The sequence below is a fragment of the Sminthopsis crassicaudata genome, chromosome 4 (assembly GCF_048593235.1).
Source record: "Sminthopsis crassicaudata isolate SCR6 chromosome 4, ASM4859323v1, whole genome shotgun sequence".
In the NCBI taxonomy this organism is placed as follows: domain Eukaryota; kingdom Metazoa; phylum Chordata; class Mammalia; order Dasyuromorphia; family Dasyuridae; genus Sminthopsis; species Sminthopsis crassicaudata.
In genome coordinates this window covers 306,254,689-306,831,404 of record NC_133620.1, presented here as the reverse complement: position 1 = coordinate 306,831,404, position 576,716 = coordinate 306,254,689, and the positions used below count along the sequence as shown (strand labels likewise).

Below are 576,716 nucleotides of genomic sequence, written 5' to 3'. Positions count from 1 at the left end.
CTTTTGGGATAAGAACTCATTATTTGATAAAAACTGCTGGAAAAACTGGATATTAGTATGGCAGAAATGAGGCATGGACCCATACTTAACACCACATACCAAGATAAGATCAAAATGGGTCCATATGATTTAAGATCATAAATAGATTAGAGGAACACAGAATAGTTTACCTCTTAGACTTGTGGAGGAGGAAGGAATTTGTGACCAAAGGAGAACTAGAGATCATTATTGCTAACAAAATAGAAAATTTTGATTACATCAAATTAAACATCTTTTGAACAAACAAAACTAATGCACACAAGATTAGAAGGGAAATAACAAACTGGGAAAACATTTTTACAGTTAAAGGTTCTGATAAAGGCCTCATCTCCAAAATATATAGAGAACTGACTCTATACGAAATCAATCCATTCTCCAGTTGATAAATGGTCAAATGTAAGGGCCCTTTAAATGGGCTGCACCACAGCGCATCATTGAGGCCCGGAAGTAATTTCTATGGATATTAGGACTGACCTTGGGTGGGATCCTGTCCATTTTGAGATAGCTTCGTAATGGGTGACTGTCTCGCTGATTGGCTGTGTGTGTGACCTCACAGGCCCTATGTAAGCCCACTGCAGGCAGCAATCGCCTTCTTTACCTGGCGTTCTTCACCCTGGCTTCCCAGCCTGGGTGGCCAAGCCAAGATGGATAGCCAAAAGAGGTAAGGGTTTTGGTAGTGAACACGTGGGTCTTCTGACCAGGTGTTCACTCGGGAACCAACAAGTCAGGGCATCAGTCAGGGCATTATGTGAGTAGGTATAATAAAGTTTTTTAAGATTACACATAGTTGTTCTTGAGTGCGCTACAGGTTATTAAACTATAGATTCAAGAGATTGTGGCCAGAGACATTTGAAGGCCTCAGAGGAGGCGAGCTGGGTAGAGTTCACACTGCAAAGGACAGTGGTCAAAGGTACTCTGGTAGGTCTAGGACAGACTAGTAATTGTAACTGCCAGGAGAGCACGTTACAGTCAAAGGATGGGAACAGCCAATTTTCAGGTAAAATTGGTTTAAGCACTGCAAAAGACAGTGACTAGAGATTTCTCTTAGGGCCTAGGAATTAGGAGAGACTGGCAATAGTGAATGCAGAGTGGGCATTAACAAGGGTATTCACAAGAGTAGGGAATGCCTCATGGGTATTCACAAGTGGTACCAATAGGGGTGCATTTAAATTGCCAGACCCCTTTAATGAGGAAGGTGTGGTAGTTCCTCACCCAGGAGGGAAGGCAGAGAAGCAATATGAATCTAGATATACCCACAATCAAGCTCTAGTATGCAGCTGTGCAGGCAGCTCTAGTAAATAGGTTAAAGAGCCAGATGGATGATCTTTTAACAAATGCCACCTCTGAAGAACACCAGGGAGCTTGCTTTCAAGCTCTGAGGAGTTTACTCCCATGCCCTCAGCAAGGTAAAAATGTGGACTTAATAGAGATGGTTGAGAGAAAAAAATACAAGAATTAAAGGTTGAGTTAGAGGTAAAATGAAAAATTACATTACAAACAATAAAAAAAGAGATAAAGAATTACAGGCTGAATTACAGGCTGAGTTAGAGAAAGGACAAAAAGTTAAGTGACAGCAGTTAGAGCAGAAAGAGTTCAACCTATTGGCTGAAACTCAGAACGAAAAAGAAGCTACTATTCAGCAGATAATTATGGAAGAACCTAGTGAAAACTGTATGTTATGAACGTTTTAAAACTAGGGAATATTTTAACTTGAATAGTCAAACCAAGAAATATAAGGAAAAAATATATAAAATATATATATATGTGAAATATAAGGAGAAAGTTGGTGAACATACTGTTGGGGATTTCCAGGCTTATGATGTGTGAGACAAGGCTCTGGTGAAGTAAAAGAATTTACTCAATTTCTAAAATAAAAAGTAAAAGTTTATTTTAAATCACTGAGAGATCACTGTCTCTCAGTGGACAAAAACTCCAAGATGGGATTAAGAGAGTTCTGCTCCTTGGTACAGAGTACTTAGTTATATGATCAGAGTTAGGTCTTGGGGGCTTTTGAGACAATAGAGAAGTTTTTAGTTGAATAGGTTTCAGTAAAGTTATAGAAAGTTTAATTGGTGGTAGTTCAAATCTATAGAAAGCTTATTGCCACAAAAATAAAGTCAGATTTAAATAATTGGAAAGACATTCAGTGCTCTTGGATAGGCCGAGCCAATATAATACACATGACAATACTCCCCAAACTAATCTATTTATTTAGTGCTATACCAATCAGACTCCCAAGAAACTATTTTAATGACCTAGAAAAAATAACAACAAAATTCATATGGAAGAATAAAAGGTCGAGAATTGCAAGGGAACTAATGAAAAAAAAGTCAGATGAAGGTAGTCTAAGTGTACCTGATCTAAAGCTATATTATATAGTAGCAGTCACCAAAACCATTTGGTATTGGCTAAGAAATAGACCGGTCAATCAGTGGAACAGATTAGATACAAAGGACAAAAAAGGGTACATCTATAGCAATCTAGTCTTTGACAAACCCAAAGATACCAACATTAGGGATAAAAATTCATTATTTGGAAAAAACTGTTGGGAAAACTGGAAATTAGTATGGCAGAAATTAGATATGGATCCACACTTAACACCATATACCAAGATAAGATCAAAATGGGTCCATGATTTAGGCATAAATAGATTAGAGGAACAGAGAATAGTCTATTTCTCAGACCTGTGGAGGAGGAAGGAATTTATGACCAGAGGAGAACTAAAGATCATTATTGATCACAAAATAGAAGATTTTGATTAAATCAAACTAAAAAGTTTCTGTACAAAAAATACTAATGCAAACAAGATTAGAAGGGAAGTTAACAAATTGGGAAAATATTTTTAAAGTTAAAGGTTCTGACAAAGGTCTCATTTCCAAAATATATAGAGAACTGACCCTAATTTATAAGAAATCAAACCATTCTCCAATTGATAAATGGTCAAAGGATATGAACAGACAATTCTCAGATGATGAAATTGAAACTATATCCACTCATATGAAAGAGTGTTCCAAATCACTACTGATCAGAAAAATGCAAATTAAGACAACTCTGAGATACCACTACACATCTGTCACATTGGCTAAGATGACAGGAACAAATAATGATGAATGTTGGAGGGGATGTGGGAAAACTGGGACACTGATACATTGTTGGTGGAGTTGTGAAAGAATCCAGCCATTCTGGAGAGCAATCTGGAACTATGCCCAAAAAGTTATCAAACTGTGCCTACCCTTTGATCCAGCAGTGCTACTACCGGGCTTATATCCCAAAGAAATACTAAAGATGGGAAAGGGACCTATATGTGCCAAAATGTTTGTGGCAGCTCTTTTTGTTGTAGCTAGAAACTGGAAGATGAATGGATGTCCATCAATTGGAGAATGGTTGGGTAAATTATGGTATATGAAGGTTATGGAATATTATTGCTCTGTAAGAAATAACCAGAAGGAGGAATACAGAGAGGCTTGGAGAGACTTACATCAGCTGATGCTGAGTGAAATGAGCAGAATCAGAAGATCGCTGTACACTTCAATGCTGTATGAAGATATATTCTGATGGAAGTGGATATCTTCAACATAAAGAAGATCCAACTCACTTCCAGTTGATCAATGATGGACAGAAATAACTATACCCAGAGAAGGAACACTGGGAAGTGAATGTAAATTGTTAGTACTACTGTCTATCTACCCCAGTTACTTATACCTTCCGAATCTAATACTTAATGTGCAACAAGAAAATGGTATTTACACACATATATTGTATCTAGGTTATATTGTAACATATGTAAAATGTATGGGATTGCCTGTCATCAAGGGGAGGGAGTAGAGGGACGGAGGGGATAATTTGGAAAAATGAATACAAGAGATAATATTATAAAAAAAAATTACACATGCATATATACTGTGAAAAAAATTATAAATAAAAAAATTAATTTTGTTATAACAACAAAAAAAGGAAAGCTTAAGTGGTGGTACTTAACATTAATTCAGTTCTTTTGAAAGTTAAGTAGGGGTACTTAGCTTTAGTTCAGCTCTGTAGAAAACTTGCTTAGTGTCAGGTGAACTCTATAGAAAGGTTAATTAGTGGTACTTAACAGAGGTGGGATTGGCTTCTAGGGCAAGATAGGATTAAGGTCAAGGTGACTGACTTCTGATTTTCCCTCATCAATACCACCTGGAAGTTAGCCAGAAAAATACTCTTTAGCATTTTATTAATTTATCTCATCTGCTAACTGCTTAAGGAGCATAGTCCTTAATTGGGCATAGTCATATTAAAAGAACTAACTACCCTGCTAATGGGAAGGGGTTTGGTTCTTTTCAAATGCAAAAGTTGATTTCAGCTTTAATTCTGCCTACCATGGAGCATATGCGTTTGGGAAATTTCCCATTTTCTGACCCTCTTTCCTCAACTTTGCCTTCATGTGTGGGAAGATGAGAAGGAAGAATGGGAAGAGTGATGATATCATCAGCACTGCCCACTAACCAGTTGCAACCCCCTGAGTCGTCATTACAAAAGGCAGGATATTGGACTTCATGGCCCGAGGCAAAAGAGACTTGTGGTGTCTTGAGGGCAGCAATTGTTATTGTTCTGAGAGAGTCTTTGAAAATGCAGCACTCCAGCCTGCTCAGTTAGTCTCTTAGCAAACCTGTGAGGGTAGGAGATTGAAGTTTGAGAAAATGGAGTTTTATACCTATAGGACTACAAAGCTATTCTCTGGAGAGCTGAAACTCATCTTTGTTCACCTTATAGATCTTTCACTTTCATACACAATTAGCTTGATCGGACTCACCTCCTGAGAATGCTTATAAGACAGTGCCTATTTATATACTGATTTGGGAAACTGAGAAATGTGTAGCTATTGTCCTAATCACTAAAATCGATAGATAATGTGTGATCTATGACCTAGGAAGAGAAGTCACATCAGATTTATTGTTTCACACACCTGGAATACAATTTGGTGATAGATATTCAAGGTAACAGAATTCAGGGATATTATAGACTGAAGCTGTTACTGCTGTTACAATATCCTTTGCTCATTTTCCATATGAATGGCATACCATTTAAAAGGTTGGTAGATAACAGGTGTAGATCGTACAGTTATTAGAGGTGCCAGCTGGTCTAGTAATTGGCTAAAGATTACAGCAAACACCTATTTGGCATAAAAGGATATATAGTAGCTAAAATTAGTGCAACCTCTTTGAGATGGGAATTTAAAGATAAGACAGAAGTTTTTATTTATCTTACACTTGAATGGTCCCCCATCAATCAGTGGGGAAGAGACATCTTACAAAGTGAAAAAATTCAGACTTCATTTGGTATAGGACAGGAGCAACTTAACCAAGGACATTTATAAGCTTTTCTAAGTCCTTGGAATTCCACTGAATCTGTAATAAAAAGGAAATTTGGGGAATGGAGAATGTTGATTGATTAGAGTAAATGGACAGATAGAGACAATGGAAGTTCTTCAACTTGGGCTTCCATCTCCTCAGTTGCCTAGGGAATGGTCTTTTTGGATTAAGAAATATTTCTATTCAATCTTTCTACATAAGGAAGACATGAAGGGATTTGTCTTCTCAGTGCCCAGAATTAATTTAGCTGACCTATATAAGGGATTTGAAAGGACAGTTTTGCCACAGGGAATGAAGAATAGCCCTACTACATGTTAAATGCATGTGACTGCTAATCTTACTCCTGTAAGAAAAGCATCTCCAAAAGTTATGTTATCACCATTATATGACATTTTAAGAGCATACAAGGCTTTAGACTCACTATGCCAGCTCACAAAAGAAGCTCAGGAGGCTCTAAGAAAGATTTAATTATCTTAATCTAATATGGCTGAAAGAATAACTCAAAAAGTATTGGAAATATCACATTTTGTTATAAAACAGGCACCCATAGCAATCCTTCATCAAGGAGACAGTATGATGAAGTGGGTGAGCCTCCCGGCACAACCAGATCAAAGTCTTGCTTCTTATCCAGTGTTTGTTGCTAGAATTTCAGTAAAAGCCATTTAGAGAGTAGTACAATTATCTGGGATAAGACCTGACAAAATATACAACTTTTATACCAATGCACAAATTGATGTGTGTTGTGAAATCATCCCAGAGTGGAAAAACTTATTGGCCACAGCTCCAAGCCTTGCACATGGGTATCTAAAAATCATTTTTGATTTGGCTTATTCAGTAGATGTGGTACAAAGAATTGCCACAGCTGTATTACATCCTGCATGTCCATTTGCATAGTGGACTTTCAAATTCTATCTTTTATCATCAGTCTGCTAGAGCTTTCCATTTGCAAATTGTGATAACTTAAGAGGAAACTAGGAACATAGAAAAAGGCTATACAGCTTGCCTTCCCTTTCACACACCTATGCTTCCTCCAGGACAAAACCCTTGTGGTTTGAGATCTAATGCTTTATGGCAAATAGATATCACTCATGTTAAGAGGCAGAGCATCCATGTAACTAACCATGGATATACATTATCAGTTCCTCATGGCTTCACTCCAATCAGAAGAAGCAGTCAGGCAAGTGATCAGCCATCTTTCCATTGTAGGAATCTCACATGCACTTAAGACAGGTAATGAATGTACCAGCTGATACATCTTCTGCCTTTAGGTCCTTTTGCATTGAATTTGGCATTGCCCATTCCACTGGCATCCCATATAACCCTACTGGCCAAGCCATCATTGGACAGACTATGCTCCCATCCATACAAGAGAAAGGTAATTTTGGGATTTGCATGAGATGTGGCAATACATACATGTAATTGCCTGCAATTTTCAAATTCTTTGGATTTTACCCCCGTAATGCACTTCTGGCACATGCAGAAAGCTCGCTGACAAAGGATGAGAGCCCTCTCTCCACAGTCATGTGGAAGGGCTTAAATGGCATCTGGAAGAGCCTAGTTGGGTCAAGATCTGGGATCACCAAAAGGTGTATACAATTGAAACTACAGACTTATGACATCCTACCTCCTTGAGCATGACTTTATTGAATGGGTTGAATACCATGTTATCTATGCTTGGTTTTGGTCACTGTGGTGCCTACTGTTTTACTTTTGTTTGCCTTTGTTCTGTAATCTCATTGATCAAGCAAGCTATTTTGATGCTAAAGTTAGCTTGATGTGATGATCTCAGACAGAGGTAAGCTTGGTAAAATTGGCTTAAACCAATTAAGACAATGACTGGAGATTTCTCTGAGGGCCTGGGAATTAGGAGAGACTGCTAATAGTGAATGCTGAGTGGGCATTAACAAGTTATTACTCCTAACTATTTTTTTCCAAGATTACCTGAGTCCCCGAGTTTTTTGGTATAGGATTCACTCTTTGCTGGTGATGGGCAATGCCCTACATCTGTGTGAAGGATTCAGTGGAGTCGGGGAGAGTAACAAAGTTCATTCTCCTCAGGCTCAAGAGTGTCTTTGGGCTCTGCAGGTGAATTAAGCACTTCTGACTTCTAGCTTCAAGAGACAGAAGTTGCTAATCTCATTTCAGATTTCTGAAGAAAAAACCACTCTAGGAAGAAACCATCATAAGAGGAGGCAGCTGTTTCTATCATGTCCATATACTACAGACTTAAGGGACCTTCCCCTTGAATGAGGTTGATCTGTCTTACTGCCCCCCCCCTTCCCTCTCTCTTTCTTTCTCTGAATTATCTCACTTTCAATGGGAGAATTCCTTCATTCTGTTAACTAGTATGTATACATACATACATACATACATACATACATATATATATATGTATATATTTTCCTATATTTCCTTTGATTTCTGTTTTGCTATTCACTTGGATGAATGGATTTCTTATGTATATATGTTGTGGACCTAGTATTTGATAGGAAGGGAGTCAAATCTTTGATATAAAATTTGAGGTCTTGCTTTTCCCCAAAAATGAATAGCACTCAGAAATAGAACTGATATCTTTTATTTTTTTTATAATACCATATTTTTCTCTAGGAAACTTCTGTCTCCCTTTCCCAGGGAGTCTGCCTATACATTTTATGGCCAAATAAAGAAAAAAAATGGGGAAAAAAATCAGGGAAATTGATCATTGAAAATGTCCAAAAATATGTGAAATACCTGGTCTTCCCACCTCAACAAAATGATGGGCTTTATATCTCATGCTGCAACATTCACTTTTAATTTTTTTGTGTTGTTTGTTCCTTCCATTCACATGATTGAAATTGTTGTATATATTGTTTTCTTGGCTCTGCTTACTTCACTCTGCATCAATTCCTGTATTTCTTTCCATGTTGGTTTTTTTTTTCCTGTATTTATCATGTTCATCATTTCTTACAGCATAGTAATATTACATTACAAGATGGCAGAGTAAGCAGCATGTATAAGAATAAATGGACTTTTTCTTAAAATAATCAGTAGCGTCTATTTAAAACCATCAGTAATCATCATATGTAATGGAGTTAAACTGGAACCATTCCCAATAAGATCAGGAGTGAAACAAGGTTGCCCACTATCACCATTATTATTCAATATTGTATTAGAAATGCTAGCTTCAGCAATAAGAGTTGAGAAAGAGATTAAAGGAATTAGAGTAGGTAATGAGAAAACCAATTATCACTCTTTGCAGATGACATGATGGTATATTTATAGAACCCCAGAGAGTCTACTAAAAAGCTATTTGAAATAATTCATATTTTTAGCAAATTTGCAGGATACAAAATAAACCCACATAAACTAATCAGCATTCTTATATATCACTAACAAAACCCACAGTTAGAGTTACAAAGAGAAATTCAATTTAAATTAACTGTCAATAGTATAAAATATTTGGGAATCTATCCGCCAAGGGAAAGTCAGGAACTATAAAAAGTACAAAAAAACTTTCCACACAAATTCAGTCAGATTTAACAAATTGGAAAAATATTAAGTGCTCTTGGATAGGGTGAGCAAATATAATAAAGATGATAATAATGCCTAATTTATTTATTTAACGCTATACCAATCAGACTATTTTAGTGACCTAGGGAAAAAATAACAATAAAATTCATCTGGAAGAACAAAAGGTCAAGACTTTCAAGGGAACTAATAAAAAAAAAAATCAAATGAAGGTGATCTAGCTGTACCAAATCTAAAACTATATTATAAAGCAATAGTCACCAAAACTATTTGGTATGGTCTAAGAAGTAGACTAGTTGATCAGTAGAATAGATTAGGTTCACAGGACAAAATAGTCGATAAAAGACTCCAGCTTTTGGGATAAAAATTCACTGTTTGACAAAAACTTCTGGAAAAATTGGAAATTAGTATGGCAGAAACTAGGCATTGACCCACACTTAACACTGGACACCAAGATGGGTTCATGATCTAGACATAAAGAATGAGATTATAAATAAATTAGAAGAATATAGGATACCTTACCTCTCAGACCTGAGGAAGAGGAAGGAATTTGTGACCAAAGAAGAACTGGAGATCATTATTGATCACAAAAGAGAAAATTTTGATTATATCAAATTGAAGAGCTTTTATGTGAAGTCCGGGTTACCTCCCTGGAGGCCTCAGAATCAGCTAGAGTCAGAATAAGCAAAAGTCCTGGGTTTTTAGGGGGAGAAGTGTAATGCCACAAGCTCTCCATCAATCTCCCTTCTCCTCATCATCCTCCAAATTTACTCTGTCTTGTCTCACTCCACCACCTATTCCCTACTACAATTATTTGTATATACCAACAGACTGAGCCAGCATGGACTAGTGACAAGGGCCATTTTTCCAAGCATATGTTAATAGAGTTTTTGTCCAATAGGTAATTAGCCTCAAGTGCTCAGTTGTATGATTCCAGTGCACCTATTCAGAGTTTCAGCCCTTTATATTTTTTACAAACAAAACTAAGGCAGACAAGATTAGAAGGGAAACAATAAACTGGGAAAACGTTTTTACAGTCAAAAGTTCTGATAAAAGCCTAATTTCCAAAATATATAGAGAATTGAATCTAATGTATAAGAAACCAAGACATTCTCCAATTGTTAAATGGTCAGAGGATATGAACAATTTTCAGATGAAGAAAATTAAATTATTTCTAGCCATATGAAAAGATCCTCCAAGTCATTATTAATCAGAGAAATGCAAATTAAGACAACTCTGAGATATCACTACACACCTGTCAGATTGGATAGGATGACAGGAAAAAATAATGCTGAATGTTGGAGGGGATGTGGGAAAATTGGGACACTGATACATTGTTGAGGGAATTGTGAATACATCCAGCCATTCTGGAGAGCAATTTGGAATAATGCCCCAAAAGTTATCAAAAAACTGATCCAGCAATGTTACTATGGGCTTATATCCCAAAGAGATTTTAAGAAGGGAAAGGGATCCTTTTGTCTGTTTGTGGTAGCCCTCTGTAGTGGCCAAAAACTGGAAACTGAGTGGATATCCATCAATTAGAGAATGACTGAATAAATTCTGGTATTTGAATGTTATGGAATATTATTGTTTTGTAAGAAATGACTACCAGGATGATTTCAAAAAGGCCTGGGGAGACTTACTTGAACAGATGCTGAGTGAAATGAGCAGGACCAGGAGATCATTATATACTTCAACAACAATACTTATATGATGATCAATTCTGATGGACAACAATAATATGAACAATATTCTTCAACAATAATATGAACCAAATCAGTTCCATTTGTTCAATAATGAGTAGAACCAGCTACACCCAGTGAAAGAACTCTGGGACATGATTGCGTACTGTTGGGACCCTGGATCTCTTAGAATCAGCCAGAATCAGAATAAGCAAACGTCTTAATTTTAAGTCTTTTGCAGTTGCCATCATGGGATTAGATCTAGCAATCTCCACACCTCCTTCCTCTCTTTCACTGCCAGGAGAATGCCTCAATTTCCTCTTACTACTCCACCCACTCATGTCACTTCCCCTCCTTTGTCCACACCTACTGATCCAGCCAGCACCACATAGTTGGGGAGGGTCATCCTTCAAACATGTTAATAGAGAATTGTCCAAATGGCAATTAGTCTCACATGCTCCAAGTGCATTTGCTCAGTTCTAGTTCTTTACATCTTCCGATTTCTTTTGTTTTAGAACACAGGTGGTCACACCATCCCTGACTTCTCAGGGAGGTGACACCCCAAAAAGGAGGTGGTCACCCCCCCACAACTTCTCAGGAAGGGAGATGAAAAGCACCAAAGGGAAGTGGGGATTGCTAGCGGGTTTCTGGGCTGAAGGGTCTTATTAGAGACAAGTATGCACAGACCCATCAGCATGAGAGGTATTACACAAGCACATAGCAATAACACAGAGGCTATTAGTGATAACTCTTCCCACAGTCAGTACAGGCTCAATGAGGTGTAATAAACATGAATTATCCATGCAAGTAGTGATATATCAAACAATATGAATCAACAAAAAATTTCCAGAAGTCCTAGAAGGAGGGTATGTAAACATCAGTCACACATATACCTTCTTCAGCAACCAAGAAATAGTCTAAAACCAATCTATTGTCCATTGATTCACATGTTAGGGAATCCAATGATCCCCATAAGTTTTTCCAAGTCCTGCAACAGTCTTTTTTATATATTAAGGAATCCAATGATTCCTACATGCTTTGAAGTCCTGCAACAGTATGCCTCAGAGATCCAATGATTCTGAGGACTTTCAAGTCCTACAATAGTCTTATCATGTCTCAGAGAATCCAATGATTCCTGAGGATTTTCAAGTCCAATAATTTTTTTTTAATTTTTTTTATTATATATATATTTTTTATAATATTATCCCTTGTATTCATTTTTCCAAATTACCCCCCCCTCCCTCTATTCCCTCCCCTCGATGACAGGCAATCCCATACATTTTACATGTGTTACAATATAGTCTAGGTACAATACATGTGTGTAAATATCATTTTCTTGTTACACAATAAACATTAGAATCCGAAGGTACATGCAACCTGGGCAGACAGATATTAGTGCTAACAATTTACATTCACTTCCCAGTGTTTCTTCTCTGGGTGTAGCTACCTCTGTCCATCATTGATCAACTGGAAGTGAGTTGGATCTTCTTTATGTTGAAGATTTCCACTTCCATCAGAATACATCCTCATACAGTATTGCTGTTGAAGTGTACAGTGATCTTCTGGTTCTGCTCATTTCACTCAGCATCAGTTGATTTAAGTCTCTCCAGGCCTCTCTGTATTCCTCCTGCTGGTCATTTCTTACAGAGCAATAATATTCCATAACCTTCATATACCATAATTTACCCAACCATTCTCCAACTGATGGACATCCATTCATCTTCCAGTTTCTAGCTACAACAAAAAGAGCTGCCACAAACATTTTGGCACATATATTTCTCTTTCCGCTCTTTAGTATTTCTTTGGGATATAATCCCAGTAGTAGCGCTGCTGGGTCAAAGGGTATGCACAGTTTGATAACTTTTTGGGCATAATTCCAGATTGATCTCCAGAATGGCTGGATTCTTTCGCAACTCCACCAGCAATGTATTAGTGTCCCAGTTTCCCCACATCCCCTCCAACATTCATCATTATTTGTTCCTGTCATCTTAGCCAATCTGACAGGTGTGTAGTGGTATCTCAGAGTGGTCTTAATTTGCATTTCTCTGATCAGTAGTGATTTGGAACACTCTTTCATGTGAGTGGATATAGTTTCAATTTCTTCCTCTGAGAATTGTCTGTTCATATCCTTTGACCATTTATCAATTGGAGAATGGTTCGGTTTCTTATAAATTAGGGTCAGTTCTCTATATATTTTGGAAATGAGACCTTTGTCAGAACCTTTGTTTTTAAAAATATTTTCCCAATTTGTTACTTCCCTTCTAATCTTGTTTGCATTAGTATTATTTGTACAGAAACTTTTTAGTTTGATGTAATCAAAATCTTCTATTTTGTGATCAATAATGATCTTTAGTTCTCCTCTGGTCATAAATTCCTTCCTCCTCCACAAGTCTGAGAGGTAGATTATCCTCTGTTCCTCTAATTTATTTATTATCTCCCTCTTTATGCCTAAATCATGGACCCATTTTGATCTTATCTTGGTATATGGTGTTAAGTGTGGATCCATATCTAATTTCTGCCATACTAACATCCAGTTTTCCCAACAGTTTTTTCCGAATAATGAATTTTTATCCCTAATGTTGTTATCTTTGGGTTTGTCAAAGATTAGGTTGCTATATATGTATCCTTTTTTGTCCTTTGTATCTAATCTGTTCCACTGATCTACCGGACTATTTCTTAGCCAATACCAAATGGTTTTGGTGACTGCTGCTATATAATATAGCTTTAGATCAGGTACACTTAGACCACCTTCCTCTGAGTTTTTTTTTCATTAGTTCCCTTGCAATTCTCGACCTTTTATTCTTCCATATGAATTTTGTTGTTATTTTTTCTAGGTCATTGAAATAGTTTCTTGGGAGTCTGATTGGTGTAGCACTAAATAAATAGATTAGTTTGGGGAGTATTGTCATCTTTATTATATTCGCTCGGCCTATCCAAGAGCACTGAATGTCTTTCCAATTATTTAAATCTGACTTTATTTTTGTGGCAAGTGTTTTGTAATTTTTCTCATATAATTCCTGACTTTTCTTTGGTAGATGGATTCCCAAATACTTTATACTCTCAACATTTGTTTGGAATGGAATTTCTCTTTGTATCTCTTGCTGTTGCATTTTGTTAGTGATATATAAAAATGCCGAGGATTTATGTGGATTTATTTTGTATCCTGCCACTTTGCTGAAATTTTGAATTATTTCTAGTAGCTTTTTAGCAGAGTCTTTGAGGTTCTCTAAGTATACCATCATGTCATCTGCAAAAAGTGATAGTTTAATTTCCTCATTTCCTACTCTAATTCCTTGAATCTCTTTCTCGGCTCTTATTGCCGAGGCTAGCGTTTCTAGTACTATATTGAATAGTAATGGTGATAGTGGGCAACCTTGTTTCACTCCTGATCTTACTGGGAAAGGTTGCAGTTTATTTCTATTGCATATTATGCTTACTGAAGGTCTTAAATATATGCTCCTGATTATTCTAAGGAATAGTCCATTTATTCCTATACTCTCAAGAGTTTTTAGTAGGAATGGATGTTGGATTTTGTCAAATGCTTTTTCTGCATCTATTGAGATGATCATATGGTTCTTATTAATTTGATTATTAATATGGTCAATTATATTAATAGTTTTCCTAATATTAAACCAGCCCTGCATTCCTGGAATAAATCCTACTTGATCATAGTGTATTATCTTGGAGATGATTTTCTGAAGTCTTTTTGCTAATATCTTATTTAAGATTTTAGCATCAATATTCATTAAGGAGATTGGTCTATAATTTTCTTTCTCAGTTTTTGATCTACCTGGTTTAGGTATCAGTACCATGTCTGTGTCATAAAAGGAGTTTGGTAGGACTCCTTCATCCCCTATTTTTTCAAATAATTTATATAACATTGGGGCTAATTGTTCTTTAAATGTTTGGTAGAATTCACATGTGAATCCATCTGGCCCTGGGGATTTTTTCCTGGGGAGTTGATTAATAGCTTGTTCTATTTCTTTTTCTGAAATGGGACTATTTAAGCAATTTATCTCCTCCTCTGTTAATCTAGGGAGCCTATATTTTTGGAGGAAGTCATCCATTTCACTTAAGTTATCAAATTTATTGGCATAAAGTTGGGCAAAGTAACTACTTATTATTTCTCTAATTTCCTCTTCATTGGTGGAAAGATCCCCCTTTTCATTTGTAAGACTATCAATTTGATTTTCCTCTTTCTTTTTTTTTGATCAAATTTACCAAAGGTTTATCTATTTTATTGGCTTTTTCATAAAACCAACTCTTGGTTTTATTTATTAATTCAATAGTTTTTTTACTTTCAATTTTATTGATTTCTCCTTTTAATTTTTGTATTTCAAGTTTAATTTTTGGTTGGGGGTTTATAATTTGGTCTTTTTCTAGCCTTTTAAGTTGTAAGCCCAATTTGTTAATCTTCTCTTTCTCTATTTTCTTCAAATAAGCCTCTAAAGATATAAAATTTCCCCTTATTACTGCTTTAGCTGCATCCCAAAGATTTTGATATGATGTCTCATCATTGTCATTATCTTGGGTGAAATTGTTAATTGTTTCTATAATTTGCTCTTTCACCCAGTCATTCTTTAAGATGAGATTATTCAGTTTCCAATTACTTTTTGGTCTATTTACCCCTAACTTTTTACTGAATGTAGCTTTTATTGCATTGTGATCTGAGAAGAAGGCATTTATTATTTCTGCCTTCCTACATTTAATTTTGAGATCTTTATGTCCTAATATATGGTCTATTTTTGTATAGGATCCATGAACTGCTGAGAAGAAAGTATATTCCTTTCTATTGCCATTCAGTTTTCTCCAAAGGTCTATCATACCTAGTTTTTCTAATGTTCTATTTACTTTTTTAATTTCTTTCTTGTTTATTTTGTGGTTTGATTTGTCCAAATCTGAGAGTGCAAGGTTGAGATCTCCCACTATTATAGTTTTACTGTCTATTTCTTCTTGCAGTTCTCTTAACTTTTCCTTTAGAAAGTTAGATGCTATACCACTTGGTGCATATATGTTTAGTATTGATATGGCTTCATTATTTATGCTACCTTTCAGCAGGATATAGTTTCCTTCCTTATCTTTTTTAACGAGATCTACTTCTGCTTTTGCTTGAGCTGAGATAAGGATAGCTACCCCTGCTTTTTTGGCTTTACCTGAAGCATAATAGGCTCTGTTCCAACCTTTTACCTTTATTCTGTATGTATCTCCCTGCTTTAAGTGTGTTTCCTGTAGGCAACATATTGTAGGGTTCTGCTTTTTGATCCAATCTGCTATCCGTCTCCGTTTGATGGGATCGTTCATCCCATTTACATTTACAGTTAAAATTACTAATTCTGTATTTCCTGCCATCGTATTATCCCCAGATTATGCTTTTTTCCCTTGACCCCCCTGATCCCCCTCCCCGATATTTAATTTACAGACCCCCCCTTGTGATGCGCAACCCTCCCTCTTTTTTTTTTTTTTAGGATCCCTCCCCCCTCCCTCCAAGTCCCTTCACTTATTCTCCTTTTCCTTTTCCCTTTTCCTCTCCCCCCTTTTAATGAGGTGAGAGAAAATTCTCTGAAAAACAAATATGTTAATTATTTACTCTTTGAGCCTCTCCTGATGAGAGTAAGATTCACACAATGATTCTCCCCCTCACTAAGTTCCCTCAGATATGGTGTATTTTCTATGCCTCTTCCTGGGATGTAGTTTCCCTCTTTTTATCACTCCTTCCCCTTTTTCTGAACCGACCTCCTTCCCTTTACTACACCCCCCTTTTTTTCTTTTATATCAGTAAAATCAAATTATCCTTGAGTATTTTTTATATACCCACAACAGAGTTACAGTTCTCAAGGGTTCTGTGTACCTTTTTCTGTTTCTCTTCAGTCTTGTGGATGTAGATCAAATTTTTTGTTTAAGTCTGGTTTTTTTCTTAGAAACATATAGAATTCCTCTGTTTCATTGAATGACCATCTTCTTCCATGGAAAAAGATGCTAAACTTAGCTGGGTAGTTCATTCTTGGTTGCAGTCCTTGATCTTTTGCCTTACGGAATATCAGGTTCCAGGCCCTTCTATCTTTTAATGTGGAGGCAGCCAGATCTTGGGTGACCCTTATTGTGGCACCTTGGTATTTAAATTGTTTTTTTCTAGCTGCTTGCAGGATTTTCTCCTTTGAGTGGTAATTCTGCAGCTTAGCCACTATATTCCGTGGTGTTCTTTTTTTAGGGTCTATTTCAGAAGGAGTTCGATGAATTCTTTCCACATCTACTTTCCCTTCTGTTTCTATTATCTCTGGACAGTTCTCCTTGATAATTTCCTGTAAAATAGAATCTAGGCTCTTTTTTTGGTCATAGTTTTCTGGAAGTCCAATAATCTGCAGATTATCTCTCCTAGATCTATTTTCCAGGTCTATAGATTTTCCCAGTAAGTATTTGATGTTGTTCTCCAGCTTCTCATTTTTTTTGTTTTGTTTGACTGATTCTTGGGTTCTCTGTGAATCATTCATTTCTATTTGTTCCATCCTGACTTTTAAGGAGTTATTTTCTTCTTTCACAGTTTTTAGTTCTTTTTGTAAATGCCAATTTCGTTTTTAAATGAATTATTTTGCTCTATTGAATTTTTTTCCATTTCCCTAATTTTTTTTTTTGAGAATTATTTTCTTTTTCCAATTCAGAAATTCTATTTTCTTGAGACTTTTTTATCTTTTCCAATTCAGAAATCCTACTTTCCTGTGTTTTTTTAACCTTTTCTAATTCATAAATTTTGTTTCCCTGCATCTCCTGTGAATTCTTTATTTTTTCCAACTCCAATTTCAGGACGTTGTTATTCTCTATCATAGCTTCCCTTTCCTTTCCCCATTTTTCTTCAATCTCCCCAATTTTTTAAGAGTTTCTTCTAGGAGAGAGTTATGTGATGGGGGGCAGGAATCATTCCCCTTTAGGTTGTTATCTGCTGTCTCTCTGCTGTTAACTTCCTCGGGGTTGGATACCTGCTCTTTCTCTGTATAGAAGGAATCTATGGTTTTTCTAGCTTTTTTGCTCATACTTAAAAAATCTTTTGGGGTCTGTCCCTGGGGTAGGAAATTATTTATTTACTTCTTTACCAGCTTCCTCCCAGACCAGATGGATGCAGCGGCTCCAGCGCCTGAGCTAAGATAGAGCTCTGGGAGAGAGTTCCCCACCCCCTCCCTGGAAGTGCCTCAGAGGTGATTAGCACTACTGTGCTTCGAGGGCGTAGAATAGTAAAGACAGCACAAAGCCCAGCCTATGTGTCCGGGTGGGGCGTGGATGTCTGCAGCAGGTGACGTGAAAAGTCCCTGTGCTCAAACTGGAAGTGTCTGCCAGAAACCGCGGTCCCTAGTTCAAAGGTTCCGCTTCTCTGGGACTTCCTGGAGCTGAGTTCCACTCCCTCCAGCTAAACTAGGCAGTGTGTGTTGCCTTGGGCCGTATCCACCCACTTGTCAATCTCTTAACTATTCTCAGGTGGTAGCTGAGGCCACACCCCCTGGTGCCGAGATCTGCTGAGTCACCCCCAGGATCGGGGAAAATCTAATCTGAGTTTTAAAATATTTTGGCTTTCTCTTCTGAACTGCTAAATAATTAGCAGAGAAGAGCTAACAGCCTGTGCCAGATTCCTTTACCTCAGTGGCTTCTCTGATCCCAGAGCCCTTCCCAGCGCAATGGGCGCAGTGTGCCACTACCCCACCGTCTGTGCTGGTCTCTCTTATTCCACCCCTGAGAACTGACCTTTCCTGTTGAAACTCCAGATTCTCTTCAGCTGGTAAGTCGTGCTTCCAGTCCTTATGGTATCTATCAGTCCTGAGCTAATTCTGAGACTTAATTTATCTAATTGGTTGTGAGGGAGTGAGGATGTTCCCTGAGTCGTGTGTTTCTTCTCCGCCATCTTGGCTCCGCCCCCCCAAGTCCAATAATTTTTGATGTCCATGAGTCAAATGCCATAACTGCCATGCTCTTTCAGTGGTGGGCACTGTCAGCAACGGAACCACTCAATGTTTCTTGGGTTTTCTCCTTCGTTTCAAGGGTCTGCTCTGTCTCTCTCCGATGAACAAGGTGAATACAGCTCATTGGCACTTATCTGATTCCTTCTCCATCTGTAGAGATACAAGCAAACCCTCTCCCTCAAGCAGTTAACCTATCTGGTCTCTTCCATTCACCACTTTCTGGGTCTCTACATGACCTGGTGATTATCTAAAGACAGTGGAGCTGCTCACACTGGACACTGTTCTTCCAGTGGGTTATAAAACCTGTCTGCTAGAGCCAGTGCATCTTTGTGAAAAATTTAAAAATTAATGTTATAGAGAACTAAATTTAGAAGTTCTCTAGGGTTACCTGTGGCTCCCCCTTTCTTTTGTTTTTGGAGGAGTGTCTTATTATCTCTGTTTCTTCTCTCTACTATTACCTGCCTTTGAGGATTTAAAAGTATAACAGTGGTATAAAAGTGTGCAAAATGTTTAGAAGTATATGCAGCTCCATTGTCTGTTTTTATTGCTTGTGGCACAACCATAGTTGCAAATGCTTGTATAAGGAATTCAGTGACCACTCAGGCTGTCTCTTACTGCTGGCATTGCAAAAGTGAATCCTGAAAAGGTGTCTACCATGACGTGGATAAAAGACAGACGACCAAAAGATTTATAATGGGTTACATCCATTTGCCAAATTTCATTAGGTCTCAAACCACGAGGGTTCTTCCGTGGAGGGAGTATAGGAGCATGGAAAGGAAGGCAAGCTGTACAGGCTTTTACTATGCTCCTAGCTTCTTCTTCTATTATCCCAAATTGCAAGAGTAAAGCTCGGGAAGCCTGATGATATTTAGAATGAGATTCTTGGGCTTCTTGAAATAAAGGAGTATTGGCCAACATGGTTAGAAGGCTATCTGCCTTTGAATTACCATCAAAAATAGGACCTGGAAGTCCATTATGGGAGTGGACATGCAAAATATAAATCTTAACTGGATGCTTTCTCACTTACTTTTGAAGTTGCTTAAAGAGCTGATATATATTGGAGGCTACAAATTTTATTTGGGCTGTGGCGATTCTTTGTAGCACACTACTGAATAGGCTGAATCAGATATTATATTTATGTCTCCCGGATAATAAATAAGAGCTAGAATGATTGCATACAATTCATTCTGCTGAGTGGACTGAGAAGGAGTTCTGATTACTCCCTTTATAGTTAAGTCATGAGAGTATAGAGCGCAAATATTATGTTTGGTTGCATCTGTAAAGATAGTTGGCCCTTTAAGAGGAACTTTAGAAACCTTTTCTTCAAGAATCCATTGCCAATTATGTAACAGTCTGGTTATCTTTAATGGAGACCCGTGTGTAAAATTTGGAGCCATGGCTAATAACATTTGCCACTTTGGGATGGTTTTATAGCACACATTAAATTGTGCATTAGTATAAAAGGTGGATATTTTATCAGGTCTTATCCCAGATAATTGTACTGCTTGCTTAATGACCTTTAATAAATTCTAGCCACAAGCACAAGACTTTGTTCTGATTGTGCTGGGAGGTTCACCCACTCTATCACAATATCTCCTTGATGAAGGACTGCTGTGGGTATCTCTTGTGTAGCAAAAACTGATATTCCCAAGGGTTTTTGAGTGACTCTTTCAACCACATTAGATCAATGTGGAACCAATTCAACTTGTCTCAAAGCCTCTTGAGCTTCTTTTGTAAGCTGGTGTGGTGAATTTAAAGCACTGTCTCCCCTTAAAATGTCATATAATGGTTGCAATTGACAGGTAGTCAAGCCTAGCATGGGACGCATCCTTTGGATATCTCCTATCAATTTCTGAAAGTCATTTAAGGTGTTTAGCTTCTCTGTTCTTAAGGAGAGTTTTTGTACTGTAAGTACCTTAGGATATACTTCATATCTTAAATATTGAAAAGGAGCATGTCTTTGAATCTTTTCTGAAGCTATATGCAATTTATAATTCTTTAGTATTTCTATGGTTTTTTGTAGATATGCTTCTAACATTTGTTCCTCAGGTGCATATCCCAATATATCATCCATGTAATGTAATAACATTACTTTTGGAAATGCTTTTCTTACTGGAGTAAGAGCAGTAGCAACATACATTTGACACATAGTAGGGCTGTTTTTCATTCCCTGTGGCAAAACTGTCCATTCATATCTTTTATAAGGCTCAGCTAAGTTAACGCTGGGCACTGAAAAAGCAAATCTTTTCATATCTTCCTTATCTAGAGGGATAGAATAGAAACGATCCTTAATGTCTATAACCCACAGAGGCCATTCTCTAGGCAATTGAGTAGGAGATGAAAATCCAGGTTGAAGAGTTCCCATAGTTTCCATCTGTTCATTTACCTTTCTTAAATCAATCAACATCCTCCATTTTCCAGATTTCTTTTTTACAACAAATACTGGGGAATTCCAAGGACTTAGAGAAGATTATAAGTGTCATTGGTCAAGTTGCTCCTGTACTATGTCTAATAAGGCCTGAATTTTATTGCTATCTAAGGGTCACTGTTCTATCCACACTGGTGTATCAGTTTTCCATTGGATAGGAAGTGGTGGCAGGTCTTCAACAGCAGCCCTGAGTAAAAAACCGAAGTACTCATTTTTAACCCTAATTGTTGTAAAATGTCTCTTCCCCACAGATTGATGGGGATTTTTTCAACTATAAAAAGAGTAAAAACACCTGTTTCCCCTTCAAATATCCATCTTGAAGGGGTAGCACTAACTTCAGCTGCCATTGATCCTCCTACCCCAGACATGTAGGTGTCTGTCTTAGTCTTTGGCCAGTTGGCACCTCTAATTACTGTGTGATCTGCACCTGTTTCCACCAGTCCTTCTAATGGTATGCCATTTATATAGATGGTGTGCATAGATTGGCAAGCTGTCATAGCTGCTATCTAGTATATTCCTGGGTTTTGCTGCTTGGAGTCAGAACGTGGGTGACTATCACCAGGTTGCTTATTAGGGATCTGTATCAATAAATCCGATGCTACTACTTCCCCTGGTTGATAAGTCACACATTGTCTACCTGTATTAGTGACTGGGATATTAGCTACACATTCCCCAGTTTCCCACATCAGTGTATGAATGAACACTATTTTGTAAGTACTCTCAGGAGGTGAAATGGTCAAGCCTACTGTCCCTGGAGGCAAGGGATTCTTAGGCTGGAGAGGAACAGATTTCACCTCTCCAGGGGGTATCTCAGTTGTCCCAGCTGCATACAACTCTATCCTCCCTAATTGTAATCCTTTTCTCCCATCATGTTGCTTCCTGGCTGATTGATTGTGTAATATCTCTTTCTCCCATCAGATGGCTTACTGGCTGATTGGTCATGTCTGGGTATTGGACTTCTAGGTACTCTCTGAGTGTGGCATCAGCTGCCATCATGCCCCAAGTGTTTTTTTCTTGGGGTCCTAGAGCTGGGCCCCTCATCCCATTTCCCTGAATCAGTCTACACTCTGATGCCCAATGGAGTCCTCTGTTGCATTTTGGACATGGGGTATTGGGTTTTGTTCTTCCACCCTGTTTTCTCACTCTGTCTCTATGCCAGCATTGAGCTTTCAGATGCCCTACTTTACCACATTGAAAGCATTGACGAGTCTCTCTGGAAGTCCCTTGTCAAAAGGGACCCTGTCTTCCCATGTTGGGATCTTGGGAAGTCTGCACCATAGCCTGGCTATAAAAGGTATTTGTGCCCACTGTGGCACAGCATCTTATGATCTTCTCTAAAGGAGCATCCTTGTGTAATCCTAGTATAATCCTTCTATAAACCTCATTGACATTTTCTTTAGCAAGTTGCCTTACCAAAGTGTCTGTTCCTGTATTTTCACCATTTGTCTGTATGACAGCTGTCTGCAAATGTCCCACAAAATCAGCAAAGGGTTCATTTAGTCCTTGTACAATTTTTGTGAAGGTCTCACCCTTGTCGTTTTTACCGGGGAGAGAAGCCCATGCTTTGATAGCAGCAGCAGCAATTTGGTCAAATGCTGCTGTGGAGTAAATAATCTGTACTGAAGCTTCTGCATGAGAGCCTACACCTGTTAGCAGGTCACAGGTGATTGAAGTATTAACTCCACTTTGACTATTTTGTTGGGCTTGTATCCTACAGAGCTCACTATATTCAGAAACCCACAACAAGTTTTGTCCAGGTTCTAAGCACATCCTTGTTATGGATTTCCAGTCATTAAGGGTTAAGCCAAATAAGCCAAATTCTGTAATAACATCTTAACATAAGCTAATGTAGCTCCATAGAGAGTGCAAGTTTTTTTCAGGTCTTTGAAGATGTCTATATCAAAAGGAACGTATCTTCTACTTTCTTGGCTTGAAGAGTTAAACTGTTGAGTCACAGGAAAAATTTGAAGTCTGAGATCACTACCTATCTCCTTTCCTTCTTCTGTAGCTTTAAAAATTGCTCTTTGTAATCTAGTTATAGGAGTTGGTGATTGCTGGGTAGGAGGTGCTGATGATATCACCGTCCCTCCCACTACTCTTCCTCCCTCCATCCCTGAAGGTGGAGTTGATGTGGGCCTGTCAATAATCTGCTCTCTAGGTAAGGTTGAAGTTTCTTCAAGAGAACCAGAATCACCACACCCTGAATCCTCATTTAAGACCCGTTGCCCTCAAGCAAGATCTTGAGATTGCTTACTCTCTTTCTTTTTTGCCTCACACTTCCTCCTCTGTCCATTTAAAAAACTTTTCCTTCTCCTACAATTTGCTCAATAGTTTAAGGCTAATTGAACTATGTTGTATATATAAAATAACTCTGTGGAAATTGAACGATGCCCATTTTTTGTGTGGAATTCTTACAGTTGAAGTCCCACTAACTTCCAGTTATCTACACTTAGTTTTTCTTCCTCTAAGAACCAAGAGGACATGCATTTAAACCAAGAGTTTAGCAATCTATACCCAGGTTATAAGTAAACTCTGCTCCTCAATTATCTTAATTATACTCTCTATAGCAACACTCCTGGGTGGGGATGGAGATGGGGCTGAGTCGGCTGAGATTGAGGAAATGTCTTTAGCTAACATCTGCCCCATTTTGGCTATAAGAGATTGCTTGTTTAGCCCTTAAAAAAGTAAGTTCTTTATTTGTCTATTAAAATACTCACCTAATCTCCTGGTCACTGGAGGACTTCAGTGGAGATAGGGTGCCTGGTCCATGTTGGGCGCCTAAATGTTGGGACCCTGGATCTCTTAGAATCAGCCAGAATCAGGATAAGCAAGTCTTTATTTTAGGTCTTTTGCAGTCAGGGGATTAGATTTAGCTCTTTCCTCTCCTCCACTGCCAGGAGAATACCTCAATTTCCTCCTCCTACTCCACCCACTCATGTCACTTCCCCTCCTTTGTCCACACCCACCAATCCAGCCAGCACCAAATAGTTTGGGAAGGTCATCCTTCAAACATGTTAATAGAGAATTGTCCAATTGGCAATTAGTCTCACGTACTCCATTATCCAAGTGCATTTGCTCAGTTCTAGCTCTTTACAGTTTACTACATAGCACTCTCAATCCCTCTATTTTTGTCCATCCACATTTTTTATTTCCTTCACAAGTTAATTGTACATTATTTCAAAGTCTGATTCTTCTTGTGCAACAAAATAACTGTATGGATATGTATACATATATTGTATTTAACATATACTTTAACATATTTAGCAGATATTGGTCTACCTGCCATCTGGAGGAGGGGATGGGGGGGGAAGGAGGGGAAAAATTGGAACAAAAGATTTTGCAATTGTCAATGCTGAAAAATTACCCATGCATATATCTTGTAAATAAAAAACTATATACTAATAAAAAATAAAAATTGCAAAAAAAAAAAAAAAAAGAGAGAGAGAGAGAGAGAGAGAATTTAGGTTAGTTACAGGTTTATGACCAAATAAAAATAGAGAACATTACAAAATGTAAAACATAATTTTTATTATATTAAATAAAAAAGCTTTTGTTCAAACAAAACCAAGGTAACCAAAATTAGAAGGAAAGCAGAAAAATAATTTTTACAGCAAGTGTCTCTGATATAGACCTCATATCTTAAATATATAAAGAACTAAATCAAATTTATAAGAATACAAACCATTCTCAGTTGATAAATGATCAAAGGATATGAACAGGCAGTTTTCAGATGAAGACATCAAAGCTATATATAGGCATTTGAAGAAGCGCTCTAAATCACTTTTCATAAGAGAAATGAAAATTAAAATATCTCTGAAATAACACCTCATACTTATCAGATTGGCTTTCTAGTTTTCCCATTGTTAAAAAAAAAAATCAAACAGTATTTCCTTCCAGTAATTTTTAAATTGTCTCTTCTGGATACATTTTCCAGGTCATCTATTTTTCCAATAAGGTTTTTCCCATTTTCTTCCCTTTTTTCATTCTTTTTAGCTTTTTTGACTGATTCTTGATGTCTCATAGAGCCATTAGCTCCCATTTGCCATATCCTAGTTTTAATGTGATTTTCTTCAGTCAGCTTTTGTATCACCTTTTCTATTTGATTAATTATACTTTTCAAAGTGTTTTCTTCAGTGACTTTTTTTTTTTTTTTTTTTAATTTGGCCTATTGTGTTTTTTAAGGAATTGATTTCTTCAGTGAACTTTTTTTTGGGGGGCGGGCAATTTGGTCAATTCTATTTTTCTATTGTTTTCTTTGGGGAATTTTTTTCCTTCCTTTTCTAACCTGTTGATTCTTTTTTGTATACATCTCATTTCCTTTCTCATTTTTTTCTTCTGTTTTTTAAGCACTTCCAAGAAGCATTTCTGGGCTTGAGACCAATTCATATCATTCTTTGAGATTTCCTCTATTGATATTCTGTCCTCGTCTGAGTTGGTGTTTTGGTCTTCCCTGTCACCAGCTTTCTATGGTTAAGGTTTGTTTGTTTGTTTTTTTTGTTTGTTTGTTTTTTCTGTTTCTTACTTCTTTTCTTTTCTTCTCTTTTTAAATTTCCTCTTTTGTCCTTTTTATGATTGAGATCTGCTCATGGGGTAAAGGTAGCACTTTCCCAAGCTTTTCATGCAGCTCTGAACCTTGACTTTGAGCACAAGGGTCCCTCTTTTTGTTTAGTATCTTGTTCACAGCAAAGGCTAGCCTTATCTGCTCTTTCCAGGAAATAGTTTGGTTTGGGAATAGTTTGGCTGGGAATTTGCTTCTGAGCTGGGACTGGAGATTATCCCACTGATCTGCTCCTCTAATCCAGGACCAAGGGTCTTAGTTGCTGATCTTCTGTGTTTTAGACACTCTTCACTGGCTTTCCCAGATACTGTCTGAGCTGGGCAGAACACCTCTTTCCCACTTTGACATTGATCTTTCTTGAAGTCTTTCTAATCAATATTGAGCTAGAGGGAGAGGTAGAGATCATTAAATCAGACTATGTTCAGAGGCTTGGTTTCATGTGGTTTTCAGGCTAGAAAACTAGAGTAAGTTAGAGTAGAGGTAGAGTAGCTTTCTGGCTTCACTCCACCATAATGGATCCACCCCCAGAACTCCTTATAAGAGTTCTTTTCTAAATAATTTGTTTTCATTTTATTGATGCAGGTTTATTCAGTTCCATTGATTATTATTCTCCCTTATCTAGTCTATATCATTGATATACTTCCCTATTTTCAACCAGTACTAGATGGTTGTGATGCCTCCTGCTTTATAATATACTATGAGGTCTAGAAGTTCGCCTTATCTCTTTTCATCATTTTCCTTAATATTATATATCTTTTGTTTTTCCAAATAATTTTTGTAATTATTTTACGAAGTTCTGAAAAGCATCCCTTTGGTAATTTAATTAGTATAATATTAAAAGTATCAGTTTTACTAGATTGGCATGGACTGGTCATAAGTACTCGATATTCCCCTAACTATTTATTTTTTTTAAAGGAACATGTTGTGATTCAATCTATACAATGCTTTAGCAAACTGATATTTTATGCAGTTTTTAGTTCTTTAGAATGGGATTTCCCTTGCTTCTTGAATTTTGTTACTATTACATAGATATGTACTTGGATTTTTGCAGGTTTATTTTGCATCCTACAAATGCCCTTCTGGACTTAGCCCACTGATGAAGATATAAATGTCAGCCCATCTTTGAGAAAAAACATCCTAACAGGATTCTTTGCTCACTAAGAAAGCTGTCTTCTTAGCAAGCTGTCATCTTAGTGTAAATAAATCCCTTCTTTGTCACAAACCTCATGCCCATATTTATTGGGGTTTGGGAATTCTTTTGCAAATCCTGTGCAACTGGCCAAGGGGATCCCATTGCTGTTTAGGGGATCTCTTACCCTCAATTCTCACATCTCATCAATGTGACCAACAAAATGAGGACAAAAATAAACATTTTCTCTGATTCTCAGAACTGATCAAACTTCTTAAAAATAGTAATTCTATAACACAGGTAAAACAGTTTCATCTTTCAATGATCTAGGATACCAAGAAACCAAGGAGAATAAAAACATGACAAATTAATAGCAGATTAGGCTATTCTCTGATCCTTAGCAATCCCTTCCCAGTGTCTACCATATACCTCTCAATAAGGCTGAACACGTGTGTGTGTGTATGTACATATATCTCATGGAGGAGACAACACACACATATACACATTTACATACATATATGTGTGTATATATACACACACACACACACACACACACACACACACACATACACACACAAAGCAAGCCATTCACAGAATAAGTAGAAAATTATTAATAGAGGGAAGACACTGGAATTAAGAAGGATTTGGGAATTTAGTTGGTATTTAAAGGAAACCATGGAAGTCCATAAACAAGAGGAAGGAGAGCATACTAGACATGGGATATAGCCAGAGACAATGCTTAGAGCCTAGAGATCAAGTATCTGTTATTGAAAAAAAAAAAAAAAAAAAAAAAAAAAAGTCAACATGAAGTGAATAAAACTCTAGCAAAAGACCCCAGTCCTTGATATCTAGACAGGCAATAGGAAGGAATTTGAAGGGAGAAGACTTTTGTTGAATTTAAGTGGAATTTAAGTGGGCCATTGTTGCAGTGAGCCCTTAAATTCCTACAATAACTCCCTCTGGCCTTTTGTTGTTCTTAAGTGGGCCCTTGTTAAATTCTTTGCATTGAGAAAATTATAATGACCCTACAATTATTGCATCGAAACAGCGGGTGAACTATCTAAAAATAGTGTCTAATTTAATTTGTAAAAATTGTGTCCTCTTTGATCTGTAAAAGAAGGGAAAATTCAGTGTCTCCCAGACTCCAGAGAGCCTAGGAGAAGACAAACGTTTTTCCTAAAATAAGCAGTATCATTAAATTGGAAACCTCAGGCAAATTACCCCTTATTGATCTTTTGGGAAGCTGGAGCCCCATTCAGGAAACTCTAAATTCTGAAAAAAGCATTCAAAGTGATTTTCATTCAGTTGGGAGATCCTGGTCTGATAATCAGCTCAAACTGCCTGCCAAGATCTGCTCATAAAATAGGTTTTGGTTAACTCATTCTTTGCAAATTTCTTAATTAAGAGATTTGCCCCTAAGAGAGAGCTTCTTAGTGAAAAATAAAAACTTCCCTTTTGCCATTCAAACTTTTTGGGTTCATGAATTCTTTTAACATTGGACCTGTGCCTCCCACCAAAGAGAGGATTTCCACAACTCTCTGCACTGCCTGTAGAAGGGCATCATAATCAGAAGGTCAAGTTATAGATGTTGACCCCTGACTTTATTTTTCTCTTATAAAAGAAACTACTAGTACCCTTCTTTGCTAAACTCTCTTTTGGAACTTAGCCATCTGCCAACAACATAATAAAATAATATAAAATATCTTGATTTGGAGATGGTCTAAGTCTGCAAATTCTTTTGAGACCTTGTAATATCAACCCTAAACCCTAATATATTTTAAGGGGTTCAATTCCCATACCCCATCAGAAAGGTAAGAAGGGGCTGCATTATGAAGGGTTTTGACTGCCAAACAGAATACATTATATATGCTCCTAGAGGCAATAGAAAGCACCTAGAGTTTGAATGTAGGAAAATGGAATTGAAGTGAGAAGAGAATTGAGGCAGGCAGACACATCAGCAGACCATTGCAATAATCAAGCTGTGAGATGATTAGGGCCTACATAGATGGTGAAAGATAGTGAGGAGTTCAGAATGACTTGTCAGTTGTGAGCCTGAGTGACTGGGAAGATGATATTGCAATCTGTAGTAACAGAGAAGGTAGGAGGATGTAATAGTTTAGGGGGAAAGATAATGAGCTATGTTTTTTTATTTTTGTTTTTGTTTTGCTGAGGCAATTGGAGTTGTGACTTGCTCAAGATCACACAGCAAGTATTAAGTGACTGAGGCCAGATTTGAACTTAGGTCCTCCTAACTTCAGGGCTGGTCCTCTATCCACTGTGCCACTTAGTTGCCCTGAGTTTTGTTTTAGACATATTGAGTTTAAGATGGCTACAGGACATGCAGCTCAAGATGTCTAAAAAATTAAAGATGTGAAATGGGAGATCAGAAAATGTTAGGTTCTTACTAAGTGCTAATGAGATAATGAGATATTAGGTTCTTACTAAGTGCTAAGTCGGTACTTAACAATTCTCTAGTTCCGGCCTTTACTGGGAGTTTTACTTATGAACTCCTGGGGAGGAGAAACTTCATTGGTGGAAGTATTTCCCCACGCCCCATTGAGTTCTCACCTGCCTATTCTCTGGGAGGATAAAAGAAGGGGAGCATTGGGTCTGAGAGAATCGACTCTGGGATAGAGTTTTGACTCCAGGCAGGCTGAAAGAGACCAGTCTGATTTGAGAAAGGACAAGAGCTGGAAGAAATTCAGAGCTCCCAAGAAACCTGTGCACAGAGGAAAAGATTTTACCGATCTCCTCCCAGAGAAGGATTATAATTGAGCAGGCGACCGGACCCTCACAATTCAAGAACATTACAAATTGGCGCCCAATGTGGGGCAAGGACTTATGCTTATCCTGACAAGGACTTATTCTGAGCCCTTCAGAAGAGCTAGCCCAGACCTTTGCATTTAAGTACTTCAGAGGAACTAGATTGGACCATCACAATTTGGCACCCGAGTTTTTTCTTCTTCTAAGAACCAAGGGGACGTGCGTCTTAATACAGCCAAGAATTTAGCAATCTGTACCCAGGTTATAAGTAGAAAAGACATTGAGGCATAAAATATAGACTTGAGAATCATTATCAACATAAGGTAGATTAAATCCATGGGAGTTGATGAACTAACTAAGTGAAGTAGTATAGAGGAAAAAGATAAATAAAGCCAGGATTAGATGCAGGGGGAAAAAAAAAAAAAAAAAAAACTCTTGTCAAAGTATAACATTCATTTTTCATAAAAACTCTACAAAACATAAGCATAGCATATTTCAATATAATGAAAGTACATGAAATGAAAAATAGGCATCATGCAATTGACATACATTAGAATCTTTTCTAATATAGTACAGCAAACATGTCTCCTCTATCTATTGTTATCTGATATCATTCTGGAGTGCTAGCAACTGCAGTAATACAAAAGAAAGAGATGCATGAAGATAAATAACTAGTCTTATTTATTGATGGCATGATGGTATGCTTGGAAAAGTAATGAGAATTAGCAAAGATATTAATCAAGACAATAATTTCAACAGTTGTAGGATGCAAAATAAACCTGCAAAAATCCAAGTACATATCTATGTAATAGTAACAAAATTCAAGAAGCAAGGGAAATCCCATTCTAAAGAACTAAAAACTGCATAAAATATCAGTTTGCTAAAGCATTGTATAGATTGAATCACAACATGTTCCTTTAAAAAAAATAAATAGTTAGGGGAATATCGAGTACTTATGACCAGTCCATGCCAATCTAGTAAAACTGATACTTTTAATATTATACTAATTAAATTACCAAAGGGATGCTTTTCAGAACTTCATAAAATAATTACAAAAATTATTTGGAAAAACAAAAGATATATAATATTAAGGAAAATGATGAAAAGAGATAAGGCGAACTTCTAGACCTCATAGTATATTATAAAGCAGGAGGCATCACAACCATCTAGTACTGGTTGAAAATAGGGAAGTATATCAATGATATAGACTAGATAAGGGAGAATAATAATCAATGGAACTGAATAAACCTGCATCAATAAAATGAAAACAAATTATTTAGAAAAGAACTCTTATAAGGAGTTCTGGGGGTGGATCCATTATGGTGGAGTGAAGCCAGAAAGCTACTCTACCTCTACTCTAGCTTACTCTAGTTTTCTAGCCTGAAAACCACATGAAACCAAGCCTCTGAACATAGTCTGATTTAATGATCTCTACCTCTCCCTCTAGCTCAATATTGATTAGAAAGACTTCAAGAAAGATCAATGTCAAAGTGGGAAAGAGGTGTTCTGCCCAGCTCAGACAGTATCTGGGAAAGCCAGTGAAGAGTGTCTAAAGATAAGTAATTTCATTCAATTGGAAATCTTGGCTTAGGGCATAGTCAATGTCCTCTATTGAGTGGCACAAACTGTTCCCCAGCTCCAGGCCAACACTGACCCAACTGAGTGTCAGCCTATCTTTGTGGAACTCCTAACAGGATTTTGCCTACTGATGAAGATATTTTTTTCCTCAGTGTTAACCTCCCGGAATCCCTTGATCCCAGACAGAAGAATCTATTTTCTCCAAATTTCAGAGGGAATATGGGAGGGCTTTGAGAGCAGCACAAAAAAGACCATCTGGAGGTCTGAGAAGAGAAAATCGGGTCCCCAATTTCACCATTAAATCCCATCCCAATAAGAGAGCAGAACAGGAGGGAATAATAAGAAAGGAGTATTTAAACAACAGGTCACCAAACTGGCAAGGCAGAGGCATAGTCTCAAAACAGTTCTTAAGTTTCCCTTCAATTCCCATTATCCTATGGGGGAGGGTCGAGTGAGACCAGAGTGCCAGAGCAAAACTGAAAGAGAGGCCCTGTATCAAAAAGAAATTCAATGGCCTTACCTGCCATATCCAAAGTAACCCTGGGCTGGGCAGTGATGATGGAATAAAGAGGGGCCTGTCTGAACCACAGACCACATCTAAGTCCTAAGAAGACCAGAGGGAGAAGCTTGAGGTGGCAGCTCTACCCCTCTCTGGGCAATCCCTCTTCCAGTGCCCCTCCCTGTAGCATTCAGGGTAAGGACGGGGGGGAGCGGGGAGATTTCCAAAGGCAGTTGCATGCCCAATGCCCCTGCCCATTATACCTGAAACATGAACGCCCATGTCTCCTGAAAATAGCAGCAGCCAAGATGTGGGCCTGTTCTTTATTTTTTGCTTTGGCCCTGCATTCTTTCTCCTCTGCTGTAGCTCTGTTCCTGTTGTTAAAATCTCAAAAAGCTGCTGCTAACAGCTGGGTTTGGGGAGTTTGCAGCTTCCTCTGTATATATGGGGCAGATTGGTTAATAAAATGCTGAGGAAAGTGGTCCCCTGTGGAAAAGTAGGGTCCAGATAAATGTATTTTCTTAGAGCCTTTACAAGATGGCCCTGAAAGAGAGCAGGATTTTCCTCAGCTACTTGGGTGATCTACTTAAGTCTGTCATAATTAGCCTACTTCTTAAGTTCCCTCTTTATGCCTTCAGTGAGGCAGGTTAAGAGGTGATCCTCTTTCTCTCTATGACTACCCTCCTCCTGGTAGTTCCACCTGGGGTCTGAGACAAGCACAGCAACAGCTCCAAGGGGGTATCTACCAGAAGAGGAGAATGCAGCCATGTCATCCCCAAACTTTTGGGCCAGATCCCTGATTCTCTTTTTTTCCTCTATAGTACTATAGGAGGAGATAATGATATTAACATGTCCCCAGGAAGGATCAAATTGGAGGGCAATGTATTTAAACTCCTCAATATACTTTGTGGGGTCCTCAGAGCACCAATCCAGTCTTTCCTTAATTTTGGAAAGATCTGACATTGAGAAAGGCACTTGTACTCTAAGTGTCCTTCCCTTGAGAATCTGTTACTTTTCTCAGGGGGCAGAGGTTAAAAGGTGTGGCTGGATTTATTCCTGAGTAGGAGTAAGAATGAGGAGGAGAAAGTGGGGGGGTCCCACTCCTTGTATGAGGAGACCAAGGTCCTGTCTTTGATAAGGGAGTGGTTTTGGAAGGGATTTCCTTCTAATAAGGACTGCATTGGGGAGCAGGGGAAAGTCTTGTGCCCCTAAAGGAGTGAAAAGAAGGGGGTCATTTAGAAGGTCATCATCTACTTTCAGTTCCCCTGCAGTAAATCTTACCAGCATTCTGCAGTGCTGTCTTAATTTAGGATCTTGAGACAAGGCCATAAAGGCTTAGATATAGGGAACTTCAATCCACTTTTGCCTGAAGCAAAACAAATCAACCTACTAGATAATACTGTAGTTAATTGAGCTATTATTAATGGGCCATTTTTCCTGATATGTTCCAAGATATGTTGATACCAGGAAGCATTATCAAAAGTAAATGAGTTTCTTAGTCTTGAGATCTTTCAAACTGAATTTGTCTCTCTTTTTTAAGAGACATCCTAAGGAAGAATCCTTAGGGACAGAGATGGATTGTCACATTTTGCCACAAGCCTTAGATTTCCCCAATTCTATAGCATCTCATTCTCCTAGGTGTCCCTAGGAAGAGAGAGATGACAAAACAATCCCTGATTAAGAGGACTTTTCGTAAAAACACAGGAATTTCTGATCGATCTTGCAGATTTTTTGTGAAAGAATTCACAAACCCCAAGTTTGTGGCAAAAGAGGATTGATTTGCACTAAGAAGACAGCTTGCAAAAAATCCTGTTAGAATGATTTTACTAAGGTGGGTTAACAAACCCTTGGTTAAATTGGGTTAGTCTTGGCCTGGGGGCTGGGTAGAAGTTTCAGCCACTCAATAGAGGATGTTGACTATGCCCCAGGCAGAGATTTCCAATTGAATGAAATTTGTCTGGGAAAGGTGTGCCCCTCCCAGGATTTGAGAGTCAGGAATTATCCCTAAAGAGGACCCAGTTTATATCCACATGACTCAGAAGTCAAGTTTTTTAAAGGTGGTGTATGTGAAATATACTTGTGTTTAGGATTAAATTGTGTTAATTTCAAGTTTATTAAATGGAAAATTGGGCCTAACAACTATAAGTAAACAAAGAAACAAACAAAATGAGTGATTATTCCAAAGGCTAATGAGAAAATTAATTAATTTTCTGAATTCAGACATTTAGACAATGAAATAGATAAGTTGGTCTAGATAAAGAATTCTTGACCTTTTTTGTATTATAAATAGTTCTGGTAATCTACAAAAACCAATGGCTTCTTTAGACCATGCATGTAATAAGGTATATGAGGTTACAAAGGAAACCAATTATTTTAAAACAGTTTTAATAGTAAAAACCCAAGACTAAAAACTCATAGTTTAAATGATTCTTTAATAATGAGTGTCTTTGAATTTTAGGGAGTAGAAGGTTTAGAGAGAACAAAAGGCAGGTGAATGAATGAAAAACATTCATTATACATACTTGTACCTACTTGTACATTGTACATACTATGCTAAGTGCTAATGTGCAGAGTTAAAAACAAAGATAGTCTGTTGTTTTAGGAATTTACATTCTTTAATAAGGTAGACAATATATAAAGGAAATGATGATTAGAAAAATGTGTTTTGGTTTAAAAACTTATCCAGTGGTCAGAGCCAAGATGGCAGAGAAGGCACACGTGACTTTCTAAGCTCTTCTCATACTCTCATGACCAATTAAATTCAGCCTCAAAAATAGAGCTTGACTGGGAAAATTCACGAAGATTAGAAGACAACTTACCAGACAAAGATAATCTGGAAGTTGGTCAGAAAAGGTTTATCCTGAGGGGCAGGAACAGACCAGCGCAGGCAGGGATAGAACTAGAGGCTAGCATATTGAGCAGACCCAGTGGGGTGGCCTCTGTGGTTAGAAAATCTACAGAGACAACTCTGCCATAGGCTGACTGCTCTGCTTTGCTTGCAAAACAGCAAAACAGAAAAGAAATTAAAGTCAAAGGTAGAGGGCACTCTAAAAAATTCCAGAACTTAACAAGATCTGGGTACACCCACCCAAAACCAGAAGTGACTCAGCACAAACCACAGCACAACTGTGCAGCTGCATTCTGCAGCACAGGCTGGGGCAGCCACAAATCTGCATGGCAGGGGGACACAGCCGGAGGCTGCCTCTAATCTGCACAGCCTCAGGCGATAGAACTTCCGAAGAGGGATTGTGCTTCCCTGGGTAGAAACACTTCTGGCCAGTGTGGGGCTATTCACTGGTCAGCCGCTAATACCCACAGCCCCACAGTGGGCTTTGGCTTGGGGCAGTGACACTTTCACTGTTCAGTCTCTAGCCCCAGGGCAGTTGCTACTCTGCACAGCATGGTTCTTCACTGGGCACTTCCACAGCCCAGCCCATGCTAACCAGGTCTGAATCACTTCCAGGAGGGGAACATTTTTCCCAGAACACTCTGGTAATTCACCTATTTGCAGGACAGCCATTGTCCATACACGTATCCCTGTTCTGCAGAGGAAGCTGGTAATCTCCTTGCCCTGAAGACAGACCCTACGGGCTTTAAAAAATGAGTAAAAAAATCAAAAGGATGATCTACAGAAAGATAGCAGGTCTTCAACCTGAAGGAGACTAATAGCAAACAGTCTCCAGACAATACCCCAAAGGGGAATGTTACCTGGCCCCCATTACATAAAGAAGAGTACATTAACAATCTTAAAAGAGAGCTAGAAGAAAATTGGGGAAAGGAAAGAGAAGCTATGCAAGAGAGTAACAACTTCCTGAAATGTGAATTGGAAAAGGTAAAGAATTCCCAGGAAGTGCAGGGAGACAGAATTTGTGAATTGGAAAAGGTAAAGAAATCCCAGGAAAGTAGGATTTGTGAATTGGAAAAAGAAAATAATTCACTAAAAAAGAATTAGTGAAATGGAAAAAAAAAATTCCATAGAGCAAAACAACTCATTTAAAAACTCAATTGGACATATACAAAAAAAAATTTAAAAAAAAACTGATGAAGAAAATAACTCATTAAAAATCAGAACTGAACAAATAGAAATGAATGATTCCTTGAGACATCAAGAATCAGTCAAACAAAACCAAAAAAATGAAAACTTAGAAAAAAAAAAAGGTTAAATATCTCCTTGGAAAACCAACAGACCTGGAAAATAGATCTAGGAGAGATAATCTGAGGATTATTGCACTTCCTGAAAATTATGATGAAAAAAAGAGCCTAGATACTATTTTATAGGAAATCATCAAGGAGAACTGCCCAGATGTAATAGAATCAGAAGGTAAAATAGCCATTGAAAGAATTCATCAAACACCTTCTGAAAAAGACTCTAAAATCAAAACGCCAAGGAATATTATAGCCAAATTACAGAACTATCAGACTAAGAAAAAAATATTACAAGCAGCTAAGAAAAAACAATTCAAATACTGAGGTGCCACAATAAAGATCACTCAAGATCTGGCTGGTTCCACATTAAAGGATTGAAGGGCCTGGGATCTGATATTCTGAAAGGCAAAAGAACTTGGAATGCAGCCAACTAAGTGGATCATTTTCTTCCATGGAAGAAGATGGATATTCAATGAAACAAATGAATTCCAATTGTTTCTAAGAAAAACAAAAAACAAAAAACAACAACAAAAAAAACAACAGATCTAAACAAAAAAAAAAAAAAAAAATTGATCTCCAACCATAGGACTCAAGAGAAGCAGAAAAAGGTAAAAGGAACTCTTGAGAACTGTATTTCTGTTATGGATATACATAAAGACCACATGTATAATCTGATTTTACTGATATAACATAAAAAAGGGAAGTAGAAATGGAAAGGGGATAGTGTCAGAAAAAGGGAAAAGGGGAGAGAAAAATAGGGAAACCACATCCCATGAAGAGGCAAAGGAAACTTATCATATCTGAGGGAACTTAGAGAGGGAGAGGAACATTGTGTGAATTTTTCTCTTATCAGAGTTGGTTCAAAGAAAAAATAATTGACATATTTGTTTTACAGAGAATCTTCTTTCACATCATTAAAAAGCGGGAGAGGAAAAGGAAAGAGGAAAAGAGTAATAAGGAAAAGGTACAAGAAAGGGGAAGGGATTCAAAGGGAGGAGGGAGGAATCTTATAGAGGGAGAGCTGTGTGGTGTGACTGGGGTCCATAAGTTTAATACTGGGAAAGGGGGTAAAGGGGAGCAAGAAAAGAAAAAGCATAATCTGGGGATAATAAGATGGCAGGAAATAAAGAATTGGGGAAATTTAACTTCAGAAGTTTGACATCATAACTTGAGGAAAAGTCTGTAAAATGGTGCAATATAACGTAGATAGATAAGCCTCAGATTCAGGATGACTTAGTTTAAAGTCCCCTGATACATACTGACTCTAGGCAAGTCCCTAATCTTTCTGTGGATCATGCTCTACTAAAAGATAAATAGTTGCAGAATAATTGTGCATCTATGTTGGTAGAATTTCTTTACTAGATTTCTCTACAATGATGAAACCACACTTTCAGATTTCTATTCCCAAAATATTTTCACTATTTCCCTTTCAGGGTTGCTAGTGAAAATGCTTTGTAAACCTTCAAAATTAATATGAGTATGAGTTAATATTGCCTTTTTTCTCTTTGTGAATAGAATAAGGAGTATAACTCACTCTAGACAAAAGGCTGCTATTTTAAACTTTTCCCTGTAGGTGGCTAGAGAGTCACAGAGTCCTCTTAAGTCATAGAAAGAACATAGGCTCAGTAGGAGCCTGGTATGATGTCAATGTTTGTAGTGGGTGAAGTGTAGGAAGCAGAAATAGATATTTATACATTTTTCTACCTCTGCTTATTTCTTAAACAGAATATTCATAGTTTTTGAGGGTAAACAGGCTGCCTTTGTGCAATTATCATTCTGTCCTTTGCCATGGGTTTTGTCTATGGTTGATTATATTTCTCAAGCTAGCCAGCTTCAGTTTACTTTGACATCCCAGTCAGCAGGATCTGATTCCTCAAAAATATCATCTTAGACTCCTCTTTCAAGCCAATTCTTGTACTTTTTTAATCACAGAATTGACTTTAATCCCAAATCAATATCAATATGGCCTGAGTATGGAACTCGAGTTGTGTGTGGGAGAAGGGGATACAGCTAGAGAATAGGATCAATTTGCTCTAGTCCAGAATCATAGCCTTCTGTTGTAGTATCAGTTTCCCAAATTGATAGGCAATCCAGTTCCAAGGAATTAAAATAGGAATAACAAAAATTTATTATCTTGTAACTAAAAAACATACATTATGAGTCAATAAGACCCATGAACTGTCATTAAAAGAGTTCCCACATTAATTAATGAGATCTGGAAAGGCATAGGCAAGAATCACACAGGATGAAAAATCAGCCTAGGAAAGTATGTGTTAATATCCTTATATATAATAAGATTTCAATATAGTTTCAGTAATTCATGAAATATTCATGAATTATATTCTAAGTACCTACTAACTTCTTACAATCAGAGGAGGAAACTTCATACATAGATAAATAATAATGAATATAAATGAAAAAACAAACATTTATTTAGCAGTCATTATGTGGAAAGCACTGTGTTAAGCCCTGGGGATAAAAATAGAAAAATAAGATTATCTCTATTTTTAAAAAGCTCACATTCTAAAAGAGAGAGATGATCTATATGAGAATATTCAGCTGCAGGTAACATGGAAAGGTCCTATGCAGCTATGTGACAGACAAAAATATCCACACACTTATTTAAAAAAAAAAAAAACAAAAAACCTACTACATCCATTTCTGATATAGGACCATTTCAGTGCTGTAAATTTAGTACTGAGAGCAACTGGTGATATCTTTGAACTCACATCTTTGTATGAAACTATGTAAAATGAGAATGTTCTCTACTTTCTCTTCCTCTTTCTTCTCCTAGTAGTATATTGTGAGGTCAAAGGGTATGCCCAGTTTTCTAGCTCTTTGGACAAAGTTCCAAATTGCTCTCCAGAATGGTTGGATCAGTTTACAACTTCACCAAAGAGTGATTTTAGGGTCCCAATTCCCCCTCACATATTCTTCAATATTTCTTATTTTCCTTTTTTTGTCATATTACCAAGCTGATAGTTGTGAGGTAGTACGCAAAATTGTCTTAAATTTATCTCTCTATAGCAATTTAGAGCATTTTTTCACATGATTATAGATAACTGGGTTTTTTTTTTTTGTCTACAAACTGCTTGTTCATATCTTTTGATGATTGACCAAAATTTGTCTATAATATTATCTATTATCTATCTATTTTTATAATTTGACTCAGTTCTCTATGTAGTTGAGAAATTAGATCTTTATGAGAGAGACTTGCTATAAAAATATTTCTCCAGTTTTCTGCAGCCATTCAGATCTTACCTGTATTTGCTTTGTTTGTGCAAAAAAACCCTTCTTAAATTAATATAATTAATTTAATATAATCACAACTATACATTTTACATGCTGTAATACTATCTTTGGTCATAAATCCTTTCTTTCTCTCCTATGCCAAAGAATAATGTTAAATGATTATCTGCCCAAAAAGAATTTATAGAAGAACTCAAAAAAGACTTTAAAAATCAATTGAGAAAGATTGAGGAAAAACTTTTAAAAAAAAAGGAACAAGTCCAAGAAAAACAAGATTGTGAAAAGAAAGTCAACCAATTAGAAAAGGGGATCCAAAGTCTTAAGAAAGAAAATTGCGCTTTGAAAATTAGAATTGGGCAAGGGAAAATGAGGAAGTTGTAAAAGATCAAGAAATAACAAAACAACATATAAAGAATGGAAAAAAAAAAAGAGAAGAGAATGTGAGACATTTCATAAGAAAAACAACAAATCTCAAGAACAGATCAAGAAGGGGAAACATGAATAATTGGACTACTTGAAAGTTATGACTAAAAAAAGAACTTTGATATAATACAAGAACTAGGCAAAGAAAATTGTTCTGAAGAGATGGAATAAGGAGAGAAAGTAGAAATAGGGAAAAAATCTACCAATCACCACCTAAAAGAGATCTTACAATTAAAACATATAGGAACATCATTGCTAAATTTTGAAACCCTTAGATAAAAGAAAAAAATTTACAAGCCACCCCCACCACCATTGCTGCCAAAACAATTCAAATATGCTGGAGGGCATATTAGAGTCATATAAGACCTATTAATGGCTACACTAAAAGACTGCAGGTCCTAGAATAGTATATATTGACAATCAATATATAGGGTTGTGGCTGATAATATTATATCCAACAAAACTAAGAATAATATTAATGAAAAGTGTATAACAAAATAATTTACTGCAGGTTATACATGTGACTTGAGTGGGATTTTTGTAGATGACTCACTGAATCAAAAGTGTGCATACATATGTATGTATATATATATGTATATGTACATATTTGTGTATGTATGTGTGTATATTTGCATATATATGTACATGTGTGTGTAATATGCAGTTAAGTATCAGAAGATAAATATCTTCCTTAGTTCAAATCTGACCTTGGATACTTCCTAGCTATTAACTCTGGGCAAGCCATTTAACCCTTTTTGCCTCAGTTTTTTCATCTGAAAAATGAACTGGAGGAAGAAATGGCAAGCCACTCCAGCATTTTTGCCAAGAAATTCTGGAATGAGATCACAAAGAATCAGGCACAATTGAAATAACCAAACATTTTTTTCATTGAAATTTTCTATTTTAATAACCTAGAAGAAATAACAACAGAATTCATATGGAACAACAAAAAGTCGAGAATTTCAAGGGAAGTAATGAAAAAAAAATTAAGTGAAGGTGGTCTATCGGTACCTGATCTAGAACTGTATTATAAAGCAACAGTCACCAAAACCATTTGGTATTGGCTAAGAAATAAACTAGTTGATCAGTGGCATAGGTTAGGTTCACAGGGCAAGATAGTGAATAAAAATAGGAATCTAGTGTTTGACAAACCCAAAGATCCCAAATTTTGGGATAAGAATTCATTATTTGACAAAAACTGCTGGGAAAACTGGAAATTAGTATGGCAGAAACTAGGCATGGACCCACATTTAACACCACATACTAAGATTAGATCAAAATGGGTCCAAGATTTAGGCATAAAGAACGAAATCATAAATAAATTGGAGGAACAGGGGATGGTTTACCTCTCAGACTTGTGGAGGAGGAAGGAGTTTGTGTCCAAGGGAGAACTAGAGACCATTATTGATCACAAAATAGAAAATTTTGATTACACCAAATTAAAAAGTTTCTGCACAAACAAAACTAATGCAAACAAGATTAGAAGGGAAGTAACAAATTGGGAAAACATTTTTACAGTTAAAGGTTCTGATAAAGGCCTCATCTCCAAAATATACAGAGAATTGACTTTAATTTATAAGAAATCAAGCCATTCTCCAATTGATAAATGGTCAAAGGATATGAACAGACAATTTTCAGATGATGAAATTAAAACTATTTCCACTCATATGAAAGAGTGTTCCAAATCACTATTGATCAGAGAAATGCAAATTAAGACAACTCTGAGATTTCATTACACACCTGTCAGATTCACTAAGATGACAGGAACAAATAACGATGAATGTTGGAGGGGCTGTGGGAAAACTGGGACACTGATGCATTGTTGGTGGAGTTGTGAAAGAATCCAACCATTCTGGAGAGCAATCTGGAATTATGCCCAAAAAGTTATCAAAATGTGCATACCCTTTGACCCAGCATTGCTGTTATTGGGATTATATCCCAAGGAAATACTAAAGAAGGGAAAGGGACCTGTATGTGTCAAAATGTTTGTGGCAGCCCTTTTCATAGTGGCTAGAAGCTGGAAGATGAATGGAGAATCATCAATTGGAGAATGGTTGGGTAAATTATGGTATATGAATGTTATGGAATATTATTGTTCTGTAAGAAATGACCAACAGGAGAAATACAGAGAGGCTTGGAGAGACTTACATCAACTGATGCTGAGTGAAACGAGCAGAACCAGAAGATCATTATACACTTCAACAATGACACTGTACGAGGATGTATGCTGATGAAAGTGGATATCTTCAACATAGAGAAGAGCTAATCCAATTCCAATTGATTAATGATGGACAGAATCAGCTACATCCAGAAAAGGAACACTGGGAAATGAGTGCAAACTGTTATTTTTACCTTCTGAATCCAATTCTACCTGTGCAACAAGAAATTTGGTTCTACACACATATATTGTATCTAGAATATATTATAATATATTTAACATGTATAAGACTGCCTGCCATCTGGGGGAGGGATTTGGGGGAGGAAGGGAAAAAATCTGAACAGAAGTAAGTGCAAGGGATAATGTTATAAAAAATTACCCATGCATATGTACTGTCAAAAAAAAAAGTTATAACTATAAAATAAAATAAAAATTAAATTTAAAAAAAAAATAAATTTTCTTGAACTGATAGAATCAAGAGTAGGATTTAAAATAATAAATGTGCCAGGTGCTGGGAATAAAAAGATATTCCTTGTCCTCAAAGAGATTGTATTTTATTATTATTTTCATACATGTTTAAGACAATTCCTACTAGTCTTTCTAAATTCCCCAAATGCTGCTTCTCCCATGAATTTAAAGTTCAGGTCAAAACAAGTTTCAGAACTTCATTCTTTATGATAACTTTTCTGCTATAGTGAGAGTCAGTCACGATAATCCACTTTTGTTCAAGTCTTAAAATTTAGGCTGCTGTCCCAGAGAATGTCTCCTGATCAGATATAGTCACAGCTCATTTACTAAATTTGAGATGTGTGGTTGGTGAATCTGTGTAACACACACACACACACACACACACACACACACACACACACACACACACACAAACACACACACACACACACCCCAAGAAGGGTATAGAGCCTTCCAAAATCTATAAGGAAATAAGAGCTGGAGGGAATAGAATAAGGAGGGGCACAGAAGGATGTATACATTAAAGGAAGTAAAATAGAGTAGGTAGATTAATGGGAAAGGGATACAAAGGGAGGGTAAAAGTGGAGGGAGGGGGAAATTAAATAATAGAGAGGCAAGCTAGAAAACAAACATCCAAATATATGAGTGTATATACAAATGTATGTGTATACATACACATATTTGTGTGTACATACATACACATGACACACACATACAGACACATACACACATATATAAACACACATATATATATACACACACATATATATATATGTATGTATAGATATAGATATAGATATATAGTTTGTCTATTGAACCCATTCCTAATGTGAGTAGGTTTTCAGAACTAAGAGTTTTCTTGCACCCTCTAATGCCTCTGCCTCTCTCTATTCTTTCTCTGCAATTCATTTGTATAATATGATTACTATTTTTACCTTGATTCTGCCAATCTTTCATTTGAGCTATCCTATTGCTGATGTAAATTTTAAACATATAGTATATATTTAACATGTAAAAACAAACACAAACAATTTGTCCATGTTGAGTTCCTTAAAAATGATCTTTGATATTATTGGCTCTTATATATTAAATTCTCTGTTAAGCTTGGATTTGGTTGATAGAAAGTCCTGAAAATCTGCAAGTTCACTGAATATCCATTTTTTCCTTCTTCAATATCATAGATAATTTTGCTGGGTATGATACTTTTGGCAACAGGTCTAATTCCTTTGATTGTAACTAGATATGATTTTAGGACTTGTGGTCTTCTATTGTGGCTGCTGATAAATCTTGTACAATTTTAATTATAGCTCCAGCATATTTAAATTGATTTTTTTCTTGTTACTTGCAAAATTTTCTCTTTGATCTGGGAGTTCTGAATTGGGCAATAACATTCTTGTGTATTTTCCACAAAGGATTTCTTTGAGGTGGTGATTGATGGATTTTTTTTTTTTTTTTATTTCTCCTTTGCCCTCATGTTCTATTACTCCAGAACAATTTTCTTGGATTATTTCCTTCATTATTGTGTCAGGGTTCTCTTTTTGATCACAACTTTCTGGCAGTCCAATTATTTTTATATTTTCCCTTCTTGATCTGTTCTCCAAATCTGTTATTTTTCTTATAAGATGTTTCACATTCTGATTGTTTTCTCATTCTTTATAATTTGTTTGTTATTTCTTGTCATAGCTTCACTGGCTTCCCCTTACTTGATTCTTTCAAGAGTTTTCAAAGAGTTATTTTTATCTTTGAGACTCTATACTTCCTTTTCTAATTGGTTAACTTTTCTTTCATAATCTTGTTTGTCTTGGATGGTTTTTATTTTTATTTTTTATTTTTCCTTATTTTTCTCATTTAATTTTAAAATTATTTTTTGAGTTCTATAAATTCTCTAGGGGGGGGTTGGGAAGAGTCATTTCACATTACTCACATTGCTAGAAGTTTTTTTTTTTTTTTTTTCTCCTCTGAAGATGAACCTAGGTCTTCCCTTCTCATAATATGTTTCTATGTTGAGGTTCTTTCTTTCTTCTTTGTCAATTCATTTTTTAAAATAAGAGATGTTAGTGTAGGCATTTCTAATCATGGAGTGGGGGCATGGTGCCTCAAGTTTCCCTCCAGTTCTTTCCTCTGACTAGGAATCCCAAACCAAGAACTTTTTTTTTTTTTTTTTCTTCTTTCTGAGGCTGGGTTTAAGTGGCTTGCCCAGGGTCACACAGCTAGGAAGTGATAAGTGTCTGAGACCAGATTGAACTGAGGTCCTCCTGAATTCAGGGCTGGTGCTCTATCCACTGCACCACCTAGCTGCCCCCCAAACCAAGAACTTCAACCTCCTGCAAGTGCCCATAGCTAGCAGCATCCCTGCCCCACTACTTCTGTACTCACTGGATGCTGGTTCCTGCTTGGTCAGCTGGGTCTGGTGATCCTTATCAGTAGAGGTTCACTCAGTCCTCTAGTGCTCAGATTCCACAAACAGTCCAGAAGGTGAGAGTCTAGCACAGATAGCTAGCCTAAGGGGTCCCCACTGGATATTTCTGCAGAGCTAGCCCAGAGGCATTTGCCCTTCAGCCATTTTAATCCCCATATTTTTCTTCAGATCTCCTTGAGTTATATCAAGAAAACCTCAGTTCTGCACCAAATCTTCTCGATTTTTCACCAGTCCGTGTTTGCCCTGAGATGCAATTTTGTTCTATTTATGGAGGAAATCTGGAAAGCTTGAAATTTATCATCTTATTCCACTATCGTTCCACAATCCTTCTTCTATTTAAATTTTAAACAAAAAAAATTGGTTTAAAAAAAAGAATTTTTGGCATCTTAATGATTTTAAAATGTTCTTTCCTTGACCTGTTCTCAGATGACTTATTTTTATAGTAGAAACCACACACATTCTTCTAATTTTTCAGTCTTTTGACTTTGTTCTATCATTTCTTATTGTCTTTTGGAATCACTGAGTTCTGTTTTTCCATTCCATTTTTCAGGGAATCTACTACTTGAGTCATGCATTCCACTTCCTATTATTAACTATCTTTTATAGTTCTTTAATCATTTCTGCTGTATGTGTCCAACTTTTTGTGACCTCATTTAGAGTGTTCTTGACACTTGATTGATTTGCCATTTTCTTTTCCACCTTGAAGTACCCAGGCGAGAGAAAAACAGGACAGCCAAAATAATGAAAATTTGAGAGCATTTATTGCTAGTTAGCGACTGCACTCCACCAGAACAGGGGGGGTCAGCTAATGAGTGGTCTCAGGGCCACATATTTATAGGAAGAAGAGAGAGACATCAAAATATTTCTTGATACATTTGTCATAATAAAGGAATTTCTATTCTAAATAGGAGGCAAAAAAAAGTTATCACTCTAAGGGGGTCATTCTCAGGCAGCAGCAAGGAGTATTTCTTAAAGCTTATCAAATCAAGGACTCAGGTCTCTCAGGACAGCACATCTGGGGGTGTAAGAATATCATCTGCAGTAGGGAGTAAAGAACTAATAATAAACTTCTAACTACAAAGATTCAAGATTATGTTTCTCACAGTCCCATTTGGGGTGCTTTTCCACTTCAACCTCATTTTACAGATGAGGAAATAGCGGCAAACAGTATTAAGTGCCTTGCTCAGGATCACACAACTAGTAAATGTTGGAGGCCACATATGAACTAAAGGAAAAAAAGTTTTCCTGGCTCCAGGCCCAGAACTTTAATGTGTCACCTAACTGCCCTTATAACCTATTTATTCTGTTTCTAATTTTTTCTCAATAATTTTAATTTAACTTTTTTTTTTTTTAATTTCTTTTATAAACTTTTGGAATCTTTGTGGCCAATTAATCCTTTTTTTTTTTTTTTTTCCTCCTGATGCTTTACTCCATAAGTAGAATTACTTTCTTTGGTGTTTATTTCTTGGCATTTTTACCCACAGTATTTCTTTTTTGTATTCAGAGTTTTCATATTTTTACTCATATTTCTAGCCTCACTTTCTGGATTCAGATTTTGTGCCACCTCATTCTTGAGCAAATTGTTTGGAGTATTTTCCATTTTTGTTTCTATCTCCTCTATAGTCTGGATGCCTTTCCTGCTTGTCTGTTGTAGTTCTTCATAGGGTAGTTTCCTTTTGGTCATCCCCACTCTGCCTTCTTCTGAAACATTATCCTTAGTGACAGAGATCTAGAACTGGAACCATGTCATGGCCTTTGCCTTAATCCCTGGCTCTTTTCTCCTTCTCTTTAAGGCTCAGTGAAAAATGCTGACCTCAGCCTCAATTTCCTTATATAATCACTCTCTAATCCCTTCCAGACTCACCCAAATACCATTGATTCTGCTGTTTTCCTGCCTTTGGGATAGTCCTTGGGAACCTCTGATTCACCTATATATGGCACTTTAGGGTTGCCTGTGAATATTGTAGAACATTCAAACTTCAGATCAACTGGAATCAACTGGAATATACCTTTCTCTCTCACCTCTCCCCATATACTTTCAGGGTGCTGACCTAGTTTAATCTTTTGGGAGAGTCCTCCTACCAGAAGCTGACTCTTTCCCCTGATGTGACTCCAATATGTTATACAATATTATAGTGGTTTCAAATCTCTTGGAAAGCCTGGAGTCCTACAATCAATGACAGGGGAATAGCCCTGTGTCCTAGATCCTACTAATGACTGTGTTTGTCTTTTCTTATAGCTACGAAAAGCAAAGTTCTTTTATCAATTCAGGTCCCATTTATTGGAGATCTCACTGACCTCAAGGCCCTCTGACACAATAACAACCTTTTCACTATATTCTTTTGTGATCCTGAGCTAGAAAGAGGATGTTTCCTTTTGTTTTATTGGTCACTGCTTTATCTAACTCCCTTTTAAGTATTATCTTGAGATTTCTTAGGGAAACTAGGCTTATTATGTTTTATCAGCATCTTCACCAAAGTCTATGCATTAGAAAGATTATTTTGGTTACTCTATGAATGAAAGATTAGAGATGAGAAAGGCTAAAAGCATGGAGACTAATTAGGAAAGTTTTTAACAGCCTAGTTGAGATGTAATGAGCACTTAAAAGGATGTATATGAAATATATTGCCAAGAGAGAAAAAAAAAAAAAAAAACAACAACAGAGTTTGCAATTGACTACCCATAAAAAAATGAGGTGAAAAGGAAGAGTTTTGAGCTCAGATGACTAGGTGGGTAGGTGCCACTGATAGAAAAAAAGGAAGCTGGAAATACAATTCAGTTTTGGGGAAAAGATGATGAGTTCAGTTTTATCTTTGCTGAATTTGAGGTATTAAAGAGACATCCAGGTAGAGATATCCATCAGACAATTGGAAGATGGGACAGTAAACAATATATATAATATAAATAATAAATCTCAGATCTTGTACATACAGATTTAAAAGCATATGAATAAAAAGAGTTTAAATTCATAAATTACTCAAAATTGAAATTAAGAAGTTTATTATCTAATAGTGAAATGGTACATTTGCACAAATGGCTATAATACAAGTTAGAAAGCAACTAAGTTGCTTGAATGATTCAAGAACAGAGGGATCATTTCTAGGTTGAAAGAGAAATAATGCAGGGAGGCAAAAGAGATTAAGGAATTTTAAAAGTCTGTATCAGATTTTATCATTTTACCTCTTACTAAACCAGATTCTTTATTGTATGATAACAAGACAACTGTAATTTTCCTGATACTTTTCCTGAAACATACAAAGAAAGAGAAAGTAAATTTGTGCCTGTAATACAGATTCTGAGAATAAGATGTTTGAGGGAGGAATATTTTCTTTAAGTGAGTTGCCATCTGGTATTCTGGGATGTCCCTTCTGTATTTCATCAAGGCTTTGTGTATGATATTACACTTTTTGCTCTCTCTATAATTGGGAGGACTGTCAAGAGAAAGAAACATAATCCTGAGGAAGAAGTGTTTTCCCATTAACAGAGGATGGGAAGAAGGAATATCTTCACACTAAGATTGAAATCAAAAGTCTCTAAAAGCTCCTGAATATGTGAGTATTTAGATAAGTCAGAGTGCCTTGCTTTGAATTTCATTTTTCACAACCCTAATAATAATTCATATTTACAACCACTTTAAGGTTTACAAAGTGTTTCCCTCATAGCCACTCTGTGCAAGAATTATCATTTCCTTTTTTTTTTTTTTTCAGATGAAGAAACTGAAGAAGCATTACATCATCAATTGTTTTTTCAACTAGCTCTTAGAGGTGCTATAGCTATAGCTAGTATTTCTTTGTGGGAGTGAATGGAGAGGATGTGGTTTTTCATTGTTGGGGTAAATGAAACCCTCACTGTTTGTCTTTTCCTTTCTGTTTATTAAAGTTGTTAGCAATCAATCCATTTGCAAGAGTGAAAAGGAAGGGACTAGCGGGGTTGCAGGCCTGGAATGACAAGACTCCTGGTTAAAAACAAGTGTCTACAAATACACACACACTCTCTCTCTCTCTCTCTCTCTCTCTCTCTCTCTCTCTCTCTCTCTCTCTCTCTCTCTCTCTCTCTCTTCTCTCTCTCTCTCTCTCTCTCTTTCTCTCTCTCTCTCTCTTTCCCCCAGCAGCTGTGAGAACATAATTCTTCTTAGCCATGACACATACAAATAAAGAGAGGAAAACTGAAAACTTCCACTAGGCTTTTCCAGGGAAGTACAGAACAGCCCAAATGTCAACGTTTCAGTTACAGTGAGTCTTATGGGTTAGAAAACAAGTCTCAGTATTGTTAGCCTTCTGAATTCTTAGAATGGTTAAGGCTTTCTGTGGGAAGGTTATATCATGCTACTAGGAAGCTTTATTTAGCTCCTGAATGAGTTGTTGGCTGAAATGTGAGCACAGTGATGTCTTCTCAGTTAACCAAGGAGAATAAAACTTAAGCTCACAATTCCAAAACTAGGTATCTTATACATATTGCACATTTTAGACGAAAATGAGTCTGTACTTATATAACCTCCTAATGGTGAAGCTAAATGTTTGGAAATATAAAGCTTTGGATATTAGTAATTCCTTCAGTTTGTTGTCTAAGAAGTTCAAAATATTTTTATGAATAGCAGGTGATGTGAAACAAGAATACTATGCAGATGAGGTAGTGGAAAGAGTTCTGGATTTGGAACTAAAAGAGTTGGATTTTCATTCTGGCTACACAACATGTATGATGATGTTGGGCAAATAATTTCATCTCTTTGAACTTCAGCTTCCTCAGCTATAAAAGGAGATTTTGGCTAGACATTTCCATCTTGTTACCGCCTCCAAAATTTTTCTCTTTAACTTCTTCTCAGATTTTCACTATACTCTCAGACATACTTATGCCAGCATCTTTGGGAAACTCACATTTGCAGACTGATTTTTTTTCTGAAATTCTAAAACATTATTGTCAATACTGAAGTATCATGCAGATCCAAATCCAATATTCCTAACCAAGGAACTAAATAGATATGTTAGGAATATCAAGATAAATTGTGAAACATTCGGTCTTATTTTGTGTCTATATGATCTGTTAACCTGGATGTGCTTTAGTAAATTACCCAAATTTTAAAGAACTATTCTGAACCGAATTTGGGGGGGGGGTTCCTACATCACTACATAAAAATTCTCCATGAGTTACTTAAGCAGGAAGAAAATATTTTTTCACAATCAGCATATTCAGAGGGATATTTTAGAGGGACATGCCATTAAAAGAAATCATATAAATATCTAAACCATCAGTATCTACTGATGGTTCTGTGGAAAAGATTTGGCACTGAATTAAATGTTCCATTGTATTTGAGCTACTGAAGAGTTAATATAGTGAGAGTGGGCAAATTTATTTTGAAAATAGTTGTTTCTTAAAATTGCTGTTGAAATACTAATGTCCCCAAATTATGAACGGATAGTAACTCATGGATACCAATAAACAAACTTATGCCAACATAAGGTATTTTGAGTCTTTTTAAGCATTATAAAACTCTGGCCTCCCCCCATCCCATAGCATATATTTCAATACTAGGTAATGCCCTGTTTGTTTTTTTAAAATTAATTTTATAATTATAATTTTTTGACAGTACATATGCATGAGTAATTTTTTTTACAACATTATTCCTTGTATTCATTTTTCCAAATTTTCCCCTCCCTCCCTCTACTCCCTCCCCTAGATGACAGGCAATCCCATACATATTAAATGTGTTACAGTATAACCTAGATATAACATATGAGTGTAAAACCAATTTTCTTGTTGCACAGTAAGAATTGGATTCTGAAGGTATAAGTAATCTGGGTAGAAAGACAGTAGTGCAAATAGTTTACATTCAATTCCCAGTGTTCCTTCTCTGGGTGTAGCTGTTTCTATCCATCATTGATCAACTGGAAGTGAATTAGATCTTCTCTATGCTGAAGATATCCACTTCAATCAGAATATATCTTCATACAGTATCGTTGTTGAAGTGTATAGCGATCTCCTGGTTCTGCTCATTTCACTCAGCATCAGTTCATGTAAGTCTCTCCAAGCCTCTCTGTATTCATCCTGCTGGTCATTTCTTATAGAGCAATAATATTCCATAACATTCATATACCATAATTTACCCAACCATTCTCCAATTGATGGACATCCATTCATCTTCCAGTTTCTAGCTACAACAAAAAGAGCTGCCACAAACATTTTGGCACATACAGGTCCCTTTCCCATCTTTATTATTTCTTTGGGATATAATCCCAGTAGTAGCACTGCTGGATCAAAGGGTATGCACAGTTTGATAACTTTTTGGGCATAGTTCCAAATTGCTCTCCAGAATGGCTGGATTCTTTCACAATTCCACCAACAATGCATCAGTGTCCCAGTTTTCCCACATCCTCTCCAACATTCATCATTATTTGTTCCTATCATCTTAGCCAATCTGACAGGTGTGTAGAGGTATCTCAGAGTTGTCTTAATTTGCATTTCTCTGATCAGTAGTGATTTGGAACACTCTTTCATATGAGTGGAAATAGTTTCAATTTCATCATCTGAAAATTGTCTGTTCATATTATCAATTGGAGAATGGCTTGATTTCTTATAAATTAGAGTCAATTCTCTATATATTTTGGAGATGAGGCCTTTATCAGAACCTTTAACTGTAAAAATGTTTTCCCAATTTGTTACTTCCCTTCTAATCTTGTTTGCATTAGTTTTGTTTGTACAAAAGCTTTTTAATTTGATGTAATCAAAATCTTCTATTTTGTGATCAATAATGATCTCTAGTTCTCCTTTGGTCATAAATTCCTTCCTCCTCCACAGGTCTGAGAGGTAGAGTATCCAATGTTCCTCTAATCTATTTATGATCTCATTGTTTATGCCTGAATCACGGACCAATTTTGATCTTATCTTGGTATATGGTGTTAAGTGTGGGTCCATATCTAATTTCTGCCATACTAATTTACAGTTTTCCCAACAGTTTCTTTCTTTCTTTCTTTCTTTCTTTCTTTCTTTCTTTCTTTCTTTCTTTCTTTCTTTCTTTCTTTCTTTCTTTCTTTCTTTCTTTCTTTCTTTCTTTCTTTCTTTCTTTCTTTCTTTCTTTCTTTCTTTCTTTCTTTCTTTCTTTCTTTTCTTTTCTTTTTCTTTTTTTTTTTTTTTGAGGCTAGGGTTAAGTGACTTGCCCAGGGTCACACAGCTAGGAAGTGTTAAGTGTCTGAGACCACATTTGAACTCAGGTCCTCCTGAATTAAAGGCTGGTACTCTATCCACTGCGCCACCTAGCTGCCTCCCAACAGTTTTTTTTCAAATAATGAATTCTTATCCCAAAAGTTGGTATCTTTGAGTTTGTCAAACAATAGATTGCTATAGTTGTACCTATTTTGTCCTGTGTACCTAATCTGTTCCACTGATTGACTAGTCTACTTCTTAGCCAATACCAAATGCTTTTGGTGACTGCTGCTTTATAATATAGCTTTAGGTCAGGTACATCTAGACCACCTTCATCTGATTTTTTTTTCATTAATTCCCTTGAAATTCTTGACCTTTTGTTTTTCCATATGAATTTTGTTGTAATTTTTTCTAGGTCATTAAAATAGTTTCTTGAGAGACTGATTGGTATAGAACTAAATAAATAGATTAGTTTGGGGAGTATTGTCATCTTTATTATATTTGCTCGGCCTATCCAAGAGCACTTAATGTCTTTCCAATTATTTAAATCTGACTTTATTTTTGTGGCAAGTGTTTTGTAATTTTGCTCATATAATTCCTGACTTTTCTTTGGGAGACGGATTTCCAAATATTTTATACTCTCGACAGTTGTTTTGAATGGAATTTCTCTTTGTATCTCTTGCTGTTGCATTTTGTTGGTGATGTATAAAAATGCTGAGGATTTATGTGAATTTATTTTGTATCTAGCAACTTTGCTAAAGTTGTAAATTGTTTCTAATAACTTTTTATTAGAACCTCTGGGGTTCTCTAAGTATACCATCATATCATCTGCAAAGAGTGATAGGTTGATTTCCTCATTTCCTACACTTATTCTTTTAACCTCTTTCTCGACTCTTATTGCTGAGGCTAGCATTTCTAATACAATATTGAATAGTAATGGTGATAGTTGCCCCGTTTATTCTAAACAAGATTATAAATGATACGATTTTAGCACAACAAATTATATTAATAATATCTTGAAGTTCACTGTAATGGGATTTCACATATGAACCATAACTGGTTTTAAACAGGTCATTATGTGTTGCTACCTAAGCATGATTACATATTGGTAGAAAGAATGATCACCTGCTGGTTAAATATGGGGAGGTGAAGTGTGTGAAAGAGTTTTAGAGCGATATTTTTGACCACATATTAGGGCTTTAAAATCTCACAATCTAATGCAGAAAGATAATCTAAAAACCAATTGGAAATTAAGTAATCTAATCCCTTTTTTTTTTTTAAGTTTTTATTTACCAGATATATGCATGGATAATTTTACAACATTGACAAATGCCAAACCTTTTGTTCTAATTTTTCCCCTCCTTCCCCCCACCCCCACAAGATGGCAGGTTGACCAATACATGTTAAATATGTTAAAGTATGGGGCAGAGCCAAGATGCCAGAGAAGACACACTCGAATTTCTAACCTCTCTCTTACCCTCAATACCAACTATTTAATTCAGCCTCAAAAATAGCACTTGACTGGTAAAAACCACAAAGATTAGAAGCACAACAACTTGCCAGCCAAAGAGAACGTGGAATTTAGTCAGAAAAGGTCTGTCCTGAGGGGTGGAGAAAAAGACTGGTGTAGATAGTGATAGACTAAAGGCTAGCATAGATTGGGCTGGGGAGGCCTCTGGGGTTAGAAAAGCTATAGAGATAGAAGACTCTGGCATAGGCTGATTGCTCTACTCTGCTTGCATAACAGTAGATCAGCAGAGTAATCAAGCTACTTAAAAAAAAAAAAAAAAGGCCAGAAACTGCCTATAGCTACCCCAAACCGGAACTGACTCAGCATAGATTACGGCACGGCTGTGCAGCCACCTTCTGCTGTCCGGGGCTTTTCCTTGTGGCATTTAAGAATCTGCAAGGCAGGGGTACACAGCCCTGGGCAGCCTCTAATGCCCCCAAATTATAGATGGATAGTAACTCATGGATATCAATAAACAAACTTATGCCAACATAAGGTATTTTGAGTCTTTTTAAGCATTATAAAACCCTGGCCTCCCCCATCCCTTAACATATATTTCAATACTACTGGTAAAAACCACAAAGATTAGAAGCACAACAACTTACCAGCCGAAGAGAACCTGAAATTTCATCAGAAAAGGTCTGTCCTGAGGGGTGGAGAAAAACAGTGATAGACTGAAGGCTAGCATAGTGTGCAGATTGGGCTGGGGGCTCGGCCTGAGGCAGTGGGACTTCCACAGCAGCAAAACTCCTGCAGCAGCAACTGTGCTTCCTGCGGCAGAGACACTTCCAGTCTGAGTGCCAGGGCTATTCCCTGGTCAGCTGCTAATATCCACGGCCCCACAGGGGGCATTGGCCTGGGGTTGTGATGCTTTCACTGTTCAGCCTCAAGCCTCAGGGCAGTCAATAGGCTACACAGCAGGGATTCTTCACTGGGCACTCCCGCAGCCCAACCATGCTAACCAGCTCTGAATCACTTCCAGTGCAGGGGGAAATCTCTCTTCCAGAGCACCCTGTACCTTTGCAGCCCATTCACAAGACAGCTGCTTTCCATAATATCCCTGTTCTGCAGAGGAAGCTGGTAAGATCCTTACCCTGAAGGCAGACCCCACAGGTTTTTTAAAATGAGTAAAAAATTGAAGAGAACGATTGACAGCTTCTATACAGAAAAAGAGCGGGTTTCCAACCCTGAGGAGACTAACAGCAGACAGTCTCCAGATAATACCCTGAAGGGGAATGTTACCTGGCCTCCATCACATAACTCTCTCCTAGAAGAGACTATTAAAGACCTCAAAAGAGAGTTAGAAGAAAAATGGGCAAAGGAAAGAGAAGCTATGCTAGAGAGTAACAACATCCTGAAATTTGAATTGGAAAAGATAAAGAATTCACAGGAAGTGCAGGGAAACAGAATTAAGGAATTGGAAAAAGTAAAGAAATCACAGGAAAGTAGGATCTGTGAATTGGAAATGATAAAGAATACCCAAGAAAGTAGGATTTGTGAATTGGAGAAAGAAAATTCACTAAAAACAAATTTAGTGAAATGGAAAAAAATTCCACAGAGCAAAATAATTAATTTAAAAACTCAATTGGACATATACAAAAAGAACTAAAAAATGTCAATGAAGAAAATAACTCATTAAAAATCAGGACTGAACAAATAGAAATGAATAATTCATCAAGACACCAAGAATCAGTCAAGCAAAATAAAAAAAATGAAAAGCTGGAGAATAAAGTCAAATATTTACTGGGAATATCGACAGAGAAATTAATAATATTGAAAGTAAAAAAAACCTTGTGAACTAATAAATAAAATTAAAAGTTGGTTTTATGAAAAAGCCAATAAAATACATAAAATGTTGATAAATCTGATCAGAAAAAGAAAGAGGAAAATTAAATTGCTAGTCTTAAAAATGAAAAGGGGGAACTTTCTACCAATGAAGAGGAAATTAGAGCAATAATAAGGAGTTACTTTGCCCAATTTTATGCCAATACATTTGATAACTTAAGTGAAATGGATGACTACCTCCAAAAATATAGGCTTCAAATAGTCCCATTTCAGAAAAAGAAATGCAACAAGCTATTAATCAACTCCCTAAGAAAAAATCCCCAGGGCCAGATGCATTTACATGTGAATTCTACCAAACATTTAAAGAACAATTAATCCCAATGCTATATAAACTATTTGAAAAAAATAGGGAATGAAGGAGTCCTACCAAACTCCTTTTATGATACAGACATGGTACTGATAACCTAAACCAGGTAGGTTGAAAACTGAGAAAGAAAACTATAGACCAATTTCCTTAATGAATATTGATGCTAAAATCTTAAATAAGATATTAGCAAAACAACTACAGAAAATCATCCCCATGATCAAGTAGGATTTATACCAGGAATGAAGGACTGGTTTAATATTAAGAAAACTATTAGTATAATTGACCATATTAATAATCAAATTAACAAGAACCATATGATCATCTCAATAGATGCAGAAAAAGCATTTGATAAAATCCAACATCCATTCCTACTAAAAACACTTGAGAATATAGGAATAAAAGGACTATTCCTTAAAATAGTCAGGAGCATATATTGAAAACTGTCAGTAAGCATCATATGTAATGGGGATAAAGTGGAACCTTTCCCAGTAAGATCAGGAGTGAAACAAGATTGTCCACTATCACCATTACTGTTCAATATTGTATTAGAAATGCTAGCCTCAGCAATAAGAGTTGAGAAAGAGATTAAAAGAATAAGTGTAGGAAATGAGGAAATCAAACTATCACTCTTTGCAGGTGATATAAGTATATATATATATATATATATATATATATATATATATATATATATATATATATATATATATATATATATATATAAAAGTATACTTAGAGAACTCCAGAGGTTCTAATAAAAAGTTATTAGAAACAATTTACAACTTTAGCAAAGTTGCTGGATACAAAATAAATCCACATAAATCCTCAGCATTTTTATACATCACCAACAAAATGCAACAGCAAGAGATACAAAGAGAAATTCCATTCAAAACAACTGTAGAGAGTATAAAATATTTGGGAATCCATCTCCCCAAAAAAAAGTCAGGAATTATATGAGCAAAATTACAAAACACTTGCCACAAAAATAAAGTCAGATTTAAATAATTGGAAAGACATTAAGTGCTCTTGGATAGGCCAAGCAAATATAATAAAGATGACAATACTCCCTAAATTAATCTATTTATTTAGTTCTATACCAATCAGTCTCTCAAGAAACTATTTTAATGAAAAAATAACAACAAAATTCATATGGAAGAACAAAAGGTCAAGAATTTCAAGGCAATAAATGAAACAAAAAAAAAAAAAATCAAATGAAGGTGGCCTAGCTGTACCTGATCTAAAACTATATTATAAAGCAGTATATTGACTAAGAAATAGACTAGTTGATCAGTGAAATAGGTTAGGTTCACAGGACAAAATGGTGTACAACTATAGCAATCTAGTGTTTGACAAACCCAAAGATACCAACTTTTGGGATAAAAAATTTATTATTTGAAAAATACTGTTGGGAAAACTAGAAATTAGTATGGCAGAAATTAGATATGGACCCACACTTAACACCATATGCCAAAATAAAATCAAGATTGGTCCATGATTTAAGTATAAAGAACGAGTTCATAAATAGATTAGAGGAACATAGGATAGTTTACCTCTCAGACTTGTGGAGGAGGAAGGAATTTGTGACCGAAGGAGAACTAGAGATCATTATTGATCACAAAATAGAAAATTTTGATTACATCAAATTAAAAGGCTTTTGTACAAACAAAACTAATGCAAACAAGATTAGAAGGTATAGCAAGCTGTCGTCTCTAGAAGCTGCCAGATCACTCTCTGGGAAGAGATCTGCTGTGTCTTCTACTCAAATCTCTCCGCCAGATTCTTCTTCCTGTAACGAACCGTTGTCTCCAGGCAGTTGCTGTTAACTCTTGTCCAGAGAAGTGACTTCCCTTCCTGAAGAGAGCCCCGTCAGGGCTGATGTAATGCAGAGTCTTTTTCTTGAATCCTGGCTCTGAATCTCCTCCAGCTCTTATCCTTCTCCAGGCCGATCTGCTCTCTGGGCCCAATGCTGTCTCTTTTATCCTCCCAGAGAATGGGCATGGGATAATGCAAGGGCTTCTGGGAGGAACCACCCCAGCCAATGAGCTTGCCCCCTCTATCAAGTCAACCTGAGTTCTCACCTTGTAACTGTCCAACCTGAATTCTCACCTTGTCACTATCCAGACAACCTCAGTTCTCACCTAGTAATCCTAATATCTCCCCCTTTCTTTTGATTTAGAACATAGGACAGTCATGATCTTGAAACATAAATCCATCAATATGGGAAGTATTACACATAATTACATAAATTACATAAGCACATAGTAACATAGTAACATAATACATGCTAGAAGTATATGACAAATAACATAATCAAATAATCATAAATTGAAAATTTATAAATGTCCATAAGTCCATTGTCCATTAGTCTCATCTTGTGTGAGGAAGTCCAATGATTCCTGCTGGTTGATCAAATCAGAGTCCTGACCTTCTAAAGGCTCTTTGGGTGTAACATCAGCTGCCATCATGCCCCAAGTCTTTTTTGCCTGGGGCCCTGGACCTGGGCCCCTCATCCCATTTCCCTGAATTATTCTACACTCTGATGCCCAATGGAGTCCTCTTTTGCATTTTGGACATGGGGTTTTAGGTCTTCTTTCACCCTGTCTTCTCACTGTATCTCCATACCTACACTGAGCTCTTAGATGTCCAATTTTTCCACATTGAAAACATCGCCGAGTTTCTCTAGAAGTCCCTTGCCAGGAGGGACCCTGTCTTTCCACATTCATCATTGTCCGGGTGTAAAAAGCATTTGTTCCCACTGTAGCACAGCGTCTTATGATCTCCTCTAAAGGAGCATCTTTGTCTAATCCCCATATAATTCTTTTGCAAATCTCATTGGCATTTTCCTTAGCCAGATGTCTGGTCATTATTTCTGTAGCTGAATTTTCTCCAATAGTTCTTTTGACAGCAGTTTGCAAACGTCCCACAAAATCTGCAAAAGGTTCATTGGGACCTTGCTGTATTTTAGTGAAAGCCTCTCCCCGATCTTTCTGTCCAGGGAGGACACCCCAAGCTTTTATTGCAGCCTTAGCAATTTGTTCATATATTGTCATGGTATAATGAATCTGTTCCGAATTCTCTCCATACTGACCTTCACCAGCTAAGTGCTCAAAAGTGAATTGTGTGTTAACTCCTATTTCCAAATTGCATCTGACTTGAATTTTACTTAATTCATGAAATTCCGCAAGCCATAATAAATTTTCTCCAGGTTCCAGACATGTCCTTGCTATGGATTTCCAATCATTCGGGGTTAGGACTTCATAAGACAAACCATCTAGTAACATTTTGACATAAGTTGATGTAGCCCCATAAAGGGTGCAACCTTTTTTCAAATCCTTAATTTTATTCAAATCTAAAGGTGCATATCTTCTCCTTTTTTTACCTACAGAGTCAATATTTTCAATCACAGGATATGCATGTATAAAATCACTTATATCCTGTCCTTCTCTCTTAGCTTTAACCAATGCTTTTTCTAATCTTGTCATAGGCTTAGGCTGCTTCACTGGCAATTCTGTTTGTGTTTCTGCCTCTTCCTCTCCTCCTTCTTGCTCCACCCATGAAGGGTTAATTGAGGGAGGAGATGGGAGGTGCTCCTGTTGCTGTTGCTCAGAATTGTACTTAACTTCATTGTTATCTTATTCATCCTTTTCACCTAGTTTAGTTGACACTTCCCCATTTTGCTCCTTCATCTCTTCCTTTAGAATAACATTTTTTAAAGCCATTTGGATTAAATTGTAGGTATGAATTGTATCTTTGGAAACTGAGTTTGGTCTGGAACCAAAGGGTAAAATGTCACAAAGGTAATTGTACTGTTCACCTAATTGCTCTCCTACTAATTTCCACTCATCTGGATCCAATTCTTCTTCCAGAGAAAAAGAAGGACATATGACCTTCACAGTTCTTAAAAGTTCAGTAATCTCCTCTAAAATTATAATCAAGCCTTGGCTTTTCATAACCTTGATGATGCTCTCTAAACATTTTCCTTGAACAGAAGGTGTTTGCCCCATTTCACTATAAGAGATTCCTGGTTTAGCCCTTAACAAGTTAAGTTCCTTATTTATCTATTAGCACGCTCACTTAATCTTTAACAAAGTTTCCTCGTTACTCACGGTTCTGGGTCAGAGAGACTGAGATCTGGATGGGAGGCTTTTCCACTGGAATCAGGACCGTGTCTGTCCCTGTTCAGGTGCCAAATTGCGAAGGTCTGGTCTAGCTCCTTTTGTCAGGATAAGCAAAAGTCCTTGCCCCACGTTGGGCGCCAAATGTAGCGAGCTGTCGTCTCTAGAAGCTGCCGGATCACTCTCTGGGAAGAGATCTGCTTTGTCTTCTACTCAAATCTCTCCACCAGATTCTTCTTCCTGTAATGAACCGTTGTCTCCAGGCAGTTGCTGTTAACTCTTGTCCAGAGAAGTGACTTCCCTTCCTGCAGAGAGCCCCGTCAGGGCTGATGTAATGCAGAGTCTTTTTCTTGAATCCTGGCTCTGAATCTCCTCCAGCTCTTATCCTTCTCCAGGCCGATCTGCTCTCTGGGCCCAATGCTGTCTCTTTTATCCTCCCAGAGAATGGGCATGGGATAATGCAAGGGCTTCTGGGAGGAACCACCCCAGCCAATGAGCTTGCCCCCTCTATCAAGTCAACCTGAGTTCTCACCTTGTAACTGTCCAACCTGAATTCTCACCTTGTCACTATCCAGACAACCTCAGTTCTCACCTAGTAATCCTAACAAGAAGGGAAATAACAAATTGGGAAAATATTTTTACAGTTAAAGGTTCTGATAAAGGCCTCATCTCCAAAATATATAGAGAACTGACTCTTATTTATAAGAAATCAAACCATTCCCCAATTGATAAATGGTCAAAGGATATGAACAGACAATTTTTAGATGATGAAATTGAAACTATTTCCACTCATATGAAAGAGTGTTCCAAATCACTATTGATCAGAGAAATGCAAATTAAGATAACTCTGAGATACCACTACACACCTCTCAGATTGGCTAAGATGACAGGAAAAAATAATGATGAATTTTGGAAGGGCTGTGGGAAAACTGGGACACTGATGCGTTGTTGGTGGAGTTGTGAAAGAATCCATCCATTCTGGAGAGCAATTTGGAACTATGCCCAAAAAGTTATCAAATTGTGCATACCTTTGATCCAGCAGTGCTACTACTGGACTTATATCCCAAAGAAATACTAAAGAAGGGAAAGGGACCTGTATGTGCCAAAATGTTTGTGGCAGGCCTTTTTGTAGTGTCTAGAAACTGGAAAATGAATATCTAGTATATATTGTAACACATTTAACATGTATGGGATTGCCTGTCATCTAGGGAGGGAGGGGAAAATTCGGAAAAGAAGTGAGTACAAGAGATAATGTTGTAAAAAAAAAAATTACCCATGTATATGTACTGTCAAAAATTAGAATTATAAAATTAATTGAAAAAATGTTAAAGTATAAATTAAATACAATATATGTATACATGTCCAAATAGTTATTTTGGATTTCAAAAAGAATCAGACTTTGAAATAGTGTACAATTAGCCTGTGAAGGAAAACCAAAATGCAGGCAGATAAAATTAGAGGGATTGGGAATTCTATGTAGTGGTTCATAATCATCTCCTAGAGTTTTTTTGCTGAGTGTAGCTGATTTAGTTCATTACTGCTCTATTGGAACTGTTTTGGCTCATCTCAGTGTTGTAAATGGCCACATCCATCAGAATTGATCATCATATAGTATTGTTGTTAAAGTATACCATGATCTCCTGGTCCTGCCCAAGGTAATCTAATCCTAAAGAATGAGTAAATGAAATAACAAATCAAAGAAATAATCGATAATTTCATCCAAGAGAATGACAATGATGAGACAACATAGCAAAAATTATGGGATACAAAGTAGTTCTTAGCAGAAATTTTATGTCTAGATGCCAAATTTTTCTCCTTCTCTCCCACACCTTCTCCCTACCCAAAACCACAAGCAATCTTATATAAACATGTGCAAATGTGTTTTCATTTTCATCATGCTGTACAAGAAAAATCAGATTAAAAGACAAAAAACATGAGAAAGAAAAAAGCAAACAAACAAATAATAACAACAAAAAGGTGAAAATACTATACTTGGAACCACATTCAGTGTCCATAGTTCTGTCTTTGAATGCAGATAGCACTTTTCATCACAGGTCTGTTGGAACAGTCTTGAATCATCTTATTGTTGAAAAGTGCCAATTCTATCACATTTGTTCATCACATAATCTTCTTGTTACTATGTACAATGTTCTCTTGCTACTACTTACTTCACTGAGCATCAATTCAATAATATGAACTTGGAAAAAAAATCATTTTCCTGGATCTGCAATATTGGGGGTGGTGGCAAATAAATATAATTCTAATCTATCAAAGAAAAACAGATTCTCCTCCTCTCCTCTAGGAAAGAATCTAAATTTTCCTTGGAGAATGGTAGGAAAGAGTCCAGGGTATTATTGCTTTCCTATGAGTAACCTTTGAGACAACTCATGTAAATATAAGGACTTACTTAGTCACCTCTCTGAACTTTCTGTCTGCTTTGAGAGTAATTGGCAACAATCTAAGCATGAGTTATGAACTTAGGTTTTGAATGATCTTAGAAAAATCAGTATGCCACTAGAAGATTTGGCTTTCCTATATATTGTTTAGTCATTTTTCTAGTTGTGTCAGAGTCATTGTGACTTCATTTGGGGTTTTCTTGTCAAAAATGCTGGAATTGGTTTACTATTTCCTTCTCCAGCTCATTTTACAAAAGGGGAAATTGAGGCAAACAGGACTTGCTCAGTGTCACATAACTAGTAAAGGTCAGAGGCCAGAACTGAACTAAAATTGGAATCTAGTGCTTTATCCACTGTACCACTTGGCTGGCCTTTCCTATATAAAGAGTAGATTTAATAATTATAAAAGTGACTTCAAAGATCAAGGAATAACTTGGAAGCTGTTGTTAAACAATTCACAATCACAAAGTATAATTGAGGGAAGCCATATAGAAAGAGGCCTATATATTTGGATCCAGGAGAAATGGATTCAAATCCCAAATATTTTGTTCATTACTTTCATGGCTTTAAGTAAGTCATTTTCCTTGTTTAACTCTTAGTATTCTCATTTCCAAAATGAAAGGACTGGAATAAATTATTTTTAATGTCCCTTCAATTTCTAAAGCCTATACAATATACAGTTCCAGCCCATTTCCCTGGAAATCTAGTGAGTGGGAGTAATGAAAAAATCAGGAGGCTTTCTAGAACTGTTTTTGGTGGAATAAAATAGCAGGGAAGACTTGAGAAATCCATGTAATCACCTAGCTCCAAGTGTCCTAGAAAGCTCATATGCCAGACACATGCCTCTTTGTATATATCCCACACTGGAGAGAGCTCCACCTATCACTCAGGACATGGGTTCTGTCTGGAGCATTCTTCCCTGGAGGCTTGTCACTGTTACCCACATTCAGCTACCTCAAGGATATATGTCATGCTGGCAACTCACAGGAGCTATTATCAGCTAAAAGCACCAAAAACTGGTGGCTGTATAAAAAGTCTTCTGTAGCATAGGCTGTGACAAAGGCTGCTACTGCCCATGTTTTCATTATGGAGATATTTTCCTTTTTACTTGTTGTACATTTCCTGTAAAATACATAGCTCAGTGGGTTGCTACATTTTGTTGCCTTTTTTTAAGAGGTGATTTAATTCATGAAGGTGCAGTTTTTGCCATTTAGTAGCATATTGAAATGAAAAGAGTATTTTGTCAAAACACTTGGAAAAGGAGTATAGAGACCTAGATTAGAGTCCCCAAATCTCCCATCTATAATATCTTGGGCAAGTTACTTTCTCTTTGGGTTTCAGTTTCCATATATTAAGATTGCTTGGGAGAAAAGGAAGGTTTGATTAGACAATTTATCTAACTAATTCTAGAATCATTCTAGCATAGTTAACAATAGAAACTAGAACAAGTAAGTGTATATGACTTCACTCACCCAATTTCCATTATCAGAAGAAACAATTCAGATAACATCTTCTTGGTATATGGACAATTCATCTACAGATAGATTTTTCTCTTTAATTTTTCATAAGCCAACTACTAGCTGTACTCATTTTAAAGATTCTATTCTCAATAGAAATTGATGGACACTAAGCTCAATTACTTAGCTACAGTGAAGAGGAATTTGGACAGAAGCCCAGGGAAGCTTCTTGTGATCTCTGAGGAGCAACAACCTGCCTGGCATAAAAACAGCATAATGGAGCTGGGAAGTAGCTCTGCTAATTTCTAAGAAATCAGTTTTGGTGCAAAAGAGCAAATGCATTAATTGACCCTTCCAGAAAACTCTTTCAGAAAATCCTTTATTTATAGATCTGGGCAATAAAATTTAAGATCAGAGTAGGAGATGGAACAACAAATTGAACACTGAATTTTATTTTTTTCCCCTTTCATAACCCTCCTCTATCTCTCTCAAGCAAGCAACAGTAAGAGATATATTTATATATACATACACACACATTCACACCTTCCCAAAGATCCCCATATATATATATATATATATATATATATATGTCTGTATACACACATACATAGACTTGCATGCATATATGCCCACATATACTCAGACACACATATATATATGTATAATATGCATATATATGTAAACATGCTTATTCTACGTAGAAAAGACTGATACCATCTGGCATGAGTGTCCTTATTTTTCTCCTCTATGTCTCAAAACTTCTTATCATCATTTTCCAAATATACCTCATAAAGGCTAATGCTTTAACTTGTATTCTACCACCTGGCTCCAACAATCTTATTTCTTTTATCTTGTCAGTTTTCAATCTCTTTCATTCCTCTTGTTATCATAGGATTCTAGTCTTCAAACTGAATTGGGTCTTAACATTCATCTAGTCTTATCAATTTACAAATGAAAAAACTGAGGCTGACACATAACACAGATTTTTCTAATTGCATCTTTAACTTTGTCTTAGTCTAAGATTATTATTATATTATATATTATATTATTTTATATTATATTATTAGCCCAACTTTTTTTTTTTTTTTTTTAGTAAATTCTACTCCTGATCTTTGTTATAGTGTTTCTGTATATCTCTTATTTCTTATCCTTACTAACTCTTCTACTTTAATTCTGTTCCTTAGCTTGCCTTGTTATTACTTAATCTCCCCCCACCCATGGATCCCTCCCTTATCTTTTCTCCCATCTTTTCCTTTCTTCTTTGTTCTTTTCCCATTAATCTACACACCCTTCTGTACCCCACTTCTACCTACCTTGTCTCACTGCCATAAATCTACACATCCCTGCTATAAATCTACACATCTCTCCAATACTCTATCTTATCCTATTCCCTCCCCTCCTTTCTGTCCCCTCTTATTTCTTTATAGATTTTGGAGGGTGCTATACCTTTCATGGTATATATGTAGTGTTGCCTATTTAACCCGTTCCCAATATATTTGAGAACTATTAGCCTTTCTCCCCCCTCTAATGACTCTGTGTCTGTTCTTCCTGTGCAATTGTATAACAATTACTATTTTTACTAGAGAGTTTTGCTTTGTTGGAGTCAGATCATACTCAGCTTTGCCCCAAAGTTTCTTTTGAGCTACCAAATGACTAATGTCAATCTTAAATGTATGGTATACATTTCCATATAAAAAAAAACATAATCAACTTGTCTGTATTAAGTTATTTGACATTAATTTTTGATATTGGCTCTAATATTTTAAATTTTCTATTGAGTTTGGATTTAGTTGAAAGTTCTGAAAATATGAAAGTTCACTGATTGTCCATTGAATATTATAGATAATTTTTCTGGATATGATATTTTTGGCCACAAGTCTACTTCTTTTGATTGTCACTAGAACCTACAGTCTTTTATTGTGACTGTTGATAAGTCCTATAGAATCCTATAGAATTCTAATTGGAGCTCCTGCCTATTTAAATTGTTTTGTTTTTTTGTTTCTTAAAAAATTTTCTCTTTGACCTGGGGGTTTTAAAATTATGCAATAATATTTCCATATGTTTTCCACTCTTTGAGGTGGTGACTGGTATTCTCTTATTTCTACTTTTTCTATCAGTTTATCACTCCAGGATAATTTTCTTTGATTAATTTCTTGCATGATTATGTCAAGAACATATTATTGTATTTTTTTTTTTTGGTCACAGCTTACAGGTAGCCCAATTATTCTTATATTTTCTCTTCTTGCTCTATTCTTCAGTTCTGTTGTTTTTCTTATATGTTTCACACTCTTCTATTTTTTCATTATTTTTTTATTTTGTTATTTCTTGGTTTCTTATAGCTTTACTAACTTCATCTTAACTAATTTCAATTTTCAAGAATTATTTCTGTTTTTAAGACTATCTCCTTTTTTTCATAATCTTATTTTTCTTTAATGGTTTTTATTTATTTTATCATTTTTCCTCAATATCTCTCATTTGATTTTTAAATTATTTTTTATAAATTTCTATAACTTGTCTATGGGTGAAGAGCCATTTAATGTTACTCTTTGATATAGAAGAAGCTTATATTACTTCAGTGTCCTCCTCTGAAGATAAACCAAGCCTTGCCTATTCCCATGGAAAGATTTTATGGTTGAGTCCTTTCTTCTTTACTGGTTAATTTATTATTATTTTTTTTAATGAGAAGTATTAGTGTAAGCTGCTCTAATTGTGGGATAGGGCAATGGTGACTCTAGCTTCACTCATCTTTCTCCTCTGACTGGATCATTAAACTAAAAGCTCCACTCTCCTACAAGTGCCCACAGCCAGCCACACCTTTGCCCCACTGCTTCTTCACTCACCTTCTTGCCCAGGGCTGCATCTCTGCAGCACAGCTGGGTCTGGTGAGGTTCATCAGTCTTCTTAGACTCATACCCCTGACTAAACATGCAGTCTGGGAGGTGAAATTTTCTGTGATTCCTACTGCATCTCCAGTCAAACACATCAAGCTTCAGGGATCTTTACTTGTTTCTATGGAATTAGCTAGGAGATGTTTATACTTCACATTGATTAATTCTGGGCCTGGGGCCTTCTTGGGTTTCACCAGACTATGGTCACCCTGAGGCACAAATTTGTTCTGTTTAGGGAGAAAATATGGAGAGTTTGAAATTTACTAATCTACTTTGGCATCTTCCCATAATCCTCCTCATCACTACTATTTTTCCATTAAGAGAGTAAGCATAAACAAAGAAACAGAATTACTGCTTTTCTGAAATGATATGATGATGTGCCCTAGAAGACCAGCTAAAATTAATTGAAACAATTAATAGTTTTAGCAAAATTGAAAGATGTAAAATAAACCCCCATAAATCACCAGCATTTCAGCATATTACCAGTAAAACATGATAGGAATACATAGTAGAAATTTCATTTAAAATAACAACATGGCAAGTTGTCTAGACTTTGACTTGGGGAATGGCTGAATAAATTATAGTATGTGAAAGTAATGGAATATTATTGTTCCATAAAAATTGATGAGCAGGCTGATTTCAGAAAAGCCTGGAAAGACCTACATGAATTGATGTTGAGTGAAGTGAACAGAATAAGATCATTGTATACAATAACAGCAAAATTGTGTGATGATCAACTATGATGGACTTGACTCTTTTCAACAAAGAGGTGATTCAAAGCAATTTCAATAGACTTGAATTTTCCATTCATCACCAATGCCAATCATCACCAAAGAAAGAACTATGGAGACTGAATGAGGTTTGAGACATAATCCTTTGTTTTCTTTCTTTCCCCTTCCCCCCTTTTCATCTGATTTTTCTTGCACAACATGACAAATATGGAAATATGTTTAAAAGGATTGTGTAAATTTAACCTATATCAAATTGCTTGCTGTCTTGGGGAAGAAAAAGAAAGTAAGGGAACACAAGTTTTACAAAAATGAATGTTGAAAACTATGTTTGCATGTATTTTATTAAATAAAATACTATTTAAAAAGTGTAATAACTACAGAAAGAAGAAAATGCTTGAGAGTCTACCTATCAAGACATATATAGGAAATATCTGAATATAATTAATTAATTAACTTACTGCCATACTAATCAACCAACCAAATGGTTTTTTAGGTCTATAGAGCTAGAAAAAAATTGTCAAAACTAATCTAGAGTAATAAAAAATAATTATCTCTATGGAAATTTTTTTTTAATGGAAAAAAGTGGCCTAAGAAAGCCACATTTCAACTTATGTTACAAAGCAATAATCATAATTAAAATTATTTAGTACTTATTAAGAAATAGAAAGATCAATCAATGGACCACATTAGGTACACAATGTATAAAAGTCAATAAATGCAATAATTTAGAGTTTATTAAACTTAAAGACTCTGGCTATTGGGATAATAATTTTGACAAAAACCAGGAAAATTGGAAAGCAGTAGGACAAAAATTATATATAGATCAATATCTCACACATGTAAATATTTCCAGTAGATTTTTCTGATAAAGGTATCATCTCTAAGCTCCAAAGTAACTTATTCAAATTTGTAAGAATAATATCTATTCAATATGATTAGGCCATTTCCAAAGAAAGCAATGTAAGCCGTAAATGAAAAAAAAAAAAAGTGCTTCAAATCACTATTCAAAAAAAAAATTTAAGTTAAAGTTAAATTACTATATAACACTCATCAGATTGGCAAAAATGATAAAAAAGGGAAAATTAAAATGTTTGAGGGACTTTGGGAAAATAGATACTTTTGGTACACATGAGAATTATGATCAATATTTTATTAAACTGAATTCTGGCTTAATGATTTCACTATTAGTCATTCATCTCAAAGACATCAAAGAAAAAGGAAAATGACTCAAATGTTTAAATATATGTGTAGGAATTCTTTTTTTTTTTTCTTGTAGTAAGAAAGGACTGGAAACTGCAGAATGAATAAGTTATAGTATAGGAATATAATGAAATACTATTGTATTGTAAGAAATTATGAAAAGAACAGTTTCAGTAAAACATGGGAATACTTGTATGACATGACATCATGCACAATAAAATGGATATAACTGTGAAATTGTAATCATTTCTAGATGAGTGATGAAAAAGTAAGTTATGCAAATCTTTCTTTTTCTTATTTTAATTACTTTTATAATTATAACTTTTTTTTTGATAGTACATGTGCATAGGTAATTTTTTACAACATTATCCCTTGCACTCACATTTATTCTGAATTTTTCCTCCTTCCCTCCACCCCTTCCCTTAGATGGCAGGCAGTCTCATACCTGTTAAATGTGTTATAGTATATCCTAGATACAATATATGTGTGTAGAACCGAATTTCTTGTTGCAAAGGAAGAATTGGATTCAGAAGGTAAAAATAACCTGGGAAGAAAAACAAAAGTGCAAACAGTTTACACTCATTTCCTAGTGTTCCTTCTCTGGGTATAGCTGAGTTTGTCCATCAACTGGATCTGAATTAGATCTTCTCTTTGTTGAAGATATCCATTTCCATCAGAATACATTCTCCTACAGTATCATTGTTGAAGTGTATAATGATCTTCTGGTTCTGCTCATTTCACTTAGCATCAGTTCATGTAAATATCTCCAAGTCTCTCTGTATTCATCCTGTTGGTCATTTTTTACAGAACAATAATATTCCATAGCATTCATATACCATAATTTACCCAACCATTCTCTAATTGATGGGCATCCACTCACTTTCTAGTTTCTAGCCCTACAAAAAGGGCTGCCACAAACACTTTGGCACATACAGGTCTCTTTCTCTTCTTTAGTATTTCTTTGGGATATAATCCCAGTAGTATCACTGCTGGATCAAAAGGTATGCACAGTTTGATAACTTTTGAGGCAAAATTCCAGATTGCTCTCCAGAATGGTTAGATTCTTTCACAACTCCACCAACAATGCATCAGTGTCCCAGTTTTCCCATAGCCCCTCCAACATTCATCATTATTTTTTCCTGTCATCTTAGCCAATCTGACAGGTGTGTAGTGGTATCTCAGAGTTGTCTTTGCATTTCTCTGATCAATAGTGATTGGGAACACTCTTTCATATGAGTGGAAATAGTTTCAATTTCATCATCTGAAAATTGTCTGTTCATATCCTTTGACTATTTATCAATTGGAGAATGGCTTGATTTCTTATAAATTAGAGTCAGTTCTCTATATATTTTGGAAATGAGGCCTTTATCAGAACCTTTAACTGTAAAAATATTTTCCCAGTTTGTTACTTCCCATCTAATCTTGTTTGGATTAGTTTTGTTTGTACAAAAGTTTTATAATTTGATGCAATCCAAATTTCCTATTTTGTGATCAAAAATGATCTCTAGTTCTCCTTTGGTAACAAATTCCTTCCTCTTCCACAAGTCTGAGAGGTAAACTATACTGTGTTCCACTAATTTATTAATGATCTCGTTCTTTATACCAAAATCATGGATGCATTTTGATTTTATTTTGGTATGTGGTGTTAAATGTGGGTCCATGCCTAGTTTTTGCCATACTAATTTCCAATTTTCCTAGCAGTTTTTGTCAAATAATGAATTCTTATCCCAAAAGTTGAAATCTTTGGGTTTGTCAAAGCCTAGATTGCTACAGTTGTGCCTTATTTTGTCCTGTGAACCTAACCTATTCCACTGATCAACTAGTCTATTTCTTAGCCAATACCAAATGGTTTTGGTGACTGTTGCTTTGTAATACAGTTTTAGATCAGGTACAGCTAGGCAACCTTCATTTGATTTTTTTTTTCATTAATTCCTTTGAAATTCTCAACCTTTTGTTCTTCCATATGAATTTTGTTGTTATTTTTTTCTAGGTCATTAAAATAGGTTCTTGGAAGTCTGATTGGTATAGCGCTAAATAAATAGATTAGTTTAGAGAGTATTGTCATCTTTATTATATTTGCTTGGCCTATCCAAGAGCATTTAATGTCTTTACAATTATTTAAATCTGACTTTATTTTTGTGGTAAATGTTTTGTAATTTTGCTCATATAATTCCTGACTTTCCTTTGGTAGATAGATTCCCAAATATTTTATACTACCGACAGTTGTTTTGAATGAAATTTCTCTTTGTATCTCTTGTTGTTGGATTTTGTTGGTGATGTATAAAAATGCTAAGGATTTATGTGGATTTATTTTGTATCCTGTAACTTTGCTAAAGTTGTATATTATTTCTAATACTTTTTTAGTAGAATCTCTGGGGTTATTTAAATATGCCATCATATCATCTGCAAAGAGTGATAATTTGGTTTCCTCATACCTACTCTAATTCCTTTAATCTCTTTCTCAAGTCTTATTGTTGAAGTTAGCATTTCTAATGCCATTTTAATGAATAATAATGGTGATAATGGGCAAACTTGTTTCACTCCTGATCTTACTGGGAAAGGTTCCGGTTTATCCCCATTACATATGATGCTTACTGATGGTTTTAAATCTATGCTCCTGACTATTTTAAGTTAAAGTCCATTTATTCCTTTACTCCCAAGTGTTTTTAATAGGAATAGATGTTGGATTTTATCAAATGCTATTTCTGCATCTATTGAGATGATCATATGGTTTTTGTTAATTTGGTTATTGATATAGTTATATGCTAATAGTTTTCCTAATATTAAACCAGCCCTGCATTCCTGGTATAAATCCTACTTGGTCATGGTGTATTATACTGGGGATGATTTTCTGTAATCTTTTTGCTAATATTTTATTTAAGAATTTTGCATCAATATTCATTGGTCTATAATTTTCTTTCTCTATTTTCAACCTACCTGGTTTAGATATCAGTACTATGTCTGTGTCATAAAAGGAATTTGGTATGACTCTTTCAATCCCTATATTTTCAAATAGTTTATATAGCATTGGAGTTAATTGTACTTTAAATGTTTGGTTGAATTCACATGTAAATCCATCTGGTCCTGGGCTTTTTTTTTTTTTAAGGGAGTTGATTAATAGCTTGTTCTATTTCTTTTTTTAAAAATGGGACTGTTTAACCAATTTACTTCCTCCTTTGTTAAGCTATATTTTTGAAGGTTCAACTTCATTTCATTGAAGTTATCGAATTTATTGGCATAAAGTTGGACACAGTAACTACTAATTATTGTTTAAATTTCCTCTTCATTAGTTTTAAGATTAACACTTTGATTTTCTTTTTTCCTTTTTCTAATCAAATTTACCAAGGGTTTATCTGTTTTGTGTTTTTTTTTCATAGAACCAACTCTTAATTTTATTTATTAATTCAATAGATTTTTTTACTTTCAATTTTATTAATCTCTCCTTTTAATTTTAGAATTTCAAGTTCAGAGTTTGACTGGGGGTTTTTAATCTGCTCCCTTTCTAGCCTTTTTATTTACAAACCCAATTCATTGACCTTCTCTTTCTCTATTTTATGCAAGTAGATCTCTAGAGATATAAAATTTCCCCTTATTACTGCTTTGGCTGCATGTCCCACATTTTGGTATGACGTCTCATTATTGTCTCTTTCTTGGGGTGAAATTATTAATTGTGTCTATGATTTGCTGTTTCACCCATTCATTCTTTTTTTTTTTTTTTTTTTTTTTTTTATTCATTTTTCCAAATTATCCCCTCCCTCCCTCCACTCCCTCCCCCCGATGACAGGCAAGCCCATACATTTTACATGTGTTACAATATAACCTAGATACAATATATGTGTGTAAATACCATTTTCTTGTTGCACATTAATTATTAACTTCCGAAGGTATAAGTAACCTGGGTAGATAGACAGTAGTGCTAACAATTTACATTCACTTCCCAGTGTTCCTTCTCTGGGTGTAGTTATTTCTGTCCATTATTGATCAACTGGAAGTGAGTTGGATCTTTTTTATGTTGAAGATTTCCACTTCCATCAGAATACATCCTCATACAGTATTGTTGTTGAAGTGTATCGTGATCTTCTGGTTCTGCTCATTTCACTCAGCAACAGTTGATTTAAGTCTCTCCAAGCCTCTTTGTATTCCTCCTGCTGGTCATTTCTTACAGAGCAATAATATTCCATAACCTTCATATACCACAATTTACCCAACCATTCTCCAATTGATGGACATCCATTCAACTTCCAGTTTCTAGCTACAACAAAAAGAGCTGCCACAACCATTTTGGCACATACAGGTCCCTTTCCGCTCTTTAGTATTTCTTTGGGATATAGTCCCAATAACAGCAATGCTGGGTCAAAGGGTATGCACAGTTTGATAACTTTTTGGGCATAGTTCCAAATTGCTCTCCAGAATGGCTGGATTCTTTCACAACTCCACCAACAATGTATCAGTGTCCCAGTTTTTCCACATCTCCTCCAACATTCATCATTATTTGTTCCTGTCATCTTAGCCAATCTGACAGGTGTGTAGTGGTATCTCAGAGTTGTCTTAATTTGCATTTCTCTGATCAGTAGTGATTTGGACCACTCGTTCATATGAGTGGAAATAGTTTCAATTTCATCATCTGAGAATTGTCTGTTCATATCCCTTGACCATTTATCAATTGAAGAATGGTTTGGTTTCCTATAAATCAGGGTCAGTTCTCTATATATTTTGGAAATGAGACCTTTGTCAGAACCTTTACTTTTAAAAATATTTTCCCAATTTGTTACTTCCCTTCTAATCTTGTTTGCATTAGTATTGTTTGTACAGAAACTTTTTAGTTTGATGTAATCAAAATCTTCTATTTTATGATCAATAATGATCTCTAGTTCTCCTCTGGTCATAAATTCCTTCCTCCTCCACAGGTCTGAGAGGTAGACTATTCTCTGTTCCACTAATCTATTTATTATCTCATTCTTTATGCCTAAATCATGGACCCATTTTGATCTTATCTTGGTATATGGTGTTAAGTGTGGATCCATATCTAATTTCTGCCATACCAATTTCCAGTTTTCCCAACAGTTTCTTCCGAATAATGAATTTTTGTCCCTAATGTTGGTATCTTTGGGTTTGTCAAAGATTAGATTGCTATAGATATAACCTTTTTTGTCCTTTGTATCTAATCTGTTCCACTGATTGACCGGTCTATTTCTTAGCCAATACCAAATGGTTTTAGTGACTGCTGCTATATAATATAGCTTTAGATCAGGTACACTTAGACCACCTTCATCTGACTTTTTTTTCATTAGTTCTTTTGCAATTCTCGACCTTTTATTCTTCCATATGAATTTTGTTGTTATTTTTTCTAGGTCATTAAAATAGTTTCTTGGGAGTCTGATTGGTATAGCAATAAATAAATAGATTAGTTTGGGGAGTATTGTCATGTGTATTATATTCACTCGGCCTATCCAAGAGCACTGAATGTCTTTCCAATTATTTAAATCTGACTTTATTTTTTTGGCATTTGTTTTGTAATTTTTCTCATATAATTCCTGACTATTCTTTGGTAGATGGATTCCCAAATACTTTATACTCTCAACATTTGTTTGGAATGGAATTTCTCTTTGTGTCTCTTGCTGTTGCATTTCGTTGGTGATATATAAGAATGCTAAGGATTTATGTGGATTTATTTTGTATCCTGCTACTTTGCTAAAATTCTGAATTATTTCTAATAGCTTTTTAGCAGAGTCTTTGGGGTTCTCTAAGTATACCATCATGTCATCTGCAAAGAGTGATAGTTTGATTTCCTCATTTCCTACTCTAATTCCTTGAATCTCTTTCTCGGCTCTTATTGCCGAGGCTAGCGTTTCTAGTACTATATTGAATAGTAATGGTGATAGTGGGCAACCTTGTTTCACTCCTGATCTTACTGGGAAAGGTTGCAGTTTATTTCTATTGCATATTATGCTTACTGACGGTCTTAAATATATGTTCCTGATTATTCTAAGGAATAATCCATTTATTCCTATACTCTCAAGAGTTTTTAGTAGGAATGGATGTTGGGTTTTGTCAAATGCTTTTTCTGCATCTATTGAGATGATCATATGGTTTTTATTAATTTGATTATTAATATGGTCAATTATACTAATAGTTTTCCTAATATTAAACCAGCCCTGCATTCCTGGTATGAATCCTACTTGATCATAGTGTATTATCCTGGGGATGATTTTCTGAAGTCTTTTTGCTAATATCTTATTTAAGATTTTAGCATCAATATTCATTAAGGAAATTGGTCTATAATTTTCTTTCTCAGTTTTCCATCGACCTGGTTTAGGTATCAGTACAATGTCTGTGTCATAAAAGGAGTTTGGTAGGACTCCTTCATCCCCTATTTTTTCAAATAGTTTATATAGCATTGGGGCTAATTGTTCTTTAAATGTTTGGTAGAATTCACATGTAAATCCATCTGGTCCTGGGGATTTTTTCCTGGGGAGTTGATTAATAGCTTGTTCTATTTCTTTTTCTGAAATGGGACTATTTAAGCAATTTATTTCCTCCTCTGTTAATCTAGGAAGCCTATATTTTTGGAGGAAGTCATCCATTTCACTTAAGTTATCAAATTTATTGGCATAAAGTTGGGCAAAGTAACTCCTTCTTATTTCTCTAATTTCCTCTTCATTGGTGGAAAGATCCCCCTTTTCATTTGTAAGACTATCAATTTGATTTTCCTCTTTCTTTTTTCTGATCAGATTTACCAAAGGTTTATCTATTTTATTGGCTTTTTCATAAAACCAACTCTTGGTTTTATTTATTAATTCAATAGTTTTTTTTACTTTCAATATTATTGATTTCTCCTTTTAATTTTTGTATTTTAAGTTTAATTTTTGGTTGGGGGTTTTTAATTTGGTCTTTTTCTAGCCTTTTAAGTTGCAAGCCCAATTTGTTAATCTTCTCTTTCTCTATTTTCTTCAAATAAGCCTCTAAAGATATAAAATTTCCCCTTATTACTGCTTTAGCTGCATTCCACAGATTTTGGTATGATGTCTCATCATTGTCATTATCTTGGGTGAAATTGTTAATTGTTTCTATAATTTGCTCTTTCACCCAGTCATTCTTTAAGATGAGATTATTCAGTTTCCAATTACTTTTTGGTCTATTTATCCCTAACTTTTTACTGAATGTAGCTTTTATTGCATTGTGGTCTGAGAAGAAGGCATTTATTATTTCTGCCTTCCTACATTTAATTTTGAGATCTTTATGTCCTAGTATATGGTCAATTTTTGTATAGGATCCATGAACTGCTGAGAAGAAAGTATATTCCTTTCTATTGCCATTCAGTTTTCTCCAAAGGTCTATCATACCTAGTTTTTCTAATGTTCTATTTACTTTTTAAATTTCTTTCTTATTTGTTTTGTGGTTTGATTTGTCTAAATCTGAGAGTGCAAGGTTGAGATCTCCCACTATTATAGTTTTACTGTCTATTTCTTCTTGCAACTCTTTTAACTTTTCCTTTAGAAAGTTAGATGCTATACCACTTGGTGCATAAATGTTTAGTATCGATATGGCTTCATTATTTATGCTACCTTTCAGCAGGATATAGTTTCCTTCCTTATCTCTTTTAATTAGATCAACTTCTGCTTTTGCTTGATCTGAGATAAGGATAGCTACCCCTGCTTTTTTGGCTTTACCTGAAGCATAATAGATTCTGCTCCAACCTTTTACCTTTACTTTGTATGTATCTCCCTGCTTTAAGTGTGTTTCCTGTAAACAACATATTGTAGGGTTCTGATTTTTGATCCAGTCTGCTATCCGTCTCTGTTTGATGAGAGCGTTTATCCCATTCACATTTAGTTAAAATTACTAATTCTGTATTTCCTTCCATCATATTATCCCCAGATTATGCTTTTTCCCTTGACCCCCCTGAACCCCTTCCCCAATATTTAATTTATAGACCCCCCTTGTGACACACAGCCCTCCCTTTTTTTTTAGTATCCCTCCCCCCTCCCTCCACGTCCCTTCCCTTATTCTCCTTTTCCTTTTCCCTTTTCTTCTCCCCCCTTTTAATGAGGTAATAGAGAATTCTCTGAAAAACAAATATGACAATTATTTACTCTTTGAGCCTCTTCTGATGAGAGTAAGATTTACACAATGATTCTCCCCCTCTCTAAATTCCCTCAGATATGGTGTATTTTCTATGCCTCTTCCTGGGATGTAGTTTCCCTCTTTTTATCACACCCTCCCCTTTTTCTGATACTACCCCCTTCCCTTTACTACACCCCCTCCCTTTTTTTTCTTTTATATCAGTAAAATCAAATTATCCATGCGTACTTTCTATATACCCACAACAGAGATATAGTTCTCAAGGGTTCTGTGTACCTTTTTCTGTTTATCTTCAGTCTTGTGGATGTAGATCAAATTTTTTGTTTAAGTCTGGTTTTTTTTCTCAGAAACATATGGAATTCCTCTATTTCATTGAATGACCATCTTCTTCCATGGAAAAAGATGCTAAACTTAGCTGGGTAGTTTATTCTTGGTTGCAATCCTTGATCTTTTGCCTTTCGGAATATCAGGTTCCAGGCCCTTCTATCTTTTAATGTGGAGGCAGCCAGATCTTGTGTGACCCTTATTGTGGCACCTTGGTATTTAAATTGTTTTTTTCTAGCTGCTTGCAGGATTTTCTCCTTTGTGTGGTAATTCTGCAGCTTAGCCACAATATTCTGTGGTATTCTTTTTTTAGGGTCTATTTCAGAAGGAGTTTGATGAATTCTTTCAACATCTACTTTCCCCTCTGTTTCTATTATCTCTGGACAGTTCTCTTTGATAATTCCCTGTAAAATAGAATCTAGGCTCTTTTTTTGGTCATAGTTTTCGGGAAGTCCAATGATCTGCAGATTATCTCTCCTAAATCTATTTTCCAGGTCTATAGATTTTCCCAGTAAGTATTTGACGTTATTCTCCAGCTTTTCATTTTTTTTTTTTTTTTTGTTTTGTTTTGTTTGACTGATTCTTGGGTTCTCAATGAATCACTCATTTCTATTTTTTCCATCCTGACTTTTAAGGAGTTATTTTCTTCATTCACAGTTTTTAGTTCTTTTTGTAAATGCCCAATTTCGTTTTTAAATGAGTTATTTTGCTCTATTGAATTTTTTTCCATTTCCCTAATTTTTTTTTGAGAATTATTTTCTTTTTCCAATTCAGAAATCCTATTTTCTTGAGACTTTTTTATCTTCTCCAATTCAAAAATCCTATTTTCTTGAGACTTTTTTATCTTCTCCAATTCAGAAATCCTACTTTCCTGTGATTTTTTACCTTTTCTAATTCACTAATTTTGTTTCCCTGCATCTCCTGTGAATTCTTTATTTTTTCCAACTCCAATTTCATAGCTTCTCTTTCCTTTCCCCATTTTTCTTCAAACTCTCTTAACTTTTTAATAGTCTCTTCAAGGAGAGAGTTATGTGATGGGGGGCAGGAATCATTCCCCTTTAGGTTGTTATCTGCTGATTCTCTGCTGTTAACTTCCTCGGGGTTGGATACCGGTTCTTTCTCTGTGTAGAAGGAATCTATGGTTTTTTTTGGCTTTTTGCTCATACTTAAAAAATCTTTTGGGGTCTGTCCCTGGGGTAGGAAATTATTTATTTATTTCTTTATCAGCTTCCTCCCAGACGGGATGGATGCAGCGGCCCCCGCACCTAAGCTAAGAGAGAGCTCTGGGAGAGAGTTCCCCACCCCCTCCCTGGAAGTGCTTCAGACGTGATCAGCACTGCTGTGCTTTGAGGGCACTGTGTTCTAGCGGCTTCCCTGAGGTTTGAGACTAAACAGTAAAGGTGACTCAAAGCCTAGCCTATGCATCCCAGTGGGGCGTGGATGTCTGCAGCAGGTGACGTGAAAAGCCCCTGTGCTCAAACTGGAAGTGTCTGCCAGCAACCACGGTCCCTAGTTCAAAGGTTCTGCTTCTCTGGGACTTCACTTCCACAGCCTCCACCCAGCCGAGCCAGGCACTATGAGTTACCGCCCCGCCCACTTTTCAATCTCTTAAGTACTCCCAGGTGAAAGCCTGGATTGCCTATGTCGGCCACACCCACAGTGCCAAGATTTGCTGAGTCACCCCAGGGGATACGGGAAGATCCAATCAGGTTTTAAATTTTAAAGTGGCTTAGATTTCTCTTCTGAACTGCTGTATTATAAACAGAGAAGAGCTAACAGCCTATGCCAGATTCTTCTATCTCAGTGGCTTCTCTGATCCCAGAGCCCTCCCCAGCACGACTGGTGCAGTGTGCCACTATCCCACCGTCTGTGCTGGCCTCTCTTCTTCCTCCCCTGGAAAACGACCTTTTCTGTTGAAACTCCAGATTCTCTTCAGCTGGTAAGTCGTGCTTCCAGTCCTTGTGGATTCTATCAGTCCAGCGCTATTTCTGAGGCGGATTATATCTAGTTGGTTGTGAGGGAAGAAAGGAGCTTACACAGTCACGTGTATCTTCTCCGCCATCTTGGCTCCACCCCTCACCCATTCATTCTTTAGGATGAGATTGTTTAGTTTACAATTACTTTTTTGTAAAGAGCTGAAACTTGAGTAGATGCACTGAGGTAGGACAACCGAGCACTTAAGGCTAATTACCAATTGGACAATATTCTATTAGCATATGCTTGGGAAATGGCCCTTCTCATTATTCTGTACTGGCTCAATAATTGGTATACACAGAGAATTGTAAGAGGGAGTAGGGGGTGGAGTAAGACTAGCCAGAGTCACTTTTGGGATGGTATAGGAAGAGGAGAGGTCATGGAGATCCAGTTCACTTCTACCCCTAAAGACCAAGAATAAAGAGCAAGGACTTTTGCTTATCCTGACTCCAGCTGATCCAGGTATCCAGGGAGCTAATGTGATCATCACACTTTTGGGTCTATTTTCCCCTGGCCTTTTATGGAATGTGATTTTTATTGCATTGTCATCTGAAAAAAAAATGTGTTTACAATTTCTGCCTTTCTGCATTTGATTTTGAGGTCTTTACATCCTAATATATGGTCAATTTTTTATAGGTTCTATGAATTGCTGAGAAGAAAGTGTATTCCTTTCTGTCTCCATTCAATTTTCTCTAAAGATCTATCGTATCTAGTTTTTCTAGTATTCTATTTACCTCTTTAAACTTATTTCTTATTTATTTTGGGGTATTACTTATATAGACCTGAGAGAGCAAGGTTGAGATCTCCCACTGTTATAGTTTTGCTGTCTATTTCTTCTTGTAAATCTTTTGACATCTCCTTTAGGAATTTAGATGCTACACCACTTGGTGCAAATATGTTTAATATTGATAATGCTTCATTATGTATCCTACCCTTTAGCAAGATATAGTGCCCTTCCTTATCTCTTTTAATTAGATCAGTTTTTGCTTTTGCTTAATCTGAGATCAGTATGGCTACCTCTGCTTTTTTGACTTCACCTGAATCATAGTAGATTCTGTTCTAGCCTTTTACCTTTACTCTGTATGTGTTGTCCTGCTTCAATACTGTTTCCTGTAAACATATTGTAGGATTCTGGCTTTTTATCCAGTAAGCTATCTGCCTCAACTTTATGGGGGAGTTTCCCCATTCACATTTGTGGTTAAAATTACTAATTCTGTATTTCCTGCCATCTTGTTAAACCCAGCTTATGCTTTTCTCCTTTTCTTCCCCTTTATCTTCCTCCCCAGTATTAACTTATAAACACCACTTGCCTCATGCAACTCTCCCCTCATCTTAGATTCCTTCCCCTTTTCTTATAGACCCTTTTCCTCACAATTTCTCTATTCCCTTCTATTTAGCTACTTCTTTCCTTTTCACTTTTCCCCTCCCACTTTTCATTGAGTTGGAAGAAGTTTCTCTGTAAATCAAATATGTCTAACATTTTTCTCTTTAAGCCAATTCTGATGAGAGTAAGATACACACTATGTTCATTCCTCTCCCTTCTTTTCTCAGATATAATAGGTTTCCCTTGCATCTTCATGAGATGTAGTACCTCCACTTTTCCCTTTTTCTGGTACAATTTCCTTTCCACCTATAGCTTCTTTTTTATATTATAATAGTAAAACCAAATTATACATGTATTCTTTATATATACTCATTAAATAGAGTTCCAAGGATTTCTTTTACCTTTTTATGTTTCTCTTGAGGCCTATATTTGGAGGTCAACCTTTTTGTTTAGTTCCAGTTTTTCATCAGAAATAGATGGAATTCATCTATTTCACTGAATTTCCATCTTCTTTTCTGGGAAAAAAATGCTCATTTTGGTTGGGTAAGTTATTCTTGGCTGCATACAAAGTTCCTTAGCCTTTTGGAATATCAGATTTCAGACTCTTTGATCCTTTAATGTGGATGCTGCTAAATCCTCAGTAATCCTTATTGTGGCTCCTCTGTATTTGAATTTTTTTTTCCTAGCTGCTTGTAATATTTTTTTCCTTGGTTTAATAGTTCTGGAATTTAGCCACAATATATCTTGGAATTTTGATTTTGGGATCTGTTTCAGTAGGTGATGGATAAATTCTTTCAATGTCTATTTTACCCTCTCTTTCTACAGCATCTGGGCAGTTCTCTTTGATGATTTCCCAAAAAATAGTGTCTGGGCTCTTTTTTTCATCATAAATTTCAGGAAGTCCAATAATCCTCAGATTATCTCTCCTAGATCTGTTTTCTAGGTCAGTTGTTTTCCCAAGTAGGTATTTAACATTTTTTTCAATTTTTTCATTTTTTTGGTTTTGCTTGATTGATTCTTGGTGTCTCCTCGAGTCATTCATTTCTATTTGTTCAATTCTGATTTGTAATGAATTATTTTCTTCATGCACTTTTTAATTTATTTTTGTAATTGTCTAATTGAGTTTTTAAATGAATTGTTTTGTTTTATGGAATTTTTTTTCCATTTTGCCAATTTTATTTTTTAGAGTGCTATTTTCTTTTTCCAATTCACTAATTCTGTTTTTCAGAGGGTTGATTTCTTTATACACTGTGTTTTTTAATGAGTCGGATAAGTTATCCAGACCCTCTTGCCAAACTTCTCTTTCCTTTTTTCTCCTAGCTCTCTTGTGAGAGCCTTTTTAATTTCTTCTATGAGAGAATTGTGTGGTGGGGACCAGATCTGCCCCTCCCCCCCACTTTGGGGTTTCATCTAGAGACAATCTGTTTTTAGTTTTTTCAGGGTTTGACATCCACTTTTTTACCTCATTTTGACAACAAAGAAAACAAACAAAAAAAGCAACTTCAGTCTGCTTTGGGGGCAGTATGGTGTTACCAAGCTTCCTCTATAGACAACAGTAAGTAGCAGTGAAGCAGCAGTGGGACAACAATGGCTGCATTACATCTGCACAGTGGTTGCACTCTGAGAGCATTCTGAGTCACTCCAGATATTGGGTGGGTGTGGCCAGGTCCCAAGAGACTCTAGCGTTTTGGGGTTATAGTCTTTACCCCTTGTGTTTATAGTTTCTCTCCTAACCTACTGGCTTGCTGCCAGAGAAAAGTAGCTCACAGTGTGGTAAAGTTCTCCCTGCAAATTTTCCACTGGTTGAGACCACACCCTGCCCCACTCAGGTCTGTTCAGCATGAGCTACTGGTCTAAATGTCCCCACCCTCAAGCACAAACAGACCTTTTCTGGTGAATTTTGAGGATATCTTCTGTTGGTAATGTGTTATATTCCCAATATTCGTGGGTTTTTTCAATCAAGCACTAATGCAAAGGCCTTTCATAAAAGAAGTAGTCTGAGGGCAAAGAAGAGCTTAGATGCATGTGCCCTCTCTGCCATCTTGGCTCTGCCTCCTACCTTACATTTTTTAATAAAATCTTTTATCTTTGTTTCAATATTTCTTGTTAACTCATAGAATTACTGGTTTTATTATGATACATTCTCTTTTTAAAGAATTTATAGCTTGGAAAACATTTTGTTCCTTTTTGAAAAATTTTTGGTCAGTTTTCATGCTGAAATGAATAGAATGTTAGGCCTGAAGTTAGAAATACTTGATTTCCAAACCATTCTCCAATTGATAAATGGTCAAAGGATATGAACAGACAATTCTCAGATGATGAAATTGAAACTATATCCACTTATATGAGTGTTCCAAATCACTACTGATCAGAGAAATGCAAATTAAGACAACTTTGAGACACCACTACACACCTGTCAGATTGGCTAAGATGACAGGAACAAATAATGATGAATGTTAGAGGGGATGTGGGAAAACTGGGACACTGATGCCTTGTTGGTGGAGTTGTGAAAGAATCCGGCCATTCTGGAGAGCAATTTGGAACTATGCCCAAAAAGTTATCAAACTGTGCATACCCTTTAATCCAGCAGTGCTACTACTGGGCTTATATCCCAAAGAAATACTAAAAAGGGGAAAGGGACCTGTATGTGCCAAAATGTTTGTGGCAGCCCTTTTCATAGTGGCTAGAAACTGGAAGATGAATGGATGTCCATCAATTGGAGAATGGTTGGGTAAATTGTGGTATATGAAGGTTATGGAATATTATTGCTCTGTAAGAAATGACCAGCAGGATGAATTCAGAAAGGTTTGAAGAGACTTACATGAACTGTTGCTGAGTGAAATGAGCAAAACCAGAAAATCACTATACACTTCAACAACAATACTGTATGAGGATGTATTCTGATGGAAGTGGATATCTTCAACATAAAGAAGATCCAACTCACTTCCAATTGATCAATGATGGACAGAAACAACTACACCCAGAGAAGGAACACTGGGAATTGAATGTAAACTGTTAGCACTACTGTCTATCTACCCAGGTTACTTATACCTTCGGAATCCAATACTTAACATGCAACAAGAAAATGGGATTTACACACATATATTGTATCTAGGTTATACTGTAACACATGTAAAATGTATGGGATTACCTGTCATCGGGGGGAGGGAGTGGAGGAAGGGAGGGGAAATTTTGTAAAAATGAATACAAGGGATAATGTTATTAAAAAATTATGCATATATACTGTCAAAAAATTTTATAATTATAAAATTAATTTAAAAAACTCAAAAAAAAAAAAAAAAGAAATACTTGATTTCAAATCCAGCTTCAGATATTAACTAACCTGGGTAAGTTACTTAATTTCTGTTTGAGTCAGTAGTCTCATTTGCAAAATGAGGATAATAATACTGCTTACTTTTAAGGGCTTTGAGCATTAAATGAAATAATATTTTCAAAGAGTTTTGCAAAACTTAAAGCACTTTGTAACTGTTAGCTGTTACTATTTTTTAATTATAATTATTCACCAATCTTCTATCCATGAGAAAAAGGGGGGAAATTCCATTCCATTACACCAGTGTTCTTCCTGCTGTAAGAGAAAAAATAACATTTATTCCATCAAGCATTGGACTTTTCCTTTCCAGGGAAGAAGAGAAAGGCTATTTAATTCACATCTCCAGTTTGGTTTCCTGCATTGGCAGAAACATCATTTTTTTTCAACTTTCCAAATTCTTCCTTAAACTTCCTGAGTCCCTAAAAGAACTTGACTTGGAGGCCAAAGCCCAATGAAAATCTATAGAAACTCAAAATTCCTCAAGGATGAACAAATTCCCTCTGGTTCTTCTCTCTCAGATCCACTGGTTCTAAAACAAACAAACAAACAAACAAACAAACAAAAAAACAGGCTATAATCATTCAAATAATATTTTCTGTCCAAAATTGCCCAATCCCTTTCCATTAAGCTAATTCCAACTCCTCCCACTGATATTGTATTCTTAAGTAATCCATCCTTTCCACTTTGATGAATGTCTGCTCAATAAAGGACAAATTTGCTTTCATTTAAATCCCTTCACTTTTTCAACCTTTCATTTATCTTTTACTAAAACCTGACTCCCTGTGGATGACACAGCCTCCCTAACCAAGAAAAGAAAGACAAAAAGGAAAGAAAACAATATTATTTAAAAGTTAAACTATTAACTTGTGAAGATGATACTTGTAATTCTTGAGAATCATATCTTTCATTAGGGGATTTAGAGGGAACATACATATCCAAAATATGTGAGTATAAATTGATATGATATTAAAAGAAAAAGACATTAAATGGTGGGAAAAGAATGATATTAGGAAGAGAAAAAAGGAGAGGAATGGGGTAAATTAAGTCATATGAAGAGCTATAAAAGACTTGTTATAGTAGAGGGAAAGAAGGGATGGGGAAATGAGCATTTTCTGAAGCTTAATCTCATCAGTTTTGACTCAAAGAGGGAATAACATATAGACTCAGTTGGGCATAGACATTTATCTTCCCCTATGGGGAAGTTGTAGGTGAAAGGAGAAAGACAAGGGAGGGACAGGATAAAAGGGAGGGCAGAAAGTCTAGGAGAAAAGGGTAAAAAAGAAGGGAAGAAGTGTAATACAAAGGAGGGCAGCTTGAGAGAAGGTTTGGTCAGAAACAAAACGCTAGTGAGGAGGAAACAAGGTGGAAAGAGAGAAAAAAAGTATATAGAGAAGAGAAAATAAGTTAGAGGTAAATATACAAAAGGTAACCATAATTATGAACATGAATGACATTAACTCTCCCATGAAATGGAATGTGGATTAAAAACCAGAATCCTACAAATAAGTTGTTTTCAAAAATATATTTGAAACAGAGAAACACAGAATAAAGATAAAAGACGGAACAGATTATATTATGTTTTAGCTGAAGCTAAAAAAGAAGAGGTAGCAATTCTGATCTCAAGCAAAACAAAAGCAAAAAATAGATCAAATTAAAAGAGTTAAGGAAAACATTACATCTTGTTAAAAGGAACCATAAACAATGAAATAATATAAATATAAAACATATTCACCAAGGGGTACAACATCCAAATGCTTAGAAAAGAAGTTAAGTTGGTTACAGGAAGATATAGACAGATAGCAAAGCTACATTAGTGAAGGACCTCAATCTCTTCCTCTCAGAGTTAGATAAATCTAGTGAAAAAATAAATAATAAAGAACTAGGGAGATTCTTAGAATACTTAGATATAATAGATCTCAAGAAAATTGAATGGGGATAGAGAGGAATATACATTTTTTTCTCAGCAGTAAATGGCACCTACACAAAAACTGACCATATATTAGGTCATAAAACCCTCACAATCAAATGGAGAAAAGCAGAAATAGTAAGTACATACTTTTCAGATTATGATGCAATAAAAATAAATTCAATAAAGAGCCAGAGAAAGATAGACTAAAATCCAATTGTAAATTAAATAATCTAATCCCAAAAAATGTGTGGGTTAAATAACAAACCATAGAAATAATCAATAATTTTATCCAAGAGAATGATAATAATGAAATAGTATAACAAAGCTTATGGGAGGCAGCCAAAGCAGTTCATAGGAGAAATTTTGTATTTCTAAATGTTTACATGAATAAAATAAAGAGATGAATGAATTGGACATGCAACTTTAAAAGCAAGGGGAAAAAGGAAATTAAAACCTCCCAACTAAATACCAAATTAGAAATTCTGAAAAATCAAATGAAAAATTAAGAAAATTGAAAGTAAGAAAACTATTGAACTAATAGATAAAACTAAGAATTGGGGTTTTGAAAAAACACAACAAAATAGATAAATCTTTGGTTAATTTGATTAGAAAAAGGAAAGTAGAAAACCAAATCACCAGAATCAAAAATGAAAAGGTTGAATTTACCACCAATGAAGAAGAAATTAAAGAAATGATTAAGAACTATTTTGTCCAACTGTATGTCAACAAATCTGACAAGTTAATTGAAATGGATGAATATTTAAAGAAATATAAATTTCCCAGATTAACATAAGAGGAAATAAAATGCTTAAATAGCCACATTTTAGGGGAAAAAGTTGAACAAGCCATCAAGAAATTTTCTAAGAAAAGACATCAGGGCCAGATGGATTTACAAGTGAATTCTATCAAACATTTAAAGAATAATTAATTCCAATACTATATAAACTACTTGGGGAAATAGGAGAAAAGGCTAATGGATTTGGTAACTAAGAAATTATTGGTAACTTTGAAGAAAGGAATTTTGGTAGAATGATGAATTGGAAAGCAGAGAAAATGAAAGAACTATTGTAGATAACCATTTAAGAAACTTAGCCAGAAAGGGAAATTATCTCAAGAAAGGATTTTTTGAGGATGGGAAAGATCCAAGAATGTTTGTATGCAATAGCAAAGGAGCTAGTAGGTAGGGAGCAATTGAAAATAAATGATAAAGTGGGATGAGAGAGGGAGCAATCTGTTGGAAGAGCCAGGATGGGATGGGGTAACTTGAGCAGGAAAAAATTGTTAGACTTTGTAAAGAATAAGGCTACACATTATATAAGAGAGGGATGAAGGAAGAGATTATGGCAAAGATATATAAATGTATGAAAAAGAAGGAAAAAGAGATAGCTCATGGTGAATGACTTCAGTTGCCTTTTTGTGTTTCTTTTTGGTAAAATATGAAGCAATATTCTCAGTTGAGAGGATTAAAACAGAGAAATCCATGGGAAGTTTCAATAGGGATACAAATGTCAGGAAGAGAAATGTAAAAAAAATTGCCTAATAACAGAGAAGGCCTAGTTGTGGTTATATAATATAAATTTGTGGTGAACTCATTCAGAATGATTACAATATTTTTTGAGGGAGTTGGTGTATTTTGAAGTACTTTAGTATGAGAGCAGCAGCTGGAGTGGAGAGAAAAATTGTAAGCCAGGTACTGAACTCATAGGAAGAAAAAGGACTGACCAAAAGATCTGTAGACAACAGCTGCCAGTACATAGTACATGAGAATGAGTCAATTGTACTAGGATGATCTAAAAATAAATGGATGGATGAGGAAAAGGGATGTACTGGGAGAAGAAGGAAAGGGGAGCATATCTCATATAAAGCTCAAAGAAAAACTTTTAGAGTGGAGGGGGAAATGGACTGGGAAGGCAATGATTGAATCTCACTCTAATTTACATTGGTTCTAAAAGATAAATATATAAATACAGATATATAGACAAAGACAGACAGATACACTCACCCACCCACCCACCCACACACACACACACACACACACACACACACAGATACAGAAATCTATTTTACCTAACAGTAAATTAGGAGGAGGAGGGGATAAAAGAAAGAAGCAAGTGATAAAGTGGAGTGGTCAGAAGCAAAACGTCTGTTAGAGGAGGAGCAGGATAAAAATAGATAAGGATAAACAAGAAAATAGAATGAGGGGAAATGCACAATTATTAACATGATCTCAGACAAAGCAAAAGCAATACGGATCTAGTTAAAAGAGAAGAAACTGCATGTTGCTAAAAGGCACCATAAACAATAAAGTAATTTTAATAATATATATATAAATTTTATATATATATATAATATATATATAATGTATAATATATAAATATATATATGTGTGTTTAATTATATATATATGTTTAATTATATATATATATATATATGTTTAATTATATATATATATGCCAAATGGCAAAACATTCAAATTCTTAAAATAAAAGTTAAATGAATTACAGGAGGAAACAGACATGAAAACTAATCTAGTGGGGACGTCAATTTGCCCTTCTTAGAGGTAGAATAAATCTAACCATAAAATAAATAAGAAAGAACGATTGCAATAGGATCTTAGAAAAGTTAGATATGATAGATCTCTGGAGAAAACTGAATGAGGCTAGAAAGAAATACAATTTTTTCTCAGTTATGAACCCCACCAAAACTGACCTTGACTTAGTGCATAAAGACATCTGCAGAAAGCAGAAATATTAAATGCATCTTTTTCAGTCCATAATGCACCAAAATTTATATTCGAAAAATGGCTGTGGAAGCATAGATTAAAATTTAGTTGGAAACTAAACAATGTAATCCTAAAGAATGAGTATAAAAGAACAAATGAAGACCAAAGAACAAATCATAGAAACAATCAATAATTTCATTAAAGAAATTGAAAACGATGAGGCAACATGGTAAAGTTTGTGGGATGTAGCAAAAAAAAAAATCCTTAGGGGAAATTTATATCTCTAAAAACATACATCAATAAAAGATAGGAAGAGCATATAGATGAATTAGGTATACAACTCATTGACTACAGTATTTACAGCAGAAGCCAAGGAACTGCTAGGGCACTCCATGAATGAGATAAAAGAATTTCTGTCAAACAGGAGCTATTTGGCATATATTCTATTTAAAATTTGAAACCACTTTCATCTGGACTCTATATGTGCATGAGAACAAATGTATATTACAGATATATGTGGGAATATTTTGCATCAACTGTACTTGTACTACTTTAGTAAATATCCTTTTCTAAAAGCCATATAAATCTATCTTGTTAAATAATGCTCAAACAATATTCCTGATAGAAAGCTCACCAATGGAGGCTTGAGCCAGTGATATTAGAAAATCATACCTGACCTTTTAGGATTGTCCTTAAAAAACCTCAAGATCCCTCAAGAGGAAATAACTGTCTAACTTTGGGCTCTTAAATCATTAGTGAAAGTAGAAGTTGTAATAAGGATATTCAGAGCTACATCATGAGCTATGCCAGCATACCTCAAGAAAATTGGTTTGACACATTCAGCAACTGAAGAGAGAACTTTCAATTCTGGATGAGAAAATAAAAACAGGGGTTAGTTGGCAGATTTGGAAACAGCACAAGTAAATATTTAGGATGATTCTGATGAGGATGGGCAGATAAGAACCATAGATACTAAGGTCTTGCACTAAGATCAGAGCTTTAAGATAGGAGATTAAAAAAGGATTTATAGATGGGAATTGATTACAATATAATACAATTACAAATGGAAATTAATGGAAGGAAAGCCAAAAGTCTTATTTTATTATTACCTTCCATAGTAGATTTTCTTCATAAAAGGCAGTGAAAGATTGGCTTTCACCTCCAAGGAACTGGTTTGGTTGTAGAAGTTTAAACAGAAAATCTGATTCATTTCTAGAGCATTGGCTACTAAAGGTTGTCCAAAGAAAGCCATGTATAGAGCATATAGACAAAAGAATTTCATTGACTTGGCAAGCTCTTGAAAAACTTACTTTTGCAAAGTAACTCCAAATGGACACAATTCTTTGTTCCTTTTTAGATTGTTAAGATGAGTATTTGTGCATATCTGGCTTTATAAAAATGCATTTTTATTGGATTCAGTTTCTTTAGAGAGTCTGAAAGAAAAAGATGAAGTTCCTAAAAGAGATAGTTTTGATAGATTGTATACACTGTATGGTCACTGCCCTTTCTTATTGCTCTTCCCACATACCTTGCGCGCTTTAGGATAAATCTGCACAGGGGACAAGTAAACCCTGATTACTTAGGCCTACCCAGATGGCAATAAACTTTAGCTATGGATTTTCCTTTACATATGACCAAATAAACATAGGCAGAACAACTGGAGAAATTTGAAACAGAAAATTCACATCTGTAAGTGAAAATAGGTGCTCTGGGAATGGAGGGAGCCTTGGGTATATCTCCTGAAAAACAGAGTTGATTAGAAAGCAATCCCCAGTCTGCTATGGTAGTAATAAAACTGTATTGTGAAATACAACATAGAAGCAGTAAATACAACAGAAGCAGTTCAATCCTATTTGAATAATAAAGGCTACTAGATAACTGACAACAAAATATTATCATTCCAGTGCACCACCATTGGATCCATTATGGTATCCCATTTCTTATATTTGATTTTAAAGGGCAAACCACCAAAGGAAAGGGAATTGTGAAATTTTGGCCTTTTTAGCAACCTCTATGCAATTTATTATATCTGGGGCCTAATGGAAACTTTTGGAATTGACCAAGTCATTCTGTATACCAAACAATACCAAACAAAATTAAATCTCTGGGGATATGAAAGATACTTCTTCCATAGTGATAGAGATAAAAGCTCCCCTTACAATTCTATATTACCTAGGAAAAAGATGCCTGCTACCTAAAGTCTTTTAGGAGACTGCAGGGAAATGAACCATGCCCATTTCTACAACCACACAGGGTCACCTTGCCCATATCTGCTGAAGTCATTTCTGTCTTTGTCAATATGGTAGACCATACAATCTATGCTCAGAGTGAGTGCTTTGGATTTACTGACATTTACAATAGTTTTCCCCCCTGTTTCTGTAGTTGAAATGTATCAGTAGTAGTTTGCATGCTCCTAGAAAAAGGTCCAATATAAACTCACTGTTCTTTCCCAAAGTTACCTGAATTCTGTCTAGTACTCCAACATTCTGATAGGTAGAGATCTGAAAGAGGTCTTCCTTTACTGAGGGAATTTTGTACACCACTATTTGATGGAAAAAAAATTAGCCAACCTAGATGACATTTTGGTAGCAGTAACCCTAGATCAGATATGAGCACATATGAGTATCAGCAGATGGGAAATCAATTCTAAAATCCTAGAGTCAAAACTGTTTGTTAGAGAATACTGTTTGTTAAATGATACTGGATAGTCCTGAAAAATCTATTGACAAATGCTTTTACAAAATATAAAAGAATCCTAAAGACCTGGTAGATTCTTCAGGAGAATTCATATTCTTTACTTGAATATCTGGATGGTTATGTTTGCTAACTCATCCACAAGTTTCATTTGAGTGGGACCCAAAGCAGGATACAATCCTGGAAGATTTAAAGTAGCGTAACCTGGGGTCCATAAATTTGTGTATGTACACATATACACATACATGCACATATATACATATACACACATTATTATATATATGTATATATATATTATACACGCACACACACACACATATATGCTGCTATTGTTGCTGAGAAGAGTTAGAAGAGAGATTATACCACTTTTGAAAACAAGCTGGGTAAAGCCTAGAGAGTGGAGTAGCAGGAAGCAGCACAATGACCCCTTCTCTCCACCAAAATTTCTTCAAACAAAGATCAACTGAATCATATTGGGAAATTTTAATACAAAGTTATAATGAGCCATTTTTATAGCCCGTGTTGACATAGTTACATAGAGAGGTCTGTGGACACTGAAATACATGGCATGGAACATTTTGTTGTTCAGGGAAAACTATATACTAGAGCAAAAAGAGGAAACTCCCATACTGGGACACCCCTAGGATCCACATTGACACACCAAGGTGGGGACACAACAAGATGGGAACACACCAAAGTGTGAACTGATAATTTTGCCATGACTCAGTTTTGGGACACAGGTGCAGGTATAGAATAATGGGACCTTTCCTCATGCCCCATCCTCACTCTATTAGTGGAGAGCAAGTTGAGAAGCAAGTAATAGCTTTGTGGCTCAGAATCCAAGACAAAGGAAGTCTCCTTTGTAGCTTTTAGTACAGTTAAAATCCTACAATGGAATCACCAAGACAGAAATGCCAGTCTAAAGGATATGTTTTGTCACTGAACTCAGCTGGTTTATAGTGGCTTGCTATACATATTTATAACAAGTATTGTTTTTATTTCATTCTCAGGTAGAGGGATGATTGAAGGCTAAGTGGAAAAGGTGGTAAATTTTTTTGGCTGAATGAATATAATTTATTTTTAAAAAGAAAGAAGTTGTCTATTACTGAACTCTGGATGCTATGATGCCAGATGATACAATCACCTTTCATCCAAAGTTGCCTATTATATACTAGGTAATGAAAGATGGCCCTTCTAATAAGATGGTTAGAACATAAGGGGCTTTTGTCATTAACTGGAAATGGTATATTCAAAATTGAACTCATTCAGTAAAACCTTTACAAAAAGGTTGTGAGTTCTTTAAAACTAGTCCCAACATTCTGCCTCCTTTTCTATTTTACTACATCTTTAGCTCCTCAATCTTCTTATCCCCCATTTAACTATAAGTTGCCAAATCTTTTCAGTTCTATCCCCAACACCTCTGATTTCTGTCCCCTTTTCTCTATTTGCATGTCAGTCTCTCTAGCTCAGGTCTTTATTAACTGTAGCTTAGACTAGGCTAAGGAACTCTCATTTTCTTTTGACTGATAATGTGAAAGAATCTTGAGGAATGAGTTAGATAAGATCTTTATCATGATTCCTAGAAAGTAGATATGGGTCTGATAAAGTGGTCTGGGACCTGGAAAGAACAAAACTGGGCAATAAAAAATATTTCTCCATTGGGTTTAAGACCAATGGAGGAATTTTTATTGATGCCCTCACTAGACATAGTCGTTACTGAAGCTTTCCAGCATCCACTATGATGGACCATATGTCCTTTACTAATAACCAGATTTTTAAAAAATGATTGAAATCAATTAGGAGAAAGGCAGAGATTTAAGAGTACGTCCAATGACAATCTGGACATGGTGATCATGTTGCTATGTTGTGATCCCACTAATAGGCAGCTATTTTTACCTTCTGTTGCTCTTTATGCCAATTGGGGTGCATGTCAATAACATGATTCTGAATATGTCCCCAGCTGGCAAATTGGTCCTCTTGATCAAGAGATTTCCCTCTTCTAATTAGAAACTTTGTCATGTCCCTAAATGTCCAGGATTGATTGTTCTATCTCCTAGAAACCATGTCTGTGAGGATTCAGTGTCACTCTAGGAAAAGGAAATACATTCCAGTCAAATATTTTCTTGACCTAACTGCAAAGAAGATTTATCTGATAAGGACAGACTAATTTTTGACATAGCTGTGTTTGACCCTCTCCTCTGGCTTTCCTTATTTCTTCTCTTGAGCAAAATTTACCTGGGTCTTGAGATGCCTGGCCACTATATAATTCCTTTTAAAATGGGTTGGGGGACAAAGTAGTGACTCACTTTCTAATGGATGGGGACAGATCCAATTATTTCTGCACAAATATAGTGACTATCAATTTGTCTGGAAAAAGGGGATCCCTTAGCCAACTTGGTGGTGGTCATGAATTCCTGCATAAAAGTGAGAGAAGAGTCCTTATTTAGCTCCTGTTGAAATAGGTATACCCTTATCAGAACCCTCCAAAAAGCAAATATATATCATCCTCCTGATGAGGTTTCTAGGGAGGGTAAGATTTTGATTGATGGACCAGCAACATTGAATACGTGGTTATATATAACACAAGTCTTAGTTGGGGAATAGAAAGAGTTTGGCAAAAATAGTTCTAGAAGGAAAAGGAGCTAAATTAAAAATACAGTAAAAGCAAAATAAGCAATAAATGAAAAATTAATGGAAGAGAAAACCAGAAATCTCATGCTTTACTTCCCTTTCAAAGAACTAAGTACCATATTGCAAGTCTTTGTATCACCACTGACATTGCCTAGAATAAACTGAATGAAGACTTTTTAGCTTGCCTATGTAATAGATGGAAACCCTGAGAGACAAGAGTTTCTGGCTAATAAGCAATTTATTATTATTATCATTGTTATTACTATTATTATTATTGCTGAGGCAATTAGGGTTAAGTGACTTGCCCAGGGTCACCCAGCTAGGAAGTGTTAAGTGTCTGAGGCCACATTTGAACTCAGGTCCTCCTGACTTTAGGGCTGGTGCTCTATCCACCCAGCTGCCTCACTAATAAGCAATTTATTAATTAGGTTGGTCACAATTTGGTGGTTAGCAGTTGGTCCTGGTAAGTTAAGATTACAAGAGAGACCCTGAAACACCTTAAGTCTTTTCTGAAAAGTAAATTCCCCTGATAAGTGAAACTCAATTTTGTTTTAATGAGGTGGGCTATTTTTTCAACTCTAAATATTCATACTAGTGTCTGAGTCTAAGCTCAATTACCCATTGTACCTTAACTCCAACCTAGTGATTGTCATTTTGGTCCTCTTTGAAAATGAAAGACAACTATTAATTAAGGTGGACTAAAAATTTTCAGCATTTTTTGCTGAGAAGATGATCGTGAATCTTAGCAGCCTCAAGGCATCTGAGCAAGGGGAAGTTATTTCCATCTGGACTTAGCTATTTTTCTCCTTCATGATCTGAGTTGCCTTAAACTCTATTGGAGGAGTAGCAGCAGCAAGTACCTCTTCAAAGGTTTGCCCAGACTGGATTCTGTTTATACTATAAAAAGAAATTAGTTCTCCCAAATGAAAGGGTTAGAATCAAATATTACTCAAGTCATGCCCTTTAGAGACTGATTGACCTTTTCAAGAGATAGATTTTAATAAGAATAAAAAGGAAAAGGTGGATCAAAATCAGTAGTATATTCATCTTTCTCATACTGCAGATGAACTTAAACTGGGATGAGAAATAGTGACTATATCAGAAGTATTAGAGCTACAGCTCTGAAGTTCCTTTTTCTTCATTATACTTTATATGAGAAGACCATTTATGAGCTGCTAAGTATTAGTGTCACCAACAACATACCAGATCATTGAGATTTGGTATTTGGTCTATGAAAAAAAAAAGTATGAAATTTCTGGATTTTGTTCTCTTCCATATTTGGTCACTTTTTTGAAAGGTTATTTTTTATTTTGCTTTTGCTATATTTTTAATTGAATTGTGTTCAGGCGCCAAAAATGTTAAGTCCAGGCTAGCTCCTCTGAAGGGCTCAGAATACCCCACAGCTGGGTGCCAAAATGTAGTGTCCTGTTGTCTCTCAATTGTAATCCTTCTCTGGGAGAAGGTTTCTTTTCTGTAAATCATTTTCTCTGTGAGCAGGTTTCTTGGGAGGGAGCCTCCAGCCAAAGCGAAGGTAGGATCTGAAATCTTCCTGAATCCTGGCTTTTTTTTATCCTCCTAGAGAATGGGCTTGTGGGTATTCCAAAGGTGTAAACTCCTTTAAAGGTGTAAACTTTTTTTTTAAAGATGTGAACTAAAGGTGTGAATTTTGAGCTAGAGAATTTTTAAGTACTATGTTAAATTAGACAACCGAGTTAGCACCTAATAATCCTAACAATTGTTTTTCTCATGTTTTTAATCTATGGCAGCCCTATGCCAGGCTCCCCCTATTCTTGAGATTATATAGTTGTCTATTTGCTAGTCTCAAAAGCATATAACTTGGGGAAAGATCTCTTAAAAAACTTCATTTAGGACCTTTCTACCAAATCGTGGGTTGTGATAAGGTCATTATCAACCAGAGTATGGCAGCATTTGTCTAAAAAGGAAACTCAGAATTCTACATCTTCAGGACTCTTACAAAACTTGAGGCAACATTGTGGCTACATGGTGGATTAAAACCAGACTCTCAGGTTGTTACCACTTTGTGAGAAATCTTCATTTCCCTTCTGCCATCTTCTGTCCCTATTTTATTCATCCTGTTTTCTACTAAGTTAACTTCCTGAGGAATAGTAGGGGTTCCTGGAAATGAATCTAAACTGGGGATCTTGGCAATCTCTGAACCATATCAGAAGCAGAATATAGTTGTTTTGAAGCTCCCCTAATATTACTATTCAATGATGATAGCTGAACTATGGGAATGGTAGAAGTATAAAAGCAAGGAGGAGGAGAATTTCTGGACTATAAGATTGGCCCATTCTACTGCTATCACTAATTTGTATTGGAATAAGAGTTAGCACAGCAGTTTTAGCTGAGGATGTGTTGTTCTGGTGATTTTTCAGATGTATTCAGATGTTTCCCTGTGTTTCTGTTTTTGTGTTATATGATATATGAACTCTCTGGAGTCCTAGCACAGAGATCACCATCTAGTGTCACAAGCACAGGGTATGCCTGTGAAATAAAGTCACAGGTCTCTGGGATGCAGATGCTGGCACTTAATATTCTATATCCTATCCATTCCAGTCCAAGAGCATAAAGCTGTCAAAAAATGTCAAGAATTGGAAAGGTCTTTTGCGGTCATCTAGTATAAACCATAAACTCCACCTGAAGGATGAATCTTCTCTATAGAATATCTGATAAGCATAACCACAGCTTGAATACTCTTAATAACAATCTACTATTGTTTCTACTACCAGTAACAATTATTCCATAATACAGCCTGTTTCTTTTTCCTTCAAATATTGTGCTTTTCTAAGTACATGTAAAGATAGTTTTCAACATTCATTTTTGTACAACTTTGTGTTCTAAATTGTTCTCTCTTCCCTCCTTTAAGCATGCAAATTTTCTAAATATTTCCATATTCATCATGCTGCACAAGAAAGGGAAAAAATCACAAGGAAAAAAAAAGCAAATAAACCACCAAAAAAAAGGTAAAAATGTAAACTAAATAACCAGTATAAAAAATAAAAAGGAATCAAAAGAAAATTAAAGCAATAATTATGAACTATTTTGCCCAATTGTATGCCAATAAATCTGACAACTAAGTGAAATAGATGAATATTTATAAAAATATAGATTTGCCCATATTAACAGAAGAGGAAATAAAGTACTTAAAAGTGATATAAAATGATATCTTTTTATTTTTCCAAATGTATGCAAATATAGTTTTCAACATTCACCTTTGCAAGACCTAACAGGGCATTGTTGTGTTACAATTATGAAAGTGCTTCCCAGTCTTACAGCCAAGTGTATCTACTAATGTTTGAGGGTAATGGGAGAGAAAGGATGAAAGTTATGGGAAGGGGGAACAAGAGGGTTTTTGGAAATATAAAGATCTAAGTTCAAACCCTTTCTCTGTCATTTAATAACCATGTGAAAAAGATCTAAGTTCAAACCCTTTCTCTGTCATTTAATAACCATGTGATCTGAGCAAATTCATTTACCCCTTTGGAGTTTGTTTCCTTATCTGTAAAATGGAAATAGAATACTTGTACATAGGATTATTATAGGGTCAAATAAAATAGGATCTGAAAAAACTTGAAGACTATAAAGTGCAATATTTATTCTATTTATCAAGTGCTATTAATAACATAACACTTCACATATGTATAGTACATTTGAATTTTCTAAAGTACTTCAATACCTATTTTTTCATTTTATTTTCAATATATCTGAGATAAATGTAATAGTCATAATCCTTATTTTACAGATATGGAAACTAAGGTAAGAGAGGGTCAGATACATGTCCAAGACCTTCCAATAAACCAGTCACATTCAATTCTATTTAAAGGATTTAGAAATGGAAGGAACCTTAGTGGTCAGTCATCTAGTCCAAGTTTCTCTTTTACAAATGAACAATGAAATTCAGAAGAAAGTTCAAGTTATTTAAATTCATGTAAGTTGAAATTAAACCCAGATCATCTGATATAAAATCGAAATTGCTTTTATTAATTCCTAGTAAGATCCTTCTACTACCTTATATTTGGTGGTTGACAGCCCTGAAAAGGGATAAGCAAGTTCTCACAACAAAGACACTGGTTCTCCCTGAACACCCCATCCTGTCCACCTTTGGTGTCCATCTATCACCCAACTCATATCTGTGACTTCACCTATACAGTGGCCATGTTCCAGTAAATTATCTCAGCACACAGGTTAAACCAGATTGATGATAAGTGATGGGCTTCAAACTCATTGGTGAATTAGGGAGTTGTCTACCTCAAGCATGTGAACGCTTCCCCCAATAGAAAGGTCAAATAAGAAAAATTTGTTCCAAAGGTCATGAAGGTCGTTGAAAGCAGGCACTATGAAATCCTTAGAGGTTGTTTAGACAATGCAAAAGCCACCCACTGCATCCCAGTTTATCCACTACATCCCAGGCCATTGTCAGTCATCTTTGACTTTTGTCCTACCCCTGGACTTTGAAGATTCAGGGAGAGAGAGGCTGACAATTTTTTGTGCAACTCTTGCCTCTCAAATCCACAAGTCAAGACATTATCCTATAATTGTCATTGGTCCTTTTTGAAAATGAAGGATGAATAATTTGGTAGTTGAGAAAAGTTAGATAAAAACAATCAGGTTTACAAACAAAAAACCATCATGAGGATTAGGTGAAAAATATTATCCCTTAAATTAGAACCCAGAAAACTATTTCAGTACTAAATAGTGAATTCCATGTGACAGGAGCTACATCTTATTTAATCTTTGCATATTCCTCAGAAACTAATACACAATAGATGCTTAACAAATATTGAAATTGAAATTGACATTGTCGTTTATCTTGTGAGATGTTCTCTCAAATATGGAATACTAATGCTAAATATGAGGGCACTCTTAAGATTGTAATAATATTCTTTTAAGACCTATGAGGAGTTAATATTGAATATTTAATCAGTTCTATTCCATCTCTTTTTATTTAAATTTTCTAATTATAGGTAAAGGTAGCTTCCAATACTCATTTTTAAGATTTTGAGTTCCAATTTTTTTCCCTCCCTGCCTTACCATTCTCTCTTTCCAAGACAACAAATAATCTGATATAGGTTATGCATGTACAATCATTTAAAACATATTTCCATATCAGTCATGCTGGGAAGAAAAATCAGAACAAAGAGAAAAACCATGAGAAAGGAAAAAGCAAAGGTGAAAAATAGTATGCTTCAATTCAAATTCAAGTCTCCATAATTCTTTTTCTGGATGCAAATGGCATTTTCCATCCTAAGCTACTGGAATTGTCCCGAATCACTTGATTGCTGAGAAGAGTTAAGTCTATCATAGTTGATCATCACATAGTGTTGTGTTACTGTGAACAATGTTCTCTTGGTTCTACTCAAAAACTGTTCATGTAAGTCTTTCCAGGCTTTTCTAAAATCTGCCTGCTCATCATTTCTTATAGAACAATAATATTTCATAACATTCATACAATTTATTCAACCATTCACTAATTGATAAGCATGCATTCAATTTCCAATTCTTTGCCACCACAGAGAGAGTGATACAGTTTTGCAGATGGATCCTTTTCCCTCTTTTATCATCTCTTTAGAATACAGACCCCCCCCCCAGTAGTGGCACTGCTGGGTCAAAGGATATGCAGTGTTTTATAGCCCTTTGGGCATAGTTCCAAATTGATCAGTTCAGAACTCCACCAACAATGCATTTGTGTCCTAATTTTCCTATATCCCCTCCAACATTATCTTTTTCTGTCACCTTACTAAATCTGATAGGTGTGAGTTGATACCTCAGAGTCTTAATTTGCATTTCTCTAATCAATGTAATTTAGAGTATTTTAAAATGTAACTATGTGACTAATTTCATCTGAAAATTGTTCATATCCTTTGGCCATTTATTAATTGGGGAATGACTTGATTCTTATAAAGCTGAGTCAGTTCTCTGTTTTAGAAATGAGACCCTTATCAGAAACACTAGCTGTAAAAAATTGTTTCTCAGCTTTCCTTCTAATCTGCACTGGTTTTGTTTGTGCAAAACCTTTTTAATTTAATGTAATCAAAATAATCCATTTTGCATTTCACAATATTGTTTCTTGTCATAAAATCCTCCCTTCTCCAAATATCTGACGGATAAACTATCCCTTTGCTCTCCTAATGTGCTTATATGTAGCATCACCTTTTATGTCTAAATCATGAACCCATTTCCATCTTATCTTGATATAGAGTGTGAGGTGTTGGTCTATGCCTAGTTTCTGTCATACTATTTTCTATGTTTCCCAGCATTTTTTTCAAATAGTGATTTCTTATCCCAGAAGCTGGAGTCTTTGGGTTTATCAAACAGTAGATTACAATAGTCATTGACTATTTATTCCATCTCATTAGAGAGCATCAGAGTATACTTTAAGAAAATACACAGGGGGAAAAATCTTTTCTTACTAGAAGCTAAACTCTCCCACTACTTCCAAGGCTTCCTGTAGCTTCCAAATCACAAATTAAAGACCTGGTCATGAACCATGAGTAATCTAGCAGTCAGGGGAATACATATTTAGTTAAATACTTCCTTAGGTTGGGCTACATGAAAATGGTCTATAGAGTGATTTTTCTCTACCCTACAAGTTTCCAATAATTGGAGTGGGCTGGCATCTTCAGTTGAACACAAAATTCATATCTGCTTAGATTGGGGGAGTGGAGGAAGGAGATAACACCATGCCCACATAACCTTGGTGTGTAAATTCTTATCTAAGTTATCTCTTTCACAATTGTTCTAACAGAGTATTGGCATCGGAATTGCCAGTCTAACCTTCACATAAGCACTCCAGCGCAAAAAGAATTACAGAAAATGACAGAAATTGCAGAGAGAACTTAAAAGCAGTATTAAGCTGGTAGGGGTGGCCTACAGAAAACATGATGTCTAATGAACATTTGTTTTTCTCTCCGTGTCGTCTGGCAGGGCACCATACACGAAAATGCGCATCATAGGTTTTTGGGAATAAATGAGTTTGTTGCAAGCATCAGTGGGATCTCCTCTTGAAGCTGTCTGGGGAATTGCACCATTCACATGTAAATCAGGCAGCGGGGCTGCCAATGGGGAGTGGCTCTCCAGAACTGATGTTGTGGGATGCTCTTTATAAGAAGCATCAGCAGAAAAGTTGGCAGGCTTTCTTGAAAGGTAGATGAATCCTGGTTGAATGTTGTGGTTTGATTCTCCTCTGTCTTCCTGACTAAAGTTGTAGTATTCTGACTGTTTCAGTCTTTCTTGCTCAATAAGTCTGTTGACACTTGGGGATGTATAGGTGACATAAGCTGGCCATGATGCATGCTGGTTAATCAAGTTGAGTGGAAGACCAATGTTAGCCGAAGATCTGATATGGTTATCTGAAAGCAGACAGTAACCAAGATAACTTTAGATTAATAAACTCTCAAAGTTCTTGCTATTTTTGAGGTATATTTTATTCCCAATTTTAAATCTTCATTTTTCATACTAAGTAATGACAAAACTACTAACATTTATTAAATAGGAGAGTATATAGAATAAATATTAGTAGTTATTGCTATTATTGCTAAAACAACAAAAGAGAAAATTCTGGAGAGGTCAGAATTAATAACATGCTGTGGGGAAAAAATGCTAGATCTGGAGTTAGGAGACATTTTAAAAATTGATGCCCTGACATTATTTTAGGTTTCAAACCTGTATGGGCCTAGTTTTCCTCATTTTCATACCTTTCCTTAGATATTAAGAGATTATCAATTCATATTTACAAATGAACAAAATGAAGCTCTGAGAAGGAAAGTGACTTGTCCAAAATCACACAATTAATTGCAGAGCCATAGTAAACATAATTCTCCTGACTCATAGACCAATAGACCAACTACAACATTACATTGCTTCCATTAGAACCTGTAAGAAAAATGTTCAAACTGTCCATACATATGTTTTGAAAAAAAAACTTTAATAAAAAAAATTAAGGCATAAAAAATGTTCAGTGCTATAAATATTTACTTTGCTCATAGTAAAACTACTAATAGAGATAATTGGGAATATTACTTATGAAAGAGTTTAAATTAATGTAAGATCTTATTTATAATGTGTTAAAAACCCAGTTTTACTGAAATAAATAGGAATTAACTTTAGAGTTCGTTATACCTAAACACATTATACTTTCCATGTCTATAGAAGAATCTTATAGCATCATTTATATTTCTTCAAAAGATTATAAACTAATTTCATTGACAATTTCCCTAGAGTAAGAAAGAAGAATTACCAGGTAAGATAACACTAAATCCCTTCCTATTTTGTAAATGGTTGGTTAGATTAGAAAAGTTCTCAATTTTTAAAAACTCTTTCCCTTAGAAATACCAGTGTTTCCAAGATTAACAAATAGAATGTTTAACTAGAGTTAAAGCAAATGTCAGAGACAGATTCTGCCATTCAGGTTAGTCTTTCCTACTTGATATTCTATTAAAAAGAGGAAATATGCTTCTCCAAGAAAACAAGAAGTTAGAAAATTATTGAATTATCTTGTATACTAAGATGCATGTACCTAAAAGTTTGCAGAAGGGAATAAGGATAGAAATCATTTACTTTTCTTTACTTGAAAGATACTATCTGAACTTTTCATTCAACTATGAGCAAAGTCAATTATCAATGAATTGAATTGAATAATTTTCTTATAGTTCTGTTCCTGAATAAAGCTAAGAGCTTTGGAATGAAAAGTCAGGAGTCAGAAATTGGTGAGCTAGTCTTAGTTCTGGCACCTAATAAGTATAGCAATAGTTCTGATAGTTAGATAGTTCAATCATCATTATTCCCATTTTATAAGCGAAGTAAGTATTAGCATTAACTAATATTATAAAAAGAAGATAATATTTGCTGTGCTTATTTCACAGGGAAACAATGGTAACTGATACCTATATGTAACCTATTTGTACTTATGCTTTGGATTTCCACAAAAGCCCTGTGAGGCTAATAAACACATATTATTTTCCTATTTTACATATGTAATAACATATTAACTTCATAAAGGTTGTATCTTATTAATGATTATACCAGGAAGTCTCAAAAGGAGGAAACTGAACTCAGATATATTTAATTCCTTACTCCAAAGTCCAGCACTTTTTCCTTTATCTTTCCCCAACATCATATTATTTTCTGATAGATCAAACTTATATGAGAATCAAAAGATGAGATTATGTATAAGCAAGACATACTGTGGTATTTATAATCTCAAATCCTAGGATCGGAAAGAACTACAGAATAGAATAGACTTCTTTTAGACTGTAGGTGTTGGGTAGCTAAATATCTGTATTGTAAACTTTTCATGTCTGCAGAGGATCACTACATACATGGAAAAAATATAATCTTTAATATAAATGAATATATATATATATGCACATATATATATAATACTTCAGATCTAGAACTAGAAGAGTCTTTAAAGGCAATTTAGTCAAACTCTTTACAAATGAGGAAAAGTCAGTATTACTTAGATATTTCAAAAAATCTGTGATATTTCATTGGTTGAAGTATTTCCTATCTCAATCACATTAATGGATAGTTTTATGTGTTGATTTGGCAGAAGAAGGAAAGGAGGAAAGAAGGAAGAAAATAAAATGCTAGTAGCTAACCTTTTATTGATTCATAAATTAGATAACCTGAATTTGTATCCTAACTCTGCCACATAATAAACATATGAACTTGAATAGAAATTAAACATCAAGATCCCTTATGGCTCTGAAATTCTATGTTATTATGGTGAGCTTATTGAAACTTAACTAGGAAGTTATTTAGACAAGATTTTATCACTAAATTCCTACTAAAAATCTCCCTAAAATTAGTTGATACTGTTAACATTTGGAGAACCCCAGATCAATTTATACCATGATGTGACATTAGAGAAGAATCTTTATTTAAAAGATAATGTAATCAGAGATATTGAATAGTAAAACATTTACTATAGTAAAACATACATACAGTGCATTCTGTTAGTAATGTTCAACTTGAGATCAATGGCCATTTTCCAGTCACTTTAAAGGTGTCATTTATATGCCTACTCCATATCTGATTGCCTGATTTGACAGAAACTCACCCATAGGAGCCAAAGTTTTTCTGCGTGGATTCTCTGGATCTGTGCGCATCGAAGTAGAGATGGGTGGACCAAATAGTCAGTGGGTTCACTTTTCTATGTATAGTTTATGAAGAGCTCTGTACAAGTGGCAGAGACTTCTACTTCTGGGTTCCCTGCCAGTCAGGGGGCAGTGTAAAATCACTTCAGGAAGTCAGAGCAACAAGTCAACATGGGTAGCTCTGAATTTGCTCTAATGTACAATGATGATCTGGGAAAAAAGGGGGGGAGATGATGAAATTTCCATTCGTATAGGACAACAATTCTCATCAACTAATATTCACTGAGCACCTTCCTAGAAGAACCAAATCATATTAGTATAGAAGGATAATGAAAAATAAATACAAAAAGGAAATTATGGCTAAAATGAACTAAAGATTCTTCTTAAATAATCAAGCAATCACAAAAATAGGTAATATCATTTTAGAAAACACTTTCATATCAGTATATCCAGTTCAATGTAAGCAAAAAATTTCCTTTGTGCCAAAATCTGTTGCATAGGATGAAGAATAAAAAACAAAGAATTTGATAAAATGGCCTAAATCTAGTGAAGATAAACATTAGTAAATGTTAGTAATGAGGAAAGATGGTGAAAAGTATATTGGTAAATATATTAAAAAATCAATAATCCCAAAGAAAAAGGTAAAAAATAGAAATGAAAATAGTATTTTCAGATCTTCCATTTTTACAAGGAATAATCATTAATCATTTTAAAAATGTGTGATGCATTAAAGAACCAAATAGTTAATGGAAAAAAAAATTAAGTAAAACTTAGATGCAATCAAACTTAGCAGACTGGCGGCTCCTCTTTAATGAGAACTTCTGGAAAAACTGGAAAGCAAGTTGGCAGAAATTAGATTTAACTAAGAACCTTACATAATAAGGTAGGATGGGTGGATGATATAGAAATCTAACCTTTTTCATTTGTGTTCAGTAACCCACAGCAGAAATTCCCTATGCAGATACAGAGTAGCAGTTCATCTGCAAACTTACTGGCTTTGAGATCTACCTGAAGTACTGAAATGTTAAGCGACTTGCTCCAAACTGGTCCAAACATTCTGGAAAGCAATTTGGGATTATGCTCTAAAAGTTCCGACCCAACGATACTGGTACTGTCATCTCTACTTCAAAGAGAAAATGAAAAAATATAAGAAAATGTATAACATCTTTTTATGATAAAAAGAACTGGAATTGGAAGAAGTACCCATTAATTGAATTATGGCTGAGAAAATTTATGTATTTGAATGTAATGGAATACTATTGTACTCTAAGAAATAATGAAGGGAATGGATTCAGAGAAAATTGGGCAGATTTATATGAATTGTAAAAGCAGAGCCAGGAAAACAATTTCTACAATAACCACAAGATTGTAGAGATAAAAAAAAACACTTAGGAAATCTAATTAACAATGACCATTCACAATTGTTCATATAGAGATAGAGATGATAGAAATGATAAACTATGTGTGTGCATGTTATTAGGCAACAAACAAAAAGCTACTACAGATGTTATTGGGAATCTTAAAATTTTCTTTTATTAATATGGGAACTCAGGGTCATTCTTCCAGGAAATTTTGGCTACCTAAATGTCTGTTTTAATAGTAACCTCACATGGACCAAAGAAGAACTAGAGATCATTACTGATCACAAAATAGAAAATTTTGATTATATCAAATTGAAAAGCTTTTGTACAAACAAAACTAATGTAGACAAGATTAGAATGGAAACAATAAACTGGGAAAACATTTTTACAGTCAAATGTTCTGATAAAGGCCTCATTTCCAAAATTTATAGATAAATTGACTAATTTATGAGAAATCAAGCCATTCTCCAATTGATAAATGGTCAAAGGATATGAACAGACAATTTTCAGATGAAGAAATTGAAACTTTCTAGCCATATGAAAAGATGTTCCAAGTCATTATTAATCAGAGAAATGCAAATTAAGACAACTCCGAGATACTACTGCACACTCGTCAGATTGGCTAGGATGAATGTTGGAGGGGATGTGGGAAAACTGGGACACTGATACATTGTTGTTGGAATTGTGAATACATCCAGACATTCTGGAGAGTGATTTGGAACTATGCCCAAAAAGTTATCAAACCCTTTGATCCAACAGTGTTACTACTAGGCTTATATCCCAAAGAGATATTAGAGAAAGGGACCACCTGTATGTGCAAAAAATGTGGCAGCTCTCTTTGTAGTGGCTAGAAACTGGAAATTGAATGGATGCCCATCAGTTGGAGAATGGCTGAATTGTAGTATATGAATGTTATGGAATATTATTCTGTAAGAAATGACCACCAGGATGATTTCAGAAAGGCCTGGAGAAACTTACATGAACTGATGCTGAGTGAAATGAGCAGGACCAGGAGATCATTATATATTTCAACAACAATACTATATGATGATCAATTCTGAGGGATGTGGCCCTCTTCAACAATGAGATGAACCGAATCAGTTCCATTTGTTCAATAATGACTAGAATCAGCTATACCCAAGCGAAAGAACTCTGGGAAATGAGTATACTACATAGTATTTCTAATCTCTCTATTTTTGTCCGCTTGCATTTTTGATTTCCTTCTCATGTTAATTTTACATTATTTCAAAGTCTGATTCTTCTTGTGCAGCAAAATAACTGTATGATCTGTATACATATATTATTTGACATATACTTTAACATATTTAATATGGTATTGGTCTGGTCTACCTACCATCTGGGAGAGAGGGTGGGGAGAAGAGAAAAGTTGGAACAGAAGGTTTTGCTGAAAAATTATCCATGCATATATCTTGTAAATAAAAAGCTATAATAAAAAATTAAAAATTAAAAAAGATTAATAAGGTATAGCTTCTTCTAGGGGAAATACAGCAATAATTTTAAGGTCCCCTAACCTTAGAGTGCTATTGTTCTAACAATCTATCTGTCAATGATTGTAAAAGTTTTCTGGCCTAGGAATATAATAATGTTTCTTCTCTTAGCCTTTAGGGAAGACATATTAGTGATCCCAAGGATCCTCTGAACTTAAAGTGCTATTGTTCTAACAATCTATCAATGATTCCAAAGTCTGCTGGCCTTAAAATAATCTTACAAACATTACTGATTGACAGACAGATAATGTTGGTCAATGACAACCAAGTTCCTTACACAATAGTGAATACACCACCGCCCCTCAGACCTACCTGAAAGAAAATTAGCAAATAAGTAGCATGAATCTCTGGTCGAGCTGTCCTATAAATCTATCTTCTTGATCTTGGTTCTTTGCTAAATTCTTTTGGAATTTAGCTTGTTTCAATTGGCATTACAATTACAATAAACTTTGCCCCTTGACTTGAAAATGAGTTCAAGCCTGTAAATTCTTTTGAGACATCTTGTGACACTGGTCTGCAACCCCTACCCTTTTGGAGTCCCTTGTGAACCTCAATATTTGATGGCCTGGGATAGGGAGAGTCTAGTATCCCCTGACTTGATTCCCTCATTGTTAAGGTAAGCTCCCCATCATTTTTTTTTCTCCCTCAAGCAACTGGAAGGAGGTTCATCGTGAGCTCCTTGACTTAGGGGACACCCAGACTTGAAAAATCTTATGATTTATGGATAAAGTTCCTAAATAACCTTTGCTACATTTTTACCTTCTCTAGGACACCAGAACAGATGAAATATAATGGCTTTTGGCAAAGAAATTAGATGGCTTTTGACAAAAATGGGACAAGTCCTCTTTTATGTCATTTTTATCTGTGTCTGCATCTCTGTACATAATGTCTGTATCATGTTTGTTCTGTGAACTAGATTTTGTTATCTGGAAAAGATTTAAAATGTAGCCAGAAACAACAATAACAACAAAAAACTTCTATGCTGTATTTGAATTCTGAGATTTCTTAACATCCTTGATTCTCACCTTAAGAGGGGGGAAAAAATTAACTTTTTCTTGTGGACCTCAGCTCTGTCCAAACTGAAATAGAAATAAAGTTAGCTAATTAAAATAAAAATAACATTTTAGCAGATTCTTAAAGTTTGGGAGCAATTAAGAAGTTTGGCAATTAGTCATTTTAAGATTGCAAGAAAAATTCATGAAATATTGGGGATATTTCCAGGAATGTATCCCATTCTGAAAGGTTAAAAAAAAAAGAAAAAAAAAACAACTAGGTAAATAGCAACTTTTCCCCAACCTTTCCTTGACTCCTATTTTGTCCAGAGTTCCCCCTCTGCTCCTTTGGGAAAGCATCCCAGAAGATATAAAGGGACCAGTCTCTCCTCCACTCCCTGGAGTCCTGAGTATTATATCTCAGTTTCGGGGATTGTTAACAATCAATATAGCCCAAGTTACTCTATCTGCTAACTTCTCTCATCTCAGATCAGATTAAAGAAAGAGAATGTACTATAGGGAAACTCAAATTCTGCCTCCCTTGTAGAAATAGGGGAAGCAACAACATCCACCTTGCCCAAACACCTCCCCAACCCAGATTGGGGGAATGGGGATGGAGTTGGGGTCAAACTCCATGGTCAACATTCCATAAATCCTGCATCTGAAACTATCATCAAAGGGAGAACCCCAGCAAGTTCTGTCTAGCAACTGCCTGAGAATAATCCGAGTGCACCTGGCACCACCCAGGCAAGGCAGTGTGAGATGAGAAAACCAATCAGCTTCTGCATTTGGTAAGCTCACCATTTTCCATTTCAGTTGGGTACATGTATCTGTGTAATTTATGGCAAATTAGTTTATTTCTGCCCACTTTTCAATTTGTAAAGAAATAGTAATGGTGGTTGTGAAGATCACATGATTGCAAAAGTGCTTAAAATAAAACAAATGCTATATGAATGTTGATTCTTTATTAGATATAATTGATTCATATTTGATAACTTTATAGGGTTTTTTAGATGTGACCAACATACAATGTCAATGATGAGATAAATGATTTCTATGTGTGTGTAAAATAATTTGGAAGCAAATTCAACTAAATTAAGGCCTCCCCCAAGATTAGGAAGATAGTGCATAGAAGAAAGAAAAACAATTTTTCTTCCCTCTTCCCTCTTTCCCTGACTGCACACAGGGATATGCATGTACAAAGGGGTGAGAGGGAAAGAAAGAAAATATAGTTTATTGAAATTTATTGTTTGAGATACGATAGTAATAGCATTTTTAAAGATGCTCTAATCAATGCCCATTAAAGGGATATGAAAATTGAAAGAATTATAAATTCTTTGATACTAAGTCCCAGAGTGAGGAGAAATATTGGTACCAGCAATTCCTTCTGGAAAAATCAGCAGGAGGGTGAGTGGTTCTGACTACTTCTACAAAGTGGGAGCTAATTTTTTTCTTTTCTTTTCTTTTTGTTCTACATTTTTTCCTTTGCTTGGGAAGTTTGAACACTATAGTTTTTGTTTTTGTTTTTTCTATTTTTCTTAAACAACATTTTTCACCATTACTGGTCTTTTTTCTTCTAAGTTTTTTAGTCTATCACAAATAGTTGCCTTTTTACACCCACCCTAGCAGATGTAAATTGGTAAATTTACACATGAAATATTATGTTAGAATTGCCCAACTAAAGGTTTCTTTGTTACATGTTGGTATGCAAATGAAATGCTCTTGTAATTACTGCTAACTTGAATATTATTTATATGTAGAGAAAAGTATTTGGGAATCAAATTTCAAGTAATTATTTGAAGACAACTACACAACTTGCTTGTTTATATAGCCCAAGAGATTGGAAGGGACCCTGTAAATACAATGTACCACAACCACCACTTATTGCTGGTAGGAGTGATCACTCCTGAGTGATCACTACTGAGGAAAAAGAAATTGATAAGCACTAATGATAGAGGATGAATAAAGACCTCAAATCTTTGGTAATAGGATAGGGAGGGGCATTATTGGAGAGAGCCTGAATTTTATTGTCCAAGCTAGGGAAGAGCACAGAGTATTGAATTTTTATTTTAATAAGGCCTTTTATTATCCTAAGTAGATCTTTATTTCAGCTAGCCCTGTTTGAATTCCTTGGCAAACTCTACAGTTACTATATCCAATCAGAAGACTTATGATGTTCTCTCCTATAAAAGAACCAGTAAGTACTCCAATCCCCCCTAACTCTGATTAGGATCCCCTGCTAACTTTAGGAATTTGGCCTGCCTTTAGGCATGGTAGTTTCATTAGAAACTGCCTGCCTTATGGTATCTTTCTCTTTGTAATAGCCAGCTCATTAGGAATTAAATCTTTCTATTGACATCTTTACCCTAGTTAATGATAACTTCAGTTAAGAGAACTTTCCTTGGGCTTTTTCCCCTTATTAATAGACAAATACCTTTTGAAACTTAAGTCATTGGACTAATAAAATCTTTGCTTCTTGATTTGAAGATAGTCTAAATCTACAAAATCTTTTTTTTTCTCTAGTAAATTTATTTTTAATATACATTGCTTTATGAATCATGTTGGGAGAGAAAAATCAGAACAAAAGGGAAAAAGCATGAGAGAGGTTAAAAAAAAAAAAGAAATAAACATTGCATGTGATAGATTTACATTGTTCTCCTTAATTCTTTTTCTGGATACAAATGGCATTTTGTATCCAAAGTCTGTCGGGATTGCTTTGGATTAACTACTGAGAAGAACCAAGTCTTTCAAAGTTGATCATCACACATTCTTACTGTTACTGTTTATAATGTATTTCTGGTTCTGTTTGTTTTGTTCAACATCAGTTCATGTTTCTAGTCCTTTCTACAATCAGTTTGTTTATCATTTTTTGTAGAACAATAATATTCTGTTACCTTCATATACCTCAACTTGTTCAGTCATTCCCCAATTGATAGGCATCTACTTATTTTCTAATTCTTTGCCACCACAAAAAGAGTTGCTACAAACACAGGCTGAGGGTTTTAAAAAATGAAATGAAAAATGTCTTCCTAAATAGTGATATATCAGTGAGCAAAGAAAACAAGGTTATAACAACTTTTTGATATTATAAGGATGCCCCAAGACAATAAACCAAAGCCATTAATTTCTCCTTAGAAAATCTTGAAATAACTGAGGAAAGCTATTAAGAATAAAGTTCCCTGAGATTTTACCTCATATTATCACAGAAAATTGTCAAAGATGATAAAAAATAGAAATCATCAACACTGGAAGAGTTTGCAATACTCTAATATGTTCTTAAGTGGGACCTTATAAGCCAGCTCAACTATTCTGAAAAACAATTTAAAATTATGAAAATAAAAGGGGGTTAAATTTTTCATACTCTCAAGAGATTCCACTATTGGGCATATACTTCAAGGAGATCATTAAATAAAAATAATAATGTTTATAGCAGTACTGTTTTTATGTCCCCCAAAATTGAATAAAAGTAGATACTTATATAGGAAGGAATAAATTGTGTTACATGAATGAATATTGTTCTATCTGAAATAATGAGCATGATAAAATATAGGAAAACATGAAAAGACTTATATATGAAGTGAGGAAAAGTAAAGCAAGGCCAGGAAACTTCTCTCTGTATCTGCCTTTGTTTCTATCTCCCTCCAGAAAAGTAAAGCAGAGCCAGGAAAATTCTCTCTATCTGTCTTTGTTTCTCTCTGTCTTCCTCCCTTTGTCTTTTATTTATGTAAACATGTGATATATTTATTTGCACATATATAAATGTAATTTATGAAGGAGACAGACTATAACAATGTAAATAAAAGAATAAGGGCTGTACAACAATTAATGAATGCTACACGAAATACAGAAATATTTTTAAAAGAACTGCACATATTTAACCTATATTGGATTATTTGCTGTCTAAGGAAGAGGAAGGGGGAGGAGAAAAAATTGGAACACAAGATTTTACAAGGGTGAATGCTGAAAACTATCTTTGCATTTATTTTGAAAAATAAAAAGCTATTTTAAAAAACAAAGTAATTATAACAAGCCACCATTTGTAGTATTGTTTCTGCTAGTTTCCAGGTAAACTGACAGAACATATTATGTTATTTATTTATTATAGCTTTTTATTTACAAGATATATGCATGGGTAATTTTTCAGCATTGACAATTGCAAAACCTTTTGTTCCAACTTTTCCCCTCCCCCCTTCCCCCAGATGGCAGGTTGACCAATACATGTTAAATATGTTAAAAGTATAAGTTAAATACAATATATGTATACGTGTCCATACAGTTATTTTGCTTTACAAAAAGAATCGGACTTTGAAATAGTGTACCATTAGCCTGTGAAGGAAATAAAAAATGTAGATGGACAAAAATAGAGGGGGATTGGGAATTCTATGTAGTGGTTCATAGTCATCTCCCACAGTTCTTTTGCTGGGTGTAGCTGGTTCAATTCATTACTGTTTTATTGGAACTGATTTGGTTCATCTCATTGCTCAAAATGGCCACATCCTTCAAATTGATCATCATATAGTATTGTTGAAATATATAATGATCTCCTGGTCCTGCTCATTTCACTCAGCATCAGCTCATGTAAGTCTCTCCAGGCCTTTTTGAAATCATCCTGATGGTCATTTCTTATAGAATAATAATATTCCATAATATTCATATACCACAATTTATTCAGCCATTCTCTAACTGATAGGCATCCACTCAGTTTCCAGTTTCTGGCCACTACAAAAGGGACTGTCACAAACATTCTTGCACATACAGGTCCCTTTCCCTTCTTTAAAATCTCTTTGGGATATAAGCCCAGTAGTAACAAAGCTGGATCAAAAGGTATGCACAGTTTGATAACTTTTTGAGCATAGTTTCAAATCATTCTCCAGACAGAACATATTATTTTAACAAAAATTTCTTGTGAATTGTTCTTAGTTATAAATTTTGAGTTTATTTGATGTCCATAATTTAATTAAATTGGATACTGAGTTTAAATTTTATTTTATTTCTTTATAGTTTGATATTCATTCACATTTTCCTGTATTTCTGGATAGAAACAGTACCTGTTCATGTGCTTCAGGGAAAATAAAGTAATTCAAGTATTTTCGCCTTTAAAAAATGAATGCTATGGAATTGTTAACAAACTTGGCCCCACCTAAAAAAATATGAGAGTACACCTATCATTTTCCAGAAGTGAAGGATCATGATTGTTGAACATTGCATAAAATGTTCGATTTTTCCAATGTGTCAATCATGTTTGCTTAACTTTTTTCTTCTTGTTATTTTCTAAAATTTGTCAGAAGGTATAGCTCTCTAGGAAGTGAAACAGGAAGATACAGGAAAAAATTCAGGAAAAGGAAAAGATATCAATTTAAAAATATTTTTAAAAAATAAATTAAGTGAAGAAAGGAAAAGGAAGAATATAAATTTAAATGATGAAAAATTTCTCAAAAAAATGTTCTTCCCATTTGACTTTTTTCAAATGTGTGCCCATGTCATCTCCTCTAACATAGTTCCTTTAGTTTATGGACCATCTCATTTTTGTCTTTGGAGCTTCACTCTGAATCAGCTAGAGAATGAAAGAATGTATAAGAGAGAGAAGCAGCCAAAGGGACACTGAAATAATAAGATGTTTTGGGGTAAAAATGGTGAAGTAGGCAGTTTTAATGACTGCAAGTCAATGTGAAAATACTAAATTCTTATAGAAGGGAGGGACTTGGGAAAGGGGTTCAAGAAATCAGGGAATAGAAAGCAATGTTGCCTTCTTCAAATTGTCTCCTTACCCATTGCCCTTTCTTACAGGCCAAAGAAGCTATCAATGATGTAAGGCCCCACCTTCTTCAGTATTACTCAGTGTGTACTCAGATTCTCCGGGGAGCACTCCTGCCTAACTTTCAAGACTTCTATACCATACCTCAGCAGCCTTGTCACTCTAGAAGATACTTTGATTTTTTTGGTATTCTTATCCTTCATCCACTTCCCCTGTGATCCCTTTCCTTTTATCAAGAAATTCCTACTGGAACTTCAATTTGGAGGAAATGCCCAAAATCAGACCATGTGTAGAGTACATACCATCTTAAGTGCCTTGAGTTTATCAGTCCTATACTCCCTGAAATCTTCAGACTTTATCATATCCCATATGCTCTCCCCTCCCTCCACCTTCATCCCAATTTTCAGCTTTTTATGCATTGTCTTCATTACAACGTAGCTCTCCTTATGGATAGAAACTGCCTTTTCATTTCTATATTCCCCATGCCTAGCAAATGCTCAATAATACTTTATGACTATGGAGTTTATAGTCACTGAAAATTCCAGATCCTTTTGTTATCTTCCCCCATTTTCTGAATGAGAAAAATTTCATCTTATTAGATTTTGGTCTATCATTCTGTCCTAATGAAATCATTTTGGATCTGTATGTTATCTGATTATTTATCCTTTTCTGCTTTCTAACATCTTCACATTTGCTAAACACACAGTTGCCAAACAACTTCATTTAAGATATTAAGGCAAGTTGGACTGAGGACAGATTTTGCCTATTTGGCTGTTACTCATATTGTCCACCTGGATAGTAAAAGAAACACCTTCTTAAAATCTAGGTGAACTCTGTTTATGGCATTCCTTTACTCTATCTGTCTAATAATCCAGATAAAATAAGGAAATGAGGCTAGGCTGAAATGACCTATTTTTGTTGAAGTTGTGATAGCTTGTTTCTCTTTCTAATAGTATAATCATTCTTTTAATACAAACTTAAACAATTTACTAAGAACTCATGTCAACTGACCTGTAATTAGCAACTCTGTTTTGTTTTGAACTCATTTTTATTCATCTGTGGCACCTATCTCATTTCTCCCTACCCAAGCAACAGGACTCTCTTCTTTGTTCCTCTTCCCAACATACCTTTTAAAATAAATATTTTTATTGATATTCTTATAATTCATCTGAACTGAATTCAATTGAATAATGATGATAAAGAATTTGCATTAACATAATTCTTTTACGGCTGCATTAATCTAAATTTTATAACTATTGCTACTATTCATTATGCTATTGAACTATATAATTTTGAATTTCTTTGTTATTTGCCAAGTGATTACTATTATCTCCTCACACCATATTTTTTTCTCTTTCTTCCTCTTCCAATAATTATCTAGTATCTTTTGATTATGTTTCTTCTGGTTTCTGAATTTTCTCATGAATTGAACTAGGACTAGAATTTAAGAATATTTCAAACACAAGCTGTGCCAATTGACAGTGCAAAGAAAATATTGTGGGATGAAAATTTTTATTTCAAAGCAAAATTTTATCTACTTGTAATTATTTTATTTAGATAGCATTTGTAGAGATGGGAGAAATAAATTATTAAATTTTTCCTTATAATCAATTATTCAGGAATTGGATTTTGCAGGCTTTTGTCACACTTGTTACAAACAGATGGGTTTTTTTTTGTTTGTTTGTTTATTTAGCAAATGAAGCTTACACTGGTGATTTGTTCTGGCACTTTGTTGTGCCATAAGTACTTTGGCTGAAGAAGCATCTGCATTCTTTAAACCTTGATTATCATAACTTCAGATTTGTCATGTGAACAATCTCCAACAAGCTCCTCACTTATCTCTTGTCTGTATTCTCAATGGTTAATGTTTAAATTACAAACTTTTAAATATTCATTCACTTGTTGAGTATTATATCTAGAAGATTGTAGAAAACATGCAAAATCTCATGCTTGGTACTTTCATTGAGCTGTTGAATTATTTTAGTCATGTCTGAGTTTCTTGGCAAAGATATTGAAGTGATTTGCCATTTCTTTTTTTCACTAACATCTTTTTTTTTTTATTTGATCAAAAACATTGACTTATTCTTGTTGTAAAATAGAAAGTATTTGGCTGTTTCTTGGGTTGTTCTTTGCTGGAATCTGAGTATCTAGTTGGAGAGAATTTGGTTCTCTTATACTGGAATGAAGTCAGGGTCACTATTAACTTTTGTACATTTCAAAACCAGAGTTTCATGCAGGGATCCTTCATCTTCCTGAGTTCAAATTTGGCCTCAAATACCAGTTGTATGATTTTGGACCAGTCATTTAACTCTGTTTGCCTCAGTGCCCTCATAAAATGAGTTAGAGGGGGAAATTGCAAACTACTCCAGTATCTTTGCCAAGAAAACCCCAAATGAAATAAAAAAGTTGGATATGACTGAAACAACTGAACAAAACACAGTTAAGATCCTAGAAAAAACTTTTCCTAAGATAGATTTTGCTTTCTTTCAGTTTTCAGATCAAAGACATCCATATACTTTAATGCCACAAGTAACACTAAAGACCAACATGCTTTTTTCTAATTAATCTACTATAATAAGTTGCTTAGCATTATTTATTACTCACTGGTCCTTATAACTTGTACATTTTTAAATGTTTCTAAGCATTGGCTCACTAAATAAAAATCAAAGAAAAGCAGGGCTTTTCTTAATGATGGTTTGTAAATTATGCAGTATAAAAGCTGGGTCAGTGTGAACTTGAAAAATCTTTGAACAATGAGAACTGCACTGTTCATTTTATTTAGATTATCAGCAGGGAAGGAATTTCATTAATGGAGAGTAGTCATCATCACTGGGCTCAGATGAGGAATGTTCCTTTTCTACTTAACACATTTTGATTGTATCATTTACATCAGTAGTGTCAAACAGAGAAAGTATGTAGATCCATACATAAGAATCCCTGCTTACATATTGATTTAGTTTTAAAATATAGTGTTATCTATATTTTGTTAAAATATTTCCCAATTACTTTTAAATCTGGTTAGATCTATTTTCAGAACTTGTTTGACACCTTGCTTTACATCATTTTATTCACTATCTTAAAGTTCATCATTAAATGAATTAAATGGGCTATGTCTTATGGGTTCTAAAAATCTGTTTTATTAGAGAATGTCTAAGATGTTTTATCGGTAAGGATGCAAACAAAACTAGATCATTTTAACCAAACTATAAATTCTGATCAGAAAAATTATGGAAACTACATGCAAAAATAACATTTTATCTTTGTAAAAGATAAAAACAGGCAGCAAAAACTTTTCCAGTAAGCTTTTCTAGTCAGTTTCATTTAATGCCTACTATGTACCAAGTACTACTAAAGCCTTGGGGATACAAAGAATAGCAAAAGGCAGATTCCAAGCAATGAAAGATCTCTTTCTAGACTGAACTGGAGATATATCTCTCCTAAGATCAGCTTTGTTTTGTGCTCAGCTCTTCTGAGCTGCCCTGAAACTAACCTCAGTTCAATTAAAGATGGCTTCATGTCTTTTCTTTGGGAAATTAAGTTCCTTTTTTCTGTTCTCTTTTAATTTTATTTTCATTTTTCCTTTAAGCAAAATGGTCTATATCTGAAAGAGTCTTGTTCTTTAGACACAGATCCCTGGAGACATGCAATAAATATTTTTTATTATAGCCTTTTATTGACAGAACATATGCGTGGGTAATTTTTCAACACTGACCCGTGCAAACACTTCTGTTCCAACTTTTTCCTTCCTTCCCTCTACCACCTTCCCTAGATGGTAGGCAGTCTCATACATGTTAAACATGTTAAAGCATATCTTAAATACAATATATGTGTACATATTTATACAGTTCTCTTGTTGCACAAGAAAAATCAGATTTAGAAAGGTAAAAATAATCTGGGAAGAAAAACAAAAATGTAAGTAGTCCACACTCATTTCCCAGTGTTCTTTCACTAGGTGTAGCTGCTCCTGTTCATCACTAATTGATTGGAACTGAAGACATCCAATAAATATTTAACTGCAAATTGATTTTCAACCACTTTTTGAAATTGCCCCAAAGCTCCAAATTGATTAAACTATATTATTTATCATTTAATCCATACGTCCATCTTTTTTTTTTTTCTTGCAAGAATAACACAAAAGATTTATAAAATGATTACCTACATGTGGCCTTGAACATACTTCCACAGGCAGAAACACAATGTTACTTTTCTAACCCCACAAAGGAAAAACAGTACTCAAATAGTCTCAAAAATTAACTGGGTCACTGGCCAGTGTAGTAAACAAGTACAGCAATATAAAAAGAAAAATGCTTAATCAGAAATCTAGAAAACTGCTTTTTATTTGAATGAGGTTCCTTTCTGATGTTCCTTTCAAAACAGTAGAAGTTATGCTACTGGATTGTTTTAAAGTGTTTTGTCAATAGAGGCTGTGAATTTTTTGTGTTTCTGTTAAAATTTCTTTTGCATGAAGAAATTAATACAAATTTCATACCAGATTTACATTGTTCATTGAGTATTTTTTTATTTTCCCACTTTGGAGATTAAAAACAGAATCTTTAAATACTGTCTTGATGCAATTTTTAACAGAGCGAAAAGGAAGCCTCATTCTATTCTAATTTGTGATCCAATTCTAAAATTCTGATAAAAGGACTTTTTATTGAGTCAGAAACTCATTTAAACAATAAAGGCTTTGCTTTAATTCTTTGGAATAGTTTTGTTCTAAATCAAATACTTTTAAAAGCTGAGAAATGCACTCTCAGAAAGGAAAATGTAAACAAAATAAATTGAATAGAGGCATAGTTTTAAGCAATAGGAACTAAAATGAAATGATGCCACAATTTTATAGTTTGTTCTTTTTATCCCTCTCAGATTTCAGTTACTGGGCACATAGAAGCATTGGACCAAAGAATCCAATTAAAGTTAAAAGAGATTAGAAATAAATAAATTCAACTGTTTTATAAATGAAGAAATCTAATCCCCACATAATGAAGTGACTTCATTAGAATCAAGTATGGCTTATCATCTGCCAGTATTTGTCGTGAATATCTGTGGCTAAGTATAATTTCTTGCACTTAGAAATTCAATAAATGTTTATAGAATGAAAAAATAAATAAATTAATGGATGATTCCTATATAGAACTTTAGAACTATGAATGACAACATTGAAGCAAATAATTGTCCAAACCAATGAAAAACTTAAGTCAAATGAAAATAATGTCCAAACTAATAAAAAACAAATCAAACATTGACTTGAAGGACTGGCTAACTTAATTGAGAGGTAGAAAAGGACCTTTAAAAATCACCTAAAATCATTTTCAATTTTACATTTAAAAATCTAAAAAGAAGTGATTTCCCCAAGACTACACAATAAACCAAACCAATTCTTCTGACATTAATCCAAAGCCTTTTTAAATACTATACCATAAAGCAATGTTGTGGGATAGTTGACATCCCTGCTTTAACCATTGTGAAACTATGATAGCTAATGGATTACTTTGAATTATTTGAGCTACCTTACTATCACAGGACAAACCTGGGAATCAATCAGCCAGTCAGGAGGCAGACTGAACATCTCTTAAACTGGACATACCAGAGATCCTTTGCAGGGTTCACTTGTTGAATCTGGTATTCCCTCTTCTGTGTCAGAAGCTACAAAACCAGCTCAGATTGGTTTATTCCAACCCCCAGCGAATTAAGGAATCCCTGGGGACCTTCCACTCTGACTCATGTCCATGTATCCAGAGGGTTATCTTGTAATCTCTGAGAAATAGCTTGGTTCAGGGGACCAATGGCCAAACTACAGATTAGACTACAACCTGTCTCCCCCCCACCCCCACTTCCCAAAATGTGATTTTTTTTATAACCCCTATTTGCCTAACCCTACCCTGAGCTCAGTTCAAACTACAGATCCACATGCATGTTTGCCCACTTGATAGAAATCGAGGACATATAGGACCTGATTCTGTTTGTCTTTCTTAGATAACACGCTGAGGTTTATGATACCATACAACCCTTTTCTTCAACCTTTGCTTTTCTTCCTAATACCATCTGAAACCACTGCAATGGGATTCTTAACCTAAAGAACAAAGAATTTGGGGGTCAAACATTGTTGAGACCAAACTTCCCTATATGGGAAGATAACCTGTTAGTCCCATAGTGAACTTTGCTAGAAAGTTTGCCACTATGTTATAAGTAGATAGTAAACAAATTACAGATTTTCTAATACATTCTAAAGTTCTACTTTTTTTAAAATTAATTTTATAATTATAACTTTTTTTTTGACAGTACATATGCATAGGTAATTTTTTTTTTTTACAACATTATCCCTGTACTCCCTTCTGTTCCGAATTTTTCCCCTCCTTCCCTCCACCCCCTCCCCTAGATGGCAGGCATTCCCATACATATTAAATATCTTATAGTATATCCTAGGTACAATATATATGTGCAGAACTGAATTTTTTTTTGTTGTTGCAAAGAAAGAATAGTATTTGGAAGGTAAAAATAATCTGGGAAGAAAAACAAAACAAAACAAAACAAAAATGCTCACAGTTTACACTCATTTCTCAGTGTTCCCCCTCTGGGTGTAGCTGATTCTGTTCATCATTGATCAATTGGAATTGGATTAGCTCTTCTCTATGTTGAAGATATCCACTTCCATCAGAATACATTCTCCTACAGTATCATTGTTGAAGTGTATAATGATCTTCTGGTTCTGCTCGTTTCACTCAGCATCAGTTGATGTAAGTCTCTCCAAGCCTCTCTGTATTCCTCCTGCTGGTCATTTCTTACAGAACAATAATATTCCATAACATTCATATACCATAATTTACCCAACCATTCTCCAATTGATGGACATCCATTCATTTTCCAGTTTCTAGCCACTATGAAAAGGGTTGCCACAAACATTTTGGCACATACAGGTCCCTTTCCCTTCTTTAGTATTTCCTTGGGATATAAGCCCAGTGGTAGCACTGCTGGGTTCAAAGGATATGCACATTTTGATAACTTTTTGGGCATAATTCCAGATTGCTCTCCAGAATGGTTGGATTCTTTCACAACTCCACCAACAATGCATTAGTGTCCCAGTTTTCCCACAGCCCCTCCAACATTCATCATTATTTTTTCCTGTCATCTTAGCCAATCTGACAGATGTGTAGTGGTATTTCAGAGTTGTATTAATTTGCATTTCTCTGATCAATAGTGATTTGGAACACTCTTTCATATGAGTGGAAATAGTTTTAATTTCATCATCTAAAAATTGTCTGTTCATATCCTTTGACTCTTTATCAATTGGAACCTTTAACTGTAAAAATGTTTTCCCAATTTGTTATTTCCCTTCTAATCTTGTTTGCATTAGTTTTGCTTGTGCAAAACCTTTTTAATTTGATGTAATCAAAATTTTCTATTTTGTGATCAATAATGATCTCTAGTTCTCCTTTGGACACAAATTCCTTCCTCCTCCACAAGTCTGAGACGTAAACTATTCTACGTTCCTCTAATTTATTTATGATTTCGTTCTTTATCAGGCCCCTCTACTTTATACCATTACATACTTTCAGAAGCAAATGTATTAAATACTCATGTGAATGAGTATCAGGCAGAACACATGCACGCACCTGAGCATTGGATTTTCATATATAATATGAGTATATATGTATGTTTAACACATGTCTCTTATGCTCTATTAAGTAATGTTCTCATAGTAATACTTCTCAGCATACCTAAGTGATTATTCACAGGGTAAATATGGGAAAATTATTTGATCTAATTTTGAGAACAAAGGAATTATGCCCCAGGATTGTGGTGATCTGAAAAAATAAACGGTGATTTAGCTGTGATCAGAGATTATTTGGAAGTACACTATTGACAGGATCAGAAATGGCTTTAAGTATTCATGAATATGTGTGACATTCTCCTGTATGGGAGAGAGTTTAATACTGAACAGTTTGACTGAAAATTCCTCTGTAGGCAGGCAGATCCATCAGTAAGCTATGGCAATAATCCAGCTAGGAGGTAATAAGGGCCTGCAGTAGAGTTGTGGCAGTATTTGAGGAAAGAAGGGGCATATTCAAGAAATGTTATGAAGGTAAAATTGACAGATCTTAGCCAAAGTTTGGGTGTGAGGATACAGAGATAAGATAGTGACTTCTAGGTTGTGAGTCTTTTTGTAGATTACCAACAGAATTTAGTAGAAAGCTAGAAAAAAAATTCTATTCAAAATGACTACAGAATGTATAAAAACAACAACTACCAAACATTTAAAATTATATGAATATGTAATAAAACATTTTATCTATTTTTCAACATGGGAAAATTAAGAATTTCAAGGTGAAAAAAATCAAATGACGGTGGCCTAGCTGTACCAGATCTTAAATTATTTTATAAAGCAGCGGTTACCAAAGCCATTTGATATTGGTTAAGAAATAGACTAGTTGATCAGTGGAATAGGTTAGGTCCAAAGGAAAAAATACTCAATAACTAATAATCTAGTGTTTGACAAACCTAAGGACCCCAGCTTTTGGGATAAGAACTCAATGTTTGACAAAAATTGCTGGGAAAATTGGAAATGAATATGGCAGAAACCAGGCATTGACCCATACTTAACACCGTACACCAAAATCAGGTCAAAATGGGTTCATGACCTAGGCATAAAGAATGAGATTATAAATAAATTAGAGGAACATAGGATAGTTTACCTCTCAGACCTGTGGAAGATGAATGAATTTATGTCCAAAGAAGAACCAGAAATCATTATTGATCACAAAATAGAAAACTTTGATTATATCAAATTGAAATGCAGATAAGATTAGAAGATTAGAAGGGAAACAAACTGGGAAAACATTTTTACAGTCAAAGGTTCCAATAAAGCTCTCATTTACAAAATATATAGAGAATTGACTCTAATTTATAAGAAATAAAGCCATTCTCCAATTGATAAATGGTCAAAGGATATGAACAATTCTCAGATGAAGAAATTGAAACTATTTCTAGCCATATGAAAAGATGCTCCAAGTCATTATTAATCAGATAAATGCAAATTAAGACCACTCTGAGATACCACTACATACCTGTCAGATTGGCTAGAATGACAGGGAAAAATAATTCTAGCCAATGTTTGAGGGGATGTGGGAAAACAGGGACACTGATACATTGTTGATTGAATTGTGAATACATCCAGGCATTCTGGAGAGCTATTTGGAACTATGCTCAAAAAGTTATCAAACTGTGCATACCCTTTGACCCAGCAGTGTTATTACTGAGCTTATATCCCAAAGAGATCTTAAAGAAGGGAAAGGGACCTGTATGTGCAAGAATGTTTGTGGCAGCCCTCTTTGTAGTGGCCAGAAACTGGAAACTGAGTGGATACCCAACAATTGGAGAAAGGCTGAATAAATTGTGGTATATGAATATTATAGAATATTGTTCTGTAAGAAATGACCAACAGGATGATTTCAGAAAGGCCTGGAGAGACTTACATGAACTGTTGCTGAATGAAATGAGCAAGACCAGGAGATCGTTGTATATTTCAACAACAATACTATATGATGATCAATTCTGAAGGATGTGGCCATTTTGAACAATGAGATGAACCAAATCAGTTCCAATAGAGCAGTAATAAACTAAACCAGCTACACCCAGTGAAAGAACTCTCAGAGATGACTATGAACCACTGCATAGAATTCCCAATCCCTCTATTTTTGTCCGCCTGCATTTTTGATTTTCTTTACAGGCTAATTGTACACTATTTCAAAGTCCAATTCTTTTTGTACAGAAAAACAACTGTTTGGACATGTATACATAGATTGTATTTAATTTTTACTTTAACATATTTAACATGTATTGGTCAACCTGCCATCAGCAGGGGGGAGGAAAGGAGGGGAAAATTTAGAACAAAAGGTTTTGCAATTGTCAATGCTGTAAAATTACCCATGCATATATCTGGTAAATAAAAACTATGTAAAATAAAAAAATAAATTAGAAAAAAAAATGAAGGGTGCTTAGCAAAGATTCTGTAATAAAGGAGCAAGCCTATAGCAAGAAAAAGTATGTAATCTTTAAGCTAAAGATCATGGAAATATTTATTCTTTTGAGAGCTATCAGAGAATCTTTGCTTTCCCAAGAGCTAGAAGCAAAAAGAAACTACACATTTAGCTTACAAGTAACAATCAGAAAATACAGGACCATCAGGCAGTAAATTTGGTGGAAACAAATGATAAAATTACTAAATGACATCAGTGGCTTGGCAACATTGAAAAGCAAGTCATTCTTTTATAGAAATGCTCCGACCACACATATCCCTTGAGTGTGTGCCCTCTGTAATGTCTCCTAAATATATTCATTTTTCTCAGTGATATGTATATCTATAGAATAATGCACTATAAGCTTATAAGGAAAACATTCTACATTTCTTATTAAGGTATTTGGGAACAAACCAAGTCAGAGTGGTCCTCCTGCTTTCTCTCATATGTGACACTCCAATCTCTCCTTTCCATGCCTTTCCACTAAATTTCCTTCTCATTTTTTTTATTTTTATTTTGCTTTTATTTATATGTATGAACTACATGTAGAGATTGAAAAGGCAGGAAATAATAACTTTAATTAATGAAAAAAGGATGAAATCCCCTTCTGAAAAAACACTCTTTTGAAATATGAAAGATACAGATTGTTAAGAAAAACAATTCTTTCTCAGATGAATAGAAAGATCTTTGAAGGCACTTTTTAGTCCCTCAGATCATTTGCATGTGACTATTAGAGTTTTAGAGATTCTACCTGACAAATTTCCAATTTAATAATTATTTGGAGAAATTGAATAAGTCATGATGGTTTCATAAATGACTGAATTCAAAGATTTTTCTTGAGTTTTATACCCCTCATATTATATAGAGGGCTTTCTGACTACCAGGAAGATCTGATCCATGACATTAAATGCAATTAAGTCATTAATAGAGTGTTAGAAATGTCACTTACAGAAAAATTGGGTTTGAAGATAGCAAAATTTGACAGAAATGCTTCAGCAGATATGCTGAGAAACTACTGATTTGAAGAGAGCTGTTGCTTTGCTGATTAGCTAGTCATTGGGAGAGAGCTGAATTCTGACCCTGCATTAAATTTCTACTTCATTAATAGCTTGAGAGTAGAGAATCACTTTTTGATAAGAGAAAGAGAAAGACAGAGAATTTTCAATTCACACCTGACAAAATTGGCAAAAGAAAAGAATGAGTGTTGGAGTAGTTGGGGGAATATGGGCACACTAGTGCATTACTAATGAAGTTGTGAGTCAGCATAATCATTTAGGAAAATAATTTAGAATGATGCAAATAAAATTAATGTCCATACCTTTTGATCCCAGTGTAAACTCCATACCTTTTGGTCCCAAGATAAATTACAGTACAAAGCTTACAGACAAAAGGAGATCATTGATAAGAAAAAAAAGTCCTTATAAAAACTATATTTATAGAAAGACTTTTTGTCATAGAAAAGAAGTATAAAAAGATATGTTGTGGAATGGCTAAACAACATGGTAAATGAATATAACAGGATATTACTGTGCTGTAAGAAATGGTGAAATGATGAAAAGCACAAAAAGTTCTATGTGATGCAGTAAAACAAGCAAAGCCAAGGGAAAAAATATACACCATGATTAATAATGTAAATAACACCTGCAAAAAAACCAAAAGTGATCATTGCAGATTTACAAAGAATAAACCTGACTCTTTGCAGATGTGGAGGCTCATGAGTGAAGTACGCTGCAAATATTTTCAGACTTTTTCAATGTATTAATCAGTTTTTCTTTTCTCTTTCTCTCTCTCCCCCTGAATCTGACTGTCTTCCTCCCTTCCTTCCCCTTTCCTCTCTCCTTCCCTTCTTCTCTCCCTCCCTTCCTCTCTCCTCCCTTCTTTCCTCTCTCCCTCCCTTCCTCTCTCTCCCCTCCCTTCCTCGCTCCTTTTAAAAATACTGGTATATGGGATGACCCTCTAGAAAATGGACAGTGGAAGAAATTTTGATAATGTTAAAAAAAATACATACATAACATATAAATATATCTTCCACTGTTAAGAAATTTGAGGTTTTATGATTTACTTTATACTTATAAACTGGAAAACTGGTACCGAGTTTATTGCATAAGGAAAACAGAAAATGTGATATATGTCAATAATAAATATATATTATAAATAGAGCCTTGAAGTTTTCATTTTCATTCAAATTTTGCTAGGAAACTTAGAGCTATTAAATATTTATCTTCCAATACATTTTAGTATAGCACTGAATAAATGATACAAGTTGTCAATGGTTGTTAATGGGTGGATAATCAACTAATAGCTTTGCTAATTGATTTATTTTTTCTTCAGTAAAGTTATATAGACCAAATCCTTTTTGATTATCTTTCATAATCCCTCCTGGATAATTAATAGCAGGTCACACAAATATCCTTTCAAAATGCCACTAGAAGAACCAAAGGAGCTAAGCTAGAAGCTGCTTGCTAGCCAAACTTCTTAAGTACCAAAGGTTCATATTCATATTGCATAATTATTAATATAAAACAGCTGAATAGAGATCTAGTCCTATCCCCTCATTTTAGAGATAAGAAGGTATGTAGCTTGGTAGAGGTCATGTAAGCTGTCTGTTACAGAACTAAGGCTAACCACCCAAGTCTCTTAATTCCTGGGGTGGGGGGGAAGATACATAAAGAAAAGTCCAAGACATCAAAAAAAAATTCTGATTCAAATTTACTGACTCTGTCTTTCTTCCCTAGGAAAACATATGGCCACATTGTATTTATTAGAACATAAATCCAGACAGAATAAATCAATACAATTTCCTTCCTTATTCTAATGGGGTTGTTGTGAAACTCTTTACTCACACTAATAAGTAACTTCAAGAGCTATATTCATTTATAAGGAAATCTGGGGCACAAGAAGCAGCTTACATCATATAGCTTGCTCTTGCCAGACCTCTCTGCTATACAGGGTTTTGACCTACAACTAGAAATCTAGAAGAATTTAACATCTAATGTTAGAATTCTTACAAGGTGCTAAGTCACTGGAATGGATAGAATTAATAATTATCTAATTTAGCATAGTACTTAACAGTTCTCTAGTTCAGTAATGTACTTACTAGAATTCCACAAGATTCACACCTTTAAGAGAGCATACTTTTAAAGAGCTCCCAACAAGCCCACTCTCTGGGAGGAGGAGTCAAGAGTCATTCCTACTTCCACCTTTGTGCTGACTGGAGACATTGGGAAGACAAGAGGCTGAAGCTGGCAGAGACAAAGGACTAGCAGCAAGAGCTCTGGGGAACCAAGGAGAGGGGAAGGCCTCCAGAAAACTAGCTGAGCCCCAAGTGAAGGAGATAAGATTTTGGAAGAGACAATAAAGAATTTGGACTTTAACTCCTAGCTGCATTTGAGATTATTGAACTGATCTGAAACTAAGGCTGCCTCCAGAAGCTCCCCTAGAAACCTGCTCCCAGAGAACATTATATTTTGGTGCCCAACATGGGGATTTACTTACAGGAAAACATTGTTCAAAATTAATATTGGAATTCCTCATTCATCACCGAAGAACACATAGCAAGCAAGGTCTAAGAGTTCAGCAGCCTGTCAAAAAAAGCAATTCAGTTATCTAGAAAAGGAAAAGCCTCATGCATTGTATGTTTTGCTGTGAAGCCATTCTGAGGATTCAAAGAAAAGCTTTCCTTTTTTCTAGATTCAAGCATCCTCCTAATATTTTACTTTTGATACATCAGATGGAATGGAATTAAATCACTTGTACCCACAGTAGGGTTTGCAAGAAGTGGGACTGCTTCTTCATATGAAAAAGGGGCGAAGGAGAAAATGGGATCTGGCGTTTTAGTGATGTGAAATGAAGATGAGAAAAGAGTTCATGGACTGTTAATAGCTAGCTAGAACACGGGAGATTTGAGAAAGAATGACAAATTATGGAAGAGCTGTTGGGGCAGGTGGGTTAGTGAATAGTGAATAGAAATGTGAAATGACTATCCTAGCAAAGATCTAGTTCATATCATGTTACAAAAAATTGTGCTTTAACCAGTCAGCATGATTTTATGAAATTTTTTTCCAGCTTTGTCTATCACAGATTGTTTTCTATATCTCCATGAATTGAAAAAGGCAGTGGATAATAGGATCAATCTAAGGCTGGGATTTATGAGAAAAGTTCATAGATAGGACAAAGGAATTGAAAGAAGAGGATAATGTAGAGTTGAAATGATTTACCAAGTGGCTTCAAGATGGAAAAGGGAAGAAAACATATTAACAGCACAGGGGATGATGGCCAGGGAATAGACTTATAGATTTAGAACTTGAAAACAAACACTGGAAAAGTTATCTAGCCCAATGTATCAAACTGTGGGTCAAGACCCCACATGAAGTCATGTAACTAAATGTGGAGGGTGCAAAATTTTGAGAAGACTGAAAACCAGAGATCAGTGAACTTTTTCCTGAGAGTCACATAATTAATATGTCAAAGGAAAATTTGAACCCAGGTCCTCCAACTCCAAAGATACTATATTATCCTATTTCTCCAAGCTTTTCTTAACCTAGTTTTAAAGTTCCTCACCCTTCCACACCCATCAAGCACAGGTGATCAACTATAAAAGAGAAGAAACTTCTGAAAACATTTTAGTGCTCACAAGGAATGCTCAGTATTTAAGAGAACTGAAGATTCTAGGAATCTTATCAATTTAAGAATCCTTTTGGGATATAGATAAATAATTTCCTAAGTATTCTTTTAAAAATCAGATTTACTATATACCCTGGACTTTCCTATGTTGAGCGTTGAATACCAATATCTGAAGAACTATAGGCTACAGCTGCGAGTTGGCCACCAGGAAGTGAATTGATTGGCCAAAGTCTTCTAAGGCATAGTTTTATGAACTGTATTATTAGTTGGAAAGATGAGGACTTAAAATATTAAAATATAAAATGCACTGTTACCTGTGATATTTCTAAAGATCATCATGTTGTTTCTGTTTCTTCTTTTCTTTTTCCTGCCCCGTGATCATTTACTGATTTTTAGTTTTCTCCCTTCTCTACTTTCCCATTGAAATTTCTCTTTTTCCCCTTTATGCTCTCCTAACCAGTCTGCTTCCTCTTCCTCTCTGAAGCCTCTGCTACTATCTTACTACTTATAACTAAGTTGGAGGATTGTGACATCATCAATTGCCAAGCTTCCCTATTTTTTTTCCTCCCTCTTTCATCATCTTTCTCCTTGGATACTTTAGTGAATTTGAATATTATAAACTTACAGGTAAAAATGAAAAATGATTCGTGAGATGAACTTAACTCTAGTTACTCAGCCATGATTCTTAGAATTCCAGACCACTATGGCTGTTAAGAGCCCTTAGAGAACAAGTAATTCAATTCTGAGATTTTTCAGAGGTGAAAACTTGGAGCCCCAAAGAGAAGTAATTTGCCTATAGTCACAAAGCAAGATCAGGGTTCAAAGCCACTTGGCAGTAAGTAGTCCTCAAGTCCTTTACCTTTAAGAGATCCTCTACTCCAATGAAGAACTCACTGTCAGCACTTTTTTTCACCTTCCTCCCAATCATTTGCCAGGAGGAAAGGAGGTATGACCAAAGAAAGCTTCCTTCCATGCTCTTCTCCTAAAGGAGGATGCTAATGACATTTAAGGATGAAATAATAGCAATAGATTTGGGAAAGTCATCTAGATCAAACTTGAATATTAAATAGGATCTTAAATATTATGCATGACTGCTATGATAATATCCATCAGGTATAAATATTTCTTAAATACATTCAGTCATCAACTCTTATCTTTCCTTTGAATTTAGTCTCTAATTTTTCTTTTTCTGCTGTCTATCCTAAACGTCAAAACTCAGATAAAATCATTGTCATGTTGTACTAGATTATTGACATTAAGGTGATAATTTTTTGCCTCTAATGTTTTTTCCACTATCAATCTCTTAGCTGATAACTTTGTTTCATATTTCACTGAAAAATTAGGTCATCTGCCAAAAAACTCCATCTTCTCCTCTTTAATTTAAGTTTAACCTTACCTGGGCTTTTACTGCTGCAAGACAATACTTTTATGCCTTCCTAATTAACTCATCTCACCATAGTTATACCTTGTTATTTTTCCTCAAACCTTATATGGCTCCCTTTCCCCCTACTCTCTAAGTTAAGAATCTAGGGCAATTAGATGGCACATCTAGTCCTGGAGTCAAGCATTTTTTAATTCAAATTTTACTTTAAATACTTACTAGCTATTTGTCCCTGGGCAAGTCACAACCCATTTTCCTCAGTTTCTTCATCTATATAAAGGGGATAATAGTAGTACCTAATTAATTGCTAAATTTATTGAGAATATTATCATCCTCCTAAGCACACCAATCAAAAAGTTCTTCCCTCTACTTTCTGCATATTCTGGAATTTTCATCAGTGCCTAGGGTCCCCTCATCATTAACAGACTGTCATAATTGCAACCCATTCATCTTAGACTCCCTTTAAAAGACCAAAACCCATCTAGCTTCTCCTATCCTCAGGAATCTCCATTTCATTAAGGGGTGGAGGCTGGATTGTCATTTTTGTCCTCCTGCCTTGTTCCTTGCTTTCTCTGGATTTCAAAACTGTGCTTACCTCCCCATTTCCCACCCCCACCCTGTGTATTATATTTCCCCATTAGAATGTAAACTTCATTATATTCTACATTTTTGAAGGCAGAGACTGCTTTTCTTTTTTTTTTTCTTGTATTTTTATCCCAGTGCTTAGCATAGTGGCATATTTTAAGCACTTAATGATTCGTCCCTTCCTCCCTCCCTTCTTCCTTCCTCTCTCCCCTCTGTTCCCTCTCTTTCTCCCCTCTCTCTCCCTTTTCTCTCTCCTCTCTGTCTCCCTCTCTCCCTCTCTCTTCTCCTTTCTCTCCTCTCTCCTCTTCCTCTTCTCTCTCTCCTTCTCCCCTTCATTCCTCCCTCCTTCTCCCTTTTTCCTTTCTTCCCTTCCTCCCTACCTTCTTCCCTTCCTCCATCCCTCCATTCTTCCCTTTCTTCTTTTCTTCCTCCCTCCCTCCTTCACCTTTCTAAGAAATCATCTATGAAATGGGGACATTATCGTATCACATTATTCACTTTCTCATAAGATTGTTTTCAGAAAATCAGTTCTATTTTACTTGATTGACTTGTCCTCCATTTTCCCTCTCAAAATCTTATTTTTTCCTTCAAGTTCCAGCTCAAATCATATTTGTCTCCGAAGCTTGCCTTAGTGATTGTAAAAAGAACATGATCTTGGAATCACAGGACCTAAATTTCCTTTTCTGCTACTTACTACTACCTGTGTGACCTTGGGTAATGACTTACTTCTGGACTTCTGTTTCCTAATCTGTAAAGTGAGAGAATTAGACCAGCCTGCTCTAACTTATAATGACATATCAAGTTTGATGTGAATGTCCTATTATGTGCTTATTGTGCTAGGCACTGTAGTTAATACAAAATAAGACATGAACATACCTTTTATCCATATGTCCTCTGAGGTAGGTAAAGTAGACAAAATACTAGATATAGGATTATATAAAATATCCTTAATAAAATTCATACATCCAAAATTTAGAGGGAATTAATAAATATTTTTAAAACAGTTAATAGACAAGATATGATCAGCTTTTTAAATCACTACAAACTATAAAATGATCATCAAAAAGTGCCCAAACATGCTAATGAACAGAAAAAGGTAAATTAAACCTCTAATTTCATACCTTTCAAATTGACTAAAATTATAAAAGAAAGGATCAGTGTTTGCAGGGACATGAGAAAAATATGCATACAGATTGGCTGCTGAATGACCTATTGGTCCAGTTTTTAAAAAAACCTGTCTTCTCACTCTCTTTGAAAAACTCTGAATTCTGGTTTCTGATATCATTACTCAGTTGAAATTGATCTCTCCAAAAGTACCAAACACTTCATAATTGTCAAAGTTAATGATCTTTTTTTAATCCTTACCATTTCTTAACCTCTCTGAAACATTCGATAGTGCTGGACATGCTCTCTTCCTAGATTTTTCCCCCCTTTTTCCTCTGGGTTTTTATGACACTGTTCTCTCCTGGTTGCCTCTTATATGTATAATTGCTCCTTTTCAATTTCCTTCACTGGATTGTCCATGCCACATGTAGGTATACACTAAACTGTTTCTGAGTGATCTCATTAACTTCCATGATTTCAATTATCATCTCTATGCAGATTACTCCCAGATTTCTTTCTTTTTTTAAAATTTATTATAGCTTTTTATTTACAAGATACATGCATGAGTAATTTTTCAGCATTGACAATTGCAAAACCTTTTGTCCCAACTTTTTCCCTCCTTTCCCCCACCCCTTCCCCCAGATGGCAGGTTGACCAATACATGTTAAATATGTTAGATACAATATATGTATACATGTCCATACAGTTATTTTACTGTACAAAAAGAATCAGACTTTGAAATAGTGTACAATTAGCCTGTGAAAGAAATAAAAAATGCAGATGGACAAAAATAGAGGGATTCGGGATTCTATGTAGTGGTTCATAGTCATCTCCCAGAATTCTTTTGCTGGGTGTAGCTGGTTCAATTCATTATTGCTCTATTGGAACTGATTTGGTTCATCTCATTGTTGAAGAGAGCCACCATCCATCAGAATTGATCATCATATAGTATTATTGAAATATATAATGATCTCCTGGTCCTGATCATTTCACTCAGCATCAATTCATGTAAGTCTCTTCAGGCCTTTCTGAAATTATCCTGCTGGTCATTTCTTACAGAACAATAATATTCCATAATATTCATATACTACAATTTATTTAGCAATTCTCCAATTGATGGGCTCAGTTTCCAGTTTCTGGTCACTACAAAGAGGGCTGCCACAAATATTCTTGTACATACAGGCCCCTTTCCCTTCTTTAAAATCTCTTTGGAATATAAGCCCAGTAACAACACTGCTGGATCAAAGGGTATGCACAGTTTGATAACTTTTTGGGCATAGTTCCAAATCACTCTCCAGAATGGATGGATGTATTCACAATTTCACCAACAATATATCAGTGTCCCAGTTTTCCCACATTCCCTCCAACATTCCGCATTATCTTTCCCTGTCATTCTAGCTAATCTGACAGATGTGTAATGGTATCTCAAAGTTGTCTTAATTCGCATTTCTCTGATTAATAATGACTTGGAGCATCTTTTCATATGGCTAGAAATAGTTTCAATTTCTTTGTCTGAGAATTGTCTGTCCATATCCTTTGACCATCTATCAATTGTACTCCCAGATTTCTAAAACTAAACCTCTCTCTCTTTTAAGTCTCAGTCTAGTGTGACCTAATTGATTGATTTTTAAAATATATTTTTGTTCTTGCTTTGTTTAGGTTGGTTTTTATTTTGCATTAATTGCACTGGTAATTCTAATCAATTAAATACCTTTTTATATTTACTTAATTTATCAGAGAAGAAAATATTCAATACTATAAATTAATAACTTCTCATAACTTTGAATCTTAATAAATTTTTAACCTCTATAAGCCTAAGATTAACTATCTGAAAAATGCTGGGTCCTTGGAGAATTCTGACATTCACTTGAAGGCAAACTTGTTAATAAAGGCTAAATTTTATAGTGAGAGAGAGACAGACAGGCAGACAGAGAGAGAGAGAGAGAGAGAGAGAGAGAGAGAGAGAGAGAGAGAGAGAGAGAGAGAGAGAGAGAGAGAGAGAGAGAGAGAGAGAGAGAGAGAGAGGCAGAGAAAGCACTCATTAAATGTGTTGGGGTGAAGCCAATATGGCATAGAGAGGAAACACTCTCCTGAGCTCTCCCAATATTTCCTTTCAGACAAATTTAAAATATTGAATTCTGGAGAGTCAGCGCCAATAAAAGGTTGGAATGAACATTTTTTCCAGTTTGAGAAAATTTGTGAGTTCAGAAGTCTGTAACAAGGGGGTAAAGGCTGGCTTAGAACTTAAATACTAGTAGTAGCATAAACTCAAGGTTTTGGAAGTGGTGACAAATGGCAGCAGCAGCTTTGGCAGCTCTCAAGTCAGACAGAGATTTCAGGGGACCCCCTGTACTAGAACTGGGTACTGTTTGGCAACATCAATGCCTAAATCTATTTCTGGGTCGCAGTTGTAGAATAAAGAGTAGCACTTTCAGTCACAAGGGCCCTAAAGAGTATGTATAGCTACAACAGTTAGGGGCCCTACCTGGGTATGAATAGAGTGCAGAACAATCATAGCCTTCTCCAGATCACACCAATCTGGAAGCACCAAAAAAATGTGAAAGCCCACAATTAAGCTTTCCTAGTAGCATGGAAAAAAAAAAGTCTAGAACTTAGTGCCTAACCTACATGCTCATCTTAAGAACACCAGCCTAGCAGGGATGCCTTGAAAAATCAGGAGTAGCTGAGATTCAAGTCCAAAGCAAAAAACAAAGGTTTGGAAGAATGCCAAATGAGAAGGTATTAGCTATGCTGGAGGTATTCCAAGAAACTACTTTAATAGAAGATAAGCCTTGAGGAAAATGGTAAATGCCAATTGAAAGTTAGGAAATGGGGATTAAAAAGTAATATGGTGTAAAGTTGATATAGGTAAAAGTATGGAGGCAGGGATTCGCAAATTTTATGTGGGGCATAATTACAGTCCTATTCTATACACTCTGCGGATACCAACTCAGAAACATTTTACAGAGCTGATTCCCACTAGAAGCTGATCTTTGGTTTCTTTCTACATTTTAGCTTTGTATATAAAGTGTCCTCTGTACCCTCTTGGGAAGACAGCCTAAACAGGCTTTTAATTGCATAAAAGAAATGAGTCAGGAGTGGCTGGCAGTTCAAACAGATTGCCTTTCAGGAATTCATAATGCTAATACTGTCTGTTCTCTACAGCTTCCATGGCTAGAACCACAATAGAAATCTATAGCTTGAGTTATTTTCCACCCACAATCCTTGCATGGCTTTTGGTTCTTTTTTATGTCAGTACATTTTTGTTTTCCTCAGTGGGCAGAAAGTTTTCTATTAGAGAGCAATATTTGCATAGAGAGATACCATTACACAGCTACAAAATGAGGTCATAGCAAATGAGAAGAGGAGAAATTCTTCATCTATTTAGACTCTAAAGCATCTAATATTTGCAGGGTTATCTCCATGCCCTTCTGATGTAAGCAATTATAATTTGCCAGTGGGAGGGGGGAAATTTTCATTTGAAACTTTGAGGGCCATATAGGCTAGCTGTTTTCTAGTATATTTTTAGATCTAGCAATGCTAGATTCCTAAGTATCTTAAATACTTTGAGAGACTAAATTCATTTGGCAGGGTGTGTAGGTAGGCTCTTTGTTGGTCCTTTGAATTCTTTGAGTTCTGGATAAAATGTAAATAAATCAAATTCCTGGAGCATAAAACATATAGAAGTGAACAAACCTAATATCCTAGTGTTCAATAAACATTAGAACTCTAGTTACTGAGCTATGGACTCATTTCCCCATAATTTTTAGGAAAATTGAAGAGCAATCCTGGAGAAATTTTATGTTTAGTTCAGCACCTATGTATTTAAATAAGCTCCAAAAGGATACATGATTTAGCTATAAAAGACTATTAATTATAATTATTTACATTACAATTACATAATTACATTAAATTATAATTACAATTACTAATCACACTCACAATTAAAACATCAAATTAAGGAGTAAAGAAACTAATGCTTTTTGCATCTACAGATAAAGGGAGAGTTGAAGATAAAAACAAGGGATAGCGAGAATCACAGAAAATGAAATGGACAACTTTGAGTACTTAAAAAAAAAAAACAGTGCATGAACAACTAAACTAAAAAGGGAAATAACTTATTGGAAAAAAATCTTTGCAACATGTTTCTCTGATAAAGATCTCCTTTCTAAGACATATAAGGATAGAGATAGAGAGGTATAGAGATGTATAAAAGGTCTTTCTCTATGTACTATCTATCTACCTATTTATTGATCTGTTTATAAATACTTAATCCTCTGCTACTACCAAAAAAGAAGCTTAATACCAGAAAGACAAAAATTGAACCCATTATAGAATAGAATCATCCCTATTCTAATTATGGAATAGGGATGAGCAGAAAATTTTGTGTTTTTGTATGGATCCTTTTCTCATTGCCCTTATAATGGGGCAGATATTAGGAAAAGATTCTAACCCATACTCACCTCCACCCCCAGTGAGCTCTACAGAAAGCTTAGGTTAATAAAGAGGCAAGGTTTACTTGTAACTTGGGTGCAGATTGGTGGATTCTTGGATACATTACAATGCACATCCCCTTGGTTCTTCAAGGAAGAAGAAATAGAGACGAAACTAGTAGAAATCAACTATGTGAATATTACAATGATAAAAGTCCTGATTCAATTTCTAAGGAAACACTCTATATACACAACATAATACAATTGGCCTTAAAGAATCCCACAAGTTCTAGAAAAAAGAAAAGTTTTAAGAACAGCCAGATAGGAAAACATGAGGAGAAAGAGGAAGAGAAGGGAAAGGGTAATGAAAATATTGCATGGGGAGTTAAGTGAACATAAAGGGCCTGGTGATTCTCACTCTCACAGCCCAGCTTCAACTCCACCTATTTCTGAGCAGGCTACTGACCCTCCACCATCAACTTCACCTTCCTGGATAGAGGGAGGAGGAGAAGGAGTGGAGGAGCAGTGATATCACTAGCACCTCCTCTTCTCCCCCCAGCAATCACCCACTCCTATGACTCAATTGCAAAAGGCACTACTTTAAGCCAAAGAAGAAGAGCAAGATACAGCTGATTTGAAAACAGAAATATATCCTGTGATTGAACTGCTTAACTCTTCAGGTTAAGAAAGAAGATAGACTTCTTTTAATATAGAAATTCTCAAAGACCTGAAAAAGGCTTGCACTCTTTATGGGGCTACATCATCTTATGTTAAGATATTATTACAGAATTTAGCTTATTTTAACCCCTAGTGACTGAAAATCTATAGCAAGGACATGCTTAGAACCTGGACAAAACTTCTTGTGGCTTTCTGAATATAGTGAACTCTGTAGGATATAAGCCCAACGAAATAGGCAAACTGGAGTTAATACACCAATCATATGTGACCAACTAACAGGTGTAAGTTCTTATGCAGACACTTCAGCACAGATTAATTACTCCATAGCGGCATATGAGCAAATTGCTTCTGCTGCTATCAAAGCATGGAGCTTCCTCCCAGGAAAGCAAGACAGAGGAGAAGCCTTCACGAAAATAGAGCAAGGTCCAAATGAATCCTTTGCTGATTTTGTGGGAAGTTTGCAAATAGCTGTCATATGAACTATTGGTGAAAATGCAGCAACAGAAATTATGATGAGGCAACTTGCTAAAGAAAAGGATAATGAGGTCTGTAGAAGAATTATATTAGGACTACACAAGGATGCTCCTTTAGAGGAGATCATAAGACGTTGTGCCACAGTGGGCATAAATACCTTTTATACCCAGGCTATGATGCAGACTTCCCAAGATCCGAACATGAGAAGACAGGGTTCCTTTTGGCAAGGGACTTCCAGAGAGATTTGTCAATGCTTTCAATGTGGTAAAAAGTAGGGCATTTGAAAGTTCAATGCCAACATTGAGAAAAAGACAAAATGAGAAAACAGGGTGAGAGAATAAGACCCAAAACACCATGTCCAAAATGCAACAAATGCTTCTATTAGGCATCAGAATGTAGACTGATTCAAGGAAACGGGATAGGGGCCCCAATTCCAGGGCCCAAAACAAAAAGTACTTGGGGCATGATGGCAGACCCAGAGAGTGTTTAGAAATTCAGTACTCAGATGTGACCAATCAGCCAGTAAGCAACCTGATGGGAGAAAGGGATTACAATTGGGGAGAATAGAGTTTTATGCAGCTGAGACAATTGAGATGCCCCCCTGGAGAGGTGAAATCTGTTCCTCTCCAGCCTATGGATCTCTTGCCTCCAGACACAGTAAGATTGACCATTTCACCTCCTGAGAGTACTTATAAAACAGTGTTCATCCAAACACTGATGTGGGAAACTGGGGAATGTGTAGATAATATCCCAGTCACTAATACAGGTAGACAATGTGTAACTTATCAACTAGGAGAAGTAGTAGCATCAGGTTTACTGATACAGACTCCTAATAGACAATCTGGTGATAGTTGCCCAAGATTCTGACTCCAAGCAACAGAATCCAGGAATATTCTGGACTGCAGCAATTACAGCTAACTGTCCTATACTCACTATCTATATAAATGGCATACCATTAGAAGGACTGGTAGCACAGGTGCAGATTGTACAATCATTAGAGGTGCCAAATGCCCAGTTACTGGCCAAAGATTAAGGCAGACACCTACATGTCTGGTGAAGGAGGATCAATAGCAGCTGAAGTTAGTGCTATCCCTTTGAGATGGACATTTGAAAGTGAAACAGGAGTTTTTACTCCTTTTATAGTTGAAAAAAATCCCTATCAATCTGTGGGGAAGAGATATTTTACAACAGTTATTATTACAAATGAATACTTTGGCTTTTTAGGCAGTTGAAGGCCTGCCAACACTCTCACCTGTTCCTATTCAATGGAAAATTGATACACCAGTGTGGATAGAATAGTGGCCCTTAGGTAGTGATAAAATTCAGGCCTTAACAGATATAGTACAGGAGCAACTTGACCAAGGACACTTACAACCTTCTCTAAGTCCTTGGAATTTCTCTGTACTTGTTATAAGAAAGAAATCTGGAAAATGGAGGATGTTGACTGATTTAAGAAAAGTAAATGAACAGATGAAAACTAGAGGAACTCTTCAGCCTGGACTTCCATCTCCTAGAGAATGGCCTAGAGAATGGTCTCTTTGGGTTATAGACATTAAAGACTGTTTCTATTCGATCCGTCAAGATAAGGAGGCTATGAAAAGATTTGCCTTTTCAGTGCCCAGTGTTAACTTAGCTGAATCTTATGAAAGATATAAATGGACAGTTTTGCCACAGGGAATGAAAAATAGCCCTACTATGTGCTAAATGTATGTTGCAGCTGCTCTTAACTCCAGTAAGAAAAGCATTTCCAAAAGTAATGTTCTTACATTACATGGATGATATATTGGGATGTGCACCTGTGGAGCAAATGTTAGAAGCATGTCTACAAAAGACCATAGAAACACTAAGGAACTACAAATTGCACATAGATCCAGAAAAAAATTCAAAAACATGCTCCTTTTCAATATTTAGAATACAAAGTATACCCTACGGTGCTTATAGTACAAAAACTTTTCTTAAGAAGAGAGAAGTTAAACAGCTTAAATGACTTTCAGAAATTGATAGACATCCAATGGATGCCTCCAGTGTTAGGCGTGGCTACCTATCAATTGCAACCATTATATGACATTTTTAAGGGGAGATAGTGCTTTAAATTCATCATGTCAGTTTATAAAAGAGGCTCAACAGGCTTTGAGAGAAGTTGAACTGGCTTTATCCAATGTAGTTGAAAGTCACTCAAAAAGCCTTGGAAATATCAGTTTTTGCTACAAAAATTTTTGCTTCATCAAGGAGACAGTGTGATAAAGTGGGTGAACCTCCCAGTACAACCAGAACAAAGCTTTATTCCTCACCCAGTGCTTGTGGCTAGAATTTTATTAAAGGCCATTAAGAAGCAGTACAATTATCTGGGATAAGACATGACAAGATATACACGTTTTATATCTATGCACAAATTAATGGGAAACCATCCCAGAGTGGCAAATGTTATTACACAGCTCCAAATTTTACACACGATAACCAAACTACAACATAATTGGCAATGGATTCTTTTTAAAAATTAATTTTATAATTATAACTTTTTTTTTGACAGTACGTTATGCATTGGTAATTTTCCTAGATACAATATATGTGTGTAAAACCGAATTTATTGTTGCACAGGAATAATTGGATTCCTGAGAAGAAAAACAAAATTGCAAACAGTTTACACTCATTTCCCAGTATTCCTTCTCTGAGTGTAGCTGATTCTGTCCATCATTGATCAACTGGTGCTGAATTAGATCTTTTCCTTTCTTGAACATATCCACTTCTATCAGAATACATCCTCATACAGTATTGTTGTTGAAGTGTATAATGATCTCCTGGTTCTGCTCATTTCACTCAGCATCAGTTCATGTAAGTCTCTTCAAGCCTCTCTGTATTCATCCTGCTGGTCATTTCTTACAAAACAATAATATTCATAACATTTATATATCACAATTTACCCAACCATTCTCCAATTGATGGGTATCCATTCATTTTCCAATTTCTAGCCACTACAAAAAGGGCTGCCACAAACATTTTGGCACATACAGGTCCCTTTCCCTTCTATAAGATCTCTTTGGGATATAAGTCCAGTAGTAACACTGCTGGATCAAAGGGTATACACAGTTTGATAAGTTTTTGAGCATAGTTCCAAATCACTCAGCAGAATGGCTGGATATATTCACAACTCCACCAACAATGCATCAGTGTCCCAGTTTTCCCACTGTCATCTTAGCCATTTATAACTGTCCTTTTTTTGTGGTGGCAAAGAATTGTAAATTGAGATGCCCATCACTTGGGGAATGGCTGAACAAGTTGTGGTATATAATTGTGATGTGAACTATAAGAAATGATGAGCAGGATAGTTTCAGAAAAACTGGGTTGACTGAACTGGAATAAATGATAAGTGAAATGAGCAGGTAGACATTGTAATAGCAATATTGTAATGATGATCAACTCTGAAAATCTGTTAATCTGATCAATAGAGTGATCCAAGACATTTCCAAAGGACTCTTGTTAAAAATACTGTTTACCTCCAAAGACAGAATGGATGAAATCTGAGAAACATAACTTTTTCACTCTAGAGTTTTTCTTTGAGGAATGGGGGGGGGGGGCGCAACATGACTAATATGAAAATGTTTTGTGTGATTTCACATGTGTAATTGATAGTACATTCCTTAATTTCTTTGTGGAAGGACAGAAATAGACTTCAGAACTCATTTTTTTAAGAGTGCAAAATAAAGAAATAAACAATAAATTTATTTTTTAATGGGAAATTTTATTGGCAATATAACTGGTGAGAGATGATGAAAGCCTAAACTAGGATGATGATGATGTGAATAGACAGAAGGAAATAAATGTGAGAGATTTGAAGGCAAAAATAACAAGATTTTATATATGATATGTGGGAAAGGGATTAAGGAAAAAGGAATCCACAATGACACTGAGGATTTGATAACCTGGGGTAAATAGTAAATAATAAAAGAGAAGTTTGGAAGGATAAACAATTGTACTTGTCTTAGATCCTAACTGGAGAAGATTGGGAGTTGGCCTAACAAAAGACTTGGGTTAAGAGTATGTTAGAGACAAGCAAACCCCATGATGATTGGCTATTTTAGTGAGGGTCAGATAATGTAATCTGTCTTCCCATATTCATAGCATTTAATCCATTGGAGGCCACTACCCTAGACAACTCTTTTAAGATTGCAATTTTTTAGAACAATTGCTCTTGTACATTGGTAGTTTCGTCATTGAGAGATTTACTTATGTTAATGAAACCACAGATCTATCCCATACTTTGTGATATTTCTGAAAACAGACTTCCTCACTCAATTTCAAGATGTCTGGTGAAAAGATAAGAATAAAATGGGTCTAGACATGAAGAATGGTATTATAAACAAATTAAAAGAACATAGGATAGTTTACCTCTCAGACCTGTGGAGAAGGAAGGAATTTATGACCAAAGAAGAACTAGAGATCATTATTGATCACAAAATAGAAGATTTTGATTATATTAAGCTAAAAAGTTTTTGTGCAAACAAAACTGATTCAAACAAGATTAGAAGGGAAGCAATAAACTTGGAAAACATTTTTACATTCAGAGGTTCTCATAAGGGCCTCACTTCTTTTTTATTTTTTTAATGATAGCCTTTTTTTCCCAAAAAAATATATGCAAAGATATTTTTCAACATAAATTCCTTTTTTTAGAAGGATCTAAATATTTTTTGTTATATCTTTTTATTGATAGTACATATGTATGCATGGATAATTTTTTTTACAACATTATCCCTTGCACTCACTTCTGTTCCGATTTTTCCTTTCCCTCCCTCTACCCCCTCCCCTAGATGGCAAGCAGTCTTACACATGTTAAATATGTTATACTATATCCCAGATACAATATATGTGTGCAGAACCGAACAGTTCTCTTTTTGCAAAGGAAGAATTGGATTCAGAAGGCAAAAATAACCTGAGAAGAAAAACAAATATGCAAACACTTTATACTTATTTCCCAGTATTCCTTCCCTGGGTTTAGTTGATTCTGTCCATCATTGATCAATTGGAATTGAATTAGATCTTCTCTTTATCAAAAATATCCACTTCCATCAGAATACATCCTTATACAGTATTGTTGCTGAAGTGTATAATGGTCTCCTGGTTCTACTCATTTCACTCAGCATCAGTTCATGTAAGTCTCTCCAAGCCTCTCTGTATTCATCTTGCTGATCATTTCTTATAGAACAATAATATTCCATAATATTCATATACCACAATTTACCCAACCATTCTCCAATTGATGGGCATCCATTCATTTTCTAGTTTCTAGCCACTACAAAAAGGTCTGCCACAAACATTTTGGCACATGCAGGTCCCTTTCCCTTCTTTGGTATCTCTTTGGGATATAAGCCGAGCAGTAGCACTGCTGAATCAAAGGGTATGCACAGCTTGATAACTTTTGGGGCATAATTCCAAATTGCTCTCCAGAATGGTTGGACTCGTTTACAACTCCACCAACAATGCATCAGTGTCCCAGTTTTCCCACATCCCCTCCAAAATTCATCATTACTTTTTCCTGTCATCTTAGCCAATGTGACAGGTGTGTAGAGGTATCTCAGAGTTGTCTTAATTTGTATTTCTTTGCTCAACAGTGATTTGGAACACTCTTTCATATGAGTGGAAATAGTTTCAATTTCATTATCTGAAAATTGTCTGTTCATATCCTTTGACCATTTATCAATTGGAGAATGGCTTGATTTCTTATAAATTAGAGTCAATTTTCTATATATTTTGGAAATAAGGCCTTTATCAGAAGTGTTAACTGTAAAAATATTTTCCCAATTTGTTACTTCCCTTCTAATCTTGTTTGCACAAAAGCTTTTTAATCTGATGTAATCGAACTTTTCTATTTTGTGATCAATAATGATCTCTAGTTCTTCTTTGGTCACAAATTCCTTCCTCCTCCACAAGTCTGAGAGGTAAACTATCCTCTGTTCCTCTAATTTATTTATGATCTCGTTCTTTATGCATGGACCCATTTTGATCTTATCTTGAAGGTATGTGGTGTTAAGTGTGGATTCATGCCTCATTTCTGCCATACTAATTTCCACTTTTCCCAGAAGTTTTTGTCAAATTTTGGGATCTTTGGGTTTGCCAAACACTAGATTGCTATAATTATTCACTATTTTGTCCTGTGAACCTAACCTATTCTACTGATCAACTAGTCTATTTCTTAGCCAATACCAAATGGTTTTGGTGATTGCTGCTTTATAATACAGTTTTAGATCAGGTACAGCTAGGCCACCCTCATTTGATTTTTTTCATTAATTACCTTGAAATTCTCGACCTTTTGTTCTCTCATAAGAATTTTGTTATTATTTGTTATTTTTTTCTAGGTCATTAAAATAGTTTCTTTTCTAGGTCACTAAAATAGTTCCTTGGGAGTCTGATTTGTATAGCACTAAATAAATTAGTTTAGGGAGTATTGCCATCTTTATATTTGCTTGGCCTATCCAAGAGCACTTAATGTCTTTCCTATTATTTAAATCTGACTTTATTTTTGTGGCAACTGTTTTGTAAATTTGCTCATATAATCCCTGACTTTCCTTTGGTAGATAGATTCCCAGATATTTTATACTATCGACAGTTGTTTTGAATGGAATTTCTCTTTGTATCTCTTGCTGTTGGATTTTGTTGGTGATGTATAAAAATGCTGAAGATTTATGTAGATTAATTTTGTATCCTGCAACTTTGCTAAAGTAATGAATTATTTCTAATAGATTTTTAGAAGAATCTCACCATCATGTCATCTGCAAAGAGTGATAGTTTGGTTTCCTCATTACCTACTCTGATTCTTTTAATCTCTTTCTTGACTCTTATTGCTGAGGCTAGTGTTTCAAATACAATACTGAATAGTAATGGTGATAGTGGGAAACCTTGTTTCACTCCTGATCTTACTGGAAAGGTCCCAGTGTATTCCCATTACATAGGATGCTTACTGATGGTTTAAAATATATGTTCCTGACTATTTTAAGGAATAGTCCATTTATTCCTATACTCTCAAATGTTTTTAGTAGGAATGGATGTTGGATTTTGTCAAATGCTTTTTCTGCATCTATTGAGATGATCATATGTTTTTTGTTCATTTGGTTATTGATATACTCAATTATGCTAGTAGTTTTCCTAATATTGAACCAGCCCTTCATTCCTGGTATAAATCCTACTTGGTCATAGTGTATTATCCTGGGGATTTTTTTCTGTAATCTGTTTGCTAATATTTTATTTAGGATTTTAGCATCAATATTCATTAGGGAGATTGATCTATAATTTTCTTTCTCTGTTTTTAATCTACCTGGTTTAGGTATCAGTACCATGTCTGTGTCATAAAAGGAATTTGGTAGGACTCCTTTAATCCCTATTTTTTCAAATACTTTATATAACATTGGAGTTAATTGCTTTTTACATGTTTGGTAGAATTCACATGTAAATCCATCTGGTCCTGGGGATTTTTTCTTAGGGAGTTGATTAATAGCTTGTTCTATTTCTTTTTCTGAGATGGGACTGTTAAACCAATTTACTTCTGTTAATTTGGGCAAGCTATATTTTTGAAGGTATTCTTCCATTTCATTTAAGTTATCAAATTTATTGGCATAAAGTTGGGCAAAGTAACTCCTAATTATTGCTCTAATTTCCTCTTCATTAGTGTCGAGTTCTCCCTTTTCATTTTTAAGACTAACAGTTTGATTTTCCTCTTTCCTTTTTTTAATCAGATTTACTAAGTGTTTATGTATGTCGTTGGTTTTTTCATATTAATTATTCAATTTCATATTAATTCAATATATTTTTTTTTACTTTCAATTTTATTAATCTCTCCTTTTATTTTTAGAATTTCAAGTTTTGTGTTTGGGGGTTTTAAATTTGTTTCTTTTCTAGCATTTTTAGTTGCAAGCCCAATTCATTGGCCTTCTCTTTCTCTATTTTATGCAAGTAGGCCTGTAGAGATATAAAATTTCCCCTTATTACTGATTTGGCTGCATCCCACACATTTTGGTATGACGTCTCATTATTGTCATTTTCTTGGGTAAAGTTATTAATTTTGATTTGACCCACTCATTCTTTATTATGAGATTATTTACTTTTCAGTTATTTTTGGTCTATTTTCCCCTGGCTTTTTATTGAATGTAATTTTCATTCCATCGTGGTCTGAAAAGGATGCATTTACTATTTTTGCCTTACTGCATTTGAGTTTGAGATTTTTATGCCCCAACATATGGTCAGTTTTTGTACATGTTTCATGAACTGCTGAGAAGAAAGTGTACTCCTTTTTATCTCCCTTTAGTTTTCTCCAAAGATCTATCATATCTAACTTTTCTAGTATTCTGTTTACCTCTTTGACTTCGTTCTTATTTATTTTGTGGTTTGATTTATGTAATTCTGAGATGTCCCACTATTATAATTTTGCTGTCTGTTTCTTCTTACAGCTCTCTTAATTTCTCTTTTAAGAATTTAGATGCTACACCACTTACTGCATATATGTTTAATATTGATATTGCTTCATTATCTATGCTACCCTTTAGCAAGATCTATAGTGCCCTTCCTTATCTCTTTTAATTAGATCAATTTTTGCTTTTGCTTGATCTGAGATGAGTATGGCTACCCCTGCTTTTTTAGCTTCACTTGAAGCATAGTAGATTCTGCTCCAACCTTTTACCTTTATTTTGTATATATCACCCTGTTTCAGGTGTGTTTCCTGTAAACAACATATTGTAGGATTCTGGCTTTTAATCCAGTCTGCTAACCACTTCGTCTTTATGGGGGAGTTTACCCCATTCACATTTATGGTTAGAATGACTAATTCTGTATTACTTGCCATCTTGTTAATCCCTGCTTATGCTTTTCTCCTTTCCTTCCTCCTTCCCCTTCTCCCCAGTATTAAATTTGTGAGCCCCACTTGCTTCTCACAGCCCTCCCTTTTTAGTATCCCTACCCACCTTAGAGTTCCTCCCCCTGTTTTACCCCTTTTCCTCACAATTTTTGTATTCCCTTTCCCTTAGCTTGCTCCTTCCCTTTTCATTTTTCCCTGTTCCACTATTCAATGAAGTGGAATGAGTTTCCCCATAAATTGAATATGCCTACATTTTTGCCTTTAAGGCAATTCTAATGAGAATATGATGTTCCTCCCCCTCCATTCTTTCTCTCAGATATAATAGGTTATCTTTGCCTCTTTATGAGATATAGTACCCTTTTTACCCTTTACCCTTTTTTTCTTGTATAATTTCCTTTCCACCTCTAATATCTAGAACAAATTATACATGTGTTCTTTATATATCTTTATGGTAGAAATATAGTTCTCAAGATTTCTTTTTACCTTTTTAGGAATCTCTTAAGTTCTATATTTAGAGATTAAACTTTTTGTTTAGATCTTTTTTTTTCATCAGGAATAGATGGAATTCGACTTCCGGCCAAGATGGCGGTGTGGAGGCAGACAACTGCTTGAGCTCCGTGTTTTCTCTCAAGACTTACTTCATGAGAAAGCTTGGAGTTAATGCTTGACCAGAAATTAAACCCACAAATAATCACCAACAGAAGACATCCTTGAAATTTGCCAGAGAGGTCTGTGTTTGCTCGGGGGAGGGTCGAACAGACTGGGCACATATTGAGGGCAGGCATGTCACACAGCTCAGACCTGAGGGGGGAGGGGTACGATCTCTGCCGTTTCTGCAAAAAGACTTTTACCCCAGTGTGGATATTCTGTCTTAGCAGCAAGCCAGGAGCAGCGGAGAGGGTGTAAACACCGGAGGTGAAGAATAAAACCCCAGAAAGCTAGCGTCTCTCGGAACCCGGCCACCCCCAACCCCACCTGGAGTGACTCAGTGCATTCTCAGAGCCTCAGAGCGCAGACACAGCACAGTCATTGCTGTCCTCTTATTGGCTCCCCGCTGCCCTGCCCCCCAGTCTGTAGAGGAAGCCCATTAACACCATCCAGCCCCATCACCCCCAAAACAGACCAATTGTTTCTCTTGTCAATTTGTTTTCTTCCATTCTGCTCTGACAAAATGAACAAAAAATTCAAAGGGCTCTAACCATTGCCAGCTTCTGTATGGAGAGAGAGCAGTCTTCAAATACTGAGGAGACTAAAAACAGACTGTCCCCAGAGGAATCCCCTAAGGGAGATATGAGCTGCTCCTCAATACAAAAGAATCTCATAGAGGAAATCAAAAAGGCTCTCTTACAAGAGAGCTATAAGAGATATGGGAAAAGGAAAGGGAAGCTTGGAAAGAGAGACTGGAGAAGTCATCCAGAGTGGATAAAGAGATCAAATCATTGAGAAATAAAATTAGTGAATTAGAAAAGGCAAACAACTCCAAGGAAAACAGGATTAGTGAGCTGGAAAAGGTAAACAATTCCAAGGAAAACAGGATTAGTGAGCTGGATAAAGAAATCAGCTCTCTAAAAATTAAAATGGATAAAATGGAAAAAAAATTCCATAGAAGAAAAAAACTCACTTAAAAACACAATTGGACAATTACAAAAAGATATTTAAAAAGTGAGTGAAGAAAATAATACATCATTGAAAATTAGACTCGAACAAGTAGAAATTAATGACTCAAGGAGAAACCAAGAAGTAGTCCAGCAAAACCAGAGAAATGAAACAATTGAAAAGAATGTCAAGTACCTTATTAGAAAGACAACAGACCTGGAAAACAGATTCAAGAGAGAAAATTTGAGAATAATCGGACTCCCTGAAAAATGTGAGGAAACAAAGAGCCTGGACACTATTTTCCAGGAAATTATCAAAGAGAACTGCCCAGAGGTTTTGGAAACAGAGGGTAAAATAGTCATTGAAAAAATTCATCAGTCACCTACTGAAAGGGACCCTAAAATCAAAACGCCAAGAAATATAGTGGCCAAATTCAAGAACCATCAGACAAAGGAACAAATACTGGAAGCTGTTAGAAAAAAGCAATTCAGATATGGAGGAGCCACAACAAGGATAACCCAGGATCTAGCAGCGTCCACATTAAAAGAATGAAGGGCCTGGAACATGATATTGCAAAAGGCTAAGGAACTTGGTATGTAGCCAAGAATAACTTACCCAGAAAGAATGAGCATCGTTTTCCAGGGAAGAAGATGGACATTTAATGAAATAAATGAATTCCATCTATTCTTGATGGAATAACCAGACCTACATAAAATGTTTGATCTTCAGATACAGAACTCAAGAGATTTCTAAAAAGGTAAAAAGAAATCTTGAGAACTATACTTATGCCATAAAAATATGTATAGAATGTATGTATAATTTGTCCTAGAAGCTAGAGGTCGAAAGGAAATTATATCATAAAAAAGTGTAAAGTGGTGGTACTACATCTCATGAAGAGGCAAAGGTAACCTATTATATCTGAGAGAAAGAAAGGAGGGAGATGAACATAGTGTGTATCAATAGACATATTCGATTTATGGTGAAACTTCTTCCACTTCATTGAAAAGTGAGAGGGAAGGAGTAAGCTAAGGGGAAGGGAATACAGAAATTGTGAGGAAACGGGGTAAAATAAGGGGAAGAACTTTAAGGTGGGGGAAGGATCCTAAAAAGGGAGGGCTGTGAAAAGCAAGTAGTGTTCACAAGTTTAATACTGGGTAGGGGGGTAAGAGGGAAGGAAAGAGGAAAAGCACAAGCAGGGGTTAACAGGATGGCAAGCAATATAGAATTAGACATTCTAATCATAAATGTGAATGGGGTAAACTCCCTCATAAAGAGGAAGCAGTTAGCAGACTGGATTAAAAGTCAGAATCCTACTATGTGTTGTTTACAGGAAACACACCAGAAACAGGATGATACATTCAAACTAAAAGTAAAAGGGTAGAGCAGAATCTACTATGCTTCAGGCAAAGCCAAAAAAGCAGGGGTACCCATCCTCATCTCAGATCAAGCAAAAACAAAATTTGATCTAATTAAAAGAGATAAGGAAGGGCATTATATCCTGCTAAAGGGTAGCATCAATAATGAAGCAGTATCAATATTAAACATATATGCACCAAGTGGTGAAGCATCTAAATTCTTAAAAGAGAAATTAAGAGAGCTGTAAGAAGAAACAGACAGCAAAACTATAATAGTGGGACATCTCAGAATTAGATAAATCAAACCACAAAATAAATAAGAACGAAGTCAAAGAGGTAAATAGAATACTAGAAAAGTTTGATATGATAGATCTTTGGCGAAAGCTAAATGGAGACAGAAAGGAGTATACTTTCTTCTCAGCAGTTCATGGAACCTATACAAAAATTGATCATACACTAGGGCATAAAGACCTCAAAATCAAATGCTGCGAGGCAGAAATAGTAAATACATCCTTTTCAGACCACAATGCAATCAAAATTACATTTACTAAAAAGCCAGGGGAAAATAGATCAAAAAATAAACTAAATAATTTTATACTAAAGAATGATTGGGTAAAACAGCAAATCATAGACATAATAACTTTACCCAAGAAAATGACAATAATGAGACATCATACCAAAATGTGTGGGATACAGCCAAAGCAGTAATAAGGAAAAATTTTATATATATCTCTACAGGCCTACTTGCATAGAGAAAGAGAGGGCCAACGACTTGGGCTTATAACTAAAATTACTAGAAAAGGAACAAATTAAAACCCCCCAGACAAACACAAAACTTGAAATTCAAAAAATAACAGGTGAGATTAATAAAATTGAAAGTAAAAAAACTATTGAATTAATTAATAAAACTAAGAGTTGATTCTATGAAAAAACCAACAAAATAGACAAACCCTTAGTAAACCTGATTAAAAAAAGGAAAGAGAAAAAGCGAATTGTTAGTCTTGAAAATGAAAAGGGAGAACTCATCACTAATGAAGAGGAAATTAGAACAATAGTTAGGAGCTACTTTGCTTAACTTTATGTCAATAAATTTGATAACTTAAATGAAATGGAAGAATACCTTCAAAAATATAGCTTGCCCAGATTAACAGAGGAAGAAGTAAGTAGTCTAAATAGTCCCATCTCAGAAAAAGAAATAGAACAAGCTATTAACCAGCTCCCTAAGAAAAAATCCCCAGGACCAGATGGATTTACATGTGAATTCTACCACACATTTAAAGAACAACTAACTCCAATGCTATGTAAACTATTTGAAAAAATAGGGATTAAAGGAGTCCTACCCAATTCCTTTTATGACACAGACATGGTACTGTTACCTAAACCAGGTAGATCAAAAACTGAGAAAGAAAACTATAGACCAATTTCCTTAATGAATATTGATGCTAAAATCTTAAATAAGATATTAGCAAATAGACTTCAGAAAATCATCCCCAGGATAATACACTATGACCAAGTGGGATTTATACCAGGAATGTAGGGCTGGTTTAATATTAGGAAAACTATTAGTATAATTGACCATATTAATAATCATATTAACAAAAACCATATGATCATCTCAATAGATGCAGAAAAAGCATTTGATAAAATCCAACATCCCTTCCTACTAAAAGCTCTTGAGAGTATAGGAATCAATGGATTATTCCTTAAAATAATAACAAGCATATATTTAAAACCATCAGTAAACATCATATGTAATGGCGATAAACTAAAACCTTTCCCTGTAAGATCAGGAGTGAAACAAGGTCACCATTACTCTTCAATATAGTACTAGAAACTCTAGCCTCGGCAATAAGAGCCGAGAAAGAGATTCAAGGAATTAGAGTAGAAAATATGGAAATCAAATTATCCCTCTTTACAGATGACATGATGGTATACTTAGAGAACCCCAAAGACTCTGCTAAAAAGCTATTAGAAATAATTCAGAATTTTAGCAAAGTTGTAGGATACAAAATAAATCCACATAAATCCTCAGCATTTTTATACATCACCAACAAAATGCAACAGCAAGAGATACAAAGAGAAATTCCATTCAAAACAACTGTTGAGAGTATAAAATATTTGGAAATCCATCTCCCAAAGAAAAGTCAGGAATTATATGAGCAAATTATAAAACACTTGCCACAAAAATAAAGTCAGATTTAAATAATTGGAAAGACATTCAGTGCTCTTGGATAGGCCGAGCAAATATAATTAAGATGACAATACTCCCTAAACTAATCTATTTATTTAGTGCAATACCAATCAGACTCCCAAGAAACTATTTTAATGACCTAGAAAAAATAACAGCAGAATTCATATGGAAGAACAAAAGGTCAAGAATTTCAAGGGAAGTAATGAAAAAAAAATTAAATGAAGTTGGTCTAGCTGTACCTGATCTAGAACTATATTATAAAGCAACAGTCACCAAAACCATTTGGTATTGGCTAAGAAATAGACTAGTTGATCAGTGGAATAGGTTAGGTTCACAGGGTAAGGCAGCGAATAAAAATAGCAATCTAGTGTTTGACAAACCCAAAGATCCCAACTTTTGGGGTAAGAATTCATTATTTGACAAAAACTGCTGGGAAAACTGGAAATTAGTATGGCAGAAACTAGGCATGGACCCACATTTAACACCACATACTAAGGTAAGATCAAAATGGGTCCAATATTAGGTATAAAGAACGAAATCAAAAATAAATTGGAGGAACATAGGATGGTTTACCTCTCAGACTTGTGGAGGAGGAAGGAGTTTGTGTCCAAGGGAGAATGAGAGACCATTATTGATCACAAAATAGAAAATTTTGATTACACCAAATTAAAAAGTTTCTGCACAAACAAAACGAATGCAAACAAGATTAGAAGGGAAGTAACAAATTGGGAAAACATTTTTACAGTTAAAGGTTCTGATAAAGGCCTCATCTCCAAAATATACAGAGAATTGACTTTAATTTATAAGAAATCAAGCCATTCTCCAATTGATAAATGGTCAAAGGATATGAACAGACAATTTTCAGATGATGAAATTAAAACTATTTCCACTCATATGAAAGAGTGTTCCAAATCACTATTGATCAGAGAAATGCAAATTAATACAACTCTGAGCTACCACTACACACCTGTCAGATTGGCTAAGATGACAGGAAAAGATAACGATGAATGTTGGAGGGGCTGTGGGAAAACTGGGACACTGATGCATTGTTAGTGGAGCTGTGAAAGAATCCAACCATTCTGGAGAGCAATCTGGAATTATGCCCCCAAAGTTATCAAACTGTGCATACTCTTTGACCCAGCCGTACTACTACTGGGCTTATATACCAAGGAAATACTAAAGAAGGGAAAGGGACCTGTATGTGCCAAAATGTTTGTGGCAGCCCTTTTCATAGTGGCTAGAACTGGAAGATGAATGGAGAATCATCAATTGGAGAATGGTTGGGTAAATTATGGTATATGAATGTTATGGAATATTATTGTTCTATAAGAAATGACCAACAGGAGCAATACAGAGAGGCTTGGAGAGACTTACATCAACTGATGCTGGGTGAAACGAGTAGAACTAGAGGATCATTATACACTTCAACAATGATACTGTATGAGGATGTATTCTGATTGAAGTGGATATCTTCAGTCTAGAGAAGAGCTAATCCAATTCCAATTGATCAATGATGGATAGAATAAGCTACATCCAGAAAAGGAACACTGGGAAATGAGTGTAAACTGTGAGCATTGTTTTTTTGTTGTTGTTTTGTTTCTCTTCTCAGATTATTTTTACCTTCCGAATACAATCCTTCCTTTGCCACAACAACAACAACAACAAAATTTGTTTCTGCACATATATATTGTACCTGGGATATACTATAAGATATTTAATATATATTGGAATGCCTGCCATCTAGGGGTTGGGGTGGAGGGAAGGAGGGGAAAAACTCAGAACAGAAGGGAGTACAAGGGATAATGTTGTTAAAAAAAAAAATTACCTATGCATATGTACTGTCAAAGAAAATGTTATAATTAAAAAAATTAATAAAAAAAAATAAAAAAAAAAAAAGACAGACTATCCACACTGTGGTAAAGGTCATTTCACAGAAAAGGTAGAGATAGCACCCCTCCCCCTCCAGTCTGTGCAGTGTGAGCTGCCTGCCAAGTTCTCCCTGCTTGCCCTCAGCCTGCGCCCGATCTTGTCATCCCCGTCCCAGAGCAAAAACAGACCTTTTCTGGTGAATTTCTTTCTTTCTTTCTTTTTTTTTTTTCTTGAGGCTGGGGTTAAGTGACTTGCCCAGGATCACACAGCTAGGAAGTGCTAAGTGTTTGAGACCCGATTTGAACATCAGTCCTCCTGAATTCAAAGCTGGTGCTCTATCCACTGTGCCACCTAGCTGCCCCTATGGTGAATTTCAAGAATGTCTTCTATTGATAATTATTTGTAGGTTTTTTCCCAGTCAAGCACTAATTCCGAGGCTTGTCATGAAATAAATTCTGAGAGAAAACATGGAGCTTAAGCAGATGTGTGCGTCCTCTCTGCCATCTTGGCCAGAAGTCCAGCAATGGATCCTTGAAGAAAAAGGTTTCTAAAGTTCCTCTCAAAGGACCAACTATCTTTACAGATGCATCCAAACATAACATTTATTCTGTTATGACTTAAGTATCTTACTTAAGTATCTCTTGTGACTTAAGTATAAAGAGAATAGTTAGAACTCCTTTTTAGTCCACTCAGCAGAATGAATTGTATGCCATCATTCTAGTTCTTACTTGTTATCCAGGAGATATAAATATAATATCTGATTCAACCTATTCAGTAGGTATGGCATGAAGAATTGCCACAGCTCAAATAAAATTTGTAGCTTCTAATATATCAGCTCTTTATAGAACTTCAGGAGCAAATGAGAAAGCATTTAGATAAGATTCATATCTTGTATGTCCACATAGTGCACTTCCAGGTCCTATTTTTGATGGCAATTTAAAGGCAGATAGCCTTCTAACTATGTTGGCCAATACTCTTTTATTTTACGAAGCCCAAAAATCCCATTCTAAATATCATCAGGATGCTAGAGCTTTACATTTGCAATTTGGGATAACAAAAAGAGGAAGCTAGGAGCATAGTGTAGGCCTATTGCCTTCCTTTCCACACTCTTATGCTCCCTGTAGGGAAGAACCCTCATGGTTTGAGACCCAATGAAATTTGGCAAATGGTTGTGACCCATTATAAATCTTTTGGTTGTCTGTCTTTTATCCACATTGCAATAGATACCTTTTCAGGATTCACTTTTGCAATACCAGCAGCAAAAGAGATAGCCTGAATGGGCACTGAATTCCTTATACAAGCATTTTCAATTATGGGTGTGCCACAAGCAATAAAAACAGATAATGAACCTGCATATACTTCTAAACATTTTTGCACACTCTTGTGCATGGTATAAGATTTTATACACCACTGTCACCCCCTTTAATCTTCAAGGACTGGCGATAGTAGAAAGGAGAAACAGATATTAAGGTACTCTTCCAAAAACAAAAGAAAGGGGGAGCCACAGGTAACTCTAGAAAACTTCTAAATTTAGCTCTTTATATAATTAACTTCTTGATTTTTGACAAAAAATGCACTGGCTCCAGTAGACAGGTTTTATAACCTATCAGAAGGACAATGTCTAGTATGAGTAGCTCCACTATTTTTACATAATTGTCAGGTGATGTGGAGATATCAAGAAAGTGGTGAATGGAAGGGAGCAGAGAGATTAACTGCTTGGGGGAGAGGATTTGTTTGTTTCTCTACAGATGGAGAAAGAAACAGATGGGTGCCAATGAGTCGAATTCACCTTGTCCATCACAAAGAGACAGAGCAGACCCTTGAAACAAAGGAGTAGACCCAAACATTGGGTGGTTCCATCACTGACTGTGCCCACCACTGAAAGAGCATGGCAGTTATGGCAATCGACTAAAGGATATAAAAAATTATTAATGAGACTGATGCAAGACTTGAAAACCCTCAGAAATCATTGGATTCTCTGAGACATGATAAGACTGTCGTAGAACTTGAAAACCCTCAGGAATCATTGGATTCCCTGAGAAATGATAAGATTGTTGTAGGACTTGAAAACCTTTGGGAATCATTGGATTCTCTGAAACATGATAAGACTGTTGCAGGACTTCAAAAACTTGCAGGGATAATTGGATTCCCTGACAGGTGAAGTAATGGACAATAGATTGGTTTTGGCTGCTGAAGGAGGCATATATATGATTGTTATTTACATACCCTCCTTCTAGGACTTCTGGAAATCTTTTATAATACCACATTGATTCATATTGTTTGTTATATCACTACTTACATGTACAATTCATGTTTGTTACACCACATTGAGCTTGCACTGGCTGTGGGGAGAGTCTTCACTAATAGCCCGTGTGTTATTGCTATGTGCTTGTGTAATACCTCCCATGCTGATGGGTTTGTGCATACCTGTTTCTAGTAAGACCCTTAACTCCAGAAACCTGCTAACAATATCTGGCTGGACTCCCCACTTACCATTGGTGTTTTTCATCTCTCTTCCTGAGAAGTCAGGGAGGATGTGATCATCTCCTTTTTAATGTTTTCATCTCCCTTCCTGAGAAGTCAGAGAAGGTGTTATCACCTCCTTTTTGGGGTTCTCACCTCCCTGAGAAGTTGGGGAGGGCGTGACCACATGTGTTCTAAAACAAAAGAAAGGGAGAAACTCCAAAAGGTAAACTTGAATCAGACAACAGAGCACTTAAGGCTATTGGATGTGAAATAATGACTCTATTAGCATATATTTGGATAATGGCTCTTCTCACCATTGGTGCTTGCTGAATGTTTGGTGTTAAAATAATGGTAGGCAAGAATTAGAGGGCGGGGGATAGGAAGAAAAGCCAGAGTCACTTGGCAGCAGGACTAGGAGGAGAAAGATTGGTGACTCTGGACTCAAGAATCCAGCATTCTGCTTATCTGCCTCCTTCACTTCTCCCCCTAAAGACCAAGGACTTTAATTTATCCTGACTCTGGCTGACCCCCAGGCCCTCCAGGGAGCTAGCCTGTACTTTACAAGTTAAGGTCTTAAAGGAAATTTAAATAAAAGAAATAATAATTTATTAATCTTTTAAAAGGAATAGAAATAGTCCTCAATTGAACTTTTTGGAATTACAGAGCGGTTTTCCACTGGCTGAATGGAAGATCTAAAAACCACCTACATTTTCTAAGAATCCAGTCAAGGCAGTAGGCAGGTAAAGCTATCTAAGCAATAAATAAGCTCTCAGAGCTGGGAGTTGAACTGTGGAGAAGGGAAAGCTCTGGAAGCCCAGCTAAGCAATTTATCCACATACACACACACACACACACACACACACACACACACAAAACCCCAACTAAACAAAGAAACAAAAAAACTTCACCAAAAGAAAAGAAAAGAAAAAACACCAGGACACGAGCATTGGAGGTGTAAGCTGCCATGGTAGCATATTGTCCCTAAGTATGTGCTTGTCTACTAGTTTATTGCACATGTGTAAAACTGTCCTCTCTCTTTTAATATGCTCATAATGCTATCTACTAGATTCATTTTCTCTGCTGGTCAGCTTGGTCATTTGGGGTCCTTGAGTCCACAACTCAGCTCACAACTTACAGGGCTAACTCTTTTCACTCACAGAGACTTCCTTTTTCTACATTGAATGGGATTCAGAATAGGAAGAATAAAATGTTTTTTTTTTTTTTTTAAAGGATGGGAATTGTAATGCTGGTCATTCACATATCAGCCAATGATGTTATCTTATAATTTCATCAAGTTCAATTGAAGAACTTTTAAAGAAATAACAAAATAAACATCTCTTTACATTTCCTTAAAGATCTTAACATCTCATTCACTATCTCTTACATCCACAACATTCATCAAGAGGGTTGTATAAAAATCAGTTGATTAAGGTCCTAATATATGTATCCATATAAATGTATATGTCTGTATACACACATATATGTATGTGTATATATATGCATGTGTATATACATATGTATTATATATTCCTCTTATCAAAAGTAGTAGTATAGTACAATAGAATGATTATTGTCTTGGTATTCAGAGGACCCAGTTTAAATCAGTGTTCTGATTCTTGTTAATTATCTGACCTTGACCTTCTTGGGTCCCAGTTTCTAAGTCTATCTTCTGTTGCTAGATCAGTAATACTATAATAAAATTGATCTCTTACACTTTATCTGGCTTTGTGGTTATAATAGACTCTGGATAAAGTCCAGGACCTGGACTCAGGAAGACTTGAATTCAAATCCAGCTTCAGATACTTTCTGGCTGTGTGACTTTAAGTCACTTAACTTATCTGTCACAGTTTACTCATATGTAAAATGAAGTTAATAATACAGTTTTTGTGAGGATTTAATGAGAGAATGTTTGTACAGGACTTAGCACTTAGTAGGTGCTATATAAATATTAGTTAAAGCTCAGAGAGAACTTTAGGGGTTGAATATTGTCTATATGCAAACAATTCATAGATCTGGATATCCAGCTAAAGCAAGCTAATAATTCTAGCTAAGTAAGTAAACTTTATCTACTTTAAAACTAGCACAAATAGGCCTTTGATAATGTTTGCTGAATTACTTAATCTGCCTCTTGGATGCACCATTTTTGTGAAGAAATCAAAATTAACCCCCTTCCCCCCAGAGTACAGTTTCTCTAATCTGGTAATTAGGAGAAACCTCCTGGATAGGACAAAGTATCTAATGAATTAAGCCTCTAGTATTTACTTTTACTATTTAATGAAGTGAATAGCAATGGTAGATACTGTTAATAGGTGTTTTAAAAAAGAATATTCAGCAAATATGATCTATAAAATTAGGTGAATGTCTAAAGACACCAAATATTTTTGTTTATACCTAGAACATGCCAACAACTTTCCATGCTGCCTGTTCCAGTGTACCTTAATTACCCATTTGCCTTATCTCTTTATCCTGAAAGCTTAATTAGAAATAATGGCAAAGAGCAGCACTGTTGCAACCAATGGCATCAATATGAAAGGCAACAGCTGTTCTGTCTACCTCTGAATAAACAGGATATGGATAATAATATTGATCCCTATTTAAGACTTTTGTTAAGAACTTCACAATTCTATAAGGATGTAAGTAATAATAGAACCTAATATTTTGGTGGCACTTTAAGATTATCAATGCACTATATGACTGGCCACTCCTCAGCCTTATTTATTGGATCATTTTCCATGTTTGTTTCCTAGGCATGAATGTACTCCTGGGTCCTTTCCTATTCTCCTTCCCCTCCTTCATATTTTCTTTTGGTCATCTTATTAGTACCTTTGAGTTAAAAAACAAACAAAAAAAAAAAACACAACTCTTTATCTATATAGATGATGCACAAATTTACTCATTTCTCATGAGATCTAGTTGTATGATCAACTGCTAAATTGGTCCTTTTCATGTCCCATAAGTATCTCAAACTCAACATGTCCATAAGGAAGCTATCTTTTCTCCTAAACCCATTTTACTTCAAACTTTATTTCTATTGAAGACACCACCATCCTTCCAGGCATATAGGTTTTCAACCTTTTTTATCTCCCCTAATTTAAATTTTTATTTTATTTGTTTATATATTGTAACCTGGCTCCAACAAAATGTTTTTGCTTCCCCAATACCTAGCATACTGTATGGTACCTAAGAGGCCCTTAATAAATTTTTGTTGACTTGGTGAGTTGAACTCCAAAAGAAAAAAAGCTTCCTGAAGGCAACAGTAGATTCTATTATTAAGATGAAAAACTGACAAGCACAATAAGCCTGATTAAGTTAGAAAATTATATTCCAAAATCCACTTTTTTGGATATAACTATTAAGATGAGCAGGCAGGATGCAAAAAAAAAAAAAAATGATAGAGGGAAAGAAGGAGGGAATCATTAGGTTTCTCAAAAATTAGGTTGTGTGGGGCAGCTAGGTGGTGCAGTGGATAGAGCACCAGTCCTAAAATCAGGAGAACCTCAGTTCAATTCTGGTCTCAGACACTTAACACATCCTAGCTGTGTGGCCCTGGGCAAGTCACTTAACCTCAATTGCCTCAACAAAAAGCAAAAAGACAAACAAAAAATTAGGTTGTGCTCTTTTATTTATATATATGTACATATTATACAAATACATATATAGGCATGTATGTATTTGTGTATATATAATATTCTACTGACCTAACTAATTTTTACACAATACCGAATCATTTGGGTGCTTACAACTTTTTAGTATTTTGTATTTTGATTGCTATAGCACTGAATAAGCAAATGAATTTAGGTGCTATTGTAATTTTTATTGACTTGACCTATCAATGAACAAATTATATTTTAAAAATTATTAGATATACAGTTAATTATATAGTGTTCTGTAATTATGTTCAAATAGTTCCTCTGTGTTTCCAGATATAGTCTAACATTTTATACTTCTATAGATATTTTAAATATTTAAATATTATTTATCTCTGCTAAATGGATGATAAGATCAAAGAAATGCTGATGATTTATGTAGTTTTATTCTGAAACTTTGCAAAAATTATTTGTTTTAACTAGTCGAAATCCACTTTTTCAAAATTCACTCCACCCCAATTGAGAACAGTAGAAAAACAAAATTCTTTACAAAGATATTTAGTCAGTCTACTTTGGCCACATTTTAAAAAAGTTTCTTTTTGCATTTTGAGCCCTTCACCTCTATCAGGAAGTAGGGGAGCGTGTTTCCTCATTAGTTCTTTGGAACCCTGAAAGGTTTTTATACCAATAAGAGTTCCACACAATAGTATCCATACAATCACATTTATATATTAAAATTTGTTCACCCGTTCTTTAAATAATGAGCACTGACTTAGATTATCATTCTTTGTCACTTCAAAAGGAGTGTTTATATATATATATATTTTACATGGTTAAGATTTTGTTTTGTTTGTATTAATTCCTCCCTCCTTTCCTTCTCATTTTCCTTTTGAGTAAAATGTTTGTTCTTTTTTTTTGACCCCATTACAGATGAGAGTGATGTTCATATGTCATTATCATATTTTAGGACTCTGGGTTTTAATCTATTTCCATTTTATGGGTCAGTTTTTCCATCCACAGTTATTACTATATATTTCCCTTCCACCTCCTTTTTTATCTTAAAATATTTCACCTTTCCTTCTGTCCCTTCTTAAAAGCAATTTATTTCTGACCACCACCTTCCCCAATCTGCCATTCATTCTTATCTTCCTTCTCTCCTACTTCTCTGTAGGGTGAAACAGATTTCTATACCCAACTTGTAACCTCCTACCAAGACTACTGATTGCCAGGGCCATATATACCAATCTTCCCTGGGGAACACATGAAGACAAGCCAATATTAAGGTGCCAAATAGTCTTTCTTAATTGGTAATCTTAGCAAAGGTTAGCAGGAAGCAAGAGCAAGAGAGTGCAATAGCAAATGTGTGTATGTCTCTGCCTCTCTCTCCTCTCTAGACTCAAAGCTGATTATTTATATTTACTCTCCTCTGAGATTACCTTGTGCCTAACTCACTCAGCACTGTGTAGGTGGATCTGCAGAAGGGAGACACCTGGAGTTAGTGCTGCATCCTAAGAAGATATCTAGCAAGAGGACACACTCCTTATCTCAAGGAACCTTTAATACCTGTAAGACACAGCCTCCAGCCTCAGAGGCTAAGCCCCTTTTAACCTCCTGGGCCCACCCTACCAGCTGACGTGGCATACATGACATTCTTAGAGAGAAACTTCCCTAACACCAATTAAATGTGTATTTTATTCTCTCTCTGAGGCAATTCCTATGAGAGCAGGTCAAAGTATTGCCCATCATCCCTATCCCCAATCTTTCCCTTCACTTTAAATTTTTTCACATCTCTTTTATGAGACAATTTATCCAATTCTACTTCTCCCTTATTCCTCCTCCCAGTATATCCCTTTTTCTCATCCTTTTTTTTTCTAATTATCCCATCATAGTCTACTTATGCATGTATTCTCTATGTATACTCCTTCAAAAAGGCTTAATAATCATAAACTTCTTAGGAGTTACAAGTATCATTTTCTCATGTAGGAATGAATGTAAAGTTTGCCCTTACTATAGCTTTCATGATTTCAAGATTTCTCTTTTTATATTTATCATTTTATGTTTGTCTCAAATCTTGTGTTTGAAAGAAAAAATTTTATTTGGCTCTGTTTTTTTTTTTTTTTTTTAAATCAGGAATACTTGAAAGTTCTCTATTTCCTTAAATATACATTTTCTTCCTAAAGAATTATTATACTCAGCTTTTCTAGGTAGGTCATTCTTGTTTGTTATTTTGCCCTCCAGAATATCACATTTCAAGCCCTCAATATTGTTGTAAGTAATTTTCTGTTGTGTTCGAATCTTCATGAATTCATTTGGGGTATTCTTGACAAAGATACTGGAGTGCTTTGCAATTTTCTTCTCTTTTTATGTAGAAGCTGTTAAATCTTGTGTTACCCTGACTGTGATTTTACAATATTTGAATTGTTTCTTTCTGGTTGTTTGAAGTATTTCCTACTTGACCTGGGAGCTCTGCAATTTGGCTAAAATATTCCTGGGAATTTCACTTTTGGAATCTCCTTCAGGAGGCAATTGATGGATTCTTTCAATTTCGATTTTACCTTCTGAATATAGGATATCAGGGAAATTTTCCTTGTCTCTTGAAATTCTATGCCTAGGCTCTCTTTTTAATTATGTCCTTCAATAGACCAATAATTCTTACATTATCTCTTCTCAATATATTTTCCAGACCAATTGTTTTTCCTGTAAGATATTTCACATTTTCTTTTCATTCTTTTAAGGTTCTATGTGTATTAATCATTTTAAACATATTTCCATATTAGTCATGTTGTGAAAGAAAAATCAAAACAAAAGGAAAAACACTTAAATTTAAAAAAACAACAAAAAAGTAAAAAAAAAAATAGTACATTTCAATTCATATTCAGACTTCACATTTTTCTAAATTCAGATGGCATTTTCTACCTCAAGTCTTTTGGAATAGTTTTGGATCATTATTCTGCTAATCATCACAAAATTGAGCTTTTGCTGTGTACAATGTTCTACTTCACTCAGCATCAGTTCATGTAAGTCTTTCCATGTTTTCTGAAACCAGTGAAATATATTTGCACATGTTGGTCCATTTCCCTCTTGTTCTTATTCTTTTTATTTTATTGATGTTTCATTGAGTCATTAGCTTCTACCTGTCCAATTCTAATTTTAGGTAATTATTTTCTTTGGTAAGCTTTTGTAACTCCTTTTGCATTTGGGCATTTTTGCTTTTTAAGACATTTTTTTCTCTTCACTGTATTTTTGAACTTCTTCTACCAAGATGTTGACTGTTTTCATGATTATCTTGCATTATTCTCATTTCCCCCTAACTTTTCCCTTATATCACTTACTTGGTTTTAAAAATCCCTTTTGCGCTCTTCTAGGAATTCTTTTTGGTGTCCCAAGACTAATTCACATCTTTCTTTTGAGCTTTTTCATGTGCTTAGTTTGACATTTTTTGTGTGTGTCTTGATCTTCCTTGTTACCATGGTAACTTTCTATGGTCAGGTTCTTTTTTTTTGGTTTGCTCATTTTTCCAGTCTAGACTTTTAATTTTGTGTTAAAGTTAGGCTCTGCTCCCAGAATGGAGAGCATGACTCCCCAATTCAGCTTTCTTGTACTGCTATTTTCAGAATTCATTCTGATGATCTGTAGGTTGTCAGTTCTTTCAAGGAAGTATGATCTAAGGAGAGATGTGTTCACTACTCTCCTGACATATGCTCTGGTTTGTGCATAACCACATACATTCCTTTCCACCCTGGGACTGTGACCAGGGTCCTTGCTCCTATATGGCTGTAAGCTCTAATGTGCTATTTCTCCTTTTTCCCTTGGGACTATGATCAAGAACTGCCTATAGCAATACAAAAGTCCTGCACCCAGTGCCAGCAAAGGGTCTCCTCTATATTGGTTTTATTTCTTCTTACTGAATTTACTTTTTACCTACTTACTATCTATTGGTTAAGTACTGCAGAAGCTGCTTCTGATTCAGCCTTCTTCAACACTCGCTGATAGAATGATCTACAGACCTTCTAAGTTGGCTTGGATTGGAAAATTGCTTCACCCATTCCTTTTGGTTCTATGACTCCAGAATTCATTTTTAAACATTCCTTGGAAGATGAAGGTGAACTTTCCCAGGAGAGTCCATCAATCTTTTACTCTACCATCTTGGTTCCACCTCTTCTAAGATTTTCAAACATTCACTATTTTCCTAAACTTTCCTGATTGTTTATATAGATGTCTACTTCTGCAATCTTCATTATGTAATATAACTTCCCCAGTTAATGTAATATAACATTCCTTTCCAGTTTCTATTCTTAAGATAATAAGGATGTAACAGAACTACTACCATACCTTGTCTAATTGGACTCCCATCATAAACTTGGAAAATGATAGAATTCAGAGAGAACACATCCTCTCTCCCTATTAAAATGTAAGCCTTTTGTCATTGTTTAATCTTTTATTGCTCATGTTTTATCTTTTCATGTTTCTCTAATGTTTGAACAATAAAGTTTCTCAACAGCTCTAGTCTTTTCATGAAGAATGCTTAGAAGTCCTATATTTCAATAGAGATGTATTTTTCCTATGTCTCATATTTATTTTGACTCAGTTATATCTCGCAAAGAACCCATATCCTTTGCCTTCTGGAATATTTCCCTGGTCCTTTATAGCAGTTGCTAATAAATCATGTATGGTCCCGACTATGGTTCCTTGATATTTAAATTCTTTCTTTTTGACCATTTGAAACAGTTTCTCCTTGATCTAGAAACTTTGGATTTTGGCTATGACATTCCTGGGATTTTTGAATTTAGGATTCCTTCCAGGAAGTGACTGGTAGATTTCATTTCTTTTGGATAGTTTTCTTTTAAGATTTATTGAAATATGATATCTGTGTTCTTTTTTTGGTCATGATTTTCAGGAAGTCCAAAGGTACTATATTTTTTAAAAATCCTCAATCTGTTTTCCAAGTCAGTTGTATTTTACGTGGGACTTCAAGTTTTCTTTTTTTTTTTTTTTTTAAACTTTTTATATATGTTTTGTTTATCTTCAGTGTTCCTTGTTTCCTGCTCACAGTGAGCCATCCCATATAATAAAGAATGCTTTTAAGAGGCAAAAGAAAAGAAAAAGGGAAAGGTGAGCACTATTGGTAAATATGTTAAAAAAAAAAAGTCTGAAAATGTGCAATGTGTAAAACCTGTGCACTTTCCACCTCTACAAAGGGATAAATTGAGCATATTCTTTTACATCTCTTCAATCAAATAATGCTTGATTTTTACAATTTTGTGAGATTCTATTTACTACTGTGGTGATTATTGCTTTCTTGCTTCAGCTTAATTCATTCCGCATCAATTTATATAGGTTGTTTCCTCCTTTTTTATACTTATCTCATATATCATTTTATAGATCCTAAACAATATATTAGTATTCCTATCATTACACAACTCCTACAATAATAATGATGGTAACACTACTAACATTTAAATAAGGCTTACATTTGCTAGACACTGTTCTAAGTGCTTTATGATTACCATCTTAATTGATCCTCACAACAACCCTCCAAGATAGGTGCTACTATTATCCTTAAAAAAAAAAAAAAAAAAACCTAGGCAAACAGAGGTTAAGTGACTTGTCCAGAACCACACAGCTAGTAAATTAGACTTGAAGTTGGATTGGAATCAAAGTCTTCTTGATTGCAGATCCAACATTCTTTTTATTATGCCTCCTAGGTAAAAATAGTAATTACATTATACAAATAAGGTGCAAAGGAAGAATAGCAAAAGAGGCATTAGAGGGAGGAGAGTTCGTAGTTCGAAAAACCTACTCACATTGGGAATGGGATAAATAGACAACATTACATATATATCATAAAGGGTGTGGCACCTTCCAAAATCTATAAAGAAATAAGGGGAGAGGAATGGATAGAAAGTGAAGCAAAAAGTGTGGGAAGAAGACAAGGGAGGAATCCATGGGTGGGGAGCAATTTAAGGAGCAGAATTAAAACAGGGTCAGCAGGGATAGGAAAGATATGTGTGAGGAGGTGGGATGTGAATGTGTGTGTGTGGTTGTGTGTGCATGTGTATGTATACGTATATATCTACATATGTATACATAAATATATCCTTTCTTAACTATAGCCTGCTTCAGGAAAGTGGAGGGGGGAATAAAAGGGGGGAAAAATCAATGTAAAAAAAGTGCACAGCAGAGAACAAAAGAACAATTACAAGATGGACACGCATTAATATAATTTCTTCATATATGTGTGTGTGTGTGTGTGTGTGTGTATGTGAATGCTTTCTTGAACTGGTAATTCATTGTTACATATTTTGAATCCTCTCTGATGTTTTGCTGGGCATATGACAATGTTCTCTTTTGTTTTATTGTTTTGTATTCCTTTTCTGTTTTTCTTTACTGTTTAATAAAATAAAAAAAAATAATAAAAAAGTTTGCTGAATTTAGGGAAATACTTGGTAGAGCTAAGAACTGATTCAAGTATTCTGTAAAGCAACTTGGAATCTGAGGAAATTATTAAAATTTTCATATTCTTTGTCACAGAAATTCCACTACTGGGTTAATAATCCAAGGAGGTAAATTAAAAAAAAAATCCTATGTATACCAAAATATTCATAGGAACATTATTTGTAGTAACAAAGTAGGAAAGAATACTGCTTAAGAATTTTAGGAAATCACATTAGTCTGTTATTGCTTCTAGGTTATTTGAGTCACATTTTGTTGAAAATTATGGAATTTCACTAAAAACATTCAAGGGAATCAGATTTGGAACCTGCCAGTCACAGGGAGAAAAACATTTTTTGGCATGTATATAAACTGATGGATACTCCTGATTTCTATCTTAATAAGATTATATAAAATAGAACTGGAAGAAACCTTAGAGATCATGTAGGAAAGCCTCCTTGTTTTTCAGAATAGGCTCTTTACCACAGGAACAACGTCTTTCTGTATCCCTATAAGCAGGAAAGTAGAATGTAGAGCTCAGTCTTAAATAAGGCCCATTCCTGAAAGTCAGGGGTTGCTTCCCAAAATATGAAACTTCTTTTAAAAAGAATAACAATTTACAAAGTAAATTGAGTAGCTATGGCTTACTGCCATTTTTCCTCTAATTCTTATTCCTACTTCTTCTGATCTCCTTTTCCATTGTCACTGATGTCTAGAATTGATTTACCAGTTGAGCATAAGACCTACTAGATAACTAATCACATCTCTTTATCTTTGTATGATAAGAGGCATAGAAGAAAGACAAAAAGGAGAAAAAGAAAAGGGGAGAATATTGGCTAGACATGGTCTCATTTTCCACCTACAAAATCACAACCACTCCAGAGAGACTGAGGTGATATCATTTTTATAAATAGATTATTATAGCACTTTACAAACATATAAATAGCTGTTAATAACGGAAGTGGTGCAGTGGGGAGGATTATGGTATAATGGAAGATGCACTGAACTTGTATTTATCAACATAGAGTTAAAAAACCAAGTTTAAATTTTGGCTATACCAATTACTCTCTCAAGCCACTTCACCTTTTTGACCCTCAGTTTCTTCATTTGTAAAATGAAAGGACTGGACTAGATGATATTTAAGGTTCTCTCTAACTATGAATCTTTGAGTCCTAAAGTGCCTCACCCCATCTTTTTTCATGTCAAATAAATGGCTCTAATGCCAGCATTTTTTTAAGGGAGTTTAGTTCTATGTTGGAATGAAATGAGGCACTTCACCCTTGATTCCCTTTTTATCAATGATTACACTTGCCAACCTCCAACTAGGATTACTTTGCTAACACAGAAAGTATTTGAAACCAGGAAACAGTGATATTTAGCTTTTCTGTACACAGTTCTCTTTGTCTCACTGTGAAAAAGTGTCTAGTCACTGGAGCAGATAAATTTAATTCAATCAAGTGGAATTGATAAATTCAACCTTTTTTTTTTTTTAATCTATAAATGACCAGAAAGCTGTTTCCAACAAAGTATCGGGGAAGTTTTGTTTTTTACTAAGGCCTTCCTTCCCATGTTTGGGGTTTGGGGGAAGGAGGGAGAAATTTGGACATACCCTCCAGGATTAAAAAAAGAAAAAGAAAATAGGTTTGTATTGGAGTTATTTTTATTATAGTCCAGATGCCAGAAAATAATCTTAATTCATGTTTAATAAGTTCTTCCAATAATAGGTCTTACAAAACACATTGACATTTTTTCAGATACAAAAGAAGTTAAGGAAGAAGTTAAGGAAGAAAAGAAGAATGGCTCCATCTACTGCCAATAGCTTTCAACTTGGAAAAAAAGGAAAAAAAAAGAAAAAGAGAGACTATCAGGGAAGAAGTTTTTTTAAAATAGAGAAGAGCTCAACTTACAGATCACAATCTCAAAAATTCAATTTACCTACTTATTCCTTTGGCTGATGATCATCTTCCATTTTTCCTTATGTTTTACAACCCCCAAAATTGTCTAATTTCATTACTTCTATCCCCTCCAACTCAATTTTTACCACAAACCATCATCTCACACACTGGCTACACTCTTCTCCCATCTGTACTCTTTGGGGTGAACCAACTCACTTCACTCTTGATTCCCTTTTTATCAATTATTACACTTGCCAACCTCCAACTAGGATTTCTCCCATCATCTTCCATCTTCACATGCTGCTAAAAAGAGCTAGAGGAAGTCACAAAAAGCACCATTGGGACCAATAAAAATTTGTCATTTCATCTTAACTGTCCTTCATAACAACTAAAATATACTTTCCTTATTAATTCCTTAGCTTCCACTCCAGAAATACTGTTCAAAACCATCTTTCAAGACTTGAATGAATCTATTCCTATATGCACTATTCAGTTCCCCTCAGCTGAGACCTCATCTTATGTCATCAAAATATTGAGATCATTTGCCATGTCTTCCCCTTTTCATCTCAACTCAAGATGTTTTCTTGCTCAAGATACACAGCAAGAAAGAGAAAATGACTCCCAAATATCTATAAGCCTCAAAGAAAAACACAGTTTGGGTCCAAATTCAAGTAGAATTTCTTTTAAAAAAAATTAAAAAGAAAGAGAAGCAAAGTTAAAAACAGAAAATGCTTTAAAATATTTTTATACTGAAATAAGAGTAATAAAAGTTAAAAATGGAAAAGGAGAGAGACTTGAGGACAGAAAAAAGATGGTAGAGAAAGCATTCAGATGAGCTCTCCTAATATTCTCCTCCAAATAACTCTAAAATAATACCTCAGATCAAATTCTAGAGTAGCAGAGCCAACAAAAGGTCAGAATGAGACATTCTTCTAACCCAAGACATTGAAAAAAGGGGTATAAGGGTAGTTAGGTGGGGCAGTGGATAGAGCACCAGCTCTGAAGTCAGGAGGACCTGAGTTCAGACACTTAACACTTCCTAGCTGTGTGACCCTGGGCAAGTCACTTAACCCCAACTGCCTCAGGGAAAAAAAAAAGAAAAAGGAAAAGAAAAAAGATCTATATCACAGGTGTGGAAGCTGGCCTGAAGCTAATATGGAATCAATGGCAATGGTCTAGGAAGTGGCAAAAGAAACAGTACCATTTTGGAGAGATCTTGAGCAAGAGACAGTAAGGGGACCAGGAAACTATTTAGAAAGAGATTATAGGGGACCCTAGTCTTAGTACTTCTGGGCTCAAGGGATCAGGGACCTTGTGGAACAGTATCAATTATAATCCAAGGGATCAGGGATCTTTCCTGGGTGAGGACTTGCTGGAGCCTCTTGCCCAACACCCCAAATACCAAAGAACTGATAAGCAATACAGTGAAGCATGAGAACATCCTGCCTTGAAGATCATTAAGCCCAGGTGCTAGTAATAAAGCATTCTCTCTTAGCCTGAGAGCATCCTGCCATAAAACATCACAAGGACACACATAACTACCACCAGATGTTCTTTAATCATTAAAAGTCCCCCTAATTAGTCACAGAACTATTTTTTCAAACCTATACTCTGGAAACATATATAAACCTTGTATTTCCCTCTAATAAACGAGCGTTTCTGCCTAACACAGAATAGTCTCCGCCTCTTTCTTTCTTCACCCATTCCCAGGTTGTCGCCTTACCAGCTTTTGCTTACAGGTTGGCACGGGGCTTCAGACCCCCCTAGTTCGAGACCCACAGGTCGGGTCAATTGGCGCCCTCGAACAGGGACCTGAAGATTCGTGGCAGCCCGGCAGATCGGCGAGGAGAAGGAACATACCCGTCTGGCCAGACCCCCCTACTTCAGCAATCAAAAGATTGCAAACGGTGAGTATGCCATCTGCCGCATTCATGGGTTCCCAACTCTCTAAAGAATAAGCTTTTATAAAAGATCTTAAAAGAAAGCTTTAGAGAAAGAGGCTTAAAAGTTAAGAAAAATAGAGCTCTGTGTCTGTCTGTGTATGTTTGTCTGCTTTGAATTTTTTGTTCTGTGTTAAAAGTTAGCAAGCTCATAAGAGATAAGAATTCAGCCTCTGTGTTACAGGCTTAGAAAAATAACAGGCTGAATTGGGGAAATTGGAATTCATTCAGACTAGTAATTCTTTCAGAGTGGTCTTAAATCATGGAATATCTAGGCATTCCCTGTGAAGGCAGAGAAATGCAGTAAAATGGGCTTGGAAGTTTAGAAAAGCTCTGTTTGGATTCCAGGAGGGAAGAATGTTCAAGGTGAAACAAACTTCTCTCTGGCAGCGGGAGTCCTAGGAAAAGCCTCTAGTTTGTTTTAGTGATTTAAGAGCTTTGTTAAGTTTAAAAAAAAAAAAAAAAAAAAAACAATGATTAAGAAATTTGGGAATTGATTATTTTAATGTTACTTAATATAGAAATTGTTTGTGATTTTAAACTTTTTAACCTGTTGTGCTAATTTGTAAGTAAAAGAAAAAAAACTTGACTATTTTAAACTGGTGGGGAAGTTTTCTCTGAAAAGCAGATTTTCAAAGTCTGTTAAAGAGGAACAACGACAATACAATCTTATCTGCTTAATGCCACCTGGGAAGCTTCTACTAGTGGCCTTGAATTGTGGAAGCTTGGAGCTCTGAGGATCTTTTGACTTTGGGACGCTGAAGTGCAAATGAATTCCTATTTTGGACAAATAGTTCTCCTGTAATAGGGGAATATTTGTGGAGTCTGACAGAGACGTCTGATCAGATGGAGCTATAGAAAGGGAACATTCTCGGACTTGTGTTAAAAGATAGGTAAGCTTGCCTCCTCCATGCCTAGAGAGTCTCTTTTAAGATGCAGAGACATAGTGCATTTGAGAAAAGTGCCTCAAGTTTCAACATCTGAACTCTGAATAGATTAGCTGAATTTCTAATTCTCTACACCCAAATCTAGAGCAAGTCCATTTTTAAAAGCATTTCTTTTCTCTCTCAAACTTTGGGACTGATTTTTTATTTGCTAATCCCTGTTAGAAATGTGTGAGTTTTGTGGAGTTTGAATCTTAAAGGTTTTGAAGGACAAAAGAAAGAGGAATGCAGGTTTGCAATAAGGAATGAGAAGGTTTCGGAAAGGTATTTGTGAATGGGAAGGAAGAGGTGGAGGAGGGAGGAATTTGTCTTTATCTTCAAAGGCAAAGATTCTACCCCCCACCCCCATCTCCATTGCTTTTGCTATTCTAGCAATGGAACCTCTAGGAATTAATCTGATAAAGGAAAACTAGGAGCTCAATTCTCTTTGATTAAAACCTCCAAATAATACCAAACCCTCTCACATTCTCTGTGGGATATGGGAGGAAATAGGAGTTTTAAGAACTAGGATTAAGAAATTGGTTAGTTATTTGTGATTTTAAATTTTAACCTGTTGTACTAATGTAAGTAAATGAAACTTGGCTATTTTAAACTAGAAAGTTTTTTTCCTTAAAGCAGTCTTTAGAGCCTGCTTGAGTAAAGGCTATAAACTTTTATCTGATCGAAACTCAAAGAGCAGAAAAAAAAAATTTGATTATGGGAAATATAATTTGGCTATTGTCTTTGCATATTAGATTGTTTATTCTGAGTATAAGATCTTGGAATTTGTTTGAATATTGATGGATTTACTGCTAAAAAAGAGAGATTTGCTAATTGCAGTTAGGCCAACCCTCAGAAAGGAAAAATTTGTTTGGGTTTGATTCGGGTTATAGGCTATACAGTGTGAATTTTACAGGTTTTGAAGGAAGAAGGATGAGCAAGGTATGTTGCAAGAAGGAAAGAGAAAAGTTTTTAATGGAAGGATGAAAGGGAAAAAGTGTTTTTGAATAGGGGAAGGGTGAGCACATGGAATACTTTCCTCCCCTCCCCCCCAGGTGTTTCCTGCCTTTTTTTCGTCTAGTTGCTGCTGTAGCAACAAAAGAGTGCTTTAAAGTGCCTGGATCAAGTTTAGATTAATTGATTGAATATTTGTTTCTTGATACAAAATGTGCAATATGGTCATAAATGTGATCCATATTAAAAGTTTAATGGCTACTTTAAGAACTTCTTGAATTCTTGTATGTAGTATTTGGACATTTTGTATAAGTTTAAAACATTTAAAGTTTAAAGATTATATTGGGTCATTATGAGATTATTTAAAGAGCCTCAAAAATAATAGTTTTTTTTTTTCTTCCTTGTCTTTTGAAAGTGTTTCTGTTAAGGACAATATGCAATTTGGGATATTTTACTATGTATTGAGTATTTTAAAAGCAAAATGCTCATTTATGAAACATCTATTTGAATATGATAATTGTTTAAGTTGTGAAATTATTGAGACAAATTCCTTACTGTTATCAATATAAGGTTATGACAAATGTTTAGAATTTATCAGAAATCTGATGAATGGAATTTATTATTGGGAATGAAAATTTTCTTGAGCTTAAAGTTAATTAGTTAATGCTTTTTGGGGAGTTGTAAAGCTCCACCTTTTTATATGCAATCATTGTATCCTAAATGCTTGGGCAAATAAGCATTTAGTCTGGTCATCTGTCTGCTACTGTTAGAAAACACAAATGTTTTGTTTTAAAGTTTTTAATCATTTTTTTCACATAGGAAGCTGCTGACCAATCTGATTTGGCCTTTTTTTGCAGCAGTCCTCTGGACCAGTCTTTCTATCACAGACTGTTCTAACCTTTATTTGTTAGATTTATGTTTTGTTCTAGACTTTGGGTCAAATTTCAGATATTGACTTGCTTCTGGGACCTAGATCAGCTTTGATTGTCAGCACAGCAGACCCATCCCATTGAATGAGAGCCTCCAACCAAGAAAAAAAAAAAAAAAAAAAAGAAAAGAAAAAAGCAAACTGATAAAGGGTCAAGCCACTCTTACATGATGTTAATTGAGTGAATATTTGTTTCTAAAATACATAATGGTTTTTGTGTTTAAAGAATATGATCAGAAATGTGATATATAGTCTAAATGGGCTATTTATAAAAAAATGTTTAATTGATGTTTTTAAGAACTTTTCAGATACTTTTATGTGAAAATAGAAGTTTTAATTAATTGTATTGATGCCAATTATTTACAGGGACTCCAAGTATAATAGTTCTTGCCTTTGTCCTTTTGAAAATGTTTCTGTTATGGCAATATGTAATTTGGGATTTTTCTGTGTATTGGGTATTTTAAAAGCAAAATAATTGGTATAATGTTCAACTTATGGAGCATCTACTTGGGTATATAAGAATTGTGTGAACATTCTGGGATAAATTTCTTATTGTTAAAAGTCTTACAAAATGTAGATGATCTTTTTGTGACAGGAAGAAAAAGAGTGATCTTGTCCAAATCACTATCAGTTTGTTAAATTATTTAGGAGCACAGGGACTGAGAATTTCTTAAGACAAATTGCAATTTGTGAAATGTAAGATAAAATATTTAGGTCATTGTATAAATGAAAGTAAAAAGAAATTAGATCCTGTAAATTACTTGAGGGAAACAATGGTAAACAGTAAAGGAAAGGGATTGGCACACAGGGCATTGGTCACTGAAATTTTGACTAATCTTATGTTACCTAAGAACGCTGCAGTGATTCATGTGCAGGGGCACAAAAGAGGAGATTCATTTGAGATAAGGAGAAACTGCTTTGCAGATGAGGAGGCAAAGCGGCCTGGAAAAGAGGAATCTGTAAGTACAGAGGAGATGATGGTGCTAATTCTGGCATTTCTGCCTCCAGTGCCTCCACCTTCCCTTACCCCAGAAGAGAAGCAGGAAATCTAAAAGTCTTGGTGCTCAGAAGGATAAAAGAGGGGCACTGGCTCCTCCCTAATGGCAGAGAGGTACTGACCACAGCAGGTATGAGACATGTACCCCAACATTTACATCAGGGCAGTCATTGGGGTGTCCGAGACCTGTGTGATGTGGTGCTGACTAGGTTTGTGGCACTGGCTTATACACAATAGCAGGCAACTGGTCAGCGGGTGTCCTGTTTGTCAGAGGATGAATAGGACGGCCCAATGACAAGCCTAAAAGGAAGAAGGCCTCCTGGTATCAGGCCTTTCCAAAGCATACAGGTGGACTTTACTGAGCTGCTGTCAGTGGGGTGTCTCAAATAGTTATTGGTCATAGTGGACCATCTGACCTTATGGGTGGAGGCCATTCCCCTTGCCTGGGCAACAGCCTCAGTAATTGTAAAAGTACTTCTTGAGCATATCATTCCAGGGCATGAGATGGTGGAGCAGGTAGATTTAGGCCAAGGCACCTGTTTCACAGCTAAGATCCTCCAATCTGTGGCCCAAGCTATAGCATCCTCCCTCATCACGTAAAGTGGAAAGGGTGGATAAGGAAATTAAACAGCAACTGACTGAATTGGCTGAGACACAATTGCCCTGGACCAAGTGCCTTCCCCTTGCCTTATTAAGAATTAAAACAAAACCCCTGAAGAGATGTGGAATTGTCACCTTATGAATTGTTGTATGGTCACCCTTATCCAAAAGGGATTCAAAATTCTTCCTTGTATCCAATATTTGAAACCAAGGATTTGTTTTTAAGGAAATATATTATGTCTTTACTGTAACATCTGAAAACTTTATAACTAAACAGGCTTATTGCTCAGACTCCTCCCTTAGGATTTCAACAGTGCATGAGTTCTAGCTTGGAGATGGGGTCCTGGTTCAGACATGGAAGGAGGACAAGCTGACCCTGAGATGGAAAGGACTGTTCCAGATCCTCTTGACATCAGATACAGCAGTGCTACACAGGAAAGAGAGTGGACTCAGCACATCAGAACTAAAGGACTGGTGGACTCTGAGGGTCTGGACTTCCCAACTGAATGCAGAGAACAAACTGAGACCAACATTGAAAAGCAACTGATGAACTGTGCATATAAAATCTTGATAGCGGTATTGAAACCTCACTATTAGATAAAATATCTATTACTGACACCTCCCCCTCCTACAAAACATCCTCCATCAATCATAAGAGTTCCTAAAAACTTGTACCAATAATGTAACTTTTCCTCCTTTTGATGAATTGTATTAGAAAGAAAAGAACCTGGTATGATACCCTGTTTGGTGGTGCTGGAACTGGTTTGGGTATAGTTAATTCAATAGACCTTGAGACCTTGGCCAGCAGACTGTGCAGTGCTGGACAAGCTGTTTCTCAAGCTTCGACTGTAAATGCTCAATAGTTGCCCACGACGATCCTACCCCACCAAAATACTTCAAGGCCAATTTCTACAGATTTTTGATGATAGTATTATTACTAGTTTGGGTTTTACTGGAAATATTAGTAAATTATTTAAGTGGACCAAATGCTCTTTACAAAATATGTATACCTAGATACAAAAAGAAAGTGCTCAAAGATTGTTGCAATGTGGGATTATATGTTTAATTTACTAGAAGCATGGAAAAAACAATTACCTGAAAATGCTATGTGTACTTCTTTTTGGTGTACTGGAACTATTGTGTATTGTCAAGTTAAGATATGGGCTGTTATGTGTTAATTTCATGTGTTACCTTTTGTCTTACCTAATTACTTTGCTTTACTTCATATATATGGATATCCTGAACAGATCTTTAGTTATGAAGAAACTATTAGAGTCTAATCAGCGCGCATTAAATGAACATCGAATACAGACTCTTATAGCTGCAGGACAACTTATCGAGGCCTCTCATTTAGTAACATCAGATACTAACCACCATTGGTATGATTTCTTATTTAGATCATGTAGCGCTACCATTTATTTTAATAGTTTAGCTATACCCATAGTATTATTATTATTCTTTCTAGTTATATTATGTATATGTAATTGTCTTATGTATTGGAAAATGAAATTACTTTACTCTAATTTCACCCCAATAGCTCAGTCCTCTTATTATTTTCGTGATCTTAAGGCCAAATGATTAAGAAATTTAAAATTTCATATTAGGATTATAAGCTCACTCAAATCTAACAGGCCTCAGCTTCCAAATTATGGGAACTTGACCGTTCCATGAACTCTGTATATTTTTGACACTAGATGCTAGGAACTAGCCATTCCTAGAGATGTTTGTGCTCTAGAGAAGAGTGGCTCCCTCCCTGGGCATAGACAATTAATAAAGAACTGTCAAGATACAGACGATATGGAACGAGTCAACTAGGGAAGCCCTTCCATACCCCGCACCTACACAGATGTATGTGCCAAACCCTTAAATAATTTTTTGGTAAAAATCCTTCTTTGTCTATAGACATGATAAGAAAATTAACTAGAATGAAATGAGACAGTTCTTTTGAAACAGCTATATCATTGGTTAATTTGGCTCTTAATGTCATAGAGGAAATGCAAATATATAAAATACAACAGGAGGTAGCTTTTTTAGCTGCGAGTCTACCACAATTTATGATAAAAAACAATGCTGCTTGGCGGCATCAAGAAAGTTTGGATCGGATAATGTTAAATAGAATCTCACAGTTATCTGATGTAAAGCAAATTGTTGTACATCAATTGGCATTGGCCTTTACTCTCACAAAAATCTTTTTTCCCACCTTTGATAAGAGAGAAGGCAAAATGATATTCATAAGAATTAGTCCCTCAAATTCTAACCTCTAATTGGCTAATAAGCCTTTATAAAAGGCCAGGCTTTCTCATATTCTTGCTAGGGGAGAGAAATACGGAGATGGAGATGCAAAACTCATAATGCACTGGCTGTTCCCTGAAAGGCAGAAAGGTACTGACCTCAGCAACACACGAGCACCGGAAGATCATCAGGACTGTCTGCTTGATACCTGTCTCAAATCGGCCTGCAATACATATGGTCATTAGGAATTCTGCTTACCATAGAATAGGCAGGACCACCTATGACTCAATGGCCTAATAAAGACAGACAAACTCAACAAAAATTGGTGTTCCCCATAGCTGTTGGTCGCAGTGGACCATCTGACCCTAGGGATAGAAGCCTCTGCTAATTATCCGCTCTGTTCAGTGCTCTCCTCCCTATGCATAGAATTGAGAAAAACCATAACAACAGGATTATAATAATTAAAATTTCAAATTGGCTAGACGTGATTCTTCTGAATCAAAATGCCTTCCCTCCTATTTTTTTTTTTAAATTGAAGAAGGGAGACATGCTGGAGCCTCTTGCCCCACACCCCAAATACCAAAGAACTGATAAGCAATACAGTGAAGCATGAGAACATCCTGCCTTGAAGATCATTAAGCCCAGGTGCTAGTAATAAAGCATTCTCTCTTAGCCTGAGAGCATCCTGCCATAAAACATCACAAGGACACACATATCTACCACCAGATGTTCTTTAATCATTAAAAGTCCCCCTAATTAGTCACAGAACTATTTTTTCAAACCTATACTCTGGAAACATATATAAACCTTGTATTTCCCTCTAATAAACGAGCGTTTCTGCCTAACACAGAATAGTCTCCGCCTCTTACTTTCTTCACCCATTCCCAGGTTGTCGCCTTACCAGCTTTTGCTTACAGGTTGGCACGGGGCTTCAGACCCCCCCTAGTTCGAGACCCGCAGGTCGGGTCAAGGACTAAAGTGCAGAACAAGACAATGACCACTCCTCTCCCCAGATCACACCATTTTGGAAACACTAAAAACTTCTTAATTCTCAAAACTAGTTTGGTGAAAGTGTTCTTCCCCACAATGCCTGAAATACAGTCCAACTTTAACATAAAGTTCAAAATCCAGAACTAGGTAAAAAAAAAAAAAAAAAAACCAAGAATAAAGGATCTGGCTATTATGGTACTATGCTACTAGGATGACAGAAGATCAAGACACAATCTCAGAAGACAATGAAATCAAAACAGCTATGAGAAAAGTATTGAAGAAAAAAAAAGTAAAATGGACAAAAAAGAAAAAATGAAGAAAAAAAAAGTAAAAAAATCCACAGGAATTCCAGAATGAGCTAAAAATAATTGAAAAAATTAAATAACAGTCCTAGGTAAAGAAATTAGAGCAAAGGCAGAAAATGGAGAAAAGACAATCATTTAGTTTAAAAAAAAAAAAAGCCACTTAATTTGCCAAGTTGAAAAGAGCTTGTTAAGTGTGAAGGGGCAGGTCAATTCGCCAGAAAACCCCCACAGGTGTGAATCATAGCACATTTGAAGGAACTGCAAATCAGCCTTTACTGAGGTGCCTGTGAATTGGGAATGAAATAAATTGGAGGCAAGAGCGAAGAGGAGAGAGGTCAGGGAATGCAACTGCCTCTCAGTCTCCTTGTATCATTATTATCCTCTCACATGAAGGGTTCTATTCTGCTTGTCAGGTGGCACCATTAGCAGGTGACTCCTGTAACAAGAGCTCACTGAAGAAATAATTCCCTAAAAACTAGAACTAGGCAGTGGAAACTAATGATTCTATGAATCATCAAGAAACAAAGTCAAAAGAAATGAAAAATAGAATAAAGTGTAAAAACAACTGATACTGGAAATAGGTCAGGAAGAGGTAATTTAAGAATTGCTGGATTATGCTCATGGATAGGGCAAGCCAATATAACTAAAATGACAATTCTACCTAAATTAATTTATTTATTCAGTGTCATACCAAATTACCAAAAATTATAGATCTAAAAAAATAATTCCTCTGGAAGAACAAAAAGCTCAAAAATATTAAGTAAATAAAAAAAAATGCAAAGGTCTTAGCCATACCAGATCTGAAACTATATTATAAAGCAGCAATCATCAAAACTATTTGGTATTGACTATAAAATAGAGTTGTGGATCAATGGCATAGGTTAGGTATAATGGCTATAGAAATATACTGTTTGATAAACCTAAAGACTCCAGCTTCAGGGAAAAGAACTCACTATTTGACAAAAACTATTGAGAAATCTGGAAAATAGTATACCTAGATACTTTTTGCTTTTCTGAGATTTTGTCTGGTCTGAAAATTTGGCTATTTTATATTTTTAAAGTATTCCTTTCTTTCATAATGTTTTCTTAAGCAGATACTTTTGCATATTTTTTTTTTGCTGCAATTTCTGCTACTTATTGCTTTTTCTGTTTTTAAAAAATTAGATTAGCTAAGGGTTTATCAACTTTCTTAATCATTTCAAAAAAACAAATTTTAGTTTTATCATTTCTATGAGTTTTGTTTCTAATTTGTTTTGTTTTCCACTCTTAATTTTTAATCTTCTTTTGCATTTAAGGATTTTCTGGTTTTCTAATTTTTAAACACATAATTTAATTAATCCACTTTTCCTATTTTGTTAATGTATGATTGCAAGAATGTGATTTTCCTCATGAGGACTAGTTTAATTAGTTCACAGCAATTTTGAATTGTTTCAATGATCTGTTGAGAAATTTGGGGTTATTTTTTTCATCACTATCACTTTCTTTTATATAATTGTTCAGTTTCTATTATTCTGTTCTTTGACTCATTCATTACTTAAGATTTTATTGTTAATTTTCCATTAACTTTCACTGGTGGTGCCTGAACCAATTTCTGTTTTTACTGCATTATGATTTGCACAAGATTAAGTTTTCTTTACCTTTAACCTTACTTTTCAATATCTTGGTGGCCTAGTACACAATCAGTTTTCATAGAAGTTTCATGTGATACAGTAAAATATGTATATTTGTTTGCTGTTCCACTTAGAAAATGCCATTTTTTAAAATCTATTTTTCTGAAATATTTGACCAGTTCCGTATTTTCCTTTTTGTTAGAATTATCCAACGCTGATAGAGCTGATATTCAAAGTTTTTGTTACTATTGTTACTTTTTGTAAATAAATTTTGTTATACTGATTTATCTATGGTTCTTTTCAATGTAATACTTTCCTTGTTTATTCCATAAAAGTGTAGGTAGGGAATGTCTTTTCATATCTCAAATTCTTTTTGATCCTTATAATTTGATTATTATTTACTTTTTGATGTTTCTGTCCTTTGCACATTGTTCTAGTTATTATATGTTGTTTTCTTGACTGTTTATTTCTGTCTGTATCACCTCATATAGAATCTATTTTGTATCCAATTCTTAGCTATCACAAAAAAATGCTGCTATAAATATTTTGGAATATATGGAGGCTTTTTCTTTGTGGGGGTATATATAAGTCCGGTAATGGAGTCTTAGGCTCAAAGGGTATGGAATTGTGAATTCTTTTTAGTATTTAGTATTCATTTAATACTGAATACAATGTTTTGCACACAGTACATACTAATAAATGCTGCATCAATTTCACTAATTCATTCAAAACTTTGGGAATAATTTTATCCAGCATTTAATAAAGTTAATTTAATAAATTAATAAAATATGAATAGAAGCAGAGAAGCCAAATGGTGGCAATAATCCCAAATTAGGCATTGGCACAGAATGACTGGTTATAGAATAAGGATTCAAGAATAGCTAATAATTGTGTATAGCTTAAGTGGTCAAGTATCAGGCCAATATGTTGAGAAATGAGGAAAAGAAAAGAAACCAAAGCAAGGGTGAGGAACCTGAGAGGACAAGAATGGATGGAGTTTGAAGATCAAGGTAAAGACAAAGGATAGTTTTAGAAACAATAACAGAGAGCATATAAATTTAAAAGATCTTACATAAATAAAACTCAATAAATCCATAATTAAAATATACTCTATGAACAAAAGAGTAAGTAGGTGGAAATATTAGCATTCAGTGTAAGATGCCATCACCAGAACTGTTGGGTGCTGTTGTTCTTTTTCAGTTGCATACAATTCTTTGTGAACTTATTCAGTATTTTCTTGGCAAAGACATTGGAGTGCTTTGCCATTTTCTTTTCCAGCTCATTTACAGAGGAGGAAACTGAGGCAGAATTAAATGGTTTGTCCAGGGTCACATATAAAGCAGCAGTAGAGGAGTGTGGATTCTTAGTCAATGATTGGAATTTGAATCCTGATTCTGCTTATGTGGATCTAATTGTGGGTGAGTCAATCAACATTTCTAAGCTTTGATTTCGTCTTAAGTAAAATGAAGAGGTTGAACTAGAGAACAACCTTTAATTTATGATTTTATCAACAATTTAAAAATAAATCCAAATTATAATGGTCTTAAAAACTGTTCAAAATCACTAGCAGCTAAAGAAATACAAGTTAAAAAAATTTTCAATTAAGATCTTTTACCATCAAATTGTTTAAGATATGAAAATTCAATGTTATGAAGTTGTGAGAAATAAGGCACACTAATATATACCTGGCATAGTTACAAAAAAATTGTTAATAAAGAGAAGTTATAAGAGTTTATGCCCTTTGACCAGTGACAATATACCGAATTTATACATAAATGCATAATATATAAAATATAGTTATTTCTACTAAAAAGGAGGTTAATTTCAGCAAGAAAAAAGCCATATACATAAATAAATTCATAGCCGTACTATTGGTGATAATTTAAAAAATTATAACAATGTTTTCAACAATTAGATTATTGTGGAATAAACTGTAATATTAAAGTTTAAATATTATTACATCATATACAAAACAGTAAAAATTCAGAGCCACATAGAAAGAACTTGATGAAGTGATAGAGTGAAGAAGGCAGAGCTGGCTAGAAGAAAAATATGCACAACATATACAGGAATATAAATAAAGCACACACTTTAATAAAACTCAGATACATAAGATCATAGATTCAGACTTTGGAGGGATCTTAAAAAGACCTGAGGGATTTAAGTGCCTGGGTTCAGGTGAATCAGTCAGGATTCAATCCCAAATCCTTCTACTACAAATCCAACACCCTTTTGATTACTATAGAGCTATAGATTGGCAGAAAGAATGCCTGGAACCTAATTGAATGGGTTCTATGGGGAAAGTAAAAGGTTTGCCTCAAAATCATAGAGAAGCCCCTTGGAGGCAGATATTGATTTTTAAATTTTTTACATTTCATTATAATTTCAGCATTTAAGACATTTTGACTAAATGTCTCCTCTTAGGCCAGGTGAGAATATGTATAGAATCATTCTTCAGGGCAGGAATATATAATTAATCAAATATAACAAAGATATTTTCCACTTAACAAAAAGAAATGTTTAAATATATATATACTGTAATGACTATGCATCATAACTGTCACTCAATACAAGCAATTTCTTAAATAATTTCTTAGAACTTTTTTTTACCATATATATATATATACACAAAAGTCTCTTCAAACCAAAATTTATCAAACTATTTAAGTCAAACACATTTTACAATTAAGATATCTTATCTTTTCCAACATCCTAACTATTTCAATAACAAAAGAAATTATAAAACAAAATGTGATTTTAGGCATTTTTAGGTAAATAATTATTCTCAACCTAATACAAAAAGCAATACGTTATTATGTGTACATTTTGGGCCACTAAAAATTTCATTATGCTTGGTATGACTTGCCAAGAATTTGCAATGAACTCAATATAAAATTCAGAGCCATATAAACTAAACACAAGTGCACGCGCGCGCGCACACACACACACAAATATAAATTATGCAGACTGCTACAGCAAAGTACATATGATAAATAGCACATGGATGAACTGTTTACTGAACAAATAAAAATAAACAACTCCCATTAAAATTATTTTAATTTAACAGTACCGACAAACTGGATATAGCACATAATTTTATTTGCTTATAATTTAGGTGAGAAATTTCTCAATGAAATACAGTATTTTGTAGAAAGAGATGATTTATGAAATGCAAGCCAATATTCAAAATAACTCCTATTTTAAATAATTTCCCATCCTCTAACATTATGAATATGCATACCCTATCCAGTATCGAGGAAACAACCTTTAAAAAAAAAAAGAATCCTATGACAGATTTTTATGGCAAAAGCATCATCTTAAAAAAAATATTTTAAGTGAAAAAAGTCTCTAATGATTTCACCCATCCCAAGATAATTACTCAACTCCAAAAGGACCAAGACAATCTCTTCAGTGTTTCCTCAGTAGAACAAAATATATTTCTTCTCTTTATTTTCAAGATCTCTGATCATCTTTAATGTTCTAGGAAAATGGGAAAAATTCCATATTAAAAGCAATATAATTTAAAAACCTATTAAAAAGTAATCAAAGGACAAAGATGGAACAACTCATAAGCAGAAATAGCTAATCTTAGCACAATGTTTTCCAATTACTTCAAAGGTGTGTCCAAAATCCCTCAAATTCCTAAATCAAAACCAACCCATATTATATAATTTTATGCAGAGGAATTTTATTTAGCAGAACTAAAATATTACAACTTTAAAGTAGAAAACATTAATTGCTGACCATTTGGATAGTTTTTGTTCCTTTTCTAAATGCTCTTCCAACCAGAAAATACTTACGTGTCTCAAGAACTGTTTTCCAAGATAAGTAGTTGCCATACTGGTTAAATTATTCTTGTTGCCTACTTTGCACCTGATGTAGCCATATAAGTTGGCACCCTGTAGTACCACACCCATGATGACCACTGCCTGGAAAAGGAGAAAAACCATTTGATAGTCTTATCAAATAATGTTTAAACCCCTGCCCCCCCCCCCACAAAACACCTTACCTTTATTTTTTTTATTAAAGCTTTTTATTTACAAAACATGCATGGGTAATTTTTCAACATTGATTCTTACAAAGGCTTCTGTTCCAAATTATCCCCTCCTTTCCCTCATCCCTTCCCCTAGATGGCAGGTAGTGCAATACATGTTAAATATGTTAAAATATATGTTAAATCCTATATATATATGTGGGGGGGGGCGTATGTATATACACACACACATACACACACACACACACACACATATATATACACACACGTATTTATATAGTTATCTTGCTGCACAAGAAAAATCAGATAAAGAAGGAAAAAAAAAACTGAGAAAGAAAACAAAATGCAAGCAAACAACAATAGAATGAGTGAGAATGCTATGTTTGTGGTCCACACTCAGTTCCCACAGTCCTCTCTCTGGGTGTAGATGGCTCTCTTCATCACTGAACTATTGCAATTGGTTTGAATCATCTCATTGTTGAAGAGAGCCATGTCCATCAGAACTGACATCATATAGTACTGTTGTTGCCATGTAGATTTTCGGTTCTGCTCATTTCACCTAGCATCAGTTCATGTAAGTCTCTCCAGACCATTCTGAAATCATCCTGCTGGTCATTTCTTACAGAACAATAATATTCCATAACATTCAAAAACCATAATTTATTCAGCCATTCTCCAATTGATGGGCATCCACTGTTTCCAGATTTCTGGCTACTACAAAGAGGGCTGCCACAAAATTTTTGCACATACAGGTCCCTTTCCCTTCTTTAAAATCTCTTTGGGATATAAGCCCAGTAGTAACACTGCTGGATCAAAGGGTATGCACAGTTTGATAACTTTTTGAGCATAGTTCCAAATTGCTCTCCAAAATGGCCAGATTCTTTCACAGTTCCACCAACAATGTATCAGTGTCCTAGTTTTCCCACATTATCTTTTCCTATTATCTTAGCCAATCTGAGAGGTGTGTAATGGTATCTCAGAGTTGTAAAACTGACAATTTAAGTGAAATGGATGACTATTTACAAAAATATAAATTGCTTAATTCTAACACAGAGCAGTAATACTTAGGGGAGTTCTCAAGGAAGGATGTTTTTTGGTCAGGGAAGTCATGCCAGCAACTTGAGTTAATCTCTTCAGCCAATCAAATCTCAAGAAAACTATGTAAGGTCTTCAAAATGTGATTCATCAAATCAGCACTTACCAGCCACTTCAATTTGAAGGAGAAGAGAGCACTAAAGGCAAATATCACCCACATAATTGGACAGGAAATTAATCCTAACCAAAAAATTCGTGACTCAGCTTCTGAAGAGGTTCTTTTATCTTGATTTAAATCCTAAGAAAGAACTTAAGTTCAATAGTGTATTCTGTGTTACTGATTATCAATGAATCCAGAAATTAATAAGAAATACCTTATCTAAAAATACAGTCACAAACACATTGGGAACACAGTCTATCATTTGGTAAGGATAACTTGGAGTGTCCTAGGTGAAAGTTATAGAAAGTACAACATAATGCACTTTGCTATTCAAACTCCTATCTCTTTAGACTTGATATTTTTTTATCTTAAGAAATGAGAGTGCCATGCAGAGATAATAGTAATGTTAAGCTAAGGCCAATAAGAAATTATAGGCAGAGTTTCAAGTTTAATTCATTATAATGCAACCAATTTATCTGTATACTAGAATAGGATACACATTTTTATTTTTACTTGCTGAATTTTAAAAATGATAGGTTAAATAAGAGATTTTACAAATTCATCTCAGTCAGCTCACAGAATTAATCACATGATGTTGAATTATCTATTAAGTAGCTATTTTTTTTAATATTATATAGTTCACCTGTAAAATATTCTTAAAGTTAAATGACAAAAATAATGGAAAGTTTACCTTTCGAGCCTCAAACACCCAGTGACTCTTTCCATCATTATCTATCTGATTCCACCAGCGCAAACCAACCATGAGTCTACCTGTTATATTCTGTTAAAAAAAAAAAAATATGTGTGTGTGTATATGTATATGCATGCATACACACACACACACACACACACACACACACACACACACACACAAATACTTCAACCCTTAACAGAATTACTCAGTAGATAATCACTTTCATCTCTTTCATATCCAGTAGTCAGGAAAATAAATGAGGAAGTAGGTCTGGCCAAAAATTAATGGATAGAAACAACAGGAAAAATATAAGTAGGCAAGAAAAAAAGTAAAAATTTCCACAATCAACAATTCCTTCTGTTAAACATTTTCACCAATCTTCCATTCTTCTCTTTGGTTGACCTGACCTCTCCTCATTCTTCTATTTTCCTCTTCTCTTCTCTTCTTTTCTTTTCTTCCTTCCTTCCTTTCTTTCTTCTCTTCCTTTCCTTTCTCCTTTCTATCCTTTCCTTTCCTCCCTCCCTTTCTTCCTTCCTTCCTTCTTTCCTTTCTTTCTTTATCAATTTATATCTATTCTATGTCTTAGGGATACTATAACCCCCACCACTGCTACTGAAAATCAATTTATAGGAACATTCAGGATACATATTCTTAATATCTACATATCTGTTTCCCTAAGATATAAAATATATATTTTAAAATAACTTCACTAAACTCAATTTCCATAACAAGCCTTTATCTATGCCAACTCCAACTTCCCCCTCCCAATACAGACATACACATATAATGGCTCCCTTCTGAGGTATTCCCCATTCTACCTTTACTGTAATAATTTTTTGTACATCATGGTACTCTAGACTTATGTTTTTCTACTATGCATATTTTCAAAGGGAAATAACAATGCAAATTGACAAATATTTCTTAAATGCCTGTATGCAAAAACTGTACTAGACATTGGGCATGCAAAAAAACCAACCACCCCCCCCCAAACAAACAAACAAACAAACAGTAAATGGCCTCTACTCTTAAGGAATTTATATTCATTCTATTGCCAGGAGAAAGACACAATAGGAAATGGCACTAAAATACTAGTTAAGTGTAATACTACTTAAGTAAAAGGAACAAAGAGATCAGACTGTCTAGAAATATTTGAGGAAGAAGAAAACACTAACAAAAAGGGGAGTAATGGAAGTCTATGAAGGATTGTGATAAAATGAGATAGTATTTGTAAAGAGCTTTGGAATCTTTAAAACATCATATGAATCATATAAAACTAGCTATGATGATGATGATGAAGGAGGTAGCAGCTGAGGCATTTCGAATACAAAGAAACTCAAATGAGAAGGTTCTGCATTTGAGGAAAACTTGTACAAATGCAGAGACAGAAGACAATAGCTTAGATGGGGCTTTAAGATTTACAAAACTTTTTACACATTTTATCTCAAGTTAAATACAACTGATATTCAGATCCCGGAAGATTAGAGATTATATGAACTGACAAGTTATGTGAAATCAGGCAAAAAGTGTACTCAGGAACTATTCTGGCCCAAAGGCCATGCTAAAGAGTTTGTACTTTATCCTGAAAATATCATTGAATAACCAAAAGTTTTTGAGAAGAGTAATGCCATGTTTAATCCTGTACCCTACAATATTATTCTGAAAGTTTTGTGAAAGCTTGATTGAAGGATACAAATGAAGAACAGGTTAATAAGGATTAGATTCAAATCAAGAAGATGACAGAATACAATTCCAACAGACTTGGGATGGAGAGAGCTACCTGCATTCAGAGAGAGGAATATGGGGACTGAATGTGTATCATAACATAGTTTTTTTCATCTTTTTTGTTGTTGTTCTTATTTGTCTTCTTGTTTTTGCTTTCTCATTTTTTCCTTTTTGATCTGATTTTTCTTATGCAGCATGATAAATGTGGAAATATGTTTATAAGAATTGTACACGTTTAACCTATATTGGATTACTTGCTATCTAGGGGAGGGGAGAGATGGGGAGGGAAGCAGAAATATTTGGAACACAAGGATTTGCAAGGGTGAATGCTGAGAAATATCTTTGCATGTATTTTGAAAAATAAAAAGCTATTATTATAAAATAGAAATAGATCAAGTATGGTGGAATACCAGTGATGAATGTTATATGCTACTACTTGTAATAAATGGGAAAAAAAAGTGACTGTGAAAAAAAAAAAAGATGGCAGTATAGAGAAGACTTGACAAATGATTAGTTGTAACATTAAAGAGGAGAGCAAAGTAAAATATGACTCTGAGGTTTTAAATCTGAGTAACAAGGACAATAATGGTGCCCCTTAAGAAAGGGCAACTCTAGACAATTAGAGAAGAGGATAATCCAGAATGGAAAACAGTAAACCCAGACATAAACATGCTGAACTTAAGGTGCTGGTATAATATTTGGATAAAGATATCCAGCATGGAGTTGAAAATGTAGAAATAGAAAAGAAAAATTGGTAGGACTGTATATATGAACTTGGGATTCAACTACATAAAGATAATTGCTTTTATAAGTCCATCCAAGATAATCAATCAATAGCATATACTGATAAAAGAAGATGGTCTAGGACAGATCCTTGGCAGTCAACACAATTAAGGCAAACTAGAGAACAAAATATCAAAGATTTAGAGCTAGAAGATACCTCAAAGTCATCTAGTCCAATTCTCCTCATTTTATGGACAATAAAACTGAGGCCCAAACAAGAGTTAATGACTTATGTTAATAGATGATGATATATTAAAAAAGACTAAGAAAAGAAGGGCAGACAGGAAGGAGAATCAAGAGAAAGAACAATGTCACAAAAGTCAAGGAAAGAAGTCATATTTAGGAGGGACCAATGCTGTTCTGTCATTTCAGTTGCGTTGGCCTTTTCATGACTCTGTTTGGGGTTTTGATAATGGGAGTGATTTGCTATTTCCTTTTCCAGTTTATTTTACAGATGTTGAAATTGAGGCAAAAAGAGTTAAGTGACTTGCCCCGGGTCACATAACTACTAAGTATGTGAGGTCACATTTTAACTCAAGAAGACGAACCTTCTTGATTCCAGGCTCAGCACTCTGTCCACCAAGGCACCTAGCTGCCCTTGTAGGAGAATAATAAACAATAAACAAAGAAGATTTCAGGGTTCAAACAGAATATGAATTTTAATTTCAAAGCTATCACATGGAGCTAGAAACCAGAATGCAAAGACTTAGAAATGAGTGGAAAGTAAAGCAGTATTCTGAGTGAAGAGAGTTATGGCTTCAGGTATGTAAGGCTCAAATGAATGATGTTTTTTATAGATGAAAGGGACCTAAGTAAGTTTGTAGACATCCATCAAGAAGGTAAGCCAACAGCAGAAGAGATACCAATAGTAAATAAAATGTATGCTACACTTGGAATCAGAAAACCTGAGTAAAAAGCTATGAGAGAAAGAGCAGAAGGCCAGACATAAATTGAATAAAAAGTAAACTCGTGTAGATGATTTGAAGGTGTTAGAACTAATATAGGCTAAAAAGATTGAAATTTGGAGAAACTGAGGAATAATTAAAGTAGAATGATCTTCAGCCCCAGATATTCTTCCTGATCTCATGTGGCAGTTCTGTGAGAGAAAGATGAAAGCAGAACAGATTCAAGTAAGATTTAAAAGAATTAAAGAAAAATAAATAAATATCAGGCAGTAGGATCGGAACAATAAGATCTTCACAGGAAAGAAAGTAGCTGGATAGGTCAAGACAAGAAAAGGTACATGAAACAATTAAAAGGTAAGGCAACTCAGTAGAATAGAGCAAAATGATATAACAAATATGATTCCGGTGAAACGTGAAGTGGGTCTTAGCCATGGAGTTGTTGAAAGATCCTCTCAAGTTATTAAAACATAACAAATGGTTGTAAAATTTTAAAGAAGGTGCTTAAGGTTGTAAACATCAAATAAATTATCTAAAAAATTACAAGGCTGCATATTTCAGGCAGGATGAAGTAAAATGATATAGCAACTACCAATGACTATGCAACATTTACATTTCTGCTACAGCCAAGTGACTTATTTGCATTACATGTATGAGCTGGCTTCAATGTAGGAAAGAGAAGGGAATGAAAATGTTTCCACACTCCAGGTTGTTAGAGATAATAAGGGAAACAGAAGCAAAGATTTAACTGGAAAAAAGGCATCTGAACTAAAGGTGAGGTTATGTTAGAAACTAAAAGTTTTACAAAAAGGAAAAAAGGAAGGAAAATGAAAGCTATTCAGCAGAGATAGAAATTAAATCCAAATAAGTCCTGATTGGGAAATCCAAGGGAAAAAAAAATCACATATAATGAATCGTTTTTCCTAGTGAAGCTTCAGCCTCTTAAAGACAGAGTTCTGTAGATGCTGCAGACAGAGTCTAATCAAAAAGTAGTTCCACAAAACATTCAAATACAGGGATTGAATGAGGACCTATTTGAGAATGAGCATGAGGGTAGTATAGGTCCCAAATCTGGAGCATGTGCTCCTTGACCAATAGGAACAGGTGCTAACTGGATAGCTCTATTGCTCACTATTTACTGCTGATTCACAGATCCAGTGAAAGTTGATAGGATTTCTACCTAGTAAGGTAATCCAAAGCAAGGCTCACTTCCTACTGCCTAGAAACAGGACCATGTCTTTGTTATCCTGAAAAAAACCTTGCCTACTCCTTACATCCCTGTTATCACCCTATATTTCTTATGCTCTTTGTGACCCAATTTCTTGTAAAGACTTTATACAATAAGTGTTTCTATTTTCCTTCCTTTTCCTTTTTAACCCCTTGTTTGGGTTCTGACCTCTCATCCCACTAAAATGGGTCTCTCCAAAATTAATGATGATTTTCTAAATGCCAAATCAAAAAGCCTTTTCTCAGTCCTCATTCTTCTTGAACTGCATACAATCTTTGACAGCTTCTTTTTCTTGATAATCACCTCTCAAGTTTTTTAAAACACCAATATCTCCTGGTGATCTCATTGGCTTTCATGGATTTAATTTCTATCTCTATGCTGATGATTCTCAAATCTACCTATCCTGTCTTATCTGATGACTTCTAATTTCACATCTTCAACTGCCTTTCAGATACTTTGAACTCATTGTCCAGCAGGTGTCTTAAACTCAACATATACAAATATACAAAATGGAATTTATTGTCTTTCTCCCTAAACCCACCCATTCTTTATTGTTGAAATGGTAGAGATAAAAAAGTAAAGAGTGCCTGGGTCAAAGGTCTGTGGGAGAATTAGAAGAGGATTCAGCAAATATGATAAAGACTAAAATAGGATAAGACATTTTACATTCTAAGATAAGGAGATGATATGAATAATAAGGAAATGTTTCCTCAGAAGTCTATCATCATTAGGGGTCTAATTAGAGAGCGCCTTAAGTCTGATTAGGGAATGATTATATTAAGTGTTCATCTTAAGAGAATAACCAAAAAAAAAAAGTTTTTGAATGGGGGAAGGGTGAGCACATGGATGATGCAAGAAGGAAAGAGGAAAGTTTTTAATGAAAGGATGAGGAAAAAAAAAAAAAAAAGGGAGAAGAACAGAAAAGAAGACCTGAAGGAAAACACACTGGGTATACAAAGTGAAAGACTTGAAAAAAAAAAAAAAAGAGGATGAAATTAGAGACAGGGAAACATTTGAATCTCATTTTCATAAGATTTGTTACAAGGGTTCTATTTTACTTTTTATTTTACTTTTTTTTGCAAGAGGGGAGAAGGAGGAATGTAAAGGGCACTCAGAATAAGCACATTCATCTGTTCTGTTTTATATTTGCATTTATCCTGAGCCTCCAAAACTTTCCTCTAGTCTCAAATACAAAGATGACTATTCTTTCTTCCCTGTCTCCATCTATTCAGTTACATTCATTCTGTATGTGTCCACTCACATCTCACACTTTCCTTAAACTTTCTACAATTGTCTCCACCTATCTAGGTCCTCTATAGTCCAATAGTGGCAGTTTTTCACTGATGTTGGCATCAGAGATTTCAAGTTTCATCTTTAATTCTTAATTCCTGTGCCTTTGTGACCTTGGCCAAGTCATATGACATCTCAAACTCAATTTCCTTACCTATAAAATGAGAGGATTCAACTAGATAGCTCCTGAATCCTTTCCAGAGGAAAGGATCTATGAATTATGAACTTACAATCTGTCTCACTCATTTGGCATTATATGCCACCTTGTATTGTTATAGTTATCTTTTTAAGTTTGCATGTCTCCTATCCTCAACTAAAGTATGAGGCATGGGCCATCTTATATCTTTAACCATATAGTGAAGTGCTTAAAAAGATTTATTGATTGCTTGCTGGATTCTATACATGTCTACTAACTCATTAAAAGTAACTGAAATAACCAGATTCATTTTGTGTCTTTTTAAATTGATTCTATTTACAGTAAATTGACGTTGCCCTATATCTAAGTTATGTTTCTTTATCTCTAAATTTAGTTCAGAAATTCATGTATCCTGTCAATGAATTAAGTTTAGAAATGTAGCTCTCCTATTAATCTTTGTTCTACTCTTCTGTCAAGGAAAGCTATTATCCTTGATGGAGACAGAAGGACTTTATTACACCAAGCTACCCTTCAGGGATGCCTAGTTACCTATCCCAAAAAATCTGAGTTGCTATCTCCATCCCTGCAGATGCCAAATGGACTCAAACAATAAACATTTCTAAGTCACAAGAGGGAGAGAGAGCAATTGGTAGACATTATTCCTAACTTCTATCTGATCATATTTTCTTGTCTATGATGCTGGCTTTCCTATTTACTGTACTCCCCAAAATTATAAAAGAAAATTATCCTCCTCATTTGGGGTTTTGCCTTCAGTGAGAAAGCTGTGGTCCTATTTATTAGTAAATTTGTGCATGTGTGATCATGCTCAGAACTTTATCTTATGACACAATTTTGAAGCAAACTTTAAGTTAGTTGTGCTAAATATGGGTTTTTTTCTGTGTCTGAAACAACTCAATTACCTAGAAGCAGGAAATGAGATTTGTATGTCTAAGGAAAATTTCTGTTTTATTTAAGGCTAAGAAGTAATACGTGTATAGCCACAATATGAATATTCACCAACTATTTCAGCCATGAGACACTTTGGGTCTCAAAATATATTAATGAAATCCAAATTCTAATCTGGAAGAACTAGAAGGGCTGGGGGAAATTTTGGAACGAAAAAGAGGAAATTAAATCTACTTTCATATTAAGAAACATAAACAATATTTTAGGTGGAAAAACTGTCATTCTTGAGCACCATGCTTCTATGGAAAAGTTTGAGAATCACATTATAAGGGTAATGTCCTATTTTTTATCTGCTTTTTGGTATAGTTTAACATGAAGGAACAACTCTGGCAATTAACCCCTGCCAAAAATATCCACAAAAGTCTCACACTGTATTCATTTTGGTGAGACATTTTAAAACTCATAAGTTTCATGCTCCTTGATATTTTAAAACAATCCTGCTTTCTCAAGAGGAAATCAACCCTGAAATTCATATTCCTCAGCATTCCCAGCCCAAGGACACTGCTCCCTTTGATTAGAAAGTAGGCAATGGAGAGCTCCTCTCAGAGCTTCCATCATGGAGGGCACGAAAAACATTCAGCTCACCATATTTCATTAAGCTACTTTGCCAGATTCATGATTACCAGGTGAAACTCATCATTCCATAACATGAATCAACTCTCATTCTTCAGATGATTTCCCACAATGTTATGGGATTCAATAAATTAAGTAACTTCCTACTCCTTCCCCAACCTCTTCAGTTTGTCTTTTTGAGATTGTAAGCTTCTGGAGGGGCTCTATCTTATCCCTTTCTTTGAATCAACAATGCCTAGCCTGATATTTGACAAGTTCTTAACATTTATTGATTAATGAAATGCTGAACATTTTTTTTTTAAAGCATACCTTTACTGTCCAAAAGTCACATGATAATAACAAGATAATTGTCACCATACAGGCAATAAAGCTGCTACTCAGCAATTCACATAGAAGATAAACAATTATTGCACCGAGTCGAAAGAATAAATGGAAAAATGATGCCACCGGATGTCTGCAAATATAAGCATAACACAGAGATTATAATTACATTACTATGTAGTGAGATGAAAGAGAACATTCTAAAGTTAAAAACAGAAGTAATTACTTGAATCATTGAAAAAAAACAATGAAAATAATTGTCTGGGATCAAAGTAGACAGCTCCTGTTTCACCAAATATTTTTTAAAGCTTTTTATTTACAAAACATATGCATAGATAATTTTTCAACATTGATCCTTGCAAAACCTGTTCCAAATTTTCCCCTCCTTCCCCCCACTCACTCTCCTAGATGGCAGGTAGTCCAATATATGTTAAATATGCTACAGTATATGCTAAATCCGATAGATGTATACCTAGTTATACAGTTATCTTGCTGCACAAGAAAAGTCGAATCAAGAAGAAAAAAAAAAACTAAGAAAACAAAATTTTCAAGTAAACAGGAAGAATGAAAATGCTATGCTGTGGTCCACACTCAGTTTCCACAGTCCTCTCTCTGGGTGTAGATGGTTCTCTTCATTACTGAACAATTAGAATTGGTTTGAATCATCTCATTGTTGAAGAGCGCCATCAAAATTGATCACCATACACTCTTGTTGTTGCCATGTATAATGATCCCTGGTTCTGCTCATTTCATTTAGCATCACATCATGTAAGTTTCTGCAGGCCTCTCTGAAATTATACTGCTGATCATTTTACAGAACAATAATATTCTATAACACATACACCGTAATTTATTCAGCCATTCTCCAATTGATGGGCATCCATTAACTTTCCAGTTTCTAAAGTACTACAAAAAGGGCTGCCACAAACATTTTTTGCACATGTGGTTCCCTTTGCCTCCTTTAACAAATCTTTGGGATATAAACCTAGGAGAAACACTGGTGGATCAAAGGGTATGCACAGTTTGATAACTTTTTGATCATAGTTCCAAATCGCTCCCCAGAATGGTTGGATCCATTCACAGTTCCACCAACAAGGTATCAGTGTCCAGGTTTTCCACATCCCCTCCAACATTCTTCATTATCTTTTCCTGTAATCTTAGCCAATCTGAGAGGTGTGTAACTATTTCAGAGTTGTCTTAATTTGAACTTCTCTGATCAATAGTGATTTGGAGCACCTTTTCATATGACTAGAAATAGTTTCAATTTCTTCATCTTAAAATTGTCTGTTCATGTCATTTGACCATAAAATTGCAGAATGGCTTGAATTCTTATAAATTTGAGTCAATTTTCTATATATTTTAGAAGTGAGGACTTCTGCCCAAGAGGGTGGAGAGGACACACACATCTACTTAGTCTCCATCTTGGCTCTCAGAATTTATTTCATGACAAGGCCTTGAAATTAGTGCTTGACTGAAAAAAACCCACAAATTACCCATAGAAGATATCCTTGAAATTTGCCAGAAAAGGTCTATTTTTGCTCCTGGGTGTGGAAGGTTAGATAGGGGCAGATTGAAGACAGGAAGTGAGAGCACAGTAGACAGTGAGTACGGAGCTGACTAAGGCGGGGAAGGTGTGATCTCTGCCAATTCTGTGCCCTGACAGCAAGCCAGTGGATCAGCAGAGGAGCTGTAAACACAGGAGGTAAAGACTATAATCTGGAAAAGCTAGGGTCTCTCAGAACCTGGCCACACCTACCTGGAGTGTCTCAGCATGCTCTCAGAATCTCAGAGTGCAGGTGTAACCCAGCCATTGATGTTCTGCTAGTGCCTAGCCTCACTGCTGCCCCCTACAGTCTGTACAGGAAGCTCAGTAACACAATCCAGCCCCTCCCTCCTCAAAAGCAGACTGCATTTGCTTTTTGTTTTTTTTTTTTTGCTAGTTTTCTTTGATTCTTCTTTGACAAAATGAGCAAAAAATTAAAACGGGATCTAACTATTGATAGCTTCTATATGGATAGAGAGCAGATTTTAAACCCTGAGGAAACTAAAAACAGACTGTCTCCAGATGAATCCCTAAAAGGGGATATGATCTGGTCCTTAACCTGAAAGACTCTCATAGAAGAAATTAAAAAGGCTTTCATAAGAGAGGTACAAGAAAAAGGGAAAAAGGAAAGGGAAGCTTGGCAAGAGAGTCTGTAAAAGTTATCCCACTCATTTAAAGATAGAGTACATAAAGAAATCAAATCCTTGAAAAACAGAATTAGTGAATTAGAAAAAGAAAATAGCTCTCTAAAAAATAAAATTGGCAAAATGGAAAAAAATTCCATAGAACCAAACAACTCACTTAAAAACTCAATTGGACAATTAGAAAAAGATATTTAAAAAGTGAGTGAAGAAAATAATTCATTAAAAATCAGAATTGAACAAATGAAATTGAATGACTCGAGAAGACACCAAGATCCAGTCAAGGAAAAACAAAAAAACAAAACAAAACAAAAAAAAAAAAAAAAAAAAAGGAAAAGAAAAAAAAATGAAACAATGGGGAAAAATGTCAAATATTTTCTTGGGAAAACAACAGGCCTGAAAAATAGATCTAGGAGAGACAATCTGAGAATTATTAGACTCCTTGAAAAAGATGATGAAAAAAAGGGCCTGGACACCATTTTCCAGGAAATTATCAAAGAGAACTGCCCAGATGCTATAGAAAAAGAGAGTAAAATATACATTGAAAGAATTCATCAATCACCTACTGAAAGGGAACCTAAAATCAAAACATGAGTGGCGAAATTCCAGAACTATCAAACCAAGGAAAAAAATATTACAAAGTGCTAGGAAAAAAAAATCAAATATAGGAGAGCCACAATAAGAATTACTCAGGATCTAGTAGCATTCACATTAAAGGACTAAAGAGCCTGGAATCTGATATTCCAAAAGGGTAAGGAACTTGGTATGCAGCCAAAAATAACTTACCCAGCCAAAAAGAGCATTTTTTTCCAGGGCAGAAGATGGACATTCTACGAAATAAAATTAATTTCATCTATTTGTGATTAAAAAACCGGAACTAAACAAAAAGTTTGATCTCCAAATATAGAACTCAAGAGAAACCTAAAAAGATAAAAAGAAATCTTGGGACCTATATTTCTGCTATAAAAATATATAAAGAACACATATGTACTTTGTTCTAGAAACTTGAGGTGGAAAGGAAATTGGACTAGGAAAAGGGTAAAGTGGGGGTACTACATCTCACAAAGACGCAAAGGAAACCTATTATATCTGAGAAAAAGAATGGAGTTGGATGAACATAGTGTGTATCTTACTGTCATCAGAACTGGCTTAAAGAGAAAAATATTAGACATATTCGATTTATGGTGAAACTTCTCCCACCTCATTGAAAAGTAGGAGGGAAAAAGTAAAAAGGGAAGGAGTAAGCTAAGTGGAAGGGAATACAGAAACTGTGAGGAAAAGGGGTAAGATAGAAGGAAGAACTTTAAAGGGGGGGAGGGATACTAAAAAGGGAGGGCTGTGAGAAGCAAGTAGGGCTCACAAGTTTAATACTGGGCAAAAGGGGAAGGGGGAAGGAAAGTAGAAAAGCATAACAGGGATTATTAACAAGATGGCAAATCATACAGAATTGGTAATTTTAACCATAAATGCAAATGGGGTAAACTCCCCCATAAAGAAGAAGTGGTTAGCAGACTAGATTAAAAGCCAGAATATGTTGTTTACAGGAAATATACTTGAAGCAGGGTGATACATAGAGAATTAAGGTAAAAGGTTGGAGCAGAATCTACTATGCTTCATGTGAAGTCAAAAAAGCAGCAGTAAGCCATCCTCATCTCAGATCAAGCAAAAATAAAAATTGATATAAATAAAAGAGGTAAAGAAGGAACTTCAATGCTACCCTGCTAAAGGGTAGCATAGATAATGAAGCAATATCACTATTAAACATATATGCACCAAGTGGTGTAGCATCTAAATTCTTAAAAGAGAAATTAAGAGAGCTGCAAGAAGAAATAGACAGCAAAACTATAATAGTGGGAGATCTCAACCTTGCAGTCTCAGAATTAGATAAATCAAACCACAAAATAAGTAAGAAAGAAGTCAAAAGAGGTAAACAGATTACTAGAAAAATTAGATATGATAGATCTTTGGAGAAAACTAAATGGAGACAGAAAGGAGTACACTTTCTTCTCAGCAGTTCATGGAACCTATATAAAAATTGACCATGTACCAGGACATAAAAATCTAAAACTCAAATGCAGTGAGGCAGAAATAGTAAATGCATCCTTTTCAGACCACAATGCAATCAAAATTACATTCAATAAAAAGCCAGGGGAAAAGATTAAAAAAAAAAATTGGAAACTAAATAATCTCATACTAAGGAACGACTGAGTGAAACAGAAAATCATAGGCATAATAACTTCATCAAAGAAAATGACAATAATGAGATGTCATACCAAAATGTGTGGGATGTAGCCAAAGCAGTAATAAGGGGAAATTTTATGTCCCTAAAGGCCTACTTGCATAAAATAGAGAAAGAGAAGGTCAATGAATTGGACTCGCACCTAAAAATGCTACAAAAGGAACAGATTTAAAAAACCCCAGACAAACACGAAACTTGAAATTCTAAAACTAAAAGGAGAGATTAATACAATTGAAAGTAAAAAAAAAAACTATTGAATTAATTAATAAAACTAAGTTCTATTAATTAACAGAACTAATTAATAAATTAATTTTAAAATTTTAAAAACTAAGTTTTTTCCATGAAAAAACCAACAAAATAGATAAACCCTTAGTAAATCTGATTAAGAAAAAGAAAGAGGAAAATCAAATTGTTAGTCTTAAAAATGAAAAGGGAAAACTCTACACCAATGAACAGGAAATTAAAACAAAAATGAGGAGTTACTTTGCCCAACTTTATGCCAATAAATTCGATAACTTAAATGAAATGAAAGAATACATTCACAAATGTAGCTTGGCCAGATTAATAGAGAAAGAAGGAAATTGGTTAAACAGTCCCATTTTTAGAAAAAGAAATAGAACAAGCATTAATCAACTCCCTAAGAAAAAAATCCCCAGGACCAGAAGGATTTACATGTGAATTCTACCAAACATTTAAGGAACAATTAACTCCAATGCTATAAACTATTTGAAAAAATAGGGATTGAAGGAATCCTACCAAATTCCTTTTATGACACAGACATACTACCCATACCTAAATCAGGTAGGTTGAAAACAGAGAAAGAAAATTATAGACTAATCTCCCTAATGAAAATTGATGCTAAAATCTTAAATAAAATATTAGCAAACAGATTACAGAAAATCATCCCCAGTATAATACACCACGACGAAGTAGGATTTATACCAGGAATGCAGGGCTGGTTCAATATTAGGAAAACTATTAGCATAATTGACTATATCAATAACCAAATTAACAAAAATCATATGATTATCTCAATAGATGCAGAAAAATAATTTGATATACTACAACATCCGTTCCTAATAAAAATACTTGAAAGTATAGGAATAAATGGACTTTTTCTTAAAATAGTCAGGAGCATTATACTTAAAGCTGTCAGTAAGCATCATATGTAATGGGGATAAACTGGAACCTTCCCAGTAACATCAGGAGTGAAACACGGTTGCCCACTATCACCACTATTATGCAATATTGTATTAGAAATGCTAGCCTTGCCAATAAGAGTAGAGAAAGAGATTAAAGGAATTAGAGTAGGTAATGAGGAAACCAAATTATCACTCTTTGAAGATGATATGATGGTATACTTAGAGAACCCTAGAGATTCTACTAAAAAGCTATCAGAAATAATTTAAAACTTTAGCAAAGTTGTAGGATACAAAATAAATCCACATAAATCATCAGCATTTGTGTACATCACCAGCAAAATCCCAATAACATGAGTTCTGAAGTCTATTTCTGTCCTTCCACAAAGAAATTAAAGAATGTACTATCAATTACACATGTGAAATCACATAAAACATTTTCATATTAGTCATGTTGCCCTCCCCCCCATTCCTCAAAGAAAAACTCTAGAGTGAAAAAGTTATGTTTCTCAGATTTCATCCATTCTGTCTTTGGAGGTAAACAGTATTTTTAACATGAGTCCTTCGGAAATGTCTTGGATCACTCTATTGATCAGATTAACAGATTTTCAGAGTTGATCATCATTACAATATTGCTATTACAATGTCTTCCTGCTCATTTCACTTATCATTCATTCCAGTTCAGTCAACCCAGTTTTTCTGCATTTCTTATAGTTCACATCACAATTATATACCACAACTTGTTCAGCCATTCCCCAAGTGATGGGCATCTCCTCAATTTACAATTCTTTGCCACCACAAAAAAAGGATGGTTATAAATGTTATATATATATATATAGGTATGTATGTCCTTTTCCTTTAATTTATCTGGGATACAGACCTAATAATAATATTCTAATAGGCTTCTGATTGTTCTTACTATCTCCAGTCTCTTTCCTCCCCTTTCTATTATTAATAAGAATTGCCAAAGTGATTTTCCTCAAGAGCAGGTCTGACTATAAACTCTAGAACCTTCTCCTACACATCCTAGGATCAAATGTTATTCTACTTTTACTTCTCTATTTTAATTATTATTTGTATGTTTTATAGCATAACATATTGAGGGAGTATGTGTTTAATTTTTTTTTTAACTGATAAGGTTGCAAGGTCAAAAATATTTGGAGACCACTGGACTAGAACACTGAGAAAGTAACATGCTTACCATCCCAAATATAGTATTTGTCAGAGCTGGACTTGTAGCTAAGTCATCATCTTAACTCCAAGGCTAGCCATCTATTATGCCACACTACCTCTTACTATGATCAAACCCTAATTTCACAGAAAATATACCATATATAATTTTTTGTATAAATTATTATTTATATTCATCAAAACTACCAAAAAATTTTAAGAACAGGAATGCTATTTACCCAATAGCACTATAACTTTATTTACCATTGAGCTCTATAAACTTATAGAGAACAATCCCCAGATCCTCAGAAATATTTATAGGTTAAGTCTATCAGAAACATTTTATTTTATTAAAAAAGAGTAGATAGAATAGATATTTGCAAGTCCATGATTTTTATGACCCAATTTCTATAGAACTGTTCTTTTCTATTTTAATCAATTAATAAGCACTTATTAAGCTTTCATATGCCTAATTAGGAACTGTGCTAGGCAATGGAGACAGAAAAATAAAAAAGAAGCAGTGTCTGCCCACAAGGAATACTGGGAGAATGCAAAATATTCATGGAGAAGTAATTTTAAAAGTATAGTATTAAAAGTTATTAACAACTAGACAGAAACAGAAAATGCTTTTTGAAGGAGACACCGCTGAGGATGAAGCTTGACAGGCGCTAGAGATTTTAAAAAGTGAAGAGAAAGAACATTGGGATGGGGATCAAATAGTGTAAAAGTAGAGGAAGGAGCTGAAATACTGCCAATGAGGAAACAAAAACAAGCTACTCTGGCTAAAGTAAAAAATGAATGTGATAGGCCCAAATCTGCCTCATCCTCAAAAATCATTTGACTCTAATATGACCTCAAGCTATTATCTTTTCTCTCTCTTCTCTTCCTCAGCCAAACTTCAGGAAAAAAGCTAATTACAACATTGCCACTAATTTCTCTTTGCAACCCTTTGAAATTTAGCTTCTGATTTAATGTCTTACTTTCTTAATAATCACTTGATGATGTCTTAAGTTTCTTATTTCTAATTTTCAAAACTAATGCTATTTTGTCAGTCCTTATCCTTATTGACTTAACTTCTGCATTTGACACTATTGACTACTCACTTCCTCAAAAGCTTCTCCTTTGTAATTTTTCCTTTGCAAGGCATATATTCCTTATGATGTTCCTTAACTACTTCTTTATATACTCTTTCTTATGGTTATCTTATCAATTCACATGGATTTAAGTATCATATTAATGTAGATAACTCATAAATCTAAATATTTAGCCTTAGTCTCTTTTGCCCCAGATTTTAATTTTTGAAATCACCAACTGTTGCATATTAATCATTTCAAACTGAATATCCCAGAAACATCTCCAACTCATCATGTGCAAATCAAGAAGCATTTATTAAACACCTATTATGAAGAAAATAAAGTTAAGCATTGGAAATACAAAATCTCAAAAATGAAATAATCCCTATTTATAAAGGAGCTAACATTCCAATGGGGAAATAAGTATATGTGTAAATATAAACAGACTAATAATTCTGCTAATAACAATAGGTTTACAAAGCACTTTATTCTCACAAAAATCTGAATACTAGATATTATTATTATTTCCATTTTACATATGAGAAAAATGAGGTACATAACAGTTAACTGATTTTCTGAAAGTCACAGAACAATTAAGTATTTAGGGCTAGAATTGAACTCAGCGTTCCTGATTCTAGGTCCAGACTATCCATTATGCCACTTATCTGCCTTTAATATAGAATGGGTCTGGTAGATATATAGAATATAAATTAAATACAAAGTGTTTATGAAAAGAAGGCAGTTGAAAGAGAGCAGGTTCGAGAAAGTAGTGCTTATGCTGCATCTTAAAAGAAACGATGGATTCTATCAGGGAGAAGAACTAAACAATAAAACAACTAAAAATACAAAGAATTAATTGCAATTATCTTTATCCAACCTTAATGCAACACTGACTTTGACTTTCACAGCAGGGCAGAACTTCATACCTGATTTTCACCTTCTTTGACATCCTGGCCGATTCATCATCACTGGCATCAAACAGTGAAATATCTTCAGTGTCATCATTACTGTCCTAAAAGGGAAATAGTCTAATTCAAAATGCAACGCAACAACACCAGAATCAAAATTAAGTTTTTTTTTCAATTACGCTAATACTGATAAGACCAAATAAATAAATGAAGTTGACAACAACACCAACCATAAGACAAATAAGAAAAGTCTTGGGGATTGGATTTCTCAAATGACTAAATTTCTTTGATACACTCTGAATAAGCTAGATAGCACCATGGATATAATGCCAAGTGTGCAGTCAAGAAGACTCATCTTCCTGAGTTTAAACATGGCTTCAGACACTTACTGTTTGACCCTGCACAAGTCACATAATACTGTTTGTCTCGATTTCCTTATTTGAAAAATAAGCTAGAAAGAAAATAGCTACTTCAAATAAGAGTCAAAAAAAGTTGGACAAAACTGAAAAAGGACTGAACAATAATTATGATATTTTTTTATACTCTTTCTCTTGGTGTCATTGTCTCAAGAGAGAAAGGGAAGATATGCATTATCATAGTATCATGGATTTAAAGCTGGAAGTAAACCTTATGGCCAATGTTCTTCCCTTCATAGATGAAGAAATAAGACTGAGGCAAGTTAAGTTAATCACCAAGGGTCACACTGATGAGTCTGGGGCAAGATTTGAATTCAGAGCTTTCTAACTCCAAGTCCAGGTGAACCAAGGTATGTATCCAATCCTTAGAGATCAAGGGTTAAGGATGATCCCTCAGATTACTTCAGCTAACATGTCTTTCTGCCTTCAAGAAAGAAAATAAGAAGCAAGGCAAATTTAGGATATTTTAGTTTTTTTCCTCTAGAGAAATAAATTTTATTCAAAGGCTTTATTCAAATAGGTTGTTGGTCACTTAACACTGCAATGAGAAGCATAAGCAAAAAGAATACCACCAAGACAATTTTGGTTTTTAGAGGATGAGAAAAAGGAGAAGGAAAAGAAAAAACCCTCAATTCGATCCTCAAAATTAAATCAACATGTTTTAATAGTATTAAGTATATTGCCTTTTAGTTCAGAAGTAGAACAGGGAAAAACAGTGAAAAAAAAATGACATAACATATTGCTCATGGAGAGAAGCCTATAGTTTACATAAAATTACCACACCCACAAATCTTGAGTACATTCTTCAAAGACAAAACCAAAAGATTCTAGAAATGGTGAGTACTAAAAAACATCAGGCACAAAAAGGAATTAACTATATCTTAAAGCAACTAATGAGTGCAGGAGGCATGGTTTATAAGAATAATTTTAAGAGTAATAAAATTTTTCTTACTCCTGTATTAGTCATTTCCTATATTTAAAAGAAATTTTCTGAATAAGTCATTTTTTAGAGAAACTGGTCCCCACACTAGAAAGAACAGACCATGTTCAAAGTTCATGTATCTTCTTGAGATTTACTAAAAGTATGTTCTTTATAGGCAGTAAGATTTCAAGGAAAACTTGGTTTCTCAGGTATGAAGCTCAAATTGGGTCTTTATTAGCTATCTGAGATATACAAGAAGTATTTTAGTTATATACTGGTTCATGAGAGGGAGCAGCTGATAGATCACTAGAAGACTGATGATTACAATGCTATCAATACTGTCTTATGGGCAAAAATGTCTTTATGGAAGTACCAAAGAGGGCTTTCACCAGTTTTTCCTGTTTTATCACAGTTTTTCACCAGTTTTTCACCAGTTTTATCAAGAAAATTTTTTTCACAGTTTTTCACCAGTTTTATCAAGAAAAACTCTTTTAAATAGCCTGAATTCTCACTGATTAAGAAGCTTAAGCTTTCCCTTGAATTTTTTTTTTTTTGAAAAGAAACCAATGGTAATCATTCACAAAGAAATCTGCATTTTACAAAAAAATCTAAACAGCAATCCTACCTTTATAGATATTATAAGTAGGGGTATAGCAACTACAAACTAGGTAAAATAAAAACAATAGTCAAAGTTAAGCTGGCCCTGCTACAGAGATTTGTTAGAATAAAGACCAAACAACACTTAGTTAGAATGTTGTATGGTCAAAAGAATGCAAGAAATCAACAGGATGTAGGAAATAGATAAAAGAACAAAAATTGACATAGATTACAACATTTTCTATGTTAACAGATAAAAAGCAATTACTACAAGGAGGCCAAAAAAGCCTACAAATTGACTAAAAAAAAGCAAACACAATTTTTTAAAACGAGTGTGGGCTCAAAAACATTGTCATTCAAGGCTCAGTATAACTTGTTAAAAGAAGAATGACCACAGAAAATTTTTAAAAAGATGTATTAAAATGGAGAAAGGTTACAATCTGCCTCCATTGTAGGAAAAAAATCTAAAAACAAAATAGGTGTCTATTAGATGGTAAATTACTTAACAAAAAAATAGTATATGGATGCAATAGCATATTAAAAATATAAAAATATAAAACATTACAAATAAGAAAAAGAGAAATATGAAAAGACTTGTATGGATAAGAAAACAAAATACATAATATGAACATTAATATAAAAGGAAAGCAAAGCCACTTTTCAAATTAATGTAGACTCATCAGTTATGGAGGGCTGTTTGAATATATTTCCCTCCTCTCAGAAAAAAAACCCACTACCACAATAAAGACTACTAGTGTACTATACAAGTTCTCAGACATGGCAGATGAATATTTAATAATGACATTTTAAAGAGGCTTCAGGAAGCAGCTAGGTGGTACAGTGAATCAAGCATCAGTACTGAAGTCCTGAACTGAGTTGAAATTTGGTCTCAGACACTTCATAGCTATGTGACCCTGGGCAAGTCACTTAACCTTAATTGCCTCAACAACAACAAAAGGCTTCAGCAAACCATCAAGAATGAACTTTTCTTTAACTGTGCCTATACTGATAAAATGATGGATCTTCTGAATTACTGAATTATTGCTTAAAAAAATGTGAGTTCCTTGAGAACAATGGATTGTTTTTTTTATTTTTCCTCTGGATCTCTAGAGCTTAGAACATTGAATGCCTAACACACATTAAGTGACTGCTGATTAAGGCTGTTTTAACTGTTTTCTTCATGCTAGAATGTAAAATCCCAAATCCCTGGCAGAGAAATACTTTGGCAGTCAGGAATACATATATTCAAGTCCTTCCTCTGATATAACTGGCAGTGTCACTTAATTTCTTAGTACTCAGACAATTTTATATTCCAAGAACAGGTATCAATTGCAGACAGATGAGAGTATTCTCTTACAAGGAATTCTCTGTGCCAAGAAAGTCATAGATCCAGTTGAATAATAATGACAATAATTTTTAACAAATTGACATTTTTGTGAATATGTATGTAAACAACTTAAAAATGAACTTAGATCTGCTGTTACTAGGTCTTTCACTTCAAAAATACAACAGAAAAGCTATAACTAAACAAAAGGACAAACATACTCATGTAGCCACAAATCTCTATAGATCCTGCATACTACCTTCTCAAGTTCATTCTCTGACTTTCATCTTCAGTGCTTCTGACCATTTCTTCCTCACTGCATGACACAAAAAGCTTAGGTCTCTCATACCCTAAAATATACATATATGTTATTTCTTTGATTCTACTGATCCCTTGTCTCCCTTTACTACTAATCTTCTAGATCAAAGGTTCTTAACATGAAGCATGGACTTCTAAAATATTTTGTCAATGATATTTAATATTTTGTGATCCTAGCTTATGAATTTAAAAACTTTATTCTGAGAAAAGTCCAAAAGCTTCACCATTCTGTCAAAAGTTCATGATGATTAAGAAACCCTGCAAATGGATTTTTCTCTCACCAAAATTATTAATTGCCTTCCTACATCGTTTTTTTTCTCTTCAAAGTACTCTTCACCAACTACCCCAAAATCTTTCTACTGCCTCAAGTTGCAAATAAAATCCATTTGCAATAGCTTTCAACTAAAAGATTACACCCACCTGGAAGCCTTCCCTAATTAATAGGTCAGCCAAAAATTCTCTCTCTCAATTTTCCACCTGAGCACTTTATCAGGCCCTTTCCTTTACTAGTATATTCTATCCGGTATCCCGCTTACCTATGTACATCATCATGCTTTATGGCCCCTCCCACTGGATTTTAAGAAGAAGCTCTGTTATTGCCCCAATTCTATACTTCCCCAGTATCTTGGGTCTACAGGTGTACTCAACAAATGCTTTTTGAAATTAACTGAATGATGTAGTTTTTAAAATTCAACCAAATCGAATTCTACTGATAAAGAAACTAAAATTTCATTTTAAAAATGTGAAAAGCCTCATAGTATAGGGGGCATTCCCTCAAGAACTTATCTTTAGAAACTGAAATACAAGTCCGTTACCTATTCCAATTTTATCTAATAAAATAGTATCTGTGATTAAAGCACAATAATTGGGGCTAGATTGTTTTTTCAAAAGCACATCAATGCCTTCCCCAAATGATTTAGTCATTTACAGATGATATACAGCACGATGCAGTACCAGAGCTTTCGATTAACCTTGGAGTCAAATTTTACTCCTGCCATTTACTACCTTTTGAGATCCCCCTCCCCCTCCCCAGAAGTCACTAAAGCTCTGTGCTGCCGTTTCTTCATTTGGGAAATGGAGTTGTAATAGATTAAATAAAAGATCCGTTCCAGCTATAAGTTTACGAAGGTGGTTTAGGGGCATGTATCTATAAAAATAAAACATTGTTATCAACAATCAAAAAGAACTGCCCCTCCCCGTCAAAGTTGGATTTAAGGAGCCCTTAAAATACCAAGTAGAAATTAGTCCCGTCATTAAATGCATGCCTTCGCTTCGGAGTCCCCAGAACTTCCTCTACTACCTTGGGATAGTATCACCACAACCCCGCGGCCACTACTTATACTTAGTTGCAACCCCAGTCCAAACGCTAACAGTATAATCAACTCTAATGAATAACACAAAACTCTCACCTGACGCAACATGGCGCTCTTGTCTAAGCAAACCCACTTCCGGAAAGAGACAAAGTCACGACACTTCAGTGCCTGGTCGCGTATGCATGCACGCTCTTACGTCAAACCGTCACGTCCCAGCGCGCTTTAGGAGTGGGAAGAAGGAAGAAAGGAAGTATAAGGAGATCCTGATGTGAGAGCAGTGCACCGCCTGGGAGAGCTAGTGGGGCTAACAGGAAGGGGGACTGGAGTGCTTAGGAGATGCGGAACTTGAGATGGGGGAGAAGGGAAGGGGTGGGATACCGAGGAAAACTACCGAGATGTAACAAACAAAAGACATCGATAAGAAGTCATTTTTAAAAACATGAAGCAAGCCAATGCAAGAGGAAAAGCTACGAAATTTTGAAATTAATTAAAAATAGCAAAAAGTGAGCTGGTACTTAAAGTGGGCAAGCTACTTCGTAAGTATTCAGTAGATATTTTTTTGAGTATTCCTAGTACTGTTGAGCAATAATGTTACTCTGTGGTACTCAGAGCAACTGGATGGCGCAGTGTATGTAGGAGTGCCAACCCTGGAATCAAGAATACGATTCCACCCTCTGACATTAACTTGTGTGACGCTGGGCAACTCCCTGTTTATCTCAGTTTCTTTATGGTAAAATGAGCAGAAGGAAATGGCAAACCATTCTGTTATCTTTGCCAAGAAAACCCCCAAAAAGGGGTTACAAAGAGTCGGACAAGACTGAAAACGTACAAAACAAATACTAAAAATTAATGAAAAAGTTTTCTATTAAATTGCCGATTAATTTATGAATAAAGATATGGGATCACAGTTGGCTTTTTCTGGGTTAAGTGGAGATGGGCTTGCCCAGTTCTTTGAATACTTCCTGGGAAAGACATTTATGCCAGCAGGGATTTATTTTTCAGTTACATTCTAATAAGGCACAGAAAGTACAGAGAGAAATAATGGGGAGATACAGAAGCAGATAGTGGGGATAGGGATTCAGGTAGTATGAGAAAGAGAATGGGGAGGAGGAAGCGGCACAGAGAGTCAGTTATGTAGCCAGGGATTGGAGTTAGCACTTGAATCCTTAGAATATGGAGGAGTGCTCAGAGTAGGAGTTTGGGGTTTCATTCTTTTAGGGTTTTGGTAGGAGACAAATTTTACGGCTAACTTGGAGTTCATTTATATAACTGGATCATCTCAAAATTATGCTGTTCTGCTGGTGTCTTGCAGATATCTTGAACTTATCTAAGACTTAAAGACCTTTAAGCAGGCAACTAGCAGTTTCACAGGTTTTTATGATAAGACCTAGCTAGCACCCCCTAATTTAGCACATATTCTCAGAATGTGTTTTTTAGTTAATTCATGAGACAATTTACAAGTAATTGTTATGCTCCTTTGATCTATGGAACAGTCTGTAAATGACTTTTTAGATTCTTCTTCACAATCTTACACATAGAAAATGGGAGTCTCAAAGAACTTAAATTTATAAGTCTCAAAGGAACTTAAAAAATAAAAGGCTGTATATGGGGATGTAGTTGCAAGGCAGAAAGGTCCTATAGTCCTTAGTATGTAATGGCAAAGCAGATGGTAATGCATTTTCTTAATGTTATATCCAGTGATGATCTGTTGTCTGTTGTCTGATGTCGAACCATTTGTCAGTGCCAAAGACTTCAATGGCAAGAACTTTGTTTTTTTGTATTTAACTAAAGAATCTGTGGCTGCTGAAGAGATAAGTTGTAGTACCTATAGGAACAGTTGCCATTTTTTCGTCTCCATAAGGGTTTCTGAGGAGGCTAGTCTGGAAATAAGATGAATTTGGGGAGTGAGAGCTAAAGGGGGAAAGGAAGAGAGGGAAAAAGAAAGAAAGAGAAAGAAGAAAAGAAAGAAAAGGAAAAGGAAGCAAATAAGGGAATTTAAGTCAGTGGCAGTTGGTCAGAAGTTGTCAGTAGTGGTGGTGAGAATGTTAGACCCCCTTTCCATAGAGGATGTCCCCCTCATTGTTGGTTGTGGGGGCTTGGCTATAGGTCTGAGAAGTTCTCATTCCCAGGGTTATTGGACTTAATAGGCTATGTCTAACAGTTAAGGCTGTCAATGAAGGTTGGTCCATAAGAATGTGCTGGTGGTCCATAAGAATGATAAGCTTTTTCACAAAAGTTTTATGTCCATTGATTAAGGCTGTGGGAATGGAACACACACACACATACACATATACACATAAAAATATATATATATATCTTCATATGTATATGCACATACATATATATGTATATGTATACACATTTATTTATATATACATTTATACTAACATTTATTTATAGCACTTGCTGTGTGCCAAGTACTATGCTAAACACTTTTAACATATATCATTTGATCCTTACAAGTTAGTTGCTATTATCCTTATCCCTGTTTTACAGCTGAAAAAACTGGGGCAAACAGGTTAATAATTTGCCCACACAGTAAGTGTCTGAGGTCAAATTTGAACTCTAGTCTTCTTGATTTCAGGCAGCTATTCTGTCCACAGCACCATTTACTCTCCTCACTGCCTTTAAGTACATCCTATCTGGTTTGCATTGCATTGGTACTATGTTGCTAGTATATTCAGGGTTTGAGAGGTTTTAGGTAGTGGTTGTAGTTTAAAGAGTCTGGTTTAATGAGTTTTTTCTCTCAGGGTACTTTGCTGCTTCTCATTACCAGTTAAAGCCTAGTATGATACTAGGCAGGAAAAGAATTTGTGCTAAAGGAAACCTTTTTTCTTATATTTGGCTAGCAGAAAAAATATGTTATGATCTTTAACTTTACACTTAACATTTTTATTTTGATTCAAATGAAAGTTCTTTATTTAATTGCAATGGGGATTTCATCCAATGAGAGCCTAGTTCCAAAAACTTGTACAATATTTCTCAGCTATTTAAAGGGAATTTTCCTTCCACATCTCAGAGCAGGTATTGATATCCTATACTTACTTACTGTATGATAATGTATGCTTACTTACTGTATGATAATGAAAAGCCTTTTGATTGGCAGCTATGCTAGAACTGAGTATGCATTCAGAAGATGTTAATAGGCAAACCTGTCTTTACTAGCAGCTTTTTAATAGGGAAGAAAAAAATACAGTTGTAAAGTGGGGGAAAAGGGAAGGCACTACTAGCAGCATGGATAGCTGCTGCCAGCTATGTTATCTTCCCTGGCTACTTGGCATATTTTATCATGTGGCCTCAGGGAACAAAGGGGCCACATTTCTTTTCCTTTGTATTTATCCCTTCTGATTTTAGATTAATGGGCTGGATAAGTTACAGTTTTGTGAACTTCAGATCATCAGAAGAACCATCAAAGTTTTCAGATACTATAGCCAATAGCAAAAGAAATTGAGTATGGCAAGGAGTTGCCCTTAAAGAATGTCCTACTTGTATTTCTATTGGGCCTATATCCCAAAGAGATCTTAAAGTAGGAAAAGGGACCCACATGTGCAAAACTGTTTGTGGCAGCCCTTTTTGTAGTGGCAAGAAACTGAAAAATGAGCAAGATAATTGTATAAATATGTTTACATATATTAGATTTAACATATTTTAACATGTGAAACATATTGGATTGCTTGCCATGTAGGGAGGAAATGGGGGGAAGGAGGGGAAAATCTGAAACACAAGGCAATGCAAGGGTTAATGTTGAAAAATTACCCATGCATATGTTTTGAAGATAAAAAGTTTTCAGAAAAAAAAAATTTAAATTAAAAAAAAAAAAAGTCCTGCTTAATTCAACCTATCATTAACCTGGTAGGTGATATAAGATGTCCTATGAACAAGAGAGTAACTTGTCTAGTTTCTTAAACGTTTTCCCACTGGTAACCCTTTTTTACCCAAGAAATTTTTATATGATCCCATGTATATGAGAATATAAAATAAGTATACAAATCACACATTTACTGATAATCATAAATTTGTAACCCACACATTGAGTTATGAGACTCCAAATAAGATTATGACCCACAGTTTAAGAAACTGAGATGTGTATGTGTATATGTGTGAATGTATGTATACACACACACACACACACACACACACACACACACACACACACACTTAGCGTAAGTGAATAGGGCATAAAGGAGGTAAGAGTGTTGACCTTGGGAAGGGGAGACCCCAAGAGTTTGGGGGTCCCAGAGCAGTGTTGTGAGGTATATCAAAAGAATTTGCAGCCTTGAACCCATTTCCTAGTCATGGGGCAAAGTTTTATTGTTAATTGTAATGCCTACAAGTGGGCTAAGTTCCAAAAGAAATTAGCAAAGTCTTAAGAGAGAGATCCTTTCTATAGCCCAGAGGAGTGGTCTCTGGAATTTGGTTATCACTGACCAACCTTATCTGTCTGATAGTCAGCAGTGAAGTGAAGAATGGTCTATTCACTATTGTCTCAGGAGTTTGATCTGTGAGATTATCCTGAGGCCAAAAGCTATCTGACTGATAGAATCAGACTGATTGGGCATGGGAGTTTCCTGAGGCAGACTCCAAAACTAAAAGATTTAGGACTACTGACTTGTTAGAACAGAAGCCAAAAATCAGAGGACCACAAAATCATTTGTCTCCCCTAGAAGCTATATTACATGAAGAGGGTACTTTCCTCAGGGACTCAGGTATATAGAGACTGACTGTGCTTTGGTACTTTGGTACTTGCTTTGCTTTCTCAATACATGTTCCTTTATAAAAGCTAATTGGTATCAGTTTGTTAAATGAAAGGGAGAAAATCACTACTGATCAGAGAAATGCAAATTAAGACAACTCTGAGATACCACTACACACCTGTCAGATTGGCTAAGATGACAGGAACAAATAATGATGAATGTTGGAGGGGATGTGGGAAAACTGGGACACTGATACATTGTTGGTGGAGTTGTGAAAGAATCCAGCCATTCTGGAGAGCAATTTGGAACTATGCCCAAAAAGTTATCAAACTGTGCATACCCTTTGACCCGGCATTGCTGCTATTGGGCTTATATCCCAAAGAAATACTAAAGAGCGGAAAGGGACCTGTATGTGCCAAAATGTTTGTGGCAGCTCTTTTTGTTGTAGCTAGAAACTGGAAGTTGAATGGATGCCCATCAATTGGAGAATGGTTGGGTAAATTATGGTATATGAAGGTTATGGAATATTATTGCTCTGTAAGAAATGACCAGCAGGAGGAATACAGAGAGGCTTGGAGAGACTTACATCAACTGATGCTGAGTGAAATGAATAGAACCAGAAGATCACTGTACACTTCAATGCTGTATGAAGATGTATTCTGATAGAAGTGGATATCTTCAACATAAAGAAGATCCAACTCACTTCTAGTTGATCAATGATGGACAGAAATAACTACACCCAGAGAAGGAACACTAGGAAGTGAATGTAAATTGTTAGCACTACTGTCTATCTACCCAGGTTACTTATACCTTCGGAATCTAATACTTAATGTGCAACAAGAAAATGGTATTTACACACGTATATTGTATCTAGGTTATATTGTAAAACATGTAAAATGTATGGAATTGCTTGTCATCGGGGGGAGGGAGTGGAGGGAGGGGGGGCTAATTTGGAAAAATGAATACAAGGGATATTATAAAAATTACTCATGCATATATACTGTGGAAAAAATTCTAAATAAAAAAAAATGAAAGGGAGAATAATAAATATTCAAATTGTATTAGATAGATTACACATATACTAAGACAGCTTTCTTTTGGAGTCCATCTTTCTAGGGCTTTTGGGAACTAGGTTGATAAATCCAGAAACTTAATTCCATCATTAGGCTCCTTTCTAGAAATAAAGCTTGAAAAATCATTTCTCACTGGAAATATATATATATATAACACAGAAAACATCTGCATTTTGTGCATTCATTTCTGAAGTAATTTTCCTTCCTTTTAAAGCTAGCACAAAGACGGTTCTTTGAATTCATGGTGATGAATGACTAACTCCCTAAGTTGGAAGAGGTGCCTACTATGTGGTGTTATGCTAAGAATTTTACAAATACCTAATTTGATACTGTACGGAGTAATTACTATCCCCATTTTTACAGATAAGGAAACTGAGATTACAGAAGATTTTGTTGTTTTGTTTTTTTCCCTTACTCAGAGGAACAAATGAATCTCCAGGGGACCTACCCCTTTCTTCCATCCCTGATTCAAGAATAGAATGCCTGTAGTTCATAAGAAGATGGCTAGAATTTCCCTGTCTCAAAAGACCAGTTACCATGTAAAAAGGACCAAACAACAAGAGCTCAAATAATGATAGCAATATGATGTTTATTTTAAAGGCAAAATGCTTTTTGTGGCTAACATTCAGATAAATGTGTTATGTCCAAATTCAGGAGCTGCTGTTTTCCCTTTCTTCATGAAGTCATTTATAGACAAACCTTTGATCTTCTTGAGCCAAGCTAGTTTGTTTGCTTTATCTGGATTGGCTGTCCCAATGGGGGTCATGTTCTTAAACTCCTTCATTTTAGCTTCATTATATTCTTTCTTTTGTTTCACTGTCAGGAGCATGAATCCAGTATTGATCCGATAGGGATTGGCTGTCACACTGTATATGGGTGGCTTTACTCGGAAATATGAGGATTCTACCGTGCTTCTAATCATCATACGATTAGGTTTAATGATATGGCTGCTAGTCAAGTGACCTGGCTTCTTATGCACTTTTTCTTCTCCATCCTTCATGGTTCCACAAGAATTAGGGCGAATGATCATAGGCTGTGGAATGTGAGAACATATCTTGGAGCTGTGTAAGGATTTCTTTATGTTTAACTGCAATTTTTGAATTTCAAATGGGGTGCTAGTTCTTTTAAAACCTGGAGCAATACTGGCAGATTTTAACTTCTTGATTTGAGCAGCCTGTTCAGCTCTCCCTGGTAGGAGTGACATATCTTTTAAGTTCAGAAAATTATTTGAGGTTTCCTGTTGGAGAACTGCAGGTCCCCAAGCATCACGGACATTGGCTTTAGGAATAGAGAGATGGTCAGTAATATTGCTTGCTGTGTAAGCTTGCTGCAGGGAGTTGACAGTCAGAAGGAGCTGATCAGGTGAGAGAGGCAATTGTAAGCCTTGTCTCTTTATTCGCTGAAGAACTGATTCTGAAGTTTCAACAGTTGCAGTTGAAATGAAGAAAAAAGAACTTCATGATTTACATGGAAAAGTCACATATTTGAAAGTCATTCTAATAACTGTAAAAACTAAATTGTGTTTACGTATAGTCCTAAAATTAAATAATAATAGCTAACATTCATATGGTGCTTTAAGGTTTGCAAAGCACATTACAAATAACTAATTTTATTTTTTATCCCATTTTACAGATGAGGAATAGAGGAAAACTAACTAAATGACTTGCCCAAGGTCACACAGTAAGTATTTGAGGATATTATATTTAAACTTGACTCTTCCTTACTATAACAAAATACTGAAACTTTAGGTTGTATCTAAATAAAAGATGCCCCTCAAAATAATCACTTTGAGATTACTAAGAACATAAACTTATTCCATTCATTTAAATTTCTAGAATATCTTAATTGCTTTACAAACTACTTCACAAGTCACACAAGGAAATCAATCTGATATCTTAAACAGAGATGTCAAATACTGTTAAAATACTTCTGAGGACAGCCTGAACCAGATTAAAATGTAATTGGCATATATTTAACAAAATAAAATACAATGGAATATAGTTAATGCTCTTAGGTGATTTCCTAAATCAATAAGCAATCAGAGGGATCCTTATGTACAGTTTAGTGACCCTTATTTCTATTTGAGTTTGATATCACTCCTTTAAAATACAACAAAGTAAAACAGCCTTACTTACTTGGTTTAGCTTCTTAGGACTTTTAGGCTATTTCTAAAAATCAGATCCATTTTCAAAGTATTTGAGGATTAAATATCCTCAGAAATCCTCAATGTTTTGATATTTTAATATTTTGAAAATAATTTCTACAAACAAGTTCAAAAGAGGTTGAAATAGTGGAGAACATTGGAAAATGTGTGTGGCCTCTCAGAATGACTACTTTAAAGAAGATAGAATTCATTTAGATGCTTAATTTTTGGTATATTTAAAAATCAGTGTAACTACCTTATGAGTCAAAGCTCACACTGGGCATATGGTTAAAATTCTCTTATCCTAAATAGAAACTATATATGGGATAGTTTCTAATGGGAATATCATAACACTATAAAATGGAATTCTAAGAAGAATGGAAGAACACAAAAACAGTATGTTAAGTATAATTTGACCAAGAAAATCCTGAAACAGTAATATCTCTACCTTATGGAACCTTTGAATAAGCCTTAAAACTAAAGAAAGGAGTGAGAAGATCTTGATTGAAGCCAGTACCTGATAAAAGGTGCAAGTGGGAGCTTCACTTTTGACACCTAAATAATACTCAGGACAAGGGCTGCCCATTTTACAGTAATGTGAACTAAGCCTACTTAGTAAAACTAGTTCAAGGACTGAATTTCAGTCACCTGAAAGAAGCAGTATTAGTAACAAAAAAGGTTTCATACTGAAGCAAACATATCCTTGTCTCCTCTGTAGTCAAAAAATCTCATTTAATCCTTCTACTACCTAACAATCATGCTATAATTGTTATGCTCTTTGTGGCCAGATTCCTTGAAAGGGCTACCAATAATAGATGCCTCCATTTTTTCCCCCTCTCATTCACATGTTAACCCCTTACTTGGATTCCCACCTCATCATTCCATTGAAACTGTTGTAATGATTTTGTTTTTGAAGTATAGTTTACTTTACTTTTTGTTTGTGTGTTTTCTTTTGCAACATAGCAAATAATGCTATTTGTTTTGCATGGCTTTATATGTATAATTGATATCAAATTGCTTACCTTCTTAAGGAATAGAGGAAGGAGAGAATCTGTAACTTAAATATTTTTTGAAATATTAAATTTTAAAATTTTATTGGGCAATGTTTAACAAAATAATATTTTTCAAAAAATTTATGGATCTGAATTGGTAAAGGGGGATCATCTTTTGCATTTCCTTCACCAGTTAAATCATAGGTATGACCAAAAAAAATGCACAAAGCATTGTGTTAGATGCTAAGATTAATAAAGGCAAAAATGGAAAATAGTCCCTTTTCCCCAAAAGGTTTACATCCTTTTGAGAGATAGGATATATGCAGAGAAATCTTAAGAGTTGCAAGAGATCATATATATAATACAACCTTCCATCCAATCAGAAATGCCCCTTTCAGCCCTTCTTTTCACCCCACTTTTATTTAAATGCTTTCAGTGAAAAGATCACTGTTTTAAAGTGGTCTATTTCATTTTGAAATAATTCCTACTATAAATCAATTCTTTCCAAAATGGACCTGAAATCTACCTTCCTGTAATAGCCTTGCTTTGTTCAAAGCCCTGCCCCTAAATATAAAGTAAAGATGAATCTATTAACTACACAGATAGTCAATTCACTATTTACTTTCTGTAGAAGACCTTCCTCTACCTAGTAGCATCTGGAATCCTCTTTTCTGAAATTATCTTCCATTTATTCCATATAACTAATGATTTCTTAATGGTTAAATCCAATGACTTTTTCTCAATATTTACTCCTCTGCACTTCGACCATCCTCTTTGTCTTGATACTTTTTTTTGCCTGTCTTCAGAACACTTTTCTCTTGGTTTTCCTACTACTTATTTGACCACTCCTTCTCAATCTCTTTTCCTAGATCTTCATCCAGATAATGCTCTTTAACCATGTCCTACTGTGTTCAGTACTAGGCCCTCTTCTCTTTCTCCTTTTACACCATTTGGTGATCTAATCAACTCCCAAGGATTCAATTATCATCTCTAGCGCTAATGATTCTCTATCTATCCTGCCCTAAATTCTCTACTGACCATTAATCTTGCATCTACAATTGCCTTTCACACATCTCAGACTGGATGTCTAGTAAACAGCTTGAACTGAGAAGAAGTGGTCAAATAATGTTCTGAAGACAGGCAAAAAAAAAAAAAAAGTATCAAGACAAAGAGGATGGTCGATGTATTGCATTCAATATATTTTTATTGACTATTTCTGGATAGGTAGATAAGGATAAAAATAGGACTCAAGCAAAAGAGTCTTGGCTAAATTCATGTATATAGCTTTTTATATTGGTTTTAAGGTTTACAAAGTGCTTTTCGTATGTCATCTCATTTAAACCTGAACCACCCTGGGAAGAAAGTGCTATTATTATCCCCACTTTACAGTTGAGCAAAGTGAGGTTCAGTATATATTTAAGTAATTTGGCCAGGATCATATAGTGTCTAAAGCAGCATTTGAATTCAAGTCTTTTTGAAACCATGTTTAACATGGTCCACTATATCATCTAATTCCTAATCACTGTGCCTTGTAACTGCTTTCTCTGTGCTTTTATATTTTATTTTGCTTCCATTTGTTTAATTCCTTAGTAATTAAAAGCTTTTAAAATCTGCTTTCTCTTGAATTAAGAAAAGGTTTGTCAGTAATGGTCTTGAGTAAGTTATGAAGGAAATATTCACATTGGGATTTTGGGGGGGATTGGGCTTTTTTTTTTTTTAGAGATCAGGCTTAGGCTGATGATAGAAAAAATAATATTTTTGAGCTTCTAAGAAATTTACAAATTGGGAGGAATTTCAGAAATCACCAAATCCAACATGGAATAAGTTATACTAAAAGAATTAGATTGAGTCTTAAAGTAGAGTTAAAAAAAAATTGAGAGGTCATTGGCAAATTAGAGCACTAACTTCTAATGCTTGAGTAAGTCTAGCTCTGTGGAGAAAACAACTAGTGAGGAAATACCCTTTAAACACATGAACACAAGATATATAAACATACATAAGATACATACAGATATATACAATATGTATATATAGGATATATGTGCATACATATATGCATTATGTTTATATGCTTATATATACATAAATGTACTTACATATTTTGTGTGTATGCATGTGTATATATATATATATATATCTTTATGTGTAAATTTTTAAATGTGTAAATTGTTGATATATGTATTTCAACAAAGGATACATAACCAACATACCAACAGACAGATGGATTGATCAATTAATCAACAATACATAATACAACACTTTAGTTTGTATTAATTGATTTAGTTTGTAATAATTGATATATTATTATATAGAGATATATTATTATATAGATAATTTCTGACATAGTGCATGAAAAGAAAAAGGAAAATATGAGAAATTACATTGCACTTAATCCCACTAATATCTCATCTCAAACTCAACATATTAAAAAGTCAAACTTTTCCCTTAAACCAGCTCTTTCTTCTGAATATATTATTCCCTATCCATGGCATTACTATTTACCTGATCTCCCATATTCAAAATCTAGTTGTTAACATGTTTGTTAATTTGAATTGTATTGATCTTATTCTTCTTTCTTCTAAATTTTACATCTTCTCCTACCATCTGAGACAATTCTCTGCATAAGTAGGCTGTTTGTGATAAATGTAATTGGAAGTTGAAGATCTACCTTCTCAGTGTTATCCTTTGCATTTGGAGGAATCTGCTAATTTCATATCAAACTAGTCAGCAAAAAAGGAATAAAAGACAAAGATTTATACAATGTCTTCTAATATTGCTAAAAAGCAAAAAGCAGAAAGTTTGTGCAGCTGTTAGAAACTTATAGTAATAGCGGAGAACCAAGGTCCTCAAAAGTATGGAAGAAAAATAAGATATTCCAGTAATCTGCAGAGGATGTCATTCTTTGAATGGAAGAAGTGCTTTAAGAGAAAAAAAAGAATTACTGAACTGTCATTCGTGATCTTTGAAAACCCACAGAATGGAAGAATCAAAGATTGGAGAAAGGCAAATATTGCCTAATTTTTTTAAAGGAAGCTACATTTTTCAGCTTAGTTTCAATTCTTGGAAAGATTCCAGAATATATTATTGAAGTGACAATTTCAGCACTTAAAAGGGGAGGCATTGAGGATTAAGAGCCAACATAATTTTTTCAAGGACAAATCTTGCCCCATTATACTTTTTTTTTTTTTTGACATTGTTAGTAGGTTGTCAGGAAAATTCCTGACATAATATATCTAGAGTTCACATATACTAGTATTAAAAAAAAAAAAAAAACTGCTGGTTCTTTGATAAATGATACTTTACCATCTAGGCAGCGATAGAGAATGAAACGAATGAAAACATTGTCAAGGGAATGAGAAAAGAATAGAAGAACAACAATGAACATATTCAGTGTGTACCAAAAGTCTTACTGAAATTTTAAACTACTGAATCTTAAAACTATACAAAGACTTTTGGAATAGCCTGTGTTAAATATCTGTGTTTTACCGTGTTTTAAGAAGACCCTATATTAAGCACTTAATATGTATAAAATTTTGTGGGGGATTTCTTTTTCTTTTACAAAGACAAATATGGCACAGCCCTGGTCTCAAATAGCTGACAGTCTCATGGGGTTGAGAGGAATACAATTAGTACAAATAAGCATTATATATACAGGAGGAGAATGTGATAAATACAAAGAATAAACCCTAGAAAAGTTTTTCGAAATGGGAGAAATCACTTTTATCAGAGGGAGGGATAGTTAGAAAAGGATTCATGGAGAAAGCCTTGAAAGAAGAAAAACCTTAGTAGAAAGAGAATAAAATCATAAAATCTACATAGGAAAACAACATGATTGAAGATACAAATATGGGACAAAGCAAGAAGAAAATGAAGAGATTTGATTTGGCTATAAAAGAATATGTGAAGGGGGAAGTATCATGTAAAAAGCTTAGAGTACAGCTAAGACCAGAGATTGTGCAGCATGTTTAATTCCAAGGATGAGAATTTTTATTTTATTCACTTACCTAATGGAGATCTACTGAAGTTTGTTTGTTTGTTTGTTTTGTTTTGTTTTTTTGATAAAATAGTGACATGATCAGAAAAGTAAAGAATTGAGTTGCAATGTGAAGAATCGATTGCAGATGAGATAGATTGGAGGTAGGAAGGCAGATTAGGAATCCATTAAAATAGTCTAGGTTGACTATCTTGTTTATGTGAATATGATAATATTATCATATACCTTGTGAAAATACAGTTTACTGTGTCTTTTTCATTCTGTTTGCAGATCAGTCAGTCTGATAAACTGGTGGGTAGTTTTATGAAAAAAATGCTCATATATCACTTCTATAAGAAAGGAGTGCCAACTTAAGATGTAATAACCATATATTTAACAGTTTAGAAATGTAATTAAGTTGCTGGTAATTGCTATCCTTTGTTCATATAAAAGTGGAAAAATTTGTTCATAAAACATAATATCTGATATCTATTAAGATTTGAACTGTTGCTCCTCTCCCTTCCCCAGCCCAGGGAAAGAAATGTTAATGGATTTGAAGAATTTCAGAGTTGGAATGAACATCAAAAGTCACCTAGTCCAAATTTGCCCAATCAGCTATATTCTTTCAAAAATATTCAAGATCATCCAGCCTTCACTTGAAGATTTTAGTGATATGGAACCTGCTCCTTCCCCAGGCAGTTCTACATCTTATAGCTAGAGTTTTTCCTTAATGACTTATTGAATGGAAAGTTCACTAAGACATTTATAAACTTATTAAATAGCTCAGGGATAAGCATGTATTCCTGGGTCTTCTTTCCAAGCTGACATCAAACCATTAATGACTACTTTTTGGATCCAGTTATCCAACAAGTTCTGAATAAACCTAGCTTTCTACAAGGTATCTTGCCATCATGTCCACAAGGAGACTTGGTCATCATGTTAAGATCTGGGTAAACTACATCTGAATATTCCCCTCAATAGGTGCCTCTACTTCCTTTTCTCTGATTTCTTAACTCTAACAAATAAGACCCCAAACTACCTTTTCTCTGTTAAGAAAAACATCTAAGAGCTCTGTGGTTGAGACCCTCACCCTTACCCTTACATTTCTCAAGCTCATCATATGGCAACATTATAAAGTTTACCTTTGTCATCCCTTTTGTTTTTGACTAGTTTATTTTAGTGAAAGTATTAAAGTACTATTTTAATGAAAGTACTGGATTTAGATTAAGATCTACATTTGAATTTTATCTTGCTACCTGTGTGACCTTTGGCAAATTAATTCATCTCTTCAGACTTCATCTGTAAAATGAAGAGGTTATAATTAAGATCCCTTCCTGCTCTGTACTCCCATGCCTATTCACCATAGGATCTAGGCCAACTTTCAGTGAATCTTTAACCAGTTCTTGTAATTGTTGCACTTAATCAGTGCAGAAATTTACTAATACATTTTCTAAATCATTTCTTACAGAAACAGCATTTCTGATACCCACTGACTTGTGCAATCACATTATTTCTTCCTTTCATCAACCTCAAGAGACAATTAAGTATGATGTCTTTTTTACAGACAGAAAAATATTTTCACAAAATGGTTAGTTCACATATCCAAGTACTCAAAGAAAGCAAGCCAAAATTAGGATATAAATTCAAGATATGTCATCATTATCTTTAAAAAAAAAAAAAAACATTCTCACTAATATCTATCCCATTACCATATGTAAAATAACTGGCTAATGTATCACTTAATCTTCTGGCATCATAACAGCAACCAACTCAACTTACCAGAAACTGACACAGATTCAAAATTGGTAACCAACACTTCTAGAACATGCAACAATTCTATCATTCTTTGACTGTTTTAATGAACCATAAAATTCTGGAAGGATCTTTTTTTAATCATCTAGTCTAACCCCCTCATTTGAGATGTTGGAAAATTGAGAGCCAAAGACATAAAGTGACTCTCATAAGGGGATGTGACTAGTAGCAGACCCAGCATCAGACCACCTCTCTCTCCTAATTTCTAGCTCTTGACTGTTTCCATTAAGTTATAATCTAGTAAATCCAGGTAAATCAACTATATTGAACCAGAGGGGCTATCAAATTTTGGTGACTTAACAAGGAAAAAGTAATTGGTCATAAGATATAGACAAAAAGTAGGATGCAGAGGTTCTGGATGATTTAATGCATGTCTTTTCCATTCATTCCTCTTGCATAGCAGTGAACTCCTGTAGAGTTAAGGGAAATTTAGGAATGTGACAGCAAGGCTAAATAAGTACAGCTGGCGAGAATTGATATGCTATTTCCCACACTGATTTGTAGCAGGGCCTCTTGCTCTTTATGATCTTGGTTTTGTATCCCAGAGATCGAAGAAAAAAGAAAAGGACCTTCATGTAAAAAAATATTTGTAGGTTCTTTTTATGATGACAAAGATTTGGAAATCAAGGATGGCATATGATTTTAATGAAGTACTATGGTGTTGTGGAATATGATGGGGTAGGAAGGAAGTTCAGGAAAACATAGCAAAACCTATATGAACTGATGCAAAATAAAGTGAGAACTGAAAAATCCTTGTGCACAGTTAAAAAAAAAATGCTTTAATGATGATCAACTGCAAAAGACTTGGCTACTTTGATCAATATATGATCTAAAACAGTTCTAAAAGACTCATGATAAAAAAATGCTACTCATCTTCAGAGAGAGAACTGATGAACACTGAATTAAATTTGAAGGATAATTCTCTCAACTTTATTTTCTTGCTTTAAAAAAAAGCTAATATGGAACTATGTTTTTTCATGATTTCACATGTATAATTGATTTATTCTCAGTAGATGGAAGAGAATAGGAGAAAATTTAGAAATCAAAATTTAAAAATAAAAATATTTAAAATGTTAAAAAATATTTTTAAAAGAAAAGAGAGTTAAAATTGCTTTTGACACCAGTTTGAACATGGTTTTAAAATAACATCTCTTGATTTTTTGTTGACTCAACCAACGTATAAGTCAGATAGTGAGTTAAGTCTCTTGACAGGAAACTTTCATAAGGATAAACCTCAATTGAATCAGAGTGATAGGGCAAGTCATTAATAATTCATATAGCTTTCACCCATCAACCCTTATTAAATTCATTATCATATAAACCTAAGTCTAGAACCACTCTTAGCTTAACAAGTGAGAACCATCCAGCTTTCTGAGGGCCTAGTAGGAGACAGAGAGGACTGACCTGTTAATTTTTCTATAGGGTGATCAACTGATCCAAATTCTTATACCAATCCCAGAGGATTAATGTGCTTTGTAATAATGTATGTGCCCAGGGGAAAAATGCCACCCATGTTTCCATGTTCCTAAAATAAATAAGCTTATGTGTAAGCATGATACATAGTTTTCATGGTTCTTCCCTTAAAAACTATTGCTTGAGGTTGTACATTAGGGGAAAAAAGTAACATGAACTATGTCTCTCTAACCACATGATATAGATGAATCACAAAAACAGACACTTCCATTCCAAGTAGAATGAAGGAAGGGACCTTAGATCATCTGCGAGATATCTGGTAAAACTAAATTTATATCAGCCCCACCATCACCACCTACCTATAGAGTCAGCTCCACCTAAACTTCCTTGCCTAAAAACCATTTACCAGTATGCTTACCTTCAATTACAGGATATATCTTTGGATGAATGCTTTTATTCTCCTTTACACAGGAAGGGTCTTCCTTTTCCTTCTCCTTGGGTCTCTTGGCAAGTTGTTTATTCTTGTCTGAGTAATACTGCCATTTAACCTTGTCAAACTCAAACATCACAATGTTGCTCTCTGTATTGATCACCATCCTAGGACCAAAATAACACCTTAAGACAGACACATTTAACCAGGCTTCCAACAGAAGAGAAGGGCAGCCACATGAAGTAAATATTGCAGGATTTGTTCCACTTAAACAACATGAATGAAAATTCCTAAAGTATCCATTTGGCAGATATAGTGAGTGAGTGAGGCTATATGCAACGAATAGAGCCAGTTGGAATAATTCACAAGACTATAATTTATTGTGAAAGGGACCTTAGATGTTTAATCCTCTCCTTTTATAGATGAAGAAACTGATACCCAAGATATTGTGCTAGACTCTGAATAAAGTGCTAGACAAAGATTAAACAAGATATTCCCTGCCCTATCCTAATAGAGGATAAAACATGTTTAAGTAAAATTAGTATAATACTTGGCAGAATGTGATGAGAGCAAAGGAAAGTTCTAGAAAAAATGGTATGAGAAATCTGAAAAGAGATGAATAGAATCATCCAAAATAGAATTGCTCATGGCTCCGACCTCCAATTCTACCACCCACCTGTTGCCCTCAATAAAGAAGGACAGCACTGGGTCACCTCTGCTATTGGCTTTCATCACCTTCAGACAGGTCCCATTCAAGAAGTTATATATGCGGATCTTCCCATCAGCACAGCCACTGATTACCCGGAGATAGAGGAAGGCCACACAGAGCACCTCCCTAAAAATAAATAAAACAATGAGAATATTCCACTCTCTGGGCAAACTGCTCCATATAAAATATTTTAAAATGAAGGATATAAAAAAATTACTTTTCCCTTCTTTTCTTTCTTATCCTCTTACCTGTTATAGTAAAGGCACAGTGCCTAGGTGAGTTCTAGGTTGGATAATGTGGCAATAGAAGAAATCAGAGTTTGCTGGTATCAGATATTCCCTCAGGAAGCTAGACATCCAGTGTCCCAAGCAACATGTAGGCTTTATATAACGATATGCATTGACTTTTTTTTTTATTAAAGCTTTTTATTTTTCAAAACACACATGTGGACAATTCTTCACATTAGCCCTTGCAAAACATTATGTTCCAATTTCTTCCCTTTCCCCACACCCTCCACTAGATAGCAAATAGTCCAATATGTGTTAAACATGGTAGAAATATATGTTGAATACAATATATGTACACATATTTATACAATTATCCTGCTGCAACAAGGAAAAAAAAAACAAAATAAAATGCAAGCAAACAACAAAAAGATTGAAAATTATATGTTGTGAACCACACTTAGTTCTAATAGTCTTCTCTCGAGGTACAGATGGCTTCTTTCATCATTGAACATTTGTAACTGGTTTGAATCATCTCATTGTTGAAGACAGCCATGTCCATCAGAATTGATCATTGTATAATCATCTTATTGCCGTGTATAATGATCTCCTGGTTCTGCTCATTTCACTTAGCATCAGTTCATGTAAGTCTCTCCAGGCCACTCTGAAATCAACCTGCTGGTCATTCTTTAAGAATAATAATATGTCATAACATTCATTTACCATAATTTATTCAGCTATTCTCCAATTGATGAGCATCCATTCAGTTTCCAGTTTCTTGCCACTACAAAAAGGAGTGCTACAATCACTTTTGCATATGTGGGTCCCATTTCCTCCTTTAAGGTTTCTTTGGGATATAAGCCCAGGACTGGATTAAAGGGTATGATAAGTTTGATAACTTTTTGAGCATAGTTCCAAATTGCTGTCCAGAATGGTTGGATCTGTTCACAGTTCCATCAACAATGTATCAGTGTCCCACTATTCCCACATCCCCTCCAACATATCTTTTCTGTCATCTTAGCCAATCTGAGAGGTGTGTAGTGGTATCTCAGAGTTGTCTTAATTTGCATTTCTCTGATCAATAGTGATTTAGAGAACCTTTTCATATGATAATATGTAATAGTTTCAATTTCTTCATTTGAAAATTATCTGTTCATATCCTTTATCAGTTATTTATCAGTTGCAGAATGGCTTAAATTCTTATAAATTTGAGTCAATTATCTATATATTCTAGAAATAAGGCCTTTATCAGAACCTTTGAATGTAAAAATGTTTTCCCCATTTATTGCTTCCCTTCCAATCTTATTTGCATTAGTTTTATTTGTACAAAACAAAAACCTTTTTAACTTAATGTAATCAAAATTATTTTGTGATCAGTAATGATCTCCAATTCTTCTTTGGTCATAAATTCCTTACTCTTCCACAGATCTGAGAGATAAACTATCCTATGCTCTTCTAATTTGTTTATAATATCATTCTTTATGTCTAGATCATGAACCCACTTTGGCTTTATTTTGGTGTACAGTATTAAGTGTGGGTCAATACCTAGTTTCTGCCATACTAGTTTCCATTTTCCCAGCAGTTTTTGTCAAATAGTGAGTTCTTATCCCAAAAGCTGGGGTCTTTGGGTTTATCAAACACTAGATTATAGTTATGTTAGATTATAGTTATAGTTATGACTATTTTGTCCTGTGAACCTAACCTATTCCATGATCGACCATTACCAAATGGTTTTGATGACCACTGCTTTATAATATAGTTTAAGATCTGGTACAGCTAGGCCACTTTCATTTGAATTTTTTTCATTAATTCCCTTGAAATTCTTGACCTTTTGTTCTTCCAGATGAATTTTGTTGTTATTTTTTTCTAGGTCAGTAAAATAGTTTCTTGGGAGTTTGATTGGTATAGCACTAAATAAATAGATTAGGTAGTATTGTCATCTTTATTATATTCACTCATCCTATCCAAGAGCACTTATTATTTTTCCAGTTGTTTAGATCTGACTTTATTTGTGTGGAAAGTGTTTTGTAGTTTTGCTTATATAGTTCCTGATTTTCCCTTGGCAGACAGATTCCCAAATATTTTATACTATTGACAGTTATTTTAAATGGAATTTCTCTTTGTATCTCTTGCTATTGGATTTTATTAGTCATATATAAAAATGCTAATGATTTATGTGAATTTATTTTGTATCCTGCAACTTTGCTAAAGTTGTAAATTATTTCTGATAGCTTTTTGGGATTCTCTAGGATTCCCTAAGTATACCATTATATCATCTGCAAAGAATGATAATTTGGTTTCCTCATCACCTACTCTAATTCCTTATTGCCAAGGCTAGTGTTTCTAATACAATATTGAATAATAGTGGTGATAGTGGACAACCTTGTTTCACTCCTGATCTTACTGGGAAAGGTTCCAGTTTGTCCCCATTATATATGATGCTTGCATATGGTTTTAAATGGATTATGCACTGACTTTTTTCCCTACAACTCCTATTAGTTGGAAAGAAGCTATAAAGAGTATATGGGGGGTGGCTAAGTGGTGCAATGGACAGAGCACAAGCTCTGAAGACAGGAGGGCCTGAGTTCAAATATTTTATGGATCACAATAAAGAAGACTGTAACAAAGAAACTATGCTGAGAAGTGGCTGCTTTTCTTCTGAAGATTCTTTAAGGTAAAGAGAGAGCAAGTTATCCTGTGACTTATCCAACTCTTCACTTGAAATCAGGAGGGGTAGGTCTGCTATCTATTCTGGTTCTTCCACTTATTGGCCAAATCACTGGACAAATCATTCAATTCCTCTGGATTTCAATTTTATCACCTTTCAATCAATTAGTCAATTAGTAAACATTCATTAAATTCCTACTATGTTCTAAAGACAGCTAGGTGGAGCAATGGATAATGTCAGATCTGGAGTCAGGAAGACTCATCTTCCTGAATTCAAATCTGACTTTAGACACTTATGTGGCCTTGAGCAAATCATTTAATCTTTTTTGCCTCATCTGTAAAGTGGGTGGGAGAAGGAAATGACAAAGCATTTCACTGGATTTGCCAAGAAAACACCAAGTAGGGTCACAAAAAGTTGGATATGACTGAACAACAACAACAAATAACTTAAGACTTAGCACTTTGAAATGACATTTTGATTTCACAGAAGATGTAGAGGATCGCAAATATTGGAGAACTCTGAGAAAAGTATACTTGAAGCAAAGATACAGCAGGGTGTTAACTCAGTGTGATTAATGAGATAATGGTTCTCTAGTTCACATATACTTAGTACTTAGTATGGTGATGTAATGGTTCTCTAGGTCACACATACTTAGTGTGCTGTAATGATGTAATCAAACTGAAGTATTTAAGGGCTGAGAGGACCGGAAATAAGAGACATTCCATCGTTGACCATCCTCCTGGTGGCTCTCCTGACCACTTTACTCCTCCTGTAAGTATCTTTGCTTCAAATATACTTTTCTCAGAGTTCCCCAATATCTGCAGTCTTCTACAGTAAGATTCCTTGAAATGAAAGAGCTGTTTTTATGTCTTTTTCCATGAAGACATATGCATCAAGTGATTAGTAAGAAATTTGATTCAACACCCTCTTTAATTTGAAAGCCAAACTTACTCTTGGAATTATTGTATTAGTATGTTTTAGTGGAAAATTGTTTTCCATGTGGATATTAAATAATTTTAACATTCTCACTATTCGTGGATCTTTTTTGTATCTGAATTACATTTATAAGCTATTAATAAAGAACCAAATCAAATATCAATAAACATAGTTAATAAAAAATTGCTTTTTATATAATTCCTGGGGCTTTTTATCAAATTCTTTTTGCTCCCCAGTCAAGGTTATTAATTTTTTCATGTGTTTTATAGATATTTTTGATAATACAAATTGTGACTGCTTTGTATGTTTTAGTGGAAAATTGTTTTCCATGTGGATATTAAATAATTTTAACATTCTCACTATTCGTGGATCTTTTTTGTATCTGAATTACATTTATAAGCTATTAATAAAGAACCAAATCAAATATCAATAAACATAGTTAATAAAAAATTGCTTTTTATATAATTCCTGGGGCTTTTTATCAAATTCTTTTTGCTCCCCAGTCAAGGTTATTATTTTTTTTCATGTGTTTTATAGATATTTTTGATAATACAAATTGTGACTGCTTTGTACAGAGCACTTGAATATGTGCTATATTTGAAGAGTTACTGCATTCTCTGTTAAACAAAGGATCAGTGTGAAACATTTGAATCAGAATTATTAATCTTATCTGGTCACACAGTTTTATAACATTTTATAAACTTCCAATTTTATAAAGATGTTAGTTTCATTCTTTTAACTTACTTTTACTGTTCTATCATCCATTATATTAACAATGCATAAGATTTTTATTTCTTGATTGATAAAATTTACATTTTCCTTGTATTGGACTTAACCAAAATTTTTCTTAAATTTTTTCTTTGGTAATTCTCCTTCACTCCTGAATTTTTTATTTCTCAAGATTTTGTAAGTAAATTTTTATTCATTTTTAATTGCTTCTTTTGTTATCTGTACTGTTCTAACTACTTGTATTACCATCTCCTTTTAACTTTGCCTTTAATATTGATTTTTGAATATTAATTAAGGGAGTCTAGGATTTCTGATATGCTTTTGATTTCCAGATTTTTCTCCACATATTTGTTTTTTGTTGCTTTCAATTGAGAGTTTAAATTTTCAACCTTGTGTTCCAAATAGATAATGATATGATTTTTTTACATGCTTATCTGAAACTCTTCAAACTTTCCAAAGTTGCTTCTGACACGTTGGTATTTGATGCCTATCTTTAATCTTCCTATTTTATCTCCTGTGTTTATGTCTGTGTGTGTGTATATGTTTTTTTTTTTTTTTTTGTTTTTGTTTTTTTACCATAGCAATGACTTACTGCATAAAATTGCTAAGTACAAGCACTGAATGTATCTTCCAAATACTGTTGGAGAACATATTTTTTTCATGATAGCTATAACAAATTTCACCTTTTAAAAAAAAGTACTCTTTTGTCTCCTACTTGAATTTATAACAGTCAGATTTAAAAAGAGCTTTTTAAAATTCTAATCTAAATGTATGTTTTTGTCATTTGTTTTGTTTTTAGGTATAATTTCTGGATTTTGCATTAGGTGAGAAATTTTCAATGATTTCATGGTCTTCAACTTTTTTAGATTTTAATAGCAACTCAATTTCATCTAAACCTAGTAATCAAATCATTTTTATAATTGCTCTACACTGGTCAATAATACACTAATGTTTGATTTGGAACTGAGGCTATATATTATACATGTTTTCAATTTCCCTCTTTTTATTTTAGTACTTTTTCAATTCAATCTATTGTAGATTTAGGAATTAAATTATTTTTGACATAGTACTGGTGCATAATAAAAGTATCCAGTACATTGAATGCACACTCTTGGATTGCCTACTTTGGGATTCATATCATTTGTATTGAAGCATTTTAGTAGTTGAAGTATTGGCACTTCTGATTTATTCCTAAATATTTTGGCTTCTTGTGGTACAATAAAACAAAGGACTGTAATTTCCTCTACTGTACTCAATTTCAAACTGATCAATGCCAAATTTCAATGAGGATATTATAGGGGTTCTCAAACTACAGCCCGCAGGGCAGATGCAGTCCACTGAGGATGTTTATACGGCCTGCCGGGTTATGGCAAATGGGCTGAGGGGCGGAGACAGTGTGAGTTTTTGTTTTTACTATAGTCTGGCCCTCCACAGTCTGAGGGACAGTGAACTGGCCCCCTATTTAAAAATGCCATCCCATTTCTTTCTTGGATTCATGAAAGCATTTTTATCACACAGGCTAGGGATTATTCAATTCAGTATTGTTGTTGTTTTCACCAGCAAATCAGGGTTCCTGCTAGGCATTTACTACCAGGAGGGTTTCAGTGCACAGGGTTATTATCATATATCATCCTGATTAGCATTCCCTTATTTTGCCTTCTCACTCTTATTAAAATGACAATAGATAATAAAGTGGACTTTGTTGATGATGGTGATGGTTGTGCTGGTGATGGTAATGATGATGATATGAAAATGATTATATCAGACAAAGAAAACATGAGGAGAAATTCATATTCGATGTCTATATAATACAGACAGCAAATCTTAGATCTTATGGATTGGTGTGATTATCAAAACCTAAGAGTATCCAAAAAAGGGACACCTCACCATACTGAGAAATAAGGACAGACCTATTAGACCTTCAGTATGGCCCAAGACAAGATTTCTATACAGAATGCCAGTGACACTGATTTTAAAAATGATGCTCAAGAACTTCTGTTGGCTCCCTGTTTTTGCTTATAAAATGTGCAAAAATATCCTGTTAGGCTTTTTAAAAATGAATTTTATTGATATTTTGTATTTCTTACATCACTATAATTATCCTAAGTATTTCTTCTTCTCTTATTCTGTTCCTAGAAAGCTATCTCATATGACAAATACTAATTTTAGAGAGGAATAAAAAAGGAAGTATTAGGTTCTTACTAAGTGGTAAGTCGGTACTTGGCAATTCTCTAGCTCAGAATTCACACCTTTGGTTCAGGCCTTGGAAAGGAGTTTGTACCTTTGGACTTCTGGGAGAGAGTTTACATGTTTAAAGGAGTTTGCACCTTTAAGAGGAGCAAGTTCATTGGTTGAAGTATTTCCCACAAGCCTCTGAGTTCTCACATGCCCATTCTCTAAGAGGATAAAAGAAGACAACATTGGGCCTGGACAAGCAGTCTGGATTGGGGAAGGACAAAAGCTGGAGGAGATTCAGAGCCACGATTCAGGAAGAAGAGGATTCAAGATTCTACCTTCCCTCTGGCTGGAGGCTCCAGAAGCTTCCCAAGAAACCTGCTCACAGAGGAAAAGATTTTACAGAAAAAAAGATCTCCTCCCAGAGAAGGATTATAACTGAGAGACAACAGGACATTACAAACTGGCACCCAATGTGGGGCAAAGACTTTTGCTTATCCTGACAAGGACTTATTCTGAGCCCTTCAGAGGAACTAGCCTGGATCTTGACAGGAAGTATAACCAATAAATATATTTTAAAAGTTTGAAAACATGTGCAATATGTAAAACCTATTGACCTCCCAAATTTAAGAAGGAGTAGATTGGTAATGTCTTCTCATTTCATATCTACTCAGTTGAGTTTTATTTCATCTTTTTTAGGTAAATTTTAAAATTTTAAACACAATTTTAAATATAAAACAAGAAAAGGAAAAAAAGCAATGCTTTGTACACAATGGATCATAAGAAAGGATTCAATATGAAACAAAACTTTTCCATTTCAAAAAATTCTATATAATAAATACTATACATTGTTTTCAAAGCTTCTTTGTCTTTCTTTGCTTCCTTTTTGGTTTTCTTTTGTTCTCTGCTATATACTTTTTACTTTATTTTTTCTGCTCCCTCCCCTCATCAATCTACAAAAGGATATAATTAAGATTGTACAACACACACACACACAGATATATATATATATATATATATATATATATATATATATATACATATATATATATATATATATATATATATATTTTTTTTTTTTACACACACCTATACACTCATATGGAAGACCATACTACGTTTATTTCTTCCTGTCATCTGTTTTTCTAAAAGTAGGTATCTTCCTTCATAAGTACAAATCTTTCCATGTTTTTCTAAATCAACTAGCTCATCATTTTTTACACCATAGCAATATTCCAACTCAATAACTTCCTGTCTGAAAAATTGTCAGTGAAAATTCCCCTGTCCCCTACTTTGTGCATTCTTTCTATTCTTGGCTACATAACTTTTATTTCTGTAAGAAAACTTTAATTTAAAATACTTGAAATTATTCTTTTTGCATTTGAAGAATGCTCTTACCTCATAATATAGTTTAAGATCTGATATTGCTGAATCTACTTCCTTTATATCTTTTCCCCCCGAGTTTCTTTGAAGTTCCTGACCTTTTGTTCTTCCAAGTGAATTTTATTATTTTTCTAATTTAGTAAAATAATTTTTAGTAAGTTAATTGGGATGGCATTGAATAAATAGAGGAGCTAGGTAAAATTGTTATTTTTAAATTGTATTGGCTTTATATGAACAATAAATATTTTTATGTATTTTGTCCCTCAATTTATCTTTTATAATAGCTTTTTATTTTTCAAAATACATAAAAGATAGTTTTCAACATTCACCCTTGCAAAACCTTATGTTCCATATGTTTTCCCTTTCCTCCCCTCCCCTGGATAACAAATTTTCCAATATAGGTTAAATATGTGCAATTCTTCTAAACATCTTTCCACATTTATCATGCAGAACAAAAAAAAATCAGATCAAAAAGGGGAAAAATAGAGGAAAAAAACAAGCAAATCAATAACAACAACATATTATGTTGTGATCCATATTCAGTCCCCATAGGCTTCTCTTTGGATACAAATGGTTTTTCCATCACAAATCTATTAGAATTGGCCTGAATCATCTCATTTTTGGAAATAACCACATCCATCTCAGTTGATCATCGCATAATCTTGTTGTGTACAATGTTCTTTTGGTTCTACATACATGAACAACAAATATTAATTGAATTATTTATATCTGAGTTTATTTATATAAAAAGTATTTTATGTTTATGTCCATATAGTTCTTGTGTCTGCTTTGCCAGGTATATATCCAGATATTTTATGCTGTCAAGGTATTTTAAATTATCTAAAACAATATTGAATAATATTACTGACACATAGTATAGCTTTTTATTTTTCACTTTTGATTAAATATTTTTCACTTTAACTTTCTCTGAAATCATGATTGCTATCCCTGCTTTTTTATATACTAAATTCTACTCCTGCTCTTTATTTTATCTTTGTGTGTATTGCTTATTTTTATAATGTTTCCTAAAAGCAACATGTTAATTCAGTTTTTTAAAATACGTTATGCCTTTCTGTATCATGGGTAAATTGGTCTTATTCACATTCCAAGCTACAATTACAGCCTATTTTCATCTTTTCTATTCCTCTCTGTCCTCATCCTATTTACCCTATCCCTCCTCATTTCTCTCTTTACTTCTACTATCTGTCTTCCTCTCCTATTCCTTAACCTACTCACCCTTCCAAGAGTTTCTCCTTTATCCTCTCACCAACATCCATCTCCTTGCCCTCATTTCTTTCTTAATTGGGAAGACTTTTATACCTTTCTAGATTTATTATGCTTCATTTATATGAGATAATTATTCCTTTTTATCTCTTCCTACAGTTTTATATATATATATATTTTAGAATCATTCTATCATAGCTCAGTCCATACCTTTCTTTCAAATTCCCCAATGATGACAGTGCTAATGACAATGATGAGAACTGTTAATATTTTCACATATACAAAGTAAATAATGTAACCTTATTGAATTCCTTATAATCAATCTTTATATTTACTTTATATTTCTTCTGGATATTATGTGTTGAATTTTTCCTTAAGTTCTGGGATTTCATCACAGAAACCTGAAAGTTTTTGAGTTAGTTAAATATTCTTTTTCTTCTTTTTCCATTCAGGAATATGCTTAACTTTTCTGGATCAAGTTATCCATGATCATAACCCCATCTCTCTTGTGCTACAGAACATAGTATTCCAAAACCTACAGTACTTCAACATAGTAGCTGTTAGGTCTTATGTAAGACCTATCATAGCTTCAAAGTATTTAAATTGGTTTTTTTCCTTGTTGTTTCCAGTATTATCTCCTTAACCTGGGAACTCTGAAACTTAAGTCTGGGATTTTTTTCAGGTGATGATTGTTAGAGTTATTTTTTCTATTTCTACCTTGTCTTCTAGTTCTGAAACTTAAAGGCAGTTTTCCTTGATTAACTCTTGTAATGTTATATGAAAAAAATGTATCATAATTTACAGTTAGTCCATTCTTTATTTCTCCTTAATCTGTTCTCCAGATTGGATGTTTTTCCAATGCGATGTTTCACTTTCTTTTCCATTTTTTTCATTCTTTTAATTTTGAATTATTATTTCTTGGTATGTTAGAATATCATTAGATATTCCCCTTGCCCAATTGTAGCTTTCAAGAAATTGTTTTCTTACGTTTTAGAGTATCTATTTCTAGTTGGTTGATTTTCTTTTCATAATTTTCTTGATTTTCCTAGATTGCTCTTATTTTTCCTATTTTTTCCTCAATCTTTCTTATTTGATTTTGAAAGTCCTTTTAAAGTTCTTCTAAGAACTTTTTTTAATAATAGCTTTTTATTTTTCCAAATACATGCTAAGAAAAATTTCAACATTCACCTTTGTAAAACCTTGTGTTCCAAATTTTCTTACTCCATAACCTTTTCCCTCTCCCCTAGATAGTAAGCAATCCAATATAGCTTGAACATGTACATTCTTCTAAACATATTCCATATTATTCATCATGCTGTGCAAAAAAATCAATCAAAAGGTAAAAAAAAAGAGAGAGAAAAGGAAAAAAACAACAACAACAAAGTGAAAATACTATGCTTTGATCCACATTCACTGTCTATAGTTCTCTCTCTAAATGTGAATGGCTCTTTCCTTCACAAATCTATTGGAATTGCTTTGAATCATCTCATTGTTGAAAAGAACCAAGTCCATCACAGTTGATCATCACATAATCTTGTTGCTGTGTACTAAGCTCTCTTGGTTCTACTCACTTCAAGTAGCAATCAGTTCATGTAAGTCTTTCCAGAATTTTCTGAAAGTGACTTGCTTGTTGTTTCTTATAAAAAACAATAATACTTCATTACATTCATATGCCATAACTTAGCTAGCTACTTCCTAAGAGGTATTAACTCAGTTTCCAGTTCTTTGCCACAACAACAACAAAAAAAGGCTGCTACAAACGTTTTTATACCTGTGGATCCTTTTTCCTTTTTTATGACTTCTTTGGGATATAAACATAGAAGAGACACTGCTGGATTAAAGAATATACACAGTTTTATAGCCCTTTGGGTTCAGTTCCAAATTGCTTTCCAGAATGGTTGGATCGCTTCACATTTCCACCAACAATGCATTAGTGTTCCACTTTTCCCACATCCCCTCCACATTTATCATCTTTTCCTATCATCTTGGCCAATCTGAAAAGTGTAAAGTGGTACCTCAGAGTTGTTTTAATTTGCATTTCTCTAATCAATAGTAATTTAGAACATTTTTTCATATGATAGAAATTGTTTTATCCAAAAACTGTTCATATCATTTGACCATTTATCAATTGGGGAATGGCTTATATTCATTTATTTTACTCAGTTTTCTATATACTTTAGAAATGAGTCATTTTTCAGAATGTAAATTTTTTCCGCCTGGCTTTCTGCTTCCTATTTAATCTTGACTGCATTGATTTTGTTTATAAAGTTTTTTATTTAACATAATCAAAATTATCCACTTTACATTTCATGATGTTCTCTAGTTCTTTTTTGGCCATAAATTCCTCCCATCTCCACAGATCTGAGAAATAGACTATCCTTTGTTCTCCTGATTTGCCTATATCAGCTTTTATATCTAAATCATGAATACATTTCAGCTTTATCTTGGTATAGGGTATTAGATGTTGGTCAATGCTTAATTTCTGACATGCTTTTCTTTCCAGTTTTCCTAGCAATTTTTGTGAAGTAGTAAATTTTTGTCCCAGAAGCTGAAGTCTTGGTTTTATCAAATAGTAAATTACTATAGTCATTGAATATTGTGTCTTGTAAACCTAACCTATTCCAGTGATCTAGTAGTTTATATTTTAGCCAGTACTAAATAGTTTTAATGGCTGCTGCTTTATAATAAGGTCTGATACAGCTAGGCCACTTTCCTTTGCCTTTTTTTTTTTTTTTTCATTAATTCCCTTGACATTTTTCACCTGTTGTCCTTACAGATGAATTTTATTAGTTTTTCTATCTCTATTAAGTACTTTCTTGGTAGTTTGATTGGTAGGAAACTGAATAAGTAGACTAGTTTAGTTAGAATTGTCATTTTTATTATATTAGTTCGCCCTAACTATGAGCACTTGATATTCTTCCAATTATTTAGATCCAATTTTATTTGTGTGAAAAGTGCTTTGTAATTGTGTTCATATATTTGCTGGCTTTGTCTTAACAGGTAAATTCCCAAATATTTTATATTATCTATAGTTATTTTAAATGAGATTTTTCTTTCCACCTCTTGCTGCTGGACTTTGTTGGTAACATACAGAAATGATGATGATTTATATAGGTTTGTTTTATATACTGCAATTTAATTTTGATGGACATGGCTCTCCTTGATAATGAGATGATTTAAATTACTTCTAACTGTTCAGTGATGAAGAGAGTCATCTACACCCAGAGAGAAGACTGTGGAAACTGAATATGGATCACAACATACCATTTTCACTCTTTCTGTTGTTGTTTTCTTGTATTTTGTTTTCTTTCTCAGTTTTTTTTTCCCGTGATCCGATTTTTCTTGTGTAGCAAAATAACTGAATTACTCTGTATACATATATTGGATTTAACATGTATTTTAACTTATTTAACATGTACTGGACTACCTGCCATCTAAGGAAGGGAGTGGGGGGGAAAGAGGGAAAATTTGGAACAGAAGGTTTTGCAAGAATCCTTGTTGAAAAAATTATCCAAGCATATTTTTGTAAATAAAAAGCTTTAATTAAAAAGTCAGTTTTGTTGGAATGCAGTTGTGCAAAATAGCTCCTAATTGTTGCTTTAATTTTTTCCCCTTTTCATTTTTGATGTTGGAATTTGATTTTTTTCTTTATCTAACCAATTAAAAAAAAAGTTTATCTCTTTTGTTGTTTTTTTCATAAAACCAGCTCTTAGTTTTATTAATTAGTTGAATAGTTTTTTACTTCCAATTTTATTAGTCTGTCCTTTGATTTGCAGCATTTCCAATTTGGTATTTAATTGGGATTTTTAAATTTGTTTTTTTCCCCTCACTTTTTTAGTTGCTCAATTCATCAATCTCTTCTTTCTCTATTTCATTTACATAACTATTTAGACATAAAATTTCTCCTAAGAACTACTTTGGCTACATCTCTTAGATTTTGGTATGTTGTCTCATTATTTTCATTCTTTTTGGATGAAATTATTATTTCTATGATTTGTTATTTGACCCACTCATTCTTTATAACTAGATAATTTAATTTCCAGTTGGTTTTAAATTTATCTTTCCCTAACCCTTTTTTTCCTATTTTCCTCAATTAAAGTTTTTTTTCAAAACATATGCATAGATAATTTTCAACATTCATACTTGCAAAACCTTGTGTTCCAAATCTTTTCCCTCCTTTCCCTCCATCCCTTCCCCTAGATGGCAAGTAATCCAATATATGTTAAACATGTGCAATTCTTCTATACATATTTCCACAATTATCATGCTACACAAGAAAAATCATATCCAAAAGGAAAAAGAGAAAGAAAATAAACTGCCAGCAAACAACAAAAAAGTGAAAACACTATGTTGTTATCCACAATCAGTCCCCACAGCCCTCTCTCTCGGTGTAGATGGTTCTCTTCATCATTAGACCATTGCAACTAGCCTGAATCACCTCACTGTTGAAAAGTCACATCTATCAAAACTGATCATCGTATAATTTTGCTGTTGCTTTGCATGATCTCCTGGTTCTGTTCACTTCATGTAAGTCTCTCCAGGCCTCTCTGAAATCATCCTGCTGATTGTTTCTTATAGAACAATAATATTCCAAAGCATTCAGCCATTCTTCAACTGATGGGCATCCACTCAGTTTCCAGTTTCTTGTCATTACAAAAAGGACAAACATTTTTATATATGAGCATCTCCTTTATGATCTCTTTGGGATATAGGCCCAGTAGAGATACTCCTAAATTAAAGACTGTGTATGCACAGTTTGATCTCAAGAATGGTTGGATCAGTTCATAACTACCAACAATATATTAATGTACCTGGCCCTTAATTGAATGTAATTTTATTGCATCGTGGTCTGAAGAGGAAGCATTTACTATTTCTGCCTTTCTGCATTTGATTGTGAGGTTTTTGTGCCTTAATACATTGTCAATTTTTGTGTAGGTGCCATGTGTTATTGAGAAAAAAATGTATATTCCTTTATATCTCTATTCATTTTTCTCTATAGGTCTAGCATATATAAGATTCTATTAACCTCCCTAGTTTCTTTCTTTTTATTTTGTGGTTAAATTTATCTAATTCAGAGAAGAGGAGGTTAAGGTATAAACTAGGATATTTTTGCTATTTATTTCTTCCTGTAACTAGCTTAACTTCTCTAAGAATGTGGATGCTGTACTATTGGTGCATATACATTTAATATTGATACCACTTCATTGCCTGTGGTATCCTGTAACAAGATGTAATTTCCTTATCTCTTTTTATTGGATTATTTTTACTTTTGCTTTATTTGAGATCAGAGTTGCTACTCCTATTTGTTTTTTTGTTTGTTTTTGCTTTGGCTGAAGCTTGATAAATTCTGCTAAAACCTTTTACCCTTTTACTCTATATATCTCTTTGTTTCAGATGTGTTTCTTTTAAACAACATATCATAAGATTCTGTTTTTTTAATCTATCATGCTATTCACTTTCATTTTATGGGCGATTTCATCCCATTCACATTCACAGTTGTGATTTCCAGATCTGTATTTCCCTTCATCCTATTTTTCTCTTTTTTCACTCTGTCTTTCCTTAGTAGTATTTTGTTTCTAACACACTCTGCCTTTAATTTGTTCTTCCTTCTATCACTCCTCCCTTCTTTTACAGAGTGTTTCTGTCCTTTCTTCTGTCCAGTCTTTCATTTTTCTTTCTCCCTTTCCCTTCTACTTCCTTTTAGGATAAGATAAATTTCTATACTCAATTGAGTGAATATATTATTCCCTTTTTCTTTGATATCATTACATCAGAGTATATTTACAACCACACCAACTATCCATGTGATGCCCCCTCTGTCTGCCCCAGTAACAGATACAGTTCTCGAGCTACAGATATCATTTTCCCATCTAGGGATGTAAACATTTTAACCTTTAAATAACATATTTTTCTCCTGTTTACCTTTCTATGTTTCTCTTGAATGTTGTGTTTAAAGATCAAATTTTCTGTGTTTTTTTTTTTTTTTTCAATAGAAATGATTGAAAGTCTCTTACTTCATTAAAGAGCTATTTCCTCTCCTGAAAGATGATGCTCAGTCTCACTGAGTAAATAATTTTTGATGGTAATACCAGGTCCTTTGCCTTCTGGAGTATGATATTCCAGGCCCTCTGATCCTAGAAGATTTTAGATAAGAGGTTCTCAAACTACAGCCCGCGGGCCAGATGCAGCCTACTGAGGATGTTTATGTGGCCCACTGGGTTATGACAAATGGGCTGAGGGGCAGAGACAGAGTGTAAGTTTTTGTTTTTACTATACTTCATCCCTCCAACAGTCTAAGGGCCAGTGAACTTGGCCCCCTATTTTAAAAGTTTGAGGCCTACTGTATAGATCCTAGAAGCTGCCAGATCCTGGGTAATCCTAACTGTTGCTCTTCGATACTTGAATTATTTTTCTCTCAGCTTTCAATATTTTTTCTTTGAGATTATAGTTCTGGAGTTTTGCAGTAATGTTACTTGGGTTTTCCTTGTGAGATCTCTTTCTCGGGGGGATCAGTGGATTCTTTCAATTACTATTTCACCCTCTGGTTCTAATATATCAGGGCAGTTTTCCTTAATGATCTCTTGAAGAATGTTATCCAGGCTCTTTTTTTTTTGTTTTTTTCATGGTCTTCAGATAGACCAAGAATTTGTGAATTGTTTCTCTTGGATCTATTTTCCAGGTTGGCTATTTTTCCAATAAGGTGTTTTACATTTTCTTCCATTTTTTTCATTCTTTGTTAGTTTTTCTCAGTATCTCTCTTTTGATTTTTAAAAATTTTTTTAAAAAGTTCTATAAATTTTCTCTGGACAGGGAGCCATTTAACATTACTCTTTGGAGTAGAAGAAGCTTCTTTTATTTTAGTGTTGTCCTCTGAAGATGAACCTCAGTCTTCCCTATTCCCATAGCAAGTTTATATAGGTATGTTCTTTTTTCCTGTTTTGTTTTTTGTTTTGTTTTATGAGAAGTATTAGTGTAAGCATTTCTAATTGTGGGATGGGGGAATGGTGCCTCTAGCTTCGCTTCAGCTCTTCTCTCAGACCTGGAACCCAGATCAAGAGCTCCATTCTTCTGCAAGTGCCTGCAGCCAGCAGCATCCCTGCCCTACTGCTTCTGCACTCATCAGGTATGCTGGTTTCTTCTTGCCCAAGACTGTGTCTCTGTTCACTCAGTCTACTTGGATTCAGATCCCCAAATCCCAATGCAGTCTGGGAAGTGAAAGTTTCTGTGGTTCCTGTTGAAGCTCCAGCCAAACCCAGTTATCTCCAGGGTTTCCCACTTGCTGTTTCTGGGGTGCTAGCATGGAAGTGTTTGCCTAGATTCTTTATTCTTCTTGGGTCTTACCAGGAACACCTCTGTTCTGCCGCAAGTCTTCTTGATTTTTCACCAGTCTGTGTTCACCCTGAGGTGCAAATTTGTTTTGTTTGTGGGAGAACTCTGGAGAGTTTGAAATTTATCAGCCTACTTTACTATCTTCCCAGAATCTTCTCCCCTGGATTCTTTCAATGACTATTTTACCTTATGGTTCTAGGATATCAGGGCAGTTTTCCTTGGTGATTTCTTGAAAGATGTTATCCAGGTTTTGTTTTTTTTTTTTTTTTTTTTTTTTTTTTTTTTTTTTCTTTCATCATGGCTTTCAGATAATACAATACTTCCTTGATTTTCTCTCCTGGATCTATTTTTCAGGTCAGCTTTTCTGATAAGGTATTTTACTTTTTTTTTTTTTATTTTGTAGGTTTTTGACTGATTTTTGATGTCTTATTGAGTTATCCATTTCCATTTGCTTAATTCTAATTTTAAGGTTTTTTTTTACTTCCTTTTGTATTTGATCAAATACAATTTGACAATTTTTGACAAACTTGACAAATACAAATACAAAAAATTGACAAAATTTGACAAATACAAATACAAAAAAATTAGTTTCTGTATTTCCTTTTTCAAGCTATCTCTCTTTCCCCAAAACTTTGATACTTCTGCAATAGCACTCCTTCCTTTTCCCCATTTTTCTTCTATCTCTCTTTTTAAGATCCTTTTTGAACTCTTCCAAGAAAATGTTTTGAGCTAGAGATCAGTTCATATCCGGCTTTGAGCCTTCACCTGAAGGCATTTTGCCTTTGCTCTCCTCTTCTGAGTTTGTGTTCTAATCTTTCCTGTCTCCATAATAGCTTTCTATAGTCAGAACTCTTTTTGCTTTTTTGCTCATTTTTGAAAGTTGAGTTCTGCTCCTAAAGCCCTGGGGAAATTGTCCCAAGCTCTTTTGTAGGGGGACCTCTTACTGTCTGGGATAGGCTGGAGTTGGGGACCAGTGCTGCAGGCTTTCCCAGTGTGGGGTTCAGAGGCTCATAATTTGTCTTCTGTAGTTGTGGAGTTGTCAGAATTGGTCTGCTGATCCACTGGTCTTCTGAACCAAGGCAGAATAATCATTGCTACTGTATTTTGGCTAAGAACCTCCCACTAGATTTCCCCACACCAAGCCTTTCTGTACTTGTCCTCCCCATGCCTAGGCCTCCCCAAACTGCATCTGTGCTGGGTTGCATTCCCCCCACCCAAAGAGACAGACCTTTCCTGAAGTACTTCTAAGATATCTTAAGTTGGAAAATTATTACCTCCAAATGTTGTCACTCCAAAATCCACTCAGAAGCTTGATTTAACATTGATTCTGAGGGAAGCTGTGGAGAGCTCAATGTCCTGTCTACTCTCTACCATCTTAGTTCTGCCCCTCCCCTTCAACTCTTTTTATATTTAGGACCATTTCATATTTCTCATTTTAAAAAGAGTGAATTTTTTAAAGCTCTGTTAAATTCTTCTGAATATGAATTCAGACCTATGTCCTCATAATAACTATTTGTCTATGATTAGATTCTTTCTCCTTTGCCTACTCATTTTTTAAAAGTTATTTCATTTTATTTTATTTTTAGCAGCCATTAATATAATCAAGTTCTAATCCTGAGTTATGGAAAATTATCTTCTAAGCCTCAGGTCTTTCTTACTGTTATTTTCTGAAGTCTGTCTCTAAGCCCAACTTTTGACTTTCTTCTTCACTCCTAAGTTATGTCCCACAAATGATCTTGCTCCATGTGGACCCCCTGTAGCTGCAAACTACAGCCATCATCTCTGCCCCAGGACTGAAACAGGGAACTCTGCTCTACTACAAATGTACACAGTCTTCAGGGTCTCTTCCCCTTGCTACTGTGCTCACTAAGTATGAGTCAGCTCATTTCCCTGCATCCCGGGACACATCTGGTCAGCACCAATTGGGCTTGGTGTACCTTAAGAGTTGAAGGTCCTTCAATCTTCTCTTACTCTGAGGTCAGACAACCTACATGGTCTATGAGATGAAAGTTTCTAAGGCTCAGGCTCAGCTGTCCTCAGCGTTTATTATTTGTTGCTTCTGCAGAGTCAGTCTGAATGTTTGCCTTTTTAAAATAGATATTTCTATGCTCTGTATTTATCACACATATTACTTTCTATAATACCATAATATTCCATTATCTTCATGTACCACAATTTCTTTATCCATTTCCTAACTGACAGACATCTGCTTTGTTTCCAATTCTTTGATATCACAAAAATCCCCACTTTAGGAGATCAGGTCTTTCTTGGGGTCTTCTCAAATTGTCTTAGGAAATCAGGTACTTTTTTACCCCAAGTTTATTTCTGCTGCTCTGAAGTAATATTCTGTCTTTTTATGTGGAGGAAAAGTGGAAAACTGAAAGTTTTCTGACCTAATCTGTCATCTTCCCAGAATTCTGAGTTTTAAAAAGAACTTTATAAGTTCTTTATAACTTTATAAAAGATCTTTACAATTTTGTTAAAATTTGCTTTGATTTTTTTTTGTTGTGTCAATGTTCTTTTAGTTTACATTGTTGCAGTCATTGTGTATATTATTTTCTTAGCTCTGCTTACTTTACTCTGCATCAGTTCTCAGATTTTTCCTTGCTTCTTTGTATTTATCATATAACCACATTACTTCTTATAGCAAAATAAAAATCAATTTTCTTCATATGCCACAATTTGTGTATCTGTTTCCTAACTGATAGACATCTACTTTATTTCTAGTTCTTTGCTATAATAAAATATAAATATTTTAGAGATATAGGAATATTCTTTATTGATGGCTTCCATTGGGAATAAACCAAACAATGAAGTCTCTAGTATAAATGCTTTGAAGGATGCAGAAATTTTAGTTGTTTTATTTGCATAATTTCAGATTGCTTTCAAAAATGGTTGTATCTCCTACCAAATTCCTTCTATGACACAGACATGGTACTGATACCTAAACCAGGTAGATCGAAAACAGAGAAAGAAAACTATAGACCAATTTCCTTAATGAATATTGATGCTAAAATCTTAAATAAGATATTAGCAAATAGACTTCAGAAAATCATCCCCAGGATAATACACTATGACCAAGTGGGATTTATACCAGGAATGCAGGGCTGGTTTAATATTAGGAAAACTATTAGTATAATTGACCATATTAATAATCAAATTAATAAAAACCACATGATTATCTCAATAGATGCAGAAAAAGCATTTGATAAAATCCAACATCCATTCCTACTAAAAGCTCTTGAGAGTATAGGAATCAATGGATTATTCCTTAAAATAATAACGATCATATATTTAAAACCTTCAGTAAACATCATATGTAATTGCAATAAACCAGAACCTTTTCCTGTAAGATCAGGAGTGAAACAAGGTTGCCCACTATCACCATTATTATTCAATATAGTACTAGAAACTCTAGCCTTGGCAATAAGAGCCAAGAAAGAGATTCAAGGAATTAGAGTAGGAAATGAGGAAATCAAATTATCACTCTTTGCAGATGACATGATGGTATACTTAGAGAACCCCAAAGACTCTGCTAAAAAGCTATTAGAAATAATTCAGAATTTTAGCAAAGTGGCAGGGTACAAAATAAATCCACAAAAATCCTCAGCATTTTTATACATTACCAACACAATCCAACAGCAAGAGATACAAAGAGAAATTCCATTCAAAATAACAGTTGATAGTATAAAATATTTGGGAATATATCTACCAAAGGAGAGTCAGGAATTATATGAGCAAAATTACAAAACACTTGCCACAAAAATAAAGTCAGATTTAAATAATTGGAAAGACATTCAGTGCTCTTGGATAGGCCGAGCGAATATAATAGAGATGACAATACTCCCCAAACTAATCTATTTATTTAGTGCTATACCAATCAGACTCCCAAGAAACTATTTTAATGACCTAGAAAAAATAACAACAAAATTCATATGGAAGGCTAAAAGGTCGAGAATTGCAAGGGAACTAATGAAAAAAAAGTCAGAGGAAGGTGGTCTAAGTGTACCTGATTTAAAGCTATATTAAAAAGCAACAGTCACCAAAACCATTTGGTATTGGCTAAGAAATAGACTAGTTGATCAGTGGCATAGGTTAGGTTCACAGGGCAAGATAGTGAATAAAAATAGCAATCTAGTGTTTGATAAACCCAAAGATCCCAAATTTTGGGATAAGAATTCATTATTTGACAAAAACTGCTAGGAAAACTGGAAATTAGTATGGCAGAAACTAGGCATGGACCCACATTTAACACCACGTACTAAGATTAGATCAAAATGGGTCCAAGATTTAGGCATAAAGAACGAAATCATAAATAAATTGGAGGAACATGGGATGGTTTACCTCTCAGACTTGTGGAGGAGGAAGGAGTTTGTGTCCGAGGGAGAACTAGAGACCATTATTGGTCACAAAATAGAAAATTTTGATTACACCAAATTAAAAAGTTTCTGCACAAACAAAACTAATGCAAACAAGATTAGAAGGGAAGTAACAAATTGGGAAAACATTTTTACAGTTAAAGGTTCTGATAAAGGCCTCATCTCCAAAATATACAGAGAATTGACTTTAATTTATAAGAAATCAAGCCATTCTCCAATTGATAAATGGTCAAAGGATATGAACAGACAATTTTCAGATGATGAAATTAAAACTATTTCCACTCATATGAAAGAGTGTTCCAAATCACTATTGATCAGAGAAATGCAAATTAAGACAACTCTGAGATACACTACTCACCTGTCAGATTGGCTAAGATGACAGGAACAAATAATGATGAATGTTGGAGGGGCTGTGGGAAAACTGGGACACTGATGCATTGTTGGTGGAGTTGTGAAAGAATCCAACCATTCTGGAGAGTAATCTGGAATTATGCCCCAAAAGTTATCAAAATGTGCATACCCTTTGACCCAGCATTGCTGTTATTGGGCTTATATCCCAAGGAAATACTAAAGAAGGGAAAGGGACCTGTATGTGCCAAAATGTTTGTGGCAGCCCTTTTCATAGTGGCTAGAAGCTGGAAGATGAATGGATGTCCATCAATTGGAGAATGGTTGGGTAAATTATGGTATATGAATGTTATGGAATATTATTGTTCTATAAGAAATGACCAACAGGAGAAATACAGAGAGACTTGGAGAGACTTACATCAACTGATGCTAAGTGAAACGAGCAGAACCAGAAGATCATTATACACTTCAACAATGATACTGTACGAGGATGTATGCTGATGGAAGTGGATATCTTCAACATAGAGAAGAGCTAATTCAATTCCAATTGATTAATGATGGACAGAATCAGCTACATCCAGAAAAGGAACACTGGGAAATGAGTGTAAACTGTTATTTTTACCTTCTGAATCCAATTCTTCCTGTGCAACAAAAAATTTGGTTCTACACACATATATTGTATCTAGAATATACTGTAATATATTTAACATGTATAAGACTGCCTGCCATCTGGGGGAGGGGGTTGGGGGAGGAAGGGAAAAAATCTGAATAGAAGTAAGTGCAAGGGATAATGTTGTAAAAAATTACCCATGCATATGTACTGTCAAAAAAGTTATAATTATAAAATAAAATAAAAATTAAATCCAAAAAAAAAAAGATAATACAATTAAAAAAAATAAAAACAAAAATGGTTGTATCATTTCAGAGCTTTGCCAGCAACCTAATATTAATTAATTAATTTAATTAACCTTTCCAAAACTCCAATGTTTTCTGCCATTTTTTGACATTTTCTGATATTTTTGCCAATTTGCAGGGTATGAGGTAAAACCTCAAAGTTGTTTTGATTTGCATTTCTCTTATTATTAATGATTTGGAGCTTTTTTATGTGGAGTAAATAGTTTGCAGTTCTTTTGAGAACTAATTGTTCATATTCTTTGATTGTTATCTATTGAGAAATGGCTATTATTCATGCATACATATATACATACATATATACATATAAATGTGGATAGGTATATCCAAGGATATACCTATATAAAATAAGTCCATCTTTATCCAGTGTGAAAAACATGATCATCTTTTGAGTAAATAATACAGATACCAAAAGAAGCTGACCCAGAGAAGGTTTTTTTTATATTTTTAGAAACATAAAAGCATGTCTATATTTAGTACATCATAGCCATGAAAGTCAACACATATTACTTGAGTTGATGAGAATACCTCTAAAGAAGTGTCCAAATTTTTAAGATAATCTTTAAATTTCTTCCATGTTGACACTTATTTACCCCAAGACTGAAGATTTATAATTTTTGCTTCTCGTAACATGAGGAACTCTTACCTTTCCTACTACCTGCCAACATTAATGATACCACTCCCCGAGGAGAGAAATTCCATTTATTCCCACTCCGTGTCTTTAAAAAATTAAAAGAAATCTATATAAAGCTTAATGCTTAGCCTACTAACCATCAATCCTTGCTTAGGGTCAAGCAAGATTTTGATTATATGAAGGGCAGTCTTATTCACTGAAAGAGATTTTCACACAGGTATAATTCTGAAGATGAACCTGTACTTTTCAATCTGAATAAAGCAGTAATTCTAGGCATTTTAAAGGATCAAGCAAAAGCAGAAATTGATCTAATCAAAAGAGATAAGGAAGGAAACTATATCCTGCTAAAGGGTAGCATAGACAAGGAAGCAATATCAGTATTAAACATATATGCACCAAGTGGTATAGCATCTAACTTCCTAAAGGAGAAGTTAAGAGAGTTGCAAGAAGAAATAGACAGCAAAACTATAATAGTGGGAGATCTCAACCTTGCATTCTCAGGACTAGATAAATCAAACCACAAAACAAATAAGAAATAAATCAAAGAGGCAAATAGAACATTAGAAATAATAGGTATGATAGATCTTTGGAGAAAACGGAATGGTGACAGAAAAGAATATACTTCCTTCTCAGCAGTTCATGGAATTTATACAAAAATTGACCACATATTAGGGTATAAAGACCTCAAAATTAAATGTAGAAAGACAGAAATAGTAAATGCTTTCTTTTCAGATCATGATGCAATAAAACTACATTTAACAAAAAGTTAGTACATAGACCAAAAAGTAATTAATCTCATCTTAAAGTAATTAATCCATCTTAAAGAATAATTTGGTGAAACAGAAAATTATTGACACAATTAATAATTTCACCCAAAATAATGACAACAATGAAACATCATACCAAAATTTGTGGGATGCAGCCAAAGCGGTAATAAGGGGAAATTTTATATCCTTAGAGGCTTACTTGAATAAAATAGGGAAAGTAAAAAAAAAAAAAAAAAAAACTTTTGAATAATAAATAAAACTAAGAGTTGGTTTTATAAAAAAAAATAAAATAGATAAACTTTTGGTAAATCTGATCAGAAAAAGGAAAGAGGAAAATCAAATTGTTAGTCTTAAAAATGAAAAAGGGAGAACTTTCCACCAATGAAGAGGAAATTAGAGCAATAATAAGGAGTTACTTTGCCCAACTTTATGCCAATAAATTTGATAAGCTAAGTGAAAGAATGACTACCTCTAAAAATATAGGCTTCCCAGATTAACAGAGGAGGAAGTAAATTGCTTAAATAGTCCCATTTCAGAAAAAGAAAAACAAGCTATTAATCAACTCCCTAAGAAAAATCCCCAGGACCAGGTGCATTTATATGTGAATTCTACCAAATATTTAAAGAACAATTAGCCCCAATGCTGTATAAACTATTTTAAAAAATAGGGAATGAAAGAGTCCTACCAAATTCCTCTTATAACACAGATATGGTACTGATACCTGTTATGGGCCAGAACTTGAAACAAAGTGCTAAGTCACTGATAGAGACAATAAGTATGTACTTAGTTCACCCCCTTTAAGAGAGTTCACACATTAGAGTTCACACCTTTAGAGAGCATATATAAGGAGGAGCTCCTACAACCCCACAGAATTTACACCTTTAAGAGCATATATAAGAAGCCGCCTACAAGCCCACTCTCTTGGAGGAGGAGTCAGATTCTTCCAATTTCCACATTTGTGCTGGCTGGGGACTTTGGGAGATTCAGAGCTAGGATTCAGTTGAGGAGATTCACAAGTCGGGCAGAAAGAAGGAAGACAGAGAAGTGGTGGCAGGAGAACATTGTAACTAAGATCCAGAAGGGCTCCAGAAAACTAATCGAGCTCCAAGTGAAGGAGATAAGACTTGGAAAGAGACAGTAAAGGATCTGAACTTTAACTCCTGGCTGCATTTGGGGTGATTGAACTGAACTGTAACTGAGGTTGCCTCGAGAAGCTCCTCAAGAAACCTGCTCCCAGAGAATTTTATATTTTAGAGAAGAACATTACAGATACCTAAACCAGGTAGGTTGAAAACAGAAAAAGAAAATTATAGGCCAATCTCCCTAATGAATATTGATACTAAAATCTTAAATAAGATATTAGCAAAAAGAGTACAGAAAATCATCCCCAGGATAATATATCATGACCAAGTAAGATTTATACCAGGAATGCAGGGCTGGTTCAATATTAGGAAAACTATTAGTATAATTGACCATATCAACAACCAAACTAACAAAAAACATATGATCATCTCTGTAGATGCAGATAAAGCATTGGATAAAATCCAACATCCATTTCTATTAAAAACACTTGAGACTATAGGAATAAATGGACTTTTCCTTAAAATAATCAATAGCACCTATTTAAAACCATCAGTAGGCATCATATGTAATGGGGATAAACTGGAACCATTCCCAAGAAGATCAGGAGTGAAACAAGGTTGCCCACTATCACCATTATTATTCAATATTGTATTAGAAATTCTAGCCTTGGCAATAAGAGTCGAGAAAGAGACTTAAAGGAATTAGAGTAGGTAATGAGGAAACCAAATTATCCCTCTTTCCTGATGATATGATGGTATACTTAGAGACCCCCAGAAATTCTACTAAAAAGCTATTAGAAATAATCCACACCTTTAGCAAAGTTGTAAGATACAAAATAAAACCACATAAGCCATTAGCATTCTTCTATATCACTAACAAAATCCAACAGAGCTACAAAGAGAAATTCCATTTAAAGTAACTACTGATAGTATAAAATATTTAGGAATCTATCTGCCAAGGGAAAATCAGGAACGATATGAACAAAACTACAAAACATTTTCCACACAAATAAAGTAAAATCTAAATGAACCAAAATCTAACTTGGATAGGGCAAGCAAATATAATAGAGATGACAATACTAACTAAACTAATCTATTTATTTAGCTCTGTACCAATCAGACTCCCAAAAAACTATTTTAATGACCTAGAAAAAATAAAAACAAAGTTCATATGGAAAAACATAAAGTCAAGAATTTCAGGGGAATTAATGAAAAAAAAATCAAATGGAAGTGGCCTTGCTGTACCAGATCTAAAATTATATTATAAAGCAGCAATTACCAAAACCATTTGGTATTGGCTAAGAAATAGACTAGTTGATCAGCGGAATAGGTTGGGTTCAAAAGATAAAATAGTCAACAACTCTAATAATCTAGTGTTTGACAAACCCAAAGACCCCAGCTTTTGGGATGAGAACTCACTGTTTGACAAAAATTGCTGGGAAAATTGAAAATTAGTATGGCAGAAACTAGGCATTGACCCATACTTAACACTGTACACCAAGATAAGGTCAAAATGGGTTCATGACCTAGGCATAAAGAATGAGATTATAGATAAATTAGAAGAGCATAGGATAGTTTACCTCTCAGATCTGTGGAAGAGTAAGGAATTTATAACCAAAGAAGAACTAGAGATCATTATTGATCACAAAATAGAAAATTTTGATTATATCAAATTGAAAAGTTTTTGTACAAACAAAACTAATGCAGACAAGATTAGAAGGGAAGCAATAAACTGGGAAAACAGTTTTGTAGTCAAGGGTTCTGAGAAAGGCCTCATATCCAAGATATATAGAGAATTGACTCTAATATATAAGAAATCAAGGCATTCTCCAATTGATAAATGGTCAAAGGATATGAACAGACAATTCTCAGACAAAGAAATTGAAACTATTTCCAGCCATATGAAAAGATGTTCCAAGTCATTATTAATCAGAGAAATGCAAATTAAGACAATTCTGAGATACTACTATATACCTGTCAGATTTGCTAGAATGACAGGGAAAGATCATGTGGAATGTTGGAGAGGATGTGAGAAACCTGGACACATTGTTGGTGGAATTGTGAATACATCCAGCCATTCTGGAGAGCAGTTTGGAACTGTGCTCAAAAAGCTATCAGACTGTCCATACCCTTTGATCCAGCAGTGCTACTACTAGGCTTATATCCCAAAGAGATCTTAAAGAAGAGAAAGCAAGCTGTATTGCAAGAATGTTTGTGGCAGTCCTCTTTGTAGTGGCCAGAACTGGAAACTGAGTGGATGCCCATCAGCTGGAGAATGGCTGATTAAACTGTGGCAAATGAATATTATGGAATATTATTGTTCTGTAAGAAATGACCAGCAGGATGATTTCAGAAAGGCCTGAACTGATGCTGAGTGAAATGAGCAGGACCAGAAGATCATTATATACTTCAACAATAATACTATATGATGATCAATTCTGATGGACGTGGCCCTCTTCAACAATGAGATTAACTAAATCAATTCCAATCGAGCAGTAATGAATTGAACCAGCTACACCCAGTGAAAGAACTCTGGGAGATGATTATGAACCACTACATAGAATTCCCAATCCCTCTATTTTTGTCCGCCTGCATTTTTTATTTTCTTCACAGATTAATTTTATACTATTTCAAAGTCTGATTCTTTTTGTACAGCAAAATAAGTGCATGGATATGCATATATATATATATATATATATATATATATATATATATATATATATATATATATATATTTTTATATATATATATATGGAACAAAAGATTTTGCAGTTGTCAATGCTGAAAAATGCATATAACTTGTAAATAAAAATCAAAAAAGAAAGAAAGAAAGAAAGAAAGAAAGAAAGAAAGAAAGAAAGAAAGAAAGAAAGAAAGAAAGAAAGAAAGAAAGAAAGAAAGAAAGAAAGAAAGAAAGAAAGAAAGAAAGAAAGGAAGGAAGGAAGGAAGGAAGGAAGGAAGGAAGAAAGAAAGAAAGAAAGAAAGAAAGAAAGAAAGAAAGAAAGAAAGAAAGAAAGAAAGAAAGAAAGAAAGAAAGAAAGAAAGAAAGAAAGAAAGAAAGAAAGAAAGAAAGAAAGAGAAATGTACCTACCACATTTCACAAGAAACACTTGGGAAAATTATGCAAAGAGGCTATAATGTCTATACCCTTTGAACCAGAAACTCCATTATTGGGTTTATATCCCAAGGAAATCATTCATATGAAAACAAGTCCTTATATAATCCAAAATACTTATAGTAGTACTTGTTATGATAAACATTGAAAAGAAAGTTGGGGATGTCCATCAACTGGGGAATGGCTAAATAAATTGTAGTAAATGAATATAATGGAATATTATTGTGGTGTAAGAAATGATGTATTTTGTGATGAATAAAGAGAAACATGGGAAAATCTAAAAAAAAAAAAAAAAAAAGGATATATATCCTACCAATGGCCGTGATAAATACATGATTTGTCTGTTTTCTAATTTTTTTTACAATGTGTTTTTTATTATTAAAATTATTTAGAATGTACTGTGGAATGTAGTGTAAAATCTAAACCTTAGTTCTGCCATACTGCTTTCCATTTTTTCCAGGAGCTTGTATCAAAGCAAATTTTTCCATTAGTAATTTGTGTTTTCTATTGGGTTATTGAATTCTATTATTTCTGAATCTCTCTTGTCTAGTCTATTTCATTGCACTCTTTATTTATTCTTTAATTAATATTAGATTTTTTGATGATTGAAACTTTATATTTTGAAGACTAAAAATGCTATTCCTCCTTCATTCTTACATAATTTCATCATTAGAAGTACAAGCTTTTAGTTTTATGAATCATTTCTATAGGGTTTTTTGTTTCCAACATATCTATTTCTCCTCAAACTTTTAAATACCTGCTTTTGTGCTTATTTTAGATTTATTTGTTCAATAAATAATAAATGTACAATCATTAAAAATATTTCCATAATCATATTGGGGAAGAAAAATAAGAACAAAAAGGGAAAACCACGACACCAAAAAAAAAAAAAAAAAAAAGTTTCTATCTGCATTCATTCTTCATACTTCTTTCTCTAGTTGCGAATGGCATTTTCCTTCTCAAGTCTATTGAAATTGTCTTGAATCACAGTATTGTTGAGATTATCATAGTGTATCATCATAGTTAATCATTAGTGTATGAGTTTGTTAATGATATTAAAGTGTTGCCCATAGTTTTTCTCAGCAAAATATAATTTCTATATTTATCTCTTTTTAAATTTTGAATTTTTTTCTGCTTTGTCAGATAGCCTGATGACAACTCTTGTCTTTTTAGGTCCACTTAATGCATATCTACTTAGTTTTGTTTCATATATTCTTTGTTTTTTAACCCAGATAGGATTAAGGCTGAACTGTTCTAGAGTTTTAACAGCTTTGGGAAAAAGAAATTTCATTCATGTTGCTTTCTTTCATATAGTCTGAAATAAAGGGTACAAAGAACAATCCTGATACCTACCTTGGATGTTTGAATGCAAGGAGGCATCGCTCATATTTCCCCACCATGCTCCAGCCCATAACAAAACCATCATCGCTTCCTGTTAAGAGGTGCCACTCATCAAAACATAGGCACTTAACTGGTCCTTCATGGCCACTGAGAGTCTATAATGAAACATGTCACTTTTTTTAGTTTTGTCTCTGCAACATTGTAAACCTACAAAGGGCCATAACTACATAGTTTTCTATTAATAAATGCTTTAGGAAAATCATCATGATCACCATAAGCACAGGACTAATAGCAAGGAAACATCCGGTGAGATCCCATTTCTACTACATTTCAGCTATGTGACCTTGAGTAAGGTTTTCTTAAGTCTCAGTTTTCTTATATGGAAAATGAGGATAACATTTGCTTTACTGGGATTTTGAGGAATATGATTTGTAACTTGTAAAATGCTGTGTAAATATAACGTAATTAGTAATTGCTATTTTTCTGGGGTTTATAACTCTAGCTCTAACACTGTAACTCTGTAAGGCAGCTAAGTCTATGTGTCCAGTTTTCACCAGTCCTCATTTCCCATTTCTTGAGGCAGAGTGATAAGAGAGGAAAGCTCTACTCTTTCACTCAGGAATTTTTCACCAGTTCTTTAAGCACAGGACTTTACCAGAAGACAGACAAAGTCATAGAATCCCAAAGTGTCAGATCTCTTGCCTCAGCAAGTATCTACTACAATCTCCTTTTTGACAGAAAATGATACTAAATAGCTCAAAGAAAGAAAATGACTTGTCAAAGATCACACTTGTTTAGAGAAGCTAAAATTAGAATTGGGTCTCAACTCCCCATCCTGAACTCTTTTCACTACATCATGATTCACAATAGTAATTGTTAAATGTTCTGATGCTACCTCACAATCACATGAATGAAAAGAGTTAAGGATGGCTTGAAAATATTTTAGAGTTCAAAAATTCTTAACTTTTTTGTGTATCAAAGGACTCCTGTGGCCTATGGGACCCTTCCTTCTCAGAATTTTCTGTTTTTAAATGCATAAAACATAATATATAGAAATGCAAAGGAGATTTTATTGAAATTGAGTTATTTTTTAAGTTAAAACTTAACTTAAAACTCCAGGTTAAGAACCAATCTCATTTTACATAAGAGATTAGAGACATCTAGAGAAATAATGTTTCATTACTGAAAAATCCAGAACTTAAACCTAAGTTGTCTTGTTCCAGGTTTATCAACCTCTCTGATACACCTTTTGTGGCCTTTCATTTTATATCCTCCTGGGCTAGTTCAGTAGGAGAAAGTTCAGTTTTATTACAACAAATTATAAATGTTTATTAGAACAAAGAATCACTATTTATGTGAAACAATAAGGCATCTTCCACTAAATAGCCATGAAACTTGTCAATTGTTTGATGAACCCAAATGTTGGTTACAAGAATTTCTCGCTTCTCCTCCCATCACTCCAATCTGACACCCACAAATTAAGGAAAGAAGATTCAAAAAAAATTCCTAATATTAGCACTATTAAGATACTGAAAAACAATAGCATGAGATCTTATACATTGAGTAAATCCTCTATGAAGGATTTATAGGAAAATATGAGCAAGAATAAAAAAAAATTATGGGGCAGCTAGATGGTGCAGTGGATTGAGCACTGGTCCTGAAGTCAGGAGGTCCTGACTTCAAATCTGGTTTCAGACACTTAACACTTCCTAGCTGTGGGACCCTGGGCAAGTCACTTAACCCCAATTGTCTCAGAAAAAAAAATGCTAAGGAATCAAAAGGCTGGAAACTGCAATGGTGTCCAATGAAATCAAGTGAAGTTACCAAGTACTTATTAATAGTCCACTCTGTGTAAAGTGCTGTGCTGAGTGATGGGAATACAAAGAAAAGCAAAAAAAAAAAAAAAAAAAAAAAAAAGTTATTTGTCCTGAGGAGCTAGAAAGTCCAGTGAGTCACCTTTGTCTTCATGTTTTTAAAAAAATGAATTTTGGGGAGTCAAGATGGTGGAATATAGTCAAGAACTTGCCTGAACCCTCCCCCAAATTCTTCCAAATACCTTTACATGATGACTCAACAAATCCTGTAGTGGCAGAACCCACAAAAAGATGGAGTAAATAACTTTTCAGGCCAAGATAATTTAGCAGGAAAAGTTTGTTGCACTAGTGAGAGTGGAGTACAGGTCAAGCCAGTGCAGACTGAGCTCCAGAAAACCAAAAGCAGGTCATGGAGCGACTCAAGAAGTGGCAGTAGTGACAGTTTCCAGACCTCTCAGCTCAATGCACATTGAAAACAATTTAAGTCAGCAGTAAAGATCAGGACAAACCAAGCCAGCACAGTTCCACTTCTATCAAACTGGGAGCAGACCTTGGAAGCACTGATTCAGCAGGAGCAATAGCTACTCCTGGAGCTCTCAGCTCACTGACAGTAAGGGGGTTGAACAACTAGTCAGAAGGAGATTGCAAGGGTCTCCTTGCTAACAGTGAGGCAAGACTTTTTGCTTTGTCCGTACTTGGATGTATGTTTCTTGTCCTGGGTGACAGTCCCAGGGTTAAGAGGAACACTAGCACACCGGAACTTGTAGCCACATTGGAGTTGGGACCATCCTCCAAGTATCAAGGTAGAACAGAATGCTTGTGGTCACTCACAGACTAGATCACAGTCCAGGAGAATAGCAAACTCTTTCCTTAGATTATATTTTATATATCCCTGGAAGTACCTCTGAAAACAGTGCACAAAGCCCCTGAATCTTTGGATATTGCACCCTTCACCCTGGAAACAGAACCCTACTTTGAGAGTCAAAAATTATGAATAACCTGGGGAAATGAGGAAACAACAGAAAAAAATTCTGAATATAGAAAGCTACTATGGTGATAAGGAAAGCCAGAACACATTCAGAAAAGTCAAAACTCCTATATCCAAAACCTCCCAAGAAAAATGGGGATTGGTTTCAGGCCATGAAAGAGCTTAAAAGGCATTTTGAAAATCAAATGAGAGAAGTAGAAGAACAATTGGAAGAAAAATGAGAGTGATGCAGGAAAATCATTTTTTAAAAATGAGTTAACAACTTAGTAAAGAAAACATTGAAAAATTGTAGAAAATAACAATTTAAAAAACAAACTAGGACAAATGGTAAAGAAGGTATAAAAATTCAACCCTTAAAAATTAAGCAAAAAGGAAGTTAATGAATTTATGAAAAATCAAGAACAATAAAACAAAAAGAATGAAAGACAATGTGAAAGATGTCTTTGGAAAAACAACTAATCTGGAAAATAGATCCAGGAATGACGATCCAAAATTATTGGACTACCTGAAACCCATGACCAAAAAAACAGCCTAGAAATACTCTTTTAAGAAATTTTCAGGGGCGGAGCCAAGATGGTGGAGAAGGCACATGCAACTTTATAAGCTCCTCTCATACCCTCACAACCAATTATTAAATTCAGCCTCAAAAATAGTGGTTGGCTGGTAAAATTCACAAAGATTAGAAGTACAACAATTTACCAGAAGAAGATAATCTGGAAGATCATCAGAAAAGGTTTACCCTGAACGGATTATCCCGGAGCAGTTTAGTGCAAGCAGGGAGATAGGAGAGGCTAGCATCCGAAGAGGACCAGGAGTGGGAGTGGCCTCTGTGGCTAGAAAAGTTATAGGCTGACTGCTCTGCCTTGATTACAAAGCAGTAGACCACCAGAGAAATTAAAACCAAATGTAGAGGGTACTCTAAAAACTCCAGAAACTTACAAGATCTGGTTTTACTCACCCAAAATCGGAAGTGACTCAGCACAGACCACAGTGCAGCTGTGCAGCCATATTCTGCAGCACAGGCTAGGGCAGTCACAAATCTGCACAGCAGGGGTTGCAGCCCTGGCAACCTCTAATCTGCACAGTGGAGGGATTGGCCCGGGGCAATAGAACTTCCACAGTGTGGCTTCTTCCCTGGGCAGAGCCACTTCCAGTGCAGTGTGGGACTATTTGCTGGGCAACTGCTAATACCCACAGCCACACAGTGGACTTTGGCTTTTTTGGCTTGTGGTAGTGATACTTTTACTTCTCAGTCTCTAGCCCCAGGGCAATCGCTAATCCACACAGCCGGGTTCTTTGCAGGGCACTTCCACAGCTCAACCCAAGTCTAATCACTTCTGGTAGGGAACTTTTTCCCAGAGCACTTCTGTATCTTTCAGCTCTTTCCAGCCCATTGGCAGGACAGCTACCATCCATACACCTATCCCTGCTCTACAGAACAAGCTGGTAACCTCCTTGCCCTGAAGGCAGACCCTACAGGCTTTAAAAAACATGAGTAAAATAATCAAAAGGATTGTCAATAGCTTCTATACAGAATTCTATACAGAAAGAGAGCAGGTTTTCAAACCTGAGGAGACTAATAGCAGACAGTCTCCAGACAAAAGCACAAAGGAAGATGTAACCTAGCCCCCATCACACAAATCTCTCTTAGATGAGACTATTAAAAATCTTAAAAGAGACTTCCGGCCAAGATGGTGGCATGGAGGCAGACAGCTGCTTGAGCTCCGTGTTTTCTCTCAGGACTTACTTCATGACAAGCCTCAGAGTTAATGCTTGACCAGAAAAGAAACCCACAAATAATCACCAAGAGAAGACATCCTTGAAATTCTCCAGAGAAGGTCTGTGTTTGCTCGGGGAAGGGTCGAACAGACTGGGCACAGACTGAGAGCAGGCAAGCCAGAGGGTGACAGGCAGCTCACACAGCTCAGACTGGAGAGGGGAGGGGTACGATCTCTGCAGTTTCTGCAAAAAGTGTGGATATTCCATCTTGGCAGCAAGCCAGGAGCAGCAGAGAGGGTGTAAACACTGGAGGTGAAGATTAAAACCTCAGAAAGCTAGCTTCTCTCGGAACCTGGCCACCCCCAACCTCCACTTGGAGTGACTCAGCACATTCTCAGAGCCTCAGAGCGCAGATTCAGCGCAGCCATCACTGTTCTGTTAGTGGCTCTTTGCTGCCCTACCCCCAGTCTATAGAAGAAGCCCATTAACACCATCCAGCCCCATCCCCCCCAAAACAGACAAATTGTTTCTCTTGTCAATTTGTTTTCTTCCATTCTGCTCTTGACAAAATGAACAAAAAATTCAAAAGGGCTCTAAACATTGACAGCTTCTGTATGGAGAGAGAGCAGACTTCAAATACTGAAGAGACTAAAAACAGACTGTCCCCAGAGGAATCCCCTAAGGGGGATATGATCTGCTCCTCAATACAAAAGAATCTCATAGAGGAAATCAAAAAGGCTCTCTTACAAGAGAGCTAGAAGAGAAATGGGAAAAAGAAAGAGAAGCTTGGAAAGAGAGACTGGAGAAGTCATCCAGAGTGGATAAAGAGATCAAATCATTGAGAAATAAAATTAGTGAATGAGAAAAGGCAAACAACTCCAAGGAAAGCAGGATTAGTGAGCTGGAAAAGGTAAAGAATTCCAAGGAAAACAGGATTAGTGAGCTGGATAAAGAAATCAGCTCTCTAAAAAATAAAATGGATAAAATGGAAAAAAACTCCATAGAAGATAAAAACTGAATTGGACAATTACAAAAAGATATAAAAAAAGTGAGCAAAGAAAATACATCATTGAAAATTAGACTCGACCAAGTAGAAATGAATGACTCAAGGAGAAACCAAGAGGTAGTCAAGCAAAACCAGAGAAATGAAACAATTGAAAAGAATGTCAAGTACCTTATTAGAAAGACAACAGACCTGGAAAACAGATCCAGGAGAGACAATTTGAGAATAATCAGACTCCCTGAAAAATGTGAGGAAAAAAAGAGCTTGGACACTATTTTTGAGGAAATTATCAAAGAGAACTGCCCAGGCGTTTTGTAAACAGGGGATAAAATAGACATTGAAAAAATTCATCAGTCACCTACTGAAAGGGACCCTAAAATCAAAACGCCAAGAAATATAGTGGCCAAGTTCAAGAACCATCAGACAAAGGAAAAATATTGGAAGCTGCTAGAAAAAATCAGTTAAGATAAGGAGGAGCCACAATAAGGATAACCCAAGATTTAGCAGAGTCCACATTAAAAGAACGAAGGGCCTGAAACATGATATTCCGAAAGACTAAGGAACTTGGTATGCTGCCAAGAATAACTTACCCAGCAAGAATGAGCATCATTTTCAAGGGAAGAAGATGGACATTTAACGAAATAAATGAATTCCATCTATTTTTTGATGAAAAAAACCATAACTACACAAAATGTTTGATCTTCAAATACAGAACTCAAGAGATTTCTAAAAAAGTAAAAAGAAATCTTGAGAACTATCCTTCTGCCATAAAAATATGTAAAGAACATATGTATAATTTGTCCTAGAAACTAGAGGTGGAAAGGAAATTATACCATAAAAAAGTGTAAAGTGGTGGTACTACATCTCATGAAGAGGCAAAGGTAACCTATTATATCTGAGAGAAAGAAAGGAGGGAGATGAACATAGTGTATATCAATAGACATATTCGATTTATGGTGAAACCTCTTCCACTTCATTGAAAAGTGAAAGGGAAGGAGTAAATTAAGGGGAAGGGAATACAGAAATTGTGAGGAAAAGGGGTAAAATAAGGGGAGGAACTTTAAGGTGGGGGAGGGATCCTAAAAAGGGAGGGCTGTGGAAAGTAAGTGGTGTTCACAAGTTTAATACTGGGTAGGGGGGTAAGAGGGAAGGAAAGGGGAAAAGCATAAGCAGGGGTTAATAGGATGGCAAGCAATATAGAATTAGTCCTTCTAACCATAAATGTGAATGGGGCTAACTGCCTCATAAAGAGAAAGCAGTTAGCAGACTGGATTAAAAGTCAGAATCCTACTATATGTTGTTTACAGGAAACACACCTGAAACAGGGTGATAGATTCAAACTAAAAGTAAAAGGGTGGAGCAGAATCTACTATGCTTCAGGCAAAGCCAAAAAAGAAGGGGTAGCCATACTCATCTCAGATCAAGCAAAAACAAATATTGATCTAATTAAAAGAGATAAGGAAGGGCATTATATCCTGCTAAGGGGTAGCATCAATAATGAAGCAGTATGAATATTAAACATATATGCACCAAGTGGTGAAGCATCTAAATTTTTAAAAGAGAAATTAAGAGAGCTGCAAGAAGAAATAGATAGCAAAACTATAATAGTGGGAGATCTCAACCTTGAACTCTCAGAATTAGATAAATCAAACCACAAAATAAATAAGAAAGAAGTCAAAGAGGTAAATAGAATACTAGAAAAGTTTGATATGATAGATATTTGGCGAAAGCTAAATGGAGACAGAAAGGAGTATACTTTCTTCTCAGCAGTTCATGGAACCTATACAAAAATTGATCATATACTAGGGCATAAAAACCTCAAAATCAAATGCAGTAAGGCAGAAATAGTAAATGCATCTTTTTCAGACCACAATGCAATCAAAATTACATTTAATAAAAAGCCAGGGGAAAATAGACCAAAAAATAATTGGAAACTAAATAATCTTATATTAAAGAATGATTGGGTAAAACAGCAAATCATAGACATAATTAATAACTTCACCCAAGAAAATAACAATAATGAGACATCATACCAAAATGTGGGGGTACAGCCAAAGCAGTAATAAGGGGAAGTTTTATATCTCTACAGTCCTACTTGCATAGAATAGAGAAAGAGAGGGCCAACGACTTGGGCTTACAACTAAAATCACTAGAAAAGGAACAAATTAAAACCCCCCAGACAAACACAAAACTTGAAATTCAAAAAATAAAAGGTGAGATTAATAAAATTGAAAGTAAAAAACCTATTGAATTAATAAAACTAAGAGTTGGTTCTATGTAAAAAGCAACCAAATAGACAAACCCTTAGTAAACCTGATTAAAAAAAGGAAAGAGAAAAAGCAAATTGTTAGTCTTGAAAATGAAAAGGGAGAACTCACCACTAATGAAGAGGAAATTAGAACAATAGTTAGGAGCTACTTTGCTCAACTTTATGCCAATAAATTCGATAACTTAAATGAAATGGTAGAATACCTTCAAAAATATAGCTTGCCCAGATTAACAGAGGAAGAAGTAAGTAGTCTAAATAGTCCCATTTCAGAAAAAGAAATAGAACAAGCTATTAACCAACTTCCTAAGAAAAAGTCCCCAGGACCAGATGGATTTACATGTGAATTCTACCAAACATTTAAAGAACAACTAACTCCAATGCTATATAAACTATTTGAAAAAATAGGGATTGAAGGAGTCCTACCAAATTCCTTTTATGACACAGACATGGTACTGATACCTAAATCAGGTAGATCGAAAACTGAGAAAGAAAACTATAGACCAGTTTCCTTAATGAATATTGATGCTAAAATCTTAAATAAGATTATTAGCAAAAAGACTTCAGAAAATCATCCCCAGGATAATACACTATGACCAAGTGGGATTTATACCAGGAATGCAGGGCTGGTTTAATATTAGGAAAACTATTAGTATAATTGACGATATTAATAATCAAATTAATAAAAACCATATGATCATCTCAATAGATGCAGAAAAAGCATTTGATAAAATCCAACATCCATTCCTACTAAAAATGCTTGAGTGTATAGGAATAAATGGACTATTCCTTAAAATAATAACGATCATATATTTAAAACCTTCAGTAAACATCATATGTAATGGCGATAAACCAGAACCTTTCCCTGTAAGATCAGGAGTGAAACAAGGTTGCCCATTATCACCATTACTATTCAATATAGTACTAGAAACTCTAGCCTCTGCAATAAGAGCCAAGAAAGAGATTCAAGGAATTAGAGTAGGAAATGAGGAAATCAAATTATCACTCTTTGCAGATGACATGATGGTATACTTAGAGAACCCCAAAGACTCTGCTAAAAAGCTATGAGAATAATTCAGAATTTTAGCAAAGTCGAAGGATACAAAGCATTTTTATACATTACCAACACAATCCAACAGCAAGAGATACAAAGAGAAATTCCATTCAAAATAATGGTCGATAGTATAAAATATTTGGGAATATATCTACCAAAGGAGAGTCAGGAATTATATGAGCAAAATTACAAAACACTTGCCACAAAAATAAAGTCACATTTAAATAATTGGAAAGACATTCAGTGCTCTTGCATAGGCCGAGCGAATATAATTAAGATTTCAATACTCCCTAAACTAATCTATTTATTTAGTGCTATACCAATCAGACTCCCAAGAAACTATTTTAATGACCTAGAAAAAATAACAACAGAATTCATATGGAACAACAAAAGGTCAAGAATTTCAAGGGAAGTAATGAAAAAAAAAAATAAATGAAGGTGATCTAGCTGTACCTGATCTAGAACTGTATTTTAAAAGCAGCAGTCACCAAAACCATTTGGTATTGGCTAAGAAATAGAGTAGTTGATCAATGGCATAGGTTAGGTTCACAGGGCAAGATAGTAAATAAAAATAGCAATCTAGTGTTTGATAAACCCAAAGATCCCAAATTTTGGGATAAGAATTCATTATTTGACAAAAACTGCTAGGAAAACTGGAAATTAGTATGGCAGAAACTAGGCATGGACCCACACTTAACACCACATACTAAGACAAGATCAAAATGGGTCCAAGATTTAGGCATAAAGAACAAAATCATAAATAAATTGGAGGAACATGGGATGATTTACCTCTCTGACTTGTGGAGGAGGAAGGAATTTGTGACCAAAGGAGAACTAGAGATCATTATTGATCACAAAATAGAAAATTTTGATTACATCAAATTAAAAAGCTTTTGTACAAACAAAACTAACGCAAACAAGTTTAGAAGGGAAGTAACAAATTGGGAAAACATTTTTACAGTTAAAGGTTCTGATAAAGGCCTCATCTCCAAAATATACAGAGAATTGACTTTAATTTATAAGAAATCAAGCCATTCTCCAATTGATAAATGGTCAAAGGATATGAACAGACAATTTTCAGATGATGAAATTAAAACTATTTCCACTCATATGAAATAGTGTTCCAAATCACTAATTGATCAGAGAAATGCAAATTAAGACAACTCTGAGATATCATTACACACCTGTCAGATTGGCTAACATGATAGGAACTAATAACAATGAATGTTGGAGGGTCTGTGGGAAAACTGGGACACTGATGCATTGTTGGTGGAGTTGTGAAAGAATCCAACCATTCTGGAGAGCAATCTGGAATTACGCCCAAAAAGTTATCAAAATGTGCATACCCTTTGACCCAGCAGTGCTACTACTGGGCTTATATCCCAAGGAAATACTAAAGAAGGGAAAGGGACCTGTATGTGCCAAAATGTTTGTGGCAGCCCTTTTCATAGTGGCTAGAAACTGGAAAATGAATTGATGGCCATCAATTGGAGAATGGTTGGGTAAATTATGGTATATGAATGGTATGGAATATTATTGTTCTGTAAGAAATGAGCAACTGGAGGAATAAAGAGAGGCTTGGAGAGACTTACATCAACTGATGCTGAGTGAAATGAGCAGAACTAGGGGATCATTATACACTTCAACAATGATAATGTATGAGGATGTATTCTGATGGAAGTGGATATCTTCAACATAGAGAAGAGCTAATCCAATCCCAATTGATCAATGATGGACAGAATCAGCTACACCCAGAAAAGGAACACAGGGAAATGAGTGTAAACTGAGAGCATTGTTTTTTTTTGTTTGTTTGTTTTGTTTTGTTTCTCTTCTCAGATTATTTTTACCTTGCAAATACAGTCCTTCCTTTGCAACAACAACAACAAAATTCTGTTCTGCACATATATATTGTACCTAGGATATACTATAAGATATTTAATATGTATGGGAATGCCTGCCATCTAGGGGTTGGGGTGGAGGGAAGGAGGGGAAAAAGTCGAAACAGAAGGGAGTACAAGGGATAATGTTGTAAAAAAAATTATCTATGCATATGTACTGTCAAAGAAAATGTTATAATTATAAAAATTAATAAAAAACTTTTAAAAATGATCTTAAAAGAGAGAAAAGAAAAATGGGGAAAGGAAAGATAAGATATGCAAAAGAGTAACAACTTCCTGAAATGTGAATTGGAAAAGGTAAAGAACTTCCAAAAAAGGAGGATTTGTGAATTGGAAAAGATAAAGAACTCCCAAGAAAGTAAGACTTGTGAATTGGAAAAAAAAAAAAAAAAAAAAAAAAACTCACTAAAAAAGAAAAAAAAATTAGTGAAATGAAAAAAAAAAATTCCATAGAGCAAAACAACTCATTTAAAAACTCAATTGGACATATGCAAAAAGAATTTTAAAAAGCTAATGAAGAAAATAACTTATTAAAAATCAGAACTGAACAAATAGAAATGAATGATTCATTGAGCCATCAAGAATCAGTGAAGTAAAATGAAAAATTAGAAAAAAATGTTAAATATCTACTTGGAAAAACAACAGATTTGGAAAATAGTTCTCTTAGACATAATCTGAGGATTATTGGACTTCCCGAAAATGATGATGAAAAAAGGAGCCTAGATAATATTTTAGAGGAAATCATCAAAGAGAACTGCCCAGATGTAATAGAATCAGAAGGTAAAGCTGGCATTGGAAGTATTCATCAAACACCTTCTGAAAAATACCCTAAAATAAAAACTCCACTGAATATTGTGGCCAAATTTCAGAACTATCAGCTTAAGGGGAAAAAAAATTACAAGAGGCCAGGATAAAACAATTCAAATACCGAGGTGCCACAATAAGGATTACTAAAGATCTGGCTGCCTCCACATTAAAGGTCAAAGAGCCTGGAATCTGATATTCTGAAAGGCAAAAGTACTTGGAATACAGCCAAGAATAAACTATCCAGCTACGCTGAGCATTTTCTGCCATGGAAGAAGATGGACATTTAATGAAATAGATGAATTCCATTTGGTGTTAAGGAAAAAAACAGATCTAATGGTTTGATTGCCAACCATAGGACTCAAGAGAAGCAGAAAAAGGTAAAAACTCTTGAGAACTGTATTTCTGTTGTGGATATACATAAAGACCACATGTATAATCTGATTTCACTGATATAACATAAAAAAGGGAAGTAGAAATGGAAAGGGGATAGTGTCAGAAAAAGGGAAAAGAGGATAAAAAGAGGGAAACTACATCCCATGAAGAGGCAAAAGAAACCTACAATATCTAAGGGAATTTAGGGGGAGGAACATTATGTGAATCTTACTCTCATCAAAGTAGGCTCAAAAAGAAAATAATTGACATATTTGGTTTACAGAGAATCTTCTCTCACATCATTAAAAAGTGGGAGAGGAAAAGGGAAAAGGAAAAGAGTAATAAGGGAAGGATACAAGAAAGGGTAAGGGATTTGAAGGGAGGAGGATGGGATCCTTAAGAGAGAGAGCTGTGTGACATGACTGGGGCCCATAAGTTTAATATTGAGAAAGGGGGTAAAGGGGACCAAGAAAAAAAAAAAAGCATAATCTGGCAGGAAATACAGATTTAGTCATTTAAACCACAAATGTGAATGGAATGAACTCTCCCATAAAGCAGAGGCGAATTGCAGACTGGATCAAAAGTCAGAATCCTACAATATATTATTTACAGGAAACACATTTAAAGCAGGGAGATGCATACAAAGTAAAGGTAAAAGGCTGGAGAAGAATCTATTATGCTTCAAGTGAAGTCAAAAAAGCAGGGGTAGCCATCCTTATTTCAGATCAAGCAAAAGCAAAAACTGATCTAATTAAAAGAGATAAGGAAGGAAGCTAAATTTTGCTAAAGGGTAAAGACAACGAAGCAATATCAATACATATATGCACTAAGTGGTATAGTATCTAACTTCCTAAAGGAGAAGTTGAGAGTGACAAGAAGAAATAGACAGCAAAACTATAATAGTGGGAGATCTCAACTTTGCAGTCTCAGAATTAAATAAATCAAACCACAAAACAATATTTGACAAAAATTGCTGGGAAAATTGAAAATTAGTATGGCAGAAACTAGGCATTGACTCACACTTAATACTGTACACTAAGATAAAATCAAAATGGGTTCATGACCTAGGCATAAAGAATGAGATTATAAATAAATTAGAAGAACATAGGATAATTTACCTCTCAGACCTGTGGAAGAGTGTTTGGATTCTTACAAGGTACTAAGTCACTGGAATGAATAGAGATAATAATTATCTAATTTAGCATGGTTCGGTATGATTGATTTGACCCTACAAGGAGATGTTATGGGCCAGAACTTGAAACAAGGTACTGAGTGGAGGAGACAATGGTTAAATCTAATTTAGCATTTATTTAATCCTTCAACAAATAATGGTATCCTCCTGATATGATTGGTGTATATTCAGTGTGGAACATATAAGGGAGAAGCTCTAAGGACCAAGACTACTTTGGAAGATTCACAGCTAGCATTGACTTCCAGGAGATTCACAAGCCCATAGAAACCCACAATCACACTCTCAGAGGCAGAGTCAAGAGTGATTCTCACTTTCACCTTTGTGCTGGCTGGAGACATTGGGAGGATGAGAGGCTGAAGGAAAAATCTTTGGCTATGGAGACATTTGAAGGGAGCCCTTGGAACCAAGGAGAGAGATAGGCGAATTTAGGGTTAGAGTTAGGGTTAGGGTTAAAGCTAATCACGCCCAGAAAAAGATTCAGGACTTTGAAGGAGAAAATAAAGGATCTGGACTTTAACTCCTGGCTGCATTTGGCATTATTGAACTGAACTGAAACTAAGGCTTCCTCCAGAAGCTCCCCCAAGAAACCTGCTCCCAGAAAATGATTACTATTTAGAGAGAAATACAGGGAATTTATGACCAAAGAAGAACTAGAGATCACTATTGATTACAAAATAGAAATTTTGATTTTATCAAATTGAAGTTTTTGTACAAACAAAACTTAATGCAGACAATATTAGAAGGGAAGCAATAAACTGGGAAAATATTTTTTATATTCAAAGGTTCTGAGAAAAGTCTCATTTCCAAAATATATAGAGAACTGACTCTAATTTATAAGAAATCAAGCCATTCTCCAATTTATAAATGGCCAGAGGATATGAACAGACAATCCTCAGACGAAGAAATTGAAACTATTTCCAGCCATATGAAAAGATGCTCCAAGTCATTATTAATCAGAGAAATGCGAATTAAGATGACTCTGAGATACCACTACACACCTGTCAGATTGGCTAGAATGACAGGGAAAGATAATGTGGAATGTTGGAGAGAATATGAGAAACCTGGGACACTAATACATTGTTGGTGGAATTGTGAATACATCCAGCCATTCTGGAGAGCAGTTTGGAACTATGCTCAAAAAGCTATCCAACTGTGCATACCCTTTGACCCAACAGTGTTACTACTGGGCTTATGTCCCAAAGAGATTTTAAAGAATTGAAAGGGAGCTATATGTGCAAGAATGCTTGTGGCAGCCCTCTTTGTAGTGGCCAGAAACTGGAAACTGAGTTGATGCCCATCAATTGGAGAATGGCTGAATAAATTGTGGTATATGAATATTATGGAATATTATTCTTTTATAAGAAATGAGCAGCAGGATGATTTCAGAAAGGCCTGGAGAGACTTACATAAACTGATGCTGAGTGAAATGAGCAGGACCAGAAGATACTATATGATGATCAATTCTGATGGACGTGGCCCTCTTCAACAATGAAATGAACCAAATCAGTTCCAATCAAGCAGTAATGAACTGAACCAGCTAAACCCAGCAAAAGAACTCTTGGAGATGACTATGAACCACTACATAGAATTCCCAATCCCTCCCAATTTTTCCCAATTTTTGTCCACCTGCATTTTGGATTTCCTTCACAAGCTAATTGTATACTCTTTCAAAGTCTGATTCTTTTTGTACAGCAAAATAAATGTTTGGACATGTATACATATATTGTATTTAACTTATAATTTAACATAGTTAACATGTATTGGTCAACCTGCCATCTAGGAGAAGGGTGGGGGGAAGGAGGGGAAAAGTTGGAACAAAAGGTTTTGCAATTGTCAATGCTGAAAAATTACCCATTCATATATCTTGTAAATAAAAAGCTATAACAAAATAAAATAAAATAAAATAAATTGTCAAGGAAAACTACCCTGATATCCTCAAACCAGAGAATTCTAAAAATTGAAAGAATCCACTGATCACTTCCTGAAAGAGATCCCATAATGAAAACTCCCAGACGTATTATAGCTAAATTCCAAAGCTTACAGGTCAAGGAAACTGTAATGCAAGCAGGCAGAAACTATTCAAGTACTGTGGAGCTACAATCAATATAACAAAAGTTTTAGCAATTTTTACAATAAAGGATTAGAGGATTTGGAATATTATGCTTTAGAGTACAAAGGAACTAGGATTACAACTAAGAATTACAATTAAGAATTCAAAACTTAAGTATAATCTTTTAAAACTTAAAGTCAACCGTTCAATGACTATAATATATAGTCATTCAATGAACATGAAAATGTTTTTCAAGCATTATTGATAAAAAGTCCATAGCCAAATAGAAAATTTGCCTTTGAAATACAAGCCTCAAGAGAAGCATAAAAAGGTAAATAAAATAGAAGTCATAAAGGATTATTACAATTAAGATAAGGTTAAACTGTTTACATTCATATGTCAGAAGATGATACTTGTAACATATACTTCCCATGATTAGGTCAGTTAAAAGGAAGATATACAGACAGAGGACACAAGTTGAATGTGAAGGGATAATTAAAAAAACAAAGGAGTATGAGAGGAATGTACTGGCAGAAAAGGAGAGGAAGAGGTAGAATGGTAAATTAAAAGAGGCAAAAAAAAGCTTTTACAGTGGAGGGAAGAGTGAATGAGTGAATCTTATTTTCATCAGAATTGGCTCAAAATAAAAATCTCTTTTATCTTACAGGAAAGTAGAAGTGAAAGGAGATAAGAAGGCAGGGGAACAGGGAGGGGATGCAGAATGATAGAAGGGAACAGGGAGGGGATGCAGAAGATTGGAGAAGGGGATAGTTAGAAGCAAAATACTTTTGAGGAGATACAGGATGAAAGGAGAAAGAAAATAAACAGAGGGGGAAATAGGATGGAGGGAATAGTAAAAGTAATGGGGAAAAAACAAGTCAAATTTATAAAAATAAAACCCATTTCCTAACTGATAAATGATCAAAATATATGAACTGTTTTCTAATGAAGTAATCAAATTACATAACCTTTAGTCATATGAAAAATTACTGACTTATTGGTTGGAGAACTAGAAATTAAAATAATTCTGACATACTACCACATATTTATTAGATTGGCTAATAGAAGAGAAAATAAAAATGACCAGTGGTGAAGGGCATGTGGGAAAAATGAGATATTAATGAATTGTTGGTAGAGTTGTGAACTGATTCAAACAATCTGTACAGCAATTTGGAACTATGCCCAAAGAGTTATAAAATTATGCATACCCTTTGACTTAGCAATACCACTACTATTATGTATCTCAAAAGAGATAAAACATGAAAAAGAATAGGACATATATGTGTACAAAAATATTTATAGCAGCTCTTGGCACAAAGTATTAGAAATTGATGGAATGTCTATAAATTGGGGCATAACTGAATAAATTGTGACATGTGATTATTCTGCAATAAGCTTGTGCTGGGGCAGCTAGTAGATGTAGTGGACACATCAGCCCTGAAGACAGGAGGACCTGAGTTCAAATGCGGCCTCAGCCACTTAACACTTCCTGGTTGTGTGACCCCAAGCAAGCCACTTAATCTCAATTGCCTCAGCAAAAAACCCCAAAAAACCCCCCAAAAAACAAACTTTTGTTCTATAAGAAATGATGAGCAGTATTCTCTCTGAAAAATCTGGAAAGACTTTCATGAATTCATGCAAAATGAAATATATTGTGTACAAAGTAACAACAATATTGGAAAATAATCTGACTTAGCTATTCTCAGTAATATAATGATCCAAGATAATTCTGAAGGGCTTATAGTGAAAAATTCTATGCAATTCCAGAGGAAAAAAAAACTAATGCTATTTGAATATGGATTGAAGCCTGCTATTTAAATTTCCTTTATTTTTCTTGGAAGATTGGTTTCTTTTTCTTTTCTTTTTTCTTTTCTTTTCTTTTTTTTTTTTTTTTTGGTCTATGTATTTTATAACATGATTATGGAGCTATTTGCATGACTACAGTTGTATAACTTATATTGAATTGTTTGCCTTATCAGTGGTGGAGGGGGAATGGTAAGAGAGAAAATTTGGAACTCCAGTTTTAAAAATGAATGTCAAAAATGTTTTTTTCATGTAATTAGGGAAAAAAATAAAATACAAAAATTTTTTTAAATATTTAAATGATCTTTTATCACCTTCATTTCCAAATATATTCCCTCACTTCCCTACCCAGAGAAGCTTCCTTATAATAAAGAATAAAAATGAAATGTTTAGTAAAATTAGCTAATAATCATCTAGTCTGACAATATGTGTAATGTTTAACACCCATAGGCATCTCTAAAAATGGAAGAGATAAGCATTTTTTTTCCTCCAAGACCAAACTTGGTTATTCTAATCCATTTTTGGCAAACTACATTTTCTTTCCTTTAAATGTAAAGATTCCTACCTCCTCTCTTTACTAGGCCAATGGTGAATGGGTAATCATTTGGCTTTTGCTCCATCCTCAGAGAGAGCTCTGCCTACTTTAAAAGGGCATGGGAGGCTGTAATTCTTGTAATATAAATAGTTATTCCACGAACCTCTCTTCTTGTTCAACCTCACCAAACCAAATTAGATTAATTTATCTTTCTATAGGTTTCCTTTTATACTCTAAACATTGTAACAAATAGACTTCACCTACATAGAATTATTTATGGAAATAGGGAAAACCACAGAATTTAATTTGGTCTACTCTTATACCCTGTAAAAATGGATCCTTTATACAGAGAAGAGGAAATGGTCTCAATTAGAACTGTGCATATGGAGCTCTATGATGAATGTGAGAAGGAAAAAGCCTTCATTATTTTGGCCCTCTAATCTCACCCAAGCCTTCCCTATGCTTCAGTGCCATTCCCCTCCCCCCCACAATCCCAGACAGGTACACATTACCTTAACCAGTGTAGCTGATGCTATATGCCAAACTTTCACCAGGCCTTGCTCACAGCCACTCACAATGTGGGTACTACTAATCTTTGCAGTCATGACAGGATCTTTATGTTTAAAAGTCTTCAGGCATTTCCCACTAACCATGTCCCACACTGAAAGAAGAAAAGAGGAAAAAGGGCCACTGAGTTAAGTCAAATACCAACTGATGCTACTCTATTGGGGGCATCCACTGAAATTCCCATACAATATTCTGCATAACCACAAGTAGACTTGGTCCCAGGAAACTTCCATAGTTTCCTAAGATTTGAAATTGAAAGAAATTTTAAGGCCTCTCTAGTCCAAATCCTTACAAATGGGGAAGTGTTTCTCTATATTTCACTTCATCCTAAATTTATGTACAAATTACCATTGAAGTGAGTTGGAGAAAGGACCTGAGTCTGAATACTGACTCTCCTTATTATCTGTGTGACTTCAAGCAAGTTATTTAATTTCTCTGGGTCTGTTTCTGAACCTTAAAAATTAGAGACTTGGATTAAATGATTAGAACTCTTCCATTTCTAATTATGATGCTATTAACAGGCTTCTTTAATTTGGTAACCTCAATTCTTTTTCTCCTTTTCCTACATTATTACTATATATGTGTATTTGACTATTTATATGTGTACATATTATATATGATACTATTTATATATATTATATATATATTACTATTTGTAAATAGATACACAAATAAATGACATGTGGCATGATATACAAATAGTACATATATGTGATTTTATATTATTTTTATTATAAATATATAACATATTACAAAACAATCAGTTACATATACTATATCTGTGTATTTATCACATCATATATGTTATACATTTGTATACCTAATACATATAAATGATAATTCTATATTATCTATATAAATGAATATTCTATAATAGGGAAGCTAGGAGGTGCAATAGATAGAGCCTCAGCCCTGGAGTCAGGAAGATGCATTTCCTTGGGTTCAAATCTAGCTTCAGACACTTGCCAGCTGTGTGGCCCTAGGTAATTCACTTAACTGTGTTTGCTTCAGTTTCCCCATCAGTAAAATGAGCTGGAGAAAGAGATGGCAAAATATTCCAGTATATTTTGGGGTTAACTAAGTGGCACAGTAGATAGAGTGTTAGGCCTGTAGTAAGGAAGAACTGTATTCAAATCCAGCTTCAGACATTTACTAGCTGTGTGACCCTGGGCAAGTCACTTAACTGCCTATTTTCTCATTTGTAAAATGAACTGGAGAAGCAAATGGCAAACTAGTCTACTATCTTTGACAAGAAAACCTCAAATGGGAGTCACAAAAAGTTGGACATGAATGAACAACAATAAATTATATATATATATATATATATATATATATATATATATATATATATATATATATATATATACACACACACATAATATATTGTGTGTATATAATATCTATAAATATAGATTTATTTAGATATAAACAATAAGTGTGAATAGAAGCAAAAATTTAAGCCTTGCCTCTGATATTTACTCACTCTTTAAGTTGCCAAACTGGATTGATATGGTGAGTTTCCTCACAGCAAGTTCCTTAAACCAATAAAGTTGTAGATGACAAATATATGTGTATGTATAATATATGCATATACCTATGTATACATATATTTATATATTCATATATGTAATATATGCATTACATATTTAATATATAATCTATTGGACTTCTGAGGACACAAAGAATTAGAGATAACATCTTATCTACATGGATTTTTAAACTTTTATTTGGGAGATATAAAATCCACATGAAATAACATAACAATATAGGTCAGTATATGCTAATTGTGAATGAGTGGAATATGTTATACTAAGTACTCCAGCAATGAAGAGGACAAAATTATTTTTGTGGGATGTGAAAGTCCTTCAAAGTTTTCATGAGGGACATTGGCCTGGAAATAAGACTTGAAGTGGTCCTTGAAGGATGAATAAGACATGGAAAAGTAGAGAAAAGAGTAGGAGAGTATTCCAGGTGATAGAAAAAAAATAGATAATGGTCTTCTGCTCTCTATGGCAGTGATATCACTCAAAAAAAATGGAACCTGTAGACTTTTAAAAAGCCATAAATAATATTATCCATATTCTATTCTATTTTTAGTTATTTTGTTAAACATTTCCCAATCACATTTTAATCTAGTTGGGTGGCACTGGTGAGCTTTATGGATTGCATGTAGGGTAACCTCTATATTTGAAACCTCCATTCCATGGTATATTTTGTGAATTTCCCGGTTTCAGCCCAAATCCTTAAAGAGAAGCCTTGAATTTTTTTCATTTAGAACCAATTTCATTTCTTGTTCTCTTTTCTCCACCTTTCTTATCCAGTTCTTCAAGCATGAAAAGCTTGTTTTTGAAATGTCCCTCCATGGAAATATTAAAGAACTAAATATTTGTTGTATCTAGGTACATGATATTATCAATCATATACAGTTGTAAAAAGTAGAATAAAATGTATTATCCAGGAAATATACAGTCACAAAAGGAAGCTGATATAGAATCATAACATGTATGATTTGAATACTGCGCTGGTACTCACAAAATTTTTAAATATTTAGATTCAAGTTTTCTTAGCTATTTTGTATCATGAACTCTTTTGGCAGTTTGACAAATGCTTTAAAGTCCTTATATTTAAATGCATAGGTTTACAAAGGAAACCAATTACCTTGAAATAAAGGTATAATATTTCCCCCATCCAAGTTGATGAATCCTTCAAAATCTGTCTATGGACCCCTTCATTTACTTCAGGTTAAGAATCTCTGATCTATAAGAATAATCTATAGTTATACTACAGTAGTTGTATTAACTACCTAGGTCCTCTCTGGAGTATTTATGAGAGAACACAGAATCACAGAGATAAGAATTCATTCATAGCTTAAACAAATGCTTACATGAATAAGATCATGAATGAGCTATTTCATAACCACACTTACAAATGCAGAGTTGCTATGAACCCAGGCCATATTTATAAATCTACTCCATAGATATGAGATTTTACAAAATCCATAGGTAAATATCTCCACAACTGTTAAGATTACAAGGTGATAACTCAGGTTGTCTAAACAATTCTCTGGCTCAGAATTCACACCTTTGGTTCAGGCCTTTGAAGGGAGTTTACACCTTTGGACTTCTGAGGTAGAGTTTACATGTTTAAAGGAGTTTGCACCTTTAAAAGGAGCAAGTTCATTGGCTGTAGGAGTTCTCACAAGCCCAATCCCTTCGAGGATAAAAGAGGGCAGCACTGGGTCTGGAGGGTAGTCTGACTGAGAGATTGAGTTTAGACAGTGGTCTGGAAGGAGAGTCTGGATTGGGGAAGAACAAGAGCTCGAGGAGATTCAGAGCCAGGATTCAGGAAGAAGAGGAGGAGGCTGGCTGGAGGCTCCAGAAACCTCCCAAGAAACTTGCTCACAGAGGAAAAGATTTTACAGAAAAGAGATCTCTTCCCAGAGAAGGATTATAACTTAGAGACAACAGGACCTTTACATTTGCTGTGTCCAATACATGGTTAATGTACTTACTCGTCTGGATGACCTTGACTTATTTGATATGAGAGTTCTGTTGTATGTTAGGGGCAAGGAAAGGAAGTTATTGAAGAGCAACAAGGAGTTAAAAAATAAAAATCAACCCAAAACCATGGAAACAGGAAAAGAAATGCGTGGGTGATGAGGAGAAGGCTCATGGAGGAGTTGGTAAGAAAGTTAATTCTTTTTTTTTTTTTTTTGATCAATTGAATTTTAAAATGAGGTGGTTTTTTCAATGGATTTTTTTTTTTCATTTCACAAATTCTGTTTTTCAAGGAGTTTTTTTTTTCCATTTTGTGAAATCTATTTTGAAAAGAGTTGCATGCTTTTACAATTTCATCAAGCTTGTTTTTTAAGGAGCTATTTGCCTTTTGTGTTTCACTATGTCTATTTTTTTAAGGAGTTTTCTTTAGGAGCTATTTGCATTTCACTATGTCTATTTTTTAAGGAGTTTTCTTTAGATTATTTCTGTATTTCCTTTTCCATAACCTCTTGCAAGCTTCTCGTTTCCTTTCCCCATTTTTCTCCTAATTGTCTTTTTGAATTCTTCTAAGAGAGCCTTGTGAGATTAGGACCAATTTAAGGCTTCATCTGGAGATGATCTGCTTTTTGTGTCCTCAGGGTTTGAAATCTGTTCTTCTCTTTCTCCATAAAAACTAACTATGGTCAGAGTTCTTTTTGTTTTGTTTTGTTTTGGTTTGGTTTGGGTTTTTTGCTCATTTTTTTAAGGTTGACATCTGCTTTTGGGGCAAAAGGGACATTGTCCAAGCTTCCTGTACAGGTCAGTGCTGACTAACTTCCTGTGCTAGGTCAGCATGATCAGGTCCCATGTTATTCTGGGGTTTAAGGACTCATTATTTGTCTTTTATATTTGTGTTGGATGTCATGCAGTTAATCTGCTGATCTACTGCCTTGCAAACAGGACAGAGTAATCAACACTGATGTAGATTCCTCCCTATATTCCCTGAGTCTTGGGAAGCCACAATACCCTAGGTCCCTGTCCCCTGAACTTGGTCTCTCTCTTTGTGCCTGATTGAATCAATCCTTTTCTGTAGTACTTCCAAAATATGTCCTGGTAGAAATTTGTTACATTCGAAATATTTGCAGCTTCTATCACTCCAAAATCAGTTTGGAGGCTTGATTTGGTGTTGATTTGAGGGATATCAGATAAAGATGTGTCTCCTCTCTGCTGTCTTGACTCTGCCTCAACATCTAACTTCTTAAAGGAAAAATTAAATGAATTACAGGAGAAATTAGATGATAAATTTGTAGAAGAAGGGAGTTGAATTTACTCTCTCAGAATTCAATAAATTAACCATAAAATAAATAAGAAAGAAGTTATAAAGCAGAATAAACTCTTTAAAAAGTTATATATGTGGCACCTTCACAAACACTGAAGCACTAAAAACCTCACAAACAAATTCAGAAAAGGAGAAATATTTAGTATTATTATTTAATATTAAATGAACCCCTTTTATACCATATTGCAATAAAATATATTTTATATATAAAATAATTTTACATATAAAAAACTAATAAAAAACAATCAAATCTTAAAAATTATAAGGTCAAAGAACAAATCATAGAAATAGTCCATAATTTCATTAAAGATAATGACTAAAATGAGACCAAATGCCAAAATTTGTATAATGCAGGCAAAGTACTAATTAAGAGAAAATTACATCTCTAAATACATCCATCAATTAGAGAAAGAACTGGCCAATTGTAAAGGTCCAGTCGTCTCTAAGTTATCCTTCCAGACTGCCGTCTCAACTCAATCTCCCAGCCAGACTCCTCTGCAGGCTCAATGTTGCCTCTTTTATCCTCACAGAGAATGGGCTAGTGAGAACTCAACGGGGCCTGGGGAAATACTTCAACCAATGAACTTGCTCCTTTTTAAAGGGGCATGTGAGAATTCAGGGGCTTGTGGGAAAATACTTCAACCAATGAACTTGCTCCTCTTAAAGGTGCAAACTACTTTAAACATGTAAACTCTACCTCAGAAGTCCAAAGGTGTAAACTCCCTTCAAAGGCCCGAATCAAAGATGTGAACTAGAGAATTGTTAAGCACAACTTAGCACTTAGTAAGAACTTAACACACAACTGGGAATGGGGAGACAGGTAGAAACAGAAATGCCATCACCCAAATACAAAACTTTCAGTTAAATGAAAAAATATAGCAAGATCCAGAAAGAAAAATTTTAAATCAAGGAACTATAGTTAAGATCACACAAGACTAAGCTGTAACTACAGGAAAAAGGCAAGAAAATCTTGGAAGAAAACATCAAAAGACCAATAAAAGCCTTATAATCAAAAATAATATACAACAAAATTGAGCATTGTTATTTGCATCAGGAAAATATTAGATTTTTTTCTCAATAAATACAGGAGTATAAGAAGAGGTTCCCTTCTTTCATAATATTACATAGTTATAAATATTCTAGCAATCACAAGAGAGAGGCATAGCTATAGGCTAAGTGAAGAAAAACTATTCCTATTGCTAATAGCATGATGATTTATTTAGAAGACTTCAGAATACCTAGAAAATTAAGAATGTCAGTAAAATAGAAAGAAAAAGAAAGTAACATCATAAAAATCACTAGCAGTTCTAAATAACAAGAAGAAAATTTAGGACGACATGATAAAAAGAAAGATCCATTCAAAATGACTACAGAATACATAAATTACTTGATAGTCACTCTACCAAGACATATTTAAGACATATGTTTGCCCTACATCCTCCAATATTAATATTTAAGTTACAAAGATAATTTTTGATGTCATTATCAGGTGAAATCACCTCTTTTACGGAATTAAAGAGTCAATTAGTAAATCAAAGTTTTAAAATACTTATGAATTAAAAGAAAACAAATAATTTCATTGAGAAAATGACATCTACATGAAAAAAGCAAGCCAATTTGGAATTTATCATTTCAATAGCAGATCAACCTAGCAAAGCACTTCAGCCAAACTCCTAATAAAAAAAAAAATCCCTTGAGGGGAAGAGAAAGAGAGTTTTTGTCTCTCCTCTCAGCTCAGATGCTGTATGATCTTTGAGAACTACAAAAAGGGGAATTTCATGACACACCCATGAAGGGAAAATAAGATAACCAATAACCAGGATTTTATAGCAACATATATTTTCTAAGGTTCATAGAAAACTTTATATGTGCAATGGGAAGTGCTATAGACTTTTTTTTTTTCTGCTGCTGAGGTAATTGGGGTTAAGTGACTTGCCTTAAGTGTCCACACAGCTAGGAAGTGCAGTGTCTAAGGCCAAATTTGAACTCAGGTCTTCCTGACTTCAGGGCTGGTACTCTATGCGCCCTTGCTATAGACTTTTGACAATTTTTCTGTACCAACTGTTCTTCCTATACCATCTCAGTAACCCTGTTCTAAAAGCTAAGCAAGTCTTATTGGCTGGTAATCAGTGAAAGGAATACCTTATGAAGATTCATGAACTACTAGATACCTCTCCCCTAGAACTCCAAAAAGAGTAGTCAGCAACCTTGCAAAGAGCTCAATCTCCCTGTGAGAATGGGAGGTAGGATATTGAAAGTACAGAGGACTGATTGTTCAATCCTTGAATACCTTTGAAGCAATAAACACTTAAAAGAATTGGAAAAATGTTCAGTGTCCATGGCTACCCCATGCCAATATATAAAAATGAGGTTACAAACTACAATAATTTATAGATTTAATGATACACTTCCAAATAAAATATTTAATACAAAATGCATTGTGTTCATAAAGCTGAAAAATGTCAAGTATTAGATAACATGGTTTGCCTTCATGACATTTTTTTTGGGGGGGGGGTTAAGGCAGTTAGGGTTAAGTGACTTGCCCAGGGTCACACAGCTAGGAGGTGTTAAGTGTTTGAGACTAGATTTGAACTCAGGTCCTCCTGACTGTCAGGGCTGGTACTTTATCCACTGTGCTACCTAGCTGCCCCAACATTATTCTTTTTCTTGGAATAATTATATACCTACTTTATATACTCACCTGCTTTACAGAATTGAATAAAATATTAGGAACACAGTAATAAAGTAAATAGCGTTTCAACACAGGAAACCTCACCTGGCCCTGACACGGAAAGGATTGACAGATTGATACTCCATTCTCAAGATTTTTGAAACACTATTTTTTCCTGGTTCTTCTATCAGACCATTCAGATCTGATTTTCAGGTTCAGGACCCTTTTTCGTCAATCAAGTCATGCCTCATACCATCCTTAACTCATTATTTCTCATCTCCATATCCAATCTGTTGCCGATGTTTGTTGTTTTTACTTTTGCAACATCTCTTGAATATGCTTCCTCTTCTGTGAAGCTGTCAGCAACCTAGTGCAGACTGTCATCACCTCATACTTGTATTACTGCAATAGACTACACATGGATTTGCCTGTCTTAAGTCTCTCCCCACTCCGATCCATTCTCCATTCAGATGATAAAATGATTTTCCTAAAGCTCCAGTCTATCTCACTATGCTCCTCATTCTTCCTCTGGCTCTCTAATTCTCTAAGATCAAATACAAACTTCTTTGGCATTCAAAGCCCTTCATTACTCAGCCTTCCCACCTTTTCCAATTTTTCTAGTCTTTCTCCAGTTTACTGCCTTCTCTTTGATCTACTGACACAGGGTTTTGTTTTTTGTTTTTTTTTGGTCTTTTTAGTTTATTTTTTGTGGAGGTTTTGCGGGGTTTTTTGTTTGTTTTCTTACAATTCTTTGAACAAGATACTTTTTCTCAGCTTTGGATATTTTCTCTGGTTATCTTACAAGCCTGGAATTCTCTCCTTCCTTCAAGTCATTACTAAAATTTTATCTTCTACAGGAAACCTGTCTCAAACCCTCATCTCTTTAGCCTTCCCTCTTTCAATTGTATTTTATTGTTCCTGTATGTAATTTGGCTTGTTTCCTGAGGACAAGGACTGTCTTTTGCTTCTTTTTATATTTTTGGTACCTTAGCACAACTCCTGGTACATAGTAGGAGTTTAATAAATCTTATTCATTAACTGACTGAATGCCTATATATGTATATAATGCAATGTAACTGTGGTCTAAGAAATAATGACTATAATGATCACTGAAGTGCATAAGAAAGATATATTAAATGGAAAAAACAGAAATAGAAAAACAATATTTACGATTACAACAACATAAGTGGAAAGAAAAAAACAATGATCACAAAACTGAATTATTTGTAATTACAATGAATGAGCTTCCCTATGAAGAGCTGAGAAACTGTATTTCTCCCTTCTTTGCAAAGTGAAGAACATTGCATATCTTACCTATACAATTTAATTAATATGTTAATGTGTTCATTGATTTTCCTGAACTACATTTTCTCTTTATTTTAAAAACTACTTGTTACAAAAAATTAGAAATTGAGAAGATGCCCATCAATTTGGGACTAGATCAATAGACTATGGTGTGTGTTTGTGATAGAATATTATTTTTCACTGGGAAATGATGAGCAGGATGCTCTTAGGAAAAAAACAACAACCTTGAAAGCCCTTCATGAACAGAATGAAATATACTATATACAAAGTAACAGCAGTGTTCTGGGATAACTAGCTGTAAATGACTTTGTTATTCTCAGTAGTACAATAATCCACAACTACTTTGAAGGATTTATGAGGAAAAATGCTATCCATACTCAGAGAAAAAACTGATTGTATCTGAATACAGATTGAAGCCTTTTCTAGTTCTTTCTTTTTAACTTAATTTTTCTTGAGGGTTTTTATTTTTATTAGGGTGGGACATATATTTTCTTTCATAACTTGACTTTTATGGAAATGTTTTGTATGATTTAATATGTGGTTTCTCAGTGTGGGTGGGAATAAGGGAGAGAATCTAAAACTCAAAAATCTTAAAAAGAAGTGTTTAAAAAGAATAAATTTTTAAAAATTGTTACAAGGAATGTCTCCTAGAGCATGATAAATGAAATAAATATGAAAATGAAAGTGATGAAAAGCTAAGAGCTGTTAATTAATTATTTTTAAAATGAAGATAAAATTTATGTCTTTCCTATAAAAAGGGTTTCTGAACTTAAAACCCCCCACAATTTTTGGACTTGAAATTAAAAATTATAGTTTTTTGTCTTGTTTTGTTTTGTTTTGTTTTGTTTTTTGTTTTTGTTTTTGTTTTTGTTTTTGTTTTTGTTTTTGTTTTTGTTTTTGTTTTTGTTTTTGTTTTTGTTTTTGTTTTTGTTTTTTGGCAAGTGAGGCAAGTAAGGGCTTTGACACTTGCTAAAGACCTTAGCTTGAAAAGGCCAAGGTCTCCCATGGCATCCAGGACCATTTGCAGTCATCCTTATCTATATTTGACCACTGGACCCAGATGGTTCTGGAGGGGGAAGTGGGGCAGGTGACCTCACACAGCTTCCCTCACATAACTCCAACTCACTTGCATGTCATGGCATCACTTCCCTGATGTCATGGTCCTCTTTGAGAATGAAGGACAAACAGGGGTTAATGGAACAAAAATTTAATTCTAAGTCATTTTGGTGTTTATTAGCAATATGACCTTGAGCAAATAATTTAACCTCTCTAGTTTTCTGTAGAGGGTCACAGTCAGTGGGGAAACTCTGGGTAAGGTATAAGAAAGACCCTTTAGCCCAGAGGGAACCTGCCAACAGTCTGGTTCAGCTCCCCATCTCCCCTAAGAGCTCTTGGCCTTCTATTTTCAGGAGTCCCACCTCATCACTTCTCTACTAGGAAGGTACATTTTAATCACCCCAACTTGGAGGCTCTCAAAAGCAGGACACAACAGTTTTCAGTTTCCTGAACCTCTAAAAGGGAGGAGTTAGACTCCAATATCTCTTTCAGAACTAAAACTCTACGATTATCTCTCAGAATCTGCCACTTCCCAAATTCAGAAGCCTCGTGCTAATTTACGTGTGCCATCCCCTGCTCAAATCCTAAGTACTGCCTTGCCTTCCTTGTGTCTTGCTTTATACCCTGATGCTTCTAATCCTTCCCATTTTACTGTCCAAAATGGCCGTAACTATGGTCAGGTAGGCAAGTCTAGCAAAAAGGGAAATTAAAAGTGAACTTGTATATCATAAGATATATTTTAAATTATGTATCATATGTATATGTACCAGTTATGATGAAAACCTTAGAGGATGATAAATAAATCCAAAATCTAACTCTAAAATATTATGATTTTATGAATCTAAAGCATCATTTCACAAGATTCATGTACCAAATAATATTACAAGTCTGACTTTTTCCCTACTAAAATATAAAAGCCATGAGGGTAAGGACTATATTTCATCTAAACTTTGTTCCTCTCCCAGTCCTCCCGCAGAATGCTGCACAAAATTGTTGCTTAATTGCTATTTGTTGAATCAAAGTATTGGAAGGTTATAATTTAGGAAGAATCTATACAAATTAGACAAGCTTGAAAATATTATGACCATACAATATTTGGAAATTTTATTTGAAAGACCAATCGAAAGTATGTATTTCTGACCTTTCACCTGGCAATCTTTTGATCCTGATACAAGTTTAGTCTCATATAAATCCAAGCAAGTGATAATGCCCGTATGGCCATTAAAGATTTTTGTACACATTCCAGTCTCAATATTCCAGTATCTGAACAAATAAAATAAATAAATAAATAATATCAAATTTTAAAAAGAACATTTAAAAGATTTTACAAGAGAATATTTAGTAGATTTCTTTAGACTGGTAGTTTGGTATGACCCTTAAATTATCAATAACAAATTTAATGTTTGTTTTGAGAAGTTTGAGAAGAAGCTGATCCTCAGATAGTAACTGTAACACTACAAAAATTTCTCTTAAGAATCTCCAAATACTTCATGTAAATTTTACAATATTTCAGGGATAATTATTAGTACATTCATTCTTGAAAAAAATGAGTCAAACTTGATAAACAAATACACTGAATATGGAATCAGAAAAACCTACTGCTACTACCCTAACTTTGGCAAATTATGTAAACTCAGTTTCCTAATTTGTAAAAAGAGAGTATTAGAGGAGATAACCCCAAAGTCCCCATCTCACTCTCAATTCTATGATTTTTGTCTTTTCACTTGTTCCTGACTTATGCTGAAATGGAAAAAGTATTCAACTTGGAATCAAAGACCTGATTTCTTTTGGAGGAGCAGGGTGATGGGGAGAATTTCAGTTTTATTTTATTTTTTTCTCAATTACATGTAAACAAAATTTTTTAGCATTTCTTTTAAAAATTATATTGTTAATCTTTCCCTTTCTATCCTACTCATTGAGAAGGCAAATAATTTGATGTAAATTACTCATGTGTATAGTCATGTGTCATGATGCAAAAGAAAACACAGACTTTAAAAAATAAGAATAATAAAGATTTTTTTAAAAGGTTATTTCAATATACATTCAGACCCTATCGTTCTTTCTCTGGAGGTAGGTAGCATTTTTCACCACAACTTAATATCTTGGATCATTGCATTACTGAGGATAAATAACTAAGTTATTCATTGGCATATAATAGTAATGTTACTGTTTGCAATTTTCTTCTGGTTCTGCTCATTTCAGTTTGCATCAATTCATATAAACAGAAGATCTGGTTTCAAATTTTAGATCTTCCACTAATTGGCAATATGACCCTGGGCAAATCTTTCTAGTCCTCAATTCCTTCTTATAACATTTTTATTATTTGTGTTACATCCTTTTTATTATGTTATATATGTATTATATGTATATATTATATATTATAATAACATGATTATTTAGTGTAAAAATTCATTGGGATTCATAAAAAGAGATGATGTTTAATAAAGTACATAGCAAAGCTCTACATAAGTGGAAACTATAATTATTCAGTTTTAAGGTGGAAATCCAATTTTCCCTATTTGATGATTCCCTATCTGAATCTCATTTTTTAGTTATATCACAGTATAACAACTAGTTAGCTGCATTTTCTTAAAGCCTATTATAATGAGAACTATAGTATTTATACTAATCTAGCTCAGCACCAAATTTGCTATCATAGAATGACTTGGACACAGAATGGTTGTTGGTTTTTATCACTGGGACCAATTACCTGATACTCAAATCATTACTTCCACTCAACACAAAAGATTCTTTCTCACAGAGTAGGAGTGCCTGAACAATCCCTGCATGTCCTTGAAAATAAGTGGGCACTTTGTGTTTTTGATTAATGTCCAGCAGCAGTATCTTCCGATTGGCAGTCATCGCAACAAATTCTCCACCACAAAAGTGAATAACCCTGGAATTGTCCCACCTTGATTTAAGGAGAAAAAAACAAATCCATTATCTGCAAAAGAGATAGTGATAACATAACACTGCAAAGGCTGTCTAGAAAAAGGGAAATACTTGGCAATAAAACTTCAGTGTAGAGAATTTGTTCACTGTGAAGTAGCACAGCTCCTAGGCAGACTGTTGTAGTAACTCCTAAGGTCATCTTTGGGAGTGATCTAGTTACAAATGATTTACTTCTACCAAGCATGCTAAGAACACATACATTGCTGGCTGTCAGGTAACAGCCTGTTGGTCTTTGATAACACAGTTTCTGAGAAAATGAGTAATAATAATGAGATGCTTAAAGTTAATGCAGGCGCAGAACAAAATTGGGTGTCCACCACTTGACCAAGTGATGTTTCAGGCCTAAAAATACACCTCTAGAAAGTTCTTCCCCCCTTCCTTTTCTCTCATCCCTGCCTTGAGCTCTGCCCAGACCTGTGCCCAAAATCTGAATCAGACTTCAACTCCACCTCTAAACCTCTATGCTAAAATTAGCATATCAGTGGCATGAAGCATCTAGTTTCTCTAACTGTTCCCTACAAATGTGTTTTCTTATTCCTGGTAGTTAGCCTGCTATTAGTAGCATCAATACATCTTTGTCCCTTAACTTGGAAACAAACTGAATTTGTGAATTCCTTTGTCATACCTGTGACACCAATCTAGGTACCCTAACATTGTTGAGTATCTTCCACCACCACCGTTTGGTGGCCCATGCAAGGGATCCCAATGTTTACATCCTCTTTGTTAAAGTAATCCCTTTCTTATATTCCTATCCTATAGCTGGGACACCCCCAACCACTTAGAAGGCTCCACACTCAGCAAACTTTCCTTGACTGTGGATCTCCAGTTTTGGGGATTCTTGAAATTCTTGGCAAGTTCCCTCCTTACTAAGAAACATTTATCACCTTTTCAACTTCTCTGGGATGCTGGATTAGACAAGGTGCTATAGGACTAGAAATTTTAAGGCTGATAGCAAAGGTATGATAGTCCTTCTCTATCCCTATTCCTAAGGGTTCTCCCTTAGCCTGTCTCTTTAAAAAATAGACAAATTTGGCCTAAATGTTCTAAAAGTCAAGAAACTTATTTTCTTTTGAAATACTGCCTGGTCTCAATATACTTCCATTAAATGAAATAATTGGGAAAATCTATGCCTTACCATAAGTTCATGAGAGAGAGGATGACACCTATGTGTATTGATGATTACCTAACTAGAAATGTTGTGACATTATCCATTAAAGCAAGCAGCATGAAGGAAACTACCTCCAAAATCTAGTGAAAGCAGAAGCAATTTCATTTTTCCATGTTTCAAGTATGCCATTTGCTATCTGTGTATCATTCATCTTCTCTATTGCTTTTATCCCTCTTCTGCAATGTCACAATCTTTAAGAGAAATAATTATGTTTATGTAGCTAAAAAGAGACACAAGTATCCTGAAGATTCTAAGGTGTAATAAAAAGTAAATTGAAACATAGCTAAAGAGTCATCTACCCATCCACCCAGCCTTGCTGATGCAGGAAGAATCTTTTCAGTATTTCCTAAAAATTGGTCATCTAGCCTATGAGTTGAATCTTTGTAGTGATAATAACAGTAACAGTAACAATGACAGTTATAGAATGATTTAATATTTGCAAAGAACTCTACCAATCTCATTTGAGTCTCATTAACAGCCCTGTAAAGTAGGTATTATAAATATTATTGTGAAGTATTCCTCATTTTATGGATGAGGAAACTGAACCTCAAATAGGTTAAATGATTTGCTAATAGTAAAATAGTTAAACTATGTCAAAGGCAGGATTCAAACTCAGATCTTCTTGACTAATAGTCCAGTTTTTATCTACCACATCATAGTAAGAGGAGTTTTCCAAATTGATCAACAAGCATTAATTAGTTCTTTTTATGTGCTAGACATATACTAAACCCTAGAGATATGATAAAAATAAAGCTGTCCCAGCCTTTGAAGAGCTTCAAACACTATCACTAATTCTTATAATATATCCTTATCCAAAATATAATTTTATGACTATTGTATATATATTTTTCTCAACAGATTTTATTTAAATTTGAATTTCATACTTTTATTGTTAGTTTCCCTTTCTTTTGTTACAATATTTTTTTCTTACCCTCATTTCTAAAAATGCTCCATGCCCAAAACTTGTTTATATGTACTTTCTACTTTTATTTCACCCAAGAAGTGATAGTGTTTAGAGTTGCTTGGATTCAAAGGATACTGCAGGCTATATTCTGTCTGAGTACATACTTGTCAAAAAGGATGTAGCTATTATAGTTGCCACAAAAGACATTTCTCTCTTCCATTTGGACTGTTATAGTCTCCTGACTCTGGTATGCTGACCATATATTGAATTCAACCTAAAAAGAAAAAAAGCAAGAGTCAAAAGGTTAAGACGTTTTAGGTCCTTTTTAATAAAGTCTTGACTAGTACAAGAACATACCACACTGATGGTTCATATTAAGTTGGAAAAGGCTTGAAATTTAGCTGGTAAAAGGTTGTTAAGGGCCCAATGAAGGAATTGTGGTTATCTTAAATGAGATTAGAATCAAAAACTGAGGATTGTCCTAAACATAGAGGTACAATATATCCTTAGAAACTACATATTAACTATATTAACCTGCTCATCTAATTTCTCCTTTAATAATTTCATATGGAGCTATTACCTATGAATTTGTACAAATAGTGCTCAAATAATCTTACAAAAAATCAGAGACTTTGGAATGTCTCTAGCTAAAAATAATGGGATTCAACTTTATCTTCTTTTTTGTATAATAGTACTCTAAAGTTTTATCTTGCGAATCTATGCATTCAAGGGTTCAAAAATATTTAAAATAGTTCCTAAAGCCCTTAATCACTGAAACCATTCCAAACTACCTCCTTCTTTTCTCTTGACCCTTGTTTAATGCATAGCTAAGAGGTCTTTGCTGCAACTCCTGAGGATTGTTTTATTGCATAGCACTGCAAACTAGGAAATAACATATCTAGCCATCAGTAAATATTAAAGGCCTGACTCTCAGTGCTGGGGCTGGCAATGTTTTTCACTGTTGAATGGATGTTTTTGAAATTATAGCATTCTAGATGAAAATTGAGGTTTACTATACTGCATAGTAGGTACACATTATCAAATGAATTGTCATCAAGAATGGGAAAAAGAACTTGTCTTCATGAAGTTCCCACATTAAGCCCCAAGTCAATCAGGTAAAGGCACAAGAAACTATCAGTAACACCTTGACAGGATGAGATCACTAGGCATCTGTGCATCTTTCTCCTCTCTCTCTCTCTCTCTCTCTCTCTCTCTCTCTCTCTCTCTCTCTCTCTCTCTCTCTCTCTCTCTCTCTTTTTCTTTCTTTCTTTCTTTCTTTCTTTCTTTTCTTTCTTTCTTTCTTTTCTTTCTTTCTTTCTTTCTTTCTTTCTTTCTTTCTTTCTTTCTTTCTTTCCTTCTTTCTTTCTTTCCTTCTTTCTTTCTTTCTTTCTTTCTTTCTTTCTTTCTTTCTTTCTTTCTTTCTTTCTTTCTTTCTTTCTTTCTTTCTTTCTTTCTCTCTCTCTCTCTCTCTCTCTCTCTCTCTCTCTCTCTCTCTCTCTCTCTCTCTCTCTCTCTCTCTCTCTCTCTCTCTCTCTCTATCACTCTCACTTTTGCTCCTGTTCTTGCTCTCACTTTTTCTCACTCGCTCTTGCTCTTTCTCACTCTCTCTTGCTCACTCTTTCTCTTGCTCTCTCTTTTCTTCTTGCTCTCTGCTTTAACCTTGCTAACTTGCTCCTGAATCTTCTTATTCTATTTCACACAAGCACAAAAGGCCAATCTTATGATGTTTAGGCACTGAAGCATCCACTAATTACAACTGCTGGAAAACACATTTCAAGGAAACATATGTCCCCCAATAATAATTTCATAATTCTTTTATATTGTATAAAGTACATCAACATCTCTGTAAATATAAATTATCATTTAACATTTACAGGCAAAAGTACATAATTCTTATTTATAATCTATTGTTCATTAGCAATCACGCTATAGTTTTAGGGCATTAATTGGCTAAATGTCACATAAGGAAATGACTATATACATACATACTCTAATACTCAACAAATAGGTCATTAGGCAAAATTTATTGTGACAACAAAGCACATATTACATTCATATGTCATATGTAATTTCTTTGTCCCAATTTGTGTGTCCTTCATTGTTTTTTTAATCTTCTTATAATCTTTTTTTAATCTTCTTATAATCTGCTCCTGTGTTTTTTCATGCAGTTCATACTAATCTAATGTATAGTCATCAAGTAACAATTAGGTCATTGGCTAAATATTCTTAGTCAGTCTATAGTGAGGTGTCATCAGCTCTGCACCTTTAGTATTCATTAGACCTTACTACAGGATTAGACAGTCCTAATCCTGAGTATGGAAGACCCAGATTTTGTTACCTATGTGTCTCAATTCTATCAATGCTTTTGTTTCCTTAAGGACCCCTATTACAACAGAATTAGGCAGGAAAGTGACTGCCTCTGAATATCTTTTCTACTTGAAAAAAGCTCCTCTTTCAAGCATCTCCTCCACTCTACCTCCACCAAACTACTAGGCCTTTTCTGATCCTCTAGATCAGGAGTTCTCAACATTTTTTATATGTCATGGACCCCTTTGGCAATCTGGGGAAATCTCAAATTGTTTTCTAAAATATTTGACTTTTTCCAACTACATGTAAAGATCATTTTTAACATTCATTTTTTGGGGGGGAGGGTGGAAGGTTTTTGAACTCTTTTTTGTTTTTATTTTCTCCAGTTACATGTAAAAATGACTTTTATGAATTATATTGGGAGAGAAAAATCAGAACAAAAGAGGAAAACCAAAAGAGAATAATAAAGCAGAAGAAAAAGAAAAAAATTAACATAACATGTGTTGATTTATATTTTGTCTCCATTGTTCTCTCTCTGGATGCAGATGATGTTTTCATCCAAAATTTATTGGGATAGCCTTGGATTATGAAAAGAATCAAGTCTATCATAGTTGATCATTGCATAATCTTGCTTCTACTTGTGTAGATTGTATTCCTGGTTCTGCTTGTTTCTCTCAACATCAGTTCATATAAATCTTTCCAGGCCTTTTAAAAATCAGTTTGCTCATCATTTTTTTTACTGAACAATAATATTCCATTACTTTTATAGATCATTTCACAGTTCCACCAACAATATATTAGTGTCCCATTAACATTTATTTTTCAAACATTTTTGAGAACCAAATTTTTCTCTCTTCCTTCCATCCTCCCATTTCCCTTTCCTAAAATGGTAACCAAATTGATATAGGTTGTACATGTGCAATCATGTAAAATATATTTCCACATTAATCATGTTGTAGAAAAAGAAACAGACTAAAAGGAAAAATACAAAAATTAAAAAAATTAGTATACTGTTATCTTCACTTATACTCCATTAGTTATTTCTCTGGATATGGATAGTATCATGGAAAATGCATATTGTTAAGAATAATTCAGTACACTGTTATTGTTACTGAATACAATATTCTCCTGGTTCTGTTCATTTCACTTTGCATCAGTCTATGTAAATCTTTCCAGTTTTTCTGAAATCTGTCTGTTTATCATTTCTTATTGCACAATAATATTCCACTATTACCATTCACAATTTATTCAGCTATTCCCCAAATGAAGAATATTACCTCAATTTCCAATTTATTGCCACCATGAAAAAGGCTGCTATAAATTACAAAAATACATGTAGCTAGTAAATATATGAGATCATATTTGTTTCTTTTTTCTCAATATTACTTTATTTTTTTCAATTACATGAAAAGATAGTTTTGAACATTCATTTTTATAAGATTTTGATTTCCAAATTTTTCTCTCCTTCTCTTATTTCCTCCCTTCCCAAGACAGCAAACAATCTGATATAGGTAATACATGTACAACACTTTTAAACATAGTTCCATATTTGTCATGTTGTAAAAAAAATCAGAATAAAAGGGAAAAAACCACAAGAAACAAAAAAGCAAAAAACAAACAAACAAACAAACCCAAAAAGGTGAAAGTAGTAGGCTTTGATCTGCATTCAGTCTCCACAGTTCTCTCTCTGGATATGAATGGCATTTTCCATGCCACTTCTATTGGAATTATCTTGCATTACTGTATTGCTCAGAAGAGCTGTCTATTGTATTTGATTATCACATAATCTTGCAGTTACTGTGTACACTGTTCTCCTGGTTCTGTTCTCTTCACTCAGCATCAGTTCATGTAAATCTTTTCAGGCTTTTCTGAAATCAGTCTGCTCATCTTTTTTTTTTTTTTAAAGAACAATAATATTACATTACAATCATATATATCTTATTCAGTCATTCCCCAGTTGATGGACATTCACTCTAAGAGCATATTTAAATTAAAATCTTTTTGATTCCAAGTCTAGAAAATCCAAACTCTATTCACTAAAACACTGTTCACACAAAACCTTATATAGTTTAAGAATTTCCCTCAATGACATCTCTAAGTCCCAAGAAATACATGTGCTTATTCCTTTACATTTTTATCTTTGCTATACATACATCGAATATATTCAGTTATTTTTATATGCATATATGTTTTTCTCTTCTTGCAGATAAGAATTCTTATTTATATTTGCACTTACCCCTAATGTCAACTCTAATGTATTACATATGTAATAAATATTTAAAATTTATTAAATAAATGAACAAATAACTCCTTATATTTGTGCAGACAAGCAACTTCTTATGGATTTACCAACCACAGGATCTCTGTTTGAGAGGTTAAAGAAGAATCTTAATTTTATGTTAATATTGCTTTTTGTCTTGGATCTCTTTTGCTGCTTTAAATCCTATCTCCAACATTCATTAGTTGTGTGAAATTGGACTAATAATTTTACCTCTATGAGCCTGAGTTTTCTCATCGATAAAATGGCAACAGTAATGTTTATCTCACAGAGTTATGTGCTTCAAATGAGATGACTTATATAATGTTCTATATAAATGTCACTTATTATCATAATATGCTTGTTTTCTAAACATGTATTGAAAATTATAGTTTAATTACCTCATTTTGTAAATGAGAAATGAAATAGTCTCCGGAATTAAAATTTAAGTTCAGAGAGCTGGTTTGTGGCAATAACAAGTATCAAATGTATCCTAATTCCAGCATTTTTGCAATTCACTCTGTTGCTTTCCCACATAAATTATTGATCTAATTTTGTGGTGGCAAAATGAAATGCACAACAAACACCTCAACCAAATGGCACACACCTTTGATTTCACTTTCCATTTTGAACTTTTTACTTGGGTAGTTTTTTCATCTTCAACTATCTTGGGAACTGGGATTGCTGTTTTGTTGGCATAGTTAGGGTACATCCCTTTAGTAAAAGTCTCCTGAAATAAGAATAAAATAATACTACCTTTAGTTTCTTATTCTCTTTTATAGTAGAGCAAAGGCAACATCCAGAATATAACAGTCGATTGCGTGGAATAGAGTTTTGAAAACTGGCCTAGAAAAGACTACTAATAAATATATCTGTAGAGGAAATGCACCCTGATCCAGATTATTTCTTCATACTTAGTTGTTTTGAACATACAAGTTTCCAAGAGTGAAACATTTAATGTTTCAGATTAGGATGAAGGGTTAAAAAATGAAAACAACAACAACAACAACAAAGAAATGACAATCATAAGTAGAGAAAAACATTTTAGCTTCAAAACAGACTATATAGCCTATAAAGATTAAGTGCATATCATATAAAACTGATATAATTGAGTATCATCCTCTTATTGTACAATCCATGTTATATTTTTTCTTCTATCTAGGACAGTAAATCATTACTATGAGATTTCTGAGAACTAAAGAACTCTGCCTACCAATTACTGATGGATTCTGATCACTCTAATATGGTTATGATGGCAAAACTGAGTTTGAAAACAAAAGACAGAGATCATTTTTAATAAACTTCTGACCTTCCTTGTTGGCCATAATACTAAGCAATAACATCTAGCAGACAGTGAATGTGAAGACAGAAATCCTACCGTGTCCGTTCCCTGAGAATTGACTTATAGTTAAAAATATTAAGCATGAGTCCAGCCCCTGACAGCATATGAAATACCCGAAGGAGTGTGATCTCATTCTGAACTTGCTGATGTGTTGATTGCTCCTTCTTGACCTGCTCCACCAGCATAGACCAGTGCCAGCTTACAAAAAGACATTTGTTCAAGGATTTTTTGTCTAGAAGCCCTGAAAGATAGGATAGATTAATTAATCCCAAATTGGATAAATCTAGGCTAGTTCTGGAGGAGTTTGCTTGATTATCATATCTACACAGAGCAGGTCATAGACCTACCTAAAATGTATTTGGAGATGTGGACAGGCAAGCACCGGATGAAGTCTTTGCTTTTGCTAATCTCAGGCCTGTAGTCAGGATGGGAAGGCAAGGTGATAGTAAAATGTTCATCTTCATTGGCACCATCTGTTTTCTTGGAAATCATGTCCCCATACAGAGGAAGTGAAGCATGTGATCTATCTAGAAGTAAGCCAAAAGAAAAAGCCATTGTTTTCTACTCAGTGGGACAATACCAGAGGAATTTTGTTACTAAGTTTTGCCAAAGTTGATAGTTTTCTTCTGACTCAGAAGAGGAAAATGAAGAAGAAGTGGAGGATGTAACTTTTGGAAGGTCAAAAGTTTTAAAATAAAGGTTTCTTATAGTGATATAAAGATTTCTGAAACTCCATTTTGACTTGTATCATAACTTCACTTAAGCAAAATATTCAACTCTTAATAGTTACTTTCTCAATACAATTATGGATTTAATAGTGTTACTTGGCACTTAACATAGAATTATATAAAAATGCTTATGTATTCATTTTTCATTTCTATAGTAACTTGATGTCATCATTCTATTACATGTATATCTTATGTATGTGCATTTGTCAGCCTGCGTAGTTCAGATTAGTCTATCTCTGTCCAATATAGCACAAGTAGTTTGCTTATGTTTTTCTTTACATATATCTTTAAAAGTATTATGTAAAACTAGAGGCTTAATAAATTCTTAAAGACATGATACTAGTCTTTCCTCCTCTAATTGTTCCTTCTTGGTCTTCTTCACTGGTTCCTCATCCTTTTCCTAATATTTGAATATGAGTTCTTCCCTAAAATTCTATCCTTGATGTTTCTCCTCCTCTTACTATACACTATTTTCCTAGCTAAATTGGGTAAGTCAATTCTTTCCCACTCCAATATTCAGTTTCCTCACCTGTAAAATGAAGAGTTGGACTTAATAGATAGATAGCTAAAAGTCTTATTCAAATCTAAAATTCTGTGACTTCAACTACAAACTTTGTACAAATTACTACCAAATCTATTTTTTCAGACCTGACTTCATTTGTGAGCAACAAAGTGACACCTACAACTGCCCACAATGACATAGAATAAATTTGCATTGGAGTTTTGGAAAAAAAAAAAGTTCTTAATCATAGGTAATTGGTCGAACAAATGTCATCTCTTAAGAAAGTCAGAAAGATTTGGCAGGATGATCTTAGTAATACAAGTAACAAAAGAAAAGGTTTCTAAAATCTATCAATTGAATAGATTTGAAGATGGGAAGAGGAACAAAGTGACAGAGAATCAGATTCCATTTTGAGACTTTTATTCAGACAATAGTTGTGATGAACTACTTTTTATATTGGGGTTTTGGCAGGAAGTTGCAGCTCATTTTGAGAGTAAACCATGAAAGCTACCCTCAAAAAGCAATATAGAACAGAAGATTTCAATTCCAGCAAGTATAGGACATAAGGAATTTTGCAGTAACCTGAGTAGATTCAATATAATAAATTTAATAAATCCAAAGCAAAAAGAGTCTAGATTATCAATAAAGAAACCTTCTGCCTTCAAAGAGTATGTAGCTAAGACATAGCAACTTTCTGAATATTATACAATCAGACAACCACTATGCATATCTTGTTAGTCATGTGAGGACAGATGATGCTATCAGAAGGAGTCTGGAATTGATAGCCACATTAAAAAATTATCCAAATTACTATTAATTAAAGAAATGTAAATTAAATCAATTATGAGATTACACTTGATACAATCAGATTGGCGAAGATATTTAAAAAATAAAAAAGATAAACACTGAAGAGGCTATAGGAAAATGAGGATATTTATATTTTTATACTATTGGATAATCTGTGAATATATTCTGGAAAACAATTTGGAATTATAAACAAAAAGTTAATTAGTACTTCAGCTTAATCTATATCCAAAAGAAACCAAAGAGGGAAAAAGGACTTTTATGTGCAAAAAGCAGGGTTTTTGTGTGTGATCAAAACAATGAGAAATATTAATTAAGGAGTGGCTGAATAATTGTGGCATACAATATTGTGTTATAAGGTGATTTAATAATATATGAAAGAAAAGCAGAACTAGAACACTGTGTATTACAACAGCAATCTTATAAAAATGAATTATTTTGAAAAATTTTATAAACTGATTAAGAATAGTTGAACATCAATTATGAAATGTGTAATCTATGACAGAGAAGTGATACATTTAGGATACAGAAATAATTTTTAAAAACTGAAAATCATGTCAATAAAAGTTAATTTACACAATTTACAAAGTAATAACAAAATTGATTTGGAAAAATGAAAGATCTAAAATATCAAGAGAAATGAGGAAAAAAGATAGACAAAAAGGAAATAGCAGACCTCAATCTATATTATAAAGCAGTAGTCATCAAAAGCAACTAATACTGGTTAAAAAACAGATCAATGAAAGATTTAAATAGAAGAGATTATCAGAACAATGAAACTTAATAAACCAGATTTTGATAAAAAAAATTAAAAGAAAGAAAAAATCTATTACCCAAAAAACTCCTGTCTGATAAAAACTACTGGGAAATCTAGAAAGCAATTTGACAGAAATCAAACTTATACCAAGACCTTACAACATATTCCACAATGGATTCTAAATATATACATGAGTTTAATATTAAAACATCATTCTAATTAAAATTTAGAAGAGAAACAGCACACTTATGGACAGAAGATATTTTCTTAACCAAACAAGAGTCAAAGGCAATTACATCAGATAAAGTGGGTAACTTTGATTACTTGAAGAACTTACATGATTTGATTACTTATATGAAATTGAAAAGCTTCTGCTTTTCAAGATGAAATAGAAGAACAAAAGGAGGAGAAAGAAAAAGGAAGCAGCCAAATGCAGGAATCAGGGTAGGAATTGTTTCAATTTCTCAGGTAAAGGGTCAATATCAAAGAACACTACAGAGATTTTATATATATACATACACACACATACACACACTAAAAACATATATACCATTTCCCAATAGATTCAAATAGGTTCAAGGGATATGAATAGTTGTCAAAAGAATTGAAAACTATTAACAACCATATAAAATACTCAAAATAATTAATAAGAAAAAATTGCAAATCAAATTACCCTGAAGTTTCACCTTCTATCCAGATTCATCTACCCTGGTATTTCACCTGATATATTTATATATAAGTTTAAAAAATTAAGGTTACAATGCATAGCTTTTTGATACTTCTTTTCTAATCTTAAACCAATTAGTTGTTCCATGTTTGAATCTAATTTGGTCCAATACAGGTTCCTCAGAGGCAAGTAAAATGATCTGGAACTCCCAACTCTTTGAAGACTAGTCACATTTTTGTGATTTCATACAGTCAACAGCATTAGCATAGTCAGTAAAGTAGAAGTAGATGTTATTTTTGCACTCCCTGGCTTTCTCTATAATCTAACAAATGTTGGATTTTGTCTCTAGTTCTGTCTCTCTAAAAACCAGCCTGCTTCTCTACTCGCATATTGCTGAAGCCTAAATTGAAGAGTATTAAGCATAACCTTTCTGATATCTGTGTTAAGTGCAATTGTTTGATAATTTGAGCATCCTTAGTATTTCTCTTCTTTAGAACTGGCATGTAAAGCAATCCACCGTGGAATTTTCCAAATTTGATGGGATATTGCCTGCAGCACTTTAACAGTATCATTTTTTAGGATTTAAAATAGCTTAGCTGGGAATTCCATCATGTCCACTAGCTTTATTGATAGCAATGCTTCCCAAGGACCACTTGACTTTATTCTCCAGGATGTATACCTCTAAATCAATGACCACACCACTGTGGTTATCAGCGATGTTGATATCTTTCTTGTATAGTTCTTCTTAATCTGTTTTTCTTCTGTTAAGTCACTACCCTCTTTGTCTTTTATCATGCCCGTGAAATGTTCCCTTGATAGCTCTGATTTTCTTGAAGATTTTTTCTCGTTTTTTCTTCTATATTTTCACATTGCTCATTTAAATAAAACTTTCATATCTCTTTTTACCATTCTCTGAAATTCTGCATTCATTTAGGCATATTTTTACCTTTCTCCTTTCCCTTTCCCTTTTCTTCTTTCCTCAATAATAAAGTCACTTCCTCAGAAGTAAAGCTTCATTAGAAAATCATTTTGCTTTCTTTTTATTCTTTCTTTTTGAGAGATTAGCATACCTATTAGACTTTCATTCCACTTGAATCAATTGCTTGAAAAAGTAAACTCGAGAGATGTCATGTATTCATGGACATTTGGCAACCAAGTGGAATAATGTGGCCTCTCTCCCACTTAGTAGCTTTAGAGCTCAAAGTACTCTTCCTTTCATTAAGTCATGAACGAAAGAGTTTCATGTGGATGGGTTGCTACTTTTGTATGCGTGCATAGTCTGACATCAATTCTTCTCACTCAGCAGACAATTAGAAGATTTTATTGGCCCAATTTTTCCATTATCACAACCTCTGAGTTATTCTGGCCTGACATTGGTTACCCCCATTTTCACATGGTTGAGTTAAAAGCACATAGAAAATATTTATTTGCTCTAAAGAGTGGAAACATAACACAAATTGTATGCAAAAATAAGGTGAGGGAGGCATGTTAAAGGCTTTATATTATATATAGGTTCTGATAACCAGGGGAAAATAGAGGAAAGAAGAAAAGTATAAACCAAAATCTCTAATGAAATTTGATGGAAAAATAAGTAACAGTCTATTAGTGAAGAGGTTATGTAACAAAATACTAAATTTTGTTAAAATACCCAAAATATTAAAATACAAGCAAATTTGATTTATATTAGACATATGGGATTGTCTCAATATTAGAAAAACCATAAACATAATAGAACACATTAGCAATAAAAATAATAAAAATCAAATGGCTATCTAAGTAGATAAAAACATAATATAATATCCTTTAGGTTAAAAAAAAGATTTAAGCCAAGAATAAATAAATATTTACATAATATATTCAACAGTATCAAAAGCAAGAATTATAATTATTTATCATGGAAAACAGAAGCTTCTCTCATAAGATCAGAGATAAAACAAGGATTTAATTGCTACCACAGTTATTTGATATAATTATAGGAATGCTATTTATAATAGAAAGATTAGAAAAAAACTGAGAAAACAACTACAATCAAAGAGGAAACAGAATTATTGCTTTTTCAGAATGGCATTATGACATACTTAGAAGTTCCAAAAAGGTTAACTAAAACTACTTAAAATAATAAGTTCATCCAAGTACCAGAATATAAAATAAATCCACTTAAAATCTAACAGAAAAGGCTAGAAAAAAAAGAAATTTCATAAAAAATAATAAGAAAATATATAAAATAAATGGAAATCTAGCTATCAACAATACATATAAAATTATATAGAACTACAAAGTATCCTTTATAAAAATAACTATAGAAGAAACATTTACTGCTTGTAGTCAAGCAGCGCCTATACAATAAAATTAAAATAGCATTCAATTATTATATAGATTAATGTGACACTGTGATACCAAAGGATACAAAGATGATTAGACTTTTGATCTTGCCATAAACCACAAAATAATCCACTTTTACATTCAAGAATTATGAAATTGATCTATCTTAACATAATTATAAGTGATTTTTCTAGAGCATAGGTCTGACCATGTCACCTTCCTACCCAATAAAATTTAGTGGGTACCTATTGCTCCCAGTGGCAAATACAAAGTCCTCTCATGTTCAAAGCCTTCACTATCTTCCACATATTCTTCTCTCTTTCTTGTTCTATGAACAAATCTAGGCCACAGGTATTTTCTCTGTTCCCTCCATCAGGAACACTCTTCCCCCTTCATCTCAACCTATTTATATCCCTGATTCCTTAAAAGTTCCAATTAAAATTCCATCTTTTACAAGAAGTCTTTCCAAACTCCTCTTAATTCTGGTGCTTTTCTTCCGTTAAATATTTCCCATTTATACTGTGTATAGCTTTTTCATATATATTTATTTGTATATAATCTCCCCAATAGATTATGAGCTCCTTGAGGACACAAACTATCTTCAGCTTCCTTATGCATCTCTAGTACTTAGCACAGTGTGTGGAATCTAGTGGGTGTTTAATAACTATTGATTGATCTATTGACTTTTAACATCTCCTTCTGCCTTCTCTTACTAAACCCTACTCCTTGCACTTTGATTGTTGGTCCTTTTGCCCATCAATTCTCTCCCAGATGATCTTCCCTGCACTAACCACTCTCTGCCTTTTTTTCCCATTGTGACTCCTAGGTAAACAAATTCAATTCTACATTGTCTTGCTAACACATAGTTCTGTTATTATTTCATTGATTATGCCCTGAAAAATCTCAGTCTTGGATCACTTCACCCTTCTCTTTCACATACTTGTTGCTGAACCAAGGTGAAGAATAACATACCCATTCTGACAGGGGCCACTACAATTTATGTTACACAACTTCAACTGGACCCTCACTGTGCTAGTCTACACCTGCTTTATCAATTTGCTATTCCATTCTCCATAGTGGCTCTTCCACATTTTTTCATCCCTGCTTTCCCTTTCCTCCTATGTTTTCCCTTTTTCTTATCCTCTCAGCTGAGAACCTTTCTCTCTCTCTCTCTCTTTCTCTCTCTTCATATATATATATATATATATATATATATATATATATATACACACACACACACATATATATACATATATATATTTATTTATTTAAATAAACCATTTACCTTGAGCTCTTTCCACCTCTTCCCCATTTTATATCATTCATTTATTTTTCCCAAACCTAATGTCCCCTCATGCTCAAATGATCCTAAACCTTCCTGTCTCCTCTAAAAGATTGCATCCTCTGTCATTCCTACTCTATAACTTATTTTCAATGTCTCTCTGCCTATACATCAGCTTATCTTTCTTCCAACCTAAAAAACAAAACAAAACAAAAAAAAAAATCTTCTCTTAACCCTTCTCTCTCTGATAACTATTGTCCTATATCCCTTTTGCTCTTTGTGGCTAAACTTCTTGAAAATGCTATCTACCTGAAAAAGAGAGTAATCCACAATTTTAGCAAATTTGCAGGATACAAAATAAATCCACATAAATCATCAGCATTTTTATACATCACTAACAAAATCCAACAGTTAGAGCTACAAAGAGAAATTCCATTTAAAGTAACTACTGATAATATAAAATATTTAGGAATCTATCTGCCAAGGGAAAATCAGGAACTATATGAGCAAAACTAAAAAACACTTTCCACACAAATAAAGTCAGATCTAACCAATTGGAAAAATACCAAGTGCTCTTGGATAGGTCAAGCAAATATAATAAAGATGACAATACTACCCAAATTAATGATTTATTTAGTACTATACCAGACTCCCAAAAAACTACTTTAATGACCTAGAAAAATAACAAAATTCATATGGAAGAACAGAAGATCAAGAATTTCGAGGGAATTAATGAAGAAAAATCAAATGAAGGTGGCCTCGCTGTACCAGATATAAAACTATATTATAAAGCAGCGGTCACCAAAACCATTTGGTATTGGCTAAGAAATAGATTAGTTGATCAGTGGAATAGGTTAGGTTCACAGGACAAAATAGTCGATTATTATAGCAATCTAGTGTTTGACAAACCCAAAAATCCCAACTTTAGGGATAAGCATTCATTATTTGACAAAACCTTCTGGGGAAACTGGAAATTAGTATGGCAGAAATTACGCATGGACCCACACTTAACACTGTACACCAAGATAAGGTCAAAATGGGTTCATGATCTAGGCATAAAGAATGAGATTATAACTAAATTAGAAGAAAATAGGATAGTGGAAGAGGAAGTGTAACGTGCTCTCCTGGCAGTTACAATTACTAGTCTGTCCTAGACCCACCAGAGTACCTTTGACCACTGTCCTTTGCAGTGTGAGCTCTACCCGGCTCGCCTCCTCTGAGGCCTTCTAAGGTCTCTGGCCACAATCTCTTGAATCTATAGCTTAGTAACCGGTAGCGCACTCAAGAACAGCCACATGTAATCTTAAAAGCCTTTATTATACCTACTCACATAATGCCCTAGCTGATGCCCTGACTTGTTGGTTCCCAAGTGAACACCTGGTCAGAAGACCCACGTGTTCACTACCAAAACCCTTACCTCTTTCGGCTACCCATCTTGGCTTGGCCACCCAGGCTAGGAGCCAGGGTGAACAGCAGGAGATTAAAGAGAGGGCGGTTGCTGCCTGCAGTGGACTTGGGTGGTGGAACTCACGCTCACTTGCACTCGTGACCTGGCGTTGGAGGCGACGGTAAAGATCTAGAATAAAGACGTTTAGTGATCCTGACTCTTGCTGATTTCTGGAAAGATAGAGTTCCAGCATTTGGCGTCCAACGTGTGGCTGGCACCCTACTTCCACCGAAGTCCTCCTGTGACCAGGAGATTAGGTGAGTATTCTAATAGAAATAAGGAACTTACCTTGTTAAGGACTAAATCAGCAATCTCTAGTAACTGAGATGGGGCAGATGTTAGGTAAATCCTGGGCCTCAGCTGACCCTGCTCCAACCCCAGCCCCTGCCTCATCTAGCAATGCTATAGAGGATATAATTAAGATAATTGATGAGAAAAGTTTACTTGTTCCCATCCCACAAATGAATAATCTCATACACTCATTGATTCGCACGTCCCCTTGGTTCTTAAATGAAGAAAAACTACGTATAGATAAATGGAAGCTAGTGGGACTTGAAATGAAAGAATTTTACTCAAAAAATGGGAATTGTCAAATTTTCCCAGAGGTATTTTACCTATACAACTTGATTCTATTAGACTTAAGCTATCAAGAAGAGTTTAGAAGAAGGAAGAGTTCTAAAAAGGCTCAGAGAAGGAAGCGTGAGGAACAAAAGATAGAAGATAGGCAAACTCAGGACATTGCCAGAGGGCAAGGGGATTTGAATGAGGAATCTGAGGGTGTAGACTCTGATTGTCCTGAAGAAATTTCAACCCCACCTAGAGAGCAGATTATTGATCAGCCCACATCCACTCCACCTTCAGGGACGGAGGGAGGAGGAGTAGTGGAAGGGGCGGTGACCTCATCAGCGCCCCCCCCTCCTCCCACACAGAGCCCCCCCTCCCAACAACTGCCCACTCCTGTAACTAGATTAGAAAGAGGGCTTATTGAAGCAATTGAAAATGGAAAAGAAGTAGATAATGATTTCAAACTTCAAATTTTTCCCGTGATTCAACAGCGTAATTCTGCAGGTCAAGAGAGTAGAAGATATGCTCCTTTTAATATGGATGTCCTTAAAAACCTGAAAAAATCTTGCACTGTCTTTGGGGCTACATCAGATTACGTTAAAATGTTAATACACAATTTGGCTTATGAAACCTTAACCCCTAGTGACTGGAAAGTCATTGCAAAAGTGTGCTTAGAACCTGGACAAAATTTGTTGTGGCTTTCTGAATTTACTGAGCTCTGTAGAATTCAAGCCCAACAAAATAGTCAAAATGCAGCTAATACTTCCATCACCTATGACCTACTAATGGGTATAGGTTCTTATGCAGACGCTTTGGTACAGATTAATTACTCCATAACAGCATTTGAGCAAATTTCTGCTGCTGCTATCAAGGCATGGGCTTCTCTCCCCAGTAAAAACTACAAGGGTGAGACCTACACAAAAATTGTACAGGGACCAAATGAACCTTTTGCTGATTTTGTGGCACGTTTGCAGACAGCTGTCATACAGGCAAATGGTGAAAATGAAGTAACAGACACTTTGGTGAGGCAACTTGCTAGAGACAATGCCAATGAGGTTTGTAGAAGGATTATACTAGGACTACGTAAGGATGCTCCTTTAGAGGAGATCATAAGACGCTGTGCCGCAATGGGCACAAATACCTTTTATAGCCAGGCTATGGTGCAGACTTCCCAAGATCCCAACATGGGGAGACAGGATCCCTTTTGGCAAGGGGTTTCCCGAGAGACTCGTCAATGCTTTCAATGCGGTAAAGTAGGCCATTTGAAAGCTCAATGTTGGCACAGAGACAGAGTGAAAAGACAGGCTGGGAGAACAAGACCCAAAACCCCATGTCCAAAATGCAACAGAGGACTCCATTGGGCCTCAGAGTGTAGACTGATTCAGGGAAACGGGATGAGGGGCCCAGCTCCAGGGCCCCAAGCAAAAAACACTTGGGGCATGATGGCAGCCGATGCCACACCCAGAGAGTGCCTCCAAGTCCAATACCCAGACATGACCAATCAGCCAGGAAGCCATCTGAGGGGAGAAAGGGATTACACAATCAGTCAGCCAGGAAGCAACATGATGGGAGAAAGGGACTACAATTAGGGAGGATAGAGTTGTATGCAGCTGGGACAATTGAGATACCCCCTGGAGAGGTGAAATCTGTTCCTCTCCAACCTATGGATCCCTTGCCTCCAGGGACAGTAGGCTTGACCATTTCACCTCCTGAGAGTACTTACAAGACAGTGTTCATTCATACACTGATGTGGGAAACTGGGGAATGTGTAGATAATATCCCAGTCACTAACACAGGGAGACAATGTGTGACTTATCAACCAGGGGAAGTAGTAGCATCGGGTTTATTGATACAGACTCCTAATAAGCAACCTGGTGACAGTCACCCATGTTCGGACTCCAAGCAGAAAAACCCAGGAATATACTGGACAGCAGCTGTGACAGCTGACCGACCTATGCTCACCATCTATATAAATGGCATAGCATTAGAAGGACTGGTGGACACAGGTGCAGATCGCACAGTCATTAGAGGTGCCAACTGGCCCAGTCACTGGCCAAAGACTAAGGCAGACACCTACATGTCTGGGGTAGGAGGATCAATAGCAGCTGAAGTTAGTGCTACCCCTTTAAGATGGGTATTTGAAGGTGAAACAGGAGTTTTTACTCCTTTTATAGTTGAAAAAATCCCCATCAATCTGTGGGGAAGAGACATTTTACAACAATTAGGGTTAAAAATGAGTACTTCGGTTTTTTAGGCAGGGCTGCTGTTGAAGGCCTGCCAACACTTTCACCTGTTCCTATCCAGTGGAAAACTGATACACCAGTGTGGATAGAACAGTGGCCCTTAGATAACAATAAAATTCAGGCCTTACTAGATATAGTACAGGAACAACTTGATCAAGGACACTTACAACCTTCTCTAAGTCCTTGGAATTCCCCAGTATTTGTTGTAAAAAAGAAATCTGGAAAATGGAGGATGTTGACTGATTTAAGAAAGGTAAATGAACAGATGGAAACTATGGGAACTCTTCAACCTGGACTTCCATCTCCTACTCAGTTGCCTAGAGAATGGCCTCTGTGGGTTATAGACATTAAGGATTGTTTCTATTCTATCCCTCTAGATAAGGAGGATATGAAAAGATTTGCCTTTTCAGTGCCCAGCGTTAACTTAGCTGAGCCTTATAAAAGATATGAATGGACAGTTTTGCCACAGGGAATGAAAAACAGCCCTACTATGTGTCAAATGTATGTTGCTGCTGCTCTTACTCCAGTAAGAAAAGCATTTCCAAAAGTAATGTTATTACATTACATGGATGATATATTGGGATGTGCACCTGAGGAACAAATGTTAGAAGCATGTCTACAAAAAACCATAGAAACACTAAGGAATTATAAATTGCACATAGCTCCAGAAAAGATTCAAAGACATGCTCCTTTTCAATATTTAGGATATGAAGTATATCCTAAGGTGCTTACAGTACAAAAACTCTCCTTAAGAACAGAGAAGCTAAACACCTTAAATGACTTCCAGAAATTGATAGGAGATATCCAATGGATGCGTCCCGTGCTAGGCTTGACTACCTGTCAATTGCAACCATTATATGACATTTTAAGGGGAGACAGTGCTTTAAATTCACCACGCCAGCTTACAAAAGAAGCTCAAGAGGCTTTGAGACAAGTTGAACTGGCTTTATCCAATGTGGTTGAAAGAGTCACTCAAAAACCCTTGGAAATATCAGTTTTTGCTACACAAGAGGCCCCCACAGCAGTCCTTCATCAAGGAGACAGTGTGATAGAGTGGGTGAACCTCCCAGCACAACCAGAACAAAGCCTTATTCCTTACCCAGTGCTTGTGGCTAGAATTTTATTAAAGGCCATTAAACGAGCAGTACAATTATCTGGGACAAGACCTGATAAGATATATACCTTTTATACTAATGCACAAGTTAATGTGTGCTGCGAAACCATCCCAGAGTGGCAAATTTTATTAGCCATGGCTCCAAATTTTGCACACGGGTCTCCATTAAAGATAACCAGACTGCTACATAATTGGCAATGGATTCTTGAAGAAAAGGTTTCTAAAGTTCCTCTTAAAGGACCAACTATCTTTACAGATGCATCCAAACATAATATTTGCGCTGTGTATTCTCGTGACTTAACTATAAAGAGAGTAATCAGAACTCCTTTTCAGTCCACTCAGCAGAATGAATTGTATGCAATCATTCTAGCTCTTGCTTATTATCCGGGAGACATAAATATAATATCTGATTCAGCCTATTCAGTAGGTGTGGTACAAAGAATTGCCACAGCCCAAATAAAATTTGTAGCCTCCAATACATATCAGCTCTTTAAAGAGCTTCAAGAGCAAGTGAGAAAGCATCCAGGTAAGATTTATATTTTGCATGTCCATTCCCATAGTGGACTTCCAGGTCCTATTTTTGATGGTAATTCAAAGGCAGATAGCCTTCTAACCATGCTGGCCAGTACTCCTTTATTTCAAGAAGCACAAGAGTCTCATTCTAAATATCATCAGGCTGCCCGAGCTTTACGTTTGCAGTTTGGAATAACAAGAGAAGAAGCTAGGAGCATAGTAAAAGCCTGTACAGCTTGCCTTCCTTTCCATGCTCCTACACTCCCTCCAGGGAAGAACCCTCGTGGTTTGAGACCTAATGAAATTTGGCAAATGGATGTGACCCATTATAAATCTTTTGGTCGTCTATCTTTTATCCATGTCGTGGTAGACACCTTTTCAGGATTCACATTTGCAATACCAGCAGCAAAAGAGACAGCCCGAGTGGTCACTGAATTCCTTATACAAGCATTTGCAATTATGGGCGTGCCACAAGCAATAAAAACAGACAATGGACCTGCATATACATCTAAACATTTTACACACTTTTGTGCACAGTATAAGATTTTACACACCACGGGCATACCCTTTAATCCTCAAGGGCAGGCAATAGTAGAGAGAAGAAACAGAGATATTAAGACACTCCTCCAAAAACAAAAGAAAGGGGGAGCCACGGGTAACCCTAGAGAACTTCTAAATTTAGTTCTCTATACCATTAATTTTTTAATTTTTGACAAAGATGCACTGGCTCCAGCAGACAGGTTTTATAACTCACCGGAAGGGCAGTGTCCAGTGCGAGCAGCTCCACTGTCTTTAGATAATCGCCAAGTGATGTGGAGAGACCCAGAAAGTGGTGAATGGAAGGGACCAGATAGGTTAACTGCTTGGGGGAGAGGGTTTGCTTGTATCTCTACAGATGGAGAAGGAATCAGATGGGTGCCAACGAGCCGTATTCGCCTTGTCCATCGGAGAGAGACAGAGCAGACCCTTGAAACGAAGGAGAAGGCCCAAGAAACATCGGGTGGTTCCGTTGCTGACTGTGCCCACCACTGAAAGAACCTGGCAGTTATGGCGTTTGACCCATGGACATCAAAAACTGTTGGACTTGAAAATCCTCAGAAATCATTGGATTCTCTGAGACATCATAAGACTATTGTAGGACTTGAAAGTCTCAGGAATCATTGGATTCTCTGAGACATCATAAGACTATTGTAGGACTTGAAAGTCTCAGGAATCATTGGATTCTCTGAGACATCATAAGACTATTGTAGGACTGAAATCCTCAGGAATCATTGGATTCTCTGAGACATCATAAGACTATTGTAGGACTGAAAGTCCTCAGGAATCATTGGATTCTCTGAGGCATCATAAGACTATTGTAGGACTGAAAAGTCCTCAGGAATCATTGGATTCTCTGAGGCATCATAAGACTGTTGCTGGACTTCAAAAACTTGTGGGGATCATTGGATTCCCTAACATATAAAAAGACTGATGTGGGATTTCAAAAACTTGTGGGGATCATTGGATTCCCTAACAGTGAAGCAATGGACAATAGATTGGTTTTGGACTATTTCTTGGTTGCTGAAGAAGGGGTATGTGTGTCTGGTGTCTACATACCCTCCTTCTAGGACTTCTGGAAATCTCTTACAATACCATGTTGATTTATATTGTTTGTTATGTCACTATTTGCATGTACAATTCCTGTTTGTTACACCACATCGAGTCTGCACTGATTGTGGGGAGAGTCACCACTAATAGCCTCTGCGTTATTGCTATGTGCTTGTGTAATAACTCCCATGCTGATGGGTTTGTGCATACTTGTCTCTAATAAGGCCCTTCAATCCAGAAACCCGCTAGCAAATCCCCACTTCTCTTTGGTGCTTCTCATCTCCCTTCCTGAGATGTCAGGGAGGGCGTGATTATCTCCTTTTTAGTGCTTTCATCTCCCCTCCTGAGAAGTCAGGGGGGGCGTGATCACGTCCTTTTTGGGGTTCTCATCTCCCTGAAAGGTCAGGGATGGCGCGACCTCCTGTGGTCTAAAACAAAAGAAAGCGGGAGATGTAAAGGGCTAGAACTGAGCAATGCACTTGGATGGTGAAGCACGTGAGACTAATTGCCAATTGGACGGTTCCCTATTAACTTGTTTAAGGTTGACCCTCCCCAGCTGTTCTGTGCTGACTTGATTGGTGGGACAAAGAGGGGGAAGTGACGTGTGTGGGAGGAGCAAGAGAAACTTGGGTGGTGGAACTCACGCTCACTTGCACTCGTGACCTGGCGTTGGAGGCGACGGTAAAGATCTAGAATAAAGACGTTTAGTGATCCTGACTCTTGCTGATTTCTGGAAAGATAGAGTTCCAGCAAGGAAGGAATTTGTGACCAAAGAAGAACTAAAGATCATTACTGATCACTAAATAGAAAATTTTGATTATATTAAGTTAAAAAGTTTTTGTAGAAACAAAACTAATGCAGATTATGGAAGAAATAAACTGGGAAAATATTTTTATAGCGAAAGGTTCTGCTAAAGGCTTCATTTCCAAAATATATAAAGAATTGACTTAAGTTTATAAGAAATCAAGCCATTCTCCAATTGTAAATGGTCAAAGATATGAACAGTTTTCAGATGAAGAAATTGAAAGTATTTCTAGTCATATGAAAAGATGCTCCAAATAATTATTGATCAGAGAAATGCAAATTAAGACAATTCTGAGATACCTCAGATTGGCTAAGATTACAGGAAAAGATAATGATGAATGTTGGAGGGGGTGTGGGAAAACTGGGATACTGATACATTGTTGGTGGAATTGTGAATGGATCCAACCATTCTGAAGAGCAATTTGGAACTATGCTCAGAAAGTTATCAAACTGTGCATATCCTTTGATCCAGCAGTGTTACTACTGGACTTATATCCCAAAGAGATATTATAGAAGGGAAAGGGTCCCATATGTGCAAAAATGTTTGTGGCAACCCTTTACATAGTGGCTGGAAACTGGAAATTGAATGGATGTTCATCAATTGGAAAATGACTGAATAAATTGTGTTATATGAATAGTATTAAGAAATGACCAGCAGGATGATTTCAGAGAGGCCTGGAGAGGCTTACATGAACTGATGCTAAGTGAAATGAGCAGAACCAGGAGATGATTATACACTTCAACAATAGCATTTACTATATAATGATCAGTTCTGATGGACGTGGCTCTCATCAACAATGAGATGATTCAAATCAGTTCCAATTATTCAGTAATGAAGAGAATTAGTTACCCAGAGAGACAACTATGGGAAGTGAGTGTGGATCACAACATAGTATTTCCACTCTTTCTATTATTGTTTGCTTGCATTTTTGTTTTCCTTCTAGGTTTTTTTTTTTTTTTAACCTTCTTTCTAGATTCGATTTTTCTTGTTCAGCAAGATAACTATATATATATATATATATTTATACACATATATATATACACATATATACATACATACATATATATTATATTTAACATATACTTTAACATATTTAACATGTATGGGACTACGTGCCACCTAGGGGAGGTGATGGGGGAAGGAGAAGAAAAGTTGGAACAGAAGTTTTGCAACGATGTTGAAAAATTATTCATGCGTATGTTTTGCAAATAAAAAGCTATAATAATAATAAAAAAGAAAGAAAATGCTATCTACTATATATGCTTCCACTTTTTTCTTATTACTCTTTTTTTCCCCTTTGTTGAGGCAATTGGGATTAAGTGACTTGCCCAAGGTCATACTAGGAAATGATTTAGATAAGATATGAGCTCAGGTCCTCCTGACTTCAGGGCTGGTGCTCTATCCAGTGTGCCACCTAGCTGCTCCTTCTTGCTCTTTTCTTAACCTCTTAACAAGTCAGATTCTGACCTTAAAATTTCACCAAAATTGCCTTTTCCAAAATTATCAATCATCTCCTAGTAGCCAAAATCCAGTGGCCTTTTCTCAGTCTTCATTTCCCTGACTTTTCTGCAACCTTTGACACTATTGATCCCTTTCTCTTCCTTTATACTCTCTTCTATCTAGTTTCTCAAGATAGTGCTCTAAGACAATACTCTCTCTTGCTTCTTGTCTCAGTTTCCTTTTCTGGGCTTTCATAACCATAGATGTCCAACAAGGTTCCATTTTAAGGACCCTTCTATACTATTTCACTTGGTGATTTCATTAGGTCTTATGGATAGCCTCAGCAAGAACCATAGAAACTTTTATCTCCTATACTGTTTGTGGACTTGGGGTCTAAGTCTGGGAATACTGAGGGAACTTCAGCTAATTAGGAATGCTAGGCCCAGCTGTGCTGCAGAAAAGCTTTGGGAGAAAAGGAACCAGCACAACCAGTGAGAGCAGAGGCAGTAGAGCAGAGATGCTGCTGGCTGTGGGTACTTGCTAGAGTGGGAAGGTCTTGGTCAGAAGGGAGAGCTGAGGATTATAGGTGCTTACACTAATACCTTATTTTAAGAAAGAAAATGAACTGGCACAGAAAAATGAACCAAATCATAGAAATTTACTTTGGGAACAGGGAAAACCAAAGTTCATCTTCAGAGGAGGACACTCAAATAAAAAACAAGCTTTTATCCCCAAAGAGTAATGTAAAATGGCTCCCTCTCCAGAAAGAATTTACAGAAGAACTCAAAAAAGAATTTAAAAATCAAATGAGACATATTGAGGAAAAACTAAAAAAAAAATTTAAAAGATTAATTTCAAGGAACTCAACATGGACAAATTGTTTGGGGTTTTTTTTTTAACATGGGAAATGTATAATATATGTTTAAATTTGACATCAACAATAGGGCAGCTCAAAAGATTTTTAATTTCTTGCCCCAAGCCAAGTCTCAGCAACACAGCTGGGCCTGGTATTCCTTATCAGCCAATCTTTCCAGATTGTTTCTTCAATCTTTTCAGACTCAGACCTGATTCCCCAAGATGTAGAGGAGATGAAAGTTCCTGAGGTTAAGGCTGAGGCTATCTCTAAAGCCAGCTAGTTCCAGAACTCCCCACTAGCTGTTTCTGCAAAGCTAGCCTGAAGGTGTTTACACTTCACATTAGTTAAACCTCAATCCCAGGGTCTTTCTTCCAGTCTTCTCAAATTGTCCCAGGAGGACTCCTGTTTTTGCCCCAAGTATTAATTGTTTTTCACCAATCTATATTCTCCCTGAAGCACAATTTCGTTTTGTTTGGAGAGCTTGGAATTTTCTGATCTACTTTACTATCTTTCCAGAATCTTCCCCTATTCTTTTTCTATAGGGTTATCTCCATCCTACTTCTAGCTGCCAAAATCTATCCTACTGGTAAATTTTACCAGACAAATAGAAGTCACTTTCTTGCTTCAATAAGTCATGTCACCATGCACACTCCTTCAGGGAAGAAAGGAAAAGGAAACTTATACTCACAAACCAGTGCTCAAAAACTAGTAAGGTTCTATTTTCCAAAAAAAATAATGTGCATCTCAAAAGTTATAGACATATTATTTAATTACAAGATGGAGTAGAAAAAAAGAGAGATATACATACACAAAGAGACAGAAAACAGAAAGGGAAATATTAGAAGCAAGTATGAAAGTAAAAAATAGTTCTTCCCAATTATATATTAATCATTGTCATGGTTTGTTTTGTTTTTTAGTAAGGAACATGGTGTGCAAAAAAGGATGAGTAGGATAGTGAAGAGACAATAGACTATGCCACATGTGAACTTTTTGTTCACTGGGCATATTTAGCCCAGAAATTTAAAAACAAGCAAACCCTTAAAGGAAGCAAAATAGCTCTGTTTTAAGTAATTTGAAAGATTCTTAAATGGAAGTAGCAGACTTGTTTTTCTTGAATTTAGAGCTTAGATTAGGGAACAATGAGTGAAAATTGCAGAGACAGATTTTAGCTTCAGATGTAAAGAACATTTGCCAATAATACAAGCTATCCAGAAGTGGAATGGAATTCCTCAGAAAGCAGTGAATTCAGTTTTATTAGTGGCCTTCATTTCCTAGAAATCAGATCAGCTCAGACTAGATCTCTAAGGACTCTCTTAACTTTTTATAAATTTTATAAATTGTATAAATCTTGAATCAGTATAGATTTCCCATCTTAAGTTCAACATAGCTAAAATCAAGCTTATTGTCTTTACCCTTAAGCCTGTTTCTCCTAATTACAATATTTCATTTTTCTGTTTTCAAAACCTTGACATTATGTGTGCCTCTTTTCTTTTCTTCATATCTCATATTTAACTACTAAGTACTTAGGATTCAACCTCTACACAGATTCTCTAATGTCCATCTCTTTCATTTTCAATTGCCCCAAACTTAGTAGATCCCTTTATTACTATATGCCTAGACTATTGCAATAGTTCTTATCCCTATTGTTCTTTCTTTCTTTCACTCCATCCTTTATATCAATGCTAACTGTAAGAAATAAAGCGTTTTAGACCCCTATTCTATTCCAATTTGTATCAGTGGATTTGATAGAATCATATTAAAGTTCTGCATATAAGGTACCAGAGCTATGAGCTGCAGATTAACTTGCTTAACTATAGGAAGTTAACTAAAGGCCCTCCACCCTTGTTTTGCCTTACCATGCTCAAGCCCAGCATGGCAGAAATCACAACTACATAAAAAGTTCTATAATAAAATCTAATATTTTTCTATTCTGGACTAATTACTTGTCCAATAAGAGTATGACTAGTTAGGTCATCCAACTTGTGATAACTTGTATCATTTCCTTCTAAGGAGAAAACTTTCCACCTTGTGTAGAGATATTCCTTAATTTACCCAACTTGTGACCCTACTGACATAGTTTTGCTTATTTTAGCTTATGTATCATACATCAATCAGAAGAATTATTCTGTATTTGGTATAGCTGTTCCAGAATGACTATACATTTAGCCCTATAAAAAATAGGGCCCTGAAAGGAGTAGGTATATCAGATGATAAGGAAGAGCTGAGGTTCACTTCGTAACTGAATACCAGGGTCTCTTTAATCAAGTGCCATTAACTCAGAACTCTATCTCAGTCTCTTTTATTATACGTGGGATAATTTTAATCCCCATATAACTTAATCTTTGTCTAGTCATATAACTCCTCTATTGAGAAATCTTTAGTGATTGTTTGTTATAGGTTATATATATAAAAGTTAAATGCCTTCTTAACTTTTCATTTTCCCCCCATTAACAAGTATTTTTTTGTCTTTCCCTTCAAATGTCATTATCTAGAATTTGAGCTCTTTCACAATCTGGGACAATCTTTCTTTTTCATACATAATTCATATTGTTGTAATTCATATATTCAATGCTTTAATCAAGCTGAAATATTATGTCTCCAAAATATAGTCAATGTATCTTTACTCACATTGTTCCCTACTGATGAAATTCCCTCTCTTTTCTTGTTTCATCTATCTTTAAATTTCCTCCATGAAGCTTTTCTTAAACTACATGTCAGAAGTGATCTTTTTCACCTTGAACTTCCTATAGCTCTTTATTTTGAACTTTTCTAATGCATTTTCATGTAATATTATATATTACAGCTATCTGTGATTTGTTCTTATCCATTTATTATACTATAAAAATAGTACAAATTTAAAACCACATAAGTATTCTAGCAGACAAGCCTGAGATACTACAAACATTTTAGGTCAAAGGAAAAGTACATAGGAACATGATAAGAAAGTGGCAGCTAGATTGGTGTCTTCCTGAAAATAAAAACACAAATATGTAGCTATCTCATCAAGACTTTCAGGTATTAATTCCCTTAGCTATACTCATTCTTTCTATTTATTTGTATTCACATCAAACTTATAATCACAAGCCTTGTTCCCAACTGACTTGTCTGTTCTTGGTATTCAAAACTATGATTTCTACTAGTGTGGAAATTTCCTCTGTTACTGTAAACAAGGCAATTCATCACTGATTTATAATTTTACAGAGTTGCCTGGAAAACAGAGATCAAGTGATTTATGAATGATCATATAGCAATAGCTAGACTTTTCAGATCTCCCTGAGTCCAAAAATGACTAGGTATTGTCAAGATGTTTTTCATCCACTATGCATAATAAGTTGGAAGTTTTAATCATGAATAGTAACTCTGCAAGTTAAATTCTCAAACTAATGACCATTCACCTAAAGAGAAACATCTATACTTGGGTTTTTTTCTAAGGGAAGTCCTAGCTCCAGGAAATCAATGGCATTAATTACCATAGTACTCACACTGTAACTTCTTTGAATGTCAGAACTATGCAATATACTTCTTTTGAATCCCATATTTCAGATTGTTGAGCACATAATAGGAAGTCAGTAAATTCCCACTGATGAATTAAAATATAGTCATAGATACATTATATTATGTAATGTAAATTAAAATGGCCTATAAGATTGGTGACAATGGTGAAAATGGACCCCTTTCCGTATTTCTGTTATTATTTATATTTCCTTCATTTCTCTGTTCCTATTCAAAACCTCCTCTCACCTCCTACTCAGAAAAGCATGGGAAGTTCATGCTATCTGAGTTCTCCTGAGCTTTAGTGATTTTACCATAAGTCCTTCATTTTTTTCTGAAATATCCATCTCACCACTGAAGTTGAAGTCTTCCACTTGGCCCTGGCCATCATAGAAGCTTTGACTTTTTGAAGTTCTGGAAAAGGATAAGGTGTGGAGCTTAGAGTAGTAGATCTCAGAGTTGTGACGGGATTCCTTAAGACTGTCTGGAAGTAAAACATCTGAGTCCTTTTGTAGGTTCACTGAAAGAACAAGAAAAATTATGTTATTGTCACATTATAAAGTGAAGTTTCTCTGAATTCTGATACCTGTCTGGGCCTCTGCAGCTTTTATGATACCATAGAGATAACATTATAATAATATAGTTTCACTTCTACTCTTCATTCTTTTACTTAAGTCATCTAAGTCAAATGAGTTTCCAATATATAGGAAAATATTTTGAAAAGACAACCATCTCTCTTTTCAATCTCTTATCTCTAGCACTTAGAACGTATAATAATATATATGTATATGTATATGTATATATAAGTAATATGTTTTCTTCAATTTCCTCTCTCCTGGTCCATTGCTTTCTTCTTTACAGCTCACAAACTTGAATTTCCACCATCATTTAAAAAATATCATAATCTCAAATTATTCTCCTCTATTTCACTTTTTTTGCACAGCCAAAGTCCCAGAAAATGTTATTTATGTGTATTGTCTCCTCATCACCTACTTCTTTCACAGTCCCTCACAATTCATCTCTCACTTCCTAGATTCAACTGAACTTGTTCTCTAGAAGGTTCTCAATGATTTACTTGCCATATCCAATGACCCTTTCTTAGTCCCTATTCTTCTTAAAGATACTCTGAGATTTCTATTTGCCTTTATGATTCCACGTATGTTTAATCAACCATGGTGTTTTAAAATAAGAACCCAAGTTTTCTTGTCAAAATATTTTCAAAGTATAAAAGGAGATAGTTTGTTTTATATTTAATTGGTAAGTTTATGTATATTTTACTAAGTTTATTTGTAGTTTTCCCTTTGAAACCTTGAGAATACCATTTAACATTTCTGACTTTGAATTTCCATTTGTAAAATGAAGATAATATTATTTGTAGTGCCTATTTCATAGCACTTTTGAAAGGATCACTTGAAATAATACATATGTGTATGCATATATATATTATAAATGTGAAGTACTTTGCAATTAATGTCAATTGTTATTAATTATATAAGTTTGAACTCAGGGTTTTTAAGCAAACAATTGAGAAATTTTAAAATAAAATTAAGATTGTCTATTTCACTGGCTGCCACATGTACTTATAGGTATAGGTCTGTACAAGGATCAGCAGGTGAATTGGGCTCATAACTGTGTTGGATCACTCTCATTAGAGGGGTGCAAAACTAGAGAAAAATAAGTTGTATCAACCATTAATTATTTTTAGTTAATTTTAAATTTTAATTTTAGTTCCTAATTCTCTCTCTCCCATCTTGTTCCCTCATCAAGAAATTCTGCAAGAAAAATAAACTGTTATAAACAGAATATAATCAAGCAAAATAAATCAAGCATCAGCCATGTTTAGAAAAATATGTCTCAGTCTACACTTTAAGTCCATCATCTCTCTATATAGAGATGGGTAGTTTTTTTTTTTTTTTCATTTTTCCAAATTATCCCCTCCCTCCCTCCACTCCCTCCCCCCGATGACAGGTAATCCCATACATTTTACATGTGTTACAATATAACCTAGATACAATATATGTGTGTAAATACCATTTTCTTGTTGCACATTAATTATTAGCTTCCGAAGGTATAAGTAACCTGGGTAGATAGACAGTAGTGCTAACAATTTACATTCACTTCCCAGTGTTCCTTCTCTGGGTGTAGTTATTTCTGTCCATCATTGATCAACTGGAAGTGAGTTGGATCTTCTTTATGTTGAAGATATCCACTTCCATCAGAATACATCTTCATACAGCATTGAAGTGTACAGCGATCTTCTGGTTCTGTTCTTTTCACTCAGCATCAGTTGATGTAAGTCTCTCCAAGCCTCTCTGTATTCTAGAGGTGGGTAGTTTTAAGGAGAACAGAAGAAAGTGAGATTATAGCTGAGACTTATGACAGGAAACCCAGAAGGTTTGATGAAGGAGGGTACCTCACTACTGAAAACAGACAAAATATGGAAAAGAAGAATAGACTGCTAGAAACAGCAAGGAGATCAGTGTCAGTGGAAATACAAGAAGATTATGATGGAATTTAAGAGCCAAAAAGAAAATGTTTAGTTGATCATGGAGGTAATAAGAAGCCATTGGAGTTTATTGAATAAAGGAGTGATAAGGATCTTATCTGTGCTATAATAATGATCACTTTGGTAGATAAGTAGAGAATAGAGAGGAGATCTGAGGCAGGAAGACCAACCAACAGGTTATTACTATCTATCTATTTATCTATCGTCTATCTATCTATCTATCTATCTATCTATCTATCTATCTACTATGAAATATGTCGTAAGACTGAGAATAATAGTATTTGACAATGGATTGGATGTGGGAATTGAGAGAGTGAGGAGTCAAGGATGATACTTAGATAAGCCTAGGTGACTGAGAGGATGATAATATCCTCTGCAGTAATAAGGAAGGTCAGAAGAAGATAAATTATATGGAGAATGACAATTAGTTCAATTTTAGACATATTGAGTTTAAGACATTTATGTTTTAAATCTGTTCAAGATGTCTAAAAGGCAGTTGTATGTTCAAGAGTGGTGGTCAGGAGAAATATTGAGGTTGGAGAGTAAACCCAAGAGTCATCTACATAAACATATATAAATATACATAAATCAAATACATAAATACTGATGAAATCATTAAATAATAGAGAAGAAAAAAGAGTCCAAGACAGAGTTTTGGAAGATAACTATTTTTTAATGGATATGATGGAGAAAAGAGAAGAAAGTGATTGATAAAGGATGGAGAAAGGTCAAGAAAGATGAGAACTAAGAAAAAGGTTTAGAGAGAACAGTTTTGTTTGAATAATGAGGTCAGAAGCCAGATTACAAAGAATTAAGAAGAGAAATAAGCAAAGGAAGCAGAGGTACCTATTGTAGACAGTCTTCTCAATTTGACTAGACATTAGCTAATAGGAAAGTGGGATTGCAGGAGAGTTTTTTTTTAGAATAAGGAGATGTAGACATGTTTTTAGGCAGTAAGGAAGCAGCTGGTAGACAAAGAACAATTGAAGATTCTTTGAAGAGTAGGGAGTCATAGGGGGGCAATCTTCAGAAGATAGGAGGAATGGAATTACTTATGCATATAGAAGGGGTCAGCTTTGGCAAAGAGATAGATTACCTCTTATGAAACAAAGATGAAGAAGGAAAAAGGAAGAACAAACATCTGAGTAATTGAGTGATAAATATGGATTGAAGGAAGAAAAGTTGCTGAATGATAGTGGTAGAAAATAAGAATAGTGATTTGGGGAAGGAGAAGTGTTATGAGTTAAAGTGCAACCAGTGATGGAAAGGTTAGTCTTGAGAAGCAATATCCTCATGATAGAGTTAGGTCTCAGCAAGAAGATGGAGAGGGTAATAAAAGGAAAAAAAATTAAGATGAAATCCAATTTGTAACTTATAGAGTAGTCATTCCTGACACAATGGAAAGGTGAGCTAGCTTTAGACAGGAGGTTGGAATGCTGGATTGGGGAAAATAGAAATAAGGGAATAGTCAGTGACAAATATATAATGAAGTGTGAACAATGGCAACCAGAGGCTATAATGTTCTTGTGACTTTTCATTGGCGTATTTCTTTTTCCATTTAACATACTTGTTTTGGAATATATGGTGGTTTTTAAAAATAATATTTTATTGATTGTTTTTCACATCAATCTTCCCCAGAAACCCTTCTTTTTCCTTCCAGGAATCATCAATATAAACAAAAAAGTATTTTTTAAAGAAAAAGAGGGTAAAGTCAGCAGAACAGATACACACATTGAAAAAATTGAAAAAATGAACAATATGTGCATCTGTGGACTTTCCACCTCCATAAAGGAGAAGATTAGAGATAGTTTTTCATATTTCTTTGAGTCCTCTTACTGCTTTTAATTTTTTGTTGTATCATTCTTTCCATTTACATTGTTTTAGTTACTGTGGTAGGCTCTACTTACTTTACTCTGTAAGAGTTCATTTAGATCATATAAATGTTTATTTATATTCAACACATTTTTATTGTGTAGTAATATTCCATTATATTCATATACCACAATTGCTTTAGTCATTCCCAGCTGATGAGTATCTACTATGTTTCTCTTTCATTACCATCATAAAAGGCGCTATAAATATTGAGAAGTACAACGGGATGTTTTTCCCCTGATCAATGGCTTTCTTGAAATATAAGCATGGTAATGGAGTCTGTGGTAAAAAGTGTATAGACTGTTTAATTCTTTTATTTACATAATTTCTAATTGTTTTTCAAAATGATTATACCATTTCAGAGCTCCATAATGTATAAATGTGTCTATCTTTTTATAACCCCTCAAATATTGACTTGCAATTTTTTATAATTTTTGCCAAAATGCAAGGTTTACAGTGAAATCCCAAGTTTTGCGTTTTTCTTATTAATGATTTTGAGCATTTTTTTCTTGTAGTTGTGAATACTTTGCAGTTCTTTTGAGAACTGTTTGTTCACATCCTTTGCCCATTTATCTATTGGAGAATTTATAAATCATATACTCATAGACAAGTATTAGATACGGAATGATTTCAAAAAAATGATACAAAATTTTTCCCCTTTAAACATTTTCTTCCTTAACCTAGATCTATTAATATTGTCTGTGTAGAAAATCAAAGTCTTATTTATGTTATCTTTTATAATTGCTTCTCTCTTATTTAGTTAAGAATATATCTTTTACCTATACTTGGGAGAAGAATATGATGTTTCCCTTCCAATTTTAATGGCATGATTTTTAATATTAAGATCACTTACAATGTATTTGGTATAAAATATGGGCATAAGTCTAATTTCTACCAGACTGCTTCCCAGTTTTCAAACAATTTTTATCAAATAGGGAGTTTTTTTTTAAATAGATTACTTGTGTTTTCCATTTTATTAAACACTGGGTTACAGAATTCCGCTGTTGATGGATCTCTCATCTAGTTTGTTCCATTGATAATTCTTAATTGCCCTTCTCTTGTCTTCTTGCTATCACTAGCTTTTCCAGAATTATATCAATTGGTGGTAGGAAAAGTGAACATCCTTAGTTCATTCCATATTTATGGGGAAAATATGCCCATGTATATCATGTATCTCCATTGCATATGATATTAGCTTTTTGTTTTAGATAAATGTTTTTATGATTTTTTAACAGTCCCATCTATGCCAAAATGTAAATTTTTTCACATAAAAAGGTATTGTAGTAGGGACATCTAGGTGGCACGATGGATAGAGCACCAGCCCTAAAGTCAGGATGACCTGAGTTCAAATGTTCAAATGTGCAAATGTGGTCTCAGACACTTAACACTTCTTAGCTGTGTGACCCTGGGCAAGTCACCTCAGGGAAAAAAAAAAAAAAGAGTGTTGAACTGTGTCAGACACATTTTCTGTATTTGTTGTGGGCCAGAACTCTGAACTTGAAACAAAGGATTCTTACAAGGTACTAAGTAAGTGGAATTGATAAAGACAATGGTTGTATCAGGATGCTTAACAGTTCTCCAGTTCAGTACATGTACTTAGTACTTACTATAGTTCCACAAGATTCACACTTTTAAGAAAGCATATATAATCTAGGAGCCTCAGCCAAGATTGAGTCTGGGAGATTCAGAAGCCAGAGAAGGTAGGTGGGAGCAGAAGCTCTTGGAACCAAGGAGACAAGTGAAGGAGACAAGACTTTAAAGGAGACAATAAAGGATTTGAACTTTAACTCCTGGCTGCATTTGGGGTAATTACTGAACTGAAATTAAGGCTGCCTCCAGAGACCCCAAGGAAACCCCAACAAAAGAAGTTTACATTTTATTTTATTTTTTTCTTTTTTTATTATAGATTTTTATTTACAAGATATATGCATAGGCAATTTTTCAGCATTGACAGTTACAAATCATCTTGTTCCAACTTTTTCCCTCCTTTCCCCCAGCCCCCTTCTCCCAGATGGCAGATTGACCAATAAATGTTAAATATGTTAAAGTATAAGTTAAATACAATATATGTATACATGTCCAAACAATTATTTTGCTGTATAAAAAGAGTTATACAATTAGCCTGTGAATGAAATAAAAAATGCAGGCAGACAAAAATAGAGGGATTGGGAGATCTATGTAGTAGTTCATAGTCATCTCCCAGAGTTCTTTCATTGGGTGTATCTGGTTCAGTTCATTACTGCTCTATTGGAACTGATTTGGTTCATCTTATCGATGAAGAGAGTCATGTCCATCAGAATTGATCATCATATAATATTGCTGTTGAAATATATAATGATCTTCTGGTCCTGCTCATTTCACTCAGCATCAGTTCACGTAAATCTCTCCAGGCCTTTCTGAAATCATCCTGCTGCTCATTTCTTACAAACAATAATATTCCATAACATTCATATACCACAATTTATTCAGCCATTCTCCAATTGATGGGCATCCACTCAGTTTCCAGTTTCTGGACACCACAAAGAAGGCTGCCACAAACATTCTTGCACATACAGGTCCCTTTCCCTTTTTAAAGATCTCTTTGGGATATAAGCCTAGTAGTAACACTGCTGGGTCAAAGGGTATGCACAGTTTGATAGCTTTTTGAGCATAGTTCCAAATTGCTTTCCAGAATGGCTGGATGTATTCACAATTACACCAATAATGTATCAGTGTCCCAGTTTTCCCACATCCCCTCTAACATTCCACATTATCTTTCCCTGTCATTCTAGCCAATCTGCAAGGTGTGTAGTGGTATCTCAGAGTTGTCTTAATTTGCATTTCTCTGATCAATAATGACTCGGAACATCAAGAAGGCTGTTTTCTAAACATCTAAACATCCATTTTATCTGAAATACTACTTTAGCCTTTAAACAAAGTTTCCTTGTCTATTTTTGTACTCACCCTAATTTCTGGGTCAAGGAGACTTTTCCACTGAAATCAGGATCAGAGACTTTTCCACTGAAATCAGGATCGTGCCTATCCCACATTCAGATGCCAAAATGCAATATTCTTCTCTAAAATTTAATGTTCTCCGAGAGCAGGTTTTTTGAGGGGCTTCTGGAGGTCTCTGGAAGCAGCCTTAGTTTCAGTTCAGTAATCCCCAAAAGTGCAGCCAGGAGTTTAAGTCCAAATCCTTTATTGTCTCATTCAAAGTCTTGTCTCTTTCACTTGGGGCTCAGCTAGTTCTTCTGGAGGCCTATCTTTCTCCTTGGTTCCAAGAGCTTCTGCTCCCACCTGCTTTCTCTGGCTTCTGAATCTTCCCAACTTCAAAGGTTTGTGCTTCAGCCTCCAGCCACTACAAAGGTGGACAATGGAATGAATCTGTCTCAGTGTCCAAGAGCACTTGTCCCTCTGGCCCCAAGAGCTTCTTGCTTTTATGTCCCACACTGAGTATACACCAATCATTATATCATTAGGAAACCATTATTTGTTGTAGGATTAAATCAGTGCTAAACTAGATTTAACTATTGTCTCCTCCATTCCACTTATTACTTTGTTTCAAGTTCTGGCCCATTAACATCTCTTTGTAGGATTAAATCAATCATACTGAACCATGCTAAATTAGATAACTATTGTCTCTATCAATTCCACTGTCTTAGTACCTTGTAAGAATCCTTTGTTTCAAGTTCATAATTCTGGCCCATAACATATATTTATTAAAATGATCATATGCTTTGGAATTATATTAAACATATATGTAATATAACATATATTACATATATTTTAAATATAATTATGTTTATTGTTTTTCTATTATATAACCGCTCTTTTTAAAAAATCATTTTTTATTTTCTATATGAGTCATTTTGGGAAAGAAACAACCAAACAAAAAGGACAAAACACAAGAAAAATAAAACAGGAAAAAAAAAAAGAAAGTGAAAATAGTATGCTGTTGATCCATATTGGAGGGAAGGAGGGAGGAAAGAATGGAAGGAAGGCCTTCCATTTGGTCTTCCAAATGACCAGTTCCAGACAGTAAAGTTGTCCCAGATTTAGTTACAGAGGTTGTTGTTGATCCTTCATTCTGGAAGAGGATCATGATATCAAGGAACTCTGTCTAGGGAGCCCCAAATTCTTGCACTTCTGTCCACACTAGAGCTATGGTTAGGGTCCCCAGCCACAGAAGGTGTTCTCACTCCCTTCAGCCCCTCTCTCTGCTGAGAGACCTCAACTTAACACTTTGTCCTAGAACTGAAATTCCATTCTCCTTCAAGTGCTTGCAGTCAGTAGGGTCTAGCCCCTCTTGTTACTGAATACTCTTTGTTCATAACCTGCCCAGGACCTCTGTGCTTGGTATCCAGCAAATGCAGAAGGTCCTTCAATTTTCCATGCTCAGCTGTCCCACTCCCCACAGTCTATGAGGTGAAAGTTTCTGCAGCAGAGGCTGCTGTCTTCCCCAGGGATGCTATTTGTTGATTCTGCAGAATCTTTCTGGAGGTATTTGTACTTCAACAGGCCAGGCCTCCACCCCAGGAGGTCCTTCCGAGTTGCCTTAGGAGGACAGCAGCTTTATCCTGATTTTTAATTATTTCTGCTGCTCAAAATTCTTTTTTGAGGTAACTTTTATTATTGACAGGTACAAAACACATTCTTAGTTTCCATATGATTACGTTAAACAAAAGTTCTAGCCAGCAGGAGATATGTTAGTTAGTTATCTGCCTTTGTGATAGAGGATTACTCAAGAAGGGCAAGGTTAACAATCAGCAGCGGAGACAGGTAAAATAAGATTCAACCAATTTTACCTTGCTTTTACCTAGCTAAGTAACTAAACTAAGCATGGCTTAACTTTTGCCTGGAGTACTCATGCTCAATAAAATCATAAATATTAACTTCGCCTCTGGAAGGAGCAGCTGGAAGGGGAACATGCCAAAGGAAAGTAAGAACCAGGTAGACCCTGTTATGCATTCCCATTCCGTAGTACCAACCAATAGGGAAACAAAGGAGCCACTTGGCAGCCAGAAGGCTTGTTCTAGCTTCTGTAAGGTATGCCTGTTCTATAGGACACCCACAGCTTCAGATGCGAAATAAAATGGACCCTTAACTTTATCCTTCCTAAATCCTATCAAGTCATTTCTCACATCATATTTTGAGGAGAATTTCACAGTGTTCAGACAGTGTTTCTTGCCATCTTCCCAGAATCCTCCTAAATTTATTTTTAAAAAATAAAGAAGGGATTGGAAATTCTGATTAATACAGTTACCATTCACATTTCCAAAGAGCTCAAGATGAAAAATGCAACCCACCTTATAACTTAACTGAAAGAATTGGGATACAGATTAAGACTCTTTTTGGACATGGCCAATGAAGGAATTTATTTTGCTTAGTTATACTTGTTTGGGGGGGGGGGAAAGTTTTTGTTTACCTTACTTTCTCAGGTGGGAGAGTTTGTTTGCTTGTTTTATTGTGCCACAGTTCCCTTTTATTGTCCTGCCTCAGTTTCCCTAAATTGTTCTGCCTCAGTTTCCCATAATTGTTCTGCCTCAGTCCCCTTAGTTGCAAATTCCCCCTCTGCCCCCACAGTTCATTAGGACTGATATAATTCAGGGCTAGTTACTCTAAAGTTATAAATTGTACATGTGTAAACTCAAGATAAGGGAGTTCAGACTGCCTGGCTCCTAATTCTCCTAAATCACCTAGAATTTATGCTCCTACCCTCCAAACCTGTCAGAACCAGATTGATGTCCCTGCCTGGAGATTCTCGCTCAGCAGAGTTTGGACCCACCCTTCTTTGTCTTAGAACCTCGAGTTTGGAGCCAAGGATATATATGTCATCAAGAATTCACATTCGCTGCTGGATGCTTTGGACATCAGCCCTGGGAGGCAGCATGTCCCCAGCACAGTCTCTCCTTCTCAGAAATACAAATAAAATATTAAAAACTCTCTAATCTCTATGTTGTCTCAATTTCTCCAGCATTACATTTGGAGGCCCAGCAAGATATGACAGCAGGATTAGAGATTAGAGAATAGCAGGTCTTGATGGGGAGCCTTGAGCCTGCTGGTCCAGGACTTTTAGGGAAGCCGGCATCTGTTTTTTTCCAGAATCCCATGGATTCATGGATTCCAGCCACAGCAAGAACTCACCACCAACACCCCTATTGGCCAAAAAGGAGAATTTGGTTTGAAACCCCTGCAGGGTAAGTTATCTATCTGATCTGACTGCTAGCAAATCTGGGTCCCCAGAAAAAGTTGGGCTGACAAGCTATTCAATTCTGGGAAGTGTTAATAGCACACTATGTGGCACTATCTGGTCTGAGCACCATTGGGGGCATTATCTGGTTATTTGTGTTAAATGGTTTGTTTAATGTTGTAATTGTGTAGTGTATGTGGGATTTGTGTTCTGTGCTCTATGTTAAAGAGCTATGTTAAAGTTTTCAGAACAATTAAGAATTGGTTATTTCAATGTTGCAACTGTGTTTAGTATAAAACTTTTCTTGTGATTTTAAACTTTTTACTTGTTGCACTAATTTGTAAGTGAAAGAACAACAACAAAAAACAACTAGTCTGTTTTAAGAGTGGCAGAAGCAGTTTTCAAAGCCAGCTAATAGTATTTCTAAGGGAAAGATCAATAAAACCTAACCTAATTCAAATTCAAGTCTGGCTTAGGCTGGGCTGGGCAGATAATGGACATAGGAGTTTATGCTAATTGCTTTGAAACTTGGGGAAAGATTTTGGAGAATTAGTTTAAATCTAAGTGAAAACAAAACAAAAATGTATCATTTTGGTCAGTTTTAAAATAATTTTACTGTTGCCTGTGCAGGCTAGATTTGTTTATCCTGAGTTTAACTTGCTTGTTAAAGCGAAGTTCTGTTAATTTGCCTGAAAAGGGTCATGTGCCTCCAATTAAATAAAATATGTTATTTTCTGAAACATTGGGTAATTTGTTAACATCATAGTTCTGCTAGACATGTAAGTTTTATGGAGTCATTTTAAAAAGTCATCTTAAAAGTTTTGAAGGAAAAGAGAATGAAGGTGATTAAGAGGGAAGGGAGAAAAAAAGAAGGAAAGGTAACATGCGGAAAAGAAGTTGGGTGGGCTAAGGAGAAACAGGATATTTTGCCTTCAAAGATGAAGATTAAACTCACATCCTAGTGCTTTCTGCTACTTTATCAATGGAGCATCTAGTTAGAAAGGTTACTGGAGATTGTTTAAGGCATAGAGCTGAGGGAAAGAGAAAAGTTATGTAGGAAAAGAAAGAGGAAAGTGTTTAATGAAAGAATGGAGAAAAATTGAGTGGGGAATAGGAAGAAATCTTTTGTGCAGATTTTATTTGACTTCCCTCCCCTCTCCCCCCTTCCTTTCTCCTGTGTTCCATGCTTTTTTTTTTTTTTTTTTTTTTTAAATAAAGTTGCAGCTACCTGGTTCTCAGCTGAAAGGAGTAAACAGATTTCAAAAGACAGGCCTGCTTTTAACTTAATTGACTGAATATTTGTTTCTTTTGATATATAATGGTTTCATTGGGTAAGGAATATGCTCATAAATGTGATATATAATTTGATAGGATTATTTCTAAAAGTTTAATTAATACTTTTAAGAACTTCTTGGATTCTTTTATGTGGAATTAGGATATTCTGTGTAAGTTTTAATTGATTGTATCCTGAGGTTATGCCTATCATTTAAAAGGCCTCTTAACATGATAGTTTTTTCTTTGTTCTTCTGAAAATGTTTCTGTTATGAACAATATGCAATTCTGAATTTTTCTATGTATTAAGCAAACTGATTTGTATAATGTTCAACTTATGAAACATCTACTTGGATATGAAAGATAATTATTCTAAGTTCTAAACTTACTGAGACAAATTCCTTACTGTTATAAATATAAGGTTATGGTAAATACCTGTTTGGTATTTATCTGAAACTTTGGTTAATGGGATTTGTAAATCCCATTTAGATTTGGAGGTAAAATTTGGAGGTAAAATCTCTTGGGTTTATAGTTAATGCTATTTGGGAGTTTTAAAGCTCCATCCTCTTAGTTTACCTCTCCCACTTGTGGAAGAAGAAGGAATTTATGCCCAAAGGAGAACTAGAGATCACTATGGATCACAAAATAGAAGATTTTCATTATATAAAATTAAAAAGCTTTTGTACAAACAAAACTAATGCAAACAAGATTAGAAGGGAAGTAACAAATTGGGAAAATATTTTTACAATTAAAGGTTCTGATAAAGGCCTCATTTCCAAAATATATAGAGAACTGACTCTAATTTGTAAGAAATCAAACCATTCTCCAATTGATAAATGGTCAAAGGATATGAACAGACAATTTTCAGATGATGAAATTGAAACTATTTCCACTCATATGAAAGAATGTTCCAAATCACTATTGATCAGAGAAATGCAAATTAAGACAACTCTGAGATACCACTACACACCTGTCAGATTGGCTAAGATGACAGGAAAAGATAACTATGAATGTTGGAGAGGATGTGGGAAAGGAAAGAGAAAAAGCAAATTGTTAGTCTTAAAAATGAAAAGGGAGAACTCACCATTAATGAAGAGGAAATTAGAACAATAGTTAGTAGCTACTTTGCCCAACTTTATGCCAATAAATTCGATAACTTAAATGAAATGGAAGAATGCCTTCAAAAATATAGCTTGCCCAGATTAACAGAGGAAGAAGTAAATAGTCTAAATAGTCCCATTTCAGAAAAAGAAATAGAACAAGCTATTAACCAACTTCCTAAGAAAAAATCCCCAGGACCAGATGGATTTACATGTGAATTCTATCAAACATTTAAAGAACAAATAACTCCAATTCTATATAAACTATTTGAAAAAATAGGGATGGAAGGAGTCCTATCAAATTCCTTTTATGACACAGACATGGTACTGATACCTAAACCAGGTAGGCTGAAAACAGAGAAAGAAAATTATAGACCAATCTCCCTAATGAATATTGATGCTAAAATATTAAATAAAATATTAGCAAAAAGACTACAGAAAATCATCCCCAGATTAATACACTAAAGTGGGATTTATACCAGGAATGTAGGGGTGGTTCAATATTAGGAAAACTATTAGCATAAGCGACTATATCAATAACCAAATTAACAAAAAACATATGATCATCTCAATAGATGCAGAAAAAGCATTTGATAAAATCCAACATCCATTCCTACTAAAAAGACTTGAGAGTATAGGAATAAATGGACTATTCCTTAAAATAATCAGGAGCATTTATTTAAAACCGTCAGTAAACATCATATGTAATGGCGATAAACTAGAACCTCTCCCAGTAAGATCAGGAGTAGAACAAGGTTGCCCACTATCACCATTACTATTCAATATTGTAGTAGAAATGCTAGCCTCAGCAATAAGAGCCATGAAAGAGATTCAAGGAATTAGAGTAGGTAATGAGGAAATCAAACTATCACTCTTTGTAGATGACATGATGGTATACTTAGCAAACCCTAAAGATTCTGCTAAAAAGCTATGAGAAATAATTCATAACTTTAGCAAAGTTGCAGGATACAAAATACATCCACATAAATCTTCAGCAATTTTATACATTACCAATACAATCCAAGAGCAAGAGATACAAAGAGAAATCCCATTCAAAATAACTGTCGATAGCATAAAATATTTGGGAATATATCTACCAAAGGAAAGTCAGGAATTATATGAGCAATATTACAAAACACTTGCCACAAAAATAAAGTCAGATTTAAATAATTGGAAAGACATTCAGTGCTCTTGGATAGGCCGAGCAAATATAATTAAGATGACAATACTCCCCAAACTAATCTATTTATTTAGTGCTATACCAATCAGACTCCCAAGAAACTATTTTAATGACCTAGAAAAAATAACAATAAAATTCATATGGAAAAACAAAAGGTCAAGAATTTCAAGGGAAGTAATGAAAAAAAAAATCAAATGAAGGTGGCCTAGCTGTACCTGATCTAGAACTATATTATAAAGCACAGTCACCAAAACCATTTGGTATTGGCTAAGAAATAGACTAGTTGATCAGTAGAATAGGTTAGGTTCACAAGGCAAGATAGTGAATAAAAATAGCAATCTAATGTTTGACAAACCCAAAGATCCCAAATTTTGGGATAAAAATTCATCATTTGACAAAAACTGCTGGGAAAACTGGAAATTAGTATGGCAGAAACTAGGCATGGACCCAAACTTAACACCACATACTAAGATAAGATCAAAATGGGTCCATGATTTAGGCATAAAAAATCAGATCATAAATAAATTAGAAGAACATAGGATAGTTTACCTCTCAGACTTGTGGAGGAAGAAGGAATTTGTGACCAAAGGAGAACTAGAGATCATTATTGATCACAAAATAGAAAATTTTGATTACATCAAATTAAAAAGCTTTTGTACAAACAAAACTAACGCAAACAAGATTAGAAGGGAAGTAACAAATTGGGAAAATATTTTTACAATTAAAGGTTCTGATAAAGGCCTCATTTCCAAAATATACAGAGAATTGACTCTAATTTGTAAGAAATCAAGCCATTCTTGAATTGATAAATGGTCAAAGGATATGAACAGACAATTTTCATATGATGAAATTGAAACTATTTCCATTCATATGAAAGAGTGTTCCAAATCACTGTTGATCAGAGAAATGCAAATTAAGACAACTCTGAGATACCACTATACACTTGTCAGATTGGCTAAGATGACTGGAACAAATAATGGTGAATGTTGGAGGGGATATGGGAAAATTGGGGCATTGATATATTGCAGGTGGAACTGTGAAGAATCCAACCATTCTGGAGAGCAATCTGGAATTATGCCCCAAAAGTTATCCAACTGTGCATACTCTTTGATCCAGCAGTGCTACTACTGGGCTTATATCCCAAAGAGATACTAAAGAAGGGAAAGGCCAAAATGTTTGTGGCAGCCCTTTTTGTAGTGGCTAGAAAGTGGCAAATGAATGTATGTCCATCAATTAGAGAATGGTTGGGTAAATTGTGGTATATGAATGTTATGGAATATTATTGCTCTCTAAGAAATGACCACCGGGATGAATATAGAGAGGCTTGGAGAGACATCAATTGATGCTGAGTGAAATCAGCAGAACTCGGAGATCATTATACACTTCAATAATGATACTGTATGAGGATGTATTCTGATGGAAGTGGATATCTTCAACATAGAGAAGAGCTAATCTAATTCCAATTGATCAATGATGGACAGAATCAGCTACACCCAGAAAAGAAGCACTGGGAAATGAGTGTAAACTGTGAGCATTTTTTTGTTTTGTTTTTCTTCTCAGATTATTTTTACCTTCCGAATACAATTCTTCCTTTGCACCACCACCACCAACAAAATTCTGTTCTGCACATATATATTGTACCTAGGATATACTATAAGATATTTAATATGTATGGGAATGCCTGCCATCTAGGGGAGGGGGTGGAGGGAAGGAGGGGAAAAATTCGGAACAGAAGGGAGTACGAGGGATAATGTTGTAAAAAATTACCTATGCATATGTACTGTCAAAAAATGTTATAATTATAAAATTAATTTAAAAAAATAATGAGAGGACATTGTGAAATCTAACTGCTGTTTTATTTATTGGGACTGTAGCTGATAGCAGCTACAGTGGAAATAAATAAAACAGCAGTTAGGTTTCACCTGTGAGACAAGCATGTCTTCTTACATAGGAAGCTGCTGGCCAATCTATTTTGGCCTCCCCAAATCTTGTAATAGTCCTTGTGGACCAGTCTTTCTATCTTAGATAGTTCTTACCTTTGTTTGTTAGATTTGTGGTTTTTTCCCCTAGATTTTGGTCAAATAACAGCTTTGATTGTCAGCATGCCACACCACACCCATCCCCCTCCCTGGATTGAGAGTCTAAGCCCATCCTCAGCACGAGACAGTTTTTGAATGAAAGACCATTGTCCCTGCTCCTAGAGTACTTTGGACTGATATGGGAGAATTTGGGAATGGTTGATGAATGACTTAAACCCTGACTGAGTTTAACATAGTCATCTGTTACTGTATGTTTTAAGATTTGGGATGGAAATTGTTATAATTGTGTAACTATTGCTGTTATGTTTGAGGGATTTTTAGGAAACCCTACTATACTAGTCCTAGGAATTTTGATTCTCTCTTGGGATTTATATGTGGGATGGTTATTTGATAAATCCTTTCCATGAGAAAAAAAGAGAGGAAGAGACAGGAAATTGGGGAAACTGGTGGATTTTTCTCAAAATGCCTGAAAGAATGGGCTTTGCTTTAGGCACTTCTGCCCCACCCCCTATTTTACTAGTTCAGATTGAATTGGAAGTCCTTTAAGCAGTCTTTTTTACTCCTTGTTTAAATTTACTGGACTTTGATTTGCTGGTTGTGCTTTATCTGTTAGAATTGCCCTGGTAGACTCAGCTTTGGGGATTATTATTATTTTTTTTTTTATAAAGAACCAGAAATCAGACACCTGTCTTGGAACCAGCAGTCTCTCTGATCTGTTTCTCCAGTCCTACTGTAACTCCAGTTTCTTAATTAGTATTTCAGCATTCTCAAGGGCTTTACTGTTTGATATTAGGCCTCTAAAAGTTCGGGGTTTGCTAGCCTTGATAGTCCAACTGTGCATACTCTGATAATTCTGCTCAGAAGTCTGTTTCCTTTCTGTATCCTAGGAGCAACCCCGTCTGTTTCTCTGGGTGGAGACAGGTGGAGCTACTCCAAGCCTTTCTCCCCTGGAGTGGGTTGCCCCTCTGAATGAGCAGCATGACTGTCTTAAACCCTGTTGCTCTATAAGCAGAGGCTGAGTTAAAATGCACAAATAACTGTAGACCATCTAACTCACAGAGAGTCCATCTCAAACTGGATTCTCTGGCTGAGGTGATGCCCCAACTGCAGAGGACCTGACATGCTTGCAACAGGGAGCCTTTGTATTGCTGTTAACTCTGGGGTTGTCAGGGAGAGTCTTGCCTTTGCCATATGAGTCCTTGCATTTTTCTAGGTTTATTTGCCTCACATAGGGTTGGTCAAAACCTTCCAGGTATCTAGAGGAAGGTCATTCAATGATTTGAATATTCAGAAGCGAGTATGGAATGTTGTGCCACAATTCCCTTTTATTGTCCTGACTCAGTTTCCCTAAATTGTCCTGCCTCAGTTTCCCTAAATCGTTCTGCCTCAATCCCCTTAGTTGCAACCCCTCTCCTCTGGTTCATTAGGACTGATATAACTCAGGGCTAGTTACTCTAAAGTTATAAATTGTAAATGTGTAAACTCAAGACAAGGGGGAGTTCAGACTTCTTGACTCCTAACTCCTCCTAAGTCATCAAGTATTTATGGTCCTACCCCCCAACTGGTCAGAACCAGATTGATTATTCTGCTCACCAGAGTTTGGACTCCACCTCTAAGACAAAGGTCTTAGAGCCTAGAGCTTGGAGTCCAGGATATAATGTCATTGAGATTTCCCATTCTCTGCTGGATGCTTTGGACATCAGCCCTAGGCACAGTCTCTCCTTCTCAGAAATCTAAATAAAATATTAAAAACTCTCTAATCTCTATGTTGCCTCAGTTTCTCAGGCATTACAGTTTTAGCAAAATAGAAGTAGGAAAGGTAAATATCTGTGATTCAAATAATTGAAATTGTTTTACATTAAAATTTTTGCAATAATTTTTTTCTGATAAATTATTTCCAAGATAAAGTTTTAAAAAACCAAAATGTATAAGAATAAATACCATTCCCCAAATGGCCAAAGGATATGCAGTTTTCAAAGGATTAAATCTAAGCTATCCATAACCAAATAACAAAATGCTGCAATTCAATAATGATTAAAGAATGTTCTACTTTATATTCCTCAAATTGCAAAGATGACAGAAAAAGGAAAATAAGAAAGAAAGTAAGAAAGCATGGGCCCTGGAGTCAGGTGGATCTGAATTCAAATTCAGCCTTGGAGACTTGACACTTGCTACCTATGTTGACACTGGGCAAGTCACTTGTTTGCTCCCTCCCCTTCCCCACCAAGTATAAGAAATTTTGAAGGGGCTATGGGAAGATACACACATTAAATCATTGTTGGTGTAGCTGGGAATTGCCATTCTTAAAAGCAATTTGGAATGCTGACATAGATATTGTCACTACTATCTTAAATTGATAATTTATGAATTGGTTCTTTGGGTACTTTGTGGGAAAGCCTACCATGCCAGTGGGAAATGGGGGCTACAATCATACTTTAAAAAGGCACAGGAACTACAAAGACAAGTGGCAAATGGGGTGTAGGGACAGAGAGTATAAGAACGATGAAGGAAAGACCGCAGTGTGGAGAAATCTATGCTATTACGTTAGCATAGATTAGAATTGGAAGCATGAACCCTCTGAAGACAGAAGAATGTGATGTGGGGGAGTTATTAGAAGTCTCATTTTTATCATTTTTAGAGGGAACATTATCTGTGTCATCTTGGGTTTAGTTTATTAACATATCCAAATTATCTTAATGTTGGAAAAACTTTCAACTAAACGTCCACATCATCTCAAAACTATCAGTACCTTTTGGTGTTTCACTGTTATAGAACTTATCTGAGATTTATATATCATAGGATCAAAAACTTTGACAGCCATGCCTAGATGGCTTATACTGATTCAGCACATACTAACAGGATATAAATTTTGATTAATATATGATATAATTTGTAAATTATGCTCTTTGATTTTTTAAATCATTTGTGTGTGACTTTCAGGTTCCCCCTTATAATTTTATTTCCTGCTATTGTCTCTTTATACTGGCTACTTTAAAAACTTATCATACTGACTTAAAAAGAAGGAGAGTGGTGAGAGGGACCAGAACAAAACTCAAATTTTAACACAAAGGCCTATATCCCAAAAAGATTTTAAAATATAGCAAATGGGTCTTTATGTACAAAACATTTATAGAACCTCTTTTTATAATTACAAAATACTAGAAATTAAAGAGATATCCGTCAACTGAGGAATAACAAATTTTGTTATATAAATGTTAAAGAACCAGAAGAAAGTTACATCAGAAGAAATAGTAAATGGTTTCAGAAAATCAGGAAAGATATTTATGAACTAATATAGAGCTAGGTGAAAAGAACCTAGAAGAACAATTTATATAACAAATTATAAAAAAAAACAGCTTTGAAAGACTAAATAACTTTGATCGCTGCACTCATGATTCTCAATAATAAAGAATACTAACTAACCACTTCGTGGCACAGAGGGAATGAATTCAAAATGAAAAATGAATTGTATATGGCAGATATTAGGATTTGTTTTACTTGACTATGCAAAAATGTTTTAATTAATGTTTTATTAAAAATAATAGAGAGCAGTTGGAGAAAGAAAATAAATATTTGTTAATTAAAGAACATAAAATAAATATTTAAAAACTCATATTTATACAGTATCAAAGCACTTTCCTTGAAACAAACCTAGAAGGTAGGTAGTTCAAATATTATCCTCACAATTTAACAGATAAAGAAACTGGGGGTAAGAGAGGTGACTGATCCAAAGAGTCAAATCTAAGCTGGACATAAAATCATAAAGCTCTATATTCAAATCCTGCCTAAGGAATTTGCTATCTGTCACTTTGCATGAGGCATTTAATCTTTCTCAGCTTTGGTTTTCTTATTTCTAAATAAGGGAATTGATTCAATGAATGTAAATTCTCTGCAGCCTTTAAATCCATGAACTAGAATGGTTTTAATACTCCTTAAAGTAACTAGCTTTAGTTTTAATGTGTATAATAAGTATTACTAATTTAGTAAATAATTAGTTTAGTAATAGTAATACTTTAGCAAAGTAATTGGGTTTTTTGTTTTGTTTTGGTATCACAATATTTATTTTTTATTATAGCTTTTTATTTACAAAACATATGGATGGGTAATTTTTCAACATTGACCCTTGCAAAACCTTCTGTTCCAACTTTTCCTCTTCCCTTTTTCCCTTTCAAAACCCTTTTCCTTTCCCCAATTTTCCCACCCCTTCCCCTAGATAGCAGATAGTCCAATATATGTTAAATATGTTAAAATATATGTTGGATCCATTATATGTATACATATTTATACAGTTATCTTGCTACACAAGAAAAATTGGATCTGGAAAGAAAGAAAGAAAGAAAAAATCCGGGAAGGAAAACAGAAATGCAAGCACACAATAGAGAAAGAGTAGAAATACTATGTTATGGTCCACACTTATTTGCCATACTTCTCTCTTTGGGTGTAGCTGATTCTCTTCATTACTGAACAATTAGAACTGGTTTGAATCATCTCATTGTTGAAGAGAGCCACATCCATTAGAGTTGATCATCATATAATCTTGTTGAGCAAAGTAGTTTTTAAAATTAGGTTTTAGCTTTACTAATAAGGCATAATCCTATCAAATAGAGAATGGCTGAATAAGTTTTGACACATGAATGTAATGGAATATCAGTGTTCTATAAGAAATGATGAGCAGGCTGATTTCAGAAGAACCTGGAAAGACTTACATGAATTGATGCTGAGTGAAGTGAGCAGAACCAAGAGAACATTGTATATACAGTAAGAGTAAGATTATGTGATGATTAACAGACTTAGCTCTTCTCAGCAATACAGTGATCCAAGACAATTTCAATAGACTTGGGATGGAAAATGCCATTTGCATCCAGAGGAAGAACTAGGGAGACTGAGTGCAGATAAGAACATACTGTTTTAACCTTTTTTTGTTTGTTTGTTTTTCTTTCATGTGATTTTCTCCTTTTTGTTCTGATTTTTCTTTCACAACATGATTAATATGGAAGTATGCTTAAAATGATTGTACATGTACAACCTATATCAAATTTCTTGTTGTCTTGGGGAAAAAGAGAGATAAAGAGGAGATCATAAAAAAAATTTGGAATGCAAAATGTTACACAAATGAATGCTGAAAACTATCTTTGCATGTAATTGGAAAAATAAAATACTATTTCAATATATGGCATAATCAAAAGAGTGCTGGTACCAGCTTTGTGTGCTTGGGCAAGTCATTTCACTTCTCTGAGAAGCCAAATGGAGATAATGCTTGGACTACCTACTTTTTAGGGTTGTTGTGAGGGAAGTATTATACAAATATAAATTATTATTTTACATATATATGTATTATGAAATGTAATATAATAGTATATAATATGTAATTATTATCTTACATATATATTACAAAATATTTTCATTCATCTGATAGAATGTAAATTTCTTGAGGGCAAAGATTGTTTCATTTTTGTCTTTGTATATTCAGGTCTTGACATGATAGGCACTTAATAAATGCCTGTTGATTGCCTAATTTATCTTATCTGCTCTTCACAACTCTTGGGAGGTAATTAATGCAAGGTAACAATGCTAAGGCTTCTGGAGACTTAGTTTCATATCCTGCTTCTGACATTATGTGAATCTGGGAAACTCAATTCCTTTCTAAGCTTCTGTTTCCTTATTCGTCAAATAGTATGTGAAATTTGCATTGTCTCCCTCAAAGTTCTGTGGTGGGGATCAAAGGAAATGTATATGACATTGTTTTATAACTGCAGGGTTTTAGGCAAAAGGAAACTTTTTGTTTCTCCAAGAGAAGGGTGGAGAAGGATGGTAATAGCCCTAGCTTTCTACTCTCTGGATCACCAGGTGGAGGAGAACAGAAAAACCATTAAGCCTTTCAGAGAAGTCCTCCTTTGCCCTGGCGCTTTTTTTCTGAATCCCAAGATAGCCCTCTGACTCCCTACTTCAGCTCCTGCGCTTTTCCCTAGTTTGTTTACCTTCGCCTGTCCTCTGCAGCCCCAAAATGAGAACACGGATCATGCTGGCAGCAAGGAACAGCAACCGGCTGTCGCACAGCTGTAGCAGTGCCAGGGTGTAGCTGACTTTTGTTCGGTAGGAACTGTTTCCAAACCATCGCAGAATGTCCAGCATCGCCTCTTTCACCTTTTCATCCATTTTCTTTACAAAGGAGCACGTTATCTTATTATCAGCTTTCCGGTTGACAATGGCGTGGCATCTGAAATAGGTCAAATCCTTCCCCAGAGATGTTCTGAGTAATTTCTCGAAATAGTCCAGTAATTCCAAATTCTTCAGCCGCTTCAGGATCCCAGTGAGAAACTTCTTCTGGGACTTCTCGTTAATCCTAGGAAACCACTCCTTGGTGGAGAAGATTTTCCAAGACAAAGTACATGTTTCACACTTTTGACACACCGGGAGATAATCGGCTTTCTGCTCACATCGTAAATCTGGGGCAAAGTCAAGCCTAAATTCCAGTTTCTCCATGACTTGCTTCGGGTACTTTCATTTTATTCTTTCTGGTTCAGTAATATTACATGATGAATGTTCTTAATCGATTTTTTTTTTTTCTTTCCCGTTCTAAACCCACCCCAGAAAAATAGACTAGGAGAAACTGAAGACAGATCTCTCAGATCGGGCGCTGCTTACAGAAGTCTTTATTGTATCGAACTCCTAGGAGACTTGGCTTTACCGTAAACCTTCTAGAACTAGTAAAAACCGTTTTTGCTGCTGTAAGTACTGTTATAAGCAGGAAAGTTTGAAGATATCTTGGCCATTGACACAAGGCAAATAATATTCACCTATTTTCAAATGAGGTCAAATGCATATATATATTCTCCTATTTGAACTTTTTGTATTAGGATGTCAAAAGCTATACTGCAAGGAGAGAGCTTGCTATCAATCTTATGTCATTTACTCATGATAATTGCTCAAAACATGCCTAAAGAGGATTTGTATCTTAGGCAGGCTTAGGACTTTTTTTCTTAAATTGGCAACCTCAGAATTAATGTTATTTAAAATCATTTAAGTCCTATCAATCTCAGTTTATACTTTGTCGTATTTTATCTCAACTTCTCAAGAGATATACATTGGTCAGAGACCAATTCCTTCCCTTTTATCATTAAAAGGAAGGCAATTGATAAATGATCAAAGGACTATTTTCAGATGAAATCAAAACCATTTATAATCATATGAAAATATGCTCTAAATAATTATTAGAGAAATGTAAATTAAGACTTCATACCTCTCAGATTAGCTAAGATAACAGGAAAAGGTAATGATACATGTTGGAGGGAATGAGAGAAAACTGGGACACCAATGCATCGATAGTGGAGATGTGAAATGATCTAACCATGATGGATTCCAAAGAGATCATAAAAGGGGGGAAAGGACCCATATGTACAAAAATGTTTATAGCAACTCTTTTTGTAGTGGCAAGAAATTGGAAATTGAGTAGATGTCCATCATTTGGGGATGATTAAATAAGTTATGGTATATGAATGTAACTGAATATTTTTGTTCTAAAGAAATGATGAGCAGGCTGATTTCAAAAAAGCCTGGAAAGACTTAATATGAACTGATGCAGAGTGAAGTGAGCAAACCAAGAGAACAGTCTACACAGTAAGAGTAAGATTATGGAATTATCAATTGTGATAGACTTACCTCTTTTCACAAATGTGGTGATGATCCAAGACAATTCCTATTGGAACTTGGGATGGAAAATGTCATCCATTTCCAGAAACTATGGATACTGAATGTGAATTGAAGTATAGTCTTTTCATCTATTTTATTTGTTTGTTTGCTTTTTCTTTCTCATGGTTTTTGCCCTCTTTGCTCTGATGGAATATGTTTGAAAGGTTTGCACATGTATAACCTATATCAGATTGCTTGCTGTCTTGGGGAGGAAAGAAGTAATGGAGGGAGGAAGAAAAATTTGGAACACAAGATATTACAAAATACTAAAGAAATACTAAAGAGCTGAAAGGGACCTGTATATGCCAAAATGTTTGTGGCAGCCCTTTTTGTAGTGGCTAGAAACTGGAAAATGAATGAATGTCCATCAAATGGAGAATGGTTGAATAAATTATGGTATATGAATGTTATGGAATATTATTGTTCTGTAAGAAATGACTAACAGGATGAATACAATGAATTCTTTCTTTTTTTAAAATTTAATTTAATTTAATTTTTATTTTATTTTATAATTATAACTTTTTTTTTGACAGTACATATGCATGGGTAATTTTTTATAACATTATCCCTTACACTTACTTCTGTTCAGATTTTTTTCCCTTCTTCCCCCAACCCCCTCCCCCAGAAGACAGGCAGTCTTATACATGTTAAATATATTACAATATATTCTAGATACAATATATGTGTGTAGAACCAAATTTCTTGTTGCACAGGAAGAATTGGATTCAGAAGGTAAAAATAACAGTTTACACTCATTTCCCAGTGTTCCTTTTCTGGATGTAGCTGATTCTGTCCATCATTGATCAATTGGAATTGGATTAGCTCCTCTCTATGTTGAAGATATCCACTTCCATCAGAATACATCCTCACACAGTATCATTGTTGAAGTGTATAATGATCTTCTGGTTCTGCTCCTCTCACTTAGCATCAGTTGGTGTAAGTCTCTCCAAGTCTCTCTGTATTTCTCCTGTTGGTCATTTCTTACAGAACAATAATATTCCATAACATTCATATACCATAATTTACCCAACCATTCTCCAATTGATGGACATCCATTCATCTTCCAGCTTCTAGCCACTATGAAAAGGGCTACCACAAACATTTTGGCACATACAGGTCCCTTTCCCTTCTTTAGTATTTCCTTGGGATATAAGCCTAGTAGTAGTATGGCTGGGTCAAAGGGTATGCACATTTTGATAACTTTTTGGGCATAATTCCAGATTGCTCTCCAGAATGGTTGGATTCTTTCACAACTCCACCAACAATGCATCAGTGTCCCAGTTTTCCCACAGCCCCTCCAACATTCATCATTATTTATTCCTGTCATCTTAGCCAATTTGACAGGTGTGTAATGATATCTCAGAGTTGTCTTAATTTGGATTTCTCTGATCAATAGTGATTTGGATCACTCTTTCATATGAGTGGAAATAGTTTTAATTTCATCATCTGAAAATTGCCTGTTCATATCCTTTGACCATTTATCAATTGGAGAATGGCTTGATTTCTTATAAATTAAAGTCAGTTCTCTGTATATTTTGGAGATGAGGCCTTTATCAGAACCTTTAACTGTAAAAATGTTTTCCCAATTTGTTACTTCCCTTCTAATCTTGTTTGCATTAGTTTGTTTGTGCAGAAACTTTTTAATTTGGTGTAATCAAAATTTTCTATTTTGTGATCAATAATGGTCTCTAGTTCTCCCTTGGACACAAACTCCTTCCTCCTCCACAAGTCTGAGAGGTAAACCATCCCCTGTTCCTCCAATTTATTTATGATTTCATTCTTTATGCCTAAATCTTGGACCCATTTTGATCTAATCTTAGTATGTGGTGTTAAATGTGGGTCCATGCCTAGTTTCTGCCATACTAATTTCCAGTTTTCCCAGCAGTTTTTGTCAAATAATGAATTCTTATCCCAAAATTTGGGATCTTTGGGTTTGTCAAAGATTAGATTGCTATTTTTATTCACTATCTTTCCCTGTGAACCTAACCTATGCCACTGATCAACTAGTCTATTTCTTAGCCAATACCAAATGGTTTTGGTGATTGTTGCTTTATAATACAGTTCTAGATCAGGTACCGATAGACCACCTTCACTTAAGTTTTTTTTTCATTACTTCCCTTGAAATTCTCGACCTTTTGTTGTTCCATATGAATTCTGTTGTTATTTTTTCTAGGTTATTAAAATAGTTTCTTGGGAGTCTGATTGGTATAGCACTAAATAAATAGATTAGTTTAGGGAGTATTGTCATCTTAATTATATTCGCAAGGCCTATCCAAGAGCAATGAATGTCTTTCCAATTATTTAAATCTGACTTTATTTTTGTGGCAAGTGTTTTGTAATTTTGCTCATATAATTCCTGACTCTCCTTTGGTAGATATATTCCCAAATATTTTATACTATCGACCATAATTTTGAATGGAATTTCTCTTAGTATCTCTTGCTGTTGGATTGTGTTGGTAATGTATAAAAATGCTGAGGATTTATGTGGATTTATTTTGTATCCTGCCACTTTGCTAAAATTCTGAATTATTTCTAATAGCTTTTTAGCAGAGTCTTTGGAGTTCTCTAAGTATACCATCATGTCATCTGCAAAGAGTTCCTCATTTCCTACTCTAATTCCTTGAATCTCTTTCTCGGCTCTTATTGCCGAGGCTAGCGTTTCTAGTATTATATTGAATAGTAATGGTGATAGTGGGCAACCTTGTTTCACTCCTGATCTTACTGGGAAAGGTTGCAATTTATTTCTATTGCATATTATGCTTACTGAAGGTCTTAAATATATGCTCCTGATTATTCTAAGGAATATTCCATTTATTCCTGTACTCTCAAGAGTTTTTAGTAGGAATGGATGTTGGATTTTGTCAAATGCTTTTTCTGCATCTGTTGAGATGATCATATGGTTTTTATTAATTTGATTATTAATATGGTCAATTATACTAATAGTTTTCCTAATTTTAAACCAGCCCTGCATTCCTGGTATGAATCCTACTTGATCATAGTGTATTGTCCTGGGGATGATTTTCTGAAGTCTATTTGCTAATATCTTATTTAAGATTTTAGCATCAATATTCATTAAGGAAATTGGTCTATAGTTTTCTTTCTCAGTTTTTGATCTACCTGGTTTAAGTGTCAGTACCATGTCTGTGTCATAGAAGGAATTTGGTAGGACTCCTTCAATCCCTATTTTTTCAAACAGTTTATTTACATAGCATTGGAGTTAGTTGTTCTTTAAATGTTTGGTAGAATTCACATGTAAATCCATCTGGTCCTGGGGACTTTTTCTTAGGAAGTTGGTTAATAGCTTGGTCTATTTCTTTTTCTGAGATGGGACTATTTAGACTACTTACTTCTTCCTCTGTTAATCTGGGCAAGCTATATTTTTGAAGGTATTCTTCCATTTCATTTAAGTTATCGAATTTATCGGCATAAAGTTGAGCAAAGTAGCTCCTAACTAATGTTCTAATTTCCTCTTCATTAGTGGTGAGTTCACCCTTTTCATTTTCAAGACTAACAATTTGCTTTTTCTCTTTCCTTTTTTTAATCAGGTTTACTAAGGGTTTGTCTATTTTGTTGGTTTTTTCATAGAACCAACTCTTAGTTTTATTAATTAATTCAATAGTTTTTTTTACTTTCAATTTTATTAATCTCACCTTTTATTTTTTGAATTTCAAGTTTTGTGTTTGTCTGGGGGTTTTTAATTTGTTCCTTTTCTAGCAATTTGAGTTGTAAGCCCAAATCGTTGGGAGGGAAGGAGTAAGCTAAGGGGAAGGGAATACAGAAATTGTGAGGAAAAGGGGTAAAATAGGTGGAGGAACTTTAAGGTGGGGGAGAGATACTAAAAAGGGAGGGCAGTGAAAAGCAAGTGGTGCTCACAAATTTAATACTAGGGAGGGGGGTAAGAGGGAAGAAAAGGAGAAAAACATAAGCAGGGGTTATCAGGATGGCAAGCAATATAGAATGAGTTATTCTAAACATAAATGTGAATGGGGTAAACTCCCCCATAAAGAGGAAGCAGTTAGCAGACTGGATTAAAAGCCAGAATCCTACTAAATGTTCTTTGCAGGAAACATACCTGAAACAGGGTGATACAATCAGAATAAAGGTAAAAGGGTGGAGCAGAATCTACTATGCTTCAGGCAAAGCCAAAAAGGCAGGGGTAGCCATCCTCATCTCAGATCAAGCAAAAACAAAAATTGATCTAATTAAAAGAGATAAGAAAGGGCATTATATCTTGCTAAAGGGTAGCATAGATAATGAAGGAGTATCAATATTAAACATGTACACACCAAGTGGTGCAGGATCTAAATTCTTAAAAGAGAAATTAAGAGAGCTGCAAGAAGAAATAGATGGCAAAACTATAATAGTGAATCTCAACCTTGCACTCTCAGAATTAGATAAATCAAACCACAAAATAAGTTAGAAAGAAGTCAAAGAGGTAAATAGAATACTAGAAAAGTTAGATATGATAGATCTTTGGAGAAAACTAAATTGAGACATAAAGGAGTACACTTTCTTCTCAGCAGTTCATGGAACCTATACAAAAATTGATCATATACTAGGGCATAAAAACCTCAAAATCAAATGCAGTAAGGAAGAAATAGTAAATGCATCCTTTTCAGACCACAATGCAATGAAAATTACATTCAATAAAAAGCCAGGGGAAAATAGACCAAAAAACAATTGGAAACGAAATAATCTTATACTAAAGAATGATTGGATAAAACAGCAAATCATAGACATAATTAATAACTTCACCCAAGAAAATGACAATAATGAGACATCATACCAGAATGTGTGGGATACAGCCAAAGCAGTAATAAGGGGAAGTTTTATATCTCTAGAGGCCTTCTTGAATAAAATAGAGAAAGAAAAGGTCAATGACTTGAGCTTACAACAAATTAAAACCCCCCAGACAAAGACGAAACTTGAAATTCTAAAAAAAAACCCAAACTATTCAATAAATTAATAAACTAAGAGTTGGTTCTATGAAAAAACCAAGAAAATAGACAAACCCTTAGTAAATATGATTTTTTTAAGGAAAGCGGAAAAGCAAATTGTTAGTCTTAAAAATGAAAAGGGAGAACTTGAAACTAATGAAAAGGAAATTAGAACAATAGTTAGGAGTTACTTTGCCCAACTTTATGCCAATAAATTCGATAACTTAAATGAAATGGAAGAATACCTTCAAAAATATAGCTTGCCCAGATTAACAGAGGAAGAAGTAAATAGTCTAAATAGTCCCATTTAAAGAAAAGAGACAGAACAAGCTATTAACCAACTCCATAAGAAAAAATCCCCAGGACCAGATGGATTTACATGTGAATTCTACCAAACATTTAAAGAACAAACTCAATGCTATATAAACTATTTGAAAAAATTGAATTGAAGGATTGAAGGAGTCCTACCAAATTCCTTTTATGTCACAGACATGGTACTGATACCTAAACCAGGTAGGCTGAAAACAGAGAAAGGAAATTATAGACCAATCTCCCTAATGAATATTGATGCTAAAATCTTAAATGAAATATTAGCAAAAAGACTACAGAATATCATCCCCAGCTTAATACACTATGATCAAGTGGGATTTATACGAGGAATGCAGGGCTGGTTCAATATTAGGAAAACTATTAGCATAATCGACTATATCAATAACCAAATTAACAAAAACCATATGATCATCTCAATAGATGCAGAAAAAGCATTTGATAAAATCCAACATCCATTCCTACTAAAAACACTTGAGAGTATAGGAATAAATGGGAGTATAAGAATAAAATAATCAGGAGCATTTATTTAAAACTGTCAGTAAACATCATATGTAATGGCAATAAACTGTAACCTTTCCCAGTAGGATCAGGAGTGAAACAAGGTTGCCCACTATCACCATTACTATTCAATATTGTACTAGAAACGCTAGCCTCGGCAATAAGAGCCAAGGAACAGATTCAAGGAATTAGAGTAGGTAAAGAGGAAATCAAACTATCACTCTTTGCAGATTATATGATGGTATACTTAGAGAACCCCAGAGATTCCACTAAAAAGCTATTATGAATAATTCATAACTTTAGCAAAGTTGTAGGACACAAAATAAATCCACATAAATCCTCAGCATTTTTATACATTACCAACACAGTCCAACAGCAAGAGATACAAAGAGAAAGTCCATTCAAAATAACTGTTGATAGTATAAAATATTTGGGAATATATCTACCAAAGGAAAGTCAGGAATTATATGAGCAAAAATACAAAACACTTGCCACAAAAATAAAGTCAGATTTAAATAATTGGAAAGACATTCAGTGCTCTTGGATAGGCCGAGCAAATACAATTAAGATGACAATACTCCCTAAACTAATCTATTTATTTAGTGCTATACCAATCAGACTCCCAAGAAACTATTTTAATGACCTAGAAAAAATAACAACAGAATTCATATGGAACAACAAAAGGTTGAGAATTTCAAGGGAAGTAATGAAAAAAAAAAATCAAATGAATGTGGCCTAGCTATACCTGATCTAGAACTATATTATAAAGCAGCAGTCACCAAAACCATTTGGTATTGACTAAGAAATAGACTAGTTGATCAGTGGAATAGGTTAAGTTCACAGGACAAGATAGTGAATCAAAATAGCAATCTAGTATTTGACAAACCTAATGATCCCAACTTTTGGGATTTTTTGGATTCATTATTTGACAAAAACTGCTGGGAAAACTGGAAATTAGTATGGCAGAAACTAGGCATGGACCCACATTTAACACCACATACTAAGATTAGATCAAAATGGGTCCAAGATTTAGGCATAAAGAATGAAATCATAAATAAATTGGAGGAACAGGGGATGGTTTACCTCTCAGACTTGTGGAGGAGGAAGGAGTTTGTGTCCAAGGGAGAACTAGAGACCATTATTGATCACAAAATAGAAAATTTTGATTACACCAAATTAAAAAGTTTCTGCACAAACAAAACTAATGCAAACAAGATTAGAAGGGAAGTAACAAATTGGGAAAACATTTTTACAGTTAAAGGTTCTGATAAAGGCCTCATCTCCAAAATATACAGAGAATTGACTTTAATTTATAAGAATTCAAGCCATTCTCCAATTGATAAATGGTCAAAGGATATGAACAGACAATTTTCAGATGATGAAATTGAAACTATTTCCACTCTTAAGAGTGTTCCAAATCACTATTGATCAGAGAAATGCAAATTAAGACAACTCTGAGCTACCACTACACACCTGTCAGATTGGCTAAGATGACAGGAAAAGATAACGATGAATGTTGGAGGGGATGTGGGAAAATTGGGACACTGATGCATTGTTGGTGGAGTTGTGAAAGAATCCAACCATTCTGGAGAGCAATCTGGAATTATGCCTCAAAATTTATCAAAATGTGCATACCTTTTGACCCAGAAATGCGACTACTGGGCTTATATCCCAAGGAAATACTAAAGAAGGGAAAGGGACCTGTATGTGCCAAAATGTTTGTGGCAGCCCTCTTTGTAGTGACTAGAAACTGGAAAATGAATGGATGTCCATCAATTGGACAGTGGTTGGGTAAATTGTTGTATGTTAATGTTATGGAATATTATTGTTTTGTAAGAAACGACCATCAGGATGAATACAAAGAGGCTTGGAGAGACTTACATCAACTGATGCTAAGTGAAAGGAGCAGAACCAGAAGATCATTATACACTTCAACAATGATACTATATGAGGATGTATTCTGATGGAAGTGGATATCTTCAACATAGAGAAGATTTAATCCAATTCCAATTGATCAGTGATGGACAGAATCAGCTACACCCAGAAAAGAAGCACTGGGAAATGAAGTTTTTGTTTTTCTTCCCAGATTATTTTTACCTTATGAATCCAATTCTTCCTTTGCAACAACAACAACAAAAAAATTCGGTTCTGCACATAGATAATGTATCTAGGATATACTATAATATATTTAATATATATGGGAATGACTGCCATCTAGGGGAGGAAGTGGAGGGAAGGAGGAGAAAATTCAGAACAGAAGGGAGTACAAATTACCTATGCATATGTACTGCCAAAAATGTTATAATTATCAATTTAATTTTTAAAAAATCTAAAAAAAAAAAAAAAGGTTTAAGGTCTGCTGAATGCAAAGTAGTGACAACTGCTTTAATATGTCCTGGGGCAGTCTTGCAGATTGATTTCCAGTGCTGGCTAATTTTATGCCTTGATCTTCCCTATCATCATAATAGTTTTTTATTGTCAGGTTCATTTTTAATTAATTAATTCATCACTGCTCTGTGTCTGGAGCTATTGAACCTGCTGCTATTGCTATTATCTTTTCCTTTATAGAGAGTAGCCCCAGTTCAAAACAGTGACTGCTGCCTGGTTATGTGTCTTTTTAAAATCATTTCTCTTTGTTTGTCTTGTTCTGGATAATCCTTCAATTTTTTATATTATTTGTTGCTCTCTGCATTCTTTGGGAAGACTACTGTAAATTCAAGTTTTTCTGTTGTAATTATTTCAGTTGTGTAATTTATATATTCTGATATTTGTTCCCTTCCAACTTTTTTCTTTGAGCATTCTTATTTCTCTTTTTGAATTATTTTCGAAAAATCTTGCCATCACTCTGTGCACTCTTGGGAATCCATAGAGTTCATCAAGTGTTGGTTCAATTACCTTCATGTTGCAATTTAATGAGATTTGTAATTCTTTGTCTGTTTCAGTACTCAATCTCCTTCCTAATTTTAGTAGCTTACTGATTTATTTGTTGGGCTCTGTTAAAAATTGTGTGCTATTATTTGAAGTTTCTAATTGAATGTTCTTTCTTCTGAAACCTTTACTGCTCTTAGCCCTTTTTTTTTTTATATATATACTCCTGTTTCTCATTTTTAGACTCTTTCCCTTTTGATGGTGGGTTTGCTCTTAGATCCCAACTACAAGCTGTCTCAGTTTTCTCTTCCAATTTTTTTAATGATAGTGTGCTCCAAGCTTCTTGTGGGTCAAGACTGGTATGTTGGTTTATAGTCTCTTTCCTTCAAATCTGATGTAACCTTTCATGATAATCCCAATTCCCTAATTTTCTTAGGCTAGACTGAATCTAACCTCCCAGTGTTTGTTTTTTCAGAGTTTAGAAATCCTGGGGTGGGTGTACTAGACTGAGTCTATAGTCTGGCAATTTTCTAGCCTGAGGCTAGGGAGAAGAAAATCAGATTATTTAGATCCCAATGCTTCCTCTTCCCTTTTATATCTCTAAACTGCATTAACACCTGTTGTTTGTTCTGATGAAAGGATAGGAAAAAGATGAGATTAGGTGGAACTGACAGGGCCCCATGGCAAAAATAGAAACCCCAGAATGGGTTCTAAATAAGTTTGTCAAAACTATAGGTCAAAACAAAGGATCCGTTTATGTACCTTGTGGGATGGTATCCTGGTAGGGGAAAGGTGTAGAGTGAGACACTTAAGAATTAACAATCTCTCCCAAGAATACATTACCTTGTTAAATTTCTTGTTTGATTTGTTGTTGTTTTGTTTTTTGAGTTTTCATAGTTTCTCTTGTTTTGTCTTGTGAATTCAGCTGGCAACTTCTGGCACATTTTTTGAGGTTTGCAAAAAGAGCAGCATTTTTTTCTGAAAAAGTTTTCTTCAGTCCCTATTTTTCTGACACAGCTTTTTCTTCACTGTTTCTTCCCATCCACCCCACCCCATTCCCAACATAAATAAAACCCAGGACAAAGCTTCCCTAAATCAGCTTCTTCCCATTCCACATTATCTCCCTCTGCCCAGGCAAAGTAAAATAGCTACTTCTGCAATTGGATTGTGTAAGGGCACTTTAAATGGGCGGACACAGTGCATCGGGAGATTGAGGCCCAGAAGTAATTTCTGTGGATATTAGGACTGCCCTTGGGCGGGATCCTGGCCATATTGAGATAGCTTCGTAATGGGTGACTCTCTCGCTGATTGGCTGTGTGTGTGACCTCACAGGCCCTATGTAAGCCCACTGCAGGCAGCAACCGCCCTCTTTAACCTCGTGCTCTTGACCCTGGCTCCCTAGCCTGGGTGGCCAAGCCAAGATGGGTAGCCAAAAGAGGTAAGGGTTTTGGTAGTGAACACATGAGTCTTCTGACCAGGTGTTCACTCGGGAACCAACAAGTCAGGGCATCAGTTAGGGCATTATGTGAGTAGGTATAATAAAGGCTTTTAAGATTACACGTGATTGTTCTTGAGTGCGCTACCGGTTATTAAGCTATAGATTCAAGACCTTAGAAGGCCTCAGAGGAGGCGAGCCGGGTAGAGCTCACACTGCAAAGGACAGTGGTCAAAGGTACTCTCGTGGGTCTAGGACAGACTAGTAATTGTAACTGCCAGGAGAGCACGTTACAGGATTGACCTTAGCTTTCTAGACACAGATTCCTAATTATCTAGGACATTCATAGACATTTGAAATCAGCTTCTCTTAGACTTGGTAAGTGCTTAAGACTACAATCATCATATGTCATGGAGTTGTCGACCCAGAAAATTTCTGAGAAGGTGAAAAAGTTCAAGTTTACCACAACTGAATATAAGTGCCACTGTATCCTTACCATATATTTTGCTTTGGGCCATGAATACCTCTTTTGTTAAATGTTCAATGCTATGATTGGCTCATTTCCCCCACAAATTGAGCCTGAATTAAAAGTGTGCTGTCATTAGAGCCATACCTCTAACAAAGTCTTTTTAAGAATTCAGTGGGACTAGAGAAAATCACTACTCATTTTGATGAGAACTAGATAAGGAGTATCTAAATGAAATTAGGTTTAATTGAGGTCTCATGGCAGATTTGGGGTACAGGGAGTCAACTAGAGCTCCCCTGCAACCCTTTTGGATTCCGCGCAGAGTTAAATGAGGTCTAGTAAAGAGTCCTCTGTAAAGGAATTTACAGATCCAAAAACCTAGATTGATAAAAGAGGTTTATTGTGGGTTTGGAAGTAAAGTTTAGTTAGTAAAGTTGAGGGTAGAGATTAGAGAGCACCAGAAGTACAGGTCCGGTGGGCAGAAACCCCTGACATGACCAGTGTAAGGATGCCATGTTTGGGATCTCTGCAAAGAGTGGATTGCAGTTTTGCCCCTTTTATAATAGGGGGGCTTTTGATAATCTGAAGGGGTTCGTGGGTGGAGTCCCATGTTGGCCTCTGGCTTGAGCTTTAGCCAGGGCTTGAATTTGAATAGAATTCAATGGGTTTCTAAGATAAGGAGGAAACTGTTTGTGCTTGGGGTGGGGGCTGGGAAACCCAAGTAGATCACCCAAATGGGAGCTGGGACAGCCCAAATTGGCTCAGATCCGATGGGGACTGGGAGAGCTCAGAGATCCCCCACTGGAATTCAAAAGGGTGCTTTTGACCAGGATTTGTGAATCAAAGGTCAGCCATGGGGGTTGGGAATCAGAAAGGAATCTTAAAGGGACTATAAACCACATCAATTTATCTTCTACTTTAAGATGTAAGTTATTTTTACCTGGTAATCTGAATTCATGAAGGACAACAAAGCACCCTCTTACTATTTCCGTTTTTATCTTACTTATCAACTCCTCTGTTAAATAATTTCTGTTCTGTTCTTTGGAGTCTAAAGATCATTTGCCTTTGAAGAGAATAATTAATGATGATGACAATAGGATTACATAATATTTTAAAGTTTTCAAATTACTTTGTCTTATTTGATCCTTATAACAAATATGAATTAGGTGCTATTATTATCCCAGTTTTATAGATAAAGAAACTGAGACTGGGAGATGTCAAGTGACTTTATAAGGATTACATAGCTATACAAGTATTTGAGGAAGGATTCCAGACTAAAACTCCTCCTATATGATTAAGCTTGGTAGTTTTTGAATCTTATACTTTACAATTTAGTGAGACTGAAGTTTGTTAAAAGCTAACAAGTGCTAATAGTCCCTAATGTTTTTGTTGTGAGTTTTGTTGCCAAAGTTGTCTCCATTTACTTAATTGTAGTTGAATATATTGGTTTTTTTGTCTTGTTTTTGTTTGTTTGTCCTGTATACGTTCAGCCGATACATTTCATACAAATATTCTCATATTTCCTTGAATCTTCATATTCATCATGTTTTATGATATAGTAACATTCTATTATAGACAAATGTCACTACTTGTTAAGTCATGTTTTAAGTACATGTTTCTATAATGTTGGGTTGTTTTGTTTTTTGTTTTTGTTTTTTTACTATTGCAAATACTATTGGATATTTTCTTATAGAATTTTTTTTTTAACTTTCTTCAGGTTATCAATTAATCAAGCAGTTACTAAGGGACTTTTTTTTTTTTTTTTTTTTTTTTTTTTGCCAGCTTCTATTATGTTCTGGGGATACAAAGACAAAGAAATAGTCCCTTTTCTTTAAGGGAAATTCATTTGAAAAGGGAAATAATGTATATACATAGGATACAAGGATAAATAAAGCCACAAATATAAAGCATTATAGAAGCATACAAATAAAATATGAAACATATTATGGACACATAATCAGAAATAAGGTAATCTCTGAAGAAATAATCAACTGGTAGATTGAGGAGCATGAAAGGCCTAAGCCAAAAGAAAAAGTAAAGTTTTGAAGGAATCTAGAGATTCTAAGTGGTAAAAGAGAAGAGAAAAACCATTCTAGGAAAAAAGGACAGCCACTGCAAAGAATTTGGCACAGTAGATGAAACACTACAGTTGAATTCTCCCAACATTCCCCTCTATGCAACCTTAAAGTAATACCTTAAATAATATATTAATTAAAATATATGGAAATTTTAATCAATACAATACAATACAATACCTCAAATTGAATTTTGGAGTAATGGAACCAAAAAAAAAAAAAAAAAGGTTGGGATGAAACATTTTTTCCAGCTGTAACAAAAAATACAAAAGGGAGGAGAAAAAAAATCAACAAAATTAACCTTGGGAAAACCTGTTAGTGAATATATAATTGCTTGCATTGTAGACAAAGGAATTTTATTGTACCACGTCAAAAGACTTTTCACTAGGACATGACATATGTTTTTTTTTTTTTTTATTAAAGACATAAAATAAATACAAAATACAAACAAACAAAAATTAGTAGATAAAGCTGGTAAAGAAAGTCTCAGTTCCTGAATTAGGACTTTGTACCAGTGCCAGAATCTGCTCCATCCTACATTCTTGGATGAAAGATATGGGTTCTGATCCTATATCTCTGGTGTACTCTGGATGTTGTTACTCCTGTCTGCTACAATTCTTAATAAATCAATTGAGTTCTAATACCTTCTGCTTTTTTATGGCTTGAGGAAGAAAGCTTGCTTAGGTGTTTACAAGGCTACTATCTTAATCCCCATCCCATCCATCATCCACCATTACCCATCAGGGATTAGCTTTGTTCCCTGGTTTGGGTCTCTATATTAGATATCCTGCTACTTCAGGATACCTGAGTCCATGGCATCCATTGCCTGAGAGTCTCTATTCCACTTCTATATTCTTGCTTAGTCAACTACTGGAAATTAGCTTTGTCTCATGCTATGACTTGAACAGACCAGGACCCCAGATCTCATTAACTTCAACAGAGCATTTAGTAGTGAAATGGTCACATTAGATTCATACTCCACTGAAAAGTCCCCTTATCAATATACCCACAGTCTCCTGTCTGCTTGTGCAGTTTTGGATGTAAGAGGGAACCTACCAGCATTTTTGCTTTTTCAGTTTTGCTGGAGTGTCTCAGAGAAAGTAGACTTGACTATAACTTTTCTAGAGATCTCAAGAGCTATCTTGAGTATATTCCATATAGTCTATGGGTTTCCATTTTTGTTAACAGGGAGGTAGATTTTTGGCTTGACATAAGAAAGAATTTTCTAGCAATCAAAAATGTCCAATAGCCAAGAAGGCTACTTTGTGAAATAGGCAAATACTCAGTCATAGATGCAATAGGGAGGATTTTTGTATAATGTAAAACCTTTAAGGTCCCTTTCAGAGTATGGAATAATATATAAAGCATGTACCCTATATTATATAAAATATTCTCAATGATTAACATGTGCAGTTTTAGTCAGAATCTAATATATTTTTAGTAACCATTCAGAGCACCTAGAATAATATGACTGAGCTCTCAGGAATTACTAACTTAGAATGCCAAAAAGGGAAATTTTTAAAATGTCTGAGAATATGGTATATACAACCACATAGCATGGAATAGGGTAGAACAGGTCAAATTATTCCTTTTTTCTCTGATTTCTAACATTGGACATAATATTGGGACCATAATCACTCTTAAAGTACAAGTCACTGACTCTAGTCTGTGTTTGGTAGAGGAGTTTGACTCCGATCCCTAAATTCTATGAAGTAGCTTCTGCTGAGGAAGCAGGAGAAATTACTGAAAAAGGAAGTGAGATCTCTGCTTTTTCATTCAATTCCATAATCTGGATTGAACTATCCTTCTTTGAAAGCCACAATGCAGGGGATGGAGCCAAGATGGCAAAGAAGGCACACATGACTTTCTAAGCTCTTCTCATGCCCTCATGACCAATATTTGAATTCAGCCTCAAAAATAGCACTTGACTGGTGAAATTCACGAAGATTAAAGGTACAACTTACCAGCCGAAGATGATCTGGAGGACCGCCAGAGCAGGTTTGTCCTGAGGGGCAGTAATAAACCAGCTCAGGAAGGGAGATAGGAAAGACTGGCATCCTGAGCAGACCAGGGATGGGGGTAGCCTCTGTGGCTAGAAAAGTAGTGGAAATGACTCTACCATAGGCTGACTGCTTGCCTTGATTGTAAAGCAGTGGACCAGAAGAGAGATTAGAGCCAGAGATACAGGGTACTCTAAAAACACCAGAACCTAACAGGATCTGGCTGTACCTACCCCAAACAGGAAGTGACTCAGCATAGACCAGCACAACTGTGCAGCTGCATTCTGCAGCATGGCCAGGGAAGTTGTAAATCTATACAGTAGGGGGGTACAGCCCAGGGCAGCCTCTAATCTTCACGGGGGGGGGGGGGGGGGAGGGGAGGGGGCAGGGCCTTGGCCTAGGGCAATACAACTTCTCCAGCATGACTGTGCTTTCTGAGCAGAGCCACTTCTGGTGCCTTGGGGGACTATTCGCTGGGCAACTGCTAATACCCATAGCCCCATGGTGGGCTTTGGCTTGGGATAGTGACACTTTCACTATTCAGCCTCTTACCTCAGGGCAGTTGTTAATCCACACAGCAGAGTTCTTTGCAGGGCACCTCCAAAGCTCAGCTGTGCAGGCCTGAGTCACTTCCATTGGGGAACTATTTCCCAGAGCACTCCTGTACCTGGCCACTCTTTGTAGCTGGTTGGCAGGCCATCCAAACACTTATCCCTGTTCTGCAGAAGAAGCTGGTAACCTCCTGGCCTTAAAGGAAGACCCTACAAGTTTAAAAATGAGTAAAAATATCAAAAGGACAATTGATTGCTTCTATACAAAAAGAGAGCAGGTTTTCAACACTGAGGAGACTAATAGCAGACAGTCTGCAGACAATTGTTGGTCCCCAACACAAAAGGCTCTCCAAGAAGAGACTATTAAAAACCTTAAAAGAGAGTTAGAAGAAAAAAGGGAAGTAGAAATAGAAAGGGGATAGTGTCAGAAAAAGGGAAAAGGGGAGATAAAAAGAGGGAAACTACACCCCACGAAGATGCAAAGAAAACCTATCATATCTTAGGGGATTTAGAAAGGGGGAGGAACATTGTGTGAATCTTACTCTCATCAGAGTTGGCTCAAAGAGAAAATAATTGACATATTTGTTTTACAGAGAATTCTCTCTCACATCATTAAAAAGTGGGAGAGGAAAATGGAAAAGGAAAAGAGTAATAAGGGAAGGGTACAAGAAAGGGGAAAGGATTTAAAGGGAGGAGGGAGGAATACTAAAGAGGGAGGGCTGAGTGACGCTAGTAGAGCCCATAAGTTTAATACTGGGGAAAGGGTTCAGGGGGGCAAGGGAAAAAAAGCAAAATCTGGGAATAATATGATGGCAGGAAATGCAGAATTAGTCATTTTAACTGTAAATGTGAATGGGATCAACTCTCCCATTATGCAGAGGTGGAAAGCAGAATGGATCAAAAGTCAGAACTCTACAATATGCTGTTTATAGGAAACACATTTAAAGCAGGGAGATACTTACAGAGTAAAGGTAAAAAGCTGGAGCAGAATCTATTATGCTTCAAGTGAAGTATAAAAAGCAGGGGTAGCCCTCCTTATCTCAGATCAAGTAAAAGCAAAAATTGATCTAATTAAAAAAGATAAGGAAGGAAACTATATCCTGCTAAAAGGTAGCATAGACAATGAAACAATATCAACACTAAACATATATGCACCAAGTAGTATAGCATCTAACTTCCTAAAGGAGAAGTTAAGAGAGTTGCAAGAAGAAATAGATAGCAAAACTATAATAGTGGGAGATCTCATCCTTGCACTCTCAGAATTAGATAAATCAAACCACAAAGCAAATAAGAAAGAAATTAAAGAGGTAAATAGAATATTAGAAAAATTAGGTATGATAGATCTTTGGTGAAAACTGAATGGTGACAGAAAGGAGTATACTTTCTGCTCAGCAGTTCATGGAACCTATACAAAAATTGACCATATATTAGGACACAAAGACATATTTTGTGATGAATAATGATCTCTTCCTTTTCTAGAATTTTTAGTTATAAGCCCAATTCATTGACCTTCTCTTTCTCTATTTTATGCAAATAGGCCTCTAGAGATATAAAACTTCCCCTTATTACTGTTTTGGCTGTATCCCACACATTCTGGTATGATGTCTCATTATTGTCATTTTCTTGGGTGAAGTTATTAATTATGTCTATGATTTGCTGTTTCACCTAATCATTCTTTAGCATGAGATTATTTCGTTTCCAATTATTTTTTGGTCTATTTTTCCCTGGCTTTTTATTGAATGTAATTTTCATTGCATTGTGGTCTGAAAAGGATGCATTTACTATTTCTTCCTTACTGCATTTGATTTTGAGGTTTTTATGCCCTAGTATATGATCAATTTTTATATAGGTTCCATGAATTGCTGAGAAGAATGTGTACTCCTTTCTGTCTCCATTTAGCTTTCGCCAAAGAGCTATCATATCAAACTTTTCTAGTATTCTATTTACCTCTTTGACTTCTTTCTAACTTATTTTGTGGTTTGATTTATCTAATTCTGAGAGTGCAAGGTTGAGATCTCCCACTATTATAGTTTTGCTGTCTGTTTCTTCTTGCAGCTCTCTTAATTTGTTTTAAGAATTTAGATGCTACACCACTTGGTGTGTACATGTTTAATATTGATACTCCTTCATTATCTATGCTACCCTTTAGCAAGATATAATGCCCTTTCTTATCTCCTTTAATTAGATCAATTTTTGTTTTTGCTTGATCTGATGGCTACCCCTGCTTTTTTGGCTTTGCCTGAAGCATAGTAGATTCTGCTCCACCCTTTTACTTTTATTCTGAATGTGTCACCCTGTTTCAGGTATGTTTCCTGTAAACAACATAAAGTAGGATTCTGGCTTTTAATCCAGTCTGCTAACTGCTTCCTCTTTATGGGGGAGTTTACCCCATTCACATTTATGTTTAGAATAACTCATTCTATATTGCTTGCCATCCTGTTAACCCCTGCTTATGCTTTTCTCCTTTCCTTCCCTCTTACCCCCCTACCCAGTATTAAACTTGTGAGCACCACTTGCTTTTCACTGCCCTCCCTTTTTAGTATCCTTCCCCCACCTTAAAGTTCCTCCCCCTATTTTATCCCTTTTCCTCACAATTTCTGTATTCCCTTCCCCTTAGCTTACTTCTTCCCTCTCACTTTTCAATAAAATGGAAGAAGTTTCACCATAAATCGAATATGTCTATTGATACACACTGTCTTCATCCCCTTCCTTTCTTTTTCTCAGATATAATAGGTTACCTTTGCCTCTTCATGAGATGTGGTACCACCACTTTACCCTTTTTTATATAATTTCCTTTCCATCTCTAGTTTCTAGACAAATTATAATGCATTCTTTACATATCTTTATGGCAGAAATGTAGTTCTCAAGATTTCTTTTTACCTTTTTAGAAATCTCTTGAGTTCTGTATTTGAAGATCAAACATTTTGTGTAGATCTGGTTTTTTCATCAAGAATAGATGGAATTCATTTATTTTGTTAAATATCCATCTTCTTCCCTGGAAAAGGATGGTCATTTTTGCTGGGTAAGGTATTTTTGGCTGCATACTAAGCTTTTAGGAATATCATATTCCAGGCCCTTCCTTCCTTCATTGTGGATGCTGCTAGATCCTGTGTTATCCTTATTGTGTCTCCTCCATATCTGAGTTGCTTTTGTCTAGCAGCTTCCAATATTTTTTCCTTTGCCTGACGGTTCTTGGCCACTATATTTCTTGGTGTTTTGATTTTAGGGTCCCTTTCAGTAGGTGATCGATGAATTTTTTCAATATCTATTTTACCCTCTGTTTCCAGAACGTCTGGGCAGTTCTCTTTGATTATTTCCTCGAAAATAGTGTCCAGGCTCTTTTTTTCCTCACATTTTTCAGGGAGTCCGATTATTCTCAAATTGTCTCTCCTGGATCTGTTTTCCAGGTCTGTTGTCTTTCCAATAAGGTATTTGACATTCTTTTCCATTGTTTCATTTTTCTGGTTTTGCTTGACTACTTCTTGGTTTCTCTTTGAGTCATTCATTTCTACTTGTTCGATTCTAATTTTCAATGATGTATTTTCTTCACTCACTTTTATATCTTTTTGTAATTGTCCAATTGAGTTTTTATCTTCTATGGAATTTTTTTCCACTTCATCAATTTTATTTTTTAGAGAGCTGTTCTTTTTCCAACTCACTAATTTTATTTCTCAATGATTTGTTTTCTTTATCCACTCTGTCTTTAAAAGCTGGGATGACTTCTCCAGACTCTCTTGCCAAGCTTCCCTTTCCTTTTCCTGTTTCTCTTCTAGCTCTCTTATAGAGCCTTTTTGATTTCCTCTATGAGAGTTTTGTGCATTGAGGAGCAGATCATATCCCCCTTAGGGGATTCCTCTGGAGATAGTCTGCTTTTAGTTTCCTCAGGGTTTGAAGTCTGCTCTCTATCAATACAGAAACTGTCAATGGTTAGAGCCCTTTTAAATTTTTTGTTAATTTTGTCAGAGCGTGAATCGAAGAAAACAAATTGACAAGAGAAACAATTGGTTTGTTTCGGGGGGGGGGGGGGGCTAGGGCTGGATTATGTTACCGGACTTTCTCTACAGACTGTGGGATATAGCAGCGAGGCACTAACAGGACAGTGATGGCTGCACTGAGTCTGCACTCTGAGGCTCTAAGAACTCCTTGAGTCACTCACGGTTGGGGTGGGGGTGGCTGGGTCCCAAGAGACGCTAGCTTTCCAGGGTTTTATTCTTTACTTCCGGTGTTTATACCTTCTCTGCTGCTCCTGGCTTGCTGCTAAGATGGAATATCCACACTGGGGTTTCAAAAAAACGGAAGAGATCTCCCCCCTCCCCCTTCAGGTCTACACAGTGTGAGCTGCCTGCCTTGCTCTGGCTGCTTGCCCTCAGTCTGGGCCCAGTCTGTTCGTACCCTCCCCTGAGAAATCACAGACCTTTTCTGGCGAATTTCAAGGATGTCTTCTGTTGGTGATTATTTGTGGGTTTCTTTTCCAGTCAAGCATTAATCTCGAGGCTTGTCATGAAGTAAGTTCTGAGAGAAAACGCAGCGCTCAAGCAGTTGTCTGCCTCTTCTCTGCCATCTTGGCCAGAAGAAAGGTCTGATTCTTTTTGATGCTATTTGGGTGTTTCTTGGCAAAGATACCGTAATAGTTTGCCATTTCCTTCTCCAGCTCATTTTATAGATGAAGAAACTGAGACAAAAAACGGTTAAGTGATGTAATATAGCTTCTAGAGGAGACAACAATAATTTTAAGGTCCCTTGACTTTAGAGGACTTCTAACAATAACTTAGTGATTCTAAATATTCCGGCTTTGGAATCTATGATCCTGAAACCCTCTGATCTAAGAATGCTATTGTTCTGTCAATGATTATAAAAGTCTTCTGGCGGAGGAATATTAAAATATTTCTTCCCTCAGACTTTAGGGAAAATATATTAGTGATCCTGAGACTATTGTCCTAATAATGTCAGTCAATGATTTCAAGTGTTCTGATTTTCTGACCTTAGAATAGAGCTACAAACATTATTATCTGTTGGTCAGTAATAACCAAATTCTTGAAACCACTCTTTGGTTCTACCCCTAAGCCATAAAATTAGTATAGGTATAACGTGAAGAACTAGATAAATGTGTCTCCTTGCCTCTCTTTCTTTGGAAATCTTGGAATTTAGACTACTTCAATTAGGTTACAATTGCAATAAACTTTGCCCCCTTGATTTGGAAATGCTTTTTTTTTTTTTTTTTTTTTTTTTGAGAGGCAATTGGGCTTAAGTAACTTGCCCAGGTCACACAGTTTTAAGTGTCTGAGACCAGATTTGAACTGAGGTCTTTCTGACTCCAGGACTGGTGCTCTATCCACTGTGCCACCTAGCTGTCCCAAGTCTGCATATTCTTTTGAGACATCTCTCCACACCAGTCTATGACCCCAAACTTTTGGGATTCCTTTCCAGTCTCAAAAAAGTAATTTGCCTAGGGTTACACAGCTAGAATCTGAGGCTATATCTGAATTCAGGAAAATTAGTTTTTCTAACTCCAATCCCAGAACTCTGTACACTTAGAACTCTGTACACCAAGCTGCCCATATTGGTTTCACTATAAAATACAAAAATTAATTTTGATGACTATAATGGGAATTTTGAATTGTTCCCTTTTTTTAAAAAATTATTTGGTGCTCAGGGCCTTTTTGCTGAGGCTTTTGATTGCCAGAAAGCTTGTCTTTTTTTTTTTTAATTTTATAATTATAAAAAAATTTTTTTGACAGTACATATGCATGAGTAATTTTTTTTATAACATTATCCCTTGTATTCTTTTTTTTAAATTTTTTATTATATATATATATATTTTTTATAATATTATCCCTTGTATTCATTTTTCCAAATTACCCTCCCTCCCTCTATTCCCTCCCCCCGATGACAGGCAATCCCATACATTTTACATGTGTTACAATATAGTCTAGGTACAATACATGTGTGTGAATATCATTTTCTTGTTGCACAATAAACATTAGAATCCGAAGGTACATGCAACCTGGGCAGACAGATATTAGTGCTAACAATTTACATTCACTTCCCAGTGTTTCTTCTCTGGGTGTAGCTACCTCTGTCCATCATTAATCAACTGGAAGTGAGTTGGATCTTCTTTATGTTGAAGATTTCCACTTCCATCAGAATACATCCTCATACAGTATTGTTGTTGAAGTGTACAGTGATCTTCTGGTTCTGCTCATTTCACTCAGCATCAGTTGATTTAAGTCTCTCCAGGCCTCTCTGTATTCCTCCTGCTGGTCATTTCTTACAGAGCAATAATATTCCATAACCTTCATATACCACAATTTACCCAACCATTCTCCAACTGATGGACATCCATTCATCTTCCAGTTTCTAGCTACAACAAAAAGAGCTGCCACAAACATTTTGGCACATACAGGTCCCTTTCCACTCTTTAGTATTTCTTTGGGATATAATCCCAGTAGTAGCGCTGCTGGGTCAAAGGGTATGCACAGTTTGATAACTTTTTGGGCATAGTTCCAAATTGCTCTCCAGAATGGCTGGATTCTTTCGCAACTCCACCAGCAATGTATTAATGTCCCAGTTTCCCCACATCCCCTCCAACATTCATCATTATTTGTTCCTGTCATCTTAGCCAATCTGACACGTGTGTAGTGGTATCTCAGAGTGGTCTTAATTTGCATTTCTCTGATCAGTAGTGATTTGGAACACTCTTTCATGTGAGTGGATATAGTTTCAATTTCTTCCTCTGAGAATTGTCTGTTCATATCCTTTGACCATTTATCAATTGGAGAATGGTTCGGTTTCTTATAAATTATGGTCAGTTCTCTATATATTTTGGAAATGAGTCCTTTGTCAGAACCTTTGTTTTTAAAAATATTTTCCCAATTTGTTACTTCCCTTCTAATCTTGTTTGCATTAGTATTATTTGTACAGAAACTTTTTAGTTTGATGTAATCAAAATCTTCTATTTTGTGATCAATAATGATCTCTAGTTCTCCTCTGGTCATAAATTCCTTCCTCCTCCACAAGTCTGAGAGGTAGATTATACTCTGTTCCTCTAATCTATTTATTATCTCCCTCTTTATGCCTAAGTCATGGATCCATTTTGATCTTATCTTGGTATATGGTGTTAAGTGTGGATCCATATCTAATTTCTGCCATACTAATTTCCAGTTTTCCCAACAGTTTTTTCCGAATAATGAATTTTTATCCCTAATGTTGGAATCTTTGGGTTTGTCAAAGATTAGGTTGCTATATATGTATCCTTTTTTGTCCTTTGTATCTAATCTGTTCCACTGATCTACCGGTCTATTTCTTAGCCAATACCAAATGGTTTTGGTGACTGCTGCTATATAATATAGCTTTAGATCAGGTACACTTAGACCACCTTCCTCTGAGTTTTTTTTCATTAGTTCCCTTGCAATTCTCGACCTTTTATTCTTCCATATGAATTTTGTTGTTATTTTTTCTAGGTCATTGAAATAGTTTCTTGGGAGTCTGATTGGTATAGCACTAAATAAATAGATTAGTTTGGAGAGTATTGTCATCTTTATTATATTCGCTTGGCCTATCCAAGAACATTGAATGTCTTTCCAATTATTTAAATCTGATTTTATTTTTGTGGCAAGTGTTTTGTAATTTTTCTCATATAATTCCTGACTTTTCTTTGGTAGATGGATTCCCAAATATTTTATACTCTCAACATTTGTTTGGAATGGAATTTCTCTTTGTATCTCTTGCTGTTGCATTTTGTTAGTGATATATAAAAATGCCGAGGATTTATGTGGATTTATTTTGTATCCTGCCACTTTGCTGAAATTTTGAATTATTTCTAGTAGCTTTTTAGCAGAGTCTTTGGGGTTCTCTAAGTATACCATCATGTCATCTGCAAAAAGTGATAGTTTGATTTCCTCATTTCCTATTCTAATTCCTTGAATCTCTTTCTCGGCTCTTATTGCCGAGGCTAGCGTTTCTAGTACTATATTGAATAGTAATGGTGATAGTGGGCAACCTTGTTTCACTCCTGATCTTACTGGGAAAGGTTGCAGTTTATTTCTATTGCATATTATGCTTACTGAAGGTCTTAAATATATGCTCCTGATTATTCTAAGGAATAATCCATTTATTCCTATACTCTCAAGAGTTTTTAGTAGGAATGGATGTTGGATTTTGTCAAATGCTTTTTCTGCATCTATTGAGATGATCATATGGTTCTTATTAATTTGATTATTAATATGGTCAATTATATTAATAGTTTTCCTAATATTAAACCAGCCCTGAATTCCTGGAACAAATCCTACTTGATCATAGTGTATTATCTTGGAGATGATTTTCTGACGTCTTTTTGCTAATATCTTATTTAAGATTTTAGCATCAATATTCATTAAGGAAATTGGTCTATAATTTTCTTTCTCAGTTTTCGATCTGCCAGGTTTAGGTATCAGTACCATGTCTGTGTCATAAAAGGAATTTGGTAGGACTCCTTCATCCCCTATTTTTTCAAATAATTTATATAACATTGGGGCTAATTGTTCTTTAAATGTTTGGTAGAATTCACATGTGAATCCATCTGGCCCTGGGGATTTTTTCCTGGGGAGTTGATTAATAGCTTGTTCTATTTCTTTTTCTGAAATGGGACTATTTAAGCAATTTATCTTCTCCTCTGTTAATCTAGGGAGCCTATATTTTTGGAGGAAGTCATCCATTTCACTTAAGTTATCAAATTTATTGGCATAAAGTTGGGCAAAGTAACTCCTTATTATTTCTCTAATTTCCTCTTCATTGGTGGAAAGATCCCCCTTTTCATTTGTAAGACTAACAATTTGATTTTCCTCTTTCTTTTTTTTGATCAAATTTACCAAAGGTTTATCTATTTTATTGGCTTTTTCATAAAACCAACTCTTGGTTTTATTTATTAATTCAATAGTTTTTTTACTTTCAATATTATTGATTTCTCCTTTTAATTTTTGTATTTCAAGTTTAATTTTTGGTTGGGGGCCTTGTATTCTTTTTTCCAAATTTTCCCCTCCCTCCCTCTAGTCCCTCCCCTAGATGACAAGAAATCCCATACATTTTACATGTGTTACAGTATAACCTAGATACAATATATGTGTGTAAATCCAATTTTCTTGTTGCACGTTAAGGATTAGGTTCCAAAGGGATAAGTAACCTGGGTAGAAAGACAGTAGTGCTAACAATTCGATTCCCACTGTTCCTTCTCTAGGTGTAGTTGTTTCTGTCCATCATTGATCAACTGGAAGTGAGTTGGATCTTCTTTATGTTGAAGATATCTACTTCCATCTTCATACAGTATTGTTGTTGAAGTGTATAGTGATCTTCTGATTCTGCTCATTTCACTCAGCATCAGTTCATGTAAGTCTCTCCAAACCTCTCTGTATTCATCCTGCTGGTCATTTCTTACAGAGCAATAATATTCCATGACTTTCATATACTGTAATGTACCCAACCATTCTCCAATTGATGTACATCCATTCATTTTCCAGTTTCTAGCCACTATGAAAAGAGCTGCCACAAACATTTGGGCACATACAGGTCCCTTTCCATTCATTAGTATTTTTTTTGGGATATAAGCCCAGTAGTAGCACTGCTGGATCAAAGGGTATGCACAGTTTGATAACTTTTTGGGCACAGTTCCAAATTGCTGTCCAGAATGGCAGGATTCTTTCACAACTCCACCAACAATGCATTAGTGTCCCAGTTTTCCCACATCCCCTCCAACAATCATCATTATTTGTTCCTGTCATCTTAGCCAATCTGAGAGGTGTGTAGTGGTATCTCAGAGTTGTCTTAATTTGCATTTCTCTGATCAGTAGTGATTTGGAACACTTTCATATGAGTGGAAATAGTTTCAATTTCATCATCTGAAAATTGTCTGTTCATATCCTTTGACCATTTATCAATTCAAGGATGGCTCGATTTCTTACAAATTAGAGTCAATTCTCTGTAAATTTTGGAGATGAGGCCTTTATCAGAACTTTTAACTGTAAAAATATTTTCCCAATTTGTTACTTCCCTTCTAATCATGTTTGCATTAGTTTTGTTTGTACACAAATCTTTTAGTTTGATGTTATCAAAATCTTCTATTTTGTGATCAATAATGATCTCTGGAGAACTCTCCTCTGGTCATAAATTCCTTCCTCCTCCACAGGTCTGAGAGGTAGACTATCCTCTGTTCCTCTAATCTATTTATGGTCTCATTCTTTATGCCTAAATCATGGAGCCATCTTGATCTTATTTTGGTATATGGTGTTAAGCGTGGATCCATATCTAATTTCTGCCATACGAATTTCCAGTTTTTCCCAGTTTTTTTTTTCAAATAATGAATTTTTATCCCAAATGTTGATATCTTTGGGTTTGTTAAAGACTAGATTACTATTGTTATATCCTTTTTTGTCCTTTGTACCTAATCTATTCAATTGATTGACTGGTCTATTTCTTAGCCAATACCAAATGCTTTATAATATAGCTTTAGATCAAGTACACCTAGAGCACCTTCATCTGACTTTTTTTTCATTAATTCCCTTGAAATTCTCGACCTTTTATTCTTCCACATGAATTTTGTTGTTATTTTTCTAGGTCATTAAAACAGTTTCTTGGGAGTCTGATTGGTACAGCACTAAATAAATAGATTAGTTTGAGGAGTATTGTCATCTTGATTATATTCACTTGGCCTATCTATGAGCACTGAATGTCTCTCCAATTATTTAAATCTAACTTTATTTTTGTGACAAGTGTTTTGTAATTTTGCTCATATAATTCATGATTTCTATTTGGTAGATGGATTCCCAATATTTTATACTCTCAACATCTGTTTGGGATGGAATTTCTCTTTGTATCTCTTGCTCTTGCATTTTATTGGTGATGTATAAAAATGCTGAGGATTTATGTGGATTTATTTTGTATCCAGCAACTTTGCTAAAATTGTGAATTATTTCTAATAACTTTTTATTAGAATCTCTGGGCTTCTCTAAGTATACCATCATACCATCTGCAAAGAGTGACAGTTTGATTTCCTCATTATCTACTCTTATTCCTTTAATCTCTTTTTTGACTCTTATTGCCGAGGCTAGCATTTCTAATACAATATTGAATAGTAATGGTGATAGTTGGCAATCTTGTTTCACTCCTGATCTTACTGGGAAAGGTTCCAGTTTATCTCCATTACATATTATGCTTACTGACGGTCTTAAATATATGCTCCTGACTGTTTTGAGGAATAGTCTGTTTATTCCTATACTCTCAAGCGTTTTTAATAGGAATGGATGTTGGATTTTATCAAATGCTTTTTCTGCATCTATTGAGATGATCATATGGCTTTTATTAATTTGATTATTAATATGGTCAATTATACTAATAGATTCCCTAATATTAAACCAGTCCTGCATTCCTGTTATAAATCCTACTTGATCATAGTGTATTATCCTGGGGATGATTTTCTGAAGTCTTTTTGCTAATATCTTATTTAAGATTTTAGCATCAATATTCATTAAGGAAATTGGTCTATAGTTTTCTTTCCCAGTTTTCGATCTACCTGGTTTAGGTATCAGTACCATGTCTGTTTCATAAAAGGAGTTTGGTAGGACTCCTTTATCCCCTATTTTTAAAATAGTTTATACAACATTGGGGCTAATTGTTCTTTAAATGTTTGGTAGAATTCACATGTAAATCCATCTGGTCCTGGGAATTTTTTCCTGGGAAACTGATTAATAGCTTTTTCTATTTCTTTTTCTTAAATGGGACTATTTAAACAATTTATCTCCTCCTCTGTTAATCTAGGAAGCCTATATTTTTGGAGGTAGTCATCCATTTCACTTAAGTTATCAGATTTATTGGCATAAAGTTGGGCAAAGTAATTCCTTATTATTGCTCTAATTTCCTCTTCATTGGTGGAAAGATTCCCCCTTTTCATTTGTAAGACTAACAATTTGATTTTCCTCTTTCCTTTTTCTGATCAGATTTACCAAAGGTTTATCTATTTTATTGGCTTTTTCATAAAACCAACTCTTGGTTTTATTTATTAATTCAATAGGTTTTTTGCTTTCGATATAATTGATTTTTCCTTTTAATTTTAGTATTTCAAGTTTAGTTTTTGGTTGGTGTTTTTTAATTTGGTCTTTTTCTAGCTTTTTAAGTTGCAGGCACAATTCATTAATCTTTTCTTTGTCTATTTTGTTCAAATAAGCCTCTAAAGATATAAAATTTCTCCTTATTATCACTTTAGCTGCATCCCACAAATTTTGGTATGATGTGTCATCATTGTCATTATCTTGGGTGAAATTATTAATTGTTTCTATAAATTGCTGTTTCACCCAGTCATTCTTTAAGATGAGATTATTCAGTTTCCAATTACTTTTTGGTCTATTTACCTATAACTTCTTATTGAATGTAGTCTTTATTGCATTGTTATCTGAAAAGAAGGCATTTACTATTTCTGCCTTCCTGCATTTAATTTTGAGATATTTATATCCTAATATATGGTCAATTTTTGTATAGGTTCCATGAACTGCTGAGAAGAAAGTATACTCCTTTCTATCACCATTCAGTTTCCTCCAAAGGTCTATCATAACTAGTTTTTCTAATGTTGTATTTACCTTTTTAATTTTTTTCTTATTTGTTTTTTGGTTTGATTTATCTAATTCTGAGAGTGCAAGGTTGAGATCTCCCACTATTATAGTTTTGCTATCTATTTCTTCTTGCAACTCTTTTAACTTTTCCTTTAGGAAGTTAGATGCTAAACCACTTGGTGCATATATGTTTACTATTGATATGGCTTAATTGTCTATGCTACCTTTTAGCAGGATATAGTTTCCTTCTTTATTTCTCTTAATTAGATTAATTTCTGCTTTTGCTTGATCTGAGATAAGGAGGGCTTCCCCTGCTTTTTTTACTTTACCTGAACCATAATAGATTCTGCTCCAACCTTTTACCTTTACTCTGTATATATCTCTCTGCTTTAAGTGTGTTTCTTGTAAACAACATATTGTAGGGTTCTGACTTTTGATCCAGTCTGTTATCTGCCTCTGTTTAATGGGAGAGTTCATCCCATTCACATTTACAGTTAAAATTACTAATTCTGTATTTCCTGACATCATATTATCCCCTGATTATGCTTTTTCCCCCTTGTCCCCCCTGAACCCTTTCCCCCATATTTACTTTTTAGACCCTACTTGTGATGTGCAGCCCTCCCTTTTTAGTATCCCTCCCCCCTTCTTTTAAGTTCCTTCCCCTTTCTTGTACCCTTTCCTTATTCCCCTTTTCCTTTTCCCTTTTTCCTCTCCCCCCTTTTAATGAGGTGAGAGAGAATTCTCTGAAAAACAAATATGTCAATTATTTCTTCTTTGAGCCTACTCTGATGAGAGTAAGATTCACACAATGTTTCTCCCCCTCTCTAAATTCCCTCAGGTGTGGTAGATTTTCTATGCCTCTTCCTGGGATGTAGTTTCCCTCTTTTTATCTCTCCTTCCCCTTTTTCTGATACTATCCCCTTCCCTGTACTACTTCCTTTTTTTATATTATAGCAGTAAAATAAAATTATCCATGCGGACTTTTTGTATATCCACAATAGATATACAGTTCTCAAGAGTTCTTTTTACCTTTTTCTGCTTCTCTTCAGTCTTGTGTATGTAGATCAAATTTTTTGTTTAAGTCTGATTTTTTTCTTAGAAACAAATGTAATTTCTCTGTTTCATTAAATGACCATCTTCTTCCATGGAAGAAAATGCTAAACTTAGCTGGGTAGTTTATTCTTAGTTGCAATCCTTGTTCTTTTGCCTTTCGGAATATCAGGTTCCAGGCCCTTCGATCCTTCAATGTGGAGGCAGCCAGATCTTGCGTGACCCTTATTGTGGCACCTTGATATTTTAATTGTTTTTTCCTAGCTGCTTGCAGTATTTTTTCCTTAGTTTGGAAGTTCTGCAGCAATGTTCCGTGGAGTTCTTTTTTTAGGGTCTTTTTCAGAAGGTGTTCGATGAATTCTTTCAACGCCTATTTTCCCTTCTGTTTCTATTATCTCTGGACAGTTCTCTTTGACGATTTCCTGTAAAACAGAATCTAGGCTCTTTTTTTGATCATAGTTTTTGGGAAGTCCAATGATCCTCAGATTATCTCTCCTAGATCTATTTTCCAGGTCTATAGATTTTCCCAGTAAGTTTTTAATATTATTCTCCAGCATTTCATTTTTTTTTTGTTTTGTTTGATTCTTTGTTTCTCAATGAATCATTCATTTCTATTTGTTCAGTCTTGATTTTAATGAGTTATTTTCTTCATTCACATTTTTTATTCTTTTTGTATATGCCTAATTGAGTTTTTAAATGAATTATTTATGAATTATTTTGCTCTGTTGAAATTTTCCATTTCACTAAATTTTTTTAGTGAATTTTTTTCTTTTGCCAATTCACAAATCCTACTTTCCTGTAATTTTTTAATCTTTTGTAATTCACAAATTTTGTTTCCCTCCACCTCCCGTGAATTCTTTATTTTTTCCAACTCAGATTTCAGTATGTTGTTATTCTCTATCATAGCTTCTCTTTCCTTTCCCCATTTTTCTTCAAACTCTCTTAACTTTTTAATAGTCTCTTCTAGGAGAGAGTTATGTGATGGGGGAAAGGTATCATTCCCTTTCAGGGTGTTATCTGGAGACTGTCTGGTGTTAACTTCCTTGGGGTTGGATACCCGTTCTTTCTCTGTGTAGAAGCTGTCAATCATTCTCTTCAGCTTCTTACTCATTGTTAAAAATCTGTTGGAGTTTGCCCTTGGGTAAGAAGTTTATTTATTTACCAGCTTCCTCCCAGACCGGATGGATGCAGAGTCCTGTGCCTGAGCCAAGAGAGAACTCTGGGAGAGAGTTCCCCTCCCCCCTCCCCGGAAATGACTCAGAGGTGATTAGCACCACTGCAGCTTTGAGGAGTACCCAGTGAAGGACCCCGCTGCGTGGCCTAACTATTGGCCTGAGGTTTAAGGCTGAACAGTGAAAGCGTCACAAACCCCAGCCAATGCCTCCCGTGGGGCAGTGGATATCAGCAGCTGACTTGAAAAGCCCCTGCACTCAAACCGGAAGTGTTTGCCCAGAAACCGAGGTCCCTACTTCAAAGGTTCCTCTTCTCTGGGAGTTCTGCTTCTCTGGGAATTCTGCTGCTGCTAGAATTCCACTGCCTCAGGCTGAGCCCCACACTATGTGGATTAGAGACTGCCTTGGGCTGTGTCTCCACTGTTCAGGTTCTCAACTACCTCAAGGTAAAGCCCCGGGCAGCAGAAGGCATCTGCACAGCCGTGCTGAGATCTGTTAGGTCACTTCCAGATTGGGATGGATTTAGGATCTGGCTTTATATTTTAAAGTGCCTTGATTTCTTTTCTGAACTGCTGTTTTATAAGCAGAGAAGAGCTAACAGCCTGTGTCAGATTCCTCTATCTCAGGGGCTTCTCTGATCCCAGAGTCCTCTCTAGCCCGATTGGCACAGTGTGCTAGCACCTAACCCTGTCTGTACTGGTCATTGTTTTTTCCTCCCCTCAGAACCGACCTTTTCTGTTGAAATTCCAGATTCTCTTCAGCTGGTAAGTTGTGCTTCTAATTCTTGTGGTTTTTATCAGTTCAGTGTTATTTTTGAGGCTGAGTAACTAATTGGTATTGAGGGAAGAAGGGAGCTTACAAATTCACGTGTATCTTCTCCGCCATCTTGGCTCTGCCCTCTTGTCTTTTGTTAATATTCAAACAAAATCTATCCCATTGAATGTGAAAATGTACTTAAAGGCCTTAAACATTTTTTAGATAAGATACAAGAAGAATCCTATCCCTGATTCCTTGGTAACATGTAAATCTCTCCCCTCAATCAAGCTATTTGTGAACCTTCTAAATTTAGCTTAATCTATAACTTAACTTAATTTACTTATAAAGTGTGTTTAACAAAATTGGTTTAGTTGTGAAATTATAACTGATTAAGTTTGTTCAGCTTTTATGACATTAAAGGAAGCATGATTATGAACTTTTCTTTAACTTTTAAGGGTTAAGAAGAATGTACAAGATGTAACAGTAAAAGAATTATTTTTCTCTCATTGACATAATTTTGTTTATAAAAGGACTTATTCAAATACAAATTTTCATTTAGATTTATTTGTGTGCCTGGAATTTAAATCTATACTTAATCATCATAATAAAACCTAGGTTTTTCTTATCTTTATAATTTCTGTGTTGTGGTACATAAATGTCATCAGCAGTTACCTACCCACTACATGAACTCAGAAAGATGTGTTTTCTGTAATATGGTTTGAAGGAAAGAGACCTGTTTTTGAATCCTAGTTTCCACACTTACTAGTGATGAGGTTTGGGCACAGGGTAGAAAGTTTCAGGAATTTCTTTTGGTTGGTGTAGGTTCTTTGTAAAAGAATTCACAAACCCAAAAAGTTTGAATGCAAAAAAGTTTATTGGCCCTGAAAAGTCAGCTTTTGCTAAGAGACTAACCTCCTCAGTAGCAAGGTCCCAACAGAAAAGCAAAGGTCTAGCAGAGAAATCCTAGCTGAGAGAGAGAGAGAAAGAGAACAAGAGACAGAGACAGAGAGAGAGACAGACAGTATATATATATATATATACATATATATATATATGTATATATATATATATATATATATATATATATATAGAGAGAGAGAGAGAGAGAGAGAGAGAGAGAGAGAGAGAGAGAGAGAGAGAGAGAGAGAGAGAGAGAGAGAGAGAAATAGAGGTTTTAACACTGAGAAAAGAATGTCTTTTCAGTGGGCAGGGGGTCCTCACAGGCAGCTATGCCAAGAAGAGGTCTCTTGGCCTGGCATATTCCTGCTTTTGGCCCTCTGCAAAGAATTGAGACAACAGAAACTTATTGTATCTTGGCTGAGGGCTGAGGGCAGTTTGAGTTGAAATCAGACCGAGATCTTTGAATTAAATAGAAGTTTTCCATTTGAATGAATAGTCCTAGACTAATCTTCAATTCAATAGAGGGTGTTGTCAATGAAAAGTGTGCTGGTCTCCTCCAGGATAACAGAATGAAACTACTTATCTTGATTCCCTGGGGCAGGTCTTTCTCAGGGGAGAACTTCTCTGAGGGTTCAAGGAGAATTTCTCCCCTTAAAGGAGTTTCTCAAGCATTTACTTCATGCCCCCCCCCCCAAGTCAGGAAAGTGTCACGTTCCTCCATCACTAGCTGTATAACTTCTGTAAGTAATATAATCTCTTGAATCTCAATTTCCTCATTCATAAAATGAAGATAATAACGCTTCTAACATCTATACCTCAGTGTTATTAGTTATGAGAAAAGTATTTTGAAAACCTTAAAGTGCTACAAAAATGTGATCTACTATCATATATAAGTGTGTGTGTGTGTGTGTGTGTGTGTGTGTGTGTGTGACCTATAGATGAATGTGTGTGTGCAAGCTTTCTGAATTGAATAGTAAAACACATTCACATCTTATCGAAAAATATATAACAGATAACAGACTGTTCGATGTAAATCCTATAGGAAAAATATACCATCTAGTCTAGTGACTTATTTAAACAGCTTCCATTTGAAGTCAGAATGAATAAAAGATGAGAAAAATGGGATAGTAGAGGGCTTCTGATAACAGATACAGAAACTAAGTCCTTCTTCAGAATTGCTGAAGGTAGAAGAAATGATAATACACAGAAAATTAAAAATCAAATAGTTTTTTTTTTTTTTTTCCTGAGGCAATTGGGGTTAAGTGACTTACCCAGTTAGGAAGTGTTAAGTGTCTGAGTCCAGATTTGAACTCAGGTCCTCCTGACTTCAGGACTGATGCTTGATCCACTATACCGCCTAGATGCCCCCAAGCACGGACAAATAAAGGTAGAAAGTCCCAGATGCCTAGTACATGCCCCACTCTTGATCCTCCCTGTGTATAATGGCCCCACCTCAAGAGCCCTGAGCAGCTCACCTGCTTTTCCCTCTGCACTGCCTCGAGGGAGAGTGGGGTGGCCCCTGTGGTCTTGAGTACATTCTTCACAGATGCATTGCTGCTTCAGGCAACAAAACCAAACAAGTTGACCATGGTGAGCTGAGCACTTATGTGGGTCTGGGTCCCTTCCCGACTTAGTCAACTGGTGACAGTAGAGCTTGGGGTTCTCCTGATGAGGCCAAACATGCTCTTCACAATGATTTACCGTACAAGTCAAACAGGAGTTTTCTGCCCTTTCTCTCCCTTCAAGGCAGAAGTAACATATGATCTCATTCTCCCCACTACCAAGAGCCTCCTACTCTGGAATCCTTACTTCCTTTTTAGAACTAGTCACTGTCTTTCTCCCTACTTTTCCTCTAGGCTCACTTCCAGAATTTCATGGGTCCCCATTTCTCCCTTCTTCTTTGTGGCTTTCTGTCTCAGTGTCAGGATTGAGCAGAGCTGGTATCTGAGGATCAGACTGTATTACTGGAGCTTATTGTGGCTAATTCAGCCATTTGACAGGGTCTCAATAGAAAAATCTTCCTCTATAACATGTCAGGGAAAGAACTGAACAAGAAATCAAGGAACTGAACCACACCTAGATCATTAGAGCTGCAACTGGGGCTTTAACTGTTTCCTTTCCTCTAGAAAACCAATTTACTAACTACATTATTCTTAGCAAGGACAACAACCAATGACATATTGCCTGGGTTAGGTTACTTGGTATATAGGTCAAAGCCTGCTCAGAACCACTTCTTTTAAATCTCATGAGTCTCCTGTATTCCTCCCTGAAACCTTGACAGAAATTCTGAAAGCCTGAACTCAAATGACTTTCAAAGTAATCTTCCCCCCCCCCCCCCCTCAGATGCTTTACTCAAGATAGTATGTGCTCTAGTAGCTAAAGTCATCCTGGTCAGAATTCAAGAATCCTAAATTCTTATCTACTTGTCCATCATGTCCAAGTCACATTCTGGATTTCAGTTGCTTTGTACCAAACAAAGGGAGATTGATGAAACTTTCTCCCATAATCCCAGAATATATAGAATCAAAATCCTGGAACTTCAAGGAACCTGAGAGAGCTTCAAACACAATCCTTACCCAAATAGACATAAAGAATAAATAAAAGAGACAGGGATATTCCCAAAGGAGATTACTGACTAAAAGAAAAGACTCAATAAATCAAAATATTTATAGCAACAATTTTTATTGTAGCTAAGAACAAGAAACAAAGCATATACCTATTGATTAGAGAATGACTAAACAAACAGTATAGGAAAGATGCTAGGGGCTAACTCTCAAAAGCCTATTTAAAATAACAGATCAGGTCACCAGAATAAAGCTACTCTAGGATTTTAGGAATAACCCCAAGGAATTGGAGGTTTTCTGTAGGACTATGTATTGCTCATAAGCTACAATTTGGTGTGTTCTCTCCAATCTCTATTGCCCAGTTAATATCATCCAATATAATTTAATGAATTTATATCAATTAGTTTTTGCAAAAGATTACTTACTGAGCAACTACAGCTAGTCACTCTCCCCTCTATATATTTCCATCCTTAGAAAAAGTTAACTCAAATCTAAAATGGTTTCTATAGAACACTCCCTTTTTACCATAGGAGTACTCCCAGGCTTTGGCAGTCTTTTTCATCTCTTCCTGGAATCCCTCATGTCTGAATGTGTGAACCAATGGATGTCTATCTGAATGTATCAACCAATGGATGTCTATCTCCTGCTTGCAGAATATAATATCTTATATAATATCTTAGCTGACAGCTTGATTTACTATTGGGGTGAGTTGAGCAGGTCAATCTTTAAGACTGACTTCCCAAATGATAAATGTTGAAGGAGATGTGGGAAAACTGGGGTACTGATGTATTATTGGTGCAGTTATGAAATCTAGAGAACAATTTGGAACTATGCCCAAAAAGCTATAAAATTGTGCATACCCTTTGATACAGCAGATTTGAACTCTGGTCCTACTGACTACAGAGCTGGTGCTCTTATCTACTATGCTATTTAGCTGCTACTTACATATTAATTCTTCATTGAAATATAATAATTTTTTATTACATTTATGTACTTGTAATGGGGAGTTTGGGCAATAAAGACCCAACCCTTAGAAAATTCACAATATTTTCTGCTAGCCATAGGAAGAGACTTAGAAAGTTTGCTTCTCTCCTCATTTCAGAACAGGTACAAGTGTCCCCTAACTTTACTTATCCTTTTCCTGTTTTGTAACTAAAAGCTTTCAATTATTTACCAAGGCAGAACTGAATTAACATATTGGATCTGTATCCTAAAAAGAGCATAAAAAAGAGAAACTCACATATTAAAAAATGTAGTGGCACGGAACTAGAAACTGAGTAGATGCCCATCAATTGGGGATTGGCTGGATACATTTTGGGTATATGAATGTAATGGAATATTATTATTCTATAAGAAATGGAGATAAGGCTGTTTTCAGAAAACCCTGTAAGATTTACATGAACTGATGCTGAATGAAATGGGCAGAACCAAAGGAACATTATACACAATAATAATATTATGAAATGATGAACTGTGATGTACTTGGCTATTCTCACCAATAAGGTGACTCAAGGTAATTCCAATAGACTTGGGATAGAAAATGCCATTTGCCTCCAGAGAGAGAACTATGGAACCTGAATGTGGATTGTGAAGCAAAATATTTTCACCTCTTTGTTTTTTTCTTTCTTGTGGTTCTGATTTTTCTTGCACAACATGACAAATATGGAAATATGTTTAAAAAGAATTGCACATATTTAACTCATATCAAATTGCTTGCTGTTTTGGGGAGTGGGGAGGTAAGTAAAGAAAGGATAAAAATTTGGAACACAAAGTCTTACAAAAATGAAGTTGTAAATTATTTTTACATGTATTTGGGAAAATAAAATACTATTGATTTTTTTTTTTTTAAATAGACTAACTTCCCACTAAATTTGACTATTGTTGCTATCATCTCCAGGATTGAGAGGACTTTTAATGACTTTCAAAAATCACAACATTGTCATTTCTTTTTATGATACAGAGTTGCCGTGTATTCATAGACATATGATGGCCTGGTGGTGAGGAACTCCCCCACCTGGCAGTTCATAGTATCTCACCACCAGGAAAGATTAATCAGTTGAAGTTTTTGTATGTTAATTCAGTTCTGCCTTGGTAAATAATTGAAAGCTTTTAGTTACAAAACAGGAAAAGGATAAGTAAAGTTAGGGGACACTTGTACCTGTTCTGAAATGAGGAGAGAAGCAAACTTTCTAAGTCTCTTCCTATGGCTAGCAGAAAATATTGTGAATTTTCTAAGGGTTGGGTCTTTATTGCCCAAACTCCCCATTACAAGTACATAAATGTAATAAAAAATTATTATATTTCAATGAAGAATTAATATGTAAGTAGCAGCTAAATAGCATAGTAGATAGAGCACCAGCTCTGTAGTCAGTAGGACCGAGTTCAAATCTGATCTCACTTAACACTAGCTGTGTGATAGTAACTGTGTGACTCCAGTCACTTAACTCTAATTGTGTTGCCAAAAAAAAAAAGTGAATATGTTGAATAAAGGGAAGCATATGAAAGTATATATAAACTGATGCCAAATGAAGTAAGCATATACATGAATTTTAACCATTTAAATGAAAAGAATTAAAATGGATGTTATAAGATTATGTCTGAGATACAAAAGCACACACCCCTTAGCTTCGTGGCAGAAATGTGAGACTATTGGTATGGAATATTGGATATAATGTTGAACTTTTTCAATATCTTAACTAGTTTTTCTTACTTTTTTCTTCTTTATTGTAAGGGATTGTAAGGGTTCTCTGGGAAGGGGAAGAGGGAGGAATACCAAGAGAAATGTGTATGATGTAAAAGAAAAACATATCAATAAAATTAATTCTAAAAATAGTTAAGAAGCAGTGTGAGATAGTAGATATATGATGGAGTTGGAGCCACAAAGACTAAGGTTCAAAACCCAACCCAGGTGTATACTAGCTTCGTGACTCTGGGTAAGTCATCTGACCTCTTTAAGTCTATCTTCATTCATCTATACAAAGAGATACAACACAGACTTTAAATTTTTGTTTTGAGGGTCAAACAGTATCACATATATTTTAAGGAATGATTCTTGAAAAACTTACCTAGTCACAAAAAGTGGCTAATAAGATGTTAACTGAAAAAGATGTGGCCAAGTTCAGAATCTCTCTTTATGAGGTACAATTTAGTCCCTTCAGTTAATCAGAAAAAGAAAGAAAGAAGCACTCTAATAGAGGGCTGAAAAAAAAGTTAGTTCATTAAGTCCAAGAGAGAAACTCAATTTCAGAGGAACCTAGTATGATAAAAATTTTCTGATAGGTCCATTGATTAGGTACATCTGTCAATCACCTAATCAACATGCAGAGATAGCTATCTTCAGATTTTATCTATACCCAGAGATCAGGTTTATATATATGGAAAAAAATCTAGAAAAAGTCTAGAGAAACCTTATATAGAAGGTGAATATAAAAGTAGCAAAGAAAAATTGAATATACAGATAATGAAGGGCTTTGAACATGAAACAGAGGGTTTTGTATTTGATCTTGGAGACAACAGTTAGCTGCTGGAGTTTATTGAGTGTGTGTGGTGGAGAGTAACATCGTCAGATCTACACTTTAGGACAATCACTTTGGTGGCTGAATGGAGGTTGGATTAGAAGACCTGAAGCAGGCCCACCAAACAGCAATGGTGAGATGATGAGAGCAGTATCAGAAGAATTTGAGAGATGTTGCAAAGATGACATTAGTAGGCCTTAATAACAAATTGAATATGGGAGGTCTGGGAAGATAAAAGGAGGCAACATTGAGTCTAGAGAGGAGTCTGGATTGGGTTAAGGACAAGATTTCCCAGAACTTCAGGGAAGCTGGAGGAGATTCAGAGCCAGGATTCAGGAAGAAGGTGATTCGAGATTCTACCTTCGTGCTGGCTGGAGGCTTTGGACTCAGAGGGAGCTAGAGACTGAAGCAGGGTGGAGAGATTCTGATAGGAAAAGATTCAAGACTTTGAAAGATACAATACAGAACTAAAGCCAAGGCTGCCTCCCCAGAAACTCAAGAGATCTCTTCCCAGAGAACGATCTCAAATTGAGAGAGGACAGAACATTACAATTATGCATTTTCCCTTGGTCACACTTATTTTACCTGATTAGTCTCTCCACCTATTTTCTGAGCATTGCCCTCTTTTCTGATTGTTTTCATGTCCCCATAATCCCTGCTATCTGCCTTTAATCTTTTTCATTCCAGGTTTGTAACATCATTTTTTTTTATGTGGATACAAGTTAGTTATGTGCTCCTAGTGTGAATTTGTTTTATTTGTATCATCTGCTTTCTAGAACCTGATTCTTTTCCCCCCACTAATGTTTATATATTATGTTTATTGTTTCAGGTGGTGTCTCCAGAATGGAGAATGAAGAGTCAACTCAAAACCAAGATATTGAAGCAGATATAGAAGCTAAAGGGGAGTTACCTGATAGCTTCAATGGGCATATTCCTCAAGGTCCTGAACTTGGAGAAGCCTGTGAACATGAAGGCAAATTAGAAAGGTATCAAAAAAAAGGCTGAGATATTTCAAAGTTTCCTAGAGAAGATGGCGGCGTGGAGGCAGACAGCTGCTTGAGCTCCTCGTTTTCTCTCAGAACTTACTTCATGACAGGCCTCTGACTTAATGCTTGACCCAGAAAGAAATCCACAAATTATCACCAAGAGAAGACATCCTTGAAAGTCGCCAGAAAAGGTCTGTGTTTGTTCAGGGGAGGGTCAATCAGACTGGGCGCAGACTGAGGGCAGACAGCCAGAGCAAGACAGGCAGCTCACACAGCTCAGACCGGAGGGGGAGGGGTGTGATCTCTGCCGTTTCTGTGAAAGGGCTTTTGCCCCAGTGTGGATGCTCCGTCTTGGCAGCAAGCCAGGAGCGGTGGAGAGGGTGTAAACACCGGAGGTGAAGATTAAAACCCCAGAAAGCCAGCATCTCTAAGAGCCCGGCCACCCCCAACCCCCACCTGGACTGACTCGGTGCATTCTCAGAGCCTCAGAGCGCAGACTCAGTACAGTCATTGCTGTTCTGTTAGTGGCTCTCTGCTGCCCTACCCCCAGTCTGGAGAGGAAGCCCATTAATACCATCCAGCCCTATCCCCCGCAAAACAGACCAATTGTTTCTCTTGTCAGTTTGTTTTCTTTGATTCCTACTCTGACAAAATGAACAAAAAATTCAAAAGGGCTCGAACCATTGACAGCTTCTGTGTGGAGAGGGAGCAGACTTCAAATGCTGAAGAGACTAGGAACAGAATGTCCCCAGATGTATCCCCTGGGAGGGATATAAGCTGCTCCTAAATACAAAAGAACCTCATAGAGGAAATCAAAAAGGCTCTCACAAGAGAGCTGGAAGAGAAATGGGAAAAGGAAAGGGAAGCTTGGCAAGAGAGCCTGGAGAAGTCATCCCATGCATTCAAAGACAGAATGGATAAAGAAATCAAATCATTGAGAAACAAGATTAGTGAGCTGGAAAAGGTAAACAACTCCAAGGAAAACAGGATTAGTGAGCTGGAAAAGGTAAACAACTCCAAGGAAAACAGGATTAGAGAGCTGGAAAAAGAAATCAGCTCTCTAAAAAATAAAATGGATACAATGGAAAAAAATTCCATAGAAGATAAAAACTCAATTGGACAATTACAAAGAGATATAAAAAAAGTGAGTGAAGAAAATACATCACTGAAAATTAGACTGGAACAAGTAGAAATGAATGACTCAAGGAGAAACCAAGAGGGAGTCAAGCAAAACCAGAGAAATGAAACAATTGAAGACTGTCAAGTACCTTACCAGAAAGACAACAGACCTGGAAAACAGATCCAGGAGAGACAATTTGAGAATAATCGGACTCCCTGAAAAATGGGAGGAAAAAAAGAGCTTGGACACCATTTTCGAGGAAATTATCAAAGAGAACTGCCCAGACGTTTTGGAAACAGAGGGTAAAATAGACATTGAGAAAATTCATCGATCACCTACTGAAAGGGACCCTAAAATCAAAACGCCAAGAAATATAGTGGCCAAGTTCAAGAACCATCAGACAAAGGAAAAGATATTGGAAGCTGCTAGAAAAAAACAATTCAGATATGGAGGATCCACAATAAGGATAACACAGGATCTAGCAGCATCCACATTAAAAGAACGCAGGGCCTGGAACATGATATTCCGAAAGGCTAAGGAACTTGGTATGCAGCCAAGAATAACTTACCCAGCAAGAATGAGCATCGTTTTCCAGGGAAGAAGATGGACATTTAACGAAATAAATGAATTCCATCTATTTTTGATGAAAAAACCAGACCTACATAAAAGGTTTGATCTTCAAATACAGAACTCAAGAGACTTCTAAAAAAGGTAAAAAGAAATCTTGAGAACTATACTTCTGTCAAAAAAATATGTAAAGAACGTATGTACAATTTGTCTTAGAAACTAGAGGTGGAAAGGAGATTATATCATAAAAAAGTATAAAGTGGTGGTACTACATCTCATGAAGAGGCAAAGGTAACCTATTATATCTGAGAGAAAGAAAGGAGGGAGATGAACATAGCGTGTATCAATAGACATATTTGATTTATGGTGAAACTTCTTCCACTTCATTGAAAAGTGAAAGGGAAGGAGTAAGCTAAGGGGAAGGGAATACAGTAATTTCGAGGAAAAGGGATAAAATAAGGGGAGGATCTTTAAGGTGGGGGAGGGATCCTAAAAAGGGAGGGCTGTGGAAAGCAAGTGGTGTTTACCAGTTTAATACTGTATAGGAGGGTAAAAGGGAAGGAAAGGGGAAAAGCATAAGCAGGGGTTAATAGGATGGTAAGCAATATAGAATTAGTCCTTCTAACCATAAATGTGAATGGGGCAAACTGCCTCATAAAGAGGAAGCAGTTAGCAGACTGGATTAAAAGTCAGAATCCTACTATATGTTGTTTACAGGAAACACACCTGAAACAGGATGAGACATTCAAACTAAAAGTAAAAGGGTGGAGCAGAATCTATTATGCTTCAGGCAAAACCAAAAAAGCAGGAGTAGCCATCCTCATCTCAGATCAAGCAAAAACAAAAATTGATCTAATTAAAAGAGATAAGGAAGGGCATTATATCCTGCTAAAGGGAAGCATCAATAGTGAAGCAGTATCAATATTAAACATGTATGCACTAAATTCTTAAAAGAGAAATTAAGAGAGCTGCAAGAGGAAATAGATAGCAAAACTATAATAGCGGGAGATCTCAACCTTGCACTCTCAGAATTAGATAAATCAAACCACAAAATAAATAAGAAAGAAGTCAAAGAGGTAAATAGAATACTAGAAAAGTTTGATATGATAGATCTTTGGCGAAAGCTAAATGGAGACAGAAAGGAATATACTTTCTTCTCAGCAATTCATGGAACCTATACAAAAATTGATCATATACTAGGGCATAAAAACCTCAAAATCAAATGCAGTAAGGCAGAAATAGTAAATGCATCCTTTTCAGACCATAATGCAATCAAAATAACATTTAATAAAAAGCCAGGGGAAAATAGACCAAAAAATAATTGGAAACTAAATAATCTCATACTAAAGAATGATTGGGTAAAACAGCAAATCATAGACATAATTAATAACTTCACCCAAGAAAATGACAATAATGAGACATCATACCAAAATGTGTGGGATACAGCCAAAGCAGTAATTAGGGGAAGTTTTATATCTCTACAGGCCTACTTGCATAAAATAGAGAAAGAAAGGGCCAACGAATTGGGTTTACAACTAAAATTGCTAGAAAAGGAACAAATTAAAAACCCCCAGACAAACACAAAACTTGAAATTCAAAAAATAAAAGGTGAGATTAATAAAATTGAAAGTAAAAAAACTATTGAATTAATTAATAAAACTAAGAGTTGGTTTTATGAAAAAACCAACAAAATAGACAAACCCTTAGTAAACCTGATTAAAAAAAGGAAAGAGAAAAAGCAAATTGATAGTCTTGAAAATGAAAAGGGTGAACTCACCACTAATGAAGAGGAAATTAGAACAATACTTAGGAGCTACTTTGCTCAACTTTATGCCGATAAATTCGATAACTTAAATGAAATGGAAGAATACCTTCAAAAATATAGCTTGCCCAGATTAACAGAGGAAGAAGTAAGTAGTCTAAATAGTCCCATCTCAGAAAAAGAAATAGACCAAGCTATTAACCAACTTCCTAAGAAAAAGTCCCCAGGACCAGATGGATTTACAGGTGAATTCTACCAAACATTTAAAGAACAACTAACTCCAATGCTATGTAAACTATTTGAAAAAATAGGGATTGAAGGAGTCCTACCAAATTCCTTCTATGACACAGACATGGTACTGATACCTAAACCAGGTAGATCGAAAACTGAGAAAGAAAACTATAGACCAATTTCCTTAATGAATATTGATGCTAAAATATTAAATAAGATATTAGCAAATAGACTTCAGAAAATCATCCCCAGGATAATACACTATGACCAAGTGGGATTTATACCAGGAATGCAGGGCTGGTTTAATATTAGGAAAACTATTAGTATAATTGACCATATTAATAATCAAATTAATAAAAACCATATGATCATCTCAATAGATGCAGAAAAGGTATTTGATAAAATCCAACATCCATTCCTATTAAAAACGCTTGAGAGTATAGGAATAAATGGACTATTCCTTAAAATAATAAGGAGCATATATTTAAAACCTTCAGTAAACATCATATGTAATGGTGATAAACTAGAACCTTTCCCTGTAAGATCAGGAGTGAAACAAGGTTGCCCAATATCACCATTACTATTCAATATAGTACTAGAAACTCTAGCCTTGGCAATAAGAGCCGAGAAAGAGATCCAAGGAATTAGAGTAGGAAATGAAGAAATCAAATTGTCACTTTTCGCAGATGACATGATGGTATACTTAGAGAACCCCAAAGACTCTGCTAAAAAGCTATTAGAAGTAATTCAGAATTTTAGCAAAGTCGCAGGATACAAAATAAATCCACATAAATCCTCAGGATTTTTATACATTACCAACACAATCCAACAGCAAGAGATACAAAGAGAAATTCCATTCAAAATAACAGTCGATAGTATCAAATATTTGGGAATATATCTACCAAAGGAGAGTCAGGAATTATATGAGCAAAATTACAAAACACTTGCCACAAAAATAAAGTCAGATTTAAATAATTGGAAAGACATTCAATGTTCTTGGATAGGCCGAGCGAATATAATAAAGATGACAATACTCCCTAAACTAATCTATTTATTTAGTGCTATACCAATCAGACTCCCAAGAAACTATTTTAATGACCTAGAAAAAATAACAACAAAATTCATATGGAAGAATAAAAGGTCGAGAATTGCAAGGGAACTAATGAAAAAAAAGTCAGAAGAAGGTGGTCTAAGTGTACCTGATTTAAAGCTATATTATAAAGCAACAGTCACCAAAACCATTTGGTATTGGCTAAGAAATAGACTAGTTGATCAGTGGCATAGGTTAGGTTCACAGGACAAGAGATAGTGAATAAAAATAGCAATCTAATCTTTGACAAACCCAAAGATCCCAAATTTTGGGATAAGAATTCATTATTTGACAAAAACTGCTGGGAAAACTGGAAATTAGTATGGCAGAAACTAGGCATGGACCCACATTTAACACCACATACTAAGATTAAATCAAAATGGGTCCAAGATTTAGGCATAAAGAACGAAATCATAAATAAATTGGAGGAACATGGGATGGTTTACCTTTCAGACTTGTGGAGGAGGAAGGAGTTTGTGTCCAAGGGAGAACTAGAGACCATTATTGATCACAAAATAGAAAATTTTGATTACACCAAATTAAAAAGTTTCTGCACAAACAAAACTAATGCAAACAAGATTAGAAGGGAAGTAACAAACTGGGAAAACATTTTTACAGTTAAAGGTTCTGATAAAGGCCTCATCTCCAAAATATACAGAGAATTGACTTTAATTTATAAGAAATCAAGCCATTCTCCAATTGATAAATGGTCAAAGGATATGAATAGACAATTTTCAGATGATGAAATTAAAACTATTTCCACTCATATGAAAGAGTGTTCCAAATCACTATTGATCAGAGAAATGCAAATTAAGACAACTCTGAGGTATCATTACACACCTGTCAGATTGGCTAAGATGACAGGAACAAATAACGATGAATGTTGGAGGGGCTGTGGGAAAACTGGGACACTGATGCATTGTTGGTGGAGTTGTGAAAGAATCCAACCATTCTGGAGAGCAATCTGGAATTATGCCCAAAAAGTTATCAAAATGTGCATACCCTTTGACCCAGCCATACTACTACTGGGCTTATACCCCAAGGAACTACTAGAGAAGGGAAAGGGTCCTGTATGTCAAAATGTTTGTGGCAGCCCTTTTCATAGTGGCTAGAAGCTGGAAGATGAATGGATGTCCATCAATTGGAGAATGGTTGGGTAAACTATGGTATATGAATGTTATGGAATATTATTGTTCTATAAGAAATGACCAACAGGAGAAATACAGAGAGGCTTGGAGAGACTTACATCAACTGATGCTGAGTGAAACGAGCAGAACCAGAAGATCATTATACACTTCAACAATGATACTGTACGAGGATGTATGCTGATGGAAGTGGATTTCTTCAACATAGAGAAGAGCTAATTCATTTCCAATTGATTAATGATGGACAGAACCAGCTACGTCCAGAAAAGGAACACTGGGAAATGAATGTAAACTGTTATTTTTACCTTCTGAATCCAATTCTTCCTGTGCAACAAAAAAATTCGGTTCTACACACATATATTGTATCTAAATTATACTGTAATATATTTAACATATATAAGACTGCTTGCCATCTGGGGGAGGGGGTTGGGGGAGGAAGGGAAAAACTCTGAATAGAAGTAAGTGCAAGGGATAATGTTGTAAAAAATTACCCATGCATATGTACTGTCAAAAAATGTTATAATTATAAAATAAAATAAAAAATTCAAAAAAAAAAGGCTGAAATTGAGAGACGACATAAATGTGATGAATATGGAAAAAGCTTCACTCAGAACTCAAGCCATATTAGATAAGAGAATTCATACTGAAAAAAACCCTATTTATGTAACGAATGTGGAAAAACTTTCATTCAGAACTCATAAGTTATTGACCATCAAAGAGTACATAACAAACTAAAACCCTATCTGTAGACTGATTATGGGAAATCTTTCTGTAAAAGTTCACACCTTATTTAACATCAGAGAAACCATACTGGAGAGAAGCTTTTCCAATGCAATGATTGTGGGAAAGCCTTCCATTATAGTTCAGGCCTGATTTCTACATCAAAGAACTCATACAGGAGAGAAGCCTTACCAGTGTAATGATTATAGAAAAGCTTTTTGTCTCAGCTCACATCTCATTCAACATCAAAGGATTCACACTGGAGAGAAACCTTACCAGTGCCTTGAATATGAGGAAAGTTTCAGTCAGAGCTTTGGCCTCTTTCATCATCAGATAATATACAGTAAGGAAAAACCTTATGAATGTCATGAATGTGGGAAATCCTTTAGTCATAGTTCTGTACTTGTTGGACATCAGAGAATACATAGTGAGAGAGACCCTATGAATGTGATGTTTGTTAGAAAGCCTTCAGTTATAGCTTTCATCTTATAGGACATAGAAGAATTCACACTGGAGAAAAAGCTTATGAATGTGATGAATGTGGGAAAGCTTTTAGATGGTGTTCACATCTCATTGTACATCAGAGAATCCATACTAGGGAGAAACCATATTATCCATTGGCATAAAAATTATAATAACTTATTCCACATGAAACTACAGAGAAATTCTACTGATAAAGCTACAATAACTCTTAGTACCTCATCAAGCTTCAGAAAATCATGTTGGTGAGTGGGTAGACAAATGGCTTATTACCTAATTCCCTATTACTAGAAATGCCAGCTGAGAAATTGGGGCTTCAAAATGACTTATTCAAACTTATCAGACTTAAAATCTTTTTGGAAAGATTTGTTTATATATAGCCCAGGGCACCTAAGAACATATATTAAGTAAATGGTTATGGCTTAGAGGTGTGGGAATGGTGTTATTGCTTTCTTTTTCCTTGCCTTCCTTTTTTTCCCCCTTAGTTGACATTTTACCCTTAATAATTTGATCTAAGATGTGAATTTAGAATAATCTGTTCCCTGTAAAAGGTATGTGTTTTTGTTCAGTTCTCTTAAGTATGATTGCTTCTCAGTTACTTGAACTAATGAATAACAACATTATTGGGGGTGTGTGTGTGTGTGTGTGTGTGTGTGTGTGTGTGTGTGTGTGTGTGTGTGTGTGTGTGTGTGTGTGAATACACAGGAGCCAGCTGACAATGACTGCTGGAGATCTAACCCAGACCTGCAGAATGGATCTCCTCTTATGAGAAGATGATACAGGGAGACTGAGAGGCAGCTGTTGTTCTCTGACCTCTCTCCTCTTCCCTCTGCCTCCAATTTATCTCATTCCCAGTCTGAAAACACCTGTATCAGCAAAGGCTGCCTTGCAGCTCCTTCAGATGTTATGATTCACAGCTGCGGAGGCTCTTGGAGAATTGATCTGTCCCTTAACACTTCTCTGGTTATTTTTACCTTCTTTCTAAATCTGATGGGGGAGGAAGAAGAGGAGAGGGGAGAGGAGGAAGGAGGGAGGAGGAAGAGAGATTCAAAAACAATTTATCTAACTTTGGATTTAATCATATGATTTTTTTTTATGGTATAAAAAGCTAGAAACAAAATAAATGTACATCAGCTGAGGAATGGTTAAACAAACAGCTGATAAACATCTATTTGTTTCTAGCTTTTTGTACCACAAAAAGTATTACTGTAAATATTTTATATTTATATTTTTCTTTAGTCAAATATCTTCTAGCACAATCTTTGTGTCAAATAGTGGGGACATTTTAACATACTTTCAGATTGACCTAACTGTTCTGGGAAACAATCTACAACTGCATCAATAGTGTTTTGGTAAACCAAAAATTCAGTTCTTTCTCCCCTAATTGAAGGCTTCTTTTATCTTATCACTATTGTATTTCTTCATGCAAAAGCTTTTCAGTCCTTTGGACTTAAAATTCTCCTAGCCATAGATGTTTCATATAACAAAAAAACAGTATGATTCAATTCTGGTTCAATTCTGCTTAATGATTATCAAACATTGATTTCATCTTACTGCATTGACATTGTCTTCCAAATTACCAACTAACTTTCCCAGCTTGGCAAACTGTCCTGTCTCTATGACTTTGCTCACTCTCACTTGAGCAATAAGTGAGATATAATTTAATTCCAATTTAAGTATTGGAAATTTAAAAACCTGGTTTCTAATTCTTATCTCTGCAAACTTGGACGAGTGACCTAATCTTTCTGGATCTCATTTGTAAAATTAGGGAGAGGACTAAATAGTCTCTGAAGTTTCTCCTAGATCTGATCCTATGTTCTCTGATTCGTTGAATCCTGAACTTTACCACTCAGTTCAGATGTCACTTCTAAGGGAAGCCTTGACTGATTCCCTAATCAAATTATATTTACTTCCTTCAACAATCAACTCTAATAAAATGATAAACCACACTCCTTCAATATTCTTTTATCTATGTATATCTTGTATTCCCTGGTAAAACTAAAACCATTGAGGCAGGAATATATATATATATAGATATAGAGATATCTATATCTATATCTATATCTATATAGATATAGATATCTCTATATCTATATATATATCTATCTATATCTATATCTATATCTATATATATATATACATATACATATACATATACATATACATATACATATACATATACATATACATATACATACACACACACACAATGGCTGCTTTATAAATATTTGCTAAATTTAATTTGCAGGATCTAATATAGAGGCTTACAAATTCTTGCAATGACTGCTGGGGCTATGAGTCACACAGTAAGTGATGCAGGAAAATAAAATGTAAAGCCAGAGAAAGAATTCAGAAGTAGAAGCAAAACTCCAGTTCAAAGATATCTTAATGGGGAGGTTGGGGGGAGGGAGGAGAGCCCTAGTTGTACTAGCAGAATTGTACCCAGCTTGCAATCGGGACCGCGGGCGGGGTGAGAAAAGCGAGGTGTTTCTTTGAGAGATCCGGAAATGACGGAATTTCACTAGGTTTAGCTTGGATTGGTGGACAGCTTTGCAATCTTTGTTTCGTAGGTGTCTAAAGTGGCCTGTGGCCTTCTTTGCTTTCTATTGTTTGTTTTGCTTTGCCTACATTTTGGACCTGAATCTTCTAATCCCTAGCTCTACGTACTTGCGGTGAGTGGGATGTGTAGCGGTTTCGGGCAGGTGTGTGAAGTAGCTTCTTTTCATCTCCTCTCAACCCCGCCTCCACAAAATGCTGTAGATCCAGAGAAAGCCAGAGTTAGGGGTGGTGTCTATTTCTGGGGTTTCCGCCTAGGCTCTGGCCCCGCCTCCCTTCCTTTAGAAGTGTTTACTGCGGACTAGGCCTGCCTCTGGTCCTCTGGTTAGCGCACCTCTAGGTTGTCGCTTCTATACATTGTGGAGCAAAACCTTTGAAGACTCTTGGACGCTGAAGACCTGGGTTGGTTTAGTCACCTGCTTCTGTGAGAAGATTGCGCTTTTTAACAGTAGCATAGAAGGGATTTTAGCTCTTCTGAAATCCAGGTCTTGTCTCTCCTCCTCCTCCACTGCTTTGTTTTATTCCTGTCAAGCTCGGCCTTATTGTACTAAAAGACAGGGTGTCTTTTAATATGACATTATTCACTACTGATTTGGCTTTCTCCCTGGACCTACAGCTTATAATCTAGGAGCTCTTGGGGATTGGGAGAAGACAGGAGTGATTCTTTGTAGGATGTGTATAAAGCCTGTTCCACGACAGCATAAGAGGAAGTGAAATTAAGCCAGAGAAAGGCAGTGTGGTGAAATGAGCAGTAAACCTGAGAATTAGAACGCCTAGGGTTCAAGTGTTCCCCCTGATATTAGCTGTGTAATTCCGTGGAAAGTACTTAACTTATCAGTATATCAGGCAACTCTCAAGACAATAAATTGCAGAAAAATTTCCTTCCTTGATAAGGGAAAAGTTTTCACAGTGGAATTTCTTTAATGAAATCACTGGCCTATCATCCTCTTCCTCCAGGAGTTCAATAATCAAGGAATCTACATTATTGGAATGAATGTTTTGGATTTGTAAGATTTTATTATATCCGAATAATTTTCCCTATTTTTTTATGTTGTTTGGGTCACTTAGTTGTGTTTAACTCTTGGTGACCTAATTTGAAGTTTTCTTGGCCAAGACACTTGTTTGCCAATTCCTTCTCTAATTCATTTTACAGATGAGGAATTTGAGGCAAACAGGTTAAGGGATGTAATACAGCTTCTAGAGGAGACAGCAATAATTTTAAGGTCCTCTGACCTTAGGGTGAAGGGAGAGTGAAACCATGTTCCCTTTAAAATTATCACTCTGAAATTGTGTCCTCTTTTGATCTGGGAGAACAAGATCTCCCAGGCTCCAAAGAGTCTAGAGAAGGCCCATCCTCCCAGGTTGAGAAAAGCAACATTATTCAAGGGCAAGCCAGATCTCTATTCAAATTCAGACTGAGAAAGTCTTCAAAGCAATTTCATTTGGAAAGTCCTGATCTGATCAGCTCAGGCTGCCCCAGCCCCCTTCCTCCCCCCCCCAAGAGCTGTACATAAAATAGGTTTTCTTTTGCTCATTTCTTTGCAGAAGGTCCAAAGGAGGACCCTGCCAGCTAAGAAGGCATTCTTTTCTCAATACCAGCCTCCATTTCCCTAATAGGACTTTACCACTAAAGAAGTCAGTCTCTTAGAGCAAAGCTGGCTTTCTATCCAACAATAAACTTCTATTTTTGCCAATTAATATTTCAGGTTCTTGGATTCTTTCATGTTGAACCTCTGTGCCTGACAAAAAGGGGATTTTAACAATTCTTGGACTGCCACTAACCTCATCAAGGGGACTTCTGTTCTAATAATAAGTAGGTGATTCTAAATCTTCTAGGTTTGGAATCTATGATCCTGAGCTTCTTTGATCTAAGAATGCTATTGTTCTGTCAATGATTATAAAAGTCATCTGGCTAGGACTATAATAATATTTCTTCCCTTAGACTTTAGGGAAGATATTTTAGTGATCCTGAGACTATTGTTCTAACAAGTTATCAATAATTTCAAGTCTTCCAGTGTTAGAATAATACTACAAATATTACTGTCTATTGGTTAAAGATAACTAAATTCTTGAGACCCCTCCTTGGTTCTACAACTAGGCCATAAAACTAGCATGTCTATAACATGAAGAATTAGATGAATGCATATAGAACTTCACATAAAGAGGCATAGGTGCTGGTTCTACCACAAACTTGCAGTGAAGCATTGTTTAGTTACTCAGTGATCTCTTCCAATGGAAATTACTTTCACTTAGTGAACTTCTGCTTTATGTTTTTTATCATCATGATAGTTTTTAGTAACTTTTGTAATTCTCTGTATTAAATTGTATCTTATATCTCAGGAGTATTCTCAAAGAAGAACCAAAAGATCACCCTACATAACAAACTACTTAGCACCTGCTATAGTGACCAGTCTCTTGCCATATAAATTTAGAATGGCTACACCCCTTAACCTCCAGGCTCTAGAAAAGCCAAAGGATCTTTTTATAGTGAAAGAGGAAGCACATTTTTGGGAGCAAGAATCGAGTTTACAACATAATCACAGCACAAGTGAGGTTTTCCGACAACATTTCAGGCAACTCTGCTATCAGGAAACCCCTGGGCCTCGTGAAGCTCTAATTCGACTTCGTGAACTTTGCCATCAGTGGCTTAGGCCAGAAATGCATACTAAAGAACAGATTTTGGAGCTCTTGATATTGGAGCAATTCTTAACTATCCTGCCCAAGGACCTGCAGACCTGGGTGAAAGATCATCATCCAGAGAATGGAGAGGAAGCAGTAACTGTCCTGGAAGATTTGGAAAGAGAAATTGATGAACCAGGATACCAGGTGGGAAAGGAGAAGATGTAGTTTGATTTGGGAGAGAGCAGAATCAAGAATAATGAAATTTAAATTGTTAAAAGGACCTAGGATATTAATCTAGAAAAAAAAAAGGACACAGGAAAAGCTGATCTTTCCAAATATTTTAGACTAGCATATAGAAGAGGGTTAAGACTAGTTCTTCATAGTCTGAGATGGGTTGAACTAGGAGCAACAGAAAAAAATGTTCCGAAAAAGCAAGTTTAATAAAGATAAGATTAAATAGGAAATAATTAACTGGGAGAAAAGTTTAAAAGTCTTGTAGCAACTTTCTGATGAAAGTCTCATTTCTAAAATCTATTAGTAGCTGATTCAAATTTATAAGAAAAAGAGCCATTTTCCAATTGATAAAATGGTTTATGAATAGATCTCAAGGGAAGAAATGCGGGCCATAGCCATATGGGAAAAAATGCTACAAGTCACTATTAATGTAAATTAAAACAATTCTGAAATTTTATCTTATATCCTTGAGAGTGGCAAAGAAAGTGGCAAAAAAGGTAAAGGGTAAATGTTGGAGGAGTTAGAGGGGGAAAAGGAACACTGATACACTCTTAGTGAACTTGTGAATGTATATAACTATTCTGAAAGCAATTTGAAATCATACAAAAAAATTACAAAACAATTCCTTGCCTTTTGACCAAGTTAAACCACTGCTAGGCTTATATAGAAAATAGATGAAATAAACGGGAACAGGTCTATTACAAGTATTTTTATAGCAGCTCTTTTTGTGGAGACTAATGGTTGAATAAGTTATGTTATATAGATGTGAAGTGCTATTATGCTATAATAGATAGATGCTTCAAAGAGGCATGGAAAGACATATAAATTGATGCATAATGAAGCAAGCAGAACCAGAAGAACAATTTATACTCTAATATAAGTATTAGTAAATGAACAACTTTGTGAGGACATGTCTAAATTGAAAAATGAACAGAACCAAGAGAACAGTTTTATATAACATTAATATAAAAACAATTGTGAAAGCTGTAAGAATGGTGATCAATGTGGTGACCATATGTGATAGTTTTAGGGTAGAATGAAATAGAAATATATCTGTATAGACTATATATATCCATTGAGCAATTTATTTTGCTTGATTATACATATTTCTTACAAGAAATTTGTTTTTTTTCTCCTGGTTTTTTTTTTAATTGGATGGGGAAGTTGGAAGGAGAGAAAAATAGATTTTTATTCACTTAGGAAAAAAATAAAAGTTGTAGGATGGTACACATATAAAAGATTGACTTTAAGATGGGTAGATTTTCCTTGTAAAATAAAAATAAAACTTGTTAAATTTTTTTGTAAAGTTATAAAAAAGGAAGATTTCAACTTAGGAAAAACTTCTTACCTTTTTTCATTTGTTTCATGATGGAATAAAATAACTTTCTAAGTCCATATCTTTCCTGTAATTGCATGTATTCAAGCAAGGATTGATGTTTAACTTGAAATATATGTCCAGTGAAAGAACTTAAGATTGGAGTTCAGAAATAAGATTTCTTTCATAATCATTTGTGTTACAGCAATGGAAATAATCCTTTAGATCACAAATCTGTTGATGGATTAGTTAAAACTATTTATTTTGTCACTTTCTGTTTTCCATAGAGCCTTTCAGTATTGAATAAGGCTCTCATTACTCTTTACTAATTCACATTTATATAGTATTGCTTAAAAAGTGTTTTCCTCAAAACAGCCCGATGAGATAGATATTATAAATATTATTGCTCCAGTTATACAGCTCAGGATCAAAGAAACGACTCCTAAAGATTTACCATTTTTCCTTGTTTCCTAGGAAATATTTACTTTTTCTCTGATGTTTTTAACAACTTAAATCTTCTCATAATTAACTTTGTTTTATTATCTTTAGGTCCCAGCCCACATACATAGACCGGAAATGCTTTTGGAAGAAATGGAACCAATGGGAACATCAAAAACATCAACTGAGTCACTAAGTATCCATCTCAATCCCAAGAAGACCCAGCTGAAATGGAAGTCTTGGGAGCTCTATCCATTGCAAGAGAATGGTAATAAGCACAATTCTATGTGATAAGAGTGGGGTGGTGGGAAAGCTGATTAATACAAATAGGTGCATGTCATTTTTTATAAACAGCTTAAGTTTCCCCTGCTTGCCTTTCACTATAGAAGGCTATACCTTCCATTTACTACCTGCAAGATAATAGCGAAGCAGAAATGGGAGATGTGCAAATCATTAGTTCATCAACAATACATTAGAGGTTTTGTTAGTTTGTTTTTTGGTGCTTGTTAAAAATGTTATTTCTTAATGGTTTCTTATGTTTATATGTGCCCTGTTTTTTCCTACCCTTTAAAAGTTGGAAGTGAGATTTCTATTTGTAGAATTAATAGAATTATAATTTAATAATCCATGAGAATTAAGAGCTGTCATTTAAACAAATGGTATTACTTATTATAATGTTCTGACTAGCTTTCTGGAGGGCCTTTGGACCAGCCTTGGTCTCAGCAGAATAATCGCCACAAGAATAGTTAGGAATAAAGTCCAAAGTCTTTATTATCTCCTTCATAGTCTGTCTCCTTTACCTGGGGCTGGGCTAGCTTCCTGGGAGACCTTCAGATAGGCCTTGTTCTTAGTGGAGAAGTGAAGGAGACAGGATAGCCACCAGGAGGGTCTTTATCTTCAAGACTGGACTCCAGCCTCCAGTCCTTTGTCTTCTCTGTCTTCTCTATCTTCGAGTCTGTCTTCCTTCCCAGATCTCTTATACTCTATCATCATAGGTGTCTATCTTGTTTCTACAATACAATACAATACAATAGGTGTCATCATGTAGAACTATATTAAGTACTAAGTACATGTAAATGAGAGAATCATTATCTTAATTCCACTGAGTTAACACCTTGTTATAAGATTACTTGCTTCAAGTACACTTGGCCCTCTACAACTTGTCCTTGGAGCAAACAAGAATGAATTGAGGGCACCTTATGCTTTATATAATTTTTCTAAATATAAAAACATATAGCTTTTGTTCCTTTAAATTACCCTTATAAAAAAGTGGACTCTTTTTTGAGAGGGAAATGATATCTCCAATTAAGAGATAAAATTCTCTAATTTTTTTTTCTATAACCCCATTTAGCAAAACATACACATACACACACACACACAATTTGAATGCTGAAGCTTCTTTAAGCTAGATATAATAAGCAAAAAAACTAATATTTATTAGTCCTCTTTCTGTATTTCACAACCCCTACAATTTTCCATGTGTCTGTTCTCAGCATGACTCCTGACCATTTAAATCTTCACTGAAAATTACAGAACTTTAAAGTTTGAAAGTGTCTTAACAGCATTAAGTCCAATTAAGTTACATAACAGACAGGTATTCATTTAGCATGGTTGAATATTTCCCCAGTAATAGAAAATGCCACTTCAGCACCAGGTTTAGTTTGCCTATGTTATTCTATCAAATTCCAACACTGTCTCTGACTGCCCATCGCTCCTGCCCAGGTACCCTCCATGCACCTCTTCCTGCTTCTCATCCTTTTTTTTTTAGCCACACAAAGTTCTTGATACCTGGGAAATTCCACTTGTAGCCAAACAGTTGTGGACAATGATAACCTAAATGAACCAAAACCTCAATGATTAAAATATTTTTATTCCTTTATATTCAGTGATTTTGGGTGTGTGTTTTTTTTTTTTTTTTTTAGTTACATTTTCCCTGTGGTAGAAGAATTGATTAACTCCATGTTCCCCATTGTCTCTTCCATTTAATAACTTCTCTTCCTTAGAGGTTCATTAAATCTATATTTATCATCTAATCAAAAGTCGGATAGCCTATTATCTATAGATGTCCAGGATACTTGCTCTCTTCTTCAGTGTGGCTGGAATTAAAATTTCTCCTCACTTCCTACCACACTTCACCATTTTGATGTCTTGATGAAGCAGTCCCACTCTCCATTGTCCTTTTCTCATGTTCCTTGTCCTTTTATCTTATCCTTTTACCCTGCCAAATTTGCCCTGCCATCCTTTACCTTTATTCCTGTGAACAAAGCAGAATGAGTACATGCAGCTAACAAAATCCTACTGGGTTCATTACAGTTTTAGCATAATATGAATTGAAACCTCTTTGTGGCAAGGAGATCGTTTTACACCTCCCTAAGCAATTTACTATCCTATTTACCACAGTACCTTTTCTAAACCTTTTTCATTCCTCCTCAAACTTTCCCCTACCCTGTCAGCTAAGAAATTTGCCTCATCTTTTTGTGAAAAAATGGAGATCATTTATAAAGACCTTCCTTTTCTTCTCTGTTCCTTTTCTCATATTATTCAGAACATAACTTAGATGCCTTTTGTTACTATCTTCTTCCTGTTTCACATGAAGGGGTAGCCCTCTACATGCACAAATGATCCCCTTACATCCTGTCTTGGACAGATTGCCCCTTCTATCATCCCTCCTCATGAATCTTCAATTGTCTACTTTCTGTTTCCCTAATACTTATAAACATTCCCTCATCCTCAAAAAGCTGGTATCTGTTCCAGGTAGCTAATGACTTGTATCTTCCAGTCATTTCTTAATACCTTGAAGTGTGGTTTCATACTCCACCATTCCTATTTCACTGCTAAATGCATTGACTTTTTTCTTTGATCCTTATCTTCCTTGACCTCTCTGCAGCTTTTGGCATTGTTACCCAAGCCTCTTGGATACTTATAGAACTTTTGTGACATTGACATCTTTTACCCCTCTGTTCACGAATGCTCTCCTACATTCTTGTTATACATCAGATACTCTGGGGTAGGGTTGATTTATACCTGGGCTTAGGAAGAAATGAGACATTGAAAGACCATCTTGTTTTGTTTATAAATTTGATGTATTTTTTTAAAATTATCTTCTTTCCTTCCTAGCTCTCCAGATTCTTCCCCAATTCCACATTGAAGAAGAAAAATCTCTTCTAATAAGTAGCTATAGTCAAGCAAAAACAAATTTTGTCATTGACCATTCTTGTTAAAAATGTTATTTCTTAATGATTTTTTAATATTTATTTGTACTCTGATTTTTCTTATCTTTTTAAAGGGACTAAATTCCTTAAGAGAACTGTGTACAATAAGTATGTTCATTAAATCCTAATACGAGAAAGGAAGGAATCGTACCCCCCAAAAAATTGATTTCAACTCGGCTTCATAACCTTATTTCTCAAGAAGATATTAGTAACAACCAATTACATAACATTGTCATAGTTAAATTACAGGTCTTAACATCTTTTCTTTATTAAAAAAAAAAACACACAACTTCTTGCTGTCTGGCTTGTGACATCATTTAAATGCAGCTTCTCTCTCCAAGGTTAACTAATGATACTAATTGCCAAACTTTTTCTCAGTTCTTACCCTTCTTGATCTCTTTGTCTTTGACACTGAATCATTTTCTTCTCTAAGAAATCTTCTCTCTGGGCTTCTGTGGTGCTGTTGTTTCCTACCTAACTGCCTCTTCCTTAGCTATATCTATAACTGCCTGCTAACTAGAAGGGATGTCCCCCCAAAGCTCTGAGTCCTCTTCATTTCTCCTTCTATACTATTTCACTTGATGATCTCTTCAGTTCTCATGGATTCATCATCATCTCTATATAGATGACTTTAAGATCTACTTGTTCAGCTCTAATCTTCCTTCTGATCTCTAGTCTTATATCTCCAATCACTTTTAGCTATCTCAAAATGAAGGTTATATACACTTTAAAATTCAAAACTGAACTCATTTCCTCCCACAAAAATACTGCTCTCTTTCAAACTTCTCTATTATAGTGTGGATACCACCATTCTCCCAGTCACCAGGCTTGCAACTTAGGTGTTATCCCCAACTTCTCACCCTCTCTCACCTAACCTTCCCCCCATATCCAACCAGTCTTTTGTATCCTTATAACATTTTTCCTTAACATCTTTCATAGCATTTCTAATTCACATCTTTTCTCTGATGCTGGTTATCTTGGTACTAGCCTCCCTAACCTTTTTATCTGGACTATTTTTTAAAAAAGCATTTTTACTAGCTATGCATGCCAGGAGTGTTTTCCCTCCTCATTTCTGTCCCCTACCTTCCCTAAGCTTCCTTCAAATCTTAGTTAAAGGTTCACATAATCTTTTTTAACCTTCACTTTGAGACTGACTACCCCACTTCTCTCTCTTGCACTCGCTCTCTGTCTGTCTGGCTTGCTCTCTTGCTCTCTCTCTGTTTTTCTGTCTCGCTCTCTGACACACACAAACCAAAAAACTAACATCAAGCACTTAATATATGTGTGTGTGTGTATATATGAGTGATTCTAAATTCTGATTTTTCACTTATGACTTGTAGAATCAGTCTCATTTTACATACATACCTCATATCTATTTTCTCAACTATCTACACTATAACCCTCAACTTCTTTTATTTCCCAGTTTTCTCATTCTTATCTCCTCATTTTCTATACTCTGCTCTTACCCATGTCTTAAGTATATTCCCATTTTACTACATAAACTATACACACTTTCTACCCATCTATCTACCTATCTCTCATCTTTGAGATTCACCTTATAGCCCCTCTCTCCTGCCCTTTTATTTTACATTTATACTACTGGTCCCTGTTTAACACTCCTCATCCCCTAGTGTATATTGTTTGATAATGTTTTAGGTATATACATATATATTCATTTAGCAAGTATTCATTAAGTGCCTGATTTGTGTTAGGGTGTGTGTGTGTGTGTGTGTGTGTGTGTGTGTGTGTGTGTGTATGCATGTGACTCTAAATTCTGGACTTTCATTTATGACTTCTGGAATCAGTCTTTTATAGACATACCTCATGCCTCAAAGAAACTGCATTCTTCAGATAGTTTTTATTTGGTTCCCTGTGAATCTTCTTATAAGTTGCTTTCCTATTACCATCAGGAAGAGGAAACATTTGCATTATCTATTTATTATTTCAGATGATGAAACCAGAAATGAAGACATAAGGTCAATTCAGAAGGAAGAAATTTCTGAAGACATAAAATCACTCGGGGATATATATGGCAGACTCAGTGGACACATTTCCTGGGATCCTGTTTTCAGAGAAGCCTTTGAAACTGAGGGCAGATTAGAATGGCAACAGGGAAACCTTGTAGGGAAAAGACGACACAAATGTGATGAATGTGGGAAAGGCTTCAGTCATAGCTCAGACCTTAGTAAACATAAGAGAACCCATACAGGGGAAAAGCCCTATAAATGTGATGAGTGTGGAAAAGCCTTTATTCAACGTTCTCATCTCATTGGACATCAGAGAGTCCACACTGGAGTGAAACCCTATAAATGTAAAGAATGTGGAAAAGATTTCAGTGGTCGAACAGGCCTTGTTCAGCATCAGAGAATTCACACTGGAGAGAAACCCTATGAATGTGATGAGTGTGGGAGACCATTCCGTGTGAGTTCAGCGCTTATTCGACATCAGAGAATTCATACAAACAAGTTCTATTAATGAAAATCATAAAAACCTTCATTAGTAATTCAAACTAGATATATAAGATCAAAACAAGACTGCCCTATATGGGAAAAGATCAGTAACTACTGAAACATTATCTGGAATCAGAGAATCCAACTGAGTATTTTTGTTTGTTTGAATTTGTCAGATCAATTTGATGTCAGAAGTGAGGGAGAGAGATGAAGATTAGAGAAAATGATGATTTTAAAAGGTCTACATTGTCCTTAAATCTGTTTTAGAGAAAATTGTTTACCTCATGTTTTTGGAATGAATAGCTATGGAGACTAATACTCTTCCATCATTCAAGGTTCTCTCCCAAATTCCTTCCATTCTTGACTCCAATGGAAAGTCAGTGTATGACATGTTCTGTGCCTCAGTTTCTCCTTCTTTAAAATGTGGAAGTTGATCCCAGGACTATTCATGGGCATGTTGTAAGAATAAACTCATAATCAATGGAAAGTGCTTTGAAATTATTTTAATTCCTATAATACTAGTAGTTATTACTGTTGTTATTATATTAATTGCATAGTGCTTAAGACTTTATCCTAATTACATTTTATAACTAAATGGAATTGAACTTTTCATGAAAAGATTTTCTTTGGGCACTGAGCAAAATTGGGAAAAGATAGTAGGCAAAAGTGGTCAGCTGTATTGAGGGGTGGAGAAAGGCAGTATTGAACATGAGCAGTTTAACGTGAAAATGTGACAGGAATAAAAGAATAAAAGAAATATGAACATCAGGCAAAAGCAGTGGCAGGAGTCCAAGAGAGCTGTGAGAGGTAAAAGATGAAACTAAAATAGTTTGGTCTGGGTACCATTTTGAGGTTTCTTTTGTCATCCTAAAAATTCAATTCAGCAAGCATTTTATTAAGCATTTAATATATGATAAGTGCTAGATACAGGATTAAAAACAAATATCTTTAAGATTACATTTTACTGGATTAGGATGGGATATATCAACATCAGAGGCTGATAATTATATGATTGTGGTATTGTTTCCTATGAAATGATAGTCATATGTCTAGTAAATTTATCCAAGATAATGTTTACAATGTCATCTGGTCATTGTGAAATGATAATATGGTTATATTAGGGTAGTTACTAAATAACTATTTACATTCATTGAGGAGGAGGGTGTAATGACATAGATAACTAAAAGCACCTCATGCAAAATCTTTTTCTATTTAGTTTTTATTTGCTTTTTCTTGGCAGTAACTTTACCATTCCTGTCAGAATTGTTTATAGCTTAAAACTGTAAGTTGAGTTATTCAAAGCCCAGAGTATTTAAACTACAGTACACCTCCAACTACTTTGGATTTCTGCTTTCTTGACTGGTCATTTCAACTATTTAAGAGCATTGTGCAAAGTACTTGGGAAATAATAAAGTTTAGATAAGATGTGAACTTTGCCTTTGTGTAGCTTTCCATCTGTACCCTGTGGAACCGGCTGGTTACTGCAGTAGTCTAAGAAGGAGGCAATAAGGACTTCTAGGATGGCAATGGAAACAGAGAAGAGGGGACAAACACTCACTCACTCACACCCAGACACACACTCATTTACTCTGCCCTCCCCCCCCCACACACACACATACATAGATAGCCAATGAGTTTTCAATTTTTATAGATTCTATGAGATATTGAAGAGGGAAGAAAAGGAAAAAAATTTGTTAGCAACTAAACTATGAGAAAGATAGTAATGAAAATAATGAGGTCAAAAGGAAAAGCAGGTTTAAGAGGGAAAAGACTGATATGTTGAGTATGAAGACTTATTGATGTGTCTAGGTAGAGAGATCTTATAAGCAACTAGAAATATACAGGTTTGAGCTTGGAAGAGAGGTCAGGGTACAAGAGCTATATTTTGGAGTCATGCATATAAAGGTAATTGAAATCCATAGGACTGAATGAGATCTGCCAGGGGCAAGAGAAAACGGGGCCCTTGAGTCCTTTGTTCACTGTGACTGGAACAGGAAATAACCTGATCCTTGCACCTTTTTTTTTTTTTTTTTTTTTTTTTTTGAGGCTGGGGTTAAGTGACTTGCCCAGGGTCACACAGCTAGTGTCTGAGATCAAATTTGAACTCAGGTCCTCCTGAATTCAAGACTGGTGCTCTATCCATTGCGCCATCTAGCTGCCCCTGATCCTTGCACCTTAACCTCCTTGTCAGTGACAAGGCAATTTATCAAATCTATTCCCTTCACATGGTTTTGAGGATTTTTGTCTGTAATGTTAAGGGAAAAGAGGGCACAAGTCTTTTTCCCTTGGTTTCTCATTTCTGTATTGTCGTGAGGTACTCTAAGCATTGCCCCATAGCAAATGAGAAATGCATGAAGCAACTTATATGGGGCACTAGATATTCAACCAATCACCATAGTTTCTACATAGAATAGGTACAGATTTGGCCACAATGTCTGCCAGAATGATAGGAAGAGCTATTTCTGGAGCAAACTTCACCTGCTTTGGAGGGGAAGCAAAGAGGCAGACAGGCTACTGTGATTCCAGGAGCTTACAGAGAGGGGGAAGATAGTCCTCATATGATTTCACTTAGAAAGACATTTCCAGAAGCTTGTTACTAAGGGAGATGAAAAGTAGGCTAAAGTTATTTTTGGTATTCAGAAGGGTAAAGGGAGAGAAGCTTTGGGAGAAGATCTAAAGATGCCTTCTGAGAAGAAAGAGAAAGTTAGGAGAGCAGAGAAAGTGTAATTATGTTACTTATATTTAATGCTTCAGCTTTAGATTTTAAGGAGGATGTCCCTACTTAAGATATTGATATTCTAAAAAGCTCCCATTGTGGTGGGGTTTTTCTGAGAAGAGGGATGGTTTCAAAAACACCTGCATAACCTTCAATATTTTCAAAAGGACTTGGGATCTTCCAGTACTCTTGTCTTCTGAAAAGAGACAACAACAATTGTATTAGCTAACATATATGTTATTGTACTATTATGTGCCTGGCATCATGCTAAATGCTGTATAATCTTATTTGACCTTAACAAAAACCCTGAGCGGTAAATAATATTATTCTCCCTATTTTATAGATGAGGAAACTGAGACAGACAGCTATTGAGCGACTTTGTTCACTGTCACATAGCTAATAAGTATTTATGTCCACAGTTGAACTCAGATCTTCCTGACTTCAGCACTTATCCACTGCATTACCTAGCTGTATTAGGGACGTTTCTCCTTCTCTGAGAATTGCCATGTCAGCTGGTAGGACAGGCCCAGGAGATAAAAAGGGGCTTGGCCTCTGAGTCAGGAGCTTGTGTCTTGCAGGTATTAAAGAAACCACTAATAGGTTCCTTGAGATGGCAAGTGTGTGTCCTCTTGCTCTATCTCCACCTAAGACACAGCACTAACTTCAAGTGTCTCCTTTCTATAGATCTATCTATGCAGTGGGCTAGGCAAGAGGTAATCCCAGAGGAGAGTAAATATAAATAACCACCTTTGAGTCCATAGAGGGAGATGTAGAGAGAGAGAAAGAGATTCAGGCATACACACATACACTTCCTCTTGTACTCTCTTGCTCTTGATTCCTGCTAATCCCTGCTGAGATAAAGAGAGGCTGTTTTGCACCTTAAGATCGGCTCATCTTTGCATGTATCCAGGGGTATCCCAAAGACTGGCATGTATGGCTCTGGCAGTCTAAAATAGTGTACGTGGACGGTCCTTTACATAGCTGCTTCCTACATAAAAATAAAAATAAACTTTTCTGCTTATAGAGATACTGTAGTAAATGAGAAAAGCCTGTTGTGTGAGACATTGGTTTGCATTGTGGTGAGCTGTTGAATATCAAAATAGAGTGTGAATGAAAGGGGAGCACACACAAAATGAAGAAATACCCAGTGGTTAGGGAGTGGTAGAGAAGGGTGGAAGAAACACAAGGAAGAAATCATGCATAGAGGAGAAATAAGAGGAGAAATGGTAAAGTGGTATAGGGGGGAAGTAGATGGGGAAAGGAAAAATATGAATTTAAGAGCAGAAATTGTGTAAATTTCATATATATATAATCTCTGTGTGTGTGTGTATTCAGTGTCTTGCATTTAGTAAGTCCATAATGTTTCTCAAGCTGATATTAACTAAGATATCAAAGTATGAGAAAGCATTACAGCCTAGCACTTCCCAACAGCTACTTGAACACAGATCTAGGAAGATCACCAAAATGAAAAGGCATCAAAGAAATACAAGAGGGAAAGGATTTCTTTTTTTTTTTTTTTTTTTCAGCCCAATGAATAGAAACAGGAGTCAACTAATAACTGAGTCATCCTGACTCCAGAAATGGGATGCAGATCTAGGGAGAATGATGCAAGGAACTTTTGGCTACATAGGAGCCTGACCTGTGTCTGTATTCAGGGCAAGGAGCACTTGCAGATCTAGCAGCAATTGGGTCTGATTCAGCGTAACTTGTCCAAAACAGGAATATAAGCTAATCTTCTGTGTTGATGCTGTGACCCCAGATCTGGGGCATGGATCCCACTTGGAATGAGGAGGGATCCAGTACCTAGGAACAGCTAACATGCAGCCCCACAGGAGGACAGGGAGTGGGGATATGGTTCCAGTTTAAACCTATTCTATGCTAGAGCAAGGAGAAGAAACAGTGTTTAATTGACCTGAAAATAAGGTCACAGATTCAACTCACAAACTGGTCATTCAGGCATGCAATTAAGTGAACAAGGAGTACAGACAAAAGGGAGAGATCTTTTAACAGTAATAGTTTTAACAGCAGTAATCTAATGGAGCTTCAAATAATGGTAGAAGGAAAGAATTCAGATTTCAAAGATCACACAAGATTTAGCAGTTACCACTAGTTGGAAGTAATATCATAAATATGATATTTCAAGAGGCAAGAAAACAGGTTTATACCTAAGAACAACTTATCCAGAAAAAAATGAGTGTAAGTTTATAGGAGAGAATTTGAACATGTAGTGAAAAGGAAGACAAAGATTTCAGGTGAAAAAACAAAACAAACCAAAGTTACATTAAAACTTTGAAAATAAACAAAAAAAGACGAGAAAGAAGAGTAAATACTAATGAGCAATCAAAAGGGAACATACAAATTAAATGTTTGTCATAATTGGAGGAGATATGTGTCCCTTCAGAACTGTAGTGTCATATGATTCAGAGAAGTAATTAAGTCGGGGATAGGCATGATTTTAAGTTTATGTGCAAGTAGACCCTTGTTTGTGTGGGGATAAGGAAAGAGGGATAAGAAAAACAGGCATTATCTGAAGCTCAACAGAGAAATAAAACGGGAAGGGAAATTTGAGGAAGAAATAGTCATAAGCAAAAGACTAATGTCAAAGAATGAATCATGAAGAGGGGTTAAAAAATTAAAATCCCAGAGGGCAGTTAGGTGATGTGCTGGACCCAAGTTCAAATCTGACCTCAAATATAGGTAAGTACCTGTGATTGAGGGCTGGACCCTGCAAGCTAATGTCATAAAGTATTTACAAGGTTTGTAATCCTCTAAAACCTGGTCAATTTTTGTAAAGGTGCCATACCCCATTGAGAATATTTTCTACAGATTCCCTTGAGGAAACTGAGGCAAACAGGGTTAAGTGACTTGCCTAGTGTCTGAGACCAGATTTTAACTCAGAAAGATGAGTCTCCATGATTCCAGTTTGGCACTTTATTTACTTTGGCACCTACCTGCTCCTTGACCTAACTCTAATCAATGTAATAACTGTCCATAGGTCCTATAAAAAAGCTTGTATTGTCATTGTATGGATCAGTTTTGCTTGATTTCTTGTTTGTTCCAAGGGTGCTGTCTGGGGGTGAGGGTTTGCACCTTTCTCTCAATTTTTAGTGGGGGTGACAGAGGGACAAGGACATTTTTAGCAATAGTTATGCCCTCCCAAAAAGCCATCAAAATTTTCCTTAATACTCAGAAGAAAATAGACATTTCAGATGAAAGATACAAGCAAGGTAATTTAAGAACAGCATTATATACTTTTCCCAAAAGTATATCATACATATGCACACACACACACACACACACACACACACACACACACACACACACACACATATATATATCTGTGTAAATTAAAATATGTATTTTATATTTTTTCTATATAGTATATATTTTTTCAAAAGAAGTATGAAAATAACTTTCAAAGAAAATCCTGATTTTTGTGTTCTTCTATGTGTAAGAGAAAACTCTTTAGCATTTTTAAGTTTAGATTAAAAAATCAAATGAGAAATTAACAGAATTGAAAGCAAAAAAAAATCAATATTAGGAGCTTCTTTTTAGGGTGAAAATGTTAAGGTAAAAAAGGTAAACCCCAAATTGCTTAGTATGAAAAGGTGAGGATTTACAATAGCAATTTTTTGCAAGGATATATGACAATGAAATGACAACTTAAAATAATACACTTTTACAAATCATCAAATTCCCAGATTAACAAAATAAATAAGTAACCCAGTCTCAAAAAAAAAAAAAAAAAAAAAAAAAAAAAAAAAAAAAAAAAAAAACAGAAATTGAGCAAATCATAGGAAATAAATACTCAAAAGTGGATGAAGGAGACCTGGAATTGGGTGTATTTACAAGCAATTTAATAAAATATTCTCTATTACATTATCTGTCTGCATATGTGGGGAAAGAAGAGATCCATTAAATTCCTTCTATGTTACAAATATTAATCCATCAAGTAGGGAAAGAATACTATAGACTGGTACCTTGGTGAATAATTACATAATTTCAAAATAATATGTTAGCAAATATTATAACACATTTCAAACTGTAGATCTATGACCAGATTGGGTTTATACCACAAATTCAGGGTGCAATATTAGGAAAACAACAAATAAGAAATCATATTAATAATGAGAATAATAAATCATGATTATGTCAATAGGGGAGAAGAAGTATTAGACAAAATTTAATACTATCCCTGTATTATTAAAAAAAAAACACTAGAAAGCATCAGAATAAATACATTTTTCTTAATATGGTAAGTAGCATCTAAAATCAACAGCCAGTATTATATGGAATAGAAGTAATCTAGAGAGGGCAGCTAGGTGGCGCAGTGGATAGAGCACCAGCATTGAATTCAGGAGGACCAGTGTTCAAATTTGATCTCAGACACTTCCTAGCTGTGTGACCCTGGGCAAGTCACTTAACCCCAGCCTGGGGGGGGGGGGGAAGTAATCTAGAGACCTTTCTAATAAGATTGAGTAAAACAATGGCATCCATTAGCACCACTATTAATTTTATACAAGACTAGAAATATGGAATTATGGAAATATGGAATAAGGCAAGAAAAAAATTGAAATGAATATAGGCAAAAAGGAGAGTAATTATCTCTTTTGTAGATGATATATATGATGGTTTTAATTAGAAAATTTGAGCAAGTAGATTAAAAATTTAATTGAAACAACATATGCAAAGTTGCAGCACATATAAAATAAATCCAAGTAAAATTACATGTATTCGTATGTATATATATATATATATATATATATATATATATATATATATATATTGTCAACAAAATCCAGCAGGAAAAAATGAAAGAAATTCCATTCAAAACTACAGAATGTATAAAACCTTTGGGTTCAGGACACAGCTCTGAACACAGAGCAACTATATGACTGCAACTACAAAATATTCTTTAGAGTAATAAAATCTAAATTAAAAAATAAATTATTCATGGGTAGATTGAGCTAATACAATAAAATGACAGCACTACCAACTGCTATTTTTTTCAGTGCCATACCAATCAGATACTAAAGAATAACTGTGTTAAGGTAGGAAAATAATGAAATTCATGTGTAGAAGCAAAGTTGTAAAAATTTCAAGAGATTTAATGAAAAAATGTGGGCCAGTTTTCATTGTTGCTGTTACAACTTTTACTCTGCACTTGTAGAACTGCCATTGGCCATCTAGCATAATTTTTGGTTGCCCTTCCACCTTTACTCTCTCTCTCTCCACTGTGCATACAAACTTAGTTTGTCATTAGTGTTCTTCTTTCACCATCACTGCAGAAGAAAGGGGAATATCACTTTGCAACACTGCTTTTCAAAGACCACCTGCTCCCTTTTCATTACTGAAGCCACACATACCTCTTGAAGAAAAGGCAGGCAGTAAGAGAGTAGATTTTACTCTTTACTCTTTAATATCCCCAGAATTTAGCTCAGAGATCTACCATTTATTTATTTGTTTGTTTGTTTGCTTTATTTATTTGTTTTGGTGAGGCAATTGTGGTTACATTAACTTGCCTAGGGTTATACAGCTGGAAAACTTTAAGTGTTTGAAGCCACATTTGAATTCAGATCCTCCTGACTTCAGGACTAGTGTTGGCTTACCATTTAAGAAGGACTAAAAAAACACATAGTAACTTATTGACTTTTATTTTAGTGAGCCTTGTGTGGACATTTGTTTTAGTGAGCCTTATGTAGACATTTATAAAACAGAAAACTGAAGATAAAAGTTGTTCTTAGCCTCATGATATAGAGAAAAGAAATCTGGAAAAAATAACTTCATAATCCTACCAATATGGGCAAGATTACACTAAGTATTTATTAATGTGAGCCTTGTACAAACCACATTGGAAAATAGAGAAAAGGTAAGAAATTATAATTCTGGTCTTTTGGAAGTAAAAGAGCGGCTATCCTTATCTGTAAAAACATAAACAATAATAAGCAATAGCAACTAGATTAAAACATGAGAACAAGTGTAAGTCAAAAAGTGAGTATAAATCTGTGATGAACTACATTAATCAGAAATGCAGAAAAGTCCTACCATGGGAGGGGGAGCAATATCTTCTCTGTTACTTACATGATTTTTTTTTTTGGAGTTTCACAATGAAAAAGGAAGATACAGAAAGGCCAACTCTACAGTGTGGCAGAAACTGCCAAGAGGGAAAAATCCAAAATATATACCTCGGAAGTTATGATTCCAGAGGAATACAGAGAATAAAGACTAGATAATCATAAAGACTAGGAACCAAAGAATGAGGATCTGAAGTAGACAGAAAAGAAAATGAAAAAAAGGTAGATAATGAAGAGAGTAAGAAAATGTTCCCTGGAAAGGGGCACAAAAATAATTTTTAAAAACTAATGCAGATGTATACATATGTTGTATTTAATTTATACTTTAACATATTTAACATGGGGGGAGGAGGGGAAAAATTAGAACAAAAGGTTTGGCAATTGTCAATGTTATAAAATTATTCATGCATATATCTGGTAAATTTAAAAAAAAAACTAACGTAGAGGGCCACAGATAGTGGGGAATCCTGGATTAGGTATAAAATCCTTTAGGAACCTTGCTAACAGTGTCTGGTTTGGCTCCCCACCCTCACTAGGGGTGACTTGGCCTTCCTGAGAAGTCAGGAGGCATGACAATCTGTGCTGTACTTGAAGCAGAGTTATACTAAGTGGCAAGGAAATATCTGCACACAATAGCAAGTTGTTTATGTGATCCCACATATGCAATATCCTATAGTTATATAAATGTATTACATAAGCATAGGGTATATAAGGCTGAAGATTTTTTGAATAAACAGACTCCTGTTTGACCATTCGAGTAAGTTCTGCCTCATTACTCTTCACCCAAGATCAGGATTCAGGCTGGTACCAAAATCTTCCAATGAGCCAATGCCCAACACAGGGCTCTTGAGATCAGGGCACACAGCAGTTTGGCTGACATGGAAAGTGGGAGTTCAGGTAAAAATCCCAGGGGTACCCAGGAACAGGGTGAGTTTAAACAGCAATGGAAAAATTTAACAAACCTAATATAGTCACTTTTGTTTTCCAGCTGAAATAGGGCAAGCACTAACAAAAATGCTGATTAGATTTTAAAAAGAGCAAAGTTTGTTAGTAATTCAGAAGCAGATCACTGAGTTCTTCACATCATCTCTATGGCTCCCTAAGGAGGAAATGTTGGAGCCAGAAAAGTGGAAGATAGTGGGAGAACAATTATCTGAATACTACCACACTATGGGTCCTGGCTCAATTCCTGAGCACACATTCCTTATGTACAATGTAATAAAATTGGCTTTGAGAGACCCTACAAAGTATTGAAAAAAAGAAGGGCATAGGGTGCCAAACAAAGGAGAATGAGGAAAATAAACCAAAAAGAAGGTTCTGACAACTCTAAAGGATGCCTCATGTTAAACAAAGACAAAGATGGTGTTGGGAGGTTTAAGGGGCATGCCACTTCCCTGTTTCTCAGCCCACCTCCACTTCTCCCTGCACCTGAACCCTTGATGTATTCCCTGCTTCCTGACCCAATACTTTTTCATCCTCCTCCTTCAACTCTGTTTTCATGGGCAGAAGATGGAAGTACTGAAAGGGTGGTGGCACCAATAGTACTGCCAGCGCAGTCATCTTGTCCTTCTCCTGTGTCCCAATTACAGGAGCGTTCGTTAAGGCAAAGGAAGAGGGATGGGATATGTTTGGATTGAGAATGGAAACACCTTGTAACTGAAGAACTGAACCTCAATGGGCCTTTAGGTCAAATCAGGAGAAAACACATTCCTTTTAATCTGGAAATCATTTGATCTGAAAAGTCTTGCACCCTCTATGGGTCTATATCATTTTATGTTAAGATACTATTAGAGAATTTGGCTTATGAAATTCTAACCCCTAATGATTGGAAATCCATAGCAAAAAACAGCACAACCAGACCAAAGCCTTATTCCTTACCCTGTGCTTGTGGCTAGAATCTTGTTAAAAGCCATTAAATGAGTAATACAATTACATGGGATAGGACCTAATAAGATATACATTTTTATACCAATATGAAACCATCCCACAGTGACAAATTTTATTGTCCACAGCTCCAAATTTTGCTCATGGGTCCCCCTTTAGGATAGCCCAGCTCTTACATAATTGCCCTTGTGTTTCTGAAGAAAAAGTTTCTAAGTCCCTCTTAAAGGACCAACCATCTTTACAGATGCATCCAAACATAATATTTGTGCTGTATATTCTCCTTAGCTATAAAAATATAATGAACTATATAATATTAAAATGAACAATAGACAAAGGAATAAATTTATGTTTCAAATGCTTTAGTGTTCAAATTCATAAAGGAAACAGTAAACTGAGCTACAAAGAAATATAGACAATAACATAGTAGTAACAGAATACCTCCATCCATCTCTCTCTCTCTCTCTCTCTCTCTCTCTCTCTCTCTCTCTCTCTCTCTCTCTCTCAGTTTTGGATAAGTCTAATAGAAAGATCAAAAAAAAAGTGGAACTGAACAAATTGCTAGAGAAATGAGACATGGTATTTTCTGAGATGGCAAAATATATATATATATATATATATATATATATGTATACATATATATTTCTCAGCACCATTCTTGAATTTATCATATGACTGATGGACAGAAACAACTACACCCAGAGAAGGAACACTGGGAATTGAATGTAAAATATTAGCACTACTGTCTATCTATCCAGGTTACTTATGCCTTCGGAATCCAATACTTAACGTGCAACAAGAAAGTTGGATTTACATACACATATTGTATCTAGGTTATATTGTAACACATGTAAAATGTATGGGATTGCCTGTCATCTAGGGGAGGGAGGGGAAAATTTGGAAAAATGAATACAAGGGATAATGTTATAAAAAAATTACTCATGCATATACACTGTCAAAAATTTATAATTATAAAAATAAAAAAAAAGAATTTATCACATGACATGTATTAGGTCACAGAGATAAGAAAATAAGTGTAAAAAAGGCAGAAATAAAATTAACACATCCTTTGCAGACAGTAAGGCAATAAAAATAATCACTGGTTCAGAGAACACACATAACAAAAATATTGGCAGCAAATGGAGTTTTAGCAATAAAGTTTTAAATAGTAAATCAAAACACAAATCACTGAAACAACAATTATGTGAAAGCAAAAAAAAAAACAACAACAACAAAAAAAGACACAAGACATTGTGGAATTTGAGGAAATTAGGGAATCACAACAAATTGTTCATGAATTTTTTAAAAGAGAAAAGCAAAAATGTAAAGAGAAAATTTATGGCCTAATCTACAGAAAAACTTTTGAAGTCTTTTGGAATCATCTTAGATCATTGTATTGCTACAAAGGGCCAAAGACCCTTTGACAAATGGTCAAAGTTAATCATCACACCATGTTGTTGTCACTATATACAATGTTCTCCTGGTTCTACTCACTTAACTCGGCATCAGTTCATATGTCTTTTCAGGTTTTTCTAATATTCACTTGCTCATCATTTTTTATAGCATGTTCGGGTTCTCAGCTCAAATTCCCGAGTGACACGGGTCTTATATGACCAGGATTGTCTGATCATCTGAAGGGCACTCATTACCATGAGTAATGAGAGGTGAGAGTCAGGATGTTGGAAGACTTCGTTTATTACAAGCCCAGCAAGCCTTTTTATATAGTCAGTATATGTCTTTAGTTCTATAGCTTAGTGAAAACACATTCTAGCCTATAGCAGATATATGATTCCCTATACAGTGGTCTTCAGGAAGCTACATGTAAATATAAAGTGAGCATTCCTTTCCTAATAAGGTATGTGGGTATTGTTCTCTCATCCTGGATCTGGCATGCCTCTCCCAGAACTGCCACATTGCTTCTCCAGTGGACCCCTTCCTCCCAGTATCATTTTGTTCACCCTTAAAAGACTACCCTCAGTTTCTTGAGCCACGCCTCATGCATTGTCCAAGGCTGGTGAGGGATTGGCAAGTCCTCTACAATAGCACAATAGTATTCCATTACATTCATATACCACGGCTTATTCAGTCATTTCTCAATTGATGAGCATCCCCTCAATTTCTAATTCTTTGCCACCACAAAAAGGGCTGCTATAAATTTTTTGTGTTTGGTCTTTTTCCATTTTTTTTTTAATTTCTTGGGATATAGACTTAGTAGTGATGTTGCTGGAGCAAAAAATATACACAGTTTTATAGCCTTTTGGGCATACTTTCAAATTGTTCTCCAAAATGGTTGGATAATTTCATAAGTACATCAATAGACTTCTGGGGATGGAGCCAAGATGGCAGAAAGGACGCACACTTATTTCTGACCTTCTCCTAATTAGTTATAGATTGGCAGAATCCACAAATATTGGGAATGCAACAAATTACCAGAAGAAAATTATTTCAAAAATCACCAGAAAAGGTCTGGTTAAATTGGAAACACAGAGAGGTGGGCCAAGCGCAAGCAGGTTGAGCAAGACACCAGCCCAGACAGCACAGACCAAGGCCAGTGCAGACTCCATGGAGCAATGCAGCCTTCGTCATGGAAAATCTATGGGGAAGAATCTACTGAGTGTTGGTTACTCTGCCCTGCTGGCAAGCCAGTAGTTCAGGAGAGAAGTTATAAAACATCCAACACAAACATAAAAGGTAAATAATGAATCTCAAAATGACAGAATATCATGGGACCTGGCAACACCCACTCAGCTCTGGGAGTGAGTCAACACAGATGTTGCCACTTGTAGAGAAAGCTGCTTCTGCTGTAAAGGAAGCTTAGAAAACCTCCCCTGCCCTAAAAGCAGACCTTAACTTAAAAAAAAAAAAAAAAAAAAAAAAAAAGGAAAAATGCAGAGAAAACTCTGAACGTGGACAGTTTTATGGTGAAAGAGAAGAACAAATTTCAAATTCTCAGGAGACCAAAAGCAGATCGTCTCCAGCTGAAGCCCCAAAACCTGGTACCCGTTACACAAGGCTTTCCTAGAAAAAATTTTAAAAGGCCTTAAAAGAGAGCTAAAATAAAAATGGGGAAAGGAAATGAAAACTTTGCAAGAGGGTTTGGAAAAGGCATATAACTCATTAAAAGATAGATTTAATAAAATGGAAAAAGAAAATAGCTCCCAGAAAAATAGAATTTGTGAAACAGAAAAAGAAAATAACTCCTTAAAAAACAGAATTTGTGAAATGGGAAAAAAAATTCTGTAGAACAAAACAACTCATTTAAAAATTCAATGGGGGGGGGGGCAGAGCACACATGACTTTCTAAGCTCCTCTCATACCCTCATTACCAATTTTAAAAATCAGGCTCAAAAGTAGCGCTTGACTGATAAAATTCATGAAAACTGGAAGTACAACAACTTACCAGGTGAAGATAATATGGAAGATCCCCAGAAAAGGTTTGTCCTGATCAGCGGGAACAGACCAGCACAAGCAGGGATAGAATCGGGAGCGGGGGCAGCCTCCATGATTGGAAGCCATAGCCTGACTACTTTGTTTTAGTTGCAGAGTAGTGGACCATCAGAGAAATTAGAGCTTAGGATAGAGGGTACTCTGAAGGACACTAGGGCCTAACAGGATCTGGCTGTGCCCATCCAGACCATAACACAGCTCTACATTCTGCAGCAGGGGCTTTCAAATTCACACACAGCCTGGGGCAGCCTCTGAACTGCACATTGGGGGGCTTGGCCTGGGGCAGTGCAATATCCCCAGCTCAATTATGACTATGCTCCCCAGGAAGAGACACTTCCAGTGCCTTGAGGGATAGTGTAACTGGTAATACTCAAAGCAGGCTTTTGCAGGGCCAAAGATACTTTCAGTGCTCAGCCTCTAGCCCCAAGGCAGTCACTAATCCTCACAGCAGGGTTCCTCTCAGGGCACTTCTGCAGCTCAGTCACTCTTTGCAGCCCATTGACAGGAAAGCTACTGTCTATATACCTATCCCTGCTCTGCAGAGGAAGCTGGTAACATCTTGCCCTGAAGACAGACCGTAAAGGCTTTTAAAAAAATGAGTAAAAAAATCAAAAGAATGATTAATGGCTTCTATACAGAAAGAGAGCAGATTTTCAACTCCAAGGAGACTAATAGTAGGTAGTCTCCAGACAATACCCCAAAGGGAGATTAACTGATCCCCAACAAAAAAAGACTCTCCTAGAAGAAAGTATAAAAAATCTTAAAAGAGAACTAGAAGAAAAGTGGGGAAAGGAAAGAGAAGCTATGCAAGAGACTTCCTGAAATGTGAATTAGAACAGGTAAAGAACTCATAGGAAGTGCAGGGAAACAAAATTTGTGAATTGGAAAAGGTAAAGAACTTCCAGGAAAGCAGGATTTGTGAATTGGAAAAGATAAAGAACTCCCAAGAAAGAAGAGTTTGTGAATTGGCAAAAGAAAATAATTCAGTTAAAAAAAAATAGTGAAAAGGGAAAAAAATTCCATGGAGCAAAACAACTCATTTAAAAACTCAATTGGACATATACAAAAAGAAGTAAAAAAAAAAGCTAATGAAGAAAATGACACATTAAAAATCAGAAAAGAACAAATAGAAATGAATGATTCATTGAGACATCAAGAATCAGTCAAGCAAAACAAAAAAAAAAATGGAAAACTAGAAAAAAATGTTAAATAATCTACTTGGAAAAACAACAGACCTGGAAAATAGATCTAGGAGAGATAATCTGAGGACCATTGGACTTCCCAAAAATTATGATGAAAAAAAGAGCCTAATAACTATTTTACAGGAAATCATCAAAGAGAACTGCCCAGATGTAATAGAATCAGAAGATAAAATAGGCACTGAAAGAATACATCTAATACTTTCTGAAAAAGACCCTAAAATAAAAACTCCAAGGAATATTGTGGCAAAATTTCAGAACTATAAAACTAAAGAAAAAATATTACAAGCAGCCAGAAAAAAACAATTCAAATACCAAGATGTCACAATAAGGATCACTCAAGATATGGCTGCTTCCAGATTAAAGGATTGAAGGGCCTGGAATCTGATATTCTGAAAAGCAAAAGAACTTGGAATGCAGACAAGAATAAAATGCCCAGCTAAGTTTAGCATTTTCTTTCATGAAATAAGATGGACATTTAATGAAACAGATGAATGCCATTAGTTTCTAAGGAAAAAACCAGATCTAAATAAAAAATTTGATCCCCAACCATAGGACTCAAGAGAAGCAGAAAAAGGTAAAAGGAACTCTTGAGAACTGTATTTCTGTTGTGGATATATATTAGGACTACATGTATAATTTGATTTTACTGATATAACAAAAAAAAAAAAAAAAGGAAGTAGAAATGGAAAAGGGATAGTGTCAGAAAGAGGAAAAAGAGGAGATAAAAAGAGGAAAATTACATCCCATGAAGAGGCAAAGAAAACCTGTCATATCTGAGGGAATTTAGAGAGGGGGAGGAACATTGTGTGAATCTTATTCTCATCAGAATTGGCTCAAAGAGAAAATAATTGACATATTTGTTTTCCAGAGAATTTTCTCTCACCTAATTAAAAAGGGGGAGAGGAAAAGGGAAAAGGAAAAGAGTAATAAAGGAAGGGCACAAGAAAGGGAAAGGGATTTAAAGGGAGGAGGGAGGGATACTAAAGAGGGAGGGCTGTGTGATGCAAGTGAGGACAAGAAAAAGAAAAGCATAATCTGGGGATAATATGATGGCAGGAAATAAAGATTTACTAATTTTAACTGTAAATGTGAATGGGATGAACTCTCCCATTAAGCAGAGACTGATAACAGACTGGATCAAAAGTGAGAACTCTACAATATGTTGTTTATAGGAAACACATTTAAAACAGGGAGATACATACAAAGTAAAGGTAAAAGGCTGGAGCAGAATCTATTATGCTTGAAGTAAGTCAAAAAAGCAGGGGTAGTCATCCTTATCTCAGATCAAGCAAAAGCAAAAATTGATCTAATCAAAAGAGATAAGGAAGGAAACTACACCTTGCTAAAGGGTAGCATAGACAATGAAGCAATATCAATACTAAATGTGTATGCATCAAGTGGTATAGCATCCAACTTCCTAAAGGAGAAGTTAAGAGAGTTGCAAGAAGAAATAGACAGCAAAACTATAATAATGGAATATCTCAATCTTGTACTCTCAGAATTAGATAAATCAAAAGACAAAACAAATAAGAAAGAAATTAAGGAGGTAAATAGAAGACTAGAAAAATTAGTAAAGATAGATCTTTGGAGAAAACTGAATGGTGACAAAAAAGGAGTATACTTTCTCCTCAACAGGTCATGAACATATAGAAAAATTGACCATATATTAGGACATAAAAATGGCAAAATTAAATTCAGGAAGGCAGCTTTCTTTTCAGATCACTATGCAATAAAAAGTACATTCAATAAAAAGTTAGGGGCAAATAGACCAAAAACTAATTGGAAATTAAATAATCTCATCTTAAAGAATGATCGGGTGAAACAGCAAATTAAAGACACAATTATTAATTTCACTCAAGATAATAACAATGATGAGACATCATACCAAAATTTGTGGGATGCAGCTAAAGCAGTAACAAGGGGAAATTTGATATCTTTAGAGGCTTACTTGAATAAAATAGAGAAAAAGAAGATCAATGAATTGGATTTGCAGCTTAAAAAGCTAGAAAAAGGCAAAATTAAAAACCCCCAATCAAATACTAGACTTGAAATTCTAATATTAAAAGGAGAAATTAAAAATATTGAAAGAAAAAACTATTGAATTAATAAATAAAACTAAGAGTTGGCTTTATGAAAAAACCAATAAAATAGATAAACTTTTGGTAAATCTGATTAGAAAAAATGAAAGAGGAAAATCAAATTGTTAGTCATAAAAATGAAAAGGGGGAACCTTCCACCAATGAAAAGGGAATTAGAGCAATAATAAGGAATTACTTTGCCCAACTTTATGCCAATAAATTTGATAACCTAAGTGAAATGGATGACTACCTACAAAAATATAGGCTTCCCAGATTAACAGAGGAGGAAGAAAATTGCTTAAAAAGTCCCAATTCAGAAAAAGAAGTAGAACAAGTTATTAATCGACTCCCTAAGAAAAAATCCCCAGGACCAGATGGATTTACATGTGAATTTTACCAAACATTTAAAGAACAATTATCCCAATGATATATAAACTATTTGAAAAAAAAATAGGGAATGAAGGAGTCCTACCAAACTCCTTTTATGACACAGACATGGTACTGATACCTAAACCAGGTAAGTTGAAAACAGGGAAAGAAAACTATAGACCAATCTCCCTAATGAATATTGATGATAAAATCTTAAATAAGATATTAGCAAAAAGACTACAGAAAATCATCCCCAGAATAATACACCATAATCAAGTAGGATTTATACTAGGAATGCAGGGCTGGTTCAATATTAGGAAAACTTTTAGCATAAAATTACCTTGCTAAATTGAGTATTTTCTTTCAAGGAATAGATGGACATTCAATGAAATAGGTGAATTCCGTTTATTCCTTTTTTTTTTTTTTAATTATAGCTTTTTATTTTTTACAAATTGCACTCAGTTGTGTTCCAACTTTTCCCTTCCCTCCCTCCACTTCCTCCCCTAAATGGTAGGCAGTCTTATGCATGTTAAACAAGTTAAAGTATATTTTAGATACAATATATGTGTGCAGATCCATTTTCTTGTTGCACAAGAAAAATTGGATTTTGAACGTAAAAATAACCTGGGAAGAAAAACAAAAATGCAAGTAGTCCACATTGATTTCCCAGTGTTCCTTCTCTGGGTGTAGCTGATTCTGTCCATCATTGATCAATTGGAACTGAATTGTACCTTCTCTTTGTCAAAGACAGCCACTTTCATCAGAATATATCCTCATATAATATTGCTGTTGAAGTGTATAATGATGTCCTGGTTCTGCTCATTTCACTTAGCATCAGTTCATGTAAGTCTCTTCAAGCCTCTATGTATTCATCCTTCTGGTTATTTTTTACAAAACAATAATATTCCATAACATTCATATACCACAATTTACCCAACCATTCTCCAATCGATGGGCATCCATTCAATTTCCAGCTTCTAGCCACCACAAAAAGGGCTACCACAAACATTTTGGCACATACAGGTCCTTTTCCCTTTTTTAATATCTCTTTGGGATACTGCTGGATTGAAGGGTATGCACTGTTTGACAACTTTTTGAGTATAGATCCAAATTGCTATCCAGAATGGTTGAATTTGTTCACAACTCCACAACAATGCATCAGTGTCCCAGTTTTCCCACATCCCCTCCAACAATCATCATTATTTATTCCTGTCATCTTAGCCAATCTGACAGGTGTGTAGTGGTATCTCAGAGTTGTCTTAATTTGCATTTCTCTGATCAATAATGATTTGAAACACTCTTTCATATGAGTGGAAATAGTTTCAATTTCATCAGCTGAAAATTGTCTGTTCATATCCTTTGACCATTTATCAGTTGGAGAATGGCTTGATCTCTTATAAATTAGAGTCAATTCTCTGTAAATTTTGGAGATGAGGCCTTTATCAGAACCTTTAACTATAAAAATATTTTCCCAATTTGTTACTTCCCTTCTAAACTTGTTTGCATTAGTTTTGTTTATAGAAAAGCTTTTTAATTTGATGTAATCAAAATTTTCTATTTTATGATCAATAATGATCTCTAGTTCTCCTTTAATCACAAAGTCCTTCCTCCTCCACAAGTCTGAGAGGTAAACTATCCTATGTTCCTCTAATTTATTTATGATCTCATTCTTTATGCCTAGTTCATCTACCCATTTTGATCTTATCTTAGTATGTGGTGTTAAGTTTGGGTCCATGCCTAGTTTCTGCCATACTAATTTCCAGTTTTCCCAGCAGTTTTTGTCATATAATGAATTCGTATCCCCAAAGTTGGGATCAAACACTAGATTGCTATATTTATTCACTGTCTTGTCCTGTGAACCTAACCTATTCCACTGATCAACTAGTCTATTTCTTAGCCAATACCAAATGGTTTTGGTGACTGCTGTTTTTTAATATAGTTTTAGATCAGGCCATCTTCATTTGATTTTTTTTCATTAGTTCCCCTGAAATTCTTAACATTTTGTTCTTCCATATGAATTTTGTGGTATTTTTTCTAGGTCATTAAAATACTTTCTTGGGTGTCTGATTGTTTTAGCATTAAATAAATAGATTAGTTTAGGGAGTCTTGTCATCTTTATTATATTCGCTCAGCCTATCCAAGAGCACTTAATATTTTCTAATTGTTTAAATCTGACTATTTGTGTGGAAAATATTGTGTAATTTTGCTCATATAGTTCCTGACTTTCCTTTGGTAGATTGATTCCCAAATATTTTTTGCTATCAACAGTTATTTTGAATGGAATTTCTCTTTGTATCTCTTGCTGTTGTGTTATGTTGGTGGTGTATAAAAATGCTGAGGATTTATCTGGATTTATTTTGTATCTTGCAACTTTGCTAAAGTTGTGAACTATTTGAATTATATTTATTTCTAATTAAAAGACCAGAGCTAAACAAAAAATTTGAGCTCCAAATATAGAGCTCAAGAGAAGCATAAAAAGGTAAAAAGAACTGTTGAGAACTGTATTTCTGTTATAGATATACTTAGAGTGCATGTATAATTTGATTTTATTATTATAATATAAAAAAGAAACCAGAGGTGTACTAGAAGAAGAAGAAAGTAGAGGTAAAATAAGAGAAATTACATCTCAGGAAGAGACAAAGAAAATCTATTATAACTGAGGGAAAGAAGGGAGGGTGATGAACATTGTATGAATCTTACTCTCATCAGGTTTGGCTCAAAGAAAGACTATTAGTCATATTTTGTTTCACCAAGAAACTTCTCTCACCTTATAGAAAAGTGGGAAAGGAAAGTGAAAAAGGGAAAGGTAGGCTAAATAGAAGGGAAAACAGAAATAGTAGGGGAAAGATACAAGAAAAGGGGAGGGATTCTAAAGGGGGATGACTGCTTGAGGTAAGTAGTGCTCATAAGTAAAATACTTGGGAAGAGGGAAAAGGAAAGAGAAAAGTATAATTTGGGGTTAATAAGATGGCAGGCAATACAAAATTAGTAGTTTTAACTGTAAATGTGAATGGAATGAATTCTCCCCTAAACTGTATGTGGATGCAGACTTAATTGAAAGCTAGAATCCTAGAATATATTGTTTACAAGAAACACATTTAAAACAGAGTGATACATACAGAAAAGGTAAAAGGCTGGAGCAGAATTTATTATGTTTCAAGCGAAGCAAAAAAAAAAAAAAAAAAAAAAAAAAAAAAAAAAAAAAGAAGAAGAAGCAAGGGTAGCTATCCTGATCTCAGATCAAACAAAAGTAAAAATTGATCTAATTAAAAGATATAAGGAAAGAAACTATATCTTGTTAAAGGGCACCACAGATAATGAAACAATATCAATACTAAACATATATGCACCAAGTGGCATAGCATCTAAATTCCTAAGCATCCTAAACTCCTAAAGAGTTGCAAGAAGAAATACAGTAAAACTGTAATAGTGGGAGATCTCAATATTGCTCTTTCAGAACTAGATAAACAAAACCACAAAACAAATAAGAAAGAAGTTAAAGAGGTAAATAAAAGACTAGAAAAGTTAGGTATGATAGATCTTAGGAGAAAACTAAGTAGAGACAGAAAGGAGTACACTTTCTTCTCAACAGTTCGTGGAACTTATACAAAAATTGACTATATATTAGCACATAAAGACTTCAAAATCAAATGCAGAAAGGCAGAAATCATAAATACATTTTTTTCAGATCATGATGCGATAAAAATTACATTCAATAAAAAGCCAAGGGAAAATAGACCAAAAAGTAATTGGAAACTAAATAATTTCATCCTAAAGAATAAATGGGTGAAACAGCAAATCATAGATAGAAATAATAAGTTCATGCAAGAGAATAACAATAATGAGACAATATACCCAAATTTGTGGGATGCAGCCAAAGTGGTAAAAGGGAGAAATTTTATATCTCTAGATGCTTACTTGCATAAAATAGAGAAAGAAAAGATCAATGAATTTCTAGCTAAAAAAGCTACAAAAAAACCAAATTTTAAAATCCCAAACAAATACCAAACTTCAAATTCTAAAAATAAAAGGTGAGATTAATAAAATTGAAAGCACAAGAATTTTGAATTAATAAATAAAACTAAGATTTGGTTTTTGTGGAAAAAAAAACAAAATAGATAAACCCTTATTAAATTTGATTAGAAAAGGGAAAGAGGAAAATCAAATTGTTAGTTTCAAAAATGAAAAGGGAGAACTTTCAGCCAATGAAGAGGAAATTAGAGCAATAATTAGGAGTCATTTTGCTCAACTTTATGCAAATAAATTTGATAACCTAAATGAAATGAATACCTACAAAATTATAGATTGCCCAGATTAACAGAAGAGGGAATAAATTACTTAAATAGTCCCTTTTTAGAAAAAAAAAATAGAACAAGCTATTAATCAACTCCCTAAGGAAAAACCCTCAGAACCAGATGGATTTACATGTGAATTCTACCAAACTTTTAAAGAACAATTAACTCCAATATGATATAAACTATTTGGGAAAAAATAGGGAATGAAAGATCCCTAGCTAATTCCTTTTATGACACAGACATGGTAGAAAATTATAGACCAATCTCGCTAATGAATATTGATGCAAAAATCTTAAATAAAATATTAGCAAGGAGATCACAGAAAATCATTACCATGATAATATACCATGACCAAGGATTTATACCAAGAATGCAGAGCTGGTTCAAAATTAGGAAAACTTTTACCCTAATTGGCTTTATCAGTAACCAAATTAACAAAAATCATGTGATTATATTAATAGATACAGAAAAAGCATTTGATAAAAATCCAACATCCATTCCTAGTAAAAACACTAAAAAGTATAGGAATAAATGAACTTTTCCTTAAAATAGTCAGCAGCAACTAATTAAAACCATCAGCAAGCATCATATCTAATGGGGATAAAGTGGAACCATTCCCAGTAAGATCAGGAGTGAAACAAGTTTGCCCATTATCACCATTATTATTCAATATAGCATTACAAATGCTAGCTTTAACAATAAGAGAAGAAAAAGAGATAAAAGAAATTTGAGTATGTAATGAGGAAACCAAATTAATGCTCTTTGCAACCCCAGAGATTCTACTAAAAAGCTATTAGAAATAATCTACAACTCTAGCAAAGTTGCAGGATACAAAATAAATCCACATAAATCCTCAGCATTTTTATACATTACTATCAAAATCCAGCAGCAAGATACACAAAAAGCAATTCCATTTAAAATAACTGTCAATAGAATAACATATTTGGGAAACTATCTGCCAAAGGGAAAGTCAGGAACTATATGAACAAAACTAAAAAACACTTTCCACGCAGTCAGATCTAAAGATTTGGAAAAATATCAAGTGATCTTTGGATAGGTCAAGTGAATATAATAATGATAACAATACTACTTAAACGAATGGACTTATTTAGTGCTATACCAATCAGACTCCCAAGAAACTTTTACTGACCTAGAAATAACAAACTACATAATTCATTTGGAAGAACAAAAGGTCAAAAATTTCAAGGGAATTAATGAAAATAAAAGTAAATGAAGGTGTTCTAGTTGTACCAGATCTAAACTATATTATAAAGCAGCAATCATCAAAGCCATTTGTTTTAGCCAATACAGCTAAGAAATAGAGCAGTTGATCAGTGGAATAGGTTAGGTTCATAGAACAAAATAGTCAATGACTATAGCAATCTAGTGTTTGAAAAACCCACAAACTCCATTTTTTGGGATTAGAATTCACTATTTGACAAAAGCTATGGAGAAAATTGGAAACTAGTATGTTAGAAACTAGGCATTGACCCATTCCTAACACTATATATATCAAGATAAGGTCAAAATGGGTTCATGATCTAGACATAAAGAATGATATTATAAACAATTTAGAAGAACATAGGATAGTTGAAGGAGGGAGGAATTTGTGACCAAAGAAGAACTAGAGATCATTATTGATCACAAAATAGATAATTGTGATGATATTAAGTTAAAACTTTTATACAAACAAAACTAATTGGAAGGAAAGCAATAAACTGGAAAAACATTTTTACATTCAAAGATTCTGACAAAGGCCTCATTTCTCAAATATGTAGCGAATTGATTCAAGTTTATAAGAATTCTCCAATTAATAAATGGTCAAAGGTATGAACAAACAATTTTCAGATGAAGAAATTGGAACTATTTCTAATTATATGAAAAGGTGCTTCAAATCACTATTGATCAGAGAAATGCAAATTAAGACAACTCTGAGATACCACTACACACCTCTCAGATTGGCTAAGATAACAGGAAAAGATAATGAAGAATGTTGGAGGGTATGTGGGAAAACTGGGACACTGATACTTTGTTGGTGAAACTGTGAATGAATCCAACCATTCTGGAGAGCAATTTGGAATTATGCTCAAAAAGTTATCAAACTGTGCATATCCTTTGATCCGGCAATGTGCAAAAATGTTTGTGTCAGTCCTTTTTATAGTGGCTAGAAACTGGAAACTGAATGGATGCCCATCATTTTGGAGAATGACTGAATAAATTATGGAATATGAATGTTATGCAATATTATTGTTCTGTAAGAAATGACTAACAGGATGACTTCAGAGAGGCCTGAAAAGACTTTCGTGAATTGATGCTATGTGAAATGAGTAGATCCAGGAAATCATTATATATGGCAACAACAAGACTATATGATGATAAATTCTGATGTACGTGGCAGTCTTCAACAATGAGAAGATTCAAACGAATTCCAATTGTTCAATGATGAAGAGAGCCATCTACACCCAAAGAGAGTAACTGGGAGCTGAGTGTGGACTCCAACATACCATTCTTATTTTTTCTGTTGTTTGCTTGCATTTTGTTTTCTTTCTTGGTTCTTTTTTTTTTTTTTCTTGATCCAATTTTTCTTGTACAGCAAGACAACTGTATAAGTAGACCTATTTTGTGCACATTTATTCACTCTTTTATTAAATTTTATTAAATGTTAACTTGTTTAGCACAGTAAAGTTGTGCATAGTATGTCATTTAATTCCATTTGACTTTCTTGAGTGTTTTTTTTTAAATGTTTGCAGAGTTGCTGCCCCTATCTTGAGTTATGACTAGTACAATTTTTCTAATTCTCAGCATGAGTTAGAGCTTACAAGATGTAAATTTGAAGGGAACTCAACAGGCCTGATTGGCACATGTATCAAGAAACCATCTTGTAGTGGAAGCAGAATTATTTTTCTCCCTTTTTGAAAAATCATTCTTTTTGATGCCAGTTTCCTTCTGTGTTTACACAAGTTCATCAGTTGGAAAGGAAAAATAATATTAAGTGTCTCAAAATAGCAGAAAACTTTGAAAGTCTCATGAACATTCACGGTTTTGATCTGGGCTCTTGGTATATGTACTTAAAACCACCGAGTTGTGGTGGCAATGGCTTAGTTTTTTCTGCTGTCTATAATGACTGTGACAAAAGAATGGCTATCAAGAAAATTATTCTTACAGATCCCCAGAGTGTTATACATGCTTTGTGTGTGTGTGTGTGTGTGTGTATGTGTGTGTGTATGTTATACATGCTTAATGAGAAACCAAAATTATTACAAGACTTGACTATGATAACACTATAAAAGTATTTGAAATTCTTGGTCCCAGTGGAAATCAGTTAACAGATGATGTGGGCTCTCTGACAGAGATGAACAGTGTTTATTTACATTGTTCAGGAGTACATGGAGATAGACTTGGCTAATCTGCTAGAGCAGGGCCATTTACCAGAAGAGTATGCCAGGCTTTTCATGTATCATCTTTTATATTCATTCTGCAAATGTACTGCACAGAGATCTCAAACCAGCTAATTTTTTCATTAATACTGAAGACTTGGTGCTGAAGATAGGTAACTTTGGTCTTACCTGGATTATGGATGCTCATTATTCACATAAGGGTCATCCTTCTGAAGGATTGGTTACTAAATGGTACAGATCTCCACAATTTTCTCCTAATAACTATACTAAAGATTGACATGTGGGCGGCAGGATGCATCTTTGCTGAAATGCTGACTGGGAAAACCCTCTTTGCAGGTGCACATGAACTTGAACAGATGCAGCTGATTTTAGAATCTATTCCTGTCATACATGAGCAAGATCATCAGGAGCTTCTCAGTATGATGTCAGTTTACATAAAAAATGTTATCATTGAGCTGCAGAAACCCTTAATTCAGCTGCTTCCAGGAATGTTATGAAGGTAATCTGGAATGAGATGAATTATGCTGTTTTCTCTATATTTTCTTAGCCAAACCAAGGAAAGTTTAATCTTAGCAAGAAAAGTTTTTTTTTTTCTTATGCATATGCATGATATGTTTTTCCAAGTCTAAAGGCATTATTCTACTGATTATTATTCTGTTCTTCATGAAAAAGAAAAATCACCTATGCATATGTTTTGTAAATAAAAAAGCTTTAAATTAAAAAAAGAAAGTAGGACAGGAAGGGAATATGAGAAGGGAGGAGGATAGTAGAAGGAAGGGCCTAGAGGGGGAGGGAATAGTCAGAAGCAAAACATCTTTGAGGAGGGACAAGGTGAAAGGAGAAAGAGAATACAATAACTAGGGGTGCAGTTAGCAATAGTAATTGTGAAAATAATTTTGAAGCAAATTTCTCTGATGAAAGCTTCATTTCTCAAATATATAAGGAACTGAGTCAAGTTTATAAATTTAAAAAAATAAGAGCCATTCCTCAATTGATAAATGATCAAAAATATAGTTTTCAGATGAAATAATCAAGCTATTTATAGCCACATGAAAAAATACTCTGACTCACTGTTTTTTGGAGAAACTCAAATTAAAACAATTATGAGGTATTACCTCAGACCTATCAGATTGAAAAATGCTGGAAGGAATGTGGGAAAAATGAGACATTAGAGTATTTTTGGTGGAATTGTGAACTGATTCAATATTCTATAGAGCAATTCAGAACTGTATCCAAAGGGCTAGAAGACCATGCATACCTTTTGAACAATACCACTACTAGGCATGTATCCCTAAAGAGGTTAAAAAAAAAAAAAGAAAGGAAAAGGATCTCTATGTACAACATATATAGGAGCTCTTTTCTCAGGACAAATAATTGGAAATTAAGAAGATGGCAATTGTGATATGTGATTATCATGGAATGCTATTGTACTATAAGAAATGATGAGTCAAATGCTTTCAGAAAAACCTGGAAAGAATTCCATGAGTCTTGCAAAATGAAATATACTTTGTACAAAGTAATAGCAATATTGTCAAATGATCAGTTGTGAATGACTTGGCTATTCTCAGCAATACAAAGATGCAAGACTTATGAAGGACTTATGATAAAAAACGGTATCCATACCATGAGAAAAAAATGGATTGTGTCTGAATAAAGATTGAAGTATACTTTTAAAAAAATCTATTTTTCTTAAGTTTTGTTGGGAGGATTGGGGCAAAAAATCTGTTTTCTTTAACAATATGACTTATAGAAATGTCTTGCATAACTTCATATGTGTCTTTTCAATAGGGAAGGAGGAAGGGAGAGAATCTGGACATCAAAATTTTAAAAATAAATATTAAAAATAGTTTTATACGATAGTTTTATATGTAACTGGGGGAAAATAAAGTATTGATAAAATATTTTTGAAATTTAAAAAAAATGAAAGAAGAGTGGAAAAATGAAAAGGAAAAAGACTTTGAATTCCACATAGGATTTTGTAATTATCCTGGAGGCAATAGAGTAACTGGAATTTATAGAGAATTAGAGTGATATGATTAAACTGCATATTTAGTGAAATCACTTTGGTAATCACTTTGGGAAGAGAGTTCAAGTAGAGAGAGACTTGAGGCAGAGATGGAGAAATTTAAAATAAGTAATAAAATGAAGATTTGTTGCAATTTGTTGGAAGAGTTATGATGGAATGGGAAGGTTTGAGCAAGTAGAAGGATTAATCTAATTAAGGAGTACCAAGTATTTATCATACAAGATAGTAGAAGATACCTAAGTAATAGGAGATAAAGATGAGAGGAATACAGGGAATTCACAATTATGGTCTCAATTTTTCTATAAAATATGAGGGAAAGTCCTCAACTGAGGCATGGTGAGAAGGGGAGACACAAAAAGTTTGAGTGGGGATAAAAATATTTTGAAAAGTCATTGTATAGAGTAGAGTGAAGAAGAAATCTTTAAATAGCAAATGGTGAGAGTTTTTAAAGACTGAGCCTTGGCAAGGCATAATTGGTATGAAAAATGATAAGAGAGCTGGTGATTTAAAAGAAGAGGATAATATAGAGTTGAATTGATTCACCAAATAATCAAGATCAGCAAAAGAATGCAAGAGAAATGATCTGGGGGAGACCTTTAAAAGGTTGGTGGTATTGATAGTCATGGTGCAGGTAATAGGTAAGATTTTATAAGGGAAAGAAATTAGGGAAGAGATTAAAAACCAATAAATAGGAGGATTTTGAAATTCTTGAACATATGGGTAATGAATTTGTTAGTGATGGAAAAATCAAGCATATGACCTTTTTTGTGTGTAAATAATAATTTCATTAAAGTGAAAGATTAGATTATGGGAAGTGAGTAGGTTGAGAAATGAGTAGTTAGGATGTTTTAGGAATAATTATATCTGTTGATATCCTCTAGTATGAAGGTAAGATTTGGAAAGGAGAGAAGAATTATAAGTCATGTACCAAATTCATTGAGGAAGGAAGGGGAGTGATCTAGGTTCTGTAGATCATAGCAACCAGGATTTTGATTAGATATAAATAGAATGCACCTAAAGGAAAAAAAGGTTACTGATTAGCAGGAGGAGGAGGAGAAGCTGGAAGAAGCATTGAAAAGCAAAGAGTATTCTAATTTCTCTATATGGTGAGAATGAATGAATGTGTAACCAATCCCCTTTCTGTGGAATCATTTAGATTTCGAGTATGGTATATGTATGTATGTAAAACAAATAATCTTATAGAAAAACAAGATAATAAACTCTCATTCATCCAGTGCGTGCATCCATCAGGCTGTGGAAACTGTGGCCATAACCTTTTTGTGGCTTTACGTGGAGAAAATAAACTTCATGAAAATAATAGATTTGAGCTAATAAAATAGAGTGGTAACAAGAAAAAAATCCTTGTTAGAGGAAATACCTAGAGTCAACTATACGATTTACAACACACCACTACACTATATCAAGTATCATACTGAAGACTGAAGTCAAGTGACTGCCATGGAACATGTCTGTTTCATTTTGGAAGGATAGGGAGCATATTTTTTTTCTATCAATGGGATAGGTTACTTCAGAGAAAAATGGGGAAAGAGAACTGCTCAGATGTTATAGAAACAGAAGGCAAAATAGACAAATAGACATTGAAAGAATTCATCAATCTCCTACTGAAAGATTCCAAAATCAAAACTCGAAGAAATATTGTGGCTAAATTTCAAAACCTATCACACCAAGGAAAAAATACTACAAGCAGCCAGAAAACAAACAAACAAACAAACAATTCAAAGAACAAGGAGCCACCATAAGGATCACTCAGGATCTAGCTCCATCCACATTAAAGGAACAAAGGGCCTGGAATCTGATATTTCGAAAAGGCAAAAGAACTTGGTATGCAGCCAAGAATAACTTACCCAGCCAAATTGAGCATTTTCTTCCAGGGAAGAAGATAGACATTCAATTAAATAGGTAATTCCATTTATTCCTGATGAAAAAACTAGAGCTAAACAAAAAGTTTGACCTCCAAATATAGGACTCAAGAGAACCATAAAAAGTTAAAAAGAACTCTTGAGAACTGTATTTCTATTATGGGTATACCTAAAGAGTACATGTATAATTTGGTTTTACTGTTATAAAAAAAGAAACTAGAGATGGAAAGGAAATTGTACCAAAAAAAGGAAAAGTGGAGGTAAAAAGAGGGACACTATGCCTCATGAAGAGGAAAAGGAAACCAATTATATGTGAGGGCATGAAGGGAGGAGGATGAACATTGTGTGAATCTTAACTCTCATCAGATTTGGCTCAAAGAGGAAATATTGGACATATTTGGTTTACGTAGAAACTTCTCCCACCTCATTGAAAAGTGGGAGGGGAAAAATGAAAAGGGAAGAAATAGACAGGAAACTATGATAGTGTAAGGTTGAGATCTCCCACTCTCAGAACTAGATAAATCAAACCACAAAATAAATAAGAAAAAAATTAAAGAGGTAAATAGAACACTAGAAAGATTAGGTATGATAGGTCTTCGGAGAAAACTAAATAGAGACAGAAAGGAGTACACTTTCTTCTTAACAGTTCATTGGAACATATACAAAAATTGACTATATATTAGAACATAAAGACCTCAAATTCAAATGCATAAAGGCAGGAAGCAGGAAGCAGTAAATGCATCCTTCTCAGATCATGATACATTAAAAAAATTAATTCAATAAAAAGCTAGGGGAAAATAGACCAAAAAGTAATTGGAAACTAAATAATCTCATCCTAAAGAATGATTGGGAGAAACAGACAATCATAGACACAATTAATAATTTCACCCAAGAGAATGACAATTATGAGACATAATACCAAAATGTGTGGGATGCTGCCATGGCGGTAATAAGGGGAAATTTATATCTCTAGAGGCTTACTTGCATAAATTAGAGAAAGAGAAAATCAATGAATTAAGCTTACAACTAAAAAAGCTAGAAAAAGAGAAAATTTAAAACCCCCAATCAGACACTAAACTTAAATTCTAAAAATAAAAGGAGAAAGTAAACTGCAAGTAAAAACAAACAAACAAAAAAAAAAAACTATTGAATTAATAAATAAAACTAAGAGTTGATTTTATGAAAAAAACAAAAAAAAAAAAAAAAAACAAAAAAAAAAAACAAACCCTGGTAAATAGATAAACCCCTGGTAAATTTGATTAGAAAAAGGTAAGAGGAAAATCAAATTGTTAGTCTTAAGAATAAAATGAAGAAATTTCTTCTCATGAAGAGGAAATTAGAGAAATAATTAGGAGTTACTTTGCCCAACTTTATGCCAATGAATTTGATAACTTAAATTCAAAAATATACGTTGCTCAGATTAACAGAGGAAGAAGTAAATTGGTTAAATAGTCCCATTTTAGAAAAAGAAATAGAACAAGCTATTAATCAACTCCCTAAAAAAATCCCCTGGACCAGATGGATTTACATGTGACCAAACACTTAAAGAATAATTAACTCCAATGCTATATAAACTATTTGAAAAAATAGGGAATCAAGGTGTCCTACCAAATTCCTTTTATGACACAAACATATTACTGATACCAAAACCAGGTAGGATGAAAACAGAAAAAGAAAATTTTAGGCCAATCTCCCTAATGAACATCGATGCAAAAATCTTAAATAAAATATTAGCAAAAAGACTACAGAAAATCATCTCTAGGATAATACATCATGATCAAGTAGGATTTATCCCAGGAATGCAGGGCTGGTTCAATATTTGGAAACTATTAGTATAATTGACTATATCAATAACCAAATCAACAAAAACCATATGATCATCTCAATAGATACAGAAAAATCATTTGATAAAATCCAACACCCATTCCTATTTTTAAAAACTACAGAATATAGGAATGAATGGACTTTTCCTTAAAATAGTCAATAGCGTCTATATAAGAACATCAGTAAACATCATATGTAATGGTGATAAACTGGAACTATTCCCAGTAAAATCAGGAGTGAAACAAGGTGCCAACTTTTACCATCAGTATTCAATATTGTATTAGAAATACAATAAGAGGCAATAAGAGATGAAAGAGGAAATAAGAGATGAAAAACAAATTAAAGAAATTAGAGTAGGTAATGAGGAAACCAAATTATCATTCTTTACAGATGATATGATAGTATATTTAGAGAACCCCAGAGATTCTACTAAAAAGCTATTAGAAATAATCCACAACTTTAGCAACATTTCAGGATACAAAATAAATCCACATAAATCCTAAGCATTTTTACACACATCACCCATAAAATCCAAGGGCAAGAGATACAAAGAGAAATTCCATTTAAAATAACTGTCAATAGTAAATAATATTTGGGAATCTATCTGCCAAGGAAAAATCAGCAACTATATGAGCAAAACTACAAAACACTTTCCACAGAAATAAACTCAGACTTAAACAATTGGAAAAATATTAAGTGCTCCTGGATAGTTTGAGGGAACATAATAAAGATGACAATACTACCAAAATTAATCTATTTATTTAGTGCGATTGACACGGGAAACCCTTCATTCTTAGAAGTCAGTCACTTTGAATTTTGTCTTCTTTTCCCTTAATTTTCCTTAATTCTATCTCACTCTAGAAATGAAACCCCACCCCCCACTTCCATTAAGTACCACTAATTAAACTTTCTATAGAGTTCCACTGACACTAACCAAACTTTCTATAGAACTGAACTAACGTTAAATACCATCAATTAAACTTTCTATATAGTTGAACTAATCCTAATCAGACTTTCTATAGAGTTGAACTGAAGCCTATTCAAACTCAAACTTCCCTATTGTTTCAAAAGCCCCCAAGACCTGAATTCTGATCATAAAACTAAGTACTCTGGATGTACCACCTTGCAAAACTCCTAATCTCATCTTATGAGCTTTGTCCTTTAAGAGACTTGCTTTCTTAGTGATTTTAAAGAAATAAACTCTCCTATTTCTTTGCCAGAGAATTGACTGAGTGAATTCTTTCACTAGACCCCCGCCTTGTCTCAAACACACCATAAGCCTGGATCCCCAACACTATAACAATTAGACTCCCAAGAAATTATTCTAATGACCTAGAAAAATAACAACAAAATTAATCTGGAAGAACAAAAGGTCAAGAATTTCAAGGGAACTAATGAAAAAAGAAATCAAATGAAGCTGTACCAGATATAAAACTATATTATAAAACAGCAGTCACCAAAACTATTTGGTATTGGCTAAGAAATAGACTAGTTAATCGGTGGAATAGGTTAGGTTCATAGGACAAAATAGTCAATAACTATAGCGATCTAGTGTTTGACAAACCCAAAGACCCAGCCTTTGGGATAAAAATTCATTATTTGAGAAAAATTGCTGGGAAAATTGGAAATTAGTATGGCAGAAACCAGACATTGACCCATACTTAACATGTACACCAAGATAATGGGTTCATGATCTAGGAATAAATAATGAGATTATAAATAAATTAAAAGAAAATAGGATCATTTACCTCTCAGATCTGTAGAGGAAAAAAGAATTTGTGACCAAAGAAGAACTAGAGGTCATTGCTGATTACAAAATAGATAATTTTGATTATATTAAGTTAAAAACTTTTGTACAAATAAAACTAATGTGGACAGGATTAGAAGGGAAGGAATAAACTGGGAAAACATTTTTACAGTTAAAGGTTCTGATAAAGGCCTCATCTCCAAACTATATAGAGAACTGACTTATAAGAAATCAAGCCATTCTCCAATTGATAATGATCAAAGGATATGACAATTTTCAGATGAAGAAATTGAAACTATTTCTAGTCATATGAAAAGGTGTTCCAAATCATTGTTGATCAGAGAAATGCAAATTAAGACAACTCAGAGATACCACTACATACCTCCAAGATTGGCTAAGATGAGAGGAAAAGATAATGATGAATGTTGGAGAGGATGTGGGAAAACTGAGACGCTGATGCATTGTTGGTGGAGTTGTGAATGGATACAATCATTCTGGAGAGCAATTTGGAACTATACTCAAAAAATTGTCAAACTGTGCATCCATACCCTTTGATCCAGCAGTGTTACTACTGGGCTTATATCCCAAAGAAATATTAAAAAAGGGAAAGGGACCCATACATGCAAAATTGTTTGTGGCAGCCCTTTTTGTAATGGCTAGAAATTGGAAATTGAAGGGATGACCACCAATTGGAGAATGGCTGAATAACTTGTGGTATATGAATGTTATGGTATATTATTGTTCTATAAGAAATGACCAGCAGGATGTATTCAGAGAGACTTTGAGAGACATACATGAACTGATGCTAAGTGAAATGAGCAGAGCCAGAAGATCATTATCCACTAAAATAATAATACTACATGATGATCTATTCTGATGGATGTGGCTCTCTTCAGCAATGAGAGGATCGAAATGCGTTCCAATTCATCTATAATAAACAGAACCAGCTACACTGGGAAATGAGTATGGATCACAACATAACATTGCCACACTTTCTGTTACTGTTTGCTTGCATTTTTGGTTTTTCTTCTCAGGTTATTTTTACCTTCTTTCTAAATCCGATCTTTCCTGTGTAACAAGATATATGTGTATACATATATTGTATTTAACATATATTTTAACATATTTAACATGTATGGGAATACCTGCCATCTAGGGGAGAGGATGGGGGAAGGAGGGGAAAATTTGGAACATAAGATTTTGCAAGGGTCAATGTTGAAAAATTACCTATGCATATGTTTTGTATATAAAAAGATATTATAAAAAATAAAATTAAAAATAAGGAAATAATTGTGTATTACTTCAGAAAACTATATATGTTTTGGGAGGATCTTTGTTTAATTGCTTTGAAGAGTCTTCCAAGTCATACCATATTCATATCACTATAGAAAATAAAGAAAAAATATTTGGAAACATAATATAACCTATAGGAATTAATGTGTCTTACTCAGAAGATATCCATTACTTGAATTAAATGCATTACACTCTTTCTAATCCATTTTTTTCCCATTTGATTGTTGTTGAAATCAAACAAAACAGGCTTTTTCTCTGCACTAACTGAAATTTTGCCTTTTGTTCAGAAAACTGTTTAGTACAACTGGTATTTCAGAAAATGAAACCCAGTGTTAATTCTCAGAATCCTAATATAGAGGGGGAAACTGAGGAGATATCTGGAATTAAATTACAGTCCAGCTACTTTCCAGATTTACCGCCTTTGTGAGTGAATGATTATCAATCAGTGGGATAGCTAATGTCTATGTAAACAAAGATACACTGTGAAAGAAAAAGGAAGATACTTAATTCTCCTTCAGTTTTTCTTGTCCCTCATCAAACAGACTTTCAGCCTTTTACTTCTTGTTACAATACAGTCTATTGGAACAATTCTGTGAAGGAAATGTCCAATATAGTTTACTGGAATCAAAAATTGATATTAATGACCTGTGAATTTCCTTAACATTGGTTAAGAGTAATTTTAATGTAATTCCTTTAGAAAAACAAAATGAAACTCTACTTTTGGTGAAATGTATGTAGATATGTAGAATCTCAAATAATCAAAATAAGTCCTTTCTCTAATGAATAAAGTTTTGACTTACATATACAGAGCAAAGCAAACTTGAAGTCAAGGAATAGGAAACAGGAAGTCAAGTTTTATTTTTTCCATTGTTCTCAATAAATGGGATAGGTTACTTCAATGGAAAAAATTGGCATACTGCTTCAGGAAAGCAATCTATGTAACTAGTTCTATTTCTGGAGGCCTTCATCTACTTGCCAGGGGAAATCCATAAGTTATATAAAACTGAATAGAATATAAAATTGAATAGAGGAATAGAATAGAAAAAAGTTATGTAGAATCTGATAATATAATCTATAGCAATTAATGTGCCTAACTAGGAAACTGGTCCATTCTATGAATCAAATACTTATAAAATGCTCTATTGTTCTAATTTAGTTATTATTAAAGTTACATGTGTAAAGGGCTGAAACTATGAAAAGGTGTAATTGAATCAGAAAACTGAGCACTTAAGGCTAATTACCTATTCGATATAAGACAATGACTCTTAGCATATGTTTGGAAAAATGGCTCTTCTCACCATTGGTGCTGGCTCAATGTTGGATGTTAAGATAATTGTAGGCAAGGATTAGAGAGTGGGGTGACAGAGGTCAGAGACTCACTTGGCAGTAGAAGGAGGAAAAAAAGGTGAAGATTCTGGACTCCAGAATCAAGAAGAGATCTTTGGCAAAACTCCTGGCAGTTTGCCTGCGACTTTAATTCCTCCCCCTAAAGACCAAGGACTTTTAATTATCCTGATTCTGGTTGATCCTGAGGATGCCAGGGAGCTAGCTTGGACTTAACATTTTGGCACCCAACATGGACTAAGGACCCTTATTTCACTGAAGAAGTCCCAGTGACCAGGAAATAGAGTATTTTAATAGACAAACAGGGAACTTACTTTGTTAAGAGATAAACTAGTAACTCTCATTTTCTATCGAAATGGGGCAGATATTAGGAAAAGATTCTCCCCAACCCCCAACCCCACCCCAAGGGAGATCTTCAGAAGCATACTCAGACTGATAAAGAGACAAAGTTTGATTGTAACATGAGAGCAGATTAATGGACTCGTGGATACATTAGAATGAATGTCCCGTCCCCTTGGTTCTTCAAGGAAGAAGAAATAGAGGCAGATAATTGGAAAATAGTAAGAGATCAACAATGTGAATATTATAATGATTCAATTTCTACTACAACTTAATACAATTGGTCTTAAAGAAATCCACAAGTTATAGAAAAAAGAAAAGTTTTAAGATCAGCCACATAAGGAAGTGTGAGGAGAAAGAGGAAGAGAAAGGAGAGATTAATGGAAATATCGCCAAGGGCAAGTTAAATGAATTTGAAGGGTATACTGATTCTCACTCTCATAGTCCAGCTTCAACTCTGCCTACACCCAAACAGGCTCTTGACCCTCCCCCATCAACTTCATCTTCCTGGGTGGAGGGAGGAAGAGGAGTGGGAGGGGCAATGATATTACCAGCACTCTCCCCCATCCCCCCCACCCCAAATCACCCCTTCCTGTGACCCGATTACAAAAGGCATTACTTAAAGCCAAAGAGGAAGGGAAGAATACAGCTGATTTGAGAATAGAATAGAAATGTATCCTGTAATGGAACAGCTTGATTCTTCAGGTCAAAAAAGCAGAAGATACACTTCTTTTGATCCAGAAATCATCAAAGACCTAAAAAAGCCTTGCACTCTTTATGGGGCTACATCATCTTTTATTAAGATGTTATTTAAAAATTTGGCTTATGAAATTTTAACCCTTAGTGACTGGAAATCTATAGTAAGGACATGCTTAGAACATGGACAAATCTTGTTGTGGCTCTCTGAAAATAGTGAACTCTGTAGAATACAAGCCCAACAAAATAGGCAAACTGGAATTAATACTTCAATCACCTGTGACCAACTAACAGGTTTAGATTCTTATGCAGATACTTCAGCACAGATTAATTACCTCATAGCAGCATATGAGCAAATTGCTTCTACTGCTATCAAAGTATGGGTTTTTATCCCAGGTAAACAGGACAAAGGAGAGGCCTTCACAAAAATAGCACAAGAGCCAAATGAATACTTTGCTGATTTTGTGGGATGTCTGCAGACAGCTGTCATATGACCTATTGGTGAAAATGCAACAACAGAAATTATGATAAGGCAACTTGCTAAAGAAAATGATAATGAGGTTTGTGAATTATACTAGGACTACACAAGGATGCTCCTTTAGAGGAAATCATAAGTCACTGTGCCACAGTGGGCAGAAATACCTTTTATAGCCAGGCTATGATGCAAACTTCCCAAGATCCGAACATGGGAAGACAGGGTCCTTTTTGGCAAGGGACTTCCAGAGAGACTTGTCAATGCTTTCAATGTGGTAAAGTAGGGCATCTGAAAGCTCAATGTTGGAATAAAGACAGAGTGAGAAAACAGGGTAGAACAAGACCCAATACTCCATGTCCCAAATGCAACACAGGCTTCCATTGAGCAGTAGAATGTAAACTGATTCAGGAAAACGAGGTGAGGGGCCCAGTCCCAGGGCCCAAAACAAAAAATATTTGGGGCATGATGGCAGCCAATGCTACACTCAGAGAGTGTTTAGAAATTCAGTACTCAGACATGACCACTCAGCCAAGAAGCAATCTGATTGGAGAAAGGGATTACACAATCAATCAGACAGGAAGCAACCTGATGGGAGAAAGGGATTACAATTGGGAAGAATAGAGTTGTATGCAGCTGGGAATACTGAGATACACGCTGGAGAGGTGAAATCTGTTTCTCTCCAGCCTATGGATCCCTTGCCTCCAGGCACAGTGGGCTTGACCATTTCACCTCTTGAGAGTACTTACAAAACAGTGTCTATCCATACATTGATTTGGGAAATTGGGGAATCTGTAGATAATATCCCAGTCACTATTGCAGGTAAACAATGTGTGACTTATCAACCAGGAGAAGTAGTAGCATCAGGTTTACTAATACAGACTCCTAATAAGCAATCTGGTGATAGTTGCCCAGATTCTGACTCCAAGCAACAGAATCCAAGAACATTCTGGACTGAAGCAGTTACAGCTGACCAACCTACGCTCACTATCTATATACATGGCATATTATTAGAAGGATTGGTAGACACAGGTGCAGATTGTACAGTTATTAGAGGTGCCAACTGGGCCAGTCACTGGCCAAAGATTAAGGCAGACACCTATATGTATGGCATAGGAGGATCAATAGCAGCTGAAGTTAGTGCTATCCCTTTCAGATGGACATTTGAAGGTGAAACAGGAGTTTTTACTCCTTTTATAGTTGAAAAAAATCCCCATCAATCTGTGGCAAAGAGACATTTTACAACAGTTAGGATTACAAGTGAGTACTTTGCTTTTTAGGGTTTGACTACTATTGAAGGCCTGCCAATGCTTTCACCTGTTCCTATTCAATGGAAAACAGATGCACCAGTGTGGATAGAATAGTGGCTCTTAGCTAGCAATAAAATTCAGGCCTTATTACATATAGTACAGGTAACTTGACCAAGGACACTTATAACTTTCCCTAAGTCTTTGGAATTCCCCTGTATTTGTTGTAAGAAAGAAATCTGGAAAATGGAAGATGTTGACTGATTTAAGCAAAGTAAATGAACATTTGGAAACTACGGGAACTCTTCAACCTGAACTTCCATCTCCTACTCAGTTGCCTAGAATGGCCTCTTTGGGTTATAGACATTAAGAATTGTTTCTATTCTATCCCTCTATATAAGGAGGATATGAAAATAATTGCCTTTTCAGTGCCCAGTGTTAACTTAGCTGAGCCTTATAAAAGATATGAATAGACAATTTTACCACAGGGAATGAAAAATAGCCCTACTATATGTAAAATGTATGCTGCTGCTGCTCTTACTCCAGTAAGAAAAGCATTTCCAAAAGTAAAGTTATTACATTACATGGATGATATATTGGAATGTGCACCTGAGGAACAAATGTTAGAAACATGTCTACCAAAGACCATAGAAACACTAAGGAACTACAAATTGCATACAGCTTCAGAAAAAATTCAAAGACATGCTCCTTTTCAACATTTAGGATATGAAGTATATCCTAAGGTGCCTACAGCACAAAAACTTTTGTTAAGAACAGAAAAGGTAAACACCTTAAATGACTTTTAGAAATTAATAGGAGATATCCAATAGATGTGTCCAGTGTTAGGCTTGACTACCTATTGATTGCAACCATTGTATGACATTATAAGGGGAGACAGTGCTTTAAACTCACCATGCTAGCTCAAAAAAGAAGCTCAAGAGGCTTTGAGAGAAGTTGAACTAGCTTTATTCAATGTGGTTGAAAGGATCAGTCAAAAACCCTTGGAAATATCAGGTTTTGCTACAAAAGAGACACCTACAGCAGTCCTTCATCAAGGAGATGGTGTGATAGAGTGGGTGAACCTCCCAGAACAACCACAACAAAGCCTTACTCCTTACCCAGTGCTTGTGACTAGAATTTTATTAAACGCTTAAGCTAGCAGTACAATTATCTGGGATAAAACCTGACAAGATATACACCTTTTATACCAATGCACAAATTAATGTATGCTGTGAAACCATCCCAGAATGGCAAATTTTATTGGCCACGGCTCCAAATTTTACACACAGGTTTCCATTAAAGATAATCCAACTATTATATAATTGGCAATGGATTCTTGAAGAAAAGGTCTCTAAAGTTCCTCTTAAAGGACCAACTATCTTTACAGATGCATCCAAACATAATATTTGTGCTGTATACTCTTGTGACTTAAGTATAAAGAGAGTTGTCAGAACTCATTTTCAGTCCACTCAGTAGAATGAATTGTATGCAATCATTCTGGTTCTTACTTATTATCCAGGAGATATAAATATAATATCTGATTTGACCTATTCAGTAGGTATGGCACAAAGAATTTGTAGCTTTCAATATATATCAGCTCTTTAAGGAACTTCAAGAGCACATGAGAAAGCATCCAATTAAGATTTATATCTTGCATGTCCACTCTCATATTGGACTTCCATGTCTTATTTTTGATGGTAATTCAAAGGCAGATTGCCTTCTATGTTGGCCAATACTCCTTTATTTCAGAAAGCCCAAGAATTTCCTTCTAAATAGCTGCTCGAGCTTTATATTTGCAATTTGGAATAACAAGAGAGAAAGCCAGGAGCATAGTAAAAGCCTGTACAGCTTGTGTTCCATTCCATGCTCCTATGCTTCCTCCAGGGAAGAACCCTCTTGGTGTAAGACCCAGTGGAATTTGGTAAATGGATGTGACCCATTATAAATCTTTTGTTTGTCTATCTTTTATCCGTGTTGTAATAGACACCTTTTTAGGATTCACTTTTGCAATAGCAGCAGCAAAAGAGACAGCTTGAGTGGTCACTGAATTCCTTACACAAGCATTTGCAATTATGGATGTGCCACAAGCAAAAAAACCCCCAAAAAACAGATTATGAATCTGTATATACTTCTAAACATTTTGCACACTTTTGTGTACAGTATAAGATTTTACACACCACTGGCATACCCTTTAATCCTCAAGAACAGGCAATAGTAGAGAGGAGAAACAGAGACATAAAGACGCTCCTCCAAAAACAAAGGAAAGGGGGAGCCACAGTTAACCCTAGAGAACATCTAAATTTAGCTCTTTATACTATTAACTTCTTGGTTTTTGACAAAGATGCAGTGGCTCCAGCAGACAGGTTTTACAGCCCACCAGAAGGACAGTGCCCAGTGTGAGCAGCTCCACTATCTTTAGATAATCACCAGGTGATGGGGAGAGATGCAGAAAGTGATGAATGGAAAGGACCAGATAGGTAAACTGCTTGGAGGAGGCTGTTTGGTTGTGTCTCTACAGATGAAGAAGGCATCAGATGGATGCCAATGAGCCATGTTCCCCTTGTCCATAGGAGAGAGATGGAACAGATCCTTGAAATGAAGAAGACCCAAGAAACAGCCATTGGTTCCATCACTGACTGTGCCTACCACTGAAAGAGCATGGCAATTGACTCATGGACATCAACAAATGTTAATGAGACTGATGCAGGACTCCAAAACCCTCAGGAATCATTGTATTCTCTAACACATAAAAAAGACTTTGCAGGACTTCAAAAACTTGCAGAGATCATTGGATTCCCTGAAACATGAAGAAATGGACAATAGGCTGATTTTGGACTATATCTTGGTTGCTGAAGGAGGTGTATGTGTGATTGTCATTTACATACCCTCCTTCTAGGACTTCTGGAAATCTTTTACAATACCACATTGATTCACATTGTTTGTTATATTATTACTTGCATGTACAATTCATGTTTGTTACACCACATTGAACCTGCACCAGCACTGCTAGCCTGTGCTTTATTGCTATGTGCTTGTGTAATACCTCCCATGCTGATGGGTTTGTGTATACCTGTTTCTAGTAAGACCCTTCAGCCCAGAAGCCTGCTAACAATATCTGGCTTGACTCCCCACTTCCCTTTGGTGTTTTTCACCTCCATTCCTGAGAAGTCAGAGAAGGTGTGATCACCTCCTTTTTGGGGTTCTCACTTCCCTGAGAAATTAGGGATGGCGAGACCACCTGTGTTCTAAAACAAAAGTAAGTGGGAAATGTAAAGGGCTGAAACTATGAAAAGGTGTACTCAAATCAGACAACTGAACACTTAAGGCTAATTACCTATTTGATATAAGACAATGACTCTATTAGCATATTCTTGGAAAAATGGCTCTTCTCACCATTGGTGCTGGCTCTTTGATGTTAAGATAATTGTAGGCAAGGAGTAGAAGGTGGGGTGATAGAGGCCAAAAGACTCACTTGGTGGCAGGACAGGAGAAAGGTGGAGATTCTGGACTCCATAATCAAGAAGAGATCTTTGACAAAACTCCTGACAGTTTGCCTGCTTCTTTAACTTCTTCCCCTAAAGGCCAAGGACATTTACTTATCCTGACTCTGGCTGATGCTGAGGCCTCCTGGGAGCTAGCTTGGACTTAATACTCATGAATTAGACTTTTTTCTCTCAGCTTTCCCAATAGAAATCTTGCTTTTTGTTCAGCAAGTTGCCTAGATTGGGAAGGCTGGTATTTCAGCAATTAAAACACAATGTTAACTCTGTTACCTTGGTTAGAATTTACCAAGGTTATTCCACTTTAATATTGGAGATAGAAAGTGGAGAGAAGCCTGGATTCCACTAAATGTCCTAGAACTGAATGAATTTAACTCATTTTGTGTATTAATGGTTATCAACTGATGTAATAGGTTATGTCTGTCTATGTAAAGAAAAGATGTACTGTTAGAAAAAACAAGACATAAAATCTCAACCAGTTTAAGCAAATATAAAATTTTATGTCACATTGTTATCTAGAAGAAGAATCTTAGAAATATTAAAGGAAAATCTATTGGAATTAAGGATTTTGATCAATAACTTGGAACATAATTTTTTACTATAGTCCTAAGAATTTAAATTAATTTTGTGATGATTTTGTTCAATTGAAAGGATTATTCTGTTTACATAGAAAACAATGAGATCCTCCATTTGATGAGACTGAGACCATTATGAGAATATGTAAAATCACAGCAAATGGAAGTAATTTGTTTATTCTAATGACTAAAATAATAATTTTTTTTGCATTTCTATTGTTATTCAATGAGATGGATTGATTCAATAAGAATGGATAACATAGTGGTATAGGAAAGGAAAATGTATAACTTTCATCCAGTTTTTGGATAACTTTTATTTCATTCCCACTGAAGTTCTTCAGATTCAAGTCATATTAATATCCATATAGAGATTAAAGGTAAAGCATTTGGAAACATACAAAATAGTTTACAGGAATTAATGGGCCAAAAAAAAGAAATTCAGTTCATTTCTTCAAATAAATATATTGCAGTCTTACTCATTTGTTGTTCTAGTTTGGGTTGTCTTTGTGGTCAATTAAAGCTATTTTTTTTCTAAATCTAAATCTGACTTCAGTGGCAGAAACTGTTATCTCAGCAAATAAATCATATCAAAGTAAAAATTCTTTGTTTCCAGAAGTCAAGTCAAAGGATTTCAATCCAACTGTTTCACTCCCACTATCATCCCCAACAGATATAATATTATTTACTACTAAAAGAAAACAATGTTTTTAGGAGTATACTTATCTTTTAACTCTGATTCAGATTCTTTAAAATCATTATTATGAAAATCTAGGAGACATCTTTCTCATGTCAGCCTGAAAAATCATAGAAATGGTGCAGAAATAACACAATACAGTCTGTCAGGATGATTGAACACTAGGAGTCATTTGGGACATTTTTGGAAACATATACATTTTCTACATTTTGTTTGGTTCACCACAATTTTGTGGTTATTGCAACTATCTGAAAGGATTTCTTTCCATCAAGAAAATGCAATTATATTTAATTATATGAAATTGCTGCTTAACAAGAATTTTTGTCAATTCTAAAGATAAAGATGCATACTTTAATGACCATTTTTTGTTGATGTCATGTAATGATCCTGAAAATCACTGGGTTTACGACCATTGGGTTTGTATTGTCCCTAATAAATAATCCAGATTAATTCCATTGAGATCAATTAGATTGTTATTTTCTTTCATTTTGGAAGAAGACCAATGATATTTGGTATATGTATTGATAATGTATTGCTTGTGCATGAATCAGATTTAAGTGAGGTAGAATTGCACAGATATCATCTCACTCATTCTTTCAGAGTCATTACATTCCAGTGGTAGGATAAAAGTCAAAATAACTGGCACTGGTTTGGGATATAATGGTTGAAGTTGGTGTCTTTGATGTCTGATTAATTTCTAAATCCACAGGGTCAAGCAATGTTGGACACAACTGAACAACTAGTAATATTGCTGAGTCAAAGCATATGAAGGGTTTGTAATAGCCCTTTGTGTATATTACCATATTGTTTTTCATAATGGTTGGGATAATTCAACGAGGATAAATTAGAGGAACATAGGATAGTTTACCTCTCAGACTTGTGGAGGAGGAAGGAATTTGTGTCCAAAGAAGAACAAGAGATCATTATTGATCACAAGATAGAAAATTTATATTATATCTATTTTCTCTCATTTCTTTCAATATTTATCATTTCTGGTAAATATGAAGTGTTACCTCAGAGTTGTTTTAACTTGGATTTCTTTAATCAGTAGTGACTTGGAGAATTTTTATTTGACTAAAAATATCTTTGATTTCTTCTTTTGAAAACTATCTGTTCATATCCTTTGGAATGCCTCTTATTTTTACAAATTTGACTCAATTCCCTATATATTTGAAAAAATGATATCTTTATCAAAGAAACTGGCTGGAAAACTTTTTTGTTACTTCATTGTTTATGGTGCCTTTAGAAAAATGTAGCTTTCCTGATTATCTCTTTTAATTAGCTCTATTTTTGCTTTTGCTTTGTCTAATTATTACCTGTCTTTTTTCAGTTGAAGCATATTCGATTTTGTTTTTACTTTTGTTTTATTTTTTGAAGACTTTTTAAAAAAATTCAAGCTTTTTCTCATTTCCAAAATTTCCAGAATTGACTCTAATTTATAAGAAATCAAGCCATTCTCCAACTGATAAATGGTCAAAGGATATGAACAGACAATTTTCAGATAATGAAATTGAAACTATTTATACTCATATGAAAGAGTGTTCCAAATCACTATTGGTCAGAGAAATGCAAATTAAGACAACACTGAGATACCACTACACACCTGTCAGATTGGCTAAGATGATAGGAAAAAATAATGATGAATGTTGGAGGGGATGCAGGAAACCTGGGACACTGATGCATTGTTGGTGGAGTTGTGAATGAATACAACCATTCTGGAGAGCAATCTGGAATTATGCCCAAAAAGTTATCAAACTGTGCACACCCTTTGATCCAGCAGTATTACTACTGGGCTTATATCCCAAAAAAATACTAAAGAAGGAAAAGCGACCTGTATGTGCCAAAATTTTTGTAGTATCCCTTTTTCTGGTGGCTAGAAACTGGAAAATGAATGGATACCCATCAATTGGAGAATGGTTGGGTAAATTGTGGTATATGAATGTTATGGAATGTAAAGGGCTAGAACTGAGCAAATGCACTTGGATAATAGAGCACGTGAGACTAATTGCCAATTGGACAGTTCCCTATTAACTTGTTTGAAGATTGACCCTCCCCATTTATTCTGTGCTGACTTAATTGGTGGGACAAAGAGGGGAAGTGACGTGTGTGGGAGAAGTAGGAGGAGGAAGAGGAAATTGAGACGCTCTCTCTGTCTCTCCTGGCGTTGGAGGAAGGTGTGTGTGGAGATTGCTAGATTTAATCCTCTGACCTTGACCGTAAACGATCAAGAATAAAGACGTTTAGTGATCCTGACTGTGGCTGATTACTGGGAAGACAGAGTTCCAGCAATGGACTATTATTGTTCTGTAAGAAATGACCAGCAGGATGAATATAGAGAGGCTTGGAAAGACTTACATGAACTGATGCTGAATGAAATGAGCAGAACCAGGAGATTATTATACAACAACAACAATACTCTCTGAGGATGTATTTTGATGGAAATGGATATCTTCAATAAAGAGAAGATCTAATTCAGTTCCAATTGATTAATGATGGACAGAATCAGCTACAGCCAGAGAAGGAACACTGGGAAATGAGTGTGAACAATTTATATTTTTGTTTTTCTTCTCAGGTTATTTTTACCTTCTGAATCCAATTCTTCCTGAGCAACAAGAGAACTGTTTGGTTCTGCACACATATATTGTATCTAGGATATATTACAACATATTTAACATGCATAAGAATGCTTGCCATCTAGGAGAGGGGGTGGAAGGAGAGAAGGGAAAAGTTGGAACAGAAGTGAGTGCAAGGGATAATGTTGCAAAAAATTACCCATGCGTATGTAATGTCAATAAACTGTTATAATAATAAAAAAAGAAGAAAACATTCAAGTTTTTTATTTTCAAAACATATGCATAGATAATTTTTAACAATCACCCTTGCAAAACCTTGTGTTATAAATTTTTTCCCTTCCTTCCTCCTACTAGATGGCAGGTAATCCCTCCCCCTCCTCTAGATGACAAGTAGTCCAATATGTGTTAAACATGTACAATTCTTCTACACATATTTCCACAATTACCATGCTGCACAGGAAAAATCAGACCAAAAGAAAAGCAATTAGAAAGAAAGCAAAATGCAAGCATTGTTTTTATTTTAACTCTGCATATGTCTTTCTGTTTTAAGTGTGTCTCTTGAAAAAAACCAAAACATATTGTTGGATTTTGGTTTCTAATCCAGTCTGCAATGTTACCATTTTATGGTTGAATTCAGTCCATTCACATTCACAGTTATTACTAACTAGGTAATTCTCTCCATCCTATTTTTTTTTCTGTTTATCCTTTTCTCTTTTTATCCTGTCCTTCCTCAAAAGTCTGTTTTGCTTCTGACTACTTCCTCCCTTAATTTGCCCTCCTTTTTATGATTTTCCTATCCCTACTATATCACTTATCCACTTCCCCTCCTATTTCCCTGTTGGGTAATGTAAGTATCTAAGTGTATTCTTCCCTCTTTTAACCAGTTCCAGTGAGGTTCAAAGATTGCCTTCCTCCCTTATGTTCCCCTCTACTATAAAAGGTCTTCCTTGCATGCCTCTTTTATGTGAGACTTTTGTTGTTACCTATCATTTTGTTGAAGCTACTTTCTCAATTAACATCATGGCTGATTTCCTAGGATTTTCAACATAAATCATGATATTATTAGCAATAATGATGATTTTTATTTCCTCTTTACCTATCTTATACCTTTAGTTTCTTTCAATTGCCTTATTGCTAGCATTTCCAGAACTATATCAAATAATGGTGAGGAGAGCAGAAATCCTGGAATTACTTTTATGTTTACTGGGGAACATTTTAGTGTGTCATTGAATATGTTTGTTTTTGATTTTAGATAATATTTTTTATGATATATTTTTTAAAGTCCCCTATTCTTATCATTTATAGATTTTTTTAGAATAAATAAATCTTGTAGGCTGTCAAAAGGTTTCTTCAGTATCTGTTGAGACAATAATGTGATTTTGCATATTACGGTTTGCTTTCTTTTGATTGCTTTCTTAATGTTGAATCATCTTTGTGTTGTAAGCATAAATTCAACTTGATCATAATTAATTGATTTCTTGGATAAATCATTGTAGTCTGGCAGGATTTTATTTTCCCTTATACTTTATCCTTCTCTGGTTTAACTATATTTGTCTTGTAAAAGGAATAAGGTAGGACACTTTAATTTTCAATTTTTAAGAATAAATTTTGTAATTTTAGTGCTAATATTCTTTAAAAGTTTTTAAATTTTAAGTTCTTTTAAAGCATTTTCTTGAATATATCAAGACCAAAAAATTTTCTCTTTGGCAATTCTTTAATATCTAGCTCTATTTCTTTTCTGGGACTGTGTTAATATCTTTGTTTAGACTTTTGTTAGGTTGGGTAGTTTATATTTTTTAAAGACATTCCTTTTTGTGTTCTCATATAACTATGTTTAATAGATTCTAAGAAGTCTTTATATTTTTTCAGCTTATGTTGTAATTTTTATCTTGTTTGATATTTTCCTGATATTATTTTCTACCTTCTTTTCAATCAAATTGGATAAAGGTTTATTAATTTAGAAGCCTTTCAAATAACAAGTTTTTAGTTTCATTTATAATTTTTATATTTTTTCTAGTTTATCTAATTTCCTCTAATACAATATCCTCTTCTATAGTTATTTTTAGGGTTTTCTTATTTGTTGACTTTCAAATTCTTTATTTTTTGTTTTGGTTTTAATTAAAGCTTTTGATTTTCAAAACATATGCATGGGTAATTTTCAGTCTTCATCCTTGGAAACCTTGTCTTCCAGATTTTTTTCTCTCCCTTATTCTTATCTCCTCCCCTGGATGGCAAATAAAAATATGTTAAACATGTGCAATTCTTCTACACATATTTCCACAATTAACATGCTGTACTAGAAATATCAGCTCAAAAGAGAAAAAAATGAGAAAGAAAACACAATGAAAGCAAACAACAACAGAAAAAAAGGTGAAAATATTATGTTGTGACCTCAAAGTCCTCTCTCTGGATATAGATCATCACAAGTCTCTTGGAATTGGACTAAATCCTCTTATTGTTGAAAAGAGGCAAAATCCATCACAGTTGATCATCACATAATCTTCTTTTTGTTGTGCACAATGTTCTTTTGGTTCTTCTCATTTCACTTAGCATCATCATGTAAGTCTCTCCAGGCCTTTCCAAATTCATTCTGCTAATGATTTCTTATATAACAATAATATTCCATAGCATCCATATACTATAACTTATTCAGCTGTTCTCCAATTGATGACCATCCACTCAGTTTCCAGTAAAAGGCTGCTACCAAAATTTTTGCATATGTGGGTTTTTCCCCTTTTTTATGATCTTTTTGGGATATAGACCCAGTAGAGACATTGCTAGTATGCAGTTTGATAGCTCTTTAAATCTTCTCTTTTTCTATCTAATTATTGTATGTTTGGAGAGATAATTTCCCAGGCCTATTTTAGAAGCATCCCAGACACTTTGGAATATTGTTTCATTAATTATCATTTTCTTTTATAAATTATTAATTGGTTCTATCACCTATTTTTTGAACCATTATTTAGGATTTGATTCCTTATTTAAAAGAATTAACTCCATTTGAATTTGTGTCTTTTGTGATCCATTAATTGATTACAATTTTTTTTACCATTGTGCTTTGTAAATTCCTAATTCTGCTTTTCTACATTTGTTTGCATTGTCTCTATGCTTAATTATATGGTCAATTTTTATAAAAGTTCTGTGAGATGCGAAAATAAACATATTCTTTATTAGTCTTTCAAAAATTGTTGTTTCATTTTCCCCCCTTTTCTTTCTCTTAGATTTATCCAAAACAAAGAGAGATATTTTCTGCCACTGGCATTTTACTATCTATGTTTTTTAATAGTAAAGTTAATATGCTATATATAAAATTAGATGTACTTGAAGCATATAAGTTTAATATCAATATTGTTTTCTTGTCTGTTTCCTTTCAACATACTGCTTTCTTGCTTATCCCTTTTTTATGTTTTAAATTTTTTTTTAGCTTTGTCTGATAACACGATTGCAACTCCTGTTTTTTGTTTTTATTTTAATTTACTTGATGCATGGGAAATTATTTCTTAGCTCCTAATTTTTATGTATTATTTTTTTAAAGGTGTTTATGGTAAGCAACAGATTGTGGGTTTTCTCTTCTCTTTTTTCTTTCAGTTAAATATTTAAATAAAAATTCCCTTCTATTCTTGTTCAATTTATTTTGTCTGTTAGTTCTACAATTTCATTTTGTGCATTTTTTCCTTAATAAAAAGAGTTTTTTTTTCTTATTTTGTATTTAAATTCAAAACAATTTTTAAAAGAGATCTTTTCTCATTCCATTTATTATTATTATTTTTTAACTATCTGTTTATTCTAGACTTTTATTTCTTAGATTCATGGCCTTTTTTATTTAGTTAGTGTTCTTTAGATTCTGTATTCTTCATGGATAAAGCTTCTAAGACACTTAATTTTTTTCTTATAGTTTCTATGTTATTTGTAAATTTCCTTTGGCACCCTTTTTACTTTTGTACCTCATTTACATACAATATTCCCATTCCTATAGGTGAGGGGGAGAATACTGTCCCATGGCAAGAATTTGCATGTGTAGATTATTATTTACTGTAGCCATCCTTGTGGTCACTTTCTCATTTTCCTTTAAATTTCTTTCCTAGGTTCATACTTTCCTACTTTTTTGGGATGTCTCTAGGAGCTCTGATTCCTTATGTTTTGCAACAGGATAAATGATCTCTCTAATCACCAAATCACTATAGATTATACACTTTTCAAGGTTCCCTAACCTTCTGTAGATTATCCCTTTCCCCAAGAAAGTATTCATCAGAATTACACCCATTGATGTATTTGAATCAAGGTTTTCTTCTTTCTTTCTCTCCCTTTTCAATCAACCCTTTTGACTTGAGCTATTGTCCTATAGGCTGTGTTCTGGCTGAGAAACTATAGGAGCTATTTTCCCTTCATTTTTATCTTTTGACTTGATTACAATATATCACATATTCCTCTTAGACTTCTTTCATGAGCAAAAAAGGCGCTGATAAGAAATAGGTTAAAAAATGAGTACAAGATCAGAGGGGACTAAAAGATAAATTGCCTACATTCTAACATGTAAGGAATAATGTGTCTATTCCTTCAAAACGCTATCATTATCAGGGTGATAAAGACACGCTAATTAGAGAACAATAGGAGTAGCTCTGTTATGTTCTGATGATTTTAAAGGAATAATGGAAGGGAATGGAAGAATACAAAAGAGAGGGGAATGCTGAAGAGGGAATTATGGGGAAATTATGCTATAAAATTGGAATGTGCAAATATAAATCTATGCAAACAAGAAAGAAGAAATGAGGCTTAAACATGGGGAGCATTTGAAGCTAACAGTAGAATAAAGAAATATATTCCATTCAACAGAGTTACAGGAGGGAAAGATATAGAAAAAGAGGGAGACTAGAGTTGGGTTTCAAAGAAAGGCTTGCAAGGGAATAGAAAGGTTAATGACTTGTGAAGCTTTGGGTGAGAGAAATAAATGGACACAGGTACAAAAATAAATTTTACCAAACTTAAGAGTACTGGTTTTGAGCTTAACCCCCATTACTACTCTTTTGTTCTTTATAAAGAGAGAGAAGGAAACAAGAAGAAAGAAAACTATAACAGAACTGGATGGAGAGAAAGACAGGATTAACAATCATAACTGTAAAATGAATGTCATGAATTCACTCACAAAATAGACAAGGATAGATTAGGAAGAAAAATTCAGTGTTTTATACAAGAAATACAGTTGAAATATGAATAGACATAAAGAGTTAAATAAGGGCCTGAAGCAATATCTATTTACACTTCAATTGAAGAAAAAAAGGAAAGTAGGGTAGCAATTCTGATCTGCAATATGATGATAGCAAGAAGAGATTTAATTAACAGAGATAGAGAAACTACATTTAGCCAAAAGGCAATGTTAATACTAAATATATATGTACCAACTAGTGTAGCTTCTAAATACTTAAAGGAAAAGTTAAATAGAAATAGTAAAATTACAATGGTAGGAAAACAGTTTATCCTTGTAAAACCTAGACAAATCTTACCAATAAAAATAAATTAAAAAGACATAGAGGACTTGAATTGATATTTTTATTTTTAGATATGACAGAAATACAGAATGGAATAGAAAACTTTATATGCCATCCTCACAAAAGTTGACCACCACAAAACTCAGAAAAATGCAGAACAGAAATATTAAATGCATTTTTGCAAATCTCAATGTAGTAAAATATATAATTTTATAAAATAAAGAGTCACTGAAAAAGTTAAAAATGAATTGAAGAATAAATAACTTAATCCTAAACAAAATGTAAAGATCAAAGAACAAACCAAATAAACCGGAATTAATTTGATTAAAAATTCTAATAAAAAGAAAACTACCAACACTATGGTATTGCAGCCAATTTTTAAAAAAATACTTTCATCAATAAAGAGGAAAAGAGTAGATCAACTAAGGGCATGCAATTAAAAAAAATGGAAAAACCTGAAAACCAAAGGTTATCAAAATTGAGAAGAAAAAAAATTTCTAATTAATAAATAAAACCAGAAGCTTTTTTAAAAAGTAGAATAGATTAAATCATTAGTTAACTTTTTTTAAAAAGTAAAATAAATTGTCATCATTTAGTCATGTCTCACTCTTTGTGATGTCATTTGGGGTTTTCCTGGCAAAGATACCAGAGTAGTTTGCCATTTTCTTATCCAGCTTATTTTACAGATGAGGAAAGTGGAGACAAAGGAAGGTTAGAAACTTTCCAAGATTACCAGATAGGAAGCGGAAGCTTCCAAAATTACTACATAGGAAGCGGAAATGTGAGTGTTAGATATACACCTGGCTTTGTGAGTCTCGTCATTTCGTGCTCTCCATTCTGGGGGACGCTTCTGAGTTCCAGTATCTTTCCCTTTCAGTTAGGCATCCACTGGCGCGCTGCCTTCTGCAGCCCACGGTGCTTTCGGTGAGTGGGGCGGTACCCCCAAAAGGGCTGCGGGAGGACGGATTGAGTAGCCCCTCTTTCCTAATAAGCCTTCTAAAACAACGTAAACGAAAATGTTTACGAATGCAGGTTAGGTAGGACAGTGATAAGAGATATAAAGGCTAAGGGATAATTCTCTTGAGATCCAGGAAGGTTTCATGGGAAGATTGCATTCTGAGATGTGTCTCGTGGAAAAGGTAGTATGTGTGTCAGCAGGCAGCTATTTGAGCTGGGGTGGGTTGTTCCAAGCGTGGGAAGCAACTTGGTTAGAGGGGAGTGCAGGTGACAGAACAGCTTTGTGAGCTATTACGTATAGTATGTTAACGGTAGGACAGTAACGTTAAACGAATATTGAAGCCAGGTTGCTAGGAGATTTTAGGGAGCCCCTTTTTGAGCAGGGGAGTGACATGTTTATAAATTGATATGTTCATGTATATACCTTAAAATGGTTATTTTAAGGCAGCTCTACAGGGACGATCACTTCCCTTTCTCTCACTATTTTATTTACAATTGTTCCATATCAAAGCACCTGCCATTTCTCTATCTGACCCTAACTTTGGATTATTCCATCTACCTTTATGCTATATCTCCCAAAAATTTATTCTTAACCCACAATGTGATTGTCAATTCCTCCACCCTTTGTTACTTTTTCCTTATCATCAACCCTGCTCTCTGATTTCACTTTCCCCCCTTCTTAGTGACCTTCTTCTGATTTCATCTTTACTCAGACTTTACACAGTACTTTCAAATCTCTTGGCCCTTTAGCTTAGTGCTACTTATTTCTTGTCTACTCCCATCATCTACTTTGCCCCCTCTTCCTTCTACTTGCATGCTAAATGAAAATAAGCCATATTCCTAAGCCAAATGGATACTACAATTCATGTTATCTAACTTAAACTGAACTTTCTGTGAAACAAGCTTATTTGTTCTTTATTCTTTAAGATAAACATACACTTTTATCACTGAAATCTCCCAAGATATCTTGGGGTTTACAGTTAGCATCATGCTTACAACCAAATCACTTTTGGCTCCCTTTGATTGACTAATTGACCAGAAGGTCCCAGGCCAACCCTTCCTTTATCTTTGGGTCATGATTGGTCAGAGTGAATTGTTTCTGTTTTGGCCAAAACTTCTGAGAGGGTCTTCCCTTCCCAGATTGATTGATTAATTTTTGACTAGGTAAAAGAGGTCCTTCTCTACCTCATTTTTTACCTAGTTTAATCACTGATTGGCTGTTGCCTTTTAGCTTAAAAAGTCCTAAATCTCCCACTGCATCTAGGGCCATCCTGATATCCTGATCTGTATCTTGTCCAAAGAACATGAAGCTAGTGCAGAGCCTTCCCTCACTTAAATCCATTTCATTTGTATATCATAGAAATAACTTACTGAAGTCCTCATTTGCCTCAGTTGCTCATCTATAAAATAGGGATACGTTGAAGAATGACTCAAGTAGCTTTGCCAAGAAAATGCCATGCTCATGAGCCTTTTCCTACCTCTGCAAAGAATAATTATGGGGGGTGCTTTCTATTGGGGGCCATGCTTGTTCTTTATAGTTTCATATTAATTTCAAATTATTTTATTGTTTTTTTTCTATTTTGCTTTATTTTTTGCTTTATTTTGCTTTATTTATTATATTTATTCTACATTAGTTCATATAAGTCTTTCCATGTGTCTCTGTATTCAAAATATTTTTTTTATTTCTTTTTAAAATTTTAATTATTTTTTTAACATTTTTTTTTCTTTTGAAATGTTGGCTTCCAAATCCTCTTCCTCCTTCTCAATCCTTTCCTACTTGCAGAGAAGGCAAAAGATGTGATATCAGTTATACATGTGAAATCATGTAAAACACATTTTCATATTAGCCAACATTTTTGGCTATTTTTTTAAAAAACAAGAATAAAGGAAAAATTATTCTTCAATTTGCACTCAGAGTTAATTCTCTTTCTGGAGATGGACAGTATTTTTTCAATATAAATCCTTTGAAATTGCCTTTATTATGATCAGAGCATTATAATGATCAGAGCAGTCAAGTCTTTCATAGTCGATCATTACTACGTTGCTCTTACTATGCACACTGATCTCTCAGTTCTCATTTCACTTTGCATCAGCTCATATGTCTTGCCATGTTTTTCTGAAATCACTCATTCATTGTTTCTTATAGCATTGTAGTATTCCTTCATAATCATATGCTGCAACTTGTTCGGCCATTTTACAATTGATTAGCATCCCTTCAATTTCCAATTCTTTACTACCAAAAAAAGTATATAAATTTTTTTTTAATATACAGGTTCTTTTATTTTTTCTTTGATTTCTTTGGGATAGACTTAGTGGTAGTACTGCTGGATTTGCAGTTTTATAACCCTTTGGGCATACTTACAAATTATTTTCCCAAATGGTTTGACTCATTGCCACACCAGCACTTCATTAGTGTGGATCTTCTTCCCTAATCCCCCCTAGCATTTATCATTTCTGATAGATGTAAAGTGGTACTTCAGAGGTATTTTAATTTTCATTTCTCTAATCAAGTGATTTAGAGCATTTTTTCATATGACTATATTTTGTCTTGTTTTTATCCTTTGGCCATTTATTAGTTGGGGAATGTCTCTTATTTTTATAAACTTGATTCAGTATGTATTTGAGGAATAAGGACTTTATCAAGAAAATTACTATGGCAATTTTTTATATTACTTCATTGTCTACCATTTAGCATAATACAACTTCACTAATTTATCTTTTAATTAGGTCTGTTTTTGCTTTTGCTCATGATTGCTAACACTGCCTTTTTTACTTTAGTTGAAGCATTATTAGATTCTGCACTAGCACTTTATTTTAATCCTACCAATGTCTTTGTGTTTCAATTGTGTCTCTTGAAAAAAGACAAAACAAAACGCATATATTGTTGGATTCTGCTGTTCTAATCCATTCTGTTGTTCCTGTTTTTATGATTGATCTCATCTTATACACATTCACATGATTATTAACTGGGTCTTTACCCTCATCCCATTTTCTTCTGTTTCTTCCTTCCCCCCATTTTTATCCTTTTCCCTCCTCAAAATTCTATTTTGCTTCTAACCGCTGCCTCCCTTAATTCATCATCCATTTTATCACCGTATTTCACCTCCCTTAATCCATCTTATTCTCTCTTTCTAAATATGTGTGTGTGTGTGTGTGTGTGTGTGTGTGTGTGTGTGTGTGTGTGTGTGTACACACACATATATTCTTCCTTCTTTGAATCAGTTTGAGAGCAAAGTTAGGTTCAAGCATTGCCTGCAATTCCTATACACACAATTTCCCCCTCCATTATAAATCTCTGCTTTGTGTGCCTTTTAAGATGAGAAAAATTTCCCCATTCTGCCACTTCCTTCCCCCCTTCTTCCAGTACATCCCTCTTTTTCATCCTCTCATTTTTTGAGATCATTCTAACATAATCAGCTCAAAACCATGTTTTCAATGTATACTCCTTTTTAACTATCCTAATAATAATAATATTCATAGGAGTTACACATATCTTCCTAGATAGGACTGCAAAAGTTTAATTTTTTTGAGTCTCATGATTACTCTTTTATGTTTACCTTTTTTGCTTCTCTTGAATTTTCTGTTTAAATGTCAATTTTTTTATTCAGCTCTGGCCTTTTCATTGGGATTGTTTAAAAGTCCTCTATTTTACTTACATGAACTGATGCAAAGCGAAGTAAGCAGAATCAGGAGAATATTGTTCACAGTAACAGCAATAATATACAGTGATTAATTGTGAATGACATAACTATTCTCAGCAATACAGTGATCTAGGACAATTTCAAAGAATTTTTGATGAAAAATGCTACCAAATTTTAGAGAAAGAACTGAGGGAGCCTGAATACAAATCAAACATACTATTTTTCATTTTCTTTATTTTATGTTTTGTTTTTTGGTCCATTTTCTATTACAACATAACTAATATGGAAATGTGTTTTGCATGATTGCACATGTATAACCTAGATAAAATTGTTTACAATTTCAGAAAAAAGGGAAGAGGGGAAAGAAGAAAGAAAAGTTTGGAACTAATATTTTTTTAAAAATCAATGCTAAAATTGTTTTAACATGTTATTGTGAAAAATATTTTTAAAAAAGAAAGTCCTCTATTTCTAATTTTTTTCTCTCCTGAAGAATTATATTCAGTTTTGCTGGGTAGGTTATTCTTGTTTGTAATCTCAGCTCCTTTGCCCTCTAAAATATGATATTCCAAGTCCTCTGCTTTTTTTTTTTTCTTAAAGGATGGAAGCCACTATTTTGTGGGATCCTGACTGTGGTGCCACTATGTGTTTGGTTTCTTTCTTGCTGCTTGGAGTATTTTCTCTTTGATCTGGGAAATTTGGTTATAATATTCCTGGGAGTTTTCATTTTGGGATCTCTTTTAAGAGATTATCAGTAGATTCTTTCAATCTCTGTTTTACCCTTTTGATAATTATCTTCTTGATAATTTCTGCAAAGATTATATCTGGGTTGTTTCTTTGATAATAACTTTCAGATAGCCTAGTAATTTAAAAAAATCTTTCCTTGATTTATTTCCCAGGTCAGTTATTTTTTCCATGAGATATTTCATATTTTCTTCTATTTTGTCATTCTTTTGATTTTGTTTTATTGTTTCCTGATGTCTCATAGTTTTCACTTACCCAGTTCTAATTTTTAGCAGTATTTTCCCCAAATATATGCAAAGATAATTTTCAACATTTACCTGCGTGAAACCTTGTGTTTCAGTTTTTTTTCTTTCTCCCCACATTACCATACCCAAGAAGCAATCTAATATAGGTTAAACATGTGCACTTCTTCTAAACATATTTCCATATTTGTCATGCTGCACTAAAAAAATCAGATCAAAAGAGAAAAAATGAGAAAGAAAAAAAATACAATCAACCAAACAACAACAAAAATATAAGCAACAACAACAAAAAGGTGAAAATACTATGCTTTGATCCATAGTTCTCTCTCTGGATGTAGAAGGCATTTTCCATCTATTGTAACTGATTCATTGTTGAGAAGAGCCAAGTTCATCACATTTGATCATCACATAATTTTGTTGTTACTGTGTATAATGTTCTCTTGATTCTGCTTACTCCACGCTTTTCTGAAATCAGTCTGCTCATTTTTATAGAATAATATTCCATTATATTCATATACTGTGAATTATTCAGCCATTTGCTAGCTGAGAGTCATCTACTTAATTTCCCATTTCTTGGGGAAATTACAAGAGCTACTACAAAAAGGGCTGCTACAAATATTTTTGTACAAGTGGGTATTTTTTCCTCTTTTATGATCCTTTTTGATGACGCTGTTGCATCAAAGGATATGTACAATTTGATAGCCATGTGGGCATAGTTCCCTATTGCTCTCCAGAATAATTGAATCAGTTCCCAACTCCACCAACAATGCATTAGTGTCTCAGTTTTCCCAAATCCTCTCCATTTATCATTATCTTTTCCTGTCATCTTAGCCAATCTGAGAGGTATGTAGTGATACCTCAAAGTTGTCTTCATTTGCATTTCTCTAATCAATAGTGATTATGTTTTCATGTGACTATAAATGGCTTTGATTTCTTCATCTGAAAATTGTCTGTTCATATACTTTGACCTATCAATTGGGGAATGGCTTACAGTTTTTTAGATAAGTGTCAGTTCTCTATATATCTTAGAAATAAGGTCTTTATCAGAAACACTTGACTACAAATTTCCCCCCCAACTTTCTGCTTCCCTTCTAATCTTGGATGCATTGATTTTGTTTGTGCAAAAACTTTTTTAACTTAATGAAATCACAATTATTCATTTTATATTTCATATTGTCCTCTAGTTCTTCTTTGATCATAAATGCCGCTTTTCTCCACTGATGTGAGAGATGAACTATCCCTTTATTCTCCTAATTTGCTTATAATATCACCCTTTATGTCTAAATCATAAATTAATTTTGAACTTATCTTAGTATAGGGTGTTAGATGTTAGTCTATATCTTGTTCCTAGTAGACTATTTTCCAGTTTTCCCAGAAATTTTTGAAGTCATTGGGTTTATGAAACAGTAGATTACTATAGTCATTGACTTATTCTTGTGAACCTAATCTATTCCACTGATCAACTTCTCTGTTTCTTAGCCAGTACCAAATGGTTTCGATGACCATTGCTTTATAATATAGTTTTAGATTTAGTACAATGAGGCCATTTTTCTTTGTAATTTTTTTCATTACTTCCCTTTTAATTCTTGACCTTTTATTCTTCCAGATGAATTTTTTTTCTAGTTCTATAAAGTAATTTCTTGGCAGTTTGATTGTTATGGCATTAAATAAATAAATTAATGTGGTCAGTTTTATTATAGTAGCTCAGCATACCCCTGAGCGCTTGATATTCTTCCAATTGTTTTAGATCTAACTTCTGTGAAAAGGGTTTTATATTTGTGTGCATATAGTTTCTGGCTTTGTTTTGGCATGAAGACTCCCAAATATTTTATATTACCTACAGTTATTTTAAATGAGATTTCTGCTTTGCTTTGTTGGTAACCCATAGAATTGCCAATGATTTGTTTGGGTTTATTTTATATCACGCAAATTTGCTGAAGATTATACATTGTTTTTAGTACTTATTTAAAATTGATTCTCTAGATTCTCTAAATGTACCATCATATTCTCTGCAGAGTGATGGTTTTGTTTCCTCATTATCTACTTTCCTTTAATTTTTCTTTAAATCTTTTAATTTCCTTTAATTTTTCTTCTCTTATTGCTAAAACTAACATTTCTAGTATAATATTGGGCTATTGTGGTAATAATGGACAACTCTGTTTTACAATTCTGTTCTTACTGGAAATGTTTGCAGCTTATTCCTATAAAATATAATGCTATTTGATAGATAGTACTTCTCATTTTAAGGAAAACTCTATTTCTATGCTCTTTAGAGTTTTAAAGAAGAAAGGAATGTTCTGTCAAATGCCTTTTGTTCCATCTATTGAGATAATCATATGATTTCTGTTTAGTTATTGATATGGTCAATTATGTTTAATCAGTTAAAATTTAAAAACCATTTGACTTCCAGTTCTTTGTCCTTCACATCCCATCTTTTTGAAGCAGTAAACAGTTTGATATGGGTTGTGTTAAAATTATATGATTTTTAGCATTAAGATTTTATCCATTTTGAATTTATTATGTGACATAATTTTCAGCATAAACTTAATTTCTGCTAGACTCACTTTTCAGTTTGTCAGTTTTTATCAAATAGAAATTAATTTCCTTTTTTAAAATTTATTTTTAAAATTTTATAATTATAATTTTTTTTTGACAGTATATATGCATGAGTAATTTTTTTATAACATTATCCCTTGTATTCATTTTTCCAAATTTTCCCCTCCCTCCCTCTACTCCCTTCCCTAGATGACAGGCAATCCCATACATTTTACATGTGTTACAGTATAACCTAGATATGTGTGTAAATCCAATTTTCTTATTGCATGTTAAGTATTAGATTCTGAAGGTATAAGTAACCTGGGTAGATATACAGTAATGCTAACAATTTACATTCACTTCCCGAAATTCATTTCCTAAGTAATATATATTTTCATATTTATTGAACACTTTTTTAATTTTTTTAATTATAGCTTTTCATATACAAAACATATGCATGGATACTTTTTCAACACTGACCCTTGCAAAAATTTCTGTTTCAACTTTTCTCCTCCTTCCCTCCACCCCTTCCCCTAGGTGGCAGGTAGTACCATACATGTTAACTATGTTAAAGTATATATTAAATACAATATTTGTATACATATTTATACAGTTATCTTGTTGCACAAGAAAGATTGGATTTAGAAAAAAGGTAAAAATAGCCTGAGAAGAAAAAACAAAAATGCAAGCAAACAGTAACAGAAAGAGTGGAAATGTTATGTTGTGGTCCATACTCATTTCCCAGTGTTTTTTCGAAGGGTGTAGCTGGTTCTGTTTACTATAGATCGATTGGAACTGATTTGGATCCTCTCCTTATTGAAGAGAGCCATGTCCATCAGAATTGATCATCATATAGTATTGTTGTTTTAGTGGATAATGATCTCCTGGTTCTGCTCATTTCATTTAGCATCCAAGCCTCTCTGTATTCATCCTGTTGGTCATTTTTTGAAGAACAATAATACTCCATAACATTCATAAACTATAATTTATTCAGCCATTCTCCAATTGGTGGGCATCTCTTCAATTTTCAGTTTCTAGCCACTACAAAAAGGGCTGCCACAAGATTTTTGCACATACAGGTCCTTTTCCCTTCTTTAATATCTCTTTGGGATATAAGCCTGCTAGTAACACTGGATCAAAGAGTATGCACAGATAACTTTTTGAGTATAGTTCCAAATTGTTCTTCAGAATGGTTGGATCCATTCACAATTCCACCAACAATTTTTTCCCCATATCCCCTCCAATTTTCTTCATTATCTTTTCCTGTTATCTTAGCCAATCTGACAGGTGTATAGTGGTATCTCTGAGTTTTCTTAATTTGCATTTCTCTGATCAACAATGATTTGGAACACCTTTTCATATGACTAGAAATAGTTTTAATTTCTTCATCTGAAAATTGTCTGTTCATATCCTTTGACCATTCATCAATTGGAGAATGGCTTGATTTCTTATGAATTAGAGTCAGTTCTCTATATAGTTTGGAGATGAGGCCTTTATCAGAACCTTTAGCTATAAAAATATTTTCCCAGTTTATTGCTTCCCTTCTAATCCTGTTCACATTAGTTTTATTTATACTGTTAGGATTCTTACAAGGTACTTATGCACTTAGTTCAAACCTTTAAAGGAGTTCACTCATTGGTCCACATATGAGATTCACACCTCTAAAGAGAGCATACTTTTAAGGAGCGCCAACAAGCCCAGGGAGTACCCACAAGCCCATTCTCTGGGAGGAAATAAAAGGCCACACTCTGAGAGTCTGGATTCAGAGTCAAGGAGAGGACTTCCTGGGAGACCTTAAGGGAAGCTCAAGAAAATTCAGAGAGCCAGGATTTCAGTGGGGAGATTCAGTCCAGGAGATTCACAAGTCTAAAGGGAAAGCCTACTCATGGACTTCCAGGAGATTCACAACACAGAAGCCCACAAGCCCACTCTCGGAGGTGGAGTCTGATTCATTCTCACATCTACCTTTGTGCTGGCTGGAGACATTCCAACAAGAGCTTTTGGGAATCAAGAAGAGAGATAGGCCTCTACAGAAAACTAGCCAAGTCCCAAGATTTGGAAAGAGACAGTAAAGGACTTTTAATTCTTGGCTGGATTTGGGATTGTAGAACTGAACTGAAAGGAAGGCTGCTTCCATAAACTCCCCAAGAGACCTGCCCTCAAGAGAATAATTATGACTTAGAGAAACAGAACATTACATTGTACAAAAGCTTTTTAACTTAATATAATCAAAATTTTCTATTTTTTGATTAATAATGACCTCTAGTTCATCTTTGGTCATAAATTCCTCTCTCCTCCACAGATTTGAGGAGTAAACTATCCTATGTTCTTCTAATTTATTTATAATCTCATTCTTTATACATAGATCATGAACCCATTTTGATCTTATCTTGGTGTACGGTATTAAGGATGTTGCTCCTAATGCCTAGTTTCTGCCATACTAATTTGCAATTTTCCCAGCAATTTTTGTCAAATAATGAATTCTTATCCCAAAAGCTGCATCTTTGGATTTCTTAAACACTAGATTGCTATAGTTATTGACTATTTTGTCCTGTGAACCTAATCTGATCAACTAGTCTATTTCTTAGCCAATACTAAATGGTTTTGGTGACCGCTGCTTTATAATATAGTTTTATATCTGGTACAGCTAGGCTACCTTCATTTGATTTTTTTTTTCATTAGTTCCCTTGAAATTCTTGACCTTTTGTTCTTCCAGATGAATTTTGTTGTCATTTTTTCTAGGTCTGCAAAAGAGTTTCTTGGGAGTCTGATTGGTATAGCACTAAATAAAGATTAGTTTAGGTAGTATTGTCATATTGTTATATTTGCTCGACCTATCCAGGAGCACTTAATATTTTTCCAATTGTTTAGATCTGACTTTATTTGTGTGGAAAGTGTTTTGTAGTTTTGCTCATATAGTTCCTGATTTTCCCTTGGCAGATAGATTCCCAAATGTTTTATACTATCGACAGTTATTTTAAATGGAATTTCTCTTTGTATCTCTTGCTGTTGGATTTTGTTAGTGATGTATAAAAATGCTGACGATTTATGTGGATTTATTTTGTATCCTGCAACTTTGCTAAAGTTGTGGATTATTTCTAATAGCTTTTTAGTAGAATCTCTGGGGTTTTCTAAGTGTACCATCATATCATCTGCAAAGAGTGATAATTTGGTTTCCTCATTACCCTACTCTAATTCCTTTAAATTTCTTTTTCATCTCTTATTGCTGAAGCTAGTGTTTCTAATACAATATTAAATATTAATGGTGAAAGTGAGCAATCTTGTTTCCACTCCTGATTTTATTGGGAATGGTTCCAGTTTATTACCATTACATATATGATACTTATTGATGGTTTTAAATAGATGTTCTTGACTATTTTAAGGAAAAGTCCATTTATTCCTATACACTCTAGTGTTTTTAATAGGAATAGGTGTTGGATTTTATCAAATGTTTTTTCTGCATCTATTGAGATGATCATATAGTTTTTGTTAATTTGGTTATTGATATAGTCAATTATGCTAATAGTTTTTCTAATATTTCCTAATACCAGCCCTGCATTCCTGATACAAATCCCACTTGGTCATGGTATATTATCCTGGAGATGATTTTCTGTAATTTTTTTACTAAGATTTTATTTAAGATTTTTGCATTGATGTTCATCAGGGAGATTGGTCTATAATTTTCTTTTTCTGTTTTTGTCCTCTCTGGTTTAGGTATTAGTACCATGTCTGTGTCATAAAAGGAATTTGGTAGGACTCCTTTATTCCCTAAATTTTCAGATAATTTCTATAGCATTGGAGTTAATTGTTCTTTAAGTGTTTGGTAGAATTCACATGTAAATACATCTGGTTCTGGGGACATTTTTTAAGGGAGTTGATTAATAGCTTGTTCTATTTCTTTTTCTTTTACTAAAATGGGACTATTTAACCATTTTACTTCTTCCTCTGTTAATCTGGGCAATCTATACTTTTGAAGGTATTCAGCCATTCATTTAAAGTATCAAATTTATTGGCATAAAGTAACTCCTAATTATTGTTCTAATTTCCTCTTCATAAGTAGAAATTTCTCCGTTTTTATTCTTAAGACTAACAATTTGATTTTCCTCTTTCCTTTTTCTAATCAAATTTACCAAGGGTTTATCTATTTTGTTGGTTTTTTCATAAAACTAACTCTTAGTTTTACTTATTAATTCAATAACTTTTTTAATTTCAATTTTTATTGATCTCTCCTTTTATTTTTAGAATTTCAAGTTTAGTGTTTGATTGGGGTTTTTTAATTTGCTCCATGTCTAGCTTTTTTAGTTGTAAGTCTTAATTCATTGATTTTCTCTTTCTCTATTTTATGCAAGTAAACCTCTAGAGATATAAAATTTCCCCTTGTTACCACGTAGTGTTACCACTCCACACATTTTTGTATGACATCTTATTATTGTCATTCTCTTGGGTGAAATTATTGTATCTATGACTTGCTGTTTCACCGAATCATTCTTTAGGATGAGATTATTTAGTTTCCAATTCCTTTTTGGTCTACTTTCCCCTGGCTTTTTATAATGTGATTTTTATTGCATTGTGATCTAAGAAGGATGCATTTACTATTTCTGCCTTTCTGCATTTGAATTTGAGGTCTTTATGTCCTAATATGTGGTCAATTTGTACTCCTTTTTGTCTCCATTTAATTTTCTCCAAAGATCTATCATTCCTAACTTTTCTAGTGTTCTATTTGCCTTTTTAACTTCTTTCTTATTAATTTTGTGGTTTGATTTATGTTCTGAGAGTGGTAGATCTCAACCTTGTACTATCATAGTTTTGCTGTCTATTTCTTCTTACTGCTCTCTTAACTTCTCTTTTAAGATTTTAGTTGCTATACCATTTGGTGCATATATGTTTAGTACTGATATTGCTTCATTATCTGTGCTACCCTTTAGCAAGATATAATGCCCTTCCTTATCTCTTTTAATTAGATCAATTTTTGCTTTTTCTTGTTTTGAGTTCAGGATGGCTACCCCTGTTTTTCTGACTTCACCTGAAGCATAGTAGATTCTGCTCCAGCCTTTTACCTTTACTCCGTGTGTATTGCCCTGCTTCAAGTGTGTTTCCTGTAAACAACATGTTGTAGGATTCTGGCTTTTAATCCAGTCTGCTATCTGCCTCTGCTTTATGGGGGAGTTTATCCCATTCACATTTATGGTTAAAACTACTAATTCTGTATTTCCTGCCATCTTATTATCCCCAAATTATGCTTTTCTCTTTCCTTTCCCCATTACTCCCCTCCCCAGTATTATGAGCACCACTTATCCCACACAGCACTTTCTCTTTAGAATCCCTCCCTCCCCCTTGAAGTCCCTCCTCTTTTCTTAAACCTTTTCTTTACTATTTCTGTATTCCCTTCTATTTGCCCTAACCCTTCCCTTTTTGTTTTTTCCCTCCCATTTTTCAATGAGGTGGGAGAAACCAAATATGTCTAATATTTCCTCTTTGAGCCAAATCTGATGAGAGTAAGATTCACACTATGTTCATCCCCCTTCCTTCTTTCCCTCAGATATAATAGGTTTCCTTTGCCTCTTTGTGAGATGTAGTTTCCCTCTTTTTACCTCCACTTTCCCCTTTTTCTGGTACAATCTCCTTTCCACCTCTAGTTCCCTTTTTATAATTGTAAAACTAAATTATATATGTACTCTTTATGTATACCCATAACAGAAATTAAATACAGTTCTCAAGCATTCTTTTTACCTTTTTATGCTTCTCTTGAGTCCGATATTTGGAGGTCAAACTTTTTGTTTAGCTCTGGTTTTTTCATCAGAAATAAATGGAATTCACCTATTTCCCTGGAAGAAAATGCTCAGTTTGTCTGGGTAAATTATTCTTGGCTGCATACCAAGTTCTTTTGCCTTTCAGAATATCAGATTCCAGACCCTTCGATCCTTTAATCCTGGATGTTGCTAGATTCGGAGTGATCCTTATTGTGGCTCCTCAGTATTTGAATTGTTTTTTCTATTTGCTTATAGTATTTTTTCCTTGGTCTGATAGTTGTGGAATTTAGGCACAATATTTCTTGGAATTTTGATTTTGGGATCTCGGATCTCTTTTAGTAGGTGATCGATGAATTCTTTCAATGTCTAATTTGCCTTCTGTTTCTATAAAATCTGGGCAGTTCTCTTTGATAATTTCCTGAAAAATAGTGTCTAGGATCTTTCTTTCATCATGATTTTCAGGGACTCCAATAATCTTTAGGTTACCTCTCCTGGATCTATTTTCCAGGTCTGTTGTTTTCCCCTTTAGGTATTTTATATTTTTTTCTGTTTTTTCATTTTTTTGGTTTTGCTTGATTGATTCATGGTGTCTCCTTGAGTCATTCATTTCCATTTGTTCAAGTCTTGATTTTTAATAAATCATTTTCTTTATTTACTTTTTTATTTGCTTTTGTATTTGTCCAGTTGAGTTTTTAAATGAATTGTTTTGTTCTACAGATTTTTTTTCCATTTAACCAATTTTTTTAAAGAATTATTTTCTTTTTCCAATTCAAAAATTCTGTTTTTTAGGGAGTTGATTTCTTTATCCACTCTGTCTTTTAATGAATAACTTAACTTATCCCGAACCTCTTGCAAAGCTTTCCTTTGCTTTCCCCATTTTTCTTCTAGCTCTCTTTTAAGATCCTTTTTAAATTTCTTCTATGAGAGCCTTGTGTGATGGGGACTAGCATATTCACCTTTGAATCTAGAGACAAAACTGTTTTTAGTCTCCTCAGGGTTTGAAGTCTGCTCTTTTTCTGAATAGAAGCTATCAATAGTTAGATCCCGCACTGCTTTCAAGCTGCTTCTACAGTCAACAGGATGTTGCAGTGAAGGGCCAGTGGGACAGCACCTACTGACTGCACTGGAATTAGCAGTTATGCTGAAATCAGCAGAAACGGAAAGGCAGCTACTAGGACAGTACTGTGGCTGTGTTGGGATCAACTAATACAGCTGCTTTGATCATGCCTGAGTCACCCTGGTTGCTGGGTAGTGGGTATGCTCAGGTCCTGAGAGAGTCTAGCATTATAGCTTCTATGCTGATCTGATGGCTTGGTGCCAGGGCAAAGTAGCTCACACTGTAGTAGAGTTATCACTGCAAATTTTCCACAGCAGAGACCATCCCCCACTACCCCTGGTCTGCTCAGCCTGAACTGTTTCCTATGCTCTCAATGCCAACTTGCCTGACACTGTGCCTGACCTAGCCGTCCCCGCCCACAAGCAAAAACAGACCTTTTTTTTGACAAATTTCGAAATTATCTTCAGTTGGTAATGTTGTACTCCCAATATTTGTGGTTTCTGAAAGTCAAGCACTAATTCCGAGGCAGAATTTCATTAAAATAGATTGAGGGAAAAGGAGAGTTTAGGAAGATGCATGTGTCCTTTCTGCCATCTTGAACACTGGTTTACTGAGTTCCATTATTTCTGGTTTCTTTTCTAATCTTGGATTATTTAATAGAGATCCATTTGGTCTTTTTGTTAAATTTTTGTAATAATCTATTTCTTTTGTGTTTTCTTAACATATATATGTGCATAGTGGTTTTCTCTTTTCATAATTCTTTTAAAATTATACTTTACATAATAATAATTCTGTAATTCTTTTCTGGCTTTGTTGTACTTTCAGCTTATTCAGTAGCTATTTTCTGTATTTGATTTTTTTGTTCTCTTAATCAATTTGATTAAAGACTTATCAGTATTGCTAAGTCATTTACTATTTCTAGATTCTTTTATATCTAATTTATATATCCCTGATTTTTACAGAAAAACATACTCATTTTGCTTAACATAGAGACACTCTGTTTTTCTGTATTCCTATGCCATAAAAGTTGGGAATAACTTCCTTTAATTATCTTTTGGGCTACATCTTTAAAACTGCCAGACTGGACCATCATTATTATTATCTTTTAAAATTGCATTTATTTATTTTTGCTGAAGCAATTGGAGTTAAGGGACTTACCCAGGGTCACACAGCTAGAAGTGTTACACATGTCTGAGACCAGGTTTGAACTCGGGTCTTTCGGATTTCAAGGTCGGTGCTCTATCCGTTGTGCCACCTAGCTGCCCCGGAACATCATTATTTTAAGAAGAAAATTGCCTAGATATATTCATAGAAGGAGAAAATGTTAAAAGTGGGAGAAAAAAAACTTTTATCAATAAGAAACTCCAAAATAAATTGAATATGTAACTTTAAAACCTAGAAAACCATTATTTTTAAATCATAATTTAAAACCACTAAAATAGAAATCCTAAAAATCAAGGGAGAGATTTTTAAAACAGAAAACCAAAAAAAATTGAAGGGTGGAAATGTTATTAGATAAAGCTAGGAGCTAATTTAAAAGACAATGAGATAAAACCATTTAACTCACTTGTTAAAAAAAAAAAAAAAGGAGGAATGAGATAAAACCATTTAACTCACTTGTTTAAAAAAAAAAAAAAAAAAAAGGAGGAAAAGGAAACTACCAGTATCAAAAATGAAAAAAGAGAATTCAAAACAAATGAAGAAATAATAGAAATTACTAGAAATTCTTTTGTGCAGCAGTAGCTGGCAAAAGTAGTAACTTAAATGAATAATTGAATATTTAGGGAAAAAAATGAAATATCCAAATTAAAAAAGAAAAATAAAAATTAAAAAACCCATTTCTTCAAAGGAAGGAATTGAATAAGTCACTACTATTAAGTAGGTTGAGGGAGAGAGTCTAAATTTTCTGGAGAGAGTCTAAATTTTCTGTCATTGGCTCTAGCCACCACCAATAGTGTTCCCCCATATTAAAAGGTTATCTGTACCCCAACTCCATTTAACCACTTAGTAGGATTAACTTTTACAAAGATGTGGTTTACTTCAAAGATAAAACAAATATACAAACAAACTCTTTAAAATGTAGGGTATAATTTAATTTCTTCCTTCTTAGAAAAGGGAAAGGAATTAGGTTCACTGCTCACTTCACTTTTAAAGCACAATCTGAAGTTCCAAGTTCTGAGTCCCCCTCAGGATTGCATCCCAGGCACATTAACTTCTTAGGGTTTTTCTTCTTAACTGGCTGGCTACATAGCCAACTGGGAGTTCTGTCTCTGAAGTTATGTTTTGAACTCCTAGATACTATGATGATTATATTGCCTGCACAGATAAAACAAAATACAACTCTCTATCTTTATTCTCTGGGGCCAAAGAATAAAAGGAGAGTTGAGAGAAAGAAAAACTTTCCCCCACCCACTAATTCATGGTGCTTTTTCTGTGGGTGAATTGTAACTGTCACTCTCTCCGTACACAAGAAAGAGTACAGAAAAAAGTCTAATACTATCTTAGTTTGACAGTTTTAAAGAGAGGCTGTTCTGAGTATAGTCAGTTGAAGAGAGCTACTCCCACCCACATAGTAGGGGAATGTAGGGTATCTTCTCACAGAAGCACAATGTTCACATGTTAGATGATCTAGATATAAAAATCCCTTTCTTATCTCATGCTCCTTAAAATTTATCTCCTTTTAGTCCTGGTTCAGTTCTCTTAAGTGCCAATAGAAATATCTAAGGGCCAAAAGTGACAATGAGGTGATGCATATATTCCAGTTTGGAGTCAGGAAAACCTGAGTTAGTTCAGGTCTTGCCTCTGACCTATACTAGTTGTATGTTCAATTTTCCAGAGTCCCATACATTTTTGTATAGTTTATTTTTTATTATTCTGATCAAGTATGAAAATTAGAGAAAGAAGATTGCATACAAAACAGCACATCTCTATTATTTAAGGCATTTTATAGTATATTACAAATTTGTTTCAAAATTGTTTTGTTTTACCATGTGTCCCTTTGAATTACCTTCATTCTCATTTAAACATAAATATTTTTTATTTTTATTTCATTAATGATGTTCCGTGTTATGGGCCAGAGCTCTGAACTTGAAACAAGGATTCTTACAAGGTGTTAAATCAGTGGAATTGATAAAGACAATGGTTATCTAGTCTAGCATGGTGCTTAATAGTTCTCTAGTTCAGTACATGTACTTAGTATTTAATATAGTTCTACAAGATACACATCTATGATAATGTTGGACAAACTCAGGCAGAGTCAGAGCCAGAGAACACAAGTGGACTTGGAGGCAGGAGCTAAAATCCTCAGACTCAGAGAGATTCATTTCCATCTTCATCAGTCTCCTAGCTCAGCCCTTTAATGTATTTTGGCCCATTTAATTACCTCAACTACTTATCGGGACTCTTCTTCCTTAACTCTGGAAGGATCCTTCTCATGAACAGCTCTGATTCTTCTTGTAGTTCTTTTTATCTTCTACCCCATGTTCAGGCTCAGAGAGAGAGATAGAAAAAGAGAAAAATGAAGATGGAAAACTGTGAATGGATCCAACCATTCTGGAGACCAGCAATTTGGAACTATGCTCAACAAGTTATCAAACTGTGCATACTCTTTGATCTAGAAGTGTTACTATTGGGCTTATATCTCAAAGAGATCTTAAAGAAGGCAAAGGGACCTGTATGTGCAAAAATGTTTGTGCAGCCTTTTTTGTAGTGGCTAGAAACTGGAAATTGAATGGATGCCCGTCAATTGGAGAATGGCTGAATAAATTGTGGTATATGAATGTTATGGAATATTATTGTTCTCTAAAAAATGACCAGCAGGAAGATTTTAGAAAGGCCTGGAGAGACTTACATGAATTGATGCTGAGTGAAATGAGCAGGACCAGGAAACCATTATATACAACATTATACACAACCATTATATACAACAATACTATGTAATGAGCAAATCTGATGGAAGTGGCTCTCTTCAACAATGAGATGAACCAAATCAGTTCCATTTGTTCAATAATAAATAGAATAGAAATAAAAATAATAAATAGAACCAGCTACACCCAGCTAAAGAATTCTGGGAAATGAATGTGAACCACTACATAGCATTTCCAATCCCTCTGCTTTTTTGTCTCCTTGCATTTTTGATTTCCTTCTCAGGTTAATTTCACATCATTTCAAAATCTGATTCTTCTTGTACAGCAAAATAGCTGTATGGATATGTATACATATATTGTATTTAAAATATACTTTAACATATTTAACATGTATTGGTCTACATATCTGGGGGAGTGGGGTGGGGAGAAGGAGGGGAAAAGTTGGAACAGGAGGTTTTGCAAGGGTCAATGATGAAAAATTCCCCATGCATATATCTTATAAATAAAAAAAACTATAATAAAAATATTTCTCAAATAACTTTAAACTGCTAGTAGGGCTGGTAAGCTTTGTGCCCATTCTCCAAATAAGATGGGTGAAATTTAGATTATTGATTGGTTGGTGGTGGTGAGTAGTTTTTAGTCTTGTCAGATTCTTTATGACCCCATTTGGCATTTTCTTGGAAAAAATACAGGAATAGTTTGCCATTTTCTTCTGCTAATTTTTTTTTTTTAACAGATGAGGAAATTGAAGCAAACGGGGATTAAGTGATTTGCTCAGGGTCACTCACCTACTAGGTGTTGGAGACTTATGAAGATGAGTCTTCCTGATTCCAAGCCCAGTTCTCTATCCCCTGTGGCACTCACCGATCTTATTGATTAATACTGATTAGTGGTTAAAGATTTAATAATTAAAGGAGGAGTAATCATAATTTCTAAGCCTTAGATTTGCATTTATTTTGTATAGGTCTTGGTAGAAAGTTTGCAAGAGATTCTATAGGAGACAGTACACATATTGAGATTGGATTGCCTTTTGAGGGAAATAAAGATGGATACAGGATGATTAAACTTGGCCTAGAGATTTTTTTTCCTAGCCCTAGTTTTTTTAGTGAAGCCTGGTATTTTGGGGACTTTCCAGAGGACTTGATTTCCCTAGGTGTTTTCCCTATTGTTATGGATTCTGGAGAACTCTTTTGCAAGTCAGCATAATATAATCAAGGAATCTGATAAGATCACACATATATTTAAGTACTTCATTTGAATATTGGAATAGTCTCATTTCTCAGTAGTTAGGCTCTAGTAGTTGTGCTCTAGTAATCCCAATGACTGGATTTTATCTAGTATCCAGTCATTTCAGTAGCTTAAACTTCTCTTTCCCTAGGTTACCAATGTCTAATATTGGACTTCCCCAACAATATCCACTCTGACTTTGTCTCTGTTTGAAACTCTACCTTGAGAAACACTGTTCAATCCAAAAAGTTCTTAGTAAGCACTTGCTATGTGCAAATTCTTTGCTAGGTGCCAAAGGGTATGAAGACAAAATGAAAAAATAACCTTCAAATAGCTTATGGTTCAGAGGGAGTTGATATATAAACATGATAACTTGAGAAGGAGGAAGAAGTATTTACACTGATGCATTAGAAAGGGTTTCCAACAGCAGGTTGCAAATGAGCTGAGCTTTGAAGTAAGCTAGGGAAACCAAGGGTACATGTAAGTGGGGAGTGCATTTCTTGCATTGAAGAGAGATGGGAATTCATCTCAGGCTATAGGATAGCTCAAAAAAGATTAAAAAAAAAAAACAAGAGAGGCAGAGGAAAAATGCTTAAAAGAAACAAAGGTGATAGGAACAAAAAAAATTACTGAAGAAAATATCTTTAAAAAATAGAATAGGTCAAATGGTTAAAAGAAAAAAAAGGCACAAAAGTTTACTAAATAGAAGAATTTCTAAAAAGCAGAATTGGCCACATAGAAAAAAAAAAGGTACAAAAATTCACTGAAGAAAAGAACTCCTTAAAAAAAAATAGAATTGGGCAAATGGAAAGGGAAGTAAAAATGCTCTCTGAAGAAAATAATTCCTTAAAAATTAGAATTGCCAGGCCAATTCCAATAGACTTGTGGTGTAGAGAGAGCCATTTGCATTCAGAAAGAGGACTATGGGGACTGAATGTAGATCACAATACAGTATTTTCACTTTTTTCTTGTTTTTTTCTTTTTTCCCCCTCTTTCTCACTTTTTCCCCTGTTTGATCTGATTTTTCATATGCAACATGATAAATGTGGAAATATGTTGAGAAAAATTGGACATGTTTAACCTATTTAAGATTTAAGATTACTTTGCTATCTAGAGGAGGGCAAGAAAGGGAGGGAAAAATTTTGGAACACAAGATTTTACAAGGGTGAATGTTGAAAATTATCTGAATGTATTTTGAAAATAAAAAGCAATTATAAAAATAAATATTAAAAACTAGAATTGGCAAGTGGAAACTAATGATTCTATATTCAAAAGGATGAAAAAACGGGAAAATGAAATATCATATTGTAAAAACCAACTGACCTTGAAAATAGATCAAGGAGAGATCATTTAAGGATTGGACTACCTGAAAGCCTGATCAAAGGAAAAGTCTAGGTTTCATTTTTCAAAATGTTATCAAAGAAAATTGACCTGATTACTAGGACCAGAGGGCAAAATAGAAATTGAATCTGTTGATCCAAGGAAACAATTTAATATGAAAAACAGGGATATGAGGGAGTCATGGAGTCCAGAGAGAAAAGGGAATAGTTTTTTGCAGGTCAGGCCCTTCTGAAAGAGATAAAAAAATGAAAACTTCCAGGAATATTGTAATCAAATTCCAGACATCCAGGGAAAAAAGAAATTATTGCAAATATCCAAAAAGAAATAATTCAAATATCATGGAGCCAGAGTTAGGATAACACAAAATTTAGTAGCCTTCACATTAGAGGATCAGAGAGTTTAAAATGTGATATTGCAGAGGGCAAAGGATTGTAGCCAAGAATCACCTACCCCATAAAAATGAGAATAATCCTTCATGGAGGAAAATGGGTTTTTAATGAAGTAGAGGATTTTTATGAATTCCTGATGAAGGGATCAGAGTTGAATAAAAAATTTGATTTTCAAATACAAGACTCAAGTATAAAAAGGTAAATAGGAAAGGGAAAAAATATAAGGGAGCTATTAACAAGGTTAAACTGTTCCAATATGGGAAGATGATACTTGCAATTGATAAGAACTTTCTCATAATTAGGGCAGTTAGAAGGAGAGAGGACACAGGTATGAGTTGAATATAATGATGATATCTAAAAAAAATAAAATTAAGGGGGGGAGAAAGAAAAATGTACTAGGAGAAAGAGAAAGAGCCAAAAGAAAAAAGGTAAAAAGCTCTTTTACAGTGATGATGAGGGAGGTGATGAGGACCAAAGAGGGAATAATATACACACCCAGTCGGGTATAAAAATCTATGTTCAGGAAACCAGGAGGGAAATGGGATAAGAGAAGTGTGCAGGGGCCAGGGGAGTTAATAAAAGAAAGGGTAGATTGGGAGAAGCAGCACAACACAGTTGAAAATGAAGAGAGTAGGAGAGAAAGATAAGCAGTGGGAAAAAGTAGAATAGAAGGAAATACATAGTAATCATAACTGAAAAATATTTATAGAAAGTTTCTCTTGTAAAGGCTTCATTTCTCAGATATACAGAGAATTGAATTATGTCATTTCCCAATTGATAAATGGTCAGAGGAAATGAACAAGCAATTTTCAGATGATGAAATCAAAGCTGTCTGTAGTTATGAAAAAATGTTCTAAATTTGCTGTTGATTAGAGAAATGCAAATTAAAACAACTCTAAGGTACCACTCATATCTGTTATTTAGGCAAATATTACAGAAAATGAAATTGGCAAATGTTAAATGGGATGTGAGAGAATTGGGACCTTAATGATATTAATGTAATTGAAAACGTGATTCAGTCATTCTGGAGAGTAGTTTGAAACATTACTCAAAGGACTATATATACTATGAATACCTGTTCACCCAGCAGTACCACTACTAGGTCTCTGTCCCAAAAAAGATTTTTTTTAAAGGGAAAGAACCCATATGAACAAAATATAACTGTTCTTTTTGTGGTGGCAAAAAATTGGAACTCAAAGAGATGGAAATCATTTGGGGAATGACTAAACAAATTGTGGTATTATGATTGTGATATAGAATATTATTGTGCAGTAAGAAAAACCTAGAAAGACATGAAGAGTACAAAGTAAAATGAAAAGAACCAGAAGAACAATATACAGAATAACAATATTATATGATGATCAACTGCAAATGACCTAACTATTCTCAGCAATATAATGATCCATGACAATTCTGAAGTCTTAATGAAAAAATATTATTTGCCTCCAGAGAAAGAACTGGTGGAGTCTGAATATAGATCAAAGCATACTTTTTAAACTTCATTTTTCATTTTGTGTGTGTATTTGTGTTTGTGTGTGTGTGTGTGTGTGCATGTGTTGTGGAAGAAGGTTGTTTTTTCTTTCACAGAAAAATATGAAAGTATGTTTTATATTACTGTACATGTATAATCTGTATCAAAATGCTTGCCTTCTCAGTGAGGGAGAGGAAAAGAGAATTTATAACTCAAACATTTGAACAACAAATGTTAAAAATATTTTACATGTTATTGGGAAAAATTATAAAGTATAAAAATTCATTCATATGTGTATTTTTTTAGATTTGATGCAAAAATAAATCATTAAAAATTAAGAAAATATCATATTAGGGTTTTACACAGATGCATGGTATTGCATATTAACTCCAGGCAAAAAAGAAAAAAATATTTTAAATTACAATCTACTGATACTAAATTGACTCAAAGGCATAAATCCTAATACATACTCTTCCAAGTATAATTTTATCTAGTTTAGTTTTTATAGATTTCATAATTAGTAATTAGGTATTCATTATTTATCACTTATAGTGACAACTATAGTCAGACCGTAAACCAGGTAAGTATCTTAGAATTTTAAAGGTCTCTCTTTACCTATAAATGTTCTTATAGTTCCTTCTTTCACAGAGCTGATAAGATTTTTTTGACCTTGCCAAGGTTGAAAATCCAGAGGACCTGCCATTCCCAAATATCTTTACAGACAAATTTTTCCCAAATACTAAGTGAACATCATCATTATTGATTTTCAAGCAAAATGTCACTAATTAAATGGTTAAGATAGGTTTTTTTCACTATAAGGACTAAGGACAAAAACCCTAATAAGTGAAAGTCCAAATTTATCATTACACAGCATTAAAAAAAAAAGTGACAAATTCATCATATTCTAGGTGTCATTTCTCAAAGGAACAGTATTTTTACATGCTGATAAAATCATAATAAAAAATTTAGTGGCCATTTTTAATGGTATTTTGTTTTTCCAAATATATGCAAAGATAGTTTTCAACATTCACTTTTTGCAAAACCTTGTGTTCCAAATTTTTCAACCTCTCTTACCCCCAAATACCAAGCAATCTTATTATATAGGTTAAATATATGCAATTCTTCTGAACATATTTCCATATTCATCATGCTGAGCAAAAAAAAAATTGGCTCAAAAAGGGAAAAACTGCAAGAAAGAGGAAAAAAGACACAAGCAAACAACAATAAAAAGTGAAAATACTATGCTTTGATCTACATTCAGAAGTCTTCATAGTTCTCTGGATGTGGATGGCACTTTCCATTACAAGTCTATTGGAAGTGCTTTGAATTACCTTATTATTGAAAAGAGCCAAATTCATCACAATTGATCATCACATAATCTTGTTACTGTGTACAGAATTCTCTTGGTTCTGCTCACTTCACATAGTATAATTTCTTGTAAGTCTTTCCAGGTTTTTCTGAAATTAGCCTGCTCATTCTTATAAAATAATAATATATTACATTACATTCAAATGCCATAATTTATTCAGCCATTTGCCAAACTTAAGGACATCCACTCAATTTCCAGGTCCTTGCTTTTTTCATATGTGAATCCTTTCCTTTCTTTTATGATTTCCTTGGGATACAGACCCAATAAAGATATTGCTGGATCAAAGGGTATGCAGTTTTATAGCCCTTTGGGCATAGTGCCAAATTGCTCTCCAGAATGGTTGAATTGTTTCACACCTCTATCAGCAATGCATTAATGTCCCAGTTTTCCCACAACCCCTCCAACATTCATCATTATCTTTTCCTGTCACCTTAGCCAATCCAACAGTTGTGGAATTGTTTTCACTTGCATTTTCTGATCAATAGTGATGTAGAGCATCTTTTCATATGACCAGAAATGGCTTTAATTTCTTCATCTGAAAATTGTCTGTTTATATCCTTTGAACATTTATCAATTAGAGAATGGCTTGCATTATTATAAACATTTGAGTCAATTCTATATATATTTTAGAAATGAGGTTTTTTTTTTCAGAAACACTATAATGCAAAAATTTTAAAAACATAACATAAAACATAAAATAATAATTTGGATTTAAAACAAGAAACAAAACATTGCCAGTTAGATGACATCATTCAGAGGAATTCTGATTTTTCTTACATGGAAAAATAATTTCATTTATCCATCACTTTTTATATTCCATACTAGAAGCATTTAGAATCCAATAAAGAGTAATTAAAATCAAGTTGCTCTCAGTGTTTATTGCTTAATATCTTAAGTTTAGAAACTGCAGATCACAAAACTATTGGCTTAGTTTTTCCTGCTTTTGGAATCAGTAGAGATAAAACTTTTAAAATGGCTTCAGTTCTGTTTAAGCCTTTATGAGAAATCTAGTCAGTGAAATCACCTTAACTCCTGGGAAGAGAAAAATGATGATAAAGGAGTCTGAGTTCTATCCCCATGAAAATTTCATAGACTCTTTGGGAGCTGGAACCTCAAAAACCCATAATAAACAGATATTTTAGTCTCAAAAATAAAAACATATTTTAGGTTATAATCCCTACAATACAATAAATTACCAGTTTTCAATGAGAGAATTTCATAGAGAAGGGTTTTGGTTTTTGTTTTGTTTTGCAAGGTTGTAAAGAGTGATGTTATTATTTCTTAAAGCAGTAGGATACTGTCTCTGGGGTTCTTTTATCCCTAAAGAGGGACTTCCTAATTTCACTTCAGGGGTCGCCCTAATGAACAATTAACTCATTTGTTTGTCTAAATTCTATTTTACCTTCTAAAATTTGTAAAATTTCATGAGCAAAGGTACTGTTAGGTTATCAGGGCCATTCATTTAGACAATCTTGGGAGGGCCATTTAAGATTGCTGGAGCTGAACAAGATCAGAATTAAGACTATTCACCCTGTATTTTTTTCCCCCCAAATCAGTCAATATGGACTCCATTTTGGACCAGAAATACTGGTTCCCATAGTGATGACTAACTATTCAAGGTGTAATTGAGGTTCAGACTTAGATGTGACTGGACCTCCCTTTTCTTATCCTTATCTGTAAAATAGAACTAATAGTTGATATTTCCAACTTCACAGGATTGGTGTGAATTATGCAGATGTTAATGTGATTTAGAATTTAGCTTTTATTATTACAATCAAAATGTGCACTTCTCAGAGAGAATTTTGAATTTGCTAGATTGTCTGAAGGACAGGTTTAGACTGTGAGTCAATGCAAGTACGGACGTGGTGGGAAAGGGAAATCATTCTAGGGTGGAGAGATGCGTGTCACAGGCGAACCTGATAGATCACAGTTCCATCTTGTTCGCGGAGCAGCTGCGCGGTGGCCCTAACAAAGAGACTACATCATCCACCTCTCCCAACCGCTGTATTTCAGTTTCGGTGGGCGGCGCCCTAAGGTAGGAGAACAAAGAGTGGGCCCTGAGATTCCTAGAGAGGACTTGGAAGGGCCCTAGCTGGAGAAACAGCCTAAACAGCATGCGCGCTGCCGGGCGCCGGGCAAATCGTAGAAAGGCTAATCTGTGTTGAGCGCCCACTCGTTTTCAGGGTACATCCTCTCGGAAGGTTTGTGGTGAGTGCCCCTAATGGGAATGGGGGAGGGGTCGGGAGGGTGTGCGGTGAAACGCCTTTCCGTCCTTCCTCTTCTTCACTCTTCTCGGGTTTTCCCTTCCCCTACTCCTTTTTATTTTTCTCCCCGTTTTCCCTCTGCGCGCATCGTCCCGCCGCCCTGGTTGCTGGAGAACTTCTAGGAGCGGAGGAAGGCCTTAGGATACCGGCTTTGTGGAATGGTGCCCGTTTCTGGAGCTCATCAAACGCTCTGGCGGTGGTTTCCTCCCTCTGTGAACGAAGCCCAACCCTGATCAGGGCCTGTTCTCCGGATTTGCGCCTGTGATCACTGAAGAACCTCTGAGGATTTCTGGGTAACTAAAGGTGCTGCCTTGGGCATCTCATGGGGCCGAGACTTCCTTGGAATTTCCTTGAGATTTTCTCTCCTAATCTCTAGTGGTAGGAATACAATTTTACACAGTTAGTCTATTTTCTGACCCTCAGAGCCATTTTGACTTAATGGTTACCAGCTATTGTTTATTATAATCCTAGCCGTCTCTGCTTCTCTAACTGGCAATCTTAAAAGGAAAAGTTTTACCATTGGAGGCTCTAGCTACCGGTTTTAGAGAATCGTTGTCTTCCCAAACCCCCACACTCTTCAGGAACACTCCTAGAAACCGGGGGAGGGGGGGAAGGGAGGGAGCACTTTTGTTTTGCCTTCTGGCTTCGTCACTCTTGCACTCCTGCCCTAGAGGGAAGATTTGAATTCAAATCGGATCTCAGACACTAACTGAAATTAAGAGAGATTGGGGAAGGTTTCCTGAAGAAGGTTTCCTTAAAAAAAAAAAAAAAAAAAAAAAGTAGAAAGGTCTGTAGTCTGTAGTCCGAATGTAGGAGGGAGGATGTTGAAGGCTTGAGGGTGTAGTAAAGTCTCAAACACTGGAAAGGTAAGAGGCTAAAGTTATGAAAGGGTTTTGAATGCCAAGTAGAGCATTCTGTATTTGTTTTTGGAAGTAATAGGAAACCAATGGAATATAGGGAGTGGGGGTGGGGATGGCATGGGAAATCTGCATTGTAAGAAAATCACTGTAGTGTTAAATGGAGGATGGATTGGCAGGGAGAGAGATTTGAGGAAGACAAACCCACCAGCAGCCTATTGAAATAATACAGGTAAGTGTGAAGTGACGAGAACCTGAGTAGAGCAAGAGTAGTTTCAGAGGAGAGAAGAGGGCATATATGAGAGGTGATGAAAAAGTGAAATTGACAGGCCTTGGCAACAGCTTTGATATGGGGGTGGGGTATGTGAGAGGTAGTGAAGAATCCAGAATGACTCCCTGATTGTCAGTTTGAAGGACAAAGAGAATGGTGTTGCCCTCTCCATTAATAGGGAAGTAGGGAGATTAGGGAGGAAATAATGATTCCAATTTTGATTAGATTGAATTTTAAGATGTCTGCTGTACATCCAGTTTTAGATGTCTGAAAGGCAGTTGGAGATGACTGTTTGGAGGTCAGCAGAGAGGATGGGGCAAGAAAGGTAGATTTGAGAATCATAAAGATAGGGATAATAATTATATCTGTGGTTGCTGATAACAATAGAGAGAGAAGAGAAGAGAGTCCAGGACAGAAATCCTGATAAACACCTATAGTTAGAAGGTGTGATCAGGAAAGGGAGTCCAGCAAAGGAAATAGGTAAGAAGAGAAACAGGAAAGAGTAGGTATCAAAAACAAACTTGGAGAGAAGAAAGTATCAAGGAGGAGAGAGTGATCAACAATGTGAAAGACTGCAGAGAAAATCTAAGAGAATGAGAAGAGCAGCTCATTGAATTTGGCAACTGAGAGCTCAAATTAGGAAGTTAGAGTCCAGATTGTAAGGTTAAGAAGAGAATGAGAGAGAAAAAAAAGTAGAAGGAGTTGTAACCAAAAAAGATACGAAAAAATAACATAATTAGTAATAATAAAGGGATCAGTTGAGAGATTTATTAAATCAAGAGAGATGTGGACAGGTTTGTATGCAGAAAATGTCGATAGATTGAAACTAAGCAAAAAAGTGGGGATGACAGGGTAATTTGTTGGGAAAGGTAGAAGTGTTTGCACAAGAGGGTAAAAAGTGAAAAAAAAAGTAAGAGCCTTTCATCTTGTGAAATAGAGTGATGGGGGAAACAGTGATAAGACATGTGAATCATTGGAGGTGCAGAAGAGCATAAAAGAAGGAATTAGTGGCTAGTGGCCTCAGCTTTTTTTCCCATGCAAATTATGAGGCAAAGTTCTAAACTGTGAAAATGAAGAACTGTATGGAATTAAATTGATTCAGCCAGGGGTCAAGACAGGGGGAAGAATAGAGAGATCTTAGAGCACCTCTTTGATTTCCTTTATCTCTCTTCACATGGTCACAATCATCATTCACCTTTTGATTGGTTTTCTTGCTTTGTTTACACAGTTATCAAAATAATTTTACCAAAGCAAGATTTGTGTGATTCTCCATTTCTCCATTGTTGGCATTTAAGGGTCTTCACATTCTAGATTTTCCTTGCCTTTTCAGCCATATTTTCTAATCACTCTCTTATTTGAGCTCAATATTGAAGCCAGACTCATTGACTAACTATTCTAGAAAGTCAGCAGTCCATTTCTGTTGCTATGTATTTGCACAAGTAGTGTTAGTACCCAGAATGAGAAGGAATGCTTCCTCATCTTCATTTAGTAGAATAGTGGTTTTTTCATTATGACTCTCTGAGACTTTTTTATTTCCCCATTTGTTAATACTCCTTTTGTCAAGTTTTGAACAAATTATGTTCATTTTTACTTGTGTATGTGATATATTCTGTGAACTCCATCCCTCAGTACAATATAAGCTTCTTGAGACCAAGATTATTTTAGTTTTGTATCCTCAGGGAAAAAAATCTGTTTAATCAGTGAATGAAATTTTAAGAGTGGAAACTTTTCTAATATAATTTATATTGTCAAGGACATAGAAAGTTTAAGCAATTTGTTTTTGGCCACACAGCCATTATGTATTAGTCAGGACTTAAATCCAACTTTTTGTATTTCCGATACATGCTTTTTGTTTTAAAATTAATTTTTATTGCTGTTTTTTTTTTTATATCACCAGGACTTCTCCCAACAGGCTTCCCCCTTCCTCCTCCAAAAAAATATATATTTTAAATAATATTTGATCAATACATTGAAAAAGTCTGAAGTATATACACTGCCCCACACCTGTGGCCCTTCAACTTTTATCAAGGAGAGGATTGGGGTGTCTTCTCTCTTTGGGGCCATGTGTGTAATTTTGCAAAATTAACTTTTAATTGTTTTCTAATGATTGTTTTTTATGTTGCATTCATTGTATAAATATCGTTTTATTGGCTTTACTTCACTCCATATCAGATCCTAGAAATACTTCTATACTTTTCTGTATATATGTAAATTATCATTTGTTATGACACAAAAATATTTTATTATGTTATGTGCCACTATTTGTTTAGTCATCCTCCAATTGATGGGGACCTGTTTGGAAGTCTGATAATGAAATCTAGTAGAATCTAGAAAACTAGTAATGGATTCTCTGGATCAAAGATTATAAACTTTTGGTCGTTTTATTTACATAATTGCAAACTAAAAGACTGTGCCAGTCACAGAGTTCCACAAAAACTGCTCCAGAGTTACTTAGTCAAGTCAATAAACATTTATCAAGCAGTTGCTGTGTATAAGACACCGTGATAAATGCTTAGAGACACAAAAGAATTATTCTGATGGAGTTCAGAATTCAGTGGAGTAAACAACATGCAAAAAACTATGTTCAAGAAATACATATAAAAGATAAATTGGAAATTTAATTTTAGAGGAGATTTAGTAGGAGTTAAGGAGAAGAGGAAGCTTATTGCAGGAGGTGAGATTTTAGTTGGGACCTAAAGGAAGCCAGGGAAAGAGGAAAAACATTCTAGGCATGGGAAAACAGTGAAAATGCCTAGAGATTGGGAGTGGAGTGTCATGTTCAAGGAGCAGCAATAGGGCAAGACACCAGATCACAGATTACTTAGCAGTAAGGTATAAAAAAGACTGGAAAGGTGGGAAGGGGGGCCAGTTTATGAAGGGCTTTAAAAGCCACAGAGTGACATTTGATACTGAAAGTAACAGAAAGCTACTAGGATAGATTGAATAGAGAGATGACATGGATCTGTAATTTAGGAAAATCATTTTGATGACTGAGGAGAAAATGTACTGGAGTGGTGAGATATTTGAGAAAGGGAGACCGATCAGTACACTGTTGCCATAAGCTGGGCACAATAGGATTGAAAGCCTGTCCCAAGGAAGTGGCAGGATCAGAAGGATTACATATTCAAGAGATGTTATAAAGGGAAAAGACTGCCTTTTGCCTTTCTTTGTTTTTGCCACTAATTATCATAGTGGCATTTAATAAATCTTTATTGACTGAAGTGAGAGGTGAAGGAGAGTGAGAAGTAGAAGACAACATCTAGGTAGAGAGACTGGGTACCTGGCAAGATGGTGGTGTCCTGAACAGTTATAGGGAAATTAGGAAGAGGAGAGGGTTTTGTGTGGCGGGGGTGTGTGGAAGATAATGGGTTTAGTTTTGGTCCTCTCTAGCATTTTTTTTTAAAATCTTGGTTTTTAAACAGTAACAAAGAGGAAGATTGGTTTACTACTTTTACTTAGACAGAAAGGGAAAACTGGTTTAATCCATGTTTGCTATTAGAGAACTTTAGTTTATTGAGATAATACACAAGTGTCATTCATTTTGATTGAAGGTCAGAAGTTGCTTCCCAGGCCTGGATATCCTCAGTGATGCCTTTGAGAGATTCATATGGATTATTTTATAGGACAGAGGACTTGGGGAATGTGATCTGAAGGAAGCAGTTCCTCATAGTCTTGTTTATTTCCTCAAAAAGGAATGAATAAAGAGTAGGCCTTCTACTTCTGAATTATTAGATCTTGGCAACTTCTTTTTCCTTGAAAATTTTGCTTCAATTCCATAAGCTATATTAAATGATCATGAGGCAATAATTATAGTTGATAGAGTGCTAGATTTAGGAAGACCTAAGTTTAAATCCTACCTCAAAGACACTTGGCTTTTGTGACTTTAGGTAAATTAAGTAATCTCAGTTTCCTCTTCTGTAAAATGAGAGGTTTAGATTAAGTTTCCTTACAATTCTAAATTTGTAATCCAATGACTTTTTTAGATATTTAGCCTCAAAATGTCCGAAGACTTTTCTGTCACAGTTCCAGAGGAACAGAAGGAAATTTTGAAAGTGAAAGAAGAAGACCTTACATGGGAACAAAAGTCCAGCCAAATTGAAGAAAACTGTCTTAACCAGGAGACCTTTAGGCAGCGTTTCAGACAGTTTTGCTACCAGAAGACAACCAAACCCCAAGAGGCTTTGAGCCAACTATGGGTGCTTTGTTCTCAGTGGCTGAGGCCCGAAGTACATACAAAGGAAGAGATGATAGAGTTGTTGGTGCTGGAGCAATTTCTGACTGTCCTGCCACAGGAGCTCCAGGCCTCAGTGAAGAAGCGTTTGCCACAAAACAGAGCAGAAGTAATTACTGTATTGGAGGAACTGGAGCAACAATCAAATAAACCTGGGCAGCAGGTAGGAAGGTGAATGGTATCATGAAAGCAGCCATAAGGATGGGTTTTGCAGTGGGTTTAAATTAGTCAAATTTGCTTGTAACTGGGTTTGCTTAGCCATTAATCTCAAGGTCTATCATGTTCCTTCTTTTCTCCTACTGCTTTAGAGAATTAAATGCAATTCTGGTTTCTTTTCCCCTTGTTTTGTTCTGGGGAGTGGGGGTGGGGATTGAGGGGGAGATTTTTTTGTGTGTGTGTGTGTGTGTATGTGTTTTTTTTTTTTTCTTCTCAATCTAAATTAATTCCATGGTATCCTTACATACCCAAAATTTTGTTCCTAGACTTCAGTTCTTGCACAAGGACTAGAAGAACATTCAGAGGAGACAGAGCATCAAGGAACATTCCAGGAGTCACAAAGCCTCCAAGTGAAATGTGAATCTCAGGATCCTAATCCTCTACAGAAGAATGGTAAGTGTTAGAATTTAGACTTGTATATTTTTTTTATTTGTTTGTTTCAAAAAGCAGAATAAGAAAAAAAGAAAAACAGAAAAGGAATACAAAACTAAATCAAAACAAAAAAGAACATTGGTATGTTCCCAGAAGAAAGAACACTAGGGAGGATTCAAAATATATGACAACAAATGATCAGATCAAGAAAGTATATATATTAGAAGAAGAAATTAGATTCATCAATGTCCATTTTTTCCTTTACTTCCTTGCAAATTGTTCTTTGGTTCTCTGATGTGCACCTTATTTGGTTTATTCTTTTTTTCCCCTTCATTCCCCCCTCCCAAGCAAGCTACAGTTGTTGTATTTATACATATGTGTGTGTGTGTGTGTGTGTGTGTGTGTGTGTATATATAAAGAGATATACATACACACACTCTCTCTCTCTCTATATATATATACACACATGATCTTCAAGTTCATGGAAGATCCATTTTTTCTCATTCATAATTATTGATAATTTTGCTGGATATGACATTTTTGGCTATAGGCTTAGACTTGGAAGCCCTGGAAAGTTAGCTTGCCTGCATGAGGGAAGAATTCCTTGGATTCAAGTATTGGCTGAGCTTATATTAAAATGAATAGAGAACGTTAGAATTAAAAAAGACATTTGAGTACAATCTCATTTCTTTAAGGCCTTGAGATATGAAATGACTTTGCAATACTGATTAGTGGCGGAGTTGGAACTAAAATACAGATAGTCTGACTTTCAGTCCAGTGTTGTAAGAATACAACCTTGCTGTAGTATGTACAACCTAATTTTAATATTTGGGTATGTGACTTTACACAGATTCATTCTTTTTGCCATAGTAACTATGTCCTCATTAGCCTATTTTGTTCTTTAAATTCATGAGTTGTTGTTGAGTAAAGCCATTGTATTTTAATAACTAGGCATTAATAATTTTGTCTTTCTTGTACTCCACTTTATAATTTTCTATCCATTGAATTCTATAGACTTCTTCATCTTGCTTTCATCTTTGACAAGTAGCAATAACTATTACTTATAGACTACAATAGCAAAACTATACACAGAGTCATTCAGGCTTATTAACACAGCCTAATTAAATTATTAATGACTCTTATAATCACCCCCCATATCCAATTTGTTGCCAAATCCTCTTGATTCTACCTTCATAACATCTCTTGGATTTGCCTCCTGACATTGCTCCTATCTTGTGCAGATCTTCATCTCCTCATGCACAGGAAAAATAATCACTTCTCTTTTGATTAATGGTAGAAATAATCATAGAAGTAGCAGAATTTCTTTTTTAAAATTTTTTTTTAAATTTTATAGCTTTTTATTTACAAAACATATGCATGGGTAATTTTTCATCATTGACCCTTGAGAAACTTTCTGTTCCAACTTTTCCCCTCCTTCCCTCTTCCCCTAGATGGCAGGCAGTCCAATACATGTTAAATACAATATATTTATATAGTTATCTTGCTTCACAAGAAAAATCGGATTTAGAAGGAATGTAAAAATAATCTGAGAAGAAAAATAAAAATGCAAGCAGACAATAAGAGATAGAGTAGAAATGCTATGTTGTGGTGCATATTCATTTTCCATAGTTCTTTTGCTGGGTGTAGCTGGTTTTCTTCATCACTTAACAATTGGAACTGATTTGGATCATCTCATTGTTGAAGAGAGCCACTTCCATCAGATTTGCTCATCATGCAGTATTGTTGTTGAAGTGTATAATGGTCTCCTAGTTCTGCTCATTTCTCTTAGCATCAGTTCATGTAAGTCTCTTCAGGCCTGCTGGTCATTTCTTACAGAACAATAATATTCCATAACATTCATATACCACAATTTATTCAGCCATTCTCCATTCAATTTCCAGTTTCTAGCCATTACAAAAAGGGCTGTCACAAAAGTTTTTGCACATATGGGTCCCTTTCCCTTTTTTAAGATCTCTTTGGGATATAAGTCCAGTAATAATACTGCTGGATCAAAGAGTATGCACAGTTTGATAACTTTTTGAGCATAGTTCCAAATTGCTCTCCATAATGGTTGGATGTATTCACAATTCCACCAATAATGTATCAGTGTCCCAGTTTTCCCACATCCTCTCCCACTCTTCCTGTCATCTTAGCCAATCTGAGAGGTGTGTAGTGATATTTCAGAGTTGCATTTCTCTGATTAATAATGACTTGGAGCACCTTTTCATATGACTAGAAATAGTTTCAATTTCTTCATCTGAAAATTGTCTGTTCATATCCTTTGACCATTTATCAATTGGAGAATGGCTTGATTTCTTATAAATTAGAGTCAATTCTCTATATATTTTGGAAATGAAGCCTTTATCAGAACCTTTGACTGTAAAAATGTTTTTCCCAGTTTATTGCTTCCCTTCTAATCTTGTCTGCATTAGTTTTGTTTGTACAAGAACTTTTAAACCTGATCTAATCAAAATTTTCTATTTTGTGATCAATAATGATCTCTAGTCCTTTTTTGGTCACAAATTCCTTCCTCCCCACAGGGATGAGAGGTAAACTATCCTATGTTCTTCTAATTTATTTATAATCTCAATATGCCTATATCATGGACCCATTTTGACCTTATCTTGTGCATGATGTTAAGTGTGGGTCAATGCCTAGTTTCTGCCATACTAATTTCCAATTTTCCCAGGAATTTTTGTCAAATAATGAATTCTTATCCCAAAAGCTGGGGTCTTTGGGTTTGTCAAACACTAGGTTGCTATAGTTTTGATTATTTTGTCCCGTGAACCTAACCTATTCCACTGATCAACAAGTCTATTTTCTTAGCCAATACCAAATGGTTTTGGTGACTGCTGCTTTATAATATAGTTTTAGATTAGGTACAGCTAGGCTACCTTCATTTGATTTTTTTTCATTAGTTCCTTTGAAATTCTTGACCTTTTGTTCTTCCAGATGAATTTTATTTTTTCTGGTCCGTAAAATAGTTTCCTGGGTGGCTGATTGGTATAGCACTAAATAAAGATTTGTTTAGGTAGTATTGTCATATTGTTATATTCGTTCGACCTATCCAAGAGCACTTAATATTTTTCCAATTGTTTAGGTCTGACTTTATTTGTGTGAAAAGTGTTTTGTAGTTTTGCTCATGTAGTTCTTTACTTTCCTTTGGCAGATAGATTCCCAAATATTTTATACTATCGGCAGTTATTTTAAATGGAATTTCTCTTTTTATCTCTTGCTATTGCATGTTGTTTAGTGATGTATAAAAATGCTTATGATTTTTGAGGATTTATTTTGTATCCTGCAACTTTGTTAAAGTTGTGGATTATTTCTAATAACTTTTTAGTAGAATCTATGGGGTTTGCTAAGTATACCATCATAATCATCTGCAAAGAGTGATAATGTGATTTCCTCATTACAGAAGTAGCAGAATTTCAAAAATCATATAATTTGGTTGAGACCTCCCCTGTCACAGATCTCTCCCTACTCTAGTCAATATTCCTTCAACTATCAAAAGCATTTCCTAAAGTGCAGTTCTGACCATGTCTCTTCAATCAGCTCCCTATTACTCTTAGATCAAACACACCCTGGCCTTTTCTTGTCTTCCTAATCTTCTTAAACCTTCCTCCCCTCTCTCTATGTATTCTGTGATTCAGTGACACTGACCTCCTTGCTGATCTTTGCATCTGTCATGCTGTCTCTGGATTTCTGATATTTTCATTGGTTGTTGCCCCATACCTGGATTTCTTTCATTCCTTCCTCATCTTCAGCTCTTGTCTTCCCTAGTTTCCTTCATGCTTTACCTTCTGCAACAAACTTCAATCCTTCTTTTATTTATCCTTTAATTCTTTTTCTTCTTGAGATACTCAACCAAAGTCAGGTCAGTCATGTCTCAAGATTTTAATGTTAAGAGATGTTCCCACTGTGATGAGGGCTCAGAAGTATCTTTGTTCCTTCAGGAGTGGCTAGTATAGATTGATAGAGGTGGCTGGGCAGATGTCCAGATTTCGGTTCTGTTTTTGCCAAGTCAGCTCTGTTCTAGGATCCGCTCCCAATGTCGAGTTAGTAAAAACATACAAATCTTGTTTCTTGGAAGATTGAGTGGCGGCCACAGATGCTGAATGTAACATTCTTCTACAATCTTCTTCCCTGTATCAGTTGATTTTGTTAAAACTGTTTTCTTTGTTTCCAGAGAATGTTCTGCTGGGAGTGTAGGAGTAGGGAATGAAGTAGATATGCACATAGAAAAATAAATTGTACCAAAAACAAAGTTTTAATAAAACTTTATTTTAAGGAAAATAAAAGTTACTATGAACTACCCTTACTCCATAAAGATATCTTCTGCATCTTTATTCTTTCATTATTTATCATTTTCTTTAAGTAAGAAATAATTTCACTTTGCCCATATCCTCCAGTGGCTCACCTCATTTTAATTCTGAATCTACCTACTTCTCCTTGCTGCTAACTAACATATTCAGTTCTACTCATTCTTTAAAAAATTGCTGCTATCCCCTCAAACTATTGTTTTTTTCCCCCTATTGTTTAAGGCAATATGGTGTCAGAGAAGGTTATGAGCCAAAGCTCTTCTTGAGGTAACCAAAACCTGTGCCCCTGCAGTTCCCAGATAAGAACATAGAATAAGAACATAGAAAGCCAGGTGAGCCAGGTTCCTTGTTAGGGAGCAGTTTGCTTGCCATTCAGCAATATCACCCGTGAAATTGAGGGGCTGTGGTATTGATGATGGTGGTGGTGAAGGAAGTACCAGATTCTGTAGTTCCAGAGTAGTCAGAAGTCCTAACAGCTTGTGGTTAGGGGTCTCTCTTCTGGGTATAGTGGTCCACTGGCCTAGCAGAGGAAGAGGAGAAAAGAAGAAACAGAAGGAACAGCATACCTAGCCAAAAGCTACTATCCCTTGTGTTTCACATAAAGTCTATGTACTGTGTCCTTCTGGGTGTTGTCCCCATCTACATCTGGCCTGGGTGCAAAAGGAGGTGGACAGTCACTTTTATACTATCTAACCAGATCATGGTGCTCTTCTTCTCAAACTACACTTGTGTCCAGATAATACAATATTAAGGATTTGTCTAGACATTAAGAAAATATGTTTACCAAATCATCAGTTGACAGGATTGTTGCTACATTTTTGGCAATCAGGCTGAATGTTAAGGGTACTTATACTGAGTTCTGGGGGAAAAATGGCTTAAAGTGGCTTCCATTATATAGTAGTATTTTTCTTGGCCTGGAGTTATGTTAAAACAAAGTGCCAAATTTAATGAAAAAGAAATGAGAAATAAACTACAGACCTTGATGAATGTAGATATTCCAGTGGTTATTTTTTAAAAATCTTATGAATTTTCTAAAGAGAATAAGATATAATCTGGTGCTAACAAAAGTTACTGCAACTAGCAAATGTATATGAACAATTACTTAAATGAAATTTATGATGTTACATGAACCTTATATAAATACAATGGGAAAGAGAAACCATCTATGGTTAAATTTCTTTGCAAAGAATATCCAAAAGTTCACATTCACATTGATCACTTAGGCTCAGAAGAATTGATATGAGAAAATGGTTTCATAATCTCTTTGAAATAAAAAGTAAGTTGCCGATGTTCTGTGTTTCACTGGATTTCCAAAGAAGAAACAAGTTTTCTGGAAATAATATAAATTTCAAATCAAGGCTTTAGAAAACTTTTATCTGGTTGGTCTGATTGTTAATATATTCATGACAGATTCTGGAAAGAAAATTTATGTGAAATCTTGAATATATGGAGCTTTAATTAGTTGCCTGCTGGTTAGTATTAAAGTGTAAGCAAACTCTTGTCTACCAGCACTTTTTCATTTTTAACCCTGTCTTATGTATATTTAGAAAGAAGTCTTACTATTCTTTCTGTTGTCACTTCATTGCTGCTGTGCTTGCCTGATGAATTCAATTTCTTCTGCATTTGTTATTTTGGATGTTTGAAAGGCAAATAGTTTCTTCATAGCTTGTTTTCTGTAAAAAACATATTACAAACTCTTTGTTATTATTCACCATCCATCTTTTGTCCTATATGGTTAAGCTCATGTTTGCAGGATAGATTACCCTGGACTGTATCCTGGGTTCCATTGCTCTTAATAACTCTCTTAATGACTCTTAATAACTGCTCTTAATAACACATCCTTTCTTATTATAGTCCATGCAAAATAGTCCTGCATCATTTGAATGTCCTTTCCTTTATATGTGAAGACTTTTCTCCAGAAGACTTGCAGAACTTGTTGGTTTGAAATGAAATTAAATTTAACCATTATGTGTTTTGGAGTTTCTCAACCTTGGTTTATTGTTGTTTTTTCAGAGAGTGATCTGTGAATTCTTTCAGTTAGATTTTCATTTTCTGTGGTCAGAAGTTTGAGGCAATTTTCTTCTATTATTTCCTTAATAAAGTGTTGAAATTCTTTGTACTCTCTGGGAGACTACTAATCCTTTTTTTTTGAAAGCAATATGTTTTGCTTCCTTTTAATATTTCTATTTTTTTGCTTTTCTTCTAGATTGTCATTCACTTCTGTGTATTTTAATTCCCAATCTATTTTTCTCACATTTGCTTCTTTGGTGAAGCTTGCCATTGCAGATCCCAGTTTTTTCTATTCCACTTGTTATTTTTGCTTTGCAGGACATAAATTCTGCTTTCATAATTCCTCTTTTCTCTTTTAAATCATTCAGGAATATTGTGTTGTATTTTCATGTTTTTACATTCCACAGGATCCTTGGTCTCAACAAATGTTGGGTCATTTTCTTTTTTTTTATAATACTTATTAATAGATATTTGAAATCATTCATCAGATCCGGAGGCCATATTTACTTATTGTTTTTCCTGTTGATGTATCTTTTAATGTTCAAAGACTTAGAGGTTTTTTCCTTCCGGAAATTTTGGTGCTTTTGATACACTTATTTTCCTTATCATTCACTTCTCTCTTTCACTGATTGATTTCCCCCAGGGGTTGGAAGTCAAAGTGTTTCAGACTTCTCCCACATTCAGCAAGTTTTATTTCCACAAACTAAGTTTTTGCCCAAACTGACTTTTTGGTGAATTAAAAATGGCTGTATCTAGCTACAGCCTACATCCTTAGGCTTAGAAGTTGGGGAAAGATACCAAGTATAAATATCTGTTCCTGAGACCGTAACTTCTTTTGAATTCTAGGTTGAATTCTGTTATCACATTAGTCTTTTCTTCTCATATTTTATACACCAATTCTGTCCTATCATAGTTTTTTTTTCCCTAAAAATTTATAACTTTGAGGTCTGCCGCAGAATAAACAGAATTTTGCATTAGATCAGTGAGTGTAAGAATCTTTTATATAATTTGTACAATTTTTAGTATTCAATATATATTAAAAAGGTCTAGAGGATAACTGATTCTGGACCTCATGATAAAGGGCCATTACCTGACAGAATTATTCTTACTTTTGTCTTTTTTTTCTTCTTTTAGCTGTCGCTGATTCTTCTCATCACCAGGAGGACCTCCCCAGAGATGAGACAGTGGTATCAGTTTTTAATTCAGCTCAATCCCAGGTAAGTTTCAGTCTCTCTGTTCTCTTTGACAAACAGTTCTATCCTTACATATTTGTTGGTGTCCCTCGATTTTGCCTTTTTCTCCTCTCATCCTGGAATCTGAAGTATCTGGGAAGCTTTCTTATCTCTAATTTTTTGTCCTATTCTCTTTATATATTCTCCCTTTATCACCGGTATAGACATCCCTATCTCCCATTAATTAGGCATTTTCCTAATTTTTGTCATGGAGTTAATACTACATTTAGTTAGACTACAAGTCACATTATTTAATTTTAGCTGTATTTCTTGATAGTGCTTTTGCTCATCTTTTATTGATTTTCCAGTATATTCCTTATAGCAGTTAACTCAAATTGTCTTCCTTTGTTTTCAGAAATATTTTTGTTAAAAATTTAATAATGATGTCAACCAAAGACCACAAGCAAAATCAATGTATATTGAACTATAAAGTTTAAATAGGATTTAGAATAGGGAAAGACCTTAGATATCATTTAGTTCCTATTTAAACTTTATCCCAAAATCACAGAGACAACAGTGGTCAGAACTAGGACCCAAATACAGCTAGCTTCATCTTTCCTCTGATGCACCAAGCATTTTTACTGCATAGAACTTAACATAGAAGACACTTAATAAAAGCTTAAACTGAGTTGAGTGTCCCACAGAAGGCTGGTTGGTTGGTTGTTGTCTTTCATTCTCAAAAAGGACTAAAATGACAACACTATGTTGAAGTTAAGGCACAATGTGTTTGACTCTGGCTGATCAGACCAATGTGACCTCAGAAGACTCCCACAGGGTAAGGTACAAGTGGTTTGTATGAACATTTGGAGTGGAGATGTCTGTGAATTTGTACATCTCATTTTTTTTGAGCTACTGCAATTCAGTTTTACTTCTAGAGCACAGGGCTTTTTTGGAGGCAGACTTTGCTCAGCATTATCTCCCATGTCACATAAGTGATTCCAAAGTTCTTCAGAGAGACGTTGAGTATATCCTTGTATTGCTTTTTTTGACCTCCATGGGAATGCTTGCTTAGTGTGAGTTCGCCAAAAAATAGCATTTTAGAAAACAGTACTTTTGACATTCAGATAGTGATAGTGTGACCAGGCCAACAGAGTTTTGCTCTCCATTTGCTGACACACTTCTGTGTGTGGATGATGCTTTTATGTTTTCCCAATCACCAGTGGAGTGAAGTAGGATTTTATCCTTGCTCCCATCCTTTTTAACATGATGCTTTCAATGATGTTGGAGGCCTTCAATAAGGACAGAAACTGTATCAAAGTCAGCTATTGCACAGACAGTAAATTATTTAACTTGAAAAGGCAAGACTAGAGTGGAAGGACAGTTGGTAGATGATTTTTTGTTTGCAGATGATTATATACTCAGTGCAGCCACTGAGGCTGAGTTGCAACAAAGTATGGATTGATTCTTTGCTGCTTGTGTTAATTTTGGCCTAACAATTAACACCAAGAAAATAGAGATCTGTACCAGCTAGCACACCATCATCAATACATGGAACCATTAGTTACAAAAAATGGACTGATAATGAAACATCTTTCCCTTCAGTACAAATGGTGCATTAGGGAAGGAATGTGTAATGATGTCAAATATGATGAGTGGTTGGATCTATATACCAGATATTGGTATATATTACCAGAAAGAACTGTATTGCAAGGAAAAAGGGAAATGGAAAATGATGGCAATTTTTTTTTACTTATTAAAAAGTCATTGAAAATTATTCTTTGAAGTCAACCAGAAAAAAAAATTTCATTGGATTTTCAGTGCCCAGACAACTCTACCTTTTATCTCTCACAATTCTACACCCAGTTTTCCAAGTTCCATTTCCATCTGAGTATTCTATTATCATCTAGACTGCTCAAATCATTATGCTCTTCATTCTTAGCATCTTTTATCATAATTTATTTCCTTGCCTCTAGTGCCACCATGAATTCTGCACCTCTTTTGTAAATGTGAACATTAATTGAACTAATTTTTTTTAAATGATTGAATCAACAAAGGCTTGAAGTACAGGTTGGGAGGAGAGGGGAGAGAGTGATGCTGATGACTTTGTTCAGCTCTGCCTCACCTAAACTCAGTTCACTCTCAAGTGAAAAGATCAGCCTTGTGATGTCATTGGTCAAAGATGAACAGCAATCTGTGAGTAATAGCAGCTGTCCTCTGGAAACTCACTAATCAGTTTGGGTAATGCTGCTATTTCTCCTCCTTTTCCTTTTCTTCTTCCTCTTCTTCCCTCCTCCCATGTGGTCCAATGAGATATTTTTTCTGATTGATTTCAAAGAATAATTTATTATTTGAAGTGTAATACCTCAAATACCACATGTGGGTGCTCTTAAGCAAAGGAACATAACTTTTGGTCACTTATATTTTATAAGATATCTTAGGGCTTCAAGGCTAGATTAAAAAAACTATATTTAATTTTACTTTTATTATTATTTTGTCAAAAAGAAACAACTTACTTTTTATCCTGTACAATTTCCATTTATGATTTCTTGAAATATAGCTCTGGAAAAAGTCTTTAAAAAATTCTGTTATAATTCAAATGGAGTTACTTTATTATGCCTTTAAACCCTAATCACTCTGATTTTCACTGCATGACCAATAATAGGACCCAGCCCAAGCTTCTACTGCTCATTGTTTGGGTTTTGATGACTTAAAGTGAGGGCAAATGGCAATTGTTTTCTGTTTTAGGAAGAAACTCTTGAGAATCTTCCCCTACCAGACTGATGCTTTTGTGATCTTAAACTAGACCAACTTTTATCTCGGTTCTTTCCTAACTCTTAGTCATTGAGTGGCCTCGCCTCAAACAAACTGAGATGTGAGACTGACTTTATTTTAAAAAGCAACTTTCTCTGATAAAGGTTTCATATCTAAAACATGTATAAGCAACTGATTCATATTTGGAAGAATTTGAGTAATTCCCCAATTGATAAATGATAAAAAATAATGAACAGACACCTAGCATCTCCAACCCTGCCTTTGCCCTTTTATTGTACTTCCCATTGAAATGCTTGTTTCTTCTGGCCACTAATCAGTATCCACGTCTTTGATAATCTTCATCTCTTGCTTATTATACTTGTTTGCTATTCCTGTTTTCTGCCTTGTCGAACCCTTCATGTTTTCTAGTCATCTTAATCATTCCATGGTTATACTGTCTCTCTGATCCTCTTACCTTTCTTTTCCACTAATGAATCTGGATTGTCCCTGTAGCTGTAGACTAAATGGTTACATGCTTTCTTTAGATCTGTAAAAGAAAGGACCTGATAAGTTCATTAAAATCACCAATTGTGGCTTAATGTATTAATCTACCTAAGAGTGATTTACATTTTATTTATGGCAAAAGCCTTAAATAAGCATTCTTGAAAGTCACTAGTCTATCAACAAACATTTATTAAGAGTTTGCTATGTGCAATTTGTGATTCATAAAGAAAAACAAAAATAGTCCTATATACCATTCTTATGTTAGATCAATCCATTGCTTTTGGTAGTCTAGAGCCGCACTGGACAAAGCTTTATAAATTCTTGTTGATGAGTTTCATTTGCAAAAAATTAGTAAGGTATCTTTTTATCCTAAAAAAATTAGTAAGGTATCTTTTTATCCTAATGTTTGTGTAGGTGACTTTGTACTAATTACTACTCCTTTTCTCTCCCATTCTTGCAATTCCTTCTTGCCTTTGAATTCCTAGTTTTCTTTGAAGTTTAGTACAGTCACTTCCTATAGGACAAAACTTCTTAAATTATGAGTTGTGATCCCATGTGGGGGCTGTGTATCTGAATGTAGGGATCACAAAAAATTTGGCAACAGTAAAAGGTATCAGATATTTTGCCAAGATTTCATTCTCTTATATAAAAATAAACAAGCACATCCATCTCATTAGTATGCAAATTTGCTTTTATCTTTAATAAATCGTAAAATTATATGCATACCAAAGAATTACTTTAAAATAAATTTATTTATTATTTATTATCAGTAAATGTTTGATTTGTTTCTTTATATCCTATGTACCCAGAGCCATATAAAAACTTCTCAGGCAAAAAAGGGGTCACAAGTGGAAAAAGTTCAGGAAGCTGTGCTATAGAAGACATTTCCTGATCTTCCCCTTTCCCCATTGAATTAGGGCCTCCTTTTCCCCCCACTCCTGCTGAAATTACTTCATATTTCCTTTCTATATGCATTATATATACTTACCTCTATAAATATTACTTCTACACCCACTGTAAGACACTTGGAGACTACATTTTTATTTCTGTTTTTATATCCTTGTTGCTTAAAGTCTGACACAAAATAGACAATAAATGCTTATTGATTTTTTTTTTCATAATTCAGACATCAGTGAAGACTGAGGAAGAAGACCAATTCCTTGTTTCAGAAGATTGGCAATGTTTTGACCCAGCTGAGAAGAATACATGTGGGAATGTGGAGCTGAAGAACCTTGACTTGCTAAGTAAGGAAAGACCATTGGTACCACTTCATCCCATGCCCCAATCCTCCAACCCTGACTTTGCTAGTAACCAAACACTGTTCCATATCTATGATATGGAACTGTTTCCTACCTTCCCTAATCCTCTGAGCTTCCTGGTCACCCCAAATTTATCCACATCCGCATTCTGTTCTCATCTTTTTACTCTTCTTTTTCTGCATAGAACCTTTTTTAATGAACTTGTTCCCCATTCTATGGGCCAATTCAAAATCATACTTAACTCTTCTTCCTTTACCCTAGCCACATCTTCATCTTCAATCAAAATCTTTCTTGTTTAAAAATATCCTTGTGTAACTCTTCTCCCACTTCATCTTATTGATCTTTCCAAATACTTTCTGCCCTCTTTATTCTATCTTTTTAGTACTTTTTTTACTTTCTCTTCCTCTTTCCCCATATTGCAATACATTTAATTCCTGCATCCCATCATAGATGTTTCATTTGCATCATCTTACTCCCCCTATTTTAGATTCCTTTCTCCTAGAATAGAGGATCGATGACATTTAGATGTTTTGTTTATTTCAGCTGGAGAGGTCATGATTAAAGATGGAATGTTGCTTCCAAAACCAGAAATTTCTAAAGAAACAGAGCCACAGGAAGAAGTTTCTAGTGCACTCAAAAGGTATGTTCTTTGGGTTACCAGTGTTAAGAATCGTAGGAACAACAGATTGTAAAGTAAGCAAATAAAACATTCAGGCAAGACAGTTAAATATCTGTTAGATAATGGAAAAACTCATTGAGAGCTTCAAATGAAAGCTACTCCATGAGTCTTATGGTTATAGTTTCTTCCTGGTATATGGTTGGTCATCTTTGCATATCAAAGCTAGATAAAGAGCTAGCTCTCTGACTGTCTCTGTCTCTCTTCTGTTAATAAGTGTATGTATGTTTTTTTACCATGACATGTATTTGGTCATATTTATGTGGCTTTTTTTTCTATCACTCAGTAGTTCTGATCTAACATCATAAGTTATGTTACAATGAAATTCTCTTCATGAAGTTTCCTTGTATCATGTTACTTAAAGCAGTTCTGACAAAGACATTTCATAGCATGCTTTCCCTCTCTGCCTTCTCTATAGATTTCTTTTTTTCCCCTAGTTTCCAACTTCTTTTTTTTTAACATGATAAGTATATTTATTTATTTATTTATTTATTTATTTTTAATTCATTTTTCCAAATTATCCCCTCCCGCCCTCCACTCCCTCCCCCCGATGACAGGTAATCCCATACATTTTACATGTGTTACAATATAACCTAGATACAATATATGTGTATAAATACCATTTTCTTTTTTTTTTTTTTATTATTTTTTTTAATTATTTTTTTATTATATATATATATATATATATATATTTTATAATATTATCCCTTGTATTCATTTTTCCAAATTACCCCCCCTCCCTCTATTCCCTCCCCCCGACGACAGGCAATACCATACATTTTACATGTGTTACAATATAGTCTAGGTACAATACATGTGTGTGAATATCATTTTCTTGTTGCACAATAAACATTAGAATCCGAAGGTACATGCAACCTGGGCAGACAGATATTAGTGCTAACAATTTTCATTCCCCTCCCAGTGTTTCTTCTCTGGGTGTAGTTATTTCTGTCCATCATTGATCAACTGGAAGTGAGTTGGATCTTCTTTATGTTGAAGATTTCCACTTCCATCAGAATACATCCTCATACAGTATTGTTGTTGAAGTGTACAGTGATCTTCTGGTTCTGCTCATTTCACTCAGCATCAATTGATTTAAGTCTCTCCAGGCCTCTCTATATTCCTCCTGCTGGTCATTTCTTACCGAGCAATAATATTCCATAACCTTCATATACCACAATTTACCCAACCATTCTCCAACTGATGGACATCCATTCATCTTCCAGTTTCTAGCTACCACAAAAAGAGCTGCCACAAACATTTTGGCACATATATGACTCTTTCCGCTCTTTAGTATTTCTTTGGGATATAATCCCAGTAGTAGCGCTGCTGGGTCAAAGAGTATGCACAGTTTGATAACTTTTTGGGCATAATTCCAGATTGCTCTCCAGAATGGCTGGATTCTTTCGCAACTCCACCAGCAATGTATTAGTATCCCAATTTCCCCACATCCCCTCCAACATTTGTCATTATTTGTTCCTGTCATCTTAGCCAATCTGACAGGTGTGTAGTGGTATCTCAGAGTGGTCTTAATTTGCATTTCTCTGATCAGTAGTGATTTGGAACACTCTTTCATGTGAGTGGATATAGTTTCAATTTCTTCCTCTGAGAATTGTCTGTTCATATCCTTTGACCATTTATCAATTGGAGAATGGTTCGGTTTCTTATAAATTATGGTCAGTTCTCTATATATTTTGGAAATGAGACCTTTGTCAGAACCTTTGTTTTTAAAAATATTTTCCCAATTTGTTACTTCCCTTCTAATCTTGTTTGCATTAGTATTATTTGTACAGAAACTTTTTAGTTTGATGTAATCAAAATCTTCTATTTTGTGATCAATAATGATCTCTAGTTCTCCTCTGGTCATAAATTCCTTCCTCCTCCACAAGTCTGAGAGGTAGATTATCTTCTGTTCCTCTAATCTATTTATTATCTCCCTCTTTATGCCTAAATCATGGACCCATTTTGATCTTATCTTGGTATATGGTGTTAAGTGTGGATCCATATCTAATTTCTGCCATACTAATTTCCAGTTTTCCCAACAGTTTTTTCCGAATAATGAATTTTTATCCCTAATGTTGGAATCTTTGGGTTTGTCAAAGATTAGATTGCTATAGATGTACCCTTTTTTGTCCTTTGTATCTAATCTGTTCCACTGATCTACCGGTCTATTTCTTAGCCAATACCAAATGGTTTTGGTGACTGCTGCTATATAATATAGCTTTAGATCAGGTACACTTAGACCATCTTCCTCTGAGTTTTTTTTCATTAGTTCCCTTGCAATTCTTGACCTTTTATTCTTCCATATGAATTTTGTTGTTATTTTTTCTAGGTCATTAAAATAGTTTCTTGGGAGTCTGATTGGTATAGCACTAAATAAATAGATTAGTTTGGGGAGTATTGTCATCTTTATTATATTCGCTCGGCCTATCCAAGAGCACTGAATGTCTTTCCAATTATTTAAATCTGACTTTATTTTTGTGGCAAGTGTTTTGTAATTTTTCTCATATAATTCCTGACTTTTCTTTGGTAGATGGATTCCCAAATATTTTATACTCTCAACATTTGTTTGGAATGGAATTTCTCTTTGTATCTCTTGCTGTTGCATTTTGTTAGTGATATATAAAAATGCCGAGGATTTATGTGGATTTATTTTGTATCCTGCCACTTTGCTGAAATTTTGAATTATTTCTAGTAGCTTTTTAGCAGAGTCTTTGGGGTTCTCTAAGTATACCATCATGTCATCTGCAAAAAGTGATAGTTTAATTTCCTCATTTCCTACTCTAATTCCTTGAATCTCTTTCTCGGCTCTTATTGCCGAGGCTAGCGTTTCTAGTACTATATTGAATAGTAATGGTGATAGTGGGCAACCTTGTTTCACTCCTGATCTTACTGGGAAAGGTTGCAATTTATTTCTATTGCATATTATGCTTACTGACGGTCTTAAATATATACTCCTGATTATTCTAAGGAATAATCCATTTATTCCTATACTCTCAAGAGTTTTTAGTAGGAATGGATGTTGGATTTTGTCAAATGCTTTTTCTGCATCTATTGAGATGATCATATGGTTCTTATTAATTTGATTATTAATATGGTCAATTATATTAATAGTTTTCCTAATATTAAACCAGCCCTGCATTCCTGGAATAAATCCTACTTGATCATAGTGTATTATCTTGGAGATGATTTTCTGAAGTCTTTTTGCTAATATTATTTAAGATTTTAGCATCAATATTCATTAAGGAGATTGGTCTATAATTTTCTTTCTCAGTTTTCGATCTGCCAGGTTTAGGTATCAGTACCATGTCTGTGTCATAAAAGGAATTTGGTAGGACTCCTTCATCCCCTATTTTTTCAAATAATTTATATAACATTGGGGCTAATTGTTCTTTAAATGTTTGGTAGAATTCACATGTGAATCCATCTGGCCCTGGGGATTTTTTCCTGGGGAGTTGATTAATAGCTTGTTCTATTTCTTTTTCTGAAATGGGACTATTTAAGCAATTTATCTCCTCCTCTGTTAATCTAGGAAGCCTATATTTTTGGAGGAAGTCATCCATTTCACTTAAGTTATCAAATTTATTGGCATAAAGTTGGGCAAAGTAACTCCTTATTATTTCTCTAATTTCCTCTTCATTGGTGGAAAGATCCCCCTTTTCATTTGTAAGACTATCAATTTGATTTTCCTCTTTCTTTTTTTTGATCAAATTTACCAAAGGTTTATCTATTTTATTGGCTTTTTCATAAAACCAACTCTTGGTTTTATTTATTAATTCAATAGTTTTTTTACTTTCAATTTTATTGATTTCTCCTTTTAATTTTTGTATTTCGAGTTTAATTTTTGGTTGGGGGTTTATAATTTGGTCTTTTTCTAGCCTTTTAAGTTGTAAGCCCAATTCGTTAATCTTCTCTTTCTCAATTTTCTTCAAATAAGCCTCTAAAGATATAAAATTTCCCCTTATTACTGCTTTAGCTGCATCCCAAAGATTTTGATATGATGTCTCATCATTATCATTATCTTGGGTGAAATTGTTAATTGTTTCTATAATTTGCTGTTTCACCCAGTCATTCTTTAAGATGAGATTATTCAGTTTCCAATTACTTTTTGGTCTATTTACCCCTAACTTTTTACTGAATGTAGCTTTTATTGCATTGTGATCTGAGAAGAAGGCATTTATTATTTCTGCCTTCCTACATTTAATTTTGAGATCTTTATGTCCTAATATATGGTCAATTTTTGTATAGGATCCATGAACTGCTGACAAGAAAGTATATTCCTTCCTATTGCCATTCAGTTTTCTCCAAAGGTCTATCATACCTAGTTTTTCTAATGTTCTATTTACTTTTTTAATTTCTTTCTTGTTTTGTGGTTTGATTTGTCTAAATCTGAGAGTGCAAGGTTGAGATCTCCCACTATTATAGTTTTACTGTCTATTTCTTCTTGCAGTTCTCTTAACTTTTCCTTTAGAAAGTTAGATGCTATACCACTTGGTGCATATATGTTTAGTATTGATATGGCTTCATTATTTATGCTACCTTTCAGCAGGATATAGTTTCCTTCCTTATCTTTTTTAACAAGATCTACTTCTGCTTTTGCTTGATCTGAGATAAGGATAGCTACCCCTGCTTTTTTGGCTTTACCTGAAGCATAATAGGCTCTGTTCCAACCTTTTACCTTTACTCTGTATGTATCTCCCTGCTTTAAGTGTGTTTCCTGTAGGCAACATATTGTAGGGTTCTGCTTTTTGATCCAATCTGCTATCCGTCTCCGTTTGATGGGATCGTTCATCCCATTCACATTTACAGTTAAAATTACTAATTCTGTATTTCCTGCCATCGTATTATCCCCAGCTTATGTTTTTTTCCCTTGACCCCCCTGATCTCCCTCCCCGATATTTAATTTACAGACCCCCCCCTTGTGACGCGCAACCCTCCCTCTTTTTTTTTTTTTTTTTTTAGGATCCCTCCCCCCTCCCTCCAAGTCCCTTCACTTATTCTCCTTTTCCTTTTCCCTTTTCCTCTCCCCCCTTTTAATGAGGTGAGAGAAAATTCTCTGAATAACAAATATGTTAATTATTTACTCTTTGAGCCTCTTCTGATGAGAGTAAGATTCACACAATGATTCTCCCCCTCACTAAGTTCCCTCAGATAATTTATCTAATTGGTTGTGAGGGAGTGAGGACGTTCACTGAGTCGTGTGTTTCTTCTCCGCCATCTTGGCTCCGCCCCCATAAATACCATTTTCTTGTTGCACATTAATTATTAGCTTCCGAAGGTATAAGTAACCTGGGTAGATAGACAGTAGTGCTAACAATTTACATTCACTTCCCAGTGTTCCTTCTCTGGGTGTAGTTATTTCTGTCCATCATTGATCAACTGGAAGTGAGTTGGCTCTTCTTTATGTTGAAGATTTCCACTTCCATCAGAATACATCCTCATACAGTATTGTTGTTGAAATATACAGCGATCTTCTGGTTCTGCTCATTTCACTCAGCAACAGTTGATTTAAGTCTCTCCAAGCCTCTCTGTATTCCTCCTGCTGGTCATTTCTTACAGAGCAATAATATTCCATAACCTTCATATACCACAATTTACCCAACCATTCTCCAATTGATGGACATCTATTCAACTTCCAGTTTCTAGCTACAACAAAAAGAGCTGCCACAAACATTTTGGCACATACAGGTCCCTTTCTGCTCTTTAGGATTTCTTTGGGATATAAGCCCAATAACTGGGTCAAAGGGTATGCACAGTTTGAAAACTTTTTGGGCATAGTTCCAAATTGCTCTCCAGAATGGTTGGATTCTTTCACAACTCCACCAACAATGTGTCAGTGTCCCAGTTTTCCCACATCCCCTCCAACATTCATCATTATTTGTTCCTGTCATCTTAGCCAATTTGACAGGTATCTCAGAGTTGTCTTAATTTGCATTTCTCTGATCAGTAGTGAATTGGAACACTCTTTCATATGAGTGGAAATAGTTTCAATTTCATCATCTGAGAACTGTCTGTTCATATCCCTTGACCATTTATCAATTGGAGAATGGTTTGGTTTCCTATAAATCAGGGTCAGTTCTCTAAATATTTTGGAAATGAGATCTTTGTCAGAACCTTTCCTTTTAAAAATATTTTCCCAATTTATTACTTCCCTTCTAATCTTGTTTGCATTAGTATTGTTTGTGCAGAAACTTTTTAGTTTGATGTAATCAAAATCTTCTATTTTGTGATCAATAATGATCTCTAATTCTCCTCTGGTCATAAATTCCTTCCTCCTCCACAGGTCTGATAGGTAGACTATTCTCTGTTCCTCTAATCTATTTATGATCTCATTCTTTATGCCTAAATCATGGACCCATTTTGATCTTATCTTGGTATATGGTGTTAAGTGTGGATCCATATCTAATTTCTGCCATACTAATTTCCAGTTTTCCCAACAGTTTTTTCCAAATAATGAATTTTTGTCCCTAATGTTGGTATCTTTGGGTTTGTCAAAGATTAGATTGCTATAGATGTACCCTTTTTTGTCCTTTGTATCTAATCTGTTCCACTGATCTACCGTTCTGTTTCTTAACCACTACCAAATGGTTTTGGTGACTGCTGCTATATAACATAGCTTTAGATCAGGTACACTTAGACCACCTTCCTCTGACTTTTTTTTTCATTAGTTCCCTTGCAATTCTCGAACTTTTATTCTTCCATATGAATTTTGTTGTTATTTTTCCTAGGTCATTAAAATAGTTTCTTGGGAGTCTGATTGGTATAGCACTAAATAAATAGATTAGTTTGGGGAGTATTGTCATCTTTATTATATTCGCTCGGCCTATCCAAGAGCACTGAATGTCTTTCCAATTATTTAAATCTGACTTTATTTTTGTGGCAAGTGTTTTGTAATTTTTCTCATATAATTCCTGACTCTCCTTTGGTAGATATATTCCCAAATATTTTACACTATCGACTGTTATTTTGAATGGAATTTCTCTTTGTATCTCTTGCTGTTGCGTTTTGTTGGTGATATATAAGAATGCTGAGGATTTATGTGGATTTATTTTGTATCCTGCCACTTTGCTAAAATTCTGAATTATTTCTAATAGCTTTTTAGCAGAGTCTTTGGGGTTCTCTAAGTATACCATCATGTCATCTGCAAAGAGTGATAGTTTGATTTCCTCATTTCCTACTCTAATTCCTTGAATCTCTTTCTCGGCTCTTATTGCCGAGGCTAGCGTTTCTAGTACTATATTGAATAGTAATGGTGATAGTGGGCAATCTTGTTTCACTCCTGATCTTACTGGGAAAGGTTGCAGTTATTTCTATTGCATATTATGCTTACTGAAGGTCTTAAATATAATGCTCCGGATTATTCTAAGGAATAATCCATTTATTCCTATACTCTCAAGAGTTTTTAGTAGGAATGGATGTTGGATTTTGTCAAATGCTTTTTCTGCATCTATTGAGATGATCATATGGTTTTTATTAATTTGATTATTAATATGGTCAATTATACTAATAGTTTTCCTAATATTAACCCAGCCCTGCATTCCTGGTATGAATCCTACTTGATCATAGTGTATTATCCTGGGGATGATTTTCTGAAGTCTTTTTGCTAATATCTTATTTAAGATTTTATCATCAATATTCATTAAGGAGATTGGTCTATAATTTTCTTTCTCAGTTTTCGCTCGACCTGGTTTAGGTATCAGTACCATGTCTGTGTCATAAAAGGAGTTTGGTAGGACTCCTTTATTCCCTATTTTTTCAAATAGTTTATATAGCATTGGGGCTAATTGTTCTTTAAATGTTTGGTAGAATTCACATGTAAATCCATCTGGTCCAGGGGATTTTTTCCTGGGGAGTTGATTAATAGCTTATTCTATTTCTTTTTCTGAAATGGGACTATTTAAGCAATTTATCTCCTCCTCTGTTAATCTAGGAAGCCTATATTTTTGGAGGAAGTCATCCATTTCACTTGTTATCAAATTTATTGGCATAAAGTTTGGCAAAGTAACTCCTTATTATTTCTCTAATTTCCTCTTCATTGGTGGAAAGATCCCCCTTTTCATTTATAAGACTAACAATTTGATTTTCCTCTTTCTTTTTTTCTGATCAGATTTACCAAAGGTTTATCTATTTTATTGGCTTTTTCATAAAACCAACTCTTGGTTTTTTTTTATTAATTCAATAGTTTTTTTTACTTTCAATATTATTGATTTCTCCTTTTAATTTTTGTATTTCAAGTTTAATTTTTGGTTGGGGGTTTTTAATTTGGTCTTTTTCTAGCCTTTTAAGTTGCAAGCCCAATTCGTTAATCTTCTCTTTCTCTATTTTCTTCAAATAAGCCTCTAAAGATATAAAATTTCCCCTTATTACTGCTTTAGCTGCATCCCACAGATTTTGGTATGGTATCTCATCATTGTCATTATCTTGGGTGAAATTATTAATTGTTTCTATAATTTGCTGTTTCACCCAGTCATTCTTTAAGATGAGATTATTCAGTTTCCAATTACTTTTTGGTCTATTTACCCCTAACTTTTTACTGAATGTAGCTTTTATTGCATTGTGGTCTGAGAAGAAGGCATTTATTATTTCTGCCTTCCTACATTTAATTTTGAGATCTTTATGTCCTAATATATGGTCAATTTTTGTATAAGATCCATGAACTGCTGAGAAGAAAGTATATTCCTTTCTATTGCCATTCAGTTTTCTCCAAAGGTCTATCATACCTAGTTTTTCTAATGTTCTATTTACTTTTTAAATTTCTTATTTGTTTTGTGGTTTGATTTGTCTAAATCTGAGAGTGCAAGGTTGAGATCTCCCACTATTATAGTTTTACTGTCTATTTCTTCTTGCAACTCAATTAACTTTTCCTTTAGAAAGTTAGATGCTATACCACTTGGTGCATATATGTTTAGTATCGATATGGCTTCCTCTATAGATTTCTTATAAATTACAAAACACAACTTCTTGAGTTATAGAGAGAAGTACTTCATAAGACATTTTGTGTTTTGTATATATTTATATATGTATATGCAACATATATAGGTATATATGTATGTTGTTTTCTTAATCTTCCCACGTGTTGCATTTTGATTTACCCTCACCCTGGTAGATGTAGATTTTCAGAGACAAATCAACTACTCTAATTTACATTAAAATTCTCTCATGGTCTAAGGAGTAATTCTGTTATAGGAAGATACACTCCTCTTTTAACAACCTTTTAACGGTTGAGCCCACCTTGCAGTGCATTTTTAGACAGTTAAGTGGCAGAATAGATAAAGACATGGATTTGGATTCAAGAACAATTGAGTTCGTATCTTGCCCCAGATATTTACTTGTTTTTAAAATTGTTAAGTTCTAAATTCTCTCCCTTATCCCCACCCACAATTAAGAAACCACATGTGAAATTATACACAATATTTCTATAAAAGTCAAGTTGTGAAAGAAAACATAAATCTCTCAAATATCCTCAAAAAATTAAGTTTAAAAATATTAAGAGAAAGAGAGAATGCTTTGATCTGAATTCAGACACATTCAATTCCTTCTCTGGGTGTGGATAGAATTTTTCATCCTAAGTCCTTCGTAGTAGTGATGTTTATTACATTACTGAAAATAGCAAGGTCATTTCCATCTTATCATTCCAGAACATTGCTGTTACTTTGTGTATAGTATATTTCACTTTGCTTGAGTTCATGGAGGATTTTCCAGGTGTTTTTGTTTTGTTTTGTTTTGTTTCCCCGAGAGCATCTTGCTAATCATTTTCCATAGAACAATAACATTCCTTCACAAATACATTCCATGCTTTATTTAGCTATTCCCCAATTGATAGGCCTCCACTCAATTTCCAAATTTTTTGCCATGAGAAAAAGAGCTGCTATGAGTATTTTTTGAAAATTCATATTTCTTAAATTGAACATGTTTAAAAAGCATTTGTGGAATAAATCCTGTAAATAATTAATATGAAAATTAAAAAACAATAGAAAATACAATTCTTAACCCTTAAGATCCTAGACTAAGTTGAAGACAAAATACATAGGATATACATACATTCAAAGTCAACGAATATCATACATATATAAAATAGAATTTAACAAAAGTGAGCCTGTGATGATATTGTACACAGGGACTAATGAAGAGAAGGAAAGGGGAATAAGCATTTATTAAGTGCCTTCTATACTCCAGGCACTGTGCTAAGCAATTTACAAATATTATCTCAATTGACCTTTATAATAAGGTGAAGGAAGTAGTTGGTGTTATTACCATTTTGTAGTTGAGAAAACTGAGGCAGATAGAGGTTAAGGGACTTGCCTCGGGTCACATAGCTTGCTAGGATCTGAGATCAGATTTGAACTCTGGGGATAATAATGTGAGTGCTACTTATAAGAAAAGTGTTTTGTGAATAAAAGATATAGTAAACAAGTCCATCATGAAGCAGAAAGGGATGGGATCCAGATCACATGTGGAAGTTAACAATAGTAATACAACATAAAAGAGGGAAATTCTATAATCTGTTTTTTTCCCCTATTGCTACCAAAAAAAAAATAGAAGCAAACATTGATTGAAAGTTTAAGTGTTTTTCTGTGTGCTGAACACTGTGCTAAGTACTGAGGATCCAAATATTGGCAAATACAAAAATTGTTCTTAAAGAACAGAGGAAACCAACATGTAAAGGGGAGCTGGATAGTCCTGTGGTATAGAAATGACCAGAACATGACCTTGTTCCCAGAAAATAAAATGAAAGATCCCTTACAGAGTTGTAAGTACCAGGGACAAAGTTTAAGGTTGCAGTTATGGAGAGATGAGTGTGATAGTCTTGACTGATACCACCTCACTTAGCCTTCTTGCCCTTCTGACTAGAGAGCTTAGAAGGTAAAGTACCAAATTCCTCCCAATACCATTCTTTATATAGAGGACAGATTCCTAGTATATTAGGATTGCTTTCAATCACCTCATTGTTGAAAAGAGCCAAGACCACCACAGCTGATATCTTGCTTTTGCTGTGTACAGTGTTCATATGAGTCTTTCCATGCTTTTATTAAATCATCCTGATGATCAAGCATATAGAACAATAATATTCCATAACTTTTATATACCATAACTTTTTGATCTATTCCCCAAATGATGAGTATCCACTTAATTTCCAGTTTCTTGCCACTATAAAAAGGGCTATGACAAACAGTTTTGTGCACAAAGGTTCTTTTCCCTCGTGTTTGATGTCTTTGGGATACAGACTCAGTAACGATACTGCTGGATCAAAGAATATGCACAGTTCATTGCAAGCATTTCTGAGGAAAAGATCAGAGCTGTTTTGGGTCACATGAGATACAGGTTGTAGGATTAGACATTTCCTTTGATTCCCATGATTTCCCATATCTTTCTAAAATAGAAATTATGTGCCAAATATAAAGCAATTTCAGTTGTCTCCATGGTCTAGGACAGGCCCTTCTGCTAAGGACCATTTGGATATTTCATGGGTCATCAAAATTTTCAACTTACAGAACTCAAGCAGTGGGAAGTTGTTGTATTAGCTTTCAGCTCACCTTCAGCTGCAGTAGCCTTAGCAAATGATTTTTCTGGCCTTATGTGGCTCACAGGCTGAATGTTATCCACTCCTGGGTAACTAGGGACACCAAGAAGTGAAAAGAAAATAAAACAAACCACAAAACCACTTAACTTTACCTTACTGATCTTGGGCAGATACTTGATGGAACATAAAATTAAAATGGAAATTGGTTCAGGGACTACAAATAAGATACAGATCCAAATGATTCTGGGCAAGTCATTTAACCCCAGTTGCCTCAGCAAAAAAAAAATAAAATAAAATAAAAAAGAAGAAAATGATAGTGATAAAACATACCACAGGATGCAGCTAATGCAGTCATTGGGCAAAATTATAATCTTACAATCATATGTTGACAAAATAGAAAAAAAGAGGATTGATGAATGGAATATGCAAAAACTTAGAAAATAAAAAATCCTAAAATAAGCACAAAAGAGCAGATACTAAAAAACTAGAAGAGAAAAAAGAAATTAGAAACAAAAATAAACACATTACAAATAAAACTAAAAGCTGGTTCTTTGAAAAGGCTAGTAAAATTGATGAACCATTAGCAAATCTGATTAAAAAGAAGAGAGCAGAACATCAAATCAATAAAAAAACAAATGAGCAAGATAAAATTTAAAAAGAAATAGAATAAGAATGTAATATCCCAGTTATATTCTAATAAAACTAAAAATACAAAAGAAATAAAGTAGTATCTTCAAAAATGGAAGGTAAATCAAATGATCAAAAGGCTGGAGAGATCTCAAATAATTGATCCTTAGAAATGGAAATAGATCTAGTTGTAGAAGAACTACCAAAGGAAAAAACTCATACTTCACAGGAGAATTCTATCAAACTTTTAATGAATAGTCAGTACCCTTACAATAAAAATTGTTTTCAAAAATTGATAAGAAAATCACCCTACCTGAATTCATTAGAGAGACAAGCATAGTTCTCATATCTAAACCAGGAAAAGTAACACAGGAAAAACTATAAAACTATATAATTAATAAACATTAACTCAAAAATTTTAAACAAAACCCCAAACAGATTTAGCTATTTATCTGAGAAGTCATTTGTGATGATCAGGTGGAATTTATACCAGTAATGCAAAGTTGGTTCAACATTAGGAAAAATACTCAGTATCACTAATCATTTAAAAAAAATCCAAACATCCCAAACCTCATCTTAATAGATGCAGGAAAAAACCTCTGATAAAGCACAATACTTGCTTATGTTAAAACCCCAAAAAATAGGTATAGAGGGACCTTCAAAATTATATCATAAAAATCTTCTATCTATAACCAAACAAGAATCATAGGCCACTGGGATGCTCTAGGACCTATTCCTACAAATAATATGGGAGTGAAACAAGGATACCCATTCTCCAGACTTTTTTAAATATAATTCTATTTTTTTAATATAATTCTAGAAATGCTAACAATAGCAATAAGACAAGAAAGAAATTCAAGCAATAAAGATAACCAGAAGGGAAATAGAATTTAAAAAACTAAAAAAAAGTGGGAAGGTATATTAATACATTGTTGTGGGAACTGTGAAATGGTACAACTACTCTGGACAGCAAGTTGATATTATGGAAACAGAGTACCTAAAATGTCCTGTACTCTTTGAACCAAAAGTCCTGTACTCTTTGAACTAGTGGGCTTAGACTCTTAAGGAAACTATTAATAAGAAAAGTCCCTGTATACTCCAAAATATTTATAGGATCACTTTTTATGAAAACTAAAATTTCAAAACACTAAGTGCCCATCATTTGGGGAATGGCTAAACAGTTTGTGATACATAAATGTAATTGAGGGGCTGTCATAAGGGGCAGTGGATAGAGTACCAGCTTTAGAGTCAGGAGGACCTGAGTTCAAATCCAGTCTTAGAAACTTAACACTTACTAGCTATGTGACCCTGGGAAAGTCACTTAACCCAATTACTTCACAAAACCAAAACCAAAAACACATAAATATAGCAGAATATTACTATGCTATAAAAAATTATGTCTGATGCTAAATGCCAGTAAGGTGGAAGAATTGGGTGAAGTATACAGAGCCAAGAAAACAATATACATGGTAAATATACAATATGAATAGCACAGTTACCCACCAAAAAATAAAGAAAAATTTAAAAAATTCAATGAAGAGATATGAGAAGATGCTCCCGTCCTCTCCTTTTGTGGAGGTAGGAGTGCAGAGATGTAACCCATTATACCTATTTTAGAACTTTTCCAATATGTTAATCATTTTACTAACTTATCTGTCTAAAAATACTATCATAAGGAATAGCTCCATGATAGAAATTGGAGAAAGGACACATGAGATAACTATGGTCATGGTAATAAATGTAAAATATAAATAAAAGCTTATTTTAAAAAATATCAGAGCTCAGTAAAAATACAATTTTAAATACAAACACACAAGTCAAGAGGAACAAAGATAAATATGAGTGAGCAAAAATAAAGGACTAAACAAGAATAAACTTATCACAGTATCACATTGGAGAAGAGGATAGATGTGTCCCTTCTGAATTTTATCATTATCACTTAAGGTTTTAAAGTAGGCAATGGACTTAGGAGTGTGGTTTTGTCATATTTGATGATCTTAAATTGAATAGAAATAAAAGATGGAAAAGGGAGAGGAAAGCTGGGGGAAATTATCTCACAATTGGGGTACACAGATAGAAATTTATAAAAACAGGGAGAAGGTATAAGGAAATGGTTAGCACTGAGATCTCACTTTTCTCTTTTGGTCAAAAGAGAGAGGAATATATACTTAAGAAGTTGGATACAGAAATATATTTCAATAATTTGAAAAATAGGGGAAAATTTAAAGGGAAATGGGGAAAATAAAGGAAGTTAGATTGAAGGAGAGATTTGCATTAAGCAAAACAAAGTTTAAAGAAGAGTAGATTTCAATGAGGAACTTAAAAGATAAGATATTAATTGGGTTTTGGGCAAGGAAAAGAGAAGAAAGAAATGGGAGTGTAAGCAGATTGCACCAGCATTATTGTTGCTCAATTCACACCTCTCATCAAAATCCTCTTTTTAAGAGAATAGGAAAACAGAGAAAAAATAGAATAGAATAAAAAATTTAAGACTAAAAGCTTTTCATGCCTCAGTTATTAAAAGGTTGCAAGAATTAAGAAATTTTCAGAGAAAGAAGTCAAAGACTATCAGTAGCTATCTGAAAAATTCTGTAAATCACTAATAATTGGAGAAATGATAATTCAACCAAGTCTCCAGTGTTATTTCTCACCCATCAGATTGGCTAAGTTGACAAAAAAGAAACATGGCAAATGCTGGAGGTGCCGATGAAAAACATTTGAGATCTAATAAACTGCTCCTGGAACTATTAACTGGTTCAATCATTCTGGAGAACAATTTGGAATTAGGCCCCCAAAAAGCTGTTATTCCACACACCCTTTGTCATAGCAGGATTGCTATATCATGTATTACTCAAAGATAATAAAAAAGGAAAAAGGACTTGTGTACACAAAATTTCTAGCAACTCTTTTTGTGATAGTAAAGAATTAGAAATCTGGCATCAATTAGGGATACTAATCAAGATGTGGTATATGAATGTGATGAAATGCTGTTGTGTTATAAGAATTAAAGAAAGGGGATGGTTTAAGAAAAATCTGAAAAGACATGTATGAACTGATACAGAATAAAGCAGAACTAGGAGAGCAATTTACATAATAATAATAATATTGAAAATTTAATCAACTTTGAAAGCCTTAGGAACTTTCATCAACACAATGACCCAGCCATGATTTCAGAAGATTCAAGATGATATATGCGATCCATTTCCAGCTAGAGAGTTAATGGAGTGCAGATTGAAGACAATATAGGAAACTTTTCCATAAGTACGTTATTTTTTAATACGTTTTGTTTTTCTTACTTCCTCAATGGATAGGGAGGAAGAGAGAATTAAGAACTAAAAATTAAACTTAAAAAAACTACAAGAAATTCCACTTAAATAAAAAAGATGCATATGATTAAAATAACATACCAGAGAAAAATCTGTTATGCTTTCAGAAGGACAAAAGGCAGAGGAAATAATCATGATCTCAAGGTAACTGAAAAAACAGTTGTAATTAAAAGAGATAACTAGAGAAACTATATTTTGCTCAAAGATACCATAGAAAATGAATTATCAATATTAAGTATATATGTACTAAGTAGTATAACATCCTACTACTTAATGGCAAAGTTGAATGAGTTACAGAAAAAAAATATAGCAAAACTATGTTAGGGGATGACAATTTGCCCCTATAAGAAGGTTTATTTCACCTTGAATTGTTGATTACGTGGGGAAATAAAGGGCTTAATTTTACTGATCTCTTATCTTGGCTTGGTTAAGTCAAAAAACATTTATTAAATGCCTATTATGTGCCAGGTACTATGCTAACTGAATACCAGTGTTGCTAGCCTCTATCCCTTTACATCAGTTTCTCCTTTGGAATTCTACTGAGAAAGTACTTTGTCAAATATCTCATTTCAAAGCATTTTTCAAAGCCCATTTTTTTCTAAATCAAATTCAAATATTGTGAACCTCATTCTTTTGTGCCATCTCCATACATCTTCCAGAAATGTGCAGGTTTTAGGGAAAGGCAGATTCTACTATGGAGCTTATTTCAAACAATATTTGTTTCCCTTGTTTCTGAGATTTATGCCATATGTCATATGTTCAAAGTTTTGTACTCTTTTTACTTTTCTAGAGATTGCTCACCTCAGATCCTAGTGGGTCCTCCTGTACAAGCTGAAAAAAACATTGAATTTTTGAATACTCTTAAAGACCGTAATCCTGGGGACTTATGGTCTAGAATGCACATCTCATCAATGGAATATGCTGCAGGTGACATCACACGGAAAGATAGGAAAAAAGACAAAGCAAGAGTAAGTGAATTGCTACAAGGTCTTACATTCTCTGGTGATTCTGATGTAGATGAAGAAGATGAAGTTAAGTCACATCCTGCTAGAAAGAAGCAGAAAGTAACTACTGTTACAGAGAAGAAATGGATCAAAAGAGATATTCAGCCCAATTTTCCAAGCTGGTCAGCATTGGATTCTGAAATTTTGAATCTCAAAAATGAAAAACTAAATCCAGTTGATTTCTTTGAATTATTTTTTGATGATGAAACATTCAAGTTAATTGTTGATGAAACAAATCATTATGCTTCTCAGAAAAATGTCACATTGGAAGTTACAGTTCAGGAAATGAAATGTGTTTTTGGTGTTCTTCTTTTGAGTGGATATATTTGTCATCCTAAGAGAGGAATGTATTGGGAAAGTTCAGATAAGGAGCAGAGTCTTGTTAGCAATGCAATTAGAAGAGAAAGGTTTGAATTAATATTTTCATACCTCCATTTTGCAGATAACAGTTGTCTAAATCAGTCAGACAAGTTTACAAAATTGAGACCTCTTATAGATCAGATGAATAAAAATTTCCTCTTGCATGCTCCCTTAGAGGAATATTACTGCTTTGATAAATCTATGTGTGAATGTTTTGATAGTGACCAATTCTTAAATGGTAAACCTATTAGAATTGGTTATAAAATATGGTGTGGGGCAACTTCCCAGGGTTATTTAGTTTGGTTTGAACCCTATCAAGGTGAACCAGTTTTGAAAGAAGATAAAGATTATGATCTTGGTTTAGGTGGGAAATTAGTAATGAACTTTGCTGATGTTCTTTTGGAGCGAGGACAGCATCCTTATCATATATGTTTTGATAACTTTTTCACAAGTATCAAACTAATGTCAGCTCTGAAGAAGAAAGGGGTAAAGGCAACAGGAGCAATTCGTGATAATAGGACTGAAAAATGTCCTTTCATGAATGCAGAAAATATGAAAAAAATGAAAAGGGGATCATTTGATTTCAGAGTAGAAGAAAAGGAAGAGATAATTTTGTGTCGTTGGAATGATGAAAATTCCATCAATCTATGCTCCAATGCTGTAGGCATAGAACCAATGAGCCAAGTAAGCTATTCTGTTGATGAAAAAAGAAAAGTTCAAGTAAGTCAGCCATCAATAGTTAAGCTGTATGAAGTATGTAGATATGGTGTTGCCAAGATGGATCAAAATATTTCCAAGTACAGGATAAGAATCAGAAGCAAAAAATGGTATTCAATTTTGGTAAGCTATATTATTGATGTGGCTATTAACAATGCTTGGCACCTATATAGAATCTGTAGTCCTGATACTCCATCAAGTCTTTTGGATTTCCGAAGACGCATTGCACGTTTTTATTTGGAGAACAATGCTAATCTATCAGACTAAGCAAGATAGTCATCAATCATATATAGAAATAAAAATTAAATATATCATGACTTCTCACTGAGAACATCAGCACTTCAATAGTTTATTGGCGTCACAAGCTCACTAATTTTAGTACTTCGTCCATCATTACATCAACATGTTTTTAAGCTCTGTGATTCATATTCTCATATTAATCCCCCATAGAGCACTTAACCCAATGTACTAGAGCCTTCTTCTAGTTCATTTAACCCTTCAAAGAAACCAGTGTGTCACTCAAACTATCCATTATCTCTCAGTATGTATTGGGGCCAAACAATTTTCTAATCATATTGTACATTTTGAATAATATCCTTTATATCATTTCTTGCAAACAAATTATCATTGGTAGGATGCTGTACCCTACTAATATCTACTGTGTATCTCTTCATTGTTGTTTGGATTATCTGAAATTTTGATTTTTTTGGATGTTGTGGATTTTTGTGATTAATAGCTAGTCAGCATCCACAAGAGAATATTGATATTAAAAAGATGGATTTTTCGATTAGAGTAGAATAACTTGAGATCATTGAAAGCACTGCCTATCTTAAAATATATGTAGTGATATACTAAGCCAATGAGTTATCTAGCCAAACTACATGCCATGGTCTGAATTAATAAGCATTTCTCACAATTTTTGTTTTTCCTATGATTTTAGGTTTAAGAAGTCACATAGGATTTTTATTTCTTTTTAAAAATAATTTTGTACTTGATTAAGGAGGCCTCATACAATCAACATACTGTTATTCACAGAGTAATCTAGAACTCTACATTTCTAGAAAACCCTCTGAAGGAGTATTTATAACAATGGCAAACACTTTTGTTAAATATACATCTATTTTAGGCCTCTATTGATGTTGATCATCATAGGATAATTGAACAAAATTATCTTTGTGCATTTATTAGAGAATCTTGTATAATTTTAACATGCATGGGGGAGAGATCTTTGAAGTCTATATTTTGCTCAATAACAGGCATTATTAACATCATTTGGAAAGATAGCTTTGAAGTCTATATTGTTCAGTAAGATGCACTTTTGTAGTCAACAAATAATAATTATGATGGAATCTTGTATTTCTTTTTTTTGTTTGTTTGTTTGTTTACCTTTCAGTCAATTGTATGATTTCAGGTATATTGTCTATGGTAGAAAAAAATTTCTGTAAGACTGCCTGTTGCTTTATCATATTTTCATTGAGATATGCTACATCTGTGTGTGTGTGTGTGTATGTGTGTTCACACATGTGTATATAAAACAAAAATAAGAACGTAGATATGTAATTAGAAATTGTTGGTATGGTCTTGATCATCTTTTTAAATAAGAATAGCAGTAATCCATTATTATTTCCAGTCATATGCTATAATTCCCTTATCTAAAAAATTCAATCTTTTAGGCAAAATATAATTACTTAGAATCAAGAATAAACTGTCAAAACTGTGTATGATCCTATAGTAAATAAAAAGGCTAGAATTGAGCAAAATCTTTGAAATTCAAATGTAAGAGTTGAGTAATAGAGAATGGTAAATATACTTGATCAATCAAAAACATCACGTGATGATGAATTATTTACATTCTAATGTAAGAGACAGGAATTGTCCTTTCAGAATGCTGATGACCTCAATGATCTCAGAAGAAGTTAAATAAATCAAGTAGAAGTCCTGTGGGATTATGTTTTCCTTATATTAGAAGAAAGAAATAGGACAAATAAAGGAGGAATCATAAAGGAGGTAGGAGAAGATATTGTCTCTCACAATAAAAGCGCTTGAAATAAAAATATATGAAAATGGAGAAAGGGATGGGTGAAATATGTGCACCCCATGAACCTTGCTTTCATCTGAAGTAGAGAAAAGAAGTTTGAACACACATATTTATTTTCACATGTACACAGACTGAATAGAAATATATTAGTGTCAACAGGGAAATGGGAGGAAGAAAGAGGGAAATATAGGGAGGAGAAACTGAGCAAAATAGAATTTCAGCATCCAAGGATCTTGAAGAGGAAATTGTAAAAATCTATAATTGAGGGTGTGAAAAAGGAAAGAGAAGAGAGGAAACAATGGAAACATTGCTTCATAATTACAGATCACCAGCAAACTTCTTTAGCCATCTTTTTTATAAAGAGTGATCTTGGAGAAAAAAAGAAGGAAAAGTATAAGAATATAAGATGTAGAGAAATATACAATTAACAGTCATAAAAATTAAAATGAATGGAATGAATCATCCAAAAAAGCTCCAGAGGATAGAATAGGTTAGAATGCAGCATCCAACTATATGCTGCTTAAAAGAAACACTCCTGAAACAAAAAAATTTACAGTTAAAACCAATGATTACAGCAAAAACCATTATGATTCAGGTGAGCTTAAAAAAAATAAACAATAATGATTCCCGACAAGGAAACAATGAATACACACATGCAGAGAAACATGTATATACTTAAAAGGCTTAATTTTAAGGTAATGAACTAGGGGATCAAATCGGGTTCATAGAGTGAGAGAAAGCATTTCATTCTAGCTTGCCATTATCTTTTTTCCACAAAGACCTCCAAATTCTGGAAAGGCAAGAAAAGTTACAGTGGAACAGTTTTCCAGCCCAGGAAGCTTAATGAGGCAGACAAATTCTGTAAACACTAGGAATGGTTTCTGGTCAGGAGTGCAAATTGGAGATGTGGCTAAAGGGAGTATTTCATAACAAAGATATGTAAAGAATAGTAAGACTGGACACCAAGACAGGAAGCACCAGAGCAGAAAGAGATCCCAGAAGTATCTGTACAAGCTCTGGATATGAAACAAGTGTCATTTGCTAGTTCCATTATCCAGTATTCTGTTTTTATATTACAGATATAGGACAGAGAAGAGTGGCCACTGAGAAAGGAACAAATTTTGGAAGCAAACAACAGTTGGGTGGCTCAAATTCAAAGTCATTAAACAGACCTCTCACAAGATCACATTACTTTGGGAGCATTGAAAGCTTGCTGACCCTTAGACTGTACTGAAAGCAAGTGAAGGTCATAAAAGGTAATAAATTCAAGCCAGACACCACTTTCAGAAGTGGACACAGTCTAGTGTCAACACAAAGCCCAAAGTCCACAAGTGAACAAGACAATTAGAAGAATTAAAAGCAATTTTTAATTTAAATGAAGTTTGGACAGTTTTTGTAATGAGAAAAGATTAGAAGCCTTTCTAGTAAAATTTGTGATAAAGCAAGAGTACCCATTATTACTTCACATAGTCCAAGAAATACTACTTATAGCAATAAGACAAAGAGAAATAGAGACGAGGAAACAAAATTAATTTTGGTTTATTTTTGTAGATATTAAGACCCAAAAGAGTCACAAATTATTAGCATTTTTACATATAATCAAAAAATAAAGTAGAAAAAGATAGAAATATCACTGTAAATACCATAGAATGTATAAAATATTTGGAATTTCATGTATCAAGGCACACAAGAAACATTAACATAAGTATAAAATACTCTTTACAGAAATAGAAAATTCTATTATTTACCTGGAGAAATATTAATTGCTCAATTTTAGTCCATACTTATATAATAAAAATAGTATATTAATTTACTTATTGATTATGATACTATTTAACCATTAAGGATTAATTTGTAGACCTAAAAAAGAAAAAAATTCAATTGAAGAAAAAAATTTGATTTTCTTAAGAATTGATTTCATTTTGTACACATTTTGTGTTAAGTTTAGAAGATCAGTTTTTCTGTTAATCACTATTCATTCTTGTGTCAGCAAAATGTTATACCTTGAAAGATGCAGGTAGATATTTGGTATTGCATAAGGAATAGAGTAGTGAATCAATGGTATAAGTGAAGTTCACAAAAACACAATAGTCAATGACTTTAGTAATCTAGTGTTTGATAAACCCAAAACTTTCAACTTGTTGCAAAAGAACTCACTATTTAACAAAAATTGCTGGGAAAACTGGAAAAATAACATGGTAGAAACTTGACATTGACAAAAATCTAATAATTCTATATCAGGATGGTTCGAAATGGATTCATGATTTAGAAATACAGAGTGATATTATAAGAAAATAAGGAGAACAAGGGATAGTCTATCTTTCAGATCTGTGGAGAAGAGAGGAATTTATGACCAAAGAAGAATTAGAAGAATTGTGTAATGCAAAATAGATACTTTTAAGTACATTAAAATATTTTTGTACAAACAAGACCAATGCAGACAAGATTAGAAGGGAAGCAGATAGCTGGATAAAAAAAAAATTTACACCCACTGTTTCTGATAAAGACCTCATTTCTTTCTTTCTTTTTTCTTTTTTGAGGCTGGGGTTAAGTGACTTGCCCAGGGTCACACAGCTAGGAAGTGTTAAGTGAAAGACCTCATTTCTAAACTATATAGAGTATTGACTCAAATTTATAAGAATATAAGCCATTCTCCAAATGATAAGTCAAAGGATATGAAGACAATTTTCAGATGAAGAAATTAAAGCCATCTCTAGTCATGTGAAAAAATGCTCTAAATCACTATTGATTAGAGAAATGCAAAATAAGGTAACTCAGGGATACCACTTTACACCTCTCAAATTGGCTAAGATGACAAAAGATAATGATAAATGTTGGAGGGGATGTGGTGAAACTGGGACACTAATGCATTTTTGGTGCATTTGTGAACTGATCCAATCATTCTAGAGAACAATTGGGAATTATGTCCAAAGGGCTATTAAATTGTGTATACCTTTTGATCCAGCAGTGTCTCTATAGGGCTTAATATCCCAAAGATATAAAAGAGAAAAAAGGACCCACATGTGCAAAAATATTTGTAGCAGTTCATTTTGTAGTAACAAGGAACTGGAAATTGAGTGGATGCCCATGTGTTGGGAAATGGCTGAATAAATTATGCTACATGAATATAACAGAACATTACTGTTCTGTTAAAAAAAAGTGATGAGCAGGCTGATTTAAGAAAAGCTCATTTGAGAAGATCTTACATAAGCTGATGCTAACTGAAGTGAGTAGAATCAAGAGAAAGAACATTATATACAGCAACAAGTTTATGTGATGATCAACTATGATGGACATGACTTTTTTTTAACAATGAGGTGATTCAATTTGCTTGCTTGCTTTTATCCCTTTCTCATGTTTTTTTTTTTTTTTTTGGTTTGTTTGATTTTTCTTGTGCAGCATGACAAATACAGAAAAATATTTTGAAGAATTGTACATGTTTAACTTATTGGATTGTTTGCTATCTAAGGGAGAGAGGTAGGAGGGAAGGAAGAAGGGAGAAAAATTTGGAACACAGGGTTTCGCAAAAGTGAATATTGAAAACTATCTTTGCATATGTTTGGAAAAATAAAAATCTATATAAATTTATTTTTAAAAAAGAAAAATGCAGATAGATGCCAGAGAGTCTGGTCTGTTATCTGCACAACTGCTGTCCTTCAAGAAAGTCTAAGATTTGTTAGCACTGTGACACTAACTATCCATGCAAGTGGCTATTACCCAATAAACATATAGTGACAATATGAAATGAGGGGTTCTTGCTAGCCCTAGATTCAAAATTTCCAACCAATTATATTGTCCTCTATATTTATGATACTTATGATTTTCTAACCAATTATGTTGTTTACCCTCTCTGTAATGCTTGCCTTCTAGTTTTTGAGTCCTTCTCCTTTTGTCCATAAAAATTGTCAGCCCTCATTCAGAGTCTTAGCCAGCTGAGGAGGCTGATACTTTTACTGGCAAGTTGGCCCTTTGTTAATAAATTGATCGTGCTTAGAACTTTGTATCATATCTTTGACCACTTATTAATTGGGAACAGCTCTTATTTTAATAAATTTGACTCAGTTTGCTATATATTTGAGAAATGAGGCCTTTATCAGTGAAACTTGTTGTAAAATACTCCCCCCCCCCCAGTTTTCTGCTTTCTTTCTAATTTCGGCTGCATTGATTTTTTTTTTTAATGGAAAACATATTTTTAATTCCATGCAATCAAAATTAGCTAATTTTTTCCTGTAATACTCTCTATTCATAAGTATGATAGGTAAAATTTTTGACATTCCCCTAATTTGCTTATATCACCCTCTATATCTAAATTGTTTATCCATTTTTACATTTTCTTGGTTTATAGTGTGAGATATTGGTCTAGACCTGTAGAGGGTCACAAACAGTGGAGAAACTCTGGGTGAAGTGTAAAGATCCTTCAATCCAGAGGGAACCTGCTAACAATGTCTAATTCGACTCTCCATCTCCCCTAAGAACTCTCAGCTTTCCTGAGAAGTCAGGGGGTGGTGCCAATCTGTATTGTGATTGAAGCAGAGTGATACCAGGTGGAAGAGTGATACCAGATGGCAAACTACATAGAATAGCAAGTTGTTTATGTGGTCTCATGTGTGCAGTATATACTGGGTGCATGCCTAGTGTTTTTGTTACTTAAGAGTATGAGGATATAAAAAAGTGGAAAGTCTTTGTAATAAACAAACTTCATTTTTCCACCATCCTCATCACTTATCCACTAGGAAGATATATTTTAATCATCCCGGTGTAGAGGCTCTAGAAATCAATGGTACATTTTGTCACCCCAACTTGAGGGTTCTAGAAAGCAGGACACAACATATACCTAATTTCTTCCAAACGGCTTTCCAGCTTTCCCAGCAATTTTATTAGCAAGTACTTGTCCCAAAAGCTTGCATCAGAGAAGGAGGTCTACTGACACAGAAGACAGGGTAGGAGTACACTGCACATAACACTACGGCATTTACAAGGGCAAGTGAAGGCATGTCAACTGTTATCTTTGTCACCCACTATCTAATTACAATTCAGCCATTTAGTGAAGACTGCAAAAGGAGATATGGCCTTCCAAGGAGTAGCTTTGAGAGCTACACTGAGGAGAACAAGTTCTGAAACAAACAACAAAAGTGTGAGTGATCCCAGGAAGATCAGTTCCAGCTTCTAGACAGTTGTAATCTGCATTTCTGTTATTCAGAGCCAAAAGAGCTTCCAAACTGGTCAGACGAAGACATTTTATTGTTCAGACTCAAACTCAGCCCAGACCATGGCAGTAATAATCATTGTCCTGGATTAGATTACTTTGGGAACACTGAAAGTTTCCAAGTCCCCAGCCTGAGCTATTCCTGAGATCCTAGAATAATACAATATTCAGTATCCCAAGCAAGCAGTAAGAATGCCAGCCCAGACCTCCTCTTTGGAAGTACACAGAGCATGGCCCTAATATCACAGATAAAGTCACAAAATAAGCTAGAAGAATGAGCAAACAAAATCTCTTAAAAAAATGACAGGGATACTTGGGACACAAACCTAGAAGAAGGAAATAACTCCAAAACATCTCCAAGTAAATTCTCAAAAACACAGTTTGGGCACAAATTCAACTAGAATTTGTGCAAGAGATGAAGCAAGAGTTTTAAAAATTTTAATTTGAAATCAACTAAACAGCACTGGGTTGGAGAGGGGAATGGAAAAGAAATGAGAACTATGGCAGAAAGAATTGGAATGAGAATAGTTTAGCACTAGAGATACAAAACCTTGGCCAACCCACCAACTCTTTCAAAATTAGAAGGAATCAAACAGAAGTTAATGACATCATGAAACAATAAAAAATATTAAAATTAGAAGGCTGAAAAAACACAAGAAAATGTACACTGGAAAACAATTAGGGAGCAGGGATGGGGAGGGAGGAATCTAAAAATCATTGGAATACTTGAATGCTATAACAACAACAAAAAAAAGAGCTAACACATCCTAATTTGAAAAATTTTTAAAAAGATAAAGTAAAAATAAAAAGAATCCACTGGTTATTTCCTGAACGAAAACCCAAAATAATTCCCAGGACCAAGAGAGCCAAAATCTAGAATTTCCAGGTTTTAAAAAATATACAACTGGAGAGAAAAATTAAAGCACCAAGAGACTATTAGCACAATCAGCCTGTACTATAAAGGATTTTAGATATTACATTCCAAAAAGCAAAGGAAATAAGTGTACAAACAAGAATAACTTGGCAAATTTTAATATAATACTAGAGGAGGGAAATAGACATTTAATGAGAGAACTAAGTTTTTGTGAAGAAATGATCAAACCCACATAGAAATTGTAAAGTTCAAATCTAATAGTTAAGAAAAACATGAAAAAGTAAACACAAATGAACAATGATAAAGGACAAAACAAAGAAATTATAAACATTTTAACATGGGGAGGTGATGCATGTGTCCTCAACATATCATCAGGAATCATGAAGGGAGTCTTAAGTAGATAAAGCTTGAGATAGTCTTGATGATCTTAAGAATACAAAGAGATTGAAAAGCTGGGAAGGAAAAAGGGAAAAGAAAAATTAGAATAAATAAGAGTGTGGAGAGTAGGTGATACTTGAACTTCACTCTCATTTCGGACAAAGAAGTGGAGAATTCACCCACATGCTTGGGTACAGAAATAAATTTCATTCACCAAAGGGACAGCTAAGTGGTGGTGTGGTTAGAGTACAGTCCTGAAGTAATGAGGACCTGAGTTCAAATTTGACTCTAAACATTTAACATTTACTAGCTGTGTGATCCTGTAACCGTAGTAACAGCACCCACAGCTTTTCTCCTAAGCACAGGAGGGTATTGTAGAACTTACAGCAAACTTTCTGCAAAGAGAGGCAGAGTTGAGCCTGCTAAAACAGGTCATCACCATCCAAGCCTACAGAAATTCTTTATCTGAGAATAGGGTCAAGGAGCTTTAAAAGTTTAAAAAAAAAGTTTCAACAAAGGTATACTTAAAATGAAGGATATAGTATTAACATAATTTTTCTTTGACCCTTTTATTGGCAAGGAGTATCTCTGCAAAAAAAAAAAAATAATTACCCTAAACACCAAATATAGTAAGCTAATTCCAAGTAAGAGATAACTGAGATAAGGACATTATAGAGCATATCTAAAGTTGAATTTGTGGTTTCCAGTTTCCTGATGTAAGGATATGAGATAGAAAATATCTCCCCCTGTTTTAGCCTTGATACCTTAATGAGGTTAGAATAATAAATCTTAATAATCAGCCTTAATAAATTAGTCATTGCCTTATTACTGGGGTTACTTGGCCCATAGATCTATGTGAAACTCAGATTTTGGTTGGACTTGACAATTCACTTTATGGACAGTACAGTAAGTACTTAAGGCTAAATTTTGCCCCTACTCATAAATCACAAAGTTTCAATGATGAGATTAGACCTGTGGAAGGAAAGTGAATAAAATGTATTTAAATGAATAAATAAATTAGTCATTGACCTCTGAAATCCATTTGATAAAGTGAAATATCAAACAAAAGATGTATTGCAATTGGCTGGAGATTTCCATTAAGCCTTTAAGGAGTGTGGGAAAGAACCATAGAATTAACTGGAAAAAGTATTTTTTAAACATGAGAGAATGACTTTTCAGTGTATCCCTGGGAAAAACTTCCTGATAGAGGAGGAACTTGAGTTTCAACCTTGGCTAAGTCCCCACCCCACCCCTCCTTGACCAGAGAAGGGTTAACAACTTTAAAGGTTCAGAGGATGTTAGACCTTCCATCTTCTCATTAATATCCTATATGACTATGGTTAGAAGACCTCTAATTGACTTATTATAATACTGAGTTCCTAGATGAAGATAGGGGATAGTCTTCTCCCCTCTCTGTGAAAGAAGGGAACAGCCACTCAGCAAAGGTCCCTGAAGGGGAAGAGATTTGATGCTATCTCTATTCCCTATGGTTTCCAGGAAGGGAAATAATTCTAATCAATGGACCAAGGTGAAAGTACAGTACAAGTCTTGGCATCAGTCCTGGAAAAAGCTGCATACAAATAGACAGTGATGCACTACAAATGGCCCTGACCCATTTTCAGAAATCAGTGACTCTGCCAGAAGTGCTATCCTGATATTTTTCCTATTTGCTGTTGCCTACTGTAAACTGTAAAGATCTGGCATCACCAGTCACATGGATTAGATCACTTAGACCCAGAACTGAGTTCTTCTGAGTGACCCAGAAATCTTTCTGGGATTTCTGTTTTTTGGTTTCCCATATTTGGTCATTATGTCATGGAGCTTATTTGCTTGACTTCTATTTTGCTTTTATCTTTCTGTTTTGGTTTTTCTTTTCTTCTTCTTGTACTACCTATGCTGTGAGTCTCATACCCTCAAGGATCTAAAAAGGACGCTAAATTTGTGTCAGTGATGGAAGATCCTCTAGTCCGGGGCAGTGTTATTGAAATCAAAACAAAATGGGAACCACTAAACAATAAATAATGGGTCATATGCATACTCAGAAAAACTCATAGCAACATTATTTATATTCTATTTTATGTATATTGTTAAATATTTCCTGATTACATTTTAATCTTGTGAGAATTGGATGAGGGTTTAGTTTCCAGAGTTATGAAAATTAAATTAGAGAAATTCACAGAAAGTTAGAAAAACAAAATAGAAACCTAAAAAATGGAGGCTAGGATACTGAACAAAAGATCAAAACTAATAAAAGGAAAAATTAATTGGGGTGGAAATCTTATACATGGAAAGGATTGTAAAATGTGATCAGGGGTAGGGATTTACCAGTAGAAGAAGAAATGTAATTAAGGATTTAACACTCAGCTTGAGGAGGGGGAAAATAATATTGTAATTATGGGGAAGGGGAGAGAGGGTATTCCTCTCCAGATAGGCTAAACTTTTTTAGTACTCAGCCAACAGGGAATCAAGAGAAGGATTGAACTATGCCCAAATAAGGTGAACACTTAGGGAAGATGTAATAGGTGTAATAATGTAATCAGGGATAAAGATCCACATTTTGGGAGGGGGAAGGGAGGATTTTGCAATCTGGATAGGTTGTGATCTAGTGTTAGTCACTGGGTAATTAAGGGAGGGATTTTGGATTCTGGCATTAAAAAAGTCGTGCATTGATTCCAAATGTTCCTATTCTATAAGACACCCACTTCTGTAATCATTTAACTTCACCCCTCTCAAGTCCAATGGAGTTATTTTTCTCAGTTCGCTTTAGAGGCACTCAGGAGTGTTGTGGGCCACAATGCATCTCACTAGTCATGTGTTTAATTCTTTGCTCTAGAAGACCTTTAGAATCTTGCCACCAAGGAATGGGATATGATAGGAATGACAGGAAAATTAACTTCAAATGTAATGTTCCCTGGCCCTTCCCTCTCAATAATCCTGGTATTACCAGAATTCTACCTATTACATACAGAATAACAAGATTTTTATTGATTTAAAGGGAAATACACACATACACATACACACACACACACACACACACACACACACACACACAAATGAACCTTTTTCTAGCAGGTGTAAAACCCTTTCTGTATATTTTAAGTGGACATCAGTGTACTCAGACCCTTTTTCTCTCATTTAAATATATCTTTATCCTCCACTTGTGGAGTTTGATTTATTTCAAAACTAAGGAGCAATTATCTAAAGCACCTTGACATGGGGATTGAATTGGCTTTTCCTAACATTCTGCCTTGTACAGGTTAAGCTTGAGTTCAAAAGGTCAGGCTTTTGATTTTCCTTTCCATTCACTCAAGAATATTTAAGCAGTTTATGGAGTTAAGGCCCTTCAGATCTGACAGATGTCCAAAAATTTGGCAAGTTTACACACTTTATTCTGCTGGCCAAACATATTTCTCCACAAAAATGAGTGGAGCCATGTTCTTCTCTGCTAAAAGTTGTGTTGTTTCTTTGGTCTGTCTGTGGCTAAATAAGCTTTCTTAGCTGTTGAATAATCTGTTTCATTTTGTTCTAATATCAGATCTCAACAATAAGCTTGACTAGGCTAGTCCTGGCTTATTACATACAAAATAACAAAGTTTTTACTGATTTAGAGGGACACACACACACAACACACACACACACACACACACACACACACACACACACACACACACAAACAACAATTAAAAAAAAAACAAACTCCAAGCTTTAGAGAGATGTGTAACCTATGAGCAACAAACTTCTCCAGCCTCCAGTAGTGGTTTTTGTTTACCATTCACTTAATTTTTTTTTTTTTGTAGCTGATAAACATAAAATATAAGCATTTCTATATATACAAAGGAATAAGAAAAGAGGATTTTGGTGAAATCCCCAATCATGTACAGCTTGTATATTTAAAATAATGCAATAAATTCAACATATTAATTTGAAAACTATCCTGTGTCTGTTTCTGGACTTCCAATGGAGATTTAAAAGGAATCTCTCTCTTTTTTTTTTCCCTGCAAGTCTCCAGTGGGAGAAGAGTCTCCAATTTCTTTTTGGATACATCATGTTTCTTTCTTTCTTTCCTTTCTTTATTCTTTCTTTCTTGGCAATTGGGGTTAAGTGACTTGCCCAGAGTCACATTGCTAGGAAGTGTTAAGTGTTTGAGGTCAAATTTGAATTCAAGTCCTCCTGACTTCAGGACTTTATCCACTGTGCCACTTAGCTGCTCTTGGACATCATTTCTGATGCCAGAAATATTATGGCAAGAAATTCCACTTGATTACAATTTGGAATCAGTAAAATGTATTAGTTAGTTCATAGAAAAAGATGTCAGTCAATCATTATATAAACATTAAATGCCTGTTTTGTGCATTAAAACCAAGACAGTTATTGCCCTCACAAGGGAATCCACAAAAGGAAGTGAAAAGTGAGGAAGAAGAAAGAGATATCTGGTGTTGGAAATAGGATGAGATAGCTAAAGAATTCCAAGAACAATATAGCTGGTAGAAAATGAAGAGGAAAAACTGTTCTTTCTCTCCTTTAAATAGAGTCATTGGGAACCTTGGCCCTGCTCTTCCCTTCAAAGGTAATGATCCGAAAGTCAGAGGATACTGTGAATGGCAGGTAGATTTAATTTTTCAACATAAGATTTCCCAATGATGATTTTCTTTGGGAAGGAAGGCATGATGGGATCTTTCAAAGAAGTCCAAAAGAAGTGTAGCTGATGTGGCAGGGGGATTTATACTTATGCAGCAATAGAGTTTCTGTATACATTGATTGTGTGGACACAATGGATACATTTTCCAAATGTATACTTTGGATCAATTCGTTATTCTTCAAGAAAAAGGAAATGTAAACTTTTTAATTTAATCTGCCATTGGTCTCAGATATCTTTTTTTTTAAATTTTTAATAGTTTTTATTTACCAGATATTTGCTTGGGTAATTTTACAACATTGACAATTGCCAAACCATTTGTTCCAATTTTTCCCTTCCTTCCCCCCCACCCCAGATGGCAGGTCGACCAATACATGTTAAATATGTTAGAGTATAAATTAAATACAAGATATGTGAACATGACCAAACAGTTATTTTGCTGAACAAAAAGAGTCGGACTTTGAAATAGTGTACATTTAGCCTGTGAATGAAATCCAAAATGCAGGCAGACAAAATTAGAGGGATTGGAAATTCTATGTAGTGGTTCATAATCATCTCCCAGAGTTCTTTTGCTGAGTGTAGCTGGTTCAGTTCATTACTGCTCTATTGGAACTGATTTGGTTCATTAGATATCTTCTTGAGCAAGAACTGGAATAAAAAGTAGTAAAACATAATGGTTAGATGTAGCTGCCTATTTAACACTGAAGCTGAAGCTTTTAAAGAAAAAAAAATGCTTATATTAAGAATTTTTTAATAATGTTCTCAGTTGGATTTCTAGAGGTCTCTGCACCAGCATTCCTTCGTTTAAGTTCAGTAATCACCACAAGAATAGTTGGGTGTTGAAGTCCAAATCCTTTATTATCTCCTTCACAAGCTAGTTTCCTTGCTTTGGGCCATGGGCTAGCTTTCTGGAGAGCCTTTCAGACTGGCCTTGGTCTCAGTAGGGGAAGTACAGGAGGCCAGCCACCAACCACAGTTCTGTGAGATGAAGTGCATAAATCTGGCTCTGAGTCTGAGGGCTTGTGCTTCAGCCTCCAGCCACCACAAAGGTGGACAATGGAGTAAATCTATCTCTCAGTCCCTGCTGGATGTTATATGCTCTATTATAATTATATCATCGTAGGTGTGAACCTTGTAGGACTATATTAAGTATTAAGTACATGTACTGAACTAGAGAACTATTAATCACCATGCTAAACTAGATAACCATTGCTTATTAATTCCACTTAGTTAGCACCTTGTAAGAATCCTTGTTTTAAATACAAAAGTTGTGGCCCATAACAATTTTTAATGCTCCTTCTCTATTCCATCAGAAGTAGTTTTTAGCACTTTCATTTTGAGAAACTTTAATTGGTTTAACTAGTATGCACATCTCTTTAGTTCAACAATCATTTACATATATAAATTTACATTTACAATATTTAATATATAAATGTATAGATGTACATTTTATATACAACAACAATAATATTTATTAAATGCTTACTATTTGATAGACACTGGGCTAAGGAATACAATGGAAGGCATAAGACAGTTTGTCTTCATAACAATCTCATTTGATGTTCACAATTTTGAAGTTGATAACAATAGACATTATTACATTTTACAGAAAAGAAAACTAAGGTTCAGCGAATTTTACATACATGATCTCACTGTTAACAAATTTCTCCTATAGAAAAATTGGAAAAAAACTGGAAATTAAAATTATGATTGTCTTCAAAGAGTAGCTTTAATTATTCTGGGAAATTCCCTAAGAAAGCAAGGGAAAAGTAAAGTTTCACTAATCATTGGGTTTAGACTTGGAAAGGATGCTAAAATATTGAGTCTTGCCCCCTTATTTTACAGACTATAAGGTCTAGACAAGATTATATACATAGAAACAAACTATGTAAAAATGATTTTTGTCATCTGGAAAATTCACATATAATATACTGATAGAGAGAAGTATTATATATAAGTGACTGCTCAATCATATGCTGTCATAGATTTGGATTATAACTATTACTTTAAAGTTTCTAAAAAAGTGATTCGGGAAGGCTTCTTCATCAAATCAAATCAATAACCATTTATTAAGTATTTACTATGTGCCAGGAAGTACAGATACAAAGACAAAGAATAAAGCAGTCCTTTTAAAGTAGGAGAAAACAAATACACATTAAGTATATGTACCTATATACTTATGTGTATAAAGTATTTTATGTATACAGATTAAAAATTAAGTTATAATTTTTAATACTTTACATAAAACAATTTGAACTAGATTAATTAGAAATTGAGATACTTTATATGCTAAAGCCAACTAGTATTTATTAATCTCATCCTTATTCTATTAATTCTATTAATTTTTGAAACAAAACCTGGAACATCTTTAATATGGTTTAGAGAAGAGAATTTTAGTGCAATCAGTTTTCTTAGAGGAATGTAACTTAATGGATTATTTTGTGTTACATAAATGAACCAGTAAATTTTATTTGAGTTTGTTACTAGTGTGAAAATAACATCTGTGTTAGAATACATGGGAGAGGGGTTGGACTATACGGGAGTCACCTGACAGTGGCTGCTGGAGATCCAACCCAGACCTACAGAATGGATCTCTTGTGAGAGGTTGATACAAGGAGACTGAGAGACAGTTGCTGTTCTCTGACCTCTCTCCTCTTCCCTCTGCCTTCAATTTATCTCATTCCCAGTCTGTAACACCTATGTTAGCAAACCTGCCTTACAACTCCTTCAGATGTTATACACAATTGTAAAGGCTCTGGAGAATTGACTTGTCCCTTAACATGTTTGTTCTGTGTGTCCTGTGGTACAGACATGTTTTCTTATAAATGCCTTATTTGATATGTACTATTTTGGAACTGGGCAATTAAGTACTCTCCCAAATCTTTTAACCCAGGTGTAGAAAGTCTTTATCTACCAAGGTATTATTACTCATGTTTTCATGCCAACTATTATTCAATTTTAGATGAGCTTTGTCTCTTCTAGGCTCCAAGTCATGTACTTCTTCTGACTACTTCTGACTACTTCTTCAACCTGTTACCTAATTCTGAGGCTTAGCACCCTCTGGATGCCATTGCCATGTCACCATTTTCATGAAACATATCTCCCCTCCTCAGACTGGATCCTGTTAAGCAGGACCAACTCTACACTTCTATCATCCTGAAGCAACTTCAGAAAATGAGAACTGTGTCCCTTTGCCCCAGATGAATTGGGGTCTGAGGTGGGAATGATGTGGTGTAGCTCCTAGGAAAGGATGAAGCAATATTAAGGTCACCTGGCCTTAAGTGTAATGTAGTTGGAAGTGGCAAATTTCTTTCCTTAGGCTATCCTGCCCCAGTTTATTCTATATGACGAAGTTGCTGAACCCACATATATTGCTGGATGTCAGATAACAGCCTATTGGTCAGTGATAGAGTTTCTGAGACTAATGAGCAGCAATAATGAGGTGCTTAAAGTTGACACAGGTGCAGAACAAAATTGGATGTCTGGCATTTTACCTAGTAATGTGTCAGGCCTAAAACCACATTCTGGAGGGTTTCCTCCCACCACCTACCTCCAGTTGCCCAGAGAACTATGGATACTGTACCTGCATACAAAGTTAGAACCAGACCACTCTTCAACTCCACTTCTAAGCCAGAAAATTAGCATATCTCTTTTTCCTATAAATTTATCTTCTTACTCCTAATTCTTCCCTAACTTCTTTTGAAACTTAGCCCACTTTAATTGATGTTACAATTATAATAAACTTTGTGGCTTGACTTGGACATGGATCCAAATCTGCAAATTCTTTTGAGATACCTAGTGATGCTGTTCTGCAGTTTCAACCTTTTGGGGTATCCCAAACAACTCTATTTTGTATCAGTTCACAAAAGTCTTTCCAGGTGAATCCTATTCATCACAATCATATGTACTTTTACAGTCATTCTCCAATTGATGGGCATCCTCTCATTTTCCAATTCCTTATCACAAAAAAAGAGCTACTCTAAAAATTTTTGGACATACAGATTTTTTCTCTTCTTTCATATTTTTGGGTTTAGGATCTAGGAGTGTGATTTCTGGATCAAAGAGTCTGCAGTTTTACAACCCTTTTGGGATAGTTCCAAATTATTCTTCAACATAATATCAGTTCACAGTTCTATCCTTAGTATTTATCTTAGTATTTATCACTTTTCCTTTTTTTTTTTTTTTTGTTATTTTACTTTTCATGGAAAAGATGCTTTTTAAATCTGAAAGAACTCTATCAGTGCCTTCCATTTTAATTACCAAATGTTCTAGAACATTATAATACAATATAAGGGAAAGCATGTGACTCTAATTAGAGATCTGTATTCAAATTTTCTCCAGATTGCTTTTCTGTCTGGCCTTGAGCAAATTACATATCCTGTATAGGACTCACTTTTTCATTTATTAAGCTAGAGATTGGACCTCAAAGATCTTTCAGCTCTGTGCATATTATCTTCAGAGACTACTCAAAGTTAGGAGGAATAACTCGCCTATTTGGTTAAAAAGTCAAGAATGTAATAAATCTTGACAGTCTTGAGTGGTACTAATGAGATGAAGTAAATATAAAGTTGAATTCAAAAGAATCACCTTGGTGAGTACATAATGGGAGTGGGGAGTGCCTAGTATGTCTGAAAAAAGATATGAGGTTCTAGTGAGTTTCAAACACATCATGAAAAACAATATAGTGAAAAAGCTAACGTGACTTCAGTCTGCTTTAAGAAAGGCATATAATGTCCACAAAGCAGGAGATGATCTTACTGTATTTTGCCTTGGTCAGATCATATTTTGTTCAATTGTGGGTACAATATTTTAGGAAAGACATTGATAAATTATTATCCATGTCAAGGAAGGACTTCAATTCATGCCATGTGAGGGTAAACTGAAGGGAATAGGAATGTTAGCTTGGAGAAGAAAATATTCAGGGGAAATCATTTCAAGTATTTAAAAAGTTTTGGCACAGAAAAGGAGTAAGACCCACTCTCTTTGTACAAGAAGGCAGGAATGAGTGGAAGCTGCAACGGCCAATTTAATGAAAGGAGAAACTATGTAAAAATGGAATGGCTCCATCACTCAAGGTATTTAAGCAAAAAGATGACCATTTGCCAAGTATTTTGTCAATGGGATTCTTCTTCAGATGTAGCTTGGACTATATTGCCACTGAAGTTCTATTGAAATCTGGAATTTTAATAACAGACTGGGCTCCTCCTGCATCCCCCATTATATCATATCTGACTGACTCTTTTATTTCATTTGGGGTTTTCTTCGTAATGATTTAGGAATGGTTTTTACCATTTGTTTCATAAGCTCATTTTACAGATGAGTAAAACTGAGGTAAATGGAGTTAACTGACTTGCACACAAGTTAGTTACACAACTAGCAAATGTCTGAGACAGGATTTGAAGTAGGTCCTCCTGACTCTAGGCCTGCACCACTCCTCTGTGATCCTTGTTGATTCCCCTATTTGAAAGGTTACTATGTTTTTTTTTTAAATCATCTTGTCAGTCCTGGGAAAAGGATTTGTTAGGTTTTATAGTCTTCAAACAAGAAATTATATAAAATGATTTCTTATGTTTACCTCTTATACCAGAATGAATTTTTACTACAAAGAAGGCATCAAAGATGTTAAATGAAATCTCTTATGTATGTGCACCACTGCACCACCTAGCGACTACATGCAGCAAACTACTCTTTATTTCTCTCTATTATTGATTCACTTTAACACTTCTCACAGAAGTTATTCCCTATTTTTTCTTCTTTCCCCAAGTCTTCCATTCTTCTTTTCTTTTTCCTTTTCTATCTTGAAAATCTTGGCTCTCAATTTCATGAGAAAACTAAGATCAAGCAAACTATGAGCTTCCTTTTCTCCCTTCCCTTACTTGCAAATCCCACTCACATTCTTTCTCCTGATCTCTAATATTAAAGTAATTCCTGCCAAATCTAGCCCCTTTACAAGTGCCTATTATGCCATTGTGTGGGATGTAGTACTAGACCCCCTTATGCAAAAGGACAACTCAGCGGCATCTCCAAATAGAAAGCCTTTATTTATTTTTTGCAAGAGACGGGTAGACACTAACTGGGCAGTCCAGTAAGGTGTGGCACAGTACAGAAGTAGAAGCTGGATTACATAGCCAAAATATTTATTCTGTTGACCTTTAAATTCATTGGTTGGACTGAACACAGAAGGGGCTGTTGGCCAACATATAACAATGTCTCCTTATCTGGCATGAATGGGGCCATGCAGATTGTTTCATAATGATCATGTGACTTCTAGGAACCTGAGACTTAGCCCTAGGATTTGCTCTACTTTACCCTATAGTCTCTGAGAAATTTTCACCTGAGCCCCTCAGTCCTTCCTTTTTATTTAATACCTTTGAAGCTTTCTCACATTAATACTGATCCATTTCTTCCACTGGGATATCCTCCTTTTCTAGGTCCTCGGGCTCATCCCTCTTTTCAGTATCAATGGAAACCCATCCTCTATTATTCATAACCAGTATTTCACATCAGTGGAAGCTTTTCTTAAGACCATTTAGCTAAGGAAACTTGAACTATGCCAGTGATTAAATGCATCATTCAAGATAAGCAAGCAAATAATAGAATAATTCTGCTTAAAGCAATGAACAGGAATCAGAGACCCTGCTTCTATATTAACAGGTGCCTTTTGGCCTCTACTAACCATTAACTTGACAGGTACTCCATCCTGGCTCTCCATTAGTAGGAGGACTCCATTGAGTACTATAAGGATAGCTTTATTGATTGGCTTGAGCCCAGGTAGCAGGGTCATCTATGAAAATGCCTATCACAAAAGTCAGCAACAACAAAAATGCTATGCACCTAGCAACAGACTAGGCCAAATACTAACCTACTTATTTAGGATATTTAGGACATATTTTGAAATAGGAAATTGCAAGATCTTACATATTTGAATTGTGCTTATGGCTTCTACAAACCACTTGCTCTAATTATAGAAACTTGCCATAAGAGGAAAAAGCAAGGATAATAATCCAATAAATAAAATAAAAATCAAAAACTGGTCTTTCAGGCCTTAGTCTGAGAACACATCCATGACAGGATAAGGCATCCTTAGCTCAGTTTGACTTCAGGTAATTGTCATGATTTTCAGTTAATAATGTAGTAACAACTCCCCTTTATAGGCAAACTCAGGAATAATCAGATAGGTTCTTGGAAACTGAATCAGAAGGATCCTGTCTTAAGTGGAGGCTAAGATTGTCCTCCCAACTCTTGCCAGATACTAAGCTCCACCTGTAACAATTCAGGATCACATCTTCTGAGTAGCTTGTGGCATATTCCTTTCAGATGGTAGATTCAGATGCCTTGATGATCCATCAGACAATCATACCTGAATTTAAAACTCCAAATAGTATCAGCTACAGTGCTGATACTTTATCTCAAATACCAAGTCTCATTAATCAAACCTCAGGTAAATTTAGTTTTCAGAGATTACCTATCTGAAATAAGTATTGACTTACAACTTTATATTAATAACAGTAAAAGATTCATCCTAGAAAGTTCACATATCCCACTCACATTCTTTCTCCTGATCTCTAATAATAAAGCAATTCCTGCCAAATCTAGCCTCTTTACAAGTGCCTATTATGCCATTGTGTGGGATGTAGTACTAGACCTCCTTATGCAAAAGTGAGTTTCATATCTAAGCAGATGGTTTTAAGTTCAACATTACACAAATCATTTGTTTTTAAAATGTTCAATAACCAATAAGCACAGGCTCAAGTTTTAGAAATATTAAAAAATTCTAAATTGCATATTGTCTATGGCAAAAACATGTTGAAAAGGACAAAGGTATAAACTATTATTCACAGAATCCCTTTAAATAATGAGTACAGCTTTAAGATGAGTTAATACAATCAATTAAAATAGTTTGCTGCACTTCACATACATAAGAGATTTCATTTAACATCTTTGATGCCTTCTTTGTAGTAAAAATTCATTCTGGTATAAGAGGTAAACATAAGAAATCATTTTATATAATTTCTTGTTTGAAGACTATAAAACTTGAACAAATCCTTTTCCCAGGACTGACAAGATGATTTCAAAAAAACATAGTAACCTTTCAAATAGGGGAATCAACAAGGGTCACAGAGGAGGGGTTGAGTTTGATAACTGTTCACTCCAACTATCTTAGGATTTTTTTTCTGGATGTCCTCTTTGGTATACCTCTCTCCTCGACCAAAACATTTTTAATTGCCCTGAAGCAAAGTCAATTTTTACAGATTATAAATTGTCCACAATCGTCCACTTTTAAGGTTCCTCTATAAGTCCTTTAACCCTGGTGTTTTCAGCTTCTGCAATTTCAGTCATTTGTAATGTATGGTAAGGTCCTTCCACCCACTCTCCTGAAATTGGAGACTCCAAAAGTGTTATATTGGGCAGCAATACTTGCTTCCTAAGGGCTGAAAAGAATGAGGACATTATTAATATATAATTCCTTAAAACCTTATTCGTTGTTTCAAAAGAGCGTATTTCCCTTTCTTCTCAATCTCCCTCTCAAGCAACATATCACATGGGGAAAGCCCTGGATCTCTTCTGGGAACAGTTCTAATTCTTTAACAAAGTAATAAGCAAACATTTGGTCCAAAGACATTTAGTATCTAACATCAATTTGGTAATGTTTCTTAAGAATCTAATTTACTCTTTTCACTTGTCTTGATGAGGGTAGATGCACTCATTTTACATCCCCCCTTCCCTTATTTCTTATAAAACTTTAGAACTAAAATATGTTCCATTATCAGAATTCAGTAGTCCCTAGAAATCCATACCTAGGTATAAATTATTCTGATGTTATTCTACTAACCTCTCTCAAGGTAGCAGAGCTCGGAGGAAAGCGTCCATTCATCTATGGTCCACTATAATCAATAAATACTTCAGTTTTCCCTCTAGTATCCTTTCAGCAAAATTTAACTTGAATATTCTGGAACCTTAATCCCTTCTGATACTCTAACATATCACTAATTTACTGTCCTAAGATCTTGTATTAATCCATAGGTCTCCTCTGATTTCTTAAAGGGCATAATAGGAGTATTGATTGAAAGGGGGTATATACAGTTTTAATAGTACACCCTTCACAAATTCCTTTATAACTGACTGCAAACTTATTTTTCTTACCAATGATATAGATTATTGTTTAACACACACACACACACACACACACACACACACACACACACACACACACACACACATACACACACACACACACACACACACATACTGTATCCTCTGAATTTTTCAGATTGATTTTAAGTGGGGAATTTTTAAACCTGCTTTATTTCTGCCATGCATATTTTATTAAAAGAAGATGCATTTTAAATCTACCTAATAATTAAAAACCTTTAATTTCAATACTAATGGTATAATTCAAGCTCTATCTGACAAGTTATTCCCCACCTTTGGGATTTACAACTATCTATATACAGGAGTAATTTCTATAATAGGTACACAGAAATCATTTCCTTTACTCTCATCATGAACAATTCCTGAAACTCCTGACTAATTTACAGAGCTAGGATCTCTCCACTCCAGTGACTACTAAATCTTCTCTTTTTACTCTTGTTCTACACACACAATAATTACCAATTATAGGTTTTAACATAATGAACAATCTTAGAATTTTCACAAGCTAAATGGTCACCTCCTAACTTACAAGCGAGGTGGAAAAACCTCATCTGCTATATTACATTTACTGAGTTAGTAAAGTTGATAATAACAATAGATTCTTTAACACATTTTCCACCTCCTATTAGTTTTTCAGTTTATTTTTTAATAATATTGAGGGTACTATATAACAAACCAAATCTGGGTTCTACAATCTCAGAAAGAATCCATTGTTTATAAGTTCAGGTAAAACAGAAACAATCTATATCACAACCAATTAATTTCCTGATTTTAACACATATACCAATTTAAAGTTATTTTAAAATTAGCCAATACTTTAGTTTGTAAAATTTACTTAGATGTTCCATTCAAACAGAATTGTCTTTTAGTAGTTTTCCTAATTTGCACAAATCTCTCTTCTTTTATAAGCTAGGAAAGAATTGTTTCAAGGTGGTAACAGAGGATGGTTGAGCAACTCTGAAAGAACTTTGACTCTGGACTTCCGGCCAAGATGGCGGCGTGGAGGAAGACAGCTGCTTGAGCTCTGCGTTTTCTCTCAGAACTTACTTCATGACAAGCCTTGGAATTAATGCTTGACCGGAAAAGAAACCCACAAATAATCACCAACAGAAGACATCCTTGAAATTCATCAGAAAGGGTCTGTGTTTGCTTGGGGTAGGGGACGAACAAACTAGGTGCAGACTGAGAGCAAGCAGCCAGAGAGAGGCAGGCAGCTTACACAGCTCAGATCAGAGTGGGGAGGGGTGCAATCTCTTCCGTTTCTGGGAAAAGACTTTTACCCCAGTGTGAATAGTCTGTCTTGGCAGCAAGCCAGGAGCAGCAGAGAAAGTGTAAACACTGGAAGTAAAGAATAAAACCCCAGGAAAGCTGGTGTCTCTCTGGACCCAGGCAACCCCATCCCCACCCAGAGTGACTCAGCACATTCTTAGAGGTATAGAGCACAGATACAGCACAGCCATCACTGTCCTGTTAGTGCCTCTCTGCTGTCTCTCGCAGTCTGTAAAAGAAGCCCGGTAAGACCGTCCAGCCCCATCCCTCTGCAGAAACAGACCCAATTGTTTCTCTTGTCAATTTGTTTTCTTCAATTCCGATCTTGACAAAATGAACAAAAAATTCAAAAGGGCTCTAACCATTGACAGCTTCTGTATGGAGAGAGAGCAGACTCCAAAAACTGAGGAGACTAACAGCAGATTGTCTCCAGAGGAATCCCCTAAGGGGCGTATGATCTACTCCTCAATACATAAGACACTCATAGAGGAAATAAAAAAGGCTCTCACAAGAGAGCTAGAAGAGAAATGGGAAAAGGAAAGGGAAGCTTGACAAGAAAGCCTGGAGAAGTCATTCCACGCATTTAAAGACGGAGTGGATAAAGAAAACAAATCATTGAAAAACAAAATTAGTGAATTAGAAAAGGTAAACAACTCCGAGGAAAACAGGATTAATGAACTGGAAAAAGAAAACAGCTCTCTAAAAAATAAAATTGATGAAATGGAAAAAAAAATCCATAGAAGATAAAAACTCAATTAGACAATTACAAGAAGATATAAAAAAAGTGATGGAAGAAAATACATCATTGAAAATTAGAATGGAACAAGTAGAAATAAATGACTCAAGGAGAAACCAAGAAGTAGCCAAGCAAAACCAGAAAAAAGAAATAATTGAAAAGAATGTGAAGTACCTTATTGCAAAGACAACAGACCTGGAAAACAGATCCAGGAAGACAATTTGAGAATAATAGGACTCACTGAAAAATGTGAGTAAAAAAAAGAGCTGGAAAATTATCAAAGAGAACTGCCCAGACGGTTTGGAAACAGAGGGTAAAATAGATATTGAAAAAATTCATCAATCACCTACTGAAAGGGACCCTAAAATCAAAACACCAAGAAATATAGTGGCCAAGTTCAAGAACCATCAGACAAAGGAAAAAATACTGGAAGCTGCTAGAAAAAAGCAATTCGGATATGGAGGAGCCACAATAAGGATAATCCAGGATCTAGCAGTGTCCACATTAAAGGAATGAAGGGCCTGGAACATGATATTCTGAAAGGCTAAGGGACTTGGTATGCAGCCAAGAATAACTTACCCAGCAAAAATGAGCATCGTTTTCCAGGGAAGAAGATGGACATTTAACGAAATAAATGAATTTCATCTATTCTTGATGAAAAAACCAGACCTACATAAAATGTTTGATCTTCAAATACAGAACTCAAGAGATTTCTAAAAAGGTAAAAAGAAATCCTGAGAACTATATTTCTGCCATAAAGATATGTAAAGAACACATGTATAATTTGTCCTAGAAACTAGAGGTGGAAAGGAAATTATATCATAAAAAAGAGTAAAGTGGTGGTACTACATCTCATGAAGAGGCAAAGGTAACCTATTATATCTGAGAGAAAGAAAGGAGGGAGATGAACATAGTGTGTATCAATAGACATATTCGATTTATGGTGAAACATCTTCCACTTCATTGAAAAGTGAGAAAGAAGGAGTAAGCTAAGGGGAAGGGAATACATAAATTGTGAGAAAAAAGGGTAAAATAGGGAGAGGAACTTTAAGGTGGGGGAGGGATCCTAAAAAGGGAGGGCTGTGAAAAGCAAGTGGTGTTCACAAGTTTAATACTGGGTAGGGGGGTAAGAGGGAAGGAAAGGAGAAGAGCATAATCAGGGGTTAACAGGATGGCAAGCAATATAGAATTAGTGAATGGGGTAAACTGCTTCATAAAGAGGAAGCAATTAGCAGACTGGATTAAAAGTCAGAGTCCTACTATATGTTGTTTACAGGAAACACACCTGAAACAGGGTGATACATTCAGAATAAAGGTAAAACGGTGGAGCAGAATCTACTATGCTTCAAGTGAAGCCAAAAAAGCAGGGGTAGCCATCCTCATCTCAGATCAAGCAAAAATAAAAATTGATATAAATAAAAGAGGTAAAGAAGGAACTTCAATGCTACCCTGCTAAAGGATAGCATAGATAATGAAGCAATATCAATATTAAACATATACACACCAAGTGGTGCAGCATCTAAATTCTTAAAAGAGAAATTAAGAGAGCTGCAAAAAGAAATAGACAACAAAACTATAATAGTGGGAGATCTCAACCTTGCACTCTCAGAATTAGATAAATCAAACCACAAAATAAATAAGAAAGAAGTCAAAGAGGTAAATAGAATACTAGAAAAGTTTGATATGATAGTTCTTTGGCAAAAGCTAAAAGGAGACAGAAAGGAGTACACTTTCTTCTCAGCAGTTAATGGAACCTAAACAAAAATTGATCATATACTAGGACATAAAACCCTCAATATCAAATGCAGTAAAGCAGATATAGTAAAAGCATCCTTTTCAGACCACAATGCAATGAAAATTACATTCAATAAAAAGCCAGGGGAAATTAAACCACAAAATAATAGGAAACTAAATAATCTTATACTAAAGAATGATTGGGTAAAACAGCAAATCATAGACATAATTAATAACTTCACCCAAGAAAATGACAATAATGAGAAATCATACCAAAATGTGTGGGATACAGCCAAAGCAGTAATAAGGGGAAGTTTTATATCTCTAGAGGCCTACTTGCAAAAAACTGAGAAAGAGAAGGTCAACGAATTGGGCTTACAATGAAAAATGCTAGAAAAAGAACAAATTAAAAACCTCCAGACAAACACGAAACTTGAAATTCAAAAAATAAAAGGTGAGATTAATAAAATTGAAAGTAAAAAAAAACTATTGAATTAATTAAAAAAAACTAAGAGTTGGTTCTATGAAAAAAACCAACAAAATAGACAAACCCTTAGTAAATCTGATTAAAAAAAGAAAGAGGAAAAGCAAATTGTTAGTCTTAAAAATGAAAAGGGAGAGACTTCCGGCCAAGATGGCGGCATGGAGGCAGACAGCTGCTTGATCTCCGCACTTTCTCTCAGGACTTACTTCATGACAAGCCTCAGAGTTAATGCTTGACCAGAAAAGAAACCCAGAAATAATCACCAAGAGAAGACATCCTTGAAATTCGCCAGAGAAGGTCTGTATTTGCTTGGGGGAGGGTCAAACAGACTGGGCCCAGACTGAGGGCAGGCAAGCCAGAGCAAGCAGGCAGCTCACACAGCTCAGACCAGAGGGGGAGAGATACAATCTCTGCCATTTCTGTAAAAAGGCTTTTACTCCAGTGTGGATGTTCCATCTTGGCAGCAAACCAGGAGTAGCAGAGAGGGTGTAAACACCGGAAGTGAAGATTAAAACCCCAGAAAGCTAGCATCTCTTGGAACCGGCCACCCCCACCCCCACCTGGAGTGACTGAGTTCTCAGAGCCTCAGAGTGCAGACCCAGCACAGCCATCGCTGTCCTGTTAGTGGCTCTCTGCTGCCCTACCCCCAGTCTGTAGAGGAAGCCCATTAACACCATCCAGCCCCATCCCCCCCAAAAGAGACCAATTGTTTCTCTTTTCAATTTGTTTTCTTCGATTCCGATCTTGACAAAATGAACAAAAAATTCAAAAGGGCTCTAACCATTGACAGCTTCTGTATGGAGAGAGAGCAGACTTCAAATACTGAGGAGACTAAAAACAGACTGTCCCCAGAGGAATCCTCTAAGGGGGATATGAGCTGCTCCTCAATACAAAAGAACCTCATAGAGGAAATCAAAAAGGCTCTCACAACAGAGCTAGAAGAGAAATTGGAAAAAGGAAAGGGAAGCTTGGAAAGAGAGCCTGGAGAAGTTATCCAGAGTGGATAAAGAGATCAAATCATTGAGAAATAAAATTAGTGAATTAGAAAAGGCAAACAACTCCAAGGAAAACAGGATTAGTGAATTGGAAAAGATAACTCCAAGGAAAACAGGATTAGTGAGCTGGAAAAAGCAAAAAATTCCAAGGAAAACAGGATTAATGAGCTGGATAAAGAAATCAGCTCTCTAAAAAATAAAATGGAAAAAAATTCCATAGAAGAAAAAACCTCACTTAAAAACACAATTGGACAATTACAAAAAGATATAAAAAAAGTGAGTGAAGAAAATACATCATTGAAAATTAGACTCGAACAAGTAGAAATGGAGAAATTCAAGAAGAAACCAAGAGGTAGTCAAGCAAAACCAGAGAAATGAAACAATTGAAAAGAATGTCAAGTACCTTATTAGAAAGACAACAGACATGGAAAACAGATCCAGGAGAGACAATTTGAGAATAATAGGACTCACTGAAAAATGTGAGTAAAAAAAAAGAGCTTGAACACTATTTTCCAGGAAATTATCAAAGAGAACTGCCCAGACGTTTTAGAAACAGAGGGTAAAATAGATATTGAAAAAATTCATCGATCACCTACTGAAAGGGACCCTAAAATCAAAACGCCAAGAAATATAGTGGCCAAGTTCAAGAACCATCAGACAAAGGAAAAAATACTGGAAGCTGCTAGAAAAAAGCAATTCAGATATGGAGGAGCCACAATAAGGATAACCCAGGATCTAGCAGGGTCTACATTAAAAGAATGAAGGGCCTGGAACATAATATTCCAAAAAGCTAAGGAACTTGTTATTCAGCCAAGAATAACATATCCAGCAAAAATGAGCATCCTTTTCCAGGGAAGAAGATGGACATTTAACAAAATAAATGAATTCCATCTATTCTTGATGAAAAAACCAGACCTATATAAAATGTTTGATCTTCAAATACAGAACTCAAGAGATTTCTAAAAAGGTAAAAAGAATTCTTGAGAACTATACTTCTGCCAAAAAAATATGTAAAGAACATATGTACAATTTGTCTTAGAAACTAGAGGCAGAAAGGAAATTATATCATAAAAAAGGGTAAAGTGGTGGTACTACATCTCATGAAGAGGCAAAGGTAACCTATTATATCTGAGAGAAAGAAAGGAGGGAGATGAACATAGTGTGTATCAAGAGACATATTCGATTTATGGTGAAACATCTTCCACTTCATTGAAAAGTGAAAGGGAAGGAGTAAGCTAAGGGGAAGGCAATACAGAAATTGTGAGGAAAAGGGGTAAAATAAGGGGAGGAACTTTAAGGTGGGGGAGGGATCCTAAAAAGGGAGGGCTGTGAAAAGCAAGTGGTGTTCACACATTTAATACTGGGTAGCGAGGTAAGAGGGAAGGAAAGGGGAAAATGAAAAGGGAGAACTCACCACTAATGAAGAGGAAATTAGAACAATAGTTAGGAGTTACTTTACTCAACTCTATGCCAATAAATTCGATAACTTAAATGAAATGGACGAATACCTTCAAAAATATATCTTGCCCAGATTAAGAGAGGACGAAGAAAATAGTCTAAATATTCCCATTTCAGAGAAAGAAATAGAATAAGCTATAAACCAACTCCCTAAGAAAAAATCCCCTGGACCAGATGGATTTACTTGTGAATTCTACCAAACATTTAAAGAACAACTAACTCCAGTGCTATATAAACCATTTGAAAAAATAAGGATTGAAGGAGTCCTACCAAATTCCTTTTATGACTCAGATATGGTACTGATACCTAAACCAGGTAGGCTGAAAACAGAGAAAGAAAATTATAGACCAATCTCCCTAATGCATATTGATGCTAAAATCTTAAAATATTAGCAAAAAGACTACAGAAATTCATCCCCAGGGTAATACCATATTACCAAGTGGGATTTATACCAGGAATGCAGGGCTAGTTCAATATTAGGAAAACTATTAGCCTAATCTGTAACGTGCCCTCCTGGCAGTTACAATTACTAGTCTGTCCTAGGCCCAACAGAGTACCTTTGACCACTGACCTTTGCAGTGTGAACTCTACCCGGCTCGCCTCCTCTGAGGCCTTCAAAGGTCTCTGGCCACATTCTCTTGAATCTATAGTTTACTAACCAGTAGCGCACTCAAGAACAGCCACATGTAATATTAAAAGCCTTTATTATACATACTCACATAATACCCTAACTGATGCCCTGACTTGTTGGTTCCCTAGTGAACACTTGGTCAGAATACCCACGTGTTCACTACCAAAATCCTTACCTCTTTTGGCTGTCCATCTTGGCTTGGCCACCCAGGCTAGGAAGTCAAGGTGAAGAGCGCCAGGTTAAAGAGAGCGACTGCTGCCTGCAGTGGGCTTATAAAGGGCCTGTGAGGTCACACAGCCAATCAGCGAGAGAGTCACCCATTACAAAGCTATCTCAAAATGGACAGGATCCCACCTACAAGGCAGTCCTAATATCCACAGAAATTACTTCTGGGCCTCAATCTCCCGATGCACCGTGTCCACCCATTTAAAGGGCCCTTACACTAATTGACTATATCAATAACCAATTAACAAAAACCATATGATCATCTCAATAGATGCAGAAAAAGCATTTGATAAAATCCACATCCATTCCTACTAAAAACACTTGAGAGTATAGGAATAAATGGACTATTCCTTAAATAGTGATTCCTTAAATAATGAGCAAATATTTAAAACCGTCAGTAAAAATCATATGTAATGGCGATAAACTGGAACCTTTCCCAGTAAGATCAGGAGTGAAACAAGGTTGCTCACTATCACCATTGCTATTCAATACTGTCTTAGAAATGCTAGCCTCGGCAATAAGAGCCAAGAAAGAGATTCAAGGAATTAGAGTAGGTAATGAGGAAATCATACTAGCACTCTTTGCAGATGATATGATGGTATACTTAGAGAACCCCAAAGACTCTATTAAAAACTATTAGAAATAATTCAGAACTTTAGCAAAGTTGCAGGATACAAAATAAATCCACATAAATCCTCAGCATTTTTATACATTACCAACACAATCCAACAGCAAGAGATCCAAAGAGAAATTCCATTCAAAATAACTGTTGATAGTATAAAATACTTGGGAACATATCTACCAAAGGAAAGTCAGGAATTATATGAGCAAAATTACAAAACATTTGCCACAAAAATAAAGTCAGATTTAAATAATTGAAAAGGCATTAAGTGCTCTTGGATAGCCAAGCGAATATAATCAAGATGACAATACTCCCTAAACTAATCTATTTAGTGCTATACCAATCAGACTCCCAAGAAACTATTTTAATGACCTAGAAAAAATAACAGAATTCATATGGAACAACAAAAGGTCGAGAATTTCAAGGGAAGTAAGAAAAAAAATGAAGGTGGTCTAGCTGTAGTTGATCTAGAACTATATTTTAAAGCAGCAGTCACCAAAACCATTTGGTATTGGCTAAGAAATAGAATAGTTGATCAGTGGAATAGGTTAGGTTCACAGGGCAAGATAGTGAATAAAAATAGCAATCTAGTGTTTGACAAACCCAAAGATCCCAACTTTTGGGATAATAATTCATTATTTGACAAAAACTGCTGGGAAAACTGGAAATTAGTATGGCAGAAACTAGGCATGGACCCACATTTAACCCCCTATACTAAGATAAGATCAAAATGGGTCCATGATTTAGGCATAAAGAACGAGATCGTAAATAAATTAGAGGAACATATGATATTTTACCTCTCAGACTTGTGGAGGAGGAAGAAATTTGTGACCAAAGGAGAACTAGAGATCATTATTGATCACAAAATAGAAAATTTTGATTACATCAAATTAAAAATCTTTTCTACAAACAAAACTAATGCAAACAAGATTAGAAGGGAAGTAACAAATTGGAAAAACATTTTTACAATTAAAGGTTCTGATAAAGGCCTCATCTCCAAAATATACAGAGAACTGACTCTATAAGAAATCAAGCCATTCTCCAATTGATAAATGGTCAAAGGATATGAACAGACAATTTTCAGATGATGAAATTGAAACTATTTCCACTCTTATGAAAGAATATTCCAAATCACTATTGATGAGAGAAATGCAAATTAAGACAACTCTGAGATACCTCTACACACCTGTCAGATTGGCTAAGATGACAGGAACAAATAATGATGGATGTTGGAAGGGATGTTAGTGGAGTTGTGAAAGAATCCAACCATTCTGGAGAGCAATCTGGAATTATACCCAAAAAATTATCAAACTGTGCATATCCTTTGATCCAGCAGTGCTACTACTGGCCTTATATCCCAAAGAGATACTAAAGAAGGGAAAGGGGCCTGTATGTGCCAAAAAGTTTGGGGCAGCCCTTTTTATAGTGGCTAGAAACTGGAAAATGAATGGATGACCATCAATTGGAGAATGGTTGGGTAAATTATGGTATATGAATGTTATGGAATATTATTGCTCTTTAAGAAATGACCAACATGATGAATACAGAGAGGCTTGGAGAGACATCAACTTATGCTGAGTGAAATGATCAGAACTAGGAGATCATTGTACACTTCAATAACAATACTATATGAGGAAGTATTCTGATAGACGTGGATATCTTCAATATATAGAAGAGTTAATCTAATTTCAATTGATTAATGATGGACAGAATCAGCTACACCGAGAGAAGGAACACTGGGAAATGAGTGTAAACTGTTAGCTTCTTTTGTTTTTTTTCCCCAGGTTATTTATACCTTCCGAATCCAATTCTTCTTTTACAGCAAAAACAACAACAACAAAATTCGGTTCTGCACATATATATTGTACCTAGGATATACTGTAATATATTTAATATGTATGGGAATGCCTGCCATCTAGGGGAGGGAGTGGAGGGAAGGAGGGGAAAAATTCAGAACAGAAGGGAGTACAAGGGATAATGTTGTAAAAAATTACCTATGCATATGTACTGTCAAAAATGTTATAATTATAAAATTAATTTAAAAAGAAGTTTGACTTTGAATGAATTCCAGAAATTTCAGCCAGATATTTCTCCAAGCCAATTAGACAGAGGCTGAATTCTTATTTCTCACAAGCTGATTAACTTTTTACGTAGGATACAGAATGCAAAGCAGACATTCACAGACACACACAGAAATTTATCTCCAACTTTTACATACAGATTTAAGTCTGACCTACCCAATTAGTCCTGGGACCATCCTCCCCATACATAACAACAATATTTTGTAATTCCTTCCAATAGTAGACTATCTGGTGGTATTTTAGGTTCTGCTTCAAAGATTTGAGTTTGGGCTGCTTCCTCATTCTGTTGAAGGCTTCACTTCTGGCAAGAGCAATTCCAATGATCCTGTAAAACACAGAACTGACCTCTCCATTCGTAATCAACAAGCATGGGGTGCTCCCACCAAGCAGTCACCTAGAGGCCCCACCCCTCTGGACCGTTTATCAGAACTTCCTGCTAGGTAGATATCACTTCTCTCATTGGATCAATTAGCCTTGACAAGATCCCAGAGGTCCTGTTCAGTCTAAATAGGATAGTCTAAGGACACACAAGTAGTACTTGCACACAGGCTTACCTCTGGGTTATGTGCACTTAAGTTATCTGACTGTCCTTGTGCCAATCGATCGGGCTTCTCTTCGGAGACTTTTGCTTCCTGTTTTTACCAAGTTATTCCGCATTGGGTCAGTACTTTATGAAGAGCAGGACTGGAAGTCTGGTTCTGCGGGCCTGTGGAGAAAATCTCTCCATGGGTGCCTGTCCCCATATCAGAACCTCAACCATCTCTCTGTAAAGTCGGGATCTTGGACTAGCCTCCCAAAACTGTGTGGAACAGAGTACTAGACCCCCTTATACAAAGGAACTGCTCAGAGGCATGTCTCTAGGTACATACAGAAAGCCTTTATTTGTTTCTTGCAAGAAGCAGTTGACACACTAACTGGGAATCCAGCAAAGGTAGCACAGTTCAGAAACAAGCTGGGTTACATAGCCAAAAAACTGCAAGTCCTTTCTTATTCTGTTGACTTTTAAATTCATTGGTTGTCCTGAATTCTTCAGGAGCATGGAAAGGGCTATTGGCCAATGTCCAACAGTGTCTTCTTATTTGGCATGAGCAGTGCTGATGCGGCCGTGCAGATTCTATTTAATAATGGTCCCATGACTTCTAGGAACCTGAGACTAAGGCCTAGGGTCTACTCTACTTTACCCTAGAGTCTCTGAGAAATTTTTATTCATCCTACTCACCATTGTTTCCCAGCTTCTGCAGAAGACTGCCTCTTTATTCATTTTCTCTCTTTAATCTTCAATCTTTGTCTACCCACTGCCTCCTTTTATACTATCCTCAAATACCTTTTGTTCTTCCAGATAAATGTTATTTTTTCTAGGTCAGTAAAATAGTTTCTTGAGATTTTGATTGGTATAGCACTAAATAAATAGAGTGGATATTGTCATCTTTATTATATTCACTTGACCTATCTAGAAGCATTTGATATTTTTCTAATTGTTTAGATCTGACTTTATTCATGTGGAAATTGTTTTGTAGTCTTGCTCACATAGTTCCTGACTTTCCCTTGGCAGATAGATTCCCAAATATTTTATACTATCAATAGTTATTTTATTTTATTTTTTTGCTGAGGCAATTGGGATTTAGTGACTTGCCCAGGGTCATATAGTTAGGAAGTGTTAAGTGCTGAGGGCAGATTTGAACTCAGATTCTCCTGACTTCAGAGCTGGTGCACTAACCCCTGTGCCACCTAGCTGCCCCTCGACAGTTATTTTAAATGGAATTTCTCTTTGTATCTCTTGCTGTTGCATTTTGTTAGTGATGTATAGAAATGCTGATGATTTATGTGACTGTGTTTTGTATCCTGCAACATTTCTAAAGTTGTGGATTATTTCTAATAGCTTTTTAGTTGATTCTCTGGGATTCTCTAAGTATACCATCATATCATCTGCAAGGAGGTATAATTTGATTTCCTCATTGCCTACTCTAATTCCTCTAATCTCACTTTCATCTCTTATTACCAAAGTTAGCATTTCTAATACATTATTGAATAGTAATGGTGATAGTGGGCAACCTTGTTTCACCCCTGTTCTTACTGGGAATGATACCAGTTTAACCCTATTACATATGATGCTTACTGATGGTTTTAAATAGATACTACTTACTATTTAAAGGAAAAGTCCATTTATTCCTACACTCTCTGGTGTTTTTAATAGCAATGAGTGTTAGATTTTATCAAATGCTTTTTCTGGCAGAAATTAGGCATTCATTTTTGAGATAATCATATAGTTTTTGTTCATTTGGTTATTGATATAGTCAATTATGCTAATAGCTTTCCTAATATTGAAGCAACCCTCCATTCCTAGATCCTACTTGGGGATGATTTTCTGTAATCTCTTTGCTAATATTTATTTAAGATTTTTGCATCTATATTCATTAGGGAGACTGGTCTATAATTTTCTTTCGCTGTTTTCATCCTACCTGGTTTAGGTATTAGTACCATGTCTGTTTCATAAAAGGAATTTGGTAATAGTCCTTCATTCACTATTTTTTCAAATAGTTTATATAGTATTGGAGTTAATTGTTCTTTAAATGTTTTGTAGGATTCAGATGTAAATCCATCTGGCCCTGGGGATTTTTTTCTTAGGGAGTCGATTAATAGCTTGTTCTATTTCTTTTTTCTAAAATGGGACTATTTAAGCAATTTACTTCCTCCTCTGTTAATCTGGGCAACCTCTGTTTGTAGGAATTACTCCATTTCACTTAAGGTATTAAATTTATTGGCAAAAGTTGGGCAAAGTAACTTCTAATTATTGCTCTAATTTCCTCTTCGTTAGTGGAAAGTTTTCCCTTTTCATTTTTAAAATTAACAATTTGATTTTCCTCTTTACTGTTTACAGTCAAATTTATTAAAGGTTTATCTATTTTGTTTTTTCATAAAACCAGTTCTTAGTTTTATTTATTAATTCAATAGGTTTTTTTTTACTTTCAATTTTATTAATCTCTCCTTTTATTTTTAGAATTTCATGTTTGTTATTTGATGGGGGGAGGGTTAAGCTGCTCTTTTTCTAGCTTTTTTAGTTGCAAGCCCAATTCATTGATCTTCTCTTTCTCTACTTTATGCAAGTAAGCCTTTTCCTTATTACTGCATCCCACAAATTTATGTTGTCTCATTATTGTCATTCTCTTGGATGAAATTATAAATTGTGTCTATGATTTACTGTTTCACCCATTCATTCTTTAGGATGAGATTGTTTAGTTTCCAATTACTTTTTGGTCTATTTTCCCTTGGCCTTTTATTGAATGTAATTTTTATTGCATCATGATCTGGAAAAAAATGTGTTTACTATTTCTGCCTTTCTGCATTTAATTTTGAGGTCTTTATGTCCTAATATAAAGGTCAGTTTTTATATAGGTTCCATGAACTGCCGAGAAGAAAGTTTATTCCTTCCTGTCTCCATTCAGTTTTCTCCAAAGATCTATCATATCTAGCTTTTCTAGTATTCTATTTACTTCTTTAACCTCTTTCTTATTTATTTTGTGGTATTATTTATCTAGACCTGAGAGAGAGCAAGAGATCTCCCACTATTATAGTTTTGCTGTCTATTTCTTCTTGCAACTCTCTTAACTTCTCCTTTAGGAATTTAGATATGTTTAATATTGATATTGCTTTATTATCTATGGTACCCTTTAGCAAGATATAGTTTCTTCCTTATCTCTTTTAATTAGATCAATTTTTGCTTTTGCTTGATCTGTGATCAGGATGGCTACCTCTGCTCTTTTTACTTCACCTGAAACATAATAGATTCTGCTCCAGTCTTTTATCTTTACTGTACCTTAAATGTGTTTCTTGAAACAACATATTGTAGGAATCTAGCTTTTAATTCAGTCTGCTATCCGCTTACACTTTGTGGGAGGGTTCACCCCATTCACATTTACTGTTAAAACTACTAATTCTGTATATTCCTGTCCTCTTATTATCCTGAGATTATATTTTTGTCTTTCATTTTTCCCTTTCTCCCCTCCCCAATGTTTAACTTATGAGAATCCCTTGTCTCAAGCAACCCTCCTCCATTTAGAATCCTTTCCCCTTTAGGGTCCCTCCCTTTTTCTAATACCTTTCCCCTACTATTTCTGTTTTCCCTTCTACCTTCCCTTTTTGCCTTTCCCCTCCCACTTTTCAATAAGGTGAGAGAACTTTCTCTGTAAACCAAATATGTCTAATATCTTCCCTTTGAGCCAAATCTGATGAGAGTAAGATTCACACAAAGTTCATCCCCCTTCTTTCCCTCACATATAATTCTTCCGCCTCTTCCTGAGATGTAATTTCCTTCATTTTACCTCCATTTTCCCCTTTTTCCAGTACAATCTCCTTTCCAGCTCTAGTCCCTTTTTTATTTTATAATAGTAAAATCAAATTATATATGCACTCTCACCCTTTGACCCAGCAGTGCTACTACTGGGCTTATATCCCAAGGAAATACTAAAGAAGGGAAAGGGACCTGTATGTGCCAAAATGTTTGTGGTAGCCCTTTTCATAGTGGCTAGAAACTGGAAAATGAATGGATGTCCATCAATTGGAGAATGGTTGGGTAAATTATGGTATATGAATGTTATGGAATATTATTGTTCTGTAAGAAAAGACCAACAGGAGGAATACAGAGAGGTTTGGAGAGACTTACATCAACTGCTGCTGAGTGAAACGAGCAGAACTAGGGGATCATTATACACTTCAACAATGATACTGTATGAGGATGTATTCTGATGGAAGTGGATATCTTCAACATAGAGAAGAGCTAATCCAATTCCAATTGATCAATGATGGACAGAATCAGCTACATCCAGAAAAGGAATACTGGGAAATGAGTGTAAACTGAGCATTGTTTTTTTATTTTTGTTTTGTTTTGTTTTGTTTTGTTTCTCTTCCCAGATTATTTTTACCTTACGAATACAATCCTTCTTTTGCAACAACAACAACAACAGCAACAAAATTCGGTTCTGCACATATATATTGTATTTAGGATATAATATAAGATATTTAATATGTATGGGAATGCCTGCAATCTAGGGGAGAGGGTGGAGGGAAGGAGGGGAAAAACTCAGAACAGAAGGGAGTACGAGGAATAATGTTGTAAAAAAATGCATATATACTATCAAATAAAATGTTGTAATTATAAAATTAATAAAAAACAAAAAGCAAACAAAAAAAGAACCTTATTTAAAAAAATTATATGTGCACTCTCTATGTATACCCATAACAGAAATACAATTCTCAAAAGTTCTTTTTATCTTTTTATGCTTCTCTTGAGTCTTATTTTTGGAAGTCAATTTTTTTTGTTTAGCTCTGGTCTTTTTATCAGAAATAAATGGAAATCACCTGTTTCATTGAATGTCCATCTTCTTCCCTGGGAGAAAATGCTCCGTTTTAGGGAATCGTTTATAGCTGCATTCGAAGTTCCTTTGCCTTTTAGAATATCAGATTCCAGGATCTTTCATTGTTTAAGGTAGAAGCTGCTAAATCCTGAGCAATCCTTATTGTGGCCTCAGTATTTGAATTGTTTTTTTCTGGCTGCTTGTAATATTTTTTTCCTTGGTCCTATAGTTCTGAAATTTAGCCACAATATTTCTTGGAGTTTTAATTTTCAGGTCTCTTTCACGTGTTGTTTGGTGAATTCTTTCAATGGCTATTTTACCTTGTGATTCTATGACATCAGGGCAGCTCTCTTTGATGATCTCCTGAAAAAGAGTGTCTAGATTCTTTTGTTCATCATGGATTTCAGGCAGTCCAATAATCCTTAGATTGTTTCTCCTAGATCTATTTTCCAGGTCAGTTGTTTTCCCAATTAGGTATGTTACATTTTTCCTATTTTTCATTTTTTGGATTTTGCTTGACTGATTCTTGTTGTCTCATTGAGTCATTCATTTCCATTTGTTCAATTCTGAATTTTAGTGAATTATTTTCTTTATTTACTTTTTTAACTTCTTTTTGTATTTGTCCAATTGAGTTTTTAAATGAGTTATTTTGTTCTGTGGAATTTTTTTCCATTTCACAAATTCTGTTTTCCTGGCAGTTATTTACCTTTTCTAATTCATGAATTCTGTTTTCCTTGGAGTTATTTACCTTTTTCATTTCATAAATTCTGTTTTTTATGGAGTTGTTTTCATTTTCCATTTTGTCAAATCTATCTTTTAATGAGTTATATGCCTTTTCCAAACCCTCTTGCAAAGTTTTCCTTTCCTTTCCCCATTTTTCTTCTAGTTCTCTTTTGAGGTCCTTTTTAATTTCTTCTAGGAGAATCTTGTGTGATAGGGACCAGATTATGTCACCCGTTGGGGCTTCATCTGGAGACAATCTGCTTTTAGTCTCCTCAGGGTTTGAAATCTGTTCTTCTCTTTCACCATAGAAACTATGTATAGTTAGAGTTCTCTTTGCCTTTTTCCTCATTTAAAAAACAATTGTTAGGATCTGCTTTTAGGGCAAGGGAGGTTTTCCAAGCTTCCTCTACAGGTGGCAGCAAAGCAGCAGCAGAGCGGTTGTGGCTGCGCTGGGTCAGTGCTGACTCATTTCTGGTGCTTGCTGGACATGGCCAGGTCCATGTTTTGGGGTTCTTTATTTATTTATTTTATTTATTTCATGTATTTGTCTATGTTTGTGTTGGATGCTTTATAATTTCTCTCTGACTTACTGGTTTGCATCCAGGAGAGAGTAGCCAACACTGGTCTAAATTCTTCCCTATAGATTCTCTGCCATTGGAAGTCTGCACCACCCTGGATCTGCATAGCATACTCTGGCATCCTGTGCCTGGCCACCTCCTACCATGAACTACCGAAACAGACCTTTCCTGGAGATCTTCAAAATTATCTTCTGCTGGTAATTTTTTGCACTCCCAACATTTGTGGATTCTGTCAGTCCAGAGCTAATTCAGAGGCTGGATTTTGTAATTAACATGAGGGTAGGAGGAGAAGGTCAGAAAGAAACGTGTGTCCTTTCTACCACCTTTGTTCTGCTCCCCAATAGAATTTTTTTAAAAGAAGTTCTAGGGACTCTTGCTTCCCTCTACATCAGAGTACAATATTCTATGAGTTCTAAAGTCCTTCATGATTTGTCTTCAGAATTTGGGATATTATTCTCCTCTTCAAATATTCTATATTTTAGCAGCAGTTCAGATGTCCTTTCAAGGAACCTCTGGTTCATCCAAGCAGGGCAAATAAACATTAAAAAGGACGAAATATTTATTTACCCTGATCCATGATAAAACCCAGCCATGTCAAAATAAACCTGTAGTTATTTCCAGCTCTTTCAAAGAATCTCAAAAGTCAGATAAAGAAGTAAGTCAGGCCCATGAATACAAATAATTTTGACAGCTAAGTATACAATTGGGCTTCAGGCTGAAGCTGGACAAGTTGGGGATAAATTCCAGTGGCAGAAAGAAACAGAGAACTTTCTACACTTCTTATATATGCTTGAGAATTCCCCCTCTACTTTCTCACCTATTCAATTACTCATTTCCTCAACATTTTCAGCTTCATAGTCGTCAGCAGCTTCCTTGCCACCCTCTTCATCATCCATTTCCCAGTCATCATCTGTATCACCTAGTCCTCCCAGTTCAGTTCAATATCAGCTAAAGTGGTTTCTTGCTGCTCCCCATAAATAGCATAATAACTCATCTTTGTACATTTGCATAAGTAGTCAAGCTACCTGGAATTCTCTATCTTTTCATTTTGGCCTCTTAACCATTCCTAGATTTTTGTGGAGTCACAGAAACTTCCAGGAAATGTCCTGGAATGATAGATACCCAATCCTGGGACTGAGTTATTAGAAATTCTGAGGAAACCTAGAATCCTAATAGACATTATGAGTTTTGTTATTTGGGAGTTCTAGTGAACTCAAGAATTTGACTGTTTCTCAAGTTTTGGGGTACTACATAAGGAGGCCCAGAACCAAAGGAAAGAACATAGGTATTTGGTAGGAAAGTAGTAGTAGCCTGTAGCTAAGACAAAATCAAACCAGTAGTAGGTAACAGTGAAAGCCATGTCTAAACAGCAGTCTTTTTAAAAATTAAATTTTATTTTAATTCCAAGTTCTCTTCTAATCTTATCCTTCTTCCTCACTCCTTGAGAAGGCAAGAAAAATAGCATCCACTACATATATGTATGGTCATAAAAAACAAATTTCCATATTAACCATGGCTCTCTTAAAAAAAAGAATAAAAGAAATTATGCTTCAGTCTGTACTTTGATTCTCTATTCAATAACTATCTAGAGGCGGGCAGAATGTTTCTATGAGTTCTTTCATACTATAGTTGCTCATTGCATCAGTCGGAGTTCCTAAATCTTTAAAAGTTGATTATCTTTACAATATTATTATTATTATTATTATTATGTAAATTATTCTTCTAGTTCTGAGGCTGAATTCAAACTCAGGTCCTGACTCTAGGATTTTGTACATATAAGTCTCTATAGGTTAGTCAGCCAGTCTCTGAAGGAAAAAGCTGATAGATGAGATTGTTCTAATTATCAAGGTATATGCTCCTTGACCTTGGGCAGAAATCCATCCAACTAGATATCACTTCTATTTGAATTATAAACAGAATATAATATTTGTGAATTCTTGCACCAAGGAAATAATTCCATTTCCTTTTATCCCTCCACTGGAGTTTGGGGTGATTCAGCTCATGAAGGGGAACCAACCAGAGTAGTCTGGGTGGAGATGAATTGCTTTGTTCAGATTGCTGGAGATGTTTGAATCTTGTGATCAAGCCATGTTCTCAGCATAAGGAGCTAAAGAATTTTAGCTCATCCTCTAATTAATTGCTTTTTAAAAATTAATTTTAATTAAAATATGTTTTACTTATAAAACATATGCATAGGTAATTTTTCAACATTGACCATAAAACTTTCTGTTCCAAATTTTTCTTTCCTTCCTCCCACCCCCTCCACTAGATGGAGGTAGTCTAATACATATTAAAATATATATTAAATCCAATATATGTATACATATTTATACAGTTATCTTGCTGCTCAAGAAAAATCAGGTCTAGAAAGAAAAAAAAAACCTGAGAAGGAAAACAAAATGCAAGCACACCTCAACGGAAAGTGTGAAAATGCTATGTTGTGGTCCCACAGGACTCTCTCTGGGAGAGAGAGTCTGGCTTTCTTCATCACTGAACAATTGGAACTGGTTTGAATCATCTCATTGTTGAAGAGAACCATGTCTATCAGAATAGTCTTGTTGTTGCTGTGTATAATGATCTTCTGGTTCTGCTCATTTCACTTAGCATCAGTTCATGTAAGTCTCTCCAGGCCTCTCTAAAATAATTCTGTTGGTCATTTCTTAGAGAACAATAATATGCCATAACATTCATATACCATATTTTATTCAGCCATTCTCTAGATGATGAGCATCCATTCAGTTTCCAGTCTCTAGCCACTAAAAAAGGGCTGCCACAAATATTCCTGAACATGTGGGTCCCTTTCCCTCCTTTAAGATCTCTTTAGGATATAAGCCCAGTAGAAACACTGCTGGGTCAAAGGGTATACACAGTTTGATAACTTTTTGAGCATAGTTCCAAACTGCTCTCCAGAATGGTTGGATCCATTCACAGTTCCACCAACAATGCATCAGTGTCCCAGTTTTCCCACATCCCCTCCAACATTTGTCATTATCTTTTTCTGGCATCTTAGCCAATCTGACAGGTGTGTAGTGATATCTCAGAGTTGTCTTAATTTGCATTTCTCTGCTCAATAGTGGTTTGGAGCACCTTTTCATATGACTAGAAATAGTTTCAATTTCTTCATCTGAAAATTGTTCATATCCTTTTACCATTTGTCAGTTGGAGAATGGCTTGAATTCTTATACATTTGAGTTAATTCTCTATATATTTGGAAATGAGTCCTTTATCAGAACCTTTGAATGTAAAATGTTTTCCCAATTTTAATTAATTGCTTTTTAAAAGAGATTATTAGTAACTTTATTTTATAACATATATTTCCTCCTAATTACATGTTAAAATAATTTTAAACTTTTATTTAAAAAAGTCTTGAATTCTAAATTCTATCCCTTCTTCCCTCCTCCCTGAGATGGTAAGCAATTAGGTGTAAGTTATACATATACAATCATGTAAAACTTTTCATCCATTAAGGTTGATTTTCATCCATCAAGCGTACCCCCTTTTTTAAAAGTATATTAAATTTTCTAGTCTTTTCATGTCTTTGTCTTTCATTACCAAGAAAAATCATTGACCATCAATTGATTGAATATTTGCTAACCTAATTAACAAATTGATTATTAAATACCCCAAAACTCTGTCTCAGGTTTTTCATTTGTCATACAAGCTTTAAAACTTTCTGATTGCTAAATGTGCTTGTCATTTAAATTCCTGCCAGATTTTTATTTAGTTTTACTTCAGATTCTGTCTTGTCCTTTAAAACTGACTCATGGAGGCTTGGAGAGACTTTCATGAACTGATGATGCAAAATGAAATGAGCAGAACCAGGAGATCATTGTACATTTCAACAACAATCCTGTATGAGGATCAATTCTGATGGAAGTGGCTATCTTTGGCAATGAGAGGATCCAATTCAGTTCTAATTGATCAGTGATGAACAGAACCAGATACACCCAATGAAAGAAATGAGTGTGGACTGCTTGCATTTTTGTTTTTCTTCCCAAGTTATTTTTACCTTTCTAAATCTGATTTTTCTTGTGCAACAAGAGAACTGTACAAATATGTACACATACATTGTATTTAAGATATACTTTAACATATTTAACATATATGAGACTGCTTTCCATCTAGGAGAGGGGGTGGAGGGAAGAAAGGGAAAAATTTGCAACAGAAGTGTTTGCAAGGGTCAGTGTTGAAAAATTACCCATGCATATGTTCTGTCAATAAAAAAGCTATAATTAAAAAAAGAAAAAAATTATTACAAATATGTATAGTCAAGCAAAACAGATTTCAATATGAACATTAAAAAGTCTCATTTTTCACTTGTCAATAAAGATAGCAGCATGTTTCATCAAGAAAAAAAAAATGAAACTGACTCATTATCAGAGTGGTCATGATTATGGAAGAGGCAGTGAGAGAGTAGAAGAAATAGTGAGTCAGACTCCTTTAGCTTCCACCACCAGCAGTTGCTTCACCATCAGCTCTTGTACCACATAAAATAGAAACTCAGAATGGCACTTTCAACTGAGAAAGAAGTGGCTGAATAGGGTTGGGGGGAAAGTTGTAGCCATTGAATTGTACTAATCATGAGTATCTTCATAGGGTCTTCCCACTCTGCCTATGTTCCTTAAGAATATTTCTAATACTATGGCAGTACCAAAGGCAACTGTAATCTTGAATTTAACAAGACTTTATCTTTTTGGAGAACCACCTTTAGTGTAAAGATGGAAATAATTTGTCTTTGAATTGCATTTTTTATGTATGAATACAATTAGAAAACACTTTTCACACAAATAAAGTCATCTCTAAACAATCAGAAAAATATTAATTGCTTGTGAATAGATTGAGCCAATAGAATAAAAAGGACAATTCTACCTAAATTAATCTATACCACAAATCATTTTATAGCACTAGAAAAATAATAACAAAATTCATCTAGAAGGACAAAAGCCTAAGGATATCAAGGGAATACATGAAAACAAAGTGAAAGAAGTTGGTTTAGCCATACCAGATAGTAAATTGTATTATCAAAACAATCTGGTACTGGCTAATAAATAGATCCACAATAAATTGGCCCCACGTTGGGTGCCAATTGTAACGAGCTGTCGTCTCCAGAAGCTGCCAGATCGCTCTCTGGGAAGAGATCTGCTGTGTCTACTCAAATCTCTCAGACAGATTCTTCTTCTTGTAGTGAACCGTTGTCTCCAGGCAGTTGCTGTTAACTCTTGTCCAGAGAAGTGACTTCCCTTCCTGCAGAGAGCCCTGTCAGGCCTGATGTAATGCAGAGACTTCTTCTTGAATCCTGGCTCTGAATCTCCTCCAGCTCTTGTCCTTCCCCAGGCAGACTGCTTGTCCAGGCCCAATGTTGCCTCTTTTATCCTCCCAGAGAATGGGCATGGGATAATGCAAGGGCTTCTGGGAAGAACCACTTCAACCAATGAGCTTGCTCCTTCTAGGATTCCTAAGGTGTAAACTCCCTTTACAGGTCTGAGCCAGAGAACTGTCAAGTCAACCTGAGTTCTCACCTTGTAATTGTCCAGACAACCTGAGTTCTCACCTAGTAATCCTAACATCAGAGGATCAGTGGGACAAATTAGGTACAAATTATATTATAGTAAGTGACCACAGTAATCTAGAATATGATAAACTCAAAGATCCAAGTTTTTTGATAAAAACTGAGGCAGAAGGAGACTGGGAAACAGTATGGCAGAATCTTGGTTTAGAACACCCCACAATCTACCAAAATAAGGCCAAAATGGGGACATTATTTACACATAAAGAGTGATATACCATAAGCAAATCAAAAGAGCATGGAATAATTTAACTATCAGATTCTGGATAAGGGAAGAATTTGGCACCAAAGATGACAGAGAGAGCACTATATGATGTAAAATAAATCATTTTGATTATATAAAATTAAAATGTTTTGGCAAAAAAAAACTAATGCAATCAAAATTCTAAGAAAAACAGAAAACAAGGGGGGAGATGATTTTGCAATCCAATATCCAATGGATGTGTCCAATGTTAGATTTAACTACCTATCAATTACAACCATTATATGACATTTATTTTAAGGGGAGACATTGCTTTAAACTCACCATGCCAGCTTATAAAAGAAGCTCAAGAGGCTTTGAGAGAAGTTGAACTGGCTTTATCCAATGTGGTTGATAGGGTTACTCAAAAACCCTAGCAAATATCAGTTTTTGCTATAAAAGAGGCACCTTCAGCAGTCCTTCTTCAAGGAGACAGTGTGATAGAGTGGGAGAACCCCCCCCCCCCCAGCACAACCATTTTATTAAAGGCCATTAAGTGAGCAGTACAATTATCTGGGATAAGACCTGACAAGATATATACACCTTTTATACCAATGCACAAATTAGTGTATGCTGTGAAACCATCCTAGAGTGGCAAATTTTATTGGCCACAGATCCAAATTTTACACACCAGTCTCCGTTAAAGATAACCCGGCTATTACATCATTGGCAATGAATTTTTTATAGCTTTTTATTGACAGAACATATATATAGGTAATTTTTAACATTGTCCCTTGAAATCACTTCTGTTCCAACTTTTCCCTTCCTTCCTTCCTAGATGACAGGCAGTCTCATACATGTTAAACATATTAAAGTAAATCTTAAATACAATATATTTGTACATATTTGTAAAGTTCTCTTGTTGTACAAGAAAAATCAGATTCAGAAAGGTAAAAATAACAAAAATGCAAGCAGTCCACATTCATTTCTCAGTGTCCTTTCTCTGGGTGTAGTTGGCAATGGATTTTTGAAGAAAAAGTTCCTCTTAAAGGACCAACCATCTTTACAGATGCATCCAAATATAACATTTGTGCTATATATTCTCATGACATAACTATAAAGAGAGTAGTCAGAACTCCTTTTCAGTCCACTCAGCAGAATGAATTGCATGCAATCATGCTAGCTCTTACTTATTAACTAGGAAATGTAAATATAATATCTGATTCAGCCTATATAAAAGTTGTAAGTTCTAATATATATCAGCTCTTTAAGGAACTTTAAAAACAAGAAAGAAAGCATCAAGGTAAAATTTATATCTTGCATGTCCACTCTCATAGTGGACTTCCAGGTCCTATTTTTTTAATGGAAAATCAAAGGCAGATTGCCTTCTAACCATGTTAGCCAATACTCCTTTTTCAGGCAGCTCAAGAATCTCATTCTAAATATCATCAGGCTGCTCAAGATTTACTTTTGCAATTTGGGATAACAAAAGAGGAAGCTAGGAGATAGTAAAAACCTGTACAACTTGCCTTCCTTCCCACACTCCTATTCTCCCTCCAGGGAAGAACCCTCATGGTTTGAGACCCAATGAAATTTGGCAAATGGATATGACCCATTATAAATTTTTTGATGGTCTGTCTTTTTTCCAGGTGTAGTAGACACCTTTTCAGGATTTACTTTTACAATGCCAGCAGCAAAATAGACTGCCCTAGTAATCACTGAATTCCTTACACAAACATTATTATTCGTATGCCATAAGCAATAAAAACAGATAATGGACCTGTATATACTTCTAAACATTTTTGTACAGTATCAGATTTTACATACTACTGGCATATCTTTTAATCATGAAGGACAGGCAATAGTAGAGACATCAAGACATTCCTCCAAAAACAAAAGGGGGAGTCACAGGTAACCTTAGAGAACTTTAAAATTTTTTTTATTTTTGATATAGATGCATTGGCTCCAGCAAACAAGTTTTATAACCCACCTGAAAGACAATGTTCAGTGCAAGCAGTTCCACTATCTTTAGATAATCTTCAGGTGATGTGGAGAGATCCAGAAAGTGGGGAATGAAAGAGACCAGATAAGTTAACTGCTTCTTATGAGGGTTTACTTGTATCTTTACAAATAGAGAAGGAATCAGATGGGTTTCAATGAGCCATATTTGGAGAAAGATGGAGAAGAACCTTGAAACAAAGGAAAAGACCTAAAAAACATCAGATGGTTCCATCTCTGACTACACGTGCCACTGAAAAAGCATGGCTATTAACCCAATGTGTATGGCAATTGACTCATGAACATCAAAAATTGTTAATGAGATGGTTGCAGGACTTCAAAATCTATGGAATCATTGGATTCTCTGACACATGATGAGACTGTTGCAGGACTTCAAAACTTTTAGGAATCATTGGATTTCCTGACACATAAAGTAATGGACAATAGATTGGTTTTGGACTATCTCTTGGCTGCTGAAGAAGGTGTATGTGTGATTGCTATTTATATATCCTTCTTCTAGGATTTATGGACATGTATAATTCCTCATGTTGATTCATGTTGTTTGTTACATCACTACTAGCCTGTGCTATATTACTATGTGCTTGTGTAATACCTCCCATGCTGATGGATTTATGTATGCCTGTTTCAATTAAGACTCTTCTGCCCAGAGGAAACCTGCTAACAATATCTAGTTTGGCTCCACACCTCTCTTTGTTGCCAACCTCATTTTCTCCTTCATGAGAAGTCAGGGAGGGCGTGACCATCTGTGTTCTAAAACAAAAGAAATCATAGGATTTAGAGGATTTGCAGATATTGGAGAACTCTGAGAAAAGTATATTTGAAGCAAGATACTTACAGCACGGTGTTTACTCAGTGTGATGAGATCATGGTTCTCTAGTTCACATACACTTAGTGTGATATGGTGATGTAGTGGTTCTAGTGTTGGCACATGCTCAGTGTGCTGTAGTGATGTAATTCTACTAAGATATTTAAGGGCTGAAAGAACTTGAAATATGTATATTGAGTGTGAATATGCTGGAGCTGAAACTTCAGACTAGAGACTCCAGACTCTATCCCTACCATCCTTGTGGTGACTCTCCCGCTAAGACCAAGTCCCATCCAGAGACCCTCGAAAATGGAGTCGAGACATTACAGTTGGGGAGGCATCCCTTCTTCTGACAGGGTTTATCAATCATGATCGATTCAGAGGCGGAGCCAAGATGGCGGAGAAGAAACACACGACTCAGTGAACGTCCTCACTCCCTCACAACCAATTAGATAAATTAAGTCTCAGAATTAGCTCAGGACTGATAGATACCACAAGGACTGGAAGCACGACTTACCAGCTGAAGAGAATCTGGAGTTTCAACAGGAAAGGTCAGTTCTCAGGGGAGGAATAAGAGAGACCAGCACAGACGGTGGGGTAGGGGCACACTGCGCCCATTGCGCTGGGAAGGGCTCTGGGATCAGAGAAGCCACTGAGGTAAAGGAATCTGGCACAGGCTGTTAGCTCTTCTCTGCTAATTATTTAGCAGTTCAGAAGAGAAAGCCAAAATATTTTAAAACTCAAATTAGATTTTCCCCGATTCTGGGGGTGACTCAGCAGAGACTCGGCACCAGGGGGTGTGGCCTCAGCTACCTCCTGAGAATAGTTAAGAGATTGACAAGTGGGTGGATACGGCCCAAGGCAACACACCCTGCCTAGCATAGCTGGAGGGAGTGGAACTCAGCTCCAGGAAGTCCCAGAGAAGCGGAACCTTTGAACTAGGGACCGCGGTTTCTGGCAGACACTTCCAGTTTGAGCACAGGGGCTTCTCACGTCACCTGCTGCAGACATCCACTCCCCACCCGGATACATAGGCTGGGCTTCGTGCTGTCTTCACTATTCTACGCCCTCGAAGCACAGTAGTGCTAATCACTTCTGAGGCACTTCCAGGGAGGGGGTGGGGAACTCTCTCCCAGAGCTCTCTCTTAGCTCAGGCGCGGGGCCACTGCATCCATCCAGTCTGGGAGGAAGCTGGTAAAGAAGTAAATAATTTCCTACCCCAGGGACAGACCCCAAAACATTTTTTTAAATATGAGCAAAAAAGCTAGAAAAACTATAGATTCCTTCTATACAGAGAAAGAGCGGGTATCCAATCCCGAGGAAGTTAACAGCAGAGAGACAACAGATAACAACCTAAAGGGGAACGATCCCTGCCCCCCATCACATAAATCTCTCCTAGAAGAATCTCTTAAGAAATTAAGGGAGTTTGAAGAAAAATGGGGAAAGGAAAGGGAAGCTATGATAGAGAATAACAACGTCCTGAAATTGGAGTTGGAAAAAATAAAGAATTCACAGGAGATGCAGGGAAACAAAATTAGTGAATTAGAAAAGGTTAAAAAACACAGGAAAGTAGGATTTCTGAATTGGAAAAGATAAAAAAGTCTCAAGAAAATAGAATTTCTGAATTGGAAAAAGAAAATAATTCTCAAAAAAAAAATTAGGGAAATGGAAAAAAATTCAATAGAGCAAAATAATTCATTTAAAAACGAAATTGGGCATTTACAAAAAGAACTAAAAACTGTGAAAGAAGAAAATAACTCCTTAAAAGTCAGGATGGAACAAATAGAAATGAATGATTCACAGAGAACCCAAGAATCAGTTAAACAAAACAAAAAAAATGAGAAGCTGGAGAACAATGTCAAATACTTACTGGGAAAATCTATAGACCTGGAAAATAGATCTAGGAGAGATAAACTGCGGATTATTGGACTTCCAGAAAACTATGACCAAAAAAAGAGCCTAGATTCTATTTTACAGGAAATTATCAAAGAGAACTGTCCAGAGATAATAGAAACAGAAGGGAAAGTAGATGTGGAAAGAATTCATCGAACTCCTTCTGAAATAGACCCTAAAAAAAGAACACCACGGAATATTGTGGCTAAGCTGCAGAATTACCACACAAAGGAGAGAATCCTGCAAGCAGCTAGAAAAAAACAATTTAAATACCAAGGTGCCACAATAAGGGTCACCCAAGATCTGGCTGCCTCCACATTAAAAGATAGAAGGGCCTGGAACCTGATATTCCGTAAGGCAAAAGATCAAGGACTGCAACCAAGAATGAACTACCCAGCTAAGTTTAGCATCTTTTTCCATGGAAGAAGATGGTCATTCAATGAAACAGAGGAATTCTATATGTTTCTAAGAAAAAAACCAGACTTAAACAAAAAATTTGATCTACATCCACAAGACTGAAGAGAAACAGAAAAAGGTACACAGAACCCTTGAGAACTGTAACTCTGTTGTGGGTATATAAAAAGTACTCAAGGATAATTTGATTTTACTGATATAAAAGAAAAAAGGGGGGTGTAGTAAAGGGAAGGAGGTTGGTTCAGAAAAAGGGGAAGAAGTGATAAAAAGAGGGAAACTACATCCCAGGAAGAGACATAGAAAATACACCATATCTGAGGGAACTTAGTGAGGGGGAGAATCATTGTGTGAATCTTACTCTCATCAGAAGAGGCTCAAAGAGTAAATAATTAACATATTTGTTTTTCAGAGAATTTTCTCTCACCTCATTAAAAAGGGGGAGAGGAAAAGGGAAAAGGAAAAGGAGAATAAGTGAAGGGACTTGGAGGGAGGGGGGAGGGATCCTAAAAAAAAAAAAAAAAAAGAGGGAGGGTTGCGCGTCACAAGGGGGGTCTGTAAATTAAATATCAGGGAGGGGGATCAGGGGGGTCAAGGGAAAAAAGCATAATCTGGGGATAATACGATGGCAGGAAATACAGAATTAGTAATTTTAACTGTAAATGTAAATGGGATGAACGATCCCATCAAACGGAGACGGATAGCAGATTGGATCAAAAAGCAGAACCCTACAATATGTTGCCTACAGGAAACACACTTAAAGCAGGGAGATACATACAGAATAAAGGTAAAAGGTTGGAACAGAGCCTATTATGCTTCAGGTAAAGCCAAAAAAGCAGGGGTAGCTATCCTTATCTCAGATCAAGCAAAAGCAGAAGTAGATCTGGTTAAAAAAGATAAGGAAGGAAACTATATCCTGCTGAAAGGTAGCATAAATAATGAAGCCATATCAATACTAAACATATATGCACCAAGTGGTATAGCATCTAACTTTCTAAAGGAAAAGTTAAGAGAACTGCAAGAAGAAATAGACAGTAAAACTATAATAGTGGGAGATCTCAACCTTGCACTCTCAGATTTAGACAAATCAAACCACAAAACAAACAAGAAAGAAATTAAAAAAGTAAATAGAACATTAGAAAAACTAGGTATGATAGACCTTTGGAGAAAACTGAATGGCAATAGGAAGGAATATACTTTCTTGTCAGCAGTTCATGGATCCTATACAAAAATTGACCATATATTAGGACATAAAGATCTCAAAATTAAATGTAGGAAGGCAGAAATAATAAATGCCTTCTTCTCAGATCACAATGCAATAAAAGCTACATTCAGTAAAAAGTTAGGGGTAAATAGACCAAAAAGTAATTGGAAACTGAATAATCTCATCTTAAAGAATGACTGGGTGAAAGAGCAAATTATAGAAACAATTAACAATTTCACCCAAGATAATGATAATGATGAGACATCATATCAAAATCTTTGGGATGCAGCTAAAGCAGTAATAAGGGGAAATTTTATATCTTTAGAGGCTTATTTGAAGAAAATTGAGAAAGAGAAGATTAACGAATTGGGCTTACAACTTAAAAGGCTAGAAAAAGACCAAATTATAAACCCCCAACCAAAAATTAAACTCGAAATACAAAAATTAAAAGGAGAAATCAATAAAATTGAAAGTAAAAAAACTATTGAATTAATAAATAAAACCAAGAGTTGGTTTTATGAAAAAGCCAATAAAATAGATAAACCTTTGGTAAATTTGATCAAAAAAAAGAAAGAGGAAAATCAAATTGATAGTCTTACAAATGAAAAGGGGGATCTTTCCACCAATGAAGAGGAAATTAGAGAAATAATAAGGAGTTACTTTGCCCAACTTTATGCCAATAAATTTGATAACTTAAGTGAAATGGATGACTTCCTCCAAAAATATAGGCTCCCTAGATTAACAGAGGAGGAGATAAATTGCTTAAATAGTCCCATTTCAGAAAAAGAAATAGAACAAGCTATTAATCAACTCCCCAGGAAAAAATCCCCAGGGCCAGATGGATTCACATGTGAATTCTACCAAACATTTAAAGAACAATTAGCCCCAATGTTATATAAATTATTTGAAAAAATAGGGGATGAAGGAGTCCTACCAAACTCCTTTTATGACACAGACATGGTACTGATACCTAAACCTGGTAGATCGAAAACTGAGAAAGAAAATTATAGACCAATCTCCTTAATGAATATTGATGCTAAAATCTTAAATAAGATATTAGCAAAAAGACTTCAGAAAATCATCTCCAAGATAATACACTATGATCAAGTAGGATTTATTCCAGGAATGCAGGGCTGGTTTAATATTAGGAAAACTATTAATATAATTGACCATATTAATAATCAAATTAATAAGAACCATATGATCATCTCAATAGATGCAGAAAAAGCATTTGACAAAATCCAACATCCATTCCTACTAAAAACTCTTGAGAGTATAGGAATAAATGGATTATTCCTTAGAATAATCAGGAGTATATATTTAAGACCGTCAGTAAGCATAATATGCAATAGAAATAAACTGCAACCTTTCCCAGTAAGATCAGGAGTGAAACAAGGTTGCCCACTATCACCATTACTATTCAATATAGTACTAGAAACGCTAGCCTCGGCAATAAGAGCCGAGAAAGAGATTCAAGGAATTAGAGTAGGAAATGAGGAAATTAAACTATCACTTTTTGCAGATGACATGATGGTATACTTAGAGAACCTCAAAGTCTCTGCTAAAAAGCTACTAGAAATAATTCAAAATTTCAGCAAAGTGGCAGGATACAAAATAAATCCACATAAATCCTTGGCATTTTTATATATCACTAACAAAATGCAACAGCAAGAGATACAAAGAGAAATTCCATTCCAAACAAATGTTGAGAGTATAAAATATTTGGGAATCCATCTACCAAAGAAAAGTCAGGAATTATATGAGAAAAATTACAAAACACTTGCCACAAAAATAAAATCAGATTTAAATAATTGGAAAGACATTCAGTGCTCTTGGACAGGCCGAGCGAATATAATAAAGATGACAATACTCCCCAAACTAATCTATTTATTTAGTGCTATACCAATCAGACTCCCAAGAAACTATTTTAATGACCTAGAAAAAATAACAACAAAATTCATATGGAAGAATAAAAGGTCAAGAATTGCAAGGGAACTAATGAAAAAAAACTCAGAGGAAGGTGGTCTAAGTGTACCTGATCTAAAGCTATATTATATAGCAGCAGTCACCAAAACCATTTGGTATTGGCTAAGAAATAGACCGGTAGATCAGTGGAACAGATTAGATACAAAGGACAAAAAAGGGTACATCTATAGCAATCTAATCTTTGACAAACCCAAAGATTCCAACATTAGGGATAAAAATTCATTATTCGGAAAAAACTGTTGGGAAAACTGGAAATTAGTATGGCAGAAATTAGATATGGATCCACACTTAACACCATATACCAAGATAAGATCAAAATGGGTCCATGATTTAGGCATAAAGAGGGAGATAATAAATAGATTAGAGGAACAGAGGATAATCTACCTCTCAGACTTGTGGAGGAGGAAGGAATTTATGACCAGAGGAGAACTAGAGATCATTATTGATCACAAAATAGAAGATTTTGATTACATCAAACTAAAAAGTTTCTGTACAAATAATACTAATGCAAACAAGATTAGAAGGGAAGTAACAAATTGGGAAAATATTTTTAAAAACAAAGGTTCTGACAAAGGTCTCATTTCCAAAATATATAGAGAACTGACCCTAATTTATAAGAAACCGAACCATTCTCCAATTGATAAATGGTCAAAGGATATGAACAGACAATTCTCAGAGGAAGAAATTGAAAGTATATCCACTCATATGAAAGAGTGTTCCAAATCACTACTGATCAGAGAAATGCAAATTAAGACCACTCTGAGATACCACTACACACCTGTCAGATTGGCTAAGATGACAGGAACAAATAATGACAAATGTTGGAGGGGATGTGGGGAAATTGGGACACTAATACATTGCTGGTGGAGTTGTGAAAGAATCCAGCCATTCTGGAGAGCAATCTGGAATTATGCCCAAAAAGTTATCAAACTGTGCATACCCTTTGACCCAGCAGCGCTACTACTGGGATTATATCCCAAAGAAATACTAAAGAGCGGAAAGAAACATATATGTGCCAAAATGTTTGTGGCAGCTCTTTTTGTTGTAGCTAGAAACTGGAAGATGAATGGATGTCCATCAGTTGGAGAATGGTTGGGTAAATTGTGGTATATGAAGGTTATGGAATATTATTGCTCGGTAAGAAATGACCAGCAGGAGGAATACAGAGAGGCCTGGAGAGACTTAAATCAACTGATGCTGAGTGAAATGAACAGAACCAGAAGATCACTGTACACTTCAACAACAATACTGTATGAGGATGTATTCTGATGGAAGTGGAAATCTTCAACATAAAGAAGATCCAACTCACTTCCAGTTGATCAATGATGGACAGAGGTAGCTACACCCAGAGAAGAAACACTGAGAGGGGAATGTAAATTGTTAGCACTAATATCTGTCTGCCCAGGTTGCATGTACCTTCGGATTCTAATGTTTATTGTGCAACAAGAAAATGATATTCACACACATGTATTGTACCTAGACTATATTGTAACACATGTAAAATGTATGGTATTGCCTGTTGTCGGGGGGAGGGAATAGAGGGAGGGGGGGTAATTTGGAAAAATGAATACAAGGGATAATATTATAAAATATATATATATATATAATAAAAAAAAATCATGATCGATTCAGCTATTGCTCTGCTTCCCTCTTTGACCTTCTCTGTTTCCAATCCCAAGGGATTGTGTGTAGTTGAAACCACCAGCTATTTGACATTGACAGTAATGACTAGAAGATTTAATTTTCATTAAAATAACTAAATGGAGAGGAGAATATAGAAAGCTGTCTTAGTGTTCATGGAAAAGACTTTGAAGAATATTAATTTTTAGGTTAGAAGGGGAAAGGATATGATGGCGGGAGAACACTATGTGAGGTAAATAGGTCCATATGATGGCAAGTGCAGTCCAAATGTCTCTGGAGCTTGAAATTCCTGCCTATAGTTAAAATATGAGAAGGTCTGAAGGAAACCTCTTGAATTTTGAGAATGAGCAGTGGGACTAATTTAAAAGAAAAAAGTGGGAACAAGAATATGGGTCTATAGTTTCCTCTATTTTTTGCTCCTCAGTTTTATTAGCATGTAACTATAATATGTTTAATCCAATCATATTTAAAGATTTAAGAATTAAATTTATATTTTCCTCCATCTTTCTTTTTAAAAATTTATTATTTTCACCCAGATTCTCTCTCTTATCCCACTCCATTAAGAAATCACATGTGGAGCTATACAACTATGCAAAATATTTCCATAAAAGCCATGTTGTGAAAGAAAACATAGATCTAATTTTAAAAATCCTCAAGAAAAAAGAGAGAGACAGAGACACAGAGAAAGAGATAAGAGACAGAGAGAGAAGGGGAGAAGGAAGAAGAGAGACACAGAGAGACAGAAAGACAAAGAGAGGCAGAGAGAAAGACAGAGGCAGAGAGAGAGAGAGACAGAGAGAGAGAGAAAGAGACAGAAGTAGAGAGAGACACAGAGAGAGAGACAGAGACAGAGACAGAGACAGAAAGAGATTGGCTCAGTTTCCTTATCTAAAATGATCTGGAGAAGTAAATGGGAAACCACTCAAATATCTTTGCCAATAAACCCAAAAGGGTCAGTCATAAATGACTAAAAAATGATAAAACAACAACATGGCCCAGGTTTACAACCTACATTTCACTTTTAGATGCTTTGCTTGCCATATTCAATAAGCTGTTCTCTATTCTCACACTCTCTATTCTCACACAGTTATCATCATAATTCAATCTTTTATCACTTTTTAAATGGACTATTTATATAGTCTCCTATGTAGTCTCTTTGCCTCAGATCTTGCTTTGCTCTATTCTCCACATAACTGCCAAAGTTATTCAATATATCTGCATACATTATTTCCTTACTGAATAAACTCTAGTGGCTCTTAACTCCAGAATTAGTATGAACTCCTTTTTGTCATTTTAAATTCTATTAATATGGCCACAAGCTACTTTTTTAGTCCTATTATTCCTCCTTACACATACCACACAGTTCAGCCAAAGTGGTTTCCATACCAAACCTCATATATGCCATGCTATGCCATTGAAATCCTTAATTTTTTTCAAGTCTTGAGCCAAGCACCACATTCTGTATGAAGTCTTCTAATCCCTCCAGCACCCTGAATCAAATTTGACACACACATATTTGGCCCTATTTTTATTGCAAGGTGAGAGAATTCAAGGGTTTTGCATAAAGAGAAAATAAGACAATTTCCACTTCTTAGTATAATTTCTTCTAGATGACACTATCAACTAAAATATTTTTTCTGTTATTCAAACTTGATACTCATTTTTCTAACCTTGGCAACTGCATACATTATTTTAAAAATTCCTTTTCATTATCCCCCCATCTCTCCTTTTTTTCCTACAACATTTCATTATCATCCATTCTGATCTCACCTACTACCTACCTTCCCTAAATAAAAAAGTGGAACTTTAACTCTGTCTGTCCTAGGATTTTTGGGGACTCAGAGAAGTGTCTTTCTTATCCAAAAAATATACTTGAGACTCAAGAAAAAAGAATATTTATTGCTATCATGTCTGGGGTCCTACAACAAAGATAACAGTGCAAGGGACATAAAGACAAAAAAAAGGCAAGGTCTTTAATTTTGTATTGAAAATGCTACCAAATGATGTATTCTGATGGAAGTGGATATCTTCAATACAGAGAAGATCTAATCCAGTTCCAATTGATCAATGATGGACAGAATCAGCTACACCCAGAGAAGGAACACTGGGAAATGAGTGTGAACAGTTTATATTTTTGTTTTTCTTCTCAGGTTATTTTTACCTTCTGAATCCAATTCTTCCTTTGCAAAAGGAAGAAAAAAATTCAGTTCTGCACATATATATTGTATCTAGGATATACTATAACATATTTAATATGTATGGGTATGCCTACTATCTAGGGGAGGGGGTGGAGGGAAAGAGGGGAAATTTCAGAACACAAGGGAGTACAAGGGATAATGTAAAAAATTACCTATGCATATGTACTGTCAAAAATGTTATAATTATAAAATTAATAAAAAAAATTTAAAAAATAAACATCTGAAAAAAAAGAAAAAAAATAGAAAATGCTACCAAATGAATATTTTCAAAATCAACATTATTACTGGGATAAATTACCTATGAGAGTTTAAATACTTTTTATTAGTAGTAAAAAAACGTGGGTGTTATCCTATTTAGCACGATAACAAGCATCAGTAACCCAGGATAACAAGCATCAGTAACCAACAATCTCATAATCCAACAAATGACCTGAAGTTCATATGTGAATTAAAATATGCTGTGATTTAGTGAATGCCAGTATCAAGCAGAAACTTTTCCCCTCCATCCTCTAGCCAGGGAGCTACTTAGGACACTCTAGCAAACACTAACTTGTGCTGTACCCTAGGAGCAAGCCCAAATAATCCCCACTCCCATTTCTTTCTTATTTCTTCTTCTCTCATATTCTTACTTATCTGAATGGATTTGCACAAGTATTGTTAAGTCTGGGCTAGCTCCTTGGAGTCTCAGGATCAGCCAGAGTCAGGATAAGTAAAAAGTCCTTGGTCTTTAAGGGTAAAAAAGCAGGCAAACTACCAGGAGTTTTGCCAAAGATCTCTTCTTGATTCAGGAGTCCACAATCTCCACCTTTCTCCTCCTAGTCCTACTGCCCAGTGAAGTCTGGCTTCTCTCATCCCACCCTCTAATCCTTGCCTATGATTATCTTAACATCAGACATTGAGCCAGCACCAATTGTGAGAAGAGCCATTTTTCCAAACATATGCTAATAGAGTTATTGTCTCATATCAAATATGTAATTAGCCTTAAGTGTTTGTTTGTCTGATTCAAGTACACCTTTTCATAGTTTCAGCTCTCTACATCTCCCATTTTCTTTTGTTTTAGAACACAGGTGGTCATGCCCTCTCTGACTTCTTAGGGAGGTGAGAACCCCAAAACGGAGGTGATCACACCGTCCCTGACTTCTCAGGAAAGGAGGTGAAAACACAAAAAAGGAGGTGATCATGCCCCTCCCCCCCAACTTCTCAGAAAGGGAGATGAAAACACTAAAAAGGAGATAATCACTCCCTCCCTGACTTCTCAGGAAAAGAGATGGAAAACATCAAAGGGAAGTGGGGAGTCAAGCTAGATATTGTTAGCAGGCTTCTGAGCTGAAGGGTCTTACTAGAAACAGGTATACACAAACCCATCAAGATGGGAGATATAACACAAACACATAGCAATAAAGCACAGGCTATTAGTGATGACTCTTCCCCACAGCCAGCACAGTTCAATGTGGTGTAACAAACATGAATTGTACATGCAAGTAGTGCTATAATAAACAATATGAATCAACATGGTATTGTAAAAAATTTCCAGAAGTCCTAGAAGGAGGGTATGCAAATAACAATCACACATATGCTTTCAGCAGCCAAGAGATAGTCCAAAACCAATCTATTGTCCATTACTTCACGGGTCAGGGAATCCAATGATCTCTGCAAATTTATGAAGTCCTGCAACAGTCTTTTTATGTGTTAGAGAATACAATGACTCCTGCAGATTTTGAAATCTTGCAATAGTCTTATCATTCACACAAAATCCAATGATTCCTGAGGGTTTTGAAGTCCTGCATCAGTCTCATTAAATTTTTTTGATGTCCATGAGTCAATTGCAATAACTGCCATGCTCTTTCAGTGGTGGGTGCAGTCAGTGATGGAACCACCCAATGTTTCTCCTTTGTTTCAAGAGTCTGCTCCATCTCTCTCCCATGGACAAGCAAATATGGCTCATTGGCACCCATCTGATTCCTTCTCCATCTATAGAAATAGAAGCAAACCCTCTCCCCCAAGCAGTTAACCTATCTGGTCCTTTCCATTCATCACTTTCTGGATCTCTCCATATCACCTGGCGATTATCTAAAGATAGTGGAGCTGTACATCCTGGACACTGCCCTTCCAGTGGGTTATAAAACCTGTCTGCCAGAGCCAGTGCATCTTTGTCAAAAATCAAGAAGTTAATTATATAAAGAGCTAAATTTAGAAGTTTTCTAGAGTTATCTGTGGCTCCCCCTTTCTTTTGTTTTTGGAGGAGTATCTTAATGTCTCCGTTTCTCCTCTCTGTTATCATCTGTCCTTGAGGATTAAAGGAAATGCCAGTGGTATGTAAAATCTGCTACTGTGCACAAAAGTGTATAAAATGTTTAAAAGTATATGTAGGTCCATTATCTGTTTTTATTGCACACTCATAATTGCAAAAATTTGTATAAGGAATTCAGTGACCACTCACGCTGTCTCTTTTGCTGCTGATATTGCAAAAGTGAATCCTGAAAAGGTGTCCACTGAAACATGGATAAAAGACAGATGACTAAAAGATTTATGATGTGACCCATGTCACATCCATTTGCCACTGGGTCTCACACCACAAGAGTTCTTCCCGGGAGGGAGCGTAGGAACATGCAAAGAAAGGCAAGCTGTACAGGCTGTTACTATGCTCCTAGCTTTCTCTATTATTATTCCGAATGGTAAATGTAAAGCTCAAGCAGCCTGATGATATTGAGATTCTTGGGCTGCCTGAAATAAAGGAGTGTTGGCCAAAGTGGTTAGAAGGCTATCTGCCTTTGAATTATCATAAAAAAAATTAGGACCTGGAAGTCCACTATGAGAGTGGACATGCAAGATATAAATCTTACCTGGATGCTTTCTCATTTGCTCTTGAAGTATATTGGAAGCCACAAATTTTATTTGTATAGTAGGCCAAATCAGATATTATATTTATATCTCCTGGATAATAAGTAAAAGTTAGAATGATTGCATATAATTCATTCTGCTAAGTGGACTAAAAAGGAGTTCTGACTACTCTATAGTTAAGTCACGAGAGTATATAGCACAAATATTATGTTTGGATGCATCTGTAAAGATCCTTTAAAAGACTTAAAGGTCCTTTAAGAGGAACTTTAGAAACCTTTTCTTCAAGAGTCCATCGCCAATTATGTAAAAGTCTGGTAATCTTTAATGGAGATCCATATGTAAAATTTGGAGTCATAGCCAATAAAATTTGCCACTCTGGGATGGTTTCACAGCATACATTAATTTGTGCATTAGTATAAAAGGTATATATAATAAATATATATAAAAGGTATATAAAATCTTGTCAGGTCTTATCCCAGATAATTGTACTGCTCACTTAATGGCCTTTAATAAAATTCTAGCCTAAGCACTGAGTAAGGAGTAAGGCTTTGTTCTGGTTGTGGTGGGAGATTCACCCACTCTATTATACTGTCTCCATGAAGGACCACTGTGGGTGCTTCTTTTGAAGCAAAATAAAGCTAGTTCTCTCAAAACCCCTTGAGCTTCTTTTGTAAGCTGGCATGGTGAGTTTAAAGCACTGTCTCCCCTTAAAATGTCATATAATTGTTGCAATTGATAGGTAGTCAAGCCTAATACTGGACGCATCCATTGGATATCTCTTATCAATTTCTGAAAGTCATTTAAGGTGTTTACCTTCTGTGTTCTTAAAGAAAGTTCTTGTACTGTAAGTACTTTACAGTATACTTCATATCCTCATATCCTAAATATTGAAAAGGAGCATGTCTTTGAATTTTTTCTGGAGGTATATGCTATTTGTAGTTCCTTAGTGTTTCTATGGTCTTTTCTAGGCATGCTTCTAACATTTGCACCTCAGGTACACATCCAAATATATCATCCATATAATGTAATAACATTACTTTTGGAAATGCTTTTCTTACTGGAGTAAGAGCAACAGCAACATATGTTTGACACATAATATGGCTATTTTTCATTCCCTGTGGCAAAACTGTCTATTCATATCTTTTATAAGGCTCCACCAAGTTAATACTAGTCACTGAAAAGGCAAATCTTTTCATATCCTCTTTATCTAGAGGGATAGAATAGAAACAATCCTTAATGTTTATAACCCGAAGAGGCCATTCTCCAGGCAATTGAATAGGAAATGGAAGTCCAGGCTGAAGAGTTCCCATAGTTTCCATCCGTTCATTTACTTTTCTTAAAACAGTCAGCATCCTCAATTTTCCAGATTTCTTTCTTACAACAAATACAGGGGAATTCCAAGAATTTAAAGAAGGTTGTAAGTGTCCTTGGTCAAGTTGCTCGTGTATTATATCTAATAAGCCCTGAATTTTATCTTTGGCTAAGGGCCACTGTTCTATCCACAATGATATATCAGTTTTCCATTGAATAGGAGCAGGTTGAAAGTGTTGGGAAGCCTTCAACAGCAGCCCTGGCTAAAAAGCCAAAGTATTAATTAATAATCTTAATTGTTGTAAAATGTCATCCCCACAGATTGATGGGGATTTTTCAATTATAAAAGGAATAAAAACTCCTATTTCACCTTCAAATGTCCATCTCAAATGGGTAGCACTAACTTCAGTTGCTATTGATCCTCCTACACCAGATATGTAGGTGTCTACCTTAATTTTTGGCCAGTGACTGGGCCAGTTGGCACCTCTAATGACTGTACAATCTGCACCTGTGTCTACCAATCCTTCTAATGTTATGCCATTTATATAGATAGTGAGCATAGGATGGTCAGCTGTTACTGCTGCAGTCCAAAATATTCCTGGAGTCAGAATCTGGGCAACTGTCATCAGATTGCCTATTAGGAGTCTGTATCCATAAAGCTGATACTACTACTTCTCCTGGTTGATAAGTCACATATTGTCTACCTGCATTAGTGATTGAGATATTATCTACACATTCCCAGTTTCCCACATAAGTGTATGGATAAAAGGGTATGCACATTTTGATAACTTTTTGGGCATAATTCCAGATTTCTCTCCAGAATGGTTGGATTCTTTCACAACTCCTCCAACAATGCATCATTGTCCCAGTTTTCCACAGCCTTTCATCGTTATTTCTTCCTGTCATCTTAGCCAATCTGACAGGTGTGTAATAATATCTGAGTTGTCTTAATTTGCATTTCTCTGATCAATAGTGATTTGGAACACACTTTCATATGAGTGGAAATAGTTTTAATTTCATCATCTGAAAATTGTCTATTCATGTCTTTTGATCATTTATCAATTGGAAAATGGCTTGATTTCTTATAAATTAAAGTCAATTCTCTGTGTATTTTGGAGATGAGGCCTTTATCAGAACCTTTAACTGTAAAAATGTTTTCTCAATTTGTTACTTCCCTTCTAATCTTGTTTGCATTAGTTTTGTTTGTGCAGAAACTTTTTAATTTGGTGTAATCAAAATTTTCTATTTTGTGATCAATAATAGTCTCTGGTTCTCCCTTGGACACAAACTCCTTCCTCCTCCATAAGTCTGAGAGGTAAACTATCCTATGATCCTCTAATTTATTTATGATCTCATTCTTTATGGCTAAATCATGGACCCATTTTGATCTTATCTCAATGTGGGTCCATGCCTAGTTTCTGCCATACTAATTTCCAGTTTTCCCAACAGTTTTTGTCAAATAATGAATTCTTATCCCAAAATTTGGGATCTTTGGGTTTGTCAAACACTAGATTGCTATTTTTTTTTTACTATCTTGTCCTGTGAACCTAACCTATTCCACTGATCATCTAGTCTATTTCTTAGTCAATACCAACTGGTTTTAGTGACTGCTGCTTTATAATATAGTTCTAGATCAGGTACAGCTAGACCACCTTCATTTAATTTTTTTTCATTACTTCCCTTGAAATTCTTAACCTTTTGTTCTTCCATTACCTTTCCCTGTCATTCTAGCCAATCTGACAGGTGTGTAGTGGTATCTTAGAGTTGTGTTAATTTGCATTTCTCTGATTAATAATTACTTGGAGTAGTTTTTCATATGGCTAGAAATAGTTTCAATTTCTTCATCTGAGAAGACCATTTATTAATTGGAGAATGGCTTGATTTCTTAAAGAGTCAATTCTCTATATATTTTGGAAATGAGTCCTTTATCAGAACCTTTGACTATAAAAATTGTTTTCCCAGTTTATTGCTTCCATTCTAATCTTGTCTGCATTAGTTTTGTTTGTACAAAAATTTTCAATTTGATATAATCAAATTTTTCTATTTGTGATCAATAATGACCTCTAGTTCTTCTTTGGTCATAAACTCCTTCCTCTTCCACAGGTCTGCGAGGTAACTATCCTGTGTTCTTCTAATTTATTTATAATTTCATTCTTTATGCCTAGGTCATGAACCGATTTTGACCTGAGCTTGGTGTATGGTGTTAAGTGTGGGTCAATGCCTAGTTGAAATTTTCGCAGCAATTTTTGTCAAACAGTGAGTTCTTATCCCAAAAGCTTGGGTCTTTGGGTTTGTCAAACATTAGATTATTGAAGTTATTGGCTGTTTTTTTTCCTTCGAACCTAACCTCTTCCACTGATCAACTAGTTTATTTCTTAGTCAATACCAAATGGTTTTGGTAACTGCTGCTTTATAATATAATTTTAAATCTGGTACAGGTAAGTAACCTTCATTTGATTTTTTTTTCATTAATTCTTTTGAAATTCTTGACCGTTTGTTTTTCCATAAGAACTTTGTTGTTATTTTTTCTAGGTCATTAAAATAATTTTTTGGGAGTCTGATTGGTACACTGCTAAATAAATAGATTAGTTTAGGTAGTATTGTCATGTTTGGACATATATACATATATTGTATTTAACTTATAATTTAACATGTTTAACATGTATTGCTCAACCTGCCATCTGGGGGAAAGGTTGGGGGGAAGGAGGGGAAAAGTTGAAACAAAAGGTTTTTCAATTGTCAATGCTGGAAAATTACCTATCCATAAATTTTTTGTAAAAAAAAAAAAAAAAAAAACAACAACAAAAACAACTTGTGCCTTAAGATGTCTGGTTCCACTGCTATCCATCAAAGACAAGATTTCATCCCATTGTACAACCTAATATACAGAATGTAGGGGAGAGGGGTTCTATTCTTGTTGCTGTTGCTCTGAACTTGAAAAAATACCTATATGAACATTTCTATGTAAAAAAAATGGAAAGAGGAGACTGTACATGAAACTATAAATCCCATAAAGTTTAAAAAAAAAAGATGTGTCCTCTAATTAAAGCCTTTTCCCCACTCATTACATTTGTAAGGTCTCATTTTATTATGAATTTTTTGATGCTTGAGAGATGCAATATTAATGAAGATTTCTCCACATTCTCTAATTCAAAGTCCTTTTTTTCTAGAATAAGTTCTTTAATGTGGAATAAAGGATGATTTTTTTTATATTCATTATAATGATAAGGTTTTCCACTGGGCAGATTATCTAATATTTAATTAGGTTTTTAGTCTGCTGGAAATTCTTTCTAAAATAGATAAGATAGATAGGTGGAAACTTTGGCTGTAAAATATGGACTAACGAGGCTGGAACTTCTTCCAAATTCATTATATTCATAAATTACTTCCTCAGGGAAAAGTTTCTTGTGGGTGACTGTCATTTGCTGCAATTGTTGTTCCTAATTTTGTTGCCACCTCTCTAATTGTCCATTACATTCTAAGACTTCCTCCACTTGTAGTTTGAAGATCAATGTTTTGATAATTTTTCTACTGCCACCAACTGAGATGATATTTCTTCATAAATTTCCTTTTTTTTTGGAATTGACTTCTTGGATTGAGGTCAAATCTCACAAGCTAGGAGAAAAAAAAAGGTAAACATTAATATATTCCTGTTCATTCCATGTACTGAGGAAAAGGGAAATGTTTTAAGTAGATAGTAAAACTGAAAATGGTGAATAAAAAAAGCAAATTCTTTTGATAGTTCTCAAAACTACTTTATAATTTGGATGACAGGAAAGTGATGGAAAGAATAACAGGGGATAGAAATAATATAAGGAAATACTATGCCCACATTCAAGATAATTATAGGAAATCCAAAAAGTCCAAGGAATGGCTATAAGGTAAAATATTAGAGATTAAGAAAGTATTGGAGGGAGAAGGATATCATTTTAATGATGTTTTGATTGTCATTTCCATAATTGGATAGTATATAGTTGGACTTGCAATAGGGAGACTTGGGTTTGACAAATCATTTAGACTCCACATATGGAAAAGGAGATTAGAATGTACTAACTAGTTGATGAACATCTAGGTAGCTTAGTGAATAGAGTACCGGACCTGGAATTAGGAACTCATATTCTTAAATCCAAATCTGGCTTCAGATACTTAATAGCTGTGTGACTCTGGAAAAGTCACTTAACCCTTTTTGTTTCAGTTTCCTCAACTTTAAAATTTGTTATAGAAGGAAATGGCAAACTACTCTGATCTTTCCCAAGAAAACACCAACTGGGATTACTGAAAATGACTAAATAACAACAACTAGATGATAGAGCTGTTTTGAAAAAAAAAAAAGTATTTTGCAAACTATGAAAAGCTAGTCCCCTTTGCTTCTTGTTTTTCCTCTTTCCCTGCCCTGTCTCTCAACATTTGAATGCTGAGCACGAAAAAGTCAGCCTTCTCTAAACTCCCAAAGCATGTACTATCATTAGGATTTTATTTTGTGTACTGAATTTGAGTAGGGAGATCATAAAAAGTTAAAACTGGGTTAAGGACAATAATGAATTCTATTTTGACATAATGAATTTGAGATACCAATGGGATATCCAGTTCAACATGTCAGGTTAGCAAAGTGATAATGGAGGTAGAAGAAGCTTAAGAGCTACATATATATATATATATATATATATATATATATATATACACACATATATATGCATAAGGAATAATCATTGAATCCATGTGAGTTAATGAGACCATCAAGTTGGATAGGACAGAGCAATAGTGTCAAATTTATGTGAAAGAGGTGACCAATCATATATAAAGATCCCTAGAAATTGCATGATGAAATACTTATTTTTAAAGTGTAATGTGATCCATATTTTATTGTATTTCTATTTATTTCATTAAATATTTCTAAATTACATTTTAATAATGACAGACTCTTTGAGGATACTGACAGTCCATGGACAGGACCTACATAAGTATCAAGCAAATGAGATTGAGAAGTGGTCAGCTGGGTAAAAAGGCAAAGAAAGAGAGCAGTATATCACAAAAACCTAGAAAGGAGAGAGTATCCAAGAGAAGAGGATGATCAATAGTGTTGAAGATTACAGAAAGATCGAAAAAGGTGAGAATTGAGAAAAGGCCATGGAACTTCTTCATATATATTAATTGTCCCTTTAAACTGTCTAGTTCCTTAAACCATTCAATTCCCATAACCTTATCCTTCACCTTAGGAATACAAAGATAGCCGTGCTTTGATCCTGCCATCACCCACAATGTTCCATTACAATATTTTTGAAATACAAATTCCCTTTATCTGGTCATAATCTTTTATCATTCCATTTTCCTGTTTGCCATACTTACCACTGTATTTTTTCTGCACTGTGCACTAGCTACAATAACTTTTTTCTTCTTCTTTTTTTTCCTTGAATGACTTTGTTTTTAAGTGGCACATACTGCCATTTTTTCTAATTTTCTCAACTATGTTTCTTTTTAAAAAATTTTTAATTTTTTATTAAGCATTTTAAAATTAATTTTTATAATTATAACATTTTCTTTAGCAGTACATATGCATAGGTAAATTTTTTTTACAACATTATCCTTTCCCTTCTGTTCCGAGTTTTTCCCCTTCTTCGTTCCACCCCCTCCCCTGGATGGCGGGCATTCCCATGCATATTAAATATCTTATAGTATATCTTAAGTACAATATATATGTGCAGAACCGAATTTTGTTGTTGTGGTTGTTGCAAAGGAAGGATTGTATTCACAAGGTAAAAATAATCTGGTAAGAGAAACAAAACAAAAACAAACAAACAAAAAAAAAAAAAACAATGCTCACAGTTTACACTCATTTCCCAGTGTTCCTTTTCTGGATGTAGCTGATTCTGTCCATCATTGATCAATTGGAATTGGATTAGCTCTTCTCTATGTTGAAGATATCCACTTCCATCAGAATACATCCTCATACAGTATCATTGTTGAAGTGTAAAATGATCCCCTAGTTCTGCTCGTTTCACTCAGCATCAGTTGATGTAAGTCTCTCCAAGCCTCTCTGTATTCCTCTTGTTGGTCATTTCTTACAGGACAATAATATTCCATAACATTGATATACCATAATTTACCCAACCATTCACCAATTAATGGACATCCATTCATCTTCCAGCTTCTAGCCACTATGAAAAGGGCTGCCACAAACATTTTGGCACATACAGGTCCCTTTCCCTTCTTTAGTATTTCCTTGGGATATAAGCCCAGTAGTAGCATGGCTGTGCCAAAGGGTATGCACATTTTGATAACTTTTTGGGCATAATTCCAGATTGCTCTCCAGAATGATTGGATTCTTTCACAACTCCACCAACAATGCATCAGTGTCCCAGTTTTCCCACAGCCCCTCCAACATTCATCGTTATTTGTTCCTGTCATCTTAGCCAATCTGACAGATGTGTAATGATATCTCAGAGTTGTCTTAATTTGCATTTCTCTGATCAATAGTGATTTGGAACACACTTTCATATGAGTGGAAATAGTTTTAATTTCATCATCTGAAAATTGTCTATTCATATCTTTTGACCATTTATCAATTGGAGAATGGCTTGATTTCTTATAAATTAAAGTCAATTCTCTGTATATTTTGGAGATGAGGCCTTTATCAGAACCTTTAACTGTAAAAATGTTTTCCCAATTTGTTACTTCCCTTCTAATCTTGTTTGCATTAGTTTTGTTTGTGCAGAAACTTTTTAATTTGGTGTAATCAAAATGTTCTATTTTGTGATCAATAATGGTCTCTAGTTCTCCCTTGGACACAAACTCCTTCCTCCTCCACAAGTCTGAGAGGTAAACCATCCCCTGTTCCTCCAATTTATTTATGATTTCGTTCTTTATGCCTAAATCATGGACCCATTTTGATCTTATCTTAGTATGTGGTGTTAAATGTGGGTCCATGCCTAGTTTCTGTCATACTAATTTCCAATTTTCCCAGCAGTTTTTGTCAAATAATGAATTCTTATCCCAAAATTTGGGATCTTTGGGTTTGTCAAACACTAGATTGCTATTTTTATTCACTATCTTGCCCTGTGAACCTAACCTTTGCCACTGATCAACTAGTCTATTTCTTAGCCAATACCAAATGGTTTTGGTGACTGTTCTAGATCAGGTACAGCTAGACCACCTTCATTTAATTTTTTTTCATTACTTCCCTTGAAATTCTTGACCTTTTGTTGTTCCATATGAATTCTGTTGTTAATTTTTCTAGGTCATTAGAATAGTTTCTTGGGAGTCTGATTGGTATAGCACTAAATAAATAGATTAGTTTAGGGAGTATTGTCATTTAATTATATTCGCTTGACCTATCC

The 576,716-nt window shown here is 34.9% G+C and overlaps 5 protein-coding genes, 2 long non-coding RNA genes and 1 pseudogene across 32 annotated transcripts; 5 read left to right on the top strand and 3 right to left on the bottom strand.

Annotated features, from left to right (window-relative positions):
• Positions 1-99,755: 99,755 nt before the first annotated feature.
• Positions 99,756-127,780, bottom strand: CDRT4 (CMT1A duplicated region transcript 4). 4 transcript variants are annotated; one of them, XM_074265091.1, is made up of 4 exons: positions 127,599-127,780; positions 126,157-126,242; positions 102,993-103,239; positions 99,756-100,281 (listed from the first exon to the last, which is right to left on the bottom strand). In XM_074265091.1, exons 3-4 carry the CDS (start codon positions 103,039-103,041, stop codon positions 99,818-99,820), a joined length of 513 nt encoding a protein of 170 aa, XP_074121192.1. In that variant the 5' UTR covers positions 103,042-103,239; positions 126,157-126,242; positions 127,599-127,780; the 3' UTR covers positions 99,756-99,817. The 4 variants fall into 4 exon arrangements, with proteins under 4 accessions (XP_074121192.1, XP_074121191.1, XP_074121194.1 ...); XM_074265090.1 differs by lacking the exon at positions 126,157-126,242; XM_074265093.1 differs by lacking the exons at positions 126,157-126,242; positions 127,599-127,780 and adding an exon at positions 123,117-123,135 and having other exon boundaries at positions 102,993-103,311.
• Positions 127,781-127,909: 129 nt separating this feature from the next.
• LOC141541031 (uncharacterized) lies at positions 127,910-166,541 on the top strand. The gene is made up of 2 exons (XR_012481632.1): positions 127,910-128,230; positions 166,029-166,541. It is a non-coding gene; the product is annotated as an uncharacterized LOC141541031 (long non-coding RNA).
• Positions 166,542-179,720: 13,179 nt separating this feature from the next.
• LOC141541025 (Golgi apparatus membrane protein TVP23 homolog B-like) lies at positions 179,721-205,271 on the bottom strand. Of its 2 annotated transcripts, XM_074265088.1 has the most exons (7): positions 205,152-205,271; positions 200,184-200,269; positions 191,441-191,585; positions 183,529-183,618; positions 182,844-182,975; positions 181,449-181,577; positions 179,721-181,128 (listed from the first exon to the last, which is right to left on the bottom strand). In XM_074265088.1, the coding sequence occupies exons 1-7, from the start codon at positions 205,161-205,163 to the stop codon at positions 181,102-181,104; spliced, it is 621 nt and encodes a 206-aa protein (XP_074121189.1). In that variant the 5' UTR covers positions 205,164-205,271; the 3' UTR covers positions 179,721-181,101. The 2 variants fall into 2 exon arrangements, with proteins under 2 accessions (XP_074121189.1, XP_074121190.1); XM_074265089.1 differs by lacking the exon at positions 191,441-191,585 and having other exon boundaries at positions 205,152-205,186.
• Positions 205,272-205,279: 8 nt separating this feature from the next.
• On the top strand, positions 205,280-229,879 carry LOC141541029 (uncharacterized). Of its 3 annotated transcripts, none has more exons than XR_012481629.1 (4): positions 205,280-205,591; positions 212,455-225,957; positions 227,651-227,675; positions 228,988-229,879. It is a non-coding gene; the product is annotated as an uncharacterized LOC141541029 (long non-coding RNA). The 3 variants fall into 3 exon arrangements; XR_012481630.1 differs by having other exon boundaries at positions 205,292-205,591; positions 212,455-212,502; positions 218,459-225,957; positions 227,651-229,879; XR_012481628.1 differs by having other exon boundaries at positions 227,651-229,879.
• Positions 211,392-334,301, bottom strand: FBXW10B (F-box and WD repeat domain containing 10B). Its single transcript, XM_074265038.1, has 13 exons — positions 333,625-334,301; positions 311,861-312,028; positions 290,733-290,912; positions 290,499-290,626; positions 289,651-289,773; positions 284,644-284,753; positions 282,166-282,366; positions 280,597-280,718; positions 269,554-269,702; positions 251,553-251,695; positions 222,262-222,420; positions 221,574-221,752; positions 211,392-212,235 (listed from the first exon to the last, which is right to left on the bottom strand). The coding sequence occupies exons 1-13, from the start codon at positions 334,127-334,129 to the stop codon at positions 211,448-211,450; spliced, it is 2,955 nt and encodes a 984-aa protein (XP_074121139.1). The 5' UTR covers positions 334,130-334,301; the 3' UTR covers positions 211,392-211,447.
• A 49,346-nt stretch (positions 334,302-383,647) lies between these two features.
• On the top strand, positions 383,648-394,709 carry ZSCAN16 (zinc finger and SCAN domain containing 16). 10 transcript variants are annotated; one of them, XM_074265068.1, is made up of 5 exons: positions 383,654-383,797; positions 385,388-385,494; positions 386,022-386,507; positions 388,402-388,558; positions 393,451-394,709. In XM_074265068.1, exons 3-5 carry the CDS (start codon positions 386,115-386,117, stop codon positions 393,975-393,977), a joined length of 1,077 nt encoding a protein of 358 aa, XP_074121169.1. In that variant the 5' UTR covers positions 383,654-383,797; positions 385,388-385,494; positions 386,022-386,114; the 3' UTR covers positions 393,978-394,709. The 10 variants fall into 10 exon arrangements, with proteins under 10 accessions (XP_074121170.1, XP_074121169.1, XP_074121167.1 ...); XM_074265072.1 differs by having other exon boundaries at positions 383,781-383,827; XM_074265071.1 differs by lacking the exon at positions 383,654-383,797 and adding an exon at positions 383,907-384,083.
• An 8,911-nt stretch (positions 394,710-403,620) lies between these two features.
• LOC141538621 (mitogen-activated protein kinase 6 pseudogene) lies at positions 403,621-419,909 on the top strand (annotated as a pseudogene).
• Positions 419,910-445,921: 26,012 nt separating this feature from the next.
• Positions 445,922-574,324, top strand: PGBD1 (piggyBac transposable element derived 1). 11 transcript variants are annotated; one of them, XM_074265050.1, is made up of 10 exons: positions 471,597-471,902; positions 472,081-472,251; positions 477,070-477,480; positions 477,800-477,926; positions 485,372-485,454; positions 489,791-489,908; positions 490,467-490,563; positions 506,864-507,041; positions 547,392-547,523; positions 574,301-574,324. In XM_074265050.1, exons 3-10 carry the CDS (start codon positions 477,085-477,087, stop codon positions 574,307-574,309), a joined length of 1,140 nt encoding a protein of 379 aa, XP_074121151.1. In that variant the 5' UTR covers positions 471,597-471,902; positions 472,081-472,251; positions 477,070-477,084; the 3' UTR covers positions 574,310-574,324. The 11 variants fall into 11 exon arrangements, 10 of the variants coding, with proteins under 10 accessions (XP_074121149.1, XP_074121150.1, XP_074121146.1 ...); XR_012481627.1 differs by lacking the exons at positions 547,392-547,523; positions 574,301-574,324 and adding exons at positions 510,039-510,161; positions 511,272-511,568 and having other exon boundaries at positions 471,602-471,902; XM_074265049.1 differs by lacking the exon at positions 574,301-574,324 and having other exon boundaries at positions 471,594-471,902; positions 547,392-547,613.
• The last annotated feature ends 2,392 nt before the right edge of the window (positions 574,325-576,716 follow it).

Excerpts from the sequence above, each read along its gene's own strand:
- CDRT4 (XM_074265091.1), bottom strand. The coding sequence starts at position 103,041 with ATGCGCACAGATCCAGAGAATCCACGCAGAAAAACTTTGGCTCCTATG. Across the intron at positions 100,282-102,992 it reads AAAAACTTTGGCTCCTATGG|ATAACCATATCAGATCTTCG; the intron begins GTGAGTTTCTGT and ends GTCTGCTTTCAG.
- LOC141541025 (XM_074265088.1), bottom strand. Across the intron at positions 191,586-200,183 it reads TCAAAGAAGGTGAAAATCAG|ACATCCGGTGGCATCATTTT; the intron begins GTATGAAGTTCT and ends TTATATTTGCAG. Across the intron at positions 181,129-181,448 it reads GAAAACAGTTCTTGAGACAC|AACATTAAAGATGATCAGAG; the intron begins GTAAGTATTTTC and ends CCATTTTCCTAG.
- FBXW10B (XM_074265038.1), bottom strand. The coding sequence starts at position 334,129 with ATGGAGAAACTGGAATTTAGGCTTGACTTTGCCCCAGATTTACGATGT. Across the intron at positions 282,367-284,643 it reads AGCTACATCCTTTTTGACAA|GTGGGACAATTCCAGGGTTA; the intron begins GTATGTACTCAG and ends CCTTAAATCAAG. Across the intron at positions 251,696-269,553 it reads CATCAGCTACACTGGTTAAG|ACTCTCAGTGGCCATGAAGG; the intron begins GTAATGTGTACC and ends GTTTCATTATAG.
- ZSCAN16 (XM_074265066.1), top strand. The coding sequence starts at position 383,807 with ATGTGTAGCGGTTTCGGGCAG. Across the intron at positions 386,508-388,401 it reads TTGATGAACCAGGATACCAG|GTCCCAGCCCACATACATAG; the intron begins GTGGGAAAGGAG and ends TATTATCTTTAG. Across the intron at positions 388,559-393,450 it reads CTATCCATTGCAAGAGAATG|ATGATGAAACCAGAAATGAA; the intron begins GTAATAAGCACA and ends TTATTATTTCAG.
- PGBD1 (XM_074265048.1), top strand. The coding sequence starts at position 477,085 with ATGTCCGAAGACTTTTCTGTCACAGTTCCAGAGGAACAGAAGGAAATT. Across the intron at positions 477,927-485,371 it reads TAATCCTCTACAGAAGAATG|CTGTCGCTGATTCTTCTCAT; the intron begins GTAAGTGTTAGA and ends TTCTTCTTTTAG. Across the intron at positions 490,564-506,863 it reads GTTTCTAGTGCACTCAAAAG|AGATTGCTCACCTCAGATCC; the intron begins GTATGTTCTTTG and ends TTACTTTTCTAG.